The sequence below is a fragment of the Chamaea fasciata genome, unplaced genomic scaffold, assembly GCF_029207755.1.
Source record: "Chamaea fasciata isolate MVZ Bird 193981 ecotype frontalis unplaced genomic scaffold, bChaFas1.0.hap1 SCAF_6, whole genome shotgun sequence".
NCBI classification, from domain to species: Eukaryota; Metazoa; Chordata; class Aves; order Passeriformes; family Sylviidae; genus Chamaea; species Chamaea fasciata.
The window spans coordinates 34,862,660-35,439,375 of NW_027094091.1; the positions used below are offsets into that span (position 1 = coordinate 34,862,660).

Here is a 576,716-nt window from a genome sequence, read left to right on the forward strand (position 1 = left end):
TCAGGGGAAACCAATTCCTATTTGATTGGGATTTTTTTGTTTGGTTTGGAGTTTTTTGGCATTTGTAGAAAGAGGACTTGCAAGGTGAATTTTAGGACTTCCCTCTTACAGTAACTTCACAAGATGTCTTCATCTGTGAAGCTGATATGTGTGCAGTGTTCCAGCATGTATTACTGCCTCAGAGTTGTGGCAGGCAACTTCAGAGTCTCAGAGTCTTGTCTGCTCTTGTAGTCAATCCTCTCTTCTAATCTGTTTATTGCAGACCATACACTATCCAGCTCTTGTAATGTTTATCAAACAAAAGCATTCTTTTCACCACAGAATCAACCATGACAGTTGTTTTCCCCTGTTAAAATTGCTATATTTTCTTTTGTATTAGACCTGTGCTCCATCCATTTCAAAACAGTACCATCATTTCCTATCCTGCTCTAGGAGACATAGATCTCTAGGTAGATGATATCCTGAATATAATTTTGTAATGTTTCCTTATTTGTAGTCGGAGGGAATACCTCCTGTTTCTCCGCACTCCATCCACCCCTTGAACACCACGTTGCACCATCAATCGTGTCTCTGTAATGCAGGCATTCCTCTGAAACAACACTTAAAATGTGCAAGCAGAATGCAATACAAAGTAATCTGGGAATTGGTTATGACATGAATTTTTGGAAAACCACACTACTTGATCATTTTCATTCTATAGCAGCTGTTAGTTACTCTTAAATAGTATATTGGAATAAATGAGTGGAAAAAACCTTCATTTCAGCCATGACTACAGATATAATTTCTATCATAAAATATTTTACATAGCGGTAAATGTGGCATAATATATAGTTCAAAATTTGTTGACATATATTAGCAACTTATGTCAGAGTATTCCAAAAAGAATCTCGTGATTCTTCATTTTAATTATGTTTCATTTCTATAAGGTTCACAGTTATAGTATTTATTTCAGAACTCTTCTTGTTAGATAGTACTTCAGAGGCACTTCAAATACTAACCGCGAGGTAAAAAATTGCAAAAATGAGGCTTATGATCTGCTTTGTGATTACTATTCACTGGGACAAATTAGCTTGTGAGTTCACCAGTACACATGGATCCGTTTGTGTCATTTGAGCTGCACTTGTATGGATGTTTTATGCTGGGCAACTGAAAAGGAGAAGCAAAGTAGAAGGTACAGGAAGCCAAAACTGGCAATTTGATAATTTTTACCACAAGAGCTCTTACCTAAAATGCACAGGACTGTAAGATGAACACAGTTAAAATTGTACTGTTATTTCAGAGACTTTATTACTTACAAATTTTGGTGCTGTGAGCTTGAAGAGTAGCAAATGTTTTCTGGTTTGTAGCCTCTCTTTCCAAGTATTTTTGATGTCAGAAAGTACTAATAAATGTGAATGTTCATACCTACACCTTCTGAGAAAAGGCTAATAGGCTTTTCAGATCCTTACCACACATTTTGTATATTGTGAGCCAGGAGAGCAAAGTCATCTGATCAAAAATGAACATAGCACTGATATGTAAATACTTTGTTTTACTAGGAAATGTGAAGGGAGTTGCAAGAGGGATAGGAATAAAATACATTTTTTGTTTTTCCAGATTTAAAGCTGATGAGACCAGCATAACATCATATATAAGAATTTGTTAGCATGAGTTTTGTAACCTAGAATGTCTTCAAAAAGATCTAGATCTAACTAGAGGACTTGTAGTAATGGTTTGTTTCAATGAGTGCTGCACTCGCTGATTACAAATCGATCTCTTTTTTTTTATTTGTACTTGCTTCAGTTTGTTGTCTTATATTTCTGCTACATTAAATGTTCACATTTCTACCACTGATTTTCCATGTATTTTAATCTTTCTGGAGCCAAGTGTCTGAAGTAATGGCAACACAGGGGTTGCAACAATACTCCATTTTACTTGGTCTGTTAAGATTTTCTGCTCTTTAACTAACCCTGAATTCAAAGTGAAGATCACTTAAAGTTATCATTTATTGTATAATAGAAAACTCAAACTGAAAACAGTAAATCTTTAAAGAGCTGGCAGCAGGAAACATCTTGACCACAACTCAACTGAATATTTTATCTCCTATGTACACGTATTTTCCTATGAATGTACTTTTCCAGAAATGACCCTCAGTTGTATGACTGTGACAGATATCACCGTCAGTTGCTTCATTGGGCAAAACAGCCTCTGATGCACTGACTGATAAAACAACAGCAGCTCTTGCAGAGGATCACCCTGCTGCTGCAAGCCCTGGTTCACACAGGGCATTAATATAAATTACTCTCTATTACACAGAAAAATGCTATGGGGTGACAGTAACAAAGTGCCTGATCTTATTCTAGCAGCAATAGCACTGGTAATCCCTTTCAGGTGCTACAGTGCATTGTTGAGCCTTTTCTTGTCCACAGAATGAAGGCCTAAAGTATTAGTGTGTCTTTATTTCTCAAGAATGTTCTGGATGGTCTGTATGAGTCAGATAAGACTTTAGAAAGAACAAGTTATTGCAGCATTAGTATGCTGTCCTAGAAACACTAATGTTTCTTCTTAGCAAGGACAGGTTTTGTGATATTAGCAAACTGAGTATTTTTTTCAAACATTGCTTGATTTCCACTTTAGATCTTTAGTAAAGCATCTGTAGCTATAAAATTGAGTCATAGGCTTGGCACAAAAAGCTGTATGACTTGCAATACGAAAGCATATGTTTGTTTGTTTGTTTAGATTGCTCTTTAGGAGCAATTTTTTATAACTATATAGGGAATATTTCTTGACTTAATGATTAGTAATAAAGGAAGAAACCAATCTGAAAAATTATTAGGAATGTAATAAAGAAATTAAATGGAAAACACCAGTGTGATTATTTTTATCTGTAACAAACATACAAGAACTGTATGCAATTCTTTTTTATTCATTTCAGTTATGCATGACAAAAGATTTAGAGAAGGATGACAAAGATAATAAAATGTATAAACCCATCATCTGCATGAGCAAAAAGCATACAGGCTAGGACTCTTCACAAAAAAGAAAACTACAAATATATGGAAGGAAGTTTACAAAATGAAGTGTGGAGGAAAGGTGGATAAGGATTTTTATTTCAGTTCTGTCATAAGAATGAGGGGCATGAAATAAAACTAGTGGTATTCAGAGCAAAGCAAGGAAGATGTTTCTTCATACAGTTTAGTCAGCTGCCACATGGTGTTATGGATAGTGAAAATCTACATGATCTCAAAGTGTGACAGTTCAGATTCCTGGAAGAAAAATAAGAACTGTTATATAGAAAAATAGATAATGTTTCTGCTCAAGAAGTTTTTAAGCTGCATATTGCTGAGGGTTAGATAATATTCTGAGAAAATATAACTATGTGCTTGCTTTCATCTTCTTCAGGTTCCTGCTGTTGGTCACTGTAAGGGTCAAGACTGCAGGCTAGAGAGACCCCTTTCCCCCAGTATTTTCACTCAACATACAAGCTGCATCTATTCCAGAAATATTTGATGGTACCCAACAAGAAAACAGAAAGAAGGAAAGCATTTTGTATAATATGTCAGATTTTACCTCTAGAAAAAACCTCTTATTTCCCTGAAAAAGAAACATTTCTGTGAGGATACAGCTTCTTGAAAAAGGCTTTATGATTTTCATGTTTACTGCTTCTCAGTCACTTTTGGTTCAAATAAGTTATTATTTCTCACTTAACCTATATAAGCAATATAGGTTATATATTTCTCACTTCACCTATATAGCAATATCATCTACGAAGACAATTATATATTGATCTGATCACTTTTAAAATGACTAATACATCAGAGAGAATTTTGCATCTTCTAAAAAATGTGTTCAGATTCTTTCATGTCCTTATTGGTTTTCTTTATTGACATTTTACATAGTTTTCATAATTATTCTGATTGGACAATAATATATTCATATTTTCTTTTTTAAAGTAGAAAATAAAAAACAAAATTCTAATGCTGTCTGTTACCTATGAGCTAAATAATTCATCTAATTTGATGCATGCTGCCTAATCTAGTACTGCTATTATTCTTGTGTCTTCTCTTGATTACTTATTTATTATTCTATAGTATTTAAAGTTAAAATACTGTAATCATAAGAGGTAAAATAGCTGCTTTATTTATTTTTAATGGAGAAAAAGAAAGATATTTTCATCTGGTAACTGCTTGGGTTTTGTTTTTTTTTTTGTTTAAAATGATATCACTCATTATTTATTTACTGGTGTCTTAGATCTCTGTACTCTGACAAATGCATTTGTTTGTTTGTTTGCTTGTTTGTTTGTGGCATTTTCCCTATTTTTCACAGCCAGAAAGCCTGGGACTTTTTGTCTGAAATGCAAATTCCTTTCAAAGAACTCAATTTCGGAATCACACAGAAAAGTCCTTGGCTAGGATTGCATTTTCTTTGCAACACTAAATTATACATTTCACAATTTTTCTCTGCCTGGTCAAAGCAGTGTCATTAAAATTACTTAATATGCAACATTAAAACGAAATGTTCAGTCTTATAAACTCCTGTACCTCCAGTTTATGGGCTGAGGTAGTAAACTGTCCATTACCCCTGAAAATAATAGACTCCCATCTTTCTCGATTTGTATGTATTACATTTTATGTAATACCAAGGAAAAGAAACTTGGTAATATGTGGTTTTGGTTTTTGGCTCATGCTCTATGGTGGTTTGCTGCGAGTTCCCAGTCATCATCTTTAACAGTATTGTTGGAGTTTTACAGAGGCTAGCAAGAATTCCCCGCTTCTGATGGACTTTTATGGCTTTGCAAACCCTGATAAATCACCTTTACAAATTTTTTATTCATACAAAGTTCAAGAAAGAATTATTACTTTTCTTTTAACACAAAAAAAAATTTCTAATGCTCAGTATCTAAAGAGAAAAATCCTGGGGGTTTAGCAAATTTCCCATATTGTATAGCATTTGTTTTTATTCTTCTTCTTCTTCAAAGTTGCAAAACATTTATTTACATGTTTTCTTTAAGGGAGGAGGAATATTTTGGTGGTTTTCTTGTTTTGCTTTCAGAACTAGGTATAAATATTTCCAGAGGCATACAGTGGTATATGAGGTTTTTCCTGTTCCACCAGTTATGATTAGAGGGGGAAAAATATAGAAAAATAAGTCCTTTTTTAACAGAGGGAAAACAAAGAGTTAAGCCCTGCCCTCCACTTCTGAACATACACACCTCTAAGTTTCCACAATTTAAAATGAAGTATTCTTGTGGGAGCTGTTTGTTGAAATAGTACAAACTGTCAAGATTCTTGGCTTGTTTTCTTCTATTCAAAATAAGTACTAATTTTTAAAAGGAAAATAAAGCACTTTTGTAATGACAGAATCAGCTTAATCTAAGCCTCATCTTGTCCTTAAATTACATTTTCATTCCTATAGAATGAAGAAATAGAAAGATATGTTGCTGAGTATGCCAAGTTGGAAAAGGAACACTTCCCTTGCTTTCAATACAGGACCAAACTTGATGGAGAATTAGTGATTGGTTTTGCAACACAAGACACTGGTGCTATGTTGCTACCAGTTTTGCCAAGACCAGTGCATTTGTAAAACCAAAATGTGTATAGATTTCTTTATCACGTATTGTTCTGCCTAAAAAGGAAAACACTAAGTATGAAGCTTTCTCACTGAGGATAGTGGAAACTTTTGTTACTGATTTTTAGTAAATTTTGGATTTTATTACTGTCGGAATGTCCCCTTCCCCCTCATCCCCATCCCCAAGGCAAATAATGAGCACAAGGCTCTAAATTATATCCAAAGTGTAACTTATAAACACTGTGACTTGAGTCAGGTTTGCAGATAAATACTTGGTAAATTTTTCTGCTAATTAAGTACAACATAGGTATTATTTAATTTTAATACTTTTTGGTTTTGAATTGAAAATAAAATCTTACTGAAGGGAAATGGGAAAAATCACAGAAATGGTGACAGCAGATCTTTAGAGTAGGAAAAAGCAATTTTTTCAGAGTTAAATAATGGATGCCAAATGGGGAAAATACATTTTAAAATCCTACATTTTCAGGATCTTTACAGTTTTTTTGTAGGTAGCCAATCTTAAGCAACATTTTGGCTACATGGATTATTCATCTCATTTTAACTATTATGGTAGCATGCAGTTGACTGAGCAGCAGGATATCTTTCATGTACAAAACACCAAGTATTAGTAAATAGCATTCCTGTCAATCTATTATTTAAACAAAAGCAAAAGAATTTAAAGGCCCTAGGAAAATCTACTAAAGGTTTGTGTTGCTTTCTACGAATGCAAGATGATTACAAGAGTGGGAAGATATCAAGCTGAAAATTTCTGATATGCAAGTATAAATAAATATTTTAATAAAATATAAATGTACTGTAAGAATGTTAGTGACATGCTTTCTACTTTCCATAGATATCTTGTGGCCTTCTGCCTGATCTTTGGAAACAATAACTGTGACACTGATGTATTCAGTGCTATTGTGCCTGTTGTATTAGAAAAAAAAAAAAGACACTTCAGAATAAGATATTCTGCTTAACACACATTTGGATGAACGTGGGGTAAATCTGCCTGGGAAAATGGGATTTAAGTGTCTAGAAAACAAGATTAGCCTTTTCCATTTGATCTTTGGTGAAATCACGTTGAACTGAGATGTTTTAGAGTTGACAGCTCCTAGTGAATTCACTTTTTCTTCACATTACAGAATTGGAGAGCAGAGGCCACAGGCCCTGCTGCCCTTTTATTGTCTTATAGCTCTGTTGTGTCAATTCTCATGCAAGAACTTGTGTTGCACATATTGAGTAGCTAAAGCTTCACTAATAGTATTTGACATTATAATAGATGTCTAGCCAAAATTATAGAAAAAGTTTAGATGGATTCAAATCTCTGTGATTAATAGGATATGTTACTTCATGCAATTTTTTTCTTTGAAGTAAGAATACATAATTAATGTCATAATGTAATTATAATTTTTGCAACTTCCTAGAATTGTTACCTCAAATAAGTGGCAAAAAGGTAAAAGGAGTTTACCAGAAAAACACCTCACCTCTTCTTTGTTTTAATAAAAGTCAAGCAGAAGCCTCTGTAGTTAATAAAAGAGAAAGTTAAGTGCTATTTTATTTTCCTGATGCTGAAGGTTACATACATGGTATCATTTAAAAAAAAAATACTATGTGGCAGACCAGCAAGATTCAGGAGAAAAAATTGCAGTGGAATTAATATCTGTTCATAATTTTGTAAAAGACAATTGGCATTCTATATACAAGATAAAAATGTACAGTGCTTCTGAAGAACAGATCTCTCATGTGGAAATCATATCTTGGTGGGTGCTCTCTTTCTAGCCTGCTGTTAATTCAGTTGAGCAGTTTAGATTTACTGCACAAGAACTTACGGTGAATGAGATTTCCTCATTCCCAGGTAGGCATTTACCATTTGCAATGAGAATCCCTGTAGTGAAATTAGGCACAATCTTCTGAGTCTCAAATATTAGAAAAATCAAGTGTTGCATTCAGATAAACTAAATTTAGTAGCCCACAAAACATGATACTTCTGAAAATCAGACCACTTATATGGAATGATTGAAATGTAGCTATAAATGAAAGAATACCTGAATACCTGGAACACAGTTGTCTCGTTTCCATTTAATTCTTGTGACATGCATAAAGGAAAAGTAGTGCTGTTTAAATTATAATCATAAACATGGTTCCAACAGAAGGAATGGATCAACTTGTGGGAAGTTTTCACATCTGGTTTGCTAAAAAGCCATCTCATAATACATTTGGAATGTAAGGACTACCACAGTGATATGTAAGGGAACTCTGCGTGCTTCTCCACGAGTTTGTGAAAACCTGAGACTCTTATTGAAACCACCATTCCACAACAGTCTTCAAAACCCTGATCTGGACCTATATTCACTCCTGCCTAACTGGAAGAGGATCTCTTATGATCAGAGTTATGGTTTGAATCAGAGGGGTTTTTTTGCAATGAGATAGACCTAGGTGTGCACTTTGTATTAGGTGTCTGTATTTCTAATTCAGAAGATTTCATAACTGTAGGTAAAATGCTTCGTGTTTCTCCCCTCCTCGAGAAGGGTTGGGTTTGTTTTTTTCCAGTTTTGAGGGTCCTTTTAACTCTTCTCATTTCTGTTGGGAGCAGAATTCTAAATCTAGTCTGGAAGAAAGAAAATGAAGTGATGTTGGATTTTAATGTTTAATACTAGGTATGTTAGTCATCCATGAAAAAATCTAAGAGACTTTGTGTGAGATTTTGTTAAATGGATTTTTTTCTTATCTACAATATAATTGGATCTTTAAAATACCCAGCTGGCCACTTTTTTACATGGCAGAGTTAGTATGTTTTGTATGTATAACGTGATGCACATAGCAATTCCAGGAATTAACATACTCTATAAAAACATAATAGTTCTATAGAAATGTCTTCTACTTCACTAAAAAAAAAAATCATATAGAGTCCAGCAAGGCACTTCACTGTTACATTAAAATCCTCATAAAGTTTTGATTATCAAAAATACATACAAGTTGGAAAAACTTGTAGTTGCAGTGCAAAGAAAAAAGGGTATAAAATGGCATGCTCTCTCTAATGGCAAAAACCAGTGAATGTCTAAATGTTGTTTCTCCTTGATAAAATTGTAACCTTTACTTCTTGAGCAATATCTGTTCACTTTGGTAACCAGAATGCTTTGAATGCATTACTGCTGAAATACCAAAGGGGCCATGAAAGAGTCAGTTCCACCTACGTATAACAGATTAATCAGATCACCAAAATTGTTACCAAGTTTGTTTCATAATGTAGACTTCCATGAGAGAGGTTCCTTAGAAAGAGACAAATGGTTTTTAGTTTCCAGAGTTAAAAAGATTAGCAAGAAAAAAAAAATTCGGGGGTGGGGAGATGTCAGGTTTTTCTGGGCCTAGGGGTATTAAATGAGAAGCTTTTGACTCAGTGAAATTATTACTCTGGTTAGGTTTACTTTAAAAAGACTTCATAATGATCAGATGAAACGTAGGGGGTTTTTATTTTTTGACCTGGAATCTTCTTAATCTGTTTTTTGGTCTAACTCAACTTTTTAAGCTTTTTCCACACCTGCTGAGTCTCAAATATAATTTCTTTCATTTAATCTGTAGTCTACTTTCACACATTGTAGATCACTTAGCTTTTTAAATGGAATATATCCCAACAGATGTTTGCATCCCAAAATTCAGTTAGAATTCAGTTAGAATGTCAGATCCTATATCCTATTTCTATATGGCTTGATTTTGACAGTCCAAATGTCAGATAAAAATCAAAGTACTTTAATAGAAATCACTCCATGAGAAAGATGAGAATATTAAGGATGCAACAACTTTTGTTTAAAGCTTTACTTAATCAATTGCAATGTGATTTTTTTTTCATTCATTCATTTGATAATTCTCCAGTAAAACCTACTGACATGTATAATCACCTTTTGCCACAACTTTCAATTTTTATTCAATAGAGAGGTAAAAAAACGAGCAGTACACCAATTTTAATATGAAAGTATTATCAGTCAACAATCAAATACTCCCCTTATTTTATCAATTATGACACTATAAAGTTTGCTCCATTTTGATAATCAAATGGCCATGCTGGAGACTATGTTCCTGTCCCTCTTTCTACCTGTATTTATTGGGCATCTCCTTGTGGCATTGGATCTCCCCAGGGACAGATAATCTAATGTAAATTCTCAGCATTATACTTTTTTCTGTAACTTTAGGGATCTCAAAGTTAGCATATAGTTTCCTTCTGTCACTGAGAGAAAACATATTTTAACACGTCCTAAAGAAAGTGCCAAAGAAATGGAAAACTACTTCCTCTTTGGAAGGAGCCTGTTTTATTTTTCATTGACTGTAATGAACCATCAGACACTTGGCTTTACACTGGAACCTTAATTCTGGGATGACAGAAGGGAGATGAAATCCTCTCCTATTTGTTTCACTTTTTCTGTGTACAGCTAGCTTTGATGAATATCTGCCCACACATGACTATTGTTGAAAACAATTGTAGTTCTCCATTTGGATTTCACATTCTTTGGTCAGTAAATGTTGGCATGATGCAAGAGAAAAATCAAGGCGCAACAATGCCCTTGAGGCATCCTGGCATTTCCTTGGATTTTGAGATTTCTATGTATTCTAAAGGCTAGAACAAATACAGTTCAACTGATGACCTTAAGAAAATGTCAAGAAAACAGAAACTTTTTTTTTCCAATCTTTGCGAGGCAAAAATTAGTAGAAATAGCCTGTAAATGTCTGTTTTAAAGATAAACTATCTTTTTAATGAAAGAAAGTATTTAAACATGCTTTGAAATGTCAATCTGACAGCTCTGTTTTGTTAAAAGCAAATGGTTTGGCTTTGCATCTTAGGAAGGGCAAAAAAAGGAGTTTGCTTATAAGGTCAAGTGTTCAAGCCAACCTGAAAAAATGAGTTGTGTTATAATTACTCCCACTGCTGTGCAAACATGAAGTTGACTGATGAAATGAGTCTTCTTAATTATGAACTTTGATATTGTATATTTAGCTTTTGAAAACTCACTGAGTTTGATCCCAGCTCTTTTTGACCTTGACTGAGAGTATATTGAACTCAAAAAGTTGTTTTATTCCTACTGGCACTCAGCATTATTATTTAACAAGGATCTGTTACACAGTTTGACTAAACAGAAGTCATACAATGTGCAGAAAATCCTTTGAATCTACTGTACATCTAGACTTTGAAGTTCGTTTTTTACAAAAAGGGAATCAAATCAAATGACTTTTCAAGATCTCCTATGAATATTAACAGCCTTCCTGTGAATATCTCTACAAATATATCTCCTTCTCATTTGAGTCTTACCCCTTTTGGCTTGGGTGATCAACAGTGGATAAGGGCAAGAAAAGTAATAGGGACTTAGAAAAACAGATGTGATTTGAAAGAAAACTATTACAAGGTAAAAGAATATTATTACAATTAATTATGGCTCCTAATTCCCTCCAGTTGCCTTAAAGATTTCAGTGCAAAACTGTGGGCTATAAACATTAGCCTGTCAGGTGAATAGTTTCAGAGCTGTGTGGAAACAAATATTTCTTTGAACTATTATGATTTTTATGTCATTTTATCAACTGGAATACTAGAACTCCATAGATCCACTAATAAACACCCATTTTCATTCTAAAATATTAGAAACTTACTAGGAGTAACCCAAGAGCAAAAAGTGTGTGATGAAGCCATCTGCTATCTGCAATGCCTTGGAAAGAGAAAAATGCTTTTGAAACTATAGCATAACTTGTCTTATCTTATTTGTGGCTATCTTTGTAGTCTCAGCAGCACCACAATATTGTTAGGGTTCCCTGAGCTTCACCAGGTTACTCACCTAATATGGCCAGATCCCAGAAAAAAAGATCCTGTCTCTTGTTTCTTTTTGTATGCAGCTGAGCTCATGAGCTTGGGAAGGTTGTCCTTGACTGTACACTAGTCTGAAGAACAGATTAAAGTGAGTTAACATCAGGTGGTCTGACAGTCCGACCTGCTCTGTACCTCCTCAGCTGGGGCAACTCAGAACCCAGCACCACACTGGCATGTTTCTTCATCTCAGAGTCTTTCCATAGCAGAGGGGCTGCTCCTGACTGGTCACATCTCAAGGGAACAGAAAAATATGATGGAAGGATGACTTGGACTTTGCTCAATCCTGCTTAAGTGAGATGAGTGGCCATACAGTTACCTAAAAAGTAATTTTTGACCACTCAGTATTATAAGGCAGAAAAAGTAAGCAAAGGTAATATCTGTGCATCTCTGAAAATTATTTTAATTTAATAATCCACCGTTTGGAACCTATCATTTTTTAAAATAAAATACTTTCAATTTCTAGCTTTTTTTTAATATACATGCTTCTCTCTTCCGCCTCCTCGTCTCTCCAGATCAGCTGGTTACCCTGAGAAGATGCCATCACTGCAGGGAGTCTTACTAAGAAGCTAGGGCTAGTCTTAGTTTTGAATACACCCAGGCTTATGTTCATTATCAATAGAGGAGATTAGGTTGAGTTCCACAGCTGGAACCTGCTCCTGAAAGTGGTCTGTTGATCTACCCTTTGCACTTAAGAATTTTATGCTGGGACAGATTAGTTGAAGTGTCCCTGTGGAGTATAGTTGTAGGTTTGTGATGGGGTAGGAATTCAAAAAATAGATTAGGCCCAGCATGCTACTTGCTTTTTAGGTCAGTAGTAGCTGCTTGAATTGAAGTTAGAATGACATAAGCAACCAGAAGGACGATGGATGTGCTCCATTGCAGCCTGCTTTGCCCAGCAGTGGATTGTCTCATACCAGTTGCCTAGTTTAGCCTGAAGTGATGAACATCAAGACTCTGGTCAGAGACAGGTTAACAGGTTGTGCTGAAAGTAGGAAGCAGTCAAGAACTGGTCTAAGCATGTCTCTCATTGCATAAATTCAATAATGATAATGGGGGAAATTAACATGGCTTTCACTATATCACAGGGAACTAGGACCTCTGCCACCCAGTGAAGTGTGTAGGAAAATAAAATTTTCTGGCCAGACATTGAAGGAATGAACTATTTAGGGCCTCTGATGCAATCTCCATATCAGCGGACCTTTGTTCTTTAGTTTGTTGTCATTGATTTTGCTTGTTTGTTTTATCTTAGCAGCTTTTGAAAAGTGAAAAGGTTAGGGATTGAATTTTGAATTCTTGGAGATGTTGGTTCCTCATCCTACTAGGTCTGTGCCTAGGATGTATCCTGAGGTCTGACAGCAACAATAACATCCTTAATTCAGCATAAAACATACAACTTTTTGAAGGGATCATGTAATGGCTTTTATTAAGCAATTGTTTAGCAGAGAACAAAACCTTCTTAGTAACCAAGTTAAGCAGGCTGCAAATTCAAGCTTAGTAATGGTAACTTCCTGAGTGAAAGTTGGTTTGCGGGTTTCTCATTTTGCATTGTCTTATTTATTTAATAAAAAAAAAATCAAATGTCTGAAACTTCTGCTTTACTATTTTTCTGTGAGATATATCCTAAAAGTTGATACATGGAGTTTGGTTTAGTTTTTTTCGCTTTCTGACTGAATGATTAAATCTAGTTTCAATGAAGATGGTTATAGCACTCTTTATTAATTTCATTGAAAATTAGGAAGACTATTTTACAGATTTGATTTCCTGTGTACTCCCTTTCAACTGAATCTGTTGGACTGACTTTTGGTATAATAATGATGTGTAAAAATAAATATTTGTATTATGACTAAGTATAGTGGTCTGAACATGAGACTGTAGGACAAGAACAAATTTACTCTGTGGTTTGGACCTGAATCAATAAAAAATTGATTCAGTTTCCCTCAAAATATAAGATATGCCCTATTGCCTTAGACAAACCATCTCTCTAGACCGTTTTTTGGGGTTTTGTTTGGTTTGGTTTGGTTTTTTGTTTTGTTTTGGGTTTTGTTTTTTTTGTTGTTGTTGTTGTGTTTTTTTTCTCCAACAGTTACAACTGAATATGCTATTTAAGGAGAGTATAGTGAGTGTCTGCTACTGTAGTCCATTTCCTTCATGCTTTTCCAACATCTGTATTCATTGACTAAAGTATCCAACACTGGACTACTGCCTTTCACCCCTCCAGCTCCCTTTTACTTAAAAATCTTTTTATGGTCCTGATGTCCGGAACTATGTCTGATGCATTTTTCAACCTCAAAGATTAAACCTCTAATAGCAACAAATTCCAGAGGCTCACTACCTGGTGTATCAAGGAAAACAAAAGAAAAACCCAACAAACCAACAAACCCAAACCGCAAATCCCTTTCATTGTTTTTAAATTCATCTCCAGCTATTTTCAACTAAGTGAAAAATAAAGTTGGACCTAAGCAAGAATGTCAGACCTGAATGTCCCCACATTTTGGTATTTATGGTTTCTGAGTCAGTATGATGGGCTGAAGCAAATCCTGCACTGTGGATAAGAAAGTCAGGAGGGAATGTTCAACCTTTAAACTTTGCAATAGGTCAGTAACAACATTTTTCTGACCACAAGGAATCAAGGGCAGCACAGGGGCAATGCACCTCTGCTTTTTTATATGTAAAGATGGGACCTAGGGAGCAAGGACAGAAAAGACTTAAAATTGGAAGTAATTTTCATGAAGAGAAAAAAATGACAAAAAAAAAAATATAGGAGGTAGTGGACACCTTTCTCTTGGGAAATGCGAGTGTTCCACTTATGTTGGAAGAGACAGATCTACAACTAAAGGAAAGGGAACATCTGGCTGGATAGAAAATCCTCAAAAATATACAAGAATTACCTCCTATTGCAAGCTTAAAATGAATCTGCCTAAAAAGCAAATACCACATGGGAATGTACATGCAGAAGAATGGGTTAGGGTGTTTTGTTCTGCCCAACACAATCAGTTTTGAAGTACCTTTTTTCAGTGTTGAGCATCATCTTTCAATTAACCCCTGGATAAATGTTATTCAAATGACAGTTATAAGCATAACTTTGGAAAACAAAAATTTATAAAGACTTTGAAAACACTGTTCTTATTTAGCTTAAAACTAGAAGATTAGGTAAGGAAAGTATTCAAATCTGTAAAAGGCTATTTTAAATAGGAGAAAAGAATTGACTTTTGTAAAGAAAACCTATTAAGAAAAAATAAAGCTCATTCCAATGATGCATTTACACTATTCTGGGTTTGGAAGTGAACTGGTCTCAGTACTGTTTGACAATTTTTTTAAGGTTTTAGTACTTCAGCATTTTATATTTGTAGGGTTTAGCATATTCTTAATTTCTAGAATAGGCAAAATTTTGACCAGAAAGTTTGAAGCATGGAATAAAAAGAGAAGGAATTCAGCAGATATATAAGTGAAGGTATACAAGAGCAAAATCAGGGGAAACTATATCTCTTTAAAGAAACAATTATTTCTGCCATTTTTTTAGATATTATATGGAAATGTCTCTTGAATTGATTTGGGACCATCTTGCCCTGCTGTGCTACCAGATTTTGTAAGTATAATGGGAAGAAAAAGATTTTGAATATGCTACCTCATAGCTTGTCACTTGGAAAACTACTGCAGGAAGGTATGTATCATGCTAAGTGTTTGTATGTTTAGTGGTCATGTGCTGTTAGCTCCTAATATTTTTGTTTAATCTAAGACTGTTTATTTAGTGACATGGCTTCAGCTATACACAGTTTAGATTGTGCACAGCTTTCAGTTAAGAGGCAGCATAAATTTGCAATCAGTCATCTTATTGTTTATAGTCAGAGGTTTTAGCAATGAACATCGTCACTTTACAGGATGCTAAATTAATATTCTATGGATACCTGTTGTTGAGTGAGACCTTACACCACAAGAGAGAAGAAAGACTATACTAAAGAGAAAAATGCTAATGTAAATCAGCTGTATAAAATGTGTGCTAGGGCTTTCTCCATTCTAAGCTTTAGAGATATGTAATTTGCTTTGGTTAATTCAAACACTTTTCTTGAGATGCAGCTTGGTGCTGTCCATTTTTGCATCATACTAACCCCTTATTATAGCAAGGGTTGGAAGGGTTTTACACTATTGCAGTCACTTAGTCAGTAACACAGAGAAATTCTAACGTTAGATGGCAATGGTTTTGATTTTAACAGTGTAAAAAGGGAATCCTTGAGAACAAAGAAATCCCAATAATCCTGTAATCCTTGAATATCAACTGGTGTCAAAAAGCTGAATTCTAAGGATTCTTGTCTTGTTAATTAATTTTCTAAAGGGACCAACTTTTATACTAAATAAAAGAGAAATTTCTAGATAAGAAAGTGCAGGCTGCTAGGTCAAGCATTGCAGAAAATGATCTTGCAGCAGTGATATCTTTCTCATTGAAGTGTAGTTATTTGTCCTGGCAATAATGCAAATGAATGGATAAAACTACATTTCAGAAGTCCTAGCTAGAAGTTTGGTGTAGAACAGTTTCCCATGGGGTTTTACAAGTGAGAATATCTGATCAAAGCCAAGGAAAATATTTCAGTAGCTATTGATGATCTCCAAGCCACCATGTTTAGATCCTTTTCTAGGATTATAAAAGGAAATACTACATGAAGGCCCGTACCAAGAAAAAGATAGGGTTTTACATGTGCTTTTGATGAGTGAGGAAAGACACTACTCTCATAATCAGTAAAACTGGCAGTACTCCTAAATATTTCCATTAAATTATGTTTTCTACAAATAATAAATATAGAGAAGTGGACTACAGCCTCAAATCCACTGTACCCCCCTTTTTCAGTAGCTAAGTCTTTTGTAAAGCTGGTTACTCTGAGTAGATAAGCAATATGAAAAGAAATGTGTAATAAAACTTTGGATTGAATGATTCAATGGCAGAAAATGTATCAGTGAGAAGTTGTATTCAGTTTGGCACTGAACCTGAATTACCTTTTTTTTTTTTTTCTTTCCTAAACATTTACAGTGGATTTACGGTATCTATACCAGACATGGATATTTTAGACATTGATCAATACCCAATTTTTCTTTTATAAGCATGAGAGGAAGAATGGTGGATTCTGCCACCTGTAAAGAAACTAAGGAAGCTTAGTGCCTTCATCTTTTGGGATGACTCCAGAATGGCATTTTCACAGTCTTTTGAGTTGCTGAACACAGGGAGCAATGTTTTCTACCTTTGAGATTTACACTGAACATAAATTTCACTGAAACTTACCAAAAAGACTGAGATGTATTAAAACAAAAACAAATCACGGTATCTGATTTTAACTCTTGGGTATGCCTCTGTCTGTCTCTTTAATGGGAAAAATGAAAAGGAGATTGCTTTAAACCAAACAGAATGTAATTTCCATTATCTTTAAATATGAAGATAATAAAAATTACATTCTGTGAAAAGAAAACATTTCTTAGAATTTATTACTACATTAAGCAAGTAAACCTCATTATGAAAGCATGCTACTGATTTTTCTTGCTGCTCTTAACTTTCTTCTCTCAGTTCAAATTTCTTGCAGTGAGTTTTCACACTGCTAACAAATGGATATGAAACAGGCATTGAAATGCACCCGTGTTTCAGAAGCAGAATGTATCTGAAAGGAACATATTGGGTATTTCTAGATGCAGGAGAGCAGTGTTCTTGGCAGATATACATTACACCAACTTGAACAAGGAACTGGGGCCTAGATTTTTAAAACACATTCTTAAAACAATATTAAAACAATTCATTTGTAAGAATCGTACTTCTGACATAAAAATTGTGGGTTTATTTTTCAAAGGTAGCAATTGTTGTCATTGAAGCATATAGAACAGTAAGATCCAGACCTGTGTCTTTTCAACATTAGGATATCTCTTTAGTCATCTGTGTTTATAAGGTCAGCTCACTGTTAGTGTATACAGTTGTCACTTAGAATTTTAAATTAATTGTCGTGTAGGCTAATTTCTACTTAATTTGAAAACAAGGGGAGAAATATTAACCATTAGGTGGTGGAGAAGGTACAACATATATTTTAGTTTGTAAACCTTTAAATTAGCCTGCTTTCATGCAGAGATCTGCAGGGATGCAGAGAAATAGTCTAGATTAAGAAAAAGCTTAGTGTCCCAGAGCCAATGGAATATTTATATGTTTGTACACAGAACGTATAAACTACCATAGATTTCAACCACTTTGTTGCTAAAACTTTGATAAGACTGAGACTTGAGCCACCATTACTATGATCACTAGTTTTCAATTATGACACTTTAAACTTGCTATACAGGGCAGTTGGTGGAAATGCTCCATTACGTAAAAGCCTTTGATCCCATGATGGATGTTCTATGAATTGTGGGGGGAAGAATGAAAGTGCTGGAGAACTGGGGAAATAAATAATGAAGCCAGCTGATATTATGATGGCACAGCAGGAGTGGTATGTTTCATCCTGTTTTGTGATTTAGTTACGCGGCTTCTCCTTGCACAGCACTCACTTATTGAAATAATATTATCTGTGTATGATTTTTCAGGCTGGTTTTAGTAAAGTGCTGCAAAAGAACTTCCTCTCTATACCAGTGTGTGGTACTTTTGAAAGATTTTTAATATGTTTAAAATCAAATCAGTAATGCTGTATTTCTATTTAGATGGATTTTGCATCCTGGACTATGCTCTCTTTAGGCTTTAATCCTATCCTTTGATCTGAAGCACTGTAAGGGTCCAGTGAAGAACAATGGTCTTTTTAATTTATGTGTGCTATTTTGTATCTTCATAGCTGTTCTGCTTAACTTCTACCCCCGTCTTTATTTCATTGCTTTACTCGGTCTTGAAAGTACTTAGAAAAATGTTAGTGCTTCAACAATTTTCTAATGACTATACAGCATCTTAAAATAAATCTATTAAAACTTTAGATTTCATTCTGGTTGCAAATGAAGTGATGACTTTCTAGCATCAAAATATTTGTGTAGCAGCATGCTGAAATACCATCTTGGAAATGATAACAAATAAATCAAAAACCCAGGTGGTTCCTGAGAGCCTGCTAGAGACACCTTTATGTATAACTCCCAGAATAGTAACATAATGGGATTCCCAAAGAATAAGAGCAGTGTAACGTGAGCAGACTGCCAGCATCTAATCAAGGCAGTCAGGGATCTTCCCCCACAGTTGGTTCCCATACAGTCTAATTACCAAAAGATGTACACAAGTGATGCAGAAAAGAAATTAAAAGCTTTTTTAATATTTACACAAGGTTCAATAATCAAGAGAAAAAAAAAAGAGTATGGGGAATATACCATTTTCCTTTTGCATTGCTGAGATTTGAGCAGGGTGTAGACTGTTACTTTGATAGCAATGTGTATTTTTTTAAAACTTTTAATCACAGTGTAACTGGAAAACAGGATTTGTGCTCAGTTTCATTTAGGGCTCTGAATAGCGTATTACTTCTCTTCGAAGACGGCTCCAACATGTCATTGATAGGAAGGCTACAAATAATTATGGCGCTCTTTAGATTACTGTTTCTAACATGGCAAATTTTTTTCTGCAGCCAAAAATTGCTGCATACTGTCTTAAGTGAAGCTGCCAACACTGCTCAGCAAGTAACTGATTAGGATTCACAAAAATTTTCTTGGATGGCTTCTCTGTGTGAGTTTTACCGAACTTCACCCCTTGGCTTCCGAGCCAAATGAAACGAGCCGGGCGCTTTGCTTTTTCCTCGGGGCTGGGACCTGCCGCGGGCTTCACCTCCGCGGAGCCGAAGCTCGGGGCTGGACGAGCCCAGCTCCGCGGGCCCGGGCGCGCTCGCCTCCCCTTCCCGGCAGAGCCGCGGCGCGCCCCGGGCGGCCCCTTTCCCGCTGTACGGGGCGATCGGTCCCCAGGGCGCCAGCGGCCGGCGGCGCCGCCGCGGCAGCAGCAGCGGCTGGAGGAGGAGGCAGAGGTGGCGGAGGAGGAGGAGGAAGGCGGCCGCCGGCCCCTCTCGGCGCGCAGAGGCGCAGGCAGAGGGCGCTTTCGCCATGCGCGGCCGCCGCCGCCGCGCAGCCCCAGGCGCCGCGCACCCCCCGGCCGCGCCGCCCCTGACAGGCGTCCGCACAGCGCGGCCGAGCGGGACCCCTCGGGACCCAGCCCCCGGACCCGACCGTCCCGGCCCGCGCGAAGGGATCTCCCGGGGTGCGACCGGGCACTCGGTCCCGCTCTGCTGCTCCCTGGCTCTCTTTCTCCCTCCTTCCCTTCCCTTCCCTCCTCCTCCTCCTCTCTGCGCTTTCCACCTCCCCTGCTCCTGAGTGAGCGCAGCCTCGGATGTCCGGTTTCCTGGTGGGTTTTTTACCTGGCAAACTCTGGATAACTTGGGTGAGAATTTGCAAAGCGGCTGGGAAAGTTGGGAACTCCCCTGGAGGCGCATAGGAGCTGCTGCTACCGCATCTTCTCCATCCCACGGATTTTACTGCCTTGGATATTGCGAGGGGAGGGAGGGGGGAGAGGACAGCGAAAGAAGCGGGGGAGAGAAAAAGAAGGAGCCTCATAATTTCGGCTGCATTTCTCCGACTGCCCCGCGGCCCCGCTCCGCGCCCGCTCTGCCATCCCTGCACCATGCACTTGCTAGAGGTGCTCTCCCTGAGCTGCTGCCTGGCTGCTGGCGCCCTGCTCCTGGGACCCCGGCAGCCGGCCGCTGCCGCCGCCTACGAGTCCGGCCAGGGCTACTACGAGGAGGAGCCCGACGCGGGGGAGGCAAAGGTAAGCCCGTGCCCCCGCTGTAGATGCCAAGCTCGCTCCTCTGGGCATGTGGCTTTCAAGTCCCTTCGAACGGACGTCTTGGGAGTTCCACCAAGGAAAAGATGTGGGAGAAGCCTTTTGAACTGGGGGGGGGGGGGGTGGGGGGGGTGGGGGGGTGTCCTTAAAAGTGTGGGGAAATAATTTTTTTTAGAAGTGTCGGAGTTTTCGGGGTTGTTAGAGGGTGGGCTGCACGGGGAACACCTGCGTTTGCAGAGACACACGAAACACCTGATGAGCAGCAGCAGCCCACGGGCTGCGCTCATGCCGCGGAGCGGGGACTGCCCGGCGGGGAGGGATCCCGGCCCCGGCTCCCCGCGGGCAGCGGCCCTTGGGCTGCGGTTGATGCCGGCCCGGGCAGCCGGGGCGCGCCCCGCAGGCGCCTCCAGCGGGGTCCTGCGCTGGGGAGCGCGGAGGGAGCGAGGGCGGGCTGAGAAATGCTCAGGGGAGCAGCTGGGCACGACCACGAAGCGGCCAAGGAGGCGTGGGAGGACGATGACAACAAAACCCTAGACTTTCCATTTGTTGAAAAGTCTCCTGGAGTTACAGGCGCTTTGCGTGAGCTGCTGCTGCGTGACAGAGTTGGTGGGAGGTGTAAGGTGGCACTCCAGTCTGAAAACCTTAGTTGTGCCCAGACGCATGGTGAAGGTTGGGCTGAAATTCTCGGATTCCAGACACAAATACTTAAAATTCTCGGTTAATTTGTGTTTGCATATTAAGTTTCATAACATAAAACTCAAGTACCTTTGGTACTTGTGGTTATGCAGTTCCTGGTATGCTGATGCATTAAAAAGATGCGTAGTATGTGGTTGTATAAGCATGTGGCATTGTTAGGAAGACCTTTGATGTCTGTCTTACCCTCATCTCATTGTTTTGAAGATTTCTGACATACTTATTGAAAGCAATCATGACCTAGCTTATTCATTATTCATTTCAGTATGGGGCAGGGAGGGAGTTGTGTGGATTAAAATTTAAACTAATATTCTGGGTTTTTTTCTCCCCCTATGCTGTTTGCTTTACTGATTAAAAGTTTTGGGAGATTTTACTGTAACTACGTGGGAAGCCAAGTTTTGATAGTAGACGTTAGCTGAATTCCAGGTATGCAAACTGTTGTAGACCATAAATGTATTGTCTACAAAGTCATACTTTCATACTTTTCAAATAGTAATCTGCATGGAAAAATTTACTGATTATACTGTAGTCTCTCTTAAAATATTTTAACTATAGCTGAATGCTTACATTGCAATATTCTGAGTGCTAATACGCTATCAGTGATCATATTGCTTAAAAGTCTATAAAGTGTTTTTCACACTTAAGTATTTAAAAGTAGGAACACCAAATCAATTCGGCTAGCTACTCTTACCACTTAAATTATTTATTAAAAAAAAAAAGTCAAAACTTAGTGGAGGGTAAAAATACCTCAACTCCTTCCAACCCATGACTCTAAGTCAGTTATTTACTGGGTGAAACTGGCATTTGAGTTGTAAAGCCTCAGAGTAGCTTATGCTGGAAATGTAGAAAGAATCCAAACTGGAGCATAGCAGATATTTTGTGTACTTTGACTGCTGAGGTAGAACAGCTGATAGTGAAGGTACTCTCCTCAGTGATGCTTTGCATTCCCATACCTAAGGTGTGGAAAGTTACTCTGTTTCTTGAAAAAACCTCGAAGTCTTTGGGAGCTGCCACTGTGGTGCATTGTGTATAAGTGCAAGTGCTCCCTGGGAAAAGAGGAACTGTCAGCAAACCAAAGGAAGGAAAGGTCAAGAGACCAGGGAGTGGGATAGCATGTGTTAAGCGATTACGTTAATAGGAAAACGTTCTTGTGCCTGACTACTGCTGAGTAGTAAGTAGAGAAAGATTCTGGATCCAAGCAGACTTAGTCACGTTGGAAGTCTTTAGTTGTGAGTCTGTTGCTTTTGCTGTAACTGTTTGAGTGAGTACTGCACATATTTGTTTCTGCGATTGCTGGGATGAATATCTTAAGTAATTATGAAAGGATTAAATAAGTAAACTGCAAATAATTGTTTCAAGGAAAATATGATTGCATTGTCAGTACATAGTCATCTGCTTGAACTTCGTTAACCTCAAAGGAGTTCATAGATGTTATGTTTGTACTTCCCATCAAGATGCCATGCTGCTGCATGTCAAACTCATGCCTAAGTGCAGGTCATACAGGCCTTTGGGTCAGCTCTTTACACAATATATTTATTTCTCTCTCTCCACTCCTATTTTAAGAGCTTTAGCTTTAGAAAACACTTTAAAAAGTGTGAATGAAGTTGGGGTTCCTCCAACATAGGAGGAAAATCTGGCCAGAAAATAGGCGTATTGTGTTTTTAAGCAGGTAATTTTCATGTATTAAGCTTGTCTAGAGATTTGCAGCAACTTGGAAGTGTTACAGATATAAATAGTAGTAGTAGTTCTTCATACGCAGCTCTTGCAAGGGCATGTTCAGCAGCAAGTGGGCACTGATAAGCTTATGCAACACTGCCTCATCCCTCTCCACTCCTATCCCCCACCCCTAGTTTTTTGTTGGTGGTTTTTGGGTTTGTTTTGTTTTGTCTTTTGGTTTAGGGTTTTTTGTTTGGTTGGTTTTTTTTGTTTGTTTGTTTGTTTTTTAGCTTAAGGGTACAGTTCGTTATTTAACAAGCTTTCAGAGCCCAGATTAATACTTTTCAGCTGAACTGTGAGCTCAGTGGGATGGGAATGAACCCTGCCCGTAAACCACCTCTTGCGGATTTCCTGCAGCACAGGGGGCTGTCCTGATGAGCTGAGCCCCTGGCAGCCACACCCCGCTCCTCCCGTCGGGGCAGGAGGGCGGGCGGCCCTGGCCCCCTCTCTCCGCTCGGGTGGCTTGTTGCGGGAGGCAGCCTGGTGCTTTAGCTGCCTCTCTGCTGCAGGCGGGCCCGCGGGATCAGCCCTCCTGCCCCAGATTTCATGCCGTTTGGCAGGGACCCGCCGCCCCGCAGGGATACTCGGAGCAGCTGCAGCAAGGGGAGGGTGAGCTGTTTTGCCCCACCGGTGGCTTGAAACTTTAGCTCCTTCTACTGTCTTTGAGTGTTTTAGCAACCCTTATAATATGTTTGGTCTCTGGCTTTTGTTCTTTAGATAATTTTTAATAGGGAACGTGGGGCGACTGTACACTGTCTACCTGGGAGAGTATTATTTAAAAGAAATAAATAATTCCTTATTGTTTGCTGAAAGTTTAAAAATGAACTGGAGGAACTATGTGGGCATTCTGTGCAGGAATTAAACTTCTTAGGTTATTGAAATGAAGGTGTGGCAGTAGCATGTACCTAGACTTCATTAATGGCAATGAGGTAACAATAGCAGGAATAGGTTATGATGGTAACAATACCTGGAATGAAACCACGCAGCTGGCAGAGCTTGCCATAGCTGCACCATCATTTTGTTGCATAGTCTTTAGAATTATGTGACAATGCAAAAGCAATAGTGGTCAATTATCCCATGTAGTTTGAAAAGGTTTAAAACTATATTTATGCAAAAATTTTTAGTTTTGAACTAGAATGGGAATAGGAAGTAAAAATGTATTTGCCTCTTCTAAAGCCCATCCCTGAAAATTTCATTGGGGCCTCTGCACGAACAGCACTAAAGTGTAGAACAGTTTGTGCTGTGATTCTGTGATTTGGGGTTTTTTGCAATGTAAATACACGTGCTTACTTGAGCTGCATTTTTCTTGGATGCTACCTGAGGTACACCTTTTTAAATTTATTGTTATAAAATTATTCCAAAGTTAACCTAATCATACAACGCTGCTTGTTGTCAGCTAACAGAGCTTATATACTGTTAGTTAGTGGGAGTGTGAGGAAAAGCAGCATGTCAGTTTCCCGGGTTTCCTGCTCTCACTGTTACCTCTATGGCATAATCTCAAACCCATCAGTTTTATGGTCACCCAAAAGTTTATCAAGTGCCTTACTCTGTGTTCCATGCTCAGGTGAGAGATGAGGCTGCCTTGTCCTGAAAACAAGCACACACCTCACTCCTTGTACTTAAGCAGTGCTGAATTCAGCATGTAGGGAGAATGTTATTTTTTCCTGCTGCTCCTGTTCAGTCTCCTGCAAATTTTCTTGTGTGTGTGTGTGCAACCACTCTCTTTTCAGACATATGAACACAAAAAGATGCTGGTTTTTTTTAGAAGCGTTATTTGTAGCAGATGCAACAGGATGAACATTGGTAGTAATAATTATTTTACAGACTAAGCAATGCTTCTGCAAACATAGGTATTAAACTTTGGTCTAGCCTTTTGTGTGAGTACAGTACTAAGCTCAAAGAGCTCACTGCACTTTCGAGTTCTTGGAGTGCATTCCTGGGTGTCTAATGTAAGCATGCTGGTGTGCCTGGGAGGGACTTCAGCTGTTTGTCAGCAGCAATCCCATGCATTTATGAAGGTTATAAAGAAGCTGTGGAGGTCGTTTTAACTGCAGTGTTTAGAGGCATACAGAAGCATCCCATCAAAAGTATTATTTTTGTGCTCACTTAGGTTGTGTCTATTCAAAGTCTTACCTGTTTTTCAAGGGTGTGTATCCACTTATTTTAGTAAAAATAAACCAGGACTTAGACTTCAGACTGTTATAGCTGAGGGTGATGGTAATAATATTCTTCCATTGATACCCTGCATCCAGAAAGTCTGTTGAGAACCTTGTGTTCAGCTGCTGCTTTTTTGAATGTGGTCAGTGATTCATTAAAAAAAAAAGAAATCCTTTGAAAAAAGGGAATCCAACTAAAGTCACACTGGTTTCCTAGTGAAATAAATAGATACTCTAGTAAGAAGCTCCTTTTTAGCAAAATAAGCAAGAGAAATGGTGTTCTTTAGGGGAGAGGAAAAAATGTGAGGGAAAACTTATAAGAAGGAAAAAAATAATAGCAGTTGGTGTATTTTGACTGTATTGTAGTCTTTACTGAGTGTAGATGAGCATGTAATCATTCCTCATGTTGTTACTAAGGCCATGCATCATCTGCAGTTAACTTTTGGGATCTTGATTATGGTAAACTTCAATGAAAATGATTGCTTGGGGAAGTTAATGACATTAGTTACCTGACACTGCTGTCACTCTAAGCTCTGTATTACTTCATACTGTTCTCATAATTACTTAACCTCCTCAGTGACAGTTTTCTAATAGCTTGACCTTAAGAATGCAGCTTAAAAACTGTTGAAGGCATTTTATATCTTGTTCCTTACTGAACTGAGCAGGACCTTTTATACTGGACAGGGGAAAATTCTGGTAAAGAATTGGACAGTTCTTGGAAGAATATGCCAGAAGGCTGCTGGGGAGAAAATGACACCTGTACTTCTGTCTGGTGTCAAGTGTGGCATCACCTGTGTTACTTCTCCTACCTTCTTGTGGCAACACTGAGAAATAAGTCATTTCAGGAATCATGAAGAACAAAATCCTTTACACCAATTGAAGAACAAAATCCTTTACACCATTATATGGTTTAATTCTTTGACTTTCCTTACTGAATAGTTGTGTTCTGTTGAAAAAGAGAGAAGAGAGGAATTAAGCAGAAGGGATAACTTCTGAGAACAGATGCAACAATTGGCTATTTCCTGATACTTTTCCCCAAAGATGACACAGAGTAACTCCCCAACAACCCACAAGCATGTGTGGAAACTTCTACTGTTTCTTAAGATTTTTAGAAAGAGTAGATACCCTGCTCTCCTTCTGTATTAAGCATTGTTGTGGCCTCATCCTGAGTTCTGTGTGCAGTTCTGAGCCCCAGAATTCAAGAAGGATGTGAAGGTCTTTGGATGCAGTCAGAGAAGGGTAACAGAGTTGGTGATGGGGAGGAAAGGAATGTCCTGTGAGAAGCAGCTGAGGACTCTGTCCATCTAGCTTGGAGAGAAGGAGTCTGAGGGGTGACCTCACTACTCTTCGCTTTCTGAGGAGAGGAAGTTGAGACAGAGATGCTGATCCCTTCTCCCTCAGGTGCACTGGTTGCATGCATGGAAGTGTTTACAACTGCCCCAGTGGAAGTTTAGGTTGGACATTAGGAAGCATTTCTTTGCTGAGAGGATTATCAAAACCAGGAACAATCTTCTTGAGCCTGTCAGTATTTTGGAGGCATTTGGACAATGCCTGTAACAACATGCTCTAGCTTTTGGTCAGTCCTGAAGTGGTCAGGCAGCTGGACTAGATGATTGGTGTAGGTGTCTTCTAACTGAAGTATTATATTCTATTTGAGGTTGTTTAGAAGAAGAAAATCTATTGTTGTTGTCCTTCAACTTACTTCAACTGCCAAATTCAGCTGGCCAAATGTATTGGTGGTGAACTGCTCCAGCTGTCCAGAATGTACTTGTGGCATCAATTACAATACTTAGAGCCAAGAGAAAAACTGGCCAAGTGAAGCTGTACACCTTATCTGCTCTTGGCTTAATCATGTTTGTGTAGACAATGAAATGTTTGGAGGGCTGGTTAGTTTGTTTCATGAGTGTATTTGTTTCAGAGAGGGAGAGAGAAAGTTACAGCTGGTGGGTAAACACTCCAGTTTACTTAAGGAAAAGTCTGTGTTTTTCTTTGTTCCCTAAGAAAAACAAAAAAATAAAAGGCATTTTTTTTGCCTCAAGTGCTGGAAATAATTCTGAGAGGGTTTTGGTGTGGGTTTTTTTCAGTGGTTTTGTTTGGTTTGGGGTTTGTTTGTGTCTTAAATCTTTTCAATAATCTATTTTCTTTTAAAATGTTGCCTTTGGAGCCCTGCAAATTTACCAGTCTTGACCTGTCCTTCTTGACTAACAACTGTGAGGTGTTGCACACTATGTGACAGCTTTGTGACTGCTGTGGGTTGCAGACTATGGGGATACCATAACAGTAGGTTTCACTGGAAGTCAAAGACAGTGCTTGTATTTTGCACTCCTAAAAGGATAATTCTTTGTTTGGTGTGCTGCTGCGGAGAGAATCTGCTTAATTGTACACTCACTGTTACATAGAATACATCACTCCTATTTCTTCTTAGAAATAAGGAACTTCAATCATTCCACGTCTTCCTATTTGAAACTATCCACAGATACACTTGACAGAAACATAATTTGCCTGTAAAAGATCAAGAATCTTGGTGGAGATAATTGTATAATTTTTATAGAATTGCTACTTATGGTTAGATCAGCAGTGCAATTAACTGTGAAAGGAAAATACAAAATAAACTTGCAAGATGATGCCTTATTGACATTCCTGCTTTTCCTTGGGACAGATGTTTCCAAATGAAAACAGAGCCTAGAACGACTTCTTCACCCCATTGCTCTCCAGCATGTCTTGCGTAACACTCTTGCAGAGTGCTGCTGCAGTACAAATACAACAATTTACTTTGTTTCATTTGACTTATAAATGTCAAAATATTCATGTTAAGCACTCAGTATCTCTTTGCCACAAGGAAATTTTCTAGTTTTACTTCCTTTAGTACTGAAATATTCTGTGATTTGGAGGAAATGGGATAATCTTGTTCAATAAGCAGGCTTGCACAGTAGATTTGGTAAATACAGAGGATTTTTCTTTTTCCAGGAAGGACAATTACTTTGACTTTTCAGTTGGATATTTTTCTGGCTGGTTACAGAAGGGCAAAATGTTGGTTCATTATAAAATACCAAGAATCTTCTTGTACAGCCCACCAGGCACAGCTTTCCGGAGAACATTAGTAGCTGCTAAAAGTCCCACTGTCGGTTGAGGCCCAATGCAGTGGGTATTGCCATGTCTCCTTCGTAAAGTTTAGTTTCATCTAAACTGCCGAACAGAAGCAAGAGGCTCAAAATCAAATTCTCTAAGGGTTTCCTCTCTTGCTGGAGTGTCAGTGATGCTGAGTTTGTGCCTTCTGCCTTGTGTTCCCAGCCCCACCCTGAGGTATGAGAACTGTTTTGAACACATGGTTTAGAGTGGTCTGGGCTGCTTTTGTGGCTCAGCAGAGCCCAGCAGGTGGGCAGCTCCTGGCTACCTCAGTGCAATTTGTTTCAGCTGCCAGGAATGCCATGTTAATAGCAATGGACACGTGAGAATGTTCCCTCTTGGGAAGGGTTCAATGTTTGTGTACTGAGGGAGGTAGTTTAAATTAACAGCTGGATTCAGACTGAGATCAGACCACCTTAGAGTGGCAAATAGGTTGATAAAGTGCTGCCTTACTGTTATGGGTCTCTCCAAGATTGTGGTGCTCAAGTCAGATGAAAGGCAGCCTGTACAACTCAAAGTTGTGAAGTGTTTTGTGATGAAACGTTTTTATTTGTCTTATCCAAGAAGAGCTGCTGATTCTTCTCTGATTATTGGCCATGAAAATGATGATGATCTTTAAGATTAATGATATTTTTTTTCTCTGTGTGGCTGGGCCAGCAGGTGATCAAATCACTAAAACCAAGTAAAGGAGTAAAAATCTGTAGAGGAGCTCTGAAGTCCTTTCCTTTTTGAAATGACTGTGGATGGGCTGTAAAGCAGTAAAAGCACAATGAACCATGAATTTGGAACAGGAAGTAGGGGAAGGAGCAGAGAAGAATTTTCAGAGGGCAGGGGCATGCTTCAAAGGAAGGAAGAATTAGGCTGTTCTATTGCATTGGGTAGAACTAAAGATTTAGGCAAACTCTAAATTGAACAGTCACTACTAATCTGGATTAACAGCATAAAAAGGCTCTTTGTAGTAATGAAACTCTTTGAATATCTTAGCTAGCAGTTTCAGAAAATTAATGAAATTTTCAAATCCTCATCTCATATGACAGATGGATGATCTCAGTTTTTACTTTGAGCCTGTAAGTTGCTGCTTTACTCCATGATTAGTTGGCTTATGCTGTATATATGGAGTATTGCAGTCACATAAGAGTAGAAGAATATCTGTAGCTGATCAGACAAAATGCCTGATTAGTCCTATATGCCATTCTCAACAATCTCATTGGAGTTCCCATGCTGCAAAGCCACTGAACTTGCACACTGTGCCCCACTGATGTGGTAGAGGATGATTGGAGGGTGATGTCGGAAGCCTCACACACAGTACATGATGAGAAATGATCTGCCACATCTTCCCTCTGAAACACCCTTCTCCCCAGTTCCTTCCCAGGTGAAGGCCACCCTTTAGCCATGGCCATGTCTATTCCTGCAAGATGACAGTACCCAATGAGTCCTGCCCCCAAAGTTTATTTTTTTATCCTCGATCATGTGAGCTGCCCTGACTGATTCAAGTGTAGGGGGCTTGTTGCACAACATCCAGCTGATTTGTCCTCCAACCACCTCATGGAAATACCTTGGGAGTTTTCTGTTCCACTTCGTTCCTTGACCTTTGCATCCCACAGACCACATTCAGGAGAAATATCTGGTGTCAGCGTGTACCTGCTGCTCACTCCTTGGCCAGCTGGAGACTTCAGTTAGAAAACCCAGCAGCAGGTTTTTGCAGGGTCCCCAGACTCACCACGTTTGTGAAAGGGCAACCATGGAAACATGCACCTAAATGCACTCTTCTGGTCTTCCAGTACCTCAGCTTTTTGGCTGGCCTTCTTTTCTTTTTATTTATGCCCTTACCATCCCAGACCTTGCCTAATTACAGGATCTACTTGACAACCTCCTTCTGGGCAAAGAAATGGAGTGTCACTACATGCTGACAGGCTGTTGGCAGCAGCTTGTGAACATCCTTGCCTTAAATGATGGTGTGTGTGTTATTTCATTTTCTTTAATAGCTTTCGTTGACTTTTCTCCAGGTACTCATTGAGCCCACAGAAGCTTTTCACATCAATGCTTTTCTATATCAACAAGTATGTCTTTAAGTGGATTTTCTGTTTACTATACATAATAGTAAATTTAAAAACAACCAAACGAAGTCTCAAGGCAAGCCAAAGGATTGGTTCTGACACCTGCTGATTAAATATGATACTTCCAGAGTCCATCCTCTGGACAAGGCAGGGAGCAATTCTGTCCATGCCACTTGTGGTTTTATTGAGTTCCCCTCTCCACTGTTCTTTTTCAGGCTAAAGATCTTTCACTTATGTAACCTGCTTTTTGAAAGAAAACTGTTCTTTACCTTTGATCACCTGAATTTGTACCTTCTTAACGCTCTTCAGGACAGCAACACAAGGAGAGGGGAGAGCCCGGAGAGCACACAAGATTCCATATGTGGGACACAACAGATGTGTGTAGGGACACAATTATGTTTTGTTCTCTTTCCCAATAATTCTACTTGTGTATTTGTTTTAAAAGTGTGTCTTGATATGCCAGTATTTTGTAACATGTCAGACATGAGTATGATTAAAATGCCTCCTTTAAAGAACTACCTGTATTTTTACTGAAGAACAGGATGAGGGAAGGCATTTTATAGTTATTACTACTTCCTCAAAATTCACATAAAAGCTGTTCTTAGGGGCCTGTTTCAAGATGATGTATGATTATTTAAACTTTTGTGTTCATTATGCTTTTAATGTGTTTTTCTGCCTGCCACATGTGCACAGTGAGAGATTTAATGGAACTAGCTATCTTTTGAGTTATAAACCATGAACTATATATTTAATGTCCTTAATGATTTTTCTTTAAAAATGAGATGTGATCTCAATGTGATCTGTGAAATATGTCAGCAGTCTTGCAAAAGCTATGTATGCCTGCTAACAATAAGATGATACTGTCAGGCAAGATTTGTGAGGGCTTGGTTATGTGCGCTAATTAGGTGCATATGACCAAGCAAATTTTAAAACCTGCCCATGCTTGCAAAGTTTTAGGTAAATGTCAAGCCTAGCCTTAAGCATAAGAATATAGGAAATACCCCACTGGAGCAAACTAATGGTTTGCCAAGGCAAGTGGCCTTTGTCATGTGAGCAGCATGTGCTGTTCTGTTTAAGGAGAGTATTTGGACTTAATAATTTTCTGCAGTTCTTTCCCCTCCTACTCACCTAACATGCGCAGTTGTTGGATTGAGAATATTAGAAGACATGCTTCTGCCTCTTCGGTATCTCTTTAAGGATGTTTTATCCATGAGTGTGGTCTGTTTTCATACTGAAGATGCTACCAGCAGTTAATAGATTCTGAGTTATATCATAACAGGATGGTGCTGGTTTAGGGGCAGTAGAGTTTCTTTGATTTTGTTGGCTTGCTATGCGTGTAAAGATTTATTCTACAGTTAATATTGATTAATATTGTTAAGATTAGTAATTTGAACCTTCTGTGTTACACAGGCACAAAAGCTATTTTCAGCACTTGAGGGAAAAAAAAAGTGCTTAATTTGAGGATCTGGGATATATGTCCGTAAATTTTTGAAAACCAAACTAAGGAAGAAACATAAATGTGTAATTTAATTATTTCATTCTGTATTTCAATCAAATACAAATTTCATTAATTCTTATATTTTGGCCAGTCAGAGTGACTGAGTGCATTGTCAGATTTCTCTCAACCTCTTGGTTAAGAGACTGATTGTATTTTCATCTTCAGACCTGTATTACATGTGTGGTGTTTCTTTAGTTGTCTGCCTGTGGCTTTGCCAGCTTGGGGAAATATTTTCCCTCCAGGTCTAAATTAAAATCTATTGATCTTTTGAGGTGTTTATGGTGCCTGAAACCTTTATTATGGATTTATTTGTAGAAAATTCTATCTTCCAAATGCCATTTGATGAACAGTAGTGCAGTGCTGAGTACAGGGGCAATCCATAAAATCCTTTCTTTCTCTTGATGCCCTACTCCATAGAAAAGTACAGGAACAGTTGCAAGGGTATTTAGAGGAAGGTGGTGGAGTTGGGTCACAAATTTCCCTTAATTCCCTATTCTCATCTTCTAGGAGGAGGGAGAAGATAAGGGAATTAAGAGAAGCCCTTCAGATAAAGATTATATAATGTGAGCTTTAGCAGACATTGAGTGTTGCCCCCTTAGAAACATCTCTAGTCTTCTGAAGAAGACTAAGTCATCTAGGGTTAGACCTTTTTTTTTTTTTTTTTTTTTTTAACCTTGCATTATTGGTTCCTTCTGCTTTGTGGTATTGGGACATTTTTTTCTTCTGCCTCACTAGAAAAGTACCTTGTTCTGCTGTATTTGAGGAATTTATGCATCTTGCCAAAGGTCCCATTAAGGCATATTTGTTTAAATCCTTTTTGTAATAATAGAGATATTATCTAACAAGTGATAAATTTAATAAAATTGAAGTTCTTCTGGATAATGACAACATTGTAAAATTCTAAATATTTTTTTCATATTTGTGCCAACCTATTGATTTCTGTTATTGTTACGCATATTTTGTTACAATTGTGAAACCAATACAGTTGTATTTAGCTTTGATGTTGTTCTTTCCTTCCTCAAAAATCTTGTGTCTTGGTTTGGGAAGACAGGTATCTGCCAGGTAAAAGCTGGAGTTTCCCTTGGAATGGAGAGTGCAAACCACCCCCCTTTTTTCCAATTATAAATTTACAGTCAGAGGCTCTTAGGCAAAGATTTGGGAAATAGGAATGGCAGTTCTTTACTAGTAGATATTACAAAGCAAACAAAAAAACTCCAAACAACTAGAGCATTAACAACAAAAGAAAACAGTACCAAGAACCCTGAGGGCTTTGTTTCACAAAACCCAGGGCAGTTTGGTTTTGATGCCCCTGCAGGATCCTCAGAGCACTAAGCTGGAACAGTGGAAAAGTCCCGGGCTGGTATCTGGGAGGGCAGGATGTCCCGGCAGCACAGGGGGTGCAGGGTCACACTGTAGCAAGAGGAGCAGAGCCGAAGAAGCCGAAGGCGAGGCAGAGCCGGCCCAGCTCCCGCGCGTGGCAGAGACAACTCAGGATTCAGGCCGAACCGGTAATAGTAGATTTCCCAGGACTGGATCCCTTTGGCCACAGTGAAACTCCTCTAGCCAGCAACAGCCCAGCCGTTCTCTCCCCCCTAACGCCGAAAAAAGAACAGCCCAAAGCTGCCTCAAGCTCTGTCTTTTACCTGCCTTATCTCCTCCTTCAAACTTTGTCCACCTCTTTGTTTCGGTTAAATACTCTCAAGTATCCAACACTTGGTCTCCTTGGTAACTTGTGGAAAAAAAAATTCTTTAGAGAAAGAAGGAACAAACCTAACCCCCAACACCTTGGTGCGTGCATTATCATAAAGCCGCTAACTTAGGCTATTTAACATGTGTTCATGTAAAAACTTATTTTTGTCATCACTATATATCTCCTTTTTTTGCCTTCAAACTACCTCATGAGGAAGCTATTAAAAAAGCTTTTTCTGAGCTAGAGTGGGTTGTGTTCATTAGCTAATTAGTTTAATGAGAATGGGAATTTCCTTTTCACTTTGAGTTAATGCAGTATTGAAGAATTAAAAGTAAATGTGAAGTCTTATTAAAATGTGAAATTAATTGCTTATCTTACAAAACTTGCACTGATACCTCAGTCACAATCTTAAAAGAAAAACAGAATTATTAAATGAAAGAAAAATGGAATTAATGATTTTGGTAATCGTTAAAGTAGCTGAATTTCATGCAGAACTACTCTAATCCACTGCTTACCAGTTTTCCCATCTGCTTTCATAAAATCAGAATTAGTTTGCAACCAGCATCCTCATACTCTGATATGAAAGTGCTTTAGCTAGGCTGCAGTAATGGCTTCAAAGTCTTCTAGGAGACTGAAAGAAAACAAGGAAGAAAACCTCACAACCTCTCTGACTGTAGTCACTGAAGATCACAACAGTTTGAGAAGTTCCTACCACCCTCTTTAAGGTCACTGTATTTTCTGCCAACTCTGACAGAGCTGTACCTTGGAAGGACAAATTGTTTAATTTAATTATTTATTCTTACTGAGTTTGCAGTGTTTTTACTTGACTTGTCCGAAATACATTAATTTTCTACTATAATTATGCTCTATAAGCAAAACTGATAGAAAGGTGTAATTGATCAAACCTGTCTGGGTCCAGCCCTAGTAGCTGAAGAAGGTTTTATCTGTAACAAGTAACTGTGTTGCATATGAGTTGTGGTAGTAAGACTGTACTTAATTAGACAGAAGCGGTGCTCCAGCCAGAAGCCTGTCCCTGTTCTCCTAGTTCTTTCTCCTCCCTCTACTTGTGTTGGAAATCTTGTAGTGGGGAGGGAAGTACTCCTTTTGGTAACAGTATGGATTTATGCTGGATTTACAGTAACTGTGCAACAGTTTACTTAGGAGTACTTCAGGTAAATAACTTCTAGTGGCTGGTCTTGTTTTACTGTGTAGCAAAATTAAGTAAGAGTAGTCGTGTACCTGTGTGCATTGCTTCACAAACACATCCTCATGAACCACATCTACCAGTATGAACAGATTATTCTAATAAAATTATCTTTTTCGTTTAATTTTTGTTGGTAATAAGGTTCTTATAATCCAAACTAATTTTTCTAGTTTACGGTTTTTGCTTTTCCTCCTCGCATACATTTAAGATTCAGCAATATGGGAAGGGTGGTAATACTGGACTGATTGCTAATTTAACTAGTCAGCTATGCTACCTGCAGAACATGGCTCAGGAACAGCTATGAAGCACCAACTCAGGTTTCTTTGTGATGAGCCAGTACTGTGGTTGTGTTCTGTGCAGCGAGAAAGTGATCTGGTTAATGATGTAATTGTAAGCACGTTAATTTTTGCAGCACATTCTATGTAGTTCATGAGCAGCTAAACTTGCACTGACAATTTGCAAGACTGTCTAATGGTGGGTTATTTATGTTGAGTGAAGGTAGTTGTCCAAAATTATTTCTGGTGAAATAACTACCAGAAGGACATATAAATATTATTTGTCTTCTGCTTTGTACTTGGACTTTCAGTGACACAAGTTTGGTATCTGGGAATCTTTCTCTTGCTATGATATGAAGGTTTAATATCAATGTCTTGCTGTCACTCTACATAAATAATATGTTAGACTAGAGCCAAGATAAATCTGGTAGTGCTGACAGGCATTGCAGTCACAAATGTATGAGGTATATGAATATATACACTATAGCTTGCTACTTCAGTAAAAATAATTCAGAAGTCAGACAATGCTAGAAAAACTTACTTTTTTTCTGAAGTACTTCTGATACTCATTGGAGTTACTTGATTTTTAGGGACTTCAAAAAGATAAACAAAACTGCCTGAAACTGTACTGTCCAAGTCTAGAGGGCAGCCTACAGTCCTCTACAGAATTGGGCTGGATATGGGGAACAGGGAAGCAGCATCAGCCTAAGTACTTCCACTTACCTCCCTTACTTCAGCCTTTGAATTAGATGCTGAACCTTATTTGAGGTCTCTGAATTGATACGTTAACTGATCCAGCTGAAGAGATAGAAGCCTGTGTGTCTCAAGACTTCCGGGCATTTTTTGCTCATTCAAGGCTGTTTTGTGTAAATCGTAAAATAGCTGAGGGAGGAGCAGGCTTCTGTCCTTTAGTCTTCTTTCACCTGTGTTCTTGAGCAGTTCCTGTGTTATAAATCTATCTCTAGTTTCTCACTATGTTTTCTCTACACCTTGCTTCTCTTCTTCATCAAACCGAAATATTCTGAGCTCTCCCTTCTCTTTGTACCCATTATCATCATTTTTAATTGCCCTTTCTCATGTGAATAAATGGCAATGAAGTTACACCAGGCTGTCACAGCTCTTTGATTCCTTTTCTACTTTTTCTCTGCATAGCAAATTAGTACCAACCCGTGTCCCTCATGGAGTGTGTGTCTCTCCCCCATCTCCCTCACTAGCTTCAGATCACAACTTTCTTTTCCTGTTTCTCCCACTCTCTTCTCTGACATCCAGGTTTCACCTGCAGACTTCAGCTCTCTTCCCTGTCTCCTTTATTTTTCCCATTTTATTCTCAGGATGGACTGTGCCTTTTCTGCTGTGTGTTTCTTTACACTGAAGTTCATTCTTCTCACTGCTGTTGCTTCATGAGCTGCTGCAGACCGAAGGTGCATCTGCACAGCAGGTCTTGTTCAGCAGCTGCAGGGAATATACACTGACTGTTCCTTAAACCTTTTTGTGTTGCAGCAGCGCAATCTGCCAAAGTCTACTGGAAATTCATAAGCTGTGATGCTTATTTGTTGTCTAAATTCTGCTGGAGATTTTAAAAGTATGCCCCTGAGGCACCCTCTATTTTTTTCTTTCTCTTCTCATCTCTCCCTATCATACTTCCCTGTCAGTGTAATGTGCTGCAAATCTTCAGTGGGGAGGCTGCACTATATTAAAATGTGGAAAAGAAACAGACATTTGGACAGTTCCTCAGTGGGAAATCAAGCTTCAGGTTAAAGTCTGTCAAAACCTTTGAATAAACAGGTGGAAACAAGGTCTTCCAAGTGGAAAAACTGGAGAAGTTCCAGACGAAGTTAACCACCAGAACCCGCACGGTTTGATGCTGATAGCCCAAATGGTATTCCCTATGCCCACTTGCTTGTTTGTCACCTGCACTGTCCCTTCCTAAGTGCCAGTGGGAGTGTGTGGGGAGATGAGTTGGGAACGTGATCCAAGTTACAGCTTGCCTGGGGGGAAGGTGTGAGGGTTAAGGAGTACTTGGTTGAACTGATTTTTTTTTTTCTTTTTTTAGTCTGGTTTACTTCTTGGCTTCACGTGTGCCTGTGTCTACCCACCAATTTGTGGGAGGGTATGATTAAGCAGTTGGGAATAGGAAGAGTGGATGTGGGGATTTTTTTTTTTTTTGTGATAGTCTAGGACATTTGTTGATCAATAACTTAGATCACAGTGGTACTGTTAACCCAGCTGTGAGGGCCTGTTTTCTTTTCACTGTGCAATGTCCTATAAAAAAATAGCCCTAGAGCAGAAAATGCCTTGAAGGAGGCAGTAATTCTCTGAAAAACATCTGTCATTATTGCACCTTAACTGCTCAAAGTTTGAGCAGCTGAGTCACACTGTCTGGTCTTGTGCTGTAGCTACAAGACAGACTGGCAGCTATGAGGAATACATAGCAATACCTCAGTTTCACGGTATATTCACAAATTTCAGTTTTCCAAAATTACATCATTTAAATGGGCAGGCTGATTGAGGGGGATTTAAATAAGTGTGCACTTTCACATTTATTCCGTGTAACTAGAGCAACTCTTTTCAGTTGCATTTCGTTTTTTCCATAGCATCTTTGGTGAAATTGCTGAGGGATTTTTCTGAAGTGTATGAAACTTTTGTCCTCAGATCAAGCTCAGGTTTCTGCAGTATTGAAAATTTGCTTGGTGTTTGAATCATTTTGGTTGGTGCTGAATTATACATAGAAAGTAACTGAAGGAGAATGTGAAAGGGATAAAGAAAAACGGCAATGAAGAGATCGGAACTGCTATCCAGTTTATTCCTACTACTCCTATAACATGTATGCAGAAAATAAGGTTAGTAGGAACACTATGTAACATTATCTATGCTGAGAGAGTCTAAAGCATGTTGGATTTTTTTTTTTAAATAAAACTGTGTATGGATCAATATATCTGATTTCTAGCACCAGCTGTTGTCTTGATTCCCACTCAGTGCTAATGCAGTGGAATCAAAGGAGAGATAATTTTAGTATGGAATTTCCTGAGATCATATAGTTTTATTTAAGGTATTGTTCTGTATCCGGATGCTGTTGCTTAGTTTAGATCTAGCTATAGAATATAATCATGCTGTTCCCACCCTTTTATGTATAGACACACAAACACACACATGCACTTTCACAAGATGTGTCTATATCTACATATACACATAGAATCCTTTAAATAACTTGAAAATAAGAATGCATATTTAAAACTGTCAGCTAACAATTCTGCTATAGCTGAATTAAAATTACTCTATTTTTTTCCCCATGAATGAATCTCTTCTAATTTTATGATTTTGTTTCCAATAGGTCAGTTGCAATTTAGAAAATACAGAATCCAAAACCAAATTTAAAATGAAAATAGTCTGAAAAACAGGTATTTACTTTCAAATTTTAGATTTTTTTTTACTGCCTATTTTTACACAATGCCTAAAATTTTATACTGACTGTCATAGTTTAACCCCAGCTGCCAACTGAGTACTACACAGCTACTCGCTTCCCACTGGCCCAAACTCCTAGTGGGATGGAGTGGAAAATCTGAAAAAAGAAAGGTAAAACTCATGGGTTGAGATAAGAACAGTTTGATAATTGAACTGTTGAATTATAATAACAATAATTCTAATGGAAAGGAGAAAGATAGAGAAGACTAAAACTAAAGAGAGACAAGTGATGCACAACACAGTTGCTTCCCACCTGCTGCCTGATGCCCAGCCCATCCTCCAGCAGTGATTGGCTCTCCCAGTTTCTATGCTGTTTGTGATGTTTTCTGGTATGGAATATCCGTTTGGCCACTTCGGGTCAGCTGTTGTGGCTGTGCTCCCTCCCAGCCTCTTGAGCACCTGTTTGCTGGCAGATCAAGGGGAGCTGGAAAGTCCTTGGCTTAGGCTAAACACTGCCCAGCAACACAGCATGTTTTCTGTGTCAGTCTCATGCCAAATCCAAAACACAACCCTCTACCAGCTACGAAGAAGAAATGAACTGTGTCCCAAATGAAAGTAGGTTGCTGACTCTTTTAAATGGTGAAGAGACACTCAAATTGCAGATCAATAAGTTGTTTTTCAAGACTTCGCGCTGATACTTGTTGCAGTCGTGGTGTATCTTAGGTGTATGTTAAGACTTCAGGATATTTACTACTTATGCTTGTTAATATATTATTGATGTAAGATTTAAAGTCTGTATACTCATTGACAGACAGTTGGAATCTCAGGGCAGTAGAATGCAGCAAATCTATATTATCAGGAGAACCGTTCATATTTAGAATGAAACATATTTTCAAGCCAAAATCGTGTCTTAGTTTAGAAAAGATTTTGTAATCCTTAGCTGCCTGACTCACCATAAAGTCAAATCACAGTGTGCATGCTATCTGATTTGGCTAAATAGAAGGCTGACTGCTTTCACTTAAAGTATTCTGTTGTTTTCTTTATCACTTTATAGCATAAAAGGTGATCAAGATGCACAAGACAGAAGCAACTGATTTATTAATCTTCCTTTTATTAATGAGATACTTTTAAGTAATTTTCCAGGTCTTTATTCCTTGATATGCATGGAGTGAAGTACATGCCTGACTATAACGTGTTTCGTATCTAAATGTGACTGTCCACAAATGTACCATTAGATAAACTCAGAAGCCCTTGTTGCAGCACCAGTGAAACAGTTGCCTGTGCTCTCAGATGCCAAAGGTGGCATCTCCTTCTCCTACCTTCTTGCTTAGTTTTCATCCTTTTTTAATAGTTTGATTCTGAATGGAGAAGTGACACCTGAGACACCTCTCTCACACTCATTTCATCTGAGTCAGAAGTGTGTTATTGTTACGTCATTTTTTTTGTCATATTTGCCCCAAACTATGAAGTGTAGTATAACGCATCTCTCTGCTTTAAAGAGAAGAAAATTGGTTTCAGCAGACTGTGATTGCAATCAAACGCAGGTGACTACTAGGTAAAGTGCAGTTCTTGCCTCAGCACTTCAAGTGATGGTTTCATTGAAAATATGACAAATGAGAAACACTGTATGCAGTTCCTGATATTTCTCATTTGTGTTTTGATGGCAAAAGGCTGTTTAACTTCATTAGAAAGGAAAGCAAAAATGAATCAATTAAAATCTTTACCTCAAATCCAAGGGAATACTTTGATTTTTTTCAGCTTGGTAATCCTGACCCTATCTGTCCCATTGTTACGATTGCTAATGTGCATTGACAGAAACAAACATTGGTGAACACGTACTCTTGAATGCCTGGAAACAGTAATATGAAGAATGGTTCAACTGTCCTACCATGCTAGTTTAAATGGCTCTGTTAATAAATTTTAAGTGTTTTATATGGTCTGTAAAATAGCAACCTATAAAGATTGTGAGAGCAATAAACAAACATGCATTGCTGCTGCTGAAGTGCTTCCTATGTCATTGTTACCTGCTGCGCCACATAAAGAACCCTTTTTTACCTACTGCAGTAAAATACCAGCACTCCCAAATGTGAAAAATTGTGACAGCAGAGCAAAATAAGGAAACTTTAAACTCATGATAGTTGAAATAAAACTGTGATTTGCCTTCTGGTATTTAAGATTAAACATACTTGTTGCATAGAAGACTAAATGCGAAATAGCATTAGAAGATTGATTAAAAAGCCATAGTTAAGTACATTTCTACATTTCAGTGTTGTCACTGGGGCAGGATCATAAGAATCTCATGCATATAAAAGGGAACAGTGAATTGTACCCTTCTTCCCTCTCCTGCACGTGGCACTTAATAAGGCAGGTACTGAGCTACTGTCTCTGATTTCAATGTCTGCAGATGAACTTGTATTGAAAAACTGGGTTGGGGCAAAGAGATGCATAATAATAGAGACAAAAATAACTTCTAGTAAGAGCTTGAAGAGTTTCAAATCAAAAGATGACTGGGTAAACCATATAGAAGTCCTTGAAAGAGGGAAAATGTAACATTGCAGAATGCATAAAACTGAAGCCAAAGACATTGGTGTGGTATTTTTTTGTTCTGAACTGTGAGAATGACTAATCTTTGGAAAAAATTGTCAAGGGAAATGGTGACTTTAACATCTTCTCTGGTCCTTGAGTTTGGATGCTCTGAGACAGGAGCCTTTATGTTTCAAGAAATTTGATTCAGTGCTGAGATAACATAAATGGAAATGATCTTTGCAAACGAGAAGTTGGAGTAGACTTCTTTTGGTGTTTTTGGCTCTCCTAGCAGACCTTTGTACCAACATTTATAGTATGGCATGCCAAAATCCTCTCTGGTGTGATGACAAGTACAAAAAAGCCTTGGAAATACCATGATGAAGTCTATCTTGGTTAGTAATTCACCTTCTTGTGATGGTAATACTCAAAGATGGTGTCTGAAGTGGAGATGGATTTTTTCCAATTTTATCCTTTGGCTTCCATCAGGCAGCAAATGAGGCCAGAGCCAGGGTAACTACCCCACCAAGTTTGTTATCCAGTTATATATACACTCACCCAAGTTTGTTGAATTCCTTTGTTGTGGCTGCTTGTGGCTGTTGGTTCCACAGCAATGAGTCTGTTGCATCGTGTAATTGAGTCTTGGAAGGCAGATGGAAGTCTCCTCTCCACCCCCTTTACTCTGTTATTTGATTGCTTTTCTAGATTTCAAACAGTTCGGGTTTTGTAATAAATAGCGTATAATTATTTTTGTGCTGCTATTTGTGATATTATTTTTATTTTACAGCTCTCATACAGAATCACTGGGGTTGTGGCTTGTTTTTCTTGTCTTTTACTGTTTGCTTGTCAGATCCTCTTTGTGTTTTGAAGTGGAGTGATCCGATTAATACAATTTGTGAAGAGGAAGTGGGCAATTAATGCCTTATGATCATACAAGACAAAAATGTAGTTATTTCTTGTTGAAACAGCTGGTAATAGCATTCAGTATTATTCAAGTGATGCATCCCAACATCATTTCAGTCCTATTATGCCAATCAGTGAGTAATGTGAGTGTCTTTCTTCATTTTAATGATTATATGTCTCATCACGTGATCGGAGGTTGTGTGCTGCCTCTTACATGTCCTTCTTGTTCTTTATTGTCCTCTTACAAGCACACATGCTGCTTTTATGTGAGCTTACGTTCATCCATCATAGATCAGTAGACCAGAGTAGGTATCATTATGGCTTGCCTGTTTCTAGTTAAGTGAAGAGAGAAGAGCTGTGATCTTTCCATAAATGTTATGACAGGGAGCAAGTTGTGTGAGTAATTCATGCAGCCCCAGCTTGCCCTTATTTACATCTTGAAGTATCTGAAAAAGAGCACTGGATGGAGGAAGCTGTTGCTACGTGCAGAAGGAATTATTCTAGTGAGCCAAATCCAGTCAGTAATTCTGGGCATCTCAGTCCAAATGACCTTTCTGGCTTTGGAAGAAATATATAATTTTTTCGAGTTTTTGATCGTTGCTGGGTTTTGTATAGAAACATATGTGAAAGTTTGAATTGTGCCTCCAGGAGTTTAAATAAAACAGTAAAAATTCTGTTTGAAGATGGAAATAAGATTTGGCAATATTGCTAACAGGAAAAAGAAGCTTTTGAGCAGTGAATTTAGGGAACAAAGATAATTTATTTTATAATTAAATATAAATGCACTTTTCCTCAACTGAGCACACTAAACCTGAAATACACTTTGCATATCAAAAATATGTGGCTGTTCTGATCTGTTTAGGAGCATGAAAGTCATAAACTGAAGAAGTTAAATCTATAAACCTAAGACTTATTTTGGCTTATGGTCTCTTATTTACTCAGATTTATATCCCAAATAAGTGTATTAAGGTCAGTAGTTACTCTGGGCTTGCACTTATGTGGAAACAGAATGCAATCCACGTTTTTGTCCCAATCTGCAGACTTATGTCAGATCCACATGTAGAGAGAAACAAAATATGGAGCCAAGATCCCCAGTACAAATCTCAAGCCTTTATTCTTTGTTATACTTTTGGGTAAAAGATCAAGGGTCTGATCTTTGTGGCAACAAAGTGGGGGAAAAAGGGCAACAAGCTGCTAAGGACCAGATCCTGTGATCCAGCATGATGCACTCAGGGAATCCACTGCTGGCCTCTTGACACTGAGATGCCGGGTAGTTGCCCAGTGTGAAGCAAGACGCCCTGATGATTGAGTAGCTGCTAAGACTCTCTGGGTGATTTTAAACTTCTGACAGAAACTTTACTGGGATAACAGATCCCCATTTCCAAGGAAAGCGTTCAGGATACCAGCCCATACATAAGGAGTGGTTACTGATCCCCTCTACTAAATGTGGCTTTTAGACAGAAGCACGTGCTGCACTTTGCACAAAACTCAAGCTTTCAGAGAGTGCCAAAGTGATCAGCTTCCTGGGGAGATTCTCCTTGGTGACCCTCCTTTGCGAGTCCCAAAAAACTTCATGTGTGCAAATGGTGCTAGGATGATGCTAGGACATGCTATAGTTTCAAACTGGTGAGCAGGCGTGGGTGTGGTGAACCACCTTTGAGTATTGAGCATGGTTAGACAGATCTTGCAACTTCAGTTTATTTTGTTGTCCCTGTAAATATAGCCAGATGGAATGCTGTTTTGTGTGGTATGGGATTGAAGTCTGTTAGGTGCATCTTTGGTGTACATCATTTTCTGTCATCAGAGAATCACAGAATGACTAGGTTGGAAGAGATCTCCAAGATCATCCAGTCCAACCCATGCCCTAACACCTCAACTAGACTATGGCACTGAGTGCCACATCCAGTCTTTTTTTTTAAACACATCCAGGGATGGTGACTCCACCACTCCTCCAGGCAGATCATTCCGGTAATTTATTATTCTTTCTGTGAAAAACTTTTTCCTAATATCCAACTTACATTTATTTCCCTTGGCGCAGCTTGAGACTGTGTCCTCTCATTCTGTCAGTTGCTGCCTGATCATAGGCCAGAAGAAAACTGTTAGGAGGGATTTTTAGTTTCTGACTTCTCAGAAACACAGAGCTGGTGTAGGTGGGTGCAGGGTAATGGGCAGCCTTAATGTCCTCTTCCTCTAATCCACTCTACCAGCCTGTGCAGCAGCCTGATGAGCAAATTAGAGCTGCTTTGAAATTTCAGGCCACAGTAACTGTGGTGTGGAAGTTCTTCTGTGGGCATTTGTCCTCCTCCTTTCATTCCCTCACTAAGAGGCTCAACTTAGAAAAACCTGTAGCACTTCATACAAAACACTTCTTCTCAAGAAAATGCTCCTTAGAGCCATTGAGTTCTCTTCTCAACCTGTGAATGCAGCTGCAGTGTCATGTACAAAGGGCAGATCAGGTCAGACTAAATCCCTCTTTGGGAAGCATGGGCACCAGCCAGAGACTTGAAAGAAGCAAGAAGCTAGTTTTGGAGAAGTCATGGACATGGTAGTGAGGGTTGGTGTAATTCTCTTCTTATTTATGGAAAACAAACAAAAAACCACAAACCCCAAAACTGCTGCATTGCTCAATGTGTATATATAAAGCCATAATAATTGCTACAGAAAGTGGAGACCCAAAGAAACCCCTTTTGTTTTGCTTCTGTAATTTTCAACAGTCTTTTAGTTAAGGATTACAGTGGGAAGGGAAATTCAGAAAGCAGTATGTTGCATTTATCAGAGGACACCTGTTCTTGAACCCCTGTTTAAGAAACAGCCACTTCACTGTTAGTGCTTCATCTGTTACTGCCTTCACTAGGTAACTAATTTGCTGTTAACTTGTGCATCATAACAAACTACCTTCATTTAATGTTTGAACATGAAATAAATGCTGTGATTTAATGTATGGTAGGCAGCATGAAGAGTGACAGGCTGTCTTAATTCAAGTGTGTCACTGCTGGTTTGAAGACCTACTTTGGGTATTCAGGTGTTGAATAACAGCTGTGGTATATGCTTGGATTTCTTGTTCCACAAAAAAAAACAAAAAAAAAACCAAAAAAAAAGCATAAATGTGAGTGTACTTCTTATCTCTGTATGTACCATAGGCTATGCAAACTGCAGATTGGCAGTGCCAGTTTTTTTCTGCTGGCAATCATAGTTTTGATATCTATATCCCCACTTTGAGTTTACTAGCTACATTACTGTGTTGGATAATTTTGAACTGATGTCCCTGTACATGAAGATTAAGAGCTTTCTGATAGTTATGAGGTTCAGGATTTGATTCAGTTTTTGAAGTTGGCAAAAGACAATGGATTTAGTAGGCTGTGATTTAGTTCTAGTGCACATAAATAGTTATTTTAGTGGGAATAAAGAGTGCATTTCAAGATCTTATAAAAGTTAAAAATTACTGCCAAGAAGTTCTTTTGCCATTACTTATAAGACCCAGTTAAAGATTGAAGTGCATTTATGTTATTAGGCAACTAATAACATAAACACATATCCATAACACATATGGATATGTGAAAGTATGTTAAGCTACTTGTTTTCTTTTTAGTATCCTTTCTTTAAAAGGCAATATAGAATAATTTCAAGTGAGTGGTGTCAACTTTTTTCCACAGTCTAAGAAATCTCAGTAATCTGTGGAAAATGAGGGATTTGCAAGTTTGTGAGCAAAGGAGTAGTTATTACCATTGGAGGACTTTAGTGTGCTTGTTAACTGAATTGCATTTTGAACACCATCCAGCATCTATGGGCATTTAGCCATGTGCTGTATTAGAAATTTGGTCACCCAAAGCTGTTGTGAGAGATCAGGGAGAGGGAACAGCTTCAAAGGATAAACCCATGCAAATTCTAAGTTAGCCCCTGGAAGTTCTCTCTGCATGGACTAAGACATTGGGAAACTTGAGATTACCTAATGCCTGAAGTGGAATGTATGTATATGTGGGGGTTTTTTGGTGTGTTTTTTTTTTTTTTTTTTTTTTTTTGTGGTTTTGGTTTGGTTTGTTGGTTTGTTTTTTTTTTTTTTTAAACTTGCTACAAAATGCTCTCTTTTTGTTTATAATAAAGGTCAAATTTATTTCCTACATTGCTTCTATTGAGGCAGATTTAAAAATATTGACCTTTTTGGTTCATGACTTGGATCCATTTTTTATTTGTTTGGATTTGCAGAGGTTTGGGGGTTTTTTGATTTTTTTTTTGTTTAAGAATTCCCTAGTCATGGGTTTGCTGTGCCTGGATCTCACTAGGATGAGTCTGCATAGGTTTCTGTTAATCAAGGTGGGTTGAAGAAGCACTTTATCTTACCTTATACCCCTCAGCTCTTAGAGCAGGACTTTCAGACACCCTGGGCATCCAGTAGCTTAAACTTCTACTTTCACAGGCATTTCTTCACTTCAGCTGAGACAGATTAGTCAATGAACAGCTTGGGGCTTTGCAGAGGTTTCTTAGAACTCTGGGTTCCAAAAATCCCAAAAAGATGAGGCACTATTAGAGAGCCCTCACCATGTTCTTTTCTGCTTCAGTTCTTCCCCAATACATAAGCTTTAGAGGGCAGCCAAGATTTCTTTGCTTCTGGGTGGCTGCTGAGATGGAAGTTTCTTCTTCCTCAGGTAGAACTATAGTTGTTGAAAATACCATCCTCCTATGAAACTGTGTTCCTTCACTCTACTCTGTCCTGTGATGACATCCTGAGAAGTGGGTAAACCAGGCGGCAATATGGACTTACCATGCGGTATCTAATACAACAATTCATTTAGCCTTAGTATTTCACGAAACCAGCTTTAGTTAATGTACTTTATCAGATTTTTGTCCATATATCTGTTTCTGAGATTTTGATCACTGTTCTTTTGCTATTTTTTAGGAGATAGCTAGCTGATCTGACTGCATTTTATGTTCTTTAAAATTCTCATATCTCTACTTTTTTTGGAAAAAGTCTTTTTAAGCTTAAATCTTCTGAGAGCTCATTGCCCCTACAATCTCAGTCATAACATATCATGAGTTACATAACAAATTTCAGCTTCTCCAAAGTCAAAACAATAATATCAAGAATTAGTTTCAAAATTAGTATGTATGCCAAGTAAATATCCACAAACAACTGATATACATCATACATTTCAATTGACGTAATTTTCTTTCTAACAGAGCTTTCATTGCTGCTTTGTCAAAACCTAGTAGGTTTTTATGTGTGGAATTAATAGAAAAGAAAGCAGCCATTGCTCAGCTATTGGAGTTTGCACCTTGAAAGAATAAGAGTTTGATACTTTTTGCAGTGGAATTTTTCACGTGCAGAAAGTGAGATTAGACTTTTGGAACTTCATCTTTAATTTATTTAGAAATTAGCTAGAGTTAATATTCAATACGGAGCTGTTTCAGAGATAATTTAAAATTGTGTCTTTAAGAGTTGGGGGGGGTTAAAAATTTTTGGCAATTGCTTTAAATTAAAACTGAATTGTATTTAAAGTGGGACCAAAAGTAATTTTCTTTTTTATTCTCCATAAAACCAAGTAGTTTAAAACAGAAACATATTTGAGCTCAGTTACATAAATGTAACCTCAATCAAAGTTGCAATGCTAATGTCTTTATTATAGGGGGAAATTCTTCCTGGAAAGCCAAATGTTGCAGCTTTTTATGACTTCATGATTATAAAAGATTCTTACTGTAAATTGTCAGACAATTCAAATAAACTGATGATTTGATTTCCATAGCCCTCCTTTAGATTCAAGCCATAATATGGTACTGAGGGGTTTTGATGGGATTAATTCATACTCTTAATTTTTAGAACTTTAAAATAGTTTTTCTGATTAGGAAATTATGGTTTAAAATCAACCGTGTCAAGTAAATCAAGTGCCTCTTACACAAAGGATTGGCTTCTGGTGAATGTCTGCATGATGCAACCTACAAAGGAGTGTTATTTTGTAGCTAAACCATAGATTGATTTTTGTATAGAGCCAGTGCAGGGATGAATGCCTTATATCTGAATTATGAATGGGAAAGATGGTCAGCAATGTTAGTGTGTTCTGCTCACTGAAAGATTACATTTCTCTGTTGTGGCTCCCCTTGTCTTCTTAAAGCCTAAATAGGTTTCTGCCTTTTTTCATGTTTACTTTATATACACTTATATATAAATGGCCTTACAAGATTGAAGTGTATTTTGTCCAAAAGTCATTGTAAATCTTGCACAACTACTAAGAAAACAAAAGAAAAAAGAAAGAGCTTCTGCATTTTAAAGTGTTTGGAATTGATCCATGAGTCAAAAAAAGATCTGTTTCCCTTACACTCCCTTCCTCTCCCCCATCTTCTTGAACTGCTGGGTGGCAATGTGGTAGAGAGAATTTGGACACCTGATTTTGGAACAGGTGTCCAAATAGCATTTTTAGGCTGTTTTGTAACTGCAGCACAAAGTAAGAGTTTAGAAGTACTGTATGTATTTTCACATGGTGATTTTGTTGGCTGGTTATATCCAACACCTTTAAGAAAAAATCGGTCTATTGGATTATTTCTTGAGCATTTTTAACCAACTGTTTTCCTTCTAATATATCTAATTACACAGAAGGACACTTTTTCTTGGAATCAACCTCACATGTGGAGCTGTCCATATAAATTTTGAAGGAGTTACTTGGTCCACTGGATCTAGCTGAAGCTTCACAGTAAAAGAAATTTTGAATCAACATGTCCTTATTTTTTTGCATATACTTGGAATATTTACAAAGATTTCTAATGAGATATGCTCATCTAGTTCCATTAGAGAAGTTTGTCTTGATCGCTTTCCTGACTTCAGCTGCAGCAGTACTGTTTTGCAACAAGACTGACAGAAAGCAAGACACTGTCTAGATTCAAAGCAAACAAAAAAGCCTCGAAAAAAGTCTTTGTGTGGCGCAGCAAAAGGAGACTATTAACAGGCAAAAGGGGAATTTGGTTAATATAGCTTCCTATATAGATCTCTAGAAAAGAAGTTGATTCAGCAGAATTTTTTCCTAATATCCAGTGTAAATAGTATGTGCTGTAAGTATAAATCTGTTACTCTTTGTCCAAGATAATGTGGATATAGAATATTACTTATTTCCTCTTTCCTTGTAAATAGAACTTAACTTCCCTCAAACTCCTCTTCTTTAGAGTAAACCCTGGTCTCTTCAGTGTTCTTTTTAGTTTTTAACTCATGTTCTGCTTGTGATTCATTGATGGCTTTACTGGAGAGCTGCTACTAAATTAGAACTTTTTCAATTATATTTGTCCAGTTGACTATTCCTGCTTGAAGTACTGAAATTAAAAGATTCTGAAGAGTAGGAGTGTCCTAACAAAATCTTATAATGTTTTTTTCCCCCTATATTTCTTATATTGAAAAAGTTTCTTTTGAATTCCGATCCTGTCATCCAAACTTTTTGCAGCCTACCACGAAGCAGTCAGAAGCATATTTTGGTAAGCATCTCCCCTCTTCAGCAACCTAAGTCCAGAACGAGTATGTTCAACTGCACAGCAACAAGTGTGTTAACTTTGACAGTGAAACATTGACAAACTACGTAGGGTACAGTTTTCCAGCAGTTTTGCTTCCTTCTTTGTTGTAACTTCCTCTAGACCATATTTCCTGTGTCTTAGAATATCAAGGAAAAAGCCTTACTAAAGTCAAAATAAATTACAGAGTGGACAAGATGTGGCTTGTAATTCACACTGAGGTCAGAAACTTTCCAAGAAAACTGAGCTGGCAGAAGAAAATTACATAGATTTTTTTTCTCAAGAATAATTGTAAGAGGAAGCGCAGCTCCATGACAACTGTTTTTATTTCTTTTAGTCCTTAACCAGTGCAACACATTGGAGAACGGGCCAAGTTTGCTAACTGGTATCTTTTAGTGGGTCCTTTTGACCACTCTCAATAATGTTCATGGGGGCAGGGGTCGGGGAAGCTGTTGTACAGATATCATGTGCCGCCGTATCGGGTTTTGGTTTCTGACTTTACTTAGGCTGCAGAAATAGTAAGTTTAATAGCATGTGTGATCTGTCTTGCAGCAGTGGTTATCTGGGTCTGACTTGTGGCTACATATGCACGCAGAGATGGTGCATGGTTGGGAGAAGGGTAAAGCCCAGTGAGGCTGGGTTGCAGTCAAGCAGAGGGAAAGTATGGCTTTTCCCCGTGTGACAATGTGTCAATGCTGCTTATTGCCATGTAAAAGGTTTATCCTAACTCATCTAATCCATATTGCTCCTTCCTTATCAGGAAACCATTTCCCTGCCATAACAGGAAGAGATAATGATACTAATTTGATGTGATTGGTGTGTTGCACACAGCTGTAACAGATGTTTACAATCTCTTGGGGGGTAAGGGATAAGAATGATTCTTCATTTTCCTCCCTAAGAACTTGCAAATAACTTGTTTGTTTATCGTTTGCTCTAGTGTTTGTGCAATTGGAATTGAGCCTGGGGTAGAAACTCTGGTTTTCTTTTCTAGTCTCCTGAAACCACCATTCCTCCAGATTGGTTGTTCTCAAAGATGGAAAGTAATAGCTCTGCTGTTCCTTCTGAGAAAATTGAAAGTATCTTAGAGAAAACTAAACAAAGTAATTTGATTTTTAAAGCATCCAGATTAACACATAGGAGAGTGCTTTCCCCATTGTAGTTGAAGCCTTTTGTTGCTCTGTCACCCGTGTCAGCTGCCTGGTTACAACTGACTTTTTTTAAACCTGAATGTAAAGACTGAAAGACATAAATACATCTTCTCATCACCATCTGTCTGTAAGTTGCTCCTCTCCTGATTAGGTGGAATTTCAACTTTCCTTTGAAGGTTAATGCTCTGCTTAATGGAAAATTATTTCCTCCTTCACAGTCTGGATTAAGTCCTCCCATGTAGTTTGAGTAGACTTGAGAAATATTTGCTCTCTCGTGATTTGCTCTATCCTCTGTACTGAAAATTGTGATAAGCACTTAACAGAAGCTTGCTGGACAATCTGTTCTGCTTCATTCTTTCTTCGTCAAATGGGAGAGTTAAAGCACGTTTATTTCTCAGTACTTATGTCCCATACATTGGGTGGTCGGATCGTGAGAGGCCAAGTCCTACTCATCTTTCTGTGATTAACGTTCTTTCCACTGCCTTTATTCTTTTTATTCTTGTCACTATCCAGTTGCAGTGGATTGTCTGTTTAAAAACAACACATGCTGTAGTAGAGATAATGATGCACAAATTGGCGTGTATTTCCGATAGAGCTTTGAAAAAAACCTCAAGAGTACTTGCTGATGCTCTGATTTACTGGTGCCATGTCTCATGTTCTCTGTGGAAGTCAATCACTTGGTTAAAAAAATAATAAACAAAACCCCCATTAAACAACAACAACAAAAAGACCAAAATCCGCCCCCATCTGTAAAACTAAACTAGATAAATTTGTGTCTGGTACATAATTTGAACTGATTAGAAGATAGAGGGCTGGATTTAGAGCTGTACCACTTTACATAAGCTAGCAATCGGGTCAGAAAGGAAAAACAGCTTTATGTTTATAAGGACATAAGGTAGATTTATTGTAATTTGTGTTTTTGGTGACTGATGTCGTACATAGACATAATAAGTGCCAGCTGTTACTCCTCTGTAAATCAGAAACAATAATATTTCCTTTTATTTCAGTGTGAACTATCTGACTTGCTTGAATTCCTTTTTAATTCAAAGGACTTTGTATTTGCAGTTACAAATTAGAAATAAATCTATAAAAACAAATTAGAAACATTGCACTATAATACTGTAATGGAACCTGAGAGCAGCATCCCAGATGTGTATTGTCAGGGTTTATTTTTCTTCATGAGCTAAATCAAAAGCATTTTTCCATTTCTGCCCGTGCTTCAGAAATGTGTATTTCTGCCTTTCTCCATTAAAGCTGATGTGGTTTTGGCTGCTCACATCACTTGGTACTGTGATCACTAGCTGTATATGGAAGCATCATGTTTTTGTTAATGGGACTCAAACAGACTTGACTATTCTATTCCTTTTTATCTCCACTTTGAAAGTTCCTGCTTTAGCAACTGTTAAATAGCAGATTTGCATATTTGGCATGAAAAAATTCAGAGTTTTTATGTACTGTCAGATAAATCTAGTGAACTACATGCTACAAGTAGTTGTCATAAACTCATGATTGATCTGGTCTCTTTAGCCCTTAGGGAGACTGCATTTCTGTATTCTTTCTTTTCAGTTTTCTGTAACTAATTGACATGTTGATAAATGTCATGTGTAACATAACAGCATCTAAAAATAAAATGTTGTGTTTGCATAGTGTATAGGATTGTGAACTATGTAAAATAGAAGAAAGTAAAGTTGAAATAAAACAATTGTTCAATATGCATAGTCATGCAATGCAACAAGCACATTCCTGCAGCTTGTTAATAAATTCAATAAATGAGAGTTATCAACGACTGGTATCTACCTGTGTTGTTATCCAAATGAACAAATGGTCCATGGTGACCTTTGATAGTTTATTTTAAATTATATTTTAGTGGCTGTTTAGGGTTCTCAGACAGGTTTAGTTAATAAAAAAAAATATTCTCCCTGACATTCTTATGGATAATGACTGTCTTACAGTGTTTCTCAACCTTCAAGTAACATAACTTTTGCCTTTTTAATGAAACCATGCTGCTGATTTTAAAAGACACTGCTACTCAGTTCATGTGTATGACAAGCGGCATCAGTTTCCTTAAACAGCTTGCTGTGGTCCACTGACATTTAATGTTTACGCCCAATCCTGTTAACTTGTGTGTGCAGGTTTTACTGAACCTTTAAGCTCCAGATGAGGAAAGGTTGCAGATAGTAAAAAGCAGACAATACTCACTTTTTGTTTGCACCTGAATTTTTCTGTTTTAGAATATATAAAAAAATACTTACTTTTGTGGTTATATTTGGGGTTTTGTATCTTTAAAATGTTCTGAAGTTTAAATAGAAATTAACTAAAGCATTTTTATTTCTGAAAACACTTAAAAGTATCATTTTCTTTTTAATATGACATTCCATTATTTCAGATGTACTTTATTCTGTCATTTGCATCTGTTTACACTTTAAAAAGATTATTGGAAGTCAAAATATAGAGGTGCTATCACTTAGAGATGTAAGCTGAAGCTTTGTTATTTTAGGACCTGTGCTTTTCAGAAATACGTTTCCCTAATTTGACCCTCAGTAACCCTTGAGAGACTTAAGCACAAGTTACAAACTAATTACATTACTTGCTTTACTGGAACTTGCTAGGCATTTTCTGTTTATACATTAATGTAATATAAATATATCTCTGGCAACAAAAGCCCTTGGGGCAAATTTATGTCCTGGGTAACCCTGTTCTGGTGACCTCAACAGAATTACTCAAAGTCAAGACAGAATTTAAATTGGAGGACCAGATCTTCAGCTGCTGTTAATAGTCTCAACTCCACTAAAATCAGTGTAGTTGATTCCAGATAAAATTTTCAATATTTGGTTCTGGTCTTTAAACTCACTGTGTTAGATGAGATTTTGTCCTTGTTTGGCTAAGATAAAACCTTTCCTTCCATTGCTTATATATGTGATACTGATGGAACATCTTATTGCATAGACTTCTACAGTTTTTTCATAATTTTAATTTACAGCAGTACAGCTTCTCCCAAAGTAGCAGTGCTAATTTGAAAGTGTGATAGCTGACAGACAAACTTTGTGAGGTGGTCTGTACACACTTTTTAATTAATGTTTTGTAACTGGAGTTGAGAGGGTTGGACACAGATTTTAAAAAGGAAAAAAATTTGTTGGAAGAAAACAATCAAAATCTGGATTGCAGACAGAAAAGTACTATCAGCAGATGGTCGAATCTGAGGAAGAACAACTCCAAAGCAAAGCATAAATCTTCTGGTTTATAGACTGTCAGGGAAGAACTGCCTGCAGAGAGATGCACACAACCTAGGAATCAATCAGGAGCAGACAGATCTCTGCCTGCAGACGCATCAATAAGGCATTGTTGGAACAACTATGATGGATGGATGTAGGAAGACTGTCAGGGAAGAAAGGAGTGGGGGTTTTCCTTAGCAAGTAGAAGCAGTTTGAGTGGATGGGTTTCTTGTTGATTAGGATCAGAGGAGGGGCAGGTATGGGTGACATAATGGTGAGCGTATTTTAGGGATCACTTGCTTAGTGTGTGAGTAGGACAATGTCATATTTCAGCAATTCTGAGACCCTTGTTCTTTGGATAGACTTTAGCCTCCCTTCTGCCTGCTGGAAGGGCAATGCATAAAAGCAGCCCAGGATGTTTCTGGAGACTGTCAAAAGGAGGCTAATGAGGGTGCAATATATCTGAGTGAGAGAGTTCTCCCAAATAAAGAGCTGGCCAAGAAAGCAATAATCAAAGACAGCCTTGGCTTGTAGCAACCATGAATTGCTGAAGCTCGTGTGAGGAATTCAAGTAGCAGAGTATCATCCTGCCCTTGAAAAGAGCCAACTTTGGGTTTAATTAGAGAACTGGTAAATGGGATATTTTTGGAGTCAGACTGTCAATGCCAAGGGTAAATCATGCTTGACTAATCTGATCACAGTCTCTGATGAAATTACTAGGTTTGTGGATGAGAGCCCTCTCCTGGGATTTGTCCTGTTTTACTACAGTCACAGATTAACATGTTATTCTGAGTTGGAAGGGACCCACAAGGATTGTTGAGTCCAGCTCTTAAGTGAATGACCCATACAGAGATCAAAGTCACAACCTTGGTGTTACTGTGCTCTAACCACCTTTTTATATCCTTGAGAGTTACAGGAGAAGAGGGTACATGGTGGTGAGGCAGAGCACACCCTCATATGATTTTTGTGTAGCAACAAACTGGAGGTGTGGAGGCAGTGAAGCTGATAGACTTCCTTGGAGATTTGCCATTCAGAGGGACTCAGGTACACTGGAAAAACGGACTGACTGGAATCTGACGAGATTCAATAAAGAAAAATGCAAGTCTTTAACATGGGATGGAAGATCTCCTTCCAATGATAGAGGCTGAGGCTTAGTGATTGGGCAGCAGGTCTGTGGGAAAGGACTTAGGGTTCCTGGTGGGTGGTTAAGCTGAGCATCAGCCAGTATTAGGCCCTGCCAGCCACACAGACTGACAGCATCCTGGGCTCCCTCAAGAGGAGCGTGGGCAGTAAATTGAGCAAAGTGATTGTCCTCTACTTGACTGTTAAACCACGTGTGGAATACTGTGCTTGGTTTTCAGGGAAAAGGAAAAAAAAAAAACCAACATGAAAGATGTTAATAAACTTGACTGAGTCTAGCAGCAGGCCACCAAGATGGGTGAAACATCTGCCCTATAAGAAGGGTCTGAGAGGACTGGAGCAAATTGTGGTCTTCCACTTGGAGGTTACTTCAGATATGGAACCAGATATGGATATCTCTTTACACTGAGATGCACACCTTAGAGCAAAAGACTATGATCAAATGTTGAAACAGGAGTAGCTTCCAAAGGATACAAGGAGGAAATTATATTTTTTACGGAATAATTAATACATAGAACTAGTTTTGTAGAGATACTGTGAATTTTTTTTGTCTTTTTAAGTTTAATTGGGACGTTGGACTAGATGGCTGTTGGTTGGGGACCTTTCCTTAAGGAGTCTCCTTAATGCAGTCTCCTTAAGGGCTAAAGAGACCAGATGAATCATGAGTTTACAACAGCTACTACTTGGAATAAATGGCTGTTGGGGATCTGTTATTCTAGGAGGATTAGAAAATAACCAGTACTAGTTGGCCATAAGCAAGCAAACAAAATAAGAAAAAAAGAAAGAACCGTCCCACCCCACCGTTCTCCCCTCCCAACCACGTTTTCCCTCTCTCCCCTTCCAACTCATAAATCTGCATTTGGGAGATTTTTAAATGAAAATTATATTTCCAAGTTTTTAACTTTTCTCTTACTAATCAAAAATACTACCATGAGACCCAGCAGTATCATATTGAAATCATGAAAATGGGAGTCACTAATATACCTGTGATAAATCTGAAGTCATGAAAAAACACGTATATAACCATATATTTATTTATGCCATTTATACCTTTGCTGGATTTGACTATACTGCATTGTCTTTTTAATTTTTCTTTGAAAAAAATTATAAACAAGCTTTTTTTTAGAGTAATGTGCCATATTTTCTGTCTGACAATGCATTTTCTGACATCTGTTTCTATCTAGAAGAGCTTATGCTTTCTGAAAACTAGATTAAGTATAAATCCTGAAGCAATCCCTTCAAATATAATGGCAAATCAACATCTTTTTGATATACTATACTTTCTGATTCAGGATATGATACAAAGTATAACTTCTACCTTTTAATAGCAGATGTAAGGCCTTTTGTCAGGAATATTGGTATAGTCAGTTAAAGACCACTTTTTGTTTGTTTTTCCCAGAAGTTCTGTGGCTTTAAATTCGGAAGTACTGCTAAATAGGTATAATTCTGCCCACTAGTGATGTTTGCCTGACCTGGCTATCTCAGTGAATTCATATGGGGCTTTAGTGTGTACTGGCACTGGGCAAGACTTATTGCTCCCTTTTCCATGTATTTCCTGCACTTTCTGGGTGAATTTGTACTAATATGATTATTATGTGATTTTTGTACTAATTTTGTACAGGGAGAGTATCATGAAATGTTGCAGTTTATAGAAGGACCATCCTTGTGCTCTTCAAAACTACCTTTAAGGGTTTTTAGCTCTAAGAAGGATCACATAGCCTCACCCTGAGAAGGGTGCTGAGTCTGGCAGCACGGGAGTCCATCTGTGGGCAGAATCAGTAAGCACAAATAGCTTTCACAGTTGGAGCTGGGGGACTTTAATGCATGTGTCTTAAAGATGTCATTTAATGTCATTTGGTCTTAAAGATGGTGGTGAGAAGTTTTAGGCAACTCAAGTAAGGAATGCTCTAAGGAAATTTTGGCATTGCACTCATGAAGCCGGCCACATGTGGTTGCAGGGAACAGGGATCCATCCTTAAATGCTGAGTATTTGTTACAAATTTGAAAAAGCTTGAGAATGGAAAGTATGTATCTGGGCACTTCAGAGAATTATTTTCTGTTCTGAGTGCAGGCTGCAAAATACCATGACTTACTGCAGGCTTTACTGGAAGAAGGTCAAAATAAGACACACAAGAATTTCAATTCACAGAAAATACATGGTTTTGAGTTCAGTTTAAAAACATGTGCTTATTGCCTGGCTAACATGCACTTTGTTACCTTCCAAAATTTGGATTGTCCAGCTCTAATTCATACTCTCCATATGTGTGCTTCATGTTGCTTACAGAGAGGATAGTGAGAGAATGTGTCTTTCATTTAAATTACAGCAGTCTAGACTTAGAACTGCATCACTTTACTGCGTTATCCAGCCTCCCTTATTTGATGGGATAGAGTACCATGATACTGAAGAAGACTAAAAAGTCCTTATGCAAAGCCCACAGGATGATCTGTACTTCTGTACTGATATGTGCCTCACCTGGCAATTAGCTGTGCTCTTTACTGAAACTGTATATGCTGGGGTGAAAAGAGTATGATGGTCAGGCTCGTGTTCGAGCCCCAGAAGTTAACTACTGTTTCTGCACATGAGCCTTGCACGTGCTGACTGTACAAGTATCCTAAACCTACCGAGTTTGCATCCATTTTTTGTCAGTGGGAGTCAAGTGCTCTTTTGCTTTTAAAGTAAACAGCTGATAAAATCTTCTGACTAGCATGTGCCTTTCAAGCATGAAAAATACCAGTTTGTATGTCATTTGGCAGTGACTGTTTCGAACTCTATTGGAACATAAGGTAACCTTGAAAGTGGACCCCATTAAATAATATTCTTATCACTTGTATAGTGATGTCACAGAAACTGCAAACCTTCAGCAGCACTTATTTATTTGCTGCTTCTTGCAACTCACTAGAGACTTTTTAATATGCTTTGCCCAGTGTGTCACTTTAGTTTATGCTTCTGATCCTCATGTAAGCAATTCTTCGTCTTTTATCTGCTGCTCTAGAAACTTTGTTCAAATTACAGTAAAATGCTATTAAAAGCATGTTGGAGTATTGGCCTCTCATAAGACAAAAATCAGTCAGTGAACTCACAGTTTCTCAGTCTGTGGCTCACAGTTGATGTATTGCTCACAATTCAGAAATTAATATTTAGAATTGATGCTAACAGAAACATATGAAGTTACGCAAGGACCCACATGAGTTAAAGACCATGGGTCTGGGTAGAAACAAAGTCTATAGGTATAAAAATCTAAATGTTTACCATAATAAAAATATCGAGTGCTCACCAGCACATCTTTTAATCAATAGAATTAAAAAATAGTTAATTTTTTTCTTGTCAATGCATTAAGGAGGCATGTGTTTCTCTAACATAAGATTTTATATTTATACATCTCTGTCAAAAGCATTGTGCTACAGAAGTGGAGAAATCACTGAGAACATGAGCATAGATAGCATGACCCAAGGTAGGATTGCAAGTGTGAGGGAGTTCAGAGGGTGTGGGACAGTCATGTGATGATTTCCTGCGGAAAGACCAGTAAGTGCTTGGCTTTCTACCTGGACAGCTTTGCTTGGGTTATTTTTTTGTATTTTGCTTGAAATGTTTGCAATGGCAGAGGCTAAGTTTGTGTTGTAAAAAGTCTTCCAGCATTAAATGCTTATTTCTTTAAGCCAGCAGATGGTTTAGAATACCGAGGTCCAAGAGCTTGAGGTAGCTATATTTCCACAAAGACCTTGCATGGGGAGGGAGTATGGAGTAATGCCCATTTCTTAAAAATTAATCCTAAAAATTTATACACAAATGCAACAGGGATTTAACATGTATCAATAAAGCTGATTAGATTAAACCGTAGCCTCCTGAAGCTGCTTGGCTTTCTTGCGATACAACTTGCATGGGGAGGTTACTGAGTTGTAAATTATATGTGCTGTCATGTAGTGTCACTGATCTGTTTTCACTTTCCAGGGAATCCATGTGCCAGGCTTTACTTTGGGAGGTGTTAGAAGTTCATCAAGATTTTGACAAGTGTTGCACCAAATGTATCTCATGTCCATGGCATTTCTTAAGGAAGGAAAGGCTCCATTTAGGTGGGCTTTGTGGATTGTAGTAGAGAGCAAACTCCACCCAATGTCAATGCTGCCCAGAGCAGGATGAGCACACACACTTGTCAGAGTATTTTGTCGGTACCCTCAGCTCCCATTTAATGTCTCTGAGGCATAATTATTGTTTTTGTTGCTTTGGAGGGTCCATCAGTTCAGAGAAATTTGGTTTTCTTGGCGTTTTTGAGTGTATTTTTGATTTTAAATTGTCAACATATGTCCTTCAGCCCCTTGGAATGGTTTTTGTGTAGTGTGGTACTGCAGGTTGCATGCCCCAGGAGGTGACAGAAGGGGTTTTTTCTTTCTAGAGCAGCTGGGGTGTGCTGGGGACAAACTCATGGTGTTTTGGTTTTTGTTGTTAGAATCAGACACTTGAGTGAACTGTCTTGTCAGCTGTGTCTGGGTTTCCTCATGTGTTTAGTTTGGAAGAGGAAGAGACCAGCAGGCCAGAACTGACAATGTAGGAACACCCTTGTCTTCCAGTTGTGCAGCTGGTCTGATAAAAAATGATGGCACACACTTTGTCTAGATTGTAGTGTTAGCATAATGATGAAAAAATTTCATGAACATATGTTGTGGGGGTAAACTAGGAAGACTGCAGGCAACCTGATGTAAACATGTAAAAAAAATGGAATTGCGACTTAATCATGCAAACATGCTGTGACAAGAAAAAGTGTTTAGAGAAGTCAACAAAAGCTATTATGGGCATTAGTAAGATCATGTAAAAATCACCAGATTGCTTTAATAAGGACCTGAAATGTAACCAAGAATTATAGAGAGAGACTTTGGAGTAGAAAACATATTGTCTTTGTGTTTTGGCAGAATGGCTGATATAGTAGTTAGGTCAGTAGGTTTAGAAAGCAAATTAGAATGTTTGAAATGAAAATTACAGCAGCAGTAAGACAAAGATGGGCTCCCAGGTAGCTATTTTTTCAAGTCCAATAGTATTGACCATGGAAGAGTCAAAAAAAGAAAAGGATAAAAAACCGAAACTGAATTTTAGGGCTTTGGAATGGTAAAAGTCTTAAAAAGCTCAACGTGATATTTAAGGCTAGTAAAACTACAGATACTGTAACTGTAGGGACTGAAGCATATTACACACAGTGATGTATAGATGCAGTACTTAAGCTAGGAGGCTGAATCCTGTAATCCTCACTAAACAAAAATCCCATTGAAGTCGGTAGAAGATTTGTGTGAACAAGGAATGTATAACCAGGCAATTAGAGACAAAGTTGCAGCCTGACCTTGACTGGGCCTTTGTGCCTGTGATTAGCTGTACCCAGAGCATCTGGGCACATTTCTTTAAAGGCACAGTCAATTTTAATGACAGCTCAAAAAAGAAATACAATTATGCCATTGCTTAAGTTCTAATGGAGCCAAATGACAAATGCAAATAACTGCAAAAAGATGTTTTAAGGCAACACTTCTATAATCTTAGTCTTTTGCAACAGCAAGTTCTGTGTTCTTTGTTCCTTTCCTTCTCAGGAAAACCAGGAATTTAATAGATACTGCACAAGTTTTGCCACTTATAATTGACAGTGGCAGCTATTTGACTTTTCTTAAAGGTAAGAGAGCATGGGAAAATGTGTGAGGTGTCAGAGATAGCCTCTAGTTAAATTAATAAAAATATCTGATAACATCTGCCATACATGTTTATCAAGTAAAATTAATAATTGCTCTCCAAATTGTTTTAGAACTATCTCAATATGAAACAAAATGTCTTTAAAATTCATCCATTTATGTTTTTCCTTCTTTTGTAATCCTTGTTCAAATAAATTTGAAAATAAACAAAACACTTTCTTTTGAAGCAAAATTTATTTCAGCATACCAGAAATGTCATTCTCACTGCCAGTTACTCTAATGAGACATGTGTTCCTTGTGTCTGAATCTACTTTGAAAAGAGCTGCTGTTAAAGCATTGAGGAAATTGCAGTTCTCAGTAAAAGAAATGTTAGAAACATGCAAGAACAAACAGAAGTTGTTTCATGGTCTGGTCCTGTAAATGGTGACCTCAGTGGCTACAATGGGCTCTTGGTATTACTAAGTGTGTGTCCAAAATTCCAGTGTCCAGGACTGCAATCCTGTGAATACTTGTGTATGCTTTGTGGTACGTGCAATAAGCTCCTGGGGAAAAAAGTCAAAGGAATCCTTCTGCCACATTATTTTTGTGTGCACATGACTCCATCATGGTTTTATATGAAAACCATTGTAAGTAATCTCTCCAGATTGTCTTTAGGAAGTAGTTTCATATGCTTGGAAAAGCACTTCCTGAAAGGTTGCCAGTACTGCTGGAGAATTTGAAATTTCTCTCTGCATAAGTTCTCCTGCTTTGACACTTTCTCCTGCTAAAATCTAAGCAAACCTCTAGAATGTTTGATGTTGAAGATGATGAAAATGATAGGATCCATCTTTTTCAGAAAGTCGAGAGGCTTTTGTTGGTTTTTTTTCCAACTTTTTGTATCAGAATCTGTCATCTCAAGATGTGTACCTTTACTGCTGAAGGATAAAATCTCAGGATGCTCCAAGTTGGAGACTGGGTGTTGCATAGTCATAGTACTAACCCACTTTAACTCCCTTATCTTTTCTCCTATTCCCATTTTCATGTCATAAACCTGTCAGGGTTTCTTCACCTAAAGTTCCTCTGTTCAAGACTCTGTGACCAAGTGACTACAAAATGCAATGATACAAACTCATTTTTTAAATTAAAAATAGTTTACTTCTAAGAGCAGATAAAAAGCTTAACATGAGTACATATTTCAATATAACAGTATCGTTTGTGCCTATGCCTAGGTTAGTTTTAAACATCTTCCTTACATCTTTCTACAGACTTGGAATAACTAGAGCCTCTTTCTCCCTTTCTTTTGCTTTCTGTATGCCTCCTTTTAATGTATATAATCCATATAAATCTGTTTTATTTTTCATCAGTTTCTGGGCCTGGATAAGAATAGAGGCAGCTCAGCAAGGTGGTATAGGACAAGTTTTAACTAGGCAATTACAACAGATTTCAAGATGCAATGTTGTATCTTCCATCGAGGGTTATGTGTCTTCTTACCATTCAATGGAAGTTGATACCTCATGGCATACTTTGTGCAATAACTTAATTCTGCAGTCAAGCCTCATTTAAAAACTCTTCTGATAGCATGCTATGTTCAGCATTGGATTACTCTATGTCCTGTCAGTGTAAATTAGCATCTATGTTAATACTGCTGATGTTCCCTGATCCTTTTTAAGTATCACTGCCTTACAATACACTATTCAGAATAATGTAAGCCAGAAATAATGGGCAACATATATTTCTCCTGATTTAGTTGCATGAAAGGGAGTTGTGACCAAGTCTCGATCTAGTTCTTGGATTTGCCATTCTCAAGGTTTAATTTGCCCTTCCCTATCTCTCATGCCTTGCTGGCAAATCTCTTAATACCTGTCAGGTTTTACGTGGTACAATAAGCTTTCTCCTTTAGTGATACAAAGCAAGATTTATCTTTTTTGTGATCAAAGACCCTTTTCTTTTTTTTTTTATTTTTAATTTTTTCCTTCCCATCATTCAGAACAGATGTGACAGCTCCACAGAACTACTGATTTTTATACTGTAGTTTGCAATGAAGTTAGCCAGTCAGGGAAAGCAAAAAGAAAAAAAACCAGTATTACAGGCTCAATGTTCAAACAAATGGATTTGTCTCTGTGTAACTTATCTGTAACAGATAAAGAATGTTTCACACGGAATTCAGAGTAAAACAAATTTCCAACACAAATTATCGGGTTAGGCACAAGCGGGTTGTGGGTAGCAGGTCCTCTGAATTGTATACCTAATTGTATATCTGAAAAAATTCAGATGATCTCTCTTTTTCCTGGATTAGCAAAGATCCTTTACATAAAATATTTAAGTAATAGCTTGATAACAAAAATAAAAGCTTCTTCTGGTACTTTTTTATTAATGAAATATCACAACTTAATATGTTAGTTTCCAAAACCTGTCTGATATGTTAGTCTGGTGTGTTACTCTGGTTTATTAAGTAGACTTGTGTCAAATGAACTGTGAAAACAGGATTTATGCTAAATAGCATAAACAAATAATAATTTATTTTAATGACATATATTTAGAAACCCTAACATTTAATAAAATGCACAGGTTTCTGAGGCTCTTTATGTGTTTCCTCTTTCATATATACAAAACCTTTTTGTAATAATTTAAAACCAAGGTCTTGTTAATAGAATTACTGTGTTATAAGTTGCTCATTTTTCTTTAGTTTTTTGTTGAATTTTAAGTAGTGTGTTGTGTTTATGGCTGGAATATTTCTTTTAAATAGTGACAAAGTAGGTGGTCTTGCAATTAATATTTCTTTACAGATCTGTAAACTGTGCAAGATTTGTTTAACAAAACAGAAATCATGTCCTTGTAGATTAAGACATTTGTTTAGGACTAAAGTTCAAGTTTGTCTTTGAAATTTAGTGATCTAGTTTCATGGCCTGTGAAATTATTTGTTTTATGAACCATTTAAAAAGTATAACTAATTCAAGAAGTTTCTGTGACCTGTTGCTAAATATTTAGACCATGAATTAATTATATTTGCTCAGTGTTTCAAATAGTGATTTTAAAAACATGGTGAAAAGGAAAGTTATTTAGTAGTGAGAGAAATTATTCAACAATGGTAAGACATGATGTGTTCATATAATATTTCTCTCCTATCAAAAATTCATGAATAAGCAAAGGTGTTGAACTGAAAACCAAATAGTCTCATCACAGTGAAAACCTATGTGTTCAGCATAACTCAGAAATGTTCTTACAAATGTGCAATTTATAATTCCTGCCCTTAGTGAAAATTCTTTTATGAACAACTGACCTGTAGAATCGAAAACATGATGTAAAAACTACCCACTGCCTTCTTGAAGCCAGTCCCTTGATACACAGCTAGAACTCCTACTCACTGACTAATTAGGATCTGGGATGTATTCATGTAGCACAGGTACTGTGCTCAAGCAGTGTCTCAGAATGTGCTGGCCTTCAAATTAAAGTGAAGGGGCTGCCCCTTACCTCTCCACTTACTAGCTCTCAATTTGAAACTGAGGAAGTTTTAATTCTCACTGCCAGGTTTACACTTGCTCAGGTGATGACAGCTCATTTCAGTGCTACCATGTTAATAATTTTCTTTAAAAAAAGGCTATATTTGTTTGATTTTTTTTTTTGACAAAGCTGATGGTTGTTGTTAATAAAAGCAATGCCAGTGAAAGCTAATCAAAGGCTGAGAATAAGCAACCTTTGCAAGGCCTGAGAGTTTATCCTTTTGTCCTGATTTTAATGGGATACATGTGATTGCTGAAAGAAAACCAAGAGATTGCAGGGTATTTTGAAAAAACAGCAGTATCCAGACCATATTTAATAAAAGGCGTTTCTGGCATCTTATCTTTTTCTGAGAGTAAGATCTTATAATGAGGAGGATTTCTAGTAGGAGTGCAAGTTTTTCTTTATAGAATTGTGTGCTTTGCTTTTGTCAATGTTAGTTAAAAGCTGCTTAAAACCATTCGAAATGAACATGTTGTTTTTCTAATGTGCCAAATTCTACAGAACTGTCATGTGGCAGCAACCCGGATGTCTTGTAGATGGAGCACATACAATGAGCCCCAGCTTTGTGCCTGCAGTGGCTGCATTGCAGAGGGCACTGGCAGTCTCATTCTGTTAGCTGTCTCCTTTCTGGCAGGGTTGTGTCTGTTAATCACCTTGATATCCCAGCAATCATCACAGTGTTGTCCTTTATTTTCACTTTACAAATGTTTTTTACTTACAAAGGGCTTCCCCTTTCTTCTAGTCATGCATCTGGGCATGCATGGCAATCCACACATTTGTCACCACTGGTCACTGGAGCTGCTGATGACCAAGAAAATAATACATAAATCGCATCTGGTACAGATTGCACTGCCTGATGTCTCCAAGATTTAATCACATGTAAGCCTTTCAGCAGCAATAATCCAAATCCTTATTGATTCCAAATCTATCTGTAATGCTAGCTGGAAGCTTCAGTACAAGCCCTTGAATCAATTAAACAATCCAGATGCAGCTGCACTTAGCAAATGGTTATCCCACGTATTTGCAGCCTTTGACCTTTTTGTGGGCTTATCTAGTGAAAGCTCCTGAATAGTGAATTAAGTCTATTGATAATGGTTTGATTTTTGTATTTTATTTTTCAATTACAATTTGCTGTACTCCTAGAAAGAAATAGTCTGCAAGGATTTAGGAACACTGAGGAGCTGCTTTGGAACGATGCAGATTTTGAAAATCAGGCTGAAGGGTGTGAGAGCAAAACCTTTCCTGTTACTATAATCTAGTTGTGAAATCGCTTCCAAAAAAGTGGCTAGCGAAGGTGCCACAAGTCCTTGTTCTGAAAACTGCTCTGTTATAGTCAGGAATGTTATTAATTGCCCAAGTTTGTAGAAGCCTGTGAGAACTGGCTGTCCAAAATGAGTTTCTAATGCAATCAGGCAGCAACCTATGGAGTTGCTCTAGAAAGCAACTAGAATTTTTCCTTTTCTCTCTGCTTCCCAGGGAACTCAAACTGAGATTGGAAAAAAAGGGTATTTTCATAAGTAATTCCCATTGAATATATCAAACTACTGGCATTTTTTTAGTGAAGGTTGAGAGCCACTGAAAAATGCAGGTACTTGTAGAGTAAGCACCAGCCAAGAAGCAGGTTTCAGAACCTCAGCAGCAGCCAAATGTTTGAGTAAAGGAGTTAACGTAAGTACCTTTGTGCAAATCTATAAACATAGATATATATTCCAGCATTGTCTAAGAATATCTAAATAAAAAATTACCCTAAAAATGCTGACATGCATAAAATTGAATTTCCCTTAACATGGAAATTTTACATTACACACTATCTCAGCTTAAATACTTGTACTTATAAACAGGAGGAGTAGTATTAAATAGTATAAGATTAGGATGATTTTCTAGCAGTTTATGCATCTTCCTCTCAAAAAATGGTCAAAATGAGAAACAAGACATGATATACAATAAAGAAATGAAACTTCTGTAGTCTTAAGTTTATCCTTATAGCCAGTCTTTTTCTTCCTTATTATCAAATTCTTTTGAATTTCTTCCCAAACTCATTTATTTGTCCTTGCCTATCTACTTTGTACATTCTCTCCCCTCACTCCTCCTATTTATTTGTTTTCTTTCCCTGATATTATTCTTAGCTTTTAAAATACCATCATGAATAGAAGTCACTTAAGCACAATATAGTTTGGACTCTTTTATGTATTTATTTTGTACTTTGATTTTTACTTTTGATGTTTGTCTGATGTGCTTTGTAAGCTCTTTGGAGCAGAGACTGATTCTAATCTCTGCTGTTGTCATGATGTTTTGATTTAGTTCACATTAACTGCAGTGGTCTTTCTACTTATTTGAAGTGGCATGAAATAAAATTTATGCTCACTGTTACTGTTTGGCTTCTGTAAGGCACTGTTTTTTTACTTTATTGAATGGTAACTTAGAAGTTTGCAGCTACAGTCGTCCAAGTTTGCTGATGACAAATGGGTGCTTGGGAGATCAAAATCATGGCTTTTCTAGTAAAAGACCATAGAAGTGGGCATAAAAGTTGAATTTAATTCTTAACTATAGCTACAGTTTTTAATTAGAAATTTTTCTTTTTCTTTTTTTTTTTTTTAACTGGCATCAACTTCTTAAAAAAACTAGCACTGAAATACATGAAAATTGCAATAAATTTTTATGCAAGCAAAGTGTTTATAAATACTTTTGTCTTGCAGTATTTCCATTTGCTTACAAGTCATTTCAACTTTCAGATTTAAATACTTGATTTCAATTCATTTCAGTCAATCAATAAATACAGAATATAAGCATCTTAAAACTGAGGGGTTTATAGACAGTATTTTCCTATTAAGAATTGTCCACAAAATCCTTGAAAATTAAATGAGCTGAAAACTGTAACAGATACATAAGGTACCATTAAAGCACATTGCACCATCAGTTACGTGTCAAGCATGCTGCCAAATATTAAGTGTTCTGACCTTTGTTATTAATAATAGAGGCAAACACTGGGGACATAGGGAAGATAAGTAATGTAATGCATGGAAAATCTATTATACATTTGATGTCCTTGTTGGATATAGAGCCTATTTGGTATCCTGCCCTTTCCCCTGCAAGCCATAATTTTATGAAAAACTGGACATACCATGTAATGGAAAGCCACATTGTGAAAAACATACTTTGACAGAACAAAATGTTCTGAAGTTAAATAAATAATAGCAAGAGAGCACTTGTCATCAAGTTCACACCTTTATTTATATGTATTTGTCATTTCCCCTGTTCTTTACGAAAAATGGGAAATTAATGAAATGGAGCAGTGTATCTTTATTGTATTCTCCATTCATATTTGCATTTTTGGGTTGTTTTTTTGCTTAATATCACCTATCATCTTGTAGAATTTGGCTAGTCAAAGGTTTAATCAGTGTCTTTCTCTAGAATATACATTCTAGCATTTTTAGGTGCTCATGCAAGACAGCACTCATAATAGGTAAAAATGACACAAAATAGTAGAATGGTCAGTCAGAGGATGGAGATAAACACTTATGAAGAGAGTGATGGTGGTTAAAAAAAATAAAGTTCAAACCCAATCCCTTAACTGACTTGAAAATGTCAAGAATATAGAAAGCATGTGATAGAAAAAACTCCTTCCTGTGCAATCACTCTTGGCACTATTTCCTGCTTCCTTCATAATGTAAAACATAGATCCCAGAATGCATTACCAGTAAAACATTAAGCGGTTGGTCCCCGATTTTATCAGGAGTGCTCTGTAATTATATGAAAATTAACTGTCTGTTTAAATTTATCAAAAAGCTTTCTTCAGTCCTAAAAATCATAGATTTTCTCTTGCTACAACCTTTGCCAGTGTTCTATTGCTTTTTTCCTCTTCCCTTTGAACTTAACATTTGGGAATAACTAGCATGGTGACAGTAATTGGAGCTACAAGCCATATTTCTCTCTGAACTTCACTAATCTGTACTTGCATAAGAAGAATGAAAAATGTGAGCTCATCTGATCTCTAGTACGTTTTTGTTGATGTTAATTTCTTTGTGTTGTCATATATTCTAAATATGTGTTTTAGTCTCAAAATTGTTTTGCAATGGAAATCCAGTATCTTACACTACAAGTCAATGCATAATTAAGAAAGAGCAAAGAATAACAGATATGCACCAAGACAGTATATTGTGAAATTACCAAAATTTACACAAAATCAAAAATTATATTTAATAATACTATTATATTTACAGAAGCAGATTCATTCTTCTCTTAAAAGTTAGAAAACTTTTTCTAAAGAGTCTTAATCATCTGATGCTTATCCTGTACGCAGGACACACTCGTGTAATGATCCAGAACTTATGATTTCATTTTCTGTTTGTGTCAGCAAGATGTTTGGCTGTTCTACAAAATTAAATCTTAAGTCACTTAAACAAATGTTCCTCTAAAGAGTTTTTCACAGGTGAGAGTAATTTGCTGCAGTTAAAACATACACAGATGTACAGGAAGAGAGCATTGATCTGTATCTCAAGGTAACTCTGTAAGCATATTGAAAAATCAACATATATTTTCTATTTTTTTTTTTTTTTTTTGTTCTCGAACTCTGGGCACTAAGTGTAGCGTATTTAGTACAGATATATGAATGTCCTTCTCCTTTTCTTTCGATATTGGAAGAGAGGTTAGAACAAAAGTCCTCTAGTGATCAAATTGTTTTTCCACAGTGTAAATTTGAATTGAAGCCATCTTTACAAGTACATGGCTTTATTAAGCTAAGCAGAAAATACTTCAGGTGCAATAATGATGAATTTTTAACTAATTTTATATATCTGCTCCAGAAATAGTTTTCCTTTTGTTTATATTAAGTGAGTACTCAGAGAATTATAAAATAAACTGAGTTGGAATGGACCCATCAAGATCATTGAAGTCCAACTCCTGGTTCTGCACACAGCAGACCCAAGAGTCACACCATGTGCCTGAGAGCATTGTCCAAACACTCCTTGAAATCAGACAGGCTTAGTGCTGTGACCACTTCCCTGGGGAGCCTGTCCAGTGCCCATCCACCCTCTGGGTGAAGAACCTTTTCCTGAGATCCAAACTAAAGCTCCCCAACCTCAGCTTCGTGCCATTTCCTCAAATCCTGTCACTGATCTTTGATGAGATCAATGTCTGCTGCTCTGCTTCCCTTTGTGAGAATATTGAAGACCACAATGAGGTCTCCCCTCAGTCTCCTTTAGACTGAACAAACCAAGTGTTCTCAGTCACTTCAGACCCTTCAACCTCGCAGCCCTCCTTTGGACACTCTAATAGCTTGTTTTGTTTTATAATATATTTTAAAACTGCCCCCAGCACTCAAGGTGGGGCTGCCCCAATGCAGAGCAGAGCAGGACAATCCCCTCCCTAGCCTGGCTTGTGATGTTGTGCCTGGTGCACCCCAGGACATGGGTGGTCCTCCTGGCTGCCAGGGCACAATGACTCATGTTCAACTAGCCACAGACCAGAATCTCCAGGTCCCTTTCCACAGCACTGCTCTCCAGCCTCTCCTTCCTTAATCTTTACACACAACTGGGGCTGCCTTGTCTCAGGTTGTAGGCATGTGGCACTATGGCCCATGGAATATCCAGGGTAAAACAATACTTTATTACATTTGATACAATGCTTAATTAAAGCCATTATTTCCTTCATATTTTGAGTTTTATTCATACCTATTTAATACACGTATAAAAAATTGTGTCCAGCGGAAATGACATGACCTGATTGCCTGATGAAAGAGGAATTAATCAGCATGCATTATTTTCAACAATTTCACTTTCCTGCTCCATGCCAGACTCCTTATCTACAAAGTAATATTGAGTTTCGTTACTAATTTTCCTGATGGTCTAGGCCTGTATTTTGAATATCTGCAACAGCAATAGCCAATATTTTGTCTACTGTGGACTGTACAGGCTTTTAAGGATTCATCAAAGGTGGCAAAGCTTTGGTTGAATTCTCTTTCCATGTAACCCCCATGATCTGCTAGAGCTTCCTAGGATCAGCTACTGGATGGCTAACCACAGGTTTTATTCCTGTGCCTTTTACATAATAGGCTGGCTTCCAGCCTTGTGACAGGATATACACGCTGTGCCGTGCATATTCCCATCACGTGCCAGACGTGCATCTGTAATGTTGGCATTGTGCTGGTGCAGCAACTTGCTTCCCATTACTCAAGGAATGAGCTGGCCATGTGCTGCAGCACCCCCTGGAAACAGTTTGGCCAGGAGTGAGGCTGCTCAAACCCTGCACTTCTCACCTCTCAGGGGGTGCAAGCAGCGAGTAGCCAAATCAGTTGTTTGTTACGCTTGGATTTTTCTCTGTGACCCACTGATTGAGAGCCTGAGCGCATCCTGCAAGGAGAGCAGGGGTGGGGTGAAATTCTCTGTAACCATTAAATGTGGAGGCTAATCTCTCAGAAACTTCTTGCTGCATGGCTTGGGTCAGGGTTGGCCCTTCCTATGGTGGCAAGGAAAGAAATGAAGACCTGCATGGACACATTTCTGAGATAACAGCTTAGTTGTTGAAACCTCCCAGGATAAAGTCATCTGCAAGGACACTGTGATTAGCAAGGCTTCAGCAAAAATATTTTTTTAGCTTCATAATGCTTTGTCAAATAGAACAAATTTAAAATTGGTATTAGAATAATAGAATCACAGAATGGCCTGAGTTGGAAGGGACCTTAAAGATCATCTAACTCCAGGTCCCCTGCCATGGACAGGTACATTTTTCACTACACCAGGTTTCTCAGAGCTACATCCAGCCTGCCCTTGGACAATTCCAGGGACTGGACATCCACAACTTCTCTGGGTGGCACTGTTCAAGTGCCTTATCCCTCTCACACTTCTGTAAATAACTGTATTTACAGAAATGAGTTCTGTGAATTTACCTTATCCTGAGGTGTTTCTGCTGTATTTGACACTGGATAAGGGAGTAGATGCAATCATAAAATGCAGCCATTTTATACCCTTGTAGCTGTTTGTAAGACAAGGAGCAGTTTTAATTCAGGTGGGCTAGCTTTGAACTACCTGTTTTACTCACGTGATGTTCAAAATCATTGAACTGAAAGTTTTTGTTAGTAGTTGAGTCAGATAAGAAATTTTAAATTTCTGTTCATAGAGTTTCATATTTCTGCATTTAGATATGTTTTACACTCTTACAGCCTGGTGGCTTTTTGAGTAGAGCAACAGTTTTGTAATAAACTGTAGAGTCTCCAGCCAGTTGATGCATTTTGGACAGAGTGTACCTCTATATTTTGTGTCTCATACTGCCATCTAAGGGCCATGTAGGCTGAGAAGGTGGCTAAAGGTTCTTTCAGTACACTTCTTTCTCCATACTGCCCTTCCCTTTGGGAAGTCAGCAATTCATGGTTGAGAAAGGTGGGCAGGGGATAAACACCAGTCTTTTGATGCAGTATGTTTCATCTAAGAGAAACGGGGGAATCTTCCTGATAAGTGATAAACTGGAATGTAAATTTCAGTCATTTAGAAGACTGCAGTTGCAATGAGTTTGTGTAGAGGCCAGAGAATAAGAAAGCAAGATTACAGGATTTAAGGCTATGCTTGAAACAGCAAGGGAGTGTGAGGTTTAGATTCTTCAAGGTACCAAAGTCCTCGTGTCCTACTGATTTAAGGATTAGTGCTTTATAATAGAATTTTCTTATTAAGATTTTTCCCTAGAAAGGTACTAAATAACATGAATTAGTTTCTTGGTTTGGTGTTTTGTTTGTTTGGTTGGGTTTTTTTACCTGTTTTTGCATTTCTGTTTTCTAATTTTCTGAGACTGAGGGAAAATGGGAAAAAACTTGGTGTTACTTTAGGAGTATATGAACATAATTTAAGTATTTTGGGGTTTAGGCATTCAAAATTTTATCACAAAAACTGTCGTTCCAGAATAAAAATATATTTTTTAAATAATCTGCAAACTGTGTTTGTATAGATTTAATTCTATAGCCCCTTTCCCACACAGATATTTTGAACTACAAGGGTGATAAAGAAGTGTTGGAAGAAGCAAAACATTTCATTATTTGTCAATATAGTAATGTTGGCACTCACTGACAGAAGCAGTTTTTATAATGAGAACCCCTTCATTTTACAATGTTTGAGTTGCTTTTCAGGCTAGTTCCCAGCAAACCTTGTGCACTAGAAAAGGCAATTAATCTTGCATGTTACTTTGGCAGGCTCATGGAAGCAAAGACCTGGAAGAGCAGTTGCGGTCTGTGTCCAGTGTGGATGAACTCATGACAGTACTTTACCCAGAATACTGGAAAATGTTCAAATGTCAGTTGAGGAGAGGAGGTTGGCAACACAACAGGGAGCACTCCAGCTTTGATGCAAGATCAGATGATTCCCTGAAATTTGCCGCTGCACACTATAATGCAGAGATCCTGAAAAGTAAGTACAGGACACAATCCATGTTACAACATACAATCAATGAAAATCTGAAGGCTTTTCAGTTCTGTCAAAAATACTTTAAAAGCTAAGCATTGTCAGTAAACCAACGCAAGCAGTTTGATAGGATGCCTTGTCTTTGATATAAGATCTTTGATACCCAGCTTTTCATAATGAAACAATTCACTCTGCAGACATATTTTAGGTATGTCCGTGGTAAGAAAGTGCTTTCTCAGCTCAGTAGCGAAAGTGAAGTGCTTGTCTTCAAGTATAAGGAATCCTGCTCGATAGAGGCTGTAACAATTTTGCAGAAAGCAGAGGATGCTGATAGTTGGATTCATTGAACTATTTCTTTTCATTTTCTCCAATTGCATCACAGCTGGTAATGCTTTCTTAGGCATTATGGCTTTCGAACGCCAAATAATCCACTTGTAACCTTTTCGTGTTACGAGAGGATAGTTGTAATCATGTTGTGCTAAAACAAGCAAAACAGTTTTCAAACCAATGTGTTTGAATGCCTTTCCATGTTTCAGATAGCTTGGATGAAAATGTATTAATTTACACTTTAAGCAAGTGCTTGTAGGCAGAGAATTGCAGGATTTATAGCAGGATGTATATCATATGATATTGGAAATCATATGATATACATATGATTTCATATCATATTTTTTTTCATATGATATTTGAAATCATGTACCTTAATGGAGAATTTAAAGTACACATAAGGCAAAATTTCCATTTTTTTGGAATAGTGTACCAAAATCTAGTGCCAAAAGGGAATAAACACAAGAAGGATGTGGACCTTTTGGAGCAGGTCCAGAAGAGGGCTGTGAGGATGTTCAGAGGGCTGGAGCACCTCTCCTATGAAGATGGGCTGAGAGACCTGGGATTGCTCAGCCTGGAGAAGATTCCCAGGAGTTCTTCTAGCAGCCTTCCAGAACCTAAAAGGGGTCTGTAAGAAAGATGAGATGTTTTAGCAGGTCCTGTTGTGATAGGACAAGGGTAATAATTTTAAACTCAAGAAAGTAGATTCACACTAGATAAAGGGAAGAAATTTTTTTTACTGTAAGGATGGTGATTTACTGGACCAGGTTGTCGAGTGAGGTGGTAGATGCCCCATCCCTGGAAACATTCAAGGTCATTCAAGTTTGGATGGGATTCTGAGCAACCAGGTCTGCTTGAAGATGTCCTTGCTAATTACAAGGTGGTTGGACGAGGTGACCTTTAAAGGTCCTTTCCAACACAAGCCAGGCTATGATTCTGTGCTTTAAGGTCTCCCCTGCCTCTTAGGTTCCCTTTTAGCTCCACTGTGACTTTTCATCTGCTCCATGATGATATGTCATGTCCCTATAAAGAAGAAAAATCAGCTAGAAGGTAAAATCTATGTGTGTTTCACTGACTAAAGGGTGTGACTCTAGAAATTCATATTATGGTTTTGAAGTTTAAGAAGGAATCCTAATTTACTGCAGGATACTTTTGATTTCAAACAGTTACTTTATAACATATGAAATTCCCTGTAACTTGGCAGGTATTGATACTGAATGGAGAAAAACTCAGTGCATGCCACGTGAAGTGTGTGTGGATGTGGGAAAAGAGTTTGGAGCAACTACAAACACCTTCTTTAAACCCCCATGTGTATCCATCTACAGATGTGGAGGTTGCTGCAATAGTGAAGGACTTCAGTGTATGAATATCAGCACAAATTACATCAGCAAGACAGTAAGTTCTCACTCTTTTATTACAGTTCATGTACTCCTTGCAAATACATTTATGTTCATGTATATTTCTTACTATGACAAAGGAAACAGTTGATTCCAAAATACACAGGAAAAACAGCTAAAGACACTACTGCCTGGAAAAAAACTGTTTAACACTTTTTTCCCCAATTTTCTTGTTTTTCAGGGGAAAAAATAAATTATGATGTCCCTTTCTCAATTTTGAGATTATCCATGAAACTTAATTATTTTTTTTCTTTTTTTTTTTTAACTAGCCTGTAATTTTATTAGTGTAGACTGCTGTAGGACATGTGTCAACAGGAGACATATTTCAAATAAAGCCTTTTAAGAAGGGTGTTTTACTATATTAAGACATGTTAGCATTATGTGCCTATTTGTTTTGTTGTAACGCATCTTCTTCCAGGTGTATGTGCAGCTTCTGTTGTTCAAGTTTATGGTTAGTGATCAGGTAGGAGTGTGCAGACATCATGCACTGAGCCTGTGAGTTGCCTTTAAAGCAGCATATACTACATTATTTTAAGTAGATACAGGAATATCACAATTATTTTCCAACATTTCCCTCAAAAATCATGTAAATATAGTCATACTTAAAAGCATTTCCTAGGGTATTTTCCTGTTACTATAGTATTTGGTAGGTGTTTTGTTGGTTGTGGGCTTTTTCACCTTTTAGTGTAAATCTTGCTTCCTTTCTCAAGAAGATTCATCTAGCTGAAAGTGCAGTACATATATATAATGAAGACCAAAAACTGCATAGCCAGTTATAAAATTGAAGCCCTTAGAAATGTCACTCCTTTATCATAAAACTTCACAGTGCTCTGAGCCTTTTTTGGGGGGAATTAGGAAAAGGGAATGTAAAGAGAACATCAAAACCCACTAATTTTGTAGAGTGCATTTTCTGCCCTTATTTCTCACCAAATCTGTCTGTCTGAAATGGTATATCCTTCCAAGAATTTTCAATTCTAAATTTAATACCTGGTAGACAGCCATGCAGCACTGTAGTAATGTAGCTCAAATAGCTTAAAAGTGGGCAACTGCAAAACTGGCTTTGTTCAAGCCTTACTGTTTCTCTCATTATTAGGAGAAACTATTGTCTCAATTGCACTTGCTTGAAAGACACAAATGCAATTTTCATTTTAAAACCTAAGAAATGGGGTGTGCTTTTTTTAATGTATTGGTAAAGTTTAGGTTACCAAAATAAACGATTATCTTACCTCAGAGAGAGCTGCTCCACACATTAGAAACTAGACTTCTAGTTTTTGAGCACTATGTCAGTTTGGGCTAAATCATATCTTTCTCTCCATCTTATTGTTCACATCTATCAAGTGAAGTAATCTTTTGCCCAGTAGAAAATGTTTAGCTCTGAGTTTCCTTTTGAAATTTTTGATGTTATTGGTGATTACAGGATGTAGGAGTAGTTTAAGATTTGAGAGACTCTTAAATGGAAAATCTTAAAGGTCTTATTTGAAAGAAGAGGCAATAACCCTGTTTTGTTTTCATACTTATTCTGTAAAAGCAAGCAATTATATCTATTCTGTCTTGCTTCTGATTTCCAGTTTTATTTGGTCCTTGATGGAATGCAGGTTTTAAAAAAACCCTTAATAAAGGAACAGACCTAAAGCTATATCTTCATGTGTCACCATCTCAATTTTTTTTAAATTATGTGACCACAGTTTACCCTATATCAGATGAGAATTAGGAAGAAAAAATGTACTGGATTCAAGATCATCTGTGGAATTCAGGTACCCTACACATCTATTTTCACCAGTTTCTCTTATTTCATGAAAGAAATGAGAACAAATAGTTTTCTCATAATTCACCAATTTTTAGCTTTATTTTTTAGCTTTATTTTTTGTGCATAAACTCTGTAAGATGACTTCATATTGTTCACCGTGCAGAAAAAGTGCTTAATGGGAAACTAATTTTTCAGCTTGCCTTACCGCGAGGTCAAGCTTTAGCATTGGTTCCAGACATTGAAATATAAAGCAAGATTATATCAGTTTTCATCAAAATTAATTAAAAACGAAAGAACTAAGCACAGAAATTATTTTTATAGGGGGAAAATCATTGATTACCAGGAATGGACCAGGTCAGGTGTTCCCAGATTGCCTTGTGGAACATAGCAGTGGTCCAGAGCAAGGTCAATAGTTTTCTAGTTCAGGCTGTGTTCCTCCTTTCTAGCTACTTAACTTTATTGAGAGAAAAGTATTCTGCTTTGGTTTTAATACCATTTTTCCCAAAACCTTTTTTTTAGTTGCTAAGGGATATTTATACAACCAGGATTGAGATGTGAGATAACTTCTTAATTAAGATACAGTACAAGATCTATGACAATACTTGAAGACTCCTTAGGCTAATTCACAAACTGCAGTAGATCTTCTCCTGACTGCAGTAGCCCTGTTTGTAAGTGGTGGCTTGTCTAGTAAGGATCTATAGGAAATTTGACTGGTTGGGTTTTCATTTTGTGGTGTGGTTGTTTGGGGTTTTTCTCTTATTTGTTATCAAACAGCTGTTCTCTGTTTCCATGGCACAAATAATTCAACAGTGGTCACAAAGATTGTGGAGCTATCCGGTGCAGTTATAGCCTGTCCCTCAGCAGCACTTTTTTATGCCCCACTTACAGGCACTTGCTTATAGGTTGGAGAGAAGCAGAGAGCAGATGTCAAAGAGCTGTTTCATCCCATTCTCCCTCTTGGCTGTCAGGAAGGGCATTTTTTTGGCTTCTTTTAGATCACTTTTTGTAAAAGTCCTAAATCATCTTTTTACATGGTTACAGTTATAGTCCCTCAAGGGAACGCATCTATCCAAGCAGATCAAAATTAGATTTAGAGGAGCTTTTCTCACAGGAAACAAGTTAATGTCTTGAAGTTGCTTGCCCAGTTTTGGTTGTGTGTGGTGTTCTTTTCCACAATTCAGAGATATTCCATAAGAATATTCAGTTGTTTTCAACATTACCATTTCTACCTTTTCCCATGCATTTTTCTGTTAGACTAATTATTGTAGTGATATTGTAGGTAGTTTCAATAGTGAGAAATATACAAGTTCCAAATGTTTTTTGTTAATATTTATGGGAAAAGAAAGGGACTGAAATAGAAAAAGATAGAATAAGGAACACAAGCATATTAAATAAATATGAATGTATTAAATCAAACCTGTTGTTATATCCCACATAAGCCTTGAAAGAGTTTTTCAAGAAAGTTCAACAGTAAAATAATGATGATGTGCCATTTCTCAAATAGTTTATTTTCATTCTTTTCAATATAGAGATGTTTAGTTTTGAAATCACTCTTATGTCCTTAGTTTAAAAATCTCTCTAGACACATTGTACTGTGTTACACTGGTTATATTTGGCTGGCCTTACCGACACTTTAGAAAGTGCAAAGATCACAAGTGATGGAAACTTAGACTCAATCAGTTTTAGGGAAACTTGCCAAAATAAACCACAGGCCATCAGAAGAACATGGAGCAGTTAATGTAAATCTTGGGAAAAAAAACATACATAAATCCTGTATTTGAAAAGTATCTAGAATGATGGCCTTCCCACATAATAACAGTTTTGATATATTTCAGAAGTCTGTGAGCATAATAATAATTTTATGTATGCTGATACAATGGATATTGGCACACATGATGATAGTGCTGAATAAATTAATTTAGCCACTGAAGCAAAGAAATACTTTGTACAAAAAGCCTCAATTTTTCTGGTAAGTACACTGTGAAGTCCTTCTAGTGTACAGAAGAAGCCATCAAGGCCATGGTTCAAAATTGCATGCCTTTTGGGGCTTTGAGTAACCTGATCTAGTGGAAGGTGTCCCTGCCCATGGCAGAGGGGTTCTAATTAGGTGATGTCTAAGGTCCTTTCCAAACCAAACCATTCTATGATTCTAAGTATCAGTGAGAAGGAATATATGGAAAATTGCTTTTTCCAGAGTTCTGATAGCCCTCTTTGTTAACATATTCAGAGATTCCCATCTTCTGTTAGATTTTTTTTTCTTTTTTTTTAAGTTTAAAATCATATGAAGTTCTAGGTTGTGGACAGTACTTGGAAAAGAAACCCTAGGAATGGTGTAAAAGACTGGAAGACCTGCCATCTGGTTTTTTGTAATAAAACAGCCTTAGGCTGGCTGAATGGCACATGTTGAATTCTTATTAAATGCATTAATTATTTATGGCTTTCAATTGTTCTTCAATTATACAGAGCTTCACAGAGAATATGTGGTGTACTCTGAGGTTAACAATGTATTGCTGATTTATGTTTACAGTTCGCAGCTTCTCTGGAGGAGGACAGAGCTTTGTGATTATGTTGGGGCTGGGGGTGTTGGTTTTTTTCTTTTTATATAGATATTACTCTTTAGTTATACAATCACTTATTGCATCTGTTGTTGCTTTCCACTGGTTTCCTGACAATGCAGGTGGCAAAAAGGTACAGGACAGCATGGGCAAGTTGAGTCTATTTTTTTCTTTTATTTGCCTCTGACTAGAACAATACTCATAAATTCCTGTTTTATTTATTATAACTACTAACACTTCTCTGAGCAATAAAAGCTCTCCACTTTCCAAAGACTTCTCTCATTCCTATTGCTATCAGATCCTATGTCCTTCTGGGACTGAAACTCATTCATTGTAGTCTGAATATCTGTCTTTAGGCATTGGTACCTGAAGGAAATGCCTTTTCCCTTTAGAGGGAACTAGTCGGTTTTTTATTGTAATTTAAAGTTGAAAATGAGGAGAAGATTTGAGCATCTAAGAATGCACTAAATCCAATCTTTTAAGAGAATGAGGGATCAAACAGATATATAAGCCATTTGGTCTCCAAGAAGAATTACCCATTTGGGGCGTGTGGGTACCAGCAATAGAAACCACAGCCAACAATGGTGCCAGAAAAAGAACTGAGAACCAGCCTCATACATAGATGTTATGAGGCATTTTTAATAGAAATATCCTTTCTAGGCATTGACATTTGGCTGTTAAATGTTGCCAGACATTCCCTATAGTGGCAGCAGATGTTGAACATATTGTTCTGTTGTATGAGGAAGGTGAGCAAAAAACAAATTGTAGATGTTATCAAAACCGTAAAACATTGCTTATGGTCAGGTTTACATAATCTGAAATGTTTTACTTAGATGAAGATTCAAACATAACTTATGCATGTTGAGAGTTTATTCACTTAAATTGTTTCACTGAATAAACAGTAGCAACTTTTGGGTGATGTAATTTACATTCGTATTAAGAGACTTTATTTGAACAAACTGAAGGTAATTTGAGGAGGTCAAGGAAGCTAGACTACTTTAATATTGTTTTACTAGACTTTTTTCTTACTGCACCACTGAAGTGTTAATGGGAATAGTTGTTAGCAGTATTCATCTCCTAACTGATACCTTTCACAGCTTTAATGGAAGGATAAATGTAAATTAAGATTAATATACATTCACCATCATTTCCATTTCCATTACCATGATTGATACATCTCAGCTGTTTTTGTGACATTTCTATCAGTGATCTCCTGAAGCTGAGTAGGACAGTTGGGCAGAGACCTGCCTCTTTCAGGTGCTTTGGAAATGTAGCAGTTCTCCTGTGCTGACATCTCCAGTGGTCTGGAGTCTGCAGTTAGGTCCATTCACAGACTCATGCTTATTTCATTTTCTAAGATTTATCAGTTTGCTCTGTAGCGGATTTTTATTTCAGCTTTAGAAAAGCAAGTTCATACTGTCACGAGAGAACAGAAAAAACAAGATTCTCTTTATGTGTGTAATATTCTAATAAGTTCATACTCTTTGTTCTGTCCATCAATTCATAAATATCTTCTAAGAATCAGCTTTCTAAGCAAGTGAATGCATCCCATAATGCTGTATTTTATATTTTGAAGCATTTAAAATTACCAGTATTCTGATTACATTTGCATGCTGCCTATATGACATACTCTAAAGTTACAGATTTTTAAATAGCATTGCAAATACATCTCACCTAAAAATTAGTCTTTTTATACAATCCTACCAACTGGAACTGGAATAAAAAGCAATGACTGTTTTTAAAGGTAGTAAAGACCCCAGAAGATGCAGAAATGTTCTTAAATGTATTTGGAAGACTGATTGAACACCTAAAAGGCAGCAGTGCACTGTTGCCCTTCTTAAACACTATAAAAAATCAGCTTTTAAGACTTGGACCTAGTATATTTGTCCTAACTTTTCAGGAGACTTTTGAGACTTGAGCCTTACAGCAAAGCCTACTTAATTTGATAAAGGAGATGTCCTGAACTGAGAACTGAAATTAGTCTCTCTGTTTCTCTGTTATCACTTCTTCAGTGACACCTTATAGTAAAATTGAATTTTTCCTCTTTCATAAATTGAACTATAATTCCCACTAAAATTAAGATTTTGTTAATTCACATATAGATTATTTTATCAGTAGTGGATATTTCTTAATACTTGAAATATATCTTGAACTATTTTTTTTTCAATCAGGATAGGAATGTAACTTGTGCAGATAAATACTAAAATACAAATACTAAAAATCTTAAAAATGCATTGTGCTGTAGTTCAAGCGTTATCCATCCAGAATTGGTTGTATCAAAGTCCACTATACTGCAATTTTACATAAGCTTTTGTAATTGTACAACTCATGCACAATAGTAACTTACTGTCTTCTTTTTATTATCCTTTAGGTTTTCAAAGCACTTTCCAAATGTTTCATTTTGGATTTTTTTAAAATGCTGCCAATTTGAAGTCACCTCCTGTAGAAAAATGAGTTCTTTGAATATTTTCCTCTTGTACATTAAATGTTGTAGTAAACAAACTAACACATAACAGAGTTTAACATTAAAAATGTTAATTGTCATGACATAGCTATTGTATTCATTTTGCACATAATTATTGTTTAGCGGTATAATTGAATGCTGGAAGACAAAAATAAAATCTGAACTTAAATTGGTGATAGGTTTTTCCTATGTCCTTCCATTAGTTTTGGTTGGATCTATAAAAGCAGTTTTTTGCTTTGCTTGCCTTGTGTAGCTGTTTGAGATTACGGTGCCGCTGTCGCACGGCCCCAAGCCCGTCACGGTCAGCTTTGCCAACCACACGTCCTGCCGCTGTATGTCCAAGCTGGATGTTTACAGACAAGTCCACTCCATCATCAGACGGTCCTTGCCAGCAGCACAAACCCAGTAAGTATGAGCTTGTCTCCTTTCACATTATCAGCAAGCCTATGTAATTCAGATTTAAAATACTTCTGGGAAGTTCTCATGGTTACAATAGGCGAACTGCGCATAGCAGTAGCAGAATACATTCTGCAAGGGAGCTGCCATTATTTTACACAAAGAGAATTTTACTAAATTAACATCACCATTTTACCCGGAAGGTAAACTGGAGAGAGGACTTAAAACTGAAGAATAACTTGTGTGAGATTTGCTTGATGAAAGAGCTACAATCCAACTGAGACTTTAAGAAAACATCAGCAAAATCAATTTCTTTTTAAAAGAAAAGCTAAAAATATCTTTGAGAGAAAAATGTTGTCTCCTAGTTAGTTACAATCTGTATTTTCATATTTTAAATGCTTTTTTTTAAACCTTGTTTTTTAAGGTAATATTTAACCTACAAATCTTTTTAGACATACTCATATGCCAGAGGTGCACATAAAATAGAATGAAAGGGGAAAATAAAGGGTTAATTGGCATTCCACAGGAGTAGCGTATTGATTTTTTTGTGATTGTTATTTTGAATGAAAATGTCACAGAATCTGGCACCAGAAATCTGATTTTAAGTTATTAAAGCAGTTGAAGATCTCCTTCCTTAATTTAGAGGTCTGAGGGATGATTTTATGATGTATAAATATTTAGAAGGTCAAAATACATAATAGAGTAACAGTTGCTTTGAGGACAAATCATTAACTAGAACCCAAACTGAAATGAATTTAATTAGGTGAGTGAGTAGAACAAATTTCTCAGCGGTTTTAAGTATTTTCCTCAGTGGTTTCATTCTGTTTGTCTGGATGTTTTCTGACACATTCCTAAAAATAGATTATATTCTATTTGAGTTTAATTTATTGAATTTGTTCATCAAAAAATGGATCATAAACAATGGCTTGGAAATCAATATTAATAATTAGTTTAATTACATAATTAACAGATTATTTTTAAATAAAACAAACCCAAGAGTCAAGAAGAAAGTCAAATTATATTGACTCTCTCCAGCTTCTCAGTGTTTCTAAATTAAGAGCAGTCGTAATGACCTGTGCAAGAGTTTATTCTGGCCAGGAATCAGCTACCTGTAGCTGAGGGGGGTCAGAGTACAGATACCAGACTTAGACCAGCTGTTTGCTTCAACAGAAGTAAGACAAATAGTTGTAGATCAGAATATATAAAGGTCTTCTCTTCTGTTACTTACTGTCTTTAAGTTTAGAATCTATGGCTTTGTGCAATAAAACAGGCAGGAAGGTTTGGTGGGGGTTTTTTGTGTTTTTTGGGTCTTTTTTTTTGTTTGTTTTGTTTTTCTTGTTGTTGTTGTTGTTGTTGTTGTTGTTGTTTGGTTTGATTTGGTTGGTTGGGGTTTTTTTAACAGAATACAGTAATATGTCAGTAAATTATCCGTACTATTTCTCAAGTGGAATTGGAAGGCAGGCTAAAGGGAAGTGTATGCCAAGTGAGGCAGCAAGAGTGAGATCATTAGTGAAATGAAATCAGGAAACACCAGTTTGATAAAACATGAGGCGATGCAGGGTGATGTTAAACCACAGCAGTCTTTACAACCAGAGTGATTTAGTGTGTTGAAGGGGAGTGGTCTACTTGAATGATGATCATGGAAGGATGTCCCAGCACCTGCATTTTTGAATGTGTGAGTAATGGTGCTCAAGGGAATGAAAAGTGCATAAAATGTGTAATACAGGTGTTGCCTTAAAAGATTAGTAGGATTTTATAATTACTACAGAAACAATGAATTAATGACACAGCCGGGATACATGAAGTTAGGCTTGACTTGTTCAAAGATGTGATGTCAGCTGTGGTGATAAAGAAATTGCAAGCAAGGAAGATGAGATAGTACACATAAATATTCTATCAGTGATTCACCAGATAGCTCAGTTCACTCATTCTTTCAAAAGGCAACAGCTGCTGTTTGGATTTTTTGCTTTCTTTGCCACCACTACCTTGGCTGCAAACTGTAGCAGGAAAAGAAGACTAATGTGTTAACTTGTTTATTGTCTTTATTTTTGAAGTGAAGAGGTATCACTGCTGGAGTCCAAGTCTTTAGGTTGGAGAAGGCTAGCCAGAATGAGTGACTGATGAGAAAGTGTCAGCTAATGGCACATAACTTTCACATAAAGTGGAACAGAATCTGATAAACTGATTTCATTCAACATGGAAAATGATGCCTGTTACCATGCAGTATTTGGCAAGCAAAAGAATTTTTATACTTTTCAATATGAGGCTTATGTTATAGTGTTAGGTCTATTTCCAAACAACATCAGCAAAATACAAATATCAGCTTCTAGAAGCTGGAGCTAGAACTTGAAATGTGAGGTTTCTTCAACAATTGGTTGAAAGTCTCTGCAGTGGGGAAAGCCTTTAGTAACAGATTTGACAGGAATAAAAAATAAAATTATGTATGAGCTGACACTCTTAGAAAGATATTTGTAATGGAAAGAAAATAAAGCAATCAACAGCTAAAATATTTTTTTCCTTAGTACTTATGGTAGTATATCAACAGAATTTTTAATTTCACAGGTGTCATGTGGCAAACAAGACCTGTCCGAAAAATCATATTTGGAATAATCAAATTTGCAGATGTTTGTCACAGCATGATTTTGGTTTCTCTTCTTACCTTGGAGATTCTGGTAAGCATTTTCCCTTAAAGCATCAAATGTTGTTCTGAAGACAAGAAGTTGTAGTAATTATTTGTATCTTTTTCTCCATGGATGCTACAACTGCTTGTTGCCTTTCTTTTGATATATGCTTGTTTTTGAAACACCATAAAAGATATGGATTTGCTTATTTCTTCACATAAAAATAGGTGAGAGAGTAGACACAAAATTCTGGTACTAGTGCAACTTGTCTGCTGCTTTTCTAGACACATCTGAAGGATTCCATATTTGTGGACCAAACAAGGAGCTGGATGAAGAAACCTGCCAATGTGTCTGCAAAGGAGGCGTGCGGCCCTCGAGCTGTGGACCTCACAAAGAATTAGACAGATCATCGTGTCAGTGCACGTGCAAGAACAAACTTATCCCTGCTTCCTGCGGGTCCAACAAGGAATTTGATGACGAAAAGTGCCAGTGTGTATGTAAAAAGACCTGTCCTAGACATCAGCCACTAAATCCTGCAAAATGCATCTGTGAATGTATAGAATCTCCCAATAAATGCTTCTTGAAAGGAAAAAGGTTCCATCACCAGACATGCAGGTAAAACCTGAGGTTTTATTTCTTTTATTGTGTTTAGGGCCAAAAATTTTGGGTTGTGACATTAGCTGTCTTGTTGAGTTGCTTTATAGTCTTTAGTAAACAGTAAGCCTGTCGTCAGTTCAGTTCTACCTTCTATGACTTCTATAATCTCTAAAAGGAAGCTACTAGGCATAAAAAGTGTTCTAAAGCACGCTCAGCAACAGTTACCACCGCTTCCTGGAACTTTTCTTTTCCTTTTTTCTCCTGGTGAAAATGATCACTTAAGTTCAAGCTCCCTGTATCTTGTTTAAAATCCCACTCTCTTTTTCTCCAAGAACTGAAAATTGCAATGCAAGTAACTCAAACATTCAGATAACTCAGATATTCCTAATTAGATTTCAGTGCTTAGTTTTGGAGATAACATCTTTCATTTCCACCTCCTAAAATTTGGAATCACCTAGCTCTGGGTGTTTTTTTTTCAAAAGCAGACATCTATAACTATAAAACAGACTGCCCACATTCATGATTTCAAATAAAATTTTGTCAGGAAGAAAATTCTGCCATTTCTTTATGTACCCCAGGACCCTTTTTTTTCCATGACTGCTACATCCATAGCATTAGCAGTCTCTATATAAAAATATGAATGACTTCAGGTTCTCAGAAACAAACAGTATTATTTTTCCTTTGTATATTTTGTGAAGAAAGTTTTCCTGAAAAATTCTCTTGTAAATTTCTTGAAAAAATTTCTCAATTAAATTATTTTTTTTAAATTTCCTAAACAATGCCACTTGGAGCAGAAGGATCACTTATTTTTAGTATCTGGGAAGTATTTTTATTATATGAATGACAAAGAACAATTCAGGCACTGCAAATGGAAAATATCAAACTGGGACATTTAAATGTCTGTGTATGATGCTTATCAAAAATTAATCCTATGTAATATTTCATCTAAAATGTAATTTGTTGGAATAAATATATTGAGATATATATATATAGATATATATATATATATACATTTCTTCATCTTCATAATGAAGAAGTGTCAAATGTAAGTAGTGACACTTGTGTTGAAGTCTCTAAAATGAGGGAAAAGATTAACTGGCATTACTTGTTTACCAATATTTCGCCTTTTAAGTGAAATAGAAGAGTCGTTAGAAACATCAGAAACATATTTTTTCTCTATAATTCAACTCAAATAGGTTCAATTTTATATTTGCAGAGGAAAGAAACCAGGCTGGTTGCATAAGCTCTACATGTTACAGAGCCTTTGCACTATAGGTTTCACTTCCTGCCGTGCTACAAATATAAACCACCTACATTTTAAAAGAACATTCACAACTGGAGAAGTCAGGCACTCAAGAAGCTAAGAAATGCCATAAAAAATATCTGATGTTGATTTAAAGACTTAGTATTTGAGGGAGGACATTAAGTTCAGCCTTTCTCTGTTTTGTTGTGGTTGAATATGATAAAGAGTTTGAATCACACTCTCACTTCAAAGAACAGTATGATATGGGATGCTTTTACCTTTTTTCTAAGCTGTTTTTCTTTTGTCTTCGAGTGCAGAAAGAAAGGTTTATATATGTTGTCACTTATACGTCTAGAACCAATAGCCTGTAAGATGTTAGCACTGTTAAGGAAAACAGAGGGGACAAGCTCTCCTCCTTAAGAAAAAATTTTGCATAGGTTTCTCACATTTTGGCTCTGTCCAGCACAGGCTGTCTCTAAAAGGAATAAAAATCCTGCAAAATTCTTTTTATCTCTGAAAGATCCCTTGCTCCTTTAAAACAGCATGAATTTTGCAATTTGATTTATATAATAAAAATAGAAAATATACTAATTATACAAATTTATTAAAAAATAATAGAAGTACCACTCTGTTTAGCTTTGTGCTAGACCTGTGAGCCCTAGACATGAGCATAATCCTGTAGTAATGTCCTAGACAGCTCCCTGTCCTACAAGTAGTCCTTCTAGCTTCTGGTTTTGAAGCACTAATATTTTTATGCACTGTACCTAAAATGCCTCTGCCTCTTGTGTTACACCCTGCTTCAGATGAAAGGAACACAAAATCATCTACAAAGCACAAGGATGGGAAGGGGGAAAAAAAGCTCTCAGCATACTGCTTTTTAAGGTGATTTATGCTGTTTATCAGCCCAAGAATTAGCATTTCCACTTGTTTCGTCTATGGAGTTGTTAGATTGCCCACAGTGACAATCTGGGCGTTCTGCACAGCAAAAATTCACAATTATTGACCATAAAGAGAAAGTTGCTTTGCCCAGCGCTATGAATAGTGACTAAACATCTGTCTTAGCCCCAGTGTGCTCAGGTTATCCTCATTGAAACAGACCTCTGTCACATGAAACCACTCTGTAAACAATATTCAGACCAAATCTCTTGAAAGACCTGGTCTATTGTTCAGCAGTTTCCTAAGGAAACCACATTTATGTAGTTACAATGACTCTGCTGCTATTCACCCTGTGCTACTACCTCTAAAATTTATTTTGGTCAGTTTTCGCTGGGCCAGATAGCTAGGAACTTCATCTGCTAAGCACTTTAGAGGAGGAGAGGGACTTTTCTTGCTCTGTTGAAGTGTCCCGAATAAGGGTAAGACTGAAGTAACCTGACCTTGACTGCTGCTAGACACAAACTCACATGGGAGAGGTGCTGTATAGCATTCCCAACTGCAAGCTGAAGTTCACTAGGAGGCATGACTCCTAAACTAAGTGAACTCCTCATGCTTTGTTTGCATGACTGCTTTTCATTGGGTACAGTCATAGGTGTGCAGAAGAGTTTGGCTTTGCCTCTTTTTCTTCTTATCTTATTTCATTTTACTGTCATTCAGTACATGAAATGGTCTGAACTTTCATGGCAGAAACAGCAAAAAGGTGAGTTCAGTGTTTCACCCACTGCATCTCTGTGGAGTACCTTTTTCCCAGAGCAGATCTCCTGCTGGTTGCCTACTTGCTCACAATATTAGATCCTTTCACAAACCTTTTTGTTGCCTTTAGCACTATTTCCAAGTTTTTGGGGGAATAGAGCTCTTTGAGAGATTCCCATGAGCTGCTACACTGATTTCAAATATCTATTAAGTGGCACAAAATAATGTTACTCCCTTAATTACAGAGACCACAGTGGTGAACTAATCTATGATAAATGACATTGAAAACACGGAACGTGATGTGACTAGTTAATAAATGTCCCATGTGCAGTCTTCCTCATTCCTTATAGCTTTCCTCATAACAATATTCATTGGTTGAGCTAGATGGTGTGAATTAATGTAACTGTAGTGCAGACCTCATATCATAAACAAATTATTGCAAAGTAGTAACTTAGTATCCAAAACAAGCACACAACACTAATTTACTTGCAACAGCAAGAGTAGTCACAAGCCTGAAACAAGAATTATGTAGGGAAAAGGAGAGTGACATCGCACAATTTAGTGTGTTTTATTTATGTAAGTAAGAGTTAGTGTAATAAATCATAATATCAGTGTTGCACAAACAGGCACACATTTTTTAAGTAGAAATTCTAAGTACAACTGTGCTGAAATTCAAGACATATACTTCTGTCTTTTGACTCATTGCCAGTGTTTGAAAAAATCACAGACTTGTACTTTGTCTCCATTATACACCAGAAAGTATTTAGCATTGTTATTGTAAGGTTATTTTGGGTCAAGTTCTTGTTTTAATAGAAAAATTAAATAGGAAAAGGAAGGGTTCAGGGACAACCAGAGATATTATCTTTGTATAAGTTCTATTTTTCAGTCAAGGAATTGGTGAGGAAAACTGCTGCTGTTGCAGAGGGAGATGTGATTTGTGGTTCAATGCTGTATTTCTGTTAAACCTATTTTAATCAGGTAGACAGTTATTCTGTTCTTTTTCCATTAAGATGTATCAGAAACATGATAAAGAGGCTCTGATTTTTCTTCAGAATGCACACAGATGCAATATCAATGTAGATATATTCCCACTGGTTCAGAGACTGGCTGTGGGAATTTGCAACTTGAAAGGAAGTATGTTCTTATTTTCAAGATCAGCGCCACAGTGTAACATATGTAGACAAACCTCTCTCAGACTTACTGAAGTACTCAATAAGATGAGAAACAGTCCTGGGTAGGAGGATGATAGATTTGGCTATCACCTGATTCTGGATTACCACCTCCAATTTGCAGCATGCAGAACGTTATAACAAACCAATTGCAGAACAGAAATATATCCTATTTTCTAAATTAAAACGTTAAAGAAATATTACTCAAGATTAGAATGCAACTACAACCAGCCATGTCATAAAAAAGATCCATATGTATGTGTCAAAATAGAATAATTTCTCTTCTGTATCATTCAATATTGTTTCATTGTCTTTTGTGAAGAATAGTTCAACTAAAATTGTTGCAAGAACATAAAAAGTTAAGACACGTGTATTTGTAGGAATTAAATATTCCATTGAGAAATGGCAATGTGAAGGCACACAGATTTCTCCCCCAGTTCAGTGTAAATGATGGTGTTATATTAATGCCCGCTTTCTTTTCCCATTGTGTAGCTGTTACAGACCTCCGTGTACGGTGCGGACGAAACGCTGCGATGCTGGGTTTTACTTCAGTGAAGAAGTGTGCCGCTGTGTACCTACATATTGGAAAAGACCACTTATAAATTAGCAAAGAGAGCACTATTTACCATGTTGGTGTGCATTTTTCCATCAGAACAAAAGAACAACAGAGACTTTGCTAATATTTGGAATTAAATGTTCACCAGAGACCCTGTGGGGCTTTCAGAGACAGACTCGTGCTTTTCTCAAGATGGGGAAAGCAAATGTAGAAAACAACTGGGGCTCACGTTTTGTAAAGAACTCAATAAGGACTTATTTTCTGTCAATGACCAAACAGCCTAGGTTCTCCTTCTTGTGATTTTTTTTAAGAGATAATGACTATATAATTTATTTCCACTAAAACCATTGTGCAGCATTTCTGTTTATAGCAGTAACAATTGTTAAAGCTCACTGTGATCAATATTTTTATATCATGCAAAATATGGTTAAAATAAAATGGAAATCGTATTATATAATGGTGAGAATGTTTAATCATCTGCCTAAAAGGAACTCAGATTCACCTCCGTTTTCTGGATTCTTAACAGGGAAAGAAGCAATAAGGAGAAAGCACTTTTATGAAGGAAGGCTGCAGAATTTTTCTTGTACCTGTTGTGTTGGCCATTTGGTCTTGAGTTATACTGAGGATTTATGTGAGGCAGTAGATTTCTGTCTCTAGAATGAAAGTAGCAAAGAAGGTACAATCAGTAACAAGGAGAACACTGGAGATTCTGTGCATTGCCCAAGTATATAGAATATGTTTAAAGCACAGCAGCAACTACTCACATTCCAATATATTCATCTCCTATTTTATTTCTTGGTGCCATTCCCAAGGAAAAATATAAAATTAGGTCTCTTCAAGGTTATTGGCACAAAATAAGTGGACATACCAACACTGCTTTTTATTTAGTGTTACAGGCTATTTTATAAATTTTACAGCTAACTTTCAAAATGCTTTTATGAGCTTTACCCTTACATAGTCAATCAGATCTCTTGATCAATGTATACAGATGCAAATATATTTTGAAGGAGAAAAAAAATAGTCCAATGGGGACACAAAAGGACTTAATACTAGTCTGCTGTGGATTGACATAGTCTCTACATTAAAAGTGTCTCCTTCAGAAAATGTGAAATCAAACATCTACAAATTTAAAACAAGGTAAGATTTTTAACTTGCATGGGAAGGGCAATCTATTAAAAATTAAAATATATCAGAAGTTGGAAGGAAGTTCTTTACTTACAGAAACTTTGTTGGGTGCGTGCGGAGTGAAACAAGCAAAGCTGCAAAGCATGATTTTTGTGGCAGGAATGGTCAGACCTGTAAAAATAATTGTGCTGGATCTAAGCAGCTGTTCTTAAAGAGTTTTTATTAAAATAGTATTACATCCTAGAGTGTTGGCCAGGAGGGGTTGCTTTTCTAGATTCTTTGTACTTCATAATTCCTAAAACTGAGTGAAAGTTCCTGTTAATTACTCAGTCCCCATCATGGGCAGTCTAACAGGATGAGATATACTTTGAGACTTCACACTTACCACTGTCTGTCTGCTATGTTCAGTGTTCTTCCTAAGAGACTTGCTATTTATTGTCCAAATAGGATAATATGGTGAGTTTTAGGCTTGCAAATACTGAACAATCTCTTTATTACTATATTGCTTCAGCAATCAAATGGAGGTAGAAATGTGGGTGGCAATTTAACATCGATGTACAACTTTAGCTGTTAACTCACACTTCCCATCAGTAGGATTAGTAGTCACACAAGTCATCAGTGTCTAAATTGGCAATGTCAACATAATAGCTAGAGGTTAATGATCAAACTTAATTCAGTATTCAAAAAAAATCCAAGCATCCACTTCTGTAGATTACCTGCTTGAAGGAAGTCTAAAATAACTTAAGAAATAATTAAATAACAGATTGAGTAACTGCCGTGACTCAAATTGATGAACCAAAACCACTACACTTTTATAAAGACTTGAGGATTAAAAAAAACCGAAACACTGTAGGTGAAGATTTTAAATTTCTATCCCTGCCCAATAGAGATGAGAGGCAGTGAAGAGAAAGACAAACCAAATCTGGTACCAGGAACAGAGCCTAAATGAGCTGGTCTCTAACTAACAGGTCAAAAATGTACTTGTGGTTATAAAGAAGAAGAGCACAAGTGAAGGCAGAACAAAATCTACATTCCATCAAATAATTCCCCACAGATTATAAAAAGTGCATGTTAAACTATTTTGCAAATAAAAAAAACACCTACTAAATTAAGCAAGATCAAATGTCTACATTTTTTAAAGGGTTCATGAAAACAGCTAAAAAACCCATTGTGGCTAAGCAGGTACTTGCATTTCTTCTGAGTGAGCGTACCACACTCCAAATGGTAAAACTCATCTAAGTAGGGAAGACAGGAAGTTGAAAAATGAGACCAATGAACAAGAAGCTTCAACTTTATCACAAACACCAGCATTCAATAAGAATTACTTTCTTGAATGTATGTTTTTTCTGGTTCTTAACGTTCCAAGTATTGAGACTTTTGAGCATAAATTATGCCAATCCAAGTAAAATATGACTTCTAGAGAGCAAATTCCTGACTTGTAAAAGTTACCACAAAATCAGGATTATGTCTGAGCAAAGTGACTATTTAACCATTCTCAAAATTATGTAGATGCATAGAATAATACATGCAGGCAGTTGTTAACATTTGTCATAATAAGAATCTCCAGCTGACTTTCCATGAGTATAGTGTTATAAAAATGCATTATACATTACACAAACATCAGAATTATTATCATTACTATTGGATAGACTCTACAGATTCTGTGTGATAAATGTGATTCCATTTATCTCCATACTGTCATGAAATAATCTGTAGAACAGGTCTTCCATGCATTTATTACATAAATTCACTTATAGGTCTACACCATTTTCAGTTTTGAAGTGATATTTGATTATGATCTCTTTGAAATTTTCATCTTCATTTCAAACCTTGATATTAAAAAAAAAATAAAAGTAGGTTATACTTAGAAGGAGATTTGAAAAGATAGATGATAATTCTATACTCAAGTTATTCTGCACTAACTACAAATAAAAAGATTTTATTGTTCTTTGTCTAAAATCTCCGTACCTTGTACAAAAGTAACAAGGTGGCTGGGAGGGGAAGAGTCCATGTAACTGCAGTAAATCACATTTAATAGTAAACAGACTTATGCTCACATTTCATCAGGAATTTACAGCAGTTTCTGTAGTTTTTCAGTATTGAACTCAAGAGAGATCATAAATTATGCAGGGTAAGCCCTCTTTACCTGTGCTACCAGAGGGACATGCTATTTCCAGTGTGGGTGTTGTTAGTCAGCTGACATGTTTGTTTAATTCATGCTGAACAAGTAGATAGTAAATCAGGTCTCTCAGCTCTATTTGAAAGACCAGCATGAAATCTTGCACATGCACTGTATCATCTTGAAAGGTTTAGTGTTAGGACTGCTTTCAGTATTCTCATTTTCAGTCTTTAGATCTCAGTTACAACTCCAGCTGCCCTTGAATTTTAGCATATCTCCCATCTTTTTGAAGCATAACCAGCTATCACATCTGTGCCAAAAGACAGGAATGGAATCATTTATGCAGTCAATAAGCTCATCAACAGATTAGCCTGAGGAATAGACTCTGTTCTTTTAAATATTATTTATTTTATATTTAATTTAAGGATATATTAAAAGATTGTGATATAAATGTATTCAATTTTGTATCATTTGGAGGTACAAATGGTTGCTGTCAGGTAGAAAAGTTTACAAGTGGTCAACTCAGAATTTTCAGAACTTTTTCAGTTAGAAAATATGATATAGGATGAATTTTTTATATTATAGGGTTTTTGTTTCCTTGAAAAAAAATATAGTTGATAATTTATTTAATAGTTCTTTTTGTTCTCTTTCTCTTTTCCTTTTTACATTGCAGATAAAACTAATGGGAAAGAATACAGGACAACCTTCTAATTGAGTGATGAAATAAGATCAAATGGACCAGGTATTTAATTTTTTTAATTCATTAATATTAATGGCTAATAAGACCTAATGAAAGGAGGTGACTTAAACACAGGTTTAAGACTCCACAATACACTAGAGATCTCAAAAGCTCTGGAGAGATGAAAACTTTTTTATAGAAAACAAGTATGGACTAATTTTATCTATACTTTCTTGCCCATATGTTGTAATGGCGTGTGGACAGTAGAAAGCATTAGGGGGTCACAAATTTTACAATTACAAGTTCTAAAATTTCAGTATTTTATCATTAAAATTCATATATTTTCTGTAGTCTGGATCTGTGAATCAGGGAACCTTATTTCAGCTTGAGAATGTACTGAGTTACAAGTAGCCCATTCCAGAAAAAATAATAAAAATCTTGAAATACAGTGCTTTGCTCTTTGCTCTGGAAAGCTACCACAGAAATCTCTAATAATTGTGTATTGGCATTTATTCCCTTTTGTCCTGGGTTGAAGTATATTCTATCACCATCTTCATGAACTGTTGAAACCAGGTGAGGCAGTGCTCCCTGCCTCCTCCACTCTGGCTTATCTTCTGTTAATGGGCCATCAGCACCTTTGCTACACAGCTCACAGATAACCCCCTCCTGGACTACCTCCTGTTAATGGGCCCATCAGGCCTTATCACATGACTCACCATCCCATTGTGGGATGCTCCGCCCAGAGGGAGAAACCAAGCATTCCAGCCTAGATATAAGCTGAGACTCTGAACACCAGAGGGGCGCTTACCCACTGGATTCCCAGAGGACCCGAGCTACCAGACCTTTCTACAGGATCACTGCTTCAGGAAGACCACCTCATCTGGACTGCTTCCATCACTACGCTCAGGTTGCATTCTGACTCTGTCAGTGGTCTTTTGTATTATTGCATCGATTTTATTTTACTTTCTTTCCTTTTTTCTTTTTTCCTATTAAATTGTATCTCTGACTTGGAGCCTCTCATTTGTTTTGCCTTCAAACTACTACATTTTTGGCGCCCAACGTGGGGCACAAGGCACTGAGAAAAGTCAGAATTACAATTTTGTATTGAAGAAGACACCTGTTCGCTATGATGCTCAACATGCTTACATGTGTCTTATATCTATCTCTCTATATTTTTCCACAACTGGGGTACTATCTGCCAGTCTTAATGCTCCTGTGTAGACCAGGGTATGGTACTAAAATTGCTTTAGTAGTCTATTATGTCCATTGCTTGATAAACTCTGAGGCAATGAACATTATTCAGAATATACACCCACTTTTGTTTTCTTGTTCTGGTCTAGGATGCTACATCTGGGGCCTCAACAATCTCACCCAGCCCCTGTGGGGAGGGGTGAAGAATAATTTTTTCCAGCTTTTCAGGCATGACACAGCAGTTTTTGAAAATATAGAATACCCTCTGGATGCCAAGGACAGCATGATGTTGTTGTTAGTCCTGCTTTGTCTTCTCTGCACGGCCCGCACCATGCTTAGAATCAAAACACTACATGGTGTGATACAGCGTGTTCTGAAGGAAGAGGAAGAGGGAAAAAGAAGCAGAGCAACGATATCAGTGTCTACACTGAGTGTCACAGAGGTGAAAGGAACCAAAGGCAAGGCAACAGTGTCCTCATCTACACAGACCGTCACAGAGGAGAAAGAAGCCAAAAGTGAGGCAACAGTGTCCACATCTACGCAGACTGTCACAGAGGAGAAAGGGACTAAGGGTGCCATCAGCATCTCCACACAAACCATCACTGAACCGGAACAGCCTAAACCAGTAGCAGTTGCCCCCGTTCAGAAGAAGAAATCAAGGACCAAATCAGTCCGCATAGTGACTGATGAGAGTGCAGCAGGACCTTCACAATCAGCAGAAGAGACAGAGCCAGAAATCATCACTCGCTCTCTATCTCTGGGTGAGCTGCGTGACCTGCGAAGGGAATTCACCCGCCAGACCAACGAGTCCATCCTGACCTGGCTGCTCCGCATCTGGGACGCTGCAGCCAATGACACCATTCTGGATGGAAGTGAGGCCAGGCAACTGGGATCGTTGTCCCGGGATGTGGTCATTGACCAGGGGATTGGGAAAAGCCAAGAACCTCTCAGCCTCTGGCAGCGACTGCTAACAAGTGTGAAGGATAGGTACCTTTGTAAAGAAGACCTCCAAGTGCACCAAGGAAAATGGAACACAATAGAACAAAGTATCCGATGCCTGAGGGAATTGGCTGTGTTGGAAATCCTTTTTTCAGAAGATGAGAGATTTCCTAAAAACCCAGATGGTGTCCAGTGCACATCACGGATGTGGTTGAGATTTGCACGGCTTGGACCCGAGATGTACTCACGTTACCTGGCAACACTGCAATGGAGGGAAGGTGAGGACAGGGTAGGTGTCTTGGCTAATAAACTAAGAATTTACGAGGACACTGTCACTGCCCCAGTTCGTACCCATGTCTCGTCTGTGGAAACAAGACTGGCTGAGCAAGTCCGGAACTTGATTGAAGAAGGCCATCAGAAACTGAAAAAAGAACTTAAGGAAGAAATTTACCATATCCAGCCAGAGCCAATAAGAGTCTCTGCCATTAGGAGCAGGCGCTCCCCAGCCAGGGAGAGAGGATACACACCCCGAGGTAACCTCTGGTCTTTTCTTCGGGAGCATGGAGAAGACATGAGGAAGTGGGATGGAAAACCCACCTCCTCCTTAGCAGCCCGGGTACGTGAACTGAAAAGAGAAACACCTACCACAAAGAGCCCATCTAGAATCAATGTTGCTCCGGTCTCTCGTGCACAGAACTCCAGACGGTACAGGAATGATGATATGACTGATCCTCTTGAAGGAACCTCAGAAACATATTTACAAGAAGAGAGCAATGTATGCCATGACCAGGAATAGGGGGGCCCTGCCTCTAGCCAGGTAGAGGAAAGGGACAATCGGATCTACTGGACTGTGTGGATCTGATGGCCTGGAACATCTGACCCACAAAGATATACGGCTCTGGTTGATACCGGTGCTCAGTGTACTCTGATGCCATCAAGGTACGTGGGAGCAGAACCCATTTCCATTTCTGGGGTGACAGGAGGATCCCAGGAGCTGACTGTACTGGAAGCTGAAGTAAGTCTAACTGGGAAAGAATGGCAGAAACACCCCATTGTGACTGGTCCAGAGGCCCCATGCATTTTGGGCATAGACTATCTCAGAAATGGGTATTTCAAAGACCCAAGAGGATACCGCTGGGTTTTTGGCATAGCTGCTCTAGAGACAGAAGGCATCAGACAACTGAGTACCTTGCCTGGACTCTCAGACGACCCCTCTGCTGTGGGACTACTGAAAGTTGAAGAACAACAGGTGCCGATCGCCCGAGCAACAGTGCACCGTAGGCAATATCGCACCGACAGAGACTCTGTGGTCCCCATCCATAAGATGATTCGTGAGCTGGAAAGCCAAGGGGTGGTAAGCAAGACTCGTTCACCCTTTAATAGCCCTATATGGCCCGTGCGTAAGTCCAGCGGAGAATGGAGACTGACAGTGGATTACCGTGGCCTGAATGAAGTCACACCACCACTGAGCGCTGCCGTACCAGACATGTTGGAGCTTCAGTATGAGCTAGAATCCAAGGCAGCAAAATGGTATGTGACCATTGATATTGCAAATGCCTTTTTCTCCATTCCTCTGGCAGCAGAATGCAGGCCTCAGTTTGCCTTCACCTGGAGGGGCGTACAGTACACCTGGAACCGACTGCCCCAGGGGTGGAAGCACAGTCCCACCATTTGCCATGGACTGATCCAGGCTGCACTGGAAAAGGGTGAGGCTCCAAAACACCTGCAATACATTGACGACATTATCGTGTGGGGAAACACTGCAACAGAAGTCTTTGAGAAAGGAGAGAAGATCATTCAGATTCTCCTGAAGGCCAGCTTCGCCATCAAGAAGAGTAAAGTCAAGGGACCTGCTCGAGAGATCCAGTTTCTGGGAGTGAAGTGGCAAGATGGACGGCGTCAGATTCCCACTGAAGTCATCAATAAGATCACTGCAATGTCTCCACCGACCAACAAGAAGGAAACACAAGCTTTCCTAGGTGCCATAGGCTTCTGGAGGATGCACATTCCCGAGTATAGCCAAATCGTGAGCCCTCTCTACCTGGTTACCCGCAAGAAGAACGATTTCCACTGGGGCCCAGAACAGCAGCAAGCTTTCGCCCAGATCAAGCAGGAAATCGCTCATGCGGTAGCCCTTGGCCCAGTCAGGATGGGATCAGAGGTGAAGAATGTGCTTTACTCTGCAGCCGGGAGCCATGGTCTGTCATGGAGCCTTTGGCAGAAGGTGCCGGGTGAGACTCGGGGACGACCACTGGGATTCTGGAGCCGAAGCTACAGAGGATCCGAAGCCAACTACACTCCCACAGAGAAGGAAATCTTAGCCGCCTATGAAGGAGTCCAAGCTGCCTCAGAGGTGATTGGTACTGAAGCACAGCTGCTTCTGGCACCTCGACTACCGGTGCTGGGGTGGATGTTCAAGGGAAAGATTCCTACCACACATCACGCCACCGACACCACGTGGAGCAAATGGATCGCCCTGATCACGCAGCGCGCCCGTATTGGAAACCTGAATCGCCCTGGGATTCTGGAAATTATAACAAACTGGCCTGAAGGTGAGACCTTTGGATTATCCTCTGAAGAAGAGGAGGAGCAAGTGACACGGGCCGAGGAAGCCCCACCATATAACGAGCTACCAGAAAGTGAGAGACAATATGCCCTTTTCACCGATGGTTCCTGCCGAATTGTAGGTACTAACCGGAAGTGGAAAGCTGCTGTATGGAGCCCCACACAACGAGTTGCACAAGCTACCGAGGGAGAAGGTGGATCGAGTCAGGTCGCAGAGCTTAAAGCTGTCCAGCTGGCTTTGGATATTGCTGAACGAGAGAAGTGGCCGAGGCTCTATCTCTACACTGACTCATAGATGGTAGCTAATGCTCTGTGGGGATGGCTGGACCGCTGGAGAAAGGCCAACTGGCAGCGCAGAGGGAAACCCATCTGGGCTGCTGAGATTTGGCAGGACATCGCCACCCGAGTAGAAAAGCTGACCGTGAAAGTTCGACACGTGGATGCGCACGTACCCAAGAGTCGGGCTAATGAAGAACATCACAACAACGAGCAGGTGGATCGAGCTGCCAAGGTGAAAGTATCTCAAGTTGATCTAGACTGGCAGCACAAAGGAGAATTATTCCTAGCTCGTTGGGCTCATGATGCCTCTGGTCATCAAGGGAGAGATGCAACATATCGATGGGCTCGTGACCGAGGGGTAGACATTACTATGGACAGCATCTCCCAGGCTATCCATGACTGCGAAACCTGTGCTGCGATCAAACAGGCCAAGCGAGTGAAGCCTCTGTGGTATGGCGGACGATGGTCAAAGTATAGGTATGGGGAAGCCTGGCAAATTGACTACATCACCCTTTCCCAAACCCGCCAAGGCAAGCGCTACGTACTCACCATAGTGGAAGCAACCACTGGATGGCTGGAGACCTACCCTGTGCCTCATGCTACTGCCCGGAACACCATCTTGGGCCTGGAAAAGCAGGTCCTGTGGAGACATGGCACCCCTGAGAGAATTGAGTCAGACAACGGGACTCATTTCAAAAATGGCCTCATAAGCACTTGAGCCAGAAAACACGAAATCGAATGGATATACCATATCCCATACCATGCACCAGCTGCTGGGAAGGTGGAACGCTGCAATGGACTGCTTAAAACTACCCTTAAGGCACTTGGTGGAGGGACCTTCAAAATTGGGAACAGAACTTAGCAAAGGCCACCTAGATGGTCAATACCCGAGGGTCCATCAATCGAGCTGGTCCTGCCCAGTCTGAATCCTTGCATACAGTGGATGGAGATAGGGTCCCTGTGGTACACATGAGAGGTATGTTAGGAAAGACTGTTTAGATTAATCCCACCTCGGGCAAGGGCAAACCCATCCGTGGGGTTGTCTTTGCACAAGGACCTGGTTACACTTGGTGGGTGATGCAAAAGGATGGGGACACCCACTGTGTACCACAAGGAGACCTTATTTTAAGTGAGAACTGTGTGTAAGATTTCATTATATATATATGTGTGTGTGTGTGTAGTTTAAGGAAGGTATTGATTTGAGATGATGTAGATAGTAATAGAATAAGGGGTGGATAATGTCCTGAGTTGAAGTATATTCTATCACCATCTTCATGAACTGTTGAAACCAGGTGAGGCAGTGCTCCCTGCCTCCTCCACTCTGGCTTATCTTCTGTTAATGGGCCATCAGCACCTTTGCTACACAGCTCACAGATAACCCCCTCCTGGACTACCTCCTGTTAATGGGCCCATCAGGCCTTATCACATGACTCACCATCCCATTGTGGGATGCTCCGCCCAGAGGGAGAAACCAAGCATTCCAGCCTAGATATAAGCTGAGACTCTGAACACCAGAGGGGCGCTTACCCACTGGATTCCCAGAGGACCCGAGCTACCAGACCTTTCTACAGGATCACTGCTTCAAGAAGACCACCTCATCTGGACTGCTTCCATCACTACGCTCAGGTTGCATTCTGACTCTGTCAGTGGTCTTTTGTATTATTGCATCGATTTTATTTTACTTTCTTTCCTTTTTTCTTTTTTCCTATTAAATTGTATCTCTGACTTGGAGCCTCTCATTTGTTTTGCCTTCAAACTACTACACCTTTTCTTCTCAGCAAAACCCTGTCATGACAATAACATCCTGTAGATTCAGATATTTTTTCTGTTCCTGGGTAAGGATATTGTATCCATTCATGACAGTCACTGACCTTTCAGCTGCATTTCAGCAAACTCTTTATCCCTTTTCTACATTTATAATCAGCTGTATGTGGTCACTGAACTCTTCCCCTTTGCTCTCTTTCTCAAATTACTCCTCTTAGGTTTCTGGACCATATCTCAGTCTCCCCATAAGAATATCTGTATTTCCCTGTTAAACTTTTTCACATATCACTGTTAACTCTAGCCCTTCTATTTCCCTTTTATATCCAATCTCTCACTAAAAATAGCATTGCTTCCTTCTCTGTTATCATTAACACCGCTTTCTCCTCTCTCTCAAATAATCATGCCAACATTTGGATTAGTCTCATTTTAGATGCTTAGAGTTACTCTTCACTACACCTACATGAAAGCAAGTGCTAAAAAGAAGTCTGAAACTTCACTTTCCAAGTTTTGCAAATCAAATCTGTCCAAGCAAATAATAATAATAAAAGTAATTACAGTTGAGAGCTCAAAGCAAACTGGCAAAAAAAAGATAACAGATGCATTGATCACCCTAGCAGATACCACTTAAACAGAAAGGATAATTTATAAACAAAAACCCCAATTTATAATATCACTCTCCCATTAAAAAAAAATCAAGTTTTAATTCTGCTGGATTCTGCATACTACCTCTGCAGTCTAACAGTGCACTCACCCAGTCATCGATGTCCAGTGCAGCATTTGGAAATAAATTCAGCCTTGTTATTGAATTTATGTTCACATCTCATTCATGCTGTGAGGGGAATAAAATCTTGGGTTCAAGGGCAGGTGTGGAGACTTCTCATTTGTACCACAAAACCCCTGAGGTCTGTGCTTTTTCTTGAGACAGATATACCCACCATTTGGCTTTACAGCACTGTGAAGACAGATGAAATGGGGTTATGCAATTTTTCCCAGAAGGATAATGCCATTTTTAAGGATAGATACTATTTGTAAGCTCAAATCTTCCATCTTATGGATGTACTTTTCACTAGCCTGCACCCTCTGTCTAGTAATTTGGATGCAGAACACTTTTGGGTCAATATAGTCCATGGGTTACCATCAGAATAACTATTGGTTTAAGCTTATTCAATCAGTTTTTGTAAACCATTTAAGAGATACTTATTTCAAAGTACAGCAAATAACCTCTAACTGAAGCACAAAAATACCTTGGTCTTGCATTGCTTTCAGAAAAAAACCCAAAAAACACAAAACACAAAAACCCAACCTGATCATATGAGCAGACACACTACTGCCTGGAGGTTTAGTTTGAAATAAACTCAAGCAAAATTCAGGTGTTAAAATAATAAACACTGGAATGTATTTCTGATGTTAAGTCAGTTACATCCACTAGAGGAAGAGCTAGTACTAAGATCTAACTTCACTTCCAAACTATGAACGAAATACAAATATATGCGTTATGTAGAGATTAATCTTTTATCAAATGTTATTTCCAAAAATAAGAGAGTGAGTTTTCAAATACATATTGATGTCATCTGTCAGAAAACTAAAAGGCTCTCTGACAGCACACTCATATATTTATTTGAAAGAACAGGCTGTGCAGCAATGAGATGTCTTGATATTGCTGCAGGTATTATATATAAAAGATCTGTATTCTTTTAAAAGATTAATAAGAGTAACTAACACTTTAGATTATCCAAATGGTAGAAGTTTATCTGTGCATTCAGTACAGTACTGCATTAAGTTTAAAAACATTCAGCTTTCATAATCATAAGTTTTTATGTTTCAAAGATCTACAAGCTAACATTTCCTTTTATTATGTCATTGTTCTTTGAAACATGTAAGAATTATATTCTTTTACTGTAACTTAACTGTAGTATTGAAAAGCAGTTCTAAAAGAACTATTTTTATTTTAGTAACTAACAATGACAAACAACCAGTGGGTGAATATAACTTCACCTTTCCCAGGCTACAGTCTCAGTTCAGTTATTCACTCTATCTCCAGTCAGGATCCTGCAGACCTGTGCACATGGATTCCTAAACCAGCATCCTCTCTCTGAGTGGTTTTGAATTGGGAATGCAGCTGCAGCCACCAGTGTCAACAGATTTTGGCTTCTGCTGTGACTTACTCATGAGGCAGCTTGTAGGGCCAGCTTGGAATGAAGATCATCTGTATTATTCCTCAAACTCCCAGGAAGAAAAATCAATACACAAAAAATTAAAAATAAATGAATTACTAAATAAATAAATAATAATCTTGGCCGCTGAGAAGAATATCAAGACGATGTTAGCTAAAGGCAAGTCAATACCATACAGCCGCAGGAAGAGGCTTGTTGCTGACGTCACTGGTTCTTTCTTCTGATCTGAATGGTATTACTCATTTCAGTGGCATCATTGTAAGACTGTGAGCAGTCTTCAGAGTAGCAAGACCTGGTAAATATCATGGAGCACTCTTGTTCTTTACAGATTGTTCTAACATCATTTATCACTGAAGAAGGGAAGAACTACATTTGCTTGGGAGTATTTTACCTGAAAACTCCAGATTTCACAGATGGGTAACTATAGCTGTTACAACTCCCTAGCTTGAGAAGACATCATCCATAAGTTTTGTTCCTGTTTTCATGCAAAATGAAGCAGCACATGTCTACTGGGATTTCTTGTTAACTCCCCCAGAGAGAGCCAGAAACACTGTGAAGCTCTATGGAAAGCATGCTCCATGGAAAAAGGACTGAGAAAATAAGATAAAAAACTGAAAATCTCACCATTTGTGAAGTGTTAATTAAGATTAAGAGCATTTAAAACAACTTCCACTGACAGAAAAACCATTCATATGAGGTTTGGGAAGTTACAAAACAGACAGCTTAAACCAGATTGGGTGTCCACTGTATTGTTCCTGCCATGAGAGTTTGCAATACAGTGAAATGCCACACCAAAACATAGCTAAGCCTTAACCATACTCACCAGTCAGTGCTTAAAATTTCCTTCTCACTGAAGAATCTGTAAAAGTAAGATGAAAGGATACATAAAGAAAAAATACACAATTAGATTCACAACTGATTATGTACAGCTTATTATATCGCTGTATCAACTGTGAGCTATACCTAAATCCTAAACTTAGACCAAAAAAATTCCTCTTTAATTTGCTCCCAATTCATACGATGCAATTTCTGAAGTAATTTTCCCTAACCAAAAGATGCACTTTGGAAAATGCGTAGAATGCAAGACATATACCTAAACTCTATCAAGGCATGTAAACTGATGACTTCTCTGTTTAATCTGTGAAGTAAAATGCAGTAAATATTCATAAAGTTCTAACAGCTTTATGCCCAAAACTCAAGTGAAAGGTTCTCTTAGTTCTGTGAAAGTTATTATACTTCATATTAAATAAGTAAGATTCAAGTCAGAAATGGAGAACAAAATATTCTAAACTAGTGTGGTTGACTTGACCAGGATTCCAGTACTATTTATTTGACCATCATGTTCTTGAAACAGAATAACAGATGTTGGAGAACGGACTGAACTCTCCTGGATGTTACCATCTGCTATAAGCCAGAAGTTCCAGAAATTTTATAATTATGGGAATAAATCCTTTTCATCTAGTTCACGTGACTGTTTCCCATTTCTCACTTTTGTTGTGCTTCTCTTCTGTAGGATGTGACATGCTTTGCTCTCTTTGAATAAGTGAGATGCAATGGTTCTTCAATGTGCAAAGAAACTCCACATCTTTTTTTTGTATTTTTGCTGTGATTTCATTAATTTGTGGGGTAAATTGACACAGTTAGAACTTGTTTATACTTAAATTTTCAGCTGCCTTGCCAGGTGTGCACTTGATTATTTTGGAATATTTCTTGGTTTACAACATACATTTATTGATTATTTGATACTTTATATATAGCTCGATGAAACCAATACATTTCAGTTTCCTAAACTGTCATCCTCATGTGTAGTGAGGTATAACCACTAAAAGAATTCAAAAAAAGAAAATAATTTTGAATTAAAAAGCCTCTTTGCTTAAACTTTATTGGTTTAAAATCTATTAAAGAGTTAAATAAGACAGTAGTAATTCCACTTATGTCAGTAATAAAAGTCTGATTTTTTTTTTTTCTTCAAACCACCCAGGAAAATCAGAGATCTGAAAGGCAAAATACTACATTATTTATATACTTGAAAATTCTGTCATGCATTTATCCCTAAGATTATCTGTAACTTCATGGAAAAGGCTTGGGGCTGAAGTCAGGGCAAGTTCCAATTTGAAGTGAGTAGAGTAACACACATTCATTCCTCTTTGGCTGCATGTGATGACCTCCCCTGAGGTGAGTCCTGCAGAGCCCAGGGCTGCAGCTGCCCTGTTCTGGGCGTTCTGGCCAGTTCAAGCAAGGAGCTCTGCATCTTCCACTCAAGTTAAAAAAGATGCTTTCTTCAAATAACATAAGGATTTATGGATGCTCACACAAAGGAAGAGCACATTTTAATGTGGTGCTTGGTATGAAAGAATGAAACACGCTTGAATACTCACAGTGCTTAGCAGCAATACTAAGTCATTGACACATGTTGTTCTGGTGGGATGATTTCAGGTGATGAATGTTTAACTTGTTCCACAGATATGAGAACAAAGGGGGAAAATCCATCTTTTTACTTCCTATCACACACTTCAAATACTAAAGAAAATACAGGACTCCTAGGAAAGGACTGGATTCACAAATCTAGCAGTTCTCTTAGTCATCTTCAAAAATACTTAATCTGAATTTTTGTGAGATAGAGATTCTACACATCAACCATGAAACTATTTTACATCTTATTCGCATTGTTTCTGATGAAGCTGTCTACTAAATGAGAAAACTTTTAATTTGACATTTTCTTGCAGAAAAAAATTGTTATTGAAGCAATTAGATAATGTTCTGCTTGCCTGCCTTCAAGACTCAAAAGTGTAAATTGATACATAACACTCATATGTCCAAATTCATCTTAGCAGAAATTAGAAAAGAAAAGTAATTGCCTGTCAAAGACTAAAACAACATTCAGGAATTAATGAGAGCCGATCTGTTCTACCTCTAAAGCCTTGCAAGTTAGTTTTTCCCCTTTGATAATGTAAATTTATCATTATTTGCATTGCCTACATTTTCTTTTGTCTTTATACAAAAAAAATCATTGGCCTAAACTGTTATATGATGAGTAGAATATTATAGGCAGAGAATGCTCAGCTGGATTATTCCTTTAAGCAAAAAGATGCTTAAACTATAGCATAGTTCTTGGTGACCTCTCACAATTATGTCCTTGTTTTTTTTTAATGACCAATCAAGACAGTAGCTACACTCTTATTTATTGTTAAAAAAAATAGAATATTCACTTCAAAGTATAGAATATAGCTGTTTTTTCTAAACATTTACAGTAGTTGCTAAATTCCTACAGATATATTTATATAACCAATAAAGCTAATATAATATATCTCCATAGAAATAAATATATGCATAAATGAATATATATATAAATAGGAAGTATATATACAGGTAATAACTAGAGTGAAAAAAAAATCAGAGATTCAATTTTGAAGGGAAATCTGTGGTAAACATGTTGTTTTGAACTCCTTGCTATTTTGCTAGATAAAACACCATTACAGATACATACAAAAATAAGATTGCCAGGAATAGAAAAATCTCTTTCCAAATACCATAGTTTCCTTAAAAGTAAGAATGAGAATTTTAACCAGAGCAAAGAAATGGTCCCTAGGGGTGACCTTGGGGCAGATAATCACAGATAGTGGAGCAGTTTGCAAACCTTTTCAAGTGTGTTCCACGATACACTATCTCCTCAGTACATATTATAAATGACTTAGAGAAATGGGGGGTTTTACCTATTACTGTATAATGGGTAAGATAACATATGTTTGGGTTTTTGTAAGAAGTTATATTTTAAGTAGTATTCCTGAAATCAAATTTATGTAAAATTGTGCATCAAGTCTCTCTGAGTTTCTGTCCCCTTTTAGCTTCACTACTTAACTTCTTGTGCAATCACCCTGTAGGGATTTCTCTCCCAGCATTGTTTCTGTAGTTGTTAGTTGATTCCCTATTCATCTCCCCACTTCCAAAACTGAGACCAAGTGCTGTTTGTCCCTGGATGATACCACAGCCAGTGCTGGAGAACCCAGCCTCTTGGATATTTTTTCTGCCTACAATGATAGCACGCTATCATAAGAAAGGCCTGAATGTGGCATCACATATTTTCTCACCTAATATAGGCAGCTCAGAGCCAAAATTAAGTGCAGTGATTTTAAACTTTAGATATTTACATTGCAGGACATTTAGTATCTCCTTTAATGAGACTCACCTTCTCTTTGATAAGATGTGATAATGAAAATATCAGTCTTCCCACTACTTTACATACAGGTTCTCTCACTTTGAATTAGTTATTGAGTAATGGAGATCAAACTCTCAATTCTGGTTTCTGCAGCAAATTTCTTAATTTGTGCAGTTGGATAAGAAAAAGTGCTCTGCTGAATGCAATTTTGCATTTCCGATTTCATTTTCGGTGCTAGCTCTACACTAGTTACAACTGAAGACTGAAAGTTATGCCACTGGGCATAAAATTCTGATTAAACTGGCATGATTCTCATTATTACATAGAACATAGATACACTGACAAATTAGTAAGTAGTTTTGGTTCTTTTAAGCAAATGCACAAACATTTCTGAGCTCATTTACTTCCTGAATACAAACTTGTATAATAGTTGCTTACATGGGGTATATAATTCCAGCTGCCTTTCTACACAGCATGATGAAACTGTTCAACTTGTGGATGAAAACAGGAAAAATGATTACTTTGGATCAAAGCCCTCCACGTTTTTTCTGTGGTAGGAACATAGGAAAATTATGTGATGTTATAATCCATTCATTAGTATCACGTTTACTCAGTAGTCAAGTAACCACTTGTTCCTAAGTGAATGACTGTGCCAGCAGCATTTTTTGGACATAAATTAAATGCATATTTGACACTTAGTTCTGCATCACTTAGAATGCTTTCCAGAAATATTTTAAATAGTAAGTCTAGGAATGCTAATTATGCATCATTCAGCATTACAAAACATATTTTTCAGCAATTAATGTCTTTAAATATTTAATCCAGTTTTACCCAATATTTGGAATAGGAAATAATTGAACAGTCTCATTTTCAGCTTAAAAGTATTGGCAAAAATTAATTTCCCAAAAAAGCTGCTTTTAAGATCTTATAGGGTAATAGCAGTCCAACCCAGATATGTGCCCAGTTGGCTCCAGAGAAATCTTCTAATTGGTTAAAGCATTTCAAAAGTCAATAGGAAATCCAAATCAGACGTCCAAAACCTCATAAAAGATAATGGAATAAACAGCCTAACTGAAGTACATCTGCACCGATGCACGCCACATGGACAACAACCAAGAGGAGTTGGAAGTCATTGTGCATCTGTTGCCACGATAGAAACAGTTCTGGGCTTCTCAGTACAGGGAGACATTGAGGGGCTGGAGCAAGTCCAGAGAAGGGCAAGAAAGCTGGTGAAGGGCCTGGAGAGCAAGTTTTCTGAGAAGCAGCTGAAGGAGCTGAGGATGTTTAATCTGAAGAAAAAGAGGCTCAGGGGAGATGATCTGGCTCTCTACAACTACTTGAAAGGGATTTTAGTGAGGTGGGAATAGAGCTCCCAAGTAACAAGCAATTGTCTGAAAGGAAATGGCCTCAAATTGCACCAGAGGAGATTTAGATTCAGATATTATGGAAAGTTTCTTCTCCAAAAGTGTTTTCAAGCACTGGAACAGGCTGACACAGGGATGTGGTTAAGTCACCATTGCTGGAGATATTTAAGAGACATGTAGATGTATGGCACTTGAGGACATTTTTTAGTGATGAGCTTGGCAGTGCTAGCTTTAGTTTGAACTTGATGATTTTAGAGGTTTTTTCCAACCTAAATGATTCTATGATTCCTTGATTCCTTGGATGCAGATGTCTTCCCAAACATTTCACAAAGAAAAGTTTGGGACAGAAGAGAAATTATACCCAGCTATGGCCAAAAGTGCTTAAGGAAAAAGGGTGGTATTAAATCTCAGATGTTTAACAATTCTGTTGAACTGTCCAGAAGTGATCTTATTCATGCTGTTTTATTAGCTACTAACCAGAGTACACTAATACTATTGAATAGTTAGTAGAATATTAATAGGTGATTTCTGAGACTAAACATAGCAACAGTCTTGTTTCGGACACCAAGCATAGCTGACACGTCGAGGCTGTTGGGTACAAAAGCAAGGCCTAGAGAAGACCAAGATTAACTTAGATATTTAAGATGCCACTGGACATCTCTCTCTCTGAGCATTTGGATTGATCATTGAACTTTTACTTTCTCAGTTAATTTTTTTTATTACACTAATTTCTTTTCTTGTTTCTCTCTGAGATACTTAATTATTCAATTATATTACTAACTAATTTAGATATTATTAATATTTTACTACATTCTTATCCTAAGTGGATTCAGTACATAGTTTTAATATTGTTTCATCTCCACAGTACTTGATAAATTTCCCAAATGTCAAATAGTCTGTTTAACCATGTCAGTATTTTTATGCATATACAAAGACACCCCTTGTGAGAAACACTTATTCTAGGAATATTGTCTCATACAACGTTCATATTAACCGCCTTCTCTGCTACTAATGACGTTTTGAATAGATTCCATCATTGTCTGTGTCCCTTGTTACACCTGAGAAGGCATTTGATCTCATACAATACGTAGCACTTGCTATTGTTCTAAAAATTGCCTCTATTGGCTTTTCTGTGTGAACGGTTTCTGAAAATTATGATGGTTGAATTCGTGGTCAAGTCAGTCATTCTGAGAAAGCTCATAAAATCCCAAGAGACTTGCAAAGAACAATCAATCCCTACATCAGGAAGCAAAAAGGAAGTGCCAACCCAGTGGAAATTTATTTATGACATGTTTGAAGTCTGTTGAAATAACAAGATGCTGGACTTAACTGTCAAACAGGGCATATACAAAGGCAATGAAATTAAATCTTATTTTCAACAAGGGAATGGTATTCAAAAACTATTAAAATTTGGGTTTTTTTTTTATAAATACACTCATGGAAAAATTAAAACAAACAGGTAAATGTGATCATATAAATTACATTAGGCATCAGTGAGAAACTTTCCTTGAACTATATCCTTGCAGGAAATTGGCTAAATGTAGCCCCTTGGCGCCAAGGAGGTCATGAGCTCTGCGTCAGTGCTAATTCATTTTTTCTGACTGCATTGTGTTGGGAAATCCTGATTCCCAGTGCTGAAGTGTAAAACAAGACTTTGAACTCTATGGGATTATGCATATAATATGCCAAACATTAATGAAATTTCATTTCCTTAAACACGCAAGGAGTGTATTTACGCCGAAAATGTTCCACGTTTCAGTAATTATTTTCTTTTGCAAAAGTTTCAGGCAGTTTGCTCTTCTGAAATGGAAATTGTGTTTGGAATTAAAATACTTAATACAATGCAATTTCTTTCTGTTATTTTTTTTTCACTTGTCTCTGGAGATATAACCCAAATTACCCAAATTAAAACATTCTTAAAGCAATAGTCTGTAACCATCTTTCAAGAATCTGTCAGTGGCAAACAGATATTGACCAGAAAAAAAAAAAAAAGAAAAAACAAACAAAAAACCCAAAAAAACCCCTTAATTCTAATTTACAAGAATATCACACGAAAATAGTTAATCCAAGTGTGACCACAGTGGAGACTAAAACAACCACACCAATAGGCTTTGCCTCCAAGTCGAACTTGCATTTAAGCCCTAGCTTCTGCTTAATAGAAGACAGTCTGGAACTTAAATCCTCAGAAGCTGAAAAATAAAAAGATACCTCAGTAATTAAACACCACCGTTAAAAACCTGCAAATTGTATTATCCAGATAAATCACTAGATTAATAAAAGTGAAAAAGACTATAGTAAAATATTCTCAAAGGTAAAGGTTCATCATGCTGACAGCACATGTCCCTTCACAGACCATCTGCAGCACTCTACTACCGCTAGCTCTGAGTATGCGAAGCTTTAGGTTATACAATGAATATTTGGGCTCCATTTCATAAAATTGGGGATAATTCTGGAATATTTCACTTTGGAGAGAAAAGATAATGCTCTTTTCACACAATATCCAACTACTATGCATGTGTAGAGAATGGCTAGAATTCAGGACACTGTAAACCGGGTTTACAAATTTTCAAATCTTTGCAGACCCTCCCTGAAGACTCCCAACAGCTCTTGCACTGCTTCACCTGCTCCATGCATCAGTGTTCATTGTTTGTCTAGACAGAGCTGTGCTGAACTACTTCTGATCTATACTCAGCTTCCTCTTTAAAAGGGAATAGGAAGGACATGCTACAAGTAGCCCTAAAAAAGTCATGAGAGTAATTTTTTCTCTCCACTGCAGGTCATGAGCTTGGGAGAATCACACCTGCTAAGGCATACCAGGCACACTCCTCCTGCACGCACTGCCACCCACAAAGCACCCTTCTGAAATGGCTCTTGCAGAATCTGGGAAAAAAAAGAGATGTCTTAAGCAGCAGAGTAGAGAGATTTAGATAAGGCAGAATATCTTTTCCTAGTGTTAAAATGCTGTGGCAGGGTGTACAGCAGGACACACAGGAGTTGTAAGGGTTAGGACATATATCAATCACCAGCAAAGGTGGTGGGGGGGGGTCAATCCCACCATAACATGTATAAATTGTGAAGTTATTCTAGGAGGACAAAGTATATTTCTCCACGATGGCAAGAATTGTAAGTTTAGGTGAACAAGCTGGGTGCTAATCGCATACAGGAGGTGGTCTCTTTCTCTCCCTTGTGTGGCACTTCCACACTGACAGGCAGATAACAGTTGTCAAAAATAAAATAAACAAACATTTGCTGGCACGCCAGCCCTTGGTGAAAATGTTATGAAAGCTTTTGTTGCTGAGTTGCCTGTCCTCTCCTTTCTCTGAATACAGTCAGTCAACAGTAGTTAATACCTCTTGGAAAAAAAAAAAAAAAGTCTAATAAAATTTGTCTCCGGTTACTTGTGAAAAGGCAACAGTAGTTCAGAGTTGTTTGCTCTTTTCCACAGTGTCTTAAATTCTGCCTTTGGAAAGCAGATTTTCTCCAAGCTCTTTGGAGAGCAATGGTTTCTCACTTAAAGCCAGTGCAGTAACTTCTAACCAATAACCAGTGTACATAATGCATTCATAACACAGCCTTTAAATCCCTTCCAGGCGTCATTACTTAGTTCTTGCAAGCAAGAAGCCATTTACTATTATTTTGTATCCATGAGTTGTCATGAAGGACATTCAGGAAGCATTGGGCCACAGTAGCAAAGGCAAGGGTAGCTGTTTATATATTTGTACACAGAATCATTTAGTTTGGAACACACTTCTGACATGATCAAGCCCAAGCATTAAAACACTACTGCCATGTCCACTACTAAATCACATCCCCAGGACCAAGTGCATAGGGTTGTGAACACTTCCAAGGACAGGGATTCTCCCAGTTCTCTGAGCATACTGTTCCAATGCTTGACCACCTTTTCAGTAAATATATTTTTCCTAATATCCAATACCTAAACTTCCCTTAGCACAATATGGGGCCATTTCCTCTTGTCCTATTTCTTACCTGGGGCAAAAGATGCACCCCCAGAGAAAAGACCTTGAACATAAATAGAACATGTCTTTTGGGCAGACAAAAGTAGAGAAGTTTATGTGGCACCCTATACAAGTATCAGATTTAATTCCCAGAATCAAACTGATCCAGCAAAAAGAAGTTTGTGAGTCCATGGAACAAAAGTTTTAACTCTCTCAGCACCAAACAAGCCATAAAACACTCCACTGCTCCAAAGCATGTTTAGAGTGTTTAATATAAAACATAAAACAAAATGTCCACAGCTGGCACAGAAGGCATATGCCTTACGCTTGAACTGAGTTAGGGATATTAAAAATATAACTTCTATTTCTGGTAATGTGATCAAGTATCTTATCTAGAATTATATTACTTTAGGAAGAGATATAATTGAAAACCACAAATTATACTTTATACTTCTTTTTTTATCCCTTTACTTCTCATCCCATTTTCCTAAATAGCTGCTACCAGATTGAAATGGTAAGACACTTGAGAGCACCTATCCAATTACCACCCGTAATCCACTTAGCATATGTTACACACTGAGCTTATTGTACCATCATTATGGAGGTGGTTTCCATTGCCACATGTCCATAATCATTAGCTGTCTGGCTTCTGCAGATTTTTAGCATAATTATTTAAAAGTGATTTGAAATACTACTCTTATTTGGGGCCAATACAGGTTACCTCATGCAAACAGATCTTGTTCTCTCCTTTATCTAAAGAATCTTTTTGTTTATTTGTTTTAATTTCCTTACAAAGGTCGCTTCAGCTTGACTCCTGGCAATTCTAACCTCTTCCTACTTTCTCTGACCTACAAGATAAAGCTCTCTTTCATGCTGTCTTTAGGGCAGGAGAGAAGAGGTTCTTTCTCAGGTCAGGATTCATCCAGATAAGCCTGGAAACTTTTCTCTGAAGAGTGATGGGTTTGGGGTATTCTACATTTTGACTTGCAATCATTTTCTGCATTCAAGTCCTTGACCTATTTAGCAATTAAATCAGGATATTGGAAAAAAATTCTCTTACAACATAATTTTGCTTTTTTCATACTTACATTTTCTACTGATATTTGTCTGTTTTAGCATCTGGAAGTATTTGTTAAAAACACATGCTTATTAATTCTTATAGTTTCTCACTATACATTGAATAGATACATATCTAAGCCAAATAAAATTCTTATAAAGATAAGCATTTTTAGACATATATACATCCACACACTGAAGAATTGACACATGCACACACGTTATAAGGGGCATTTAAGCAGACGTCAGTATTGCAATGCAGCTCTCGACAAATTTAGGGTTTGTTTTGGTCCCTCACACTTACAGTATAATGTTTATTCTCCTTTAAGTAGTATATGCAATTTGAGACCTAAGCATAATGTCCCTCTTCAAGTTAATGACTGTGCACAAGGGCTGCCACTCACACATCTTGTAGGTCAGACAAAACGCACATTAGGTGTTGTCCCACATCCCAAGGATGTTATTTGATGTGTCAACATTACAGTTTTTCTTTTTATTAGTCCCAGGAGTTGCACTAATTTTGACAGCTGCTAAACTCGTTTCCCTGCATTCTAAATTTTCTAAGACAATCATCATAAAGGGACAAATCCTGCTTGGCTTTGCAAAGGAGAAAGGCTTTGCGCAAACCTTTTAAAATGTGATGAAAGCAAAATGATTGTTAAGACTTTATGGTTTGTTTGGGTTTTTCTTTCCATTCAAAGCAAGGCAAAGTACCCAAGCAGTGATCTTTGTTCCTCTTTTTCCCTCCCCATGACATTAAGAAGGAAACTACCTAAGCTCTGACCTTTAAAAGTACATATTCTGACAGTTCCTAAACTAAGGACAAGTATTTGTTTAATTAAACAACTTCTGAAGACAACTACAGAATCAAATTACTCATGTAAGTATTTAAGCAAATATCTTTTGAGGAAATCTCTTACCCTTAAAATTTAATTTATAATTAAAGTGAATATAAATATATATATATTTTTAATAGAAATAGGATCCATGTTTTATGCTGCTGCTTCTCTAGAATGTGTATTGTCTTAGCTTTTTGATATATCTCACACATACTATATGAGAGATTTTGGAAAAGCTCCCAGAAGAATATAAAAAACACAGTAGTAGATAATTTGTTTTGAAAGTGAATAAAATGGGAAGAGCAGGAAGAATTACCTCAAAGGATGCTGCTTCTGCAGGAAAAGGAGCAGTACATTTAGCCAAGGAGATTTGTGATATGCATTTCAAAGGAGGAACTGAAGATGTTCATTCTTGCAGAGGATCCACCATCTTTTCAGAAAAAGCAGCAAGTAGAGAATGTGGCTTAAAATGTAGCTAATGAAATTAGGCATCTGAACTACTATCATAAGCTAAGCTTTACACTGCATTCAGTTCTTGCAGGTAAAGGATTCTTTTCAATTATTATCCAAAAGCAAATCTAGATGCGAATTTTAAAGGCCAGAATCTAAAAACGCTGCATATGCTATTAGAGATCTTACTTCCCATCTCATTTTCACCCCATGGAGCTATTCAAAATCCTGATATTCACAGGTGAACCCAACCAACAGTCTGGTTTCACAGAAATTAACAATCCTACTTATGACCAGTCCTACGTGTTTTATTTCTCATTATCCTATTCTGATTTAATTGGTAAGAAATTCAACTAATTTCCCCAAGCCAAGTCTGTTTTGCTCATGAGGGTACCTGCTGAATGGTCTCTGTCTGCCCTTATCCCAACCCACAAGCTTTTTGTTATATTTTGTCTCTCCTATCCAGTTGAGAAAGGGAGTGATAAGGCGGCTTTGGTGGACACCTGGCATCCAGCCAGGGTCAATTAACCACAAATATTTATTTGCAGTACGTGAAACTTCATATGCTTTCTAAACTGTAATAAATACATCAGGTTCCATTCTCTGGCTCGTAGCAATCTGTTCTTTGAGAAGCAAAGAAATACTCTCAAAAATCTACTCAGAGGGAAGAAATTAAATACAATAAATCTCCTAAATCTTTGTTTGTAAAAATTCTACTGAGTAAAGACAGTAGGTGCAATTATTATTTAAATCTTCCCAGTAGAGAGGAGGAAGGAGTTACAAAAAACACGGTCAAAAGGTTATAGGTGGCAATACTGATTGCCCAGTCTGATGAGAAATGCTGTTGAGCTCCAATAAAAGCTGTTTGGCTTTTTTTTTAGCTAACTAAAGATACTTTTCAAAATTTACATAAATTGTCATTATGCCTGTCTATGACCTAAGTTATGTTCTCGGTTACATACTGTTACACCATGATGACATCAACATAGTGTCACTAGACAGCAGTGTGAAGTGTTATCCACAGGTGACGTAGACCCATGCCAACAGCTGCACGGGGTTAACAGAAGTAGATGCCTGCTACGTGGGCTGGTCTGTCTAGGCAAATTTCTTACCCCACAGCTGACTTCCTTTGGAACCAAGTCTCAAGGCAAATATTTAATTTTATTTCACCCATTTGGCCCTGTAGGAAAATGGACTAGAATTTCCATCTTCATGTCTGTGACTTCATGAAGAAATAGTTCATAGTCCTTTGCAATCTAAAGTTACACCATAGCCTTATTCAACATTCACACACAAAGATCCTCAACACCACCATTACAACAGTCATGTCCTGAGATAATGTCAACTTATGGCAGAACTGAAGCCAGAGTCAAAAAAGGCTTGAAGGCTATTTTAAAAAGCTTTTCTTTAACAGTTCCCTTAAAGGCATTTCCTTCTATTGTCTTTTGAAAGCTATGTCAACTGTCCATTGTTCTCCATGTACTGGCCTGACAGCCTGGTTTTTATATGTGCCTAAATTTCAGTGTTGTTTTCCATTCTAAATGGCATTCAGCTTCCAAACTATTGAAATACGTAACTTTTAGGACTGGAATTTCAACACTTGTATGACTTTGAAACAGGTTTTATGGAGTGCTCCATGACTACAAATCATAAGCCAGTGCTGAAGAACACCTGTTTCCCAAGGGTCAGCAACCTAGTGCAGCATTTTAGTGAGTTCAGATCAGTCTTCCCAGCTCCTTGTAGATATATCTTATTTTTCACAAAAATGCTTCATCTTTTCAATATTTGTATTGAGCTAGACTAGTAGCTTTGCAAATCTGGATTATTTTGCTATAGTTTCTAATTAAGTAAATGTATTTCAGCTTCAACAGTTTTACTAATCTTTTCCTTCTATCACATGTTTCTGAAATACTTCCATATCTTTTTAAAAAACATTCCAATCTCTCACCCTCTATGCCTTATGGCTTCCATCTAGGTCATTGTTATCTGAAAATATGCTACATATTCTTTTTTTCTGTTATTTAAGACATTAATTAATATCAAGTAGTACCAGTTTGAAGTTAGATGAGGAATACTATTTGATAAATTGCATTGCAGCAGTAATCTCTTTCATCTCGTAATCTAGGAAATACAAATGTTGATTTTATTATTAACTATTTTTCCCCCACCACTGCATATTTTTAATGTGATACTCATGATTCCAAGTGATTACAAGTGGTAAATCTGAGATAATCTACCACAATTCTGAAAAAAAAAGCTAAACTTGTCTGCCATGATTGACTTTTTTTCCCCTTCTTTATATTCTAATATTTAAATTTCTATTCAGTATCCTGTAAGAAGAAGAGACTATGGAAATTTAAAGAATCACCACAGATACACAGCCTGAAATAGTTAACACACTGAAAGATTGACTATGATCCATATTGGCCATTTTTAACTCAAGACATTTTATGATAATTCTATTGTGTCTTGTAAAAGTAATTTGCCTTCATTGCTCAGATCCACGGTATAAGGATAATAAGTACCAAAAATTTTAAATGATATTATGCATTTATCACATTTTTCACACAGTTAAATGTACGTCAAAATAGCTATCCAAGAATAGACATGCTCCAAATCTCTTCACAAATTCAGAAATTTTAAGATTTTAGTGCAGAACATTAAAGAACTGGAATCATCTAAAATGATGATAACTACAACATACTGAACTACCTTCCTTTATTTTACAGTTCTGATCTAATACATAAGCTAGGTTCTTTTAAATAAAATTCTTACGGCCTCCAGCCTGTCCTCTCCACTTCAAAGAGCCTAGTTTCCTCAGCAGATTCCATCAGAGATGGAATAGCAAACAAGTAATGCAAGTGTACTTTGATTTTCACTTTATCATTTCCTTAATTAATATAAAGACTAACTTTCAGTTCAGTGAAACCAAGGAAATATATTTTGTACTATCAAGGGTATAAGAGTGTATTTCCTACAATGCAATGCAGTCATTGAACAGATTTGTTTACAAAAGGAGGTTTTCTCCTTACAATCCAAGCCCCTTCTACGTGATCCTGCTGGAGAAAGTACAGACTTTTTTTTTTTTCTCTCTCTCTCTCTTTTTTCTTTTTTTTTTTTTTTTAATAGTCAAATCTGTTAATGGAGAGCACTGTTCTATCCTGAATTTAACACTGGGGTAGACAATTTTGCTCCAGGAATGTAGGAGGTGATGGATCAGGAGAAATCAGCTCTGGTGTCATGCCACAGAATTGTGAACTAATGAATAAACTTAAGAGAAAAAAAAATACAGTCAAGTGAAGAACTATTTTTAAGGAGTAAAATGTATTATTAGACATGAGGGATTACATCTCAAAATAATCTAAGGAAAAGACAAATAACTAAAATTGATTCTTATGGATTGTGGAGTAAAAGTGGTCAAAAAATGTGTGCTGCAGTCACTTTCTTGTTTACTGAGAAACTTCTAAAAATACTAGATCCTACTAAATGCAAGTAGTAAAATATAAAAGGTAAACCTGGAACAACCCCCTTCAGGCCATCCTTGGGATCCAAATTTGAGGTAGGTGACAACAAATCTAAAAACTTTGTAAGTGCCCAGAAGATAATTCCTCTAGAAAGGCACGTTTTCTTCCAAACTAAGTTCTAAAACCAAGTGAAACAGAGTCCTAAATAAAGTTAAACTGTTCCCCCTTTTCATGGCAGTCCAAAAGAAAAAGAAGGAAAAAACCAAAACGAATGCAGTCGGAAATCATGCACACAACTTTGTTGAAAGCAGACCACTGCTAAGTAAACCTTCAGAGCCACTTTGTAAACAGCCAGAAACATCCAGGCAGTTTTCTGTAAACAGCTTAGTCACGCACCAGCAGAAGACAGCAGCCTTCTGTGGAAGGCTTTGGTTGATGTTTAACAGGGTTACATTTCAAACCAGCTAATAGTCACAGCTATTATCATTGCAGTTCGATTGCACAAACCAGAAAACCCTTCAAAAAGTGGGCCGCAGCCTGTTCTGCTTTGGTAATACTGTTAGGAAGTAAATCGAAGAGAAAATCAATAGATCTCCTAAAATATGGCAGGCCAATTTATGCAAGGACCATTCTTAATCTTCATGATTAAGCAAAAAAGTTTTAGTTCACCTTGAGTTTACAAGTTTCATACCAGTGCAACAGACACATATACAAGTATATATTAAATCCTTGTTTTCTTCTTTCTACTCTATGCTTACCCCCCATTAACATATTTTGAGAAGGAATTAAACTGATCATGTGAGTTATTTCCTGACCTTCAGAGTCTGAAATATTTAAAACTTGTATTTATTCAAAGCAATATTACATGCTTTATTCAAATAAATTCTCTTCTTAGTTTTAGTGATCCTTCTTAGTTTCCCTTATAAGGTGAATGCATAACCATCACTCCCACAAAAATAAAATTTAGTTGAACAGCTTAAGTCTTTTCATCCTGTCTATTTTGTGGCACCTTAAAATAAACTAAATTACTGTAAAGCACTTAAAGTGTCACAACAATGAAGATCTGACAAATTGACCACAACTCAGATCTAAGTTGCTCTTACAAATTGCTTTGTGAAAGTTTTGAAACTGCCAAGCTCTTCTAGGTTGAAAGGCAAATGAAATTTTTTAACAAAATCAGTACATTTGCATATTTCCTGTACATCATATGTTTTCTGCAGAAATAAATTCTCTATGGCCCGTTGTCCCTCTCAGTGATATAAATGAAAAGTGACATCGTAGGACTTCTGCACTGACAGCTTTTGAATATTCATTTCTAATCTCTACAGATGTAAGAGTGATAAATATTACATAGCCCATTTATGCATTGTTATTTTGCAGTAAAGACAACTATTTTTGCTAGTATATATAACCTAGACAAATGCTGAGTTTAAATAGTCACCCAAATTCTTCTATTTTTTAAGAATTCAAAGTGGTTCTAGTTTTTCAAACCTAGAGAACTGGTAAAGAAATTGAAAAACTTTTAAATATATATATATATATATATATATATATATATATATATATATAAAAATATATATTAACAAAAGTATATATATATATACCACAATACTGCATCAATCTTACAAGTTTCTAAGTAACTTGAATAATGTACAGACCTAAAAGGAGAAAATTAATACTTTCAAATACCTGTAAGCTAGAGGATAAGCCTAACTAATGTATTTAGGGCACCTTGATATCTGTGATTAGCACGAAAAATATGTTAGGAATTTTGTTATGGCATGGATTCTGAACACGGTTTCCCAGCCCTAAGTTTGACAGATTCCTATAAAGCTGCAGATTTGTTCTCAGAATTGTCTGCTTTTTTTTTTTTTTTAAGCCTTACTATTATCTTATAATAAGTCTAAACTGAAAAAAGGTAATGTCACTAGGCAACTTGACAAAAATCCCTGAAGAGATTAGGTAACTAAAAATCATTCTCAAATGGAAATAATACTGTTTGCATGTCTGGATTGCTACTAGTCAAGCTAACAATTGATTTGTTATAGAATCACAGAATATATTGAGTTGGAAGAGACCCACAAAGGTCATTGAAGCCCAGCTCCTGGCTCTGAACAGGACATCCCCAAGAGTCATACAGAGTGCCCAAGAGAGTTTTTCAAGCACTCCTTGAACTCTCTCAGGCTGGTGCTGTGACTTCTTCCCTGGGGGGCCTGTTCCAGTGCCCAAACACCCTCTGGGTGAAGAACCTTTTCCTGATATCCAACCTAAATCTCCCCTGACACAGTATCAGGCCATTCCCTTGGGTCCTGTCACTGGTCACCGCAGAGAAGAGATCAGTGCCTGCCCCTCCTCTTCTCCTCACAAGAAAGTTGCAGACTACAATGAGGTCTCCCCTCAGTCACCTCCAGGTTGAACAGACCAAGTGGCCTCAGCTGCTCTTTTTACAGCTTCCCCCCTCAGGCCCTCCACTGTCTTTGCAGACTGTCTTTGAGTGCTCTCTAATAGCTTGATGTATTTTTTATATTGAAGCTTTCAAAACTGCACACAACATTCAAGATGAGGCCAACCCAGGGCAGAGCAGAGAGCACAATCCCCTCCCTTGCCCAGCTGGAGATGCCCCCCAGCACATGGGTGGCCCACCTGGCTGCCAGGGCACAATGACTCAAGTTCATCTTGCCATTGACCAGCAGCCCCAGGCCCCTTTGCACATCACTGCTCTCTAGTACCTCATTTCCCAGTCTGTAGGTACACCCAGGGTTGCCCCATCCAGGTGCAGAATCTGGCACTTGTCTTTCTTAAGCTGCATACAGCTCTTGCTTGCCAGACCTCTGATTTGTTAAGTTTTTGTTTAGTTTATGCTAAGTTATGAGTTATAAATATTAATATCCTAATGTTTTTCTTTGTTTTAAAAGGCAGCATTAGAAGAACTTATCTAATCGAAATTTCCCCTTACCTAAGTATTTTCAAAACCTTTTCTGTCTTAGAGTTGCAAAAGTCATCTTTGTCTTTATCTTATATAATCCTGGGGAAAGGGGCAGAGGCAGACAGAGGAGGTGAAAAACAGGCTGCACCTAATTTCCTTGGTTTTTCTTCCTTGCACCCTTAGATTTTGCTTGATGCATGCTAAAGGAAATAAACAGAAGCACACATGGTAGTTTTTACTGGAGGTTGGAAATGATTGAATACCATCACCTTTTGCACTAAGAATTCCATAAATTTGGTCAAACTCTTCTAAACTTTAGGTGTTCCCAAACCTTTAGTGTATTGGCATCGATTTTTTTTTCTAGCAGAATATTGCATCGTGAGATTAAATGGTGATGCACAGAGGAGAATGAAGTCTGATGGACCCTTTGACCAGAAGTGATATCTGCTTATGACCATCTGTGTTCAGCCTTTGCTTTAAAGACAAAATGTAAGAGAAAAACCCTATGTGGGAAAACTCTTGTTCTGTCTGGATTTAAAAGGACCATAACTATGGAGGGTGTTTTATTTCTTAAGCCAAGAGAAAAAACTTTTACCTTTTGTCAACTGAGTGAAAACAACATAGAACATATGAAACTAGAGCTGAAAAGGTTTTGGCAAAAATTTGCAGGAACAGTTATGGAACAAGGAAGGATGCAATATGAACTTTTCCAAAGTGCTTAACAGAGGTTTTTAAATGTTGCTTCATTAAGCTGTTAGAAGAATAGCAGTAAAAAGCACTATCTACAAGAGACAGTTTTATCTTTAATGATATTTATTGTGCAATCATAAAATTATGAGATATGATGAGCTTTTGTCTACATAAGCTGATATCATCTTTCTCATCTCAAAATAGGTGTTCATTGTTTTAACTTCCTATGGGGAAATGGCATTTCCTTACCTTGGCATGCTATATTTCATGATGTAACAATCCATCTCATTCCACTTATTACAAGTTATCTAATTTTCCTCATCTGCTGAATTTAGCCTGAAAATGTGATAAAGAAATAAGCTTTCATAGTTACTGGATACTACTTTGTGACAAGAGCTCACATAGCCTAGAGGAGGAACCTGTCAGACAGATCGTTAAAGCAAGAGATGCATGATCTCAACTCTCATGCAACACCACAATAATTTAAGGAACCAGATTTTAGGCTGATGCAAAAAGAGTGATGTTAGGTTTTTGTGGTACATTGAAAGGAAACATTTTGCTTCCGAGCTACAGATGTAAAGATTTTTGTTTCAAACAGAAGCAGCTTTGGAAGTAGGAAAGCACGCTGGGAAAAACATTTGCTTTCTATTGATTCATTAATGAAGAACTTATATATATATATATATCTTCCCCTTTCCTCTGAAGAAGGAGAAAACAACAGGCCTTTACACATTGCTGAAACTCTTTAAAAAATCGTGGAACTCAGTGTACTTAGATTCTTATGGCTAGGGGTGTCATGGATAGATATTCAAGTGTCTACTGAGTAGCGGCTTTTCCCACAGATGAATCTACTCGTGGGTCTCAGGACAGCATTTTACCACATTAACCACAGCATTATACCACAGCATTTTACTCAGGAGGCATCACCCATACCCAAATTTCAGGTTAATTTTCAGGAATCTGTATGAACTTAATAGCCTTGAGGCTTCTATCAGTCTTTCAAAATCAGTTGAAATAAGTCAACTGATTCAATTATTTCAGAAAAAGAGAACATGCTTGACCGGAATTTTATTTTTATGTGGAGTTTGAAATAACAGAAAAGATGTTGCTACATGATTACTTTCTGATTAGAATGGAAAACAATAATTAAATGGGATACTTTGCTCCATTTTTAGTTCAATTTTGAAAGCAGACATTTATTTTAAATTATCTGCATATAATTTTGCATTTCAAATATAAAAAGCTATTTTTTCTCCAGAAATTAAAGCATTTACAAACTGAAAGGACCATTAGGAAGGTGAATTGAAACACTCCTTAATAAATAAGGTTAACAGATAAAACAATTGATAAAACAAGTTTTTGGACAGAACACTGAAAGGTAAAAGTAGGAGCAAAGAGTTTCCTAACATGGAAGTTGGCATTTTTGTGCTTTAAACAATTTAAAAAGCTCAAAAAAAAATCAATGCTGACAGCCTGCAAAGTGTTTTTAAAAAGTATTCTCCTAAATCTTCACTATTTTTAGATTTAATTAAGCCAAGATAATTTCTGCAATACTTTCCTACCCAAAGCAAAGCCCATCTGACGTGATAGGAAACATCTGATGAAATCTTTCCTTCTTAATAAATGTTAACATGTAACTGTAGTTTAATACAGGACATTTGACAAGAAAATGGCTCTATTTAAATAACCTGAACAAAGTCTGATATGGTAAAGTAATATATGGCTTGTGCAGAACTAAAAATTACAAATGTCTTTTGATTTGTTCCTAGGGTATGGGTTCAAACTGTCTAGAATTGTTAATCTACATGTTGAACTGGAATGCTCTCACATCTTCCCACATGATTCCTAATTCACATCAAGGCTGGAGAGTATTTCCAGCTGTTACTGATATGTTAATAGGACCACTGTGAATGCATATCATTTTTTTAAAGCCATACATATAAAAAGAAGTATGGGTAATATTTCCAAGATAATTTCATCCAGCTCTGCAGTGACTTTTTCTTTTTGCTTTGAAAGTTGTACTCAATTTCCATTCTTCTTACTAACAATGAAATTAGTCACATTAGCTATGCCAGTGGTACCCTACTAATATTTGCTTGAATACACACATTTGGATTACAGAAGGGTGGGAAAGTGCTGTGGAAGAGTTACTAATCGTCTCTAAACATACATAGCAGGTATGAAGTCTCAATCACTCATCCTGCCACTTAAAATTATTTTCTTTATCTTCCTTCCCTGGCTCATGCAATGCTCTCCAAGAGAGGGAAGTAAAACACAGTGCTGCCAGAATGCTGGAGATGTTGCTTCCAGAGCACAATCTAAGCTGCCCATCAGGTTGTTGAGCTACAACTTGTACAGTTCACACGGGATAAAAAAACCTTACGACTTAAAAACTCATTTTTGTAAATCTCAAATTATAACAGTCAAATCTAGGAATTATTATTAGCCCAGGACTCCTTATTACAAGGAGATTAAAAAAAAGAGAGAATAATCAAAGAAAAAATTATTATCATAGAAGAGTCTTCCAAAGTAGTACTTAAAATTGAGTCTACCCAGTTACTAGTACCTACACCTTATTTTTGGTTTTATCACACCCTTCCTTTGGTTAAGAGTGTAAGTTGATGACTGTTTTCTTCTCTTCTCAAGGAGAAGTGCGATGGTTTTCCTCCTCCCCTCTAAGGTCTCTATAGCACTATTTTGATGCACTTTCTAACATGCTGTACACTTTGCTTGTGCCACTGATTTACAGTTCCATGGTACAACCAAATTCCCTATACACAGCATATTTTCACATATGGGATACTCCTCCCCTGTCCTCCTTGCAATCCCTAACACTGGTTTTGACCAGTCCCAAGGCTGCATTTCTGTGGTGACCAGTGACTGACCACATGGAGTGGTTTATAGCAATGGGGCCTCTAGTATAATTTGAAAGGCTTTACTGTCATTCCCTGTCCCCTCTACCCTACATTTTATTCCAAGGTCAAGTATAGTTCATTCTATATAGAATAGCTTTATTATATTACTACCTATTATTAGGCACTTTAAGCAGCAAGAAGCATTATGCCACAAAATTGCACAAAGCTAAGCAAAAGAGAGAACAAGCCATTCATGGTCATCTTCTCATTAGGCAATAGCTGCAGCAGCTAAACAAACTAAAACAAACTTCCAGGAAGATCAAGACAAGGTCCAGGCAGAGCCAGATAGACCTGAAGCTCTGCTGTCAGCTTAACACCAAGACCAGTGGCATTTTTTGAATAATAGCAACTCCTATATATGAGGCCACGAGGCTACACAGCTGTGACATGTATAGTAGTGGGAATCTGAACCCAGAACTTCTCCTGCGCTTGTGACAGACCTATTCCAGACCATGTGCACTGTGATTCTCTTCTACTGATTCTGGTAAAGTGGCGGTACTGAGGCAGGCAAAGATTGTAACCGTCTCCAGCAGCATTTTTTGAGCATGACATGCAGGATTTTCCCAAAAGCATCCAACAGAAGGAAAACCCATGCCTTAAACCTCAGTCTTAAGTACAACAAGGATCAAAAATCTTTAGATTTTATTTCCCCATACCAAAAATGAAAACGTTAAAAAATAGAGGTTTCAGTTTTGTTCCTACCAAATAAAAGAAAAGTTAGAGCATCTTAAAAGTACACTGCAAACATTTATACTTTCAAAATTATTGGAACTCAATGAAAAGATCACTGCAACAAGTTATACCACGATAGGAAAGCATAAGAAATAAAGCACATTCAGCAATTGCTGTTGGAATTACAGCACCACCTAGTGTGCTCTGGAAATGCTCCTAAGGGGTGCCTTTTTAATTTTGATTTTTGCTTGCCTTTGGAGTTGAAATCAAGTCATTATCATTTTGTTTTTAACAATTCCTGCAATTTGTTTTATAAAATTGCAGTCTGAGTTTCATTCAGTTAATGGATTTCAACTCTATCAAAACATCACCAGAGGAAGCGTTACATTAATAATAAACTAATTCCCACTTCAGATGCCAAGAAAGTACTTATTTCATTTCCTAATGAAAGCTCTATGAGACCTTCTTTTCCTCTAACCCTCTTTTTAAAGAAATGAACACAGTTCTTCAGGCATGGAAGGAGGAGCCTGTCTGCAGAAAATAAGATGGTCCAGCAGTAGGACTGAATACCTCATAAACATCCCAACTTGGGCTCAACATGTTTTCAGACTTCTCAAGAAGTGCAAGGACACCCTCTTCTCTCTAGTGATCCTGAGCATTGTGAGACACAATAAAAAACCAGAATAAACTCTGCACCAAGCAATGACTTGTTGCGGTTTTTTCTACCCTGAAGAACAGAATATTCCTAGATAACCCAGGACAATATTTGATAATCACACTTGATAATGAGAAATTACCTTTCATAGTCTTTTTCTCTGTTTGCTGTGCATATACAAGAGAGAACAGTGAAAGGTCTGAATAGGGAAGGTAAGTTTTTTATTTACATCCTTATCAAGATGGAAAAACAGTGCTAGAATTAAAAAGGAAGAACAGACACAGTGACTGAGCAAGCCTCTGAATTTTCACATATTTATGAGGTCACAGCTCACTTTTACCACCTGATTACTTTCAAATTTCAAATGAATTTGGTGGGGGGTTCTTGTCTGCTTTTCATGAGAATGATCTGAAGAACTGGAAAAGTCTTTTCAAGCATTCTGCAACATATTTATTATGTACTACTTAAATATATTTTAAAATTTAGAAGTTGAAAAGACCAAATAAAATCTAATATGCAAATGCAAATTTGAAGTAGTCTAGACTGATCTATGCCATTGGTAAAATGTAGTAGGCTTATGCCTAGAAGAGACATTGCACTACGCTCTCATACAGTGAATTTATGGCGAACACAACTGACTGCTGCTCAAGAAAAGGCTGCAAGAAGAAAGAATCATTATGCAGAGCTTTGCTGCTGCTGTACATTGTTCAAATCCAAAGCTGAAGACAATGGTAGTCAGGTTTCTAGATTAGAGGGTTTCCCTTGAAGAAGGACAAAACCAGTTGGGAATGGTAGGAACTACCTATCTTTGTGCAATCATCTTCGATAAGAGCACCTTTCCAGGAAACAACATATCCCCATAACTGATAAGCTGTGAGTGGGCTATAAAGGGACCAGTCTCCTTCCCCTCTCTGGTAAATGCATATCTGTGCTGAAAAGACTCTAATATTTAATGCACAAGTGACAGCCTGATTGTGTGACCTAACAAAAAAGACATTTCCCATGGGAAGCTCTGAGGTCTTGTTTTTGTTCACTGTGTCCCTCATGCACTAATTTTCAATGCCTGTGAGTAAATTGCTCCCAAAAATGGCTTATGAAGGAATAAGAAAAGCAGTCACCTCTGTTCAATGGAATTTACTTCATCACAAAGCTGAAGATCTTCAACTTTCTCAAGAATAAACATATGTCATTTATTAAATCTTAAACAATAAAGACCAAAGACAGCCCAAACATATAAGGGGGAAATTGCAAACCTGACTCTAATTGCATTCATCATAATCAGCTTTACCTAAATTACTTATTTTTCATCACTGATCATAAATTTCTGGAGCAGTACTACTCCACCACACAGTTAGATGCTTTAATGCAAAACTTTTTATACATTTCCAAAGTTTATATTGGCAAGCCAGAATGATCCTGAACTTCATAACCTAGCAGGAACTTAGAATGAGAATTATAATAGTACTTGTAATTCAAATTTAAGAAAGGATTCTAACAAATTCCTAAAGAGTTGCTCTTGAGGTTTTTTCTTGGGCAAGACATCCAACAGGTCAAATAGATATAATAAAATGCAAACCCAAAATCTTAAAAAATTTTGCTCTTAGCAACAAAATAGAAGCATGTATTATACATGAAGAGTAGTGTCTACTCACATCTGGCTTCAGTTACACAGAGTACATATGGGAGCTGACTGGAGATGTCTCCCAACTCTGTAGACAGTGACATGATAGCCTGCCTTTACCTGAGCTACCAGATGGCTAATCCTGATTATGATATTTGTATTATAGTTGTCAATATTTGGTCATTTGTATCCCAAACCAACTATCTTTACTAATAGTACCGTTCTTACAGCAGAAATACTAATTTTTGTGTCTTGAATATATGCCTGACCACCTCTGTGACTTGGGAGCAAAATGTCTTAACCATAACTTTTACCTTATACATTATTAGTGTGACTTAGAAATACCAGCTTGGATCTACAGTGGCAACTGTCAATAACAGAATTATTTCTACTGTCTTTTTTTTTGTTGTTTTTTCTGGGTATGGGTGACTGGAAATGCTATACAGCATGCTGTGCTGACAATACTATTGGCATGTTTCTTTTCTGCTATCATGATTAATTTAAAGAAGCACAGGACAAATTAAACAGCAGTACCTTGCTCTCATTGAAAGATAATTAAAATGCCTAGGTTTGCTTAAAAATATATGTATAAAGGTTAAGAGATCAATTTACTTCAAGAGTCTGTCACTATTGAATCTTTGAGTGTCCAAATATTTTTAAAATTAATATGTTAGAACATGAGGGAATATTAGGGGGAAAAAAAAAAAAAAAAGGAAAACAGGAAAAATACATCCCAACAGCACAAAGTCAACATATTTTGGGATATGGAATAAAAATCTTCTGTATCTTTAAAATCTAACAAATACAAGGGTTCAGAAGAGCAATATTTCAAATATAATGACGTTTAGGGAAAATAGCTTAGAAGACAGAAATTGTCTTAAGTATTTTAAGATATAACTTTTATTTTCTCTGCATTGATATCCAAATTATACTTCAATTTAGGATTTGGAGAAATAGAATTGTTATAACTACTAAGTAGGTGAACAAGACCAGTTGTCAGAAGCTGATAGGCAACAATTCATAAATAATGAGAAAATATCTTCCACGGAATACATGAAGTAGGACTTGTTGAGGTGTAGGAAGAATGAAGCAATAAAAAAAAAAATACAGTTATACTCATTTGGAAATAGTTATTCAAATTAATATGTCTGGAGACTATGCAATGGTATAAAAGGGTGGAACAAGACCATAGCTTAACCATATACTAGAACTTTTTTTTTTTTATTACACTAATATTTGACTCATGGCAAGGACCAAATAAAGAAAAGCAATCAAAAGAAATTGAAGTAAAGACTGAAAACAGTTGTAGAATCAAAATTAAATCTAGCCACAATTTTTATGATGTATAAATGAGATGCCTGCAGACAATACCCCCCGGAGAACACATTCATCAAAAAAGACAGAAGACAAAAACAAAGTAACAGACGTGAAGTGCGAGATAACATTTAAAATTATTTGTGATGGTGAAGTAGTCTCTCAAGTTAAAAGCAAATTATATCCTCCAAGGAAACAGGCCTTCCTATTTATATGTCATCACATGTCAAGAGATCAAATTTTTTTTCCATGGAGCCATGAGTACAAAGACCAAAGATGGTTCAGAAACTTGGCAATATTCAACAGCAGTGTAGTATAGTGGCATATTTTAAGAACACCTAAGGCCCCATGTTTTTCCAATTGTATTCATTAAAGATAAATTAACCATGAAATGTAATTTAAAAACCCCTTTCTGTGAGCCTTTTTCCACCAGAAGATGTGCCTAGTCTTTGAATTTCATTTAAACATTTCTAGGGGAACAAATAAAGTTTCAAGAGACCATAATTCCTTGCATACTGTTAAAGATATTTGAATTAAAAACTTAACTTCTTCTCTTAAACTCTTCTTCAGTTCCTCACAGATATAACAATCAGCAATGCAACCTTCTCAAACAGAAAGAGGATAGACTGAATTACACTGAAATACAATTATTACACTGCAGCAGCATTCATTGCCAAAAGCTGCTTTGTTTGTCCAGTCACTATTCAATGATTTTCCTAATAATTGCTATAATTTTTAACATAGCTTTCTCAGTTCACAGAGGAAATTCAGTATGTGAAAGTTTCAGAGTTGTTTTATAACATTTTCCTGATGGCACAGATTTCTGCAGGAAAGTTGCATCAAAACAACCTCACCTAGGCTGTAAATTTACCACCCTCCAATTTACCAGCACCCAACAACTCAGAAAATAGTTTTTCTTTGAAGACAACATGAATAAAATAAAAATGCCAAAGACTATAATAGGTAAAAACTTGAAGCTCTTCCTCCTCATTTTTTCTATTCCCTGATGTAAATACCTGCCAAAAATGCCCTTACTTTGTATATTTACGATAAAGCAAAGTCAGCAAAGTAAAACTATGAGCAAAAAGTTACATTCTAAATTAAATCATATCATACAATTATTTACTCATAATGAATTTACCACTGCTAAAAGGGGCCTTAAAATCACAATACACTACTTGTTTACCTAACACCTTTTCCATCTTAGCACCAGGTTTTTGCTGATGCTTTTTGAATTTTGAGATTTTTCTGATTTAACACCATGAAATTTCTCTATTTGGCACTTGCTCTGCCTTGATTCGACCTCCCAGTGATTTCAGTCACATTCTGAGAGCTCTATGTTACCCAGTACAGAGTATTTTAAATGCCTGCTCCATTTCACCTTCCATCCCTTGCATACCATTCTGTTGAATCATTTGATAAAGTCTTCACTCTTATGACAAATATGTTCATCCAGGTCAGATCTACAAGAATGGACCCCACAAACAAATAAGGAGAATCAGGGAGTAGCATAGGAATGAAAAATCTGTGGGTAGTATTTAAATTCCTTGCAGATGTCTCTTTTTCTAGTGTATCCATATGTGTGCCTTATGACTTCCTGTCTTAGAAGACAAAAAGCCAGCCTGGTTGCCTTAGAGACAGCTGAGGTACAGTGTCAACTAAAATGGAATATGCTACAGGGAACTTACAGGAAAAACACACTTAATAAAAGAGTTCAGTGCCAATAGCCCACCCAGTATAAACATAAGCTGGCAACTGAAGATGTAATTGTCTTTACAATACAACCTATTTTTAACCTGAAGCCCTCTTTTTCTAAACTGTATAGCTGCACTGATGAAAGATGGATCATCTGTGAAGATGTGCTGAGTACCTGCTGGAACATGTTTTTTCTTGACATTGTGGTCACTGTCGTGTAAAAGAAGCTAAATACTGACTTGTACATAATGCCTGAAAATGTATCAGTGGAAGGTGTATTCGACTTTCTGGACCTGTGAACTGCTGTGAAAAGTTTCCCTAGACCATATGACAGTTTCATAGAAACTTCATAAAATAGTCACATCATTTGCTTAAAATTCTCCTGACAAAATGTTAAAGAGCAACTCTTTTTAGAGAGTTCTACATGCTAGAGAGTCTAGTTCTTCTGTCAGATGCATAAGGAGACAGGAAAATGACCAGTACAAATTAAATCCCATTTCAAATTTAAATAGATTTAATTCTGTTCTAAATATTTAATTCATTTTGCCATTAAAGTCTAGTTATTGAGTAATATCTGACACTTATCAGTAATTAACTGGACTTATTTAAGGACATTTGCCATTTAATTTTCCCCTCAAGAAAATGTTTATACATAATGCGAAAAATAATTTTCATAATTTTTCATAAGGCACATAACAGATGAAACCTGATTAACATTTGTTAACACCCATTTGTCAAGGAGGATCTAGAACATTCAATAGTTGAGGAATTTTTTTGCTGTTTCCTTCTACCCTGATAAACTACCACAGGTTTCATTTCAGATGATAACCGCATGCTTATCTCTCAAGTAGACTCAGACATACTGTCATTTTAAAAAGTTGTCAGAAAAAATAACGTTTAAAGTTGACATACATCTTTGATTCATTTCTGCTGAAAATGTAGAAAGAATACATCTGAAAGCCTTGCAGATCACTCTTCATAAATTCTGATCCCACAAAATCAAAGGATATTTTTCACAAAGTTCAATTTCTTGCTAAATTGCAAGCTAGCTATTATGCAAGTTCAGATTTGCATTACTAAGTGCATCTGATATTTCAGCTGTAACAAAAAAATGCTTTTTTCTGTGACTCAGAAGGAAGTAATGTGATAAAAAAACCAGTCTTTGAAAAAATTTTTGCTTTAAAGATTTTATAATTTATATACAGTTTTATAATCCATAAAACTTTTTTTTAATGACAATTTTTCTCAACTTTTAGCTTAGACTGTACCCCTACTTCTGATCTGTGTCTTACCACACAGCTTCTTACTGTCAGCCTTGGCTATTTATCTAGTGAGCCATCATTTGCTCTATTTCTTCTTCAAATGAGTGCCAGATGCCCATGAAAGCCAAAGGGAATCTCTCCATTCCACATGGAGATACCAACAACATTGACATTCCAGGCTAGAGTTGAGTATAATGTCTTCAGTGCTGTAATAAGCATCAGTAATGGACAGCATCACTTTGCACCAAGTAACCCTTTAGTTTCTTGATTTGTGTACTTTCCCTGAGTGCAAATATCTGCTCATGGCTGTGCTGTGAAAAGGCTAAGAGAAGTTCACTTTTTTCTACTGTTAAATGCAGAATTCAGTAGGTGACTGTCCCAGGAGTTAATACCACTGATACACATCTATTTAAGTAGAAGGCACATCACAGCCTGCAAGATCAAGATCTCAGAGGAAAATTTCCAGTCAGACATGAAGTATTTAGCATTTCCCCATAACTGTACTCATCTAGTCAATCCATTGAAAGCATTCAAGTGAAGAAAAGTCTCAAATAACCAACCTGGGCTTGCAATTGACAGAGGAACACCACGCCCATTTCCTTTCTTATTTATTTGTTTTTGAAGCACTAAACACCCCAGCCTCTAATTCCCAGAAAAAGAATTTGACAATTGATTTGAAACTCCATAGAAGATTTGCAGATATATACAGCTAGCAGTGTGCATTTATCATTACCTATAATTTCTCAATTTATGGAAAAAGTTGATTAGCACCATAATTGGGATTGAGCAGCACAATTCAAATGTCACAATAGCCAGAGACAGCTGCCAAGTTCCAATGCAGTATTCCAGAGCCAAGATTATTCTAAAATTATTTTCTATTACAGTGCAACATAATCAGACAGATATATTAACCATGTCAATTTCAATGTAAAAATTGATATATTTTCTGAATCTGAAGCTTTTAAATTGCTTTGCTTAATTTTGAATCAAATCAATATATATTAAAGGAATTTTTTTTCCTATTATCATTCAGGTGCCTCTCTGCAGGTTTGGTCCCCGTAAGGGCCATTCACTTAAGAGTTGGATTCACTGATCCTTCTGGGCCCCTTGCAGCTCAGAATAATCTATAAGTTCTGTAATTAATAGCAGGTTTTAAATTAAATAATCTTTTAATCATCTCTGTTGAAAAAAATTCTGAAACAACACACAATATTTCAGCATTGTAATGTTTTGTAATTATTATAATGTTATTATCAAAGAAAAAACATCAGTTTAACAGAATAGGTGAGGTGGCGCTTAATTTACTTTTCTTGCTCAGCCATGAGGATATGCATTAGAATAGCAAGTAGGGCTTCTGTCAAACAGAACTACTTTTCTTGTCTTTGATTAGAGGTTCCATAAAAATATAAGAGGACGTAAGTACTACTTTTTGTTCAGACATAAGAAAGAAGTGCCGACTGAAAATATGCATCGAAACTAGCTTTCATTTGGAAGTTTTGCTTTAACACTGTTGATATGGAGATATGTGTATACATGTGTTTGAGATGTGAGGAGGAAAACCAGCCCTTCAGCTTTAGCCTGACAGCCTCTCAAACCCTGAGAGACATCTACGCAGAGAGTCTTTTATCAGTACATCTGGAAGTGAGCAGGAAGTACCAGCCCACTGGAGCTCCACCTATTACTTGTTTGACAGCCATGGGTTAATGTATGAGCAAGCAGACAATGGGCAAACATGATGGGGTCATCCTTAATGCAGATAAATGAAATCTGATAAAACACAGGATTTTACAAGGCTGCTGATGAAGGCTCTCAGGAAGCAATGGAAGGAAGACACGCATTATACAGTGTTCTTTCTCTACTTTAAAATGTCTTGCAGCAGGACTTGAAATTTTAGACCAAACAATTTGCAGGTGAACTCCCTTCAGCCACTGAGGACAAGAGAATATGACATCCCATTTCCTTCTACTCTTAAAAGTAAAAATCCACAGCTCAGTTCCTGAGGGTAGAGGTCTAGAGGGATACAAAGGAAATGAAAGGAGATCTCAGCCAAATTAGATACTAAGTCTTAGTTATCCTTAGAATAATGCTGAATACGATCAGTTAATCAGTGTAGTATTCTCTGGAACTGTCTCATGCAGAAACACAGCCTTAAAAAAACCAGTCAGAACCGTCCTCTGCCCCAATCCCACAAGGACACACAAAACACCCAACCAAACATAATCCAAAGAACCCACCCAAAATCAACCAACCAACTCCCAAAACTGACAAAACTCTTACTTTCTTACTGTCTCAGAAGCCATCATATTACTAGATTAGCTTATTTAACTTCAATGACAAGTGACTTTAGGTAACTGCTCCAATATTTCTCAGTGGGAAAAAGGCAACAAAAAATTTTCAGGAAAAACACAAACTGTTCAATAAACCACTTTTAAAAACCCAGGATGAAGGAAATTTAGTTATCTGCATACATAGTAATCAAAGAATACTTGGCATGTGAGTTAGACTTCTATTATACTTCAAGAAAAGAACATGAGCCAGCCCAGTGTAGTCAATAATTTCCAATGATACCAACATGTTCTACAGCAACGGTGTTTTGGTATGGGATTTTTTCAATGATAATAATAGTGTGCAGAAGATAAAAAAAAACCCATAAAAATAAACACCCAAAACAGTGCAAAACATGACTAAGAATTTGTCTATCTAACAAGTCACAGATACCAGAACAGCATAGAATTTGCATATATTTGAGATGGGTTAAAAATATTGTAGAATACACAGAATTGATAAGAAATATTTACACATAACTTAAAGTACGTATAGTAATACGTACTATATATACATTTGTTATATACACATACTTCCGTAAGTACATTCACTTTAATGAATTTTGATTATTTTCACATTTGTTTTGCTTTTACATTTGAAAACCAAAGTAACTAGAGAAATGAAACATTAACAACTACTTCAGTATATTGAAGGTGTTAGAGTGAAAGACCCTAATGAAATAAAGGAGACCAAAGTGAATCTGAACTGAAATTAGAAATTAGTTACTGTAGCTAGTGTCCATTTATTGGCTACTATATATTCTATGAAAGCCTACAAGATAAGAAAATGGAATTTTTCTAATGGAAAAAGTAGAAAATTGCCAGTTTTAACACCATGGAAATATGCATATGAGCCTAAGTACACAATATTATGCGTTGCACATAAAAAATATTTTATATAGTGTATGTATAACAGAGCAATTTCAGAAAGGGTGCACAAACAAAGAGAGAAAGCTTTGATAAGGGTCCACTAATTAACAAAAAGCCCAGCATTTTTAGAGCAAAATTAAGTTTGAAAGACTATCATGCAGCAGTCTGAACTCACAACTTCATTTCTGTTGAACAAACAATGAAGTCTAGATCAACACTTAGGTAACATTACATATAGGTATTTCTGTTCTATGCAATTTCCATTGCTTTCCTTATGATCTGTGGTTTCATAATTGTTTTATTGGTATGCTTTTCTTTTATTCTTTGTTGACCTAGAAAAACAACAAATTACATGCCACTTTGGAGCAGTAAGTGATTAAATATTTATTTTCTCTAGAAAAATGTTGAAGACCGAGTTTTATTGTAATCTGACATAGCCTTGCAAGCATGCATACACTCTTTTAGAGAGTTTGATTTTTTATATGTTCATATTTGATTATATACAAGTTTTAGCTTTCATCTATTAGTCTCTGCCAGGTCAGGCATTAGAAGACACAGATGGTTTTATTAAATGATTACTTAAAAAACAAGCCTGATTTATACTGAAACTTTATAGAAAATTATTGCTTTCAGATTTTACATAATAAATTCAACTTTGATAAATGCCAACTCACAGCTGGTTGTAAAACAGAAACATCAAGACAAAATATATGTCTTCTAAAAGGCACTAGAGGTGGGGTTTTGTGTGAGGGTATCTTTTTTATTAGAAATCTAACATTTCTATGAAAATTAACATTTTTTTCACAAAGATTATTTTAAAAGAATCTTAATTTCCATAGAAATAAGTTGGAGTGAAAAAAAAAATCAAAGTTAAAAATTTTTCATATGATTAATATATGAAAACATCTGGAAGGATATATCTGAGCATTAAAACGTGATTTATACTTCTGCCAACCCAATACTTTTGCTGCTTCTTTGCTAAAAGAAGTGACTTAAGAAAGTCTCTCTTCTATAGAAAGCCACAAGACAAACCCACAGTAATCGACTCTACCAACTGAGACGTACCAGTGGTGCTCTCAAATATAATGAGGTTTCTCTATTACAAATATAAGCCACAAGATTATTCATATTGCTGCTGAAAACTTCCTAAAACAGGCCAATGAACTCGGCCTAGTCCCCCTTTCAGCTGCTGCCACTATTACTTTGCTGTTGATGGCATGAGAGTTACTAAAACTGAGTGCAATTCTACAAAGTAATTATTTAGTAATTTTCTGTTTACTCAGAATCTCAGCAACAATGCTAGAGATGAGCTTGAGTAACGGACAGAATGGAAAAAAGCAATTAAAAAAAAAAAAAGAGGAAAACTTCCCCAACATGTTACATGAAGGAAAAGACTGCAGTCTTCAAAGGAGAATGAGAGGAAACACCAATGCTAATGGACTGAGACAAAACATCTCCAGAAAATAACTCTCAGTCCAAGCCCTTTGACAAGTTCAGTTATGTTCAGTTTCATAATATTATTCTTAAGCACTGGTAAGGATCTCAGTATTGAGTCCAAATAAAATAAAAGCTAGATATCTAAATAGATAGCCAAGCTACCAAGGAAGTGGTGTCTGATTGCTGTTGGAGGTGACAAGTATTTGTCAGGTACATATGAAAAACTTGCATAAAAATTTAGGGTTTAAAATTGTCTTCACAAGTCTGCCTTAAAAGCTGTGTCTGACTAATATTCACTCACTACTTCTGGAAAGAAAAATTCTTTCTGTGTTCTGAGAGTGGAGCATATTAACAATTATCTCCTTGCATCTTTTCAGGGCTACTCAGACATTTCTTAAGTTTAGCTAACTAGCTCAGCTTATTTATCTTCTTGTTTTGAAAGGCCACTAGGACAAGAAAATAAATTGTTAAATAATTGTTAATTCATTCTGCCATTACCACAGAATTATATTTTTCCATTTTTGAAACTTCAACCCCACATTTATTGATTTTGGGGCTCCTGCATTCAGGATCATTCATCTCCATCTCCATTTATGAGTAATTCACCCTGGTCCATTCACAATTTTTACTGCCCTTTCCAAATGAAGATTCTGACTGCAGCTGGGAAACAGAAGACAATACCAATACAATACTATTGCTCAGGTATTACTAATCTCTGCAGAAAGGATACCTAGAGTAACAAATAAATATTCATGCAGGCAGGCATTGCTCCATTGGAACAAGTCTCTGCTTTGTGGCTGAGGTACTTGCCAATTGCAGTGTCCAGGAAATAGGACACAGATTCTGAGTATCTCAAGGCTGGTCTGGGGAGTGGTGAGGTCTTAAACTCCGTAGTGATTTCTGAGCACTTTTACCATTCTCTGCACTGCACTTCACAATTGAGAGGAAGCTCCATGTAATTTCAGGCAGCTTTCTCATCTGTGACCATAGAAATCAAGGAGGAATTCTAGACCCTCTAACCCATAAGCAAGAGTTTAATGTCACAAGCAGCCATCAAGTATGCTGGAAGTCTATTTGAGTTGACATCACAAAAAGAGTAGCACAGCTATAATGCATGTTATGAAGCACACAGGCAGGACTTCTAGATTTCTCCTTGCAGTTAGGACTGATTAGAACAAGAGCTGAAAAAAAAAAACCAAACAGAAAAAGCCTTTTTCATTTCATAATGATTCAAATTACTAAATTTAAGGAAAAAGTCTATGTACATGAATTCAGATACTCCTCTTCAATCTAGCTAGGCCTTTACAATACAAACTGTAGGATTTTAGACTACGTAAAGAGTACCAACATCTTAGGTGGTTGTTCGCACAAGGGGAAAAAAAAAAGTGCACACAAAATCCTGATTAGGGTTCATAATTATAGAGGAAAAATTTATGATGATTAGGATATCCTGTCTCCACCCTATCACATAACTCTGCTTGCCTACGTAAACAAATAAAGTTTTGTATGATTTACAGTTCTCAATGCTAATTAGCCTTCTCTTCATGTTTCCTTTCAAACTCTAAAAACTGTTTTAAAACACTTTAAAATTCATTACTGTTTGACGTTGGCTAGAGATACAGAGTGACACAACACTGTGTAAACTTTGGAAGTAGGAAAATGTGTCAATGATTTAAAGTGCTATATCAGCCAGACTTGTTGAATATTCAAATACTCTTTTAAGGGTATAGACAAATGTTTCATATAAACTGTGCTGAAATGTTTACAAGTGACATCTCATCTAGTCAAAATACAACGAAAAGCATTTGTATGGGTGTGTGTGAGAAAGATAGGGAGCAAAAAAAAATGCAGTTCTTAAATAAATTATAGTTTAATTGATGTGAATTTGGCAATACTTAATATGCTTATGACAGTCTAAAAATTTTAATTGGTCTGATTTAAGATCAGATTCCCAGACTGTCTGGGTTGTGAGGAGAGAGGAAAACCAATTACTTTAAGATGAAGCTTTAGGGATATGTGTTGATAAAAAAGTTTCCCTGCAGTAGAGTCATTTGTGTTTCTGGTTTTATTGCCTAATGCCCCAAGAGCCAGAATATTCATGGTGATTCTAAGAGAGAGGCTGAAGAGCCAGGGTTTTTGCAACATGATGTCATGCTTCAAAAGTTTCTCAAAATTGTTTTCTTGATAACAAATGACAACATGGGCATAGAATATGAGTCCACCAAAATATAACCTTTTCTTTTTGTTAATGGTGAGCTGGTGGTAAATTCTTTGTAAAAGAACATTCAGCTGCTCTCCAGGACGAATAAAGTTGCAGAACAGTGAAAGAAATTCCTCAGAAAACTCATGAAATTTTCACTTTATTGAACAGATTCTTGACTCTTACAAAAAGTCGTAATTTGTTATGGTTAAGGTCAGAAGCAAATCAAATCAATTGAATAACTTAAGCCTGGCTAGAGATTTTACTATTCTCTGTACAATTATTTTGGTCATTCGCTACACAGGCTCAATGTGTAGAGAAAATTTAACAGACCCAACTCTCCCCACCATCAAATTTAGACTATACAGTATCATGATTTTCAAACTACCTTTTGGATATAGAAAAAAGGAAGGTAATTTTCAGCATCTACCCAAGTGCAAGATGTTAACACATTTCAGTACTATGTAGAAGAACATCAGTGACAGACATCGTGAGTGTCCTAATGTCCTGACAAAAATAATATCTTTCAAACAACACTTAGCCTGAATAGCAGCTCATTTCACACAGAAGTGATGGTAGTTCTCAGATATAGAAGATAAAAATCTTTATCTTTACAAGCTCCAGTTCAATTTCAGGCTGTCAAAAACCACCCAGCTGTAATTCCTACAATGATTTCACATTACATACTTCTCAAATTCCTGAAGGAAGCTCCTGTGAACCCAAACACTTTTAATCCAGCAACCTACTAGCTCAATTTGTATACTTGGAGGCAGTTTAACTTGCTGTTCCAGAGCTGCTAAATTTAGATCCAGTTTCTGAAGTTAAAATTTCATATTTAAGCCTTATATTTATCACCTAATAGAAGTTCTACTTCAAATATTCTAGGCTTTTTCATCATTTGAAAAAGAAAACTGTTGTGGAAATCCATCCAGCTTCAACAGTGCAAAACGATAGAAAATTAATCTTTCTGTGCCTCAAAAATCATCTGCCCTTGTTATATTTTTGAAGAGGATAGCAGTGTCTTTCTGGGTATGATACGAAAACCAATTTTACATGCAGTGTCATTATTTATGAAATTTTCAGAGAGCAATATAGCTTCATGTAAATTGGTTTTTTTACTACTACACTAATAAGGTTTTTGACCTGATATCTAACTGAAAAAGAGCTAACTAACTGAATATCAAGACTACCTAGTACTTCATAACCTGCAAATATGACTGATTGCAATCATCTTGTGCATAAACCAAAATTAATTATTAGATTGAACATTTCAGGAAATAACTACTGAAGAGTGATTAACTAGAAGTAAGACTTAGCTCTTCCTATCTTTTTATCTTTATGGCTATCCAAGTCATCATTTAAGCAGGACACTGCCAAAGCATTTAATAGTGCAGGTACACCCCATTCAAAGACATAGTGTTAATGAAACATTAAAAGAAATTAAAAATATTTAATCACTAAAATGAGAGTTTCTGTCCAACAGAGCAATGTAGATGTTTCAGGTCTGGTAATTTGATTATCTTTACTGTCTTTCTGGCCTTAATTCAAAAATTTATTATCTCAGTATCAGATGAAATAAATCCTAAGGGGGATAGATGTACTCTTCAACTTATTTTGTTGAGAAAAGAGCTAAGAATGGAGTTGACATTAATCTCGGTAAAAATGTTATGTATTATGAAAGGCTATCCAAGTATTTTCAGAAGTTTATATGGGATCAGAAATTCAGATTAAACAATTATTACATGCTATTTATGAGAGCAAGCTTCTGTATTGACACCTATTTGCCGTATCATTCAATGCGATTTTTCATAATGAATGAATAATATGTAATATATAAATACTGCTGATATTAAGAAGTGTTATGTCTTTAAGTTTTCCTTAAATAGTTAATTAACTGTGCTTTTGGATGCACTGACCAGAGGCGCACAGTTTCATTCAAGATTATTAAATCAGTGGCAAACTGTTCTTGGATTACCAATATATACTACAGGACTAGTTCCAAGATCCTCTTCCAGAATTTTAAATTAAAGCTTTAGTTTTCTAACACTATCCTCAACATTTACAACACCACAGATGGCTTTAAAGTATCTCTTACAAGATGAAACATGGAACATCTGTTGAAAACACTTTGAGGACATGAAAGAAAAAATATTTTTTCAAGTCTTAAATTTTTAATATAGAACAGGTTACCTAAAAAAACCTTGAGAGATTTTCATACGACCAAACTATACATTTTTCCCAAGTTCAATACATGTTTTTTCCATTAAATCAGCGTTTGGTATTGTAATTTGTCTTTAAACAGTGCTTACAGAGATAACATTAAAAGTTGCCATGTAACAAATGAGATTTCCTCTTATTGTGAAGAAGAAAACACTCCCTCTTAGACACAGTTAATGGAGAAGAGGGGGGGAGCAGAGTTACAAGCCTGTTTCTTTATTTAGTTGTGGTTGCCAAATTGGACCACATTCACATTCATCAAGTATTTTAAGCAAGTTCCTTTCTCAAATTGTTTCAAGTGTTTCATTTTTTGAGTGTAGTTTAATTGCAAGAGAGGCAGATTCATGCTAAAAATTAATCGCAGCTTTGAATTGAAAGCTTCACTTTAATATAACTTCAACTTTTTAAAAAAAATTATCTGAAAGAATGACAATATATTAATTCAGAAATAATTTTTAATGATATGCATAGTCCTAAAAGCTCATCCAAAAAGATACCATTTTAGTAATTTACACTATATTTAGATATTCTAAAGAGAAACCCCCATCACAGTCAACGTTCTGAACATTAGCACCAGAATGTTTCACTGGTTGAAGGCGATTTACAACATAATATTGATTCAACTTACAAAGCATGGCTTCAAATTCTCTGTTTTTTCCAGTATATTAATTGAAAGTTTCATAAGAATAAAAAAAAAGACCCTAAGTCTCAGAGGACAGTAGCAAGACTACACTTAGTTATAACCATCCACTTAAGAATTTGATGGAATTATACTAAAAACAAATGGGCTGGGGAAAAAGAAACATTAGTGCTGTCTTTACATAGTTGCTGAAACTTGCATTTTCAAGTTCACCTCTAATTCAAGTGATAAATATTGTTATTTCCATTCTGAGCATCCTGATTGCCAAATAAAAACACCAGCGCTTGTTAACAAAAATACAGTGCCCACTACAAACCTCCTCATCTATCACCTCCTATTATTTCCTCATTTATCTAAGCATTAACCCACCTGCAGCTGCTTTCAGAGGTAAGCAATCTGCACCCCCCTCCTGTTAAGAAGGCTGACACTTAGTCTAGACTATTTTCTCTCAGCTTGCCTGAAATTGCTCTGCTCTTGAAATGAAATTTGCAAATTCACATTTGATTGTGAATAAAGAATTTTGTGCCAAAACACTGGGAGAAAGATGTGGTAGTTTTTATCCGTTGGAGTCATAAAGGCAGCAGCTTCTCCAAGCTCATATAACTCACATAGCTGTGGTGTTTTACATCTTCATCATATACATTTCTAATACAGTCTACCAACACTTTCAGAAGGGAAACCAACTGTCATTAAACCAACTGTATATTCCTGGAGCCAAATTACTTTTTGGCTTCCGTTCATAAATTGCTTACACTGTCTATTTTGGCCAGTAAGAGGCTGTCAAGGCAGCACCATACATAAATATCTAATGTACCACCAAAAACACTTGTCTGATGACCCAGAGGAGGTGGGAAAAAATAGTAAGAAAAAAGGGATCATACACCACTTCTGTTTGACTCAGATAAGCCAATGCTTTCAAAGCTTTGGTGTCCCCAGCTCCTGCCAGGACTTCACTTCAAAGGATCAGCTTTGACTTCTGGAGTACCCATAAGGAAAAGCCAAGCCTGAGGTAAAGGCAAGGGGGCTATGAACATCTTGTCGTTCACAATCAAAAGCTGACAAAGAAATCCTGATGAAAACAGCTTCTTTACCTACCCCTTCATAGAGTTCTGAAAAGTACCTGCCTGTAATATTGTCATATCAAGAATATCATTGCTAATGTTGTTGGAGAAATTTTTTTAATGAAATCATCATTATATATATCCATCTGTTTCATATGATCCACACAAAATTTAAATTACACTACACACAGCAGTGTGTATATTTTTATGCCTGAGTTTCAGTCCTTTATTATTTCTAACAACCAGAAAGAACCCCTTCAAAGCTTCCATCAAATGGACAGTCTGCTGTTTTCTTTGGAATCATATTCAAAAGACATCCCTTGACAAGTAACCCATGACAAGCTCTGGCTAATCTGTCAACAAGGCAACACAAATGAAAATGAAGCCCTACTGCCCTCACCACTGCACTATGACACCTGTAGGTTAGAACCTGAGGATAGTCTATTACAATGTCTGTGCATTCCCTTAAACAAAATGAGAGGCTGCATCTGACTTAAGAATACATGCGAGAAGGGCAAAAAGCAGATTTCTAAACCTTGGGAAGTATCAATTTTCCTTTAAATACAATCCCAATTTTGTATGGGTATATTAGGATAGGATTTTATACAGTTGAGTTTTTCTATTACTTAGATCAAACCCTTTTCTACTGGGTCTATCTAGCAGAAAACAATGCAGAAGAGGATGCACAGTATTAAACCACATACAAGTGCCAGGGAACCTTGTTCTCAATCTTGTGGGAATGATTTGTGTTATGTTGTATATGTTTCATGGTATGGATTTTTGCACACTTCTAACCTTTTGTGTGTGAAGATCTGGGAAGAGAACCCAACATTATCATCAGGAAAATCCAGCATTTGTTTCTTATCAGTTGAGCTGGGTTTTCCTTCTGAAACTGACAGACAATTTCTTTCAACATTACATACATTTGACAAGTGAGATTTGTGTTCCAATTGCTAAACTTTGAAAATTCCTCTGTGTTCCAGAATGAGTGCCCTACGCTGCAAAAAATAATAGACAGGATGAAGACCTTATTTTTAAATATATAACTATTGGTTTTATTTTACCATGATCTTGATCTTAGTATATTAATACCTATTTATACACCAACACAGAATAAATTCAGACATTTTTGCCCATGAACAAATAACTGAGGTCTGTGCAGCAAGAATGAGTAAGCTTTTTTAACAAATAGCATTGGGTGTGTCAGGAGACCCAACACAGCACATTAAAGGTTTTATACATAAAATGTGTAGATAGATGCAAACATATGTACCATACCAAGAGAGGTCTTGTTCTACTAGTATCTCAGACTTGCAAATTCGACACATTTAAAGATTTTCCAAATTCCTGGAGCTAAACCATAGCAACGCACATACTTCCTGCTTTTAGTTAAAAAAATCTTCCATTTTCTGAGTATATCTCTATTCTATCTGCAAATTATTTGGATTTTCCTCTTCTTCAAGTTTGTCAAATATATTTTCTTTGCAACAGTTTCCCCAGAATTTCTCTCTTCACTTTTTTTGCATTGAATAAGAAAAATCTGAGATGTAAAAGAAGAAAAACATTGGTAACATTTTGCTTCAAGAAATGACCAAGATAATGGCAGAAATAAAAAGCAACAAATCCCAGTCTCAGATAAGAGTCGACATGGCTCAGATTAATATAGAAATGACCAACATCAGAAAGAGACAGAAAGAAGGGCAAGAGAAAAAAAGCAGCATCTTGGTATCATTACTAAACCAGCAAAATCCAAGTACTTTAGATTTATGGAAAAACTTAGATTATATTAAGCATGAAGTAATATCTTCATGCTTAATATAATCTAAGTTTTGCCATACTACAAAACCTTCCTTCTGTTGTAAAAGGTTTTGAGCTACAGCTGCAGATAGTATCAGAGAAGAAAAAAGAATTATATTCCTTCAATAGGTATCTGTAGTTCCTTTAGCTTTAGAAGAACAGTAGATATTTTAAAAGAAAAAGAAGAAAATTATCTGGAAACTTCCTTCTCCCAGTCACTGGAAAGCAAAGGTATTTTATTTTAGCTCATTTTTATGTGTTTCAGGTGTCTGATCCCAGCCGAACACTGTGCCTGCAGGTAAGTGTGCACAATGAATAACCTCAATGTAACAGTTACATGCACCACATGTGAAGACTTTTCTGATGCACATTTTTCACAGGTGAAATTATTCCTTTGATTAAATCAATTTTCTTTTGCAAATAGAAAAATTTTGATAGAGAATACGCACATTAACTCTTTATTTTTTTGACAATTATAACAAATTTTTTTGTCTTTAATTTTTACAAGTTTGTTTACTTTTTCTGAGAACCCCTCCTGTAAGTTACTTACAGAAAAAAACCCCACTAATTAGTTTTATGTTTCTGGAATGGTAGCTTTTATCTCTTTGGTTTTAATGCCTCTTGTCCTCACAGATCTCTCTACCATTTAATTTGCCCAGCAGTCTTTAATGACTGTATTTTTTAATCTTAATTACCCATTCAGAAGTTGATAAAACTATTCTGGCAGTAGCAGCAGCAGTTACATTTGCACCAACTACCAGCATTAATAGCTGACACTCTTGCCACACTTCAATAGATTTAAAGATATACATACTGCAGTTCAGAAGGTTCTGCTCTAACCTGAATTCTCTGGAGGTCCCCCCAAAGCTACTGCTCACCTCTACAATCACCCATTTTTCTTATTAAATTACATTTTCCTCTGAACACTGCAGCAGAGAGATCAGGAACCAAGAATAAATTTGGACTAGTATTTCAAACACCTCTCATTCAAGATTACTTTGTTCCAAAGCTTGAAAGTGTTTGAATTAACTTCATATAATGTGAAAGCACAGTCACTATGACTGTTTTGGTGCCCATGATTGTTTTACACTAAATCCAAACCGACTGACAGAATTCATCTTGGCTTTTGTGTATGTATATTCATTAAATAGGAAATGAAGTATACCCTATGTTTATTTCAGTTGGCAAATAAAAATTTTCACCTAAACATAGTGAAGTTTCTGGGGAGATCACCAGTTTGTTCAAAAGCTTTCAATGTTTTTGCAGCTGACACTACTTCTGTCTACCCACTTAAAGAAATTTCCCATATCGAGGGAATTCAGATTTGGCACAAGAAAAGAGGGCTTACATTAATTTCTATACTTGGGGTCATTCTCCCTCTGTACAAAGATCATAAATCTACAAATTTTAAGCTACAATATAACATCAAAATTCTAGCATTCTTACAAAAACAGAATGTAGAAGCTTTTAATTGACATTTACTCTGGTGGGTTGACCCCAGCCAGCAGCTGAACTCCTATCCAGTTGTTTGATTACTTGCTCCAGTGGGATGGGGAGAGAGTTGGAAAAAGTGAGGAAAACTCATGGGTGAAGAAAAAGGCAGTTTAAAAAGTAAAGGAAACCAAAACCTAATAAAAAAAAGCTCCAAGTGATGCAAAGGCAATCACTCACCACCTCCCACAGGCAGACCTGCTGTCCAGCCAGTCCTACAGCGAAGGTTACCTTGGAAGAGCTATCTGCTGCCAATTTTGTTGCTGAGCATGATGTCATATGGCATGGAATAGCTCTTTGGCCAGTTCAAATCAGCTGTCCCAGCGCTGCTCCCTCCCAGCTTCTTGCCCACCCTCAACCTACTCCCTGTAGAGACAAGGTGGGAAGTAGAGCAGGTCTTCTCATTTTATGCATGAATAAGCCCTAGTGAAAATATTGGTGATATCAGCACAGTTTTGGTCACAATCTAGAACACAGCACCAAATGGGCTGCATGAAGAAAGTTAATTTCATCCCATGAGACTCCACACAAATACTAAGAATGAACGGAAGGTGTGTTAACTACAACAAGAATTTAAAAAGCATGAGTTTAAAAAATAGACTTGACAGTATGTTTGTCTGAATATTCATAGTATCAGTCATAGAATATTGGGCTAGAGCAGGACCTCCCACATTGTTTGAAATTTAGTTACAAGTTCTTTCAAAAACTATTTCATTATTGATATACCTACAAGAATAAGGTCATTTAAGAAAAACAGCTCTTCTAAAGTTAGCACACTTAAGTAGGCTCATCTCAGGCCTTTTATGAAGGCTGGCCTGGGAGCTATCATTTGGGTCTTGTTAATAGGAAAATTAGTTAAAATGGCAGTTAAGAGCTGTGATGCAAATGTATCAAGTCCTAACATAAAGCTACTCCAGTGGAATGTTTAATCTAAATCAGCCACAGGATTAGTTCACTTTGTTTCCAATGACATTTGTATACTTCATCAAAGGAAGTTCTTATAATGTGCAGTCATTTTTATTTCAAAATTTAAAGCCTATAAAAAGTTAATGACTGGTAGCAGGAAAAGAGGACACAATACAAACCTCCTGTCCCACCAGTAACCTCCAGTTACAACTCCTACCTTCTGCAGATATCAGAGAGAGTTTATTCTTCATGGTCTTTCATCCCAAAGCAGTGCCCAAATATATATGCAGAACAAAGGGGGAAAACATTAGTGGCAATATAACAGGCATTGAAATCTGAAAGCCCCTGAGACAGTTGAAACCAGCCATAATGCCATTCTGGCAAGATCTGACCTGCTCTTCAACTTATAACAGGTTTGGGGAAAGAACCTTGGCTTTGTCAAAGTAAGAAAAGCAAAGCTGTATCACAGTCAATAAAATTTAAAATTTTATTTCCTTGAAAAAAACAAAACAAAACAATTTGTCAATACAACTCAGATTTTTCAGGAAAAAAAAGTCCTGAAAGTAAACTGGTTTTGGCTATTACTGTCCTTAACATTACAAGCAACCACTTCTGATCAACTGTGTATCAGGTTTCTTCCAATTTCCTAAATATAACAGAGAACATGTGCCAAGCACAGCTGGCTCCTGACAGAAAACTGAGCAGGTTCTACATCAAGCTGAGAAGGCAGACAGCAGCAGGAAGGACACATCAGTCTAGCCAAGCTAACAGAAAGGACTAATGTACGTGAGCTGCTGAATGTATCAGTGCTTTAATCACAACCAGAAACCATAACCATGGTAATGCAGAAAATTCAAATCCATTACAGCTACAAGACCACTAAAATATGCTTTTGTTTTCCTAAGAAATGAAAATCTTTAGAAATTAAGTAACCTTGTATGAGCCTTGAAACCCTAAGTAATGAATACAGAACAGCATAATTGCTAGATGCCGATGCTCTTCTTTTATGTAGACCTGCCCTTTTCTTTCATGAGAAGGTTTTGGATTAGATAAATTTGATACAACTAAACATATCAAATAAAGTGGTAAATCTGCTTACCAGCAAGGATAACTACTGATATACACACTAGAACAAATTTGCAACATTTCCTATCAGGCTTCTAAAAACACAGAGCTGTGGCAATTAAAATACCAAGCCATAAATGCAAGCAGGCCTCAGGTCAGCACAAAGGCTTTTACTGTCCTTAAGCTTCTGCAGCCAACTCCAAGGCCTGTCACATAACTCAGATACCAAAATCATTAAGTTATATAGCCCTTTCTGCTCAACACCTTCAATTTGCCTCCTAGCCCAGGGTGCAACCCACAGGAAATGGGAGTGAGGCTCAGACAAGATCAGTAGCAAGACTCCAGTGAGCTGCAACAAAACAGAATTCCATGATTTCATCCTTTTTTGCTGCAAAAGTCAGGCATGAGAATGTCATTCATCACTTTTCTCTAGGTCTTTCCCCACAATTATCAAGGAGCAAATAACGAAAGGGATTTTGCTTTATTCAATCATTACCTATAAATTTTTTAAGTACCCATTTAAGGAATTAGGCTGTTCCACTTCAGCTTAGCACTAGAAGCATCAGCTTGCTTAAAGCATAAAATTGGACACTTTTTTAAAAAAAAAAAAAAATTGAGCAGGAATAGGTATGACAAAATTACATCCGAATGGAGATAAGAATGTTAGGGACAGAGATGGGTATACTGTATACTCAAGGCATTTTGATTTCAAAGTAGACTTGGGCAGAAAAATCTATATCTCAACAGTTCTTATGGCATGATTTTATGGAGAACTCTAAGTAAAAATATCAATTCATTAAATTATACCATGGCAGCCGAATGTACATATAATTCATCTTCAGCTGGAGGTGGCTAAACCTCCTCTCCCACTCGATTCCCTTCTTACTAGAATGGAAATATCTCAGCTTCACTGGCTTTCTTCTGTGATTCTGTCTCACCTAGATTTACTTAATTATCACTTAACCTCTTATCAGAAACAATTCAGTCATTCCTATGGAAGGAATTTGTCATTATTTGCCATTTCTCTGTCTAGATGATCAGTTATCTTATATATTATCTTCATTTAACCATCTTAGTTCTATATCCATTTTATACTGTATTTTTTGCCCTTTTACAGAAAAGATATCACTCATTTGCTGGAAAAATAGAGGGGGAAAAGCATACATGCATTATCTGAACAACTATCTTCATGAAAGGATATTAGAATACCATCATTTCAACAACTTATGCAACTTTTATTTCATACTTGTCAAGACCTAGTACTGTAGGTCATTGTCTTAATCATCTTCCACAATTGCTTACAAGCTACTTAGCTTAGCTTCCCACTTTCAGAAGACAGACACCAACACCCAATGCCATCCCATTCAAACTCTTTATTACACAAATGGCAACTTTGTGGCCATTATTAGGGTCAGCATGGAGCTGGAGTCACACAAGTCTTAGTAGAGATCTCTGAGCTAGATCAGGTATGTGAATGATTCCTCAATAGGCACACACCTACAGAAAGAGGTTATTATCAGGCAGAAAAAATATCTGTGAAGCACACAATAGCTGATAATTTTCATGTAATAATAGTTCTTCTACTGCCAGCATGTCTTGGCTGGCATCTATGGGAAAAGAAAAAGAAAAAACATCAGGATATTCCAGTGCAGGATGGTAATACAAAACATAGTTGCTGTGAACACACATCTGGTGCCAGAAAGTGAAAAGTCTTCCAAAGGCATGGTATGAAAAAAAAGAAAGCATAGGATTATTTTTTAAATGGGGAAACAAACTATTCTGGTTTTCTACAGAAATTATTCGATTTTGTTTAGTTTTTCACTTTCTGTAAGACTTACTGACAAGTAACCCTACAACCCACTCATTGCAAATAAATAAATAAAGAAAAAATTAAAGAGGTTTTTGTGAGAAAAAGAGGAGGGAAAAAACTAGATGCCTTTACTCTGCAAAAGTTGAGAAGCAGTCCGTGCTAGCTGACTTACAGTTGCTCTAATTTTTAATTATGTGTCACTCAGAGCACTGATTTATTAGAACTAGATTTATTGCAAGCAACTGAGACTGTATTTTCCACTTCAAATACGGCCCCAAACATTTACAAGAACACACAGTCTACAAAAGTGTTTATTCATCCACTTTTTTCAACATGCCATAATAAAAGTGCTCTATTGTTACTTCCAGAGTCATAACATTTTCTGTTAAACTTGCAAAAGTAGACAGCTTCAGGCTGTAGCCAGAAAACCCAGAACTCCTTGTTGATTTACCTGAGTTTTCCATCCAAGTCCATGAGAAAAAAAAGCACAGGCCAAAGGAACATCTAGTCAAACACCCCCCTTTCTCCAGAATGAGCAACATGACTGGGAAAAGCAAATAAATAAAGCAAGTATATAGTGATATTTTTTTCTGAATACTCTCCCAGTCTCCAGATAACTTGAAACTTAGTAACTCCCTGAGCCAGAGGAAGCCATCTTTGCCTTTGATTTTTCTTGAGTGAACTTAGTCAGCCTACCTTTCAGACTACACAAATTTTTAAAATAAAAACTGTTTACAGATAGCTCAAGGGGTGAGGCATAACAAATCACAATATTCGACTGGTAATTTGTTAGTTTGTTTCTTTTAACCTTGGTACTGATGCAAGTATTACTATTTTTCAATTTCATGTTACTTAGTACAAACTGTATGACTTTTTACTACAAAAGAACTGTTTTATAAAAGAACACTCATAGTATACCAGTTGTGATGTATAATAATCTTTTTTATAAACAAAAATAGGGGAATTAAGATGTTGGTTTAGTTGCAGTACCTCCAACTCCTGTTTGTCAAGATGTCTTTGGCAAGAACTCTTCTATGTCTTACTTTACTCTCCCTGCTACAAAACCCCCGGATGAAAACTCATCTACTTTCAAGTAAAGTAATAATCCCGATAATTCAGCTGTAAAACACGTGTGTGCATGCACACACACACTAGAATTTTCATGCAGGACAAAACACAGTAAAAACATTTTTCTCTTTTTGTATGCCTTGCCTACTTTCTAAAATTCCAGACTGTAGCCCATACTTACTTATCACTTACTATTCAGTGCATGAAAAACAAGTGCAGAGCACATTATTTTAAAGTGTGCCATGTTGCACAAATGAAGAAGTCTGAATATATATGTGTATATATATTTGGCTTTTACCAGTCACACATGAAAGTACTTCTGTCAATGAAAAAAGTGATCCCATTTGAATGCCTTCCCCTTCCCAGCCCCTCTCTCTCCACAGCAGAGGGGAGCTATAAGAAGACACCATTCCACCACTTCCAGCAACGGAAGAGCTTTTGAAGACAGAACTATTGACGTCATTGAACCAGGCCTCACAGCTAGCCTCTGGAAAAAAGAAAACAACATTCTTACTCTGTAAACTGGACAACATTTATTTCTAAGAACAAAGCACACCCATTGTGAGTAAGAGAAAGAATGGAGTTGCTTTCACAGTCAAAACCCCTGAAAGGAAAACACAGCTGCACCTGCAAGTTTTCTTTACTGCAGCACAAGCATTGCCCTACACTTTCTTAAGGACTGCCTAGAAGCCAAAGGTGCAATATGAGCTGAATTCTTGTGCTCTTGTGCATGAGGAAGAACAATGCTGTCATTACTCTTTTTTTTTTTTTTTTTTTTTTTTAGGGACAAAATTGATGCAAACAATCCTGGGTGCTGTTGCTATTCTAACTTCTTTTGATTCCAAGTCAGGTAAAAAACCACAGGCAACAGAAAAGGATCTTGACTAAAGTGAGTTGTTTAGAAATTATTACAACAAATACTCTCTGTCTGCAAGAAAGTAAGAGGTGAGTACAATACCGACGTGCCCCTCTGTGCTTAGCCGTACTCCCCGTACCATGTAGCCAGAACATGTACTTTGCCTAAAAGCTTCTCAGCAAACTGTCTGAAGTTGATTTAGATTCCTGTAGTCTCTGCAGGAGACTCAGCCACAAAGGTATAAAGATGTAAAGGGTTCGAACTCTGCCTAGAAAAGGGAATGACTTTAAAAGTCAAGCCAGACAAAAGAAAAAAAATCACACCAGATGCTGTAAACATTCATGTCAAAGTATCTGAGGCTACATGTTCAAGAAGCAGGTAAATTCAGAAAATATTGCTATATTCAGAAACTATTTCTGCACAATCTAAACTGTAATGAAATTCCATTCTTTCTTGTCAGAATCCTTAAACAAAGAAATAACACAGCTACCACCTGCCCTCTTGAAATGCAGGAGGACCTTGCAAGTCTGAGCTCTCTTACACCAGTAAAGTTAACCAAGTCAAATGCACATCATGTGTTCTAAATAAACAGATACAAACACAGCTGACAGGATGCATTTGAAGTCTGGATAGCATGAAGTTTACACCTGCACTTGGGTCTGGTTAAAACCTTGCTGCAGCTGCTTTATAGAATGGTGCATTTCAAAGGCAGCCAGAATTTTTAGAAAAGGTTAGGCTCACTTGTGCTCCCCATGGGTGGTCCTCTTCCTCCTTAGGCTGACACAGCATGCTAACATTCACTAGATTGGGTGATTTCATTCTCCCACCTCACCCCCTCCCTGAACGTTTTTCTCTTTCCACCTCCTCTTCATTTTTCCTCCATTCTCTCCTGTCCCAAAATCAGCTGTATCCGGCTATAAACATGAATTCTTACAAACAGTGTACACTGCTCTGTGTATATTGTAAGCTCTCTGTGTTCCTACTGGCTGCTATTCCAAGTGCAAGCCAAATCACTTAATTTAAGAATTACAACATCTGCATTTGTATACTGAAGCACTTTCTAAAAAGATAAAGCAGGAGTCCAAATTCTGAGCTCACTGATGCCAGTGAACAATTTCATTTATGCTAAAAGAGGTTAGTACAAACTTTCCTCCAGTATCACAGAGATCAGAATTTCACCATTTGCTTTAGTTATGTGCTGATATTTTCTTCAAACAGATGATGAGAAAAGGAAAATTACTGGTGCTCGCATTCCAAATATTTGATCCCTGTAAATGCTCAAGAGTGAATTCCATCTTTAGTGTGCCTTAATTTCTATGAAAAATTGCATTTTATTATTTCTCCATTCTCAAAGCTACATCTTTAATAGATAGGAAATTGCATGAATATCTCCCTACACTGGCCTTTTCAATTTACAAGAATAGTATTTACAATTCAAAAGAATAGCAGGAAATGTCTAATAGACTTAGCACTTGGTCTCTAGGAAACGAGAAATACCATGCTAATCACTGAAGGCTGCACCTTAACTATATTAAAGTGATTAAGCAAGCATGAGAAAGTGTACTTTTCTGTGGGCAGCAGTATTCTGAACAGAAAAACTACAGACATTAAAAGAAAAGTATATATATATGAAATATTTGTTCTTATCAGTTGAAAGCATATGGGCAAGTCATCTTCTGTTGCAGATATAAAAAGGATCAGTAAACTTTGCTTGTACAAAAATTTTTAGAACTGTCCTAGACATCTTGAAGATGTTTATATTTTCGGAAAGTTTTTCCATATCAAATATATACTTTACAGGTAAAATAAAATAATTTTTAAAAAAAAGTTAAAAAATACTTCATTACTGCTAAAGTGAGTAACATTATTGTTGTGAATTGCAAGCATTCAGACAACTGGTGCTTCACTGTTGTTTGTTCATTTGTTTTTTAAAAAGCAGTAAGCTTGGTTTGCAGGATGAAGATTCAGAAAATGATTTTACAAATTCTAAACCAAACTAAGATTTTTTTAAAAAAAAATCTTAATAGCAAATGTATAAATTTTAAAGTAATATAGCAAAGAATGTTAAACTTCAGCCCCAAAAATCCAAGTTAAAACTAAAGCCCTGTTCAGATGCTGTCATTTTCATGCACTTTTCCCAATACTAACATACACTTGACCAAATTAGTGCTGGAAATTTTCCTTTGCAGTTTAATTTTTTTCTGCTTGCTCCTAGTGGCACACACAGGACAGCATTAGCCTTCTCTAGACTCTGGTAATGAGTTAATACAAACAGAAAATATAATCCTCAGTTGGAATGAGAAATAAAAACCTTTGTCTTTTACTTACTTTGGAAACAAGGTAATGAAATAGTTTTTTATTCAAGACACAAAAACTCACTGAGGAACAGCTGCATAGAGAAGACTCACCTAACAACACAGGCATGCCATGTTTAGAGCGCCAGGCTACTTGATCATCAGTTTTCCAGGTAAAATTATGGAAAAAATTAGAAAATAATGCAAATTTACACTGATAGATAACATGTTATAAAAGTAAATTATTTAACACCAAAGACAACAACAACTACAACTATAGTCTCTTCTGTAAGTTTTCCAGAAAATTATTCAAATGTATGAACAGTGCATTTGATAATCATGTTGCAGGCACTGATGATACAATACATTTGTTTCATAGACACAAATATCAAAATATTTAATGAATCTACTGAAACTGGAAACTACCTCTTTGCTCCTGCACAGATTCATGGCTGCATGAAGTAAAGTATGTGGCAGAGAGGACTTGACAGTACATCCCCAGAACCTCCTGATGTTGGTATGCTTGCCTATATTCAGGTCTCTAAAAGTGTTACACAGACCACATTGTTTCCTTCATCGGTTGCTGTGTGACAATACTGGAAGATTCAAGATTCTTCCCTGACTTCCCTTAACATGCACTAAGTATGCGGGGGGAAAAGCTGATGCAATTAGCAGTTCCAAGCAAGAGCCCCTGCATAACGATGGCAGTTCTGCCCCTAAAAACCACCTCACCTTGCTCTGACTGCAAGTCACTCTTAAGACTGCTGTATGGATTTCCAAGAACTTATTTATTTGGCACATACACAAAAGATCTTAAGAATTTTAACTGGCTAAATTTTATGTTAGACTTTGGCACCATCAGACCAACCTCCTTCCTTCATGATAAGCCTCTATGACTCCCCAGTATTTCTCATCATAGCAACATCTAGGAGGGAAGATCTAGCAGCAAAGAGGGAATTGACTTTAAATAGACTATAGGACTGATGCAGACTACAAAGTGGCCAAAAAAGTGAAAGAACAGCTGCTTTACACACAAATTCAGACCACAAGTCATCCCCCATCTCTTCAGGTTGATAAAGTGGCTGGTGTCATAAGGGAAGAGATTAAGACAGCTAGACAAGGGATAGACAAGGTCACTTATAGTAACTAATTTCCAAACCCAACCTGAATTTAAAATCACAGTAAGTACACCAACACAGACAGGAAACAGAAATCTCTTGGAGTAACTACAATTTTCACTTCTGCCACAAGAACCTGATGTGCTTCAAAGGAGTCTGTATCCACTAAAATTAAAAAAAAAAAAAAAAAAGATTCAGAGTATTGCAGTCCAAATTAGGACAGCTCAACCAGCCAGAGGCAGAAAATATTGAGCATGTAACTACTTCTGCTCTAATTTTCACTTAAACTGCAAATTTCAATTTTCATTTCAAGCAGTTCAGCACAAATACAAACAAGCTTGCACCACAAAACTTTGTAAAAGCAAAACTGAATTTGGGATCAGGTACTATCAATTGAACTATAAGCACTATTTAAAAGTTCTCAGCACCAGGTTAAATAGCATCTTTAGTGTAGACAGGAATGGTATTTATGCCTTGGCAATAATCAAGGCAGGGCTGGCCTTACCTTGAGCCTCCTGAGTTCTCCTTACCCTTCAATTATTCAGGGATCCCACAATTTGATGATGACATATTTTATTATTGCACCCACACTGCAAGATGCTGAAACATAAAAATCACAGGATTGTTTAGGTTGAAAGAGATCTCTGGAGATCAGTCCCCAGTAAAACATAATTTTTTTGCAGTTTTAATGATGCAGGGCAGGTATTACCCACACATGATTTGCCATTTGTAAAAGCTTTAAAAATCAAAATATATCAACAGCAACACATTTAGTTTCCACCATTCTCATAAGCACATGGAACTAATTTTAAAACCAAGTCAGGGCTTTTCAGGTCTTAATAGGTGTATTTAAAAGAAGTCTCTTCAAAGATACAGTACATGTATAAATAATCCTAATTCCTAACTAGACTGTAAGACACATATTTTTGGAGTGCTTATTCTACTAGTAAACGAGATTCAAGTTAGCATTCAGAAGATAAGTCCTATGAATATGTGTTAGGGCAACTATGCAAACATATTTACATATTAGAGTAGTTATAAAAACCAATGTCTTCTTAAATAAATCACGTCCTGAGCTGGTTATCTGCTTCAGTCCTAGCTGACACAAAGAAAATGGAACCGAGTCAGGCACCAAACCTTGCCTTCAAAAAATCACATATTACAGCATTACTAGACTTTGTAAGATTCTACCAGCTATAAAGTACCCCTACTCTTCTGGAAAGAAATTCAACTCACACTAGACCATAAATGCAATAACCTTCTATATCATGGCATTTATCATTTTGATTCTTGCTAGAAAATCATATTTAATCCATGGTTTTGTGATTATAATTACAAAGAGAGGTCTGAGCAATAACTTGTAACAAAAAACCTGATGTTTCTCTTTCTTTTATCTTTGCAATGGGAGATTCAAGCTAATACAATTTGAGCAAAATATGTTGGGTTTCTTTATGGTGTAAGTATGAAGAAACATTACTGTTCTGTTCTTATGCATCATTTTTCACCAAGGGATCTCAAAATACTTTAAAGAAAAGGAAGGAAATGTCATTAAGCCATTTTACAGGTAGATAAATTTCAAAGATTTCAATTTTTCTCTGCCTATTTCACATCCTCCTATGCAAGGAGAAACAATGGACGCTATATTTAGAGGCAGCTTCCAAACTGTGGTCTGTGAGAATTCAGTAACTCACACAACCATATTCAGGAGTGGTTTTAGGGTGCCCTTTAAACTTGTGCATTGATCCTGAAGTTCTAAACTTGGGCAGCTGTTAACTGGGCCCCAAAGTCTTGCAAGGCAGTGACCAGGTGTATATGCTCCCATGTACTGTGAAGTGCCACGACACAGAAAATGAGATCCCAATTCCAATACTCTAATACTTAAGGCCTACCCATTAAGAGCTGTCACCCAATTTAGACTGAGGCTAAGGTGAAATTTTTCTCTCTGTGGAAGTACTTCCTATCTCAAAGTGTTTTCCTTTTACAAATTAACAGCAAAATTCAAAGTCATAAAAATTCATGAAAAATAATTATTCCAATTTAGTCCAACGTTTTTTCTTTACTTTAACTGAAATTTTTAACTAAAATTTAGAGTGAACTGAAAATGGGAGCTTTTAGATTAAAATTTTAAAGTCAGAATTCTATCTTTTTTGTTGTTGTTCTGCTTTTAATAAGAAATTTATGATTTATTTGGGGAGGGAAGAAAACTGACAAATCTGGATTTTTGCATTAGGTGGGAAGAAGTAAAATTTTCTTAGTAAATATCTTTAGACCTCTCTAAAAAAGTAATGCTGAGTATCTTTATTTTCTGATGATGCACTCTCAGATCCCAAAGGATGGTCTGGGTTTTCATGTTGTCACGAGCCAGTCTCAGAGTCTAGAATGCCTTATGAACTGTCTCAGTTCGTAAGGTCAGATTTTAGCAATAATTTCAGTAACAAATGCAAAGGACTATTTATACAAACCCAAACTTCATTTGTGTTTCCAAACTATCTTAAGTGTAGGAGTAGAAGCTTAACTTTAGGGGAAAACAAAAGAAAAAAAAAAAGTATTTTCAATTAGTGGTCTTTCTGCCTTACCTCCATCCATTCATTTGTCAAGCTACATAGCAACAGCAAACTATATCAGCTTTGGATTCTGGTCACTGATGTTTTCTTTAGTAATGAAAACAAGTGACTGATAGCTATGTCATGTTTGTGTAACAAGTTTCATAATGAAAACCTCAGTATTGTGTCAAGGGAAATCTTTGTACACCCAACCATCTCCTAATTATTTCCTGGCAGTAGCTTAGCAGGTGACCACCAAAGGTTCGAGGTCGCCTCAGGAAACAAAGTGGAATTAAATGTTTCCACATTAAGATTTGCAAATGCTTAGGTGGTTGGACAGATGGATTTCAAAGCAATTTCTAAAGTCTGCAATACACATCTTCCTGATGAAAGACCAGCAATTTAAATCTTAAGGTTTCTGGTAGCAGTTTTATGCTATGTCAAATCTGAAATAGTGAAACCTGTTGCCCCTCATTATTAGGCCAGTTAAACTTTTAGTTATTCAGCTTGATTGTTGATACAAATAATGGATAACAAACATGGAAACTCTAGCTTACAAAATTTTCTGCTCAATTGCAAATTTTTGAGTATTTCAGTAATAAATATAACAGATAAATTTGATTTGTTATGAAATACAGCCCATTTTAATGAAGTTGAAGTGTTACAAGAGAGAGAAGCACATTCAGCTATGCAATTTGTAACAAAAAAAAATGGATGCAATGTGAGATCCCTAGCTACAATTGAAAAAAAAAAGAAATGCACAAGAAAAATAAAGGAAACAAGTAATCATGCAAGTACTAGTCAGCTTTCTGTTCATCCATGTCAGTTTTAAATGTTAACACTTTTATTCAAAGGCTATCTACAGAGACTTTCAGGGACAGAAGAAAGACAATTTTGCTTTGTGCAAATCTTTGATATAATCTTTTCAGGATGAAAAGATCTTCAGGGGTCCTCTCAGCTCTGAAACACGACTTGCCCAAGAATTCAAAAGAGAAAATGAAGAACGAAAGAAAATTCCTTTTCTGCCACTCAGAGATGCTTTGGGTCGTGAAGATGTTACAGAACTCCTAACATTAAGGTTGATTCCATAACTAAAGTTTGTATTTTAAAACTAAAAATTGACCATTAAAACAAAGAGAATGCTTTCTATAATAAGCACATGCAACATGACTGTGATTTTTATCCCAGTATACAATGCAGAAAACAGATCATATGATGATCTGTATTATTCTGTATAGAAGTGCCCCTCAACACATCTAACACAAGGAAAGGACATGGCTAATATGATCAGCAAAAAATAAGCCACCAGCACTTACTTCCTGTAAATCCTACCAAACACCAAACCCAATGCCAACTAATATCTGAGTCATGGAAGTCTTTAAACATACCTTTGAGTGATTAAAAAAAGGAAGTATTTTACCCCCACACTCACAGTCTCCAGCACTGAATGCTGCTACTTTGCATTCCTTAAGTGTTTTTCAGGGCTCAGTTTATAAATCGCAACTAGATTAGGAACTTGCAGGAAGTAAATTTGGAGCAAATCTAGGTCTACTACACTAACTTACATGATTACAAAAACAAAGAAACAAGAATATCTGGGGATTTTTCAAGATGTAAATATTTTACAAACCTAACACTGAAATCCAGATGATTTTATATGTATTTTCTCACTCAACTGAATAAGGCTGAATTATTTAAAAAAAGGAGATCTTAAGTACTGCCCAAAGATCTGAAACAAATCCTAACAGTTATGATGCCCAGACTGCATTTCACATGCAGTAACTTGATCTGCAACTGAAGAGTGCTCAGGTCTGACTCCTAACTTAAACATATTTGACTGTATATGTTTGTGAAAAAATGGTTTAATATGAAAATGGAATTATTTAAAAGTAATGAAATCCTTTTCCAAAGTTTAATGAAATAATTGTATCACAATTCAAATTTCATAAAGCAATTGAAACACTTGTAAAACATTTTCCAAGTATAAAAGTGCAATATACATATAGAACTGATCCATTAATAGTATTATATGTACAGAACATGACAACACAAGTGCTTTAACACATGCTTTTTCATATAACTGCATTTCATATGTGTGCCAAACACACTGCAATACCTACTTTTAATAAGATGCATCTTGCAAGGAAAGCAACTGTGAAGGAGCATTGTTAAAAAGACACACCCCCCACTTTTAGGATGGAAACATACTTTCTGAATTAGCTGGGGAAGGTTCAGGAACCACAGCACTAAGTGGAGGAGAAATGTGAAGTCTAAAGGACAGTTTCAGGGTACCCAGCACCCACTCACTGAGAAGCCAGCAGAAAGGATGAGTAGCACACACGACCCCAAGTTGAATTTTACATACCAAAATATCCAACTATGTGCAAAGTATTTCGCCATAGTTCACTATATTTTCTGGTTTTATTTATGTGCTTAATTTTTAATTAATTACAGAAGAGAACATAAGCAAAAAGGTGGGTGAGAACATAAAGGGAAAATTAAAAAAACAATATTAGATGAAAACAGACATCCCTATAGGCAGGCACCTTGATAACTAGCAATGGAAAAGGAAGAACTGGGCAAATATATATGAAGCTGTGCAAGAAAGAATCCCCTTAACTTTTTCCATCTCAAACTTTATGCCAAGGCTAATATATGGTTTTGTGTAGTAACTACCCATAGATCTCTCTTTCAAGTACTTGGGCCACCCTCAAATCAAGCAAATATTATTCAACTCATTCATGAACTCAAGTTCTTGTTCTGCAAATAGTTCTGGAAGCAGCTTCCAGTTGAAACATCTCTAAAGCACCATTGACTTTGAACTTGCAGAGATGTCACCAGCATAAAAGAAAAAAGAGCAATGACAGAACTATTTCTAAAAGTCAGACTATCAGGGGAAAATAACTTTATATTATGCTTATAAAATGGCTAAAAGAGTTACACTTGCATACACAAAGAAAGCTAGAATTTGCCTTACAGAAGAGATGATTAGTTAAGATCCTGTGGTTAAAAAAAAGTAACCATTTACTTTTTAATCAGAAGCCATTCCATTATTTCAAATATGCACACTGTCACTACAGACTCCTCCTGTTTTCATACACAATAAGTGGCAGACAATACCCTAAATCCATTCTCTACAGATTTATCAGCCAGAGACTTGTTATTGAAAAATAATGTAAACTTGGACACCATAGGAAAACACTGCCAGTAGAAAGCTTAGGATATTGTTTCCCAAATTGTTTTTTGCAAAACATGGTTTGTATTTTTACCTATTTTTCATGCTACCACCATGAAAAAAAAAACCACAAATAGATTAAAAATACTTCAGAAGTGAAAAAGTACATGGAAAATTCAGGTATAGACACACAGAGCCAACCCTGAGGAACCATTCTTTTCTCCTGTTTTGGAATGCTAAGACCTTAATACCACAGGGAGAAAAAAAAAAAAAAAGGGTGAAGGAGGATGAAACCTTATTTCTTGTTACCTAAGAAATTGGGTTAAAGATTACAAAGAAGAACAAGAAAAATTTTGCTTTTAGCTTTTATATGAAAAGCCAAAGCAGTCATGGTTGCAAGAATTTGCAACACTAATTCACACCTTTCTCATGTCTGGAAAAACCTAAGGGCTGCTTAAATTGAACCAAACAATTATATTAAAGCATTACTCTTTGTATACAAACATTTCAGCAGCTTGTAAATTGTTTGCAACCACAACTATTTCATGAAACAATCTTAAAGGGACAACTAGGTATCTGGTCCATTTCATCAGCAGTGAGTAGTAATTTCTCTTATTTATCTCAAACCGGTTTTACTTTGTTAACACAGTTTAATCAATATTGTGTTTGTCATGATTTATTTCCTACTGTGAGAGTTGATTTTTTTCAATGGGCCTATCTAGCTCCATGGGACATCTTTTGCCAATTTATGGGCAAAACTAAATATTTTTAATTTAAAAAAAGAAAATTCTGACACTGCCAACTTTCTTGTGGAAGGGCAAATATTCACCAACAGTTATTTTTTTCTTTATATTCATGTTTGTAAAAAACCCAAAACCAACAACAACACAATATATACTAAAAATGCACAAAGCCTTACTTTATTTCAGGTCTTGTAAAACTTCATATATTTTGAGATATGATGCATATCCATTATTTGGCAAGTAAATGCAACTTTAATTTTGTAGCCTCAAAGCTTTTTGGCAATCCCTGACAAACAAGGAACAGACTGTTTTGAGACATGTATAGAGCTTATATGTTCTACCTGGAAAAACTGCATTTCCAAGCACTAGGCAAACACTACTCAGTTTCCTAATATAATGGGGCTTTTATTTTCACATACATTGTCAGAGCAATAGGCCTTATCTAGCCCTTTTTTGTCATTTTCTGTTCCCTTTTGCTAGAAAGCAACTCTAGTATTATTATTCTGTTAACTACACCTCCCCATTTTGCCCTTTTTCTACCAGGGCTGGTAGTTGTCTCATCTCTGTAAGCAGAGTAGACTTCCATGTTTTTCCTGCAAAACCTGAATCATAGGCTTCCTAAACTCTCCAGTTCTTTAAGCAATTTAGAAAGTAACTTGGATCAGGACCACTGTCCTATAATGATCATAAGTCTATATACCTGCCTTTTTTTAGTTAGGTTTTCAGGAGCTCTCATAAAGGACACCGTAAAACAGGTTCCACAGAGGGAAAATGTCTATGAATATAAAAACCTAAGGCAGGCATGGGGAAGAGAGATAGGACAACTCAAAGCCACACTTGGCTTTCCTGCTGAAAAAGCAGAGACAGCTGTTTAGGCAGAGATCAACATAACTGAGCTCCTAGGTCCTGGCCACTGAAAATTTGTATGTGCATGTATGCTGGTCTGCCTCAGAGCTGTCATGGAGCTCTTTGAAAACAAACTAATGAACCATTAAAACTTCCACTGAGGTAAATAATTATCACATCTTCTTCCACAGATGTGTAAATAAAGATACTAAAGAAACAGCTGCTCTGAAACCACGAAGAAAAATCAGTAGTTCCAGAAACAAGCACCAGTTTCCATGTTTACATATTCCCCTTAAAGAGTTTCTATCCCACGTTACGTTTTGGTTCAGATTACAGATTAGCCCTTTACTTTTTGCAGCAGCATATTTAGCTCAGTTTCACAGAAAAACCTCACAAGGGAACAGAGTGATATGTACACATTGCACAGCATAGAGATCCCTGAGCTAGATCCAGAAGAAACAGCAAGACAAGCACATCAGCATGAAGTAATCTACTGGTAGAGTTGAAGGAAGACTCAAAAGGAATTGTTGCTGCAGAGGCCAGGTTTTAGGCCATGACGGCATCATTAATCTCATTTGAAATGCAAGCATCTTCCCAGTACTGCCTGATACAGGCAATAAGTAGCTTCATTAGCAGCTTAACACCTAGCTCTATAGAGAAGTTCCATCTCGAACTATTTACACTACAGCAGTACATTGCCTTAGACCACCTCTCACGCTACTTAATTACATCCACATCTATCAGAGCCTCAACACAGGCTTCAGATCAACTACTGATCAATCTTTCTGCAAAGAGAGGCATGGTGAGGAGCAGAGAGGAGCTGCTAAGCTGCAGTAGCAGCAGACTGGGTTTACATTCTGGACTGCTATGAGGGAACTGAAAACACAGTACTACTAAACCAGAAAGTTTTGGTTAAAGAAGAGCAGCACAAAAGAAGGCAGTGTGTAAGTGATGCCTTTGAAAAAGAGCAACTTTATCTTTGAGAAAAACAACTCTCAGCAGCAAGTCATGGTCAAGCAGAAAGTGAACATAATTCAATTCCATAAATAATTTATCAGTAGAATATGACCAGAAAAAAAATGCTTGACAAAAAAGGTTGTTTGATAACAATAGCTACACAATAGCACATGTGGCACATATGAATGGAAATGGAAGTACATCATCTTTAAAAACAAACAAAAGGTCACACTTAAGGACAGTTCATTTAAGAGAGAGAATCAAACTCTCTTCCTCCCTGTGAAAAATAATAAAAGTCAACTTATCTCCATACTTACTTCATTTGTGTAATGCAGAACTGAGCAAAATTATAGTCATACTTACTTTTCACGTCTCTCTCATAATGAAAATTTCAAATTAAAAAGAGAGAAAGATGGGAAGATATTAATGTCCCTCTTTGGAGGTTGTTGTACCACCTTTTCAAAGCACTGATGCTCTGAATCGAGTTTAGTGTTTGATCAGAGAGTTTGGCATCTAGGACTATCTATCAGGGCAGGCAGGGAAAAGAAGTTGTAAAGCAAGAGGCATAGCAGAATGATTAAAGCAAAAACTAAAAAACTGAAAAGCATACTGAAATGCAGAACTGAAACATTCACAGAGGTCAGCCATATAGCTAATCTTTCAAAGATTATCTTATTTTACGGACTTATTATTATGGTATGCCTAGATATTTAAGCATTATTTGAATTTATTGCATTTCATACTTCACTTCATCTGTCAATGGTTTTTGTTTGCGCTTTTATTATACTGTCCACCCCAACACATTCCAAGATCTTGAAAGGATTTTCAGTAGACAACCACTAAAATATGTGGTAACTTGGTAACATTAATATACTCATAAAAAAAGGCTTAATATATTTTTTACTGTAAAAATAAAAAGAACACATATGCATTTAGAAACAACTCTTCCAGATGACAGTTGAAAGAGTTTGCCAGATGCAGTTAAGGAGCACTGATAAATTAACGTGAAAATGACTGTATACAGCACAGTATGTTTTCTGTTTAGTGGATTAACAGACAACTTTAGCCTATTAGTGTTCTCTGTGCTATATACACATCAAATCAGCACTAAAATTACAACTTCTGTAACTTTAACTTCAGCTCCCAGATAAACAAGACTCCTTTAACATGACAGCTACAAGCATTCATGAGAAAATAACTCTTTTCAGCAGTCATGTAACAGAAGCCATATGCAGAGACATATACCAGCAGTAGATAAAAGTCTTTCTATACAGAACTCAATTTCCCCAAGATACAGTTTTGCTCAATGTTCTGCCACATCAGAACCACTATTCATGTTTCTCACATGGTAAAATCATGCATGTATAGCCTGTGACTTCATTTGATCCCAAGTATAATCATAAAGAAGAGCATTGAGGAAACTCTGGTGGGGTGTGCACATTTGCTGGGAAAAACCTTACTGAAGAACTCGGAGTGAAGTTTGAAAACATCACTCCTTCATGGTAAACATGTAAAGTGCATTAAAATTAAGCCACAAAATTCATCAAACCTCTGTAGTTTATCGCATTGCTATCCATAGTCTTCTTTTTGTTACTGTGTTGCTGTTTTACTGCTAGTTTGCACATGTTACACTGAATTTAACATTTGAAAGATGCAATATGCATGTTGATAGTTTGTAGTATTAAACTTTAGTAGTATTTTGTAGTATTAAAGCCTTTTGAAGTATTGAACATATTTTGCTAAACACTTCAATAAGACAGCCCCAAAGAAGGGAGAATGCCAGATAAAGAAGTCAGGTCTTGGCAGAATTCAACTCCTGTAAGTCTTCAAAGAAAGGGCAGTCTCTGAAGACAATGGATTGGGCAAGCAGTTTTTAGCATGCCATTACACCAAAAAAAGTTCAGATCAAAAGTGGAAGCAGATTGGGCTGTCTCTCTGAAAACAATACTTTGCATGCCACAGTGTTTCTCCAATATAATTTTGACTGGGCTAGAACATTACTTTGGGTTTTCTTTAGCAGACCTTCTTTGAAAGGTGGGAATTTCTAAAGCACAGATTTCAGTTGTGAGTCATTACTATTGTTTCCTTTAAATTTTCTCACCAGCTCATCCTGCATCACTTCCCTTGTTCTCATGAATGAACAACAGTAATGGAAACGTACCCATTTGTAAGAAAGACTGAGAAAACTACTGTGATAGATTTTCAAATGTCCTGACATCAAAAAGCTAACATTTAATTCTAGTTGCTGACTTTCAGGACTGTCACAGAAATAAAGAATTTAGTATGAACTCATTTAATCTGAATTTATTTCAACTTTGGAGCCATGCAACTCCTTAAGAGCAATTAAAAGCATCCATCTTGTGCAACTTTGTTTTATGATCCATTACCGTAAAAAGGAAGGGGGATGTGATTTTAATCTTAAAATAATATGCTATTTGTGTAAAGGTAATGCATCATCAAAGCTTCATTTCCCCATAGCATCTCTGTATTTCAGCACAAGGGGAAAAAATTAAAAAGTCCTTACATACCATGAAATCTTACCTCCTTTCAAGATTAATGGGCACTAGTCTGTACGTACATTAAGAGGTCACTTGACCCCATCTGTTGTGCAATAGCCAGGCACGCTGGGATATGTGAAGGAGACTGAAAAGCTTCATTTCCCCTCTGTAAGTCATTGCAAGCTTTGTCTTGCAGACCCTTAATGTGGTATGCCCTTGGAACTCCCTTTGATACCAGTGGAATTTCTGAGAATGACATGAGTGTGGTACTGTCACATCGGATACAGCCAAGTGCTGCTTTCCTGCAACAAGCTCCCCCAGTTATTTGGTCTTTCCTAATATTGGGACTGAAAGTTAAAAACCAAACAACCCCCCATTAAACAAACAGGAAAAAACCCCATGAAAATAATGGGAATAGTCTAGTTTCACTAAAGACGTGCAAGATTTAACAAGTCATAGCTTAGACTTGATGTTACTCAGTGAACAAGGAGGACAGCAGATGCCAAGAACTTTCCACTTGCTCTTTCATGAAAGAGCACTATGACACAAAACAACAGATACCTAGTGCAATTTCTCTTTCACCATAAATACTCAGGCCGTCAAACACAACCACAAATATTAACATTTCCCTCCTTTCAAGATAATAAATACAAGATTTTCAATACAAGGTTTTTATATTTATTTTCGGTAAGTATAATATTTCAAAACTATGTTTTAGGTAACAGCCTTGTGATATTATTATTTAGCTTCTCATTTGCTGCACCTTTATCCATGAAAACTGCCTCAAAACCCTGCTTTCTCTCAACATTAAAAACTTGCTTGCGCAATTTAACAAAAGTCCCCCTGTGCCATGTGTAACATTGCCATCTAGTGACACACTGTAAGGGTGTTTTCTGCTGATAAACTATTCTCAATCACTTCTCCCTAACGAAATTTCACTCAGTGTATTAGCTTAGGGTTAATAAAAGATTATTCTAATCATTAATGTAGTTTAATAGCGAAGGAAATTTTATTATTTGATTGTTTTTAGAATATTTCTGTGTGTTTGCACTTTCATGATTAGCTCATCAACAGTCTGGTTGGTACCTTTTAATATTGCTAATGGAAAAGACCTTTATATTAGTAGGAAGTGGAAGCCAGTATTTTCTCTTTCAGAGAGAGATAACACAGGACATATTTGCATGGTTGCAGACCTTGCTTTTAGTGCTCTGAATAATCATATCCATTTTTACTGGTTTTATATTTAAAATGGAACCTTCTCCTGGGTGCACATCTTACATGCCATCACCTTATCAATACCAGATATTTTCAAAACAATAAACATAAGAACTGAGAGCCTAAATTAAGCCAGACTTAAGCCAAAAATGAATGGGCTTGTGCTGAAGATCAGAAACACACACACACACGCTGTTGGGTTACAGCCTTCTCTCAAGCAGAGGGTCAGATGAAGCAGGGTGTCACAGCCTTACCTCACTGTGACACTGCAAATCTCCTGGAACAGGCATAAGATGCTCCAGAACCATCTTGCTAAAGCAATAAATGCTCTGGAAGGGCATAGTCAAACCCCAAACTGACAACAGCCTTGGCAGGGCCCCTTCCTTCAGCTTTACCAGCCCTGTGGTGTGTATCCCAGCCCTGGGGAGCTTGCACCACACTGCCTCTAGCCACTCTCATGACAGGTTTACAGCTAAAAATCCAAACGAGGACATTTCCAGACAGCCTATCATAGTTTACACAAAGAACTGGTTGACAGAGTTAACTTTACCTGTCTGCTAGTGTATTATACCAATCAATCTTTGAAATTGCTCCAAACAATCTTTGAAACATTGCAACTCTCCAGCAAGTCTGGATGCCCTGAGTTGTTTTTGGGCTTTGGACTTAGCCACTGAAGGCAACCATTTCACTGAACTTCTTGCAACTCAGAACAGAACAAATGATGTCCAAATGAGAAGAAAGGAAACCCAACCTTGGCAAGAAAGTAATGCTGACCAGTCCAGGCTGCTAAATACAGTGATGAGCAGACACTCACTGATTCTCTCTGCCCAAATGAAGGAGCAGTGGTTACATGCCATTCATTCACAGAAAAACTGTTAGATAAGTAAGCTCTTCAAAGTTACCTGGCACCAACTCTTGAGTCAAGACATTAAAGGTGGAAGAAGTGTGTGAGATTTTCTTCCAAGTCTTTTGCTTTCACAGTAAGTCATCCTCTTTCATATCATATCTGGGCACATTCAATCTGTTTCACTTTCAAAGTGGTTTATGAACACTATTGATTCCTATTTATAGCCAGTATCATCTTTGTCTTACCCTTTTGCTTTGGATCAAAAATACTTTCCCAGTGCTTGTGCATAAGGGAAAACTCCACAAGATTCTGAAATAGGTAGAAAACAAAAAGGTCCCTGGTAAATGTAGTACTCCTTTCTTTTACATATATATAAAAGATATATATACAGAATAGAATATTTTCTTACAGCAGTTATTTTGGCTCTTTTTATTTGTAGCGGCTAAAGTTAGTAGGGAGAGGATAAAAATGCTTGGTTGTTTTTAATACAGTGGGAACTGGAGAGGCAGCAATTCTCATTTCATGCTCATGCTTACTGTTTTTAACCACAGCAGCTTTGAGACTCCCGTTGCTGCAGCACTAGCAACTGACTTGTATCTTGTCTCCTCAGGAAGCAGCTGTTCCCACTTAGCAGGGGTAGATGCTCAGAACACAGACATTTACCTTAAAGAACAGGGTCACTGCGGTTATCTGTACAGAAACACCACCCCACTTCAAAGGACAGCTATTCCTGCTCCACTGCCCAAATATTTACAAAAATATTTTTGTTTCCTATACAAACCAAGTAACAGGTAATAAAAGCACTGAAAATTGCCTTAAATATATTCACTACAACAGCATAGCTTCAGAAAGAAGATGATGCTGCCCATACTTCTCATTCCCAACAGCAATCTCTACCAATCCTATTCAAAGTTGGAAAATTTCATTTATATTTGCAATGAATTAAGTTTCAGAGTGCTTGTGAGACAACCAACCATGACTCCCTATTTAGTTTAAAAATCTGCGTGGTAGTTTTGTCATCTGCAGCTTCTTGTTTGGCACATGAAAGATCTGTAGAGCACCCAAGAATAACATCCCGGAGTCCCGAGTCTGTCACAGATTTTAACTGCAAAGAATGTTTTGTTTGTAACAGATGATGGGCCCAATCTCAGGGATAAACTTAACAGCACTCTCTTAAATGTCACCAGACACTTATTGGCTAGAGAAGACAAATGCAAGGATGTCACTTGTGTACACACGTACATAATTGACTTTTTTTTTACTGTATTATTATGCATGGCATTCATAAATACGTTAAATATTAAAAAAAAAAGTATTATGTCACATTAAGACCACCACTGTCTAAATCCAAACACAGGGAAAAGTCCTTTAAATTAAAATCTTTCAATTCTAATAGGTAAAAACCCTGCATAATAGCATTATACAGCTAAACTTAAAATCCAAATATCTTACATATCCTACTGTGAAAATTAGTATTTTTCAAGCTCTATTGTTCTGTGAAGTGAATGCCTGACATCTGCTGGTAAATATACAAACTGCATATTGCTGAATTAAACTCTTTGGTTTTTAGACTAAGGAAGATGCTTTGAAATACGTAATTTATTCAAATAAAAGATTAACATTATTACGATCATGACATAGTGAGGTTTCAAAACTGAACTGCATCAATATTCCTTTTACTCGTTAGACTCAAGATAGGTTCCTAGAATTTCCTACAAAATTTCCCTGCAGGTATGATCAAATCCAGTCCTCAAAAAAACAACCATTTTTCCCTAACATGATTTTCGTTAACATTATTTTTACTACACTAAATTAGCAGGAGCAATTTTAGTGCTATCGCACTGCCATTTTGTTTAGACTGAACATTTTTCAAAAAGCTGTTTCTACACTATTCTGTAATATTTCAGTCATACTACCAAAAAACATAATCACTGGTTAAAACAACAGGAATGTCCATTAAAATTCTGACTTAAAAAAGTTAAGACTGTGACAAAGGCTACAAAACATTTTTTAAAGACTTCTCAAGATCCAGGAAGACATGGGAAAATATAAAGTATATTTCTCTAGAAAAAGCAGCAGAGGGCATTGCCCCAGAAGTAATCAAATGAAGGTACAGTTTCTTACCCTCTCAGTTCTTTCCACCCACAGCTCTTTCTCTAAAATCTGAGGAATTTTTAGTATAGACAACTAGGACTCAATTTCAAAATATCCAAGCACCTGTGATTTTCATGACATACTTTGTAACACGATTAAACTTGCTAAATCACAATTCAGAAACTAATTTTGTGCACAAAAAGGTCAGCATATTAGAATTAAAATAATCTTGCTGGATTACAAGTTGAAAATAGGAAGGAAAGAATATACCCAGGAAAATGAGAAACTAAAATATTACATGAATTCTTCAATGTGGAGTAATATGGTAAAAAAAAAAAAAAATAAAGCTTTTTTTTTTTTACAAAATTTAGAAGGGGAAAAAACTTCCAAAGTTAACAAAAGACCTTTGCTCAAATCCTATTTGGATATCAAAGGGCAGAACTCTTTCAGCCACAGAAACTGATCTTCATTCAAAAAAAAAATAAAATTTTGTTTGACAAGATTTTCTTTTGTAAAGTAAAAGCTATTGCCTTCACTCATTTTTGGTTTTTCATTTTCCCTCTGTACCCACAAAACCAATCAAGTATAATTAAAACCTGGTACAGTTTCTCTTCAACCCCTATAATCATAATGTGCATTTCTGCTCTTGAGCAACATAAATACTACACTTTGCTACTATACCATCAAAAAGAGAGCATAATAGAATTACCATAAATTTAACAGCAAATGTACATCAGATTTCTGAAAGCAAACCATCTGCAATTCCCTTTGACAGAAGGTAAATAATATATACAAAAGAAAAAAAAAAAAAAAGAGACAGAGAGAGAGCTAGAGAAACCCAAAAAATCCAAACCATCAAAAAATTTCACTTTGGATCCAGGCAAACAAGTCATTTACTCCTCATATAGCTCCCCAGGGGAAAGAGATACATTGGTGTTGCACCCTGTAGAAGTGGACAGATAAATCTCAGTGTTTAATGCTGGTTCCTCTCAAATATAAGCAGCACTGAAATAAAAATTGCTGAAGTTCCCTGGTGCTGACCAGTTCTTGAAGGGTTATACTAAACAACAGATACATACATACAGCATACATATTTATTGGATCTCCCTGAAAGGATAACAGCTTGTTATGTAATGTACAAAGTTCCCCATTCTTTGTTTTCTTAAGTTTTAAAAATTATGAATTTCATAGTAGTGGGAAAATTCTCATCCTGGGATCAGGAGAGCATTAAAAAAGACATCGCTACCGAACTCATGACATTACTATTACACCAAGTATCCAGAAAAAAAAGAAACAAACAAACCCAGACATCTCTAATCTGAAGACACCCCCTGGCTTTGATGAATATTGATGGATCCATGGATCCCTACACAGAGTTATCTCACTTTGAGGAGCGGCCTATTGTCCATGCTGAGGATGTCAGCATCTGCTTTACAAATTTCTGATGAATAACTTATAAAAGTGAGGGGAAAATGATAACCATCTAGTTAAAGACTCTACCTATACCCTATTAACTTAAAAAAAGTTTTATTAACTTTGAAAAAACGAATCCTAAGGGATATTCCTTTTTGGGAGAGACACTTGACAATTCAGAGAGGTGACAACTAGGCAAAGTTCACTGCTTGTGTGGATCAAAGCTTATGAAATGAGGCAGTCCTTACAGTGAGCTCAAATAATATATCTGATGAGATAGATAAAATTTAAGTTATTTCATTACAGCCTTAAACCATAAAAAACATTATACTTTTTAATCTTAACATTTGAAAATATAAAAAAACTCCAAAACAGTCCTTAAAAATAAAGAATGTTAATGTTGGTTGTTGCCACATGTGCAGTTAGAATGCAGGCACCAGTGTCCCTCTCTTTCTTACTATACTAATTCCTAAAGCAAAATGTATATGAACAAACAGTACTTAATAAGCAATGGGGACTAGAAAGGCAGGAAAGAAAAAGAAATCCTTGCCCTCTCTTTCTTTCAAAACTAAGAGGGAGAAAAAGAAAACAGGAAGAAATTTACCTTGTAAATAAGAGTAAAGTAAAAAAACAAACAAATAAGAAAAAACCCCAAAAACCAAAAATCAATCAACCAAAAAGACAACACCATCACCACCAAACCAAAAAACCCCAACAAACAACAAAAACCAAAACCCAGAAAGACGTCAACAGCTACAATCTCACCACTGTTACTTCCAAATCATAGTTAAGCTAGTTTTATCTCATTCTTCAGTTACAATGTCACACAAAAAAGACCTTTGTTTGCCTCTCATTACTACATCTAATACCAAACATTCCTAAATGTAAGTATTTCTACACTTCAACTCAGAAATTAGTGTGGTCTATCTTCTGTATCCCCCTCATAGCTCCTACCACCACAATCTGAAACCTCATCTGTGTATCAAATCCAACAAACACCCTTCAGCATAGGCACACAGAACCATAGTAGTCCCTTAGAAAACAACAGCAAACCCTAAAAAAGCAAGAAGACACACTGAGTAAGGAGGCATGAATGAATAGTACTGTACCTGTTATGCACGTTGCAACACAGAAGCAAAATCCACAAGTGGCATCCAAATCCTAGTTCTGCCAAAGGACTCCCCAGTTAAGAGTTCTCAATTATCCTTTCTGGTTACCAATCACCTGTGCAGCCAGCTGGTGGAACCTGTGGTGGGTTTATCACATGCCACACAGGCAACTCTAGTTATCTCAGGGTAATGTTTTGAAGACTGCTGCTTGCAAAAGCACTTCCAGTACGACTTAAGAATGCCAGGATCTTTCTGGATCTAAATGTGTATTTTTCTTGTAAAGCACTTGGCAATCATTGCGTTACAACTGCAAAACACATGATGATTGCTGTTAACTAAGTTAGAGGTATAATACAAACATGTCTTCCAATTACAGAAATGCTTGCTCACTGTTACGGTCCTCTAGCACTGGAAATATGTATGTTCCTCAAACCCATTTCTTCCAGTTGTATCATTTTAAAAGAGTGCCAGATATTTCTTTGGAATTTACACGAGCACTGACAAGGAGCAAGAGGGAATACAGCTAGGAAGCAGAGTAAAGTTCCAGGTGAATTCGTCTGTGATTATCCCATAGCTTTTCTTTTCCTACTTTTTTTTCTAAATAGTTTATTCACAGAGGATTTAGAATTTCATTATTATACCATTAATGATTGAAAAAGCAGTTGTGTTGAAGCTTGGAGTAAACAGGGGGACGGAGGGGTGAGAGAAGGGAGAGAGGGTGGAAAGAGATGGAGAGAAATATTCTGGCCATGCACATGATTAGATGGCTGAGAGAACTGGGATGTTCAGCCTGAAGAACGCTCCAGGGACTTCTACTTGAGGCCTTCCAGCACTTGAAGGGACCCTAAAGAAAGATGGGCATTAACATTTTAGCAGGGCTTGTTGAGACAGGACAAGGGATAATGGTTTTAAACTGAAGAAGGGTGGATTTATATTGGATATAAGGAAGAAGTTTTTTATGATTAGGGTGGTGAAACACTGAGGCGTTAGATATCCCTTTCCAGGAAACATTCAAGGTCGGCTGGATGGGGCTCTGAGCAGCCTGAAATGGTTAGATGTCCCTGCTCAACCCCTGTAGAGGGCTTGGACTAGACAGCCTTTAAAGGTCCTTTCCAACCCAAACTGTAAAATGACCATTCTTACTACTGAATACACACTTGGTTTCATCTGTGCCTCATCTTCGACCCGTTATCTTCAATACCAGGCCAATTTGAGAAAATGGTCTGAGGGAAGTGTTGGAAGGCACCAGAAAAAGGTCCAGAAATGATCTGACTTGTTCAAGCTACGTTTTGGATTTTTTGCTTAATAAAAAGATGCCTGATACAGCTACTGCAATATGAGCATTTACCTATATATATATATATATATATAGAATGGGACTTTTCAGGCTAAACAATATATGCCTGCCGGCTTGTTTGTTTGAATGAACAGTTTAAAATGTTTTTTAAAGTTTGTAACTGTTTTAATGAAAAAAAAAAAAAAAAAAAGGAGTCCAAAAAAAAAGTTAGCCAAAGAAACCAGAAGGACTTTTCTTAAAGTCTGACAAAGTTATTCTGTACTGTCTGACAAATTTGGAGTAAGATTGCATCTTCAGTACCTGCATTTTCAGCCTAAATAGCTTTCATTTTGCAGAACTGCTCTGCAAAACCTATCATCTTGAAGCAATTTTCAGAAGAACAACATTTTCTATGGTCGGAATCCAAAAATTATGCAGGAACTCTATTTAAATCTTGCTAGTAAGCAATATATTAGCTAGCTTTAACTTCATTGTTCAGAAGAAACATATTAAAAGAACTAACAACTAATAGAAGTAATTTGTTTTCTCAAAGTCTATTTTCAATAACTGTAGAGCCATCCTACTCAGGGGAGCAGAGTTCTAAACACAGATTTTTCACAGCTATTTTGCCCTTCCCCATCAGTGTAGAGCTGCATGTTTTTGATGGCAAATGGAAATCCAGGCTAGTTTAAAAATTTCTATTTTTTCAGTACTTACAATCCTGTTTCCAGAACCTCACTAAAAATTACTATCTGAAATGTATCTTAAGTGTTGACATTTTGAAAGGCTTTTTACTTGCTAAGGAATGTGGCTCCTTGAACCCTGAGCCAACATTGTCTCAGTGGCTCAGGAGCAAAAACCAAGCTATTACAGCATCAAGTGCTCATCTATGCTGGCCTTTTCCTCAGGATAAAAAAAAGTTCTTCTCTCCAAGAACTTGAACTCTATGATGTTTTCTTCTTCATCCCTCTAAAGTGCTTACTTCAAAAATAATTTCTCTTCACAGGGAAGGGCTAGTAAAGCAACAAACATTACATGTTAAAACTACAGTTTCAGTGTCTTGAAATTCTGCTACTGTCTGCTGGGAGGAATATACTATTTTGTAGGAAAGAAAGTAGCTTTCTCCCTGATGCTCTTTGACAGCGGATCCTTGTCCTTGTAGTTAAAGCTTCTCTGTAACAGGCGGACATTATATTCATTGGAAGAGTACTGCCAAAGGAATGCAGGGAAGTGTTTGAATGCCAAGCCACAAGAAATGTGTCAGTAAACAATTCAAGAATATAATTTATGAAAAAACCAACTACTTATTTGGCAATTACCAAAACAAATCCACAACTTTGCCCAATTATCTCTAAAAATATTTTGTTTTCCTTCTATAAGACACTTTTAAGTTCTTTCTAACAGTTTTTAGAGCCATATATACATTAGATATCAAAGCACAACAAAAACAGTATGTGTTTCAATGTGCTGATTATACTACTGTGGAAAACTGCACAAGTTCAGAGAATTGAAATTAATGCAAACATGCTGAATACAAATGACAAATTCTCCGAAAACATCCATGTGAAAAAAATGTTTTAGTCTTCGGACTTACAGCACCTTTTGGGAATTTTTATCAAGACCTTTTTGATTAATACACCAACATGAAGAATGTATTGAATAATCACTTGGGGATAATTTACAAATATTAAAGATCCTTTTTTAAAAGCAAGTTGGTTCCCTCAAAATCAATCAGCTCTTAGGTGAACTCAAAACAAAGGGGGATACTCTGCTAAAATCTTTTGCATCTCTTCTTTTTTAAGGTTTCTCACAATGCAGTTCTCATCATTTTCCTATTTATTTTTTTCTGATTTACAGTATTAAAACCTGAGTTGTAGTTTCTTCTTTTTTCAAGTCCCCAGTACATCCAGAACATTCCCTGTCTGGCAATGAATTCCCTTGTCATACGTTGTTTGAAGATACACATGCATAGAGCCATCGGTCTGTGCCACGAACGTGATAGCAGCACGTGCTCCTTCTCCTGGATATTCCATGACCTAGGTGCACCAGTGATATCTTGCACCACCACAAACCATCCTTATTGCCACGAGGCAATGCTGATACCTTGCTCCTTCCCTCCTCCGAACCCTGACAGCATTCACAGCTGTAGCACACACAGAGGGATGTGCAGCCACAGAGAGGCCACTTTTTCTGCACAGGTGCTGACTGAAGCTGCTACACACTGCTTGCTACCTTTCCTGATTCACACAACTCAGTAAGACTTGCAAGTAGACTCATTGACACTCAAGTTGTAAATTTGCCTCAATTATTTTGTCTTACCATGCGGAAATCCTGTAAATTGGAAAGGTTTACCCAGACTGTTTAGGGATCATCTATCCTATTCCTTGCTATGGAAGGTCCCCTCTAATATTGTCTCAGCCCCTTCTGGAACAAGCATGTTCATTCTTCTTGATGAAGAGATCCCAATAAAAATCTAGAGATTCCATTTTAGAAAGCCTTTTTTTACCTAAAGCTTTTACTTTTCTTACTGACTTAGCCTTATGTCTTATGCTTGAAGTGTTAAGATTCATACTGAATAGATTTCTTTTTATTCTTCCAGTTTGCTGCATTGCAAGCAGTTATAAAAATGATTTGTAATACAGAACTGGATGTGGGCTACATCAGTGGCACTCAAGATCTGAGACTGACTGATAGATAATGAACTATCAGTTTTCCAAGCAGCTGCTGGCAGTCCTAGAAATGACCAAACTTAGCCTACTGTAACATACTGCACATGGATTTAAAAAATGTCTTAAAATGGAACAGCCATTTCCTTCAGGCACTCCCAGAAACCAACTCCAGAAGATGCATTTGAGTTCTACACAAAATAAATAACTATCATAGTACTTAAAAAGCCCAAACACAGGAAGACTATCTTCTGGTTTAAAAATATTTATTTGAAAAGAAAAAGAGGTCTATATTAGATGGCCAGGAAAAAAAAATCCTCAGTTTTCCTCTCTCAAAATCATTACTCTGCAGTTTACCTTTCCCTTAAGTTTCAGCTTCAATGCTTTATTAAAAAAAAAAAAACAAACAAAAAAAAAACAAACCAAAAAAAACCCACCTGAATTTTCACTTCCTTTTGCTATGCTACAAGCCTGAGGAAATTAAATTCCTTTCAGTGAAAAGTTGCATGGGATGCAAGAAGAAACTGCAACAAAATGTATCCACAATATACAAGTATAAAAATATTTTGCTTATGATTCAGTACTATAATTTAATAACTTTTTGTTGTTTCATAGGTATCTGGGAAAGGTACAGACACATGTCCTGATCCTGTTACAAGAGGTAGAATGCCGGCATTTGGTACAACATTCCAGGAGAGAGTCAAGGTGATATTCCTGTTTCCCCTGCAAAAGCAACAAAGACTATCAGCACAAATACCCAAGTTAACCGATTTAATTAACAGTTACTAGTATTAAATACATTAGGATACAGATTGTTTACCTGGTCCAGAAACAATAAGCTTTTTGATTTTAGGTAGTTACTGCCTACTTTTTTTTTTTTTTTTTACTTAACTCCTTTGGAGTTGAGTGCATCACAGAACCAATTCTACAGACTGAAGGCAGAAACCCAGAAGCCTGTTGCTCATAACAGCAGTGCATATTCTAGTCTACAGAATACACAGGACATCTTGTATCCCAAGGCCATCTTCTAACAACCAAAGATGCAACAGAGATGACAAGAGTATCAGATAGAATATAGATACCTTCCCACACCAATGAACACACATATTAAATGCAAAGTATGTAAGTAAATCAAGATACCACAAATAACAGTAATAAAACAAATATTTACTTACTTGAGACCATTTCCATCATCAAAGAAAAAGTACTTTGACTTCATGTCTTTTAAGGACAGCCTTGGGTTATCTCCTCTCAACATGATCTTGTCCCAAAGGACCACCTGATTTAGGGCCTAAAAGTACAATTGTAATTAAGTCAGCAAGGTACCTTACCAGATCGCACTCAGACACTGGACTTCATTGCACTATTCATCTAAAACCCCTGAAGTACATACTTGCAATCCATAATAATTTAACAAACTAATACTTCATAATGGAGCAATGGAATACACAGTGAAGTATGGCATAGAATAAACGGAAACAACAAGAACATCTTAAAATACAAGAAACATGTTTAAAAAGTCACATGCTTTAGGAGAATTACAAAGCATAAAGGGGTTTCCTTCTGAATTGCAGTCACTTTTAAAGCAGCATTTAGACTTTGTTTCAAATAGAGGACTTTGAGTTATCATGACTCTGCCTATGTACTTAACATTTTCCCAACTTTAATGGAAATCTCCAATTGAATTGCAAGCATAACCCCTAAAAGATTTATGAACAGTTGAAAAAGTGAGAGTCCAAACTCTGACATTACTGCAATTTTATACTGTTCTTTTAAGTAGATGTTAAACAGTCTTGTTTAGTACTTTATAGAACAATTTAGAAAAATACTTCTCAGTACTTGGGAGAAGTGGTGATTTACGTTGAAAAAAAATTAAAATAGAGAACAATACAAAAACATCACAGAAACCCTAAAAACTATTCTAGGACAAACACAGGATCTGTCATCTTGTTTAATATAACTAAGGTACTGCAAAAAAACAAAAACAAAAAACAAAAACAACAAAAAAAAAACACCCCCAAAAAAAAAAACAAGAAAAAAAAAAAGACAGTTTTGTAGAGCAAGTTAAAGAAAATCCCCAAGCTTTGACCATATCCTTGCAATGTGACCAGAGCAGCTTTAAGTAGGCTTCAGTGGTACCATGGCAGCATGGTGTTTCATTAAAGTAATTTTTTTAAAGGCTGTTTTACATAGCTTCTAACAAATCAGTAAAAAGTGCAATCAGCTATCCAAAGGGAAGGCTCAGTAGCAACCAATATAAAGGAGCAAGGCAAATTATTTCAAGTATGACAAAGTAATACAAATGAATTATGGGACTACAGTAACTTGTAGGGGCAACCACTTCTGTGATCTATGAACAAAAGACACACCATATCAGGCCAGCCCAGAAGCCACTCTCTCTTGTTTCTAACAGCAGTCAACTGCAGAAATTTAGAAAAAAAGTAAAATGGACAGAAAAGGTGACAAAACTAATTTATAGTATACTATGGTAAATATACTGCAACACAAGGCATGCGTTATTCTTCTCCCATTCTACTGGGCATATATCAAGTTAGGTTTCATGGAGGTGAACTTCCCAGCCTACAGTTAAACTATCAAGGAAATAATGATGAAGGCCAGTAGAAACAGCCCAGCCTAGTAGAATATGCTGGTGGCCTCAACTCTTCTCAGCAGAACGACAGAATGTTTAAAAATAGCTACAGTACTAAAATGGGTAATTGCTTCAAACTTCTTTTTAATACTTACATTGTTTTTTGTTGAATATTCTGCCGACAAATATAGAAACAATTGTTTAACGTTCCAATCAAATATACTCTGCAGATGTATGCAAGTTAAGAAAAATACCATACTGTACTTACATAACCTCATTTTATTTTTACTAGATCTAAGTAGTCTATAATCATTACAGTGAGCTCTTGCCCTTCAACATACCTCCTCTTACTCATAAATCAGAACACTGCCAGCAGTTTGAAGACGTATTTTAATCATAATAAAGTGACAGCTTTTTAGGTGGGTACTTCTTTTTACTATTTATGAAATGTAGCAGCTACTTCTCCTCCAATAATTTAGGAGTTCTATATTTGATACTGCAAACTAGTAACCAGAATCCTCTGCTAGACAACCTATTATAAAACCTTAAACATGAAAGTCACGACAGAATTCTTCCATAAATATTCTCAAGGCAATTCTTTATACTATCAGAGAACCCTCGCATCCAAATACAATAACATTAAACTGTGTCTGTCCCTTTCCCAGATATAAATACAAAACTGGTGAAGTGTAGGGAATTCAAAGAGCCTTTATTGCCCATGCTACAGAAATTAGAATATGGGAAGTATTTCATATAGGGACCCAAAAATTAGCAAATTTGATTCCCTACTGACAACAAAGAAAGCTCATTAGACTCGAACAAAGCTCTGCTCAGATTAACAACAGTAAAAAAACTGATGACTGCCACTGAGACAGTATAATAATGCTGGGATTCTAAACAGTTGTCTGTTTATTTAACAATAATGTGTGACTGCTAAGGAAAAGACTTTAATTAACAATAGAGATTAACTGTAATCTTTCATTTCTTCGTCCTCTTTTGTATTCTATTTGCCATTATCTCAAAGAATAGATAGATTCCCTAACCAGCCTCAAAATCTCTTTTTTCTTCTTCAACCCATCCCAAGACAAACATGTTTTTAAGCTACTAATTCAAAGGGCAAGAAAGGAAAGAATTAAATATTTAACTGCTGACACTGCAAGATTAGGTAGAAATATTTTATTTGAACATTTTTTGTCATTTGGCTCAAAATACCAAGATTCTGAAGCTCTACTTGACAGGATTCTTACCACTTGCAAAAACTAACAATAAATTAAATAAGCCTCAAGGAATTTGTGAAAACTTTATGTTCCCCTTTCCTTTGCCTAGTTCCTCTTTTTAACTGCCATTTCATTTGACAACTTCTTTCTGGTAGTTAAGACCGTCAATGTACCTGTATCTCTTTACCAATTTTGAACAAAAACCCTACCAGACAGTTGCATTTTACATTTCTAAATATTCTAAGCTTTATTTATGCCAGGCATGATAGATTTAGTCAGAATCTGTAAAAAAAAAAAGAAAGGCTGTTACTAGTAGAAGTCATTCAAACATGGAATCTTTATGCCCACATATTGCAGACTAATCATTGTATAAGAATATTTCTTTTAGAGGTCCTGTCCTGCCCTACTCTGCTTCTCTCTATACACAATGTGCACAAGTCTATGCATTTACTTCAGAATTTCAGTCTTCAATTTTAATATGTATAAGAATTTCAGAGATAAAACTCAGACTTAGGAGATTACCTCTCCTGCTTTCAGCTGATAAAAAAGATCCTCTTATTCCTTGCAAAAATCTGATTAGCCTGTTTATCCAGCATTTGTATCAGGAGTTGAATTTTGTGCAGCCTGCTCACACAACAGTCTTCTTCAAAAGAGCGAACCCAAAACACAGAGGTCATGAGTGTTTTGCCTAACAGTGACAAAAACCAGCGGCCAGGGAAAAATCCCAGGTTTCTCAGATCAGCTGCAAAACATAGTTTAGTGTAATCACCTGAACATGCCACCAATTATTTTGTACTGACTTCAGCAGAAAAACTGTCTCAAGAGCCTAAATCCAGACTAGCAGGGAAAGAAGTACAAAAGACAAACTGCAAAACTGCACCAGAAACTGAGAAAGAGGCCAAAAAACAATGTGATCAATTTTTTAGTAAATCATATGCTTCCCAATGAATTTCATACTACATAATACTAAAGATTAGAGTGTTTAACATCTAAGCAAGTAAAGGATTACAATGCCCTTTTTATTTTTAGAAGACAACAGGTACTTCTATGCAACCGTTATTCAGTCAGAACTTTGAAAGCCTCAGAACAAAATATGCTTGAAAGGTGCAGCTCCTAGATTAGGTATGACATTCAAAACAAGATGTTATACAAACCCTACCATTAATTCACTCCTCAAACCACTGATACACATTTCACTTAAAAGTAATAACGTCTAGATGTTAAACTTCACTGCCCATTATTAGAGCCAGTGCACTTCACAATACAGCCCAATTTTAAAAACGGGCATTAAACAACTTGTCATCTACCAGAGACCAAACAGCTGGCTAAACTTCTATTTCACTGCCATAGCTATGCAAAATACTATTTTTTGCTGCTTTAAATTTTTATTTTAAAACAAATTGCTAGTTTTCCCCAAGTCCTAAATATCTGAAGATTATAAGGTAACAAAAATAGACATCAAAGTGTTCTCATTCCAGAAAGTTTGCAAACCATCTTTTTCCATTAAGGATATCTGCAGTAATGTCAAATGTGACGAATCCCAGATCACTTCTTTCTCTAGGTCCAGTGAAATCTTCTACATTTTTTCTAAGAGAAAACAAAACACAACACAAGATTATCCTTTCTTGTTATTTGTCTCTTACACACTACATGAATTATGGTTCTTATTAGATATCTCCCTCATCCATTTTCGTATTTTGTTTCAAATACTTCTGGCTAAAATATAATCAGCATTACAAACTAACACCTACCTTGCAGAAATCATGGTGTCCCAGTTTTAAATGTCAGACCTTGCCACCATGGTGTCTAAGACATACAATATCCTATTGACTCTCTCCTGTTAACAAAAATCTGTACCTAAGCTGGACTACATTTCATTTTAGTAAAATATGTTTTAGCATCCCCAAATATGTAAAACTGCGTGGGACACCATCAGCATAGCAGTCTGCTGGCAACCTTTTTCGGTATTTTTTCTCAACTGTCCTTGAAAAAACCAAGCCTCTCATGCTCTGACCATTCCAATAAAGCAGTTTACGTGCATAGTTCACCCAAGTTTCAAGATTTATTCTTATAATGTATTTAAACAACAATATGAAGAAAATAGTTATTTTCCTCTACAGCCTGGAAAATTGTATCATTTTGGAAGGCTTTATTATAAACCAACATCTGGATCAGTACCTAATGTTGCCACACTAAACTACAATAGAGCAACTGGAAAATAACAGACACACAGTAGATATTTCCATATGTGTTCATAAAGCTTATCAATTTACCAAACTTACCATCTATAAAGAGAAATACCATACGCAATTACCTTGACAATCAATTATGAAATTCAACTCCTCACGGAACAATTTTTTAATGAATTATGAACTTCATAGTTACATTTATTCGAGTAGGGAAATTAGTCAATTAAAACACCATTTCATTAAAACCAAGTTTAGCAATCCCAAATTTAAAAAAAAAAAAGTTTACAAGTGGAGAAAACAGTTCTGGAGTTAAGAGAACCACCACCAAATCTTCACAATTTAAGCCTTGGTATGAATTTCCATTCCTTTGCAAAAAGCAGTATCTTTTTAACTAGTAAACCTTCTCAAGCACTTCACCTCTTAACCACTGTCGGCCAGGTGAAGGACCAGGCCTTAAGCCTGGGGTCTCCAGAACTTCTTGGACATACAAGAGGAGCAGCTTAGGTGTAACATCTCCCAGTAATACCAGATCTGTGCATCACAAAAGGGACTGGCAGTACACATTTCACCCAAATTAGGCATTAGTACTCTGCCTCATATATGCTGAGCTCACCAGACCACTCAAAGACATGCTTTTAGGCCAATTTAATGCCGTTGTAACCCTCAGTGTAGCATGAACACAGGTTTAGGGTTTTTTTCCTGTGGTATTAAACCAGTCTGAAAGGTGATGGCAGTTCCTTTATTTGCATTCACGTCTCCTTTCAAGTCCTGCTATTAGGCATCCACTGGTGCCACTTACCTTGGGGTGGTTCCAAAGCTCCACAGAATCTCCACCAAACCACATAATGGCCTGGGTTGGAAGAGGCCTTAAAGATCATCAAGTTCCAATCTCCCTGATATGAACAGGGACACCTTTCGCTAGACCAAGCTGTGCGGAGTTCCATCCAACCTGGCACTAAACACTTCCAAAAGTGGGCTGCTTTATCTCCCTGATCTGGACAAAAAAGATGAGCTGAGTTAAAGCAGCTCAGTAAAGTGTCCTATGAGCCAGATTCCCCTGTGGAGCTCTGGTAAAGAACCACGTGGCAAAATCGGGACCAAGGACCTCCACTCACTGGTGGCTGTAACAGCTACTCAAATGCTTGTGAAACTACTGGCCTTCACATCACACACACTTAATCGAAGTTTTCTGCGACGAAGTCTCCTTTCAGAGAAAAAAACCCCCATCCCTAACCAATACCAAAATTGGGGAAAAAGGTCCCCTCGCACAAGTTTGCATCAGTATATTTTATGTGTAGGCAACACGTTTTGATGTGGTATTGTGTCCTACACGGTGCGTTTGGCAGAGAAGAAGCCATCCCAACCACTTCGCTACCACAGGACAGAAAGTATGCTAGGTTATCAATGGAGAAACCCAAGAGAACAACTAATTGAAAGAAAAAGGTACTACGACCGGATAAACATCCATAGGACAAACTCCACGTTCCCTTAGGTCCCTGCCTCTCCACAACGGCGGGCAGCGGCTGGCTGGACCCCGCCGTGAGCGGCTGCTCGGCTCCCGGGGCGGCGCTGGGTGCGAGGCGGCCGGGCCTGGCCCCGAGCACCGCCTCGGCTCCGCCGTCGTGGGGCTCCCCCATTGGCCCGGCCGGCAGCGCAGGAGGCCGAGCCCCGAGCGCGGCGAGGAGCCGGGGGGCGGACACCCCTGCCGCCAGCGTCCCCTCGCCCGCCGCGGCCCTCGCTCTCGGCTCCCCGACCCTTCACCTCCCCAGCGAGCAGCGCCTGCCGCCCGGCCCGGCCCGGCCCGGCCCGGCCCGGCCCTCGCCCCGCCGCACTCACAGCGTGACCCGGGAGACGGCGATACGGACGGGCACGCTGCGCTCCTTGAAGGCGGTGGTGATGAAGCAGCCGAAGGTGAGCGCCGCCATCACGCTCAGTGAGAAGGCGAAGAGCGAGTTGGCCCGGGACAGCACCGTGTTCATCTCCCCGCTGGGCCCGGCCGGGGCTGCGGCCGCTGCTCGGGCGGGGCGGGCGCGCGGACGCGGCAGGAAGCGGGCGGCAGCCGAGAAGGGGCGCGCGCGCGACCGCCGGGTGGGGGCGTGGCCTCCAAAGAGCCCGCCCAGTCCACAGACCACGCCCCTGCCCGCCCCTGCCCCCTTTCCGCCAGGAGATGGGCGGGGCCGGCGCCGGGTGGGGCGTGACATGGCGGTCGTGGTGCGGGTGGCGTAGCGGGGTAGGTTTGGTGCTTGTCTGCCGCTGCCTATGCTCCCAGGGCACTCCTTCCACCGGGGAGTTGGGATTTGTCGCTCTGCTGGGTTTTTGCATTCGTATAGTAAAGCGTAAATAAGTTTTAGGCGAAGGCTTGTGTTTTCAGTTGATGGCTTTATCTTGCTTTCACTGGTACTGTGGTTTGCCTTCCCTCCCTTGTCTCCTCTAGGATGTTCCTATTTTCATTTTGTTACACACACGCTCAGCATGTCAATCTTTTTGCCTAGAAATTTTCCTTTAGTAGCTGGGCTTGTTCCAGCTACTTTTACAAAGAAAAATCCTTTTTCTTTGCCAGATGGCGTTGGCAGGCTGAGGCAGCCTTTCCCCTTACCCCACCAATTTGGTTGAAATTTCAATTCAAATTGGTACCAGCAAAGACCAGTTTATGTAGCGAGGAGATTCCTAACTTTTCCCGGGGCCCCTGTTTGGTGCCTATTCCTGCTTCCCGGACCTGCAACATTATCAATGTGAGAACCAAGGGGAATGAGAGTTTTTACAGTGCTTTGGGGTCGATTTTTTTTCGTGTTCCCGACCGCTATACTCGTCTGTATTAACTATCCCAGGCCTGATTAAAGGGGACTTCTCGGGGCAGCCAAGAGGTGTCAGCAGTGATTCAGTTATGTTTAATTTCCTCTTCCCAGCACTAAGGTTCCAGTGCTGCAAACAGTGGGAGTAGGAACAGGAGCTCAGATGCAGGAGCCTAAAAGGTGGGAGGCCGCATGGTGTCTGAAGGGATAACGAGAAGAAGGTGGGGACTGTCAGGCCGTCCTGAAATGCCTGTGTTCTATTATGATGGTGCTGTTTCTTCTCCTCCCTGTAGCCAAGAGCCAGGTCTATGAATCAGGGAAGAAAAATCTTTGCAGATAAAGGTAGGAAATGGAAAAGGAAAAAGATCATATTGAGGCTTTTTTGTTTCCCCCGTAACAGAGTACCCGTAGCACGTGTCTGTGTAGCCTAGGATGTGAAGGTACCTGTGGAGACATTCCTTTGGGGACCCTGCGTTCCACTATGCAGTTGGTTTCTGTGTGCCTGTGCATTTACCACACTGAAATCAGTCTCAGGCCCAAAGAGACTCCTTTCTGGTTTACGTTTTGTAATTCTTGACCTTTTTGATGTTTCATAAGAGTTTCAGCAGTGCAGAGATTTCCCTGTGTAAAGATTTTTGTTGGCTTGTTATTATTTTATGCTATTCAAAATATTAATTATTGTGATGATTTATGGTCTGGAACTTGTTGTTACTGAAACCTTGGATTACTCTTACTGAAAAGTGGGTACTTTTCCCCAAAATATTTGAAGATTTAGAAGCATTAAGGAAGCCTTTACTCTAAGCTCAGGAACCTAATCATTTCACAAGTTATGTCTGCTGCTTTCAAAAGGGTAGTTCAAATATGAACACCATTTTTTTTCTCGTATCTACAAAAAAAAAGGCTTAATTGCCTTTGTTCTTGCTTTTAGTTCATATAGTTCCTATTAAGAGTTTTTCATGCTAAACAATGTTTAATAAGAAAAATGGCTCTTGGGCACAACTTACTGGAATTAAGTAGTGAAATTTCCAAAGCAGTAGTTAGGTACCTGAAAGGACCAAAATCAAAAGGCTCAACTAAATTTATGTGTTTTTCAGGCAGTGAATAAATATTGCTATTGCTTGTGGAGGTTTGGATTTATTTTAGCTGAAATCTTAAAGAAATGTCACTTAGAAGCATAGTATGCAGGGGAAGACTGTGTAATTTATTCAAGGACTGATCTATTACTGTTTCAGAATAAAGAAACCTGTAACTTTTTAATGCCTGAAATCTTGCAAAATCAAAATAGGAAAAATTTTTGAAACAAGGCAGTTGTGGAAGAAGAAGGGGAGATAATTTTTCGCAATAGCTGTTTGCTTGTAAGTTCTAGATTGTTCTTTGAAAGATATAAAATCTGATATTTTGTGAAGAATGGTGATATAATATTAATGTCAGAAGTTACAGTCAGCTAAATAAGTAGTGTTACTGGGAGAAAATACTATAATTATGGAAACAAATTTATAGGATCTTGGGAAGCAGAAAAGTTTGGGAGACCGTTTCCAAGGTGCAGCGGAATGGTATTCATTACCATTACCCAGGCAGCACCCTTAAGCCCAGACCAGCGGAGCACAAGGCATGTCAGTGTTCAGGCTATAACTTCAAGAAATGTCATATTTTTCATTACAAACTCATTGAAAAAAAGGCAGAAATAGGATTGGCAGCAGCTTTGAGATGTAGAATTTTCCATCCTTCTCTAGTCCTTACCCTAAAATTATCTGTCTTTAAAAATGAGTTTTTGTGCACTCTTTGATCTATTAAACACGTTCTTTTTTTGTAGTGCCTGCACTTCAATAGGATTGATCCTTGTCAGCAGCTGATGATTAGTAGTCTTTTGAGAGAGAGCAGCTTGCTTACTTCGGTTGACATGTTTCTACTCTGGTGTTCAAGTTATGGAGTGATTGCTTTCATCATCTGTAAACAAAATAGCGAGTGTTGACACTGACCATCAGCAGAGATTGCTATGAGTTCTTTGTTTTCCCACTGAAGTCATATTGCTTCTAACATGGGACACATAGATGGAAGCTTTGGGGTGGCTGGCAGTTTGGGCTGTGTGGTTTGTGAATTTCAAGAGAAAGAGAGGTGTTAACTTCAGCCCAGCACTTTTGGCCTTCTTGGGGCTTAAGTTTCTGACTAATTTTACAGGTGAAAATTTAGGTGCTTGTGGCATCTTTGACACCAAGATAGATGAGGACCTTTTTTTTAATCTAGGGACATGTATGTCTTTCCTGATTTTTTTACCATAAATGTCCAAATACTTTTTTTAATTTTTCCTTTATTAATTTTTGAAGTGTTAATTCTTTAAGAGACAGTAGCAACACACAGCCTCTCAGGCAGCTCTGGGTAGGAAGATGAAGATTAAAATAAATGTGGCCACGATCAGCTGTCTCTTGCAACAGCCCCCTTTCAGTTAACACCTCTTCTGGATGGCTGATTTTTACAGCTGGTGTGGAAAGGCTGTGACTAAGAGAAGAGGCTTTTTGGACTGCATTTGATTCTAATGTTCTTCTCACGTCCTTTTTTTTTTTTTTTTTTTAGCTTTGGATCTACACAGTATGCAGAATAAGAAGATAAGCAAGAAGAAATTTTCACTTGCCTTTGTAGTGTTATTGTGAGTCCTTCCCCAAAGAAAATCTTGGGGAATTATTTTAAATTTCTGATTTCAGAATGAAGTTGGTATTTTAAAACATTGTCTCATTTAGGGGCATAAGATGGCAAAATTAAAGCTACATCACAGAGACAGCCAAATATTCTTGGCTCCAAAGTCAATATATTTTGGAGCCTAACACAGTTAATTTTTGGCTCCTGTGAGGTTTGCCCATTCCATGGCCTATGAAGCCAAGTTAGGTAAATTCATTCAAACATTACTGATTTAGCTTAACCTTTCTCAGTTCATTGTGCTTTGCATTCTGGGCAAGAAGCCCAAGTGCTACTGATCCACCTCACCCAGGTTTTTACCTCATTCACCCAGCCAGTTGCAAGTCTTCATCACAATGTATTTTTATGTCTCTTGTAAAAGCACCAAGCAGAGACTTGTCATGCCTCAGCTTGAAGAAAAAGATGTTTTACCAGCTCTGTCATGGTGATATCATTTAGCTGATACCAATTTTAGTGGATAGAAAAAGCCTTCCTGTTATGAACACTAGCCATGGGAGTCAGCGTATAATGACATAAGCTTGCAGAATAAACTTAACTCTCATCCCTACTACTGACTGTGTAATTTCCTTTTTTCAGCAACATTCTTAGGGACCAAAGTATGCTTTACACAGAAAAAAGAAAAATTAAACCAATTAACAACTTTTACTTAATCAAGAAGAAAACCTGCCAGTTAGAAGAAAGGGGGAATAAAAGTAAATGGATGATTTCATTGTTTTTAGAAACAAAAAATATTTTTTCAAAAAAAGGTAAATGGTTAAAGAAAAATTTGAAGACAGCCCATAACGTAGAATAAAATTAACAATTTTGAAAGGAATTCAAATTGATGACAAAGGATTCACAGGTCAAGTATTGTTTTTATTTAGAGGCATCTAATTAATAAGAACCTGTGACATTTTTGCTGTTCATTAAGGAAAGGATGGACTATAAAAAATGCAAAAATACCTGGTTTAGTTGCATGAATTTAGATTATTAAGGTAGTTGCACTGCCTACTAGAGAAATAGCAAAGTTAGTTTGTCAAGCTAGTAGAAATACCACAGTCCTAAGGAAGAGGTTGATTTAGTTGCCAGAGAGGAAATCTGTGTTCTGTAGATCTGGGTGGCAATGAAAGAAATCACTTGGACCCAAGAAAGGAGCTCTGCAAAGGGAAAGAGGTACAAAATGAGGAGATTCTTCCCAAGATCCACTGATACACCTGTATCAGTACATAAGGCCATTAAAAATTATGCCTGAGTATCCTTATGAAAAGATAGTGAATATGTGCATTTTGACATTACTTTCCCCTCATAGTTTGCTACGACTTTTTCCAGGGGGTCATTTGCCCTGTCACAGAATGGGTTGTAGGCGGTTGGTATGGGTGGATTTTTCAGTGTTAAGTCCAGCAGGTTAGTTTTAACTTATCAGCAGTTTAAATTGCCAGATTTTGTACTGAGGAGTGTGCCAATACACATTCCTTCCTGTTGATTTCCTGGAAGGGAGAGGGGCAGGAACCTTTAGCTAGGGAATGGAATGGGCAGCTGGAGGTGGTAACTTTTTAAACTTCTGGGGGGCAAAATTTGCTAGAGTTTGTCTGTCAGCAGGCTGTGTGTGCCTGCTGTCTGACACGTTTCTGCGTTTAGTAATGTCTCTAAGTACACACATGACTTATTTTGGAATCTTCTGTAATACCCTTAATAGTTGAGTTATTTTAGGTATCCAAAGAGGACCGCAACAAATACTGTAAATAAGCTTACTATGTTTCTAGCAGAACTCAGATTGAATTTACTTGCAAGCTTGTTGGTCATACCTACTAAATTTCTGGTTAGAACTTTGCTGTCAGTGATTAGATGGACTGGTTAAGCAGATCAAGCATGTTCATGTGATAATGTGACAGCAGAATTGATTGATACCAGACTTGTAGCTGAAGGAGCATCTATCCCCATTATGAGAAGCAGCTATCCAGTGGTGCCTAACATTACTATGTTATTTTTTCAAGAACTGAGATAGTTAGAAAACTAGAATTTCATAATCACTTAAGTATCTGAGTTAGTTTTTATGCCTTTAAATACATGTTATATGGAGAATGTCTGTTATGTGCCAAGATACTGATTGATATTTAATCTCTGACCAGTAATTCCATTATCTGGAAATCCAGACATCCAAGTCTGTATACTAGAATTTTTTTCAAAGATAGGAGTAGTATTTCCAGCTACTGGGAAAGGCAAAACACCTAAATTTAACCATTTTGAACTTATTAAGAGTTAGCAATAGAATAAGCAATTTTTTTATGGTGTTAGAAATGGAAGGTTGCATTATTTGTGTACTCAAATAACTTGATTTGTATGGAGCCTAAAATGTGTCAGACCAATGATTTTAATACACTGGAGGAAAGAAGTACTACTGTACCACACAAAGGCATAAATTTGAACTTTCTAGAGCAGTTCAAGAACTGATGGAAATAATGTGATAAATTATATATGTAACAAAACTTTTATGAATTTTTGTTCATTAAAACTCTTTTAAAGGAGCTGTTGTGTTTCATTATTAGAGAAGACAAATGGTGTCTAAATATGTAACTGTTTAGTGGAATGGGTGTCAAAAGCTCAACTGCGAGGAAAAGTGTTTTAAGACACCTCATTTTTCCCTGTTGTGCCACTAAAGATGTCATTGCATTGCATTTTGAAACAGACTTCTGATTAAATTCTTTGGTTGGGTTATTATGAGAACTGCAGAAATCTGAATGAAACATAACTTTGGGTATGAGTTGTAACTTCATGCTGTATGTTTTGTGTAGATCCTGGAGAGAAATGGTGTTGAGGAAGAAAAGCTGTAAAAAGGAGATACGAGCCTTTCAATTTGTTTGGTTTACAGTGATTTATCTGTTGCAACTGGCAACACAACTCTCAGGTTTTTGTGCCGGTAGACTTTGTCATGATGCTCAAGTAATTCTGTAGAATTCTTAGGGGTAGCAATGGGATGCAGTAAAAAAGCAGTTCGGATCTAAACCAAGTTTCATCTTTTGTGGATAGAAACGTTCGTGTTCTCTCATTTTTTGTCTTTTCATTCCCCCAAAACAGTAGCACAAAGTCTGTACTTCATCCACCCCTTCTCTTCTTATTTTACAAAGAGTAGTATTTGGGTTGTACTAATGGGCTTGAGTTCCTGTTTAGAAAAGGACACAGCAGCTGCTTGATGTTTTCTGGTCACTTCAGCTTCTGAATTTCTTGTAGCTCTCACGTAAATATGACTTTTTTGGATTTATTTTCTGTGCTAAGCATAAACCCATAATATCCTTAACTTAAGAACGATATTAATAGAAAGAACATTTAATACTTTTTGAAGATTGTTTTATGGTATGTATGCCTTTTCTGTCTTCAATCCGATGTTAAGGTAACATTTTGCACAATGAGGAAATAAATTTTAAAATAGTTCCTCTGAGTCTGGATTTCTTCAGTTCAAATGCTTTGCATATAAAATAGTGGAACAAATTGCTGAACATAGATCACAGAAGAAATGACATAACATTCAGTAGCTTTAGATAAGTAGGTAAAATTTTGAGGATTAGCATCTCATACACTCAATAAAATACAAGTTAACTGGTCACTAAGCAGGTAATTTTTCATGCTGAGTTAGACATTTCCTTTTCAGTAGCTCATGCTTCTTTTCTTTTGAGTCCTTCATGAATCATTTTATGCTTACATCAGAAACAGTACTAAAACTCGATTTCTTATTGATTTTATTTTAAACTGTCTGTTTCAAGGGCATTGCTTTACAAATTCCTCCTGATTGGTTGCCTATAATGTATAAAATAATAAATTCCTCAAGGCATCCAAGAGTTCATGTTCCTCTTCCTGGTATCTTAAAATCTTCTATTATACCTGTTATTAGACAGAAGTTTCAGAACCAGAATGACTATTAACTTCTTGTATATATTTAGCTGTCTCTTATATGTGGAGAAAGACATGCAGGTGAAGTGTCATACAAATAATTCCTTGTACTGTATTTCACATTTATCTCATTTTTCAAATAAACATTCTCACTTTCAGACATGTATATGCATCTTCAAAGTACAGAAGAAAGCTGTTAAGACTAACTGTGATGGTATTTGTGCTATGAATATAATTACTCTTTTGCATCTTTTATCACTTAGTTTAAATGTATTACTTTAAAAAATACAAATAGAAGGAAGTGTGTTTTCCAAAACTATCAACACAGCATGTGCTACAAAGAAGTCGTATTTCTAATGGTTTTATAGTCTTTGGTTTAAAAACAATGCCTTCAAAGACTAAATATTCTATCAGTTGTGTTAATTTTCTTTTGTATCTTGCCTTACTGAAAATTCAACAGCCCGGTCTTCTAAAGCGTAGATGAAAATTTACCAGAATAAAATAGTTTATGAATGTGAATATGTAATTAATCATAGATGATAGAGCATAGTTTTTTTGATGTGGGGGGTTTTTTTGTGTGATTTTTATTCATTTGTTTGTTTGTTTGTTGTTTGTTTGTTTGGGTTTTGTTGGGTTTTTTTCCCTAAAAACTTTTGGTTTTTTTCCTAAAAATTACATCTTTTAGGTTGAGGGTAAATTATACACTAGATTTTGGACAGTTTGAATTAGCAAAAACAGGGGCCACTGCTAAATACTTTCTGCACTTGGCTGCTACACAGTAAAGCATTAAAGGCTGTGCTACTTTGAGCTCTGGCGTTTGAACTGAACCACTTTATAGTCTTTATAAACAGCAGTACTGCCATCTTGATTATACAGATTATGTTCTTGAGAAAAGATAGCTGACCAAGCTACATTAAAAGGGAACTCTAAGACCATGAATTCCAGCATTTGAGATTTCTTAAGTGGTTTTAAAATTAAAATAGTTAGTTGCCAGAAATGGGGAAGCATATCAGAGGAATCATTACATTGTTCTTGTTTTATTTTCTGGGAATGTGCTAGTATGTCAAGGTAAGGGTATCCTTGTCTGTCGCAGTGTTACTATCTTCTTAAAGAAAATAAAAGTTCATATATTGTTAAATCTACAATTTAGATTATTGCCATTCTCTTGTGTGCTGTGATAAAACTCTAAATGCTAAAATAATTTTACAACCTATCTCTTTTGTTGACATTAAGTGAATGAGCAGTCAAGATTTCATTTTATTTAGGTTTGTAATCTGAAGTGTGTATTAAAATAAAAATTATTAAATACCTAATTAGTTATTCTTTTCACCAGGATATCTGAGTGGTTTTTTAACAGCAATGAAGTTTTCTTCAGAATACTCGCCATGTTACTAGGGAGGAAATGAGGCCAAGAAATTTCATTTCCAAAAGTCAAAACTACATGGGAAATGCAAATATCCAGATTAAGCCACTGCTCTTTTCTAGTGTTTTGATATCTTTATAATGTTGTGCATTTGTTACATATGGTGCATTTCCATTTGGAAGCTCTCATTCTGCAGTGCTGCAAGATCTAAGTCCAGTTACTTCACATTGCTGTGCAATAGAAAATGCGGGACACTTACATCCCAGTTTTTTCTACTCCTTCATGGCATCTCATTGACTGTCAGAGCCTTTATTTATTTACCTATGCTTCCATTTTCTGGTTTCCATTACAACAGCTGTAGCCTTCTGTTTCTGCTTTTCCCAGTCTGCATGGGCTTCCTCTCAGCTATTTTGTGTTCAGATCTCAGCATTCACGTTGCTGGCTCTCCCAAAATGCCGTGTGGGCGTTAACTTCTAAGCAGTTGCTCAGTTTTCATGACTGGGTGCCTCATAGCATGGCTTTGCCAACAAGCTGTAATGGTAATTTCTGTAGCAGTTTAGAACCCTTAGATTGGGATAGACTTGGTTCTGTACACTTGGAAGAATTTCCAGCTAAGCTGACACGTAAAAGTTATAGAGCTCTAAAAAAAGAGGAAATATTATGAGAATAATTTTTCCAGCTTCTGATGAGAATGTATGAACTGGAATTCTCAAAACTCATTATTTCATGTAGTTTTTCATCCTGATGTAGTTTATTACTTATGAGGGAAATTTTTGAAAGGACACAAGGCAAGTTTTGATCCTGTTCAGTTTGCATGCTCCTAAAAGCGGTTTTACAAATCCGTGAGGTTATTTGAAACATTGCTTACAAAACACTAAATGCATACTTAGCCTTTTTATTGTAGTTTTAAATTTACTTTTTTTTGAACCTTAACAGAAGAATTATACTTGAAGAAAACCATCTAACAATTGAGAAATTTATTTTGTGATTTATCTACTGTAATTATAAGAAGCAGGAAACAGTACTGTAAGGGGAAGATGAATTCTGAGCACTGCTAACTCCTGCTGTTATCTATGGTGATTACTATTTGGAGTTTTGCCTCTACAAAGAAAGATTATTTTGTTCGTTAACAAAATGTTGGAGAAGTCCAGAGGAGAAAGCAGGTACTGGATGGCACTATAGGAAAAAGAAGGAAAAAGGGTCAGGTAAAACACTGTCTGGAAGAAAAAGCTTTCCATAACATAATTGTGTTTTTTCCTTGTTCTGCATGGTAGATTTGTAAAAAAAGGTCCAAAGATGACAGGGGAATTCTGTGGACTGATGAAGTTAAACTTAATAATACTAGTACAAATATGGAAGAAGTAAAAAATTCCAGTACTGAGTGTGTTACTAAGGAAAATACCATTTCTGTTAATGATTGAAACAAAAATTGGCAGTGGAGCTCAGCACATAATGGCTTTTATACTTGTGGAAAACATGACACCTCAATTCAGTGTCAGATAACAATGTGCCAAATATAAAAAGGGATTTTCATTTGGCATTTTAGGTACTCATTCCCGCTTCTAATAATGGTATGAGGAAAGCATTTCCTATTCTGGCTGGATGAGAAAATGTCTATAAATGAAATTTAGTAAAAAACTCTGTGTTTTTTTACCAACTAACATAGTTTACAGTGTAAACTCCTTTTTAATTGCCCTTTCTAGTTATGGTTGACTTTTAAGTGGTTTATTTTTTTTCAAAGAAAAATGCCTAATGCTTGTTTCTCTCAAGATACTAGCACAATTCACTTCCTCATTTCCTGTCTGTTAAAAATCTTGATATTTATTTCCAAGAATATTTCCATTTATCATTGTATTTTCTTCATTTATATAGATTTGTTTGAATTCAGTTTCCAGAAAACATAGCTTCCTACTCTGAGAAATTACTCTGACAGTCAGATGATAAGAGGTGTCTTATTGTTTCTATTTTCCTTTCAGAAATACGGTTTTGTACTATAGTGCTTAATATCTGCTATTCTGTTCATTGAAGTCATGGTGATCTATGGATGCAATGACATTTGGATCATACCCTTTTATCCTGATGGACAGCTGCCAACATTCTAATTTTTTTTTTTTTTCTAATCACCAAACAAGAGAATCCAGGGTATAATAGAATGGTTTAGAATTGCTTTGGGTAGAGTATTTTAAGTTAGAATTCAAGAAGTTATAATTTAAGGAAGTACAAAAGTTTAAAGCAGGACTCTTTCTTGGCTGCCATGGTTCTTTACTTTAGGATTGTAGTTCACTTAGAAATCTGGTTCTGTCATGCAGCTCCTCAGTTTGTATCATGTTACAACTCAGTGATTTACTGAGCAATTACTCACACTAATGGAACAACTTGTGAGTGACTGCTGATGACTGTGAGTAATAGCTTTATGCTATAAAAGCAAATTAATTCTTAAAAAATCAGAGGAATTTATATTCCCCTCTCTAAAAATGGCCAACAAATAAAGTCTGTCATGTCATAGGTTTAAAAAATAGGATGGAGCACAATGAAATACATACCATAACTATTAGAATTTTTCCACATTTTTATTTACCATTGTATTTTAATTAATTTATTTTTAGGTCCTCCAGGTCTTACGCATTAAAATGTCAAGATGTTTGATTCGTATCAACTGCTCTGAATACTGTTTTTTGTATAGTGCTAAAGTCTTTGTATATTAGATACTTTCATTCAGCCAAAGCAAAATAATGAGAGGCTGTCAAAGCTGGTATATATTAAATCTCTATTTATTAACGTGTACTTCAATTATTTACAGGTATGATTCTAGTTTTTTATAGAAAGAATATTCATCTGACATAAAATGAAATATCAGAAAAGAACAATTGTACTTAAGCAGCAGGAGAACACATTTTGGCAAAAACAGATTATCCTGGGTTACATGGTTTAGTACATGAATTTCAGGAGTTTATAATAATACTTTTGAAAATGTATTTTAAACGTGGAAATAAATTAATTAGAAATGCACAATGTGGAATGCAACAGACCTTTTAAGTGGAACAAGTACAATCCAGGATCTTGGAACCTGCTGTTCCACATGAATATCACCGGGCTAGCAAGAGCGGTAGTGAACTCAGTACTATGTACAGTATAAATAATCGTCATATTTTGAGCAGCAGGCATCACGACCAGCTGATATTTTCTTTCCTCGGGACCAGTTGTTCCCAAGAGTGCATGGCTGGAGCCATATGATCTTATCAACACATTTGAGAGCCTGACCCAAACACTGACAGAGATTTTGCTGCAGCAATGACTGTCATAGAAGAAAGTCGCCCTTTTGCACAGCAGTTATCCAATGTCTACTTTACTATACTTTCACTTTTTTGTTTTAAACTTTTTGTGAAGATCAGCCTTGCTATACTTAGTCATTTCTACATTGTGAAAGGAAACCGTAAGGAAGCAGCAAGGATAGCTGCTGAATTTTATGGAGTTCCTCAAGGACAAGGTATATTTGTGCATACTGTATTATCACTAGTGTTTGGGGATTTTGTTGTTCAGGTAATTACTTATCTGCTAGCCTCATTTACATTCAGTTTTTCAAACGAAATGTGTGAGTGGGGAGTTTTTTCTGTAGTTGTTGCTGTGTTTTGTATTACAAAAAATATCTGTAGGAGTGTTAGATTATGTGAGCTTTTTTGGTCTTTTTTAATTTATTTTTTTTAGATTAATATTAAGTTCAGAATAAAACTGAAGTATCACAGCCAGTTTTCTATTAGGAGGGAGGCCTATATTTAAGATGGCCATATATAAATAAGATTGCCAAATACTTCCCAATCTGGGACTATTTTCCCAGTTCCTCCTAATGTTTCCCAGCTTACCATGCATAGCTGAATTTTTCCATGTTTGTCATATGATTATTTTGTACCACTCTAGTGAAATTAATCCAAATATTTCTGAAAATTATGTCCTCATTAAGGTAAAATTTTCTTAAAGTAATATTTTTGAGAAGATGTAGTCCTCATGTACTTTGAATAAGTTGTCTCTTGGCACATATCAGGAACCTTAGTAACACTTTGTCAGGGCCAGCTTTTGTGTGGAAACCCTTCAGATTTTACTGGGATGAAAGCTCTTGTGAAAATTCCCTTTTCGGTTCATACAAACAAAACTTTAGGAGAACTGTTGCCCCAGTCTCATCTGTAGTGAGGTACCATTTTCATTCAGGTTTTCTTTTGCATTTTCTTTTGCATCTCTTTCTTCTAAATTGTGGCATGCTGGTACATGGCTGAGACCTGATTTTGCTCAGCTTGGGATCCCTGCTACCTCACTTGTCTTACTTGTTGTTCCTTATATTCTGAAATGGCATCAAGCTGAGTTAGGCAATAGACCAGGAATAAAGGCCTCTTACTGCCTTTACTACTCATCCCTAGGTACCACAAATGTGAAGACAGCCCAAGTAATTTCTATAGTTTCTATAGTTTTCCATAGTTCCCTTATTTCTATAGTTTATTCCATAAAGGGAGAAGCTATAGAAATGAGCCAGAAACATTTTCAAACTCGAAAGATTTTTTCAGTCTTCAATGTTGGGTCTAAAGCTAGACATTTTGTGTGAGTGTGTTAAAATTTGCAGTCCAGAAAGAAAGGCTTAAATCCTAAAGTAGGAATTAGCTTACTTCGCAGAAGATTTACCTGAGATGAATTTGTATCATGTGTTTTCTACACGAGCGCTGAAATCCAGGGTTTTTACATCTGAATTTGTTAATGACACCATTTGAACTACTATGCATGTGTTTGTGAGTGAGTGGATGTGCAGATATGTATGTGTGGGAGGGTGTGGGTGTGTACGTATGTATTCACTACAGTAGGCTAGGAAGAGTACAGGCAGGAATACTTGCAGAGAATGGGGAAGGCCTTACTTGAAATCAATAAGTTTTTGCCAGTAACTGCTGGCCTGCTCTAAGGCAGCTCTTTATGGGAAGACTGACGCACGAGCTGAGCACAGAAGGAAAGAGACTTGGGAAGAACTGGAGGGAAAGAAATAACATGCATCAGGCTGGAGAGTAAACTAGTGTCTGTGGTGTTGCCTGTTGCTGAACCCAGGAATCTGTAATTCAGTCATTTGTCAAAAGTCTCATCTATTATACCTAAAGTAATATATTGTTAAGTATTCTAGTAGCTGGCCAGTGCAAAAGAGGAAAATCTATCCCTCTTGCAGTTTAGTTACTGTTTTGGTCAGGTATCAGAGTTTTTTTGTTGATTTAAAGGATCAAACATATGGAAGATTTTCTAGTTTTCTGCTTGTTTTATTAAAAGAAAATAGTTAATGCAACTATTTGGTACTTAAGTTGTACTTTTTACAGTTCAACATCAGTGTACCTTCATTTTTCACTGTCCAGCTTGCAGTTGTTGGTTCTGGATTTGTGAGAGCTGTAAGCACATGTTCAGCTAATGTTACATGATCTGCTATTCATCCATTTGTTGTGACTAACAGCAGAAATCCTTGCTCTTTGGGAAGCAAATAATTCTCCTCAAAATTATTATTTTATCTTCTCTTTTCTATACTTTAGTTCTGTGTCTGTGGAATGAGGCATGCTAGTGTCTGAACTTGTGTGTTGTGGGATTTGATTTGTTGGTGTTGGTGAAGCACAGGGATGCCTCAGTAGAGTTTATATAAATAGAATTCAAATATATAAATAGAATTCAACAAAATATCCTGTTAAAAGTGATATCTAAAAGATATACAAAAAGTAAAATGAATCATGAAATGTGAAAATTTGAAACTTGAAAAATTAAATACTGAGTGTCCTCCTAATTAGTGATCCATTCTGTGTTTTTTCTCAAGTAGCAGAAAAACCTTGGCAGAACAAAACAACACAAAGAACCACCCAAACAGATAATTAGCCTAGCATCTATCATTAACTAATTGAAGTTTATATTGTTTCAATAAGTAATTCAAATTAGAGGAAATGTTTCTTTTCATTTTCTAGCTTTAACCTGATTACGTACTCTCAAAATTCTGTTAGCACTGGTATTTTAGGTTTGCTTTTAATAACAAAAAAATACTTACTGCTATTATAATGGCTTGACTAGGACAGAGTGCTATAATTTTGAAGAAAAAAAGAACCTTTGGAAATATTGTGCTACTAGGCACAGGCGTTATTTCATGCTTTCTAAATTGACCCCTTGAGTTAAAATAAGTCTTTCTTTTATGAAGTCTGTGTAATTGAGGGTGTTTAAGGTACAGAGCTGTAGTTTTTGGTGGAACTCCTTTTGTCGGACCGAAGGTGTAGAGGTCAGTTCAGGAATTTGGGCCCAGGGATCATACATTTCAAGGTTGACTTGCTTTATTTTGTCACTTTCTCTTTATTAAATATAAGGAGACAGCTTTGTCTGAGTCACCTGCTTTGTGTGGTCTTGTTACTAAATGTTAGTAGTGAAACAGGTCATACTTTGTTCCTTAATATTTCAGGAATATTTTCAGTTTCAATAGTCAGCAGCTACACTCCATCTATCCTTTGGATCTGAAGTGTATATGAACATCTGAACAATGTCACAATAATCAATTAGAAATTATTATACTGTTTATGTGGCATTGAAATACAAGAACTAGATCAGTGTTAAGCATCAGCTAAGACCAGAAAAGTTCTTGTAAAAGCTCTACTAATTATAAGGCACATTAATTTGTTTATGGAAATGATGTCTGAGTAAAACTTTTCTTGTGTATAGCTGAAAGGTACCTTCAGAGGTAAATTGAATGCTGTACGATCAAATATACATGAGTTGTCTGGCAAATGTTTGGCTAACCTGTTTTTAAAATACTTGGTAATGATTTCTGCAGCATCCTTATGCAACCAATTGCAGTTTTTACTGTTGTCATCACTAGACTGCTTCCCACTTCCCCCAAGACTGACCTAAATCTTTATTTCTGCAAAGTAAATACATGAAATATGATTGTTTCTCTCTGTGTATAAGAAGTAATGAATTGAAGGACTATTATTATGCATTTTCCTACTTCGCTTTTTTTTTCTATTATAGAATAAAGTAAAAAGGATTTAAACTTAATATGTCTTCCTAAGTCTTATTTTCTAGCACCTAGAGTTACTGCAGTTGCTCTCCCTTGGACTTGTGCCAGTTCATATATAGTTTACAGACATCTTTACTGATGTCTAATTTCCCATGTTAAACATAGTGCTCCAGCTGAGACTTTATGCGTGTAACAGGGGGAACTATTAGTCGTGTCCAGCTGGAACACTTATGTCATGTGCCATGTATATGGCACCCTATGTAATACCTCCTGGAATGAGGCTGCCCCCTCAGCAGTATTTTGGGTAGAGCCTGGAGCTTGTAAATCACATGTTAAAACAAAGTCAATGTATTGTGCATTTGCTTTTTCCCCTCTAGGTATAGAACTTTCTACTGGCCTTCAGCTAATTTCATGCTCTCTTGGTATCCGACAATTTCTCCATTTTACGCGCCTGTTTTGAATTATTTCCCTGTGAGCAGTTGTACCATCTACAGTTTAGTATCATCTATTGCTTGCATAAAAATAAATACATTATTCTGTCATTCACAGTGTTAAAAACCTAAATAGCACCAAATGCAGGACAGAACTCTGCAGTCTTTTATGTTTGCTTAAAGTGAATTGAAGACCTTTGTCCTAATAAGCTATTTGAGTTGAATTCTTTTTGTTCAGTGAAGTCGTGGTATTAGTACCATAAAAAATTTAAATGAAATAGGGAGCCATTCTATTATAAAGGTGCTGTTTGCTGGGTTTTTTTACCTTTGGCACTAATCTTGTAAGCACTCATATACACTTGCCCCATTGATTTGAAAGGGACTGATTAGTTGTTTGGTGCCAAGAGCTTTGCAATCAGGGACTAGAGCTGTGTTGGAAATAGGTTGTAGTGCCTGGTGTTTCTTTTTTTATTGTGTTGAAGTGAACATTTACATATTCATTGCATTTGAAACCTTGAAAAAATCAGCATTTTATTAATTTCTTTCTTTATGGATAAAGTCATAGCAAATAAATGTTTGTTTCATTTTGAATTCTGTGCCCTAGAAACTGATACACAAGAATAAACTAATTGAAATTAACTTTGGGTATATTTAGCTCCTTAGCAAACTATATGTAATGACAGTGATCTGCACAGTAACATCTCTTCTTTCGCAGTATTTCCAGATCTGTAAAGAGTTAATAACTTAGCCTTTTGTTCAGCTGTTGCTGGATGAACACTGGAGGGTCAAAAGCAGCTTTTAGACTCTTCCTTCTATACCAACCAACTGGTCACATCATGAAAGTGCTCTGTCTATAAGAGTAAGCACTGGCTTGGAGCTTCAGATGAGCTTTGTAGTTTAGTTGCTTTAGGATGGGGTAGTAGTGCTGTGGCATGAGGTGATTTCAAAGTTTGTGTATCATTTCTAAAGAATTAATCAATTATCAGATGTTTTGGGTCTGTAAGATATAAACTGTGCCAACAAATGCTGGTAAGATCTTGGTTTGTATGCAAGAGCCCATACTTTTTTACTACAGATAACCTCACAGAAGGAGGCATAGTTTTCACTCATAAATATTTTTATAAAGCAGAAAATGTCTATTTTATCAAAAGTTATCGGATCATCCGCAGGGAGAAGGAATTCTGCTGACCTGAGATACTCTAGAATACGTGGTTTTATTGCAAGGATCATGGGTAAAAAGGGCCTTGCCTTCAGCCACCAGCCTCGGCTGAAGAGAAGTCCCAGAGAGAGCAGGAGAATGAACAAGGGGGTAAAAGTTAAGAGAGAAGGGAGTGAGTGAGCAAGGAAAAAGAGAGAGCAGGGATATGAGATAAGAGAGCAAAAGAGCAGAGGTAAGAGTGAGCTGGGATCAGAGCAGAAGAGGTAAGAGAGGAGAGGTAAGAGCAGAGTGAAGAGAGGGAGGTCCTTATTACAATGCATTATATCTCCTTTTGTGATGAATATTCTAATTTACAGTGACGAACCAATAAAAGACACAAAATCCTATAGAATCTACATATAGCCTATAAGAACTACTACATTACCATACTATGTTATATTTTAAACTCTAAAAACTACTCTTTAGACTCTTCTGTTTTGCTACATTGACCTTTGGTTTCTTAGCCAGCAGAAAGGTATCATTCCATCAAAAAGTATTCTTCTTCAGCTAGCTAGGCTATTGTTTTCAGGTTATATAGTAATTAAGACTCGGTATCCTACAACTCAAAGTAAGCTTCCATTTCTATTTCTATTATAGGTTTCATATTTTCAGAATCTTTTGCCAAACAATCATATTTATAAGGTCTCCCTGATTCATCTTCCCCGACAAAAAGTAAACCTGATTCTCAGTAATTGTCAAAATGTATCTAGCTACAAGCAGAAAGTGATAGAGAGGAACCTTCTTATGAAGAAATTTAATTTGCAGAGGTTAACATTGTATAAACAACAAACAGCTAGTCATGTGCATATACACATACCTGGGGTCTGATACACAAGCTAAGTAGTTCTGAGAATGTAAAATGATTTGTCCTAAATATCCTGTTTTATAATGATGTCACCTCTCTTCACAAAAATTTGTATAAAATTTCACTTTATCCCTAAGTGTGTAAGTTAAAATTATTTGAAAGCAGAAATTGTGTTTATAGTATGCTTCTTAAAATACATACTGGTTTTGCAGAACAAGAGAGGTGAGTATGCCCTGGTTCCTTCTAAGCTTAAAAAGTCGACTCTTGAATGACCATAGCAGATTATAAGCTACCCATCTTTGCCATATCTGCCTGGGACAGGCATGGTAGGAAAGCTCTGCACACTAGTTAGCACACTAAATTAAACCATCGACAGGACTGTGGTAGTTCAGTCTACTGGAGTCTCCATCTTCTTCCACAGACTGGTAAATACTATGAAGTTTTCTGTTTCCTTTTCTTCTTGTGCACTGAGAACTACTTGGGTAGTCCCAAGAAACCAGTCCTTAAAATACAGCTCATAAATAGGCAATAATGCCACATTTCACTGTCAGAGATCTACTGTTCGGAAGGCTTGTAGTGAATGATTAGAGCAAACTTTTCATATTTATTTTATCCTAACAAATTGCAATTGATAATGCCACTCAGCAACAGTTGTTAGGTAGGGAAGATAGGCATGAGGCATTTTCTCAACTTACATTCCACAGAGATCACAGTTCTATTAATAAAAGCCATACAAGACCTCTCTTAGCTTCCTGGATACAATAGAGATTCATTTAGCAATGGTAGGAATATTGTATGGCATACCTATTCACCATACCACTTGGTGTCAGGCACCACATTTAGCATTTGTTTTTCCTTTGCAGCACGTAAACTAATGGTGTAAAAATGCTTAAGATAGTGTGAATATTCTTTTTTGAAAGTTCAGAAGGATGGAGGATTTTTTTGATGGAGCTCATCACTTTCTCTTGTATGCCAAATAATTTTGCCTAGTATGACAAGTGCCAAAGAAGAGTCATACTTCAAAATAAAGCCAATAAGGCACTTTCTTTGAAGGAAGAAAGTGACACCACATATTAGACAAATACCAGAACATCCTTTTTTGAAGAACATATTCTACCTTAAAGAGGTTTTGCTCAGAGTTATATGATGCAACTAAATTGGCATGGCCAGAGCCCTGACTTATTTGCAGCAACAAAAAGCAAGAACATCTTTTGGCAAGCATGTTACTTTTAATTCAAATTTTTCATTTTTTACATCCTTCAAGAAAATTTCTGAGGCTATAGAAACTTCTGGTGAATGTGTATGCTGGAGCCTGTTTGCCTCCCTGAAAGAAACTGATGTAGCCTGTCATGTGGATTTGTTTGTGGGTTTTTTTACTCTTCTGCGTACGTCAGGACCTCCTTGAGGTCCACCAGCTGCATATTTTGGTTGGTTTCATTCAGGTGTACCTCCTTGAAATATATATTTTTTTTTAATATGGACCCTAACTTGCCACCAACCTAAGTCCCATTCGCTTGCTTGGAGTGTACACTGTAAACTCACATGGAAATGCCCTTCATCAATTAATTTCTGTATTTTTCTCTGTGAAATGAATAGAAATCTTATGGAATAGTATAAATAAAAAAGGAAATTATGAACTCTGATGTAGTTTAAAACCTGGGGTTTTAAAGGTGCAAAGCAGTAAGACTGAAAGGCAATCCTGGAGCAATCTGTCTGCAAGGCTTTAAAGAGAACTGGTGTTAAAGAAAATATGCAGAAACCTGCAGTATTGGCTTGGGGCAAGCTGAGTTGTACCATCTGCACTGGTCTTCTTGCATTGGTGGGGCATAAGGCAACAGGGGAAGACCAAAATAGCATAGCTCCCTGAAGGTGATGTTCCTTCCTTCAGCCACTGGATTCTTGTGGCCAGGGTTTTGCTATTCACATTCCTCTTTTGTAGGGGATGTTCTCAAACATTCACAGTGCAGGCAAACAGTGAGTGAACTTCTGCCAGTTAGATGATCATGGCTTGGAGGGAATTGCATAGCATGCCTAAGTACTGAGCTCTGCTCATGACTGCAGCAATGCTGGCTGCTTGGCCATAAATCCTTTGTGGCATGCTGCATCTGTTGCACTAGTGGATGTTACTCTCTGCCATGTCTGGAGTCTTTCTGGCAATAGATATGCTCTCTCTCTTTATGGCTGTTCTTTCACTGTACTTGAAGATTCTCTCTGGGATGCCCTTTACTGCTTCTTTGCTGACTACTGGTTTAATGCCTGTGTCTTTCTGTCAATATCAGAAGCTTTGGCCTGCTTGGTAACTGATTTGCTTAGGTTCCGCACCATGACTTCTGTGATTTGGTTTAGCTTACGTATTAGCAAGCATTCTATGTTACTGCTGCCTTGTCTGCATATAGAATCTGACAGGTAAACATTGCGAACAAGCCAAGAAATGTAATAAATGTGTCATTGTTCTGTGTTTGACTTCTGGGAGACCTGAGACAAAGCCTTTGTCATATCAGAAGTTTAAATCTTTTTTCAACCATCAGTTATGATTCCCAGCATCCAAGAACACAAGAAACAACTGCAGAAATCTCAGGAGAAGAGGTAGGAAAATTACTAGCCAGCCAGCCATGCTGTTGCTAACATCATCATCATCATCATCGTCCTCCTCTTCTACTACTACTACTACTACTACTACTACTACTACTACTGATTTGAACTTCCAGCTAAGAGACAGTTATAAGATTGTATTAAAAGTATGTAATAGACTTTTTTAGTGCTCATAATGATGTAAAGAAATGTCATTTTATGCTTAAGGAACTAGTGACCATTCAAGCATTATCTGCCTATCTGCTGGTATTTGTCAAGAGGACTGGTTGGTGACCTGGATAATGCCTAAGTTTCTGGTTGCCTGCTAATGACTTATATATCATGCTTGCCATGAAATACGGCTTGATGCAAAATCTATTAAAAAAAAATAAAAAGTTGTTCCATGCCTTTCCCTGTTGTGCTCCTAGAGCTTTATCCCTGTACTTTTACAGTGCATTTATGATCCTTGGCATTGAGCTGGCACTGCAGAATGTAACAGAGGCACCACTGTGGCCTTGTAGGATGCTGTTTTTGTCAGCAACCACAGTTCCTCAATCCTTCCTAAGATTTGCTTCATCTTGGCATCTGCTACAGGGGGGAATGCTGAGGGTTCCTCGTTTTTGGCAATGTCAAATGACAGGCCACTCCTGGGGTACTGGCACTGAGCCACAGGGAGCCTGTCTATCATTTCAGCTTCGTGGTTGCAGGGTGTGGATCACCTGAGCAGGAAGAGTCAGTTTCTAGTCCTGTTCCAGAATTTGTTTGGCAGGTTCCATGCAGTCACTGTGACATAATAATCCTGGTCATGAAAACAGAGTAGCCTGAAAATATAGGACAGTTTGGGAAGCAAGGTGGGTCATCAGTTTGCTGGTTTGAGATGGTTGCACACAAAATACTGATCTGTGGCATTTGAAAATGGTGCAATTTTGTGCCATTTTTCCTAAGATAAATTATTGTTATAGGAGTTTGGACTCTATTGCATTGGACTGCATCATGTGTTGAAAGGTACAGGGGTTTTGGGTTTTGTTGGTTTTATTAACACATTTTTCCTGTGTTACCACAATTGCATCTCTGTTGCCTTAAAAATACTCCTGAAAATAGAATGACTTCCCTGCTGAGAGGGAGGAGCAAAAATTTACTTCTGTTTTCATTCCCACTTGTTAAGAACTGCTGCCCCTTTAAACTCAGAGCTATGTGCTGACATAGAAATGTTGAAACTGTACTGATGTTTCCTTTTACAAAAATCTGGAATAAAAAGATTTTGAAAGTTTCCTTTAACACTTCTTCCTCTGGGTTATAAATTTGAACAGAACTAATTATTAATGAAATGTAACATATTATTTAAAGCTTGTATGCTAAATTAGGTCAGAATTCCAAACCCATCAGTAAAGTCCTCCAGTTTCCTTACTCTCAGGCTATAACATTTACCCCTTCCCCTGGCTGCTTTTTTGAAGGTAACTGCCTTGCTTCCGTGAGTAACTGTAGCCTAATTGCTTGTTTGACAAGTCAGGAAAAATAATGGCCAACCATATTTTTCACATGCCTGAACACCTACTTAGACTTCTGTTAAAGGTTTTCTGGCAGGTTTTGGAAGTGTTTGATTATCTTCTATAGAAAAAATCTGAAGAACAGAATCTCAGGACTAAGCCTAAGTAGTTTTGTAGTTTTGAATGTTAATAGTTTTATTACCTAATGAAGTTGAAAAATACTGATTTTTATTTTATAGCTAGTATAGTCCAGGGCATTGGACTCAATCTCATGGTTGACATGAGAAAGATCTCACACAGCAATTCCATGTCAGAGGAGGAAGTGAAATAGCACAGTCTTCAGCCTTACTCCATGGTCTTAACCATGTTCAGTCCCTCATCTCAAGTGTATTAGTCCCTCATCTCAAGTATATTTTTTCATCATTTGAGATGATTTTTGGTACTGTTTTTGGTTTTGGGGTTTTTTTGGTTTTTTGTTTTGTTTTGTTTTGGTTTGGTTTTTTTACCATTTATTTGTGAACTGTTTTAATAAGACTTTTTAATGTTTTTTGCCTGGAGGTTGAATGGTTGCGCCTAGCAGAATTCAGTGAAAAGTTCCTTCTAGAGCCCTGAACTGGATAAGCTAAGCCTTCTTTAAAGCACGGAAATGCATATTTTTAAATGTCCTCTAGAGTATTCAAAGTAACTCAATAAGTGGCAAACATCTATGGAATATCTCTGTGTAACAGAGATGCTTTTCCTGTAAGCCATGCTTTGAAGGTGGAGGGTTTTGGGGGTGGTGTGACTGCATTGGTAGCTCATTGCCTCCCATGCAGTTGTCTGCACAAGGGAGCAGGTGATGCTGACTGCTGCGGGGCTCGGCCTCTTTGAAGCCGTGGCAGCTGTCTGTGAGCCTGTTCCTTGCTCCTGCCAGTCCCACCTCTCAGACTAGTAAGGGAGAAGAAAGGCTGGAATAAATGTGGGAAGCATTTGTATGAAGTACTTCCAGGTTTGTACCACTCCTGTAGAAGGACACAGATTTGTTCTCAGCTGACAACCACACCCACAAAACTCCTACAAAAATGTGTAGATTTTTTCCTTGCCAGACCACTGTCAATTCCTGCTCTGCAGTCCCAGATGCTTTGCTTGATCCTGATCCTCACCACTTTCTCCTGAGAGTCTTGGAATTCCATTCCAAATGGAAATTTAAAACTGAGATGAGCCTCAGAGCTATGGCAAGTACAAAAACTGTCAGTGTTTTTATTTCTCACAGGAGAGTAATGCTGGTATCTTCCTGCACAGGCACATGTGTACACATCCCTAGTATGCTCTCCTATTAATTCCTCTTCCAGTATTTATTTACTTGGAAGAAAGCACTACAAAGTAACACATCACTAGTATTAAAGTGATATATTTATAATGTCCCGTTTATAATGACCCTTTTTGTGAAAGCTCTGATTCAGATTTACATGCAGAGTCTGATTGCTGGATGTGTTGAAGTCTATTTCAGTCTGGGAGATATTCTGATTCATTCAGCTCGATAAAACCCAAGGAAAACAGTTTTCTGAAAGCAGCCTAATGTCTGTGAGAAAGCTGTTTTGTTATGTCTTGTGAGAAGAGCAGTAGCCCACCTGCTTCTGTTCTGCAAAGGGTGTAGCACTATTCTCGAGTAAGACAGTTCTCATGTGCTGTAATTTCAAGGTGAAATTTGCAGTTGCTCCTTCTTCTTCCCCTTACCCTATCTAACTATAATCTTGCCTCTGGTTTTCTCCTGAAGAAACCCAAGGGGAATATAGAAAATTTCATTAAATAAATGATCATTATTTCAGAATTTTAGGGATTAAGTTTTGTCAGGTATCGGAAAAGAGTAGTATTAGCGAAACTCGGTTATGTTGATTTGCTTGTTAAAAATGTACAAGTGGCTAGTTTTTGTATCTGTAGAAGTGCATAATGAGGAAATGCTACAAGGAAATGCCAGGGAGGTAAAGGAGACATTTTAACATGTTATTGTTGCAGAGAAATCACTGTCTTTTACCGTGATGGAATTTTACCATGGATTGCTTCTCTCTGCAGATTTCTCTTGTATAGTATCAGCCTGATACATAGTAGTGAACAAAAAATTCTACCACTCTTTCCTTGGTTTTGTTACTGTTTTTAAAAAGTACTGATCTGTGCTCCTTATGACAAGACTACAGCCTTACTTTCATAACATGATCAGACTTTCAAAAATTTTTTTTTTTTAGTCAAAACGCACTTTTACTCAGGAATTAGTTTCTGTTGACATTTGCAGGATAACTTACCTCCTATTAAAAAAAATACAAACCAAGAAACAAACCAGAGAAAACCAGGAGTGTTTCATAGTTTCATGGATAGTCCTGAATTCTAAGATTGCTCCTAACTGCACATTACGTATGAGTAAAACCTGATGCAGTAATAATTGTTGTTACTATTATTAAAAGAATTTCCATTCTGATGAAATAATTTCGGTTTTCAGTTTTAGGCTGCTTGGTATTCAAACAGCAAAACATTTGAATACTTATGCTTTAAGAATCTGTTTCTTTTTTTGTGTTAAATGATTAAAAAATTAACACCTTCTTTCCATTTAAATCATGTAAATAGTTAAGACTCATGCTGTAGCTAAGCTGATTCTTTCTCTGTTTTAAAAATAGAAAATGCTGGAGCAGTCCTTCCCTTCCCCCACCCTGTAGTCACTAGTCCAAGCTAGTAAATGTTACTGAATGGATTTCAGTGTTGTAGCCATTCTACAGTAAGTACAGCAAGATCCTTTGTGAAAAAGCGAAAGGAGGAAAAAAGGTAGTAGAAATCATTTGTGGATGTTCGTCAGACCAGAGTACCTGCACCAATGACAGACAGGCTTTCCTCGAGAAACAAATCATGACAACAAACACTGCTGCTCAGAGGAGCCAGAATCTCCCCAAAAGACGCCCAGAAAGTGTAGGGGAGTGTCCTGCCAAACGGAAAGCTAGCTGGGGTATTCTGACCAGCCAAGGTTAGTATAGCAGCCATTTCAGAAACCGGGAGCTGAAATATGCTAAGCTGACCCAATTTATGATGGTCTAGCTATGAAACTGATTTTGGGTTGTTTTTGTTTTTCCTAGCTGTAATGTAAATGCATGCTTTGGTTAGTGGCACTTTATTGTCTTGCATGGGTTAACACAAGGGTACTGAGGCTATTTTCGTTCTTTCTCTGCTCTCTTATCAGCTGATCTAAAATACCATTTCTTGTTTATCTGCCCAATTTGTTTTATGCAAGTGGTTAAGGCTTGACTTACCCTGACTTTTGCTGTCCTGTCACAAGGTAACTGGATACTGAAGGTTAATTGTTTACTACGGGGAACCAGGGAATGAAAGGAGGGGGAGGAGTAAACTTTACATAGAACTTTATGTGTAAGGAGTCTATAGATAGCTGAAATAGGAGGAAATAGAGAAACACAGATGACAGAATTATTGTCCTGTCCTAAGATACTAAGGACAAAGATATAATTGTAAGGCTTTGCATAGAGAAGTACTTAGGAGGTATTTAAGTTGCTGAACACTGACATTTTCGGCAATGAGAAATAAACTCTGTTAGACGTGTTTAGGACTCCTATTGCCTGTTCCATATTTTCCTGTATTTTTTTAATAGTCCAAGTATGTGAAAGGGAGCTTTGAATACTTGCAAGAATCTTAACAGTATTTTTTTAAAAAGAGTGTTCATAATTCCATTTAATATTGGTGATATCATTAGGTTTAGAGTGAAACAAAAAAAGAAATTAAGGAACTCAAACTTGACATTCATGATCATATGATGTAAAAAAAACCCTGGAAATGTTAAAATAATGACAGGAGTAGACAGGAGTGAGTTCATATATTGTGCAGAAAGGAGCTGTGAATTTACCACATAAAATACAGCTATATGTTGTCAGAATTATATTACATAATATATATATAATTATATAATATTTTAGAAATCAGAATTATTTTTTAAATACCTTTGATGATTTCCAGCATTGACAGTCTTAGAAATAAGCAATATTCAAGAATTTAAGCACCAGTTTCCTTATCTTCCAAGTAACCATTTGAATGCAATGATACTGAATGGTTGTATTTATTCATCAGTTTTAATACACAGAGCATCTTTTGCCCTCACATTTTTCACTGTTTGGGCTAAGATTTCCTGACCCTAACAAACTTTTATTTATGGTCATTTTAGCTTGTTAGGCCAGTAGTTTCCAAAAAAACTTGGACAATTTCCCTCAGCTGAAAAGAAATTTCGCAAGAGTTTATCAATGTTAGTACTAACCACTCCATTGTATGACTGAAGGTTAGGCTCTCTTGCTACTCTTAAAAAGAAATAGCTACAATTAGTTTAGTTTTGAAATTCTCAGAATTGAAATAAAATATGGAAACTAAAATTTTCTGAAGAATCTATCTTGACAGGGTGTAGCTACTCAGAGCCTCTTTGTGATTGCCATACTGGGAATATACATTTATTGATAGATATCCTGAAGTACTGAGAGACTTGTGTTGCACTTAAGGCTTCTGATTGTTGCAGTTTCCCTGAATAACAAGTATGTCTTTTATCAAGTCTGAAGGAAGCTTTTTTCCTTTCCTCTGTATTTCATCCATGGAGGTATCCAAATCTGACTTGGCTCTACAGGCACCCTTGCAGAGCAAAAGAAAAAAGACATACTGCAATGCAGTCTGTAATTAAATAGGCAGATTGGAAAATGGGCTGAAAGTGATGCAGAGGGTGGAATATATCATAGGATTGGCTAGAAGGGTGAAAGGATGGAGTCAAAATGGGAAAAGGCCTTCAGCCTACTGGCTTCAGGGGGCACAACCCCAAAATCTCATGGATGTGACAAAAATCACACACTCTGACCAGCTTTGCTGCATAATTGCTTGCTGTTGGGATTAGGCCCTGTGCTGCATTCACTCTCAGGCAGGCTGGGAAAATACAGAGAATTCTCAGCACAGTTTAGGAAAGATTGTTTCTGCTCTGGATCAAGGCTGAGACTGTGTTTGAGGAGCAAAATTATTCCAGACTTAAATCTTCAGTGTGTGAACCCAGCTGAGAATGTCCATATTCTTTTCTGTCAGCTTCTAGTTGGGAAGGGGACTGAAAAACCCTTACTTTGTTTGATTGGCTTGTCCAAGGAAATAATGACAGCCAAAGAAAACTACCAGAATATTACCACCTGCTCCTCCTACTCAAGTCAAATCTGATGTGGATCTGATAGATGACTGAATTTAGAGATTAATGTGATTTTACATCTTGGCATTCTAGCTAGGGCACACAGACTTTGCAAGCTATTTTGGGTTAGAAAAATATCCAGACAGTTGTTGATGCTTCAAGAAGATGGAAAAAACAGCCTCTGTGTGAGTAATGGCTGTGGAGCTGTGGCTGTGCTTTCATGTGACATGAGAAGGGGCCTGACACTCCTTCCCACAGGTGCAAGGCCAAGCACAGAGCCAGCAGTGACTGCTGCTGCTCCTACCATTGTCATTGCCATCATCTCCACATCACATAGTGTTGCTTCAGTCGGGAACCAAGCTAGCTGTGTTTGGGAATTGCTGTTGTGTTATTCTAGGCCATTTTATGGAGTTCCGCGGCTCATGTTTCTGTGTGAACAGTATGCTAAAGCACAGTGCCAAACACTCAAAACGTTACCTGTGCCACAGTGGTTTGACCATTCAGTGCATTATACCCCAGTATTCGACAGCACAGTCACCTGCTGTGCTCTCCCACAAAGCCCCAGCCACCTTACCTGTGCAATGTGAATGATGTTCTGAGAATGCCATTAGGTTTAAGCACAGAAAAAACATACCCTGTGTTTTTCTGTTTGGTGCAATGGTTAGAAGGCGTGCAGTGAGTGATAGGGAGAAAGGGTTAACATTCTAATGTCTCTAAAAGTAAATTCAATTCTTGTCTTTGCTTTGGCACCTATGTGTTTTAACACCAGTCATCTAATGTAAAAGCTTTTTGGCTGATCGTGGGTATTATTATCTAAAGCTGAAATTTCAGAAGCTCAGAGCTCTCATAACCATAATTAAACTGTGCTTTTAGCGTACACTCTAAAGTTTAAGAACTCAGAAAAAAAAGAAGCTGTTAGAATGATTTTATAATTCAAGCATCAAAACTCAGTCTTTTATAGTCTTAGTTATAGAATCGTATAAATGGATGATGTTCTAATGTGGGTTCAGCAAGGGAGTTGAAGTATTCTTTTGTTACTGGGACAATATTATGAAAAAGGTAGTAGGAAATTTACAATGTTACAGTGAGTTTATAGTTTGGATGACATGTCTTAAAGAGATCCCGCTAGATATGGAGACAGAAAAAAATTTGAATACTAACTCATTCACTGAATGCAACATTGGAATGGCAAAACTAATGTGTAGTCATGTGGTGCGGCTACATTGGAGGCAGAACTGTGTGGGAAAGTAGATTTGCTTCGTATGGGTTTTAGGAGTAGGAATTTGTTAGCGTTTACACTTGGAATGAAGCCCCCAAATTGTGAAAGCCTACATTATGATAAACATTGGAAAGTATACTGGTGTGGACCAATCAAATTTTCATTGTTTGTATGCATATATTAATATATACATATAGTATATTTAGTTATACGGTTATATGGTTAGAGAATTTTCAGATTATTTGAAATATTGAAATGACATATGTAAATGCCACTTGAAATACATCTTCTCTGTCAGACATATTTTAATAATCTATAGCCTAAATTCTGGTTCTCTTGGAGTTCTTCAGTGTTGACTGTTTAAACTTCATTTATTAAAGTGGCTTCTGTTTTTCTGGTCATGTTTAATCGTGGTAGTTAAGCATCACAGATGTATTTCTTAAAGTTTAAATCCTTCATTGAAGACTTTCTCAATGGTTTTCAACACCACATGTCAATTAAGTAGTTGACATGCTTCTTTATCCTACAAGGGATTTAGACAAATGAGTAATTTTATAGTGCCACAGTAAAAATCTGTTAGAACCTAATTAGATATACAAAATATCAGACACTTTCAACAACTGAAGCGAAGCAATTCTGTTGCTCTTAGGACTCTGATGCTGCAGAGTTTTTCTCTTTAGTTATTGGTCCTCTCTGTTGCTTCAGTTGCCAGAAGCTGAAGCACTCAGAATAAAAGGTAGCAGTGCTTGTCTCAATAGACAGTCTTTTTGGTTTTGGAGAAATAAATATTAGCTACAATGCTTTCCAAATACTCTGTGTTTCTCATCTCCCTGTAATGAGCTGTGTCAGACTTCTATTTTCAGTTCTTTTTTTGATGATAGTGCTTCTTCTGATCACTGGGACTCGATCTATTTAGCTGTAGAGCAGTAATTTTTTAAAGTGCTGAGCTTTGGTATAAATACTCTCCCAATGAAGTCAGCAAGAAGAACTTCATTCATTCCAGTCGTTCTTTTGAAAATCTAACCTTTAATGTACTTTTTATACTGCGTTGGGGGTTGGTGTTTTGTTGGCATTTTTTTGGAGACTTCACAAATTTTTAGAAATAAATATAAAAGGAATTACATTACTGGAAGTAAAGACTGTTGTGAAAATATTTTTACTTAGTATTTTACTACTATGATTATAATTGCACGAATGACTTATAGATAATTGCAGGTAGATGTAAAGGAGTGAAGTCTGTAGGGAAATGTGGGGAAACTAACATTAATGACTTTGAAATGAATCAAAGTCAGAACTGCAAATCCCTATTTTTAGACATTTTCACTGCTGAGAATAGCTATTAATGCCCCAATTCAACAACCAAAGAATATTTTAGAACATAAGTGAAGGAATAGTGAACTACTAAAAGAAAAACACAGTTCAGGTACAGCTCAAACAGCATTTGAAACATGTTCAAATTATCTTTGCTTTTCATTTCTAGTTGTATTATGAGTAAATAATAAAATAACATAGGGGCATTTGGCAGTGCTTCCCTTATAATCTATGTACTGATACTGATTTTTGAGGATAAAAAAACTCTATCTCTTTGCATGAGGTTAAAAAAGAAGGAGTTTGTCCTGCAGTTTATTCATGTCAAGGTTCTCTTGATTTCACTGTGGGTTTCTCTTGTGTTGAAATTCCAGTTAATCTGTTTTGGAAAGCCAATGCACAGATACTGGCCCTTTGAGAAGTTGTTAGGTTAAAGAAAGAAATGTGAAAAACTAACAAAAAAGGACAGCGGTCCTTTACCATAAGAAACTGACAACTTGTACACACTCATGTATTCAAAGCTGTATTTGCTGAAGGCTGGAAGTTCATATTACAGGGAGCTGCTGATCTTCCAAACATAGCCAAAGTGTTTAAGAACAGGTCCAACTAGCAAGAGCAGGTTCTTTATTATTTTTATTTTAATTTTTTTTTTATTTTCCAGATTGAAAGAAATGAGTAGGATTTATAATTGCAATTGGCTGGAAGTGCCATGGGGAGATGGAGATTTAGGTATTGTATAATTGTAATTTTTTTTTTTTTTTTACTTCACCTGTTAATGCAGTGAATATACTTATTTTTTCTTGTTAATGCTTACAAAGCAATGATGCTTTGTAATAGTTTGCCCTTCTGGTAAACTATACATCAGAGAACTTGGAACTAATGTGACTTCTGTATATAGTTAGAGATACTTTGTATTCAGCATCATCAGAGACAGTATCAGTAGGGAATTAATGCATTATCAGTTTTGGAAGAGACTATGTTTGCTAATACTGTTGTTACAAACACAATGAATGAAAGTGTTTATATTTTTGTTAATGACTTCTGAGAGACATTGTAATTTGTAGATTAGCAGAAGGCAGTAATCCAGGCAAAGAATTTAAGAACCCCTTTGATTTTATTTATGATAAATGTTTATGTTGAACATATTCTTGTCCCTGTGGTATTTAATGATGAATTACTATGTATATCAACAAATCAGTTGGAATGGGAATTTTCCTTTTCCAAACTTGATTGGCACAAAATAGTTCTGCAACATTTTGCTTTTAGTTTTGTTTTGTAGTAGAGATGATGCAAGTATTTTGCATTTTATGGATTTATCAGAAACAGCTGGCTGCTGAATGTGTCTGCCTGAAGATAGGGATATAAAGTGGGTCTAGGTGCAAACCAGAGCTTACAAGAGGATCTGGCATCATTTGGTTATCAACTGTCACTGGAGTAATTAATAGACATTCTTCTGATCAATCCAAGATGGAAGCAGGTGAAGGGAATAAAGGTGAAAAATTGTTGCTTTAAGATCTTACCTGCATCTTTGCTGTGTTTTTACATGGCTTCAAGAAAGTCTGAAATGTAAGTGTATTTAATGGGCATAAAATCTTTATAACTCTTATGATTTTATAAGATAGTTATCTGCATAATCAGTTAAGTGTCTTTTTTTTTTTTTTCCTTTTCATTGAGTAGGATAAACAGTCAAGAGATGTTCTCATCTATAGCAACAGGGGGACAAAATACCGAAAGCAACCTCTAAATACAGATTTCAATTTGAGGAATTTTTTGCAGCAGCCAGCAGGAGAACTGAATGATTGTAATTCATTAAAATTAGAACTTGAAAGTTTCTGAGCTCAATTATTTTTTAATGTATAATAGCCCTTAAAATCTCAATCACTTTGTGTGTGGGTTTTTTAAAATTTTGTTTGTTTGTTTGGGGTTTTTTGTTTTGGGGTTTTTGTTATTTGTTTTATATTTTGTTTTTGGTTTTGTTTGTTTGGTTTTTGTGTTTTGTTTTGTTTTTGATTTTTTTAATTATTCAGAATATCAATAAGAATTTCAAAACCTTACATTAAATAAACCTAAAGTAAAAAGTACAGGGAATAATGTGTATGCATGTGTATGTGCACACACAGATGACCACCAGAGCTTAGTGCAAATAATTCTAACGAAGTTTTAAAAGCTGGATCTTGCCAATAGTCTATCTACTGCCATTACTGAAAGATTTCAAGGAGCTTCCCATATACAAGATACTCTGACATAATAGAAGTCTCACTGCTTTTTTAAAATCAGGTTTATAGAACTTTACTTTCATATCTTTAAACTTCTGTGATTAGCTTTATGTTGTCTTATGATAATTCAAGTAATCATCTTTGCTTTTGTTTTGCCAAGTTTTTGATCTCAGTAGTATTCAGTAGTGCTGAGTCACAAAGTGCACTATGTTCTCCAAGATGCAGTCATATGTCTGTGTAAGTTTTAGTCTCACTCACTAACACCAGTAGGAAAATAGAGGTTTTATCTACATTTTCCTATTGTGCACTATTTCGTATATTTCTTAACCAGGCCCTGATTTCTTTTCAGGTTGAGCAGCATTAATCTTTTCATCATTCTTGGTGTGATTTGAGGGGGTTGTTTATAGTAAACAAAAGTGTGCTTTCTGAAACAGGCTAGTGGACAGAGGGAGTCCAATAGGAAACAGAAACAGGGTCTATTTCTGGGCTGTGGTTATCTTAGAACTTAGGCTAATGACTGCCAGTGATTGAGCAACAGCCTTGGCATTTCAGATTCATTGCCTTGGCAGTAAATGCAGTGGCTGGCTCTGTAGGCAGTCCCTGTCCATGGCAGAGTCAAACCTGCACACATGGGAGAGTCATCTGCCAATGTTACCAGTTCATCATTCCAGGCTAAATCTCTCTAGGTTTCTTCAGGAATTTGGGCGGCTTGATATAACTCACACAAGTGATTGTATTGGTATTTTACAGTTCTAGCGATTTTGTTCTTAGAGGAATAAATACTGATAATTTATAATACATTTTGAAGATGTTTCTTCTTTGCACAGCCTCTCAAAAATGATTTTTCAAAATTCCTGCCACAAGTCAGTATCAGCTCTACCTGCAACCTTGGCTGGCTGGAAGGGACCTGTCAGTGTGCAGTCTTCTAGAGGAAAGGGCAGGTCCTTCAGCAGGAGCTTCAGGACATCTCTGGAAGATGGGTTGGGAGTTATGGAGGGTTATGTGTGTGAACCCAGGGTTGGTGTTGGGTTACTGTTGTTTTTCACCTGTCTCATTCAGGGGTGATAAATGAAAATAAAGGCCATAAATGAAAATTTACTTTAAAGTAAACATTTCTAAATATTTTTAGGCCTAATAGTTTATGGAATGAGAACTTGGACTTTATATCTTACTTATACTATAGTAATTTTTTTACTGTGATTCTCACTGTGTTACTCTCCTTCACTTGTGTAGTACCTTCAAATTAATCTCACCATACATGAAGATTTCCACATTGCTTTTCATATACACCAGCTTCTTTGTGACTTCTTCAGGCACCTTCATGTCTGGTTTAAGTTCAAATAATGCCTATATTCCAGCTACAAAGTTATGTGTATTAAAAATGGACAATGCTAAAATAGAAGTGGAATATGGTAATTAGTGAATTTATTAAATCACATTCCTGATATCAATATCTCAATATTTTGTTCTGTGGACCACATAATTATTTATTAGAGATGTTTACCATTAATAATAGAGCACATTTTTATTGTTTAGAAACCAAGCATTTGAGTCTCTAAGGAGGAAAAACTAATTTCATAGGACATTTGACTTCATTCTGTTCATCATATTTTCTGCTTTGCTCTGTGCATTCCAAACCCTTTCTAATTCATATGGCTTATTCAATAAATGTTATTGTACAGGTTCTTGGGCTGATCGCTCACCTCTGCATGAAGCAGCCAGTCAAGGACGTCTTCTTTCTCTGAAGACTTTATTGTCACAGGTGAAGGCTCTATTTTTACAATTGCTTTCATTTTTAATGTTTTTTAATTTCTCAGCATAGATTATTAATCAGATTTAGTATGCTTTGTTTTGATTTTTTACTTGAATTTTTCAGAGCAATACATATTTAGCAATTTTTCATATATAAGATATAAGCTAGTATTTAAAATATTTCCTCTGTATGTTTTAACCCCCTGCCCCCCTCCAAAAAAAAAAAAAAAAAAAAAGACTCCAAAATTGTGTCTAAATTTATGTCAGTCTTCCCCTCTTGCATGGTATAAATCAATATAGTTTCACTGCTTTAAGCCTTTGGGTAAATAGAGCTAGGAAGACTAAAAAGATACTAGTTAACAGGAAGTATCACTGAAAGATTCTGGGTTTTGCATTGTTGTAATTTAAAAAAAATGCTAATATCAAAAGGAGAGACTGTAAATGCTAGATTTTAATATTACGGTATTGTCCTATTGGCTATTTCAATACTGAAAAATTATCCTACATTTGATGAAAGCAGATAGAGAAAATTGTTAGTCCTTAAGAATCAAACAACATCTACTGCAAAAAATTTAGAAATCTTGGTGATTTTATCAATCCAGTAAAATTCATACCTTTGGATATTTCAGACCCTAGGTCACAGGATGATAGAATCACAAGAGAGTTTAGACTCAAGTCTTTGTGGGATTTTAAAGATCACCAAGAGTGGAGATGCACCATCCTTTCCCTCATCTGTTTCAGCGTTTCACTGCCTCCCAGTTAAATTTTTTTCCACATAGTTACTTGGAATTTTGCCATGTTCTTACTTGGGTCTGTTGCCTTTTGCCCTGTCACTGTGCATCTAAACAGTCTGCATATTTTGTGCCTATTTCTGATTAAAAATAAATGCTCACTGAGGATTAACTTATTGCAAGCTGGGTTTTAAGCCTGTTTGGAGTACTGTAAACTATTCATTCAACAGTAGTGTGAGGAAACAACTCTTAATAGGTTTTGCCTGACTTTTAAATACCATTCACATCTGTTTTAGGGATACAATGTAGACACACTAACGATTGACCAAGTAACTCCGCTCCATGAAGCCTGCCTGGGAGATCATGTAGGATGTGCAAGAATCCTCCTTGAAGCAGGAGCAAATGTAAGGCTTTGGTTTTGTCTTCTTTTATATGAAGTCCAATTTTTACCTTGGCTTAACTGAGAAGGATATATTCCTTGATTTTAATGTAATTAATTACCTTATTGGGTGTGTTCATCTCATCTAATTACAGCTGCCATCGGAATGCTAGCAAATGAGAGTGATGGGCAGCTGCTGAGGCAGTAATGAGTTGGAGCAAATCTGTTAGCAGTATTCCTTATGATATTTCTCTTCTAAAATATGGAATGCATTCCTCTACTTTACTGGGTTCCTCTTGTTTGAGTGGCTTTCAGGAGACTGTTCTTTTAATCTTCAGAATGTCTGCTGTCACACTGCACCTGTGTGCTCCTAAAATTCTTTGGTTTGAGTAGAAAAAAGCCCTGTCTCTTTTCTGTGCTCCTGACATAGGCTGTCTTATCTTTTATCCAAAAATGAAAATGGGACTTACAGATCACTTTCAGTGCAATGTCTGCTGACATCAGAGGTCAAGTGCATAGCTTCCCAGGTCTCTGATCTTTGTAATGGAAATAGTTATTGCTCTTAAATTCAGTTTTCAGAACCATGTGGAATATCTCTGTGTTATTACAGAAAAAGAAAAAAAAGATACATAGATATTTCCAAACTCAATTTCTCCCTACTTCAGCTAGCACAAGGATTCTAAAGATACAAAACTCTAAGACAAAAATTTCATTTCTCCACCTGGTTTATTTTTAGTATTTTTAATTGTTTTGGTGGGTTTGGGGGGTGCATGAAAGAAGATAGGCCAGAGTCCTGGAAGGAGCCTTCTCCTCATACCTGTGTTCCTTCCTTTAGTATTATTAACTCTCACAAAGTTGCCTACTTTGTCTCCTTACTCTCTCACACTGGAAATATTCAGTTGAAGAGTGAGGTGGTCAGGTTGGTATTAGAACAGTAAGCGTATGCTATTAGCTTTGCCTCCATCCTGTGAAGTATCACTTGAACCTGGAGACTAAAACTACAGAAGAAAATGGCAAATAATCCTCAATTCCTGCCAGAGCTGTGGAGAGAAGATCCCTTTATCCTGTTAGTATGCAAAGTGTAAATTTTCTGTATCAGTGAAACAAGCTCAGTGCAATGACTTTTAAAAATTATTTACTGCTCAGATTCCAGTGTATGCTCTTTAGTATTCCAGGTGCATTTATCCAACACAGTTTAACAAGAATAATAGTAAACTAATCCCAACTAAGAAGCATGGTAAGAGGAAGACAGTTTACAGGGACTGGTCAGTTAACTTGTTATCTTAACCAGTACTTTTTTTTTTTCTTAATTTTATTTTATTTTATGGAATTTCTAACTATTTCTTGTTTTAAAATCTACCTTTCTTTCAATTCTTTTTGTAAATAGATTTTATATATTCTAGGTAAATGCTACAACAATTGATGGAATGACACCTTTGTTCAATGCCTGTTCGAGAGGCAGTGCAGCATGTGCTGAGCTCCTGTTACAGTATGGTGCCAAAGCTCAGTGGGAGTCCTGTCTGCCCTCACCAACACATGAAGCAGCCAGCAGAGGTAAGGAATTACCTCCTCAGAAAACATGGAGCAGCTGAGCAATGTCTCTGTCAGGGGGTTAAGAAATGTGTGTGGTTTTGTCCATGAGACAGGATACTGAAGTCGTGCAAACTGTCATGCTTTGTACTGACAGGTCACAGTGAATGTCTGGAGGTTCTGATATCCTGGGGTATAGATGTTGACCAAGATCTTCCTCATTTAGGAACACCTCTGTATGTAGCTTGTGTTTCACAGCAGATCCATTGTATTCGAAAGCTTCTTTATGCAGGTATGTCATGATTTAAATAAAAATATTACTGGTCAGTAAAATAAGCATGTTGTACTCGCCTTTGAAGTCAGCTGTGCTCAGCCAATTGAACTGGAACCCTTGCTTGTAGGGTTCTACCTCAAAGTTTATGCTGATTCATGTTTCCTTATAACTTGCTATATCTTTTATTTTTTGGTGCCACAGTAAGCATAAGAGGAAAAAAGGAAGCAAGACCAGTAAGAATGAATGCTCAGAATTTTCAGCACATACTGCAGCTTTATAAATATTAATTTTCTGTAGGAAAAACAAGGGTAAAACATGAGCTTTGAGAAATTTTATATAGTAATCACTGAGATTTCAATCAAACTATTTTAGCAATGAAGTCCCACTCCCTTTCATTCTTCAGCAAGTTCTGATCTTTTCACTATGCATAGAGGCTGAGTTGTAGAGGAAAGAGGTAAAAGGCATCTGATCCTAAATTTCAGATTATTTATTTAATCAATGGGTAAGAGATGCTGAAGGCTCACTCTGTTTCAGCAAGGTCCAGCAAGGGGACAAAACTGGCATAGCTGAAAGACAATTTGCTGTGTTTCAGGTATTTACTTATAGGGCTTTTGCATCCTGCAGAACAAGGAATTAAAATGTATATCCGAATAATTCAGCCTTGGTATCATTGCACCAGAATAGTTTTTCTAGTTGATTGCATGCTATATATAGAAATTAAGTAGTTAAAGTGTTTCTCATCAACTCCATTTCCTTAGATGATTAATTATCCTATGTCATGATTTTTTATGTTTAAGAACAGCAAAAGTATAATTAGCATATTTTGGGATTCAAATACTACCATACAGAAAAAACAGTAACAGAAGGGCATATTCTACATTTGTTGGTGTCCTGAAGTAGAAAAGGGTATGTAAATTGAGAATATACTACTTATGTGATTGAGAATATACTACTTATTTAATTGAGAATACACTACTTATGTAAATTAATTTTTTCATCTTTTATGAGTTTGTGAGAATGTATTAGAAGTTGAAAAGCAGATAGACAATGAAATAAGCAAGAGAATGGTACTACAGAAGCATGCTCAGATTAACATTAAGAACAGTGAATTATTCAAATTTAGGATCCAATTGCTGGACCTGTGACATTATTAAATTATTTTACTCAAATGGATTATTTGATTTTGCATTATTTAAAATGCAAAAGGTGTTGATTCAGGGAGTAAAGTTGGTTCAGAAGGCATTTTTTGGTCTCACAAGGTCAGTATGAAGAAGGCTGGGTTTTAGATGAACCAACGGCTTCCCTGTAAGGGAAATTCTTCCATACTAGCTAGTTTAGTTTAACTCTTGTATGGATTTTTTTTCTTGATTATGAATGCACTATTGCAAATTAATTTAGTCAATTTTAATTTAAAACATGTTAACAATTACCGATTTTTATAAACGTGTAATAATTAGAGCACAGGGATTGGGAGAATTAATGGTTTGGGGTTTTTTTCTCTATTAGCTTTCCTGACTGTGTGTATCACCTTAATTAAAATTAAAACGAATTTACTGAGTAATAAATAAGGTTGGATGGGATGGGAGTCTGTTTCAAACCCTTTGCCAGCTTCAACATGTGAAAAATTAAAAGGCGTCCAAGATTCCATCTTGAGTTGGTATACTCACAAAAATATACATACAAAACTCCAGTTTAGTGATTTTTTTAAAAGACTTAAATAAGGAAAGTATATTTTTTATGTAGTGAAAATTTTCTTATATGTGTAAAAAGGGTGGGTTTTTTATGATTAGGCAACAGTGATGCTCATGTTACCTGACTGGTACCTGATACCTTTTTATCTGGTTGTACTTAGGTAATACTTAGGTAATAAAACCTAGGATAAAAAAACAAAACCCAAACAAAACACTGATGTGATTAGTTCTAGTTCTATGCAATAAAATTCATAAAGTGGCTAAATGCACTGTGGCATTCCAGGCCAGTGGTGGTTTTTCGTTTGTTTTGTAGCCTCATCTTTCTTACTCAATGGCAAATTTAATTAATCTCTTCTCTCGTCTCTTTATGTGCATCTACCCACCAGGTGCCAACGTGCAGAAAGGAAAGCATTTGCAAACTCCACTCCATGCTGCTGCCCAGCATTCTAGCACAGAGATTGTAAACTTACTCCTTGAATTTGGGGCAGACATAAATGCCAAAAATTCAGATTTTGAGAGGCCTGTTGATTTAGCTGTCCCAAGCAGTTTAGTGGAGAGACTGCTGCTCTTCCACGAAGGTAAGTTTTACATGTTTATATTTGAAACTGCAAATAACTTGTATTATTAAAAAACCAAACCCCCCTAGAAAAACCCCTAACTTAACAGTCCAAACCACCCATGTTATAGAAGGTAACACTGTGATGTATGAAATGCATATATGAGCAGTCAGGTCATTTCCTTTCTAACTATAAACATCTCAGGCCAGAACCCATTGACCAAGCAGCATCAGAATTTATACAACCTGAAAAAGTACCATCATATGTTTATTGGGTGTTTACACAAGTAGACATTAAACCTACATTTTTATTAGTTTTTACAGACCTTTTTAAAAAGAAACAGATTATTTAAATTTTATTTATTTAAACAGATTTAAATAAATTTTATTTATTATTTAAACAGATTATTTAAATTAAAAATATATTTCATTTCGGTGAGCTGTCATAATATTTTTAAATATATATTTTATGTGCATATAAAGCAAATTATTTTGATTGTGGGCAAAAAGCATAAGAAGTTTAATTTTTAAAATTTTCTTTACAAAATTATGAAAAACTGAGAAACAGGAGACTAAAGAGTCTATAGTCCCTTAAACCTCTTAAAGGTCTATCTGCTTTGGAGAGAGAGAATATTCCAAAGGGAACAGGACTTGTTCAGACTGAACTATGTATAATGTAAAAATAAGCCACAAGAGACTGAAACAATTTCAATAACCATGGGAATCTCTTTAGAGGTGAACTGACAAGTAACACTGATTCATGTTTTCCTCCAAAAAAACACTCTGTAGTCTGAATGTTATTAACAAAACCCCTCTAAAATCTATATGTTTTCACAATTTTACCAAGACTAGTAGTGTGTTTAAAAGTTTAGAACAAAGGAAAAAAAAATATATGGCATGAAACAGATATAGGTTTATTGTCCAGAGAAAATAGAAATGTTCATTTTGAAGGAGCGGGGGCAGAGTGATAAAGACATTATGGTTAACTAGTAAGACCACTAAATCTGGTCCAGGATCTCGGGGTATTTTGCCTACTTCTACTTGTTGCAGTGATGCATTGGTAGTGCTGCAGCATGTATGTAACCTGTGCTGTGAATAAAGAACCCAAAACAACAAGTCTTTAAAACAAGTTTTTAAAATTATTGACATCAGATATTTTCCAGGAGCTGGTTTTTAATTTAAAAAAACCTGACTTTGTCTTGCTTTCTTTAGTGTAACTATTATAAAGGTTTAAGCATCCCCAGTCTTTAGCTTTGAGGGCAGAAAGGCAATGAAGGAAAGTGAATGAAGAAAAAGGTCAAATTTGCAAAATGGAACTTTTTTTTGTGTGTTTTTTTTTAGAAATTCCATTATTGTGCAAGACTGTTGTAAAACAAAGTGCTGGCTTTTATAGTGGTACAATTAAACTCCTTTCTTTGTTGTTTGCAGCCACACCATCTTCTCTTTGTCAGCTCTGCCGACTATGTATCCGAAATTACATAGGAAGAGCTAGACTGCATCTTGTTCCACAACTCCAGTTGCCAACAATACTTAAGAATTTCTTACAGTACAGATAACATAATAATTAATTGTTAGAAAGATAAATATAGCGAGTACATTTTCTTCTCTCTGTTTATTGTACGTTTTATCTAAAGAACTGCTGGGCGGAAAAAAAAAGCCTTTTGCATATTGCTTAAAAAAATAGTATCTTTGACACCTGGTGTTGGTAATGTAATAGTAATTGGGAGCCATTCAGCAACTAGTGCCAAGGTGCTAATCCAGCTGAATTGAATAAGTGTGCTGATGATCTGGGACATGACTGTATAACTTTATCTTAACCCTTAATAGCTTTAGTGCTGTAAAAATTTAATTGTTTATGTTTTAAAATCTGTTTGACATGCCTGAACCACAAAGAGTTTTTTCATTATTATTTGTTAAGTTTGTCCATTTGGAGTCAATATTTTATGTATTTTTAAATTTCTGTTGTTCATGTACCTAAAAATACTTGGTAATGGGTGCACTATATGCATTGATAAAAATAAAACAATTAGACGTCAATTCTTTTCCTTTTTCTTTTTCTTTATACAGACAATTCATTAATCACAGTGAGAAACTTCCTTTACTCTTCCTCATTGCCTGTGCTGTGAATTGTAATTAAACTGATGTGCACATAACTTTAGTTTTTTATAGAATTCTGTTTATGGGTACAATTATTAACTTATTTCTCAAAAGCCTTAATGCAGAGATACTTTTGATAGCCTCTTGTAAAACAGAATTATATAGGCAGTTCCCTTATCTTTTCGTAACAATACTGTATCACAAGCACTTAATGGGAATATTAAATAATTACTTGCCTCAGAGAAAGGTGTATGTTAATATGTAGTATCTGTGAGGTTTCTGAAGGCATATAGTGAAGATGTGGATACTGAATCTTCAAGCTGGAGCTCAGGAGGTGAATACAAAGTTTCAAAAATGTCATTTTTCTGTATCAAGATGGGTACCGCTCATGAAAGGACATTACTTCTCTTAATACCTGTTTTGTAAACATTTACCCAGCTCCAAAAATCCTATTGCAAATCCCCAGAATACTCCAGCAGGCATTTTTGTGAAAAGGTATTGTTCAACTCTAGTTAGAGATGGAATGGTGACACCCCCAAGAGATATTAAAATACCCTAAGGCTTTGCTCATGTCCTTGAATTTTTGATGATTGTGATCTGAACAGATGAAAATGCAGAGCTCCTCCTTTCCCTCTTTTCATTTGGTGTTCTTCGAGAACAGATTACTTTCTCAGTGACTGATGCTCAGTTCCTGCAAACCAAAGCATGAGACACCTGAAAACTTGGATTTGCCCTTGGTGATTCACCCTCTTCCATTCCTTTTCAGTGACTACTTTCAGTATTTATGTTTCTACTGGAAAGATGCTAAGTGAGTAACTAACAATAGAGGAAGCATTCACAAAGAGGAATGCTTACTCAGTTGCTAAATTATATACACCTAATAAAAATGTAGCTGTCTTGACACTGTGTTAAATAACCTTATTTTTTTTTCTATTCCCTGCAAAAACTCTTGTCAGGGGTCTTTTTTGGAGTCCTTGGAAAGGAAAGTCAAATGCCAATATGAGGAGCTACTTAGGAGTCCATTATATCCTGAATCTGTACTCGGGTGAGTGTAGTGGGTTTTGTTTTTATCCAGAAGGTAGCAATTTGTGTTTTTAGGTACAACACCATTACTATGTGTTACTTTGACAAACAAGCCAACTTTGAACTGCCAAGCCAACCACAGCACTGGTGAACTTCCCCACACAGAATGAGCTCATTTAGAACCTCACCTTCAGGTGAACACATCACTTTTCAAGTTTGATTCAAAAAAAGTGACAAAAAAAGCTCTCATGTTCTATACACCTATATCAGTTTGGAGCAAACATGGCTATTCTACAAAACACCTGTTCAGAACAAAACTAGATAATGTTTAAAAGTTCTGCTGAGAGTCATACCAGCGTGCAAGCAATCTCATTGAAAATAGGCGTGTTCATGCTCTTGCGGTATGTGCAATATCTATTCCCACCATTGCCCCTGATCCCTGCTACCATCTAAAGAGCAAACAAGACCATCTTCGTATTTTACAGGTATTTGGAACTATTTTTTTCAGTAATTATGCAGAATAGAAGACTAGTCAGAAGAAACTGGCTTGTGGTAATACCATTACTTTGATCTCAGGCAAGAGGCACTTTTCAACATAAACTTCCACCTTGTGCTAACAGATAATTATGTGAAAATTGAGTTCATTTTGGCAAGCTGAGGTGAGTTGGATGGGGCATTGCTTCTGTTACTGTGTGACAGGGACAAACAAAATAGGGAATGGATGTGGTTGGCCTGGCAGGACTATGCACTGGAACAGGTCTCTGGCAGATCAGCTCATGCTACTGCCACATACCAAAAACACAGAGCAATGAAATACCTGGTGTTAGTGCTTGGTAAAATCCCTTCCAAAAATGATCCCTTGTTTAGCCAGAAATAAAAGGAAAGAGGTTTGTTACTGTTCTCACACTGTGAGGTCCCTATTCCAATGTGGCTCTGATGAGTTGAATTCTTAGTATGAAATAAATGTTAAGTAATATATTTAAGTATTAGGAACCAGGATCTAAAGCAAATGTTGACCCAGATCAGAAAGAGGATGTTAAAGACTATTACAATAAAGCTGTTATTAAATGAATTGTTATACCAGTTAAAAAGTGTTTGAAGGCATTTTCAGGAAAAAGGAAAAAGAAAAGAAAAAAAAGTAGTGTAATATTCAGTTCTGGGAAGAAATCCAACAGTGAAATCCTGTAGGTTTGCTGAAAGTATTCCAGAGACCCACAGGAGATACTGAAGTGGTGGGTGAGGAAGCCCATGGAATACAAGGTTCTCCTTGTGTTTCTCCTGGGCGTGTCCTGGGGTTGCTGCTGCCATGGCCAGTGCAGCATCACTGGCCCAGCCTGGCGGGAGCTCCACACAGGGTGGAACAAACAGGGCAGTATTCCAGCCCACATCATGGGCTTAAAGTGCTAAATCTCCTATCTCACACTGCAGCTGCCAGTGAAGCTGCCTCTGAAGCTTATAAACATGTCAGTACTGTTGGACAGATTATTTCCATAGAACAATGGATTTGGTTTCACCGGGTTATGTTGAACATAGCTGAGATTTAATAGTAATTGGAAAGCACTAGCTGTGTAGCTTCATTTTTTTTTTTTGCATTTAAATGGAAATATGACTTTTATAGAGGAGTCAAACAGTCCTTTGAAGACAAAGTATTCTTTAATATTAAGGGGGAGATATCTGTATTTGATTTGCTGTACTAGACAATGAAGCTACATATTAACAAACAGTCTGAAATTATTTTTGAAAATGATGAACCAGTTGACAGTTGCAACCACAGCTGTAACAGCAGACACAATTACAACCTTTTCTGCATATTCACTCACCACTGTACAAACAACTTTAAGGAAAATGCAGCCTCATGTTATTCACAATGACTGTTACCTGAGGGATCCCCAATATAAAAAGTGCCCTTTGACTTAATTTTTGTATTTTAGTAAGGTAAGAATTCTTAACCTTCACTCTGTAATCTAGAGGGACTAGATTTGCCCAAGATTCCATGTTAAGGCACAATTCATCTGCAACACATTGATACAGTTATACTACATATTTAAGATATTTAAACTGTGAAATATTAGTAAAAATCCTTATGACACAACAAAAGATTTTAAATATAGTAGAATGGCGGTTGAGTCAATGCTTCAGATCCCAATCATCAGTCATGGGGCTGCATGTTCAGTTCTCACTTTTGCTCTCCACCTCTTTATCAACAACTTTTACATACCAGGTTGTACAATTTATGTGCTAAAAAACAGATAGTCTTTCATTTGACAGAAGCAAGATCAGATACTGACTGATGGAAAATTCTTTCAAAAACTATGAATTTTGACTTCTGCAACCGAATTCTTCTTCTGCAAGCTCCATGGAGTAAACAAAAGAAAGACATTTTCAAAGAATACTTGCAGGAAGTAAAAGATTTGGTTCCAGCACCCAAGTACGTACAAAAATGGGTGTTTTAGGGTACAAAACAGCTGTGTTCCCTCTGCCCAATATATTCTTACACCAGAAACCCTGTAATAATACTCTAGAACATTGCCAGAGTGAAATTTTACCATTTTAAAGAAGGAGGGAAAAAAACAACCTAGGATTTTCTTTTATTTCTAAGCTCCATCCCACCTTTCCAGCATGGTGGCATTGTTATTTCTGTAGTTAAATAAGGGCAAGGCTTATCTCTATATTGAGAACTGTTTGATAGGATATGCTAAATACAGACCTGATACTATTTTCAGTTTTATAACAGTTGCCATAGAAATAGTTCTGCCAATTTTTAATTGCAACCTCTTTACATTTCATGTAACTATCAGGAATTTAAATAATTGTTTAAAATTTCTTTTAAAGCAGCAGCAAAAAATGTAAGAACAGATAAAGTAGATTTCTGCTTATAGGCCATCAATTAAGCTAATAAAGACTATTATAAACCAAGGTATCTTTTCTACAGGTGAGCAATTCTGATTATAAGAATTATTAATAAGAATAATGAGTATAATATTTGCCTTATCATTAAATTCCATACTATCCAGAGTTTTAAATTTTAAATATTTTTAGTATTCTATTGCCATAACTGTTTTTCCATTTGAGCACAGATTTAGTAAATAAAAATATATATGCATGAGTATTTACTTTTCATCTGTCATACTATATGCATGTTTGTAACTAATACAAAATGTAAAAAGAAAACAAGCATTTTAAATGTACATAGCATAGTTAAATAACTTCAATAAATATGCTATTTGTTCGTTACAAAGCCTCTGTTAAAAAAAAAAAAAAAGTTTATAAAGAGTTTTAGCCTCTGGTGAAAGTGTAATGGGGAATGTTGCCAAATATGATCCTATTAGAAAATAGAATTTTATAATCTATATAATATAAATAAATAGATAATAAATAGATAATCTAAACAAAACATAAGTGACCTTTTATTTGTACTGCTATTTAAGCACAATACCAAGTGGATGAAAAAACCCATCTATTCTTTAAATTTTACTTTTGTTATAGAACCATGTGTGTCAAAATTAGTTCAAATTAAAAAGGGGGACAATGTGAAACAGCCAAAATATTCCAGCCATTCTAAAAACAGGCTGCAGTTGCTGTCAATAGCGTCATTCTATTATTATATGTTTGGAAGAGTGTTTATGGATTTCACAGTTTGTCATCTATATTTTGCTAATGTGTAAATAGTTGCTTTCCTTACAAAGCATCTGTTCACACAGAGTTGACAAAACTAATTGTCTGACGACAATATTCTTCCTAAAAAAAATGACATGGCTATATATGAAATTAGGACTTTTTCTTTGGATTATCAAATAACTTTTTTCTTTGGATTCTCAACAAACATTTGTATAGAAATTCTTTTGTTCTTGTTTTACAATTTTCAAAGTTCAAGTAACTGACCTTCATGAGGAATCAACTACCACCTTTCTGTCCATTGACAATCAAGGTTAAATAAGCATTAACCCCCAGACTGTTATTTTAAGCACTATAAAGTAGAGAAAACACCTCATCAAAATGGGTTAAGTCGTATTCCTGTTCCTAATGGTGAAAAAGGATTCACTTTGGCCCACATCAAAGCATCATTCAGTGAAATAGCAGATTTTCCATCTTCAAGGAAGAACACAGGACCCTGTATAGCAAAAATGTTTGGGAAGGGGAAGAAAAAGAAATCATAGCTGTATTGTGTTAAGGCCACAACAGAAAGCATATTTTATCTGAGAAGAGCATAAAAACCTTGTTTTGATCTATCCATTATGTTCATACAGAAATTTTTCCTCACTCACTTAAAACTCTAATAAAAGCTACGCATTATGAATTGATGGCACTTATGTTCCCAAATCTGTCAACCCAACCTTTCACAATATTTAAATTTTTAGTTTTAGGTGTTTTATTGTTATTTTATATATGCTTGTCAATTATCCCCAAGTTAAATTTAGCTTGAATTAGAAACTAAGGTAACAATAATTTTTCTTCAGAATACTGTCCATATTTCATCACACCTGTCATTATTTCTGCTGATTTGTGCTTTTTCCTATCCACAAAAAACCTCTGATATAATGCCTCCATGGCTTGTTTGAAAACAGTGTCTACATGCAGTCTACAGAATACTTTGAAATATTCACTATGGAAAGGACAAAATACTCATTCATGTGATGGAAAAAGAACTATTTGCTAATTAATTTGACAAAATCTGCTCTCAAAGCTGCAGTTCAGTTTCAGTGCTTTCTTAAAGAGTTATGCTCTCCAAACTTGCTACGTAAAACTTGTAAACCCACACAAGTAGGCTGCTCTACTTTAATATTAGCTGATTTTGATTGTGGAGCTGATCTGCATGCCTAAAGCCATGACTCCTAATGTATGCTAATCCAGAAACAAGGATCCTGCAGATGACAAGCTGGTGACACCATATTTGCTTTTCTTGTTGAATGCATTGTAACAGTGGCAGCTTAACATGGCTGTTGGCAGATGTTGAGAGTACAGCCATAGGTAGAGAACACTGATCTAATCTGGAAGTGTTGAGTGCAAGATTTTTTTAGATTAATGGTGATGATTTGAGAATTTTGTTTACCTCAAAAATTCCACTAGCATTTTGTAAACTCCAGTTTTTGTCACAAAACTATCCATCCCCCTTAGTCCCTAAACCACCCTGTTGCTCTTTGGGCTGACATCTTACACTGGACAGGGGAAACAGACTCAGCATCACCTAGGAAAGTAAATTCACACTGAGGCATTTTCTGGAGTCAGGAGCAGTGTTTTCAGGATCTTTCAATTTTCTCTTTCTTAAAAGAACAAGATATACTAAAGAGGTGTTTTAAGGACTGAAGTGGATTAGTCATAAAACTCAATGGGAGTGATGAATAAATATATTTGAATATTTAGTATTCTAATATCTGGATTTAATTAGTCATGAATTCCAAGTTTTATAGTATGCATTTCCACAGTGATAAAAACCAAAACCAGAAAAATGGTAGCATGCAGTTGAAGACAAATAATTTCCTGTCTTTTATTCAAGCTGTGGTGAGGGAGTAGCCAATAAGATACATGCACTTATTGGACAATTCTCTATATAGCCTTTCCTATATAGCAGATGTTACTGCCTGTCACCTTTAATTCTGCTCCTGTGATAACAGGGTAAACCTTTTACCAGCCAAATGGTGGGAGGGACCTTTGGTTTATGGCAACCTCACAAGTAGTCAATGCCATCAACAAGAAAGAACACTTCAGCTCTCTGAAACCATACCTGGATCTTTAACCCAGTCAAACAAGAGGTATGAACATCTGAATGACTAGGAAGATTTGATCCAGTGACACAGTCTGGCCCAACCATTCCTTTCAGAGGCTCCTCCTGAATTCGTGATAGGAGTACTGAATACAGCGCTCTCTGTGATTCAGAGGGCGGGGTGCATGGCAGCTCATCTGTAGGCCTAGGAACATAAAAGAAATTGGGTTTTCAACTTTGCTTCCTAATTTGTGTTAGAAATTAAGATCTGCAAAGCAGTGACATTCAGACTTTAAAAAGGGAATAAATATACAACTAAACAGTTACTACTAGTCTCATTCATGGTAATTTTATTTTTCCACCTACTTGTTTGATTGTGTGCAAGCTCTCCATGCATCTAATTCCTCAGAAAGCTGTTCAATTTTCAAAGGTACAGATACTTCCCGTCTTTTTAAAAGCTGACTGAAAAGGAATACAAGTAGTTAAAGTCCAAACTAAACCTAATAATGACTATTTTCTTAGAAGCAAAACATGATAGACAGTAATAAAGTAAAACTTTATCTGACTGGATATGGAATAACTATGGAAATAAATTAATCCTTCAAAATATACACTATATTAAACTTTAGTAACACTCATACTAGATATAAAAGTATAGCTTTTGATTTAAATTTTATCTTAGTTATCCCTATTTACACCTTATTGAATTTGCTTCATTTTTTTTTAATTTGAGTCCACTCTATATTTCAAGGCTATATGTGTTTTTATTTCTTTATATTGTCAACTTTACTAAAATTAAGGATCCATTTTGCCTACATACACCACATATGGTAAAAAATGCAGCTAGAGAAATATGGTTCAACACATACTTTGGGACAGCCTTGTTTCACTTACAGAAAACAAGTTTCAAAGCCCCTGCAGTGGGTGCATTTTTTATTCATCAAAATATAATACAGGGGGGCAGTTACTACCTGACCTAATTCAGCCATCTTTCATTTGTGTTGGGATACATTAAAACTGTCCTGCTAAAGCATGTAAATTGTCCACCTGAAGCAGGTAAATGTCCAGTTTAAGATGGGCTGGAAATTAAAAATCTATGAATCCTGAAGATATTGGGCAATCCAAGAAGAAAACTTTGAGTTGTATTGTTCTGTAGTTCTTTATATCCCAGGATAACGGAACGCTTTACAGCCAAAAGTATCACAAAATGAGTCTCAGAGACTGCTTGTTACTAGTCTAATAATATCCATATCAGAATAGCCCTTCTGTAAAAGGTTGTATTTCATCTTGTTATTTTTTTAGGTTCAGAAAAGAAAAAAAATACCCAACAAAAAAATGCTCCTTTTCCCTTTTCCCAGTCATCTCACCAAGTTTCAGACATGAGGATAGCTAAGAAGAAAGACATTTTAATCTTTTTGGGATGGGATGTGAAGAGGTAGGGTCAATGTATGGAATATGTCATAATAAGGACTGAGATTACTCAGAGTTAATGAAAACACCGTATTACCTTGTATACTCATACAGTGCAGGTACAATGCTCTTGTACTGTCTTCTGATAGCAAGTAAAGCACCAACATAACCACACAAAATCAGCAACTCATTCCGAAATCTATAAATGAACACGTATCAATCATGAAAAACAACAAGCATTTGGAAAAACATTAAACAAATTCATATTCTTGTTAAAATTTTAAAACCTAATTTATCCATCCATGTTTTGTGGAGAATATATATTTGCAGATTATGCTTACTTTCTGTGTCATGGACTTGCTAAAACAGACTCCATCTGCTTCATATTGATCTCCATTATTAAATTTGAAATGGCATGTACAACAGAATTTTTAAGCACAATCATGTAGAGTTAGAAAAACAACATCACTCAGACTTTTTAATGTGATAGAACTCCAAACGTAAATAAAACTGCCCCAAATACTAGTGTTGATTTCAGTTTCACCAAATTTCCCCAGCTTTTTTCTCCTTTTCATTCTTCATACGTATATTTGCGTAGGCACCTAGGCCTAGTTTCAACCATCCATCATAAAGGTGAATCAGAGCTATCCAGCCATTTTAGAGTTAATTCTGACAGTGGCAGCCCAACCTTCCTTAACATTTTGACATAAAAGCCCAGAGGATTTGTGATACCACTTCAGGAAACTGAAACCAGAGCTGATCAAAGTGAAGCTCTTCCCGTAAGACCAACATTGATTCACACATTGTAAATACTCCACAGAGAAAGAAGCAATAAAATATATAATTTTTTTTTTTTCTTGCTAAAACCTTCAAAATCTGGGAGAGTCCACATTCTATTCTTCAGACCGGAAACAAGCATGCTTGCTGGAATTTTTTTTGTGCCCTTCTTCTGTTAAACAAAAAAGTGATACTAATAGTGTGCACCTATATATATACAATCTGAAAGATTCCTTTAAGGAAAGTTCCACTTTTCTAAGTCAGGAAAATATACTCACTCACTACACTTAGGCAACATTAACTGTTCAGTCCGTATGTAACTCAGAAGATCAAGATATGGAAAGACTGAATCTAAAGTCCAATCTGAGCCACAAAGCTGTTCTGTTGAAATATAAAAATATCTCATGAGGCAAGTTATACAAATGACTTCTGCTTTAAAATTGTCATTAATCTTAGTACATACCTTTCACATACTGAATGCCAACAGGGAGAGCCTTTTCAGGTTCTGTGCTTAACAGATAGTACTTTATTGTTTCAAATACATCCCCATCTGCCTGAATTGTCTCTGCCAGTTGCATACATTCTTCCACATCAGGAAGATTACACTGGAAAACAAACATTTTGCCAGAAAATTACTGAAAGGTTCAAACACTTCTCTAAGAGGCAGAGAAATACTGATGTTTGTACATAACAATAAGATTCTCTCTGAAGGAGTCTTTGGAAGACATACCTGCATATAATGGGCATTAAGGAAGTCATATAGACCAGACAAACACTGGAAAAGGTTCTGTAACTTTAAGTTAAGCAGTACCATTAGCAATTTTCATTGCTAATGTTTTTGTGAAGTTTTACTGCTGTTTAATAAATGTGTGGTCTGAGTTGCAACCTAAGGGAGTAAAACCAAAGCAGACCCTTCTGCTGCTGAAGAGGAAAAGGGGCATTTATGGACACAATAGGCATAAGATGTAAAACAGTTCAGACTACAGAAAGCTGATCTGCCAAAACATGATTAGGCTGCACATATCTGCCTAATATAAATCATACTGGCAGGTAATTCTGAAGATCATAAGCGACTTCAGAAAGTAAATGTGTGTCAGGGAGAGTCCACAAAGGGCAGAAATAAAGAACTATATTTATTGTAGAATACTGAAAATAAAGTCAACAAAGACTAATAGAGACAAAAAGGATATGTTATATATAAGACTGTAGAGACAAATTCATCCTGTGGTTTTATATGGCCTTATGTTTCTGAAATTAGTAAATAAATCAATACAAAAACTTATTAGATTCAGGTAAATTCTTTTACGTTGTACCTTTTCATGCAGGTCATTTATTTCTGCTATGCATCCAGGATAAAAAGCACACAGTTTTACTAACTGCAGTTTATTATCAGGAATCATCATAAGAAGATCAACTGCTAAATCCCTGCACAAACAAAAGATGACATGTAGTTATTCTTGATGGTTTGTAATAGAAGGAACTATTTTCTCTTTTACATTCCTTTTATAAAGAAGAGTTTACTGAAAAAATACTATTTCCAGAGAAGTGCAGAAGCAACCTCAGTCTCGAAGATTATTTTTGTTTAATAAATGAGGCTTATTATTCATCTTATTGGAAAAGCCATTCATTACTTTCTGTTGCTTTAGTTGGTTGAATTAAACAGCTGTGCAATTCTTAAGCATCAGAACCATCTCAAAGTGAAATGGAAGAATATGTGAGCAGGGATGGGAAAGGAGAGTAGCAACCCTCAAATCTGAGAAAAGAAAAAATGGTAATGTGGTTCTGTGTCATGAAACCATCATCAAAATTCCAGGCTTCTAAAGCTTCATGACATAGGACATCTCTTGGTCATCCGGAATAGCTTGGTGCTCATGTGACATTGAAATAGAGAGATTATATGGGAAAAGAATGTGATACATATTTTCATCCTCCTAAAAGGAAAACTGTTTTAGCAAACTGACATTTCTTACATTTTACTAAACTTGTTTACCATTTGTTACCCTATCCTTAACACAACAAACAGTTGAAGGGAACGTGTAACATTAGGAAATTATTTGGAAATTGTTCTATTTAAGTTTAATAGCTGGTTATTCTGTGACTCTTTTTATTCATGAAGACATCATCTCTCCTGTGAACCTCATGACTGACTTGTCCCTGTGTAAGGCAAAAAACCCTACTGATTTCCTCTGGATTTTCAGAATGTGGTCCTTAACTTAAAAATGTTCAAGTAAGCTATTATCCAATATTTGCAACTGCTTTCTATCTCACTTAGAGATAGATAACTAGGACACTTAGAGAAATTTGAAAAGCTTATGACTTTATGAAGGGAAAAAATAAGCTTAAACTTTCTCCAAAGAAGCAAAATACCTGTATCCAAGTGATGGGAAGCTAAAAGGAAGACATTGAAAACAAAATTTTGCATTATTTTACAGATAAAATATCTGATAGAAAATAACTAAACTACAGCAGCAAATCTAAGGGTCAGGGCAACTGACTTCAGCAACAACAAAAAAATAGCTTTCTATTTTATGCCTTTTGATAACCTAAAGAAACTCATGCCAAAAGTTCTTTAGAGAATCTGTGATACTATTACTGTGCAATAGCCACTTTTCCAAACTTTCTTTCACAATCTAGGATATTTTTAGGATAATTCTTAAGCTATTTTCAAGATCACTAACTCATATGTATTAACCTTCATAAGCAATTTAAATGTTTTTTAAGTAATTAGAAATTGTCAAAAAAGTGAAATCCAGTATTTCTTTGAAAAAAAGTAATTCAAAGAAGTCCTCTATAATAGCCTACAAATTTTGCTACCTGAAATGATTTTTGAGAATCAAACTGAAAGCACTATTGAGTATAAAGATCAAAAATGAGGTGGCTGAGTCTGCATATGCAGAATTCAGTATGTCAGGTAAAATATGACTTTTTGAATAGTAGAAAGTTGCTTTTGACAGTATTTGGGTGTTAAATACAAATAAAAATGTGTCCTTAAACACTCACACATTTTCTCAAGGCTCTAGATTTGGGAAAGTGCATGAATGTTTAGTTTTAAATTAATTTTTGGCTTGATTTTGTATTTTGGCGAATTTCTAAAAACAACCAACCAAAACGCAAGAAACATTCCACCAGCAACTGATTTCTCTGTTAGCCTATCAGGGTCCTTTTGGTATTCCTTTAGGTGTCTAGAATTAAGTGCTTTGCTACAGTGAAATGTTGCCAGCTGATGGATACCCCTAAGCATAACAACCAGTAAAAAAAAGGGAGCTCTTCAAATATCAGAGACCCTTGAACTCCAGCTTCCCTATCCATGATCTCAGGAATGCAGTTAATCATGGGGGTTATGTTGTGTGAAAATCTCTTTATTACAAAACAAAGAGATTAATGAATCTCTGATCTCTTCCTACAGAATATAAAAAATATGCTGTCATGGCTGAAAATCAGAGTCCAGGACTGCAGGATGTTCAGTATAGTGTGTGAAACCCATTGAAAAATCCAGATGTATACTTGGGCTATATGCAGTATACTACTTTAAAATTTTATCATCTATACTCATGTACACCTCAGTGTACACAGGCTGAAAGTTTACAGAAGCTTTATGGACATAAACATAAATGCCATACCATTATAAGCATTAATTACAGCCCTGAGATCAGAACAAGCTTTTGTTATGGACCTGGAAAAAATGGACACTGTTTTTCTTAACTCCACATCCAGTGCTTCCTATTGGAAGCTACATAAAATCATGCTTTGCAATGAAGGCAGGGAGATCAAAGAAGGAGCTTCAGACACTTTAGAAGCTGCAGATGGAGTTGCCAAAAAGCTCTATTAAGACTGGTGCAATGCAGACATGTTAAACCATTGCAAAATGAAAGCAGCAAGTCACCAGTTTCGTATTTTATCTTTTTCTACAATGCTTCATTGTCTAATGAAAGCTAAATGTTCTGTAGAGAGGAGTTCCACTGTGTTTCTCTCAAGCTGCCTCTAGATACATTAGCAAATAGTAACTGTAGAAGAAAAAATGATCTTAACTGTTTAAGTACGCATTTTCTATGAAATGTTAATTACAAACCAGTTATACAGCTGCCAAATACACTTTAGGAAGGTTTTCCGCTTTTTAATTGTTAGATAAAAAACAAGAAGTTATATTCTTCAAAGTAAAACCACTACAATGAGGAAAAGAAAATTTACCACAATATGCAAGAGAGAATTCTTGAGAGAATTCTTACTTCTGCAGAATTAAATGGTAATTCTGTTTTATCCTTAAATCTTTACAGGAATCTTGTGTTCCTAACACCAATAGAAGATAATTCCTCAGACTCATAGTTTTATATTTTTCAACTGAGTACTTAAAAATCACCTCACACATCCTACTTGAGCTGGTCCTTTTGACTTTTTAACTAAATTCCAGCCTTACTTTTTTTGAAGCTGTTCTTTTTACTCAGTACAAACTAGGACTTCATAAGCTACCTATTGCCCAAGTAGCTAGGGTTCTTTTTCAGTGGGTCTCATACTCTGACAATGACTCCTCTCTCATTTACAATGCATACAGAATGTATTTTGAGATTAAAGCAGAACATTTGCATGCCCTGTACTTCAAAGGTCTAATATAGCAATTCTTATCCAAGCAGCAATTTTTTTTCTCCCTCCCATGGTGATTTGATCTCTACAAAAGTTTCACAATGAAACACCTTGATTGTTTTGTCAGGGAGAAAATTAAAAACACCCCTTTGGATTAAGAAATTCTTACCATGTTATTACTGCCATACATTTTCTTGCTAGTAATTCTAGGGCATAATGTGTTGCTTGTGCTGCACTTTCTCCCAAGACAGTACCCACACTGATTGCCAGCTCCAGTTCATTTCCGCGGATCAGGTTTGCCATGGCAAGCTTGCTCAATGAAAAAATTATATCATTAAGGGACATGAGCAATTTGGGGCATTCATCATGTTGAGCATATGACATTCACTTATGAGGCTTTTTACAGAAGGACAATATATGCAATAATTAAACTCAATTATACATATATTGGGTCTCTTGAATGAGACCCAAATAATTGTGCACCATGTGTTAATGAGTTTTTAAACAACCAAATAGATTTCCTTTAGCAGAATCTTCCTTTATTCAACTGGAGAGGTCACATAAATACAATAACTAAAAAAAATACATCTAATCTTAAGGACACAAGCATTCAGAGTGTATATTTCCCCCTCCCTTTCAATGAAAGGAGACTCAAAAACTCAAGAAAACAGGAAGGATTGTCCTGTTCTTACTGTCTCTGAGTAATCATAGTTACCGATAGGCATAGTAGAATGTCAAACCCTATTAGACTACATGACAACCTGAAATATGCCTATTTAGAAATATAAGCATTAACTGATTCTCAATTTCTCTCAGAATAGCTCATTGAGATGGAATTATATTAATTATATTTATTTTGTATTGAGGGTTTTGTTTTTATCCTATTTACTTCTTCATTTAGACTGCAAATTCTTCAAGGTGGATGATTGCATCTTCTTTAGCACAGTAACTTCTAGTTCTGCCTGGGTATTTTGAGTCACCATAAACAGTAATGCTTAGATGTATATTTCTAAAGTACTTAAGCATATTATATTGTCTAAAATAACAAGATATTGTAAATAAAATTCAGCAGCAACATCCTACTTTCTGTTCATGAGAGAAACCTTGAATTTAATAGAATCAAGGGAGTTTTGCTATTAACTTTAATACTGTAACTATCCAACTCTGCATAAATAAAAAAAAATCAAATGCCAAATACCATTTTAGAATGTAATACATACATTTTAAAACTTGTGGAGATGTAAAAAGGAAGTCACTATTGGCTTTTTCATCATTAAAGAAAAAAAAAATTACCTCTATATTTTCAACAGCCAGATGACAACATGCTGCAAGCACTGCATGGCCATCCTGGAAATACCAATCTGCCAGTTCTTCACTGACCTTCTGCAGCAGACTGCAAGAACAAAAAATTAATTCTGCAAGGTCACTTTAAAGTTGGAGTTCCTTGGGTCTTAATTTATGCAAAATTCACCACATCTGTTTCTGTACCCTAAAAGTTGCTATATTTGGCTCACAGATAATGACACTACTAGCTTGAAAAATGCAATTTGTTTGTGCTTCATCCACTACTTTTCTTGGTGCATGCTGAGGTGGGTCAGTTTCCCAAAGTCTGCATCAGTAGAAATGTCTCTTCAGATTGACAGAGGAAATATCAAATATTTGAATATTCAATCTGTACCTGTAAACTCTGACCAGTATTTCTCTAATTGCTCAAAAACTGCTCATGTAAATGAGCAAAATGTAAATGTAAAACAGCCGCCAAACTACACCTATAACTTGATAGTGTAATTCAGGTTTTTGAGTGCTGTTCTAGGTAAGGTGAGGTGCATATTTGGGTTTTTTTTATTGGTATGGACAGTGAGAATCATTGAATCATAAAATGGAAGGGACCTTAAAGACCATTCTGTTCCAAGACTCCTTGCCACGGGCAGGGACACCTTCCCCTACACTGGGTTACTCAGAGCCCCATCCAACCTGACCTTGAACACTTCCAGAATTGGAGCATCCTCAGCTTCTCTGGGCAACCTGTTCCACTGCCTCATCACTCTGACAGTAAAGAATTTTTTCCTAATATCTTATTTAAACCTACTCACTCAGTTTTATTTTTATTTTATATTATCAGAATCTTCACTGATGACAAAAGAGCAAAGATTCAGGAGGAGATAATGTGTAATAACAGGGGATCACAGATACTTTGCACAGGAATGCATCTTAAATAGCAAGCAAGTGAAAAGGACATTTATAATTATAATTCACACATATGAAAAATCCGTTTTGTGCTAGGAAGCACAATAGGGAAATAAGTGTAGCATCAGGTAGTTAGTAACTCTACTAAGTAAGTACTGGGAGATGCAATATTTTGTTGAATTCTGCATTGCTGATTCCAAATTAAACCACTATGCTTTATCTCCCTTAATGACTTTACACTCTGCAGTAAGATGAGGTTTATAGTTATAAACTAGAACAACTTACTCATTATAATCATCTGCATTGCTTCCACCAGAATTTGAAGCTCCACTTGTTGTGGAGAGTGGTAACATCTGTATATTTCCTTCACAAGCTGCCTGAAGCGAATAAAATATAGATTAATTAATGCAGAATTCAAACTGAAGATGAAATGAAATTTTTCAATAACAGTAATCTAAGATCTATAAAAAACTTTCTAAAGCCCAGTTATAACAAAGTAAAGGTTTGAATGTTTAAACTAATGAACTTATTCACAGCTAAATCTTAGCCTAGTTTTATCTAGCCATCCAAGAATTCTACCAAAGCAAGACTTCTTCCTTCCTGTGCATTTGTGCAGGGTTTTTCAGCATTTGGATATAATGGATGGTGAAAGCTACAACCTTGATTTTTTCCACCCCAAAAAGCAAGCAGCTCTTAGGGAAGGATGAATTCCATAAATTCTTCTTAGTAGGTATATCAACAAATCTGGAAAGATTTGGCATATAGTGGCTTAAGGTGAACTTTTCTTTGTATCTGGGAATAATTTATTTCCAACATTATATACAAAGAGATCAATATGGGTTAAAATGATATCAGTTGACAAAGTGGTGGTTGGGCAAGGGTTGGACTCAGTGATCTCAGAGGTCTTTTCCAACCTAACTGATTCTGTGATTTTTTGAAATTCTTTCACATGCTTTAAGATGTAGCTGGGATAACACCATTAAACTTCAGGGCTCAGTTGCAAGGGAAGGTAAATCCTGGCATTTTGTTGCTCATTATTTTCTTATTAAACCTTTGAAACAAAGACTATTCTATGAATTGTAATGTCTCTGCAATATCTATCTTACATGAATGAAAAATTAAGATCTTTCTGAAGCTTTAACTTGCTTTAAAGTTCAAACATTATAGCTTTTTAAATCTCAGCATGCGTCAAAGTTACATTCTGTACATTATTCAGCTATTTAGCTAAAACATACAGATGATTTCTCAGTAGAAATTCAAGAGAAATCAAATCCTACATGAATTTGATTAAGGGCAATACTGGCTGTTGAAAATCAGGTTCCATTTCAATTGAAATTGAATACATCAGTTTTCATTATGATCATTTGGTTGCAGTTTAGAAGAGTCAGGCTTTAAATCTGTAAACATGAGGTACCTCCTTCTTATGATTTCTGTATAAAAACTGGTCAATACAACATGGAAGTAAAGACTAGGCCATCATTATTCAGCAGTTTTGCTAAAGTGAAAAGAGCTAGCCTTTTAAATATGCATGCTATACTCTGAGTTACAAGCTAAGAGCTAAATACATCTCCCACACTGATATATATGTAATAATACCTGTGCAACAAGTAGAGCCTCTTTAAGCTGACCTCTTGAAGTAAAGAAAGAAACCAGTTTCTTCACATCTCCAATAGCTATACAGTATGGGATGACATCATCATTTTCTTCCTGAATTAACTGATCAGCTCTCCTAATTAAACAAATTAATAAATAAACAAGAAAGAACTACATTTATGAACAATCACCGAACTTATCTATATGGTACAGGTGTTAGATGAAGGCAAATAAAGTTCACTGAAACCCATCTGCCTTTCCAGACTTACAAACTGAATACTGCACTAAAGAGTTTATAAAGTTGCAATTTACGTACAACCCTTTGATTCTTGTACACAAAGTTATTGTTGAAATGGTCCACAGTTCCATCCCAAAGCTTACTGAACAAAAAGTAACATCACTAGAATGCTGTAACAAAAGACAAGTATATCTGAGAACAGTATCCATCCTTCCCACTTGTCTGTGTCCTTTTATGAACTGAAGCTACAATTTACCAACATATTTTAATTAACTTGCCTTTGCATTAACTTCCTCCAATATTTCATTGATACACCAGGTGCAACTGAGAGAGCTTTGTCCCACTAGAAGAAAGCAGCAATGCATTTAATTTGATCATTTCTGTTTGAGAAGCAGCCATATTTTAAACTATTGTAACTTTTCTTCCATTAAAAATAGATTTGTCAAGAGTTAAACAGGGAATGAGTTATGCTTTAGACTGCATATGTTAAAAATAAGTGGAATGCGATTACTCTTTTGGGGACTTGTAACCCATTCATTGCCTTCCCATCTTTGCTAGGGTAGCTGGTTTTCAGAAACCTTCATTTTTTTTATTCTTCAGTAGTGTTCTGATATCTTACCTCTCCAAGTTCTACCATAAGCTCACAATATCGCTGAATTTGTCCTAATCTTAAATGTATTTCTGCAGCTTCTTTGAGTCTTTCCTCTTTGCTTGGTGCACCAATACCACCACCAAACTTAGACATCTTTATTGTTGTCAGTTCTTGTGCCTTGGACTGAGGGAAAAAAAACAAACAAACAAACAAACAAAAAGATTAAGAAGTTTTCTGTGATGAAAACAAGTTCTCTTAAGAACGGACTATTGCCAAATATTACAGCAGAATATAAATGTTATAATTTAAGAAAAAATTCTTTAGAGAAAAGGCTAATTGAAAGACATTTCAATGAGATTACAATGAACTAAGTTTATGTTGTTAGAGTATATGTTTTTTGTTGCACATATACATTTTCCTTGATTATCTTTCCATAATAACTTATTTTTTTAATTCTCACATATAATAGTAACTCACCCAGATAGCCCTTGTAAAAATCTTGATATTTTGAAACTTAAAAAAAACTATTTGAGAACATAAACCATATAGAGCTGAAAATTGCACATACTATCACTGATAATGATGTCCACATAAAAAAATAACAAAGACAGTATGCTTAACAGGTAGACAACAGGCTCTGTGTTCTGATCTGTCATTCCCCATTAACCTTATGGCCAAGAAATTATTTATATTCCCAACTACTGCAATTTTTATATTAGTTGGGAAGATAAGACTAAGTCTCTTCATCTGGCAGAGTCTGAGAAAAAAAGCTGCAAAAGAATTATATGTACAGGAAAGAAAAAGCAAAGGGAGATTCCCATTTCAAGAATACTCAGTTGAATTCTATCATCAATGCACAATGATGGCATTTGGCTATTCATGACTTTGCAGTACCATATATGGAGATGGACAACAAATTTTGAACATTCTTCACCAAAGTAAACTGCCATGAAGACCAGTGGCAGCTCCCAAGGGTCTGTTTTTTGGTTTTTTTTTAAACACACTACATTAATTTTTTCCCTCAGCACCTCTATATTTTTTATTATTTTCATGCTGAAGTCCAGAGTTGCTCTACACCCTTACTTCATCCTGAAATGTATAGGTGCTGCAGTGCCATTATTTAGTTTCCTAAGAAAAAGAGAGTATTAGCAGTCCTTAATAAGCAGTCAGCATTACCCAACCCCATACTTTCTCTTAAAGCTCTCAAACAAGATTCTGAGTCAGCAAGAACTTCTAATTAATATGAACACTTAATCTAGGTCCACAGAATGACCAGGAATTACTGTAGTTACTCTAGGTCACTGGAGTTACAAATGCATAAAATCATGCTGCAGGGATAAACAGACTGCTGGCACTGCACAAGTCAAGATTTAAGGTCTTCTCAGGCTAACTGGCTGAGAAAACTGTTTTTCTGGACACATGGACACACAAACAGAGCTTCATAGGATTAGCAGGACAGCTGCTATTATTACAGTTAACAACACTAATAAACTTCAATCACTTGAGAGTCATAAGGAACGTAGGACACTCTTAAAGAGCCTGCAATTTTACAAAAAAGACAGCACCTAACAGCAAACAACAGGTGATACATCACAAGTACTAGCCCTGGGGCTGGCAAGTGCATTCCCTGATCCATACCAGTAGATCATCTTTCCTCTATTTACAATCCAGTCATTAGAGTATGGGATTCTTTAGTACTCCTAAGAATTTCCTGACAGAGTAATGAATCTGCATATTGTCCACAAACTGTGTATCTGGCTGCATATTCATAAATGCAGCTACTAATAAATTTATGACCTAGTACTTGAATTCCCTGTTTTCATCCAAGTCACCCTTAAGCTGCATATCTGTATTAATGACAGCTTCTTGCCATTCCTTCTTCCAGAGAGCTACAGAACATAATTCTGCTGACTCTCCCCCATTTTCAGACATGAATTTCTCTGTCAGTACATCTGAACAAAGCCACACACTTCATGTTTCTACAAACAAATAATTTGGCTTTACTGAACATAAAAGTACAGTATATATAATAGGCAAGACAGACTCGCTTCATAGCTGAAACTGTAGTGATGACTGCTTTGCAATTTCTTTTAATAGTTTTGAAAAATACTCTTCTAGTTAATAACTGTAACCTAGAATTTTAACACTGAGTATGCGCAAAGTCACACAGACTCAGCTACTCTTGTAACAGATTAGTATTGCAGTGAAGAACTGGTATTGCACAAATACCTTTGGACATGAAGTGACCTTTTGTAAAGCATTCAGTGTAATTCTTAATTAGTGAAATACTACATGGACTAACCACCATTTTCACATATTGTTTGTGCTTCACTTACCAGTCTAAATCTAATGAGGTGTTTCACATGCATAATTCCTTTGCAGTAGTTTTGTGGAAGCAAACTGTCATCCTGTCCTTTTATTACAGCAACCAAATCCCATAAATTTTTGCTGCCTCCTGGAGGCTAAAATTGTTAGGGAAGAAGAGTTTTATTACAGTTATGTTCAAGAGAGAAACTTGAACTTTTAAAGACATTGGAAAACATTTTTCAGGCAACTCCAAGAAATACAATTTCAGATAATTTCAATATTAGAATCTTTATTATGAAAACAGGAATTAGTTCAAGATACTACAAGCCCTTCAGTCTTCTTGAAGGCTGTAAAGATACAGCGAGATCCATGAACCTATTTGGTTATGTATGGACTTAGCTGAGGGCTCGTCATTAGAGTTTTCCCTTTTGCTCTCAAAGAAATACAGGCTTTCTTGTGTCTATTGCTGGCACAAACCAACAGTCAGCTACTGGCATGCAGGAGCTGATCCAGGACTTTTTTACCACCTTCTGTAAAGCAAAGGCCTAGGCCAGGTAGAACAGAGCTTCAAGGCTTAACTGCCACAACTGGGTTTACTATCTTAATATTAAATCTTTAAATAGATAAATATCGTATAACAATATATGCACAAATTAATTTTTTAAAAATAAATATTAAGCATTTCTATTGGTCTAGCCTTTGAATCAATACTTCTGTTAGAAACAGGACAACAGTTTAACATTGAAGGAAGTCTAGAAGAGAGTGAGTATTCAAAACCTTAAAAAAATCATTAAACTTTTGAGCTAAAAAAGCTTTTCTAAGAATACCAGAATCATAAGTTTAGAAGTCAAATTATTTCTGAGCTGGTAAAAAGCATAAAATCCTACTAGGGAAACACCCTCCCCCTCCCAAGAAAAAAACCTACTCTCTCATTTTTCTGTCCACTAAAATTCTTTTTAAAGACTCCTTATAGTTTATAGCACAATACCTCATTTTCTGGACTCGAAAAGCACTGAGAATACCTGATCAAGAAAGCTTTTTTCTTGGAAAATTCTAATATTCTTAGAACAGTTTTACTCTCAAATCAACATGGGAAAACAGAATTTGTAACTTCTGTAAAACAAGGAATTCCATAAATATATTTTCACCAAAAGAGAATATGTCTAAGTTTGAAATTGAGAAAGATTGTTTCATCATTTCTAAATTACACACTTCAATTTAGCTATAACTCAAACCAAATATTTTGGATGAACTAGGTCTTTCTAGATCAGTGTTTTGATTTAAATTACAACAGTGTTTGACACAAGCTCCAGTAGCAGTAGAACCTGCAGTTCCTAGTCATTTAGTCCTTATTCTACCTCAACTGCAGCTCCCATGCAGGTAAGAACTTACAGGAACCCATATTTTTAACTCATTTGCACTGAGAGGCTGCAGCAATTTATAGAAAATATATTACTGTGCAATGGAGAAAAGGCAATAGATGGATACTGAGGCACAGATCATCTGGATCTACAGTTCCTAAAATATAAATAGTGGTTTGGACACAGACACTTTGGCAGTTCAAACTTTATCAGTAATGAGTGTGTTCTTTTGATTAATTAAATGATTAATTAAAATTTAAAAACTCTAAAGCAGTTTGATTAACCACATAATTTTGTTTTCTTCAATGGCAAATTGATGTCAAATGTTTTTTGCAAAGCTAAATTAGTGAGATTTGTTTTTCACAACTGACAACTAATTCAATCATGGACATTTTTATATGCCAGCCTGCTAAGAAATGAACTGATTTCTGCCCATTTTCTAAGCTCCCTTCAGGAAAGAGAAAAAAAAATTATAGAGAAAAAGAAATCTCAATTTTGAAAATTGACTTCAGAAACAGGAGTCATCCACACTGACAACATCCCTAAGTTTGCAGAATACTTACTGAAAAAAATTCTGAAAACCACCTTAGTTTTTTTCCTTGAGGATTTCCTGATATTTTTTCCAATTCTTGTTTAATATCCCTGGAAACTTTGCCACACAACAAAGGAGGAGCTCCAGACTCCACAGCACGATCTAACACACACAAAGATTTAGATTTGAAATTAAAATAAAAAACAACCAAAGGAATAGGAATATTAACATCAAGAAAATTAAAACAATGCTTTATAAAATTTGCTTACCTGTATTGCCAATAATATCATCCCAACATCTGTCTGTTATAATATTTATTTGTAGAGGGTTTATTAGAGGTGTCAGTGACCAGAGTCTCACAGTGGAATCACGAGAGCAGGATGCCATAGTAAATGGACGACTAGGATGACATGTTAATCCTAGTAGAGGGGATATATAAAAATGTAGTCAAATAAGTTTATCTAATCACCTGTTTGATTAAATTACTTTATAAATTTCAAAACAGAGTGCATTTCAATACAGAAATAAAACAAAATTTAAAAGATATTACCATATACATCTGCACCATGGTCATAAACTGTGTCCAAACATGTTCCATCTCTTGTGTCCCAGACTCGAATTGTATAGTCCCAACTGCCAGATATTAGAAGGTAAGGAATTTCAGGATTCCACATCAGTCCCCTTACTGGAGCTGTGTGTCCACTAAGAACATTTATACAAGCATCTTGTGTATAATCCCATACCCGAACAGTACTGAAACAGGATTAAAGAGAACAATCTATATCAGATCACCTATTGCAATATAATTATGCCATTACTTCATCAATATTTTAAGCTTCAGATTTATCAGAATATTTATTTGCATCACATCAAGGCTCAAAGAGTTGTAGTGAAAGGGGCTAAATCTGGCTGGTGACTGGTCACCAGCAATGCTCCTCAGGGTTAATTTCTAGGGCCAGTTCTGTTCAATGTGTTTTATTGTCAAGAAGCTTGATGACAAGTTGTCTCCTGTCATGAATCACTACACTATGAACTAATAGATTTTTCTTCAAGCATAAACCTCTAATGAATGATAATGGAAAAACAATAGAAGCCAATACTCCAAACTTTACAAAATATCCTTTACAAAAATATCTTGTATACTCTTCAGGGAAGTGGCTTAGAATCATAGAAAAATACTTTCTCCTGCTTACTATGGACTGATGTGCTCTCCCTCAAAAGTGATGCCATCAAACCAAAAAACAGAAGTATCCAATATTCATTAAAATTCTCTGCAAATTCTACTTAAGTATACTTTTGAAAAATATCAAATAAGAGCAGGTCTTGCACCTGTTTCTTCAGATGTAATATAAACATGTGGTATCCTCCTTCCTTGCAGTAACAGTATCAGGCACTGACCCTACTCTTGGGAAAGCATTTGGAACCTTGCACTACTACAGCAGTTGTGACAATTTTAGATAATGATCTTGCTGCCCAAGTACTACATAAATCTAAGAGCAAAGCTAAAACCTGGATCTGAACAAGCCAGAGATTTATATTAAGTATTGACAACACCATTACAAGAAAAGATGTAAGTTTCTCCAAGAGTCGTACTTGAGGTTTAAGTTTTTGAATAGTTCAGACATACTCACCCATCATCAGAGCCACTGCAGAGGATCCCTTCTCTGAGAGGAGACCACCGTACATGAAACACCTTTGCAGTATGCCCAGTAAAAACTTTCAGTGGTTGATCAGAGCTGGTTGCCAAGTAGTAAACACGAACATTTTTATCCTCACAACCAGTAGCTATCATATCTCTGCAAAATAAAAACAGCAAAATCCTTGGTCACAGAATGATGAATGGTTGTTTTTTAAATTTAAAAAAATATAATGTGCAGTTTGAAATTTTTTTTTAAATAGCAAATTTTTTCTTCTCCTTCATTTCTTCAAGATGTAGCTATCAACAATCCAATTTAAAAAACTCAATCAGAAAAAACCTGAAAAAGATCCATTAGTTGCAATGGGCAATATATTTGCACTAGTCTGACTATGCACCCAATACACAACTATTATAAAATTGAATTACTATTTATATATATATATATATATATTTTAAACAAAAAACTCCTGTGTCATTATTAGGAATTATCTACAAAATTTATATATTATCACAATGTATTTAGTTGTCTACTACATCTTCACCTTAGAAGTCATTACAAGGACAACAATCTAAACCCCACTTTCTTGGTATTGAAAGTCTGTTTTTTCTCCCCCTATTATATATTCAGCTAGATATTTTTTTTTCTTTCATTAATATGAAACTATCCTTGTTTGAAAGTTAAGAAAGTTCATCATGGTCTATGAAATACACTACTGGGAAGAGATATAGATATATCCTACTTTGGAAAAGATAATTTCACAGTTATACTATCAGACTTAATATTGCATTCTAGATAACTTTGTGTTACTTTACTGGTAATCAATTTAAATAGTAAATATTGTCAATTCTTTGGGTTAATTTTTACTTACTTGTTGTTTTGACTCCAATCACAGCCAAACACTGCAGCTGGATGTTTGTACTTGTGAAGAACATTGCCATCAATGGTTCGAATAATGCTGAAACCAATTACAATGTGACATTATCAGAAAAAATACATTCTGGGTAGGCTATCCAAAATTAATTTTTATTCTGTGCAAATAAGCCAGAGAGCAAAATGATATACACAAAAAATAGGAGAAACAGCCACAAACAATATCAGCCCCTCAATTACAACATTTAACTGGATGTTGATTGTACAACATCTAACTTGACTTCAGTATCTATGTTTCTTCAGAGGGGCTTTAAAGATGTTCACTGTGGTACATATTTCTAGAAAGGATCATCATAGCCCAGAATCAAAGTTGTAGTCATGGCTTTAAGTCATAAGTAGATCTTTATGAATTAAAAAGAAAGTTGATTGTTTTCTAAAATTACTGCCCGTTATGTTTGAGCTGGAATAACACAGGTAGCAGGGGAAACAAATGAAGGATTTTTAAAATGTACTGAAACACAATATATGCTAAATTGGTTTCAATGGATATTCATGCATTTTTAGAAGTGAGGTACTATACTCCTGTGATACTGCATTTGTAATTAATTTATTCTAAAATAGTACTTTTTAGTCCTTGAAACAATAAACTAAAATAAATTTTTAAATTAAGACAAGTAAAGTTGGATGGGTCTTGAAAAGTGTCCTCTACAGATAAGAAACTTAGAAGGATATTCTTGTTCAAATAAAAATCAGGATTTAGTTTCACTATCAATGTGTCTTACTTAAACACTACTCCTTCTGAAAATACTTTCTTTAGTTTTCCCTTAAAATCATGAAAAACATACCCTAACAAATACAGAAGACTAATATAATTTAAGTTTTGTCCAATAAGAAAAATTTCAAAATTAATTACTGAGAATACTGTCAAAATTTATGGACTTGAGAAGTGCATTTTGCAATTTTTTTTTCTTCCAATAACACTCACCAAAATCCATCACTGCTGCAGGTTGCTATTCTTTTGGAATCTTTATGACTCCAGGCAATGCAGAAGATTCCATTCTTTCCATGCTTCAAAAAATGCAAAATACCTATCAATAAGAAATAATTCACCCCTTTTTCTCTCATCTGTTGACTCATCTTTTTTACTTTATTCTCCTATGAGCTTCAGCCCTTTTCTCCCAGTACAGTATACTGTACAAAACCACATTATAATGAGTACCCAATATAAGCTGGATGTTTGAGAATCCAAGTCCAAAACATTGGGACTATGGAGATAGGTAATAAAACTGCTATAGCTTCCAGGATCCAAGAGACAAAACCGGGTCAAGCTGAAGAATGAGCAATCCATAACTATATAAACCTGAAGCTTTAATAAAGAATACTCTGGACAATCAAGAGGGACCTTTGGGCCTTGGGATGACTGCTCAAGGGATGTGAAGCACAAGTTGTGTTCTCTTCTGTCCTGCCAGTTGCAGGGAATGATGTGGCAAGAAACCGGAAGATCATGCATATGAGCAACTGGATTTGATACTGCTGTTACCAGCAGAATTTTGGGGGTTTTGATCACGGATCAGTTTACACAATACCAAGCCTTCTGGCAACAAATGGGGTTCATCTGTCTCAAAGGAGAAAAAGGATCTTAGTTCAGGAGTTCGTAGGGCTCATTGTGAGAGCTTAAAACTAGTCTGGAAAGAGGCCAGGGCCAGGCTTGCCAGAGAGAATGTGTAGGGAAGGCGAGAACAACAGAAACCACTTCAGTAGAATAAGGAGGCCTAAGAGGCAGTACATGGAGCAAGCTCAAGCAACCAATAACATAATCACTAGACAGGACTATGGGACATCCCTTTGCATGCCCACTGAGATATGGACACAATCAAATAGTTCTATAAGGTGCCTGTATCCCAACACACACAGTATGGGGAACAAACTGGATGAACTAGAGATCTGTGTACAGTCACAGGCCTTCAATAGCACTGTGATTACAGAGACACAGTGAGATAGCTCTCATGACTGGAATGTTGCCACAAAACACTATACATTGTTTAGGAAAGACAGGTCAGGAAGTCACAGTGGTGGAATTTCCCCCTGTTTGAGCCAACACTTAAAATGTATCAAGCTCTCTCTTGGGGTGGATGATGGGCAAGTAGAGAGCTTATGGTTTGGATAAAAGACAAAATTTCTTGTTGGTGGTGGTGTTTGCTGTAGGCTGCCTGATAGGTAAAAAGAAGTGGATGAAGCCTTCTACAGCCAGCTATAAGTAGTCCAAATGTCACAGGCACTGGTTATTGTGGGGCACTTTAACTACCCTGACATCTGCTGGAGAAGCAACACAGTGAAGACCAAACAGTCCAAGACGTTTTCCTGGGAAGTGTTAATGACAACTTCCTGTCAGGGGCAGTGGAGGATGCCACAAGGAATGTTGTGCTGCTGGAACCTCACACTAACTAATAGGGAAAGCCTCGTGGGAGATGTGAAGGTTGGGGGCAACCTTGGCTGTTGTGACCATGAGACTGTGGAGTTCAGTATCAGGCAAAGTGGAAGCAGGGCAGCAAGTAAAATACAATCATGGACTTCAGCAGAACTACCCTTAGTCTCTTCAGAGATTTTTTTTTCAAACAGTCCATGGGAGCACGCCTTGCAGAGAAAAGGGGTCCAAGAGCATCAGTTGATATTCAAGGATCACTTCCTCCAGGCTCAAGAACAATGCACAGCAATGAGCAAGAAATTGGGTAAACCAGGCAAGAGATCTTCATGGATGACCAAAGAACTTCTGTCATTACTTAAGCGCATGTAGGAAGTGCACAGGAGATATAAGCAGGGTCAGGCCACTTGGGATTAATTTAGAGAGGTTGTCAGAATAAGTAGAAATGAGATAAGACAAAGGCTCATCTGGAATGAAATCTTGCCAAGGATGTCAAGGACAACAAGTAGTGCTTCTTCAACTCCATTAATAACAAAAAGGAAAAGAAAGGATGATTATTTTATAATAATATAAATTATTCTGAAGAATTTATATTATTTCTAATTCTAAATAATAATAAATTCTAAAAAAAGTAGGCCCATTACTAAATGGAGGGGCGACCCTGGTAACAGGATGCAGAGAAGGCAGGGTTATTAAACACCTTCTTTACAACAGTCTTCACTGACAAGACCAGCTCTCAGGAATCTCATATTCAAGGGACCAGCATAGAGGAATGTTGGAAAGAAGACTTCCCCTTGATCAAAAAGAATGGGGTTAGAGAACACACAGACAAACTTGACATCCATAGGACCATAGGCCCTGACAGGATGCATCCAAAAACACTGAAAGAATTCTGGTTATGACCACAATCATCTTTGAAATGTCGTGGCAATCAGGAGATGTGTCTGAGGTGAGTACTCTAAGCAAGCAAATGTCACTCCAGTCTTCAAAAAGAAAGAGGAGGGCCCAGGGAACTACTAGCCAGTTAGCCTCACATCAATTCCTGTAAAGGTGATGGAGTGCTTCATTCTGGAGGCCAGTTCTATCCACATGGATGACAAGAAGGTGATCAGGAGTAGTCAGCATGGGTTCACTAAAGGTGAGTCACATCTGACCAACCTGATTGCCCTCTACAATGACACAACTACCTGGATGGATGAGGGCAGAGTAGTGGGAATTGCCCACCTTGACTTCAGCAAGAATTTCAACACTGTTTCTCACAAAGTCCTCATAGTCAAACTCAGGAAGTGTGGACTGGATGAGTGGACAGTGAGGTGGATTGAGAACTGGCTGAACAGCAGATCCCAGAGGGCTGTAATCAGTGGCACAGAGTCTAGTTGGAGGCCCATCAATAGTGGTGGCCCTCAATGTTCAGTACTGGGCCCAGAATTGTTTAGTGTATTCATCAATGACTTGATGAAGGGGCAGAGGCCTTCTCAGCAGGTTCACTGATGACACAAAGCTGGGAGGGGTGGCCAATATCCCAGAGTGCTGTGCAGCCCTTCAGAGGGACCTTGGCAGGTTGGAGAGATGGGCAGAGAGGAGCTATCTGAAGTTCAGCAAAGACAAAGGCATGGCCCTGCACCTGGGGAGGAATAACCCCAGACATCAGACATGCTGAGGCCAACCTTCTGGGAAACAGCTCTGTGGAGAAGGTCCTGAGGATTCTGGTGGATGCCAAGCTGTCCATGAGCCAACAGTGTGACTTGTGGCCAAGAAAGCCAATGGTGTCCTCAGGCGCATTAGGAAGAGCATTCCAGCAGGTTGAGGAATATGATCCTGCCCCTCTACTCAGCCCTGGTGAGGTCACATCTGGAGTGTTGTGTCTAGTTCTGGGTTCCTCAGGACAAGAGAGACACAGAGGTTGTGGAGAGGGTCCAATAGAGGGCAACAAAAATTTATCTTACAAGAAAAGGCTGAGAAAGCTGGGCCTATTCAATCTTGAGAAGTCACAACTGAGAGGTGATCATCAATGTCTGTTAGTACCTGAAAGGGAGGGTGCCAAGAGGATGCATCCAGACTCTGCTTGGTGGTGCTGAGCAATAGGACAAGAGGCCATGGGCAGACACTGACGCACAGGAAGTTCCACCTGAACATGAGGAAGAATGTCTCTATTGTGTAAGTAACCAAGCACTGGAACAGATTATCCTGAGAGGCTGGAGAGTCTCCCTCTCTGGAGATATTCCAGAACCATCTGGATGCAAACCCTTGCAAAGGGTTCTATGATGACTCTGGCTGAGCAAGAAGGTTGGACCAGATGACTCCCTATGGTCTCTTCCAACCTTAATCATACAGTGATTCTGAATAAATGTTAGTTACTTGTTGGAATAATGAAGTTAGTGGGCATGAAAAACTGTGATATGAGAAAACTTAATTGGGGCGTATATCAGGACCAGTACTACAGAAGCGATATTTCGTAGCACAACTGCAAATATTAGAATGCCAGAACTCCTGAAGGTAGGTATATTTGTTTTCTGCTTGTGCCTCATTTCATACTCCCACCTCTCTTTTTAGATGCAGATCCTATAATTAAATAATTATGTCTGTATAATGTGAAGATCACAGCTATATACTAGGAATATACAAAATAGTGTAAAATACTACAGCCACAATAAATCCATATTACACAACACCTTCTGCCAATAAAAAATTATGCTACTATTTCAGGACTTAAAAATGCCCGGATAAATTTCAGGTAACACAAGGCAAGCCACTAAATGAGTCATACTGCTTAGTGTGCTGCATAATGGAGCTTTATTGATCTAGACTTCAGGTACTGAAAGTTTTTTCTGGCCTTTATTTTTGAAAATACAGAACACAGTTTTCACTTTGATGCTGAGTCTGTATGCCTATATATGTTCACACAATTAAGAAGGAATCAGCTATGCTTTTGCCATGTATTCCTACAGGACAAATTTTAAGATAATGGAGTCCATCTGGTGCTTCACCATTCTCATATCACAAATCCAGTCTGAGGAAGTAAAAATACTTCTGCCACACATGTAAACTGGCACCCACATAACTCCATAGATTTTTATACTATGGCACTTTTCAAAAACATATGTACTTTGGCCATCTTTATTTATGGACACTAGAGGGAATGACTAACTTACATTTCGTACAGACAAAAAAAGTAGTAATCTCATCTTACCTCACTGAATCTGGTTATCATTTTGCCTTTTCGAACATCCCAGATAAAGCCACCATTTCTGGATGTTCCACCTGCTATGCAGTTCAGATTTCCTTTAAAGAAAGATGTTTGTAAAATATTACAATAACTATAAAATCAGAATGTTGTTTGACAGTGGTTCTACTTTAAACTGAAGAAATGTAATATGAACAGAAGTCATCAATGGACATGAACATGAGTTTTCCACTGTTTAAGGCCAGCATTTGCTACTGAGTTACAAACATCAATTTCCATGAAATCCTGACCTGTTTTTCTTACATTCCTGTTTTGAGGAATGGTCAAATAAAAATTGTAGTGCTGTAAAAAGTATCTTATTGCCAGCTGAAAATCTTGCATGTAAGAAATTAATGATCATGTCAATATTTCAAGCTTGAAGTTGTAGCAACTAGAGCGTTTTCCTTTAAAGTACCCTACCTATAAAGACAAATTATAAAAATGAGAGAGAACATCTAGCAGTATTTTGTTTACTTGGTCTTGCACCACTGCTGCACCTAAGACCATCAAAGAGTGTCCCTGAATCTGTAACCACCCTCTACAGGGTGGAAAAATCTGAGTACAAAACTCCACAGTGAGAACCTCAAAATTCAGTTCAGGTCTAATCCAAAAGCCACCAAATTCTCCTCACCACAGTGACGCTCCATTCCAACAAAGCTATGCATTTCATAAATAGCAAATTTATAGGAAAGTTTTGACTGTTTTATTCCAAGCTTCAGAGGCAGAAAAGTCAATCTATTCAGGAAGAGTCTACCAATGTAAATATATAAATAGGGAATAAACTCAGGTAGGAGAATGATAGGGGAGAAAAAAGAAAAAGGAGTAGTAACTTTTTTCAAAGGTCTTCTGACACCAAACAAATGGTGGCATGCATTAGATTATATATTAGGAACAAAGTACAAGGAAGATAGGAACTGTCTGGGAGTAAGGTGAAAGAGGCACCAAAAGTTCTGGCTGGGACTGACAGGAGCTTTTGGACAGGGTGGTAAGGAACAAAGTTGAAGCATGTGCTTCCAATTTACTTAAAAAAAAAAAAAAAAGGAAAACCCAAAAACCCAAAAATCCCCAAAGCAACAACCCCACACCCCTCCAGCAAGCAAACAAACTATTCATTCAATATGAGATACAACTAAAATTGAATTTAAAGTTCCGAACTAAATAACCAAGCATAAGCACTATGTTTCACATTGCCGTGATTTCTATATAGCAAGACAAATTATTTGTGAAGAGGTATAAGGTGCAAGAGACTCTCTGAAATGAAAAAGTGCAAATTTATTTCACATATGCAGACTGCATTAAGCTTCCCACCACAATATTTTTATCCTGTCAGTTATTATTTCTTAAGAGTTTAAAAGTGCAAGTGAGAACAGAGAGATGAATTATTTAGATTTTTTAAAAATACATCTTCTGTCCAAAGAAATAAAACACAACAAGGAAGTCAACCTATTGTCAACTATTGACAAGTATCAGAAGTGTATTTTCAGGTACACCAAAGAGGTTACAGAACTGTTTTGAAAACAAAATTTCCCAGTGACTCCAGTGGTTTGTCTAAGAAAAAGTAGATGCTTTGCAGAAAAGACATTTCCTATTCTAATAAGGTTAAAGCAGAGTTCTTCAGTCATTAGACTCCTACATGAAGAAGGAAGAAGAAGATCTAAATACATATGTTCCACTATTTCAGCACAAAATATAATCTGAATTCCTTTAAGTAGCTGCTTCTCATGCAAAGCAAGACATTTTGTCATCTGCATAATGCCATGTTAGAAATGTTCTGGAGAGTCTCCTCCCTCCATTCTGAGTATGAAATACTCAGCATCATTCAGAAGGGCAAGCTTCAGCAAGGTCTGAAGCATTGAACTCTGCTGGTTTCACAGATAATTAGGTTTTGTTTAAACCTTGCCTTTCTATATAAAACTAAATAAAACTATAAAACTAATTCTTTTATATGACAAATTCTGCAGTCAAAGAACATTTAGACATATAGCAAAATATTCTTACCTGGAGCCCAAGAAATGGAATAAATAACCCCCTCATTACCAGGAGATGTATAAACCGCTGATAAAGTATTTATGTCCCAAACTTTTATTGTGCCATCAAATGAAGCTGTAGCAAGAAGATCAGGGTTATCAGGTTTGAATTTGCAATCAAAGATGGTCTCAACATGTCCCTTAAATGAAACAAATATTTAATCCATTTTTATTACATTTTATTTTTTTCATAAGTCCAACTCTAGATCAAACACTAAAATATCTTGTATTTAATTTACCTGTCAGGTCAATTAAGAGTTCCAAAATCCCTTTATACTTAGGCTTATCAGTCAAAATTAAAAGGCATAAAATAACTTTGACTATGAAATGCTCTTTCATAGATTATTATTAAAACCAGAAAAATTCTTTTCTGAAACCACAGGGTACACAATGCCAGGAACTTGTTAACATTTTCTGTTGGAACTAAGCTAAAAAATTGAATTAAAAAAACTAAGAAAAAAAAATTAAGGAACAGTTTTTCTCTTTTAGTAAAAAGTACCTGACTGAAAAAATAAAGCTCTGTATGTCAAACATGTTCTACAAGTAGCCTAGTACCCCACTGAATATTCTGTGTTTCTAGATACAGTCTATGCTCTATTGCAGTTTAAACTTCAATCCATTAGAGATTACATGTATCAATTGTTTATGTTCCAAGACATGCACTTGTAGAATTTAAGTTGGCTAATATATGAAACACAGGTATTATGTAAGAATTTTTTAAGCCTCAGGACCAAACCCAATAGAAATGGAAAGAGAAAACCAACCAGCAGCCTCTATTCAAATGCATATGGAAGTACAGCTGAAAATTATTTGGGTTTTGTTTGGGTTTTTTTTCAGTGAAAAGGGGGAACTTGGAAAGAGGAAAAGAGAAATATCCTCAAGAACCTCAAGAACCAAAAGCCTGATGAAGAAGAGGATCATCTAATATGTGTTAAATACACTTCTGAATTTCAGCTTCAAAGAAAAGTTAATAATTCAGTCTTTGTAATATTAAACTGAGTGCATTCACCATATAACCCTCTGATTAAACGACTCAAACTTTTATTCTGAATTATAGAAAACCTACTAGAGAAAATTTCTGAGAAGGCCATCACACTAAAATTTCAGTTAAAAAAATAAACAAACAAAAATCAAGTCCTTAAGTCTTTATTTCTGGTTTAAAACAAACCATAAGAATACTTCCAACAGAATTCAGTAATTCACAGTAAAAGATTACTTTAAACTTCAGAATTTTCATTTTGTTTCCTAGAAATCTGGGCTCTTTTTAACAATAGAAACTGCTTTACAGAACTGCAAAGCCTTAATTCTCCAGGTTTTTTTTCTGTTAGAAGAAAGTGAATAAGCCAAATAAACTCTCTATTAAAAGACAGAGATGAACCATACCAAATCTCTAAGGAAATCCCACTTTTTGGCTCCCATGTCATAAAGCCCCACTCCACCATCCATGAAGCAACAGACGGTATGACCAGGAGGAAGAGAAAATGCTTGGTTTTGGGTTAAAGTTGGAGGTGGAACAGCCTCACTTGTTGAAGATGTATGGTGATTTTTAGTAGGATACTGTGATGAACATGCTTAACAATATAAAGCAAAAGACAAAGAGAGAAGATTATTTCTTATTTCAATAAAAAGTAAAATTATAAATAGTAAAATGCTTGTATTCTAATAAGATTTAAAACAAAAGAAATGGAGAATTCTTGTATGAAGCCTGGCCTACTAAAGAAGGGCCTTATAAAGTACTTGACCCTTTACGCATTTGTCTAATCCACTAGCAGCAAAAGATACTTTAATTAAGAACTAAATCGCTGGCCAGCCCTACAGAGATTGATCTGGACATAACAGGACTCATAAATAAGATTTTCTTAAGTTGCAGCCTTTACAATTAATAACAACCAAAATTACACTTACAGATTTTCTTTGGAGGAGAACTTAGCACATGCAAGCCATGGAAACCAGTTTGCTTCAATTTAAAATTATCTATAGGTGTTGTACGTGAAACATTCCAAACACGTAACACACCAACCTGAGAATCTGAAGTTCAAAAAAACAAAACACAGAAGTATGTGGTTTGAGGACTGATTTATACAAAAATACAGCAGTGAATTGAACTTCAATTCCTAAGAACAATTTTATAAGCAGGCACTGTCAACTCCATAGAATCACAGAATTGTTAGGGTTGGAGGGGACCTCTGGAGATCATCTAGTGTAACATCCATGGCATCCTATTTATTCTCCATTTACCACCGTGACCATATCACTACTAACAACAATCATTATTAACATTAGCTATTTAAACACAGATAAATTCTATGGAACCTCTCTCATTATAAAATATTCTGCCAGTCCTAGTTTCCTTATTCATTAGTTCAACTTGAGCCATAATGTCTATGGTGTAGAAAAGAGGCAGGAAATAATTTTTTTTCTTTTTTAAATTTTTTAATTCTTTGAAGTGACATCAGTAAGTACAATGCATTTCTATTCCTATTCTCAAAGGAATTCATATACTTTTTGCTAAAGGGTACATGAGGAAAATATTACTTATAAAAAGTTGTAGAAAGTCACATATTTATGCAGCAAAAATTTTTAAAACATGTAAAAAACTGCTCAGTGCAGTTTAATATTTTCCAGTTTTTTGTTATGGTCTTTTTTTGTATGATTCATGTATGTTTCTACTTGTAAAAATATTATGAAACAGAAAAATCAAACTTGGGGTATCAATTTTGAAGACTCAGTCCAGTATTTGTTATCTTTGTATAAACCAGGAAATAAAAGCCTTACCTCCAGTTATAAACATTCCAGGTGCACTAGAAACCCAGGCTAAACACTGAACAGATGCTGCTGCACTGGGAAAACTAAAAGTTGTGATACAGGACAGAGATTCAGAATCAACTAGTCGAATACCATTATGTAAATTAGCAACAAGAAGGTAGTCAGTTGACAAAGGGTCCCACTCCAGAGCTGTAACTGGATCCTCTTCGTCTGTTCCTTCAAGAGACTCTGGTCTTAACACATGTTTCTGATTTTTAGAACCTTTAAAGAGCACAAGAAAACAGGTTATTTAAAAATTAAATCAAATATATCCTTTCAATAGGTACAAGGTTGGCAAAGAAGATTTTTCCTCTCTCCCTGAAATTTTCACAACCCTGCTCTATTGTATGCACTAGTGAAAGTAATGAAGCTATCTTTGTAATATTTCACTTAGAGTATTTGTTTTTTCTATCCCATTCAACTTTATGTTTAATACAGAAAACAGAAAAAGCTGTCAGGTTTATAAACATAATTTTCTAGGAAAGGAAAGTATGTTAAATAATATACATTGTTCTAAGAATTTCCGAGTAAAGGTCTGCAGCACAGCATAAAATACAATCAATTTGAGTGTAAGTAAGTCTGCATACCACAGCAAATACAGACAAAATAAAGGCAGCAAGAACCAGAAAAACCCTGGGACAGTAAAGGCTTTTTCTGAACAACTGCCTTTAGACTTTTTTCTTCTTTAAAACTATGTGTGCAGCCATGAAGTGTTTACAGATTCTGTAGCCAAAACAGATCATTAAGTATCTAGTCTGACACCTACAAAAAATGCCGTATTTCACTTGATGAAATATTATCAAAACCCACATTTTTTAATACCATATTTGTCTCCCACTTTTTATTTTTACGGAGAGATGAATCTTAGTTTTATAAGACAGTGTACCGTCCAGATCAAATAAATCTGTATTTTTGAAGTTGTAATCTTATACTAAAAAACAAACAAACAAACAAAAAAACCACTTGCTTTTCTAGAAATGAGGAATTGACACCTTCCAATATCCAGCTTCAATCTAATTTTCAGTTTTGGTACTGATTCATACACATTACATCTAGGGCAACTTTATAAAATCAGGTACCAGAAATGGGAGAAATAATTTAAGACTACACAACAATTTACAGCATAAACCGATTTCTTGATTCCATTTTTCTTTCACTCTTCTGAAGCATTGGGCATAACAGAAGTATGATAATTTCTTAAATTTGCCAAAAACTTGAAAATCCCACTTTTTTAAACAATGTCCCCTGCTTACATTACAGCTCACCTTTTTGTTTTACCGCAAATCAACACTTAAATGAAAAACAAAAACAGGCAACAAAGCAGAACTGACATTTTTCAGGTAGCTATACAAGAACTAAAAGCAAAAAGCCCTCAAGTGACTGAAGCCATCCACATTCAAACACTTCAGCCCGCAAGAAAGCACAACCACCTGGGGGCAGAGTATAAAACAGTGTGTATCTAGGAGCCATTCTGTTCTGTGTTTCAAAAAGAGTCTAAAAGCAAACCTCATGAAAACCCCAACTGTTAAATTTTGTTTTCCTTTAAAAGAAGACATGAACAGTATGAATCATGCAACTGAGTCACAGGTCATTTAAGTAAGCTTAAATGAGAACAAATGAAAGGGAAAATGTTTGGCTCTATATGACTGCATTGAATGTCCCTAAAAGTTGGGTATTAATCTTATATTCTTGCATATATTTTCTTTACAATAAATGTTCTGATGCATTAATGCATAGTTAATAAAAAAGAAAGTACAGCCATGGGAGAGAAAACTAAGTAGAAAACCACAGTGAAAAAACATTGCGCATCTGCTACTTATAGAGAAAATTTTCAGCCAGCTGCATATAAACTTTCAAATTTTATTTCTCAGTTGGAAATGAACAATCCTATGTATGCTGAGAATAGGAAACAACTTGTATAATTTTTTTTACTTTTAAAATTATTTGAATAAAGATGTGTAATATTACAATAATAAAACTATCCTAACTACAGAGAAAGGCAGTATTCCTGTGATAATGTATGCTAAATTTTGAGTTGATGCAAATAGTTTTATCCCCAACAGTAATGGATAATTTTCCTGAAACAAATTTTTTACACCAACTTGAATTTTGGTACATACAGTACTGCCACTGCCTAGATATTTTTAGCCTATATTATATTTTCATTTGCAGAACATAATTTTGATATTTTAAATATTTTCTTATTATTTCTGTTTTTATATTCAAATAATTCTAGACATGTTGTCATGAAAAGTCTCAATCTGATAAATACTTTGATGTTATCATATTAAAATTGATCTCCTTTTCCCAATGCCAGTGCTTACTCAGTCAGCACAACAGAAGCAAGGGAATCTATTCTCTGGGGCATCCTGTGTGACAGCTTAGTAGAGAGACGTGAAGGAAAATAAATTTTGCGTGGCTGTTGGAGAACAACTCTATGTAAAATGAACACATTTTTTCAAGGACAGTTTTTCTCACAAAGTTGAAAATCAATTTTTATTCAAGGAAGAAGAAGCAGTTAAGAAAAAAATTGAAATAGTCAACCTAATACAGATGTCTGCCTTTGAAGAAAAGTATGAAAACAAGTAAAATTTTACCTTCAAATGAGCTTATCAACAAGACACCTTCTTAGCAGAGAACTGTACTATTTATAAAGTATGCACAAATGTACATGGTAGATTTCAGACAAAAAGAGATAAATATTTTTCCATCTATCCTTTTACAGAACAGAACCATGATGATAATATTAAGTGTGACGTGAGAGTCTACCTATGAAATTGCAGAGGACTCCAGAACAAATGCAAAAATAGGAAAGTAAACAAAAGATACAAGTCTTTCCATTCAGAAGAATAAACTGGCAAGAAAATATAGTTCAGTAGAAGATCATGCCTGTTATCATTCTCAAAAAAAAAAGTCTTTATTGCAGTTGTCAAAAAATTGCAGTCTTATCTTGGTCACAAAAGGGAGAAGACATAAAGAAAATGCTCTGAATTCTTTACCTAAGAAAATATATTTTTATGATATGAAAGGAATAGGAATACTATGAATAAAGAACAAATTTTATGTATGTACCTATGTTATAGAATCTAACTTTTTAAAGTGCAGAACTGCATGCATATGGAGAAAAAGAGATACATATATGAACCTTAATATTTTGCCATATGAGTTTTTACCTGGTTGAAAAATAGATAGGCTTCCATCAGTATGTCCAAATACCACCTTTCCTTTTTTCTTTGGATGCCATCTAAACAGACTGATATCTGACAAGAAACTGTGTGCTTCTCTATGCATTGTTACCCCACTGTCAGGTCCTGAGATAGTCCAAATGTACAGCGGACCTCTGTGGGACACAAATGCAACTGCATCACCTTCATTCCAGCACCATCCAAGGGATGCAGGAATTCCTAAAACATAAAGGTAAACCTTATAAGAACCAGGATACAAAATTCAGTGTAGTATTCCTTGACCCAATATCAGCAACTGTCTTGAGAAACAGTAGAAATAATTGTTCGACGTAAAAATTGCTAGACTGAAATTTAGAGAACTGTGTGAACATCTTACGGTGTAAAAGTAAACTAAAGACTTCCATAGGCAGGAAGTAAAATTATTTCCCAAATTACTTTTATGCTACTTTGATGAGCTGTATCTCATGATATCTATACTTCATCAGTGCCAAAGACAATCACACATTAGGGAGACATTAAGCTCGATACTGCAAACAATACTTTCATTCATTCGGAATTTCATTCACTAAGTTTTACTGTAAGTTATTTGCTACTAAGATAGTAAAATACTGAGAATTTCAAAATGCCTATTTAGCAAAATACAATGAAATTTAGGGATAAATCTAACAGAAGCAGGTAAACGTGACAAAATTTGAAAGCTTGCTCTGTAATAAAAGGGAACTCTTGATAGCTTCCTTCTGGATACATGACAGTTTTCATTCAGCTGTCTAATACCTAACTGTAGGCAATCCCATTTAAGAATTTTGATCTTAACGTCTCCAACCCTCATCATGCTCATAGCTTAATAATGTGTGCCTGAAGGAATAAATTACAGCAAAACAAATTCCTCAAGCTGAAAACTTAAAACTGCATTTAGACACTACTATATGGCAGTGTAAAAGGGACTAAAAGAGAAACCAATTGAAGGTTTAAACATATTATCTTAAATTTAAACATATTTTCTTAATATTATCTAAAAATATTAAAATAATAATAACAACACTTTTTTCATGTGTAGTCATTGGCTGAAGTAGATTTTTAAACAAGCAATGTCTTGAAAAATAAGTACCAGCATTTATATTCATGCATAAGCTCATACAATATTTCTTTTAGAATAGATTAAATCCCTGTGAAGTTTACTTTTTCCTGATATGCAAGATGTAAAGGGTGTCCAGAGGTATCCCTTAAATGCTCTGGAGAGAACAGAGTAGGGGGTCCCAAAATAGCTAATTAGATCCTGAGATTCTGACTGTTCTTGCGTCACACTCACTTTCCAAGAAGGAAAATGTAAGAGTCAAGGATACCTGATGAGATTGACTGTAAGAACAGAAATACAGGTAGTGCTTTTGACTAAATGGCATTAATCAGAACTGGGCAGCAAAATGTAACTGTAATGGGGATGCTTAACCCCCTAGAGTTGCAATACAATCTCCAGCAGTTTCAAGGCCTGTGAAAAGATTCAGGTAGACAAGTATTAGAGCATTTAAACAAATTGTTTAAATTTGTTGTTCAAATTCACTGATGATTTATTCTTGAATCTTTTAAGGCTAGCTTTTATTTGCTTTCACTTAGCTAAAGTCATTATGAAATTTATTATTTAAAAATTTAATTATTTATCCTTTTATACAGTGATGGAAATAATGTTGGTTTGGGGGTTTTTTCTCCCCTGCCTAACAAGAAATCACTAGCAAAGTTAATTCTTGAACTGGTCAACTTCTTGAGAGAAAAAAAATAATGATTTTCTTTACCAAATACGAGATGGTTGAGAGCAATTTACTCACACTATCATTATTTTCTAGAATGATTTGCAAAAAATCTGACAAGAATACTGTATTAGGCAATTGTTAAAACTCCAGCCTATCAACTTTAGAGTTTACGCTCTGTCAAGTATTTCCCATGCCCATGGATCAAGCTGTATGGATAGAACAGATCTCCATGCCTAAAATACCTTTTGTATTGTCCAGCTTGGCCACAACTTTCTGTTCATTCACATTCCAAATGATCACTAAACTATCTGCACTGGCACTTGCAAACACATCGGGGTTGTGGGGACACCAGGATATGGCTGTGATTGTCTTCTTATGCTCAGACATAATCGCATGGAGCTTGAATTCATTGTATCGGTGATCCAGCTAAACAAATATTAAAATTCATTTTAGAAATACATTTTTTGTAAACTCACTTTAAATACCTCTGGGTTGGAAAATACTTCATACAACAGTATTAGACTTACAGATGGATTTATAGTGCATTTAACTATTGTATAATAAAATAAACTCTCACACATTTGACTTGGAAAGAAAGGTTGCCCAATATCCAACTATCCAAAAAACAGTTTTGTGTCTACCTTCCTGTCACTAATAAATTATTATATTTCATTTAGAAGTATACTCAAACAATCCTAAACTGTTTTATTTATAGACATGGTAACAATCATTTAGTAATTTCCAAAGGGGTAAACTGGACAGAATATGAAAATGAGTTTGAAATCCTTCTCATTTTTTAAATTACTTAGTACAATTAAAAATAGAAATTTGAAAAAAATGACACAGTAAATTTTGTTTATTTTAATCCTACTACTAGCATAATTCTTAAAATTAGAGTAAGTGCATACTTTATTTCCTCACATATTTCCCAATCTGAAAATTCTATGTCACAGTATTTCTATTTTTTAGTTAGGTGTTAGGTGCAAAATTCAGAAGACCACAGTGCTGAGAAGTTCGGGCTCCAAATTAAGTAAAGGTGGGTCACCACCTGAATTCATATACCTGAATCCACAACTTTGAACTATTTTAATCCACTGTGCAAAAGCCTATTTTATACTACAGCTTCAAATGGAATTGTGGAATTGCTTCATTTCTCCCTCAGAATGCAAAAGCATTGCAGAAACATTTTTTGAAAAGGTTCAAAGTGAGATCAACAACAACGTAAAAGAGTAACTAATCTGATAAACAAGAATAATCTTACCTGATAAATATAAACAGCAAGGGTAGCACAGTAGGCAAATCTGTCCCCACTAGCTGCACATATATCCTTGTTCCATGGCTGACATCCAGCAGCTAAAAGTCCCACTTGTTTCACATGTGACATTTTTGCCTTTAAAAGAGAAATTCATTAGACTCTAAGATGACAGAATATTAACTAACAGAATACATTTTTGTTCCCATAAATAATTTTTACATGCTTACTTTAAAAATGTAACTCGCCTGAGGTACAAATGAATTTATCTGAAATAAAGACAAGGAGATGTTCAGAGGCTTCAGTGACACTAAAGAAAGGGTGCCTAATACCATTCACAACACTTCATTTGGAAGAAAAGGTGTGGAGGGAGAGGGGTGTGTGCAGCCCATAAAAACTTGAACAGTTCTTGATTTGTACTAGCTGAAACTGTTCATCATGTTCACTTTCTTCTGAGGCCTGGTTCAATACTTTCTCTATTACAGTTTAATGCCTTCTCTGCTCTCCCATTCATCTCCCACTGATACCCAGACAAAATAAACTATATACTAATAGTTTTAAGTAAAACCAACACGTAGAAAGATCTTCCAACCACTTGCATAGATCAACTCTTTATCATATTATCCTCCTTATTATCATCCTCTCTGGAGAAGCTTTCTAAATTTTCTTCATAATTACTGTTTAACAAAAAAGGTTGAAGTGAGCTATGAAAAAACAAAAGCAAACCTTAGGGTAACACTACTGTACAGCAAACTATGCATTCTATGTCCAAAACAAGTCTCACAGTACCAGTTATGCTCAGAGTGAGAAAACTGACTTCAACATAAAAATGCAAGAAATGCTTTGCTGGGCCAGACCAATTATTTACCTACCTTCATTTCATTGAGGATAATGCCAACATGTTACCTAGTAACAGAATGTGTCAGGGTCACATTTATAGTGTGGATACATTAATGGACAGAGGAATATTAGGTGGAAAAATATTACATGGAATATGGAGGATGACATCTTTTGTTCAAAGAGCTAAGACTGTAATCCTAAAAGAGAAGGAGAGCTCTGTCAAATTTATCAAGTGTTAGGTACCAATTCAAGCTCCACAAAGGAAAGGGAATTAAAGATAAATGAGACTTCAAAAGCAGTCAAGCATTTAGAGGGAGCAACTGTTGATGAAGTATAAGCGTTGGTTACTCAATGCATTGCTGTGCAACAGTTTAGCACAGATTTGTTGGTATAAATCAGTACTGACCTACTTGATATTAAATGTATAGAGGGGGAAATATTTTTCTGGATGACCGTAGCACTAAGGCACAAACAGAACAAACCTTATACAGGTGTTGCAGTAGTGATCTACAGTACGCAAAGGAACCTATGGGTCACTATCAACTAAATTGGTTGCATAATATCAAAATTTCATTTTAATGCATTTATACAAGGGATAGAAATGAAGTTGAATGATTAATTTTATTTTTAATTTTTCTCCTCTGCTTGGCGTATCTGCTTGGCATGTCTGCTTGGCAGGTAAACAGCAATTACAGGTAGCAAATTCCATAACATCATGTTTCTCTCACTTTGGAAAGTGTGAAAGAAAATGAAAAAAAAAAATGAGAGCAACTTATTTTGGGGACTTCTTTAGCAGAAGATCAGGATCAGTTGAATATTTGAGACTGATCATCTCAAAGATATCACTGACCCTAGTCAAAGCACTTAAACATTCTGAGTGAGTACTAAATGACTGAAGGAAATTAAATGCTCACATGGTACCTTTGAAAATTTTGCAACAAGAGACTGCTACAGCAGAATAGAAATATACAGGAAAAAGCTACAAGATACAGCTTTGTTGCAGACTAGGGCTCTGGCTATTAGACTTCCTTCCTGTCAATAATAATTATTCTTGATTTCTGCAGCAAATTAGAGATTCCAGAGAGAACATGTCTATAAATTGCATCAACTTGCACCTCCTTTGCAATACATCTCATGTTCTAAATTATATGAGTTCCCCCAGAGAAAAATGTATCTATTTAAAGAATCAACAGCATCAAGTGGCAAAAACAGCATCCAAGTTTCTACTTTTGCCATTTAGTGTTCTTTTACTGTTCGGTAAAATTACAAATTCCAGAGGTCCCTTCTGTGCAATTAAAGTACAAATCACATATGCAGAAAAATAATTGGATTTGGGGCATTCAGAACAGACTTCTTTTAATTCCCATGAAGAAATAACTGGTACCATTAACAAACATTTTTCTAAAATTAAAGTCCCCCAGCTGATTAGACAACTATTTTGTGAAAGCACAGAATACCTGGAACTTGAAATTTTGGGTTTTGCTCTTGATTCCAGGGAAAAAAATGGTAAAAACTCTAGGTGTATCAAAAAACTGATAAAGAACATTAAAAAAAGCCATGGTGAAATAAGAGAGAATTAGCTGTAAAATATTAGAGTATCATGGGTTTAGTTTGCAGGTTCACCATCTGAAAACCATCAATGTAAGATTGATAAAAAGTCAACAACTATATAGAACCTAAGACTATAAAAGCATTTACTTCACCATTATAAAACATTTTTCTCACTTTGTACAGATACTCTTCTTTACCTTCTCATATGGGAGCTAAGAATTCCTGATTAACTGAAGTTTTAATCTGTAAGAAAATATGACTTAAATCTTGTTTAATTTGCAGTTTGGTTACAGGTAAAATTAATCATAAAGCTAAGATCTTTTACAGATGCTAAAACAGAACTCCACAGATTTTTCTTTCAGAGTAACAACAGATTTGTCTTGTAAGATTCTGCAGTAATCTCTATAAAAATGCCGCTAATAGATGAAATTTTTCAGTTTTAGATGAAAAATGGTGCTCGGTAATATATTGCTATTTCACAGAGTTAAGAATTCATGCTTAATAAGTATTCCTAAACTTTGACTAGATTTTCCCTATTAAAGTATATGTAAAAAAGATATATATATAAAATATTCTGAGCTTTATTACAGAAAAGAATTTACATTTTATTTACTAATTTTTATTGTTTTAAACTTGTTATTATTATCTGCTGTTTGTAATGATATACCATTTTACAACAGGAAGCATTTGCCTTGAAATTCAGTATGACAGAATCTAGAAGAAGAAATGATAGTTCTGTGGCATACTGACTTGCTCTCTCATAGGTATTATGCATTAAAGCAGTTTCCTGCAGATCTTTTCAAACACTACAGGTTTCTGCTAAGCATATTTAACAGAGTAAACAGAGTATAAAAGAGAAAGATGTATTCATCAGAACAGCCTGAGGAAAATTACAAAAACATAGAAATGCAGCATAACTGAAAATATGTATGATTTCACACATGGTGCATTTTTATACAATGGATATTTTTTATACTTTGGGAAAAAAAAGCATTTTATTTTGAAATAAGGGATGTACAAATAATTTTATTTGACTCTTAAGTATACAATGAAAAAAAATCCTGTGCATGTAAAAAATGTATACCACACTGGGAAAGCTAGCAGTGTGGGCTCACAGTTTCCAAGGAGACAAAGGAAAGAGGGAGGAAAACAAAACCCTTTCTTTTCAATTGACAGAAGCAGCAACATTCTAGGTCCTTCCTTGTTGCTTAATATAGAAAAAAACCCAAAACCAACCAACCAACCACGTTAAACTGCAATTTTGTATATCATAAATATTATTTTAAAATAACAACTGAATTGACTAGATACATACGATGGCTTTATATCAATAACTTAAAGATAAATGCCTGATAATTCCTAGTTTAGCATAAATATCAATTTTGCAAAGCACTTTAGAATTTCCATATTCATTCCAATACCTTGCTGGTCCCAGAAATGAAAAGTATTTTTCTGATTGTGGAATGAAATCGCTTTACTTGACAGATGGAGGAACTAAATCTCGATGTTCACAGAATAATACAGTTACTACAGGAAGCAGGAGAAAAGACTGAGTGTTGTGTCACAGCACACACAAAACTGCAGCGTTAGTAGCCTGGCAACTGCAGCTCTTTAACAGGCACCATTTTAATCTAACTCCTTTTTCTCTGCTTCAGCTACTCAGTGTATTTCATTGCTTGCTGTATTTCCCAATTGCATTACAATAACACTTGTATAATAATAATAGCTCTTTAAACCCATTACTTAACACTTTCATTATCAATACAGTGCTTGCATGTTATCAGTATCCATAAATGTATAACCATCAAGCACAAGCCACAACAGATACACGTGTTTTGAATGTGATCCATGTGGCGTATAACCTACCCAAATGAGTCCATATGCAATATGGCATGCATACAAAAGCGGATATACAGTAGCCTTATGTTAATCAATATGCGTCTGTGTATACAAAGTATAGCTTCTTAACAGCTACAAGCAGTAAAGTAAGTACCAGTGTCCTCTGCTTCTGTTCATTCTATTGTCTTTATCTTCCCATCAGGTTTGTATCTTTTCTTATGTGGAAATCTTGCTGTCACTCCTGTATGTTTGACATATAAAATTGTTATATCTCATCCAGACTATTGTCCCAAGGCACCAATATTTTTGTCAGCAAATCAATGATAACATAATAAGATCTTTAGTGATATAAAGACATTATATCACATTTTATGTCCTTAAAGACATTGGGTATATTTACCCATCTCTGGGAGGAAATCCATTGGAGACGAAAATGTCACCTGTGAACCATAGAGTTTCAAATTCATTACCCTATCCAGAGGGACCAGTTAGAGGCACCAGATAATGGACAATCATTTTATCTTGCTAAAAGCATGAAAGTCTTAAAACTTATGAAGAAATCTTGGCATGTCTGCAAGACTGAGCAGAAAATGCCTTTTGACTGACAATGTCTGCCTCAATAGCACTGAGACTCATGTGAAAACACAACTGTAACTAGCACAGGTGTTCTTCCAGTGGGGCTGAGAAACACTAAGGATGTTATAGCCATGTTAAGAACTTAAATTCTCATTAATTTGTCCAGACCTATGAAATAAAGGGTAATTGGAAATACTCTGGTATATATGGAAATACTCTGGTATATATGCAGCTTAAAAGCCAATAGACAACTTACAATATGAAAACTTTGACAAAACAAACAAAAGTTTTTCCTACTTTGGAGTACTGCAAAATGCTAACGAATTTTCAGTCTTGACGTGGCTTACTAAAGTGCAGTTACTAATGCAGGTCTTGGAATAGTCTGAGACAATGCACACTACTCAAGCAACTGCTTCTGAGCAAAAAAGAAACAAAGTCCAACTATATTAGTAGTGACAGTCACAATGTAGAAGAATGTAGAATAATTATGAAGGTTTGCACATGTACTTCTCTACACAAGTGAAGCCCTTCATACTTTCCAGGAAAATTCTACCAAGGTAGTCTACTGCTTATTAAAGTGCCAGACTGGATGCTAGTTTATCACTAAGCAGCATAGATAGTTTGCAAAAATTGGAAAAGTTTTTTCTAATTTTGTATACAATTCATGGCACACAGGCCATGTATAGCTCCCAGATAATCAGAAGGCTAACCATAGTCTGGAAGAGGGTGCCTTGGACAAGGTTTTGAATTTCAACAGGATTCCTCAAAAATACCAGAAGCTTTGGCTAGACTCTTGAAACCAAAATTTGCAGATGACATTTCCCGATCTATGACAACCTAGCAAGTGTTCAAAATGTGCATTCGTTTATCAAGACACTGACCAGGAAAAGAATATTCTGATTTAAAAGGTTATTTGAAATGAACAAGTGTTCTAGTAGTGCTCACAGATATTTTAAACCTCCACAGTAAACTTGGACCCAAATCACTATGAGAACTGATTTAACCACAGGATCTCTGGCTTCACAAGGGAAGAAGTTGTGGACCTTTCCTTAAAACTTGAAATCACAGCCTGAGACTGTTTTACAGAAACAAACACTCAAAATAAAACCCTAATATATTAATACAAGATAGATGTCCTGCTTAGAAAATGTAAGGCAATAACATTAAAAAAATTGTAACATAGTAAGTCTTACAAAGCATTGGCTTTGACTGTCTTGGCTACACTACTTGTACATTTAACTAGAATATCCTTTATTGTGCCAATTTAACAAAATAATCTGAAGAGCCATACTGGGTTTGAAACCAAGCATGGAGAAATGCTGACATTTCTAGCAATACATCACCAGCAATGCTGGACTACACACCTAATCAATATGAAACCATCAAGCAGTGATAAAGCCATTACCTATGGAGTATTGTTTAATCACAAACTGCAGATAATGTGTGTAATACACAGAGATATGTATACAAGCATGTCTGATCACAGTATGAAGCATCTAAGAGTCTGCATAAGATTCTGTTCTCATCTTCCCATCCAGAGCTACAACAATCACCAGAAGAATGCTTTTATGCTGGCAAATTGCCAAGACTGTTTTGATTTCAGATAAAGCTACTTCTTGACATATCTCACATCTGAATCCTGATGACAGCTATTAAAAGGTAATTCTACTTTTGAAACATCCATATAATGAGTGACATGTAAAATGAGAACTGTGGGACAGTATTAATACCTGCCAGTTTTTTATACTTATGAGCATATAACTGGCATTATCAAGTAACACATACAAAGAAAGCAGCTGCTTTCAGTAGCATCTCCCACATTCTAATTCATTAGTTGACCATATACTGTGAAAACAAGAAAAAGAAATCACAGAAATATAAGGTACCATAAAAGAGCTTAATACAGTGAAAGAAACGTGACTTATATTCATTTCCCACTATAAATCTATGAAAGCAGCTGTAGACATGCTGTTAATAAATGCTAAAAAAATTCCAAGTTATCCTGCAAATGTTGCTATAGTAACAACTCCTCCTCAGAAAAATGTTAAAAATATAACGCTATCCAAGATACAACTTGGAAATGACCCTAGGTGAATTTAATATCTCCCAAACATTTTTGTTTCATTCTGTTACTAATTATAGGTATTTTATTTTACTCTATGCATGGTATATTAATTCCTTCTAATATAAAAAAATGAAATGTTTGCTTTCCATCTCATTGCATATTAAAAAATTGCTACTTGTTAAATTATCCAACCTAAAAAATGCAAGTAGGTGGTTGTCACATTTCCAGTACCTTTTATTCAGCTAGCAACATTAATTTTCAAAAAACTAATTTTGGATATGCTTTATTTATGATTCAAGACCTCACTAAAACTACTAAAAATATCTTCCTAGAACCACCACAGAAATACTACTTTTGATACTATCAATATAATAATAAAGAGCAGCATAAAGAAGAAAAATATAAAAGCAGTAAAAGAAAAAATATTACTTTAAGCAATTCTTACTCTTTGTTGTCCTTCATACCAATCATCTTCATCAAACCAGTGGGAAATATAAGTCATCCAAGCCATGAAAGAAGGCACAGTTGAAATAAAAAATACAGAACCTGAACACATATAAGTACAAGAAGTCCTGTGCAAAAATTTACTCAACACCACAACAAGCTACTCAAAGATCAAAACTGAAGTCTGTGGTATGATTTGAGATTAATAAGTTTTAAATTCATAAATACATAGTCTGAAATACTTCTAGCAGCAATTTAAATATTCAACCTATTGGATTTTCTGATGGAAAACAGAAATCAATGCTAAAACAATTATTAGATTACATATTCCAGTATTTAAAATCAAAGCAGGTTAGTGCTTCAAGATTGATTTTGCTGTGCTTCTGAGCTCTGAAAATGAGGTGCTGTTTGAGTCACTCTTATCTGTCTCCGAAAAAAATTACTTTCTTTTTTTAAAATGTACTGTCTAAAAAATGTAGTTTGGTTCACAAAAGCTTGTACTGAGATGTAAAATACCCTCAGAATCATGGGGAATGATTTGTTTTGGTTATGTAGGGAGTGGTTTCAATTGGCACAGTAGGAGGGGCCAAAATTACCATAAATACCAAGCAGCAGTTTAACATTTTCTTTTTTAAGAGGGAAAAAAAAATAAATCTGCAATTCCACTGTTCACAGCCAGCAGAGCCTAAAGGGCTCAGCTTCAGCCACCAGCACTGGCTGAAAAATGTAAAAAGTCTAATTTAACTAATTCATCGGAATGGATCTGCTTCTTTTCCTCAGAATAGTTTCACATATCTGACAGCATTTATTCCTTCCGCAGGTAGTATCCTTTTCTGGTATGCTTCCAAGTTTCACATTAGATTTCTCAGTGCACTATGCCAGTGAGAATGAAAGATAAAAAGGAATAAAAGCTGTACTACCACATTTCTGTACTGCAGCAATATACTTCATCAGCTGTGCTGTTTGGGAGACATTATCATACAAATCTTCCTGACTGCACGGTTACAGCAGCTATCAAATCCTCCAAAGAGATGGCGTAGACCTAAAAACCCCCCAGTTTCTTAAGAAACCTAGGATCCAGACAACCTCTGCCTTTTTATACTGACTTAACAAGCTGTTCCCCACAGTTTGTAATATAAAAAATGCAAAAAACTAAACAGGGAAGTGCATTGTTTAATCAAGAAATAAACAAAGCAAAGTAGGAAAAGAACAGCTGGAAGTATCAGATACTGACAGGTAGACATTGTTTACCATTTCCACAGAGCAATTCTGTGTCACTACCCTCCCTACACCAGAATGTGTAGATTTCATAAAGGCTACTGTATAGGCAGGTGACATTCTCCAGGGGAATAAAGAAAAGCAGCAATACTTTTGGTTCCCAAACTCTTACTCAGAAATTTTGACATCCATGGAGAAAAAACAAAACAAAACAAAAATACAAACCACACATGCAAACCTATAAATATTTAAATCAAGACACACAGTAATAGGAAGTAGTATTCCAAGATTATCAGATTTTTTTGTAGTTATACAGCCCTCCTTGTAAATGGATACAGACACAAGAATATCCAGAAGAACTTCCTACAATACTGCTGAAATTTTTCAAATTACTTGTCCTTTGAGATTTCAGCTCAAACATTAACTATGCAAAGTGCATAGAATTGCATGGTCTCATAAACTGTATGGGAAACATAGGACTAATACAGTCACCTCGAATCACAGCACTGAAGAAACCCCTGACCATAACCATGGTCTATGAGTAAACAACAAAAATCTTACTGATGTACCACTTGCGTGAATAAAAATTTTACAAATTGTTAAAACATATCCACATTATTACTGCTTGTTACACACGAAAATCATGATTTCAAGTAAATTATTACTTTCCCATTAAGGAAAGTCTTTGCTTTCAGGGCATTCTTTTTTTGTAAGGTCATAGAGTATCACTGAGAATCTTGATCAAAGAATTACAAGTAGTTCAATAGTAACAAACTTGTTTCTCTTTTATGCCTGTAGTTGTTCCACCATCTATATAAACTTATTTCTCTTTTATGCCTGTGCAGTGGTTTTGCATGGCCTGGTTTTTGGTAGGGGGCACTGAGGCAGCTTCTGTGAAAAGCTGCTGGAAGCTTCCACAATGCCTTGTAGAGCAAATCCCTGATGGCTCTGAAGATGGATGTGCTGCTGGCCAAAACTGGGCCAATGAGAGAGGTTGGTAACACCTCAGTGATAACATATTTAAGAAGGAAATCAAAACAAAATGCACAGGTTTTCCTAGCCAGAAAAGAATATGCAAAGGAAACAACGTGGAGACACCAGGGTCAATGGAGAAGGAGGGGAGGAGGTGCTCCAGGCACTGGAGCTGAGGTTCCTCTGCAGGCTGTGGTGAGACCGTGGTGAGGCAGCAGTGCCCCGTCAGCCCATAGGGATCCACAGGGGATGCAGGGATCCACCCACAGCCCGTGGGGATCCATGCGGGATGCAGAGATCCACCCACAGCCCGTGGGGATCCATGGGGGATGCAGATCCACTCACAGCCCATGGGGGAGGTGCCCACACAGGAGCAAGTGATGCCTGGAGGAGGCTGTGATCCAGAGGGAGATGTGGTGGAGAGAGACGGCCCTTGCTCCCAGGCAGGAGCAGTCTGTCCTTGGAGGACAACACCCCGAGGAAGAGTGACCCACACTGCAACAGTTTTGGGTGGGCTGTGTGCCTGTGGGAGGAACTGACATTGTAGCAGTTTTGGGAAGACTCCTGCTGGTGAGATTGGAGCCGTGTTGGAGAAGTTCACAGAGAACTGCCTCCAATGGGAGGGACCTCATGGTGTAGTAGGGGAAGAACTCCTCCCTCTGTGCAGAGGAAGAAAACCTTGGATGATGAACTGACCAAACTCCCCCACCCTGTCAGTGGGTAGGAGGGAGAGGGGGTGGGAGAAGAAAGGATGTTTTTAAGACCTTATTTTACTTCTCACTATCCTCTTCTGATTTTGTTAGTAATAAACTCACTTTGTACTTTAAAGCTGAGCCTGTTTTGCCCTTGGAGGGTTGGGGGTTTTTTTGGTGGTTTTTTTTTTTTTTTTTTTGTTTTTTTGTTTTGTTTGTTTGTTTGTTTTTTTCTGCCAGTCCTTATCTCAACTCATGAACCCTTCAATAATTTTTCTCTCCTCTTCCCAGCTGTAGCAGGGGAGGGTGAGCACGCAGCTTTTGTGGGTGCCTGGAGTTTGGCCAGTGTCAAACTACAACAGCCTAGAGCTGCTACACCATCTATGTGATCTGAGTTTTCTAGTCTCAATACCAACCTGTCAGAACAATGAGTCTCTTAAGACAAACACTGTGATTCACATCTGGTTTCAGTATCATCAGGGAAACATGGGCTAGAATGGATATGGATACTGTATAATCCTTCCAAAAAATTGGTAAATATCTTCAATTCAAAAGTACAGATGTAATTAAAATCTTCTCAGTATAGCAGATGGGAACTTACACTGCTTAAAAATATCTTTTACAATTACCTGTAAATAAATTAAGAACCTTGGTGTTAAATTATACATGAAAAATAAAGACAAGACAGACTGCAAATGCATTATGAGGCAATGATATGTTCTTGCCTATTTCATCACTCATCTCCAAGTGCTGGGGAAACTATTATAGTATAGTGTGCTGGTTTTGGTTAGGGTAGAGTTAATTTTCTTCCCGGCGGCTGGCATGGGGATGTGTTTTGGGTTTGTGCTCAACAGAATTGACAACACAGATATTACAATATAGATTACACAGAGCCAAGGTATTTTCTGGGGGTGAATGTGAGGCTGCAAGGAAATTGAAGCTGGGGCAGCTGACCCCAGTTGACCAAAGGGATATTCCAAACCATACTACATCATGCTAAATACATAAAGTGAGGGGAAGAAGGAGAGGGGGAAAGACATTCAGAGTGACAGTGTTTGTCTTCCCATGTAACCAGTAATGGGGCCCTGCTCTCCTGGAGATGGCCAAGCACCTACTACCTGCCCATGGGAAGCAATGAAAGAATTCCTTGTTTAGCTTTGCTTGTGTGCTCATGCTTTGATTTCTCTATTAAACTGTCTTTATCTCAACCCATGAGTTCTTTGGCTTTTACCCTGCAGATTCTCTCCCCGATCCTTCTGGTGGTGGAGTGAGAGAGTAGCTGAGTGGGTGAGTGGAGCTTGGCTGTTGGTTGGAGTTAAACCATGACACTATGAGTATAACAAAACGTATGTGTAGGATGAATAAAACTGTGTGTACTAAATATTATAATAAAAAAATGAAAAACCTCAAAGAATTCCATCCCTTAAATTGTTGTAATTAATGTTAATATTATTAAATGTTTTTTAAGTAACTTAGTATGCTCTTACCCTAATGTCCAGTTGGTACCTCCAGTTAAGTGTTCTTTGATCTCAATTTAAGGACAACAAAATGTACTTTAATAGATCAGACCAAAAGAGACATCTTCAAGGTGTATACAGTCTTACAATATATTGCTCAATAAATTTGTTTACAATATTCTAGAAGGAATAAAAAAAGACAAAACATCCTATTCATTTGATGTAGAAACAATGTTTAATTCTTGAGCTGACACAAGAAAATGGCATGAAACTGTGTCAGGGCATGTTCAGGTTGGACATTATGAAACGGTTCTTCACTGAGAGGGTGATCAGTCACTGGGACAGATTCTCCCTGAAGCTTTCTTGTCACCAAACCATTCAGATTTCACTGAGCACCTGGACAATGCTCTTAGACATGTGGTTTAGTGAGGAGCAGGATGTTGGACTCAATGATCCTTACCGACCCCATCAAACTTGAGATATACTATGATTCTGTGATCACACTTGCGCTGCAGACATTGCATGATCTTCCCTTTGGAACTAGGTACTCTCATTTTAGCTCATTTCAGACTGACTAGGCAAAAATCCAAAAATCTAAAGTAGTTAGAAGGAAAAAAGTGGAAGGGATGTTGAAAATTATGATGCTTTAGCATATGAATATCACAATATGTCATTAAAGTTCAGCACTACAATTGTCAAGAATTGTAAGAAACTAAAAACAACCAAACATGCCAACCTTCCCCTACCAAAAAAAACACCAAAAAAACCCCAACCAACCAACCAAAAAACCCCCCCCAAAAACTAAACCAGTGGTTATTTTCTCTTTTTATTTCCTATGAAAGTTGATCTTCTGAACGTTCCAGGGCAGATATCTGTTTATTATGAGAGCAAGCTACTACCTTGCTCTTTACAAAAGACATCACCTTAAGAATTTGGAAGAACATGCTGGAGACTATAGTGGTCTCAATCTCTACACTCTAAAAAAACTGTACCGAAATATAACATACAGGTATAATTTACCCAGAAAACAGAGGATAAAAGATTACATCTGAAAATAATGTCCTATATTGCATCAGAATGAACAAATTGATGCTACTTAACCATGTTATCTGGCAATATCAGAAGTCAGCAGTGCACTTCAGTTATCAATAAAGACTTTCAGAAATGGATGAGGTAAGAAACCTCTATTTTGAACTTCACTTTTACCACAAAATTTGCTGTTATTTAATAACTGGAAGTTGATATACTGCGACTAATCAACCACACACTTTTTTTCTAAATACATCTTTAATCACTGTTTCTTTTTCTGCTTAACTATTGTATACAGAAATATTTAGACATTTGTCTGCCTAACTTCTATAAAGTCATCTTTGATATATTCTTGCCATAAATCAGTAGCATTACATATGTTTCAAAATTAAGAATTATTTTCAATTAATTCAATTTTTACCTCAGAATTTTTTGTTTTTGCTGTACTCAATTCTGTGAGAAAACTTCTTGCCAATCCATGTAGACATAATTTCATAATATGTCCCATCATACCTCTAAAAATTATCTGCCTTAACTACTGAATTACTAAAGATTAACATGCTGTGACTTTGCACTGACGACACAAAACTCATTACAGGACTGTCTTCATAACAAAAATGCACAACAAATAACCCAGGAACAAAATACTTAACAATTTCCTTAAATTACAAAATATAGAAATTCATTACTTTCATAATTTAAATACCATTATGCAAATTCATTACACCAACAATAGTAATAAAGTCAGTTAAATCCTCAAGTTTTATTTATTAACTAGAACTTTAAGAATTTTTACACTGAGAACTCAAAGCACATAATGATGCAGAAATATCCTAAAAAAACCCCTAAAATACAATGCTTAGAGTAAAGCTGTGCAAGAACCGATCATATGATTATGACAGAGCAAACCTATACCTCAGCCATCTTATGTCATACGAGGTCAGGCAAGAATTAGATTTCCCTAGACTTCCCCAACTCCTGGCACAAATGGCACAAATATAGCAGGGCTCTAAATAGCTGTCCTTTTTAATATTTTCCCTTACTTGCTCTTTCCCAACAAGCTGTATGGATTTATCAGGACAACCAGGCCACCTCACAGTGATTAGAATAAGCTGTTAGTAACAGATGTACAGCACTATCATCACCACCAGATCTACACTGGGCTGAGACTTTCACACAGCCTTCTCACAAGCTACTTTTAAGATTGAGCTTTATCAGTTTATAGAGGAGATTAAGCTTTAGCTACCAACAATAGCAGTGGATTGGACTTGATCATGCATCTTCTTAAGGACGTTCCATAACTGGATTTTAAAAATAAATTCAGCAAAGCTTTATAGTCTTTTTCCAAGAAAATGAATTAACATCTCTTCAGAAAAAAATTATAAGTTTATATATATTTATAGTACCACTTTTACTATGGCTTAGCAGATGCCATTCTAATTCTGTGAAGAATAAATATAAGAAATGGCAAAGTTAACTATCTCCAATTGTGTCCTTGGTCAAAAAAGACAAAAAGGGCATACAGTATATTTACAGAGAAAAAATTACAATCTTATTCATAAAACTATGTCTATATTGAAATACTTGTCTCAGGTTCATACTTGTATAAAAATTAAATGTAGTCAACAATAAAGTGCTCCAATTAGGATTTAACCTGGCAGGGAGCTAACTCCACACGGCCACTTGATTGTCTTTGGTCTGTCAGCAAACAGTTCATATGCCAAGAAACGTATTACATATATTTTTTGTACTATGATCACAAGATTTTATCTGTGTCTAGCTAAGTCATTTTATTCTAACATATTCTTTAGATATATACTAGATTCTAATTAAATTTAGATTATAATAGTGCAAATCCCTGTCTGGAATTAAAATGCAGACATTATAAAATAAATATTTTAATTATATCAACTTTTTATACTATAGTGTGCTGATTTGGATGTTAGGATAAATATAAATTAAATAATAATTACTATAAAGTACATTTCTCAGTACATAAGAGTGTTTATAACATAAACACTCTTTCATGTACGAAAAAACTTTTCTATGAAGGAAAAAATGTCAGCATCTGTAGCCCAAAAAAGACCACAAAGAATATAAAATGAAAGTAGGAAAATAATTCAATGACATAAAACAAATTCTTTCTAGCTGTGAAACTTGAGGTAATATTTAAAATCAACTCTATTTGTTAATAGATCTGCTGAGATAAGAAAGGTTGAACAGTCAAAGTGGCAATGACATCCAGCTGTATATCTACTTAAAAATTTTCCAAATTTGCACTAGTAGTTAAAACTAGACATGGGCCAGAAAAACTTGCTTTTATTAGAAAAAGGGGCCAAATTTTGAAAAGTTTATCTCCAATATAGTGTTCTAAAACATGAGATTTTCTGCCCTCTGAATTTTTACAGAGCAGTCAGTTTAACAGTTTTGTTCAGAGCCACTTGTGCCCAAATAACCACAAACGCAAAAGAAATCACAAAAAGCAAACACCACAACAAACCCCCAAATAAGAAGCTCTTTAACTGTAAAAAGACTGCCCTTGATTGTCTGGGAAACTAGAATGAGATGTACCTGACAGCCAGCAGTCAGGTACAAAAGATGCACTTAGGTTAGCATCAAATGATTAATGTCGAGAAGAACTCTTCTCAATACTAACCTCGCACTTGACAGCGGAAGTCTCAATCTTTCTTTCCTGAAATCTAAACCAATGTATGAAACTGATCTCCTGGATCTGACACATCCTCTTTCACTCAATCATTATCAGTCTTCCATCATAGGGATTTTCAGACAATAGGTAACAACTTCAAAAGAAAGTGAGGGGAATTAAAACAGTGGCATTAATTAGTTCTCTCAGACCTTGATTAACCTATGTGGGGTAAAAAAATTAAATATAATCAACTCTAACGTAAAACCTCCAAATGATTCTTTAGCCAGATTGAAAAAGAGAATACAGAAGTTTAAAACCAAAGAATTAGGTTTCAGACTCAACAAACTAGGTCATTTATGTTTCATAAAGAAAGAGGTTACAGAGCATGTTATCTAATGGTACAAGTAAATGTCAACTATTACATCCAAGAGAGAAACAAACCAGATCCTAAAACATATAACAGAAAGGGATGAGGTAAACATTGCATGTTGTCCCCCTTCCATCCCCCTGCCCCCCGCTCAAAACAATGCAAATAGAGGTGGTGGGTTTTAAGAGACCATGAAATTGAGTACGTACTACACAACTATAGTACATCAAGCAGAATGGAATCAGTCAAAAGGAGAGAAAGAGGAAAAATAACCCTTACAGAATCAGTCAAATCATCATTGGATGTAATAAGCCATGGGAAAAGTATCCAAAAAGTACCAATAGGATGTAGCCAGAAGGGATGTGTAACAAGTTAGGAAAGATATTGTCAACACAGAAGGAGGCCTAACACCATTGTACATTCATGCATTATGTTTGGTTAGCACATTCAAGAGAGATGGATTTAAGCATTTAAATATAGGGGTTTAAAAATAATGAAACATGGAGGCAGTTATCAGAGATACAGAAATGTTATTTGACCCAAGATATCATACATGCTAAGCAGCTGGGTTCAAATTGGTCACGTTGGCTAGAGGGTAGGTAAAGGTTCAGGGACCTGAAGCAAATTTATAGTCAGCAGAAGCATTAAGAAAACAAACTTCATTAAGCAAAGGAAAGGCAGTATTAACCTCATCAATATAAGACCTATAACATACAGCCCAAAGAAAAAAAAGGGATTACATCAATCCTTTTCCACTGCAACAACTGCTTGTGAAAGCCTTTACCATCATTAAATAGGAAATTAGATACTGGACAACAAATAAAGACATTCACCACTGATGAAGATGTTAAAAATCACTATTTATCAACTTGTTTGCTTACACAGTTTCCCACATACAATTAAACAAAGTAAGCCAAGTGAAAAAATGTAAGGAGGAGACTTAGCAGAGACAACAGTGCAGTCAAGGTCATCGGCATAAATTAAAACACCAACAACGAAAGAGCTGGAAGAAGCAAGTTCCTACACTTGACAGTGCCTCAAGAACTAATAAATGATACTACCAACAAATAAAAGAAAGTCAGCAAAGTTCTACAGGCCTTTACTCATAACCAAATAAACCCCACACGTACCAGAGCAACCAAATTCTCCAACCAGTACGAGATCAGGATAAGGAATAAATGGCCCCAATGGATACAGCCAAGGTGTGCTTATAGGATGCAAGTGGGGAAAAGATTACCATAAAAGCTTCTGTCTTTCTCCTGTACCTGTAGTACAGCTCAGCTGCTACCATAAATAACAGCTAGCCTGAGTGATAGGATGTCACCGAATTGCCTATGCCCTACATGGGAATCCACAGTTTCTGTAGCTGCTTTCTGTAATTCAAATGTTATATTGATATTTACTTCTCCTCTTGTGCTGCCTATATTTGCTTTATAGAGCAAATAATGTCAATTACACAACATCACCACCAGGACTCGGTGAAGTAACTCTTACTGGCTACATCAACTTTGATTCACAGACTGCAGGAAGAGGAAATACTGATTTCCCTAAGTTATTCCTAAGGTATAGGAAAGTTTCCCTTTCTTATTACCACTGCTAGAAATAAAATACTTAATTAAATGGACCATTAGGACTCACCAAGGACCTTCTTACATGGTTCTTGCTATGTGGGAATTTTCCTCATAGCAGATGACCAAGTGAAAAATTTACCACGTGTTATGCGTCCTTTAAACAGCCAGAGCTGCTCAAAGAGTCCAAGATTAGGTATAAGAGAACACAGAGAATGTTGAAACTGAGGAAGAAGACTATAGATATCTTATCAGGCAGAATAATTAATAAGTGAAAAAGAATCAGTAAGAAAAACAATGGTCCGGTGATATTTTAAATTTTTGGAATAATCTGTATTGTTCCATGCATACTCCATATTACCTTTGCAAGTTCTTTATAACACCATGTCTCCATATGAGTTACAACAATTTGTTGAAGATTACTACAGTCTTAACTAAAGCTTTTGAGTAGTTTTGAAATGGAAAATATAAATAACGATAACACAAAGTCATCTAGACTGATTTGTGCAACGCATTTATTCTCTAACAGAAACTTAAAAACGTATCAGTAACTTATACAGTTGTGCCTGTAATTAGGGAAGAAATGTCACAACAGAAGTGCATTTTCCCTATTTTAGGACTACAAAAAATTAGGAATTGCAAGGATTAGAATCTTGAACTTTTTTTAAAACAATGGGAAATATGCCTCACCAGAAATAACTTAAAGCAAAATAACTGTATTAAAGTTTGAAGAATATCTTACTGTTTACCATATATGTTTCTTATCAGAATTATTCACCTATTATACTCTTATCAGTAGCAGGCAGCTGCATCATGTCATGGGAAAATTTTCAAACAAGGTACAAAACCAGAGGCTCAACACTCCTATAAAACCCTTTAGAATTAGTTAGAAAGAGACACAATGAACTTCCTAGCCCATTAAATTTTTGAAAGCCTAAGTGCATGGCAATCAGAAAGAGACTCTTGAAGCAACAGAGTTTAGCGTTCAAAAAGAACATTTCCAAGTATTTATTTTCTATATCATGCCATGGTTAAGTCCATGGTTAAGAACGGTATGGTCTTTATCGATTCTAAAAACCAGGATTATGTTCTTCACGGCAGCATTACAAGTAATTAAAGATCTTGCTCAGACTTTGATTCCATACCTGCCATCTTCAAGCCTTCCAAAACCGTTTCTCAAATTGTTGCATGACAATGTCTATGCAAAGCAACATCTCTTAAGATATTAGAAGAATTTACTCAACAGAAAAAAAAAACACCCTTAAACTTATTTCTTCATTTGCAGAGTCTGCTGTCTTAAATGCACTTTCATAACCTCTGCCTACTTAGCTTGTAGTCTGCTTTTGTACTTGAATGACTTTTTTTTTTTTTAATTCTCTAAGCTTGATTTTGCTTCCCCCTCCCACGCTCGTCCCAGCTGGGAAAAGCATTTATAGTATAAACAAGCCCAAAGCTTTCCCTCCCTGCGGAAGGCAAGCGTTTGCCGCGCATCTTGCTTCTTTTAGAGATTACTGCCTCCGCCTTTACTCGATCTTAAGTTCCTGTTTTCGTACAAGCACGTTTGGAGAGAGAGAGACACGCAGTAGGACAGTTCTCAAAACAGTGCAAAATCTCGACAGTACCGTCAGCTGGCTCCTGGATGCTTCAGACACCGCCCGCAGCCCCGAGAGCTCCCCGGGGCCGCTCCGTCCCCGGAGCGCAGGTGGGCGCAGGGCGGCGCGGCCCCGCCGAGCCGCGCACAACCTCCCGAGCCCTGCCGCACCCCGCGGGGCAAGAAACGCCACGGCGCACCGCACCACCCCTGCCCTGCGGGCCCAGCCGCCGAGCTCCCTCCCGCCCCGCGGGGGCGGCCACCGGCCCTCCCTCCCTCCCTCCCTCACCTGTCCGCCCGCGGCGCCGGCCACGGCAGCGCCGGCCACGGCAGCGCCGTCTCCGGGCAACCCGCGCGCCCGCCTCCGCCGCGCTCATCGGCGCGCGCGCCGCGTTACCGGGCAACGCGCGGGCCGTGCGCGCTGACCGGCCCTGCCCGCGCCCCGCAGACACCCGCGCCCGGCTGGCGCGGCTCAAGGGTTCGGGCTTACAGCCGGGCTGCTGGCCCGCCGCCTGGGCTCGGCGGCCTTGAAGGTCTCTTCCAACCTTAGTGATGCTGTGACTGTGTGACTGCTCCGTGCGGGTTCCGGCTGGGGCGGCGGCTGGGAGGGGAGGTTTCAGAGCTGGCAAGCCGCATTCGCCGTTTCTGTGAGGGCACCAGAAGTCAGAGCCAGGCGGGAAAGGGCGGATTTTGCGCTCCCCGAGGATCTTCGGGGGGCGCTGATCCGTCCCCAGACGTCCCAGTTGTCAAGCCAAGAGCTGTAAAGTGACATGAATATTGACTCATTTAGCTGTAGCTGCACCTCGTTCGCAGAGACCGTGGCTTCATGCTGAGGGGCTGAAAGGAACTGCAGACTAACGCACTAATCCCATCAAACAGGAGTCACAAAATGCATTCCAGCAGATCCCACTCCACCTGGGGGTTACCACTTACATATGTGGGTTTATGATTCACAGACACTTATTGGGCAACATCCACTTGTTTTTCTCTTCTGCTTTTTCCTTCCTCCAGCCGTTTGTGCAGCTGGATGGTGGTTTGCAGTGTGGAACTTGTTTAGTGAAAATTATTTTTCCTTGAATTATATTTCAGACACAAGAATTTCCTGGTCCAACTCAGTTTATCACTGTAATAGATATACTGTATTAAATTCCTGTATCCAAAAATTGTGTGTATTAAATTTTGCAGTGGGATGTAAAAACCCTGAATTCCTGGAAACAATTCCAGGGCGTCTCTTTACATTCCACAGTCTTTTCTTAGTCCAAAGGTGTTACCCATTAATCATGGGCTGACCACACCTTCACAGTTAACCAGGAGATCCGATATCGATCTGGGCGGAGAGCAGCAGAAACCTTCCAATGGAAGATTCGGAGACTTTTCATTCAGACATCTTTTCAATTTCTCAGGAAACTCTTTCAGATATCCCTTGCGGGATACCAGACATTTCAATGATTGTGTTATGTACATGATGTCATGTTCTTCGGGTTCTTTGTTACCATCTTGTTTATGCCTCAGGGTAGAAAAATGGTATAAAACACCTACCCTGAGACCCCGAATTTGTGGGCAGTACTCTGGAGACGCACCCTTTGCTGCTCCCGGGTTGTCCACCCAGCATTCGATCGATGCTGCCTGAGTTTATTGTGGCGTTTTCCGAAATAGCTTTAAAAATTTGTTAAATAAATCTTTGAATTTAGAAACTGGCTCTGATCATTTATAACAATCACCATTGCTGTGTTTGTGCCAAAGTGATGCAAACAATGGGAAGGTACCCAATGGACTGTGAAACTACAGTCCCGAAGATAATTCTTGATTTCTTTCAATAAAGCTAACACAATCCACTGTACCTGACAGGTATGCACACTCAAATAAGAAAAAATGTCTTCTTACCATGTTCTCTGCAGAAAAACACCATGCTGCTTGAGAAGATTTGTTGTACCATGTAATTCCTGACAAATTCTTTTTTAGCTGAAGGAACTGAGAAGATGTGGATAAGGAATTCCTTTGTCTATGACTTACTTGGCAGATAATAGATAATATACATCACCTGCCAGCAAAACTTTAATTTGCTTCCTTCCTTAGAAGACTACACTATGTTTTAACTTAAATGATCTTGAAGATCATAGTAACCATACTCGGTCATAGTCTCAAGAACTGTCTATCGTCCAAATCCAAAAACAGTCAGTACAAGAAATGGGTGCAGACAGAGAGTGGAACAAAAGCCCCTTAAGTATTATACTTCAAGAAAACCTTCTAGCAGAGGTAAATGCAAAAAAATATCAGGGAAATAAATTTATTCTTTAGTCTTGAGATTGTAGCTTTTGGCAATTATAAACTAAGAGATTCTTATACTAAATGTTGCATGCAAGGTCATGGTTATGTACCCTGTACATTTATCCACCATCCTACACTTTTGATCTCCAAACCATCCCACAACACTATTTTTAAAGTCAGCATTTGCATTTGTGATTTTTAAAACATCCATCTGGAAATCCATGTGCTCCCTTTTTCATGACAGATAGCAAATAATTTTCTGTTCAGTTTTTGTCTGTTCATGCTTTCCTAGTTCTTTTCAGCCAACCCTTCCACCAGTTGAAGAGATCTAGCCTATTTTAACTCTTAGATAAAATCTAACTAATAATGCAAATTTCCACACTTGTTGCTTTTATCTTTTCTAGTTAAACTTAATTCTTTTGGCCTAGAGTGTCTGGAACTGTCTAGAGGTTATTCCTAGAAAATGTTGCTCTGTGGATCAAAGGACCGGTTCACAAGATCATAATATAGTTAAAAAAAGGAGGTTTCAGATTAGAAGGACCTTCTGAGACAATCTAGTAAAACCTCCTCTTCAAAGCAGCATGAGCTATGAGGACAGGACAGATCGCTCATGGTTTTATTTTGGCAGTCCTCCACTGAACATACTCCCTTTTGTTGATGCCTTTCTTGTGTTGGGGGCCCAAAACTGGAAGCAGTATGACAGATGTGGCCTAAGAAATGCATAGTAGAGAGAAAGAAGTTAAAGATGTAAAACAGAAAACAGTTTTAATACTTTCTCTTTTATATGCTAAGGATAGAAACCTTTTCTTTAAATAGAAATAAACATATGTGAGTGCATGAAGCAATTTTCTCTGGATTCTGAGATTATATTTAGCACTGCAATCTCTGTTATGTTGTGTTTTATTTTAGTTACTCAAAAAAGAAGTAGCATTTTTACTATTAGGATTCTTGTTAACATAGGCATACCTAATAAATCCTACTTTTATGCAAGGTGTCCAGTTGTACCACACTATGAGAATAAATCCTACTTTTTCTAGCTTCTCTGTGACTTTCAGCTCAAGAAATAAAGGTATCAAGGAGAAATGTTGTAGTTTATTGTCATCCACGTCCACCATCAGTAGTCTTATCTACAGCATTAGTTATAGCTACTAGAGCCCTAAGTTTTTGCAGAGTTTTTTCTTGTTTTTTTCTTAATCACTGAAAGCTAAGAGAAAGTTTATTCAGCTAGTTGTTTCTTATTCTTACCAGAGCTCTGTATTTTCTCCTGCACTGGTGTTATTTAAGAAGGATACCTTTATCCCTATTATGGATATTCAATAAAACTAGTAGAAATAGAAATTTAAATGGATTGAAAATGCAATTTCAATTTCCATCATATGTAGAATCAATGAGTACTTAGAATTTTGGTAACTTTCATTTTATTCCTATGATATGAGTGACCTCTGGTGGGAATATGTAAATATTATTTTAATTTCTGACTAAGAATGTTTTTTGGGTTGTTTTTTTTGGGTTGGTTTTTTGTTTGTTTGTTTGTTTGTTTGTTTTGTTTTGTTTTTTCCCACTAGTGAACCCATTCAGTTGCTGCCTGGCAGGGAACACATGCCTTTCTACCTCATGTTAACTGACGTAGAAATTATGTCCAGCAAATTATTTCATGGGGGACTCAGGCTGATGGTTATCTTCCCCCATTTTTTTCTAAGAAGTCCTTACTGAAAGGTGTCAAAATGAGAAAATGCTTGAAAGAAGCTTAATTCATTCTGTTCATGCAGTAGTTTTATAAGGTGCGTACAGTCTCTGCTGTGACTAAAATCAGTAACATTTCATAAACTATTCTAACAGAGGAATTGCCACCTTGGCAGCGGCGTTGATGTTTGTTGGTAGTTATAGCATTTGGATTGCCTTGAACTCATTTCAGGAAATGAAATGCAATGAGTCCAACATTTACAAATGAGATCAGGCCGAATCAGAAAGTACCACTCGTCCTTAGCGACTTGCACAATGTAGACTTTGAACAGCCACTGCATGAAGAAGAAGAAGGTGATGGACCCTTCCTGGCTGATGATTAGTCGTAGTTTTCAAAAAGCAGTAACCAGGGATAATCACTACTCTGAACAGGCTGGCAGACAGGCTCTGGTTACCAAATCTAGCACTTGGGTGAGATATGCTTTGAAGTGCTGGACCAGTAGGTCATTACTGTTCTTTCTCACAGCAGTCCTCCTGTGAGTAGCTCAGTTTCCTAGAGACTAGGAGTTTAGGATAAAATTAGTTGTTTGCTCTAATCTATTGAATGTATTGATTAGGTCATTACTGACTATAATGGGAATTATAAACACCTAAATCTAAACCACCTCCAGAGTTTCACTGGCAGCAGATGTTTAGGCTAGATAACACCTCTGTCCTGGAGTGATACTCACCATAAGACCCTCACATATTGCAGAGCTACTGGCCCAGATAACATTGAACCTGAGAAGGCTCAGGCCTGCGCTATGCTGTGCTGCACTACACATCCCACCAGGCTCTCAAGCCTGTGGCTCTAGAACATTATCAGTCAGCTCATTGTGACAGAGGAGGCTGCAAGCCTGCTCCCACTTGGCACCTGGTGGCTTTGCCATTATCTAGAAGTGCAGTGGGAAGTTTTCCAGTGGATATCTTTCCTGTTCAGGAGTAGAAATGATGAATATAGTTATTTATATGTAAAAAAATCCTATGGTAGCTGAAATGACCAATGTGGGGTAGGCTTTCCTACAGTCAGGGTCTCCATGGTGTGCTGCACACTGACTAGGGGCCTGTTCAATGCTGCACAGCTTTGAGCTCTAAGGATCTAAAGGAAGGTGAATTTACCTGCACTATTCTCTATTTCTTTATATTTTTTTTTACCTATTATAAAGAGCATTTTAACTTATACTTTGCAGAGTTCAAGTGCCTTTCTAACTGGGAGCATAATGGACCAATATCTTGTAATGCAAAACACCTTTTCTTTCTGATTTTTTTCTTTTCTTTTTTTTCCAGAAATACAGGTGGGATTTCTAGTCTACAGAGAAGAGATTAACCTAGAAGAAAATATTTTAGAATCAAAAAAGTGTTGAGGCTTCTCTGGTTCTCTTCTTCAGGTTTTGTACAGTTCCAATTGTCTTTGCAGAATTCCTTTGAGACAGAAAATGCAAGAAGCTGGCAAATGTAATTTTATGTAACACCTTTTATTATAGATCAGAATAGATAAGTTTCATGCACTGGAATAGAGGCTCCCTAAGAACTTTATGCTCTTACACATCTGCATAGGAACAGCTCTTAGCTCTGAACAGTACATACAAGCCTTTTTGTTAAAGGCAGTACCTGCTAATGTAATGGTATGTGCTCGGGCCCTACAGCAGTTACCCAGGTCTATGTATGGGTCTCTACAACCAAGATCTATGATTAATCATTGAGATTCTACTTGAAATCATTATTTCCTTGTTACAATGTCTTCTGTAGTGGCCCACTACAGCATTTTCATAGAATAACAGAATCATGAAGGTTGGAAGAGACCTTCAAGATCATCAAGTCCAACCATCTATTTTGCATCATTAAATATCAAATGCATAAACCTAAGATGATAAATCCAAGAATTAACTTTTTTAGCTCTGCTGGATATTATAAGATGTGCTCAATGGACCCTTTGATGTAAAAATACAGTGTGTTCTCCCTCTCAATTGCTTTCTTTTTCTCCTGCATATCCATCTTCAGAGATAAGGAAGAAAGGGAGAGAGAAGGATGGGCATAAATTGTCTTAGCATTCAACCCCACTGACAACATCTCTAATTTCACAGGTAGCAATTTTGTCTCAAATACTTTGTTTCATGCACTTCCAGTTAAACTTTCTCATCTCACATTTAACCTGTAAACACATCTCACATTAGATTCTGTGAACTAGGTTCCTTTCTTTTTCTTCTGAATATCTTGACACTATTTTGAACTAATAGATTAGTTATGAGAAACTCCATGTGTTATGAATTTTGTTTTGTAGCAACTAGGCAATCAATTTTTTTAGTTTTATATAACTGCAAAAGCTGGGGTAATATCAGGTCTTTAATGATGGACAACTTTTCTACTCATTATTAGTAAGTCTGCTGGTAGAAAGGAAGAAGCTGTACAACTGCTTCAGTAGTTCAAAAGCAACAATAGATGTCAGCTGTACCATAATTTTGTGTTGTTTTAAATCTATTGTTACTCATGCTGCAGGCTCTTAGCACTTCCTATGAACTTAGATATTGTGGCACTGCTAAGGCCCAAATCTGACAGCACAAAAACCATATTTATAGTCAGACATGAAGTCTGAAATCACCACTTTGGCTAGGAAGGTCTGTCAGGCTCAAACAGCAGTGGCTGGATCCAGATGATGTGGGATGAGGTGATTTCAGATAGGGTGCTATGTGCAGTGCCAGCAGGTGTGTGGGCCATGGAGCTCCCTGGGATGGGCAGGGATTTGTGGTAAGGCTGTGTGCTGTGGGCAGGAGCCATACAATAGTGCTGTAGGATGACAGCACAGTGCATGTGGCATGTGTGGGCCAGACATCACCACATCAGGAGATGGAGACTGGAAATTGGTTGAAGACAGGGTTTTTTGTTTTTGCTGAAACTCTGGTTTTGTGGTACTCCTGTTCATGGTCAGTACATTAAATTCTATAAATACATTCTGATCTTTCCCCTCATGGGTTTATGAAATAATTTCTTTAATGTTCTTACCATATCCCACCCTTCTGTTCTGCCTCCGTCTTACTTCTTTCAGTCCCTCATCTGCATCTTTTGTCCTTGAGAAACCTTTTAGTGACCAGATGCATAGTCAATTTTTGTTCTAGCCTTCTTCCTACTGTGCTTTTCAGAGTGTTTAAATCTACCTCAGTGTAGCCTCTCCTTAGCAGGAATTCTCTCTGCTTTTCTTTCATCTTCTTCTACCATTATCTCTTGATTATAAGTAAAATATGACAGCTTAAATAAGGGATGGTAATATAGTCAATACACAGTAAAATTATGTCAGGCTGTGACAGTTCTGTTGAAGAATTAAAAAGTCAGAGTTCACACACTTTTTTTCTGTAGAAAGACATCATGAGCATTAATCTTTCATATGCAAAAAAAAAAAAAAGGAAGATTAAAGAACAATTCTACTTAATTGGGTTTTCTTTCGATCTTTTTTTTCCTTGCCCTTCCCTCCTGCTTGCTCCCTGATGCCATTCAAACTCTTCAGTTTTCATTTAATAAAGTAGGATATTATGTTTCTTTTCAAGTGCTTTCATGCAGGTATAATTTTTTAATGCTTTCTTATTCATCTCTGGAGGCCAAATCAGACATTTGCAAGAAAGCAAAACAGTGGATTTAACTGGAACGAAACCGAGTTTCAGAACTGAGATCTTGTTGCTTTCACATCTGGAGCATCATGGCATCTACATAAAATAAGGATAACACTGTAACTTCTTTTATAGAAGCAATGTATTTTAAAAGCTGCCTTTTAGAGAACTTTATAGTAGTAAGATCCAAGAGTAATGAATCCCACCTTTCATTATATCAAACAAAATTTTGGCCCTGATTTCAATGAGGGCAAGACTGTGCTTGGACATACTTGAAACAGAAAGACAAGGTCTGTTTTCAACACACTTCCAACATGATAGAATTTACTGAAACATCCAACATAGTGTTAGGAAAGTACAGAAGAGCTACTGTAGTAGATAAATGCATTCAATGATCCATAAAATATAATGCAACACTGAAAAAGGGTCAAACCCATTTTTTTTACTCTGCCACACTTGTTAAATAATCACAAATATACGCTTGACTTGCCCAAATGAACAAAACGTAAGAGCGATGTACCCCTCAACAAAATAGCTAATTTTTTTCCTTTCATGATGCTGAACATTTCATAATCCAGTGTCAGTGGATACACCAGTACATTCAGTAGAAGCCAAATCTCGTACTTCTTCTGTACTAGATGATTTACAAACTCTGTGATGGTTATAATGTCCCCTTTGCTGCATAACTGAAACATAAAAGCAGGTAGAGCATTCTAATTTTCCCTTTTATCTTGAAGTAGGTAAGGATATTTTTCAATTCCCTGCTGTTTTTACTCTTCTCCCCCCACCCCCTTTTTTCACTTTTTTCTATATGTTCTTATTATGTGCTATTTTTACCTGCAGATCTGGGAAAAAAAAAAAAAAAAGAAAAAAAAAAAAAAAGTTTTCCCCTCTGACTGCAAACCCTGCAACTTTCACAGCACTTATCTCCAGTAACAGTCTCAATGCTTTTGCCTTGTTGCTGAGAGACCCCTATCTCCTGACCCCACAAGCTCTGCTTGTGGAACTTGACAGCTTCATTCAACACTACTGAGAAATACAGCAAATAGCAAGGTTGGCTTCATTGTGGATGAAGATGTGTTTTTCAGGAGTATTTGAGTATTTAACAGGGGAATCTGGAAGAGTAATGTTATCTTGTTTGCAGAGGAATCAACGCACCGCACAGAGTGGTGGGGTGGTTTTCAGAGTTTCATTTGTTTGTTTTCTGCGAGGTTTTTTTTGTTTTGTTTTGTTTTTGTGGGGTTTTTGTTTTGGTTTTGTTTTGTTTTGTTTTTGTCGTTGTTTGGTTGTGTTTGATTTTGGTCTCGGGTTGTTTTTTTAATGGGGAGGAGGGATGGTCTATAAATTGCTCGTGTTACCTGCATGGCAGGATGTTGCGATTTTTTCTGAGAAATGGTGCTTAGCGCTGTAAAACACAGGGGAGTGGTAGTATTGCTGACTGCCTCATCAGCTCTGTACCCCGTTTAGGCTTGTTTATTTATTGCACAACAGAAAGGTGATTCACATTTGGTTTGCAGTGTACGCCAGTGACATCACCGATTTGGCTCTGCTGAATAACCTGAGCCGATGGCTGTCCAATGAGAGACGTTTCTTTAAGGCTTTCTTTACAATCTGGTAATGTTCCGATACCAAAATTTTTCAGACCAGCTATTTAAAAGATGTACCAAAAAATGAAAAGAGAGAAAAGGAAAAAAAAAAAAACCAAAAACAACAACAACAAAAAACCCCCTCCCCAAACAAACAAACAAACAAAAAACCCCCCACCAAACATGAGCAAGGCGAAAACCTGTCGGAACACTAGCCCGCTGTGACGGTGGGCGGGCGGGCGGCAGAGCGGCAGAGCGCCGCGCTGCAGCGGTGACGTCATGCTGAAGGCGCTGCCGGGGAGCGCGGCCAGCAGGGGGCGCGCGCGGCGGCGCTTTGTCCCCGCTGTGGGGAGGGCGGCCGCGGCGGCGGCGGCTGCGGCTGCGCCGGTGCTCGCGCGGGGAGCGGGCACGGCTGTCGCCGCGGGGCTGCGTTTCGGCGGGGCACAGCGAGAGCAAGAGCCCCGGCTGGGAAAAACGGGCTCTTGGCGTCCTGCGTTTGCTTTGCTGTATTTGAGGCTGTCTTCCCCTTTCCAGTACCGTGTGGTATTTATCTCTGCTCTCTGGAGAAACAAAACAAAACGTCGCCCCACCCCTCGCCAAAGGGTGGGGGGGTACCCTAAAAAAAAGTAGGGATTACGTAATCTGTTTTTAAAGTGAGTGGAAATCCTTTTTCTCCGAGGACAGAAGGGAGATTGTTTTTCCCGCAGCCTCCTGCAGGTGGAGAGCTGGAGAATAATTTAAGGTCTGTTGGGAGAGCACGTCATGCGGTTGGACACAGAATACAACGCAGTTCCTAATTTCAGACAGGAATTTCTTGAAGTCAGAATTGTCGATCTTGATTCGAGTCGCCGCCCCATCATAAGAACACCGTTTTGTTTGTTTGTTTGTTTGCTTGTCTTTTGTTTTTGTTACTGTTTTCCCCCTGATTGATTAGAGCTGTTTCTGTTCAGAGAGGAATGGAGTTCGTATGAAAAACAGTTTCCATTGGACAAAGCCAAAGCTTCTATCAGCTTCTCAGAGAAGGCCCCCCTGTAGCACCCCTCCCCTGTTACAAAACCTTGCCGCATAAACCCAATACAATTGCCAAAAGAAATAATCCTGGACGGTGATTATTTCTGTCTTTATAAGCACATGAAACAATCCAGTTGTTATTTCAGAGCTGGGTAAATAGTGGCTGAACAAAGTTGCAGTAATCAATTTTTTGGTAAAGAAAATAAAATATACTGCCAGTAAGGAGGTAAAGGGAGCATGTTGAAGAAGACTTGTTCTAAAATGTTGCTTGTGAAATATGTAACATTTTGGTGATCTTAGACACAAAGAATGCTCTCGAGTGTGAAAATCCCCAAACCCTTTTTGTAATACCATCCTGAGTGATTTTGTGCTTTGTGAGAATCCTGTTGCTAATAGTGAAACTGATTAGGGTATTGTCAGATGAGCTTTGATACTTTGATACTCAGATGAGCTTTTTGAGTGTGAGAAAGCTAGTGCTATTATGGAACTTATTAGCATGGGGAAAGAGAGGATGATAGAGTAAATGAACAAAGGGACTGATACTGGAATAAGAAAAAATACTGATAATACTGAAAATACTTTGCTAATGACTTGTGTGTTGAGAACTTCTGGCTTTAACAGAACACATAAAATTTCACAGGTATCCTAGGTAGACATGATTTTTTTATTCTGAATACTAGTCCATTTTACTGATGCTTTTTTGGTTTGCTTTTCTTCCCCAAATCACTTAGATTCATTGACAGAATCCTTGTATTCTGAAAGAAAAAATTTTTCAACTTTTAAAACTATAATTATTTCAATAACATAGTAAAGATAGTAATTTGAGATTTTTTCCTCAAAAATCTCAAATTTTCCCTCAGTTTAAAAATTGTATAGGTCATGGGATGTGACTAGTCAGGATATTTTTGCAGGTATGGACTTTTGCATTCTCTTCTCTTCCAGCTGTGAAAATACAGTTGCAAAACTAAATTCAGTTTCTGTTAGTAACCTTTTTTTCCCCCAAAGTTCCAGAAAAAATATTACCTGTCTCTACTGATGGTGTTACTTAAAATGCAGGAAAAATTGGTGAATATAGTCACCATGCAGGACACAGATGTTGAATTTAAAGATGATTATAGTGACAGTTTTCCTCACCCAAGTGATGCTAGTATGATCAATGTTGAGATGCTGTAGCTCATTCTATTAGATTTTCTTCTTTTAGAAGATGTTAGAGCCCATGCAGTAGAGGAGATTTAATAGTAGGAAGTGCATTTGGAAGCAAAAGCTCCAGGCAGAAGTAGCTGGGGAAGAAAGGTCTCTGTCCTTCAAAGTGTTGCTCTTCATATTTTGTTTTATGAATAAACAAAATTCACTGGTGTTGAGAGGCAGCAGGAGGAGTAGCCCAGGAAAACACTTAACTGAGAATGATGAAATTGAACTTATTAGACCAAGTGTTTTCTTGAAAAGAGAGTTGAAAGTGTAAGATTTATCTGCTTTTGTATTATTTGGGCAATGAGGAGAAAAGGTTTTAATTTGACCCATTGGATTTTTTCACTTCAAAACATGATACTGATCAACAATTAAATACTTTTTGACCAGGTCAATGTCAAGCCTTTCATAGCAGAAAACTGTTGAAGTGTGTCTGAAAGTACTTCTATTAAGCATGGTCTCTGAAATGTTTATTCATCCTTTGTCATAATGCAGAGAATGGCTTGGACCAGATCCCCTTCCACAGTCATCTTCTGAGAAAAGTGTACTTTTTGAACAGTTCTCTTATATTAATGGCCCAATAATGTACCAAATATTGACACTGAATGTCATAAATTGTCCCTGTCTGAAGGCAGGTATAGTTTGCTAATATGTAATATAGCTAATATACCTACTGCTTTTCCATTTTGACATTTGAAAATCTTAAGGTGATCGCTTTAGGCCTCTGGTCACTAGCCTCCCCGACCTCTGTGCCTCCTGGGAAGGTCTGGGGGAGAGGATTGCTGACTATGTGAGAGTAACACTGAGTTAAGTGTTCATATAATCAGAGACTGCTGGATGTGCATTCAGTATTGCTATTTCTTATCTTTCTTTTAAGATTATGGTGATTATGAGAAGTCTTCAGTAACTGGAGAAAACTAATTAATATGCCCACTTTCAAGAGGGAAAGGAAGGGTGTGCAGAGAACTGTACACAGCACAGTCTCTTCTCAGCTCCTGAGAAGGTTATGAAATAAATCTTCCTGGAAGCCATTATTAGGCACAGCAAGATAAATAATGTGATTCATAACAGCTATCATGGCTTTACTGAGTACAAACCATGTCTGACTAACCTGATTACATGCTGTAATGAGGCACCTGTCTCTGTAGATGAGGGTACAGCAGGTAAACAATTTTATTTACCTTGACTTAACCAAGTATTTTGACATGATTTCTCAAAGCATTAGGGACTACTGGCCACAACACAGGTGGGAAAGCAGCTCCACTGTATGTCTCAAAGGACAGAGGGGTACAGCATGATGTCTAAGGAGTGGTTGCACTTTAGACGCTGATACTGGTGCAAATATATTGCTTAACATTTTCATCATTGACCTGGATGATGGCAGGGAAAGCACCCCTTTGTCTGTGAATGACAGCAAAATGGGTGGCAAAGCAAGTCAGTCTGTACACTGGGCTATACACACAGATAGCATTCAAAAGGACCTCAGCTACCCTGACTGCAAGGTACCCAGTGAAATTTGGTAAGAACAGACAGACTTGGGCTGGCATAACCCCATGCAGCAGCATAGGATAGTGAGTGACTTGCCATGAAATAGCTCTTTCATAAAAGACTGGAGACTGAGTGAGAATTTAAACATGAGTCAGCACTGTCATGAAGGCTGTCTGCCTGCTTGGTGGTCACAGTACGTGTAGCCTGCATAGCAAGGGAAGTGATTCTTCCCCCTCATTCAGTGCTTGAGATTGCATCAGGTGAGTACAGCTCAGAGATACATCCATCCTTCCTCCATACCCATCAGGAGATTGCTAAACTGGAACATGTTCAGCAGATGGCTGTCAGAATAGCTAAGGGGATAGAGCACCATGGAGATATTCGGCGGTTGAAAACACGGAGATTTCATTTCATAAAGGGATAAATATATACAATTATTTAATACAGAATGGATCATTAGAGATGGTGTGCTTTTAACACTTAAGACTGTGTGGGTAGACAAGTTCTGGAGTGAAAACAAAATGTAATACCTAGGAAGCAGTTTGGAAAAAGTACTGTTCTTTCCAAACGTACAAAGGTTAAAATAAAAAAAAAAAAAGTAGTATTGACCCTTAGTATTACAAAAAATTTGCATTACGAGAAAGATTAAAAATAAACAGATTAAAGGAATTTTATGATTGGCTTATTCACTATTCTCTTTTTACACTTATTCTAGTCTGCTTTGGTTTCCATAGCTACTAGTTTAATCATGATGCACAGAGCTATTTCTAATTACAGTATATGCCAGCATAAAATTAATTCTTTGAGTATCTCAAGAAAAAAAAACAGCTTTCAGCTTGTTCTTTGACATTTTATTATCACAAATCCTGAATTAGCACACTAGCACATCATATTTAGTCTGTTCAATTTTATATATAAAAAAAAGTCTTTAAATATATACCTGCTTAGATCTGTGTCAAGGGAGACAGGTTACAGAAGGACTGTATTGTACCCAAGTCTGATGCATTAATTTCAAATTATATAGCACTTGTAAATGATCAGTGGCTATTATAGAAAAAAATTTTCATACTGAACATCCAATATCATCTAGTTCTGTTCTCTGTCTTTTATCAATGTGAAGTTTCTGTGACATCTTTAAATCTTCTTAGTCAAACACATGTTTTTTCCTTCCAAAATATAGAAAGTGGATTAGATATATCTTCTGTCTTGAAGAACTTGCAAGGACTCGGGTTCTGCAACTGAGTACAGGTGAATTAGACATGCAGTTCAGTGAGAAGTTATTCAAGTGCAGTGATTGCAGGCTGAGTCACAAATTAATCTTCCTTTGAATTCAGTAAAAATCTTTCTGTAAGTAAAGAGTGCGAACTGGGATCTGAATACATTTCTAAGTAAGATCTACAATTTTAAACTTCTAAAATGATACACTGATTTTGCTTGATTTATGAGTTTTAGCAATGTTTAATTAGTTGGAAAATCTTATGTGCATATTTACCTTCAACAGAATTTGGATCATGGAATGCAATAACCAGTGTCTCTTATTTGCTTCTTCCATAAATATATCCTTGCTATATTGTATAGTGAACTCAGTCTTTTTATAAAATGTACATTATATACTTGTATTTCTTAAGAACTTTGCCAGCCTTTATTGATTCAGTCACTTCTAGATGAATTTTCACATGTACATCAAAAGATGCTGCACTCACTGTAAGGTAATCATTAGTGTCTCATTACTTGAAAAATTATCTATAGACTGAGGGGGTTCATTAGGTTTTTTAATGTAAAATCCATCTTGCTTCTTCTTTAGCCTTCATCTCCAAACTTTCTTCATTTTCCTATGTAGAATTTTACCTGCATAAAATGGCTGGTCTACTAGATTTTAAAGGTAGCATTTTATCTGCTTTTTTTCAGGTACCTTAATTCTGGACTTGCATTGCACCAAATTAGAATACACTTTTACTGAAAAATGTATGAATGTTTCACTTTCTCATCTGTAAAGTGTTTTAGTTGTTGTTGTTGTTGTTTGGTTTTGTTGTTGTTGTTTTCTTTTTTGTGTGTGGGTTTTTGGTTTGTTTGATTGTTTGTTTGTTTGTTTGTTGAGGGTCGGTATTAATGTAGTTAAAATACTGTTTTAGTTCTGTGAGCGCTGTGTAAAAATTGTCTTTTCCACCAGTACTGGTAGAGCTATCAATTTAAATTGACCTGGCAAAAAAAGAAACAAAGTTAAAAGAAACTAAACCAACCAACCAACCAAACCCAATAAATAATAAAAGTAGACTTGCTTAGTTTGATGCAGAATGCTTGAATTGTTTCTTTTTATGCTGTCTTAGCTGTTGGGCATTCTCATCCTGTGGTGATTAAAAAGTACTGTTGTAGTAAATTAGAAAGAGTAATCACTAGAAGTTGACCTATACCACAGCACACCCAAACAAAATCCTATCTAAAAACTCCTACAATTCATTATATTCCTATATATTCCCCTAAACACTGTTTTAAAGTTGATAGGCATACATTTGTTTCAGAAACTATGGGGCTGTACTGATAATGCAAAATAGTTTGTCTCTCTCAATGGAATTAACTGTGAAATTCCTTGTAGAATTTCCAAAAGGGTTGTGGATGCTTGCTTCAAAATGTATTGACATATTTGAGTATATTGTTGTGCTGTTTGAGCAGAGTAGTTGGCCATCATTTATTTATGGCAGTTGGAATTGATATCTCTGTGTTACAGATTATAATCAGCTCATACCTTGTTCTGTCCTGATTCTTCAAATCTATAGATACTGCATAAAGTAGTGCCTACATTCGTTTTAAATGACTTGGAAATTTACTTTTTTATTTCCCTTTTTGAATAACCTTGCAGCTATCCTAGTGTGTTTAAATAATCAAATAATTACTAGATATTTCTCTGGTAAACTGATGAGGGAGAAAAATAATATGGAAGATACACAAGAACAATGGATCATCTATTTTCATTTTTCCTCATATTGAGTGATAGAGGAAGCCAGAAAATTAAAGAAGTTAGTGTTAGCCTGTTCAGAGTTAAAATAATATGAAAATAATATGACTTGTTTTGATGGTTGCTGAATCCAATGAACCTTGCTAGATGCAAGGTGGCAGCTTCTCTCTGTTTGCAGGCAGTTTCTAGCCAGGCTACTTCCCCGTTGGCACACACATATACAGACAAAACCAGACATAAAGCAGCCATTGCAGACACCTGCAAAAACACACAAAAAATATTCATAAACATGAATAAGATAAGCCTGACAAACCTAATGACCAGTAGCTTGTCTACATGTGTTAGGTCTCTTATTCCCTGCCTTCTCTCAATTGTGCTGGTCTTGTTTCTTGTTGATTCATCTTGATCCCTCCTCATCTCCATCCTTGTCTTCCCCAAATTAATAATTTTTATGATCATATTGTTTTGTCTAAAATGGTGTATGGTTGTTATTGTTGCTAGTTGGAAGAAATAGGCAGTTGCCTTAACAATGGAAACAAACTTTGGTAACAACAGAATTGTTCATGCTATAGTTCATGTTTCATCAACCCTTTAAGTGAAACATTGGTTAAAAGTTTTGTTCTAAAAGGCTTTAAAAATATTCTGTGTGACTCATTTAGGGTTTGGGGCTTTGTTCTCAATGTAAACTGAAGTAGCGTGCTTTTTTAATATCTAATGGCTTTGAAATGCAGTGTATTCTTTATAAGCAAAAAATCTACTGTTTAAAAAGCATGAAATGCAGATGTTTAAAAAATTATGCAAAGTGCTTATTTTGACTAAATGAGTGTTCCGATGGATGATGATGTAGACATTTAAATTTCATAAATGGTTGCTTTTCAGAATTACTGTTAATAGAACTGAAAAAATATCAGTATCTCTCTGTTTTAGCCTTGAGCAGGATACAAGGTCTAGTTTGAGATGCAGTTAGGAAGAGGGTTCTTTGAGGAGTTATATATATGTTAATAGTAACACATTTAAATTCAAAATCTTTGTAGGAATAATTCACCCATTCAGTTTAGTAGTGGTTATGTAGGGATTAAAATTTTGAAGTGGGAATTAGAAGGGCCCAGTAAATTGCTATGATGCTTTTAGATACCAGGGAACTTTCTAAAGTGTGAGGAGAAATAAGTTTAGCATTCCTAAGCAGGTTCCTGTTGAAAGTAAAAGAAATAATTTTTGAAAGTGAAGAGTCTAAACACATGAAAGAGAAAAAGCTCAGACATAATATTTCAGTACTATGTTTAATTCAAAAGAAAAGAGTTTGAGGTTTACTATGTGCATACTGTCGCCCGTCTCCCTCGAGTTACTTAAGTCATAGGGATGACACCAGGAGACAACTCTTATACCACTGGACTATAAAATTTGAACTCAATAAAAATAGAGCTTACAGGTGGCAATGGCACACTTGGGAGTCTCTGGGTAAGGATTAAGGGACAAACAAGTAATGTGGATGTCATTGTGGGAGTCGATTATAGACCACTTAGTCAGGGTGATGACACCAAGGAGTTATTCTTTGAGGAACCGAGACACCTCCAAATCAAGTGCCCTTGTCCTTACAGAAGACTTCAGCTTGCCAGAAATTAACTGGGAGCATCACACAGCTGGAACAAACTGGTCTGGAAGGTCCTAAGGAATTTGGATGATAACTTCATGGCCCAGGTACCAAAGTGTAGGAGAAGGGAATACAGGTGACCTTATCCCTGATGAGGTAATTAACGTCTGTGTTAATTACCCAATATAGCCTCACCCCTGATGAGTCACAGCTATATCCAGTAAAGATAAGTGTGGTAAAAGCGAGTGGGTTATCTGGGGAGAGTTATGAAGGAGGAGGGGTCTTGAGGAAGAGGGAATGAGAGGATCATGAAGAAGCAGCATCATCGTCATCATCATCATCATCATCATCATCATCATCATCATCATCATCATCATCATCCTTGGTAGAGAGAATCACTGCTGTGCGGTCATTCTGGATCTGCAGTTAGAGCCTGTTGTTGGAACCTGCAGCTATAGTCTATCTAGGTAAGAGCCTGCAGTCAGTCTGCAAACTAGTACATGCAGCTGTAGTTTAGCAGGAAATAACCAGCAGTCAGAGGCTGCAAGGGAAACCTACAGGAGGATCTTGCTGCAGCCAGGGTCAGTGAATTGTTGGAGTCAGGGTGGCTAAACTGTAAAGAGGAATAAACCAGGACCCTTTTCATGCTGTGATAATCAAGAAGTCTGTGTCTCAGCTCATTTCTACCCTCTAACAAGAGGGCTGCTGCAACACCAAGGGAGCAAGTTAGGAAAAATGCCCTCATGGATTTGTTGATGTTAACAGGGTGGGTCTGGTGAGTGAAATGGAAATTGGTGGCTGTCTTGTCCACAGTGACCACAAAGCAATCCAGTTTAAAAGCTCTGTTGACGGAAAAGTGCCAGTTCCAACAAAACTTCTATGCTGGATATGAGGCTAGCCTTGAGGCTTCTCAGAGAACTAGGGAGTGAGGTCCCCTGGGAAAGTGCTTCTGAAGATGCTGGGATCCATCAGTGCTGGTCAATTTTTAAGCACCACCTTCTAAAGGCATGGGACCTGGCAATTCCAAACTGCCTGAAATCAAGCAGATGAGGTGTAGAAGGCCAGCTTGGATGACCAGGAGTCTTCTTTTGGAGATAAGGCAAAAAAAGGAAAGAATATGGCCAGTGGAAGCAAATACACGTGATGTGTAAGGCACACAAAGATGCTGCTTGACAGTCTAGGGCGAAAACTTGTGTGGCCACAGCTCACATGGAGTTGAAGCTGGTGAGAACTATGGGGGGCAATAAAAAAGTTTTTAAAATGAATTAATGTCAAAAGGCAGTGCAGAAATTACATCAACACATCACAGGGTGAGAATGGTCGCCTCACAGTCAGGGGTATGGACAAGGCAGAGGTGTTTATTGCTTTCTTTGTCTTCAACATCATTCCTGGGCTATGGGGATCCCAGCATCCTGAGCAGAAGGATCATGGCTGTGAGACTGATAAACTCCCTTTTGACTCTGAACTTGTGTGGAATTTGCTGCCCCAGCTGGATTCCTGTAAATCTATGGGGCCTGATAGGATTAATCTGAGAATACTCAAAGAGCTAGCTGATGTCATTGTAAGGCCTCTCTGGATGATTTTTGAATGGTCTTGGGAATCTGTAGAGGCTGCAGTTCACTGCAAATAGTTGTTCCGGTTTAAAAGAAGGGCAAGAAAAATGACCCTGGAAATTTCAGGCCTGTCATCTCATTTCAGTGACTGGTAAAATTATGGAGAAGATTATTCTGGGAGGTATAGGAAATCATATAAAAGATAACACAGTCATTGGTCACAGTCAACATGGCTTCATTAAAGTCCTGTTTGTCAGACCTGATTTCTTTTTATGAAAATGTAACCCAAGCAGCTGACCAAAGGAGGCCAGCTTAATGTGATCTTTTGGCATTTCACGTAAGCTTTCTGTACTGTCTCTCATAGTATCCTTCTGAACAAAATTATTCAGCTGAGTAAACACATCATATGATGGGTGAGCAACTGTCTCATGCGTTGGGCACAGAGGGGGTTACTGTGATGTGATAACATCAGGTCAGTGGCCAGTTGCTGCATGGCTCCACTATAGATCCAGTGCTTTTCAACATCTTCATAAACAATTTGGATTCAGGACTTGAAGGAATAGTAAGTTGGCAGATGATAGTAAATTTGGAGGAGTTGTTGACTCCCTTGAAGGCAGGGAGGCCCTGAGGATGTATCTGCATAAAATAGGGGGTTGGAAAATCACCAATTGTGTAAAGTTTAACAAGGGCAAGTGCTGGATTTCGCACCTGGGAAAGGGGGCAACCCTGGATGTACAGATAGAGTAGCAAACAAGAGGCTGGAGAGCAGGACTGCAGAAAAACATCTCAGGGTCCTAATCAACAGCAAGTTGAGTCTCTGCCTTGGCAGCCAGGTGGGCCACCTGTGTCCTGGGAGGCATCAGGCACAGTATCACCAGCCAGGCAAGGGAGGGGATGGTCGTGCTCTGCTCTGCACTGGGGAGGCCTTGTCTTGAATCCTGTGTGCAATTTTGGGCACCACAACAAAGAAAGATATTAAGCTATTAGAGAGTGTCTGAAGGAGGGCAACAAAAATGGTGAAAGGTCTTGAGGGAAAACAGAAAGAGGAACAGCTGAGATCACTTGGTCTGTTCAGCCTGGAGAGGAGGAGACTGAAGGGAGACCTCATTGTCATCCATAGCTTTCTCTCAATAGGAAGCAGCAAAGCAGTTTCTCATCTCTTCTCCTTGGTGATAAGTGACAGCATCCTAAGGAAATGGTATGAAGTTGTGTCAGGGAAGGTTTAGATTGGATATTAGGAAAAGTTCTTTTACCCAGAGGATGGTCAGGCACAGGCTCCCCAGGAAAGTGATCATTAGACCAAACTTGACAGAGTTTAAGAAGTGTTTAGACATTATCAGGCACATAGTGGTGTTCTTAGGACTGTATCCTGCAGGATCAAGTCCTGGACTTTGATAATCCTTGTGGGTCCTTTCTAGCTCAGGATATTTTAGGATATAATAAGACACAGCCATAACACACAAAGCTAAATCGTTGTGGTCATTGCTACCTTCGTTGTTACATAATCTACAGGAGCAGGATTCTACTCAGTGAGGAACAAACCTAAAGCACTGCCTCAAATAAGGTCTTATAGGTCTTTAATAATGAAGATAGTAATCAACTGCAACAATCATAGAATTAGTCTGAGACTGCTGAAACTTGATATTGCTTAACTGGTAACTGTGGTGTTTAATCTACAACTGAAGCCAGCCTTGGTGGTGCTAGGTAAGTGGCAGATAGCAAATGACTGTTTTGTTATTTGGGTTTTTTTTTTTTCTTTAAAGGGAGGTCAGAGGGCTCCCAGAAATTTTTTAGAATGCTACAGATTAAATTTGTTTGAAAATTCAGGCTATAGTGAGGTATATTCCTCATTTTACTTCTAGAGGAACCTATTATTGATACTTTTTTTGAAAGGTGAGTATTGGGCTATTAAAATGTTTTGGTTTGATCCACAGGACTATTTCAAGCAGGTTTGTGTTTTATTATGTTGATTGAATTTTGATTAATCTTTTCTGTTCAAGGGTGGAAAGATGTTTTAAAGACTGAAAAAGTCTATAAAATATAGGCTAGCAAAAGATGTGTCTAATTTTCCATCAAATGTGTCCACTAACTTCTAGTGAATTCATATTTTGCATAGTTCCCAATGTGTGTATCTTTAAAGTCATTCAGGAGGTTCCTTATAGCCTGTACAGTGAGCTTAGTAGCAGTTGTGAAAGAATTTTAAAATGTGTAAGGAAGAAAATTAATTGCTAGTTTTGGTTCTTAAATATTTGAAGTAGCAAAAGGAGATTGAGGTTCCAAACTGTCATTTTACTATCCACTCGACTGTAAGAGAAATGTAAAAAATCCCCCAAACCTTTGGGTTAACTTGGCCACAGAAAGCATAAGAGAGGATCATTGAGTACTGTGTGTCTAAAAACATAGCAGCTGAGACATTGATCTTCTTGGGGAAAAGTCAGAAGACAGAGATCAAAATACAGTCTGAGTAGTTAATAGGGTTTGGGATGTGGGCGGGGTATCTGGTTTTTTTGAACATCAGCTGCAAGAAGGAATGTCCCACCCAGAGAATGCTGGGATGGTTATCAGGATGCATCATTAAAACAGTATTTGAATTGCCTCAGGCAGAAAAGGAAAATGAATTTGCATCTTCCATTTCACAGGTGGGTGTTCTTAGATTGTGCAGTTGTGTAAAATGTTTTGTTTTTTCTCCATATGCATTTTACTAGAGAATATTTATCTCCTAATAACTGAAAGAGAAGCAGTTAGTGTTTACCCTCCTTCTGATACCTACTTTACTGAAGGTGTGCCAGAAGAGGGATAGATTTTTATATATCCTGCATTTCTTAGACTTCCTCTTGGTTAATCCTAGACATCCTTCTGATTGATGAACCTGATATTATTTATGTCCTTTAAAATATCAAGTTTTGTTCCTGGAGTCCTCTCATAGGATCCTAACTTTCAGACTTGTGACCAAGCAGATAAAATTAAAGTAACTTGTAGATGCCTAAATATTTTCTTATGTCTAATTCTTACCAAAATATTGAAAAGATCTGAAAGCACATATGAAAATTTAACTGCACACTGATCTCAAGTCAGCAAGAAGCAGGACACATGGGACTTACTTGTGTAAATAGTTTTTTCTTATTCTGGTGCTGTTCTCTGGGAAAGTATTCAAGGCTCAAAGAAAGAACCATTTAATAAGAATCCTTGCTATTGCCAGTGAGCACACACACTTCCTTTAATTAACTAACTAGGCCAATTTTTCCTTTTCTTGTTATTTATTAATACATTACTTTCATCAGGTCTTTTTAGATATCATGATATGATATTATAATATGATATTGATCAATCATCACCTATTACTCTATTACATGCGTCAGATCTAGATGGATATATTGAGCCTCACCCAACTGTTAGTGATTTTAATTACTGGTGTGTCCCTTGCTTGGTTGACAAATGTGTATCTTGCTTCTGAGTCATTTCTGCACAGAGCATACAGAGACCATCATGCTGAACACATCCCCAGTCATGTGACTGAGAAGCCTGATGCATGATTTATCTTGAATCATACCCTGTATTTTTCTGGAACAAACAAGATATATTTGCAACAGCCAGAAGCATAGCAAACCTCACTGGTTTTTTAAACAGACATTGCAGTAAGCTCTTTAAAAGAGTAGAAAAGTTAAAGCTTATCTTAGCTTGTGCCAAGAGATTTAGACTGAATTCCCAGTCTTCTTTTCTCTCTTTTTTGCTTTATACACAGAGACAGTTTAGCCTCCTTGCTTGTTTCACGCACATTTTCTTTCCTGGATATGTCTGTGATTTTTGACTGCATAATCCAGATATTGCTTATGTATTAGGTAATCTGTGAGTTTGAACCACAAAAGATGAACAATCATTACAGTCTTATGGCACAAAGCCTGCCTTGAGTTATTGAGGCATTTTTGATTCTAGAGAAAAGCAGGTCCTCGTATTCACTGTTTCTGTAGGCAAGTTCTGGATTATTCACTGGTTTAACCTGGGATGCTGTCCAGAGGGTCTAATTCTGGCATGCCTTAGGAAAGGAGTTTAAATGAGAGAATAATCTGTAGCTATTACTATGAATATGTAACATTAAAACTAAGTCTGTAGCAAGCAACAGCTCTCAGCAAGTGACTTTAGAAATCTTTTTGTATAGATGATTTCTGGGTTTTGTTTTGTTTTGTTTTTTCCTTCATTTTATTTAAAGGCTAACGAAATGTTTAGAATTTAAATGCATTTTTCTTTAAATAGAGGTTTTTGAAAATTAATATTCCTGTCACTAGAACTGTGCTGCAAACAGAAAGCAGTCATACTGCCAAGTGACAGTGAATGCAACAGTTGCTTTTGGAACTGAATAGAGTTCTTTTGATGTGGTTTATACTGTGAAACATCTAAAAATTTTATGTACTTCTCCACACTATATAAGTAGTAGTAATATGTCAAAATATACAACTTGAACATAAGTAGTGTGTTTACTTGCAGATTTTACTTTGTATGCCCCAGAGTGTAAAGATTACTTTTTTCCCCTAGTGAAATTCTGAAAGTGTTGAGTTGGAATTGTATTTGTAATAGAAAATTTATTTCAGAAGCTACTTGGCTCACAAGAATAAGCATGTTAATTTTAACTAGTCACAGTCAACTGAGTTTATACCAAAAGTAAAATAGAAATTTTTGTTTATTACTGTACTATTTGCTGCCTTCCAGGCAAACTAAAATAATTTTGTTCCTTCTTATTTTGAAATTACCACTACCATTGCATTCTGAATCTTAAAAAAATCTACAAAGATTTGCTCTAAGATTCATTCATCCACTATTTGAAAATACTGATACATATTTTTGCTATGTTAAGGAAGGATGATGAAATGGCTGTAGCATGTGGTGATTCATACTGTGGTATTTGTATGTATGTATGCTATGATTTTGTCTGTATTGAACTGTATTTTATTGGAAATATGCAACAGCTTATTTTCTTTTTAAATGTATGGCTGGAAAAATTCTTTGGAGTAGGTAGACTGACATAGATTTTAGCAAATATTTATTTTTCTTTTTTGTGTATGTGTGAATTGGAAGATTGATATGGTTGGTATTTATATCTGATCCACACTGGCAAAATATTTTATTAAAATGTTAAGTTTGTTACTGTATTTCTTTCCATCTCTGCATTGCCTATACTGTTAGCAGCAGAATGCTGCATGGTCAGATATTTTTATTTCACTTTCCAATGGATACCTGAAAATAAAAAGTATTCCCACCACAGTCATATATTCAATACTTTTATCTGTCATCTGGACAAGTGGATTAAGTACACCCTCAATAAGTTTTCAGATTGGATCAATGGGCTGAGGCCAGTTGTACAAGGTTCAACAAGGCCAGGTGCTGGGTCCTGCACTTGGGTTACAACAACACCCTGCAGCACTACAGGCTTGGGAATGAGTGTCTGGAAAGCTGTCTGGCAGAAAAGGACCTGGAAGTGTTGGTCAATGAGAGCAGAATTTATTTGTCAGATACTTGGACATCTGGAATTTCCTTTGGCCTCCCATAGAGTAATAGCACATGAGAGTCTTTCTTGTATCTTTATATGGTAGTCTAAGTTTGTTACTTGTATGTTCAGGTAAGTTTTTTTGCCCATGATGATTTTTTTCAGGTATACAAACTATTTAGCACCTAATAGGAAATTCAATTCTTGCTTACTAATCTTAGTACTATATTTATACTTTGAATTTTCTCATGGATCATCTGAGAATTGGAAGACTTTGTCAGGAGTCCAACTGGACACATGAGTGTCAAATGCCCACATTTCAAAATTTGGTGGCATATACTGGCCTGAGAGTCTGCTGCCAGAACATGCAACTTTCAGGTTATGCCATGTTCACTTGTCATTACTGGTTCTACTTGATAAAGACAGCTTAAAATAGGCACCATTTTAATTTAATTCTATGATACCTTGATGCAAGAATCTTATGGAGAAGGTACTGTGTGCTGTTAGGCACTCAGTTGTGGTGTCAGGCAGCAGGCAAAGTACCACAGTCCACTGGGAATTCTTAGTACAGGCATTCTGATGAGTTTTGACAATGTTTACATATAAATCCCATTAATTTTCTCATAATTCCAAGTGCAAAGAGCTACTACAGCAAAAGATTGAAAATGTATTCTATTTTAGATATTTTCTATTAATAAATACTGATTTAAAATCACAAGCAAACCTCAGACCATCTCCTAAGACAGGATCCTTTTTAATATATGGCAGGCTAACATTCTGTCTTCGTTGCAAGACTAGAGTTCCAGCATCTGTACCTCTGGCCCAAAGGCCTTATCCTTTCCAGGAATGGTCTTCAGCCTATACCTGCTTTTTATGTAGCTGGATTAAGATGAAACAGATGGCTGGTTGCAAAAGAGAATATAAAACTGCATAGAAATATTCTAAATGCTCCATTGCTTCTCGTCTTGTTTAACACAAGGTCATTTTGTGATTTTTTTTCCTATCCAAATCCTTTCTGAAGACTAAAATGTGCTGTGGGTTGTAAAACTCTTAATTCCCCACCCTTAATGGCTTGATGAAAGATTGAATAATCCTCATGCAAGTTAGAACATTAACATCAAGTCCACAGAGGCGGAAGGAAACCAGGAAAGCCTAAAAAAGAAAGATCAACAGCTTCTGATTAAACAACATGTTATTTTAATTCTGTCTTGATTTAGCGGATGAGTTAAAATCAGTGGATTTTGAATAAAATCTCTTCTACACAGTAGATGTAGCGTGTGTCTCATGCAAGTTGATATTCAGAACACAGGTTTATCATCCTAGGAAGCTGTTTACTAGTTTGGGGTGACCCAGCTTTTTTGATCCTTAAGGGATAGAGTTCTTACTTTTAATGAGCTTGAAGATCTTTATGCTTAATTGATTAGTTAGATTTTTAAAGTCATAGTGCATAAATTTCTTAGCTTGAAAAATTATTTCTGCCTGTGGTCCACATTGTTTTCCAGTTTAACCATGGAGGATGCAGAACTTGTAATCTGATAGTGTTTTCCTTTTTTTACTTTCCTTCTGATTATCATCCTCTGGTTTAACCCTGGGTATCCTGATCTGTTTTTGTTTTAAAATACTTTTCAGATGAATTATTTGTATGCTAGATCATCAATTGGAAGGAGGAGTTGGTGGAAGACTGATGAGCCCACTGCTACACTGAATAGAGTAAAAGATGTTTACTACATAATAATACTTATTCTTGTTTATCAGGTAGTGTGCTTGGCATCTCATTTTCTAAGATCTGTGCATCTCCTGATATATTAACCTGAGAATAATTAGCAGTCTGTGGTGTTTCACATTCTTCGTATTTTGTTTTGAAAACTGTAGTACTTTCATCAGCAGTTTTTGTTAGACATGCTTCTAGTCTTCCATGGGAAATATGGTAAAATAAGGAACTTTAATTGTGGCTGACTTCACTTGGTTTTGGGGTTAGCTGGGTGTCAAATTTGAATTCTAAATTGAAGACAGTAAATACTGTTATTTTGCTCTGTAGTTCAGGGAATAAAGTAAAATGGATGAGGCTTATCTGACTTGCTCCAAATCAATCATGACTAGCCTTACTGAAATCAATGTGGTTAGAGTTGCATAAAATCAGTGTTGAGTGTGTGTCAGATTAAGTTAACAGTATTTAGAAGTGAGCATAATCAATGTAATTTCTATAGCCTAGTATTTGATCTTTTCCTATCAGATGGAGCATCACTGCAGCCTCCACAAAGACTTCCATGGAACCCCTATGTCTGGCTGAAGTCTAACTAAATCATTTTGAGAAGGAGTTGACAGAAGACCTTGTTTGTAAGCCCTATTCCACCTACTAAAACCAAAGCTATAAATAACCCAGTGCTCTCTGTCTGCCTGCTGGCATATTTGCTGACTTTCTCTTTCTTTTTCTTTACTGGCATAATTTCTTGTATGATATGTGAACAATGAAGACAAAGATTTTTTAAAAAAAATTTTTTATAGCTAACATTTTAACTGTTTCAGATTTTCATGACAGTAAAAATTTGATAAAATTTCTCTCAATCAGCAGGTAAATGGTGGTGTTGCTTCAGAATAAATAGTTTTGCTTAGAAATAAGAAAAGAACTGTCATCTAACTGCTGTGTTTCCAGAAAGAGCATCTCAAAGTGGACTAAAACTATCTTGAGACAAGTTCAAGATCAAGTTTTAACACTTTATTTATTTTCTTGTGATCTTAGAAATTACGAAGCAAAGTTTACAGAAAGCTCATTGAGGATCTGGATTAGTATATTAAATGCCAACCTTTCAAGGAGTCTCAAGGAACAGGTGAAAGAATGCCTTTTGCACTTGTGAGACTGAGTTTATAGCTTCATTGATCTAACACTTCTCTAGAATATAACTGTCCTGTTTAGCAAAAACAAAGAAGGTACTTTTCAGAGCCTCTGGCAAATTTCCTAGTTGTGAAATATTTTACTTGAAGATCTGCTAGATGTTCTGGAGAAGGTAGTTTGAAGATTTTAAATGTTAAAAGAACTAATTATTACTTGGGATTTGATTTTTAGAAATCTGTCAAGAATTCTGTGGCTTTCAGAGAGAACAATAAAGGTCAACCCATTCTGACTCAATTTATGTATAATACCTGATATTGTGGTACATGTGTACTATTCAGAAAGAATTCAACTGAATTCAAGAATTAACTCAAGGAACATATGATTGTTACAGCACCTCTTGTAACCTCTAAGCTTAGTATGTGTGCCCTTGCTTTTCGCTTCCATAAATCATTCATTTCTCCATGTATTATATCTAAATGCTTCTTAATACCAATATCTTAAAGCATTGAGGAAGTATAATAAAGGGAGATTACTTCAGTTTGATGAGAAGGTTATTCTTAAAGACAAGAAAAAAAGAAATTTCTGAATTGTCAAACATCACTTTTTCTGTCACACTGTTTTCATGATGTAAATATATTTTAGATGTTCCGTGAAAAGATAATGGTTTTAAGGACCTTGGGAAATGTAATCCAGTCTTTCATTTTTAATATTATGACCAAGTAGCTCTTTTTATTTCCAAATGAATTCGATGACTGTATTTTAAATAATGAAGTAGCTTCTGGTGAGGCAGAGCCAGAGATGCTTGTGAATATCAGTAAAACTCCTGGGATGTTAGAAGACAAGGACTGTAATCCCCCCAAATGGAAGGATAAGAGGATTTTATTGCGGTTACTAAATGGAAGCCCCTGCCCAAAGATGTGTTAAATTGCAATATATACTTTGGAGATAGGAGTGCTTGTTGGTATATAATTCTTTCAGGCATATCTGTATATTCAGTTGCTATAGGAACAGGACTTTAGATAGAGTTAAGCAGAGAATGAACTGAGAACTTAATGTACAGCTCTTTCTGATGAAAGAGATGTCCTTTAATCCTCATATCTTGATGCCATCTGGACTATAGTTCAATATTATTTTACTATGCCATCTAAGTTTCTTCTAAAATATACTTTCGATCATGCTTCAGCAATAAATGCTGAGTACAAGACACTATTTGAGTGAAGGAACTGTGCAGGGGGTGGGTAATTCACAACTATAAGTAGAAGGCTTAATAACAGATCTCAATTTCCTTTTACATATGTTTCATATATGCCTGTAAAATACCTATGCATACATGAAACTTGCATAAAACTTCAAATAACAATTCTGGAAATAACCATACCAAATTCTTTTTAGTCTTCTGGTGGAAGTTGGTGCTCGATCACTGTCTGTTTTCAAAGTTAATGAACCTTTCCTTTGGTTATATTGACTGAGTAATAAATGGCATCAATGACTAGTTTTTTTGTGTTCAAATATAAGAGCTGATACTGAGAATGCAGGACTAGTCATGAAGAGGAAGTTTTCAGATGACACATTTAGATGTTTAAGATAGAGGAAAAATAGTCAGAATAGAACTCTGCATCAGTAAAAGCTGTATGGTGAGGATAATGATAGATTTAATGAACTGAGAATTTGACAGGCTTTAGAAAAGCACAGTAAAAACCGAGAATTAAAATGCACCAAAATATTTCTTTGTTACCAAAAAAAAAAAAAAAAAAAATCCTCTGGGTAATATAGACTGCTAAAAAATCTTTAGATTCTTCTAAACACCATTTTCCCTGTTCTCAGTCTTATGGATGTCCAACTGTGACCTGAAACTCAGTGACTTCAAGAAAGAGTCTGTGTTCTCTGCTGGATCCATATTTTCTCATTGCAGTCTCTCTTCATTTTTATCTTTTCCTTTTCCTTTTTTTTTTTTTTTTCCATAGACAAGCAATGTTACGTATCAGACAGTCTGTAATCTGTGTCTTATCTTTTGACTGATATTTAGGCCTTTAGATTTTTAGTATGTGTATGTATTGCAGATTCGTTCTGCATAAAATCTCCAGAGACTCAGTCTTTTCTCTTCTTCCATATAACTCAAACTTCCAAAATGAATCGCACTGTTTTGAGATGTAACAGAGAGGTCTTTTCAGTTAAAGGAAGCTTACGTAAAATGTCTATAATTTTATCATAGTATATGATATTTAGTTTTGTTTCTTTGATTTTTGAAATGCCTCTTGTGGCCTCAGATCCCCTTCTTATTGTAAGTAATGACATGATGAAGTGGAACTAAGAAATTGAACTGAATTAGTTTTCATTGATTAGGACAAAGGATTTTTGGTGTACTTCAGGGTATATGTGTTATAGACATGACAGCTGGAAAAAGTATTTTTCCATGAATCTATGTGTAATGGCTTTAGTTTGTAACCAGGCAGAAATAACAAATCACGTAGAGGTTTCATGTTTACCAGTTTCCTGTTTGTCGAATTTTTGTGTAGTGGTCTAAGTGTCTACCATAATGATTTACTCTTTTTCTGCTGTGAGATATGATTATGAGAAAAGCAAAGTGGGCTCCAACGGTGTAAAGATAGGTTTATTAACACACACGAAAAGAGGAAAATGAGAATCAAAATGAAACCTACAAAACACTTCTCCTTCTGGTTCAATCACTCTGTCTAGTCTCATTCAGAGAAGGGCCAGTGCTTTTGCAGGTCTCATCTGTCAAGGAAAGAGTTAACATCTCCCAGGTCTCATGGACAGGCTGGTTCTCTGCCAGGGGGCGACTGCTAGGATTTCAAAGCTGAAGGGATGGAGGCGGCTCAGGAACGGTGGCCAGGATCTCTTGCCTATCTGGGCCCTTAGCCCCACCAGCCCTCGGTCTCATGGGTTGGGCCCAGCCCAGGGTCAGAGCTCCTCCTGGGGCCCAGGGAGCATTTCCCTTGGCCCAGCCAGTGGCGGGGTAGGCTTTAGGGTTCGCTGGATGTTAACAGCCGTGGCTTCCTCTTCCCCACCAGCAGCTGCGTGCCCAGGGGCCCGGCTTGGCCCTGCCAGAGCTGCAGCAGCAGCAGAGCCCAGCCAGGCTGTGCCAGGCCCAAGGGGGGCCCTATGGCGGAGCGGGACCAGCCCTGTTGGGTGTTCCAAGGCAGGGAGGAAAAGGAAATTTCCCTCAATTCCTCCAGTTTTTTAACGCTGTGTAGCCCAGAGGTGGATCCCTATATTTAATTGGTTAATCTGGTTGTCAGTTTCAGAGCCAGTCACTAATTGGTTTTTGCTATCCATGCTAAACCAGCACACTATGAAAGTACTTACTGAAGAAGGATGTTGATCCTTATTAGACCGTGTTCTTGATTTTCTGAATGTGTGTGCTCACACAGCCCCACTGAAGGCACTCTGGAGTGCCAGCGGGAGATTAAAGACATTAAAGTCTGTAGGGCTATAGAATAATTACTGTGCAAACAGAGGCACTCTCTGAACAAATGGACAATTTGAGAAAGGTGGTTAAAGTCCCAGAAGAGGAAGGACAGCATGCATTTTTGAAATGTCAGATCTGCCAGTCTAATTTTTTTCTCTGTGGAACAGATTTTATTCTACTTGTCTGAGTAACTTGGCTAGTGCACATAAAGGAAATGGTGTGTCTAAATTATTAACACTTTGATACTTTCTCATATCAGCAAAGTAGAGAGGAAAAAGAAAGTTGTTTCATCTAACCGTAAGATCCGTGCAAAGATATTTGAAATGTTTTATTCAAAATAGGTAGAACTTGTATAACAAATGATCTGATAAATTGAAGAAATCTGAAAACAACAAGTTAAAATCAGCACACCTGAGATGTTTTGGGATGTTCAACCTGGAGAGAGAAGCTTTTGGTGAGACTTTAAAGCTGCCCTGTAGTACTTAAGCAGGCCCTGCAAGAGAGCTAGAGAGGGACATTTTTACCAGGGCATGTAGTGATAGGACAAGTGGAAATGGCTTTTTCCTGACTAGAGGGCAGGTTTAGATTAGACATTAGGAAAGAATTCGTTACTGTGAGGGTGATGAGGCACAAAAAGAGGTTTCCCAGAGAAGCTGTGGATGCCCCATCCCTGGAAGCGTTCAAGGCCAGGTTGGATGGGCTTTGAATAACCTAGTAAAGTGGAACAGGATTTGGAACTACATGATCTCTAACGTTCCTTCCAGCCCAGACCATTCTAAGTTTCAATGAAATACATATGTACAGGGTGCTGCATTTTAGTTAAAACCAGATGAGAATAGCAGAATAGATGGAGCTATCACAGAATGTGCAGATCTAATGCTGTGACATGCTGAAGAAATCCTTGCATGAAGATGCTGAATGTGTTTTTTTCCTCTTTAATATCCCCATATTTTATTAGAGGGCATCTGTCAGGTTTTTGCCTTGGGGTGATTAATACAAAATGTCAAGGCATAAAAGGAAGGCAAAAGTAGTAATAGAAGGGTGGGATAGTAATAGAAGGGTTGGTTGTAATAGAAAAAGAAGCTATAGTTTATTAGAATAATGATTGTAATGTGTTTTTTTCCAAATCCACCCCTTCCTCCTCCCCAATGGAATAAGTGATTAAGTACCAGGAGGCAAAACCAATATGCAGAATATTTTACAAATTATAGAATTCAAAAATAATCTACATTAGAGAGTCAAGTTTGTTCAAAACAAAGTTTTACGTTTTTTTTTCTCAGTTGTACTCTCAGTTTATATCAGAATGGATTAGTAACTTTTTTGTTCATATTTATATAACTGCTTGTCCTCTGAAAATTTATCATTTAATATGATTATTTAAAACATTGTTTCCATTATAAAATGTATTTTGCTTGAAACTATATTTTTATATTATATGAAGATTCTCAGTGCATACTTAGGTGAAATAAGGTGGAAAGCTGCGTGATTCCAAAATATAGAATAAATGTCTTATTAAGAATTATATATATTTATACATATATATATAGAACTTCTTATTGAAATATCGGTTCTGCACAAAGTATAGTTCAGGTTGATGTAAGAATGTTTTTTTCTTGTGAAGAATATTTCTTTTCCAGGAAAGTACATGTCATCACATTAAATTTCTAATAATAAAAGAGAAATTAATGAAATATAGAAATTTATTCTCTATCTATTCTATAATATTTATTAATATAATTGTATTTAATCAGATATAATACACCCACATTATAACAAAGATCCATATTCTTATTCATGATTTGAAAATATTTTTGGACATTATTGTAAACAGAAAGAATGCAATTTCTTTTATACAATCCTGTTTACAATTTGAATAATTTTCTTTTATCTTTTGTGGGAAGAAAACTTGCATGACGAGTGCACATATAAGAACTAAGATTTTTATTACCTGACTGTAGTGGTTTGAAAGCAAAACAAATGAGAGGCTCCAAGTCAGAGATACAATTTAATAGGAAAAAAAAAAAAAGTAAAACAAAATAGATGCAATAATACAAAAGACCACTGACAGAGTCAGAATACAACCTGAGCAGAGTGATGGAAGCAGTCCAGATGAGGTGGTCTTCCTGAAGCAGTGATCCTGTAGAAAGGTCTGGTAGCTCGGGTCCTCTGGGAATTCAGTGGGTAAGCGCCCCTCTGGTCTTCAGAGTCTCAGCTTATATCCAGGCTGGAATGCTTGGTTTCTCCCTCTGGGCGGAGCATCCCACAATGGGATGGTGAGTCATGTGATAAGGCCTGATGGGCCCATTAACAGGAGGTAGTCCAGGAGGGGGTTATCTGTGAGCTGTGTAGCAAAGGTGCTGATGGCCCATTAACAGGAGATAAGCCAGAGTGGAGGAGGCAGGGAGCACTGCCTCACCTGGTTTCAACAGTTCATGAAGATGGTGATAGAATATACTTCAACCCAGGACACTGACTTATTTTCGATATGAATTATGAACAGGCAAATTTATTTGTGTGGCAGTATCTCTTCAGGTATGATTGAATATCTGCTACTGAGGGAGCACTCATAAATTTTCAAAAAGACAGTCCATTTCTTGTTTAAGAATTTCATATTTTGCCTATAATACTTAATATTATACTGATGTGGTTCTATAATAACTTACATTGATTATACTAATGTAATAGAAAATATTATTCTGCAGTGGGTCCCAGAGAAGTAAAGTTGTGGGGATTTGGTGGTTTTGTTTGTTTGTTTGTTTGGGGTTTTTTTGAATGATCTACAAAATCCAGGATTTATAAGAATAAAATTGGAATTATTACCTACTTAAATATAGAAAACTCAAAATTATTATGTCAGGGAGAGCATAAATAGAAGAGGACAGTTGTAAAATTCTGCCCACAGTGCTCTAGCATGTGCGGTCTTACTCAAGTTTGTTCAATGGCTTTCTGCTCTACAGGAAAGTCTGTGGACCCCTGCCTGGTATGTGGGGTGTTTGTTCTTGAAGACTTGGTTGCCTGCTTCACACGCTGCTCAGCACTAATCTTATTCTCTTTGCTTGAAATGCAGCTTGAAGCTCTTCAGTGCCTCTCTTCCTCCTTTGTGTGCTGCCTCCTTCAAAGTACCTCCACCATAAACATGCTCAGCTTCTCCTTGGGAAAAGCGCAGCTTTTCCCTGCCATCCATTCTTTTTTTTTTTTTTTTACTTTTTTTTCCTTAGGGGTCTTACCTTAGATATTCCACTAAAGTCATGTAGCATAAATGAAGAACAAACCAATAAAACGCTCCCTGCTACCTATGCATATTATTTTAATTTCAGTGTTTTTTAAGACCATTATATCAATCATATTAGTAAACAGAATTACGGCCTTTTGCTTTGGTTCCTTATGGACTTTACTGTCGCATAATAAAACAAGTAACATGAAAAACCTTTTAGCTGTAATGAAACTCAAGAAATTGTTTAAACTTTTATGAAGTAAGATGATCTCAAACTGAAATAATATGAATGGGTATTCTAGCTACATCTGGTTATGTAATAACAGCATCAGACCAGTGATATTTTCCCCTGGTATTGGAATGATGATATGAGTGACATTTTAGTTTATGAGAGCTGTCTTTCTTATGTTTCATTTCAAGTATATTCTGCTATTTCTCATCTCATTTGCTCCTGATTCATTATTCTTTTCACTCTTTTCTTTTAAAGAAGAGGGCTTTACAGAAGGGATTGCTTAAAGCTGTTATGGAGGAGATTTGACTTATTTTGAGATGTTTCTCACTCCACATTTTATTCGCTTTTTCAACAAGTCTGGATTGTGCAGATACAGTTTCTTTCTTTCCTGCTGACTTCTTATCACACTTGGTCTGCAGTCGATTCAGTCCACTTTGTCTACAAAGGCAGTTCAAACAGCTGTTACTTAGTCAAACTGTGAAGTGAGCATTAGACCTTAGTTGTTGCATGTTGATCAGTCCTAAAGTCAGTCCAGTCTTCTTCTGATTGTAGATGAGATTTGCATTCGAAAGATTTAAAGCATGAGTTTCTAAGGCAGTCTATACTGACCTGGTTAAAATTTGATGCCTTTTTATTCTTTCTTCTTCCATGGACTTCATCCAGTTTTCTTAGTGTAAATGTGGGTAATAATTTCTTAGTCCTGTGGGATGATCCCCAAAAGACCATTTTCCATGTCCTTTTTCTCATAGTAATAGTAATACAGAACAGCAAGAAGTCCTTTTCTGTGTTCCAGTGCTTTTCCATGGACTTTTTCTAAATCTAACTTCTGCAAATGTGAAATTCCCCTGCAAAAGATTCTTTCTTTTGTTACGTGTTTGTAGCCCTGGTTTTGTGCCTGAGATGTTTTGGTTTTCTGAAATTCTTTTCCCAGGGAATTTTCTTTAAACATAGAAGTGTTTTTGTAAACTGTAATTTGTTTTTCATTCCTTTTTGTAGGAGGGACTTCTTGATGTCCCTCTGGTCTGACCAATGTGATTAAGAAGTTTGCCTTTTTGTCACCAATCAAATTGGTCTGTGTAAAATAGTATATAAAGGAAACACATCTAAAAAAAAAAGGAGCCTTCTGAAGCTCAGGGTCCGTGTTGTTGTGGTGTAAAACAGCATCACATGTTCAGTTTGGACAGAAGACTTGGGGGGGAGGAGAACAGTGCCAGTCTGGATTTCCATAGGTAAGTGCTGTAACTGGAACAAAAGGGAACACCTGCTTCTTGGAGATTTGCGTTACTGAGGACATAAGGTGCTGTGATAAACACCCAGGTCTGTGCACACTATAGTGCACAAGGGCGCAAACTAAGTGATCTCTAAAGTCCTGAAAATAGCTTTGCCATTTTTACAAGTTTGAATCTGGCAAGCTGACAATGTGTACTTGCACTCTGAATTAAAACTCAGGCATGGTGTGTGGGGATGTCATAGGATTTAAATCCACAGATTCCAAAGATTTCACAGAATATTCTGAGTTGGAAGGGACTCACAAGGATCATCAAGTTCAACTCTTACGTGAATACCCTGTACAAAAGAGATGAATTGCACAGTATATGACAGATATAAAGGCAAATACTGTACATCTAAGGAGATAAAATACCCCATATTTCCAACAATGTTTCTTGCCACAATGACCCTCAATGCCCAGAACCCGTCACTGGGTTTGTGGTCTGTTTTATGTTACCATAATTCAACACTAACACAAAAACCCCACAGATTTCTCATGCAAATAAAATCCTTTGTGCTATTCTGTGGAGCATCTTGAAATGGACTATAATTAATTTTATTTTCAGAAAATTTATAGATAATAGATGTGTTTTCAATACTTAAGGCCCACCCTATTGTGTAAGATAGGCTACTTGGCCATAGAGTCATGGATCTGCGTAATTATCCTATGAAGTTTTGGCTTATACTGTTTCTTTTTATAATTAGTCTGGTGTCAGCTTGAATGAAAATTAGTTGAGTGACATTAGCTAAATGAATAGCATTCATCTAGTTATTAATAGACCTTGAAAATATTTCTGTCTTCTGGAATCATTCAGCTATTTTCTTTGGCAGTGAATGTCTTAATGAAAATTAAGATCATAAAGGGTATGCTTCTGTTCTTACTCAGTTCATTTAGTGGTTTTTGAAAGCTGTGTTTGTGGTTTCAAAAAGCGCTTTACTCTTTGCTCTTTATTATATCATTTGGCTTAATAAATACAATAATAAACATTTAAAAATCATAATAAATATTTTGATTCAAAGAATGAACATTACTTGTGTGTGTATCTCTTTGGTTGATACATGCACATGTGTTTATATGTATATATGTTTAACAGTTATATGTATTTGAATAAAATAATAATAAATAATAAAATAATCTATTTTTCAAGATTTAATCTTAAGTAATGCAATTTTATTTGCACCTCTGAATTTCTGGATTGGCAAATGGCATTTGTTAATGATGTTAATCTTAAAACACCCTGAGACCGTTACTGTGGATTAAAGTCAGCTCCTTACTTTGGCTTCCAGAATGTGGGTATATGAGGGGATATAATGGATATAACTGAAATTGGAATGTGGGCTGATTGTTTTTCCCGTTACTGATAAACAGTGATGGAAATGAATCAGCAGATAGACACTTAAAGCATCTAACTTACACTGGAATTTAATTGTAAGATGCTATTTTCATACATCTACCAAAGCAAGGTTTACTGCATAATAGTCTAATAAACTGTTCAATAATATATTAATTTAAATAACAATTAACATAAATACAACTAACATTGTAAACCAGTTGAAAACAGTTCATAATGTCTTTTGCTACACCAACTAACATATTCAGTAATTATGTAATCATCTCTGTGGAGATAACACGATAGAGCACACTGAATTAGAAGGCATAATTGCTGTGATAATAACTAAACAAAGATGAGACTCTTTAGGGTTCAGGTTGGTTGTTGGAACCATAATGACATTTTTACTTTTTTGTATTACAGTTTTATTTCTCTTTTGCAAAAGTATTTTCTATTTTTCCTACACTTAAGCTTACCAAAGACGTGAAGTGGAAAAAGAAAATAAAAGCTGCAAAAAGCTACAATTCATATTGCAGTCATAATTTATCTTGATTCATTGCTTCATATTCTCTTTAGGTCAGGATTTCCAGCACCCTGTAGAAAGAGTGTCAGAAATCCTTATCAGAGTGATGATGTAGACTAATCTGCCACCTACACTGTGGCTCACTGACATCTACCTTGAACGTGTTTATTTTCAGTCTGAAGTTTGGTGTCACTAATTAAATCTCAGGATCTAGATTTGTCTGGTAATTTTTTTTTTTTTTTTTTTATGTTGTAAGGAAATAGTCTTTTGAACTTTGAGAAATACGGTAAAATGTACATTTGCTGAATGAGAGTGTTCAAAATATGAGATGGAATTCTGATTTCATAATAGTTGTGATTTTTAGAAATGGTTATGTTGAAACCTAATTATCCACATTTAATAGAAAATTACATATTTTTGTAACCTTTGCTTATGGTACATCTTACAGAAGTACTGGGGGTATAACAGTGAGAGAAATGTCCAAATGTTTGATTCTCTAGATTTTCTGTAATAGACTAAGTTCTTGTGTCACAACATTAACACCAAGAAGTTATAACTGATATTTCTCATTACTGCAGATGTGGTCCAGCCATCTCCACCACAAGGATGTGATTTGGATTCCAACTGAATTTTTTTGGCTCCTACTTGTTAGTGCAAATTATTGTACATCAATGTGACAAGTATTATGGACATATCCTTATGAGAGGCAAAAAAATGACAAATATCTATTTAGATGACATATGATTCTTGCCATAATTTATGAGAATAAAATTCTTCACGTAGTTTTACTTAGAATAGAGATATAAGGAGATATGGATTTGGGGCCTGTAATTTCAGTGTTATTTCTGTGGGCAAACTCACCAAATCATAAATGAGTGTAGATTGAGATAAAACAACTCCAATTAACACTATAACAAGTGTTGAAGTCCAGACAATTTACTTCATGTTTACGGACTGTGTAGAAGGTGAGGACTGAGGATTTGGACAGGTAGTAAATATTAAGTGATTGAGTACAGTAATTTATTTTGAAAACAAAGATGCAAATAAAATAACAAAAATGACTGAGGTTTGGTCTTGCACAGAGTTTCATGTTATAGGGCCAACTTGTTCTGAGATTACCAAGTGACTAAGAATCATAGTAAAATTACGAATATCAAGCCTCTGTTACTAATCGTCAAACATGTCTAATCTTTCTTCCTTTCTTACCATTGTGTTGCTCTGGTGCCCCACACCCTTGCTTAGATTTTTATTTTTGTGCCTGTTTCGGGGGATATGTTAATGCATTGCTGTTCTGCTCCATTTTGTGATATGGGATTTGTTTTAATGTTTGAAATGAAAGCACTTTGGGGCATGGTCCATGTCTCTGATTTTTGTTTTAACATGCATGCAGTGCATGACACTGCAGGTCTGTGCTACTGCACTGAATTTCCAGGCTGTACCTCATTACAGCTGGAAAAATGTTGTGGTTTTCTTCCACTTTCCATAAAAATAACATTCCTGGCTGAATAGGAACTTAAAAATATTGTATACTTCTTCAAATGCTGTATAAGAACTTTCAGGGAAAAAAGATCAAATGCATAGTATGGTATCTTTATCAATATTTATTATAGAAAGTAGTACATATGCTGAAGTGCATATGTTACATATGTTACATATACTGAGAGTTGGGATCATCAGGTTCTGCTAATTAGTAGACAAAATGCTGCTCACATTACAGTTTCATGAAAATGAAAATTTTGTGTCTCCTTTTTTCACAGGTTATGCCATCTGGCTTCACTTCTATTCAGTGCATGTATAGCGTGAGCTTTTAATTTTCATCATGTACAAAGTGCTAAATTAATTCCTTTATTTCTTGTTTCTTCTAAATTGTTAGCCTAATTAAGGGCTCACTTAGCAGAATATTGCATATTAATCACATGGCCTCTTTCAGTAACATGCTAATTTATTAGGATAAAATAACACTGTAACACTTCAAGACGTGGAACTTCTGCAGTGTTTCTATTCATAATATCTAAATTCTCAGAATTATCAGCAGATCTCATCACCCACCATTACTACTGGGTTAAATATATGGCATCAGTGTTCAGAGATGGATTTTTAACTTTCTTTATGTTACTATTGCTTCCAAGCTTTCTTCTTTGATGCAGTATCAGCTGCATAATATGAAGTTGGACTTCTTTCAGGAAAAGGGTTTTCTGTTACTCTAGTTTAGTATGTAATTTTATTTGGGGAAATATGAGATAATGTATATGTACTTTTTGAAATTTAAATCCAAACTCACAAAACCTCTCAGGTTTATGAGATCAATTCTCAAAATTAATATATTTCTAATGACTAGATTGTTTAATTAGTTTTTACTATTGCAGATAATACCTAGGTGTGCATGTAATTTTATTTTTTTTATCAATAAGAACTTTTATTGCATTATTAATTCAAAAGAATGATCACAGAAAAAGCTATTTTTCTCTCCATTCTATCTCAATCTCAGTAAAATGATGTGAATTGTATGAATTGACAGGTTCCACCAGGAACAATTGGCCTGGCCTTACACTTGAAAATACAGATGTGCTTTATATACCTTGATACTTCAAGGCTGATTTCTACATGTTGGACTTAAGTTGTTAGGATGACTAATTGCACCCCAGGTGAGGCTGAATCTAGAGTGCTGTATCCAGCCCTGGGCTTCTCAGTACTAGAGACATGGAGCTTCTTGAGAGAGTCTGGTGAAGAGTGACAATTAAGGAACAACTGGAGTGTCTCTCTCATGAGGAAAGGCTGAGGGAGCTGGCCCTGTTCAGCCTTGAGAAGGGGCAACTGAGAGAGAACCTCATCAGTGTCTGTCAGTATCTGATGGGAGGGTGCCAAGAGGATGGAGCCAGGCTCTGCTCAGTAGTACCAAGCAATAGGACAAGAGGCAACAGGCAGAAACTGATGCACAGGAAGTTCCAACTGAATAAGAGAAAACTTTACTGTGTGGGTGACTGAGCACCAGAACTGATTGCCCAGAGAAGATGGGGAGTCTCCCTCATTGGAGATATTCCAGAACTGTCTGGACACAATCCTGAATCATGTGCTCTAGGATGATCCTGCTGGAACAGGGAGGTTGGGCAAGATGACCCACTGTGGTCCCTTCCAACCTTCCCCATTCTGTGATTCTGTAAATTTCGCTGAGTGAACAGGTCGTGAAATACGTGCAGCTTCCAAATGCTGGAGTAGATCCTAGAAGTTTGTTAATATTGGTTGACAATGGGGTTAGTGTCACAGATTGTGGTATATTTTATGTATTCAGGTATCTCTGAAAGTCCAACACTTTGCCTTCAGTCTATTTCATATGCTATCAAAATGCATCTTTTAGTTGATGTTTGAGTAGGCTTGGAAAATGATGTGCTTTATTTAAACTATATTAATAATTTTTAGGTTTTATGGATTCATTCTATGATTCTAGTCTCCTTCTCCATGTTTGGAAGAAGCAATACTTAGATACCATCCTAACTGTCAAAATGTGCATTCTATTTATGTGCATTTTGTCACTTCCGTCTTATCCTGAAGAGATTTAAGAACAGTCTGCAAAAGCCTTTTAGTTTTAAGAACCAACTTTCTTAGGTTTTTTAAAAAAATCCTTGTAAAACGGAAGTAGTAGTTCCTGAAAATCGGCATAAGAATTCTACTATTGGAAAAGAATGGGATGAAAACAATAAGTATTTCTATTCTTACCAGTATGATTCTGAACTCAGTTGAGACTAAATATTTCTTATAAGACTTCTTTAATCAGAAACTGAAAGAATCAAAAATAATTAATGCAGTCAAGTAGAGTTAAAGGAAAGGAGATCTTGTATGACAAAATTAATGCCATGATTTATTTAAAAGCAGTCAAGGGATGCCAGAAATCGATGTCTTTAAACATATGATACAATTTTAAAATGATACAGCATAGAGTAGAAGTTGGTTGATGGCTCCCAAATTAATTTCAAAGGGTATATAGGCACCTATAGGGTGTATTTTAAGGGTACTCTGAGGACACTGATTATAAAATGTTCAAGGCTTTTTTTCAGAGCTCTGGAACAAAATATTATATCCCTGGTTACAATGAAACACCCAGAGAATGCAGTGCATCTTTTAGCATAAAAGAAAAGTGTTCGGAGATGGTCACATTCTGAAGTATGATGCGATAAACAAAAACGTGACACTAGAAAGCTGCTTAGTCTCATCAGTATAACATATGGCTGAAAGCTGAAAATTATTTTCAGGCCAATGTTTCCCAGGGAGAGCTTTAATGGTGCAGGTAGTCTTGTGTTGGGACAACTTCCTAGTGGCTGTTGTGGTGGTTCTCTGGCCTTGCAATTATGCAGCCTCCATGGACAGGCATGCATAAGTGGGATTGACTACACATCAGGAAAACCTGATGCTTTTCAAATCTTAGAAAGTTGGGGTTTGTCAACATTTTATTAGCCTACTGTGCATACATGCTGTATGAGTTGAAAATAGTTGACGTGACTAGTAAATTGAAATCCTACCTCAGGATTTTGTCAGAGCCAAGACTTCACCTTTGGTTACTACCTGGATTCAGATTGCTCTGTATATATGATTGAAAATTCGAAATCAGAAGAAGTAAAACCTGTGGGACTTTAAGGCATAAGCTGTACAGTGTGTGAGCCTCTATCAGGCTTTTAATAGCTTGGCCTGCAGTAGCAGCAGAGTGTTTGCAGGAACAGGACTGTCTTATTGTTCTGCAAATATTCAGTAGCCATTGAAAAGAGACTGCATGGGAATTCTAAATGTTTTGACCATACTCCTCTAATGTCAATTGTCCCTTGTTTCATCTGTTACCCATTATTTCATTCCCCTTTGCACAAGATTTATACCACCATAGAACACCAACAAAAGAGAGTTTAGAAGTCCTTAGAAATATTATTCTTGCAATGATCCCTTTCTTCTTTCTCCAGGAAGATCAATTTTGCCATTTCTTCCTCCAGCTCCAGGGGGAAAGGGCCTGGAGACCTATCTTGTTCTGAGACCCAAGAGGACGCAGTGCTTTTCTATCTGTTTTAAGGGCTCTGCAGTATTACCTCGATGCTGTTTTAAAAATCTTACTTCCTACTGAATTAGTGGCAGTGTTCTTCTCCAAGAGCTAATAGAGAAAAAATATACCAGATAATAAATTATGCTTAAATTTCTGTTGCAGAAATTAACCTTGAAGTCTGACATGTATGCTTAACTGAGGAAGGATATGGATGAAAGAATTAATATCTGTGCAATTCTACAAGTGAAAAGGCATGAAAAAATCAGCTTTGGAAATAGATAAATACACATATAATTGATATTGTGAAAGTAAATATGTGATTATATCAATTACAGTTAAATTAAATATCCAAGCCAATGAAACATCTATAGAAAATAATTTCTCCATTTGGTGGAAAGTTGCCTTCCTCTTCTTTGTGATCCACATATTTCAATGTCTCAACAGTATAAATGTATATATTAATATTTATAATTTCTGTAAGGTCATACATGTAATAGATGTGCTAATTCTCTTAGAATTGCATAAATAATTCAATTTACTTTGGGGAATTTTTGCTGTGTTATTTTGGCATGCTGTCTTGAACCACTACTTGCCCAAGTAGATTGATTCTTATATACTTTGGTTCAAAAGGCTGGAACGAGGCCTACTAATTTTGTCTTTAAAACATTCAAACAGAGTTTATTCTGATTTTGAAACATGAGATGTGTGTCCATTATACATAACACTATTAAAGAATAGGATAGCTGTCAGTCCAGATTAGAATCCAAAGATGTTTCTACAGAGCTCTTCACATTTGTGTGTGACCTCTGTCAACTTCCCTTTCTCATTTCTGCTTGATGTCAGGGAGAAGGAGTGAAAGGATATTTATTCATTTCTCACAGCAATTCTCCCCAACACACATCTTCAGGGTTGTGTTTCTTAAAGTAACAATCAAAAGGGCTTCAGCAGTTCTCTCCCAGTGGATTTGCAAGGTGTTGCACCACTTTTAGTGACATCTTTTCCTTCATGGTGGAAGTATAACAGAAAATATGATAATTATAGTGGAATATATCACTGGAAAGAAGTAGATATCAGGGCAATGACCAGCCTGTGGGAGATAGTCATCCACCCTGGCAGTTCCTTCAGAAAATGACCAAATGGGGGAATAATGTGCTGATGGAACAAAAAATTCATTTGTAATATTTTCTTCTTTTTGTCTCAGGTTAAACCTGTATGTTTTCTAGTATAGTCTTCTGTTTCTTTTCATGTAATCTTTAAGAAAAATTTGTGGGGGAACATCAACTCACTGGTCAGTCTTAGTTAAACAAATGTCTTGGTCTTGAACATTTTGGAATTCATGAAACTGCAGGATTTGCTATTGCTTTTCTTTTGTTACGGGTAGGAAAAAGATGTAGTATTATGCTATCAGTAGAAAATTGATCCTAAATATGATAAATTATTATCAATTAAGAATTAAAATAAGTTTTATAGAAGATGTTTGATTTTTTTTATTTGATACTTAATAAGAAAATCAAACAGAATTATTTGTTTTGAAAATATTTATTGTACAGTTCTCGTGGGTTTGTTTGTGTTTGGTTTTTTGGTTGTTGTTTGTTTTGTTTGGGGTTTTTTGCTTGTCTTTGTTTTGTTTTTGGTATTTTTTCCCAATACCCCATTCCCTCTTCCTCTTCTTCAGAGGAAAATGTGTGTGAATTCAGGCTTTGCTTGAATGTGGGAGATTGGGACACCTTTGCATTGTGTATTCCTGTTTTGTTCATTTGACAGGATTCTACCAGAGTACCAGTATAGTATGGACACTTAAAAAAGTTAAATATTTTTAAAATATATTTACTGGGACAAAACTGAAACATAGTTGCTTTTGAAATAGAAATTCAAATCTCTTGTCTGTTAAATGTTAAGGTGATTAATTCTTTTTTCCTCCTCACTTTTTAGTCCAACATCTTTCACCAGCATTCTTGGTTGTAGTAATCAATGCAGTCCTTGGAGAGTTCCCTGGGAAAAGTTTGTGTGGTTTATGATGTGTTCCTCCCCCAGGTTTGCTTTTTTTGTTGTTTTCCTTGCTGCCTTCTGTAAGCTTTCTCCAAATGAACATGAGGAGTTGCTCTTCAAAACAATCTTTTTGCTCCCCAAAAACTTGCATTTGTCCTCATTAACAGCAGCCCAAGCAAGGCAAATAGCCCTTCTTCAGCAGCTCAGAAAACAGCTTCAGCTATACTCAGAAAAATACAGCTTACAGGTACTAAGTGATGCCCTCAAAAATGAAATACACGCATCCATCACAGTTCATGATGGTATCCTAAACAGGACAGAAACTTCCAGAATGGGATGTCATTAGACCCAACAGGACATTATTGAAAATGAATGGTTGCTTAGAAACAATACAACTCTGAACATTGAGCATGCAGGGAGAGGCCTGTTTTGCCCAAGAACCAGGGCAAGCTGGACAGCTAGCAAAGAAGTTTGCTACTAAAATTGTATTGCTATGAGCATTTCACAAAATACTGCATTACAAAGGGGTTTTTCAGAGTCACCAGATAGCTTGTTTTGACAATTTTTCAGTAAAGATAGCTGCAGGCACTGTGCTAGTCAGTCAACAAAATTGGGACTGTGTTTCAGAGAGAAAAAAATGGAAGCAGATATTGGACTGGCCATACAAATGTGAAGCAGAAAAAATGCCCTGAAGAAACTCCCATAACTCACTCACACAAATGCTTTAAATAAAAGATAATAAAGAAGGAGGTCTGTAGTTTCTTTAGTCTTGGTTTACAACTAGGTTGGTTGTGTATGTGTAAAAATAAAACACATATTTGTAAAATAAAAGAATGTTTTTGAAAAGTGAAAATAGTGAAATAATCAATATTTAGAATATCTAAATAGGGATTTGCAATGTTTATCCACACATTGAAACAGAGGTAATAGACCTATATATATATATATGTGTTGGATCAGCCATAGAAATTATTTTCGTACTGTAAATTCCGGTTGATGTGCTATTAGATGCTCAAGTTTTCAGGTTGAGGATCCAGTTCCTCAGTAACCCTGTATCTTCTGGTTGTCTTTATGGAATGGTATGTGGATTTAAACATGTCTTTTTATTAAGTTCCAAAATAATTTTGGCTTAGTAATCAGTTTAAAACATCCTTTTCTTTAACTCTGAGTCTCTTAATTATAATTTAGTTAAGCTATTTCAGTCTTTATTCTGCTGTAGCATTGCTTATACTCTCTTTTCAGAGGCCATTTGGAAAGATGAGGTATGACTTTTTTTCTAATTAGATAGAAAAAGTAGTCAGCTAAAAAATATTCAGCTAATGACTCTGATGCTTTTTTAGGTCTTGAGCAGACATTTTTAATATAAAAAAACAATATCTAGTAATGATGTAGCAATAAGATGCTTTCTTTTTGAAAATTGTCATGTATCAAGTCATTTTTGATCATCTATTTAAATGGAGTATCGTAACTACTCTGACCTAGAGTGAGCAATTTTTCAAGTTTAGCAGTGTACATTGCCAGCATTTTTTTAAAATTCTCTGCATTTTATGATCACTTACTAGTATTTTAGAGTGGCTGAAGAAGTGAATTTAATTTTCGACATTAGGACAAAAATCAAGAAAGGGGAAATGATTTAAAGTGGTCACATTGCAAGGCAGAGATAGGCATGAATTCTGGAAATACTAGTTGATATGATAGAAAATGAAAGAGGAAGAAATTAGCTGTAAAATGAGACAAAGGTTGGGGTTTTTTTGGTTTGGTTTTTTTTTTTTTTTTTTTGGATGACGTTGGTAAGGTGTAAAGAGGTGCTGTCAATGATGAAGTTGGATTGGGTCCTGAAATTGTGGTATCAGAAAGATACAGCAGACAGCTTGGATCCAGGTAATGTTGTCCAGCTAATGAACCTGGCATATAGCTGAAATTGTGGAGTTTTGTTAAACTGGGGAGAATAACAAGATGGAAATAACATAGGAAGAAGTTGATTTTATTTTTTAATTTTTCTAAACAGTGTTAAGTAAGGGATCATGTGTTTCAACAATGATAATTTTACTCAGAACAGGGATCTCTTTAAAGGGACAGTTTAGATACAGTTATAGTGACATAAGAAGACTGGTATAGTTTGCTTGTATGACAGACTGATTCTGTTTCCATCTTTATAGCATAACTGTGTGCTTAAATAGATGTGTAAAATATTGGGGGGCTGTCATAAACAGGTTGTGGTTACACACATAATCAACAAAGAGGAAGGAATTATATATATATACGTATGCATGCACACACACACACACATATATATAAATAGCAATGTAGAGCAGTCTCTGAAGAGCAAAATTATATAGACTTCTTTTGTAAATGAACTTCATAAAGCCAGATATAATGTGTGTGTGAGAATTTTGTAGATTTGTGATAGTTTTATAACTAATTTTTGAACTTCTGAGAAAAAATATATTCAGCATTGCACAAAATAGCTCAGTTTCTTTCCTATAGGTACCACCCAGTGAGCTTTTCTTTCTTACATATCAAGAGTAGCCATTTGTCTTGTGTTCTCTTATCAGTTTATTTATGGGAAAACTCCAGAGGAAAAATTCTCTGCTTAAAAATAAAAAATGCAGTTAATGTGCTGTCTGTTAGAGAAAAATGTTCTTCTGAAGTTTAGTGGCCCTTACTGCTGTGTCTCATGTTGTCATGGAAATGAGGAAATTTTTTTTGTAGGTTTATTTGTTCTGCTTTTGCTTTTTAGTAGCCTTCCTTTTATAAGTTTAGCTTTGTACTGGAAGTGTTGTGCTTCATAAAAGAAAAGATATACTTCCTTTATCATCCTTTTATTTACCTTTTATGCCCACTAGAGTTTGATGGCTAAAAGGCTGAAGAAGAAACAAATATTGGGAGATAAGAAGATATTGGGCATGTACTCCACCTTATAGGAACAGAGTCTCAATCTGGCAGGAAAAAGAAAGCATCATTGCAATGAAGCATGCAATAATAAAGTTTAAAATTGGATTGAACTAAATAACAGTTATTGTTAACACTTTCCATCTCATACAGATGTGAGTTGCAAAGTTACTGATGGAGGGCATGAAAGCAATCCAGTTTTTATTGTGTTTGTTTTCTGTCATTGACTTAACAGGAGGCTTTTTCCTTTGTGTTTAAATACAGTGTCATGTTGTTTACAGTTTTTCATACTTGTTTTTTCTGGGTCTTGATAGGAAAAATGATTCAAACATAGAAGTAGTTAATGCTATTTACAGAATAATTAGAAAGTGACATTACTGAGTTAATCCTATGTCAATTCTGATGCCAGGAACCCCTGAGGCGTGTCACAGTCAGACAGACCTCTTCAAGATGTCCATGACACACTGCATAGAATTTCCATCCATGGTGAGGTTCAGCATACCTCACCACCTGCCATGTTTTTTATAGTTTTCTTCCTCACCATTGAATTTATCAGTTAAAAATGGTCTGCTTCATCACAATAAAACCAGTAATTTGTGATCTAATGAGTGAAATGTCCATGAAGGACATATAATACATGTTAGACAGGACCATCTGCACATCCTCCTGTAACATCTGTACATCCTCCTGTAACACCTGCAAGCTACCATGACAGGATAGAGCATGGGGTCATTCAGAGGCCACTTGGGATGACATATGGGTACTAGCTGGGGAGGCTTAGCTGGGTCAGCATATACCTCGGGATCACTAATTCCTCATTATATCTTCAGAATGATTCCTCCATAGCCATTTTTCTGTAAGTATGTAGTCAAATGAGCTGAAGCCCTCTAAGCAAGTGATATCTGGAAAAATAAGCACATAAACATTTTTGTGCTGATTCAGAGACAGAGAGAAAGCATGATTCAGGTTGTGAATAATTTGAACCTCTGCTCTGAAGACACAGGTTTCTTGCTCCTACGAAAAGGTGGGAAAGGTTAAAAGAGATCATACTTGAGAAGCAAGTATGATCTCTTTTGCCTAGTAGCTTCTTTCATGGGAGAATCTTCCTTTTACATGTACTGTTGTTTTCACTCTGGTATTTTAGCCTTCCTTCTAAAGTTCACGTTATAATGAAATAGGCATGAAGTGAATAACAGCTGCAGCTGTGTTCCTAAGAGGTAGATCTTACAATTATAAGTTACTATAATCTGCTAAGAGCATGAAAAACGTGGGGGGAAATCTGCAAAACCCACATGTATCTAAGCTAGCTTCCACTCTCTCAAATCTTTAGTTGCGTGCTGTGTCTCCAATTTCATCACTTTCAGAGTTTTTATGCCTTCTCTGAGTACCTAAGTTTTTAGTTATCCTGGTCATTTATTTTTTTAACAAGTTTCCATATTTTTAAGGTTCTCCATTTGAACTTCAGTAAAACAATGATTGATATGCTCTATTCTTTTTCTGTGTTTTGTCATAGCTTTTCTGTGTGTTACTGTATGTTTTGAAATCTAATGCCTCAGTGTCTCACTGATTGTTTTCCTTCTGTACTGATGTACTCAGTTTATCAGTGTCTTCACTTGGGGCAAACCTATGTTTACATTTTTATATGAGTAAATTGCTCTTTCTCTTTAAAAATAAACAATACAAAGGTATTATAATTTGATACTTATTATTATCACAGGTATCAACAAAATTAAAAAGAAAAGAATCTTGTTTATGCAGAATAATTTAAAAAGGCACATAGCCAGTTAATATTTTATTAAACAGATAATTCAAAAATTATGTGGGTGGTTAATTCACATCTGAAATTACTTCTTTTAGGTTTTATGTGCTAGGTATACAAAATATTTTTGAAGCGATAAGAACATAGTTTTTGCAGTAGAAATGCATTCTTATTATCTATGTTATTAGCAGATAGATTTAGAAAGACAAAACATCTTCATGGTTTTAAGACATTAGACAATTCAGAAAAGAGTGTTCATTTTACTGTGATGCCCACTTGAATTCTTAATGGTAAAATAAAAGAAAAACTGTCATTAGCATAATAACATTTAAAAAGTCCTGATTTTATTTAGCCCAGATTTTTCTGTAACTTGGACCACAGTCTTAGACTAGTAAACTTCCTGAGAATCCATTACCAGAGTAAGTGCTGGCTTTGCAATTATTATATTTATACAAGAATTACTGGAAAAAAAATAGTTTATGATACTTTTATGTGCTAAACTTTCTACAGTGTAGAGTGTACATTTTATTAAGTGCAAAGAAGGCTTAGAAGAATCTGATATTTGAGACATATCTAAACCAGTAATCAGTTTACTTCTGTTAAAGTAAAGGTGATAATTCCAGGAATGTGGTTTGGTTTGCGGTGTTTTAACTATCTGACAGCCTTTACTCTCTTTGTGGGAACCTTTTTTTTTTTTTTTTCTTTTGATCATCTGAAAACTGATCAGTAATCCATTTATGTGATTTAGTTTTCCAGATTAGGAAGATCCTCTAATTATGTTGTATTAAGAGAATGCAATTAGAATTTGTAATGGAATCTTAGCTTGAATACCACCCAAAATGTGCAGCTTCAAAAAAAGAAAAAATGTTTTACTAATCTTTATTTCCCCCAACTTGTCCTATTGTAATGTTGCTCTGTAATAAGAATCTTGCTACTTTGAGTTTTTCAAAGGCAGTAAGTAAGTAACAGAGATTAAAAAAAGGATTACAGGATCCAACGAGTTCACTGAACCAGCATCATTAAACTAGTGCTCATGGAAGATATTTATAAACTGTTCTTTTGTAGCCTGTAATGGAATACTCAGTTTCAGTTAGAGTTTTTAAATCTCTTCCTCTGATTTCCTAGGAATTATAAGGGGTAGGGTGAGGGATGCAGTGCGACACTCAATTTAAGTTCTGTCAGGACATGATTTACATGCCTTTTGTTGAGGGGCATGCATATTGCATAAAGGTCTCACTTATTGGACACTGCATCTGAATAGAACTACCTAGGAGTATATATGTGTTTATATGCATAAATCTACATGTATGTATATATATATATGCATACACATAAACACATACATGCATATTTTTATATCTAGGTGCACTTCATCTCTAGTTTCAAACAGTGTTAGAAGGCTGCAATTTTTCTTTTTAAAAATTCATTTTGGGTTTTTTCTTACATTTGTTGCATTTAAGTTATAAGAAACAGGTATACATTGCTCATTGGGGGTATGCTAAGAAATAAAAAGCTTGCTGGTAAACTGTTATACACAGAGTCTAACTTCTATTATTTTTCAGATTGTATATTTGTGATTTCTCAAGTTTTAAAAAATGAGGCAACTAAAATTGTAATTATAATAATCATTACACATCTATGATTTTTTCAGCTTGACAATTTTCCATAAATCATTAGCTTTCTATGCCAGTGGGAGGACTGACCCAGCAGCCTTTTGTTTATTTATCTTTTTTTTTTTTTTCACTCAGCTGCTAATCTCCTTTTTTTGTCTTGTTTTTCCTTTCTTATTCCTTTCAGAGCTTCGATGAAATGTATGCAGTTGGAAAAAAAGTCAAGTGTTAGCAAAAATGTAGTTGGCATCTACACAAAGAATCTACTGTAAAGTGATCCCTATTTCTCACTTCAGTGCCTGGTAAAATCATGGAGGAGATCATTCTGGGCATTACTGAAAAACATTGCAGTCATCAGTCACAGCCAGTACAGGTTCATGAGGTGAAAGTCCTCCTTATCATACCTGATGGCAAGGTAGCCCACCAGTTGAAGAAGGTAAGGCAATGGATGTAATCTTTTTGTATTTCAGTAAGGCTTTTGATACTGTCTCTCACAGGATCCTTCTGGACAAAATGTCCAACACACAGCTGGATACGGACATCAAAGCAACAGGTAAGGAACTAGCTCATGTGTCAGATGCAAAGGTTAGATCAGCCTGGGGACATCATAATAAATGCCTTGGATTCAAGACTCAAAAGCGTACAAAGTGTGCAGATGCTAGTAAATTGGGATCTTAAGGAAGGCAAAGCCAGATCCTGCACCTTGGAAGTGTCAACTGTAGATGTACATACAAAGTGGGAAATGAGAGGCTGGAGAGCAGCACCATGGAGAGAGATCTGAGGGTCATCATCAGTGACAAGTTGAACCTGAGTCAGCAGTGCCCGGGCAGCCAGGAGGGCCAACCCTGTCCTGGGGGACATCAGGCACAGTGTCACAACCGGGCAAGGGAGGGGATTGTCTCACTTTGCTCTGCACTGGGGTGGCCTCACCTCGAGTCCCATGTGCAGTTTTGGGCATCACTATATAAGAGGAGTATAAAGTCATTAGAGATAACAAAGATGGTGAAGGGCCTTGAGGGGAAGCCTTATGAGGAGCAGCTGAGTTCACTTGGTCTGTTCACCTTAGATAAGACAAGACTGAGGGGAGACCTCACTGCAGTTTACCACTTCCTTGTGACCTGTGATGGAACCTCAGGAAATAGTCTGAAGTTGTGTCACAGGAATTTTAGGTTGGAATTAGAAAAAAGTTCTTTACCCAGAGGGTATTTGGGCACTAGAACAGGCTCCCCAGGGAAATGGTCACAGTACAAACTTGACAGACTTCAAGAAGCATTTGAATAATGCTCTCAAGCACATGGTGTGTGCCTTGGGGCTGTAATGTGCAGGGGCAGGAGGTGGACTTGATGATTCCTGTGGATCCTTTCCAACAAAAGATATTCTGATCCTACGTCTCGTGTTGTTTAAAAGTCTTAACTGCAAAGATTGTTTTGTGTCAAATAATGAACAAAGCTAATGCCTAAACTAGAATAATGGGGAGATAACTTTAAATTAACCAGCTTGGGTGTTGCAGATAGACAGTCAGATAGTCGGATTATTATTCTGTGGTTTGTGTGCTGTACACGTGCAGGAACTTGGCTTTTGTTCTGTGTTGTGATTTGTGTGGAGAAACTGTAGTATCTGAAGTGAAAAGCAGAAGAAATGGATGAATTATAGACATGCCCCTCATGAAGCATAAATCAACTCCTTCATCTGCACCTTGTAGCCAGGGCATGGATAACAAATAGTGAAACTTAAGGTAAGGTTTAAGCATAATAGTGTTTTAATGATGCCTTGAATTTAGTCCCTTACACTGGCACATGGTGAACTGTGATAGAAGTCAGGGATCATGAATTCAGTCATCCTATGTCATGCTTGTGTTTCCCAACAGGAATGGTTGAGCTTTCTTTCTATTAAGTAGGAGCAAGATATGACTGATAGTGACAACTGTTTTGAAGCATTCTTGTCTGTGCATTTTTAATTTTGGGCCCTCTCCTACTTTATTTCCATACTGTTATATTATTTTATTCTTGTTATAGTTATTCCATGTTATGTGTGTGTTGTGTATTCTTCTGTGCACAGCTGCCTTCTTAGCTACTAACTTAGGAGTCCTTGTCAAAACAAAGGACTATACCTTTTGAAATCATCAGAAGGTGCTTTCAGACATTCCTCAAACTTTGAAGACAAGACAAAAAGTCTACAGAGCCAAAGAGGAACTTGAGTGCTTTAATAAACCAATAACCTCCAATGGTACAGAGCAACACAGGCAAATACACATACTGTTGTTGCATGTAGGATGAATAATATTTTTAATCACAGTTTTTTTGGCTCCATAAGACTGATGGGAAGGGAAGAGAAAACAGGGTTTGGCTGTAAATAAATCTTCCATTCATCAGACGCCAAAACTTTGAAGAGATTTGAATGAACACTTTGGTGTACAAAGACCACAAAAGTCAAGGGAATCTCAGAGCACATTAAGGTATGAAATCTCTCAGCAAACATGATTACAGCTTTGAATAATTAAGTGATTAAAACGCAGAAGGGTCTAATGTGGTCATTTAGTCCAAACTCCTGCATAATGCTAGTATTAATCAGAGAATTCCTATGACCTAATTAAATTTAAGTTTAACTAGGAAAGTACATATTATTTAGCTTTGTGTGGGTCCAAGAATCCAATCTTCACTAGTTTCTCAAGTGTTTGGAAGAACTATTTTGAATATAATTTCTATTCTCCAATGTCTACTTTCAAATTCCTCTAACATTAACTTCAACAACTTCCTATTAGATCTGTTTTCTTGTAGATACTCTGATGTAATGTAGGTGCTCCTTACCTTTATTCTTAAATTTACCATCCTGAGAGCTTACATTTTTAAACTGGAGGCATACCTGTGGCCAGTTTTGAAGTACTTCCAGTTTTCAGCAGCATCTTTGCATTGATGGCACCAAAAACTATATGGAATATTTCGGTGATAGTTATACCAGTAGAGAATCTTAGAATATGATCACAGTGATTTGGTTTGGAGAAGACCTCTGAAAATAGTGCAATCCAAGTCCCCTGATAAAAGCAGAATCTGCTAGAACTGTATGGGTTGAGTATTCTACCCTGTGAAATGTTCTTTTTATAGTCGCTTGATCTAATGCATATCTGTATAGGTATTTATTAGTATATCCACTTCACAATCTGGGGTGAAAAAGGATCTGCTGGATGATCACAATGCTGTGCTTATGTCATGTCATCCAGTTTTGAAAGGGGATGTGACCAGCTATCTGTTGTTGGGCTTTAAATGTACTCATAGGCTTACTGTTGAGATTTAGAGTCTCCATGTGGAAAATCTAGCCATAACATTTAGAAACCAATATGTAAAATTGTATTACTGGGCATCTCCCTCAATTATACTGGCATTCATGTTCAGCTGATTGTTCTGCAGGAATCCATCAACCAGGAGCATCTTTTCAGAGTTAAACCTTACCGAATGAGTAGCAGTATCCTTTAGGAACATGGACAACTAATTATGATCCCAAGATATAAAAAGCATAATTTTCTTAGTCTTAGGTATCAAAATGATTGAAGTTCTTCAGAATTTTAGAGGAATTATATTGACAGTGTTAACTAATTTTACTCTGGAAAATTTTACTTATTTTCAAAAGTAAAACCATGAAGTTTTTATTTTCAAAAGTAAGAATCATGAAACATAGCCAGTCAGACTGAAGGTTTTAAATTACAGATGATACTTACAATAGCTCCAGATAATAGTCTGGAAGTATATTAAGATTGGTATTCTGAATCAGAGATACTGTTAATCATTTTTTATTATCTTTTCTCTTCTTGATCGATATAGCGTATATGAAATATATATTTGAATACTGATGTGAACAAGTTACTTCTTATCTCTTGTGTTTTAAGTCTGAGTATCATATGCAGTGATGAAAGATTTTCTCAGTGAAGGAATTTTTTTAACCAGACAAGACTTTCACAAAGAGGTTAATTTCTGAATATGATAATGATGTTAGTGTTTATTAGTATGAAACATAATGAGGCTATATGCAAGGAGGCTGTCTTGTTACTCTCCTCTTCAATAAAATTTCTGCTTCTAGATGTGTTAGAATATAGAAGAATGCAGAAAGAAATGAGAATAAATTAAGATCATCATGAAAAGGATGTCCATTATTCTTCTGTCAAATGTAACACCCAGACTTGAGCACAAAAAAATAAAGTGACTTATTTCTATCAGGTGAAGCCCTGTACTGAAATTTCTCTAGGTTATATGACCATCCTAGTATCTCTTGATAGCTGCATGTTCTAAACTGGTAGTTTGCTCCTCTAGAATATAATTTCCTCAGAAAAAAATAATTATTGGGAATTAGTAGAACTATACAAATCCCATCAATGGGGTAAGCTACAACATTCTGCTAACATTACATTTTGCCTTCTACTTTCTTCCTTCTTCTCTTAACATTCCATTTTCCCATTAATTCTGATAATTTTCATGTCATTAAGCATTTCTCCTTTCCCTGGACACTTTTGTGAGTGTCTGCTATGAGTTAAACTCAGGGCCATATGCTCTTGGTTTATTTTTCTTTAAGTATATCATGAAGTTGTAAATATGAAATACACATCCCAGAGCAGACATTTAGAGACATTTTGGAAGTCTTAAAGCTTTCCCAATGCTTTCTTCAACACCCCTCTGTTGGGATATTCCAAAGATGAAGTATGCTGTGCCATTATTTCATAGTTACATTTCAATTTTCAATATAAAATATAAATAGCGGAGCATTCTAAATAGAAAATTGGAGTGCCAGATTTAATTTTTCTGTCATGTTTTCCAGATTTCTATAATCCACTGCCTAATTTACGTAAAATAATTACTATCTGTGTATCTACATTAGTGTTTAGGTGAGTTTAGGATAGAACTTTTAAAATGTATATCTCACTTTTCCTCACCTGCTCTATTTTGGTTTGCATCATAGAATATTCTCTAAGAACATAAAGTGTTTTTATAACTTATGTTTTCATAAATGTTTTTATAGATGCATTTTATTTTTTCATATAATGAAACCAGGAACTGCTTTCCAGGAGTGAACTGTACACCACTCCAACTCCTGAAGGGCAGTCCATCAGTAGGACCTGACTGGCATCAGTCCAAAGGGAATTCCCTTGAAGCACGGGGAACACATATTGGTTCAATCCCCATATCCATCACAACTTCCTCCTGTAGTCGGAGACAAAATAGCTGAAGTAAGCTGAGCTGGCTTTTGATTTTTCTTGCTTGGTTATTGAGGTAGTTGTATTAGCAACATAAATAATTTTGTGCTTTTAAATTATGTATTTATAATCAAGTTTATTATGTTGTCATTATTAAGGCATCACTGCACCACAACATTGTCATTATTACGTAGTTGAAAATCGATAGGACTGAAGGATGGAATGGTAAACTGATTTGAAGGCCATACAAAACTGGGAGTAAAAGGTGTTTGTCATGCTGTTTAAAGCTGTAAGTGCTCAGCTACATTTCATAACATCATAATGGACGCCAGGGGATCCCTTAATGTCATCAGCTTCCAATTATTCTCTTGATTAACTGTTTATTTAGTCTCATTATATAGTTGGATGTTCTGTGTTGCCTTGCCATTTACAATTGGCATGGTTGTCCAATGATCACTTGCATCAATAATCTCATTTCACGTTAAAAGGGAATTTTAGGTAGTTGAATGTAATTCCCACTATGTAAACATAGCTCTTTTCTGTACTAGAAGCGTTTCCAGAAACAGAAGCTTTTGTAGTTTCTCCATACAGTTTTAAAGTAGTTTATGTATCGCTGATGGTAAATACGTTTCCCAGTATGCTGAAGGAAGAAAGCCTCTGTGGTTTGCTCCTTAGAAAGTCACATATAGTTGGCATTTTCTACATTGGTTTGTTATTCTGTGTAAGACTTGCAGAGCTGTTCTGTTCTTTGGCTTTAGGATTAGCATCTATTCATAATTTAATCTTGAAAGGCCCTTGGAGCAGTTCTAAAGAAACATGGAGGAGATTTACATTTCAACCTTGTTAATAAAGTGCAGTTAAATATGAAAGAAGCTTACATGAAATCTCTTTCACATTGTCTTTGTTGCTCACTCTCACACAAGCTGTGTAGATATCCAGTTAATAGCACATGAAACTAAGCAGAGTTCTCTGAAGAAGGAGCTTTGGCACTTACATAGTTTGGAGCAGTTGTTTAATAGGAGGACCTGTCAGTATCTTCATAACAATAATATTTATGAAGAAAAATAGATTATTGTAGGGGTGGGGGTAAAACTTAAAGCCATTTTTTGTCAATGTTATGCTTTGCTTCATCAATTGCAGTGATTTCATCTTAACCTTTGGCATGTGAGTGTAGTAGGCTTTTTAGGAAGTTAAAAATCCTGTCATTAAAATTAAGGTGTGTTTGAACCTGATGTGAAAATGACCATAGTGGGAAGTAAATCAAGGATTCATTCAGCTCAACATCTCATATTTTTGTGTCAAAAGCAGTCTATCTTGGAAGTAGTATAAGAAGTGGCTAAAACTTTTTCACAAAATATTCCACTCCCCAGTAATTTGCAGCTCAGGGATCTCATATCTATGAATCCTTGTGATTCAGATCCTCCTTGTTATTTTCTTGGGTTCTTTTCCCCCTCTAAAACAGTCTACTACAACAAGTTTCCACAAGTTAAATAGACGTTGAGTAATATGCCTTTACTTACTTCTGGGCTTACTTTCTTTGCAGTTCCTGTCCCTTTATTGAATAAGTTGTTTCTTCTTGATAGTTTTTTATGTCACTTAAGATTGTGCCATCTTTATTGTATCTTCTCCTAGTTATCTCTTTCTAACCTTTTTTCTTTTTGTTTCCTGCTGTATTTTGTAAAAGTTTGTATGTTTGTTTCAAGGAACAAGGTAATTTGGTTTAATCAGTGACCTATATATTCCATTGTTGCAAAAATCACTGTTGAGGATATTGGTCACCTCAAATATTTGGTGCTATTGAGAAACACAACTTAGAAGCAATTGGCCAGCCTAGGTTAAATATTTGCCAGACCCTTTTTGAAATATAAAGATTTGTTAATGCTTATGTAAGAAAAGATTTTGAAGAGAAAGAATAGCAGAGGAGACTTACACAGGAGACCTATTTTAAAGGAAATATGCCTCTCTTAAAAAATTATCTGAAAGAACAATTCCTAGAAAGATGGAAGACACTTAGATCCTACGGTGTTTGCAGCACTTCTATATGTATAGACCTTCTCAATGTGTTGATTTTTAAATCAGTTAGATTTCTCAGATCAATTAGATCTGAGAATGAAAAAACCTGATTTTTTCCAGTCATTCCAGAAAATTGAGCCCTAGAAACATGAATTAAAAGGGAAAAGGTAGGAAATATGAGTTATAAATAATGGTTCAGTTATTTAATTATATATATACATTTAACTTCATACATGATAATTATTCCAATGCGAACCAGGTGTGAACAGATTTAAATGCAAACAGGTTAAAAAAACAACAAAAACCCCAACAACCTCCCCAAAGCCCCTCCCTAAACAAAATCCCAAACAAAACCCAAACAGCCAAAGTAAACAACTGGGTTTTTTTGTGTCTCATAAGGCAGAATTAAGTCAGTGTATTCAGATAGCATAAAGTAAAGGGATGAGCTATTTATCATATGTAAATAGGAATTTTCAGCCATAGTAGTTTTTATAGTTTAAGTTTTAGTCAGTTCCCCCACAAGGATGAGAAGTTAAACCTTCAAAGAAAAATTTGAATTGTGTTCAGTTTGCACTTTTGGTGAAATAATGAAAGTCTTAAAATGATGATATATTACTCTGTAGACTAAGGTACAAAAATGCTAATTTATTGCTAGACTGCAGCGTCCAATTTGCATTCCAAATCAGACTGCAGAGCTCCCCAAATTAGTAGGTACCCTCACAGTGTATTTAACCTATGTTTTTCCAGAGCAAACTCTTAGCAGTGTATGTGTTTGTGTGTGCTTCCTCGTGTACATACCCACATGTGTTGCTTCACCATTTTAAGATCCAGTTATTTTAAAAGAGCTTTGAAAAACGTTAATTTGAGATATGAGGAATCAGAAAAAGAACTGATGCAAGAACTGTTTTAAACCTCTGAACTGCCTCTAAATTCCTGTTTTCTGTGACAATGAGAATGTTTATAGTGCATAAAATTTGCAGTGATTAATGTCATGTGTTTAATTGTGCCTACGTGTGTAAACACATATAGATATACACAAAATTGTATTGCTGTAAAGATTTTTTTTTAGAATCCTGTAAGGGCAATAGTGTATATTTGTTGTTAGTTCCTGATGATACAGATATATGAGAAGGGAAATGAAGAGTCATATTCTTAAATGTGCTGATACAGGAGGAGGGGGAGAGGCGGGGGGAGAGAGAGAGAGAGAGAGAGAGAGAGAGAGAGAAAGAGAAAGACAAGTAATACAGCATAAAGAGCCCACAGGCATTTGGGCTTTCCCACTTCAGTAGCAAATAGGGGGAATTATGGGTTGGTGGTCTGCTTCCCCTTAGGAGGACACCCCTCCATCTGTTTTCAGTACAGCCTGTTTTCAATTTAAACACAGATTTCAATACAAACCTCAATTTCTTTACTCCATTTTATATGCAAAGTGAGGCTTATGAATCGGTGTCACTGCCATAAGGGCTCAGACCAAATTTCCCCCCAAAATTCACAGGCTGTTCATTTGAATACCTGCTTACAGTGGTACACAATGGGCAGCTTTGAGAAGAAAAATTGATAATCTTCACGGAAGAGTAATTTGAATGAAATTACACTTGACAGCCCGTCTCCAAGCAAACAAGGAGTGTGAGGAAGCCTTAGCTAAGCTCTGAGGACTTGCCTAAGCCTCTGCTGTTGGAGCTTCCCAGGGAAAAAAAATCCACACTTTTTCCTACATCTGACTGAAGCTTTTGATTAATTCTCTGTAGCTGTTTCTAGTGAAGAAAGGTAGCCATGGAAGAGAATATGGAAGAGGGACAAACACAGAAAGGTATTTGGTTAAAATTGCTTTTTCTTTGCATGGAGATAATTATTTTACTGTTCCTTTTTTGCCTTAGCAGCATGCTGTAAGGTTGGGGGATATCCATATGTGGCAGATGGGGAAAGCCATATTATTTTCATATCATTTACTTCATTTTTTCTCTCTGCAGTAGAACATAGCATTAATATAGTGACTGCCAGCTGATATCTAGTATAAAATGAATGTAGGTAGCAAATTTTGCATCTCTACAAATAATGCTGCGAGCATTTAATGCAGCCTTGCTTTTCAGACTAGTCTTTGTTAATGTTCATTTATTTTACGTTTTCACGCTTGTCTAGCTGGGTCAAGGGAGTCTAGTGTGAACTATGAGAGAGCTACTCACACAATATTTGGAGCTGGTTGCAGTTGGATATCTAACAATGTAACCAGTATTTACACCTTGAATGAGAACCCAGACTGAACAAAGACATGGGGTACATTTTGTATATATTAGGCAGTATTGAAATTTCCCTCTCCTTTTTTGCCACTCTGGTTTTGTAATGTGTTGCAGCAGACTTGCTATCGTTCTCATATTTGCAGAGCACAGATTTTCATTTTGCAGAAATTAATTTTGCAGGCTGCAGCTGAAATTGCTTTAGCAAGATGTACCCATCATGTTCAGAGCATTTCTGTTCCGTGGGTCTGGTTGAAAACAACTGAATGTTGTGGGAAATGTTAGCACTTAAAGGTCCAATTTAAAGTGATTGTGGACAATTAATTAGTGTGTGGATCTTTGGGAGACACAGTGTGTTTAGTCTTTTCACTTAAGTGTTATTCTGTACAAGAGACATAACAGTAGTGAAAGGAACTAAGGCTTTTTTCATTTTTCTTTACTGCAAGCACAAAGGGTAATCCTAGTGAATATTTGCTATGTTAAATTTTTATTCTTTTTATTTTACACTTTTTGAATTCACTTCCATTTTTGAGGAGGATATAGGAGTTGCCAAATAATTTAGCATAAATTGCCTGTAAAGGCATATTTTTCTGCACTGATGCCATATTCTGTTTTTCTGCTCTCTGATCAATCTACTTCCTACATGTAAATGTCATCCTTTCTCATTATAAGTGACCCATTTAGACAGAATGCAGCTTTGAATTGTTTATGGTCTTGACTTGATCTAGATGCACAGTATATAGTCATGAGAAAATTAAAAGAGGATATATGCTCCATGTGTATGCACACTTGCATTTATAGATAAATAGATTAGTATCTGATTACAGCAGTTTCTTCAGTTGAATTTTATTATTTGTTAGTGAAAGACAGAATAGGAAAGTACAGGACAGGTCAGTTTTTCTGTTTTGTTTTGGTGTGTGTCTCCCCCCCCCCCCCCCCCCCCCAAAGGTAAAATCAATACTTTTACTGCATGATTCAAATTGTTTAGCGTGGTTTACACTTAGAAATTGAAGACATGTGTTTTAAAAAATTATGAAATGCATTCTTTTGCTTCTTGAAACAAGTAAATTGAACTGTTAGACCAAGAAATCAAAATACGTCATTGTTACCAAATGATGTTGCCTTTAGAAACAGTGTGAAATTCAAAATCCCTAAATTCTCATTAGAGAGAGGTAAAAAAAAAAACCAAAAAAACCCCAGGGAAAATGTGAATAATTTTTGTATATTGAAAGAATTTGTTATTGATAAACTGTGTCCTCATTGTTCATATGATAAGCAGTTGAATGACCAATAGCCACTCAAAATGGTGTGATTAATAGTGTGATTACAACAGCTAACACTACTTACCCCCCACCCCCCTATAAAATGCCATGTGTTCAGCCTTTTTTCCCTTTAGTGGTACCCAGCTGTTGTCACAGACAGTGGTACAAGAATGTTAAGAGCTCATAAATCATGTGTATTTTTCCTTATTGGTGTGAAAGGGGATGCTGCTTAGTTTCTGTGACCATACCTGTGAACTTGTCTTTTCAAGATGTCCTGTTCCCTTGTTGGGTTATGACAGCTTTTAAAATGTATTTGGAGTTTCAAGAAAATTTGCAATTCAGGAGGCAAATAAAAAATATTTTCAGTTTTGAGCTTTCAGAGGTGTTTGATTGCATGATAGGGAAGTATAGGGATGATTATGAAATCGTGGATCTCCTTAAGTTTTGCACTTTGCACTTGAAAAGTATGACGTGATAGCTCTCTTTCATAGTTTCTGGGGTTTTTTCTTTCATTTAGTGTGATCTATCTACTGTGTGCTTAATTGATATCTCCAGGATAGTTCCAGATCATCCAGACCAATTTTGCTAATTGTAGCGTTTCAGAAATGTGAAAAGTATTTTTCATCCTCCTGCCATCTCGAATTAAAATGTTTCTTTCTTTTTCTTTTTGGTACAAAATCAATGGGAGTATAAATTGTCACTGCTTATCAGCTCCTGTGCTTTTCACAGCAGATGCTTTGAACCTCCCACTGAACAGCATTACGTCTTGCTAGCAGCCATGATGGAAGTGAATAACTTCACATTGATGCATTTCATAAATATGATCAAGATAGCTCTAGCAGATTTGGAAGTCTTTTTATTTCTGGGAATTTTATGAAATAAGGTAGAATTAAGTGCAAGCATAATTCTTAGCACAGTGATTCCAAATAATGACCTTCTGCCACAGTCTCTCAACATTTCCATGTTTAACACTTATGATTTCTTTATGTCTGTATCTCAGAAAATTATTAGATTTGGAAAATATATTCTTTTTTTTTTTTTTCTCTGAAAGTAATGAATTACTAGAAACTCACTTCAAAGTAAGGGAAATCTTCTCCCCTCCACATTTTCTCTCTATTTGCTGCAGAAAGTGTGTTTTCGTACTGGCATCATTACCCTTAATATGGTAAAATGAGATAAGGCTGTTGTCCAGTAGTTTTTGTCAGTAAAGCTGTAAACATTGAAACCAATAATAATTTATTTTCATAAATTTCCTCTTCTAAAGTACTGGAAGACTTGTAGTGCCTCCTCCACTCCCTTTATTTCCTCTTGATGTCACATTTCCCTTGCTAGGAAGTCAGTACAGGTTGGGGAGGAGGTTTCAAAGGTATTTGCTCTGCAGCTATTTTGAGCTGTCCGAGAACTAAAAGTGTGCAGCACGTCTGTCTATAATGCCTCAAAAGTAAATTAACACTAAAATATATTCTAAAAAGGTAAAAAGTGTCAGCATTTCAGAAATATGAACTTGTTCACAATTTCTCTAACACTGACATTATGCTACATCCTAGACCTCGAACATAGTAAGACATTTGATTGCAAATTTTCTGTCTGAAAAACCCAGGATAACAAAACTGGGTTTATTTTTCAAAAAATATCAGATCTACTAAGAAGCAGAAATTTCACTGATGTCTTTAGGGATGCATGTTAATTTTGAAAGCCTCATGCATAAATTGCATGTGGCAGTGGTAGGTCTCAGCTGCCAGTGTTTGAAAGACAATGATGTCAAACTGATAGCTTTGTGATGTGGAAAAAGGTATACGTCCAGTTCCTGCATTTCAGATCTTCCCTCTGTGACAGAACTAAGATTACAATGGTGTCCCCAGCCCCAATTATTCATCCCAATAAAGAAATTTTCAGAGGGCAGGCACTGTAATTTTTTTGCACTTGTAATGAACTTCATACAGGGGAGTGAAAGATTATTCTCACCAAAATCTGTTTCAGAAAAAAAGAGAAATGTTCTGGAGCACAGTAAATCATACCATTTGCACTAAATGGAAGATGAATTTGCCTTTTTTAATTATTCATCCATAACTTCATTTTGCAGTTTGAATTCCTGTATAAAATAAAGTCTTGGGAATGAATGGAGCATCATGTGTTTGTACAGCAGCAAAAATGAGGAAGATACTAATTTTACTGAAGCTCTAACCTAAGCTCTAACTGTGTATACCTAACACAGTTAGGGTTTCACCAGTAGGAAAGCAAAAAAACATGTAGTATTATTGTGACTAGAAATTATTGAATGCCAGAAAATAATGTTTGGCCTGCTTTGGCAATAAAAGTGGATCTGCAGCCTGTTATCAGAGCTTTTTTATTTGTTGTCACAGCATACCAGTAAAGAAGAGCTTTAATCAGAGTTTTGGAAGAAAATCATAAGGAGACTAGGATGCTATCAGTAAAATGTAGACACAGCCTCTGCTTCTACAGCCAGGAGAGGGTAAATTATTTCCTCTTACTTCAGTACTTCTTGGAAAATGGCAGACTGACTTAGTAGGATAGTATAGAGAAGATGAAAATTATGTGTTTTATTTCATATTAAGAAATACCAACAGCCAAACAGTCTGAACACTGCTGGCATCCTTTCCGTGTTAGTCTTCTAAGTCTTTCTATTTACCTCTAAGAGAGAAGAATTTTCCTTTTCTTTTGACTGTTGTTGCAAAGTTGGTTAAAATAAGAGTGAGGAAATCCCAGTATTTTGCACTTTGATTTTTTTTTTTGGTGACAATACTTGTAAATAAAGCAGAGGAGTTATTTTTTGTTCTTTAGTGTAAATGCCACACTGACTGAGAGCCATGCTTATATCTTCAGTTAGATCCTTTTTATGTTGTTAGTACTCACAAGTAACTTGGAAATAGTTTTTAAATTTGGCCTTATGAGTAGGAAGTAGCAGACATTTGCTGGATGATATTCTTCATACCAAATCCAGATTTGTAGAGCTTCATTCTAAAAGAAAACATGGTGGGCAGAGGTCAATCTCTATTTACTTTGGGAATACCTTTTCAACTTAGTAGGCTTGTGTTCAGGCTTTCCCAAGCTTATGTTCAGATTGGATTTTTGCAAGTTGCTTCAGAGTAGAATGGTCTTAACTTTTGTCATGTTTATTGTTTCCTGTTCTTGAAGGTGTGAGTGGTATAGTAAGAGCATCAGGTAAAACACTCACTTAACCATTACGAAGTCACTAACAGAGTAAAAAAAAAAAAATTCTTTGTAATCAATGCTAAATATGGAAATAAATTTTAGCATCTGGCAAACTATCTCACTGTGTTTTCTGCTTAATACTCGTTAGTAGTTAATCAATTTGGTTTATTAATGAAAAATGTAATAACAGTCAATATGAATTTGAAGTTAATTGTTCTAATACTGTAAGAGTTATTCTCCTTTATGTAGTAACTACAGGCTACCTTACTTAATATTCTTGCATAAGGAGCACTGACTTGTAGAGCTGTAATTTGAATATGTTATTATTCGATACATTAGGGTTTTATTCATAGATAATGATGTAAATAAATTTAGTCTTGCTTGCTTATTTAATTTTTAACATTGAAATGTCTCTGTTAATAGTAGAAAACTTTGTATTTCTAACAGGCTTAACATTATACTAGTCCTAGGCATGAAAATCCAGCATTAATAGGACTTAATTATAATTTAATATACACTCTTTCAGGGCAAAAAACATTCCAACTGCCCCAAGGCAGATGGAATCCTCAGTTCAGTGTGTGAAAATTTAAGTCTTCATGGTTATTTTGACACTTGGATGTCAATTTCATAAATAAGTTATATTAAAAAGATTTTTCGTAGGAGATGTAAATGCTTAGGAAAAAAGTGTTGAATGTATTTTAAATTATTGATTTACACTAGTTAATGAAAAAATACTGTATCAAAATAGCAAGGCAAATTTATAAAAAGCTTTTTAACACTTCATGAAAGTAAAGGCTCACCTTAGGGGAAAAAGGGCTACTCTGGGTTTTCAATTACTCTAAAAAAATAAGAAGTTAGGAAAAACAATGCAATACTATAGATACTACAAAATTAATTTTGATTCAGCTGAGTGCTTAGGTTCCTTATGGAGAAGGATTGAGAGATTGTTATACCTAATATCCAAATTATTTTCATTTTATGTTGTGACTGTGCATTCATTTCTGATAAGTACCTTAAACAATTTGGCAATATGACTTTGTAGTCTGTTTTAAGTAGCCTCCCATTGCACTAAAATTATATATGGAAGAATGGAGGAAATTGCTTTCTTGATAAAATAGCTTTTACCTATTAATTCTCTTCATATTCATGGGTGAGAGAATGGTATTTCTTCCTAATAATGCTATATGGAGAACTGAGTATAAAATGATTTTTAAAAAAGTCACATTTTTGGACTGTTCTGCTTCAGATTGTTGATACTAAGAATGATTTTATAAAACCCATGAAGAATATAGGCAGCCAATAGCCATTAAAAAACAGAATGTAAAAAAGGCAAGGGTGAATATTGATCTTATATGAAGTACTTTGTCAGTTAATATTCTGTTTGGCAATTCTATTTCAGAAGAATTTTAAGCCAATTCAAGTGACTAAGATGCAAAATCCCAGCCAATGTCTTATCACGTGGCCAATTTCTGAGATAGGCAGCAAGTCCCACATTGATGTGTTGTCACAAATCTTTTTCATGTGGGAGTGGGGAGTTAGAGAGGTTTTAGTTCCACTGTGCATGGAATGAGGAGTATGTCTTGTCGTTTTCTCAGCTACAGAAGGGTCAAACTCAGAGCATCAAAGTTGAGAGTCAAAAGATACACACCAAGTAGAAATTAACAAAAGTGGGAACTGTTGTGTATGTGTACTCTAGGGCCTTACCAAGAAACACCACTGACACAAAAAAAATGGCTTACATATTCTCTTAACTTGTCCATGGTAACTCTTATGCTGCAGTACATTAGTCTCAAGAAGGCTATTTTTTTATCTTTCTTTTTTCCCCTCAAAAATTTTCATCTCCTTCTTACTAGATATCATGTAGGAGTTCAGTAATCCTTCCAAAATTTATACTTCAGCCATCTGGAACAACATTTTTTCAAATAACAGTTGCTGAAATACAACTACTAAATGCAAGCTTTACCCTTCTTTTTACACTTACAATGCACCTGACATTTCCACTTGGACAGTTTCTGAGGACTTTTATATTTGGCTCACACAGTGGAAGTTTCATTTTCTTTCCTCAGTAGTGATAACAATAAAATTATGCAGTAAAAGACTATCACAATAAATTTATATCACAGTGAATTTAGTATAATTTTTTTTAAAAGTTCAGGTTTTTAATAGTGGCATGAGGCAAATAGTGCATTTGCTGAGATTTTGGTACAAAACTACACCAACAAAAATGCATTTGCTGCACTTTTGGTATATGAGATTTTCAGAAAGGTACTATGATTGCACTTTTAAAAAATTCCTCTAAAAAAAAATTAAAAGTATCTCTTCTTGATTGTCGACCTGGTTTTCATTTTTCTGTGGAAGCACTTTCTTTACTTTCTTTTTAATGCCTGGAAGACACGCAACTTAAATTCTGCAACATCTTGAAATTTCTTCTGGAAACATGCAATAGAAGATGACAAATGCTGCATGCTTATTAATTAAGTCATAGCTGGTCACATCCTACTTCTCAGGTTGCAGAAGAATGATTTTATACAGGCAAAATTGGACATTAGGAGGAATTTGAAGGAAGAGAATGTCGTAGCATAGCTAAGTGATTAGGCAGGGATTGCTTAGTGCTTTCTGCACTGAGGCACAAAGAAAAAAGTAGAGATGATTGATGATTGTGCTGAGAGAGGTTCAAGAGAGGAAAAATGAAGAAAAAAAGAAAGGAATAAGCAGTAGAATTTGAAATACCTTTAGAGAGCTTCAGAAGTCTGAAACTGATATGAAAATAGGAGAATCTTATGATTGTTTATATTGAAACAGACCTCTGAGGTCATCAGAACCAACCATAAACCTAGCTATCACTGCCAAGTCCACCACTAAACTATGGTGGAAGACAACATTAGAGTTGAAAAAACATTTGAGTTTTACATAAGAAGTTAATAAAAGCATAAATTTGAATTATCTTTTTAAATAGTGGACAATTAATTTAAGCACATTTTTCCCCCAAGTAAAACAGCAATGTTCATAGCTACTAATAATACCCTAAAATTACTATGGTAATGTTGTAACTGTGGGCAGTTTCTAGCTATTTGAGCTATTTGAGGCTATAGGTGAGGGAAGAGGGAGAGTGAGTCTGGTTTTATTTCAAAGGGATGAGAAATAGGAAAGGTTCTGTTAGTTGGAAAAGGAAGGTATATCACTTCGCAGTCATGGAAAAGTTATCACAATTGACTCGTTGGCCTAGTTTCTCTGGTGAAGGAAGCTGGTATTGCATCCTCTTGCTTAGCAAGGTGATGTAGCCAGTGTGGGAGTCTCCACAGTGTAGTGGCACCCTCTGCTACTGGTGAATCAGCCTAGCTTTCTTTATGTAGTTCATCAAAGCCTCCCACCCCCGGCTTTCCCATCAAATCATCTCTTACTCTAATAACATACATGCAATAGTAAGCACCTGGCATAATTTTGAATCCATTTAAAAGCATTTAGAAAACAACCATGGGAAAAGCTTGGGATATATCTTTGCAGTCCTCAAGTGAGGAAATTTGACCCTAGCTAAGAATTCAGGTTTGCATATTTTTATGGAGGAGTAGATCCTGAGGTTCTGATGTCTTGGTTTTGATTGATACTGCAGGGTGAGATGAGGAAACCTATCAAAACTAAGTACTTATCCATGTGCTTGGATGGCACAAAGCTCTGACTTTCATCTCTCCACAACAAAGCTAATACATACACCCTGATTTGTTCTACTTCCATCTGCCACATTGTTTGCTCCCAGTCTCTTTTACCATTTTATGACTCATCTCACACCAAACAACCGTCAAAAGATTTTCAGCTCTGACACAGGGAAACCTTCTGTCAGTAATGTGAATGCTTTGGGAGCGTTTGTGAGTTATCTCAGTAACAGCGAAGTCATTCAGTTGAGGATTGCTTTCCTTGTTAGTGAATGGCAATAGACAAGGCAAAGTTACCTTAACCTGTCCAGTAAATTAATCCTTGCTTTTTGCCACTCAAACACCATAATGTGTTCATATGTACTAAGTGATATATATTCAGCAAGTCCTTGCTCTTTACTGGTCTGCTTGTTCTGTGTTCTCTATGATGAAAATTTATTTCCAGCTACATTTTTCTGCACAATTTATTACCATGTTCATGACACAGCTTGGAGTTGGGATCTATTCTCTGTGGTGCTCATATTTGATTTGCTCCCTTTCCAATGGAGGAGGTGGGGAATGACTGAGAAGAACGTGCTGCTGTCACTTGGACCAGACAAATGCTACTGTGCCCTACCTGAGTACAGTGTTAAACAGGCCAGGCAGCTGCAGTAGGAGAGGATGCAGTAGCTGCTACTGGGTGCAGTGAGCCTAAATACAGCTTCTCTGGCTGCTGGATTAGGCCATTGTGAAAAACCTTGACTGAGCAGATGTCAGTGGAATTGTTTTTATTTTTACTGATAATGATGATGATAGTAAAATAAAATAATATTTTGAAGTCTGCATATGGTGTGAAAGAACTTGTGAAAGAACTTATAAACTCTAAAAAGATAGCATTTTTCAAAAACAATATAACCAATAAAGAATGTGTACTTGAAATTATGGGGGTAGTGGGTTGATAAATCACTGTAAATAGTAACTCAATATGCATAACTGAGGATGAAAGTAAATATCTGAAATTGCCTTGAGAAAGAGACCATTGACTGCTAACCACTGTGTTGGTCATGAAGGTATTCAATTCTATTGTTGAATGTTGTATTATTGATTTTTAAACTGAATAGCTTTGGTGTGAAGTGTTTCCTGCTTAAAATATCTTGCCTTTGTTCATGACTTGTTGATAAACCAGTCCTGTATAGAAAAGGAATTTACATTTCTAACTCATTGACACAAATACAGTGATTTACTTTATTGTGAATTAGACTGAGTTTATTAGATGTATAAAATGCTTCTATTTGTTGTGGTGTTTTAATATAGCAGCACAATTATATTCAGAGAATTTCTCAGCCTTCTAATTTTTTACTGACATGCCGTCCAGTGCTTCTGACCAACATATGCTTTTGACATTATAAATAAACATAACCATGATTTCCCCCACCTTTCCTCTTAGTAGCAGTTTGCAGTTCTTGGAAAAACCTGCAGGTTCTCTTAGCAGTTCTCGTGGCAGTCAGGCGCCTTATTGCCAGGTTACTTAACTAGATGGCTGAACTAGATTAAAATGAAAGTGTCTTGTTCTCCAGATGTTCCTAATCAGCTTGACATCTACTCCTCTGAATCACAAAACATGTCTACTATTTAGTCTTGACTTATATTTACTACCTAATGCTTTCCTTTTGCTGGAAAATTCATAGTTCTGATAGAGCATTAAGGACCCCTTTTATCTACACTGCCTACCAATGTTGTAGAAAAGACTAAAATTTGCTTGTAAGTGCATATATGGCCCTTGATTACTTCCAAAAATTATGGATATCAGTAATTTGAAAATCTGAAAAATAAATTACCAAAGCTCTGATCTTGCAAAGACTTAAATATACATCTTTGATGTCATGCGCGGTGAGTAATCCCATTGGTTTTATACCAATATAAGCAAAAAGGAAGCACATGAACATCTAAGATTAGGACATAACAATGCCATGGAGTAATTTGCATGTTGCTGTTAGGTTTTTGGCAGGAATATCTGTGAGAGAACATGATGATGCAATTTAAAAGGGTTTGAGAGGAGACTGGAAGGAAGGTTGAATGGAGGTTTTTTTATCAGCTGAGGGGGTTTTTTTGTTGTTGTTGCTGCTTGTTTGTATCACATGGTATTACAGTGATTAATATGCTTTGGATCTCCTGTGGCTGTCTGCAGTTTCTAAATAAATATTATTCTTCTTAGATACGTTTTTTTTTTAAGGTTTTTCTTTGTAGGGTTTTGTTTTTTTTTTAATTAGTGGAATTTGGATTTACTCCCAGGCAGGGTATACTGGACCTTCTAGTGGCATTGAAAAATTTTGCTAGTGTGTCCTGTTCACATACTTAAGCCAAGATGATCATCAAATTTGCTGTGCAGATGGAATTTTTCCCAAGGCAGGCTACTAGTGACCTTCTTTTTACCTTTTTTTTTTTTTTTTCTGCAACATGGTCATGGTCTGCTTTCTAAGATTATCTGGGAGTTTGTTTTCATTAAATTCTTGCTTCTAGTTCAAGATATACACTGGTGTTTTCCTTCTTGCTGTCCTCTTGTAACAAACTATAGATGATCTTTGAATGTGGGTCTGGACAAGCATGTTGGTTATTTGCCTGTATTTTTGGGCTAGACTGGTGTAGATTTAATAAATTCTTCTGAACTGAACATCAATTACAAGGTTTTCTTTTATTAGAAGGTTCTGGACTCTGACAATGTCTAGTCTGAGCATTATGCATTTTTTCCTAAGATTTTTACCATAAGAACTGTGCTGTTAAAATTTTTAAAGGGAAAAAATATACTTTTTTTCTGCTACATGTAGAGTTGGTGTATCTTCTATTTTTATGATAGCTCTTCATTAACATAGATAAAATTAATAAAAAGGATGCTCATCACTGTGACTATCCTAAGAATTCAGTAAAAGATGTATGCTTCAACCACACCTATGACATGTGGCACAAAGGCCAGAAAATTAAAATTAATTTCAGATATCCGACAGCATATGGAGGCTACCTTTTCTCAAAGATGTCATCTTTCAATATCTCCAAATTATTCTAGATTTATGAACATTGTTCACTAGTGAATACACTGGTGTAATTATAACTTAGTGGTGGGTAGGTCTTTTAGGTCAGCTGTGTTTATTCTTGTGGTTCAGACAAGATATTTTTCTCCCCCCTCCCCATCTGCTACATTCATCAAATATTTAAGACACAAGGGAACCTGTTAAGGACATTTGGGTTCTTTTATCTGCTTTATGGCTGTCTTTATCTAATGGGGACTTTTTGCTGTTAATATTTTTTTCTTTTTGATCTATTCCATGTCTATACCATCTGTATTGTCTGTACTTCCAGCAGATATCCTTCCTTTATTATCTGTCATATCCCCTTCTAGAAGATGAATACATTTATTTTGTTGCATAATTATTGACAGTATGAACTTTTAAAATCCAGTTTGGATACCTCTGAACTGGATCTAGTAGTTGTAATATGTGGATTTCGAGACTTTAAAGAACCTGTAGCTGTGTTTTGTGAATATTATACACAACCAAAGAGCTGAAATACTCTTTCCTGAGAGAAGAGTAGCTATGTCCCTGCCTGGGGAGTTACCTTCAAATATGCAGTTATTTCTGCTTGTCTGTCTTGATTTATTCCTGATACTGTTTTATTTTTATTATTATCTTTTAATGTAGACTCAACTGGATTTGATATAGCTGCTGCAGTTGTTCTCTTGTCATATCCTCTGGGATACATATTTTCTCCTTTCTCCTTTGTGTTATTCTTGCCCTAATCACTCCTGATTTTTTTTTTTTTTTTTTTTACTTCATGCGTACTCTGTACCTCAAGCTGGAATGATGGACTGTCTCTTACTAGAGATATGAAAGTACTGTCACTCCAGAATCCCTGATCTGTAATCGTTCCTCTAATCCAATACCCTGACAAGGTGATAGACTTCAATGTTACAGAATGTGGTTGCTTTGTTTCTAAAGGGATAATTTTACTAGGCTTTTTGTGGTCCTTCAGGGACAATGAATTACACAATGGCCCAGATGTAACAAACAAGATGTAGCAGCCATTAAACTAAATTATTGCACTCATCCTCACTGTCCTTAATCTGTTAACGTTTTGGTTTTTTATTTTTTTCCCATAACCATCTCAGTGTCATAAATTGTATAATTTAAAAGCTTTCCTACCAAAGTGTGATTAGGAATAATTTGACTAGGGGTAGAAGTGGATAGTAATGATGCAGAATTTTCAGGTAAGCATGGTAATAAATTCTAGAATAAATTAAACTAGTAAGTATTAAATATAGGACACTTACATAGAATGAATATAATGAAACAAATTTCTCCTTTGTAAGTGGGAAAACATGTTAGAAACTTCCACAACAATTCATTCACCATTGTCAGAATGTGAAAAACTTTCAATGTTTTTCATTTCAATGATGTTACGTAAAAAGAGGGTAATTATTTGCATTTGGTTTGTGCAGTTGCTTTGATTCTTTGTTTTTATTCTTTGTCCATTATGACTCATTTTATTAAATTGTTTGTTTTACCTTCCTTAAGAAGAATTAGGAAAACACCTCTTTTCTATGTGTCTTTATGGTTGTTGAGGTAGAATAGCAGTTGCTCTGTCAGTGTCACAGTGTTTATTTTAATCTCTGAATTAATTTTCTTGGTTGCTAGGCAATTCTACTTCATAGATTTAATGGAAATGACTAATTCAGCATGCTCCCATTTCATAACAGGCAATCGTTTGCATTAAAACTGAAACTAGGTTTCTCTATGACATAATGTTTGACAAATGCTTGTATCAGTTTACAATTTTATTACTTTACTGAACAAAGTATCCAAATTTCTGTTATCCAGTCTTGTATTTCTTGTACAATCCAACAAAGCTGTTCTAATTATAAAGTATTCAAAAGACGGGGAATTGGGCTTTTATATATATGTAGAGGGCAAACATCTGCCCTAAGGTCTGACATTTTGGAAAATTTTTAAGGCATCTTATGGAGATGGTTCTGTAGTATATATTTAGAGCTGGTATCAGTTAAGCCTTCTTACATCCTCAATGGCAGTGGTGTAATTAATAAGTGCTCTGTATCTCAGTTACTCAGCCTACAGATGTATTCAGCAGATACTGCTTATTAGCAGTAAACGGAAGCTCAAAAATAGGTATGAATATTCAAAGTAACAATAGTGATATTATTAAAGAAAACCTCTCAGCAGTTGGTCATTCTGGAGGTTGCTGAAAAGCATAATGCCTGAGGACAATTTCTTTAAACTTTAAAATATTGTTTTCTGCTATTTAGATTCTACTCCTATTTAAGAAAAAATGTGTAGGAAAAAGAACTTTAAATGAACCTTCTTAGGTTCCTTAGTATCAGGGTAGTGCAAAAGTGCAGGCCTCTTTCATTTTGTTGCTACCAGCTATGCTTTCATTTATTTTAAGCTATTATCTTCGGAAATACTGTCTTTTAGCTAGTTATCTCCTTTTCATTCATGTTTCCATGTTGGGGAGCTGCACAGCTTAAAAATGGACGGAATTCACCCACCTCTGCAGAAGAATAAAGGATTCTGTGGGCCAGACTGTCAATGGTGTATCCTCTGTGCTTCTGACATTGGTTCAAGGTTTATCAGTTCAGCTTTAGCTCAGAACATTGATCTGCATGCTTCTTTGCTCTTTATTTTCCTTCTCTTTAGTTTGTCACACATTTCTTTTCCTGAAAGTGGCTACCTTTTTGTACAGTTACTGTGCTGAAAGCCACAACTGATTTGGTTTATCTATATAGTTTGTGGCCATCAAAACACTAAATTCTAAGTCGAGTTCACAAAGATATAGTTCTTTATCAAGAGAGAGGTCTGGGAATGCTGTATATTTTAATGGTTTTGTATTTAGTACACAGTCTTTCAGTATCTATTACTACAAAAAACCTCTAGAAAAATCTTCCAATCGCTATCTTACAACTTTAATTACCACCTACTGGTTGTAAAGTAAGCAACGATACCAACCATGCTCTTTTTGAGCTTTCTAATTGGACTTGAGACAAAACAAACTTTAAAAATCACACAATTAAAAGTATTTTAAGATTTTTTGAAAGATTATAGGTGGAAAAGATGAGATCACTCAACTTTATTCCTCAAAGAAAAAAGTTCTTTTGTTCAGTTTTTTGTTATATTTGAGCAAATAAGATGGGTAGTTAGCCAGAATACTTACAACTGTAATGTAGATGGCCACTGAAAGCAAAAAGTTGGCTGATTTGTATTCAATACATACTTGTGAGACTGTCTCACTCTTTGTAAATGAAAGGTGGAGTATGCAGCCAAAATGAATAAGATTATATTTATGTCAATGAACTCTCCCAACTCATCTTAATCTATTTTAACATTTAAAGAGAGCAGTACTGAGATAATAGTTTTTGGTTTGTGGAACTGTGTTATGAAAGTCCTGCAACAGAAGCATGAAAATGTTAATGTGAGTGAAAGCAAACCTCTAGGGAAAATGAAATAAATTTCTTACTGAACACACTCCATTTCCCTGGCTCCATGATGCAGAACACTTCAATAAACTGGTTGTCAAAACAATCTCTTTAGTGTACTAACTTTGCAAAATCAGATCAAAGACCTCCAGGTAGTTTCAGCAGTGTGCGTCTTTAGTAGGTACAAACATGAATTCTTTTTGTATGGGGATACTAGAAAAAGGTTCTTCACCAAAAGGGTGGGATTCTCAGTAAGAGTACACAATTACAAAAGTAAAATATATCATATTAATAATTTCCATCATGGCTGGTAATTCTGAGGAGTGAAATTGTTATGAAATAGTGAAGGTATTAAAATTTAGGTTATTGGATTAAAAAGTAAGCTCTTTCAGCCAGTAATTCATAGGTTACTCCTTTAGAGATAATGATTTGTGAAATTACTGGTACATCATCTAAGATTCTGGATTGAGATATGAAATATCTGAAACAGATTATTTGTATCATTTACATTTTTCAGTTTGACTTGCAGAAAATACTACAAAATTATTCGCAACCCTGAAAAATCTCGCTGTAATATACTGGGTCTTGATTTCCCATTTGTGAAAAGCAATATAAGACATGCATAAACTTTCATTTCTTCCACTCATTGTATATCACTTTAATAGGTGGTATTTTATACAATTCTCAATGAAATCTCAGTTGAGTCCTCTAGATATTAAAGCAGGATGAAGTATGGCAAGGAATACTTACTAATTTGTAAATAAATAAATAAATTGCAAGCATTTAATATTCTTTGCTGTTGAGGGTGAAATGCAGTGTAATTGAAGATTCTTTCCTGTCCCACCTTAATTCCTAATCAAACATTTTATTTAAATGAGTAAAACTAAAGGAGTTGCATTAATTATGCATATGGCATATGTGTTGTTAAACTGAAGAGTGACAGACCTTTGATTTTTAGCGGTGACATAATCTGAGTGCTGTGATATACATATGGATGTCTGTACAGCATGCCAAAGGAAGGAGCAGTTCAGAAAGTTAACTTTATTCCCCTCAAAAATTTGAATTTCTTAGTGATTATAATATGTGATATGGAAAGTTCAGAATGGATATGTCTCTACTAGTCATTAATGCCTTTTTAAACTTAATTTACAGAAGAGGTACCCAACAGGGACAAATTAGCCTGTGTTTGCTTGTTTGTTTAAAAAAATATGCATTTCCTTCTGATGAATGGCTATTTTTCCTTAGGAAGGTGATTGCAACATTTTCAGCTACTGAAATGATGACAAAATGTGTTCTGCCTTCGGCAGCAAAAACTAAAGACTTTGTTTTATCAGCACAGGATGGAGTATAAACCCAAATACGAAGAAAATTTCAGGCTGAAAATTAACAGGCCTAACTCTTAACAGAAATATACTCAAAATACTGTTTCTTAAATGTGTCTGCTTTCTTTGAATATATTTGGTATACAGCCCATGCAAAGAGAGTATCTGAGCATCGTCCTGCACGGTGCATGCGATGTGGTCCCATCATGTCACACCCAGTCTCTCCCCAAAACTGTAAGCACCACCATCTAATTTGTCGAAGTGGGAAGAATGCACGTTGGTGAGCTCTACACTGTTATGGCAAGATTTATGTCTGCTATTCAGGCTGTCATGTTTAAGTGTTGTTTATAACCCCTTCTTTAAGACTGCTGTCCGTTAACAAGGTGTACAATTAGATTAGCTGTAGAAATAACCAGTCTTCTGCATCCCTCGCTTTGTTGCAAGTTTGAAGTCCTCTCAACAGCAGCTCCAAAAATCATGCAATATGAGCAAAATGTCAGCTGTTTCATTATAAAAGCAAGTTTCTGGCCTTCCTGGCTTCAATGAAAATATTATCCTTAAAATTACATTTATTATATATTTCATCAATAGGATATGGATTGTATGGAGGCTCTGACAATGCTGGTGACACCTTTGGCATGTATGGGCCCTATCCTTGTTTTCATTTATGTGATACCAAATAATTTGAAATGTTGGTTTCTTTTATTTTCTTTCTTTTTAATTTTTTCCTATGATAAATAAGAGTATTCCTCAGCCTTTGGTATTTTAGTTTTAATGTCAAAGCACATGATGGACCTAGTGTTTGCCACTAATGTGTTCAATAACATTGAAGAGCAGTTCTGCCCTCAGACAACAAATGTTGCATTTAGAATGACTGAAAGCAATGCCAAACTATTATAAGTTTTCCTAGATATAAAAGTAGGCAGGAAGGACTTATAGCAATTTAAACAGATGAAGCATAGAATATAAAGTTTTCTGAAGTATAGACTGTCTAGTATGTAGGTTTGGAAAAAGTTGTAAAAGACAGAGAACTCGTGGGTTGAGATGAAGACAGTTTAATAGGGAAAACAAAAGCCATGCACTCAAGGAAAACAGAAAAAGAAATTACTTCAGTACTTCATGAGCAGGCAGGTGTTCAGCCATCTCCAGGAGAATAGGGTCCCATCATGCATAGCAGTGACTTGGAAAGACAAAACAATATAATTCCAAACATCCCTCCCTTCCTCTTTTTTTCCCCTACTTGACATACTGAGCAGGATGTCACATGGTCTGGAATATCCCTTTGGTCAGTTTGGGTCACCTGTCCTGGTTGTGTCCCCTCCCAGTCTCCCATGCACCCCCTGTCTCCTCCCCAGCCTGGCAGTGGGAGAAGCAGAAAAGGCCTCGACTCTGTGCAACCCCTGCTCAGCAAAAACAAAAACATCTCCCCATTATCAGCCCTGTGTTCAGCACAAATCCTAAACACAGCCCATGCCAGCTGAAGAAAATTAGCTCTGCCCTAGCCAAAACCAGAATAAATTTATAAAAAACTTATTGCCTGTAAGTAAACACTTCTATTTGTGGGGGAGAGATATACTGGTGGAAAAGGCAGTAAATTTATAGTGGTTTGGTTTAGTCATGAGACAGTGCTTTTCTGAGTCCCGATTAGAGACTAAGATGCTTAGAAAATGAATGTAGTTTGGATCTTCAGTCTGGGGCTTATAGTCATAGTAGGTTGTACTAGCTGTGCAATAACTGATTTTTTTACATATAATTATACTGTAGTTTTTAGAAGAGCAGAGTATGTAATGTTTTGAAAAATGGTTTGGTTTTCTCAGTTCTGTGAACCAAATTCCTGTAGATGATTATGATCAGACCTTCAAGTATATATTTTTGAGAAAAAAATGCATTTTGTAGAATATTTGGCTTTGCTGTGTAGCAAGTGTTAGACCATCATTCAGAGTCATGAAGTAAAACAGACCCATAAAGTTTCCTGTGCTAGCAGCAGGGGTAGAGCACAGTTGTATATTGGCATTCTTCACCAAGAGAAATTAGAAAAGAGGAAAATGGGAAGTGTTTCCAACTTTCTCATGCTCCACTGTTCAGCAAAGCCAGGTAGGTCTGAGGGTGAACTAGTCTGGAAGAAATGAATGATTACCCACATTCATTACCACTGGAGAATGAAAGAACAAAAAAAGAAGGAAGAGGACTTTCAGCATGGGGTGTTTGCCAGAAGTTGTGTGCCACATCTGCTTAGACTTTCAAAATTTCCAAGGACTAGGTAATAATGATTAAATGAAAATATCAGTCTTAATGTCAAAAAAAATGAGACATCTTAAAAATGTGAAGTGGATCCATTCTGAAAGCTCCAGAAGCAAAATAAAAAAAGTGAAAGAATAAAATACCTATTAAAAAAAAAAAAAAAAAACAAAAAAGAAAACAAATAAACTAAACACAAAAACCTACACACAAAAGCAAAAAACCCCAAACTTGTTTTAAGTGTCATGTGGAGGCCTGATTTTCAAGTCAGGCCTCATTTACAGTTGATGACAATTATCGTAGTCCTGTACAGTTAACTATTTTATGATAGTAAGGCTTGCTATCTTTTAGCAGTTCCTTTCATTTGAATAATGGATTTCCTGGCTCCTAAAGCAGATAAGAACAGGGCTTCTCAGGATGCGTAATTAGAGTCTCTGTATCTAGGGGTGTCGTAGAATGCAGTAGGTGCATAGATACTTAGGTTATTATTCAGTGAAGATCTGCGCTTGCAGGAGCTGGATAGTGAGGACATCTGATGGGCCACAGACAGGACTGCATAGTCTTATGTGGAGTGAGAGGGTGCATAGCTGCTGGAATTGCCAATGGCCAGCGTATTAGGTGACTGTACAGGTTGGAAGGGTTTAATGTACAGAGGGAGTTGTTAGGACAGGAGAGTCTCCATCTTTTATTCTGTGTTTAGAGAATGTGATATCATACCTACATAATATTTTACTCCTGCTGCTTGCTATTGAAGCAAGAAGCTGAGAGAAGTAAAATCACTTTACAGCTAAGAGTTTCTGTAGCAGTTACGTTGGATCTGTGTGCAAGGCTGTTGGGGGTGGCACTGGCACTGAGACTTCAGCCAGAGAGGAAGCTTCAAGGACTGTAACAACACCCCCAGGCAACAGAAGAATACAGACAGAAAATGCTATACCTGCTCCTAGCTGCAGAATTTCTATAACTGTTAGCCCTGCATCACAGAATAAGCTGAGTTGGAAGGGACCCTCAAGGATCATCAAGTCCAACTCATTGCCCTGCAAAGGACAGCCCCAAGAGTCGCAGCATGTGCCTGAGAGCATTGACCAAATGTTTCTTGAACTCTGTCAGGCTTGGTGCTGTGACCACTTCCTTGGAAAGCCTATTCCAGTGCCCAGCTGGCGATGCCGTGACTGATGCACCTCAGGACATGGTTGGCCCTCCTAGCTTCCAGGGCACAATAAGTCATATTCAACTTGTCATTAACAAAGACCCCTTGGATTCTTTCTACAGCACTGCTTTCCAGTGTCTCATTCCCCATTCCATACTGTTCATACGGGGCTGCCTCATCTCAGGTGCAGAATCTGGCACTTTCCCTTGTTGAAATTCCTGTGGTTAGTGATTAGCCAGCCTTCTACTTTACCAAGGCCCCTTTGCAGGGCCTCCCTGCCTTCAAGGGAGCCAACAGCTCTTTCCAGTTTTCTATCATCTGTGAACTTTCTCAGTATCCCTTCTCATCCTGCATCCAAGTAATTTAGGAGGATGCTGAAGAGCACAGGGCTGAGGATAGAGCCCTAAAGAACCCCACTAGTGACAGGTCCCCAGTTTGATGTGCCCGACCCCTTGTGCCCAACCTGTGAGCCAGTTGCTCACCAATCACATGACGTGTTTATCCTGCTGTGTGCTGGACTTTTTGTCCAGAAGGGTCCTGTGAGAGATAGTATCAAAAGCCTTACTGAAATAGAAAAAGATCACATCAGCTGACTTCCCTTCATCAGCTGGTGGCTTACCTTGTCCTAGAAGGAAATAAGGTTTGATAAGCAGGACTTTCATGAAGCTGTGCTGGCTGTGACTGAGGACTGTTGTCTTTCAATACTTCCCAGAATAATCCGCTCCATAACTTTATCAGGCACTGAAGTGAGACTGACAGGCATGTAGTGGGACTCTCTTTCTCTCCCTTCTTGAAAACTGGGACAATGTTTGCCAGTTTCCAGTCAGCAGGGACCTCTCTGGATTCCCAAGAATGCTCAAAATCATCCGGAGAGGTTTTGTGAAAACATCAGCTAGCTCTGCCAGGATTCTAGAATGAAGCCCATCCAACTCCTTAGATTTGCAGGGATCCAGCTGTTGAAGCAGATCCTGCACCATTTCAGAGTCAACTGGAAGCTGATCATTTTCACAATCATGGTTCTTTAGCTATCTAGTATCACCACCTAGGTTGCAGTGCTGCATAGGATTTGCACATTAATTTTGAATTAAAAAAAAAATAAAAACATTGCTTTGCTTTGAGCAGAAGCTTTAGCATAGTCCACTGTGAAGGCTGCTCTTTGGTGCTACATGCCAAAAGCTCAGTGCAACCTGTGCAATGAATCATAGAATGTTCCTCTAGTAAAAAACGATTGAATTCTCTAATTTTTGCTGCCCTCAGTCTTTGGGAAATGCATTTTGCAGTGGTTTCTCATGGAGATGGGGAACACTGGACTGAGATCTGCTGGGAGTTTTCCCTAAGCTTCTAACTAGGAGGAAAGGCCAGACTTGTGGAAGGGAGGACCACCTAACAGCATACAGTAGAGCCTGATTTTTCCCTTCCAGATGTGATTTGAAAGGTGGAAAGAAAGCTGGTAGTACTTTCTCCCAATTTGGCATTGACAGAATTAGGAAAGCTTCACTTCCAGAGAGGCAAAATGTTGAAATTATTCTCTCCCAATTACTCTCATTTAAGGATGTGTTGAGGAGAAACCTAGGTATCTTTTAGTCACTGGCAGATGCAAAGCAGATTACTTGATATGAGGAGCAGAGGGGAACTGGGAGGTTCATGTGTCTCGTGTGTCCTGCAATCAAGAACAGCAGACTGGGCTGTAAGAGTTTCCAGGAACTGGAAATCATGGAGAGCATTTGGTAAACTAGCAGATATTCCCTCTTCACAAGGGCACCATAAGGTTTCCATAAGATGCAGTCAGTTCAGGATGATTCTTTCCATGTCCCATTTTGCAGAGATACAGGAGAAGCTGTGCTATGGCCCAGTAGACCTGGACTGTATTCCTGACAGCATTTGTTGTACAGCCACAGCAAATCTCTGAGTGTATGTGTGTGTATCGCAAATTTCACGGAACAAGTCTGAAGGAATTTTTAGGAACGTTTCAAAGAGCACACCTCTGAGAGTATGCCTGTCCCATTGCTGTTTTCAAGTCCCTCCTGTAAATCCTAAAAGAAATCTCAAAGTTGTTCAAAGAAAAGCTTCCTGGATTGCCCAACTCCGAGGGAAAATTAATATATTTTCCTTTAACTTCACACTTTGGAATAGTGGGAGCTATTTTGGCTGCAACTTTAGAGGTTGCATCCTGGAGGGACACCATGCATAGCCAAATGCATCCTTAATAATTGATTTTGGAAAATCAGTAAATAAAAACAGTGTTTTACACTGAAAAATACTGGTATAATAATGCAAGTTCCTACATATGAGAGTAGTTAAGTGTAAGGAATAGGTGAAAGGAGTGGAATGAGAAAATTAACACAGCTGTGTATCCCTATTACTGGTATGTAGTATCTGTGAAGAATGGATGCTTATGGATCTCATAAAATATGTATTGTTTAAAGAATTTTAACTTCCATGGTTTTATAATATTCTGACATTTTAAACAGCAAATGCAGACATGAATTCAAGTGTGTATAGGATAAGACAAGAAAATAAACAAAGATAACCTTCCTGGGAGATAGAAAGGATAGCCCCTGTGTTCCTTTTGCATAGGAGCATGGGCCTAGGGAGCCTTTTAAAGATATGAGAGATTTGGGATTTAATTTTGTGTAACAAAACAAAGCTGGAAGAGCCCAGAGGCAGGACTGAGTGGTCAGTAGTGTGGAATATAAAGAATATGCCTGGGAAAGGTGGCTGGAAGTAAAAGTGTGGTGTGTGGTTCACCATATCTCTAAACTAGCTTAATTATTAGACAGCACTGCAGGGATATTATATATAATCTAGAAATGTAGTTTTTAACACTCACTGATGCTGAATTTTCTAGAATAAAGTTTTCACCTTTAAGTTTGTCTGGTGTCAGTAATCTCGTGCAGGCATAAGGAACATTTGCATTCCCCACACCTCCTGAAAACAATTTAAAAAAAAGTCATACAGAAACTATGGGAGTCTGCAAGCCACAAAGATTTGGTAATACCAGTTTTAGGGTGTGAAGCAATACCCACTTTTATGTGTTAATTAGAAAGATGCTTCTGCTGGAGATAGGTGATGGAGAAACAATCCAAACCAAGAATTTTGGTAATATCTAATTACAATAGAACCCTGCAATATGGGTTCATTAAGCCAGGCAACTAATAGAAATATACAAAATATTAAGAGTAAAAATGTAAATAAACCTTCATTAAATTAAAAAATAGCCTTTTCTACAGATACTTCAGAAGGCTGCAGATATTTTTTGCTCACTGCATGGTTCCTCAGATAATTCCATTTGGTAACTGGTGACACAGGCGTTTAAAAAAATTGCTGACTTTCATTTAAAGTGACAGGGTAATATTGGTAAGAAACCGAAGAATGTAGGTAAACATATATTAAACATACTTTTTTTGCATTTGGTAATATACCATTATGTATATTTAGTTCTCTTGGTAGTTGCCAGCCTTTTTAAGCAAATTATTTATGTTTGAATAATCTATTTGCAGAGAATGAAAAGAACAGAAGGAAACTGGGAAATGAAGGAAGGGGGAAGATTTTGAGCATGCCTGCAATGATATGTTTGTAAAGGGGCGGAATTGAATGGGGAATGTGTAACTAGCCCGCACATAGTTAATTTTTCAATATAAATCCATGATCTAAGTATCTTGTAGAAATCACTGTGGGGGGATTTGCTCCTACAATAGCCATCTGTACAAATATATTCTAAATTAACCATTGCATTCTTATAGCTTGAAAGAAGGTTTTCAGGTTTTAATTCCACTCAGCTCTAGCCAAGAATGCAATATACAAAAGCTATTTCATTCTCATTACTCTTATAGCAATATTGACTTAGCTTTGTGAACCTATTTTAAAAAATAAATACACAAATAATGAATACAGATTATTATGGTGGAAATTTCTCCTTTAAAGCAACAAATACATGGGAGGATTAAAACATATTACCGTTAACGCTGTTTATAGTGTTCTAGCTTTTCAAACTGACAAAGATTCTCTTCCAGACATCTTTGTAGTTCAGTCCCTGGGATTTAATCTCTGTAATGTGTTACACTCACTATTGTCCCAGTGAATTTGTTGACAGACAGTAAGTGGGTCACTGCATTGAAATGCCCAATGTAAGCCCTGAGTTCTCCCTTTGCGTTGGCAAGGCAACGGCAGTGGTCCAGGAATCATGCGCAGAGCAGGCTCCCATCCTGCTGCTCTCACGGGGTCTCGCTGGAGGGCAGGGAGGAAAAATCCCTTGGATGCTGAAACAACCAGAGGATTCTTCCCCCCTTTTTTAATGTGTCTGTTGTCTTACAGTGGTGGTGGGAGGGACAGAAATGCAAACTTACAAATAAAATGAAGCGATGCACAACGATTGACTCTATGTTATTGTTGGTTCTAAAGTCTTTAGATATTATTTTAGTTTGGTGGGGTAGAATACAATATACATCAGTCAGACCTAGTTTTCTAATGTAAAACACAAGAAAGATAAATATTTCATAACCATTTTAGATTGTGCTATGGTTTGCCACTCTCTCCTCCCCTCTTCCACAGCTCCCCATAGAAAAGCAACTGACAAATGCTTTTTTTTTTCCATGTATCTATAAAGAAGCAGAATTCCATGTGTTGTAATTCTTATGAATGCTAACATTCAAAAAAGTCTGTGATGATTAAAGTTGTAACATTTTTTTGAAAAGTAGTCCAAACACAGAGAAAAATTGAATCTGAACATCCACAAGTTCATAGTAATTGTTGATCTAATTAACAGATTTCTACAGTTGGCACTGACCACTTGTATGTTACCACTAAAATTTGAAGAAAAGGGATGTGAAAGGAAAAAGGAAGGAATTTTGTAATTGCAGAGAGATTCTTTGGTACTGATGACGCCACAAAATCAGTGGAAGTCATGCATCTGGAGGGAACAGGTCACTTGAACACAGAGTCCATGGCACTGTCATTTTTTTACTGACAGTGCCATGGACTCTGTGTTCATTTGCCTCAGTGAAGCACCTGATGACTGGAAGAGGTATGGAATTTGGCAAAACCGTCTAGTTCTGCAAAATAAAAGATTTGTACAGAGCTGAGGGCATGTAATGTTCTTGAGTTACAAAACTTTTTTTTTCTATAAAACTATATTCAGGTAGGAATTCCTATGAGTAGCTTTCTACTGAAAGCAGCTATAGAAGTGCGAACAGCAGCAACAGCCAGCTCTGTTTTGCCATTCATGCTAAGCTAACACAGGGAGCGAGGCTTCACTGTATCTTTCATAGAGGTTTCAGCTAATCAAAAAAATCCCTAAGAATGCCAGTGCTATAATGCTGCACATCTGGACCCGAAATAGCATGTAGCTTTTGTCACCTTCACAATTCATATGCTTCCCATCCTTGGCTGGTCGATAGAAATTACTTCTCCTGGAGAGTAAACTCACTTTGCATGATAAATATTTCATATGTCATGTTTTGGCCTGCAGGTGTTTCAAAAGTACCAGAAAAAATACAGTTAGGAAACTGTCTTATACACAAACAAAAATTCAAAATACTTGGGAATCTCAGAAAGGATTTTGAAAGTATTTCTAAGTAAATGCTCTAATAAAAAATGACACCCTTGACAAATAGGAAGTAGGCAGGCTCCAACTCAGAATAGCTGAAAATAGAAGGTGGGAAAATTAGTTATAAAAGTTATTCAAGTTTAAAACTGAGGCTAGATGAACACTGAGTCATGATCTGGTGCAATGCCTTCTAATACTCTCTAAAGATTTTAAGCAAAAGAGAAAAAAATGTGGAGCTAACAAGTCTTAGTTCTCCCTATGTCCCTTGTAGCTTATCTTTCTCTTTTCTCCTTTTCTCTCAAACCATCCTTGTCTGACTTAATTATTTCCCTGCATAGCTTAACTAAACCAAACTGTGAATAGAAGAACTAAAAAAAATTAATTGATTATTATACTACTAATAATTTAAAAAAAGGAGAAGAACAGTAGATTTTGAATTTTAAAAAAATGTTATTACAGTTTCTGAAGTTTTAACTGACTGTTTTAACCTTTCACCTTTATTGCCTAATTATTATGCAGGCAATTCAAAGTATATTTTTAATAGGAAAGTTTAATGAAACCAACAATACCTAAGTATTTTTACAGGTTGGCATACATCTAGTAGCAATTCTAGATTTTATTCTTGGTGAAAAGAGCAGAGAAAATGTTCCTTTTCGTTATTTTCAGTTCAGGTTTGGAGAAATTCCATGGCTTTTGAAAACACTCCTTGTTTCTTGATAAATGAAAAATAACATTGCGCAAAAAATTTTTCAGCCTTTTAGGAGTACTTTTATAAATTATTTTCACTTTTTCTTTCCTTTAGGAAGTTTCCCGTTTCTTGTCATCTATTTCTTTAATACATTCTTGCTGTTTTTTTCTCTTTTGAGCAAAATAGCTAGACATATTGCTGTTCTGTTTGACCCAAGCAGTTCTGTGATTCTAACTCTCTATGCTGCTTTTATAGAAATTGATATAGGAACTGCACAGAACCCACTGATATATAGTCAGATCTCAAATTATTTGCCTCTGTAGGGCTTTAAATCTCTTCAAGTTCATGAATAAATGCTTCATATTTCATTGGAACGCGTTAAAGAATGTGAGAGACAGAGCTGCAAAAAAAGCCAGAGACAGTAAATAAAATGGCCACAACTCCACTCACTGGCACAGGGGACTCAGATTTCTAGAGTCTGTGCTTAAGGAGTTTATTTTCAAGTGGGTGCACAAGACAGTGGAGGACATATGGCACAGTCTTAAATCTCACAGCTTTCTCTGCTTTTATTTCCCATTTGTAGTACTGTTATTTTCAAAGTGTTCCATATTTTCCAAAACGAACTTTGGACAGCCAAAAGACATTAGAATTAAATTTTATTCACTTTCAATTATGACATTTCCTCCTTTAGACTATGTATATGGAGACAACTAGTACCTGTAGAAAACTATATCTTAAATACTCACTGGATTTTTTTTAACAGATGGACTGCAGTGAGAATATAGAAAGCTGGTGCCAACTTCCAGACAGCAAAGTGTGTCAGAGATGAGGATATCTTTGAGATGTTAAGGAAAAATAATTTCCCCCTGCACCAAAAATGCCCAGATCTCCCAAATGAAATAAGCCTAAAAATTCTTTCACTTTGATTTTTGAAGAGCGATTTTCTGCATAACTAAAATGACATATAATTTTCCAGAAAGAGAAGAAATGCATTTTCATTTTGAAATTATTTTAATTATATATTTTACTTGTAACTCAAGATGAAGGTGTACCTCTTTCTTGGCGTGGCTGTCATGTCTTTTGAGTAGCCTACTAGAAGTGAAAGGTAAAACATATATGTAAGTAAGTGTACAGAGATGTGGAGAAGATCCTTTTACTGGGCTCCAACTAGGTGGGGCTTCTTCTGGTATCTTTTCCAATTATATTTGTTTGATTGGTGGCTTTGAAAGTGATAGATATGACTTTTACTTCATTCTTAGGGATGTAGAATATAGCCTAATGGTTTGAAACATCACAGAGAATATTTACAATTTTCTGCATTTTAAGATCTTGCAGAGTTAATGGAATGCTGCTAAAGCATCTCTCTCCATGTTTCTTACTGGCATAGTAGACAATGTTATTGTAACATATCCTGCTGCTTTCTTTTATTTTAAAGTTCTTTTGGGGACTCCAAGGTCTATTCCTTCCCCTTCATTTCTCTTCAGTAGTGGGATGGAAGAAAAGCTGAAGTCAATAAACGTGAATGGAAGAAAGCACAATTCTTACTGTGATACGTTTCTGCAGTAGAAATGCTGGGACCTGACCACTACTTTTTCAGAGTTCATATGCAGAACAAAATATGAATGCCTTTATTTCAACATGTTGCAACCTGAATCTGCAGATACTTTAGCTGAATATTTTGATATTTTCTGTCACAAAATATTCAGCAATCCTCATTGAGGATTTGCATCAAGTGTCTACATTGTAGACATCCAAAGAGACTTGTCTTCAAGTGTATTCATGCTTCAAAATAAAGAAAAATGGTCTATTCCTCGCAAAAGAAATTGTGGGAATATAAACTATCTAATATCAGTCATGGTATCTAATACTCATACTACCTAATACTCATCGTGGTTTTAGGTTTTGGGGGGATTTTTTTTTGTGAGCTTTCATTTTTCCCCCTTTCTCCTCCTCCAAAGTTTCTTAGGTACTTATCCCCAGAGAACCTCCCACAACTCAGCTTTGGATTGGATTGGCAGGTAGGCTTCCTGTGGCAGTAGTTTCATCTAGGCTGTGATGGACAGTAGCACTATATTTTCAGGTTCCCAGCCTAAATCTCTTGCAGTTGTCTGTATAAAAGGAGTTGAAGACTTAGGACTCATCCAAAAGGGGGTTAGAGTTTAGGTATGTGCATTTTAATCTGATCCTCACTAAACCTCATGATGTTTTGCCTAATCCTGGTGGCTTCTAAAATGTCTATGTACCAAAATACCTTAAGATACATTAGAGACATCCTGGAAGTGGAGCTGCCAGTAACTGGCTTAGTGAGTTTCACATCTTTGTGCAGTTCATCTATGTGCAATGTTGTTTTGCCTGTGCTGACTTCCAGGTTTCATCTTGGGAAGTGTGATCTGAAAATGCATCAGAGATGAAGAGTGTTAAGTTAATGGTTGCAGCTTATGCTTGAGATCAAGTCCCTTCTCACCTACATTTCCTATATCCCTGAGTATAGTCTAACAATTGATCTGTATGTTGGGTTAAAATGGGGCCATTCTATTTCTGCTGAAACTCTTGAATATAACTGAAAATAATTATACATTGAGAAGGAAAGAGAGAGGAAGGGAAAAAAAGAAAACAAACCAGTAAAAAGAACATGATGAGGATGTATAGCATCTGCGTGCATATTTTAAATAGGCTGTCACTAAATAAGTTATTGAAATAAGAATTTGAAGGTTTTCTTATTGTGCAGGACTTTCACAGTTGCCTTTCTTGTAATTCTTGTCCTTCCACTTGTAAATCTTGCCCTTGCTAGGAAAATTGTGCAATTTACAAGAAAATTTCATGTTCTGCTAAAGAGATATGAAGCCAAGGTTATTTTGGACTTGTAGCTTAATATGTGTAATTCTAGACATCTGAATGAAAAAACCCTCCAGTCTTAATATAGGAGCAGTAGCCACTTTGTATCATAATAAGTGTCCTTATTTTTATTTTTTAAAAAACCATATAATAGTTTGATTTGGAAGCGACCTTTAAAGATGATGCAGTCATCATCCCTGCCACACCCAGCATGAGCAGGGACACTTCCCTTTAGACCAGATTGCTTAAAACTTCATTCAGCCTGGCCTTCAATACTTCCATGGATGGGGAATCCATGATTTTTCTGGGAAACCTCTTTGGAACAGATTGTATGTGACTCAGCACTCTCAAACTAAAGAATTTCTTTCTTACATCTAGTATGAACCTACCCTCTGACAGTTCATCACTACATCTTCTGGTAAAAAGCCCCTCTCCAGCTGTCTTGTCAGCCCTTTTTAGGTACTGGAAGGCTGCTAAAAGCCTCCCCAGAGTCTTCTTCAGGATGAAAAACTGTCTCAATCTGACTCCAAAGGAGAGGACTACTTCATCTTCATGCCTCCCCTCTGGACTTGTTCCAAAAAGTCCCAGTCCTTCTTAACCTGGGAGCCCCAGAGCTAGAAATGTAATACAAGAATGTAAAATTAATTCTAAAAATTCAGCGGGTAATCCCAGTTGCTGAGATTCTGGGGTTGGTGGTCCTTTTGAGTCTTCAAAGAGTGTTTCAGTTTAGCACACATACTTGTTTACTGCCTTTTTTATAACGTTAGGATACATGGGACACCAAATTCAAGATCTTAATGGGTATACATTTTGTATATATAAAAAAAGCATTTACAATCTATCGGATTCTATGAATAGAAAGAGCCTTTTGCCTAAGCAACTTAAATATTAAATGTTGTTCCAAATGAAGTGTGAAAGATGAAGATAAAGCACATAGCTGACATATTTTTATGCAAATATTTTGTATTTTATAATTTTATATATTATTTTTTCCACTGAGCTATTTAAAAGAAGAAGTGCTAGCTCATAGTAGTTAATGGAAGATAATTTAGGAAGAATGTGCTGAGGGGAAAATTAAACTTACATAATGAGTTAGACATCACAAAGGAAGCAGTGAAATTCTTTGTTCTGATGTCTTCCATGTTTGAAATTGTTTTATTTATTTGTTGTTAGTAAATTAAGGATTCATAAAAATGCTTTAATTATCCTATGAAATGGGATGAAGTAACAAAGTTATATAGATTTTAAGTTTTTCTTGTCTGTTGTCTCATCGTCTAGCTAGATTTTGGTTTTTTTATGAGACAGTCCAGATCACTGTGTAATACAGTTCCAGTAACCAGTATGAAATAAGACAGTAAAAAAATCCTGAAAGAAAAGGGCTTAGGTAACAACTGTAATAACTCATACTGAGCCTACAAAAGAAGTAAACCAACATGAAAAGGAGGAATATCTCAAATGCCTGTTTCATATTATTGCAACTACATTTAATAGTTTTCTGATGGAAGAGATATATATATGTTATTCTAATATAATTCTTGTCACCCAGGTTCATACCATTGTGCATGATTTTTTATGGAATCATACAATATCCTGAGGTGGAAGTGACCCACAAGGATCATTGAAGTCTAACTCCTGGCCTGCACAGACCAGCCCCAAGAGTCACACCATGCACCAGAAAGCATGGGCCAAACACTTCTTGAACTCTGTCAGGTTTGGTGCTGTGACCTCTTCCCTGTGGAATCTGTTCCAGTGCCCAACCACCCTCTGGGTGAAGAACCTTCTTCTAATATCCAGCGTAAACCTCCCCTGACACAACTTTATGACATTCCCTCAGGTCCTATCTGTGGTCACCAGAGGGAAGAGATCCGTAGCTGCCCCTCCATTTCCCCTTATGAGAAAGCTGTAGCTTTTGTTGAGGTCTACCCTCAAAATTGCACTATTCAAGGTGAGGTGCACCAGTGCAGAGCAAAACAGGACAATTTCCTCCCTTGACTGGCTGGTGAGATTTTGCTTAATTCCCCCCAGGACACAGTTGGCCCTCCTGGCTGCCAGGGCACTGCTGACTCATATCCAACTTTCTGTCAGCCTGGGCACTCAGGACCCTTTTCACAGTGCTGCTCTCCAGTCTCTTGTTCTCCAGTCTGTGGGTACATCCAGGGTTGCCCAGGTGGTCAGAATTAATCTTCTGCCTGACTAGAGTACTTCAGATGTAATGATCAACTAAAATATTATTTGATCTACTGATATTTAAAATTTACCTTCATTTTACTCTGTGTCAAAAAAATTGAAGCACTTTCAAGTTAATTAAACTGAGGATGCTTAGTTTTCTAGTAAAAAAATACATGAGTAAGATGGTGCGGAAGTCTTTCCAAGAGTAGAATGACTTTTTTAATGTGTTGAAGACAAATGCCTCATGCATGAAAATTTCAGTATGTCTCAGCAACGTGCACTTGCAGCCCAGAAAGCAAACTACCTTCTGGGGTGCATCAAAAGAAGTTTGGCCAGCAAGTCAAGGGAGATGAGTCTGGCCCTCCACTCTGCTGTCATGAGAGCCCATCTGAAAAACTGTCCAGCTCTGGGACCCCCAACACAAGAAAAATGTGGACCTGTTGGAACAAGTCCAGAGGAGGGCCACAAAGTTAACCAGAGGGCAGGAACTACTTGCTTATGAGGCAAGTCTGGGGAGGTTCAAACTGAGGAAGAGAAGACTTAGGGGACGTCATATGGAAGCCTTCTAGTACCTGAAGGGAGCCCACAAGAAAGCTGGAGATGGGCTTTTTACAAGGGCATGTAGTGTCAGAACTAGAAGGAATGGCTTTAAGCTGGAAAAAAGGAGGTTTTGATTAAATTTTAGGAAAAAATTCTTTACTATGGGGGTGGTGAGGCACAGGAACAGGTTGCCCAGGGAGGCTGAGAATGTCTCATCTCTGCAAGTGTTAAAGGCCAGGTTGGATGGGGCTTTGAGCAACCTGATCTAGTGAAAGATATCCCTGCCCATGATAGAGGGCTTGGAAATAGATGATCTTTAGATGGTCCCTTCCATCCTAAGCCATTCTAGGATTCCATGATCTTAGCCTAACCCAGCAGGAACAATATTAAATCCAAGTAGTTATCAGTTCTCATCTTACCTAACATTTAATTGTCTAAATTGAATCATAACTACATGGTATATGCTTGAATGGGATTGTGCCTCCTTTTTGGCTGCTGGGCTGTATGGCCAAAAGTTGTGAATTTCCAAGCCAGATGTGCAAAGACAATGACTCAAATGAAGCTGTATAACAAAAAAATGGTTGAGACTTACATGTATTTTTGAATGTACTCTTTAAATTTTGTTGGTTTTAGTAATTACATTGCTATTTTATGGAATTCTTCATTGGGCAATACTTCTTTTTTCTTACACTATCTGAATTTTTTGATGTGAGCATGCTACAAGAACCATTTGCCTTCTGTAGACTTTATCCGATAGCTGGAAATAAAGACTAGTTGTCCTCTCTTATTTCTTAATTTTGTAATCTTCACACATTTTCAAACTGTTTTGGGTTTGCATTATTAAATCATCTTTATGGTGTTTATAGTATAGTTTTGATATAGAAAAATAAAAGATAGAAATTTTGTGGTAATAAAGAAGACTAAATTGTTTTTACCTATTCAAAAAGAATGGTGTGAACATATTATATATGTATCTCCTAGTTTTTCTTTTGTTTATATGATGTTGGTGTTAGGAGTTCCTCTATGTACATAGAAAAGGGTTCAATGAAGTCTGCTGAAAAGTCATTCTTTCAAGCCAACAAAAAACTACTAATGATAATCAAAGAAGTTATGGTAATATATCACTGCTTTCCAGAAAATGATAAGCAAATTTCAATTTTAACTTCTTTACTAATAGATTTGTATTGTGGCTTTACTATTAAAACTTTAGCATTACAGTGGTGTTTTCCTTACTTTCCTATTTTTTAATTAAGCAGAACTGAGAGAAGAAGGTTTCCTGGGAATATAGTGCTTAGAGCAGTGAGCGAAAACTGGTTTTTTTTGGTTTTAGGGTTTTTTGGTGCGGGTTTCTTTTGTTAATTTGAAATTAATTTCAGTTTTATTTTCTTACCCTTGGTTATTGCAGCAAATCACTGTCTTTGTACTCAGTTCAGGGTGCTTGCTTGCCTGTGTTAACTGATAGGAGAAGCTAATGCAGAAAAACATACTTCCTGCCGTGTCCATCCTTGCACTTTCCTAATTGATTTAATTTCTGCTCCATCAGAGCATTGAAGCCTCAAACCTCTTCCTTAACCCAGTCTATTAGTCTGATGAGAATCGTGCCATGAGGGGGCCTTGATTTGTCTGTCTTTATTGACTTGAAAAAGCCAGCAGCCAAAAAACCTTAATCTTTGCTACATTACAAAGCTGTGGACATAGACTTAAATCACTCAGAAGCAGGCTTATAGAGATATGGGTAACTGATTTTTTGAAAGAGTTTAGATAAAAATCTGTGGCTTAATGAAGTGTTTTGCTTTTTATTTTTCCTAAATTGTGCAACAAAAATGAGCAAAAGAGCACTTTGTTTCCATTCACTTGTGGCTACACAAAAGCCGTGCAAGGTCAAAGACAATTCCATTAACTTTTTATTTGGCCTGTACAGCTAGATATAGTAAAATATGGTTTTCTAATCAAAAATACTTTGCTCAAACTGGTTGTCCCCTGATTTATTCTTTATTTGTAATGAATAATTTTTTCAATATTTGGTTTTCTGTTCTTCTTGTTTTATATGATCAAATTTAAATTTCTGTAAATGCACATGCAGCACAGAATTTTGATAGATGTATTGACACCTAAATGGATGTTGTTGCATGGTAATTGATAGAGAGATGTCATTCTGTCTTCCATGTTTGATTTTTTTTCCCAAGAAGTTTGGTTTATTTGTTTTTTAAACTGATAACCTTTCTTGTCTGCACTGATACAAAACCTCTTCATGAGATGGTGACACTGGTGATTTGTACTTACACAGAGGAAGAATCTAATATAGTTGTTTAAACTGCTTTTTTATTTCATACAGTCTTCTCCATTAAGAGTATTCTATACCATACTTTTGCATAAGGGCTGTACAATAATTTAAACTGCTAGTGGTTCCTTCTATGTTCCAAACTGCTGTAGTTTTGGAGTCATGGCCATCAATTAATTTTCAGTAAAAAACCCTGACTCTTTACATTTTACTTCATTTTCTTAACCCACATTTGGTGTGAGCATTCTCCTTTTGTTCTGTGGCAGAACCATATACTTGTGGAGGATTTAGTCTCACTTTCATCACATTATTTTTCACCTGATGTCTGTATTGTATTGAAATACCCCTCAGCTTGCTATACTCACCTTACTTGGGACATCTAAAAATATTGATGACATGAAAATCTTGAATAATCATGGTATAGAATATGAAACATATTAAATTTTAACACTTGAAATATTGGTGAATTTTTAAAGTATCACTTGTGTATTTAATTCTATTAATATAATTTTTGAATTTGTTTGTCTTGGAAACAAAGTTGTGCTGAATCAAACCGGCCAACAAAAGGAGGCACTTTGTTTTCTAGGGGTGCATATCTACTGGAATGGCATGATGTGGTTAGTGACTCCTCATGATTAGGGAGATTAGGGAGAACTTCTGAAGTCTCCAGTATACTCAGGTAGTGAGTGCAGTCATCTGAGATACTTGTACACCCTACTAAGCATTCCTCCTACCTGGAGGGTCTTATTTTGCCATAATTTTAAATGTGAAAGCTAAAGTAAACAGGCTACACGTACAAGATTTGAAAAATCTGTCAATCCTATTTTCATTTAGCAATTTACAGATACTGAAGAAGAATACAGATCTCTGAGCCTTGAGGTGTCAGGAAGCTGTCTAACCAGACACAGAGTCATATGTCAGACTGTGATAACCTTGACTGTACCATGCTCTGCAGCATGTAGCCAGGCATCCCTCCTCTGCTCTGCAGGTGTTTCAAGTGCTATGGTCACAGAAAAAACATAAGTGTTTGTCCTACGAATAAGTTGGAGGAAATAATATGATCATGAAGAATACACATATGCTGGATGTGAGGCAGAGGAGATTCAAAGGTGCAAAATAACATTTATAAAAATGTTACTGTTACAGGTACCTAACCCTTTTCTTTCCCCTTTAACTTCTGTTTATTCACTATCTTCCCCCTAGAAATGATTTAGGTAAAACAACATTGTGAAACCTTTGGTGATGAGCCTATCAGCATGCTTTTTTAATCACAATTATCAGGCAATCAGTGAATGTATGCATACTGTTGCTAGATATGCATTTCATCATCTGACTGGGAGACAGCTGGTTACTCAATCTATGGATCAAGCACTGATGCTTTGTTTATATACTACTTGTGGTTAAGTACATGTAGTGGTTATTTGTAATACACAGTGATGTACTTAACACTTTCAAATGCCTTATATTGCATTTGTAGGTATGTGACTTCGCCCTTATTAAAACATTCAGAATTAACACAAAGCTTCTCAGTGTGTGCATGCTAAATTTGTTGGTATTTGAAATGTCTGGCATGATAAATTATTGAATATATTTATCTGGATTGACTTTTCAGGGCTTACTAGTAAAATAGAGTATTTTTTTACCTAAAAGTGGCTTCATGCTAGGAAGGTTTTAAAGGTATTCTGTATGCACAAAGTCCTTGTGATATAATCCACTTCAATCCTGTCTATTTCGTTTGAACTGTAAAGTCAAGTACTAGGCAGGTCTTGTGCATTAGGATGTCTGGTATTCTGTCTGCATTAGCATGTAATAAAGATACTATTTTGCATATATTTCAGCTTCATATGGGCAGCAGCACATTCAAGACAAAACCAATTTGCATTTATGGCTTATACTTTAAGAGCTACCTCTTCACATTCTCTTCATATCAATAATCCTTACAGTGATTCTTCTGAGACCCAGAAAGATTATTTGTCTCTGCAAGTACTGCTGTACAAGTACCGTTGGTGCCATACAACTCCACCTTGGCTATTTTTCTGTTATGTGCTTGGACAGCTCTTTTAAACACATTAGAAAACATTTCTAAGCAGCATTTTTTGCTACTGTCAGTGCTACTTCTTAAAACTACATTACTCGCCGGCAGTTTTTAGCTAGAATCAGCTTTTTTATGGTTCTATGATTTTATAATATTTTATTAACAGAGAGGAGTTGTATCCTGGTTGAATGGTGTGGCAGTGATAACTCGGTGACTAGAATGAAGCATATGGTAAAGTCTCTGTCCCTGGCATTACTTATGTGTATGTGGAAAATAGAGGTACGAATATATTGTGAGGAGGATAAAAGTCTGCATTTGACTTTCCAAATGAGAGCTGTACATTGCAGTACGTAATTAGTTCAGCTGAGGTTTCTATACCATACTAGGACACTAGATGTTACAGTGTGTGTAATTCTTATCTAAATGTGAAAACACCAAATTGCAACTGAATGGTAGTACTCCTCATCTAATTGTACTCTTCTAAAGGTACTACAAAGATGTCCATTTTAAAGGACACTTTTCAGAGTGAAATGCATAAGGAAGAAAAGGCAACTTAATTCTTCAGCCTTGAAGGAAATTAAGTCTATAGTATAACAGAGAAGATAATTTACTCAGACAGTTCTTTATTATTTTTTAAACCTTATTATTGTAATATTTTCAGCATCTGCACCTGAGTAAGCAATAAACAAACTGAACTAAGGCATTGCAGAGACATTTTTCACATCTGTCTTTTTTTGGAACTCATCCAGATTGGTGAAGTTTTCTGAACTGTGCTAATTAGTCCAAATCATTCAATTTTTCCCCATCTGGATTTACCTCCTTGGTATTTCTAACCAGCTAAGTCACTGTTCTGCACGCCAAATGTCATGATAAATACCAAGTTTGTATGAGCTGCATAAAAAGACGTGACACAATCTTCTCACTTCTTTTATATGTCAACTTGCACAATATGGTGTGGCTAATTAAAAAAATATATATATATATAGTGTAATATTACTTAAGACAACTAAATATTTGTCAATGGAAAGCAAAAAAATCTTTATAGAATAAAAAGAGTATATTCGTACTTTAGGTAAATACACAGAAATATACCAAGTTATACACAATGATGCTCAGATTTACAATTCTGTTCTAAGACTGTCATATAACCTTAAATTTTTAAAATCTTTTGAAAAAAAGACTTAAGAGCACTTTTTGCCTCTTTTAAGGTTAGTTTTTTAATAATGTTAAGTTTAAATTTTGCAAGGGAAACTGTTCAATGCTTTATTGAAACTTAAATATCCCCCGAGCCCCCATCTTGAATGAGAAACATTGTTTTTTTAAGTATGTAAATTGTTCCTAAAATGCACAATAGTAGGTGGTTCAGAATTTTAGTGCTTGTTGGGGTATCAGAAGGCATTGCTGTCTGTCTCTCTCTGAGAACTGTGGGAGTGAAGAGTTTCCCACTGTAAGATCACTTTTATGACCACCTGAGGAACCTGAATGTATTTGTCTATAGGATTTCATAAGATGCATCTCAGAGTCCTGAGAGAATTGGCTGATAGTGTTGCCAAGCTACTCTTTAAGTTATTTGAAAAATCATGACAGACAGGTGAAATCCCAGGTGACTGGAAAAAAGGGAAACGTACTCAACTCTAAAAAGGATGGAAAGAGGGACCCTGGGAATTATCGACCTGTCAGTCCCACCTCTGTGCCTGGGAACATGATGGAACAGATCCTCCTAGAAGCTATACTAAGGTACATGGAGTACAGAGAGTATGCTGTACCTGGGTTGGGGCAAGCCCTGGTGTCAACACAGACTGGGGGATGAACAGATGGAGAACAGCCATACTGAGAAGGGCTTGGGGATGCTGATGGATGGGAGGCTGGACATGAGCTGACAATGTTCTCTCACAGCCCAGAAAGCCAATCCTGTCCTGGGCTGTATCCAAAGCAGCGTGGCCAGCAGGGCAGGGAGGGGATTCTGCCCCTCTGCTCTGTTCAGACCCCCCCTGCAGTGCTGCATCCAGCTCTGGGGCCCTAGCACAGGAAGGACATGGACCTGTTGGAGAGAGTCCAGAGGAGGCCACCAAGGTGATCAGAGAGATGGAGCACCTCTCCTGTGAGGAAAGGCTGAGAGAACTGAGATTGTTCAGGCTGAAAAAGAGAAGACTTTGAGGTGACCTAATTGTGGCCTTTCAGTTCCTAAAATGAGCCTACAGGAAAGCCAGAGAGGGACCTTTTGCAAGTGCATGTCGTGACAGGAGAAGAGGGAATGGATCCAAACTGAGAGTAAGCTTATATTAGATATTCATAAGAAATGCTCTACTGTGGTAGTGGTGAGACACTGGAATAGGTTGCCCAGAGCAGTTGTGGATGCCCCATCCCTGGCCAAGTTGGATGGGACTTTGAGCAATCAGGCCTAGTGGAAGATTTCACTGCCAATGGCAGGGGGTTTGCAACTCAATTATATTTAAGGTAATCTTCCAAACCCAGCCATTCTATAAAGTCTTATATCACTAAACCATCATCTTCTAAAAAAAAAAAAGAAAAGGGAAGATCATTGCTGGATAACACACCAGGAGCCTAAGGCTGTGAGAATTGGCTAATGAAGGCTGCATTTTCAACTCATGTGGAACAGTTTCTTTCTAAATTACAATGTGACCATTATTGAGAAATAAACTTGCCAGAATTTAGCAGATTAGATTATATCTAATACGCAGTAAGAGTTTACAGAACTGTAGTGAGAGTTAGATCTCCTTCTGAGTGCTGAGATCCCCATTTGCAATAAGGATCCTACTTGTCCCACGTCCTCTGAAAGAATTCATTGGTTCCTAAGGGAAACCACATTTACTAGTATTCTCCAAAACAATCCGATGGACTATGCCCCTGCTGCCTGGTATAAATATTTCACCTATTGGATAAAGAGGGACCTATCTGTATATGGTCAATAACAAGTGGCACAATTGAATTAGTTCTAAACCTATTTTTGTCCCAGTGGAAGCTCTGTGGTTTTTTTGCAGTAGAAAATTCCCATGGGAAATGATGAATTCATTTTCTTTCTGTGTTTTTTTTTTTTTTGTTTGTTTTTGTTTTTGTTTTTGTTTTTGTTTTTTGTTTTTGTATTTGTTTTGTTTTTTTTTTTTCCCCCACATATTTAGGCCACAGATCTGAAAATCTTCTTAAAGCACCTAAATCAGTAAACCTTTTAAGTGGAGAGTTTAGTGTACTGCCACTGTTTAAACAGAATTAACTTTTTGTCCTAGTTAATTATTTACTTTAGTCTGGTTATTTTAGTTTAGAATTGCAGCTTCACTTAGTCTGAAAATATCAGCTGGATTGTTGTATGTGATACTGGCATGTTCAGAGTTGTGGGTTTTTTTCTTTCAATAACACAGGCTGTTGGAAGCCTGTTTTTTTAAAGAGAGCTCTATAAATATGAGTTAAAAAGGACCTTTTTTTTTCTCAATAGTGTATACACTTAACAGCATGTTTAATTCATCCCCTGAAGAAACATGAAAGTTCACTTTTAAGATTTATTTTAGCTTTTTCACTGAAAAACAGGGGTTTGAAATTTTGATAAGTATCTTTGCACAATACGTGCATATTCTTTTCAGCCTCATGACAGTTGGTGAATGTGCATTAAGAGATCATCTTCCTGTCCCCCACAGGAGATCACCTCCACACAACATATGCAGCATTTATCTGCCAAAATTCAGAAGTCTCTTGAATCAAGCTTTTCAAAAAAATCTTCCATCTGGAGCTCTTAGTGTTTTCCAGAGATTCTAGAAACCTACCAAAAATCAGATCATTTCAGAAGCCATAGTTAAGCTCAAATACCTTTTATAGGAAAAGCATGGTGAAACAAGTAGCACATAATTTTAAAGACCTCTGTGTATATTTCTGTGTTTTAATATAAAAAATGCTCTTTACATGCATGTAAAATGCATATATTCCATGTATAAACAAAGAGAAATAAATTGTAGTGTATTATTATTATTAATTATTTTCCTTCCATTTGTAGAGGTTAATGCACAGGACTAGAGTCACAAAAATGGCATACATTCTCTGGGAGATTGTGATGTTCTCACTACATCATAAATTTAATACTAATATCTATTGCAAGTTTGTAGTATTGGCAAGTGAAAAATCTATGCTGCTTTTAGATCAGAGAACTTGAAAAAGAGAAGCAAAAATGGAGTGGCAAAAATATATGGAAATTGCAAAGCCTTTATTCTTCTCACACTTTTCTCTTTGGTTTATGTACACAGGATCTAACTCCCTAGTTGCCTAGACAGGGCAAAGAAGGATAGAAGTGATATTGTGAATACTAAACAATCTCTTCAGTACAGCTTTTTGTCTGGGAAAATGTAAACCTTTTTCTGCTAGGTTTGCAAAAGTATTCTTTCAGTTATGGTGGTCAGCACAAAGAAAATGATTATTGAAGAACAGGGATGGGAAAAGGATTAGTAGATCTGCTCCCTAGACTTCGACTATTTATTTGAAGAATGGCAATTTCAGACTCTGATAGTGGTCAGCATTCAAGACTGAATGGATGAAACTTGTTTTATTGAAATTATAAGGTAATTCTATAGTTCCATCATATCAGATGATTTCATTTAGCCAAAGGCTCATATTATAGACTACTTGTTTCCTAACAGATTTTGACAATCTGATTTTATGAAATGGTTGTCTTGGTAACCCATTCACTTTGCTTCCATCTATGAAAAAGCAGATGAGAAAACAGTTATCTGGCTTGAACTGTTTCTCAAATCTTCTACCACTCACTTGTTTTTATTTTTGTGTTAGATAACATAAAGACTGGAATCCAAAGTAATACAAATATGTAATATGTAACCCTGAATAATGTTGTCTGTATAGCTCACAGGCAAATAGATATACTATCTTCAATTACTTAGTATATAATTCACAGGGGGGTTAATTATAAGCTCTTCAAGGCAGTGACCTCATTTTTGCAGACATCTGTAAAGTGCCAAGCATAATAATGGTACCATCTGAATAATAACACAAAAGCTCTGCAAAAAATAGTTTGTGAAATAGAAGGCAAATTCCCATTTCTTCATTATATATATATATATATATATATATATATATATATATATATATAATGCTCTCCTTTATTTGCTTACTTACCTAATGGCTATTTTTGTCAAAATTCATTTGCACAAATTGATTTTTTTATATCATGTTTTTAATTTATGTACTGTGATTGAGTCTCTGTAGTATGACTGAGCATTTGTTTTCATAAGGTACAGTACTCTGGGAGGTTTAAATGCCATAGGAAAATTTGAAAATTTTTACAAAAAAATGTAAATGACAGAAATATTATTGATAATTATCAGAAAATATTCTGAGTTAACTGAAATAGTATGAAATTAGGGCATTTAATGTCAGGGTTAGCAGCCTTCTTGTATTTCAGCCTAGAAGGAATAGCTCAGACTGCATTTAGCCAAATAAGAATTTTCAAATTTGGGAAAGCAAATTTGAGATGCACTGAGAAATATAGTTAGTATGTGAAAAATGAGTAAGAAAATTCTGCCAAAATGGAACACAGCTGAACAGTCTTAAAAAGCACACTGGTTAAGGCATGACTGATCACATCTCCAAGTGAAAGAAAGAAAGAAACAGGAGAAAAGCCATGTGCATTCATGATACAGTTAAAGATGTAAGGCTGAGAAAAAACCACAGCTCCCAAAAGAAAAGGAAATCAATGAAGCAGTGTGTCAGCATAAGTTAAACTGGAAAGGAAGAAAAAAAGAAAAGGATAAATAGAAAATTAATTCATTTTCGTAAAAGGGTTAGAGGATTTATGAAAAGCTTGGGAAACAGTATAATGAGATAAAGAGAAAATAGAACCAATATTGGGAAAGGTAGGAAAAAGGAAGGGGGGGTGGTTTTTTTGTTTGTTTTCTTGGGTTTTTTTGTTTTGTTTTTGGTGTTTTTTGGGTTTTTTTTGTTTTGTTTTTGGTTTTGTTTTTTGTTTGTTTTTTTTAAGAGGAAGACCTGAGTCCAAAATCATAAGGTTTACATCACTTAAAAATTTAAATATATTTTTGTTTTAGAAATTTTTGCAAAAGTAAGCCTTGATTTTCCTCTTTCTCCCTTTTCTCCACTAACTCCCACAGGAATGCTAGTTCATAGGAGTTTAAAAGAAAGAAAGAAAAAGAATACTTTCACATGTGAGCCAAATATTTGCTTTCTTGGCTTTATTGGGACAGAGAACAGATTTCATTTTCTACTACTTGTTTCCTGAGGTGTTGTTTGTGCAAGTGGTTATAAAAGTGTGATGCCATGCAAGAGTTCAGGATCAGCTTTTCCTAGGTCATGTGTGATACCTTGCCTTAGCTTCATATGGTGGATTTTTTAAATTTGTTTTTTGTTTGTCATGAATGTCAGAAATTGTCATGATTTCTCTTTATATGCAGGCTTTCGCTTTTCAGTTCCAAATCACTGGAAACCACTAGAAACTGAAAAGGGGAAGGTGCTGTAGAAACACAATTTGTACAAATTTAGTCTTCTCATTGATGATGGTTTTACAAGTAATTCATACTATTCAGTCTCTCAATCTGAATATGATGTGCAGACTTCAGAAAGCTAAGCAAATGTTCTCTAATAGCTGTAGTCACTCTGTGTGGTTTAACTCCAGTCGATGCTTTGTGGACTGCTTTACTTCCTTGCATTCTGTTCCCATAACACTTGTGGTAAAGATCTCCAACATTTATGTAGTTCCAGAGTGTCCCAAACCTTACTCAAATCAATTTTGCTTCTCCTGACCCCTACTGTATCAGCTTTCATCTGGCCTGTGCAGCTCCAGTCAGGTCCCACTTCGTTACCTGCTTGATACAATTTTGGGGATATAGTTAAGGGCTCCCAAAGCCTAAAAAACTATAAACTTTTCATGATCTTTTCTGATGAATTCCTTGCTATTATCCATTCTCTGAAATAATATTTTACTTGAAATAAATTGATGAAAAATGCAGGTATACACAATTATTTATAGCAGTTAAATCAGGCAGTAGGATTTCAAATTATTATAAGGTGCTTAGGTAGAGAATGGTAACAAAAAATGCTCTTAGATATTAATGTTGCTGTATCATGGTAAAGCTCTTCCTCTTTTTTCTTCATCTGACTTTGTTTCCTTCTTGACCAAGTGATAGTGATAATTTCAGCATTTTTTCATGCCTTTTCATAAGTGTTTAGATTTGATTGTGTGTTTGTTCTTGGAGGTCTCCTCAGGTTTTATAATTTTTCCTGAAATTCCTTCATTTGTTTCATATGGTGGGAGAAAACTGTCATTTGGCATGACAAGGAGTTTGAACTTTGACTTTCCCCAAATTCTTCCTTTGGTGAAAACTACCCACGTTTGCTGAAAATCTTACTGCCTGCAGCATTATCATAGCAGGTAATTTTCAAAATCCCTTATATGTATTTTTCTGTGCTGTTTACCTTCCCTGTTTTGGTATTTCCCCACAAAGCACCAGCAGACTTTAGATCGCTGTGGGCACACAAGTCATGTGTGAATGCTGTGCATAGCTGGCTGGGAGCCCAAAATCATTGGTCTGTGGACTTGCTGAATAGGGGAAAATCCTGCTGCCTGGGCACATGGCCGTACATTACGTTGTGTGGTAGGTAGGATTTTGGCTTTAGGCACAGATGGATAATATGAACACATAAATTTTTTATGCTAATAATAATAAAATAATAATTGTAAAATGTGGAACATGTAATACAAGATGACATGTGGTGGATTAAACATATTAATATTCATTTGGAAAGATCATTAGTACTCAGTGAGACATCCTGCTGATGGTTTTTACACCATGCCTCATGTATATATCATCTTTTTCCTCCCCTTAATGGACCAAATTTTCCAGTGTCGCAGAACCTTATCTTCCTGGTCAGCTAGGGATATAGAATAGACATGTAGTTTTGGTAACTTCCTTTCTAGTATGTATTTTAAATTCTAGAAGAATTTTTGGCATGAGTCTTTGTAGTGGTGCTCAGTTTGAAAAAAACAATGGTAATTGCATTCCTTTCACAAGGCTAATTATTGGCCCCCAGATATGTAAAGATGTATTCATTTTGTGTGCATGATAGATTGCTAATTGTACTGATTAAAAGTGTCAGCAGAAGCAGCTTAGGTAGCAGAAATAAAAATGCCACAAATCAGTTGTTTTCTGGGTTACATAGCAATCAGGGAAATGAAGACTAAACAAATATTTATAATTGATACTCAGCAATGGGTCTGCCTTACTTTCTTGCTTATCTGTAACTCTACAAAGCTTATGAGATACTTTATGGATATTTATCCTTTTCATTTTTTTCCTTTTGTTGTAAATTTTCTTGAAAGAAAACAATTTGTATTTGAGAGAGGCTGATTACTGAATGTGGGAGTAAAAGATGCCTGTATATTCCTGACACTCCACTAATGTTCTGTGTGTGACATACTGCAGGCCTTAGAGATGAGCTGAATTTCCATCTGATTACAATGATTTGTCAAGAAGTAACTTGATAGGTACAGAGGTTCAAGTTAGCTGTATATGGATGCTGCAGGAAACCTGAGGTGGATTTGACTTAGGTGGTGTATACCTAATAGCTTAAAATTTTGTTGTGCTGAAATGCTACTGCAGACTGCTAATGGATTCAGATGATTGTCCAGAAGAAGAAGAAAAAAACCCAACAAAAAAACCCACAAACAAACAAACAAACAAACAAAAACCCCACAAACAAAATAACCCCCAAACCACCAGAAAGGTAATTTACATTTATATAAGTTTATGGATGGCAGAATGAATTTCTTGTTTGTTCTAACCACATGATGCATCACTGTTGGCTCTCTAAATTACGTGTCAGTCATCTGTCAAGCTCATGGAGTCACAGCGCAGTGTGATTTCCTCTGGATCCATCAACACTCTCCCTTAGCTGGCACACACCTCTCATGCAGAGACACCATCAGGGAAGCCTTAAGGACAAAATAGTCACCTTTCTGGAATATATGACTTTGAAAACATAATTAATCTTATCTCTAAAAGCTATGAGAAAATTCCTTTAATTGCAGAGAATGGGTTAGTCAAATTATGTTACAAATTCAATATAACCTGGATTAAACAAATTTTGATATGAAATAAAAGTGAAAGCATCTTTTAGAACTTAAACAAGGTTCTTCTGACTGAAAGCTTATATGGTATCATTCATGTTGCAACTTTGGAACTGTATTTAAATCTTTTGTCATTGTCCTTTAAGTTACGTATTTGAGTAACACTTGTTTCTCTTAATGGTTTTGGATGTAATATTTGTTGTTTTTGAAGGAAGTCTATTTTGAAGGAACACAGGGCCTGGTTATGCAAACGTCTATAGGTGGGCAGATAGTCTTTTGCACGTGGGGCTGAGCAACATCGTTAACAATACCTGATGGGTCTGTGATTACACCTCCCCATTTATTTTCCTAATGTTTGTGAGTGCAAGGTAACTGGTAAGAATAAAAGGTGAAATGAACAGACTGTTACCTACCAGGGCTCTTAGCTGGCACACCATTTGTCCCCAGTCTCATCCAGTTAAAATATTCCCCAAAGGAAATAAACTAGTATGAGTTTCTCTGTTCCTTCTATTTGGAGGTTTTGGAGTGTTTAAAGGGATGTAGCAGCAAGAGAAAGTGGAGATCTGAGATGCAGATGTTACTGCCTGAAGATTGTGCAGACGCATGAGTCATTTAGGCAGAGATTTTTTGAATTCCCATAATTGTCAGGCTTGGAAGCAATGACTTGATTGTTGTAGCAGAAAGTGGACAGTCCTACTCTCCAAGTAGCCAAAAACTCTAGAAATAAAAAATATTCTTTTAACCATGATCTCAGGAAGCCTGTACCAGTTCTTTCCAGAGGGCTCTCAGTATATTCTGGCAATACACTGCAGGTTCCTATGCAGATCCTACAGCTGTGAAAAACTGCAAATCAGGAGCAGAAGGGCATACCAACAATCATTGTACCTGAGCAGAATCCTGATAAGACTCAAAACTGAAATTTTCCCTAAAGTTCTGTTGTTGCTGCTTTGTTTCATGTTTAAATGTGTACATAAATGAAAAACTGGTAAGTAGAAAATGGTTACTGCACTATGTTACTAAAATATTATTCAATATATACTTTAGTAGAATTCTCTGGTTTGTAAGGCAGAAAAGTCTTAGCGGTTTTTTTTTTCCTCCATCATTTAAAAATCTGATTATGTCCATTTGTATTTCACATCAGAGTATATGTTTTGCATGATTGAAATTACTTGCATTTAAAAAAGAGACATGAATTTTACTTGAAAGTGATATGCAGATATGGTACTGATACCATAATTATAAAATATATATGATGCCTAAGTTTTTAAGTGCTTGCACATGTGAGATTCTGTTAATAACCTATAGTTGATTTGTTTAAGAACTAGATCAGATTTTGCCCGACCAGTTTATCTCACTCACATTGCCCCATTCATCTCTGTCTCCTCAATGGAGATCCCCAACAAGGATATTTTCAGTAGATCACATTTCCCTTGCACAGAAATTAGTGCTCTTCCAGGAGGGTTGGGCAGAAAGCTGTACCATTCCTCTGCTGTTTGTACTTACTCATCTTGTGCATTGTTAGCCAAGGACCCTGGGTGATCATAACAATTGTCTCCATCCACCTACCTGGTCTCCCGAGTGCTTTCTCACTTCCAGGATCTTTTCTCCATCCAATATTTTTACCCAGGTCTCTTTTTTCTGTCCTCCATTTCTTTCCACAACCCCAAGGCCCCAGACTTCCCAATTTAAGCACAGTGTGTAGTCAGCATTCTGATTTGTGATTCTGACTTCTGTGTTTAAAAACTGGAAAATCTGGGAGATGCCACTTTTAATACCAGATGTTAGAAGGATTTACAGTCAGAGTGTACATGCAGCTGGTAAATAGCAGACTTCTACTTGTAAGTTCAAACCCTGAGTTTTAGACATACAGTCCTCCCACACACATACATCCAATTATCTGCCACCTGTTAGTGTTCCCAGTTTAAGATGGAAGATATTTTGTTTAAAACAGGTGCTGATACTCCTAAAATATCTGCAGCTGGATATCCTGCAGACTGACCCAGTTCCATACTGTTTGCTGCATCTCTGTCCTTCCCTAGAACGTGGGTTTGAGTGGGGTGAGTAGAAGGGAGAAGACTTTCCTAAGTACCTTTGAGCTTTACCCTAAAGGTGTAGTAGTGTTTGAAAGGTAGGTGGTATTAGACTTTCAACAAGTGTATATGAAAGTTTAAGAACATTTTTGCCCTCATTATTGGACTGTGCAGAAATTAACTCACATCAGTGACAATGTGTTGTTTCACTGTCTTATCTTGAAGTTCTTAAAGTATTTTAGGGAAGGAATACAAACATTCGCATACCTCTTGTCTGGAAAGCAGAGTGAAGATAGTTCACCTCTTTATCAAACTATAATTTCATTTTTTTTTCTCTTTTGCTGTGTTAAGCCAGAGCTGATGAAACAAGGAATTTTTTTCGTATTTTGCAATGATAACAAAAAAATACCTGAAAATTTGTATTTTATAAATATAAAAAGTGTTTGTAATTAAAAGGTTGGGATTTCTCTTTTCATATTATGAGATAAATCGAAAATTTAATCTGCAAACACTGTTTGAATTTTAATGGTTTTCATTGACTTAGATTTAAAAATCTTCATTTATCTCACACATAGTCTTTATATGGTACTGCCATCTTTTTTGACTTTTATAACTGGACATGCTTTTTATGTTTTACAATGTGCATTTATAAAGAGCCTTTGTAGATACTTTAATGGATTCAAAAGATCTCTGATGTCCAAAGAAATATACAAAAAAGCCCATTGACATCCACGAATGTAATTATTTGCCAGTATTTTTGGAAGTCAGTATTTCATTGGAAATCTCCTATTTATTCATAAGTCTTTTTTTTTTTTTTTTACCACTGTACTACCACACATCCTGAATTCTAAATTTATTTCAACAAAGGAAATGAAGGAATGTCTAATAGGAAAATCTCATACAAGTAGTTTGTGTTAAAGAGAATTTGTATTCTGGCCATACCTCAGTGACAGCTGAAATGAACCCAAAATGATTTCAGGTGTAAAGCTGTGCTAGTTGCAACATGTCTACAGATTTAGTCATTAAGAAATTGTGGATAAATGGTAGTAACTGCTACTTTTATGATCTATAATAAATATGTATTTATTATATATTTTTTTTTTATATGTCAGGCATTAGAGGAGGATATATTTGAATTAATAAGCATTAAAAAATGAGTTGAAATTTACTTATATTAAAAATGATCCAGAATTTGTCTGTTATGCCTATGCTGGTATTCACTGACTGACAGACTGACGTTTAATTTACATTGTGTTTCAGCTTTATTGATATGACTAATAATCTTAAATATTTTTACATGGAATTTCTATTTAATTAATTATTTAATAAATCAGTATAGTACAGAAATATGAATCTGATGTTTCTTTCTCTTCATTAACACTAGATAAGAAACTGAATGTATATTTTTATGCTTTACATCATAACTTGCCATTTGATTACTGAAGTTAATTGAATATGACCATGAGTAATTTCTATGGACATTATAGTGGTTCACATCTGTTTATGTGGGACAATAAAACAACTACCATTACTAGACAAATTCCTGAATGCAAAATAAAACCCAAAATAATCCCCAAGTTTGCTGATTATAATTTTGTTCCTCTTCATTGTCACCATTAAGCAGAATATCAGGTTGACAGAATCATCAGGATTGAAAAAGACCTTCATAGTCCATCAACATAGCACCACTATAATCTCCCCTAAACCATATCCAAAAATTCAATTTGTATTGGTCTCTAATGAAGACAAATACCTGTAAACTCTGGTAGGTTTATTTTGTGTAGAAGGGAATACAGGTGACCTGGCCCCTGAGAAGTATCAGCTGTGTTAATTACCCAATACAGCATGCCCCGATGGCTCACAGTTGTAGCCAATAAAGATAAGTATGAGGGTAGGGTCATGAAGGAGGAGGAACCTTGAGGAAGAGGGAATGAGAGGATTGTGAAGAAGGAGCCTGGGCAGAGGGAATGACTGCTGTGAGGTCAGTCTGGGTCTGTAGTTACAGCCTGCTGTTAGAACCTGCAGTCATAGTCTAGCTAGGTAAAAGCCTGCATTCAGAGTCTGCATGCTAACACATGCAGTCATAGTTCAGCAGGAGGTAACCAGCAGTCAGAGGCTGCTACGGAAACCTACAGGAGGATCTTGCTGCTGCCAGAGTCAGTGAATAGCTGGAGTCAGGATGGCTAAGCTGTAAAGAGGAATAAACCAGGATCCTTTTCATGCTGTGATAAACAAGAAGTCTGTGTCTCGGCTCACTTCTAACCTCTAACAAGAGGGCTGCTGCAAGAATTTTGGTGTGAGGAGTTTTGTTTTGAATTACAGATTTTTTTGCATGGTAATGCCACATGTCAGAAAGGCTCAAGAAGGCAAGAGGAATAATCAGGGAAACCTGTAGCGTTGCTAGTGTCTGGGGTTGTTACCTGACATTCTCTGAAGTTATTTTTTAAGGTGCATTTCCATTAAAAAAGATGCGTTGCAGAAGTACAATGATTACAAATGAAGGCTTGATGAAGTGAATGAAGCTGAAGCAGATGGCATCAAATAGCATATTTTCATTGGACTCTAGTCTCTCTTTCTCAATATTTGTAGACAGTTTAATTCTAATGTTATGCTGAGGTTTCTTTTCAGCCTTAAAGTTCCTAGAAGAAAATGGCCTTGCATCATAAGTGTTGAATAGGCTGTCCTTTTCTATAGTTATGGTTTTCAATTAATGGAAGGGATATTTTGGCCTTCATCAGATATTTATTTGGTATAAAATGATTCAAGCAAAATTGGCTGTTGCTACTCCTATCTGTATGATGTGCATTCATGAAGAAATGAATATGGCAATGAATGAAGGAGTTTGACAATAATGGATGGATTTTGGAGCAAAAAAATGTTTCAAAATCTTCAGACCAAAATAGTCCAAAATATTAGTGTTGCTACAGCTGAGGAATTACATAGAAGTTTTTCTAGTTGTTCAGGAGCTGTTTTCTTAAGTCCTGCTGTGTGTTTGTTGTAAAGCAGGTGTCATTGTGGTTTATTAAATTGTAAAGAATGAAGCCTGAAGTCTTCAGCCTCAAGAAATTTACATATGATAACTTCTATCATGTGTTATTCCTGCTAAAGAACATTTTTTAATACTCTGAAGTGCAAATCAGCCTATACAAATCCATACTGTTTATGTTCTGTTGTGGTTTTTGACAGTTCTGAACATCCTAGGGATTTCAGTAGATTCCTCACTTGTGTGTATGGCCAACTCCGAATACCCAGCCCATACTTTTCCTTTCTCTTGAAGGATTCTATGTGTTTATCTTCTATTTAAACAATAGATGCTAAGGCTTTCTTGTCATTCAGCATTTTCAACACAATTTGGCATTATGCTGTTACTAGACTTCCCAGTAACAATGGGAGTACAGCTGAAAAACTGTCCTTTGTAGTGAAGCCTTTTTCTAGGTTGCAGCTGTAGATAGAGTTTGATAAAGCAGCTCTTTCATGAGAACATCACCTTGGACTGTACAAGTAAAGCTATCTGCACTCTGTGACCTTCTGGAAATTCCTCTGGAACTGATTGTTGGTTCCAGATCTCACCTTGCATTTAATGTGATTTTTTTAAAAAAATAAACAAAGCAACTGCTAAAGTTTCAGTTTTCATTTCCTGGATCTTTCAGGAGGGAGTAGAGGCTATACAACCTTTGATATCCTCTGTTAAAATATGCCTGTCTTGGGACTCTAAAATAATGACATTTTTTAAAAAAATATTTTACACTAGATCTACCTCCTTCAAAGGTTATTATGAGGACTTCTATCAGGCCAATATATTATTATTATTCTGATAGGCCAAAATATTAATAATATTTGGAGATTAAAATAAACTAAATTTACCAATAAAATAAAAAAACCAACCTGTTTTAAATCTGTGTTACCTTATGTAATACGGTAGATGAATGCTGGTGTTAACTAGCAATGCACCATTTAGAAGCAAAGGTGGATAATTTCTTGTTTCTTTCAGTCTATACGTCTCATCTCCTTTTAGGCTGATGCAGAAAGGGAGGTTTGACACATCAAGAAACAGGTGTCAGGAAGCTGTTTTATTTATTAAACTTCAGCTATGGAAAAGAGAAGAGCTCTCCACTCTCTGGTTCTTTTAAAAAAAATTCAAGGTTTGAATATATTTTGCACCAGCCATGTGAAGGAACATTTTTGCACCTGAAATACCATTCTGCAGTAGTTGTAGGGAAAATTTTGAGAAAACTATGTTTTGCTTTACAGTAGAAATGGCTTATGAATAGAGAATAACAGAAGAGCAATGGTCTCTCAAACAACACCTTATTTCTTGCTTAACCAAAAAGAAATTTTGTTTTTGTGGAACATTCTTCATCATTTTAAAATCAAGGAGGATGTATTGCTGTTATGTTCAACTGTGTTGTAGAATTAGTTGTTTAACAGCTCAGGCTGTATGACTATAAGCATCCATGTATATACAAAATTATTAATATTAATAATTTTTTTCAAATTTCAAGGAGTATGTTTTTGATTCATGTAATTACCCTAAATATTGTGTTTTATTGTTGATTTTGTAAGGTCTTGAATACCCATTTTTTTTCACCCTGGTAAACTCCTCAGTTAGTAGGTGTAGAAATACTAGGAACTGAAAATATTTGCCTGTCTAAAGAAATATCTTAAACCTGAAAACATGTTCAGTGACTCATTTATGCTTCATAAATGGTTAGTGATGAAATGATGCCTTATGAAATGTGTGAACTAGTTATGTGTTTTCTCCCTAGCTTTGCTTTTCTGCCTTTGTGTTTTCACACTATATGAATTTCATATTTTAATTTCTTACTACATAGTATGACAGGTATGTCCTAAATTTCATATAACTCATGAAATTATATAAATATCAATATCTTTCAGTCATTTTCATATATAGAAAGAACTTAGGAATTATAATAAGTAACACGTTAATTATAGTATGCTGATTTAGTTATAGTATACTTGGGGACAAAGGTAATGCTTGGGGTTTTCAGTTCTCTAGACTTTTGTTTTTTACCTTGAAGATCACTTTGTCACAACTATACCTTGTTAATTCTTAGAACCTTTGAAGATTCTTTTCTCTGTTCTTTTATTTAATTGGAAATAAGAGAGGACATACCTTTGTCAAGTCTTACGTGAGTAGATGCAAATTATGGCTGTTGGATGTATGGAAAATTAGTCCAAATAAATCTGTTTAAAGCAAAGGTATAGAATATCTGTTGTCAAGGGATTTCCTGATCAGGATACCAGAAAGCTGATATAAGGACATTGGGCATGACTAGTTTCTCTCTAATAGTAGCAAATGGCCTAGGTAGCTTTTGGAGGCCTCTTCTTTCTCATTTTATATCATATGATAGAAATTAAAATCTGAACATCTTAAATATAATATACTGTTGTTTATATAGAAGTCCTGGGCAAATCTACTGTTCCATTTTGGATTAAAGCAAGCAAACAAAAGAATAAAGGGAGAGAAGGGAGAATTCAGCATATATTACTCCTGTAGTTGCCTCATGTCATCTAGTAGAACACTATAACTCAGTGTCATCAAAGAGCTAGGACTGGAAATAACCCACATACTGTACCAGCTTGGTGGATCACTATGCTGTGTTTTTTAAATTTCATTAAAAGAAGGAAAATGTTAGCATAATATCTGCTTGTCATAGTTTATGAAGTTGTAGGAGCTACTGCTGTGTAGGCCATGTTATGATCAATAGAACCACTTTGAGCAGTCATTGAGAACACAGATATTTTGTTGAAGAAATCAAAGGAAATCTTCTAAGAAACTGTGTCATACTCAAAGAAATACACTGAGATAATATAAAGACAAAGAGAATATGTGACGGAATTTTGCTAAAACTCTAGTATCTTACCATTGGTTGAAGACAAAATATTGGTCAGCTAAGCAAGCAGATGCTTTAGTCCTGAATATGCCAAATGCAGTCATGAAGAAAGAAGATAACCCTTAAGAGTCTTCCATGTTTAACTAAGGAAGAACAAAGTTTGATACTATCTTTAGGAGAAAGCTCCTATTATATTTAATGCTTCCCTTTATAAATAGAAAAGAACAATGCATATCTTTTTGATGTGTTCAAAACAAAATTTAAGATGCTATCACATTTATGGATGTCAAGTAGGTCCCAGAAATTTATATTCTATTCTTTGCAAAAGTCCAAGACAATTGCATTTCTGGAAGATGCTGACAGAGAAGACTCGGTATTTAAACAAATATCAAGTTTTTCTGTATTTAAACATTTTGAGACAGGAAATATAATTGTAGCCTACTGGCTCTGAACTTCATCTCTATTTCCTTCTGATATTGACGCTTGCTTTTGTACTTTCACTTTTTTCTTTTCCTGTATTCTTTTCATGTCTTATTATCAGAAGACATGCCCACAAAAGAAAAAAATTAAATAGTCAAAACTTCTTTGCATATATACATAAATATTTTTAACTTGATAAAAAAATGGGCTTGAGGGAGGTTTTTTACCAGATTTATGCCATCAAATTTAGTTTGTTACAAAGTATGTTGGGCAATTTTTTGTCCCTGAGGAAAACAATGAACTTATGACTCAATTCTGACTGAATCCATGCTCAAACTATCAACAATATATTTCTAGCTGGTTTAGCTCTTTAGAAGTAGTGGAAAAGAAGGAGCTTAAATATTTTTATTTGTGAAAATTATTCAAATGTTTGGTTTTTTTTTTAAAATCTGCATTGGCATTTTTTTTCCCACTTTGACTAGGTTCTTTGTCTTCTTAAGAGAAATTATTGACAGCAGTTTTAACCTGTGTTTCCCTGGGAACAAATACCTTGGCAGCTGGCCATTGTAACAGATTTTCAGGGTGACATGCATATTCTATACTGATCTTGCCAAAGCCTGGTGTTTCAGATGCTGCTTCCTTTTCAAGAGCAGGTGTTCATTTATTCCACATCATTCTGCAACCTTGGCAGATGAGATAAAATTCAGAACTAGTGCAAAAGAGCTCATTGATCCAGCTCCATAGAAACAAATCTTAAGACTTGGAGCCTGAAGTAGAAAATCCAGAAAGAGGCAGAGTGTGAAGTGGTGAAGTAGCTGGTTGGGTTTAGAAAAAAATGGTGATTTATACCTGGAAATAATAACATAGTAATGGTCTGGATTCTGCACTTTTCAGTGGAATATGACAATGGTTTATTTGGACAGGAATCTTACAGTAGTAACAAAAATCTCTTTGCAGAAATAGTTGTATCTGACTGCAATGGTTTTATTCTTAGTTAAAATAGGTCTCATTATCTCTCTTATTTTCTTTTACTTCTAATATCTTCACTTTATTAATGATATTTAATTACATATAATGTAAACAATCAAAATCCATCCCTAGTTCAAAACACGTGCATGGGATCTGATAGGAAATCTGTGCTTGAGAACTCAATGTGTGCTAAAACCCCCCAAACTAAGGAAAAACCTTTTCAGCCTGTGTAGTTCTATGGATATTGTACACATGGGGAAGGTAAATATTTGATGAGTTTCATACTGTAGCAAACTCTATTTTCATTTACTTTCATTGCCACCATCTCTGTTCCCTTTCTTAGAAAATAGTAAATGCATTTTGTCTTTAAATTATTCCTTTACCCTTTGTATAGATAATTAAATGAGCTACAGGAAACCTTTGTCTCATGCATTTCTGTATGAGTGTAAATGGCTCAGTGTAAATGTTTGAAAGCTGTTCATCAGACTTGCATCAGAAAAACAAACAGTTGTAGGATATTAAGCCTGCTGAGATAAAATAAGCTTACTATAAAAGCTATAGAGTATGCATATAAAAAAAAATTCAGTTATAGCCACCTAGTTGACCCACTCTGGACTGAAGACTTTCTGCGATGATTCAGAATCTTATCACAATGATATAAGAAAGAGCTATGTGTTTTGAGAGGACCTATTGTAAAATATTAGTGTGTTTAAAGGGAGGAAGAAACAAGAAACTAAAATATAACTGCAGCTCTTGGGGACATTTCTGATCTTGCTTCATGCATTAAGAAACCAGCTTAAGTATTCTTAACAGTGTACACAGGAGAGGATGTAGGCCAACAACTAAGTGGGTTTTTCAGGTGGATTTTGAAGCTTGTGTTGCTCTTGATGGACCAGCTGCTCTGATGGAGATACCTGAGCTTACTGCTGTGCATGTCTGTTTTATTAAGGATTACAGAAATTTACTGTCTCAAAAGTTAAGTTCACCAAATCATGAAAAATTAGCTATAGTTCTATCAGAAATAAATACTGACTTTCTAAAATAGACTTACATCTCTCCTTTAAATGTAACTCGAGAAATCTTTGTGTTCTGCTGTGTTTTTAAGCAGCCATTTCAGTCTAGAAATGGCAAAAGTTCATCCAAATAATATGTTCCTGTGAAATATTTTATTCCCATTGAACTTGCCTCTTTACAATAATTTTTAAAGCAAAAATTTACTGATCAGCCCAACTCTTAAAAAAAAATCCATTAGTTTTGGATTATCAGCAAGATTGTAAGGTTTTCTTTAGTGGTTCCTCAAGACAGAAATGTGTCTAGGTATCAGCACCATGCTAACATTGAGTTCATAGGGGCATACTTTTTCTTCTACATTCTGGAATCCTTTTTCTTGATCTGCAAAGCAATGAAAAAAAGACACTATGCTATTATGTGTTTTGGGCAGGCTTACTTTGACTTAGAATGCTGTAGGTTAATTTTGCATCATTAAAAAAAAGAATTGCCAAAGCACTTTGATATCACAGCATGAAAGTGTATATAGGGCGAGGAAGGTGAAGGATTATTGTGAGAAAAATATTCATATTAGTTACTCATAATATAAAAATTATATTTTGAAATAATAAAGGACAATAGGTTCTCTATTTGGTCTTTCAACTTAATTGAATTTCAATAGTGGCCCTGGCACAAAAAATTTTCAAATTATGTGAAATTGTTCTTGGAATGTTCTAAAAAAATTTTGTACAGTACAAGTAAAGCATGTATGTATTCCTTAGTATTGGGAATACTGATTCTGAGTATTTCCTTCCATGTTTTTTCCTGTGCTCTGTCTTCTTTTTAGGACTTTTTTCCTTCCTAAACGAAAGTCTAAAGCAACACAAACAACATCATGAGGTCTTAAGCAAAGGTTTTAATGAAGAAACTGGCCAAAGAAGTTTCATAAAATTTATCTTACAATATCTTGGTTCTGTCCACTGAATAACCCTCTCTTGTCAGTGCAGGGTTTTTTTGCTCCATCCTTAGCTGGCTTCACAGCCCTTTTACTTTCATTCTTTAGTACATTTGTTCAGGATATGCATAATGCATGGAAAATGCTTCTGTAGCTAAGGAAGATAACCATGGCTATTGGAGAAACTGGACACTGTAAATCTACTTATGAGGGCTGTAGAGAGGAAAGAAGGGATCCCAGGTGAAAAAAATCCTGGGGTTAGGAGAAGGTAAAGTGCAGACTACCTATATTCTAACAGCTGCCTATCGTTGGTCAAAAAAACCAGTGTTGCTCTCTTTCAGTGCAGTGTTCCCCTGCTCTGTAGGCAGGGGGAATATTGGCATGTAATCCTGGGTTTGGTGATAAATATTTTTTCATAGCATAAATCATTGCAACATGTGTATATCTGCATTTTAATGGAGAAAATCGTGATGACCTATTGAGCCTGTGTTTTTCTTTTAGAATCTTTTTTAAACTAATCTTATCTGAAACTGTGTTCCTATGGGTGTATAAAATAGTAGAATAAAACTATTGTTGGAGATTTAAAAAGTAGTCTTCTAGATTTTGTAGTTCTTAGAGACTTTTGATAGTGCACATCTCCATCTTACCTACAGTTGTCACACAAATGCCTACAGCTAAAACACAGCATAGTGAAAGACAAGACTAGAGATTTGGAAATGCAAACTCCACAATAGAAGCAGGTTTAACATTTTAAATGATTTTGACGTGCAGTAAGTTCATATTTTGTTGCCAATGTCACTGTAAGTTTGTTTCTCGGTTACTGAGACAAAGATGTATGGTTTTTTGCTAGAATATTCTTAAAACTCTTGTAAGTTTCCCATGTAAAGAACTCGCAGCACATTGACTTTCCCTGGTTGCTGTGAATATTTGGCACCTTTGAGAGATATTATTCTTTAGAAAGGATGTATTTTGAAATTTTATTTTAAATAACAATATTAACAATTGTTCTGCAATTTCAACAGTATTCTAGTCTAACTTGTTTCTTAATGGAGGTTAGCCTTCTTTTTGTTCAGTTGTCATTTTTTACTGATTCTATTTTTACAAACGTCTGCACCTGTAGTTGTCTGGTCTTTGTAATACTAGTTCACTGATGACTGAAGAAATACTCATCTCAGGAGGACCTGTAATGTACTGCTGCTGACCTTTAAAATGTCCAAACTTTTTTAGACAGTAGTTAAGTGGAGACTTTATCCGCCAGAAAAAACATTCTTAGGGGTCTTGAGAACAAAACCCAGAAATTTCTTCTTATCAATTTTGTGTGCGTATGTGACCCAAAAAATAAAACTTTTGTATATATTTCTAATGAGGAATTATAATCCTTTTTGCCTCTGCGAAAAGATACACTTCTAAAGAGTAATTATAATCCTCTTCTTTTCAAGAAAGTATGTGAGTAGATTTTTTTTTTCCAGAAAAAATCAACTGGAGTATATTCAGTGATTCCTGAGGCCCATCTGGCATTGGACACCAGTAGAATGGCCAGGAATAGCTTTTCAGGCTGGGAAACTGTATGTGTGACAGTGTACCTTAACACTGCACGAGAAAAAAAGTTGCACCAGACTCCCAGGCATTGTACTGGGTGTTTACTCTGATATAAAACTGCATATGGAGAAGAACGTGAACAAACACTTTGGTGATACTTAACCGTCCTAACTTTAGGTGTGTGGGAGTGGGCATCATCTAGAAAATGAACTGTCTTCTTTTTTTAGTGCAATTTTGGAGCCCATTCAGCCAGCATAGCTCTTCAAAAGCTTGTTGGTAGGAGTCTTTCAAGCTGTAGTAAGGTTTAAAATAAAAAAGGCCAAAGCAGAAAAAAAACCCTACAAAAAACCTTTCATCAGCAGAGCTGCAAATTGTTCCATGCTGAAATACCATCTGCTCTCCCAAAGAAATGATTTTACTAGAATGCAGTACGTTTGGATGAAGATGCACCCTGCTGCATGTTTTGCAGTTTTCCTTTTTTATATCTGCCCCACCATATTAGATACTTTCTGAATTCTTTGACTTCATTAAATATTAGTTGAGTGGATCTGAAATGTGCATTTTCTGTCTGATGACATGGGCAAATTTTAAAAGAATTCTTATGTTCTTTATCATCATTGTCTAAAGCATTGTATTGACCTTTTTATGGCTCTTTAGAGCCATGAGATTTTCCTCAGAAGGTACTATTTGAGAAAACAGAAGAAAGTCTTTTAAGGTCATTTAGATGAGCTCACATAAACATATTGCCATTTGTGCTTTGTGGAAATGAGCAGTTTTCTGTCATTAGAGGACATATACTTGAAAATTCATTAGAATTTTTTTACTGAGCTTACTGGAATTTATTGGCAAAATGCTGTGCCAACCTTCATGCATTTGTGCTATCCTAACCTACAGAAAAGTTGAGTTTGTGTGAGGGTCTGGTGCTCTCTTGTCAGAATTTTAAATGTATGAAAATTAGATTTGTTTGCAAATACAAGGTTAAACTGTCTGTTACTTTGTAACCAAATGTTTTTTAAAAAAGCATGTGTCTTCTATACCAGCAGCAAATACAAGTTTTTAGTAGTTATATTTGGCAATTTATGGAAATTGCAGCTTTTTCTTTGCTTTTGTCTCCAAGAAGAACTGCCCTTTAATGGAAAATTATTTGCATAAAACTGTACTGTTACTCATATCATGCAAGTTGCTTTGTGCTGTATATGTGTCATTCTTTCATGGCTCAGAGCCCAAGCAAACTTAAAAAAATCCAATTGTGAGTTTATGGATTCTAAAGATGGGTTTCTGGAGGCCACTGTATGTGATTGCAGGTAATGTTTACTATAGTTTATTCAGAAGGCCATTGGTTTATAAAGTGAGTTTATTGTGTTGTAGGAGAAGCATTTGTGTTCAAATATTACTAGCAAATGATAAAAAATAAGAAAGTATCCATTTCATCTGCATTACTTGTATTTCCTGGTCTCTTGGCTTACTCATGGACTCCTTCAGTTTCTGATTTGGTTATTGAAGTTCTATTGAAAAGTCCATGTAAATAGTGTGAGAATTTCATTTCACTCAGACTGTTCAATAGTCTGTAAAGCTGAGTCCACTGAGAGTAACCTGAATTTTTGCAGTTTACCCAATTTGATAAATAAAGTGTTGTTGTGTTTCCCATAGAGAAAAGCAAATAATTTTTTTTTCCCAATATCTGTACTTGGCTATGTAAACCCTCATTTAGTGTGTGATGTTGAATAAGAACAGGGAAAGACACATTATGTAACTGGAGAAGGATGATGTTGCCTGTGCTGTATATAGTGCCTGCACGTGCTATTATATGGAACCTAGTAATGTCTGTTTGGAATCTGAGGTGTTATATGTAGGGCAATTTTGTACCATTGCTTGAACTCTTAAGTATTTACCCTTTAACATACACAGTAAGTACACATCTGCTTCTCTGACTATGCATCCTGCATCCATGCTGAGATTTGCCTACCAGGAACTCTCCAGCTATTCAAAAAAACTACTGTACTCACAGCACTCAGTGAGTTTTGTTAGTTACGCAAGGGAATAATTTACTGTAAATTTATTTTTTTTTTCCATCATCTCTTTGGAAGATTTCTACTTGGCCAGGAAGCAGATGAAATCCCTGGAGGTAGCTGAATTCTTTTTCCCTGCACTGGTGTCTGTCACCTAGTCTGGTTACTACTATCCCATGACTGGCAAAACCCATGTAGCACACTGATAGGCTCCTTGCATTAAAACAGAAAAGAATGTCAGGTTCTATTTTTTATAAGAATGCAGTGGATTGACTAACAGTGATCTGAGCATAACTTTGCAAATTTCCCATGATATTTATCTGCAGCATGTGGAATTAGAGTCAATTATAGTTGTTATAATAGCAGTTAGAATGCTTTTCATAGTGCTCCCTAATGATGTTTGCCTGCAGCATACAGAGCTCTGAAATCTTCACATGGGGAGAAGATCACTGATTAGGAGAGAACTTTCATGCATTCATCTGCTCTCAGGCACTGTTAGATTTGGCTCTGTAATGAAAAGGACTAAAGAATTTGTTTTCAGTAAACTAAGAGAACTGTGTTGTAAATCCATACCAACAGTGTTGTAATGTTAACAGCAAAGTATTTGTAGTTACAATATTTTTATAACATTATATGAATGAGCTGTTTGCACTTTGCTCATATTTCTTGTGTCTTAGCAAACAGAGAATATCACAACTTTCCATGTTAGGTGACATCCTGTTCATAAAATGGCAATTCTCAAATCAATGTTTTTTCAATAAATTAAATAGTAAACAAGTGTCCTGGTTTCTGCTGTCATGTATGACATCTGGTTGTAAACTCTCATCAAAATGAAAATGCCAATAGCTTGCGTATTTCTCTTACGCATAGTTAATTGGTTAATCTTCAGCTGGTTGGCAGGCTCTTCAGCTCTTCATGTTGTTGACATCTAATCAGAATATGCGGCGCTCACATAAAATTCAGTATTTTAGTCTACTTCATTTCACATGCATTGAGGATTTGGCCTGCAAAACAGCTCTCTGCCAAATTCTTGGGTATCTCTCTATATGATGTTTACTGCCCTCTGTTTCATTTCATGTGTTGCAGGTTCAGAGAAGGCACAGTCCGGGTACTTGGCAAAGTGAATCAGAATAAGCTTGTCTAGAATCCAGATAGCATATGTAATTACAAATGAAAAGTTTAGAACTCTTCAAATACCTCCAGGTAGAACAGGTTATGCAAGAGGCAAAGTAGGAAGGCTGTCTAATCTTTGTTTAGAATTCATTGGAAGAAAACAGAAATGGAAAATTATACAATGAACCAAACCCTGCTCCCGTCTTGTTTCTTCAAAGTCTAAAAATAAAAGGAGATTCACTTGTCTGCTCTGTATACTACTTCTCTATCCTGAAACAGCTGAAGTTGTGAAATCTCAGTTTATTAGTTGTTAATTCAGAGAAATCACTTGGCTTTATTAAAAAATGTGTATTTTAATTTTGGTTTTATTATAATCTTTTATATAAAAAGAGATAAAGAAATAAGGATAGCTTAAATTTAAAAATCCATTTTAAAACACTAAGACATTTTAAAAACAAGTAGATCCCCAAAACTTAAAAAAAAATCTGTGAAAATTGTAATGTCCTTTCCAATAGATTGGTTTAAAGGAACATTTTTCTGAAATGTTTGGGGCAAGTGGGTGAAAGCTTAAAATACCTGTTGAAGTAAGCAAAACTCATTTCCCTGGCTGTATAGCTCTGTGCAACTCCTTTACTACCTCAAAAAGAAGTGTAGTGGCAGTCAAAATAAATGAATTATCTACTTGCAGTTTGTATGGATGATGTTATATCACAGAGAATCTATTTCTTCCATTTTAAAAATTTTGTCTATATTCCCATAGTGAGTACTGTGACTGTGGCCTGTTATCACATTCCAGCAGCTGTTGAGTACAACACAGCTTTGTTCTCACTTGTGAGCGATGAGTTTCCCATGAAAATGTAGGTGAAGGTGTGTGCCTGGAATAATGACATTTTAAAGCCTACTAGAAATCCCAGACAGAATGGCCTAGAAATAATTGCCATGGACAAAAAAAATTGATGCAGTAGAAAAAACTGTATTTGGCAAAGACTCCAATTGTTTTTCAAAAAACCTAGAGCTTAACCTAAATTAAATTGTATAAATACTTATACATAATTGTGGTATGGATACACATATATCCATAGCTTTTACATTAACAAATTATTTTTCTTCAAATGCATTTGTCTTTGTTTTGTTTCTTGTTTTTGTCTCAAATCTTTCTGTCTGTTGACCTTTTCACTTCTGTACTTTTTTATTTCCCAATAGCAAAATATATTGCTCCTAGCATAGTGTTACAATGAAGAGACTGTATAGGAGCTTAATAAGTCTTCCTGAGACTGTGACCTTTTTAATGCTAAATGGCTTACCTCTGGAGATAGATGTGCTTACCTAATTTAATTAGTGCCGGAAAGCTGCAATGGATTAATTTTGACAGTTTCAAGTTTAAAACATAGTGGTTTACGACTATCATATTTTTAATTTTGATGTAAAAAATTTACATTTCTTCATTTCCTCTAAAAAAAAAAAGTTTTATCAAGAAAGTTAGATATAATGTCAAACTGCTTTTTCAAACAGGCCCTAATGTTATTTTGTTCATGTTTATTGAATGAGTAGGAAGACTTTAAAATTGAAAATAATAAAATGAAATCAAATTTATTCACCCAATGTGATCGCAGTCGACACATAACTTGTAGCAGTAATCTTTGGCAAAACATCACTTCTATAAGAGACACGTGTCTTTTATTTGTATAGTAATAACTATGTCTTCCTAAAATATCTCTTTTTCCCTTTCTAAGCAAGATAGTGATTTTGCTTAAATCACCAGGAAATTTCATAAGATGTTTTATATATTACATTACATTATATTACAATATAATAAATATTTTATATTAGAAACCTTTCAAGTTCACACCTGTTGAGAGTATGAGAAAAGTAGTTTTTATCTCAAAGACAAACATACTACTTGAAAATTTTCTGTTTAACCATAATAAAATAACTACACATCATTTAATAAGGAAAATCCAATATAAATTTTACATACTACAAGTATTATTTGAAAGACCTTGTTTTAACTGCCAAAGTACTAATACTTCTGTGATATATCATTTTGAACTTGTTTTATTGTTGTTTCTATGCAAATGTGGTATATCATCTTGATTTTGCTTTGTTCGACTTCTTCTCTCTGGAGCTACTTCAGTGAAATAATTTACTAGAAGGTAGATATTTCTGGCTGCGAAATGTGAGATTAGCAAGAACCTCATCACAGTGGTGTAGCTGTGAAGAACTACCAAGATCTCCAGCTGTAGAGCAAGCAAACAGAAAAGGAGATACAAGAGAAATGAGAGCCAGTCATCATGGATCCTGGCTGCTGAACAGTGCTTCTTTATTTCAGGATTGGCCTGGTTTTTCTGTTTCATGTGAAAACCTTTCCCTAGTATTTGGAATTTAGGAAGAACAAAATTTATAATAATAACACCGTCTAAAGCCAACATAAGCTGTATTCTACAGCTGCAGGCATTTCCTATTTTAAAGTTAAGGCACAGGAGGGCTGAACTAGTATATAGATATCAGATGATATCTATACCTAGAGGTATAGGTGAAACTGCATCTATTTGAGCTCTTAGGGTACTTCTGAATTTCATGCAGTCTTGTAGTTTATATATAGTGCAAGTCACATGTAGATAGGTTTCATTCTGCATTATTTGAATTTGATTTCTTTCTAAAGGAATTTTAAAAAGAAAACTACCTGTAAGTTACAATTTTAATGCAGTTTTGTGTATGGATTATGTCAGTCTGACTTGGTTTCACAATCAATGGTTAAAAAATGATTAGTAGATGTCTGCCACTATTAGGATGAAAATGTTATATTTCAATTCTACTTTTATTTCTTAGCATGTTTCCCACCTTGTACTGCCCTTCGTCTTTCACAGATCTTTCCTTGCTTTCGTGTGCCCATCTCAAAAATAATTCTCTAACCTTGGATTTCTGTAAGGAAAAGAATAATTGCATCTAAGTATCTTACAAATGTACTTTTGTGAAACATGAAAGCAGTCTTTCATGGCAAAGCAGCAGGTGAATTAGAGTAATATGAAATATGATTTCAGAGTCTGTTCTTGAAATAGAGAGGTTTTTTGTCTGTGTCCCATATATTACTTGTGTCTTTTAGTGTTTTAATATATAAGTATAAATGTTTTTTCCACTCTAAATAGAGTGAAAATGAAATGCATGCTTAATGCAGATTGATCTTGCACTAGATTCTCTTCTGTTTGGTTGTGAGCCATTTTCCTCAATACAGTTATTCATTCCTTTACTTTAAACTTTGTTTTTACATCTAATACTTGTTGAATTTTCTGTTCCTGCTGGAGTCAGTAATGAAAGCTGTTAAACTCCAGTGGGAGATAGCTTAGGTTTTATTTATATGGGCTTTTTGAAGCCAGTAGAAGTTGATTGCAGATGTTTCTGTTCAGAAGAAATACATAACTTAATCTGAGGTCTTGGTAGAAACAAACTTAATGACTCTGTTCCAATTAAAAAACCTTCAGTTTCATATCACTAAGACTTTTAGTTGTAGACTTGAGAAATCATGTAACATACTGGTTCACAGAGATTTTGTTTATGACCTGTATCTTTCAAGTTAGTATCTATTAAAAAAAAGGATGTGTAAATTTGCACTGACTAAATGATACTTGTAGATCATTTATTCCAAGTTTGTTAACAAATACTTATGTCTGTGTTTCTTTTATGTCTACAAACCTGCTTATTCATAGATTGATTGGTTTGTGTTTTTAAATCAGATTAAGCTGTTAATTACTATATAAAAGAGTTCAAGTAGTACATTTTAAAGTGTTACATACATATTCACATATATTTTTTAAAATATGTACAATGGCATTTATTAGTTTCATGGAGCAGTCTTCATAAGTAGTCATGTCTTGAAGGATAATGGTTATCTGCCCCATCATGATCTATTTTTTTTCTTTTCTGAGTTGTATGAGTGACAGTCACATAATGCTTCCATTAAAAGACTATAGATTTCTTTCCAGACAGAAATATTCAGAATATTCAATTTTCATAGTGAAGTTTTTTATAATTCCTTTTTTCTACTACTTCAGTTGAAGATGTTCTATGCTTTAGGGTAGTAAACATGGCAATCTGCACGTGCCTGTTTCATGTTTTGAGGACTATCTCAGTACCTTGGAGAGGGGTGGTGAGCAAGGATGGGTAGAGAAGAGGGAAGTAAACCTGTGTTCCTGCAGCTCATTCCCCAGAGCAGATGAGCTTTCTGTCCCCCAGCTTTGAAGAGAACTAGCAAGATTATCAGCTCCGATTGTTTCTCAGGAAAATAGGTGTTCAAGGGAAGAGGAGTAGCCAAGATGAAGAGAGCCTGAGGGTAAAGGGAGCAGATGAAGAAAAAAGAACCTTTTGAGATAAAAGTGATGTAAAACATGAGGACATTATAATCAGAAGTTGCATATGATGTAGAATAAAGAGACAGGGCTATATAATTCAAATTAAATTAGAGCTTTAATTGGTATTATTTCCAAAAGTTTAGGCTTTTTGAGTTCTAGAAATCCACTGCTTTCAGCTAACAGCTCTGTGTGTGTGTGTATATATATATATATACACACACAAAAGACACACTCTATACTCTTCAGCAGTGAAAAGACTTGTGAGGTAAAAAAGATCATTTAAGGAACCTGAATATTTGGTATTTTATTCATATGCTTTTGACCATTATGCCCTGCACAGCTGCTGGAAAATTTCCTGAGACCAAAGTATTTGCATCTTACCTATACTTGTGATTTTTTTTTTTTTTTTATTTCTGAGTTTTAAACACCAAGCATTGGAAATGGCAACAACAATGTGTGTTTTGATTATATAAATGTAAATATTCTGAGAAATCATATTAATCTTACTTTGAGTACCAAACTGAATAGTCACTTGGCAAATAACCTGTTTGTTCCTCTGTTCCAATACCTGAAGAAAAGGAGGATACTACCTTCTCTAAAACATAGGCATGCAAAACTGACAAATACCTTTTAAATATGTAAGACGTTTGTAGAACATTCCAGTTAAACCAATGAGTGGACAGAAAATTAATGAAGCAATGTTTTCTGAGTTTTCAAGATTTGAATAGTGCACTAAAAAAAGAGAAAAAATATGTAGCTTAAATGCTAGTATAACTTAACCTATTTGTGAATGAGAAAAAATAGTACAGAATTATATTTCAGTACATACTTTCATAGTAGTTTTTCCTTTGGGAGAAGTAGTTCTATTCAAGGTTGAGGGAAAGAATTGAGGGATTGATTCTATGAACTCTAGATGAGAGAGATTAAAAGGCTACTTATTTTCTGTTTTTATGATCCATGGCATTGTCCTTCACTTTATAATTAGAGTAGTAGGTGTTGCACAGAATTAGTGTTAAAAATTATTGTTTTCAATTAAATCAAACCATAAAAACTTAGAATTGTTTCAATCATCATCTGTGCATTATTGATATATATATATATAATATGCTTATAACCCACTTATTAACAATAATAAATTGTTGATTTATTTAATGTACAAATCTTAGATACATGATCTGTGGAGTGCATGTAATGGGCAAACTCTTTGAATAACCGACCCACATCTTCATTTTTTGTATCATGTTTGTGAAGCTAGTTTGTTTTATTCCTGTCCCTTTAGCTTTAGAGTGATTTTGAGGCTGACAAATGTTGTCTGTGTTAAATCAGCCAGAAAGTTTTTTTAAGATTATAAAGATTGACTGTGTTATGCCTGAATGATTTGTATTTTAGGCAGTGACTGCTCTGTGTCAGTAACTTTAATACTTATTAACTGCTAGACTGAGATCTGTCTCATTAAACAGCAATAAACCTAATGTACTGAAGACTCTATAAAAGTTAATCACAATGCAGTTTTCTGTACATTGTTTTAATCATCAATGTCCAAAATACGAGTATTCATTTCTGTCCAAGGTGTGAATATATAAATTTTTTGATGCATATAATTATTTTAATTGATACATTTTCTGAAAAATTTGCATTGGTTTAGACTGGAAGCAATACCAATACTAACAAAACCAATCTTCTCAAGCACGTACAGGCCCCTTTTCCAATATTTTCTCTTAATAATGTGTTTCTTTTTCACCAGAAGCATTAGCCCCTTGGGCACAGATAAACAAAACCATGGACATTTATAAACATTTTGTATGGAATATTTTTTTGTATGAATGTGGAACAACAAAGGTGTCATATCATCTGGTATAATGTCATCTAGTTCTGGATACCTACATCATAATCTGTATATTTTATTGAAGCTACAGTGTTAATTTGATTTTAAGTCAATTGGACAACCCACAGGTTTTCAGCCAGGCACATTCTCAATACCCTACTAAATGGAGCCCTGTGTAGGGACCTAAATAGTAGCTGAGCCAATTTCTTTGACAAGCTGTGAGGTGTGCAGCCAGGAGCTTTTGCTTAAATTAGTTCTTTGTTGGATTTACAATTGACAGGGCTGGGAGAGGTAGTGCTGGTACCTTAAAGGAAGCATACATCATGCAGGATGCTCAATTACCTGTCCATCAAAGGAAAAAAAAAAGGCAAAAAAAAACCACCTTTGAGTGATGAGAAGGTTAGTTTCCTGTCTGACTGGCAAAGCAAATGAGGCATTTTGCTTTAAAAAAGTACTTCCAGTCAATCCAAGGTAGCTTCTCTTTGTTATTGAGAGTTATGGAGTAGGAAAGAAAAACAGAGTAGCTCTTCAGGGTGTTGTGCAGTCTCTGCTAAAGTTTGGAATATACCTTCAGTACATGAAATCTAAACCTTTGATCATGACTCATGATGAGACTTTACTGCCAAGCCACTGTTTCTCTGGTGTCACTGCAACTTAGGTCTACGTTTTGCCAAAAGGTATTAATCAGGTGTATTGCTTCACAATGCTCTTTTTATTAATGTGTGATATCCAGTGATTCTCATCATTCATCAGAGAGTTATCTGAGTTCAACAAATACTTTGGCAGAATACTTTGGTGCAACAGAGGAAGTCAGCAAGCTATTTGATTATTGATAAAAAGTATAGTCCACCATGATGGAAAATGGATTTTTGTATGTGTGCATATAAATTTCTATGTATATTTATTCATATTCAGCTATCCTAAGCTGTGTTTCAGTTATTCAGAAAAAGAGGCTGTAAGAAGCCTGTTTGGGGTTTGTTTTTTTTTCCTCCAGATTTCAGAGCAGTTAAGATGGATGAAGCAAGAGAATCTTGTTTATTATCTTGAGATTAGTACACGTGACTCCTAAACAAGGGGTAAGAGAGGATCTCTTCTTCCTTGCTGTTTGTTTTCATGCTTTGGGCTTCTATAAGAATTAAAAACATGTTTCTTTATGTTAGCTGTGTCTTTAAACTTAGCTGAAAACTTATTTTTATTATAATTTATCTCAGATATAAAATACATCTTTAATTTGACTTTGAAAGTTTGTTGTATCAGTTGATGGTAACACAGATAATATAGGTCATTTGGCAAGGCAGATTTGCAGAACACAGTTGTTTGAATAGCTAAGTGTTATAGATGAAGGGTTCTTGAAACAGTATTTGTTCTCATTGGCAAAGTAGCTTGTTTCATTTTACTCCAACTCTAAATTAGGACAGTGGATTATTAGGTATCTACAAAAGGAATCTGAGATTTAACTGCCTTGAGTATAAGTGAAAAAATGTGTTCAATGCATATGATGAAAATGCAAATCTAAGCTATTCCTGGTGTAGGAGGTACCATGATTATTAGTGAGCTTGCTGAATTACTTTTTTTTCTGTAGTGAGTGCAGTTTGTTAAACACTACAAATTGGAGTATTGAGTGTTTAACAAGGAACAAGAACAAGGGACAGTTCTGGATGAAATCATACCTAATGTTAAGCACTGTAAAAAAAATGTACTAATTCTATTACCCAGCTCAGGTTTCACTATTATCTGTTATTCAGATCAAGACAGCATCCATATGAGAAAGGGAGGGAGGGGTTTTGTGTAATGTACTGTATTTTATTAAAATACCATGTAATCCCCAGATCCCCATATTTCAAATGAAAATAACCGTGAAAGAAAGAACTTTAAGATTTGCATATACACTAAGGATAAAAAAGTTATTCATAAATGAATTTGTAAATTAGGTCTTTGAAGGTCTTAGTAATTTTCTTTTTGAAAAAAATACTTTGTTGTGCAATTTCCTCTTCCAAAAATATTGGTGCAACTACCGGTAGGTTTTACAAACTTAAAAATAAAAACCAGTTGCATTCCAAGAAACCCTTGGGTTTACATTGGACTACTGACCTAGGCTGATAATAGAATTCTAAAATCTCTAACTAAAACTTCTGAAAGAATTAAGTTCAGTTTAGAAAAGTTTTTACAACAGTATATTTTCCTAGTACAAGTACTGAGCAATCTTGTATTGGTCTAGGATAGAGCAAATGAGCAGTTTATTATTTCAATTCTTTTTTTCAAAAATAAGAAAAAACTCAGATGAACTCAGTTATGTTCCTTAGACTGTGACCACTCAATTTCTTTTGCTTTAATGACTACAGAGAAGATTCCTAACATTTTCTGCATTTTAAAACATGTTGAAAGATTATATATTTTATTATTGCTTCAATTTCAAGTATTTCAGCATTTAGCCACATAAGAAAACATCATCCCCCCCCAAAGCTGAATTTTTTGTCACTTAAGAATTCCTGACACACACATTCAGCTCTTAAGGCTGAGTTTTCAGACCACTTTATTACCAGTATGAAATTTTTCTTTTCATTTTTGTTTTGAAACCTCTGAAGGATTTCATGAAGGTTTTCTTTGTTAGTGAAAGTCCTTTGTATCAACCAGTAGTAGTAGTAAAAAAGTAGTAGGATGGAAAATTGTGGAGTTTTATGCTGTAAAATGATCATTTTCGTTGTTGGCCTGGGGCCACTGGGGGATATCTATGTGAGGACTTGGTATGTCCATGGTGAGATAATCCCAGTATTATTCAAATATTTAAAGTGATTTCTTTTTATGGCTGAACATTTTTCTCAGTTAGAGAATCAGAGCATGGGTGGTATGGGTGTTGCAAAGGTAAATATTTTGTTGCTTTTCTGGTAAAGGAGGAATTGTGTGAGATGTTACAGAGCAGTTTCTGGCTGCAAGTTGTAGATGTTTATCCTTCATATAATTCCCTGGGCAGCAATGTTATCCTAATCAGTCCACAAAGGTGATTTCTGGGTGTGGTGGGGGGTTTTTTTTGGTGGTTTTTTTTTTTTTTTTTTTTTTTTTTTTTTTTTTTTTTTTTTTGTTTTTTTGGTTTGGTTGGGGTTTTTTTTTGTTTGTTTGTTTTTTTGGAGGGGGAGTTTGTTGTTTGTTTGGTTTTTTTTTTTTTTTATATACGAGGTTATATAAGCACAGTGTTCTGGTGAAGGGCTGGGTTTGTGGGAGCTGCTTCCAAGATCCAGCATAACCAGACTATATCTCCACTGCTTAAAGTTGAAAGTTGTCAACTTGGCCATTGGGATTCTAATGAACAAGCACACACTATAGTGATTTTGACAATACACAGTATTAGATACGTCAATTTAGTTTGAGGCATTTTGTGTCCAAATAAGAAAAAGTCTTTAAGATTCCTTTAAGCCTTGGTCCCACGCTGGGTGAAGTAATTGAAGCAACAATTAACTGCAGAATGACTATAAAAGCCTAAGCACTAACATTTTCATTTTCAGTATTAGCTGATACTTGATTAGCTAATATCCAGTCACACTGTGGAAATAAAACAAAGTAGATTCAGTAAGAATACAAAATTTAATGTGTGGAAGGATACTTTCATATTTGTTTTTTTTTTATTTTCATTATATTAGTTGTCTATTTCCTAAAATCCTTTTGTGTTTGTTGGGGCATTGTTCTTGGTTTTCTGCATATCATATTTCTTACAAGGGTTCAATGTCTCTTTTTCCACTGTAGTCATGGCAGTCAGGATATCAGAATTAATTTTGTGGTAAAATTATTTTTTATTGCTTGATAGGCAATTCTGTAATTGTAAGCATTCTTATTGAAGGTTAATCTAAATGAGAAATCATCTCCTGAACAAGACTAAGAAACAAATTCAGTTGTTAGCATTATTGGTCTAGTTTCCAGTAGATCTTATATAACGGCAAAGGGTGGAGCAGAGTGGGGATATACTCCATTAATGAGCCTGGGACCCGTCACCTGGGATTGTGTATGCAGCACTTCTTGAACAGGTTTTCCAAATCAAAGTACAGGGGTGATCTTTGATGATTCATTCTCAAATGTCGCTTCACCTCATTTGCTGCTTTGCAAGACCATGTTTGTGAATGTCTTGTCTTTCTTCTGTCCTTGGGATAGTATTGGGGAAACTCAGTTCAGCCTGCTGCTATATTGTGATGTCCTGGAGACCAGTTTCAGATCAGGAAATCATGCCACATGTTGAGTAGTTTGAGGATATGAGATAAAAGTAAAAAGTGTTGCTTTTGTTCAATACATTATGTTTTGATGGCTGTGTTTATCAATTAAGATCTTACATAACAGTAGCTTAACTACAGAATTCAGAAGTAAATCTGCATGTTTCATGATGGGGCTGTGAAACTGTATTTGAGTTGATTGGCCCTGAAAGCTTTGTGACAAGTGGTACAAATTTAGATATAAAGAAAATGCATGCCTAGCCAGGCATGGAAGACAGAAGATTTTTTTATTTTGTTTTCTGTTTCAAGTTTATGTAGTTCTCTGGCATTTTATTTGGACTCTGTCCTGTCTTCTAATATTAGATAGAAAACTCTCCAAGAAAAATAATTCAAGAAAAAATATTATGAATGTGTTGCATGTTCTTCAGAGGTACTTGTTCCCATTGGAGATGTAATTATCTGTGATTACTCAGTAATTCTTTGGACATATAGTGTCTGATTAATCATTTAAGTGTTCCAGCTGCAAATGAGTTGGAAAGGATGAAAAAATCAAAACCAGAATATCGTTTTGTATTTTGTATGTTTATATATATATATATATAATATTAATATTGATTTTCTTCATGTTAATATCTGGGGTGAATGGGTTTTCTTAACCTTTTATGTGAAAGGCAGTAGGAAAAAAGCTTTCTGAAACTGGTTCTGATATCATTGGTTTAACTTCACTTTCACTGACAGAAATGGCGAGAGATATAAGTCCTGAATCTTTTTCTTTTCTTTTAAATATACTGACCAGAAATGGATTGAGTATTTTATTTGTTAGTTATATGTCCTGATCTACACTGAGGAAAAAGAGTTCACATATCACAAGAACAAAGAAATTATTGTGGTGATGCTATTTTGTGTGCATAATTAGATGTAAGTCACACGGAAATTTTCTTTTTCTGCTCAATATCCAAATTTTTTGCCTTCTTAATATAGAAGTTGTGTAAACAGAAAGTCAACTTATTTTTGGCTGATGCACTTGAAGATATAATAGAACATTTACACCCAAACCCCAGAAACTGGAAGAGATTTGCACAGATTTGCCTGTATAAGGAAGTTTAGATATCTATGTCAAAAATATTTCTGATGTAGACAGTAATAATAGTACTAAGAGGAACAAAGAGGTAGTTGTCTCTGAGATGTTTGTTGACTGGAAATGGATGTATGTAATGCAACATTTATCTGTTGTGTTTTGATGGTTGAATATAGCCAGTATTTTGAGTTTCATTTTATCCATGTAAAATAAAATTTCTTGTCTTGTCATCTTCTCTGTGTTTCATGACTAAATTTTCTCTATGGAATGATTTTAATGAAATAGAGAAAAAAAGAACAGTACAGACCTTCATGCTGAAAACTACAAAAAAGCATAGTGTTTTTGATTACTTCCTACAGTTTTGGTAAAGACCTGTGGTCCCAGAAGATTTGAATTTTTACCTGAAGGAAAAGCATTGCTACACATAAGCAAAATAAGAAGGGTAGATGCTGAATTATATAGCACAAGCCTATTGTGCAGAGTGAACAGTTTGAAAAGTACTGAAAACTGTATTTGAAGAAGAGAACAAACATCAAAGGAGTACACAAGCTTTCTCATCTTTCCTGGTGATTATTTCTGTGACTGTATGTGTTAACTGCCTTGTGAAGACAGTGTTGGGAGAGGTGAATGACTGTCTCACACAGACATGCACATATATCTCACAGCTGAGTCACACTCTGTGCTGGTGATTCAATGTCACTGTGCAGGTTAAAATAGCATTTCTATTGTTCTGGTGTTCAACAGCCATTTGCACATTCTGAACAGCTGAAAGAAAAGAATTGGAGCAGAATTACCTATAGCACATTGCCTCGTGTGGTATATGAATGATGTGTAATATTAATTTTAAAATCATAGTGCTGATTCATTGCTTTTCTTTAGTTTAAAGTTGATTTGACAACACTGAAAACCCTAGAGTTACTCATGAAGTAACACAGTGAGAAAAGTAGTAGTAGTAGGGCTTTGGAACAGCATAAATAAATGAGCAAGGCTTTGACAAGATATGATTATATGAAAATTTCATGTGGCTGAATTAATTTTTTTCCCAGTATTTTTTCATGAATGAAAAGATCTCGAGTTGGTGAAATATACCACTGAAAGCTTCCCTCAAAGGCTTATAAACATGAACAGTTCTAATGAGAGAGGTGAATAGAAACACTTATTCACAAACTATAAATTTGTTTCAGTTATTTTACAAATTTTGAAGCGATGGGAGAAAAAAAAATTATTTTTGATTAAATATTTCCTTGGATTGTATGTTATTGCATCTATCATTTATACTGTTTTTTCATTTTTACACTATATTACTATACTTTTACACTGTTTTACTATAATAAAGCTCAAGTAATACCACCAGCTGTGGGTTTTGATGACATCTGAATTTGTGACATCTGAGCGTGTGCTCAACCCTCACTGAACCTAGAGTGAGGTGCAGCAGCTTCAGGTGGTAAAGCACAGCCAGCTGTTCCCAGACAACAGTGCACACAACCTTCTCTCTTCTACTTCAGCTTTCTCAGACGGTGAAAAAAGAAATCTTTACGAAATCTTCTCTTCCTCTTCCCTGCCCCAAGCTACTGCAATAATAAGAAACACTCCCTGAAGTCTGTGTGTCCCTGAAAATATTTAGGTCTATCTTATTTTTGCATCTTTGACTCTACAAGTCCTCATACATAAGTCCTTTTTTTACCTTTCTGTCATCTCTTCCCTTCTTTTTTTACTTTCTCATATAATATTGACAGATATTGGTACTAGTGGTACTAGTTTTCTGAGGCTTTTTATGCTTTTTATTCTGTGCTGAAGATGGCAGTGGGTGTTTTGTGATAAACTGATGTCAGGTAACTATGTACTGCCCTGTAGTTCTTTTTCAGTGAACTTACTTGAAATAGTTCTTAGGGTTTTTACCTTTAAGACAGTAGATTTTCCAGTAGAATTGTTTTTTTTCCTAGTATTTGTGTAGATTTTTAAACACTAAAGAAGTAATCACAGTTGTTATTATTAAGGTTAATCATAGAAAACAGGACCAAAGGAGTTTCAAGAGATTCCTGCAGTTATCTGCATGCAGAATTAATTACTCCAAAAGCATTTATACATTTTTCTAATATCTTGCACTGATAAAAAGCACAGAGTCCTTGGGTATAAAACCCCCATAGTCTGTCACTGAAGAAAGACTCAAAGTGATCCCTGGACATCCAAAGCCTTGTGCTGCTGAAGAGAGGAGAGCTGCCTGCTGCCAGTACAGTGGAATGGCAGGAATTGCAAGGATGATTTGTTCTTCACCCAGTAATGTGTGTGCTCAGAGATGAGATGGGGGGAGATGGAATGCTCTCACCTAAAAGCCTGGAAGGTGTTACACCCATGGACCTGTGTGGTGGATGCTTGAGGTGGGTGACTTGTACAACGGGTTACTCAGCAAGACTTTGGAAGCAGTTTAAATGTATGGATTTGCACATTTTACCTCTGGCATTTCACAGTTGGCTCTGATACAGTAAGTTGTCCTTAAACAAAAGTAGTCTCAAGTTGTAACTTTCTTTCTCTTTTTATACAACTAACATGCATACTTGGGTTTTATTTTGTCTTTTATATACTTAGTATCTTCAATGTTTAGTATACTATAGGTTTTTACCAGGAGCTATCCAGCCATTTGAATACTGCCTTCCATAATATTACTTATAATTACAAAATAGCAAGGGGTTTGTATTTGGGTAAAATGTGTACACATTTGAAAATAGCTTAAACTGTTCTCTTGAGGCAATCTTGGAATGTATAAATGCTAAGCAAATATATATGACTATTTAATATTTGTTCATTAAAAGCAGTAAATGAAGGTTTTAACAGACAGGAAATTATTACTTGGCTTATCTAGGCTAAAGGAAATAGAAACATACCAAATTAAGGGTCAAAATATGAAATTACGTAGAGAAGCTACATTTGAGAATTAGACATAATGAAAGTAGACATGCTGTCTTTAAGGAATGGCTTTTTTTCTTTTGATATATCTCTGGTACTATGATTTAGCACAGCATAAAGCCTTTGGAACAAGTTGAAATATATTGAATCATACCTGTTGAACATCTTATATGTGATTTTAATTGGTCTTTGTCTCTATAAATATTTAAAATCTATATGCATCACTTTGTTTTCTGTCCAGGTTCTTTTTGCTATACGGAAGAAAATACGGTTTCTGATTACTGAGTCAATGTAATGACAAGCCTATTTGTCTTCTCTCAGCCAGTGATTCCCACTTTCTCTGTCCCTTCAGAAGGCAATAAGAAGGGTTCCATGGGATGTAAGAGGTTTTATTGGATTGATGAGATTTGGAAGAGTCAGAGATGCTGCATTCATGAAACTAGTCAGAGTAGTGCCAGAAACTTGAGCACACTTACTGAAGAAATGTTTTTTTGTGGAACTGGGCAATGTTTTAGACACTCTGACATTGGGACAAGAGGTTGGCATTTTATAACTCCAGAGCAATTACCTTCACTTAAGAAACATCACACAGAATAAAATATATTGAGAGAAAATTCAGCTGTATTTTTTTCTATTTCTGTGCTCTTTGATGGATGTCTTTATTTACTCTCTCTTGTGAGGTATTTGAGTGATGCACAAGTAATTGGTGTTGTGGGCAGGAGAAATTTGTTTGTCAGAAGTGTATGTCCGAAAAACCTGTGATGATGGAAGGAATTGGACTGAATAGTCTTTTTTTTTTCTTCTTTTTTTTTTTTTTTCTTTTTTTTTTCTTTTTTTTTTTCTGGTTTTCCTGTTATTGAGAGTCCTCCTCAATAATCCAATAAGTGACCAGCAGGAATTGTGAATATAGGTGTAACCTAGGGCTAGCTGAATAAAAACATGAAGCTCTGCAAGGAACTAACTGTTTAACCTTTCATGCTAATCAGATGGCATGTTTACATTTAATAGGTCAAGTAGCAACTGAGAAATCTCAGAAGTTGGATTAACCTTTCAGGGGTTTTCTGACAGTCTGGGTTGTTATACTTGACCTAAACTTTCTTTGGCCTACAGTCTTTAATTTTCAGAAGTGTTTCTCGTGAATATTCTTGTTGCTTTTTGGATATAATTTAGCAGCTTTCCTTTTTTTTTCTTTTTTGTAGGATGCTTCGAGTGTTGTATCAAATGCTTGGGAGGCATTCCCTATGCATCTTTGATTGCTACCATCCTGCTCTATGCTGGAGTTGCACTGTTCTGTGGCTGTGGACATGAAGCACTTTCAGGAACCGTCAACATTCTGCAAACCTACTTTGAGATGACAAGATCTGCAGGAGATGTTATTGATGCCTTTACCCTGTAAGTTCTCTGTTCTATTTAATTTTTTCCATTTAAAACTGCTGAAAAATTCCATGAGGGATATAAATTTGACTCAAGAAAATATTTTTAGTGAAAATCATAGAAAAAATTGTTTGGATAAGCTTAGCAGATGAAGTTTTGACTGAGCTGATATTTTTGATATTTCCAAATAATTTGTAATACTATTAAATATCCCACAGTTTTACTTAATTTATTCTAAAAATTTACTTCATATAACATTGATAAATCTGTTCCATGCATCCTTCCATTTAAAAAAGCAACCAACCAACCAAAGAAACCCCAATGTCTGCAAAGTTCAAAATAGATAAAGCAGATTTGTGCAACAAGTAGCCGTTCTGGGAATAAACATTGTAAAGATGCAGCCAAGGAGCAGTACAGAACTCTGAGACTTGAAATGTAAAAACTCTGTTGCCCCTGGTTCCTCTAGAATTAAGCTGTTTTGAAGGTTTCATGCTTTGCTATTCCTGAAAACCTGTTTCTGGAAGACCTTTTTTTTGCCGAACATCAACTTCTCTTTGTTATATTTATTACATAAAAAAAAATAGTTTACTGTATGCTGAAATTAAATGAAATGCTTTTTTGTATCTTTAGAATTGTCTCTTTCAAACATGATTTTCTTAGATATTTGAAATTCAAATTCTTCCCTGACTGCTAATGGTTGTAACTAAAGCTGAAGAAACAAATTAAATTTGTAATTATTTTCTTTCATGGCTATTTTTGTAAAAGTGAAGCGATTTGATCATCAAAAATGTTGACCTCTTATGATGGATAACTCCATAACAAACATCTCAGGGCTTAGCGGTGATCAAAAACAAACCGAGTACCAATGAGTGGAAAAATCAAAGTGAAACAGAGAACATCCTTACGCATTGTATAAGTCCACCTTTCACTCATATCATTGATATATATAATTATACACATTTAACATATGTGTAAAATTATATATAACAACATTGATGCCTCAAGGAATGCAAAGCAAGAAGGATTATAGAACAGGAGATACATGGTTAAAAATGGAGTATAGGTGAATTCTATAGTCTAGAAAGAGGGTGATTAAGAACTGTTGCACGTGTGGTCTGTAAATAAGATATGCAAGATTAGATTGTCTTTCTATTCCAGTACAAAAAGTTTGTGGTATCAGGGGAAAGTAGTAGGTACCAGATTCAGCAGGAGCAAGTTCTTCAATTTTTTCATAGCAAAAGTATAAACCTCTTTGCATATTACAAATGCCAGAAGTTTTTATGGCTTCAAGGGAAGACTGGACAATCTTTGAGAGCAAATCCATTGACGGTTTTCAATGACATGGAGATTTATCCAGTTCAGGAAGTCACAAAGTCTAGGCTAGTGTTGGAGGCTATCCTGTTGACTTGTCTGCTCTTACTGTTTCCTTATATTCATTGTTTGACATAGAAAAATGAACAGGATATGTATATTTGATCTGACTGGGTAGCACTGTTTGCATGAGAGCTAGAAATGGATCTGAAATTTCTTAACTTCTCTTGGGTTATGCTATCAACACATCCTATCCAAAGCTTCTCTGCACATTTTAGTTGTACTCACGGTGGGATTAGTAGCCAGAAGGGAGCATGGACCAAATAAGTATGATACTGCTATGCCAAATTAAAATATCTTCTTTGGATCAAGGAATTTTTATGTCCTTGTATATATTGGGTTGAGGGGAAGATGTATCTTCGGCTTTGCTTTTTTGGATTGTCATTTAGAATAATGAGTCTGGCTCGATTTGGTGGCTAAGGTTCATTGTTATCCTGAGTGAAAGATCAGTCATTTTATTAGGCTCTAACTTATTTTATTAGTCCCTAGGAAGCTATTAGTGCAGAACAGCCACAAATCAATGCTTTCTCTTCATAGCACGTTTTCCAGCTTCTCTCTGTCACAAACTAAAGTGAAAGTATCAGTCAGGGAATATAGTCCAAATGCATATAATTCACTGTAAAAGATTAAGGAATTTTTAAGGTAATTTCTTCTGCCCTGGAATTTGTTTTTGTTAGCTATTAGTTTCTGGATCTGTTTGTTTTCTTTGTTTACTTGAAGAGATATTAAAACCAGTTCTTTCTTTGGCAGACCTGCTGTAATGAAATTTGATTTTCTTCAATTGTGAAAGTTATATCTAAACTTATGTCTTAAAGGCAAGAGGAGCAAATATCTTGGCTAAAAGCAGATAAGCCATTGCTTTGAACTGGATGAACTGTGTGGCTCACAAAGAAATTTGCACATGTTAATTTTCTACCTGTTTAGGTAGATATTACACTGCTTATAAAGTAATATTTTAGGGAGAACAAAGCCTTCATATTTTCTCACAAATATCGATTAACCATTGGCAGTACAAAAGCTCTATGGTAATTGTACTTTTGAAAGACCAAAAACCCGGAAGAAGAATATGTAAGTAGAAATAAATGCTGTAGTGCCTACATTCTTAAAACAATACATATTGAAATGGAAATAAAATGTTGGGTTTTGGTTTATTATTTTTCTGATTAAAAATTATAAGAACTTCAAAAAAATCTAGCAGTGTGCCCTACTCAACTTTACTTTTTAGAGGTTGTTTAACACATTTGGGCTCTTAATGCTTCTAGTGCTGTGAAGTGTCTCAGGCTGGCCTGGACTCTGTCCTTTTATGATAAATGTGCCAGGCAGATGCTGCAGTGGAGTGAAGTGGATTAGATTCTGTTTAACCATGCTTATGGTTTTTGTCCATTTTTTATTAGCATGCTGGATTTCAAATGTCATTCAGCATGAAAATCAATCCCTGAGAGCTATTTATGTGGGTGGCAAGAGAGAAAGGCTGTTTTAACTGTCCACAAGTGTTTGTTCTTAATGCAAATAACATAGATCAGAAGCCACCCCTGTATCTTTTATCTCTGCCAATGCAGCTACTGGCCGTAATTTAGAAGAAGTAGACCCCTGTAGAGAAAGCAGGACACAATGAGGGCATAAACTAAATCTGAAACACCCTCTAAATGCCTAAAATAAAAGCCAAAATACCTAGATCCTAAATAGCCATTCAGAAACATCTGTATCAATGTCCTGAGGGAATGAACAGCCCTGACTGTCCCTTCCTGGCCTCTCCTAGGGCCTCCCCTCAGCCTTCCCATGGTCCAGGACCACTTTTCAGTGAAGCTGGAGGGATTCAGACCCTCACCACAGACTCTCCTGGCCTAGGGGTTGGGGCTTCTCTGGGCTGCCCACACATCACATGATGCCTTTACACTTGGGGAGAGATTAATTAATTAATTAATTATGAACCTGCAATAGGCAGCAAAGTCTCCTTGAAGCATTCAAGCCTTGGGGATTCAGCCAAGAGCAACAGCCTTGTGGAATAAAAGATGTGATCTGAGTGCTGGTCGTGCAGACTGGTCCCTCATTCCATCTCCCTGGACTACTGTCTGAATCCAAAGAGTAAATTTATATATATATACCAGCTGCAGATAATTTCTGCGGTGGAAATATTGACAAGTAGTAAATATATGTAATTTAAAAATTAAAAACAAGTTTTTCAGCTGCCATTTAAATTCTATAAATGCTGGTGAGTTACATACATTTTCTCACATTTAGGATTTTCTTTCCAAGTTAAAATACAGAATGATCATGGTCAACAATTCCAAAATTATGGAGGCAACCTAGAGAGATGCTGAGAGAGAGAGTAGAGAGAGAGAGTGTTTTTTGCTTGATTTTTTTTAGGGGGAAAATACAACCCAAAATTCAGCCTGTGGTAAGATGCAAAACCCCGAAACTTCTAAAGAATATTATTTTTTTTAAAGGACTTTGTCTCAAAGCACTGGATTATAGCCTGACTTTAGTTCCTTCAGGGAAGAAAGGTAAAGTAGCTACTCTAGATACTTGAAAGCTATTATAAATTAAATGTGTTCAAATTCATGAGAACACATGCTGTATAGACAGGTATCCCTTATGGAGAGAACTATCTTCAAAAATCACGTAGCTGAATGGTAGACTCTTCTCTCTTTAGACAGACATTTTTCAATCCATGAACTTTTAATAAATTGGATGGCTATCAAAACATTTGGAATTATCAATATGTGGCCTTTTCATTGGGACTAAACTCTAATTATTTTGATTTCTGAATGAATTTGGGAAGCTTCATTCCCTATAGTTCCAGAATTTTTCACTATCAACATTATCACTGTTCTAATGGTAGCTATTTCCTTCCACCCACTCCCCCACCAAGTGAAGGAATGCCTGTTTGGGAATTTGCAGAAGTCATAAGTTTTTTTTGGGGGGGATGTGGATTCTTTCAGTGGCTGTAGAGTAACCATTTTACTTCTTTGTGATCCAAAGGAAGCCTAAGAAAATACATATGATGCTTTAAATTATTCTGAAAAAATGCTTTAATAAAATTTAACTGCAAGAGGTGAATGGTTTATGTTGCTGACTTTGTCAGTTTACCAGCTCTGTAGGTTTCACTAAAACTGAGCAATCTGCTTGAGGTGGATGTGGTATTCAGCCATTCTCCTAACAACTTATTAAAATGCAGCAGACACTATCTGCAAAGTACCAGGTATAACTGGATTTTCTTACTTAATCACTGATTTTGAGAACATTGTAAGGTCAGCAGAAACAGACATATGATTATCAAGCATGTATCTCATGAGCTGGATTTTTATATTTTTCTGGAATTTTGGAACAAATTCCAGAAGAAGATTTTAGAAAATCAGCAGCACAAGGTATGTTTTGTGTATTTCCCAGGAGCATCCTTTTCCAGTTCTTTCTCTTTAGTACACAAGGCCAGTTAGTGCCATCTGTCACATGTTTGTGATATATAGGCCATGGAACAAGGGAATCATGCTCTTAGAGTGGAAAAGGAAGAAATCTCCCTGATAGTAACATTAAACCCATTTTCTTACTACAGTCAAAGCTAATTCAGGTCGTTGTAAATTCACTCTCTTTAAAGGTGAGAAACCAAATAGTAAACTAAATGAAGTTGCAATCTGTAAATCTGTTGTCACTGTGTTCTCTATAGAAAGTCTCAGACACTGTATTGGTGCCACCTTTCTAGGTCTAAAAATTTCCTTCCTTTCAAACTGTGAAACCTGTGTTTCAGATACTTCTGTGGCCAAGTTTGATGCTCGCTGATGACTTTTCTGTTAGTGTATAGTCAGGGTTTATAAAGATGCTATTGTTTTGAAATATACATACGTATGTACTGTTAGTTTGCTCCTTTGGGTCTTCCAAGGCACCGGCTGGCACCAGGAGCAAACCCGCAGGTGCGGGGAACAGCAAGCACTAGCAGTGCTGACGCTGAACCTTTGAGGCACTTAACCCCAAGCCAGGCAAGGAGATGCTGACGAGGACCTGAGCAAAGGGGTGCGAGGGAGGCTCTCTCTATGAGGTTCCAGCAAGTTTATTGCTGAAGGGAAATCAGGGAGAAAGAGAGCCATAGCTGCTGCCGTGCAGCAGCTTTTAAATAAGGGGTGGTACAATGGGTGGAACAAAACAGCATCCAATGGGATCCTTGTGGGTGTGGTATACAAGGGGAGACATAGAAAATCATAACCAATGGGGTACACAAAGGGGAGGATACAGAACTGAAGTGCCAATCATACACCGAGGAACAGGGAACATTCTGGACAAAAGGGTATGGGCAAACTTTGACTGATAGGAGAGGGGTTGGCAAATCTAGGGATTGACAAGGAAGGGTTTGGAATAAAGGGTTGGGCTAGTTTGATGGGCAGGAGGGAAGGCGGAAACATTGAGGGCTAAACCAACTGTAAGGGAAATAAAGGGGAATAAGGAGCACACCACAACACATACAACTCTTTTCTTTTGAGTAAAACAACAACAACAACAACAACAAAAAAAAAATCGGTGCAGAATCTTTTAAATCTCCCCTCTTAGTGATAAAATCAATGTTTTGAGAGGTAGATGACTGGATGTTATGATTTTCTGTCTTTTATTTTTGTTGACTTTGCTGCTATTGCAAGTTAAATGCTGATAGCACTAAAATATTACTGTTATCATCAATATTTCTACACTTATATTACTGGAATACTGTGGAAGTTATTGCAATGTGACCCATAATAAAGGACAGCTAATATGAAATGTGATATTTTTAAACATTTGCATTTGACTATGTGATGATTCTGTTTAAGGCACCTACTTTATACACAATAGTAGTAATCTGGTTTTCCCTATACATTTTTGATCTCTTAAAAAAGCTTGGCATTCTTTAACTCTGACAATACATTATGTTTTAAATATGATTTGTATTATGGAAAGCAAAACATCTAAGGCTCTGTATCAAATATTTTCTAACTTATGCTGGCCTCTGCCATAGCATGTTTGGAAACAGCAACTGACATTGCATAGAAGAATGAAGTTATCTCTGCATTGAATCTCCAACCTTGACCCACGTTTGGCAGGAATCACCACAGGGAGCACAATGTCATTGAAGATGCAGTTTACTAAAGGAGTACAGTTTTTATTTCAGTGGAATAATTGATTCACATATAAATAGCAACACGGGACAGATAGAGCATATCAAATATTAGATGCAGAACACAGAACTTTAGATCTGGTATCATTGGCAGATGCATCAAATCTGGCAAAAAATATCGGTACCTGAGAACATGAACTTTACAAGATTATACTGTGCTGAAATTTACCACCTACTCAGCTATATTATGTAGTCCAGTCTTCTGTATTCTGTTAAAGGCAATACCAGTGAGAGCTTATGTAAGTAAAATTTGGGATTTGGAAATTACCTGCAAAGACGTGTTATGAAATTGAATAAGGAAATTCAGAGCACCACATGAGAATACCAGTGGAATAATCTGGAAAATTCATAGCAGTGCATGTGAAGACCAGCAGAGTGATCTTACATAAAGAATTTATTGGTCTTCTGTGCAAATACAGTCTCCTACTTTTCAGCAGACATCTGTATTATTTAGTACTGTGTTAAGTAGCTCTCCTTCTTGCTTGACTGGAACCTTAGATTAGCTATAATCATGTCTTGTGATTTTCCCTTTCTCTATGAGTGGTTCATCTCCACAGAAATACAGTTTTCTTTTTTGACCACTATTATTTCCCTTTGGTCTTAGTTCACTTTATAAACAGATAAAATGGAAAGCGTTTATTTATATGTAATATCCATATTGCTAAATATGCTTTATGTGCCATGTAAAACTAGCTTTGTTCCACAGGATATCTGAAAAGGGGTAAATTCACTATTACGATCCCAATCTGGCTATACAGTAACAACTTGTCAGTCTTATGCTGTCAGTATGTTCTTTGTATGTCTCCAAGTTTATGGTTGTATTAATGAAACACTCACCTGCGAGATGCTTTTGCCACATCTTTTTACCCTGTATTGCTATAGAAGGTTGCCTGGGATTTCCACGAGAAGTCAGCACTGTACTCTGCATTAGTTCCAGTGGGGAATCCCCAAACAATGTTGAGGAGAAGCCTTGTCCATCAGTCATAGTAAAAATTCAGTATTTTGTACTCAAGATTTCATGATCACTAAAATTCTTATGCTGGATCTTTTCCTATTTCAAGAAAAGTTACAAGATTCACAGAGCAGAGGTGTGGTTTGCGCTGCTTTTTCTCTTCTTCCATTAGTTTGAGGATTATGTATTGCTTTTTAGATGTTTTGCAAGAAATCTCGAGTGTTCCATTCCTACGAAGAAAGCAACACACTTTTAGAGGATAATGATCTAGGATTCTATTCTGCATGCCTGTAGAGAATTGTACATCACAGATTAAAACCAATGGGTACTTATGTCACATCAGTTTTGTTTCAGAGTAGAACAAGAAAATCTGGCCCTTGCAGAATGTGAATGTAACTTGCATATTGTAGTACCATGATCTCTTCTTTATATAATACTAACAATCTGGCTTTAGTTTTGAGCAAATGTTTTGTATGATTACACATAAAAATTCTTTTAGAAATACATAATCAAAGTATCTGTTTTCTTTCTATTGTATTTTCTTTCTATTTTATTAAAAATTACTTTTTGGTGGTTTTTGATTTTATCCTTTCTTTAGTGTTAATCCTTTCTCTTATCATTTCCTGGTAAACTTAAGTTGAGCATTGTATACACCAGTTTTATTTTCTTCCCACCTGAAATTTAGAAGTTAGACTTCTTATTAACCTAATCTAGAAAAACTTCCTCATGGACTTATGCTGACATTTTCTTAGTACTTTTTTTCCCTTCATAGTGAGAGTATTACAGTTTCTTTTACCTCATTTGACCTGTTACTTGGGGGGTTTTGTCTTACATTGCAGGTAGTACATGACTATTATTAATTCTTCTTTCTCCCTATTTGTTTTCCTTCTGCAGTTTGTCTTTGCTTGTCTCCTCCTTTTCCTAACAGTTTCTCTGTGTTTCATGGTACCAGCTATCTTCTTTGCTCAACGTGTTTTTAAGTGAATAATATCATGAAGTGACACCAAGAAATTGTTCCCAGGTGGTTTCCAGGAGAGCCTGAGCACATCTTTCAAAAGTTCCATGGGGCTTGTTTCTGGAGAGCCTAAACAGACTTTTTTGCTTGTAAATATTCCCTTATATTTTGTCTGTCTTTTAAAAACACATTTGCAAAACTATTTCTAAAAGCTTGAGACAACTTGAGGAGGGAGGCTGCTATCTCCGTGTCTTAACACCCTCTTAGTATCAGTCCCTTAGGGGGCAAGAAGATCAGCATGGAGGCCAGCATTTCTGATTTACATAGTAACTGAGATTATTGTGTTCTAGATGTAAACATCAAGTATTCAAATTTCTCTGTAACTGAAAGCAAAAAAAAAATTTAAAAAAAACAAACAACCCCCTGAAACAGGAGAAGTTCTTCTACCCCAGTGGTAACATTTGCGTGTATTTCTCATCCTAAATTTTCTGTGCAGGCTGAAAAACGAAAAAGTTCTTCATTAGATATTGTACTATGGTAATCTTATTAGCATTTCAGTACTTTGATTGCTTTGGCTATTTCATTTTCTTATTATGTTTGGGGTTTTTTAGATTGGAAATAGCTGTCATTCACTAAAACTACTTGCATTCAGAGAGTATAGGTACAGTTTACTAGCAATCATATTCTATTTAACATCTGTAATATCTTGATATCATTTTATATATTGGAGAAATTATGTGATAAAATCAGAAATAGAAATATGAGACAGGATTATTAGTTCAGAAAAACTAGTCCCACAATAATATCTAGTGTTCTGGTGGGTAGGCCAGTGAAAATCTTTGGAATAGTAGACTTTTATCATTTGTTCAGGCTGAAGTGCGCACATAATTTATTTGAATGAAATGGTTTTCTGGGCAGCATAAGAATCGTGTCACAGGGCAAACTAGTGTGAACTTTAGGTGTTAGTTACAACTAAATGTCTGTCCTGCAGTCCTATATTAATCAAATTTTAAAAAAAAAAATATTCCTAGCAAGTATGTAGGTTGTTCCAAAACAATATTAACACACTTTTCACAAAAACTGGCTGAACATAGACATGATCATTCAAAAAATTATTTTATTTCTTGCTGATTTATTATAATTGTTAATATTTAAATTTGCCAAAACACCATGAAAATGCACAGTAGGAAATCTGCAACATTGGTCTGACTCACTAAGAATGTTTTCACTCACCTCTCACTTGTCTCTGCTGGGATAGTCTACTTGGTACTCAGTTTCAACCTGTTCATTGAGAAGTTAGCATTGATGGCTTCCCTGAATACCTTCTGCCAGAAGAAAATGTTTTCTCTAGAGATATTTTAAATATGCTTCTTGTTGGATAGAATCCAGATTGAAACTTATGAATTAAGGAGTCTAGTTGATAAGGAATAATTAATTACCCAACAGCAAACAAAGAACTAAAAATTGAAGGATCATCTTGACTTAAATCACAATTTAAAAACAGTAATGGTTTTGTTTATCATTTCTTAACATAGTGTTGTGAGAAAAGGCAGATCCAGAATCCATGGAGAATCTACTAGAATTAGCCAGCCTGCAAAATATGGTTTAAATTATTCTATATTAAAAAAGAAAAATAAAAAGCTTTTACTAACTTCAAGATGTTTTTCACAATTATTTTATGCTTAGATAATCATTCAGCTTATTCTACTCAGCAGTCTACGTCAGAGTAGTTTTAGTTTTCACATAATGTATATTTTTCCAATCCTGTCAGAAGAACAAAATTTTATCTTGATTGTTTTGTCTCATTTCTTTGCTCTTTACCCACCTCTTCCCTTCCATTCCCGCTTAACACAAGTGTAAGCCCCTTGTTGTTGTTTTTCTTTGTCCTTATCCATCTTGCCCACTGGCTCAAGTTCATCACCCCGTCTGCCGTTCCCTTCTACCTCCATGGCTGCTCTCATGCTCTGTCTGCAGCATTTGAGAATTTGCTGAAGTACAGATGGCAATTAATCTCCTGGAGTTCATCCACAAAGAATCACATTTTATTTTAAAGAATGGCAATTCTCATTTTATCAGGTCTATCTATTATAACTTAATGAGAAAATAAAAGTTTATGTGAACTGTATTAGATGCTGCAGAATAACTTAATAACAATGCTATCTTCAAAACTATTTATATATAAAGTTATTGTTGTAATACATTTTCTTTAAATAGTACAGACACTAAATGTAGCTATACTGAAACACAATTCTATCTGGCTTTTAAAGAGGTAGTTGAGTGATTCTCACAATTTTCATTTATCTTTTTACTCTTTGCTTTATTCCCTAGGAATAAGTCTGGCTATTTCATCCCATGTACTCTGATGAATAGAGATTTTATAACCTCTCTGTAATGAGTGGACGGGGAATAAATAGATTTCTATATTTGGCTGGTGTTGGGCTATATATATTTTTCCCTTTTGTGAAAGGAAGGCTTAAGTAAAAGTTATTCCTGTAGATGCACATAAGGCTAAGAGAAAAGCAGAGATCTCTTAGTACGCTTTTTGACACAAGCAGCACAGTGGGAGACTCAGCACAGATGGTTTAAAGGGCTGTTGTAAGGACTGAAACAGTCTCTGGACTTCTCAAAAGTCCTAATCTCTTTAGGGCAATGAGAGCTTGTAACTGAGCGCTTAGAAGTCTGAGAGGAGCTGCTGCTGGCAGGACTCCCAGACTTCAACCACTGGTGAAGGTCACAATTGTTTAAAGTATATAATATAGTTACTGGAAGGGATTTTTTGGAATAGTCACAAAGTTGCTGTGTATTTGTTTCTGTAACCCTTTTTTCAATCCCTAATGAAAAGATAGGCTTAAAACACAGTTTTGATGTTTAAAAAAGTGTTACAACGGCTGAATTACTGTCAAATCAGGCAAATGGGATTTTGCAATGCAATCAGAATTATATATATTAAAATAAATTCCATCATCGCCATCTCATACCATCTACAGTGTAAATTTGTTTTTCCCTTTTGAGTTTTTCAAGTATCTCTTCCATACAGAAATTGACTTACTCTAGTTTTCACTTGAGTATGAATCAAAAAGCAATGTAAAAAAAAAAAGTCTGGAAGTGCTTTGGTATTAGAATGTTAGGGAAAAACATAACCTGTCTCATTTCAAGACACATTCATTTATAGTACTTCTCCCATCCCCCAATTATGTCAGAAGTTTAACTGCATTTTTAATGTAGATATGAACCTGACTTTGAATCTTTTGAAGACCATTCAAGGTCAAAGATAATCTAACAGGCTTTTGAACTTTTTTTATTGTATTATACATGTAAAATGTGTATTGTGCATTGTCTTTTGAGTGGTGATGGAAAGTGTGCTCCTAAGGAATAGTTATCATTAAATATTTCCTTTCATAACAATAAAAATATTAATCATTGCCTTGAGAAAACATCCAGTGTGGGTAATGACGTGTCAAAATTCATCTGGCAGATCCTAATGGTTCTCAGCCTTACATTTGGTCTTTCGTTGTTAGGAGGTGTCATTATCTTGACCTGGAGAATAAGATTGGAATTTAGTGCCATCTTAAATCTGCATATTACCATTTTATAAAGAGTGGCACAGCTCCTGTCCTGTCACATCAACAAACTGAAAATTTACTGTGGTTATTTTTTTAAAGAAATTCAAGTATAAAATTTCGAAATCTGCTGATCTAAGGCTATAGTCAGTGGGAATGTTTCCGAGCTTAGGGAACATAGCAGAGAGGTGTTACTGAAAATCTTTTCCCAAATGCTGGTCATGAGAGAATGTTTAGGAGGAACAGTCTCCTTGAACCAATTTTGAACTTATAGGCAGTGCTGGGCAGAACAACCGCACAACCCAGGTGAGCTTCTCTGTAGGGAATTGAGCCTTCTAGGGCTCAGAGCACATCACACTCCAAGCCATCCCTCCGTTTCTTCAGTTGTGTGTCTGTGAAATGATGTTTTAAAGCCTCATTATAGAAGAATTCCCGATGATCTGACCTCATTACTTCTGGAATGTTTCTGGTTTGAAGTAAGGAGCCTCTCTTGATGACTTTATTATTCTGTGTCAAACACTTTGTCCACTGGAGAATAAGTGGGAGAATAACAATGAGAAGATAGTGCAGACTGATATTGCAGCTTGAGAACTACGTGTATGTGCAGAAAGTTTTATTGAAGATTGTAACTAAATATCTTCTATAACCCAAGTGCTAGATAGAATGTGTGTCTTAGGAGAAGTATCAGATTTTTGCTTTTCTTTTTTTTTTCCTTTTCCATTTCATTTAGAGGAAAAAAACTGAAAAGTAACTAATATTAAACGGATGTGACAATTTTTGCTGTCTTACCTAAACAGATCCATTTTTACATTTAAGTACATTAAATGACCCAGTGTTTCTTATATCAATGCTATTTCATTTCAAAGTTCATTCCTGTCCTCAGCTTCATCTGTCGTTATGGCACATCAGCACTTACGCTGACTCCAGTCAGTCATGAAGTTGGAGGCTCAGGGGGTCTGATTATCTCACCCTGAAATTTCAGAGTCAGCTTTAAATATTTATGCAGATAATTAATTTTTGCTGTTCCTATACAGGATTGACATCTTCAAATACGTGATATATGGTGTAGCAGCTGCATTCTTTGTATATGGCATTCTGCTGATGGTGGAGGGATTCTTTACAACTGGTGCCATCAAGGATCTCTATGGAGATTTCAAAATCACCACTTGTGGCAGATGTGTGAGTGCCTGGGTAAGTGGCTAAGAAAGCTTTTGTACTTACCACAAATTCAATATGCTTTGTATATTTTTTTAGTGCCTTACGATGCTTATTTTTTGGTTTGTTTCTCTTTAATATTTTGTGATACCTCATTTCAGAGCTTAAAAATTACAGCAAAGGAGAACAGAGTGTTATAAATATTCTCTGTATTGTTTAAATGCTAAATAATTCTTGCTACTCAGGAGCAATGACTTCCACCAGCTGAATGAGAAAACTCATTACCTCAGCAACATAGGCTGTACTGAACAGGACTAAAACTGTAAGGCCTCCGGCTCTACTGGGAATTAAATATTTCCCTTTCTAATATTTTCAGTTATTTTAGGAATCTTGCCTGTTCCTTTTTGGAACAAGCTGAGACCAGTCATCAGGTTCTGTTTTGTTTCTAAATGGCAAACAGCCCATTATTTACTCCTGTGTTAGTCTGTGGTTTGGAGAGACCATTCACTTATGACCCTGGAAAACTTGGATTCAAATAATTCTGATTTGTACTAGGACTTAAATGGAAGTTTATCATATGAAAATTGCTGACTGTTTCAACTGGGATTAACTTAAAATTTCTGTTCAGTGTCAGGTAAGTAACTATTTTTTTGGTATTTGACTGTTCTGCATCTAAGCTAAGAGGCCTGTGCACTTGTTAGCTGTTGGAGTTGGATATTTCTGAAAACACAGTCTGCATCAAAACCTTATATTTTGTGATGAATACAAAATGAATAAATACAGCCAAATAGATCTGGGTTAAAGTATACTTATTTTTTATGCTGTATTAATGATAAACAATATAAGTAAATTAGTAGGCAGAGTTGGGTTTCCCACAGTACTCTACCACAACTGTTAACAATTAAGTGGAATACAGTCTAAAAAAATGTAAGCAATAGATACCTCCAGTCACACAAAGACTATCAAAACTAACATTTTGAATATCCTGACATTTAAGGTGCAAATGGACACAGATGATCTGCATCTTGTGAATTGAGGAATGCAGTCTGTAGGTCATCTCTATGTTGATATAACCTGCACCACAGTAATTCTGTGGTTTTGTCTCTTTTTCTTTCGTTCTTGTCATCATTGTATGATTTTCACACTTTGACTAAGATTGCTTTAAAACCTTTTAAAAAGTATATAAAAAAGGATTTAGAACATTTTAAATAAAGAGGAGTCATTACTTATGCCAACACTGCTTTCATCTTCTGGAAAGAAACCTCTAATCTGTATTCACTGAGGACCTACTAAGTTAGTTCCAATTCTGTATTGAGTAGCAAGATTTTCAGAACATTATTCTTCTTCATAGCTCCCATGAATGCCTGTTGCTGCCTATTGCAGCAGAGCAGTACTACATCCTCTCACAATTTTAGTAACTGTAGTTCTATAGCATGTGTCTAGAAGAAATGAATGGTTAAACAGCTATCCTATGGTTAATATCATTGCTGTTATTTTAATGATTCATTACATTATTTACTTCAACACTTTACTTTCCTCATCAGTAATTTGAAGTGTTTGTATCTTACTTTGGAAAGTCCTGGGTTGATACACATTGTGCAGCTGAGGTTAAGGCTGTATATCATGTATGATCACAGTTATAATAATCCATAAATTAGTTCAAGTTAAATATCTTGTAGTCATTATTCTTGAAGTCAGTGGAAGTTTTTCTTTTTCCTGGTGAAAAAACCCATGAACCTGCCGTTTGATTGCTTGTCTCATTTTGATGGTGTGTCAGTAAGATTGCTATACAAATGTCTGGAGTTGTTTTGTATTATTATTCTGGCTTTAGAGTCTGTGCTCTTGAGAGTATATGTCAATTAAAACTTGATATCCTTTTGACTAGGTTGATTTTCATTGCCTCATACTTGAAATTCTTAAGGGGAAAAAAAATCTTACGTTTAAAAAAATATATATGTTTGGAATTAGAAAATATTTCAATCCAAGAGAGACATGTTTAGAATTTGTTCAGTTCCTTAACACATGCAATGATATAAAGAAATGAGACCTAAGAACAAAAAAAAGAATAGTGGAGAGGTAGATGAAACCAAATCAGTATTGTTTGTCAAGGCCAGATTGTTCAGTTGTTAAAAATGTGCTGTAATAAATTTTGTTGTGTACAGTTGCCAAAATGAGATAATGCTATTGAAAGGGCTTGGCAGATACTACATGTTGCAAGAAAGCTTCCTTATATCAAATTTTGAGCTAGTAATTTTGTAAATATTAAAATCTAAACTGTCAAAGATTAAACATTTGGTTTCGTTTAGCACTATCTTAATACTAACAGAAATGTAGACGCAAGATATTTCTTTTGAAAAATTAAAATTATAAGAATGGTTCCACATTAAAAACACCTTTGCAAAAACTCCAGTTGTGACCAGGATTTCACATCAAATTTGTTGATGTCTTTCTAAATAGAAGTTTAAGCATCAACATCAATAAAAAAATTTCAAGAAGGAAAATTAATTTTGACTTTCAATGGATAAGCTGTATTTCTATATTATGGAAATATGATAAGTAACATCTTTTTCTCTTTCTTAAGAAATATTTTTGAAAAGTAGGCTTTTAAGAACACCGATAGACAACATCTGAAAGAACTTTTCATGTGCCCTTCCTGACCTCTCTCCTCAGCTATAAATAGCTCACTTTCTATCTCGGAATGGACAAAAGGAATTTTTTTTTGTGTGGAGTTATGGAAAAAGAAATAGCTCAGCCTAACCTTCCCAGTGACTGTATATTGACTTATCAGCTGATATGAGCATTCAGAGGGTTGGCATCCAAGTCATGTCAGTGCTGCCATGGAGTAGAGCCTCTCACATCTGAGACAGGCCTTGTGAAAGTGACAGTGAAGACTCTCACTGGCAATGTTTGCAGACTTAATTTACTGTGAAAAGTAAAACAAAAGCAGTAAGACAATGCCAGTCACATTTGAGGAGACATGGCTTTGTTTCTAGGCTTCATTTTTCTATGCCTGAACATGCTTTTAGAGTATTAAATAAACAGTCATATATAACTGTTCTGCAGCATGATTAGTAAAGAATGGGAGACAGGCCTGAAGCCAACTGTAACACTGTTTTCATGTTTGCAATTTAATGTCCTTCTTATATATATTCAGCTCCCTTGGCCATGGAAAGCCTCATTTACACCTTCTTTTAGAGTATCTGCCTACAGACTCAATAGAAAAAAAAGAACAAAGAAATAAAATGACACTTTCTCCCTCGTGTTATGCTATAAAATGGGAAAGGAGGTTGGGTTTTTGTTTTAATTCATCAGGAAACATTATATAAAGGCTTCATGGTGGCAGTTGTATTTCTTTGTACCTTGCTTTTCAAAAGAACCATGTTGATGCTTTAGAGAAAGATGTTTTATGTTCTAAATTGCACTTACATATACCTTCTGTATCTTTAGTTTTAGGAATATTTTATTTTAATTACTGACAAGGATTTTTCTGCTTTTGAAAATAATTCTGTGTGCGTGATTACCTGTCAATAGCATGCTCTATTTCACACTTGCATGCTTCTTGAATGCCTAAACCAGAACATGAACTTCCCAAAAGATTTCTGGATTTTATTTTGTAAAAAAAAAAAAAAAAAAAAAAAAAAGCATGGAAACTCCACAAATGTTTTGAAAAAACCATCTGTGAACTCATCACTTCATCTTTTCCTTACCAGACCGGTTTTTGTAGAGGCAGTGAAACTGCACCATATTGACATTTGATTCTTTGTGTAACAGGAGGAAGATATTTCAGTGCAGGGTCATCTGACTTTCCCACCCAGAACAGATGTATTATTTCTGAATGTTAGAAATGAAGATCTCATTTCTGAAAATTAGATACCATGGCTGGATATTCTGGGAAAAAAAAAAAATGCTGATCTGACAGACAGGAAGGCCTTGCTTCTGATTGGATTCTGCCCCATCCGAGGAATGTAGTATGTTTCATAGCATATTTGTGAGAAATAAAGGACCTTCTCTCCAAGACAGCAGATATACTTATGGGTCCAGAATCCTTTAAAGCAATCTTAACTGAGGAAAGTATCTAAAAATCTCTTGTCCTCATACATGTTTAGTTGTATATGCTGTAAGTAGTTTTAGACTGTGATATGGGAAATGGGGAAGGTGAGATTCATAGTGCTCTAACCTTTCAGATTGCTCAACTTAAAACCAGAAACGTGATTTTTTTTTTTTCACAAATTACCCAGAAGCTAATGGAGTAGTTAATTTCAGAGGGAGTATATTATGACACAGATAAATCCCACCCAATTAAGAATGTCACTAAGGTTGTCAAGACAAAGGCCTATGCTCCTTCAGTAGTTAAAGGAGAGTGAGGCTTAGGCAAACTGTCAGATGAATTGAGTTTTTTGTGACTTGTCCTATTTTCTGCAAAGAGAATAACCCTCCAGTCTTCTAAGTTATGTCTTTTATATTAAGTTCTTCAATCAACTAAATGCATTTAGTTGGATGTATTCTGCCTTGCCTCTTTAGATGGAATTTAAGTGAATAACATTTATTATCTAAACACTGCTGGAGTTAGTAGATGAAAGAAAACATATTAACAATTTTATAGGTTGTTGGAATTCATCTTATCCCTGGATACTAAGGCAGTGCTGGAATTTCTTTGGAGAACTGTATTCCTTGCAGTTTTCTGCTCTTGATCTTGAAATAGGAAGAGGAAGCTCTAGCAATAGCTCAAAACTCAGTTGAATGGTTAATAAATAATCTTAATGTCATTCTCTCCCAACTGCATTGTTAATATACATATGGCATCTTGAAAAGAAAGAAGAAAGCAAGGGTTTTTTTTTTACTATTTTTTATATTTTTAAAAATATTTTGAAATGAGCTCAGAAATTATTTTGTTATGCATATCTAGGTGCTGACTCTACTTTTTTCCTGTCTTATTTCTCTAATCTGTCCAGGCCTTCTTGTTTTCCCTCATTGTATAGTTCCAGGTTTTCTCACTTAGGAATATTGCACGTATAAAATCATACTTTCATTTGATATTCCTTTTCTCCCATAACTTCCCATGTGTTGTATATGCAGCCCTTTTGTTGGCTGTGGTATTCCTCACTTCTTTTAATAGAGGAGTGTGCCAGACATTGTAATGTGCCTTGCCAGTACCTGCTCATCTTCTCTTGGTCTTGCTGCTCACTGACAGCAATGTCGTTGGTGGTGATAAACTGGATGAACTGAATGGTTTTGCTTCAGATTGTGCTTTGTGTCTTGCGCTTTGATGACAGATTTTTTTCTTGGCAAGTGAGCTCAGTCAGTAAGTATTTTTTGTTAATTAAACTGCTGTCATGCGTTTCCAAAGTATGCATAAATTGCTCAAGATGATAGCTTTATTTCCCCTATGTTCAGATAATCCATCTCAGCTTCAACTTGAATGTTTCATCAGATAATGACAGTTTTCCCTCATCCTTGTTCTCACCTGGATAACTTATTAACTACATCTAGACATCTTTTTATAGTTATTAAAGCCTTTGAATATCAGTGGAATTATCACAAATTCATTTCTTTTATGGTGAAAGAAAACCCACAGAAACCATATATCTTTGTTCTTCATGTGAACTGCATCTTCCTGTTGATGTCTAATGAATTCATAATCAGCTTTCTAAATATTTTTTGGCATTGTTTGCACAAGAAGGAGAGAAACTTTTTAATTTAAGGTCACAATAAAAACTTAAAAGGCTGTGCTATTGACTTTGAATGCTTGTCAAGACAGGAAACAAGCAAGAAAGGTCCCTACCCCTTCATTTTTGCATCGGCTTCTCAAAGCCCTTTAAGAATATATCAGGAAAGGAAACACTTTTTTTTTTGACAGCTAAGCATTAACCTTGAGTGACACATTTGTTTAGACTTACAACTAATATTTCTACTTTCTAATTTAAGCTTCACTGCCTTGTGTTCAGCTACAAGCCATGGAATCTTCCTGAAAGAGTGTTGCAATGAAAATTTTGGAAATGTGAAAAATGTAAACAATCGGTATTGTTCAGTCCTTTCCCAGCTGGGTGCCATATCTTCATCTGTGTATAGAAAACTTGTCATCACTGCAAACCGTTAGAGTATGGTTCGGGATTTTAAAAAAAAAAAGATCAGCTGTTTGGTAGCATAACCTATAAAATTTATTACTAGGATGGGCGTACATTGTCAGGGAAAAGGTAATGATGGAACTGATTGTTTTTTGTACTTTGTCTTCGAATTGGATAGTTACATGGCATAAGCATAAAAAGGAGCACATGAAAAAGGAGTATTTAATGAAGAGATCTAATCCATATTTTAAAAGGCCAATTTTAAACCAAGTTATTTATCTTCAATCACATTTAAATACAAAGCAAATAGCTTAGCTACATTCCCAGACTGTACCTCCAAACATTAGAAAAATACCACCAGAAAGAAAAAAGAAAGGAGGAGAATAACTTTGTGAATGTGAAAATATGAGCATGTGCATTTTGAGAAAAGAATAAATCCTGTCTGAAGGATTTTAAAAAAAATTAAATAGGAAATTCTGCTTTTGTCAAGAAGCAGTAAAGACCCAATGCTTTCTATAGGGCTTCAGAAGCCTGTCAGACTACAAAAATTATGGTCTTTCCTGAAGGATACATGAAGCAACTAATGATGACTTTAGACAGCACAATGCTACAGACTCATCATCGTTCTAAAGAAAATTCAGGAATGAAAAATAAATTAGAATATTTGGTTTCTAAGGAAGTACCAAAGAAACAAATGGTATCATCTTAAGTAAAACAGTCTTGCATCAATGCAAAGCCTTCTTCAAACTGATATTTCGTCGATTTGTTTGTTAAGCAATATTTCAAAGACTGAATCTATTTGTTAGAGAATCATTTCTGACATGACTGTGGAAATCTCCTACACTGCTACCAACAAATCAACAGCATAAAGGAGTAAGTTAAGCCAGTTTTTTATATGTATCTAAATGGTTTCCAAACCAATAGAAATAAAGCATGGAATATTTTAATCTTGAAATACACATTTAGAAAAACCTATGTGCAGATGAAAAGCAGAAAGCAACAGTGAGAATTGATCCTAATTTTGACAAAATCAGTTTTTCTTCCATCTAGACTATCTGTAGAAGAAAAATGTTTAAAAAAGTCAAACAAGATTGTACCAAAATGTAATTTCAATTTTCTGGGATTTTATATTTTTCTGTTAACATATTTTAATAATCAAAGGAAATTCACATTAGGTAGTATTCAGTATATGAATGAATTTCAATTAGGCAAAGCTGAGAAGTCTGTTCCTCTATGGAGAGAAATTTGGACCCAATATTGGCTTTTTTTTTTCCTCACAAAGCAGTTGACTTGAATGCAAGCCAAGGAATATCAACCACATGACAGTAATAGCACACCATGAAATCTATCCGTGTTTCAACAGACTTTTGGAGCTGTGCCTGGGAGTATGTTAGAGAGAAAGAGGGGATGAACATGTTTTGTAGAGGCAATAATCAATGTCCAACAGGTGATTGTTGGGAATGAAAGTGATGTTATAGAAAAGACTTTGCATGTGTGTATTTTCTGTGGTTTACGATGCATTTAGTGATAGTATCAGAACAACAGTCTCTTCCAGAAGCACTGTATATAAAATGAGACAAGTTGAAATATTTTTGCTTCATCTTTTATTTCTCTCCATGAATGAGGCATGAATTTGGAGATGCGAGTTAGTACAGAAATGGAAATGTTAGAGGCCATTTCCTTGTGAGGGACTCAAGAGTCCTTCTTAAACATGTTAATGTCTAAAGATATCTGTACACATTTGTTTTTCATTTTCTCATTTATTTATATTTAAATAAATAATAGCATTTTTGGTTCTAGACATTTTAAAATAAACAGCTGACGCTGTTTGAGCTTCTACATTGTTAAAATGTTTTCCAGAGGAACTCAGTAAGTTTTCTACTTGCTCTCTTTCATATTTGCATATGGGGAATTATACATGTAAGATGCTGTCAGAGAAAAAATCCACTGGGAAGAGGTAGAAGTATATATGTAGAGATTCTTCTTTAAAAACGAAAACAAAAAAATTGCAAAAATCTGCCGGATAAGATCTGAACCTCTGAAAAAAAGAACTAAACTCCTGTACGGTAATAATACAGGTGATGAACAGGAACTAATATCTAATCTTTAAACTACTGTATCATAAAAGTTTATTATATATATTATATACTTTATTATATTATTATATACTGTGTCAATAAAAGTCTTTATTGAGTCTGGACTGTTGATATAAGGTATAGTCAGAAACCTGCATTATAGAAAATTGAATGCAAATAAACAACAGGCCTGAAATGGGAACACTTGTAGTACTTTAAATCTGACTTCCTTGTCTAAAGAAGTCAGTGTCTAAATCTAAACCTGAAGAGAGAACTGTGCACTCTATCAGTACTCTCCCAGTACAACTGCATCAAGACAAATTTCAGCATTTGAGAAAATATGTGTCAGCTGCAATGAATAATTTAAAAAGAATATGCAAATGCTTTTATGCAGAATGTGCACAGGGTAAAGAGACAGTAGCAATAATTCAGAGGAATTTTTTCTGGGTAAAATGAACAATATGAAGCAGAAGGCCTGAAAGCCAAAGGTCAGTTATGTATTTGAAGCTGGGCAAAGTGGTAAAGCTAAAAAAGTTTTTATTAGTATTGAATCCAATATATAGACAATTGAAAGCGAATGAGATGTTTGAGAGATGGGACAGTTCAGGAAGAAATTGAAAAGATCCTTCTGTTCATGCTTCTGTGTGGCCAAAAATTCGAACACAGTGCCTTGTTCTGGCATTTCCAGTTTGGAAAATGCACCCAAATCCAGGACTTCACTGCACTGCAGAGGCCAGCTGCTTCCCAGTATTCCCATAAGAGACAGGCTAACCCTGAGCTTATTCTGGGTGATGTCCAGCACTGCCAGGGTTTCATAATGGAGCAGGATAGGCTTTGAGCAGGATGGATGTACATGATGTCTGTAGGTGCAGTTTTGATCTCTGGCAAAAACCTAAGAGAATTCCTGAAGCTGTGAAGGGGTTTGGAAAGAACCTCTTAGTTCATGTAGCTGAAAGTATACATTTTTTGTGTGTGTGTCATAAGGATAATGAATCTAAATGTCATGCAAACACAGCAAAGTGTACATCTTTTTGCAGCTCTCTGTGTTGAGAGCTCACAACAGGGAGTTCATATAAAATAAATATATGATGAGATTGAGAGAAAGTGTCAAAGTACTGAGTGGTTTGGAACAAAGTTAAAATTACATGGCCAAATGAGTTTACTGGAGATAAGTTTTATTTGGGCACTTAATTTGTTGCTGTTTTTCTGTATTATTTTTCTTTTTGTAAGCAGTAGTGTCCTCATAAAATGAAGTGAATGAAGTTTAATTTGTTTTCTTTCCATTCCATTTCTGTTTGTACCAACTGTACCTTTTAGATAAGATTTCACTGTCTCTGTCCCTAGGGTCACTGAAGCCATCATACAATGTTTCTTTAGGGGTACTAAATTATTTATAACAAAACTAAAATAAGAACAGTCATTGAAATTTAATGAATGTGCTTTTCATGGGACAAGTACCCATGAATTAGAAAGAAGGAGGGAAAAAAAACCCAAACAAACCAAAAAACAACCAAGCAGTAACTGAAATCTTGATCTTATTAACATAGGTAAGATTTGGGTAATGTTTTCAGTGGAAAAAGGATTTCAACCAGTTATGGCCACCAGGGAAGTTGTGCTCCACACAATTTCAAAACAATTTCAGAATATGCTCTGAAATACCTGCTCCCAGACTTTGGTCTGTTTTGATTAAAAAAATCATTCCAGAAGGTTGATGCTTTGCCTGCTTTGATAATTTATAACTTAGAAAAGCCATTACAGGCACAAAAAAACTTACAAAATCTGGCAAGAGCATTTTGCCAGCTGTGATGATGATACAAAAAAATAGCCACTAAAAAGGTTAAAGATTTGTTTGTTCAAATAATTATTCATTTCAGCTGTTCTTTGCAAATGTGAGCTGATTTTAAATTAGTGATGTTTGATCTTCATGATTTGTTAGATAAATTTCACTATCACTTGTAGTTTTTTTGGGTTTATGTGTTTGGCTTCTTAGAAAATCGAATGGGTCAGAGAAAGTAATTCTCACTATAAACACAATGAACAGAATGCTGAAGAGCAAACTGTGATACCTCTTTAAGATGCTATACTATTTCAGAAATCAGCTTGTCACATAGCAGAATGCTACTTCAAAGGAGGACGATCCCTTTGAATCTCAAGAGATTGGGTTCTGAATTTAATTCCTGGAATGAACAGGCTCCTTTCGCATTCCTTGTTAGTTCTCTTGCACAAGAAGGGAAGATTTTAATAGCAGAGAAAATAATGTAAAACATGATGCTTTTCTTTCCTGTGGTTTTTTTTTTAAATCAAATAATTCATAATTTCATTCAATTATAAAAACAACTAATAAGCTACTACCTGCTATTGCTAGAAACTAATAATTTGTTGTTCAAGGTTAAACTTTTTTTACTGCCCTTACAGCAGGAATTATATTACTGCCCAGATCACATTTCTGTGGTTTGCTTCACTGATATCAGTGATAGCAGCTTCCAGGCATAAACCATAATTACTACATGGTTTAACTTGAAGTTTTGTATTTTAGTTATTCTTACATAAATAAAGGAAGCTTGCATATTTTTTCCTGTCTTCTTGGTGTTATGACATAAAATTAGGCATGTCATTGGCCACTGGCTCTTCAGCTGAAAGCAACTGACAGAGGAAAACTAAGTTCTTCCTTTTCTTAAGTACGTTTTTAAAATGAAATTGTTCATCATTTGAGCAACTTTTTCTGAGATACTCAACCAATCAGATTCATGTTTTTAAAGAGAATCTGTTCCATAACAAGCAGACAATTCTCTCTGAGCAAGCAGCCCTTGTGACTCACAGCAACTGTCATCTGACAGATCTCTACTATCATTTTATGCCCAAGGCAGATTTTTTAGAGGCTAATAAGCTCTGTTTTCTCCCTCTTTGCTATAATAGTGCTTTGCATTATCTCAGTGGGGATTTTTGAGTAGGCTTCTTCATTATTACTGCAGATCAGAAAATAAATAGATATTAAAAGAATTTGTAATTCTCATGGTAAGGCCTATCCATGTTTTCTCCATTTGGTGCTAATCACAAAATAGGAAAATTCTCAAATCTATATGGAGCCCAGCCATAAGAACAGTTATTACGTTTCTGTAATGTAACTAATATAAAAGATTCAGTACTCATTAAATTATTATGGATGTGTTACACTGAGACATGTACTAAATTTATGAAGTATTGCTTATTTCACAAGTTCTAGGAGGATCACAAGTAAGACTTACTTGTTTTTGACAAGCTATGAACATAATCTAGGAGGCTGGTTTACTTTTAAAACACTTCTAGAATAAATGAGAATTTAAAGTCTGTACCAAGACAGTTTTCTTTCTTATTTATCATTCCTGCCTTAGAAAAAAACGAGTGCAGCTCTTCAGCTTGATAATAAATTAAGATCGGACATAACACTTTAGTTGGGAATTCATATCCCTGAATCTACATTTCTAAGTTATTTTCCAAGTAAGTGCATGCCTGCGGCTGAGCCAGATGTTGTTTCACTAACTTTAACCCTGTAATATGGAAAGGAAAAAAGAGAACAGTAAATGAATAACAACAACAAAAAAAGGAGCATGTACTGAACAGCATTTACTTGTGTTAACTATTTGCTCTTCAATAGATGGAATAGAATTTCCAATATATGAGCAAATGATGCATGTAAGTGTCTACAGCAGTACTCAAGGGTGTATATTTATTTTGGACTTTGCTATACTTTTTTTGTTTTACAAGTTGGGTTTTTATTAAGTGGGTTATTGGGAAAATTTGGTAAAGAAGACAGCCGTTATCAGCATGAATGCAGTTTTAGAAATCTTTACATATGAATTAAACACATTAGGTTTTCTTTTAAACTAGTTGGATGTTGAGGGAAAATTTAAATCAGTTTGTAATTCTCAAATTGGTAAGCATGGATGCAAAGTATGAGTATTGAAGTATGGAGTACTAACTCAAGAAAAGGATAGAAAGCTGATATCAAAAGTATTAAACAGCTTTTCAAACTACTACTGTAAGTCTCATTTACCAAGGGACATTCAGGAAAATTAATCTGAAATAAATTTTAAACTGGATTAATTAAACTACATTAAATCCATATGTGAATATACTTCCTCAGAATTCAAATTGCTTTTCTTTAATAATATTTGGAAGTGAGTTTAAATAAATTTAAGGTCTCTTGAATATTGCTTGAGAACATCCATCCTATTACTTCAAAGCAACAAGAGTACCTCATTTAAAATTCAGACCTTTTGTTGTTTTGGATTGCTTTTCCTGATCAGATCAATGTGGAGAAGCCACCCTGCTACATTTTTTTAGTGTCATTTTACAACCTTTTAGATTCTGACCTTATTTGATTTCCATACCTAAAATCTGTACTTATATTAGGCTTTTTCCTGTATTACATGAATTCAGAGATCTTACATTAAAAACAAACAAACAAACAAACAAAAACCAAACAAAAAAACCCAAAACCCCAAGAAAATATCTTCCATTTCTCCCTTATTTACTCTTTAAGGTTTAATTTCAGGCAGATTTTTGATCAGCTTATTTAGCTTTCAAAAATATTTCTTATTTTCAGAGCCAGTATTTTTCTGAGGTAATCAGCTAGAAAAATGTTAGTATGATGAATTTTTTTTTGTTTGTTTCTAGTAATGTGTTTAGATTCTTCGTCATTTCTGAAGCCACCAAATGCTGGGGCTATTTGGATTCCATATATTTAGAGACTGATTTCCACATTTTACCATGTAGGCTCTTCATATCCTTTCCACAGCATAAGATGAAAATATGGTTTGTTATTAATAAGTGTTTCCCAGTAGTGTCAGCCCAGCAAAGAAGCAGCAAGGTAGCATGTTTACATATTTATGAGACATTTGCTTACCTTTTTTTCGGAATCATGAATTTGTTTGTATATAGACCCCAAATATGCCTCAATGCAATAAAAATGGCAAAAGTATAGTCTCATTGATTCAGTGCAAAATGTATTTGCAAGTGAGATTTTGTGGCAGTCATAGACAAAGGCTCATTTTTATTGAGACTTGAATTTTAAAAGAAAAAGAAGCAAAGCCTACAGTATTTAATTTTCATTTTTTGCATCATGATTGTCAGTGGAAGATATAACCATAGGGCCTCTTGTCCTAACTATGGAGTAGTGGTGGTGAGAAAGAGACAGATACGGGTCACAGAGCATGCAACTGTCTGTACTTCAGGTGCACTGCTTTGCATCCATCGTTGGCACAAGACTGAGAGGAACATGGAGTAAAGCTTGCGTTTCTGGAAGCATCATTCTTGTTCTTCAGAAACATCAGCTTTGAGCTCTGGCATCATTTTGACCTGATCTTTAATGGATTATCAGACCAAAACCGCAAATTAAATAAGGACAGAAACAGACAAAGCCAGTCATGGATGCATTTGTTCTGCAAATGCAGAACTCTGTGGTTCCTTTTTTTTTTTTTTTTTGTGAACTCTGTGGTTCCTCTGGGGAACTCTGTGGTTCCTTTTTTTCCAAAGGTTAATCAGTTATGGTCTGACTTACCACTGGTTTTGTTTTTCCTTCTTTTACTGCAGTTTATTATGCTGACATATATCTTTATGTTGGCCTGGCTTGGAGTTACAGCTTTCACTTCTCTGCCTGTTTACATGTACTTCAATCTGTGGACAATTTGCCGAAATGCCACCGTAGTGGATGGAGCTAATCTCTGCTTGGACCTTCGCCAGTATGGTATGTAGATGAAAAGCACTAAATGAAAAGTATGATTTCACAAAAGATAGCATTCCACTGCTTTGCTTCCATGTATCTGAAATGAACTGTTCAGTGTTTCTGAAGCAATTGTTAAGTGGCTCTCTTTGCCCTTTTACCCACTAGTCTGGGCAGTGTATAAAAGATGTACTGCATTTCCAGACCTGACAAAAACTGAGTCAACCTTGTCCGTCTTTCCAGAGTAATGAAAATCTGGCATGGGGCTTTGTCTTAGTCTCTTCTTTAGAAATTGCTGGAACTTGTCTAAGATGCCTAATTAATCATTTACCTGGAGAAGGACTTTTATTCTTGTGGTAGGACACTGACCTGGAGATGTGAGATCCTAGGGTGTCAGCTGTCTCTGCAGAGGTGAATTGGGACACGACAACATTCCTTGCTTTCAAAATCCTTGATGAGGACAACAATTGTTGTTGCTACTGATAAAAACACTCCAAGAAAGTGGTGGAAAGAGAGATAAGAGGGCCTGAGAATAAAGCCTTAATAGGAGGTTAGAATAATGTGGGGATATATGTGTGTTTCGAGAGGGTGTGAAATTTGGATAGAAAGGGATTTGTAATCTTAAAATGTCTGAGGGTTCTTGTTTTGGTGATGGTAATTCAATTCCTTCCTTCTACAAGACTGGTTTGATTCTAGATGTTATGGTCTTAGTGATTTCTCAACCCACAGAGATTTGGGTAATGATAAGCTCAATAGACAGTTTCTTATCTTTCTTTTCTTTCCTTGGCCTAAAATAAAATCACAGTATATTTTTAATTGTTGAGTGGAGATGTAAAAGGTGCTGCATTTTTTTGGCAAAGAAAGAGTTTCATTAATAGTAAACATGTCAATTAACCTAAAATAAAATATTTGACATTTTTCTTTCATGTGAGGGAAGAAAGGTTGGCATTTTTTATTATTTATTGTGTTTTTTTCCTACACAGTGTGGCAGGTGAGTTTAAAAGGCAATTATCTGAATAGATCCCATCAAGTGTATTAATTTTTCTTTCTATGACCTTTTATTTTGTTAATATTCATGATTATTTTAATAATTCTATTTAGAATTTTCATAGAACACTAACATATGCAGCATGTATTCTGTGAATGTACCTGTTTCCTGTAAATTCAGTGCAAAAAAAAAATGATTAATATTAGGAAAGAACAATTTTTCATTATAAATGAGTTAATTGCAGTTTTTTCTTCAAGCTAATCTTTGATTTAGTATTTGGACATTAGCTAAAGGAAGAAAGAGCATATTATAAAAATAATATTATTTTATGTTATAAATAAAAGCATATTATTGCTGAAAAGAGAAACAGTAAAGTTTGTGTAATGCATTTTTATTACTTGTGAAAGAAGCCTAATACCAAATCAATATGTGTGAAATCAATATACAGCACATTTCTCCACATGAGGGTAGAGAAGGTTTGAGAACATTTTTAGTGTATAAACTGGTCACACACCATTTCTGTTTTTTAATCATTGTGCTGATCAAAAGAGGGAATAAAGATATATTCAAAAATGACAGAAAAATTGTTCCCTACATGTTTCTTAGCAAGGCTTTTACTAAAGAGATGATGTGTTAGTTTTGTGATGGCTGAAATAGAATAGAATCCTAGAATGGTTTTAGCCATAGGGGTAGGGAGACCTTCCTCTAGATTGGGTTGCTCAGGACCCCATCCAACCTGTCCTTCAACACTTCCCAGGGGTGCGATGCCCACCATTTCTCAAGGAAATGTTCCAGTGCTTCAACACCCTCACAACAAGGAATTTAATCCTCACATCTAACCTAAACTTATCCTCTTTCAGTTTAAGCCATTACTCCTTGTTCTCCTGCAGCATGCCCTTGTATAAAGTCCCCCTCCAACTCTCCTGACTGACCTTTTTGATTACTGGAAGGCTGCTATAATGTCTCCCCAGAGCCTTCTCTTCTCTAGGCTGTGCAATCCCAAATGCCTCAGCTTGCCTTCACACGAGAGTTGCTCAACAAAGCCCAGAAATCATTGTTAAAATAAGTTCTTAGCTTTTCTCATACAAAGAAAGTTCATCTGTACCAGGAATTCTAAATAATGTGAATATTTATTCTTCTCCAGGTATTGTAACTATTGGAGAGGAAAAGAAGGTTTGCACCTCATCAGAAAGTTTCATCAAGATGTGTGACTCTAATGAGGTAAATAATTATCACAGCATTTTTGGCAAATCCATAATATATGTTGTAGTAGGTAGTTGATTTATGTTTTCTTACTGTAATGGCCTAATTCTACCTATGGTGATGCATTAAATCACAGTGAAAATATAGTCAAGCAAGTAGTTTTCCTAGTCTTTTACCAGGTACCAAATATAATCAGTGCAATTTCTCCATCCTTTTGTTTTCTAAATACACTTGTGGTTTGTTTGTTTGTTTGTTTGGGGTTTTTCAATAATTCCAATATCTTTGTTACTGAGGTGTTTTTGAAAGCTAATACCCCTGCTGCACAATGAATAGGTTCATATTATGAATCACTGATTGAAGGACTTATGATTACTCTTATGACGGGAAAGTAAAGATTTCAAATAGATTTGGCCAAACCTTGTTAAGCATTAGGATGGTAGCTCTTGGTACAATTTTCTTTGTAGTTTTTCCCTTGGGCAAATGCCACCTGTTTCAGTGCAGCTGAGTTTTCTGGTTTTGTTTTTAAATGATAAAAGATTAAGACAAGACAAATAAAGCTACTTCTGCCTAAAACAAAGAGAGGTTAAAACGTTGATCCCTCTGAAGCCAGAAAGATCAACATTTGCTAAGTGTTTTACTGGGACTTACTACTGTTGAATAAATCTTAGAGGGAAGGTACACAATCTGCCCTTCTACCAAAATCATCTTAGAAAATGCAGCTCTTGTGATGCAGTTGACTCTCTGTGGCTGCTGCATAAACAAGGTCACTGAAATTAAAAGCAAATGTAATCATTTGGGTTGGAGTGAGGTGAGGAAGGTGGTTAATTTGAATTATGTAAGTAACCTGGTTTACATTAATTCACTGTGAACATATTTGAGTGGAAAGTGGATCAATATATGAGGATACAAAGATAGTTAATGAAGGGAAAATAGGATTTCTTACGCTGTCTCTGCCACCGGAGAAGCCACCACAAACATAGTTCTTGTAAGGTAGTATTGTAATATTGTAGCATAAAAAACCCCAAACAAAACCCTCAAAATCTACTGGGGTGTTTATTTTTAAATAATTAATTTTCTTAATATTTTTTAATGTAAATACAGTATTTTTAAATAGAGTTATGTTTTTCCCCTGATATGAGCATTTTAACAAAACAAGCACAAGCACAATGGCATGTAATGATATCAATCTCCTGGAAAAATATTCCAATTCATTTATTTTGTGGAAGGGTGGCACCAGGAAGGTAATTATTTGTTCCGTGTTATTCTGAATTTTTGTTCATTTTCTGTTTGCTGTACAACCATGAAAGTCCTTTTCTTTCCCTCCCTTTGCAGCTAAACATGACATTCCACTTGTTCATTGTGGCCCTTGCTGGAGCTGGAGCAGCAGTCATTGCTATGGTAAGGTACCCAACACTACACCTCATCTGATACCTCATTGCTGATACCTTCTGGTTCTGACTTAGGATCAGCTGTTCAATTTTCATACTATCACTCAAAGCTATTATTTAAATATAGTTCTGTAATTCAATACTCTCTCTTTTTTAATATATTGTTGGATTGCCTTTGAAGTAAAATAGCGTGATTACTTTTTTGAATTAAAAAAAACCCCCTTTAAGTACATGCTAAGAATTTTTACTGTTCTCTCTCTCTCAAGTGTCTGAATTTCATGTGTCTGTGTTGTAACCATAGTATTATACTCTTATGAGTTCTGCCTTTCTTGGTATTCACAGGCTTGCCACGCTGCTATTTTAGGGGCAGAATCTTTTTGTCAGTTCTGTGAATATATATGAATGTGTTGATTTTTCTGTCAGGACTAATTTTTCTGCTCCTTTATAATGAAGATTACTTTAAATTTAGTGACATATTGTCAATGAGAAGGTTCCACTGAGAGAAAAGTGTATGAGCTAGTGCCCTGCTCTTCTGTCTTTTGTCTTCTGTATTTGCCTAAGCATAAAGATATTTTTAGACTCACAATTCTATACTGGTGTAGGTTTGCATTATGCACACTGGAATGGAAAATGAAAAGTGACTGCTACTTGGTGCTGATGCATTCATAAGTGTTAGTGGTGGTGATTATTATATACTGCTTATACCAGAAATTTTTAATGGATTTTAGGGCCATGATTATTTTGTTATCCTTATAATTACATTTATAAAAAGTACATTCAGAAAATATTAAATAAAGCTAGTACTCCTCTTACATTAATGATTTTTTTCTGTTGTCTGCCATTTCTTCATTATTACTTGTCACCTTCAGAAACACCAAAGATAGCTAAATGAAAAATATATCTTTTCAATGTAGTTTTTTCTTTCAAGGCCACAAATAATATGTGCATTAGTAGAATAAAAATCATATTAATAATTGAATTGTTTTATTAAAACAAGATTTTTCTGTTTATAGTTCCAAAAATGGTGACCATATGTCAAATATAATAATATATCATTAGTGTTAGGAAATTAAATCCAAGAGATCATCACTTTTCCACTGTATGTTTATTTTGAAGTATATTCAGTAGATATCAGAAAATACTATTTTGTTCAGATGAAAATCCTTCATTTCAAACAAGAGTTTTGAATCCAAATAGCCACCGAAAAATATTCAATGAAAAATAACACATCTTCAATGAAAGCAAATTAAATACATTGTGCCACATAGTTGGAATATATAATACTTTCAATGAAGTTTTTTAAAAGACCCTTCAAAGCTCAGCATATCAAAGATACCATAGCTGTATTACACCCGGCACAAATACCCTTTGAATTCACTTTGATGGTGCACATTTATTCACATATTTTTGAAGGATTACTCGTATCAAAATGTGCTTTCTCTTGAGTTCTATGACTGCACAGAGGAGACATGATAACACTGTTTCAACAAAAATATAAAATAATATTCTGAGTGCTAGTAAATTGCATAGTGTCCCAATGCTGCTAGATGTATGTTTCATTAAATGTTTATGATAGTTTTGTATATATATTTCAAGTTTGTAACTATACTGTTTGTTTTTAACCTGCCATTCTAGTCTGTTGGGTACCTGCTGAAGACTAGCACATTCCACTCTTTTATGGTGGCAATCTCTAAACCCAGCATACCAGACCACATCTGTTGGTTGAGACATGTGCTTCACACTCAACACAGTAGCCCAAACACAACAATAGGACATGAGGGAAAATTCAGAGTTTTGTGGTTGGACAAACAGATATTTACAGGTTCTCCTTTAAGGGAAGTTTACTTTTCCAAGGTAAAAGTAATTTAAGGGAGGAAACATTATTTTGGGGTCCTAATTATTTTATCTAGGAAGAAAATATCTTTTTTCTGCACATCTTGCACTCAAATCAGTAGACAGAGGTAAAGCATCAGCAGAGAGAAACAGTTTGCAGAAATCATTTCAGTCATTGGAGAACCAGTGCCCTTCACTGCATGTACTGTATCAAGAATAATCACAAATATGAAATTATGACATTTGTCTTTGTGTGTATCCAGAACATGATTGTGAAATTCAACAGGAAAATTAGATTAAAATACCAGTCTTTTACAAAAGAAAAAGCTTATTAATATAATGCACTCTTAAAACATTTCTTGCAAACAATTACTTTAAACCAGAGTAGTCCATCTGACTAAAGTGGTAAGTACATTGTATTTATGGCCAGCTAGTAACAGTAGTGCATTAGGGACACTGCTGTATAACTGAATGGGTGAAATATGCTCTCTGAATTGACATTTAAAGTTATGTCATCAATATACTTCACTATATTCTCACTTCTGAATTTATAAACATTTTCAAGTGCTGGACTATTTAATATCTGAAGATTTCTCAAACCCTCTAATGTCAATATGGTTCTACAAAATTCACAAAAGAATCAGCTTATTTATTTATTCATAAAGGTTAGTCCATCTGTCCCCAGGATACTTTTCATGAAACTGTATTTTAAAAAATTGTATTTTTTAAAAAAGTAGTAATTTACTGCAAAACCACCACAAAACTTGTTAATACTTGCAAAACCATTTGGTCACAAATCAAAAAATCGCCTTATCTCTTGGTCTCAGATTTGTTTATGAATGTTAGAAATTCTTTCACACTTCACTAGATACCTCTCAAGTCTTGCAAAGGAGAATGTTGTTTTGGGGTTCAAAAGGAGAATTGTCCTACATATTAAGACTGATATATAGAAAACCTCATATATTTTACATTATCTGTCAGGGAAAGTTTCATTTTGTAGCAAAGAACACTGTAAAAAAATATTTTGAAAATTTATCGTTCTTATGTCAATGCAAGATGGGAAAAAAAGAACCAAAACCAAAACTTGATAGAATTATTTATGTTGTAAATGCTTTTTGAGAGTCTTCATCATGGAAAAAATAACTAGGCTTTTGAATCATATTTAATTTCTACCATATATGATTCTCAGAAGTACTGTTCTTTCTTATGTCTGAATGGATAACAAATGCATATGGAAAAGACCATTACAATAATACATATTCATTTTACTGTTGTTGATGTTGTGTTAGATAGAAACAGAAGATGTGAAGTTGTTTAAATGTAAGCTTTATCATTCAAGAGTTGATTGCAAAGCCAGTATACATTCCACCAGTGATGTTTCCCCAAAAACACTGTAGAGAAACTTAATTATGAGATACAAAATTTCCTTTCTCAAAAGTTACCCTGTGGGCTGGTAACTCTTTTGCCTTAAGTTCCACAGAAATTATGTCCTGCAACATGGAGATACGATCAATTCCCCTGAAACAGGAGCAAGGGAAGTGTAAACTGGTCTATTCTTTTCCCCAGTATGATTGTGCTCTTCTGCAGGGTATGAGATGTGTGTAAATGTGTAAAGGGAGGAAGAAAAGTTATTTAGGCTTGGGTCCTGGGGAAGTAGTGACATGTCCTGAATGGAAAAATACAAACAACACCCCCCCCCCCAACCCAATACCCTCCGAGGCTAGCTGCAATCCTACAATTTCTAAACACTGAAGCATACTTTCACCTTATGAAGAAATCTTAGCAGGAGTAGGTATGGAAAGACCCTGCACTGTCTTGCATATGTCTGTAATTGAAACCTCCTGAGGCAGACTGTGGAAGCTGCCTGGCTTCAATTTAAATAAGCCTTGATGAGGGCCCCACTGGCTTCAGGCTATTTAGGTCATGGAATTGTGAAATGCAATTAGACAGCCACTTAGAAATGACCTCCTTAGTGTGGCAATGTTATCTAGGAACTTGCTGTTAAAATAAAAAACAAAGGTGGCGGTACTGTTCAATGTATATGCCATTATAAAACATGGATGTATATTTGAGATTATGTAAGTTAAAGTAGGTGTTTCCTGGCAAGTCTTCCTACTTACAATGAATATGAACTCCAAGAATTTTCAATGATTATTATAGTAGTTTGGTTCAGTAACTTCATAAAGAAGGGATAGGAAAAGAATGGGTGTTTAATGAAGGTCAGACTGTTACCAATATACCTTCAAAATAGTCTATTTTTTAACAAAGAAAAATGCTGAGTGAAACAGCAAAACATGAAATTTAAATTTGTCCCATACTGGGTCATTACCAAATATTTGAGAGGATAAGAATAGTGCCTACATAATCCCATTTTCATGACAGATTCTTGAGTTGCAGGGATTTCTGGCAAATATGTTTTAAAAGATCATGAAGATGTGAGTACACTGCTCAGATACCCCCCACTTTCAGGATTCGAATGTCTGCAATCTGTTTGAGGTTCAGATTGTATTCTTTCTGAAATTTCACACTCAAAGGACCAGTATTCATGTTTTCATTGCGTGCAAATTGCAATGGAGATGACAAAATTATTAGGTTTACCAGCCTGTTTATTTTAATTTTTCTCAATAGTTTTACTGTGGTGAATTTAAGGTGTTTCATTCAGTACAATGGGAATCCAGGATTAGGGTCTCTCATTTGATCTAGAAATGTCTGATGCAAAAACTACACATGGTGAAAGCTTTTGGAAGAGCTGAGTTAGGATAGAAGGTGTTTCTTTTTCCTGTGTACTAAATTATGACTAGAGAGTGTTCCAGAGTGACACATAACATGCTGCCATCTCCAACATCTATACTCATGGATTGTGTTGCTAGTGTTGTTCTATAAGATATTAAGAAAATCCTACAGATATGTTGAAATACTATTCTATAGGGTTTTTTCCTAAACAACACATTTTCTGAACACCTTCTTTCCATTTTATGCCTCCTCAAGTCAGACAGTATTCTTCAAATAAGGATTAATTGGAGACTTGACATAAAACATGAGGATAAAAAAGGTAGCAAAAATATCTGGTCTTTTTAAGGGCTTCAGAATGTTTTTCTTGATCCTCATTATCCAGATTAAGAAATGTCATTTTGCCTGTACTAATCAGCATCCAACTGCCAATAAACATTTGTGGGGGAAAAAAAAAAGTCCAAATAACCTTGGATATTCCAAACCCCCCCCCCCAAAAGAAAACCCATATTAGAATGGATTTATTCATTTAGTATGAATCTAAGATACTCATATCTACAACAATACAACATGAACAAGAGAACTTGCATAATCTTAAGGCGCTTTTTATTATTTATTGTATTATTATTCCATTTTCCATTGACTGAATCCTAGTATAATTTCTTAATTTCTTAGAGAGGGGTGACATATTTTGGATTTCACAAAAGTGTCCATTGCTTCTGAGGAAGTAGATTAACATAAATTAAAGAGATGATCTCATCAGAAAGTGTCTGAAAGCCTGCTGGGGAAGGAATAAATGTCCAGGGAGTCCCAGCACAAACCAATTGAATGTCCTTGTGGAACATTTTTATTTTCTGACTGAACACAGAGTAAACAGAGCATTCAAATTTTTTTCAACTATATTTTCTCACATTTTGCCTAACTGAACTTAATTTTCATATATTGACAATTTTTCCCCATATTGGTGAGTTGAATACAAGGCTCGAATTGTAGTTGAAAGAAGTCATAGCTAAATGGAAAGACAATGCTAACTTGAACAAGAAATTAAAAAGCAAAACTTTCTGTAATTGTATTTGACATTATATCATAAGACATGTCTATGGCATATTTCTATCTTAAGAACTACTTTTACAAATATTTTGTCAGTGGGGAAAAGTGTACAATAAATACGTAACCAGAATGTATCTTTGCAGACTAGCTGAAAAATGATGCAGGGATATTTGTGGATTTTTCAGTTTTCAAGGTTTTTTTTTTTTTTTTCTTATATCTATTGCTACCAACTAATAATTATAGTAACAGTAACAACTGTGAGATGAGTAATCTGAAAGTTAGTGAAGCCTGAATTTGCCACCATGGTCCTATAGTACTTCTTGACACAGGAATGCCTAGTTCCTGCTGTTGAGGAGTCTCTGTTCTACAGCCTTTGAGTTTACACATGCTCTATTCTGACTACCTCTGTTGTTTCTTAATGCTGTGTTACCTCTCTTACAGGTTCATTATCTCATGGTCTTGTCTGCCAACTGGGCCTATGTGAAAGATGCTTGCAGAATGCAAAAATATGAGGATATTAAATCAAAGGAGGAACAAGAGCTGCACGATATTCATTCTACTCGCTCTAAAGAGCGGCTCAATGCTTACACATAAAACAAACCTTGTCTTACTTCCTAACATGTGAATGCTTTGTTGTTTAACTAAAGGCCATCCTACCATTTTAAAAACAATTGAAAGTGCTTCTCACAAAAGATAGTTTGGGTGACTTACATATCACCTACATACAATTCTCGGTTGTCTAGCACTTGGTTTCTTAATTAGTTCTTACTTTGTGTGACCATTCTATACCACAAAGCTCCTATATAGCCTTTCCTGAATCCCTTTAAGCTAATTAGTTCTGATAGGTCAAGGATACTAAACTATTGTCAAATACAACTATGTGTTTGATTTTTTAATCACTTTGTATGTGTTATGCATAACACCTTTTGCATTGTTTCTTATATGTTTTTGAAAAAAAAGTAGCTTTTTATACTTTTTAGTTTTGAGTTCAGTAACTACTTTAACTACAGGTATACTTCAAAGGGACCATTGTACATGATGTACAATATATAAAGAAAACATTCTGATGACTTTCCTTTATATATGGAAAACCTGCCAGAGGGACCCTGATCAACTTGAATGAAGGTCCTAAGAACGTTTTAAACAATCAAAGGTGCAATTTCTAAATTTGTAATAGTGGGTAAAAAATCAAAAAAAAAGCGAAAAAAGAAAAAAACAGAAAAAAATAAAAAAGTGCTTCTTATCTTTGTTAACATTGTATTATTGATGTTTTTAAACAATATTCTCTTGTTTCAAGTTCCATGGGTGATAATTCCTGTTTGTATTGTGAGCATGCAGTCCGTGGTGCTAACAATGCATGGCCACTTGCCTTTTGAAGGAATTCAATACCACGGCTACCTGTTAACGAGTTATGGTATATAGACAACTGTTAATTAAGTGATATAGTTATTCATAGTTTTCTACAGGATAATATCTCTTTAATTCAATGATGGTTATGCTAAATTGGAGCTGTCCATGTGATGATGTAAGAAATTACTGCTTAGCTACATTTATGAAAGTAATATATCAAAAATGCAGTGACCATAGGAGTCAGATGTCTTTTTACCTGCTTTAAAAATTTAAATGGATTGCACCTGTCTGAACTGTAAAAGATATATCAAAGGAGACTTCCATAAATGTTATAGCTTGGCTTCTAGCTTTCCTACACATAATGGTTTACCTGTACTACGTTGAAGTAAGGTGAAAGACCACTACAGAGCTTATTATTTCAAAGTGTAGTAATATATTTGAACCTTTATTTTGATAGGAAAATGTTATCAGAAAGATAGGTCATCTTAATTTGAAAGAATTACCTGTTTCAAAAACAGAACAAAAAACCCTATTTAAGAAAAGTCAGTATTATTGGACCAAATTTGGTGGATTCTTTTTTTATTTTGCCTATTTCTAATGCTACAAGAATGCTGTAAAGTGTCTTTTAAAGTGATGTAGCCTGACAAGACATTTTTGTCAGTGTTAAAAATCTTAGGTAGTTTTGTGCACTTATTGAACCATTGTGAATTCTCTCTCAGTGTAAGTGCATTTCTAATAAAACTTCTTGAGTAAAACTCTTCTTTGTACTATTACTAGTCATGCATCATCAGTAATTTTTAACAATTCTTGTAGTAAGTAGAAGGTAATACTATAGTTACTTGTGGCATGATAATGCATTAAGTAGTATTAGTTGGTTGAGTTTTTTCTTTTTCTTTTCTTTTGCTTGTTTTGGGGTTTTTTTTGGTTGTGTTTTTGATTTGGGATTTTGGTTTTGGTTTGGATTTTTTTTACACTTAAGCTGTCCTACGGGGTCAACAGTTTTCTGATAATGTGCAGTACCGGTATTACAGTTCTGCAAAAAGTATTAGGAACCTCTTTTTGGATTCTATATTGTAGTGTTTCAGTTTTGTGTCTTAAAATGTTTGTGCTGATTTTTAAAGCTATGTCTTTTAAACTCATGTAATGATGTTAATGCTTTTGGCTCTTCTCTGGTATTAGAGTTTGTATTTTCACAAAGAATGCTTTGTAGCAGGCATTACAATTAATCTGTTTTGTACATAAATGTGCCAACAGCTTGATGGTGGCGTTTTTGAAATGTAGAACAAAGTGCTTGCAAAATGTAATAAACACACTTGTGTACTTTGTGTTCTTGTTAATTCTTTGTGTAGTTTTTCTTTGCCTATACTGGACAGGTCACTGCAACCAGAAATGAAAGAAACTTGTTTATCCTATAGACCTTGCTATTGCACAGATTGCTTTGAATATGTCTCCTAATCAATATTTAGTGTCAGAAATCATATATCTTGAGACTAAGAGAGTAAAATATTTTCTAAGAGCAGAGTTTCATCGTCTAGGAAGTGCCAGGTAGCAGGAGCTATTTTTGCTATGTTTTTAACATATCAGTCAAAAGAACAGTTGGGAAAGATTCCCATTACTACAGTGTCATTTGGAATAGCTCAGCAGAAACTGATCTGACAGCAGTCTGAATATTGGTAAGGATACTGATTTCTGGAACTGGATTACGGTAGCTAATACTTTGAAACTTCAACAACAATACTACCTTACATGCATGTAAAGTAATTCAAAGAGTTAAGAGAGATCTATAGCTGTGCCAACTAACCTGATACCACGAAGGAAAACTATTTAAAATACAGTTCCACAATGTGTTGGTTTGCCAGTTAACTAGCTGTTAATAGCTCTTTGTGTGCTCTTGATGAGAACAAGTGCCATAATGGCAAACAATTTTTCAGAAGCAGCACAAGCCAAGGGAGTAGTGGAGCTTCCCACAGCACAGCAAATCAGTCATAAGTGATTCACTTCAAAGACTGCACATATTTGGGTTATTCCAGAGTCTTCTCTGTTTGTTGACAGCCTAAGATGGTTTTTCCTGAGGTAGGCTGAATGGATCTTGATTTCTATAAACTCTTCTGTGCTTAATCTAAACTTGTGTCTATTGTACTTCTAAGAAACAAGATCTGTAGGTTAATCTGTTTGGTGCAGACAAAAGGCTATAGTTAAATTAAAATTTTCAGTTTAAGAGGATTCCAGCCTTAGATACTCAGTTTTACATGTTCATTACAGTTTACTATGTCCCATAGATACTACTAATAGCATGTTACAAAACAGATTCAAAAAATGATTTGAGGTAGAAATCCTCCCCAATCCCTGTCTCCCACTGATATCACCCCCTTTTCTTTTGCACAAGATTATTTTATCCCTCAGCAGGACTGTTTCCCTCAGCAGCAGCATTTCTGTTTTGAGCACGAGCACATAAAAGATTGAATCAGCATGATTTAGACAATGCACAGCAGTGCATGGCAGACGTGGGGCTGGGTGTTTACACCTTGATAAGAGAGAATGGCAATTTTCAAGCCAATGTGCCATATAGTTAAGGGATGTAGTTAAAAACAGGGGACACTGAAATTATATGTCTATTTAATATTTCTAAATAGCTAATGATATTTTTTTCCACAGGACCTTAAGAGAATTTCAACTATAACTGGAAATATATCTATAAATTAATTTAAAATTATATATGCAACTTTTAATCTCACATTAATGCAATTATTTAAATTGCAATATGTGTGCATTGATTGTAAGTATTTATTGAGCATTATCATGATTGCAACTCACCTTCAGTTGATGTAGTATATTTTAGGACAGATTATTTTTGTACTATACTTCCTACAATAGCCAATGGCAACAGTTTATAGAGTCTCTTCCATCATCAAGATCCAATGCATTTTTTAATTTTTCACTTCTGGGTTGCCACAAGTATGTATGTAGTTGGTTTTCTGAAGAACACAGCTCAGTTTATAAACCATAAATATCAGACTATAGTAAATTTCATCTCAGGAGGGAAGAGGATGTTTATACAAGCTCTCTCTTAAAAGATCGCAACATTTTATTTTCTTTGGGTTGCACAGAAACCCCACATATGTTGTTAAGCAGCAGACCAATTTATGTCGCACATTTCAGCACTGCCCGTGTTTTGGGTAGATATCAACTGGAAAGAACAGGTCCAGAGCACACAGTGTCTTTAACAGCTCTTTCCATCCCACAAGAGTTCTTCTAACTTATATTTTCTACAACAGAGGAAGTCCAACCTTTTCTGAATTTTGAGATTTTCACCTATAGTTTCTTGTTCTCTCAGATGTCTGCAAAGGATCCCAACACATCACAGAGTTACTTTTCTGTTTAACAGAATTATTAACAGTTATTAGCAGTGAAGGAGACAAGTAAGTGTTTCTGCTGCCACACCAATAGGGATTGTGACTGGTAGAGAAGAGGATCATCTTTGGCTTGCAAAAGTGGAAGCATCAGTCAGATTTGCAGCTATTCTGCAGGCAGAAATTTATCCTGAGAAAAAGGTTCTGCCCACAAGCTGCTGTGTACTCTTTCCTTCCCTGTGTAAAGTGGAGTTTGGTCAGATAAATGTGAGCCCCAGGGAAGATCATTTCAGTTGGTCTTTGATTTGGCACTGCTGAACTTCCCATGTTTGAAAGGGATGATTTGGGGGCAGGTGTATCTACTTTAAAAAACAAAACAAAAAAACCCAAGAGACTTGCATGAATATCCTATGGTTCTGCATGTTGAGTTACTTAAGACAGAAATACTGTTTAGGCCAAAAAAGGAATTATTAGAGCTAGGTTTTTCAAAGGGTCTAAATATTTTTTCTTAGTTGCCCAGGTAAATGATACTTAGTATGAATCACTTTGCTGTGGTTAATAGAGAATATTTTAGTCTCTGAGACTGTAAGTCCTGTATTTTATTTAATAGCTTGACTGACATGTATTTCTTTGTAAGGATAAATATTAATTTTAGAACAAATCTCATGGGGAAACAAATTTATCCTCAACAAATTCATGTTCCAGTTAAAGCATGCAAATCAATTCCTGGAATTTTACAATTCAGCTAGTTTAGATGCATATCACATCCTCACCACTTTGTCCTTTTGAAATAATAAACTAAATCACATTGTTAAACACAGAGGAAAAGTGTTGGGTTCATCAACTGCCTGGTTTGAATTGACTAAGCAGATGGAAACCTTTCCCAAGAAGGCAGTGTTGAATGCTTCATATTGATGCCATATTCTGAAGTATGAAACATGTTAAGCACAGATACCTCATTAAGGTGTTTAATTAATATTTCTGCTTTCCTTTCATAATCCTCTTCTCCATGACATGCTGTTGCTTGTGGCATAATTTGAATTGAAACTGAAGCAACATAAAACTTGCTGCTACTGAGGAGGGCATGTGCCAATGCCACTGAGCAGCAATGTACCATATGCTTGCAAAGAGGGATGAGAGCAGTAAAAAAGAAAGGCAGAAAAAAGAAATATGAGATTTTCCTTTCCTAGTAATCCCCTGCTGCAAGGTAATGAGCTGGGCTTGAGACCTGTACTTCAGTTAAAGCATTATACACGGGTATGCCTTGGAGGACTAAGGCTTTAGGAATAGTGAGAGTTTCTGACGAAGTACAAAGGGCAAATGCTACTTGGAGCAGTGATTTTGGACAGTCTAAAGGCATGTTTCTCCCGAAAGGAGCAGATGGCCAAGAGAAACTTGTAAACCTTTAATCGTCACAGCAGGACTTAGTCACCGGTCATCTGGCCATGTGTTCTCAGCATCTCTTCCCAGCATGAGTGACATGGTGGCAGAGCTGATGTGTCACAAATGCGACTACATGGAGCTATGGGGTAGAGTTGGTATCACTTAAAACAGCTCAGGGGATGATGCAGAGGAAGACCTTTGCTGCAGTCATAGTCCTGGCCCCCACTGCAGCAAGGTTGTTTTTCACTAACACAATGAAGAAAAGTAAGGATTTGAGGGTGATCAGTCTGGAAAATCTGATTTTTGTACGTGAGACTTGTCAAGTGTTTTTGCAATGTAATAGTTAATGTTTAGTGTTTGCATTTTTCATATCTTTTAAATACACACATACATACAATACATGGTCCAATAAAATAGATTTTTTAAAAATTAACCTCTGTGCTACAGTAATAATAATGACAGCCTTGAAGAAAAATAGTGAATTCAATGATTAGGTGAAAATTTTCACACAAGAAATGGCATTAATTTTACTCTACCATAGTTATCAGATACTTTGCAAATGATAAGATCATCTATGGAGATAATAGCAGCTTTGACTTTTCTTCATGAGCCTATTCAGCTTGTTTTGCTTTCTGGTAATAGCAGGCCTCTGGCCTTCAGAGTGTTATTTTTTTCCCTATAGATCTTCCAAACATTCTGACAGAAATGTTAAGCCTAATTCTCAGCATTTAACACATGGAAATACATGCATGAGCAGATATTTTCCCCTGCCTTTCTTCAGCAACTTCAATGCTGTTCTTTCTCTCCCTGCACAGCCTCCAGAGTGTATCCACAGGGGCTGTGCCTTCATGCTGGCTTTTCCCCTAACCCTTTTCCTGGTGTTCCCTTCACTCACGATCACTGCCCCTGGGCAAGGCACGGCTGGGCTGGGCTTCCCCCTTCATCTCTGCGAGTTTGCTCTGCTCCAGCTGCAAGTGGCTGAGACTGGCATTAGGGTTAATCTTACCTGGCTCGGATCAAACGTGATGCTGAGCCCAGCCAAGCCCCCGACGCAGATATTCATCGTGCTCCTCCTGGCACATTCTCAGCCTCATTATCCAAATGTAAGGTTCCCTGTGAAGGAGAACTTTGGAGAAGCTGTTCACTAGGGAGAAAAACCTGAGCGAGCTCCTTAAAGAAATTTCTATCATCCCTCAGTATTCCTAATGTAAAGGGAAAACCGGGAAGTGGGATGATATTTACGTGTATCATGTTACCGTAAATCCTAGGCAAATTTGTGCTATGTAATACTTTTCAACTGATACTCAAGATTTGTTGTTGTTCTTCTTTAAGATCAAACAAAATAGTAAATGGCAATATTAGACAAAATCATTTTTTCCTAAATTGGGAGGGAAGTTCATCTGTGACCGAGGTGGTGATAAAAAAAGAAAAAAAAAGCCAAGTCCAGTAAGTCAACCAAAAAAAAAAAAAAATTAAACGTAATAATGTGAATTCATACCATAATTTATGGGATATAATTAAGTGAACTGTAGGACGTGATAATATTAAGGAAAAAAGTTGATTGAAAGAAGAGATTAAAAGAATAGCCTTTTCAAAGTACAAGGCCAACTAACGGTACTCAGAAATGTTTTGGTAATCTGTGAATGATGTGAAATTTTTGCATTTTGACAACAAATACAGAGATTCATATATCCATTTGTACTTATTAAAATATAGTAGAAGACCATGTGCATTGAAGGAGCCATTGAACTGTGAAAGTCATCTCCTCTTACTAAGGCTTCCCTGTGTGCCGTGGGGAGCAGTAAGAGTTTGTTATCTGCATTAATCTCTTTAACTGGATTAAATTCTTGAGGACAAAATCCCCTCAGTTCCTGGACTAGTATATGGGCCAGATCTGTCGAACAGGTATTTATGAACAGACATGCAGACAATTTGACTATGTTCCAGAAGATTAGAGCTGAACTCTGTGTCATGGGTTTTCCCAGGAGGCTAACTGAGAAGACTGCACCTATTTTAGGGTCATAGTCCTTCTAACAGTTCTATTGCTTTGTTTTCTTTAATCCAAATGGAAAAAGAATAGATGAAAAATTCATGGAAAGCTGAATGGAAACAAAACTGGTTTTGATCCAGGATTGGTTTGGCTACTACTTGTGAGTTTTTGGGTTGACACTAGGCAGGGGCAACATAATTTAGTGTTACATTTCAATTTGATAAATGTTTTGGAGATTTTTTTTGTCCTGTGTTTTTATTTTGGCACTTGTAGTCTTGATTTCATATGCTTAAAGGTGATTTAATTTCTTCTGTGCAGTATATAAAGAGAAGTTTTCAATATCATTCAATTTGTTTGGTGTTGAACTTTTTGGGCATTTTAAAATTTTTTTATTATTATTTTTAAATACTTTCTTCTATATGAATTTTTGAAAATGCAATAATTTCAGCTCTATTTCCTTCTAGGAATTTGTTCAAACTGGGAAATCTAGCTAAACTAACTGAATGTACTTACCCTTTCTTTTTGAAGTGTTATAAGTTTCAAAATGCCTTAAGCTCAAAGCAAATCCTTTTTCTACAAAAAATAATTAGATCCACACACACAAAAAAAAGTCTAATCAAGTACAATGCTGTGGTGATACTAAAATTAGATATTATACGTATTTTTCTGTCCTGAATTGCATGTCAAGATGTGCTGCAAATGACTGCAAACAATCTTCCTATGAAATTCTGGCATTCAAGTTTATTTTTGATGACCAGGCCCTCTGAGGGCATGATCACACCTCTCTAACACAATTTAAGTAAACATCAGTGAAAATCCTGAAGGAAGATTTTTTCCTTTTTTCTTTTTTTTTTTTTTTTTTTTTTTTTTTTTTTGTGCCTGTATGACAGAGCTGAGTGTTCTATTTATAGACACAATTGTGGATATATTGAGCGCATGCTGATTTTCTTGCTCATTCCTCATTAAATACAAGTATCTTTACATATAAACGCCACCACCATCACTCCCCAAAACACAACACAAAGAGATTGTCCACGTTAGGTATTATTTAGTAGCTTTTAATGACAGTGAGGAAAACGTTTAAAGGGGATGACGAGATGGACGAGCTCACACTGACGTGTAGAGTACTGACATCTGGTGGTAAAGCTATGTAAAACAGAAGAATGTGGCTAGTAAGTCCATTTGGGAGGGTCTGATTTTAAATAATAGCTTTCATAAGACCAGTCTGTTTCTTTTCTACTTCTGTATGTTTAGAAATTATTCTGTAGCATAGCTTAAAAGCATTCAAACACTCTGTCTTTATATATAGAGATATGTATGTTAAAATAGATTCAGCCCTTAAATATCAGTCACAAGTGGGTGCGGATTAACAGGGAGTGAATAACTAATGGATTTCAGTGGGGAACCTGACTTCTAGGAATTGCTCATCATTCTAAAGGGATTTTTTAAACTGTAGCAGATTAATTTTTTTAATCTGTACTTTAGAAATTACATTTGTACATAACTATCGTTTCAAGATAGTAATGTGAATCACCACACCACCACCCCCCACTTCAAATGACATTTACTTTTGTAGGACAGTGATTTTTTTAGCATATTACAGGTAAAAATGGTATTTATGATACTGACTTACCTTACCTGGTGGGAAAACAGATGCTAGCTTTTTAGAAATACTTGTCACCTTCTAGAATAAATATTTTAAACATAACTAATATTTTTAATTAATGATTAACTAATATTTAACTTTTAATTAAACTACTGAGTGGTAAAAATAAGTAGTGACAGCGTTCAGCTATATCTAAACCTTGTTTGGCATTAAAGTGAGAAGCACAGTCCTGAATTCCTGTGGAGCAGAGCCGTGCTTGGTTCAAAAGCCATGGGGTCCTGAGTGATGACTGTGGTCAGGGGTGTTTCCTCTGCAGACACGGAAGTTGCATGTTAAGCTGCCTTATGTCTAGCTAGCCAAGCAGCTGCTCAAAAATAAGCTGTGTTATTGCCAGAGGTTTAAACATAGAGGGGGATAGACCAGATAATATTTATGATAATTTTAGGGGTCTTAAGATATCTCTCCTGGTCTCCACCAACTACTTCAGGAGTGTCAAATGTGACATCTCACACCTGCTGGCCCTGTCAAGGGTGTCAAACACCCTGAAAAATGCAAAATGCCACCAAGTTACTAGACTTAGGTGAGTCTTACATGTCTTAATCTCCAGTGTTTTGGCTGAGGCTTCTCGGCACAGGGTAGACATCAGAGCCAGCCTTGTGCTGCTGTCTCTGGCTCTACCCTCCAGTCTTGCTCCTTGAGAAGAAGACAACAGTCAAATCCACCTGTGTGTCTTCCAAATCCCAGCTGGAGGAACAGGTACGTTTGTCACATGTGTATCTCTTCTCTTGATACAGCTTTTCCTCTTAATATATATAATTAAAATATATATCTGATTTAATAAGGAAAATGGGTAGGGTTAGGGCAGAGGAGAGCCTTGCCACTTCACTTTCTGGTGCCTTCCTACAGGTGGCAAAATGGAAAATATTTTTTGAAAAACACTAATTCAATTCTGCTGTGGTGTGGTTTTGGTTTGTGCTGGGGGTTTTTTGTTTTGGTTTGTTTTTTTTTTTTTTTCCAAATTTAGGGAATCCTTTCAGGAATTAAGTCATTATCAAAACAAGATTCTAGTAAGAGGAGCAAAACCTTAAAAAAAAAATTGAGCTCAATGCCTTACCAAATATGTAACTTTCTCAGTTCTTTCTTAATTCATTTTAACAACATATAGTCCCTTCCCCAGAAGAAAATTCCAAGCTAAATAGTATTCTTGCTGAAATTGTTTTTGATATTTTTAAGTCTGGGAAATGTGCTTTGGCCACTGCTTAATTTTAGGACACACTTAAGTTTACTTGCATATGCACCTCATCTGGATGACAATAGCTGGTGTAAATACACATTGTTTTCTTGTTTGATTGAACCAATTATTAAGATTCATTGGAGAGCTTCCCCAGAAAAACTTTTCTCCCCCAAAGGAAGAACCCCACTGTTCATAAATATATATATAGATGTCATTTCTTTTTCTCTTAAAAGTAATTCATAACTGACTGCACAGTCAGTTAATGTCCAAGTCCAGAAAAAGGCACCAGAATAGGTGACTAGGCAAATTCAAAGACGGAATATCTGTAGTAAAATTTCTGACTCAAGAGGAAATGTTGGCAGTGTTTAAAAACATGTTACCTGTCAAAGACTGATTTCGCTGTTCCCCTCTCTCATCTGCCAAATGTGTGCCAATATCTTCCTGCCTGCATCGCATCATTATTTCTGCAGTATCTGCAGTCTGGAAAGAGTCCTGGAACTTGGCTCCTGACACTAAACACAGGAAAAGGAACTGTCAGCATGTAGTCTTATAATGTACTTATCTGATTTTGATGCACTTATTTTATGTGGTGCACTACATTTTCCACATATCAGTACTTGTGCTTGTGGTGACAGTGTCTCTCCTTAACTGCCACACAGCCACATGTACTGCACATAAGGCTAGAAATCATTCTGGTAGTCTGTGTGTGCCTATCTCAGAGCCAGTGCTGAGAGAGGAGAGCAAACTGTTCGAATGAACTGGAATGGATGGACATGCAAAGCAGTTGATGGGAAAATGGACAAATGGGTATTGCTAGTGAGGCAAAGAGGACATGATAAGAGAAAGAAAGGAAAAGACACACTGGTGACAGGGTAACAACAGAAAAGGGAGTGAATCAGAACATGATGCCATGTGGCAGGGAGCCCTGAAAGCGGAAACAGAGCTGGGATGGGTCAACCTCAAGCACTGGAAAGGATGGGAAAACCACTGAGGCATGGAGATAACTTCCAATCTGATATGAGACTACAACACAGTTCTGAATGAGCAAGAAAGAATTTGAAAAAAACTAACTCACAAATACATATTGGTATTAAGAGAAATAAGTCTATTTAGCAGTACTTTGAGATCATGGACTTAAGACCAGAGAGAAAGTAGTTCTACACAACTTGCAAACTCAGAAGGACTTTGAAATAATGATAAAAAGAATAGGATATAAAAAATGCAGCTGTTAAGAGACATATATAGAGAATACCTCTTGACAGTCAGACATCTGAGAACATCTATAATAAGGCTGAAATACAGAAGGAAAAGAAAGATAAAAGATCTTCCTCTGTAAGTGCATAACTTTGCAGTGACTCAGTCATTGAGACTGAGCCAGAAGATGCCATGAGACCAGAGAAGAGAATGAAATGAAAGTATTTCCTTTTGAATTTATTTTTGACATCAGAATTGTAGCAAGTAGCAAAAGGATTTCAAATATCTGACAGGACTTCTCTGCCATGTTTTTTAAAATTGTGTAGAGTATTATAAATGTATATACACATATAGCATGACATGAACATTCCCAAATATAATCTCTTCCCATAAAAATGTTTATTTACTGATGTACTTTATACTGCTGTTTGTCTTGTCTTCCACAGTTTGCTTTTCTACTCCACAATTTTGGAAATGGAAAATGTATTACTGTATTGTGACTGAGTCTTCACATTTCCAAAAAACCCTTAATGTATCTCTGAACATCACAAAGGGATTTCTAGCTCATGTCATTTGGCTGGAATCACTTGTTTGTAACTTTTTTTGATTTTTTTTAAATTAGCAGGATAACAATAGTAATTAAAAAGGATAAACCTAACAAACCCAGTGATATTAAGTATAGTGCAAATGTTTGCTTTTAGGTTCAGAATGTATTACACTTTTATATTTCTAGTATGACATATCCTTTATGGAAAATTAATTTTTCTACACTGCTGTCCAACCAGGAGGAAACTAATGGTTTCCCAGGAAGCAGAAATTTCTCCAGTTTTCAGCCAGAACTAATGCAGATGCAGCCTCCTACATCCATCTTCAGAGTCTCTCTGATATGAGCTGAAGGACAAGGTAATAGGAATACTTTTCTTCTCATACCTGCTCATTTTTAATGTAATCGTCCGAAATGTCCTTATCAGCCTCTGTTCTGTCCTTTTGTTTGGGTGATGGGAGTTGTCTGCTGTGTTACCTGTCTGTGGAGAATTTCATTTAAAGGCAGAGGGTGGTCGTGGTTGTGCTCTGCTCCTGATAGATGAGGATGCGCATACAACCTTTCATGTTAGCTAGAGTTAGCTCTTAGTTTCCATCTGCCCATTCCATCTTCATTTCTATGCAGTTTTCCAGCTCTCAGAAATGCATTTTTCATCCTATTTTTGTCTGGCAACAAGCAGAAAAATGAATGCCAAGTGACACAAATATTGCATGCACAGCAAGTGAAAGTTATGAAAGATTGCCAAGTGTCTTGCAAATGTTTCTGGTCTATTCTGTTCAGATTACCTGGAGGATGCTAATATAGGCAGAGGAAAGTGATAACCAGAAATTAACAAAATTCAGAAATTTTTCTGTTTCAGTGTGTGTAAATTGAATATTTTAAATTCCAAAAAAAAAATTTAAAAAAGGAAAAAAAAGAGAAAGTCCTAAAAAAATTGACTTATGCATTGTTTAAACATGTCCTTTCATATTTTATTGTACTCTCTTTCAGGATTTCTGAAATTGAAGTATTTATTCAGCCATTGAATTATTTTGCCTTTCCTCACACGAATGAAACTTGAAGTCACCAGTATCTCCTTGTAAGACTGGCGTGGTGCAGGGCAGATTTGGCTGTCAGAGCTGGTTGTTCCATGATGTGGATGTTCACACAGCTCTCAGAGCATGCAGGGGCTTAGTTAAGGAGTTTAGGAAGGCTCACGTTTCATCTTTCCCAATGTCCTTACTTAAAGAAACAGTTTAATGTCTTAGAATTTCTAAATAATTTGAAATTAAACAGGCCAGGTAGTTTTGGGATGAGTAAAACTAAACCAAACCAAACTATTTTATTTCAGTTTCAATCTAAAATATTTTGGGAAGACTTTCCCAAATAACAGTTTGGATTGGAGGAAACTATTCTCATGAGAGGAGTCGCTCCTATAGAAAATAGCTTGTCCATACTGTGTTCATGCTTTGCAAACCCTAGCTGGTTTTTTTTCCCTGAAGTCTATATCCAGACCCCTTGCTGCCACCTGCTGTTATCACACAGAGTGGCTGGAATAGTTACTCACAGGATTTTTTAAAATTTTATAATTTTGTACTTTGTACACAAGAAAAAGAACATTTGGTATCTGATGCAGTTTTTAAATGTGAGAGAGACTTTTGTGAGCTTGAAAAAGAATACTGAACCCAAATGACCAAACCTTCAGTTTATAATTTAACAGCAATATAAAAACGGCAACAATACACAATTTGTGTTGTCCTTTTACTTGTGCAAATACTCAAATGAGTAAAAAAACAAGTGTGGGATTAGATGCTATGCCAGAATGTCAGCTGGAGATCTATTTAGGTCTCTGCTCTACATATGCTTACATAGCTGCCACTCCCAAAATCTCTTGCTTACATACCCACATAAAAGCCTCTACATAGCTGTGCTACTAAAAAAAAAAAAAAAAAAAAAAAAAAAAAAAAAAAGCAGCTGTCAGAATCTTCTTGCTTCTTGCTTTTCTTGCTTTAGCCATAGTGAGAATGGCATACATCCTCAGCAAAGAGATGAAAGCAGGGATTTCTCCCTCTCTCCATCAGGGTATCAAAAGGCTGCAAATGTCTTATAGAGTGAATGAAAAATTTGTAACTGAGGAAGGAAAAAGCAAACTCTTCTCTGTTTAAATCTGTAAAACAGAGAAGAGTTTAATAGGAATACGTCCAGACCACTGGTCCCGATGATTACATGTAGCCAGAGTTTCAGAGATTTTCTGCAGGTTTAGACATACAAAATATGCTTTCAGAAGTTTATTGCAGAAAAAGAGAAAATGTGTTCACTATTATATAATAATAAAAAATAAATAAAGATCTTTGATATTGTGATGCATCAGAAAAGCATCATAAGCCTAAGCTCCAAAGTTTTTCAGTCCTTTGCCACCAGCCCTACACCAAACACTGATGCTTTGTCGAGCTCATAGCAGTTCACCAATGAAGTACTTGCTTTCCATATCTGAAAATACAACTCCAGTGTCTCATAGGAAGCCAGTTTATATGTTTTGCCCTTTAGATTTCATTTTATAAGGTGAAAGGTGAACTTAAGCACTGATGTCTGGTTGTTCAATTTACTTAACTGCCAAATCACTTGGTCAAATGATATATTTTCAGAAAATGCCAAGGCTTGTTTTTGTGGGATGTTGTGCTCTAGACAAAATGGATGAGACTGTGTCAGGTTCTGTCCGTATTTAAAAAAAAAAAAAAAAAAAAAAAAATCTTAGGAAACCCTTGTCCAATCCCTCAGGTAGTTTGGGGCTGTTGTTTCTTCACGGTTTCATATAAAATCCATGACACTCATCCTCAATTTCCCATATAAAAATATTCTGATGAATTACAATACCACCTTCATTTTATGCCTTTCACTCTGAAGTTTAAATAACTAAACAAATAGCAACTATGCTATATCTGTAAAGATACCATATCCAGACTGGAGAAGAGGCTCAGCCCAGCTGTGCAGCACAGATGCACCCAGTCTGCACTATGTGAATTCATATTGAGATAATGGTCCCTTGCCTTGTTCCATTTGTTTATGTGTTTACATAATCTTCCTTTTGTTAGCATTTATGGTGTCAGTAGCTTGTGTTCTATGCTTTTGAAAGGTTTGACAGTCTTCCATTAAGATACAGCTTGGAGCATGATGTTTAAAATCTACTGGTAGGCTTTATACAAGAGGTAAACCACTGTCTCTCATTAAAGTTAGAAAAAAACCCAAAATTTTAAGTATTTTTATTTGTAAGATGAAATTTTAAAAAAAGCTTGTCAAGAGTAGCAGAAAGAATCTATTGGTTACAAAAGTATTAAGACCACTATTTCAGTCTGTGTTATTTTTGTTGGGTTTTGTTTTACATGACAAATAAAATTGGCCCGCTTTTGTGGACTTATAAATAAGCAATACCATATTTACTATGTTGGATTTGAAACCTCACTGAAGGAAGACTGGGAAAAATACCATTTTAAATACAGCATTTTTTATCTATAAATTAATGTGAAACCTCCTTCTCTTATTTTAATGCCGAATGTTTCTTTTCTGTCTCACATCAAAAAGTAAGTTTTACCAATAGAATGAGGTAAAAAAAACCCAACAAAACAAAACTTCAAGAAAAAGAATTCAAGAAAAGAATTTTAGTTTTTATGAACGTACTGAACACAGGCAGAGTGAACAGAGCTCCTGCAGAAATGTGATTCTGTTGTTATACTAACTGAGAATAAGGGCTTCAATATAATAACAGGACTGCCTTGTGTAAAATCTTAGCTGAGACACTGTGTGAGAGGACTTTGTGCATTTCAAAAGAGTTGATTTTAGCAAAAAAATTCACGGAAATATTCCGAAGATGACCAGGTAAATGGAAAAGAGGCCATGAAGGCACTGACGCATTCAGACAAGAAACCCAAGGCTGAGGGGTTTTGGTTCTTGCCTTTAATAGAAAACATGAATGACAGCGAAAAACACTAGTGAAGTGCAATTAATTATCCAATCAATTAGGTAAAACTAGTAAAAGCATAAATAAGCAAAATCTAAACAGCTTGAGCTTAGTCTGGAAATTTAAAAAAAAAAAAAAAAAAAGTTCCTAGCCTTTAACATAAATCTTCTCTGTTACAACCTTCTAATGGGAAAATAGAAAAAAAATCTTTTTAAACAGAACAGTGATTTTGAAATTATTCTATGCTATTTTAAATATTAACAGAGAACTAAATGCAGCAATGCCAAGGTTCACTTTACTTATTCATTTCTGCATTTTTCCAGACTCCTAAATGCAAGAAGATAATGTATTTTCTCTTCCAGAAGAGGACTTTACAGTGAAACTGTCACCTAAGATGTGAGTCTCACCTTGTGAGTCTCTACTCCAGATCAAGGTAAAAATTAAGATTTTAATTTTCATTTTTAAATTTATATTATTTGTCCATGTTCCTGGTTCCTTTTTGTATAAATTAATTATTCAATGCTTCAGTAACTGTTTGTAGAATGTATGGGATTAATGCTCAGAAATATACCTGTATCCTACAACATCAATCCATCTTAGTTCACCTCTTATTTATCTGTGTTTTATATTAAAGTTTGGAATCACCAATCTTTGGAACAAAACCTGAATGTGAATTTTTAGCTCCTGTCATCGCCTTCCCTCATGTCGTCTCTCCTGGTGTTTCTGATAAGCAGATTCAGCTCAGGCTTACCTAATTGAAAACCTAATTTTGGAGCTATAAAACTCCATGACAAGGTGAATGCAAGATGATCTCTATGGATACACTACATACTTCAGCTATATTACTAGAATCATTCAGATCACACCCACAAGTTTATTTTTCAGCTAAGGAATAACATATGCAGAAAATTTCCACAAGATGGGGATAAAGCGATGTTTTATATCAAGGAGTTTACTTTTGCAAGACTCAGTTTATAGTTTGCACTTCTGTATGAAGTCTGTGGAAATTTCATCTTACAAATCAGGGATTCAAATAAATTATTCATGAAAGCACAATAGCTTTCCACTGTGTATTGTAGGATAAAATGTAGGCTTGTTTAAATTACTCGAACAGTGTAATCATAGGGATTATTTAGCAGTGGTCCTGAGAGGGTTCAATTCAATATTTTTCACTTTGTTTGATTCAAAATTATCAAACTTATGCTGCATTTGCCTAATGTTCTGTTATCCTGCATTTAAGTGTCAACATTCTAGTTTTATAATTATGGAAAAATATGGGGGATTATAAAAACCTCATCTTGTAATGCTGAATCCAAATAAGAATGGTTGTTGCAGCACAGTATAAAAAAAATTAAATGCAAAAAATTATAATGCATGTAAATCAGATCTGGAGGAATTATGAAGTACAATTAGAATAAGAGATTTTACATCTTCAGGGTATTAATGAATTTTCTACTAAAAGGTTTTGCCTAGTTTGACTAGTCCTCAGTTCAGCAGAGACAAAAATTCTTTCAGAATTCACCCATTTGTTTGTCTGAAAGATTTTAAGTGCTTTTGTTTTTAAGGAGGAAGTCAAGCAATGGCTTGATTAAGAGCTACAGGAAACAGAATGTTCATAGGTTTAGAATGAGAGTACTAATCACCCATGCTAATTTAACAGTGTGTTGTGTTACACACAATTAGAAATTAAAGAAATACTGCATAAAATGGCTTAAATCAGGTGAAATGGGCCAAAATCAAATCAAGAAGGGACTTACATGCATTTACCTGTTTTCAAATTGAACACACAAGTTTCCAGTTTAGATTAATTATACATAATTGTGACAGGTTATCTCACGGTTCAATACTATCTGAACAGATCTCTTAGATATTCCACACAGGAAGAGTTTAATGTTTTAATACCAAACTTACACTTTTGAAGGTATTTGACTCTATACAGGATTAAGATTTAGCAGTGTGCTCAGGTAATTTATTGAAATCACAATTTAGGACAAGAGTTACAAGAGATGCAGCTGGATCACAATGCAAATGTGATGCCCATGACTAATGTCAAAATGCTTACTCTCACAGTATTATCTCCATGGTTCCTGGGAGGAACACATAAGCTGAAATTTCCTCAAGTCCTCTACTTTCTTCAAAAGGTAATTTTGTAGGTGGTCAGGCATTGAGTTAGGTTCTCTGTGTTGAGCTGAGTCACTAAACACTTCCCCCTGAAGGTCTTGATAGGTCAGGAAGAACATTCACACCTTGTTTTGTGTGGCCAAACTGGTTCCTCAGCAAAACTCCACTTGGCATCTGTTAAGACCTGATTATCGATAGCTGCATTGGCCTGAATTAAGGTGCAAAAAAGACCATAGGAAGTTCATAGTACAGATTTCATTTAGCAGTAAATTGTGATGTAGAGAGACATAATGAAACAGAAAAGAGAAGAGATGGGATGTCGCCTTGATTCTTTAGCCTTCTGATGACTGTTTACATATTTCTTTTGGAGTCTCTCACGAATGTAACATAAACAAGTAGATTGTTTTCATACCAGTCTGTGATGGACTGATGAACTGACCACTAGGGTCAGAAAGCTGTTCCTCTCATCTACCAATCTTTGATCAAACTCCAAATCCTATTTAAATCCCAAATGACAATAAACTTCTTTCTCTGCTCGCCTCTGAACCTAAGTGAATGTGGTTCTTTCGTGTCCCTACCGGCGACAATGGGGAGACAGAGAGAGATTTAAGAGAAGATAGTCACTACCTGTGGATCCAGAGTCTCTTCACCTCAGGTTTCTCAGCGATAATCACTATTTATATATTTCAGCAAAAAAAGAAATTAATGCTCATTGGCTGTACAGTTCTCTTATTCTATTGGTTAAATTACTTCCCTTGCTAATTAGTCACATGCTCACTCTTTCTCTCCTTTTGAGTCAGTGGGTTTCTTGTCTTGAGTTGGTGGGTTGTGATGTCTCCCTGCCGGAATTACCTTTTACCCAGTCAGACCTGATTCCAACACAGTTGCCAGGTTGAATTTCCTGGTGGGCGATAAATTCCATATTCTTTGTGGCACATAAATTTTGCATTTTTTGTGTGTGTGTAGTGTGTGATACATTCTAGTTGTGAAGTGGTGATACATTCTTCTCCCCCTATCTCCTATCTCCTTAGGTCTATAGGAGATAACACCCTTTATCTTATCTCAAGTTCCTGCTGTGGTGGCTCAATTTAAAGTCTGAATTCCAGGTACCCACAGAGCATATTCAGGGGGGCTTTTGTTGTCATTGGGGTCACAGATGCCATCTGTCCCATAAGTTGGCGTGGTCTTTGTTTAACTGGTAATATGCATACGAGCAGTTACTTCATTTCTAGTTTTTCACAGTGGGAATTTTGCCTGGATGCATTACTGAGGATGTTCTAGCCAGATCTCACCTCTTCCAGGCTGGAGTTATTGCCATCCTGTCTCTCCCTTCTGTGCTTATCTCATGGCAAAGTCTTTCTGCAGCCTTAGCAGCGTCTGAGACAGGCAGCTGTGCTCTATATGCCCTTACAACCCAGATCTGTCTTGCATTGGGATGATAGACCAAGCAGGAAGTGTGATGTCTAGTACATGTGTTGGCGACAAAATATGTCGCCAAATATGACAAAAATTTACAGGCTGTGAACCCTAAACCAGTGACTCTTGATCTATTCTTCCTGCATCTATTAATTACACATTGTCTCTTTATTATGACATTTCTATTGGCTTTATTATTTTATCTGGTTGCTAGAGGCATAGTCCAGTCATAAACCACCACCATATTTTTAGGTCAAGCTGTATAGATTGATATGTTGCTTTTATTTTTCTATTTTTTTAAGCCCATAAACATATTTTTCAATATTCTGTTCTGAAGTTATTTATAAATTACATGTTCAAGCTTGGATCCATAACGTGGCTTTAGCAACTAGTATTCATATTTTTCAGGCCTGTGTATCATTGCTCTGTCTTATACATTTGATTTTAAGTGTTGCTCTTTGTCTTCTGAATCATGGTTTGTACCAGACAATTCTATTACTAAAAAGATGCATCACTTTGCAATTTCTGCAATCATTCTCATGATGGAAGTTTATTGTAGATAGCAGAATACTTTTTTTATCAGTAAGACAAACACATTAATTGAAGCTATTTAATTGCATACCTTCCTTAATAACACTTTTATTAGCTGCTAGCAACTCCATTCATACTCTTGGGTCATTAATTTTGATGCCGCAGGCAAGTGCAATTTTGTTGTAATCAAGAAGGCAATAAAAGGATAGTTTGTGCACCACAGGACAGTTTATAATAGCAATAAAGCCTAATGAATTCTATTATTCACTCTCTCCTATTAAAGGTTGAGTTTAGGTTCTGTTATCAAATATCTGGGGAATGAAGCAGATAAGAGAGGGACCATTCTGTCCTAGTATGAAATTTATAGTTGGCACTTAAGAAGTAAAAATGAAGCAATAGAAAATAAGTGGATTCCCATGGGTATTTCCATGAAAACATGTTGTGTCTCAAATGGAACCTAGTCTTCAACATGACTGTGAGTCAGCAAGGTTAACCTCAGCAAGATTTTACTTTGACTGTTTTTACAGCATAAGATCCCACTGCTGGGGAACAGGAGTCCAAAAAGTAATTGTTGGATTTATCAAAGATGGGCTGACAGCTTCTCTCTGTGTTTCCCTTTTGTCCCTGTGTATGCATTAGCCATTGGCATTTGACTTAGCACAACAGGTTCCCTTATCACAAGAAAGGGAAAGCTATGGAATCCTACCTTTCCCATCAAGTTTGCACCAATCTATGTCTTATAACAGTTCCTTTGGAAGTTTGTATCCTGGATCAGATTCCAGAAAATGGTTAGAGTAATAAAGAATGGTGGAACCTGATTAAGACCTGAATTACAATAAATAGAAATATGACTGCTTTTCAAGGACTTGTCAGTTTTAAGGTTGGAGAGAGCCTTTGAATTCTAGAATACAGGAAAGCCTCCCATGGAAGTCAAAGTAGTTTTGGAAATCTCTTAGAAATCCGTGTGGCTTGTAAGAAACACTTTCAGGGGTTGCGGAAGAAATTGAGTTGGCTTGAAGCTGTGTACTGTAATCTCAAGATTATACTTTTTTATTCAACTAAAAATTTAAAAAACCTTAAAACATTATCTACAACAGACACATGCCAGAAATGGGCTGTACCTCCTTGGGTATGGGCTGTAGCAGTGTATAGCATCACACCTAGGCATATGATAGTCATATTCTTAGCTACACTATTGACTACATGCAAAACGTAGCACAAGGAAAATGCATAACATTGTACTACGATGTACAAATGGCCTGGTGACTAGGAAAATCCCATGTTTCCTTTATTCCCCTTTTCCTCGTTTTCCACTTTTTGGATGAGTTGTACCCAAATGCAGTTCACCTTGGCATTCATATACATGGTGCTAGTCCTCCTCTTTCACAGTAACAATAAGCCAATTTCATACTATTTCCTTCCTCCTCAGAAGAAAAATAAAACAAAAAAACTTTTCTTCATGATTGCAGAGGTAACTCAAATCACATCTTTATCTAAATCTTGCTTCTAGCCTTCACCACCTCACCAGCACAGTACTCCCTGGATCCTATTCTGGTTTCCTGAGGGGGAATGCAAGGCCAGGACTGCCTGCACTCTTTTACCAGACCTTGTTAGTGTCTTGGATGAAAAAGTCAAGCACTTCTAATGAGTTGATTGATGTTAACTGACAGTCAGCTGACAGTGGCGATCTATTTTTCAGCAAAACGAAACAACATATGCACAATTACTGTAACACAAGACCTCTCTGTACTCGTGCCTGTTCGTGGATGACAAGATGGGTGGCTGCATGATGTAGTTTGAAATCCCTGCATAAGGCTGTTCAGCAAAAGGTGGCCTTTTTCTGCCTAATCAGGCAATTTCAAATAAATTCCTTTTTGTATATTGGTGCATATTGGATCAGTGTCCTTAGGCAATGAAGGTGCAACTCTCTTTGTTTCCTGAATTTCAAAATGCTTGAGACAACTGGATTGGCACCTCTGCCAGAAGAGTGACACCTTCTGGCACACGGCTTAGTGAAAATTGCCGGTAGATGTCTAAGGTATCTCCAAAGGCAGAGTTAGACACATTTTGTGCTATTTTCATTCTAGTTGGGATGTCAGTTTAAGTAAATGAACAAAAGATACTGCAGCTGTAATTTGGTGAAAAACAGATATGACTTTTCATTTATTAACTTGGGAGCTAATAAATTTTTGCAGAAATAGAAAGAATGGTGAAATTTAGGTTAACTGGAGGGGCAGTGAGATATTTTTTTACTCTGCGGAAATACTGACGAAGATTGCCTAGAAAGGCTGGAAAATCTCTGTCCTCCGACTGAGAATGGAGCAACCTCCTTCAACTTGACTTTGCTTGAACTGGAGCTTGAAACAGGAAGACCTTCAGAGTTCTCTTCCAACACACTGGATTCTGTTTCTTAGATTTCCATCTATCTGATAACATAGTTGCATATGCTACTGATCAGCTCAAGTTAGACAAATAACATAACAATCATGGTAATGTAAAATTTCTTAAATAGCTTTAGGTAAACATAGAAATCCCAGGAAGTTTGTTGCAATTCATATTTGCAGAAAGGGAAGTGAATAAGAATGGATATCTGTTAAAAATACTTAAGGACTGATCCTAAAAAAAAGGGTGCAGCTGGCTAACCAACGTAATGGCCATCCACCTAAGACAAAAACTCAAACAACTAAACCAGAACTCTCTGAAGCTTGTGCAAAACTATTTATTTTGGACCTGACTTAGTAAATCACTCCCTTAGGTTTGGTTTCTTTCTTCCTAATTTGCAGATTTAAACTCGTCTATCACATTTTGATAGCCTGAAGATTTTCAGTTGTCACTTATGCAGTGTAATGTAGCCACCCTCACACATTTTTAATATGAAAAGTTAATTAGTTAATTTTCTACTGGAATGATTGCTAAGGATTAGAAAGACCAGGCACCACTCTCACATGCAGATGTCTTATGCAGGATCTCCACTGAGGATAACTTTTCTGTTCATGTGTAAACGATTCTTGAAAGTCAGTAGACATGTTTATTTTATTAACTGAGTCATCAACTCAGACTAGCCACAAGATGTCATTGTGGGCCTACTAAGATAGGCACTGTTGGGGTTGAAAAAACATAAATAGTATAAATTAGAACCACACCGAAACCCACCAAGAATTATTTTATCATGCATTAAAAAATATTTTGAAGCATTTTCCATAGTTTTTATGTCATTACTTTGGATTACAGAAAACTTGAGTATGTGGGTTCTTCACATCAGCACTTTAACGCTGTCAGAATTCTGGAAGGCATTTGCTGCTGGGGCAAAAACTATTTTAGATGAGATGAAACATATGCTTACATGAGATTAAACCAACACAGAAATAAAATACTAGAAAATAAAATTTTAAAATTACAGAAATACTATGAATGCTTAGGAGTATTTAAACTTTCTTTCCATGCAGTCTTGAATTTGCGTTCTTCCTTTGGGAGCATGTACACATGGAAAATTAAGATTTTATATAGTACTAAGTTCTTGAAAGCAGAGATTTTCATTTTTTGTGAGTTCTTCATGAATATGAGGATGAAATAAAGGCATATTTTTATGGTGGTCTATGATATTCTCCCAAAATATGAACATTAAAAAAATTTAATGAAGATTTCTATTGGGACAATAGGATAAAAAATTCAGACCTGATTACTTTTAATTGAACTCCCAAGATCAATTTAATTATGAGACAAAAATCTGGAGGGAAGCTTGGGCTCTTTGATCGATTTTGAATTTGCCACAGTATAATTTAGGTGTTATGATATTTAACATTTAGATGTCTGACCAGTTATAGAATTTCGAAGTGGCACAGAGATTGGAAATGGGGTTATGTGGGAATTCAGGGATTCACACTGAATGATGAATCACTGAAACACATATAAAATGCCAGTAAAAGTTTGACTTGTTCCTGCATCACACACAGAGAAGTGCCTAGTTCTGTGACTCAGAAACGCAGCATCACTCTTGAAACTCAGTATTACTGTGGGTCAATATTCTCCAAAGTATGATAAAGAAGTTCATTATTGAAAAAATGCTGTGCAATTAATGCTGGAAGAAGAAAAAAACCCCAACAAAATCAAACCAAAATCAACTTATCAGCTATATATTCCATATATTTGTTTGGAAAAGGAACCAGGACTAACACACTGATGTACAGTGAGATGTGCACAAAGCCCACAGCTGGAATGCATAATGGAACAGACAATTCTTTGATGATGTTGCAATATTGCCCTTCTGAATTTTGATTCCATAAAAATTTGTGAAATTTCAGAACTTTCTACTCAAAAAAAAAAAAAAAGAAAAAAAAAAGAAAAAAAATAGTTTTCTTATTCAAAAATATATACAGTGTAAATTTATCTTTTTGTTCTGGTATCACAGACATTACTGATCTAATTACTCTACATGACCTGGGTCACTGTATCTTCACTGAATCTTCAGTGTTTTTCCCTAAGTTAACCCATGTTCTGTTAATTAATGAACCAGGCATCAATTATATCTTAGAGTAATTTGCAGTGACTGATTGATACTCAGAGTCTGTGGTTTGACTCCCAGTACAATTATTAGGAGAAATTTCAAAAGGACCCATACTTCTAAATATAATAATTTCTTTCTGATTAAATATTTACACATTTTTTTCAACACCTCTCAACACACTTTATGAGCTTCAAGCATAATTAATTTGGCTACGTAAGGAAAAGAAAAAAGTAAAAAAAAAAAAATTTACTTGCAGTAACACAATTCCCTTGGCACTGATAGGATTAAGATACGGTTACTGTTATTCCTTCTGGAACATAAAAATTCTACCCAGAGAGTGACAAATGGTTTTAGTATTATAACAAGGAGCATTTCTGCTTTCACTATATGGAGTTCCTTTATGTTTTTTGGACAAATATTTTGCAACAGCTAACGATCCTTGAGATCTCACTTTTCTTGTATAACACCATTATAATCTAGTAATAAGACAAAAAAAATTAGAAAGAATGCTGATCAAAGCTGCAGACATAAGGCACTTAATAAAAACTTGTAGTTAGAATTAAAAGTACCTGGACATTTTTGCTGCGAAATGTGAAACAGAAATAAGCTATTGGATGTTTTTAGTAAATTTTGCCTATATATATTTTAGAGTCTAGAGAAAAAAATTCATTCTTATTTATTTTTTTCTCTTTACTTTTTTTTTTGGCTGCACTCATTCATCAACAGAAACTTTTTCCCTCAGTGGGAGCACAGCAGGTGTCTCACAGCCAAATTCGTTTATATTTTGGGTTAGATTATAAGGATCTGTAAACCTCTGCACATTCAGGATGTAACAGAATCAAAATGAAGTCTTCTGACAGTAATTATTTTTTGGAAAGTTATTCAGTAGAAATATCTGAGAAGAGGAGGAGGAATGTTCAAATAAAGGGACTCAAAAGGATTGTTGTGGTAGGAATTCTTGGTGGGATGATGAGACATGGGTGTGGGATAGTGGCAGACACCTATGCCTGCTGAGATGTTTAAAGTAGTGGCACTGAGAGAATTGCCTGGCAGACTGTCTCAACATAATCGTCTCTTCTAGAAAAACACACAAGGAATGAAAAAGGCAGGAAGTGCCTCTGAACTATTTTCAACAGGAAGAAAATATGTATAAGGCCAGTGATTGCTTGTTAATAATTTCTGTGAAGGAAGTGGGGTAGGGAATTACCAAAAATAAGGCTTTCTGAGAATCTGAATCACTGCTAAAGCAAGGAAAATAAGTAATGGAAATAGAGTTTTTTGATGAGGTGATGTCAAGTGTTCATCAGGTAATATGAACATATAGGAAGAAACCACAAAACTTTTTTGGGAAAAAAATGTCAAATGATTATGACTGGTCATCCATCACATAGGAACCTTAATTGTTGAGAAGGTTTGATAATGAGCTACTTCTGTCAAAATGAGGATATTCTTTTGAATGCTGAATACAGTAAGTCTTGGTAGACCGTGAAATAAATGATGTATTGGGTTATTCCCGTTGTGGAAAGAATGAAAAATTTTGGCTGAGATACTTGGATTATGCTGAGAAATGAAATACATTATTGGATAAGTCTTCATGAAATAATAAATAAAAATAGCGAAAGGGAAGCTGGAGGATGTGAAACATTAGACTGACATCACATTATTGAGTTCATGATAATGCGTAAAACATTGATTCAATGTAAATGTTTATTGTCTGATGAAAATAAAATGCTTCTTTTCCTTGACAGGGATTTCCATGATATACACTTGCATGCACTACCTGGATTAGTCATATTCCTCATACTACTTGTTGCAGAGCTGAGGGCTGGAAAGTCTGTCTGGTGGTCTTCTGGGTCTTCATCAATCTGCTAAGGGTATGTAAGGAAGAAGGAGCCCAGGTACACCTAAGCTCAATTTTATTTGAAAACTTTGTAAATGAAGAAAAGTTATATAAAATTAAATTCTTTGTTGTTAGAAAATTTCTAGTGGATTTTTTCTGTTACAAAATTGAATATTCCTGCCCTGCCCTTCCCATCAATTTCCTGTAGAATGAAAATTCTGTTATCTTTTCGGATCTAATCACAAATATGTACTTGAGCAAGGAAGACCAGTTTGGCTGCATTATCCTGCTGTAGCCTTGCAAAACAATCTAAATCTGTGTCCCTGAATTGTTCATGGAATTTGAGGGAATGATTTAAAAAATGTTTCAGTCCACCCTCTTTCTGATTTGATTTGATTTGATTTGACACAGAAGCCTGTGTAGGTCAGGGGGAAGGATGGGACCTTTATGTTGAATCAGTGAATTTTATTTCATCACTAATTGTTGTTTTGTGATGGGTACTCCTGTAATCTAACTTATCATATTTTAAACTTCTCTATCTAATAAACTATGATAATTAATATTACATTTTTCTGAAACAAATTTCAACACATTTTCTCTTTTTTCCTCTCGTGAGAACATGTTCTTTTTACTTCTTGTTCTCCAAGTAAGAGCTAATAACTTTATTTGAAATATATCTCTCTAGTGAGATAGTTCTATCTATATGCAAATGTATTATGTATCCAAGGATAAAATTACGGTTGTCAGTATTTTTATCACTGTTCTCCATTCTGCATCAACTGTGAGAGTACAGAGCAGTATATGGACACTGTTTTCTGTATATGATTTAGAAAAAATAAAATCCAGTCAGATAAAATTTGACTCAAAAAATTTGAGTCAGGGATCAAACAGGATTTTTCACTTCAGAGGCACTTCTTAAAGGCTGGCCTATTTCTGTCCTGGCTCCTTGTCTTGCTTTGTTGCTTCTTGTTTCTCTCCTGTATTGAACTGATTAGTCTCGACCTTTCTCACTCAGGTTAATGTGCTTTTAGAATATGATGATTGACTCAAACCAGAATTTTCAGCCTGGTAGCACTATTTAAAAACACACAAGCAATACCAATACTTCTCTGTAAAAAGATCTTTCCAACACAAAGTCCATTGCTTACAAAGGAAAATTTTTCACTGTTCTCTTCAGGTAAAGAACATCAGGGTGATCCTTCTGTGATCCATTGTGTATATTAATCTACACTGTTCATATACATGGTTTGTATGTTTGGGCAAAGAGCAGGGATACCCTGTGTTAAATCTCTCTGTGTGGAAGCACCATATTTATTACAACAGTAAGAAAGATGAAAATTAAATTATTAATGTAGCATTTAAGCAAGGATTTTTTCTGTGAATTGCTCAGTTGCAGTAGTAATAGCAAATAGTAATGACATAAAATGCTGGACTTACTATTTATAATTTACATTACACTGAAAGAGGTATATCTGACATATACAAGGCCTGTTTTTACAATCAAGTGTTGAGACAAAATTTTCAGTTTTCCTTGATTTCATGATAAAATTACAGTTTTTCATATTTTATTTGGTGGAGTCTGGAGTGAGCAGCATGATGGAGAAAAGGAGAAATTACTGAAATACACAGAAAGAACGGATGTCAATCAGTTATGTAAAGACAGAGAATTTTTATGGGACGTCCAGTTAAAGCTAAATAATTGCCTGTGGAAATGGTCACTCTCCTTCCTTAACCCATCCTGGAAACTCTTAAGCTCATTTTCACCCTTCCAGTACTTTACTCTTGACTACAGAGTGTTGCTCAGTTAGATAAGCTAGCGTTACTAATAGAAACATTATGCTAATCCCTAGAGCATTCAGTGTACATGAGTGTCTGTATATTTAATGTGAAAATTTGTCTTCTGCAGAATATGAATACTAATCATTTGCCTCAGTTCAAGACCTTACCTTTCATTCCTATACTCTGAGCTGTAGGTAATCCTCCATTTTCTCTCTGAAAAAATATGAGTGAAATGAAGGTCTTATGTTCTTGTTTTACATCCTCATACTACTTAGAATCTGAATTCTCTAAATTAAAAACAAAACAAAACAAAACAAAAACCACTGTACTGATATTTTCAATTTTTTTGTACATTATCTTACTTTCATATAATTCAAGACACTTTTTATCATGTCAAATGATGAAACATCTTTGGTCAGTATTGCACCAAAAATAATATGGTTGATGAAAATTATAATGTTGGTATTTTAATATACAAATGAAGAAAAATAAATTTTGAATCTCTTAATTCTGTAATATGAATTTTAATTTTTGATTTAGTAAATGTGATTTAATAAATATGTATTGATAGTGATGGGATTTTTTTAAGTGTAGGTGTTATAAAAATCTTTGTTATGGACTACTTAGTTAACAAAGTACAAAATTATTTTTGAGGCAAGTAGCTTGATTCTGCAGAACAACTGCTTGGTATATAAGATTTGGAATTTATTTGCTTTACTTCTGGAAATTATGTATGGAGGTAATTTAAGCCACAAGTCCTTCTTCTGCTTTTTCAGATTTGCTTTCAGGCTAGAAAGAGTAATTTGTTCTTTGCCGGTTTTAATTTCTTTAAAGATCTTGTCATCACTTCATGTTTGCTTTCAAAGTTGGGGAAAAAGCTCCCACAAACCACCATCACTGCTTCTTTTGAGGGGAGGGATAATACAATATTTTCTTCTAGTAATTATTGCATAACTGTCTTCTTGCATTTTTCCCCTCTCTGTTTTGTTTGTTTGTTTGTTTCTTTGTTTTTATAGGGTTATAAAACTCTACAATGTGTTTCAGTGTCTTTTGGAGGATATCACTTGCTTTGTCTTAAACAGCTCACATGGCATCATAGATTTCCTCTTGTTTTTCAAAGTTTTTATTTTTCAGAGATCAAGATGAAGCAATAAGTAATATCAGAAATTTTAAAAAACCATATTAAGCAAAGGAGCACTGTTAAAATCTGCATCTCATAACTTAAGCAAAAACTAGTCTTGACTAAAGAAGTACTTTGGGATTTAGAACCTCTGTGCTACCTAACACATCTAGCTTAAGAAATGGCAGGAAGAATGCACTATACACAGCAGTTAAGGTAACAAATATGCAATCATTTAAAAAATGGTAAAGGGTTAAATCAGCAGATTTTGTACTGCGCTTTAGAAGGAATCATGTGTTCCTTCTAATTCTTCCTAATGATTTTGCACTTAAAAGAAGCTGAACTGAGACCTGTCAGAAAAGACAATGACAGGAAAAGTGAGAGAAAAAGCAAGGAAGAAGTTAATATGAGGAGACTAACAGGAGGTAAAAATCAGCAACTTGTGATTTTCAAAATTTGGGGTTTTTATAGACTGAAGTTTCCCTGATGAGGGTTTATTAGGGTTTGAATGTGTGCTTTGCAAATGACAGCTCTGGTGTTCATAGCTGAGTGCTAAAAAGAAATGACATATGTAAGTCCTGGGTGGAGGGGAAGAAAACAGAAAATAGAAGGGGCTTGGGGAAGGTCAATGGCCCAGCCTTGAACAGGATTAAGGTCTGTACCTTTCCATGCAGTGTTCTTTCTGCTGAAATACGTGGTTTGCCTATCTTGTATTATATTGTTTAGAAGAGATATCTAGAGGATAGAGAGAGAAAAAAACACACCCAAGAAACCTTGTTGAATTATTTTATTAGCTCACCTCCAACACCCTTTTGAACACACCTTGTAAAGCTGGCATCATCTGACACATGTGAAAGAAGAATTGACTGGTTTTCCCCATAAAGTGTAACACAGCATCTGACTGGAAACTGTGAGAGAAGCACACAGGAATAGTCTTAACAAGTACAGAAAGCTATTAAGGTACACATAAAGTAGGTTCCTGGAAAAAATGAACTCTAGGAGTTTAACAGGTGAGAGCATCAGTAAAACACTCTCCTCAGACATCCACTACATATGGATGTGTACAAATATACACCAACATAAAACAAATACCTGCCCCCCCCCGAAAGAAAGATGAAAGTATCAAAAAATCATACACAGATCGAACCACAGGTATTTGATAAATAGAAGTCAGATATTTTTATCCAGCACTAATAAAAAATATGCATTTCTTCAGTTTTCCAATACCTGTACTAACAAGAGATATTGCATTCTACATGGAGATTAGACCAGAACTGAATTCAGCAGAAAGGGAGAAAGAAGACATAGAATTTTAAGTAGTTCTGTGATACTGCAGCCTGTGTGACTGCTCTGAAGATTTGCTGCCCCTAATGAATAATGCATAAAGTGTGATTTCTTTCAAGGGAATAATAGGCTATCTAAAGAAAACTTTGAAGGGGGATGCAGTTTACCTGCCTGAAGTGAACAAAAAAGAAAAAAATCTAGAGATCTCATTTTCAAACAAAAGAATATCAACCCTAGGGGGAAAAAAGCTTATTTTCTTAGTTTCCAGTTATTCTCTCGTTCTTTTTTTTTGTCCGAATATGCTGCACTAAAAATTAGACATTTCCCATGTTAGAAATAAAAGAAGTTTTCAACTCACCAGATAAAAATGTATTTTATTTATATATTGAGGTAAAAAAAATGAAAGACAAGATGATGTAGTATGCTCCTAAAAGCTAACTTCATGCTGCCCATCAATGAGATAAGGACATATAATATTTATTTTATACATTTTTTTCTTTGTCTTTTCTTCTTCCTTAACTTTCGAATCAGGGGTGAGTTGAATGTGTTATCTGAATGTGTTTATTGCACATTACACTTGACACTTGTAATTTTGTCTGAAAATGTACGGATGGTAAAATAACTAAGTGTCAGGGAAGTAAAATTAAGAAGAATCAATACGTCTGCTGTGTTTAACATGAAGACTTTTATTTATCTGTAAAGAGTTGGAGGTTCTTCATTGACTTCCTTGCATATGTGTGTCATAGAGCAGTAGAGAAGGGAATGCAATCTATAACATCAACCATTCTGGAAAAATTTCTGAAAGGATTAATGTAGTTATTGAATACTCTAGAAGGCTGAAAGAATATGCTTGTGTGGGACAGGCACAATTGTATATTCTGAGTGAATTGGATGCCAGGTACTTTAGTATAAAAATAATGGCTGGTTTGGGTTTTGTAATTATTGTGGTAAAAAGTAAGCATTTAAAAGACATCAGAAATCTACACTAAATGAGTGTCAAAGCAGAACATTTTATTTCATATAGAAGCACCCTTGCAGTGCTGATTGGTACAAAGTGAGCCCTGCTTTGTAATCTAGTCTCTATGCTCTGCCTCTGCATATCCAAAAAGTCAGCGTTGAACTGCAACTGATTGGAAGGTATTTGGGGATTATTTGGTTTGTTGACACACAGAATACTTTGCCCACAGCAATGGCTTTGCTAAAGAACCTACAAAGGAGTCCAGTTCTTGCACAATTTAAACTGCTTCTGTCAAGTCGATAGTAACATAAAATCTGGAATCAGGAAAACCTCGGTGGAGAGCCTCTTGTCCAAGAAGTTGCTAAATTTCTTACTCTGGAAGGAAGTAGCTCATAGACCATAATTTCTATGTAAAGTTTAGTAAAACTAGCTGTGCAAAAATCAACCATACCATCCTTCCTTATCTACATTTACTCAAGTATAGAAAGTAATAGTAAGTGGCCAGAATCCATTTTACAAATTAATATTGAAAAAACCCATATTATTTTTAGTGCAACATAGAAATTCACTTCAAGATTAAAAAAACCCCAAACATTATCTGCATACAGCTAACAAAAATACAGAGTTTTTATAATTGATTGTAAGACAGATTCTGTGGCAATGACATTAATGAACTGTTTGAGGATTTTTTTTTTTTTTTTTTTTTTTGTAATAGCTTCAGGTAGAAACAGCTTTTCCATTTGCTGAGCTGCTCAAATAATTACTTTTTTTTAATTTGAAAATTACCCCTTTGCTCTTTATTAATAATTACCTACTCTTTGACCAATTTTCTTCATGTAATATATACAGTATATTTTACTACTGTCTGGATAGAACAAGGTATAAAGAACATAGAAAATTATGATCAAAAGAAAAATCAGGACTTAGAAATTATAGTAATTTGTCTTCAGCTCTACACTTCTATTCTGTGGAGAAATATGGTTTCTGCAGGAAAAGGGACAGGGGACATTCCAAAATGAATTACTCAGGCATTGGATCCTATATATGCTAGAAGTGGTCCAGGTTGTTCCAGAACCATTTAGGGCCTTAAAAGTAACTTTCAAAAAATGACTAGTTTAACTCAGTTTAATCTGTCTTTTATCAATCCTATTTACTCTATTTATGTTTATATGAGAAAAGAGAGGATTAAAATGAGATGTACTTTTTCTACATTTACTAAAAATTAACCAAAGAAGAAAATTTCAGCTGATGTTGGGAAGACACATATGTTATTCTTAAAAGCTGAATAACTTATTTGGTATTTAAAATTTTATATACGGGAAGTTCTACTCTGTGAAAAGTAAAACTGAAAAGGAACATGTCTGAGGACAAAGCACAGCACTATGCAATATGTGGACTCTATATAATTCCTTTTGACATAATGAAATTTCTTAAGCATATTTTTCATAAATAGCATTTAAACTACAGTTCCTAAGAATGTAATAGGCTAGTGCGCCCCATCAAAAGCTAAGTGGGTGATTAATTATCAACAGAAAACATGAGAAAATTTCATCAGTAGCTTAGAGTTTGTGTTAGATCGTTGTTTATATATAGTAATGTCAATTTTATGTAGTATTTTACTATATCTCTACATCAATTGATAAAAATTCTAAAGTTTTATGTAGTTTAAAAGCATAATTAAACTTGTATAGTGATTCTGAAATAAACTGATAAAATCATTCACCCTGAAGTGTATGAGCTTCCTTCTTTTTTCTAGATCTCCTGGTATATCACAAAGTGGATTGATAGATTAAAGCTATTTGTTAAGAATGATTCAGAAAAAAGTAGTTGATAGAGTTGCTTATTTTTACCAGATATATGTATTACTATTTACCCTCAACTCAAGCTTTTTAATTTTATATGTTATCTTAAAAGATAGGATTTTATTCAGTTGTTGAAATTATTCACTGTCATGGTAACAAGTTTTATGCAAATAGATTGTAGGATGCCTGCTGTTAGACTCTTTTCTCTGTGTTTTAATTAGTGCACATAGGCCTTTTTAGGTAAGTATACCTTAGTCATCTCTAAAGTGGGTATGTGAGTTGAAACCCCAGAGGTGCAGTTTCAAGTTGAATCACTGGATGTGGTGATGCAGTATGTAATACAGGCCGACAACTAGAAATTTACTGTTGTACTCACTGTCAAGCCATGCTAAACAAAAGGGAAGGAAAGGTGTTGTTTTGAAAGTATTCACTTGCCAGGGAAGAGTGGTGGGCTTCCCAGAAGTGCTCAGTTCTATTCTAAATGGCCGCTGAAACTGATGTAGAATTTATGAACTCCAAATGAATTCATTCTAAAAGGAGAGGAGCAAAACTGCCAGTGTTATCAGTGCTGCTATGTCAGACAAATTGGTGTTTGCCAGATAATGGTAGTAACTGCAACTTCTGAAGCACAATCACAGTGTTTCTTCATGGCGCACCTGAGATTTATGGTCTTCAAGTTATGTCTCTAACAGGCTTCCTTTAATAGGCTGTTAAAGTGTGTACTTCTAACAAGGCACTGTCACAAAATCATGTCCCATGGGATAAATATAAAACTTTTATTGTTTCTGTCTCAGCTTTTAAATAGGGATCAAAACCAATGATATAGAAAATTACATGTGTATACCAGCTTTGATGTTCACATTTCATTCTTGTCACAGGGAGCTACGCCGCCTTGGAATAAATGAACATTTCTTTCTTGTGTCTGCAGGACTGCCCATCCTGTACCATGCTCCTGACTCTGTGAGTCTAGTCCCCTATAGACCATTCTTTCTGTAGGTACTGATATGATAAATATTTTAACATTTATTTTGAGGATATATCCAGTGATCAGTGCCATAGAAACATCCCTTACTTCCCTCCCCCAACCCCCCTTTTTGGAGGGAACAATCAACTTACTATCCTGGATAGTCATGAAGTACAGAAGCAAGATAAATCATTGCGCCAGAGCTTGTTTTACAGCCATCTTTAATATATATAGTCACTAAAGGCTGATGTATCTGTTTAATTGTCTACACATGTGCTCGTATGATGTGTAGGCTGTTGTTATGCAATTAATTTGTTTTGAATATCTTGTGTGGTAATGCTACTGTTTGTATTTTATGAATTTATAAAAACTGTTAATAAAAATTTACAAGAAGCCCTCATTTCTTTAACAATTACCACCCTTTCCAGTAATATAAATTCTTGTCCAGGGTTTTTTTCAGAATGTTTTGTTCTCTAGTCATAGAATCCTAGAATGGTGTGAGTTGGAAAGGGTCATAAACATCTAACCAGGTTGCTCAGAGCTCTGTCCAGCCTGGCCTTAAGCACCTCCAGGGATGGGACAGCCACAGCTTCTCTGGGCAACCTGTTTGCAGTGCCTCTTCACCCTCACAGTATAGAATTTCTTCCTAAAATCTAATCTAAACCTACTCTATAATGGTTTGAAACCACTCCCTTGTCCTGTCACTAAGAGCCCTTGTAGAAATTGTCTCTCCATCTTTTTAGTAGGCTCCTTTCAGATACTTGGAGGCCTCAATTCAGTCACTCTGGAGCCTTTTCTTCTCCAGGCTGAACCCCAACTCTCTCAGCTTTTCGTTGTAGGAGAGGTGCTCCATGCCTCTAATCATCTTGCTGGTTTCCTCTGGACTTGCTCTAACAGATCAATGTCCTTCCTGTGCCTTTTGTAATGTCATTTTTTCTTTTCATACTAAAGAATCAGTGGGAAGTAGGTTCTAAATGCTTTTTTTTTTTGTCTAAACTATAATTTTTAATATTTTCTTCTTTCAGATTACATCTAGTCCTATGAACAGAATATTAGTAAACAGATATTACAGAAACCTGTATATTGGAATGAAGCCTAATCGCCTGCTTTCTAAGTAATTCAAAATGGTTACTTCAGGATTTGTAGTGGATAATTAACGCACAACAATAAATCTGAAAATGTGTAATAGTTTAACCCTGGTCTTGAATAGAGTCAGTCTTCTTCTGCAGGTCTAACTGGAGTGTCAAATTGCTGTTCTCACAGCCGTTATTAGACAAGTATGTACAGGTGCATGTCCTCAGAAGTCCAGCAAATATTTTTTCTACTACAGTATAGAAAAGATTTGCAGCAGTTTATGAGTGGAGGCAACTGTTTTGTTCTGATTAGCTGAGCTGCAAACAGCATTCAGATCATGTCCTTTTGACTCTAAAATTCTGTTTAGCAAGAATAACTAAAATTCTTCAGAGACAGCAACATTGTTAAGATACAGTATTCTGTAAAAATATTAAGGGTTGGTGCTCTTCAAAAAGATATTGAAAAATAGTGCAGTGTGGTGTTTTCAACAAGAAAATTGCAAATATAAAATATGCATAACAGCACAACATCAGGAATATAATTCTAGATAACTAGCCTTGCTTCCAGAATGCCATAATATATCTTACCTGTCCATCCCTCTCTTGCATTCATTTTATTCAGGTAGTAGCTCAGACATAGACTGAGTCTCAAGTCTCTCAACCTATGGTCTGTAAAATGATGATTTAAGCATTCCTTATTTAATCATTCTCTCTGTGTGTTTGCTATTTACTATTATCTTTTCTGATTTATGTGTGTTGCACCTGCTTTAACTAGGCTCCATTTTCTCATAGGTACATATACGTGCAGCAGTGAGAAAGCAAAATTGTCTCAGCTTCCTAAGGAATAGTTGTATTTTCTTCTTTAATGAGAACAACCTCACATTGTTAGAGCTAATTGAGTTACTAAGAATAATGATGCTCAAATATTTGCTTCAGATACAGGAATATAAATGCCAGCTATATAACCAACACAGTCTAAGTATTTACTACTGTGATGATACTCAATGCCATGTGAAAGCTTTTTGTTCCAAACCTTACCTAACAACTGTGTTTTCATGTCTAGCAGTATTTTCAAATTTGAGTAAAAGTTGTTGAACATTTTTTGATTCCTTCCTTCCTTCCTTCCTTCCTTCCTTCCTTCCTTCCTTCCTTCCTTCCTTCCTTCCTTCCTTCCTTCCTTCCTTCCTTCCTTCCTTCCTTCCTTCCTTCCTTCCTTCCTTCCTTCCTTCCTTCCTTCCTTCCTTCCTTCCCAATACATAAGTTTTCCAGTATGAATTTTTTAAAAGAAGATAGAAATCTACATTCAATTTAAAGACATTGAAAAAAAAAATCAAAAAGAAAAGGTAACATTGTTTGGAGGAGTGACAACTTCTGTTCACCCCAAACGGTTTTGTGGGGCTTTTGTTTATTTATTTTGTTTGCGTGTTTCGAGAAGTTCATAGAAGCAATTCTCTTCACTTTGAGTCAGTTTTCTACATGACTAGTGAAATGAACAGTCAGCTTTTTGCATAGCACCTTTCTATGCCAGTTGTCAATCTGCCAGTATGGTACTAATGCTGTTTAAACAAATCTGGTTCTGTTTCACTGCTGGCAGCTGAGCCAGTGAGTTGTAATGATGGGAACTGTAATCGGCTGTTCCCTGGAAAATGAAGCAGTGACTCTGAACAGGAACTTGGCTTACTACATAAATGTGCCAAATTTGCATCATGAATTTTTAATGTGAAGCATTTCAGATAAAAATTCATTATTTCTATGAATTATAAATAAAAAATAAGTGGCCAATTTAAATGTGGTCAGCAAGAAACAGTTTTTGCCTGTATAATAAATGGTAAGAAGTGTGAATACATAATTAAAGGCAGCTTACACTACCATGATTTTTAGAAAAGCAGCCAGACTGGTGTAGCTGCCAGTGGCAAACCCACTTTATTTCATTTAATAAGCTTTTAGTTGTTGGATCTTGCCCAGTCTCACAGAACATCAGACTTAGCCAAACACATTTCTTATTTACAAAATGAAGGCAAAAACTCTGGGACCTCCTTCCCATTTACAGTTTTCTAATTAGATGGTGAGCAAGACAGCAGAAATGATCCATAAACTAATTGCAAAGTATTTTGAGCTCTGAATCAGGGGAATTAAAATTCCATTAAGTTACATACAAAATTATAGCAGAATTTAGAGAAACTTAAGATAAGAGAAATTCCTCTCATGGTGGAAATGGCTAAACATCATACTCTCTACAATTTCTTCCTCTTTGAGATTCAGATTTTGAATTTCATTCAGCTACAACCAGGTGGTAAATATTTACTTCTGGCAGTGCTTATTTGGATTAAATGACTTAGTAACTGACAACAGCTAATTGAAAACAGCTTGGGATCACCCAACACACTCTAAAATAATCGAACTTAGATTGTAAAAGTCTGTAATACTCTGCTGTCTGATGTACAGGCCAATTGTAGAGGAAGTCAAGCAAGATCAACAGATGGTTCCGAGATTGCTGCAGGGAAGAAGGGTCTCACATGCTCATATCTTATAACATGAGCAGAAAATTCTCCTGGTAGATAGATTTCATCTGAGTACCCAGGAGAGCCTTCCAATCTTCAAGCTGGCGTGAATGGTAAAAGCTGTGAAGAATGCTCCTGTTAACAGCCAGATTTAACATGAAGGATGAGCTGGCCTTTAAAACATGCTGTGGAAAATACATAGCCTTTCATTTCCTTACAGACCTCACAAAGTGCTGTGTGCTGGAAGATGAGTCTTCTTACTTGTTTTTCATGTGAAAACAATTTTATAGTCTTGATTATCTTGTCTATTTTTAGAATAGATCTTAGGAAAAATTCCTTTCCTGAAAGGGTAGGAAATCATTGGAACAGTGTACCCATGGAAGTAGTAAAGTCACCAGCCCTGGAGGTAAAAGATCTGTAGACATGGCCCTTAGGTCCATGGTTTAGTGGTGGACCCGGCAGTGTCAGGCTTATGGTTGGACTAGACGATCTCTAGAGGCCCCTTCACACCCCAAACCTTCTTTGATTTTGTGTGAGGGCAGTATCACCTTTTCTTGTAATGGGGAACCAAACCTTCACATTCAACATACAATTATTCCATGGATGTAACTTTTCCATGCTTTATTTTCTGTTCTCTGTTTCTTTGTCCATTATTGCTAAGATTTTTTTCCTAGCTGTTTTGATGCTGAAGAAGTGAAACACCTTTTGTAGCCTCATCTGTTGTAATATCAAAAAGTTTGTTTAATTTATAACTTATTTGAATTTTGATTAGCTGTTCTGCAGTTCCAGGTGCTCCTAGGTTTGTGTTTTGAAATAGAATTTTCTAGGTTTGCAGGAGGGGGTGTAATAAACTGTATGATTAAATGAAATTATATGTGCTGAAGGTATGCTAGGTGTTTGCTATAAAATTTTGAAATTTATTGCTTTTTTGCAAGCAAATGAGCTCTTTTAACACCATCTTTTGCAACACCTCTGTTGCCAAAAAGCAGTAGAGATTTGTCCTTGTTTAAAAAAATCCTATTAATATGATGTGAGTACTTTTATTCCTATATTAGTAAATGGACGAAGCCTTGAAAACATCAAGGTGAGTTTCCTCAGAGACCAATACTGCAAATCCTGTTGCTAGGAAACCATTTTTATTCGTTTTCATTCAAAATGGCTAAATCATTTTATGCCTTGTTTCAAAGGCAGCTGGGAAGATGGGAAAGGAAAGGTATGCGTTTCAGAAGTCTTACCTCTTCTCTCCTTTGCTTTCTGATATGAGGAGAGCAATGAGTTACTACGATGTGGTGGCATTCAGGGGAACATATGATTAAATGACCCACAGGCAGTGGGGTCTGTGCGTGGCGCATTGTGTGAAGCAGGGTGAATATCTGGGGAGCTTCCCTGGCTCCCTCATGGCTTCCTCTCTCAGTGTCTCTTTTACCCCCTCCTGTCGCCTGCTCCTTTCCCTGGGAATACCCCAGCTATACCTAGTGTCTCCTTTCCATCCATTTTTTGGGGCTCTCTTGGTCTTATTCCTTTCATCCTGCTCTGTCTCCTCAGCCCAAGTTTCCCCAGAGGGGCGGGCAGGGTGGGTGGCAGCTGTGGTGGCTGTCTGGCCCTTGCAGGAGGTGGGACTGCCAGGGCCCAGGTGTGGGCTGGCCTTTCAGGCCAGATCCAGCAGCCTGGTCAAGGGGAGTGTGGGCTACGCCAGGGCATGGTTTAGGCCAGAGGGAAAGCAGGGAAAAATGGGGCAGTGTTGGGGGTTAGGTTTGATCCTTCTTTCTCTAAAGAATTTTTTCCCCATAAGTTACCAAGGAGACCAAGTGTTGGATACTTGAGAGTACTTAACCGAAACAAAGAGGTGGACAAAGTTGGAAGGGGGAGATAATGCAGGTAAAAGACAGAGCTTGAGGCAGCTGAAGGCTCTTCTTTTTCCAGCGTTCGGGGAAAGAGAGAACGGCTGTTGCTGGCTAGAGGAGTTTCACTGTGGCCAAAGGGATCCAGTCCTGGGAAATCTACTATCACCGGTTCGGCCTGAATCCTGAGTTTTCTCTGCCACCCGCGGGAACTGGACCGGCCCTGCCTCGCCTTCGGCTTCTTCGGCGCTGCTCCTCTTGCTACAGTGTGACCCTGCACCCCCTGCGCTGCCGGGACATCCTGCCCCTGCCTTCCGAGACACCCTGCCATCCCAGCGACCAGCCCGGGACTTTTCCACTGTTTCAGCTTGGTGCTCTGAGGATCCTGCAGGGACACTGAAACCAAACTGCCCTGGGTTTTGTGAAACAAAGCCCTCAAAGTTCTTGGTACTATTTTCATTTGTTATTAATGTTGTAGTTGTTTGGTAGGGTTTTTTTTTTTAAAAAAATTTTTGGGGGGTTTTTTTTGGGTTTTTTTGTGTTTGTTTGCTTTGTAATACATACTAGTAAACAACTGCTATTCCTATTTCCCAAATCTTTGCCTAAGAGCCTCTGATTGTAATTTATAATTGAAAAAGAAAAAAAGGGGGCAGAGAGGGAGGTTTACACTCTCCATTCCAAAAGAAACTGCAGTTTTTTGGGGTTTTTTAATTACGTGGCAGATACCTGTCTTCCCAAACCAAGACAGGCAGCTATGGGGTAATGCGAGGAGGAGAAAAGCCCTGACTCACTCACTTCTTCGTGTACCTTCTTCCCACTGAACTCCCATGGCTTCAGTTCTTCTTCAGGTCAGGAGTTTCCTTTCCTTCCCTCTGGCTTTCTCCTCTCCCACATTTCCCTCTCTCCTGTGCCTCTTCTGGTGTGCTCCAGCCTGGGTTGTACCTTGAACCAGAGATAGTAAATGTAGCAATGGGGAACAAAGAGTCATGGAGTCCCTTATGCATATGCATCCGAAGGAGATCACTTTGTTGTAGAAATCATCCCCCCCTTTTATTCCTTTAATCTCAACCAGACAAATCAAAACTTAAAAGAAGAAGTGATGCCTTAAATTTTAGCTTTCATGTTTTTCAGATTCTGTGCTGCCTAGGGGTGTAGTTCTGAGCCTCATATTAAGTGCTATTATGCTCTCTTCACAGAGTAGGTAGACAAAACAAACCCTTTTTCCAGATGGAGACCAAGAGCAACTGTTACAAGTTTTCAGGCCCGAAAGCATAAACAACAGTGGACTGAAGAGAGAAACAAGAAGCATGGGACTTCATAATCTGAAGCTGTAATTGGACAATTAACCCAAATATTCAAATGGACCAAAACTTGCAAAAGTGTAAGATCTTGTGACCAGTTAGCCATTTTGTGACCATTTTGAGTCCACCTTGGGTGTAACCCTGGCCAGGCTCTTGTACTGCCCAAGGTGTACCCTTAAAGGCATTTTAATAAATATCTACTTTATTCTCAGCTCTGTCGGGTCTGTTCCAGGTCAACCTTCCCAAGGTGTCAGTTCAGCACCCATTGCTGGCTCAACAAGAAAAACCCAGCATTCTCAGGGAGGGGCTAATTAATAAAAGGCTTTTCTCTTAGCAACGGTATGTGTTTCATAAGGCGCTTTGAGAGTAACTGTGTGCCAATGAGATCTTTTCCTACTAATTGTGTATCAGGACTGTTAATATCAGCCTTCCTAAGTGGACACCCCAGGACAGAATCTTTAATTCTGTTACTTGCAGCTGTACTGTTTGCTGTTGCAGTTTATAAAACAGGTTTCTTTGCACAGTGTTGCTATGGGGTTTTCCTTATATTTACTGAGAAAAGATAGATGATTTATTTGTCTAGTGTCTCAGCAAATTCCTTCCTGCTCTGTTTTGGGGAGGGTTGAATATGATCTCTTTCAAATTATAAGGAATGGTTTTCTTGGTTTCTAAAGTATTAAAGATCTTTGTGCTTATTTATATATAGGAGCCAATGGAAGTAAATCTCTTAGCTCTATTTAAACAGACTTTTTATAGATCAGCTCAGGAGGCTTTCTGTCTGTGCCAAACTGAAATAGTGCATTGAGATGTAGGAGAAGTGAGGAATACTTTGGTTCATTGCATTCACTGAAGAGGCAAAATTTTCAATTTATCTCATTCATAGCCTGTCATAATTCTGATATAACTCACTGAAAATTTAGAAGAAGTTGATAAGCCGAAGTTCTGTAAAATGTGAAACTTTTAATAGTTATTGGTGTACATATCGAGCAATTACTTAACTGCTGTTTCTTCTTGATATGACACAAGTGTAGTTCCAAAAAGGGAAGGAATAGGCAGGATGAAGAGCCCACTAAGAAAAACCAGTAGACATAAAATATGAATTTAAGCAGAATTTCTCTCATTTCCATTAAAACTCTTTCCCAAATGGAAAATGATGGACATGAAAATAACTGCATCAGAACATCTGTTGACTGATTGTTTATGTGGCTACTATTAATATTTTCTGTCAATGTTCAGTAACACTGAAGAAGTACATCCTAGCATCTGTAATATCAGTGTTTCTGTTCCAACCCTCTGGCAATATACAGTTTCTATAACATAAATCATGGGAAGTTTTCAGAGAAAGATGGAACACAGAAAGAAAATGTAGGACATAGCTGGATATGAACTTTATTATGAAGTAGCCATAAAAGGAAAATAGTGTCTATATGGTATGTTTGCATATAAACTCGCAAATACTCCACATAATTAAGATGCACTTTTAACTACATTTTTTCATTAATACTTCCAGAAAATAAGTACTTTCCATGAAAGCTGCTTCTTCAAAAATTTTTATTCTGGACAGTTGTTTCTTTTGTTTGACTTCTTATATATGTTGTCTCACTTTTCTGCTATTGGATGGAGACTGTATGGTGAGCTTAATTCTTCCTTCAGACATGCAAAAAGTTTTCAAAGAATATATATGTAAAGATTAAGGATTTATAAGGCTGAATTCTGTCTAAAGAAACCCTTGTCCAATAAACTAGCAAGTTATTTGTATTCTGCCAAGTAGAGAGTACAGCAACTGTACTGTCTTCTGTCTAGGGTTTCTGTGAAGGTGAAAAAAAATGACAGGATAATTGCTTATCATGGCAGTTTGGAGCCTTTTAAAACAAACAGCCTCCCTGAGTACATATAAAGTGATGGTGGCAGCAGATTTGATTATGAAATGTCAAGGGACAAGTTTTGGCCAAGGTTTTCAAACTAATTGGGTCAAGCTAGAGGCAGCAGGAGAATACAGACTCTGTATACGTAGGTTGATGCGTTTAAGATTTCACTAAATCTGGCACAGAATGACTTACAGAAATGGGTAGTAAGCAAGCTTAAAAAAGCTTAGTAGTGTTCTTGTATTCTCAGATGCATTATCTAATAAAAATATTTCAGCTTGCCAGTAGAATGCCTTGAGTATTTGTGTGCTGCAGATTAATTATAATGGAATATGCAGTGTTGTGAGTCCATTTGCTGTTTCATGTTTTTCCAGAGAAATTTCTTAATGGTTAAAGGTGTCTCTGCTTATTTCCCAAGAAACAGGGAACAAATGGTCTGTGATACAATTAGCTTGTGAAATCAATTCTGTATGAAAAACTTTTACTTTGGAGTATATTTAAATATTCTGAAGATTTTAGGTGCCTCACAGACCAACTAAGACTGATGAAAACTTTTTATTTTTTTTAATCAAGATTCATTCCTAAAGAAGAGGGATTTTCAGAAGTAGCAAAATCAAGTGTCTTTTCAACAGTCTGCATATTAGTGTCAGGTACTAACTTTGGGGATAGGATTCCAAAACAAAAAATAAACAAATTTGAAAGGGTAAAAATATGTTGGTAGTTCCTAAATAAATATTTTGATATCTTTCATGTTTTGAAATTACTTTTCAGTTTAGAATTTTTTAAAAATTATTTTAAGGGAGTCAAAATTCAATAGCCATATTCTCTGAAATCCAGAAAATTTTCAACTTCAGAAAATTACTATTGAAGTTCAAGAATTCTGAGTTCTATAGTCTACACTAGCATATTAATCTTAGACTTATACTAATTCCTTTAATTTTACGTTTTTTGTCTTGCCAATAATTTTAATTTCAGCATGAATTAATCCTTAATTTTTTGTTCCAAGCTAAATCTGTCAAATTCAGAAAGAAAAGTACAGCCCTCTGCTTTTCTACCCTGTTGGTAGCCAAAAATTAGAGTTACAATCTCATACTTTGAAATATGCAGTCTATTGAAAGCAATGCCCTGCAAATTTTTGAGGAAATTGCTATCAGATCTGTAGTAAAAGTGAAATAAAAACTCTGGGATTCAGTTATAAAGTCGCACTGCAAACTGCATAATAAATAAGACTATAAGCAGTGTGTGGGACAGATTTGTCGGACAACTGTTTACAGAATCTGTGTTTTGCCAGTAGAATTTAAAGTGGTACTCTGAATTATTGAAGTTTGAAAGAATACTAAAATTTTTGTTTTGTAATTCACCAGATTTTAATTGATAGTCTTACTTATGTAAAAGGAAGAAAATAAAATTTTAATATTATTTTATCATCTTTACTGCCTTTCCAGCATCTGGAATTTTGAATGATATTTGGAGAAATAGAAGTGTAATGATGAAACACTTCTGAAAGTTGCAGAGTTAGATCACTGCCTCAATATCTGCTAAAATCCTATAATAGTAGCATGACAAGCAAGTTGATTTAAAACAACAAATAAAAAACACTTGAAGGTGTCTTTTAATGGTTCTGTTGAAATGTTAATTCTGCCTCAAGAACACCAGATCTTTTGGACATTTTGGACATTTGCATACACATTTCTATTATCAACCCATTTAGGCATTTTTGCTCTATAACTGAATATTTTATTAATGATATATTTTAAAGTAATTATTGCAACAGAGAATTGATGAATCATATCCATATCTCTCTTGAGCCTATAAAGCATGCAATTTTAAGGACTTTAAGACATCTGAGTCCAGTCATGCAAAATCCTGCAGTCACAAATCTAATTCATTTTTGTGTTGGTGATGACTGCTATTCTGTGAAGAAATTCCATAACTTTGGCACTGAAAATTTGGCTTTTGTTACATAAACACATTTGAAAACAAAACACTTGTTGGGAGAAGTGTGATAAAGATAGTTTAAGCAGAAACAAAAAAAATAACACTGGAAAGGATATGTCAGAAGAACCAGAAGCAGAACTCAGCAGGTATGAGAACTATCAACATGAACAACAGCAGGTAGGCTTTGAACTTCATGGTGTAGTTTTAATTTTAAAAACTATATGTCTTTCTATCCTATGTCTCATTCTCTTTCTCTATAGACATAACCTTCTCTGCTTCAGGAAAATTTTGTGGGATGAGACACCCTGTCACTGGTACAAATTCAGCTCAGTGACCTCCCTGTGTGTTTTCATTTGTGCTGTAGAAAACAGGCATTTTGAAAAAGCATCTTATTCTTAAGCATTCATCAAAACATGTTTGTAAGAAGAATATCTCAACAGATCTGGAGAAAGGATATACAATCTGAGAACTTGTATGCTTTTTCATCTATACTCACTACCTAAGATATGTTGCCTTGCCTTGAAAATCCTGTACCTGTTTTATATCCAGACCTCCTCGGTAATGCCAGCAGTATGCAAAACTGCCTTCAGAATTTCTGGGAACTGAAGCCAGTTCTGTCACTGAAATGGCAATGAGCATACTAGTGCATCAAATGATGCTCAGAAGAGTTTAACTTCTTTACTTTTGCAGTCATATGTAATTGTCATTAAATAAAGTTCTCCCTCAGAAAAAAGGAAGATCAGTTTGCCACAAGACTCTCATCTTTGAAAATATTTTCATTCCTCCACTACTTCACCCATGCCCCACAACAGTAATGTTCTGTCTGCTTTCAAAGGCATTCACCCTACAACAACTGGTGCTAGGGAAATGACACCTACATTTTCCTGCCCTATACTTTTTTTCTTTCCTTTTTTTCTGGTATGTATTCAATTCTTTCCCTTCTAATCCACAGAAGGAAATATATTCTCATTTTACACATGTCCCTGAAATAATTTCCAGTATTGGTGTGGTATTCCACCATACTAAGATTCAGACTGGAAATTGAGTTTAGAGACTGGTTAGCTGCTAGATAACAGGTGAAGGATGAAGAATCCTCTTCCTCTGTTATCTTAATGTCCAATTCCATTCCAATGCCAAAGAAAAACACATTTTCTGGTTATTAACTTGTCAGTGAATGTACCTGTTGGTTGACATAGGACTGCTAAGAAAACTAAAAATGTATGTTTACATTTAAAGTCACTTAAGAGCAGTGTCAGAAAGCAGTGCTTTTACTATTTTTTGAGAAAAAGCCACCAGATAAAAGCCTTCTGCAAAGCTCATGATTTCCTCTGTGCTAACAGAGTAATGATTAACTTCCAGTCCTTGTGGACTGGTCATGCAGTATTCAATTAACTCTTTTATGATGGAAAACCTTGGCAGAGATTCTGATACTACACTGTAGGAGTAGTCTAACCAATAGTAACTGCTTAACTTTACAGCAGTACAGACATAAAAATTAGCTCATTTGGTTAAAGCATGATGTTAACAATGCTAACATTGTGGGTTTGATCCCCATATGAGCCACTGACTTAACTGCTGGACTTAATTCTTGTGGGTCCCTTCCAACTCAGAATATTCTGTGATTTGAAATAGATGTAAGAGAATACCAGGGAAGAAATGGAAAAACTCCAAGAATTAAATGTTTTAGTTCTGGAGTAGAAGTGTGAGATGCAATTTAGCCTTTGAACAACATATAAATGATGCATAAATGATACATACTTGTTTGTATATTATTTGTCAGATATACTTGTGTGTTTAAGTGGTTTTCAAAGTTTGGATTTTGCATTAAGGAAAAACACTTGTTTCTTTCCAGCTGTATCTAATATGATTCAGAGTAATGCTTTAAAGAAAAGAAAAACTTACCTTTTGCCTGAAAATCAAGTTCCTAATGCTCCTCCAGCAAAAAAAGAAAAAGAGAAAGATGCCTACAGATTGAATAATAACAAGATTGTTGGGGTTTGGGGTTATTTTAGGGAACAAAGAATTGCACTGACCTCCTATAAGAATATTTCAGCAGCATTTCTTAATTTTAGGCTGCTAAGTATTGTATCCAAGGACTGTCGACACTTCTGTAGCTAGGCAGAGATGAATAATTTGTTCAATTACTGTACTCCCCTTCACCATCTGGAAGTTTTCTGAAATACAATAGCATTAAACTTATTAACTAATGAAAATGCATCGATTTCTCCAAGAAACAGTTCTCACGCAGCAGAATAATTTTGTAAATTTACTGGGATTACTGTTGGTGAGCCTGACTTTAGTGGTTAATTAAGCAAATCAGTTGATGTTTCTGTTTTTGTCTGAAATAGGAATCTGTACAGAGAAGGTAAAGCTGTACATTTTCTGCCTGTGGTTGAAAGGAAGGCGATTAAAACCTCTCAAAACTATCAGTGCATTTGTAGAACCAGGCTCATTCATGTCTTTAATGCTGCCATTTTTTAGACTAAATGGAATGCTTCAAAGGGTCTTGCTTTCATGGCCTATTTTCTCTCTTTTATCCATCCTGGAGTAAGGAGATAGAGAAAGAAACTGAAAGAGTCCAGATTTACTATTTTTCTTTAAAAGCTAATGCTGCTACCAGTGACCTATCTCTTTATCCTTAGTCTTGTGGCATTATTAGACATGACAAAAACTTTGAATGTTCTTGTGAGAATTTTCACTTGTGCCTAAGTGAGGTAGTTATTCAAGATTAATATGGAGTTATAGCCTAACTAAAAGTCTCCCTGGGAAGTTACCATGTTACTGAAGAAAATGGGTGAAGCATACTGTTAGCCTTCACCCCCTTCCAGTTTTGGCCGTGCAGATGCAACTGTTGGGGACAAATAAAAAGTTTGGCTCATTTCCTTAAATTTCATTGTGAACAACCTTCCTTTTTGCATTGCTAAATTTTCTTTTCTCTTTCATTAGTAATGATGTAGTTAGTATTTTTTTTTTTGTGTAATATAACTGTGTTTAAATGCTTCTTCCTAAAATGTAATTGCTTTGTTTTTCCTTTCTGTTTATTCTGTTTTCCCCATGCCATTTATACTTTAGTGAAAGAAATAGGTGCTCATTAGTGCAAAATTAGTCTCTATAGCAGAGCAGATTTCACAGAATTTTAGGATGTTGAGCAATTGTTATTCATGATAGCCAAGACCTTCACATCACAGTGGGTTGCTTTTTAACTGCCTTCTAGGATTGCAATCTGAAAAGCAGTATCCCTCTAAAACTGCAATGTATTGATTTTTCTACTGATAAAACAAAATATAATATATGGGTAAATATACTGTTTTACTATGAAGCACCAACAAACTGACATCTTTACATAAAATAGAGAAGGTGAACAAGCTTTCAAGGTGATTAATCTTACTGTAGCTGATAAAAATTATCACAGGGTGAATGCAAGCTCAATGAAAACAGAGTAAATCATATTTACTGTCCTTGAGTTAAATCTAAACATCCCATTGCTGTTTGGGACATTCATCTTGCTCGTCTTTCTTAAGATCTCTGTGTACCTCTTTAGAATTTCAACTGGATTTTCACAAGTTCCTTCCTCTATTATTACAAGGGAAATGAAGTTGAGTATATCTTGCATATTATTTATGTGGGTAAAATAAACTTAAAAACACAAATAATTTTCCCTTTTTGTAGGGTAAGAACAAATTCTCAAAGATTTAAGTTTCTTTGCAGATTGTCATTTAAATTGTGAACTTTTAGAAACTGTAGCTAGCCTGCCATTCTGAGTTCCAAAGCATTCAACAATGGCTGGGGAAATAGTTATGTGTATTGGACCAACCTTGTTTGAGTTTTAAATTATCACTATTCATTCAACTTTTGTAGCTCAAATAGTTTACATAAAAATATTTTAAATTTTTTTATGCCTAGGCACAAGTGTCAGTAATCTGTTTCAATAAAATGCACCAGTAATATTTTCAGAATTAAAAGGTTTAATTGGTCTACCTTCAACTAATTTTAATGGAATGTGTGTACGTTTTTGTTGTTTTTATGATGAGCTGGATATGGAAAGAGCTCTACTTTCTGCCCTGTAGAATTTTGTAAATGAAGATTTTCGTAACATGGTCTGATCCGGCATGTTTCACTCATGAGGTATTTTTATATCAGTAAACTTGTAGCTTAATGGTTTATATGTGTGTACATTAGGTGATCCTGTCATCCATAAATCCCTGAAGGCTCTATGCAATCCATTTTGTTATACAGGTACAGCACACTAATAAGTCATAACAAACCTTCCCACTCAAGACACTAAGAGTGGATTCCAGCTGTTTTTGAAAGAAATTGTATCAATGTTAGTTTTAATGATAGTCTTTGTGTGTCTTGACCGGAAAACAGCATGATCAGAACTTTATTTATGCAGAATGTCAAATGAAGAGAGAAGAGCATAAGACTCTTTTTGGAATTACAAGATGCAACTTGTAGTTGTGCTTATCCTGACAGGAATGAGCAATAGCATTTAGTTAGGCATGGCCTTAAGTGTTTGCATTCTATGCAAACTTCAACTACAGCAAATATCAGGGGAGAAAGTTATTGCTGGTTGTAAATAAATGCTTGTAAAATAAATTCTTGGTTTTTTTGTGTACTCTCAGTACACATTACAGATTATAATATCAAGGATATGTGAAGTATAGGAGGAAAGTGTATTTTTAATAGATCTTCATGGTGGCTGTTTGAATAGCTCATATGGTTTAACATTTCAGCTGCAGATCTTGCCAATCATCTCAGTTATAATAACAACAAATGCCTTGTGCGTTTAATTAATGTAGAACTATACTGAAAATACAAAAGCAAATAATTTCTGATATGTGATATGCATTGCTATTTTTGAGATTTGACACCTTATTTATAAATAGCAGACTCATCCTTCAGAAAAATTAAAGATTTATGAAAGCTAATTTTTTTTTTTTCAAACTGATAGATAGCACTTTACATTAAAACATTGCATGCCTGATGATCATACTTTTATGGCTTTACCTGTAGGGAGTCCTTTAAGTTGGGAAAAGGATACAAAAAACTTGTCTTGAATTAACTAATCTAAGGTGTGCCAAATCAAATACTGCACATAGATTATTTTGTTCTGAGAACTAAAAGAAGCTTAGGGGACCCAGGGAGAACATTGTTCTTTGACTCAGTAGCAAAATCCACTCCTTTTAGCAGGATGTTTTTTTCAGCAGGAACATTCTCCTGGAAAGAAAGGACATTGAACTGGACTAATAGTAGTGCTAAATATTTGCCTAACTTCTGGTCATGCAGTTCTTAGTTGTGCATTTTTATTGCCCACAAAACACCTGAAGAACTGTGTGGGAACTTCTGAATAGACAGTGTCTTTAAGGGCCACTCATTCTGCAGATCTAAGTATCTCACCTTGTTTCTCAGATCTGAATCATAGAGTGATGCACTGAAGAGACCAGGAAGAAAGGATGGCCATATAAACCTAATTATTTAGATGAAAGTATAGCAGAGTGTAAAATTCTGTTTTGTTTCTTCCCTCTGATTTGGGATTATTTAAATGCAGTTTACCTTTCCCTAATGTCAAGGCTGTTGTCCTATCTTGCTTGATCCATGGGAATCTAAGTATCTGTCATTGTTGCTGAACATGTCCTCCGTCGTGCTACAAAACAGAGACAAACGCTCTTGGTCCCAGTGAATGTTTTGTTCGCATCAAACTAAATTTGTTTTAAACTTTTTGCTTTTGAACTTGCAGCTCTGAGCACTGCAATGTCTGGACAGACTAGCTGATATAGTGTCAATGTAGTTCCATTAATGTAATACTCATTAATGCCTGAAATCAAGCTAACTGCTACAACAGAGTGTGCTGGTTTCAGTTGGGGTAAACTAAATTTTCTTTCCTGGTGGCTGGATGTGTTTTGGATTTGTGCTGAACACAGGGCTGATAATGGGGAGATGTTTTTGTTATTGCTGAGCGGGGGTTGCACAGAGCCGAGGCCTTTTCTGCTTCTCCCACTGCCAGGCTGGGGAGGAGACAGGGAGTGCATGGGAGACTGGGAGGGGACACAACCAGGACAGGTGACCCAAACTGGCCAAAGGGATATTCCAGACCATGTGACATCCTGCTCAGTATGTCAAGTGGAGGGAAGAAGGAGGAAAGGAGGAACATTTAGAGCAATGGCTTTTGTCTTCCCAAGTCACTATTACATGTGATGGGGCCATGCTCTCCTGGGAATGGCTGAACACCTGCCTGCCCACAGAAGCAAGGAATGAATTCTTTGGTTTTTTTTGCTTGTGGATGCAGATTTTGATTTCCATATTGAACCATGTTTATCTCAGCCCATGAGCTCTCTGGCTTCTACTGCTCCAGTTCTCTCCCTGATCTCTCTGGTGAGGGAGTGACTGTGTGGGGCTTGTCTGCTGGCTGAGGGTAAGCCACAACACAGGGCTTCTAATTAGCCCGTGAGGAATGTGGTTCTAAGATGCTTGCTTCTTATGAGAGCAGAACTTGCTTGGGTATCACTGCAAGGTACTGTTTTATTCCCCAAAACACAACCTATCATGAGTCTATATTTGACAAGGTTGGTTTGAACAGGTTGTTGTGCCTGCTATTGTTGTCATTGTTCAAAGTGTCAAATATCATGTTGAAAGGAAGGCTTTGACTGAACAATTTCTCTTTAAATTTTAAGTAAAATAATTGTTACCATCTTCATGTATCAAAAGAAAAAAAAAGCTTTATGTCATGGTCCTAATTTCTAGCTCCTTTAAAATTGACAAATAAAATTTCCCTTTATTGGCTTAAATTTCACCATTGTTCACTTCCCATAGAGTGAAATATTTTGCCCTTTTTTTGTGTGTTTGTGTGTATGTAACGCAGATTTTCCTACTTGCTTTTTGTTAGTCTTGCTCCTCAGACTGACAAGCTTGATAAAAATTAGGACTTCAGCAAAAAAACCCAATTCTGGTTAAAAGTAAGCATTTAGAATATTCAAGAATGTATGGTAAAACACCAATATGAAATTATTAATCCCTGTCTGTTTTCATTTGATGTCAGGGGTGGCTTTTTTCCTCATTTTTTTCTTGAGTAGGCAAATACATCAGTTTCTGACTGAAAGCATGTAAACTCTTTGTTCAGTGTGCAGGCCCCATGGCCACGTCTCATTACATGTACTTCACTTTTAGATTAAAATGAGTCCTATCCCCTGGTTAGTGCAGTAATCTGCATGATAGAGTATGTAGCTGAAATGACCTTTGAATAGTTCCAAAAGGCTCGGGGTGTGCCTGTAGCTTAAGGATATTTTGAAAATTCTGAGGGAGATGGTGAAGAAGAAAGATTCTAATTCATCAGTTGGACAACTTATTACTTTGATGCTAGATTTGGTTCTTTAAACAATCATTTACCCTGACATGTGAGTAAAAAAATGAGCTTATCAGAAGCTTAGAGAGCTATTGTTTCTACTTCTAGAATGTCAGTAGTAGCTCATCATTTTCTTTTCTTTTCTTTTTAATACAGCAAATGCCTTTTTGTGAAAGGTCAAATGATGTCATTCTAATTTAGTTCTATAGTTTCTTTTCCTCTACTTCCTTAAAAGAATTTTTTAAGAAAACAATGGTGTGAGGGAGGTCCTTTGGTTTGTTTTGTTTCCCCCTCTTTATTTCTACTGGGAGTTGAGGTAATACTGTAGCACATATTAAGCCAAATTTTTATCAGTATTTGGTGATAAAACATTTCTGCATAATTCACAATTTGATTTAGAAGGTATTAGGCAATACTAAACCACAGTTTGGAATCTATTCATGTGAGTCAGAAGCTATTAACTAGTGAGACGATCCAAATGAGGTTATACAGTACTTGTATGCAAATAACAAGGATATGCAAATTAACAAAAAACAGAGGAATGGATTTTGAAATGAAAAGTTGATGTTGACTGTGGTTATGTGGTTTTGAAAGCTAGAGTAATGATAATTTGATTATTTTTTGATCAAATTATTGATTGTTTGGCTATAACGTGTTGTTAGCCACTGTTGCTCTAAGTTCCCACAGTCTGAGTCTGGCTTTTGGTATTCATCACACACTTCAACCTTTGAGACTCATGCTGTGAGCAGAAACAAGTATACAAGAGGAAAAAAACTCAGTAAAATATGGTCTGTGGCCTGAGGACATGAAACCCTGAAAGAAAGGGATTCCATTAAAACTGGGAAATGTATCTACTGTAGCCTTGTTGGGGGAGCAAGACAATGGGGTGGAAGATAGAGGAGGAGGAGGTAGTATTCATTACGTCTCTCCAACTGCCATGAACTTACGGTTCCAGTGAGATGTAGGCTCTCAGTAGTTAATATGTCCATTCCTCAGAGTTCTGCCTCCCAGAGTTGCTTGCACCTGCCTGCCTGATTTCTCAGTTCTGCACAGAAGAGTGAGAGAAGGCAGAAAGGACATATACTAATGCATGGATGTGTTATTACTAAGGCATTTGCTAAAAAACAAAATTTAAAAAAATTACAGTATTTCACACTTATTCACACAGTGTGCAAGTGAGAAAATTCAGGCTGACTGATTACTTGCCTGTTGTTTCCAGAGCAAAATTATGTGATCATTGTTACAAATCCCAAAACTTTTATAAATTAGCATACAAGTACAGTGAGCCTTTGGATCTTCTAGATAAGCATTATTTCTAATAAATTTTAGAAGTTTTTATGAATGATAAGCCTGAAGGCTGAATTAAGAAGAATTGATTTTCCAGAAAAATGTAGCAGCTCTTCACAGATGCTTACTGGGGGAAGGTGCAGTGACAGGGAATTATGTGGGAGGCATCTATCAGGGAAAACAGACTTCCCATGAGAACAAGATCAACTTAACTGTTACACACAATCTTTATGTAAAAAAAACCTGTTAGATTAATTAATCATCAATTAATATAAAATTTATAGAACCTAAATTGGTATTTGCCTATTGAACCTAGATACAGTTCAAACACCATTTGTCTCCCAGTGAATCAGTAGTCTAATACTGTTTATACAGTTTTAAATGTAAAAGGGATTTGTTTGGTTGGTTTTTGTTTTGTTTTTGTTAAAAGTCTAACTGAATACATTAAATACACCTATAACAATGAGGCAAATATTTGCTTTTGATTCCAAGAACATTTACTATCTTTAAAATTGCATTTTTAAAACAGAAGAAAGTAAAATTTGAATGATAATATGAGGACTGCACCCCAATATCTCATAATTTATGGAGACACTATGGAACTTTTGTTTCTTAGGTGTGCCCATATTGCAGAGCATCTGTGGAAATCTGACTTAGAACATAGCCCTTCTCTTCTCACATATTGGTCCACTGATTCCGTCCAGTTCCTCCTTGTGTCTTCCTCTTCCCTCTTCTACCTTCCGTCTCCCCATGGCATGATGGAAAAGCCCTAATTTTCATTATCATCTACCCTAACAGGAAAATGAAGCAGAACTCAGTGTCAGTTTCATAGATGTCTACATTAGCCAGAATATTTATCTTTAAATTAAATAATTGTCTGAATGCCATTACAGAGCATATCTGTAGAGTATTTTGATTATTCTAAACATAAAAAAAAGTACTTTACTAATCCTCATAAATTACAGACTTTTTATTCATTTACATCAGCATGACTAGGAGTCATCCTTTCTCTGCAGCCTGATAGCAAAAGGGGATGTGAAGTAAATGTGGGCATAGGTCAGACAAAATATAAGATATATGTAAAAGAGAGTTGGCAAACAAATATTATTACCATCCTGAGAGATATCACCCTGACTTTTAATAAAGAAGCAAGAATGGGAATAGTGAACCTAGGTTTTAGTGTGGAAAATAAATCTAGTTACTGGATATATGTTCCTCTTTTATGTATAGTCTCTGCAATCACTGAAAAGGTATTTTGATCTATTGATTCTCTAAGAAAAAGTAATGCCTCTCTTGCCACATATAGAACAGTTTGTTCAACAAGTGTGTGGTGAATGTGCTGGATAAGAGCATTTTCTAACCACCTATTCTCAGCCAGGAAGAGCTGTATTTTCTAGGCTGGCCCTGTGTGCCCCACACCCCTCACTGTGTACTGTCAGGGTGAGGATGTAAATACTTTGTCTGTCAACTACTCCTGAAAACCCTGGACAGGAGTATTTGCAATGACATTCCAATGGGTGTCTGTAGTGGTTTGAAAGCAAAACAAATGAGAGGCTCCAAGTCAGAGATACAATTTAATAGGAAGAAAGGAAAGAAAGTAAAATAAAATAGGTGCAATAATACAAAAGACCACTGACAGAGTCAGAATACAACCTGAGCAGAGTGATGGAAGCAGTCAAGATGAGATGGTCTTCCTGAAGCAGTGATCCTGTAGAAAGGTCTGGTAGCTCTGGTCCTCTGGGAATCCAGTGGGTAAGGGCCCCCTGTACTGTCCCAAACCCCAGATATCCAGGTGAGAATGTTTGGTTCCTCCCCCTGGGCGGAGCATCTCACAATGGGATAATGAGTCATGCAGGGGGTCCTTGATGGCCCATTAAACAGAGATAGCTCCTGGAGGGAGTTATCTGTGAGTCATGGGCAAGGCATCTGATGGGCCATTAACAGAAGATAATGGCCCAGAGGGAGGGGATCTGGGAAAACACTGCCCCACCTGGATTTAACAGTCCATCAAGATGGTGATAGAATACTTTGTGCACATCTTATACTGCAACCCAGGACAGTGTCAAGAAAATTGGTGTAATGGCTGGATTGCTTGAATCCTGGTATACAACAGTGATAGTAAAAAAGAGCAAAGACACACTCATCTTGAGGCTAATTCTGGAGATGAATCCAGCAGAGAGAACAGTGAGCTGAGATAAGGGAAAAACACTGCTCTAGGTTTTCAAGTTTGTCTACTGTTTGGCATTGAAAGGGTGACAAATGATGTGATTCTGGCTGTGGAGACGGCCTAGACTTTCAACAATTGATAGTATCATCTAGAGCTCCTGTGACAGGATGGAAAAGGTATGTAATGAAGAACTGACCATGTGCTTTTCCTGGAATGTTTGAAGATGATTTTGGCTTGTCTCAAGGTATTTTAGTGTTGTCTTTAATTATGCTGGTCATGGATGCATGTCAGTGAAGGGAAGCAACACCAGGCAAGAGTGAAACACTTGAAAACATTTGAATTTAATGTTTTGTTTTCCTGAGTTTGTTTATCTGGGCCACATCCAGGAAGCCCTTGAATATGCTCCGGGATTAAAAGAAGTTTAGTTGACAAATGCTCACACACCTGTGGAGGTATTCTTACTATGCGGTATCGGCAATAGTTTTTCTGTGCTCTGTGAGTCGCACAGCAAATGCGTGTGGTGAACTAGAGCTTTTGCCTTCTGTACTGTCATAATAGCTGAGTTAATTCTCCTCATTATTTTCCCAAGTGCCAGTTTTATTGTCATTCTGTGTGTGTAATATCCTGGTTAATTACAATAGCATTGATTTGTTAAGCTACTAGAAAAATGGAAAAAAAAGGAAAAAATTCAACGAATCTTTAAAGCTCTCTAGGCAAGAACATATTCTGAAATTAGAATAGCAATCTTTATATTTAGAAGCACTTGCTTAAAGACAAATTTTGTGCTCCAATTTTTAATATTGTTGGGCATTTAGCTTAGGGACTGGAAGTACATCTAGGGATGTGCTAGAGGATTGAAGTGGTAAAAGGTGAAACAACTTTGCAATATATCACTAATGTGTTTAAACAAATTTTTTCAATGGATTTCACTCTTTGTGATGGGAAATTCTTCCGAAATCAGGGTAAAAATAAGGATTACAAACTAGTGCAAAATTCTACAGTAGGGGAGACATCAAAGAACTCAGCCTAAACAACTAGCATCCAGGGAATGCATTAATTTAAAATTAAAGAAAAAAAAGGACTAATTGAAAAGGAATGTATGAGGAAGTTGTTGAATTTTGACTGCAAATTTTGATCATCTTTTGGTCTTCAGTCCTTCCAAATATAGCTTGTGAGAATATAATTTATTGTAACTAAGTTCTAGGAAACAAAAGTGTCACTTTTGATTTCACCTCAGAAACCAACTAGAAAGTATCAAATACACAGTAGGCATTTGGAATACAGGAAAAAATGAGTGTCATTTTAGAGAAGAGTTCGGAGTCACGTATGAATATTGCATGAATTTCATCTGCTAAGTTCTTGAAAACAAACATTGCTTGATATTGTGCTTGCCAATTACCCCTGTAAGTAGGTGCTGCTGCAGCACTCACAGCTGAAGTGTAAAATCAATTGCCATCGAGTTCAGAGGTGATAACAGTTTCTAGAAGCCTGTAGCTTCAAAATAAACTGCTCTTTATCTGCAGATTGTTGTGTAGGACTCTGCAGACATCTGCTACTGGCAGGGCCCCTGTGTGAAACCCTTGTATTTGCTGAAGGAATACTCTCTGCTTGCATAGCATTTTACCTCTTTAATTGCATAAATTAAAACAAAAATTGTAAAACAAAATATTCTTACAGAATTTGTAAAGAGCACATAACTGATGATTATTACAGCAGCAAAAGCTTGTGATAAGCTATTCTTGTGAGCAGAGCTTTATTGAGAAGACCAATGCCTTTGCTCTATCCAGATCATTTTTTTTTTTTTAAATAGATATGTAGATGCTACAGTATTCTTTTTTCTACAAATTATCTTTCTAGAAAGATATTTGCTGAATTTAGAACACAAGATGGCTCCAGGGTGCTGAAATGTTGTTAAGGTAGATTTTTTTAGTGAGAAGCAAAAAAGCAGAACAATCTCAAGGAAGCAGATAAACTTAAGAAATCCAAAAGCCTGAGGCAGTGCCCTAGGGTGAATGTCTCTGTGGGCCAGAAACAAATGAAGTCTACTGATACTTTGCTGAAAGCTGTCATTTCCCAGACTCCACTGCAGTCCACTTAAAAGTTTTGTAGTTATTCAACACAAGATTCGTGCAAGTTCTCTGTCAAGCAAAGGATGCAGTTAATGGTTATAAATTTCTACTTTGAACTATCTCCAGTGCAACAGTGTTTGAAAACAGCACTGTGGTATAAGTGAGCAAAATAGACAAAAAAAGGCAGACTTCTAGAGGGACTTGCTAGAATTACTTCCAAGAGTGGAAAAGGAAATATGGAACATCTGTGGCAGAATATTTTACATGGTGAGGCAGAGAAGGACCAAAACCAGGAGTGATGTAAATGACTGTTTTCTTGATTATTTGTGCGCGTGTGTGATTTTCTGGAGTAATATACATTTAAGCAACTTTAATTCTAAAATTGTTGTGTCATCTGGATAGAATATACCATTAGTTGCACAAAATAAATAAAATCATAGATTTCTTTTCAGTGAATTTAAATAACAAAACAAGCTGATCTAACCAGGAAATTTCATGAGATTATTAAACGTCTTGGCTACTGTACTGCTTGTTATCTTAGAATGCAACCTTTCAATTTGCAGTTTTGGACAGCCTTGTCTCACTCAGGGTTTTTTTTTTTTTGTGGGGGTTTTGTTTGGATTTTTGGTGGGTTTTTTTCAGTAGTTGAAATATTTTGTAGGAGTTCTCTAAAATCATTGATCTTTTCTGCCTATTTCTCTTAAGCCTGTATTTATATTCACAATCACTTACAGGTAATTTACAAACAAAGTGTTAACACTAGATGAAAGGCAAAAGAGGTGTCCCCATCCAGGGGCTGTGCAAACTACTTTACCCTGTAGCACTCTGTAGAGATCTAATTTTGTAAAGGTCATTGTGAACTGGTGGACGATTAGTGATCTTTTGTGTAAAATTGGAATTTTCCTGTAAAACTTGTTGATCACCCTTACTTCTGTCTTTTGCATTTCAAGGGAGATTAATCACTGATTTTGACCTTTGAAAATATCTGCACATGGTCTGTGACTTTTGGCTTTCCAATGCCTTTGTTAGTATTTCTTAAAAAGTGACAAAAATTTTGCTGTTAAAGACTTATATCTGATTGTTTCATTAGAATAAACTTGACATGTGACTTGCTATTGAATACTTTTTATTAGGGAAAAATGCTGTAAACTACAGAGTCCTAAATCTGAGGTATAAATTGACCATAAATTTTAACAGTGAGGAGATTAGTCACCAGAGAAAGCAAAAGGAAATGAATTTTCTGTCTTTTGTTAACAAGGGTAGATGACTGTTTTTTCAAAGACGCATTTCAGCCAAACAAAAGGTTTTTGATCAATAATGGGATAACTGGTGGAAAGTTGCTACCCTGAATCATACAAGCAGTGAGGCTAGTTTGAATGCTCCTATCAGTGCTATGAATAATGTATATAAGTATCAGGAAGTTTTTGCTTATGGCTTGCATACATTTCCCCTTTCATAATCATCTTTTATTGTGCTGCAATAAAAGTACTTTTTGTATACTGAGTAGTATTTCTCTTACTATCACAAAGACCAGAATTTATATTTACTTTTCAGTCAAAATTATTTTTCATTGGAAAAATTCTGTTCCGGTATTTGGGGATATTTTCAAGATAAAAATATCAAAAACTTCTCTAAGATTTTGGAATTTGTTACTTTTTATGAAATAAGACTTTTTTCCTTCTTTTTTAGAGTAAAAAGAAATTTTAATTCTATTCTTATTAGATGTTGTGCTGAAATATGAAAGTTTCCTGTTACCCTAGCTATTTCATTCTTGAAATCCACAGGTTAGTTACTGCTTAGATAAAAATCAATATTGTAATTTGATCGTATCTTGAAGTAAAGTATTTAAAATTGCAGCTTTCATTTCTTAAGGGACTTTTTCTACCCATCCATCTCCAAAGAAAAACTTTAAAGTTCAAACTGAGATGGTGGAGATTTGGCATTTTCATTCTGTGAGATATTTTTTAATCTTAGATTTTTCCTGACCCTTTTCACACGAAGTCAAAAATATCTGAGTGTTCCCTCTGATTCAGGCTGTGATTTTTAGGATTTCCAGCTATCTCTGCTGAAGAGAGAAGAATTGGATGCTCTTACTTCACAACATGAATAAATCCTTAGTATATATAGGCCTCAAGAGATCCACTTCAATCTGAGAGTTATGATTTTCTGTCTTCCTGCTGCAGAGGTGAGGACCAAGACCTGATTAAGACTGCTTGGAGATGTGCACATGGGCCTCATTTAGATTTCACTAACATGAAAACTGTAATCACTCTGTGACTGAAAATGAGAGAGTAGTTAAATAGAAAATCACTAAAACTTACATTGGTTAAAAAATCTCAGAATTTAAGTATTTTACCATATCTCTGTATTTAGTCAGAAAATAAAGGGCTCCTAATACTTCCAAATATATATTTGGAAGTTTTCATGGGTGACTTATGACTTATTTGTTATTCTTATTAATCCTAAACTACTCTCAAATTTTGAAATGGAGCATGACATGTTTGAGAGCACAAATATGAACACACAAAAGTACAACTACATGCACAAGTATATGCAATATATGTACACACATATATTTGTGTGAAACATTTGTAAGGATAAGGAAAAACAAAAGTGCAGGAGATAGGAGGATGAGAGTGTAAATTTAAGTTATAAAAAGAGACAGGTTCACAGGTTTGATCTGAATTTAATGTAGGAAGAGAATTGGGGCCAATGCATGTACTGAAGACACATGCATCTTTTTTCTAGTATGCAGGCTGAGATAAAGACATTCCTATGGTTAGGTTCTGAACCACCAGCTGAGATTTAGTAATTGTGTTGTTTTTGCAACTTCATTCTTGCTCAGATTTAATTTTGAGAGGCTTTTAAATAACCTTATTTGATCTTTCAACATGTAGTCCAGATTCAGGCAAATTTAGACTGAGAAAGCTCTTACCCTCAGGATGCACATCCATCCATTTTTTGTGTGTGTTGCAAGTTCTTCCTTTTGGGTTCATTTTACACATGATCATTTAATCACCCATTTCTATCTGGTCATATTATAGCAGATGGGAGAAAAGAAGTTGTTGAGCTTGAGGGTGTGCAGCTGAGCCAATGGGTGAATGTCAGTTATTGAATCGATTCCATCCATAGTTTAGGAGTGCTTTTTTAGAAATTGATGTTTAATAGAATTCAAGAACCATTAGAACATGTGTCAAAATTTGTGGGGTTTTTGTGTTCTTATGATAACTGAGACCCACTGAGGAAATTCTGTTCCTCTTTCCACTCCTCTAAAAGACAGTCAAACTAGCATCTTCTGCAGGTAAATGGAAGATAGCAGCAAAATTGCACAGATATTTTATCCTGAAAAGAGAGTTTTAATTTTTAAAATTGACAGAAATTCACATTTGCTAAAATTTTACTATTTGCAGAATGAACATAAAAAATTAAAATGTTAGTCAACTCAGACTAAGTCAATTATCAACAAGTAAAAGGGGGTTTCTTTCAAATTGCCTGGTCAGAAATAGCCATCTGATTCAAAGTGACATCTCCAAAATGTGTACTAATAAACATCTGTCACACTAAAAACATTCTTTCAAAAATAAACTTTAATAACTAGTTACTGGGGTTTTTTTCCTTTTAATTTTAACCAGTGTAGAAGAAACTATTTTCAAACAGAAAATTTTTACTTACTTTTTCTTTTTTATTTATTTTTGTTTTATTTAGCTGTTTCCTGTGCAATGACCCTTGTTTTGAGAAGCACATTATGAAGTATTAAAAATATAATACTGAAGGGTCATGTGTATTCTTTCAGAAGTTAAGTGATTCTAAATAAAGGCATCTTTCTTTCTGAATATGTTATGCACATTTTAGAATTATTAAATATAATTAATTAGAATGATTAGACACTTGAGAAGTACTTTTAAACTTGTTATTATGTACATATGAACTAACTATTTTCAGCTTTTATCTATGCCACTCCCCTGTGGTCATTAGGCTTGACTCAATCTCCTTACAAGTACATGATTTAGATATGCTGTTATCACTTCCAATTGGAAAGGTCAGTGGACTTCTCTCAGTTGCAGAATAAAAAATAAATGAAATGCAGCAGTACATGCTTCCCCTAAAAGGCAGAGTTATCTTGTCTCTGTGATATTTCAAGGGATCTTAGAGAAAGTGTGAGTCTTGACATTTCATAACACTTGCAGCTCCTAACAGAGAAAAAAAAAATTGAAGACAATGTTTTGCTTTCTTGAGTTCTAGTGGTTGTGGCGCAGTACATCTGCTCCTATTCCATTTGTCTCAGCACTTCTTCAAACATTCAGTGTTTGTTATCAGTGAATGACTTTTGCCAAAGAACCCTCTAAACTTAAAAGGTTTCCTTCTTCTTACTAAGAAAGAAATTTCCCCCTCTTTTTACTTATATATGTTATACATATTTTTCTGCCTTCCTATGCTAAGGAACAGAAAGGGACCTCACTAAATTGATTTTGCAGCTATTTTGTCATTACAAGCGATCAGACTTAATTTGATAAAAAACCAAAAATACCCCACTGATTGAAGCCCATGGGAATTCCTTATACAGAGGTGAATGATCTGTACTTTTAAAACTTCTGCTGCAATTCTTTCCAAAATAGGAGAAATAAAAGCAGTAGCCTACTACCTAGACATACTGATCATAGATCTGTCACATTTTCATACAGATAACTCTTCAATCCACACTGCGTGGATTGTCTGTCAATTTTAAAGATAATTTTTTTGTGTGACCAAACATGATGCAGCGTCTACAGACTAATCTATTCTATAAACATCTTACATGTGAGGACTTTCTCATCTGCTCTAAAACCATATTTTCTTTAATATGCTAGAGGCTCTTTTTGCTGTCAGCACCTTCCACTTAAAATCATGTTTCATAGAGCTTAATTTTGATATTCTCTCTGGACATATGATGCTAATGCAAGGTACTGTGAAGCTGTAGCAAGACATGTAGTATAAATCTCATGGGTATGAAAAACTAAGCTACACCAATTTAACATGTTTAAAAAACCTTTCTGCTTTATATTCAGTTGCAATTTACTGGGAAGAAAAGATTTACTCATTTTTAATACATTATGTATCACATACTTTAATCCAAGTAATATTCCTTGTAAGTATTAAAACTGTGGAGAGAACTGAAAATAAGCACTAGACATCTAGAGATATTGCTCTTCTTACATGTGTCATTGGGAGAAGGCAGAGGAAAGATCTTCAACCCATAGTTGGTCTTTTCATTCGGCATCCAAGTGCTGGAACTTTAGTTAAATGGGAAAAAGCTTCGTGTTATCACAGAATCACAGAATGCATAGGTTGGAAAAGACCTGCAAGATCATCGAGTCCAACCCAGCCCTAATACCTCAACTAGATCATGGCATCAAGTGCCACATCTAGTCTTTTTTTAAACACATCCAGGGATGGTGACACACATCCAGGATGTTGACTTATCAAGTTATGATCAATATCATAGTAGAAAAAAGCAGTGGAGTATGGGTAGAACCCAAAAGATAGATCCTGTAGTCTGTGACACACAGAAAAACACATTGAGAGGGGTCATGTTCCCTGAAAGGCACATTAAGGAGGGGTGTGCAGACCCTACAGACACAGCCAGGAGCCCAGGGTGGTGCTGGTGGTGCTGGGCTGGTGGAATTGCTGATAGTGATTAATCCTGCAGGCAGCTGCCAGTGCCCTGCTGCACTTATGAGATTGGCTCCTCTTTTTGCAGGTGGCATCTGGCAACACCTGGCAAGTCCTGCCTGTCACAACCCCCTGGGGAGCAGTGAGGTGAGGCAAGGTGGTGTAGTGGTCATTCCCACTGGGCCACAAAGTAGATATGATGGTGCTGGAGTGCAGGAGGGTGCAGGATAGACCTGCAGAAGCAATGAGCTCTGGGACAAGGAACAGGATGAGCTGTACCTAGAAGCCACCAAGGCTTGCAAAGTTTTGAAGGTATGTAAAAGCAAAGGTTTTAGGGTCCTTCCTTTAGGATTGTATTACACACTAATGCAAAGTAAGACTTTCCCATGAATAATGTCTAATTTAGGATCGTTGAAAACTCTTTTATAATCTTATGTTGAGTTGGTGACAGTCCTCTTCTGATCATACGTAATGTTGCCACTGGCACTGTCTCCTGTTTTGAGTTAAATTCCTAAGCTTTGTCAATTTGTGTTCTTTAACTTTGAATAGGCAGAAGATATAAGAGGCTGAGCACGAATGTCGAGGTCTGGTTCATCCTTTTCCCACCTGAGCCCTGGGAGCCATCAGACAACAGAAAATGTTGATGTACAAGTATTGCAGAGCATGTGAGAAATGACTTCAAGTGCAAGAAAAGGTCTGTGAGGACATCTCTGACAGGTGAGAAAACAGCTGAACAAAGCCAAACCAAAAGCTAGCAGGCTGGAAAATGAAATGGAGCAACTGAAAAAGCCCTCTAGGAAGTGACATTGACTTTAGTTATATGGCAGAAAGAGAATTACATCAGGCCTGGAGATAGACATAGGAGCAGCATTATTTACACCTTGAGAAAGTTCAAGGGAGAAAAGGTGACAACAAGAAGGCACAAGAGCTGCACCAACAACTAGCCTAGCTCCACCATGAAACCTTTGAGGGGAACACCCCAACCTGAACCCTAAGTCAGAGTTCTCCTCATAATCCCCCCAGCCTTAAATGTGCTGCCCTCTACCCCACCCCAATACAGCCCTGGTCCATGTAAATCCATACCCTGGGGTGTCTTCCCCAAAAATATCACAACCCCTCGCCAACCCCTCTTGAAAGCCCCTGGGGTCCCATCTCTCCTCAAAATATCCTTCAACTTCCAGATACCCACCCCACTGCCCTTGGGAGGTAGTACCCCAAAACCCCCAATTTTCGCCCAACTAGACTCACATCCATTACCTCCTCCAGATGCTGTCCAGCCAGGTGAGGAATATAGATGCTTCTAGTGGTGGCACAGCTGAGCACCACCAGGCTGTCTGGGTACACCAATACTGTTGGGGGGAGGCTCAGGGTCACTCCAACCCCTCTTTCTCCTCCTCTTCCTTACCATTGCCTCTCTACCCACATCACCCCCTAAAGTTGGTTTCTGCTGGTGAACCCTTGTTGAAGCATGTGAAGCATGTGAAGCATCTCTATTTCTTACTAGAGAAGATAGAAATGACAAAATATTTTTCTGGTGTCTGTTCATTGCTGCACAGTGGAGTTACCCTGGCTGACTATTTTTGCTAATGTCATGTTGGCAGATTGACCTTAACTAATGAAGTTAGTAATGTAATGAAGTTTTACAGTCATCTAAGTAATTTTCAGCCACTCTCTGAAAGATACAATTATATGGAAGTTTTTTATTATTTTTTTCTGTAAAAACAAAAGCGCTCTAATATGTAAAAGGGACTAGGGTGAAATGACTACAGATCAGAGCATTGTTCAAGTTGTTTGACCAAATTACAGGGCAGAGGATCCTGTTACAACTGTGTACTGCATTTTTATGGTAGATTATCACCTATGAACAGGAGTAAGTGAGAATCACAACAAGAAAAAGTGTGTTTGCAGCTAACACATAATGATGTTAACATTTTCTGAAGATATACTGTTTTAAACTTCTACAGTTTTAGTATTCCTCATTTATTATAGTGAGAATTTAGGAAGTTTGATACACAGTGTTTTTACAGTGTTACATTTTAAGTATAGCAGTTAACAACTTCTGACATATGTGACTTCTTGGATATTCACAAGAGGAAAATTGTTTCTATTTGAAATAATCAACCACACTGATTTGAATGTACCTTGAGAGTCAGATACGAAACTCAGTGATTTAAAGGCCATTCAGCTGTAGGCTGATGGTTTCTGTGGTGGGATGACAGAAGCATTGATACAGAAATAACTGAAAGGGAGCAGAGGAAACGTGCATATAGAATAACATTTCAAACCCTACTGGATATCCATGTCTTCTTTTTTTTCTCCTATTATTCAACTTCTGTGCATTGTTTTGAGCTCAAACATCATGATTTAGGACATACAGGCAGATTCTGTACTTACGCTGGAAGATGTTTTGAAGAACTTTTCAAGATTGAAGGATTATTTCTTGTTTTTAAATAGGTAGAAGAGATAATGCCAGAGTAATGTTAGCATCCTAGTTCTGAAATAATGGTAGGGGCCAATTATTTAAAAGATGCCTCTTCCTGAGCTAAGGTTCAAATGAGACCATATGTCAGTACAGATTTTATTTAACAGTAAATGTGAGGTAGAGAGAGGTGGGGGAAGAAAAAGAGAAGGAAAGTGAGACAGAGATTAAATTGGAAGATAGTCACCACCACATGGGTTCCTGTGGCATCCCACTGGCCCTTCTTCTTCTGGTTTTCTCTGTCTTTGGAGTCCTTGAGTGTTCCTCTCAAGGTACCACTTTTGTAAGGAGTCCTTGGTATCCAGCAGTATATATGCCGTTCCAACAGCTTGAGATGGCATGTGTCTAATGCACCTACTTCCTTTCCAGCAGCTTGCCATGGTAAGAATTTTTGTCTGAATAGGCTACCAGGTGTGCCTCACCCAGCCTGGCATTTTCCTGTTGTTTCATCTGTGCTTTCTCCACAGTCTACACAGTGAAGTCCTGTCTGGTGTGCTAATTCCAAACCTTTCACCTCCTGCAGGATGGAAATTAACACCTCCCTGTTAGCCATCTGTGCTTGTGGTATGTCATCTTATGGGGACAGTGTTTTGAGACATTTTTACTGCATTCTTTAAGTTCTGACAGATAAAAACAGGGAAGTGCTTTTTAGGAAGAGAAGAATGTGAATTCTTAGTAGCAGTAATCACTTGGTCTACCATTTTCAGAGGGACTCAGTTTTGTGTGTATTCGCTCATTATTTTTTCTCATTCAGTTCTAAGGTGATCAAGAATGAAGAGCAGCCATCTTTATACTTCTAAATAAAAGAAAACAGGGATAAATCTCTATTTATTTTAGTTGTTTCCAGAATACATTAAAAAATATTGTCTTTTCTTTGGAACTTACCAGTTTCACTAACAATACCTTTTGAATTTAATTGTTGATTAGAGATGCTTGATGATAATGCAGAATATTTTAACATTATTGAACATTTAAGATTTTAAGTATAAAATTCTACTCTACCTAATTGGAATGCTTTTCATTAGGATTAATTAATTATTATTTCTTCCTGCAAATCTACTGAAGCTTAACTAGACTTAAAGAATAACTGACATTTAAAAGTAGCTAAAATTTGATTTCAGTTTTGACAGACAAATTAAGGATACTTATGTTCCTTTTGTGTGCATCAGTGTCAGAAAACTAAATTATTTCTTAGCTCTGATGAATGTAGAGATCTTATTTATCACTTCAGTGCCATTCCTTTCTAAATCCTCTTTCTGTACTTTAAAGGTCTAAACTCAAGAAGTAATTGAAAACAGTATTGACTTCTTTGTATGTTCGTATTTGTAGGAACATCCTCAGATGGCAGGGAGAAGGAATTCTGCTGACCTGGGATATTCTAGAATACGTGGTTTTATTGCAAGGGTCATGGGTAAAAAGGGCCTTGCCTTCAGCCACCAGCTTTGGCTGAAGAGAAGTCCCAGAGAGACCGAGAGGAAGAGCAAGGGGGTACAAGTTAAGAGAGAAAGGAGCAAGGGAGCAAGGTGGCAGGGGTCAGAGAGCAGGGGGAAGAGGTAAGAGCGAGAGCAGAAGAGGTGCTAAGAGAGGAGCCGGGATAAGAGAGGAAGAAGTAAGAGAGTGAGGTCCTTGTTACACTGCATTATATCTCTTTTTGTGATGAATATTCTAATTTACAGTGACCGACCAATACAAGACACAAAATCCTATAGAATCTACATATAGCCTATAAGAACTACTACATTACCATACTATGTTATATTTTAAACTCTAAAAACTACTCTTTAGACTCTTCTGTTTTGCTACATTGACCTTTGGACCCCTCAGCCAGCAGAAAGGTATTGTTCAATCAAAAGGGATTCTCCTTCAGCTGGCTAGGCTATTGTTTTCAGGTTATATAGTAACTAAGACTAGGTATCCTACAACTCAAAGTAAGCTTCCATTTCTATTTTGATTTTAGGTTTCATATTTTCAGAATCTTTTGCTAAACAATCATATTTATAAGATCTCCCTGATTCATCTTCCCCAACACATATTGTTCATAATTTTCTTATCTCTCCTATTGGAGATATATAACTTTTGCATTATATTTTAATTTAAACTTATATCCTAATGAGAAACCTGATTTAATTAAAATAGTAACATTACTGTTAAGATCTAAGCATTGTTCACCTCATAATTAATTCCAGTGGAACTTTGTGATGTGAACTATAATAAAAGTCCTCACTATGCGCTGAGATGAGTCTCCCAAGGGTTAGAAGGCAGGATTATCTTATGAAAAGTAAAGGTTAGATGAATAAGATAAATCCTCCAACAAAGTTTTGATGAAAAGGGGAAATGCTCACCAAAAATTATCTTTTGTGAATACGGCTAAAGTGGAGAAACTTGGAATGCATTGTAACCATGTCCTGATTGTGTGTTGGGATGTGATCTGCATCCAGGCCATTGTATCCTCTTGTCCTCCCTGCTTGGCTGCATGAGTGGAAAAGAATGGGATAGTGGTGCAGCTTCAGTAAATTCCTTAATCTAGTTTTTTGGAAAAAAGAAATGGAGATTGCACATTTCTCTGAGTTTAGATGCAATTAGGATGATTGTCTAGCAAAAGAAAATGATAATTTTGAAAGGATGTCTTGAAGAGTAATTTATATTTTCCATGGACCGCCAAAGCAATTAAATGCATTCACATATTTAAGTGGGAGCATATAATGGTGTAACACAGTGCCTTGGACTTGAACTGAATGAGAATAGATGGTTTAAGTACACCTGGCACAAGTGTCATGACACAGCAATGCAAGGCAATTTTTATTTCACAGTACAGTATCTAATCCCAGCATCATACTTTATTTTTGTTTATCAAACCTGTTCCAAACTGTGTGAAAATTACTCCTAATCTGGGCAAAACCAAAATTCATTATATGAAGAAAAGGGAAACTAGATGTTATTTTTGTAAGAAAAGGGAAAAAATATTTAACCATTCATACATCTATGTAATGCATTAGTTAACACAATAACATCTAGGAAGATGTTAAATTCTAGAATATTAATGTACCTTTATTTTCTAACATTTTAGTATCTTTACAGATGAAGGCAACATAGTGAAAGTAGTCTATTTTATCAGATGGAGCAATTTAATCATTAAAAGTAATGAAATCATATACTTGGTATTTGAAAACAAAAGTTATTACTCTTCGTTTATCAAAGTTGCTACAACCTTGGATTGTGTGAAAGCATAAAACTCAGCATTTTTTTCTGAGTGCTGGAGCTAATCTTATCCCACTGGATGCACAGACAGAGCTATTTCTTTTGGAGTATAGGAAAACCAAGCATTCTGTCCTGCAGTACTTGCTGCTAAATGAAGAAACCAAAAAATTTAAAAGCCTATTTAAAAAGACCCTCAGATGGACCCTGCAGCCCCAGGGACCCATAGACTATCCTTTAGGTCTCAAAACACTTGAAGCTTTAGGGAAACTTTGAGAAAGTTTGGGGGGGATTGCCAGAGAGAAGACACTACAGAAAAACAACCTTAATCTCCAGCAATAAAGTTAATGGGCAGAAACCAGCAAGGCTTTATAAGGTAATTGAAAGATCTAGAGGAGTGGGGCATTTTAAAAACTTCTGACTATAATCTGGAGGAGAAAATCCCGGTGCATGGATGGAGTCAGATATCCAGGTAGATCAAATTGTTCTGGAAGATATGAATTTCAGTAGTTACTTAACAGGAATTTAATGTCTCTGGTGGTAAAACTGCAAACACATTTTATTAACTTCAAAGTATCTTTTTAAATGAAAGTAGAAAAATATGAACAATTCATGAACTGTTTATGATCGTTATTCAAAGTGTACAATAAATTTTTTGATGTTACATTTTCTATTCATATCAATTAGTATTTCTGCTGTATAAATTACAACTAACTAATCTGTAACGACTTTTGTTTACTAAGTTAAGCGTGCACTTAACAGCGGTATTGAATCCTGAATCAAAGGGTTTGTGGCCCATCCCGATGAGTAGCTCTCCATATGTATTTTTTTATAAATACATAAAAAATGAGAGAAGTTCTGCTGAAGATTTACTTGATGAAAAAAATAATTCTTTTTATTTTGTCAAATGGTGAAAAAGAGAGTTCCAACATCAAATGGCATAGTGAGTGACATTTCAAAATCTACTGGCAAATTCAGTAGTTTTAAATGTGGGAAAAAAATTTAGAAACAACTATGAAATAGAACTATTTTTGTATTTAGCTCTTTTAGGACTTCAAAACTATTCTAATGAACTTTATGGACTTCTTTATCTTAAAATAATAGATTTATCTTTTTTGATTTTTTTTTAACCTTTATTGTTTTACTTTCTGCTTAGGTTACAAGCTAGTACAGAAAGAAACAATATTTATTTAATCTTGGAAAAAAACATGGTTAAAGAGGTCTTCTCTTTAAGCTATGTTGCTGATATTGCAAATTTTTCTACTGCTAGGCAGACATATTATTATCAAATAATTTGTCATGAACTATTGTATAATAGTCTAATATTTAAGCTTGTTGCTGAACAAAGATGATCTGTAAGAATATCATGGTTAAACAAAATTAGTATTTTCACTCCAGATTCCCATATCTTGATGGGAAAATTTCACTTAAATGTAAAAGCTATATTTGCATAATTATTAATATATTTATTTATATTTACTGTTTAATGGGTTTTCTTCAGATTTAAGTTTTCCTGAATGACTTCATAATAATACTGCTTTGTATTTCCACTAACAGCTAACCTCTGTTAATAAAGAAAGGAAAAAAAAATCGGAAAAGCTATTCTTTCTTTTTTTTCTGGCACGGTTCAAACAATAGATAACACTGCAAGACACAGAAAAGACTTTTATGGAAAAAGAAGTGTGTTCTGCCAAACAAATCACAGTGGACACTTTAAGCAAATTTAACAAGTAGGTAGAATAAATATGGTGCTGTATGATACATATTTTATGAGACCGTAGGCTGTTACATAGTTTTTCATAAATTTTTAAACGTGTGCAATTTTCCACTCCAATAATTTAAAATGAAGAATGTTTTACCTTTAGAGAAAATTACTTAAAGGACTGAAAACCATTGTATGAATAAAGTAACTTTGCTTAAGAGAAAGAAAATAGATTTTTTAAAGCAAAAAGCCAATTTATATAATTTTGCTAAATGCTTTAAGTAGGAAAGTGCATAAGTAATTTAGAAGTACAGAGTGCCTTGGGTTGGTTAGTAAATTGCAGGGATGTTTTAAAAAGTGCTCCCCATTGGTTACAAAACAGACTTGAGTAAGAGTCCTGAAATTAGTGTCGTAGATACGACAGGGCACGTCAAGACTTTCACTGACCAAACATAATAGAATTCAGCTTTTCTGTGAAAAGCAGGCTGTATTCGGTGGCTGGTATCCTCCAATAATGTACAGGAGGGTTTTTGTGTTTCTAACTTCCAGTACTCATCCTGGAAATCTTTTGTGATGATATTATCTTTGAAGAAGCACATTCTATTTGTTCACAATTGATTCAGGACTGTGGCAGAAGCGGGTCAATATCAATAATTTACTCATGTAGAAATGTTTATAATAAATCTATTGTCTATGACAAAATGATACTATATTTCAGATTAGTTATGAAAAGTCTCAGGACCCTATTAAATGTAAAATGAGAAATTAAAATTGTTTCTAACTTTAGCATGGATTTTCAAAGTTTTGGTTCCTAAAAGAACTTTGGTTCTTTTAGGAACAATACACACCAAAGCTGTGTGTTTGTCCTCTTCTCTTGCAAGTCTAACTTTTAAGTTTTTAGAAACTAGGATCTGCCCCTTTGGGATAAAATGACAAATATTGCTAGTTGTTTAGAAGCATATGTCAAAAGATTCCCTAGCTCTGAAGAAAACTGTGATTAAATACTTTTTCCATGTATATAGACAAATAATTCCAGGGAAAATAAAAGCATCTCATCAGGACATTCAGTCTAAAAACATATTGTAGAATCTTGACTCACAAGCTCAGTCACTGAAGATGTCTGGGGTCTTTTTAAAAGGTCATGAATGCATCAGAGGTTTAAATGGTTGTGGACTTTTTTAAGATCTAATACAATGTTGCAAGCTGCATTCAGTCATGAAAGCTGATTTTTCATGTAGTGTGACAGTTGCACATCAAATGCCTTTTCTTCACTGCTGTTCATAATACAAAAGCCTTGAGAACTACTGCTTGAAAACAAGTATTAAAATATAAAAATTCATGTTGTTGCTGAGATAGAAATACTATGTGAACAGGGTTTAGGTAAAAAAATTCATCGATTCATCAAAATATAAGTAGTGTATAATAGAATAATAGTGTTAGGATAGCAGAAAAAGTATTCAAGAGAAAATAATGATTCTTTCAAGATTGTGAGTATCCTGAATCTGGAAGTTGATTTTTATTTATTATTTATGTTGTCATAGTGTTCCAGAGTTCTTGCTATTGACTGGAGCCTTTCATGCCTAACAGAATGGAAGCAGAGCTTCATGGGGTTTGTAATGAAGCATTTTTTGATTGTTAGAGTGTGAAAATATAGAATCTAGAGGACATGGGATCAATCAGTAGAGATTAGCTATGTAAATAATTGCCAGTGCAATGCAGACTAAGTTTTTGTAGGTGTTACAAAATGGAAGGTTTAAGTAAAATTAAAGGGAGAATAACTGGTTAGTTGCAGCAGTAGGAAAGAAGGCACAGAAATGTTTGTAACAAATTTTAGAATCATAAAGCACCTAGGTTGGAGGGAGAGTTATGGAGTCATCTACTTCCTTCCCCTCTTTAAAGTAAATTGGTAAGTGGTAGGGTCTAGAAGTTAAGGAAATTTTGAATAAATTTTAGACTGAATATAAAAGGTTTCAAACTCCGACCTTTTCAAACTTTTTAAACTTTCTTTTGTCCCTCATGAAATAGGTTTTGTAGCTCTGAAATGACACCACAATTATTTTATCAAAGACATCCATGATACAGTAAGATACAGCACTAAATATCATTGGTGCATACAGCCTACTGTTTATTAAATTCAGAAAGTTCTTTTGAGTCTTATTTTCAGTTTCTCTTACTAAATATTCACTACAGAACAGCTGAGTGTACTTGCTAACTATACTTTTTATATAAGAAAAAAATAAAAAAGTGTTTGGGAAGGTCCTTTAACAGATATTAGGGAAGGCTCAACACTGAAAATCTGCTGCACTATTAATGTATGATCGAAAGGAATTTGGGGACCTTTCAACCTGCTATTGATTTTTTGGTGCTTTGAAAAATACTAAAACATTTAAAAGCCTTGGTTTAGGTAACAGCATATGACTCACAATATAAAAAAAAATAAGAAAGTTATTGAAAGAGCAAACTATTATTGGATGACCCTGGGATGCTGCTGTGGTAATAAAAGGAGTTGAAAGAGTGCAGTAGACCACTTCAGCACATAATATATATTTTTTTTAAATATTATCAGATCTGTTGTTCTAGTGTTTAAATTATGTCATTGAATGTTAGTATGCAAAAAATCCATTTTATTTGGAATCTGGGCTGTTCCAGAAGGTACTTTAGTAAGCTCTAATTGTCATTATTTACAATTTTTCTTTTTAGTATTGTTTATCTCAGTGTCCCTTATCTAAGACTTAAACTCCTTTTTTCCTCATTATCACTAGAAAATTGTCTAGCTTGGTTTTTTTTGTTGTTGTTGGTTTTTTTTTTTTTTTTCCACAAAGTGCACTGCCCTGTAGAGAATCTGGAGTGTAGTTGTTTAATGCAAAGAGAACAGGGCAGTCTGAATCATTAATTATTAATGAGTAATTTAGCTAATTACCTAATAGAAGGGTCCAAAGGTGCATTCATTCATTTAGGAGAAGGAAATTACACTGACAAAAGCAAAAATTCAGTTTTCTATTTAACAGCAGTATAATTTAATGAAAGATGAAACTTAGATGTGAAAATATGGAAAACCATAAGCTGGTTTTCTCAGTACTTGGTTCTCTTGTTTGTTCACTCATGCACTGAATTTCTTGTGTTTGTGATTTGCTTGGATTTTTGTTTGTTTCATTTCATAGCCTTTGTACATTAATTTGTTTGAACTGAATACTGAGAGTGAACAGTGATTTCATGAATTAAACTACTTCTCTAAATATAATATTTTTGTTATTTCCATGCACAGCTGGTGATTTAGGTATTCACAATAGCAGCTATCACACTGTTCTATGCAGCTGCCTACTGGGGTCTCCAATCATCCACCTGAACTGTACTGAATTGTGGTTTGAGACAGGTATGAAAGATTTGCTAACAATATTAACTAAAGCAGTAGGAACAAAGGAGAAACATAAATTATCTTATCTTAATATATAGCATTATGCTAAATTAATTTTGTCAGCTTTACTGCCAAGACCTTTGATTTTCTGACCATTATAAAATCTTTTTTTTTCTTACAAGTCCACTGTTTCCAGCCCATAATTGAAACTTCTGAAGTTCATATACTGTGCCTATCCAGTCAGACATTTGACCAGCTGATGATGCTGTTTAATTGGTTACTTTATCAAGTTTGAGTGTATGATTCACTAAATCCACAATTTCCTTATTCCACTATTTTCTTTTAGCAGGGGACATAATTTTTTTTTTCATCTCTAAATGACTCCAAAAAGGAACTGAGCATGGGGGGTTTTTTATTAGTAACAAGAACTTAGATTAAATATATTGAGTTATACTCTTGCATATATTCTCATTCTCTATTTTCTTTCATCTGACAGATTGAACCTGGAGATGTATTTGCAGGTGAGTGACAGTTCAACAGACACCTTTCTGCAATGGAGTCAGTCAGTGTATTTTGCATGGGAGGTTTATTTATGAGGGTTGTAAATGTGAAAAAGATGGAAAAAATGAAAATATAAAACATCACTGATCTCTTAACTCAAGCTTTTAGAGGAGGAGTGGGAAATATTAGGTCTGCTAGTCTTTTTCTCCCGTATATTTAAAAGTGGCCTGACCTTCAGTTCTGTGGTCCAAGTTTTGTTAGGCAGAAATAAAATTCAGAACTTAAGTTGTTTAGAGGAAATATATTCTTACTGCAGCATAGAAAATAAATACTTGAAGTCTTTTATTTATGGTGATTTGAAATATTATCTTGTTTTGTGGTACCTGTATTTTTAACCTATTTAAAGCAGTGTTGTTGTTTTTTGAGATACCAGAGTTGGTGTTATCAGATCTCTCCATTTTCTGTTTTTACAAAGAAATATTTTAAAAGTTGTAGAGATCAATTTAACATCTGGCAACAGTTGTTCACTTGAAAATGCAAACAGAATTTACTTGGTGACCTGTTTATGAAAGTCGCAAAACACTATCTGCAGTGTGCAAAAAGTATTTGATCTTTCATCCACAGCGGATTGCATCAAAATCATGGTTTCTGTACAGTCCTCAAAACAAAGAAAGGGAAAGTACTTAAAGAAGAAGGGTTTTTTAAAATTTGTGATTTTGCTGAATTGGAACATGGTGTAATTGGTTTTTGTAACTTTCAGTAAATACTGTCTTGTTTTGTTGTTTTGCTTGTTTACATAATGAACCAGATGTATCATGGCAATCTTTTATTTTTATTTCTTTTATTGTTTTGTTTCTTACTACTACAATTAGTTTATTTAAGTGGAAAAGTATAATTACTGATAAGAATATGCAATAGAAGACCACTATTGAACTGTGATTGTGTCTGTACAGCCCACAGTAACACAAATGTAAAAGAAATATGTTGTAGCTCTTACCTTGCTGAAAAGTGCCAATGATTACACATTTTCCACTGGTGAAGTATAAGTTCTAAAGTTTTAGATGGGGAACAACTAATCCCCAGAGCAGAAATCAAGACAGTTGTGTTTTGGAAAGCACCAATGACCAATTTATGAGAAAAATATGTGATATTATTGAAACAAACACATGTGGTGTACAAGATCTTAGGTGGGTGTTGTTTAGATCTGCTCCAGTGCCTCCTGTTTCGAAAACACAGAACTAAAGGAATGCGTGATGCAGACTGACTGCTGATGAATGAGTAATTGTTAGGGTATACTGTAACATTTTGGTACTTGTGCTAAAGGGTTAACCAATTAAGCTTAGGAGGTCGCCATGAAAGGGATTCTTCTCCACATTTCAAAAAGTCCAAGCTAAAATCAACAGAGAAAGATGCCAATAGAAACTGCTGGATCCCAGTCTAATAGTTTGTTTGGATTCCTTTCAGTTACAGCAAAGTCCAAATAAACCATAAAAAAAATCTGTGCACAGATTTTTGCTAAACATCATTATTTCAGTGTTCCATCAGAAACAGTTCACTGAAAGATATACTTATAAGTCTAACACATGGATCTATGGTAAAATATACCATGAAGCAGGGAAAAAAAAAAATAGCTTACTCAGAGGACTAGAAGATAAAAACTGAATATCTAGAGTTTTTCTTCTTACACTATCAGCAATTAAATTATATGCTCTAAGACTGGATAAACTAGTCATCAGATAGGGAAAATTGATGCACAGAATGATAGTTGGCCTATATAATGGTGGGATGGATGGGGAAAAATAGAGATAAAATGCAAAAGCAGAAACTAAGAAAAAGAGAAGAGCTTGAAATGTTATACATTACATTTTTTATTACTCTTGATATTGTGCAATAAATTATATCTTCTTTCTTGTTACAAAGTGAATCAAAGGCTGATGCATTTTCTCACTGTCATGGTATTTCTATGTTAAGACAATAAATTCATGCTTCAATACCAGTCTCATTCTATTAACACTGTATTTTTCCACAGTATCTGATCTAATAGGAAATTCACTTTAGCACCTCCTCAACATCTCCAAAGGTATCTTGTTTACAATGATTGCTCAGTAAGATTTCTTTGAAAAGTATGCTTAGTTGGAACAAATAACATTTGCATCTGGTTAGAATATCTGAGTGAATTTTCACAGTGTGACTACTATGTAGGTGCTTTCAAAAAAACATGGAACCAACTCGTGCCCAGCCTATTGACTGACATATCTTTTTCCTTATCTCTTAATAGGCTGTATCACACACAGACACTTTGATTTATGTAATCTCATATCATGCGTTTCCTTACTTCCAGTTTTAGACTTTTAAAGCTTAGAATCAGATGCATCCTTTACCAAGCAGGAGAAAGGATTCTTTTCTGACACTTGAAAATCCATTCTCCTGTGTTCAGAGCAGACTTCAAACAGTATTCCCGTCTTAAATACCCCTGGATATTGTTTTCAGAAGCCTATTGTTATCAGGGACTACCTGAAATATTACTATATATATATATAATGAAATATATAACTATATATATACACATATATTTATTTTATATATATATATATATATATATATATATGCTCCTTATGCTTTGTGGTTTTGATTACATACCCCAGTAATTTTTTCTAGTAAAAGTAAACAAAACGAGATAAGAATTTATTTGCAAACATACATACACATATTATACATACACAGACATTAATTATTGCTCCTCTTTGCAAATCAATAGCTTCGATCTAACATGTAAATTTTCTGTCCAGCCACAGAATCATGGGGCTTTTAATTAAATTACTGAATTGGGTATCCATAGTCAATGGTGCCTCTAAAGCAGTATTGCTCTTCAGTAGGCATTTGCTATCATACTCAATGAAACAGACTGATTTGTTGTTATTTTGAAGTAGAGGGAATTAGATCTACCAGTGGGGAATGCTCATATCTGGGTATGAAAAATACAAGTTCTCTCATTTTCCTATGCAAGTATTGATAACATCTTTCCTTCCTGATCTCATAGTTTTCAATAATGCTTCATTCCTATGAACTACTTTGAGACTGCTAAACACACAAATTATTAGAAATTATGAGAAATACTTTTTAAAAATATTTGCATTTCCATTTCTCTTTTTCATGTGAGTATTAAATCCTCCATTGTTGAAATGTCGTGATCATCTATGGCGCGTAATATTTATTTTAATACATTAGGACTTCTTACTTTTTCTGGTAGAAATCCAGGGGTCTTCAGACTTGTAACAGGCAATATCCAAAAAGGGAATGAAAATGTTTTTTAGTGTTCATCTAATGCCAAATTCTTGGCATTACAAATTGATGAGGGTCTTCATAGAGCAGTGTCTTACTAAGGTGCTACAGGCTAATGGTGGCACTAATTAAAATATCTCACTAAAATGTGAGATACTTCTTTTGTGAAATGAGATGCTATTTTACTTCAGTATTTTTCACTTTTTCATCTTTTTAATGAATCTCTATAATAATTGCCATTTTACCTGCTTTTTGCAGTTTAATTCTCTCCTCTTCTGATGATCTGCTTGGTGTTGTGATTATTCTCACTTGGGGTATCCTGTCTCAGATGTTGTAGTTTTATAAAAGAAAGTCTAAGAATCTGTGTCTTATCATATGTCTAATTTCATGTGATATTTTTAAGACGAGAGGGAAATGGTAGGTATTTTCATGCGTTTGTCTCTCTGAGACCTCTCTGAAACCAGTATATGACAATCCAACCTTTACTGAAACAGCTGTTGAAATCTTTTGAATTTGAATTTACATAAAGTTTATCTCCATGATTTAAAAAATGAAACCAAACAAACCACAAACCTTCCTACTAATAAAAAGGGTTGCTAGTCCAGTGTTCTTGTTTGAGGTGGCATAAAGTTAATTCTTTTCACAGTAGATCGTATAGGACTATGTTTTGGATTTGTGACCAAAAATGTGTTGATAACACACAAATGTTTTTAGCTCTTGCTGAGCAGTGCTTACACACAGTGTAGGCTGGGGGTGCACAAGTTTAGAGGGGGCACAGCTGGGCCAGCTGACCCTCATTGACCAAAGGGATATCCGACAGCGTACAACATTACAGGAAGGAATGGGAATATATGAAGCTGAGGAATCTGCCTTTCCAAGTCATCATTAAGTGTGATGGAGCCTGGCTTTCTTAGGAATGGATGAACACTGACCAGATCATGGGAAGCAGTGAATGGATGGCCTTGTTCTGTTTTGCTGGTGCACAGCTTTTCTTTACCTCCTAAACTGTTTTCAACTCATACCATGACTTTTCACTCTTTTATTCTTCAAGTTCTCATCCATCCTGTGAAGGAAAGTGAGTGACCAGCTGTGTGGGGCTTGACTGCATGCTGGGGTTAACCCACAGCATCCAGGTTTCATGCTCTCACTGGCCACCTTCAGCTGGCCCTGGTGTTTGTAGAAATCTCCTCCAGCAGGTCCAACTTGCTAATGGAAAACAAAGCTGCCATCCCATGTTCTCCCCCACCCTGTTCTGTTTGTTTGTAACGACGGTTTTCTACTGTTTGATACCAACTGGTGTCAGAGGTTCTGCAAATGACAAGGCAATGGTGAGGTGTCCTTTGTGGTTATCTTCATCTGGTGAAAATGAGCTGCTGGATCAGCCCTTGCTTTCTTAGTCTGGGAAATAGAAATGAAAGGAGCAAAATATATAACAGGTCAGCTGGGATTTTTTTAATGTTCTCTACATAATGTTCTGTCTTGGTTCCTGTACCTCTGTTTCAGTCCCAGAAAGGGGAACAATGTTATTAGGATTAGTTAGCAGGATTGTACCCAAAATGGTTTAACCTGTGAGTGCATATGAGTATGTAATACTGCAAATATTTCAGCAATGGTGTTGTAATGATATTAATATTCATTTGGCTTACATATAAGGAAAATGATAGTATATCCATGGATTCATTTGAAAAGCAACCTGTGAAAAACCCATATACTTTTTTATGAATCTCCAATTATGTTCAAAGCTGCTTTATATAGAAGTGCTTGTTTTATTACCTGTGGGAGCATATATTTCATGGCTGTTCTCAGATGAAGCTACCTTCATCTGAGAAAAGTATAAACTGATAGTCATTAATATGTATTCCTTATTCTTATCTTTATTTTAAGGTTTTTTCAGGAGCAGCCTGCATGCCCGATTATTCCTTTTTTAAACTCAGATCCTCATAGCTAGCTTATTCTAAAAGCTAGAGACAAAATAATTAGGACTTCTGTGGTTCAGTGCAGAAACAAAGATTGTTTACAAAGAACTGGGAAACTAGGAAAAAAAAAGAGATTACTCTCAATTTTTCACAGGAAGCTCCTATAATAAAACCACCAGCTTTCTAGGAGTCTGTGACAAGCAAGTATAACAGATCTTAGTCTTTTTATTTCAAGTTTTCTTTATGTCTCAGGGAAGATGCTGCATCTGCCAACCTTCCGTATTGAACCTGTCTTCTGGCAGTAAATCTTATTTTTTCTTGTAAGGAAATAAACAGGGTTTACCTTACCCAGCTCTCTCAGCACAATTAAGAATCAACTTTCCTACAACAGAGTAACATAAATTATTTTATAAAAATAAATAATTTTTCCAAATAAAAATAAATATCCCCTATTTGCAAGGGAAACTGGGTCATAAACATATCTCTTCCCCATTCCTAGAAGAGATTTTTCTGTAGCCTGAGGAGGACAGAATTTCAGCCAGCTGTTACAACAGCCCAAATCCAATGGAACGATGCTGGAGCAGAAGTGATACAGACAGACATTCCTCTTGTTTAAATTGCTTGCATTGCTGGATCTGGCCTGTGTGGCATTGGATCTGTCAGGCAAATACAGAATTATAGCCCTGTCTGTGGGATTTCCAGGCACTGGCAATTCATCAGGTCTTTACTTATATAGAATTACTATTTGCTTAGTCTTTAAATGGTAATTCTAAAAGAGAATGTAGAACTTACTATGGAAGAGGCCCTGTAGAAAATTTGACCTCTTAACTGGACAAATGAATATTGAATGTAATTTAATTAACAGAATTAATTAATTAAACAGAAATTTCATGTATTTTTAAATACAAAATACATTAAAGGGTGGATACGAGGTTGCAAACTGTAGATGGAACATAAGAACAGTGTTGTACACTAAGTTCACAAAATTTTGCAGTGAAGGTATCTGTGTGGTTTTTTTCACTTTAATGACCTATAAAGAGTAAAGACCACAGAGAAGTGTTTATAATTTTAAGGAAGGTGGCATACTTGTGATAGAAAACTTTCTAATAATGAAAGGAACTATCTGCTAGCCTTTAGCAATGAGCCTGACAGAATTTTCCATTTTTCACTTTTGGCTTTTCTGTGTTTTTCCTCTTTTAAACTGTAAGAATGTATGACATCAAATGGATGATGATGTATTTTCTTCACACAGATGTATCTGAGTACAAAACATCTGTCTCTGGTTGGGGTGGATTAAATGAATGGACAGGGTGATTCAAATAATGATATAATAACAGCTACATAGAGAGTACATATATTTTAATTTCTCTGGATTGGTTATAATCCTCACTGAAACTGACTGTCCAAGTCTTTAGTTCTGAAATGCACGCAAAAGCGGAAAGAATTTTTTTAAGTGAAATATGAGAGTCAGGGAATCCTAGATATTTCTTGTAGTTACATCCAAAATAAAGGCAACTCTGCATTTAGGTTGACAATTCCAGTGAAAATCCTATGTTAAAATAAATATGCTCCTTGGCTTTTGGGTTATTTCTTAATTATTCTCTGCAGGTACTCTGTGCATGAAAGAATTCTGAAAACAAAAGGAGGCAGAAGAGGTTATTAATGAGAAGAAAACCTTGAAATCAAGGTAAAAATCTATTCCTATTTACTAGGGTTGTGGGGTTGGTTGTTGCAGCTGGCAACCCACAGACTTTGTCAATACGTTTAGTCTGGTTTTCCTTCACCTTGGATTACTGTGTTCACTTAGAGTCACTCCAGTGATGCCCTTTTTCTTTTTAATGAAGTATGTCAAAGTCTTCATAAAAAGGTTTAATCTAACCTTCAGAGATAGCAACATGAGAAAAAAAAAAAGCCTGGTCTACAAACATGTTTTTAAAAGGACATCAGCTATATCTCAGCTCACATAGGCATATGTCTGGTGCATTTATTTTAGTGTCCACAAGCTAATTGTTAAAGTTCTATACTCACATTAATTCACTTATCACAATACATCTTGTTGCTGTGTTTGCCAGAACACAATGAGAAACTTACTGTACAAAATCTCACAGCCTGACAGCATTTCTACTAACTGAACTTACTGAAATATGTTCAGGCTTTATGTCCTCATTGAAGAGGCTAGAATTTGCCCATGTCACCTAGTTTAAAAACAAAGTAAAAAAGCAGCATGTTCTTGTTTTTTCCTTCAGTTAAAAAAATTGTGTTAAGTCATCTGCAGAGGAGCTATCATATCTCCTTTAACTGCTACCACTGGTTACATCCAGAGAAAGAGTCTTTACACTGTGTTCAGACATGAGTTGGCAAAACTCCCAATGATTCTTCTTTATGCTGGGGCAGGAATGTTTATACAAGCATATTAAATTAAAACCTTCCTCAGAAATACATTCTGCAACACAGTAATGCCGCAACATCAGACCAGCATTTCATATGGATGCAACTCCATTGGGTGAACCCTCATTGTTTCTAGGGTTGCCGTTCTTTTACTTACTACTCTTGTGACAACTGGAAGAAGAGAGCACAAGTAAAGGCAATGAGAAATAAGATGGGCAAAATGCAAATGTTTAATAACTTTTGCATTATATCTTTTCTATTTCTCCCACTTTATATTTAATACCTCTCTAGATTGATTGATACAAAGTATTGCTCTTCTAAGGTGTCTTTCTGTTATGTTTGAGTGTATTAACTTCTTTTTCATAGCAGACAGAAATGTGTAAGAAATAAAGAATTACAACTACCTATGGATGTGCAGTCCACTTGACACAGACCCTGGGTTTTTTCTGGTATTTGAAGAGAATTTCCTATGACTGCTATTCATGCCTGTTGTCTCTTCTCTTGTCTTTGGGCAACATGGATAAGAGTCTGTTTCCCTGATATTTACTACCCTGCACTAGATGTTTGTACACATTGATAGAATTCCCTGATCATCCTCTTCTGGAGGATAGTCTCCCACCCATGTGTTGCACTCGAATTTCTCTTTTGTGCAAGTTGGGTAACAGGTTGAATTTGTAAGGCAAGGTTTTATTATTAATCTAGCTGAAATTCTAGTTGAATCTTAGCAGTTCTAATCAAAACATTACTATTAGTCCAGCTGTGGTGTTGCTGGAACTTAGAGTTTTAAGGAAGTACAGCAAAAATTAATATAGCCAAACTTCTGCAAAGCATGCACCTTTTTCTTTTATTATTACTTTTCTTCCACTCCTGTCCCAAGTCCTGAGATTGGTGGCTTTGGCCTGCCAGTGGACAAGTCAGCAGCATACCAAGGTCTTTGCCAGGAGTATGATATTGGTGATTTCTTCATCCACATGTGGGACCCCAGTGGAAGTTGTTTCTACGCATTGCTAGCACACTCCACACCTTGGTCTTTCTTCCCTGGTTCAGGGCTCCGTGGTATATCCACATTAGCTATCCATGAAGTGTGCTCTATACTTTCTTCTCTTCACTGTCCCAAACACTGCTTTTGCCCTTTTCACAGAGCTGCATTTCTTTGCTACCCAGGGAATTAACACGGGTGAGTTTATAGCTCTGGTGCTTCAGTAGCTTCCTGTTCAAGGCTCCTGCTTCAATCGTGTGTCTGTCCTGGCACACATTGCACTCCTGCTGCAGTCAGGAACAGTTATTCTACACATAGCAACTAATTGTAATTACTAACCTTCTCCTGTAAACCCCAGATATAACAGCAAGAGTTATGCCACATATGTTTCTAAAGCTATAGTCACCAGCATGTTTGCTCCTCCAGGCCCAATCACCACTCCAGACAAGCCAACACAAGCCCAAAGTCAGAGATGGCCTGAGGCCAGTGTTGTTAGTTCAACAAGCCTATAGCCAGATACAATCAGTTTTTACTAGGCTACAAGGACTCAAATACTTTTGAAAAATCGTTTCTGAAACACCCATAGCTGTAAAAGAGAAAAAAAATATGTAATGGGTTGCTATTTTCCTTACTTTCTGTGGTCTTGTCCTCAAGTTGCATTAAAAACCCCAGTTCTTTCTTAATAATGAGGTTTGTAATAAAGTGGAAAAAGCCTTTCACAAGAGAAAGTGACATTACTTATTGCTTGACTTTTGACCATAACAGAAATTTGATTGAAATGTTGTGAATATCCCAGTCATGACTTCACTTGTGTTGCCATCTTCCTGTTTCATCCATCCTGAAAGATATTCCATCTTTACATGTTTTATTTATTAAATCAGGCCCTTATTTAAACTTGCAAAATGCAAATGGGACCAGTTCTTTTCCCAACTATGCTGCGTCATCCTTGAATTGTTAAGTGGTAATTCCTTGTGTCTACCCATTATATGTTTTCACCTTTTTCATTGTTCTTCTGTGGTTTGCACATTTTTTTATTTCTACAGCCGTGGTAAGCTAAGTTGAAAACTAAATAAATACACTAATTTTCTAGTTCTAAAACCTAAAAAACCTATGAAAAGTCCTTTGCAATTTATAGTGTTATGAGTAATTTTCCCTTGGAACTCTGTCTTACATGTTCTAAAGAATTTATGATGCTGGAAATTAAACAAAACTGTTTGGTTTTGGTAATCAATGAAGACAACCATCCTGTAGGAAGATGATTTTTTTTAATCTTCTGGGTTTTTTCCTCAGGGCTAGTGGAGTTTCTTTGTAATCTGAAGATGGAAGATCTTACTAGATGAGGAAAGTAAGTGAGCACTGACCTCCAGCACCAGAATGAGTAATGGTGCGAAGTTTCCTTTGTACAGTGAAGCTAACAAAAAGTGACTACACCCACTGAAATGGACTAAAACATAAAAAAAATCTATTATTATTTCTGCCTTTAAAACTGTGCTATAGAATCAACATTTTGAAAATCTTAAAAAATGAAAGGAGCATTAACTTCCAAGTGAGTTCATGGACATTTCAATCTATTATTTATTCATTGATCTTTTTTAAATACATAGTGTACATAACAAAAGCAATGGTAAGCAGTATGCCTTCCAACACCTTTAGAAGACTCAGCATAAGATGTAAAATTAGCTAGTGGAGAGGCATGAGTTAGGCACTTGGATTCTGGCTTTGTCCAATTAAATCAGAAATTTGTTCCATGTTTTTTCAGACTCTCATGCAGATTAACTAAATGACTATCCTATCTATCATTAATCATGCCTCCCTAATTCCCGCTAAAGCATTCTGTCTTCTGGATCATACTTATTAAAATGCTACTCTGAAGAAAATTGGAATTTTTTAATGTAAGCTACTATCACAAAAATTTTGTATAGCATTTACACTATTTGGGGATGTTGACCATAACATTGGCTATTTACATAAATTTTGGACAAGTACTATCTTTTTAGTTTATTTTTTAACATAATTTAAATTTAAACCAGAGGATGTCCAAGGTATGCAGCATTTTAAAGTTTAGAGGGCTTTGTTTTTGGGTCTGCTGCCATGAAACCCAGTTATTAACATAGCATTTATTTCAAGTCCTGCTATTCTTGTTCATTGCTGTTCTAAAGAGTCCCATTAATCACTGAGCATAAGCGAGAAGAGAGGCCATACAGTGTACATTTATAGCATTCTTTCTTCTGTACCTCAAACCTTGTGACTTGCCTTCAGTAATCTATCCTGGTTTTACATTAATTAAATCTTTGGTGAACAGGAATAAATCACATCAACTTATCACATTACCTAGATCAAATTTCTTTTGCTTTGATTACTTATTAGTCTTTTTCTTTAATAGCTTAATAGTCTTTCATTCATGTCTACACAAATTTTGAATTTCTTCTTTATGAAAAGAGATTTTTTTCTAACTTTTGATATAGGAGAAAGTTCTTCTCCATCTATTTCCTCATCTTGCTGATAAATTTACAGCTTTTTTTTCTTATATCAGAATGAATTTTTTTTTCTCTCAGTTTCTGCTATTTCTAATGATATTTTTTTTTAATTCTGCAGATTTATAGGGAGTATTTTGACTAGGAAGTATTTTAGGTAAATGAAGCAACTCTCTGAAAGAGGCAGCATGGTTCTCTGAGAGAGCTATGTCTCCACATACATCTGCAGAGCTGCTGTGTTGTTCAAGGTTTTTTCTCAACAAGATTGGCTGTTTCAACTTTACTTATACCAAAATTTTCATTTGTATGATTTCCCCATTTGATATCAGAGAAATTTTCTGTGAATAACATTTTCTCCTCTGGGTGTCAGACACTGTGTGACCTTTACTGAAACTAATCTGCAGTGAAAGGTTGCAGAAATGTAGAGAATAAATGGGGGAATAACAGCTGTATGAGGATTGGTTTCCTGAGAGTCAAAAAAAACCCCCACAGCTACTAGTGGGAAATTGTGAGGCATATCTTTATTTTATACTTAATGCCCTTTTATATGGAAAAACTTGATCAATAACTTTAAAGTGCTTGTGTTACGGTGACATTCATCTAGTGTTTTCAGGTAGGAAACAATTATTTCCCATGTGGGAAGATACATGCTTTCCATCTTTCTTCTTAAGGCAGAAAGATTACAGGGAGAAGGATTCAGAGAATCTCCTCACTTTTGCATCCAAATACAGAAATAAACTAATAAAAAAACTTTGCTGGGACAAATGATTTCGTCTCTATGTACATGCTATACTATGCCTGATTTTTTTGGCTAATTGATATAGTCATTCGAGAAGACATTAGGGTTAGACATTGATTAATATCAGCGTTGGTAAATATGTCTTAATTTTGGGATAAAACCACATGAAATCTTACAGCTAAATGGTCTGATAAAAAATACGATATGTGCAATGTATAATTAGACACTTTGGGGCTTCTTCCACATTCCTTAATGTTTCAGTGAAATAAATAGATACTATGCTGTATATAGGAAATGTGAAGTGATGCTAGAAGGCAGAGTAACATTGTACTCCATGTATAGAGCTGCTTTTGTACATCAAAACCAGGCCATTTGCCTGTGTTTTCTCTCTCATTGGGCTGATGTTACACAGATAGGCTGAACAGACTCTACCAAAAGCAGGAGCAGGTATCAAGGGAATGGTCATATGGGGATATTAGTCTTTTTTACTATTCAAGCAGTTCAAATAGTTTCACCATGTAGGTTCACATTACACTGGATCCTTTAGGAAGTAACATTTTAGTTTCAGGTCAAGAACAGGATTTAGGGAAAGCATTCCCAATTTGCATTCATCTTGGTACATTTAATGACTCCTTTCAGCCTGCTGCTCTGTTAACCTCATGTGCTTGCAACAGAGTCCTCCATAGTATCCACCTTAATTTATGATAATCCCTTTTAGCATTGCAAGGAGGCATTTCATGAGTTGTCTCACAATTAAGTATTCAAGTGTGCATAATTTTTGCTTGAAATGTTGTTGAGTTGATTAATAATTATATTAGGAAAAGTGCAGCCTCAGAAAAGAAAAGAGGAATTAAATATTTCTAATGTTCCATCTATATGTCAATTTTTTTTTTCTAAAAGAAACTTAAAACTAGAAAGACATGTTGATACTTTTGACTATCTGAAAAAAATCATATGACATAACAGTGTCATTTTAACACCAGTTATTGTACATATGTTTTGGGAAAATGCAGGTTTTCAATATGGGAGATAATAGAATTATATCTCTACCTCCATATTAGACTATAATTTTGATGAACAGTAAATGGAAAATGGAAGAAGAGGGGTCTTAATAGTCAAGAACAGTAAAGATTTACTATTTCCTAATTGTAAGTGAATACTAATAAGCAATCTTTCTAGCTAGCAGAACAAAACTATTTTCTGTCCTGAATTCTTAAGGAGGAGAAATAGACCCCCCATTGACATGTGATGGACCTGAGCAGGGATGACATGGAATAGACAAAGGCCCATCAGCCAACCTCCTGCTCAGACCACAAAGTTTCTAAATAGAAGCTATTTATGAAGAAGCAGCCTATGAAGGAGGAATAGGATGGTGAGCCACAGAAGCATGCCATATTGTAGACACTGAATCGCTCTGCCCACAGTCAAAAATGCCATTTGGTATTGGGTGAAATTACTGAGACAGGGGGCCAGAGCCACTTCTGAAACATTTTGGTCCTTTTACTCTGGTATTGTGCTTGGCAAGTCAACTAAAATACTTGGGGTTTGATAAAACCAACAGAAATCTATAAACAAACTGAATGACACCCCCAGACTCAAATCCCACACCCTGTCTTGTGCCTACCTAAGAAAGTTTTATTAGGCCGGAAATTGACTTATAAGGACAGGAAGAGTGCACGCAATGATTAAATCAAAAGCAATTTGGAGGAATTTTGTATAGCGATTCCTACAGCATTTGACGTTTAAAATTCTTGAGGTCTAAATGCAATACAAAACATACGTAAAGATATTTTATATACTTTTCTCACCAAGTGGACAGAAAAGAAGAAGGAAAAGATGTCCTGTTTCACTAGTCTATAGATTGCTGGGTGACCCATGTCTTTGTGGAAATAATGGTGTTGTATTTGTTGTGACAATTTGGAAAAGTACTAGGAACTCAGATGGAAGGATACTCTAATGGAAACCCAGAAAGATATGCAATTAAAACATGGATTTTAAAAAGTGTTTTTTGAGTGAATGTGAACTTTATAAGTGTTGTTTAAAATGGTAAATATTTGAGGGAGGTGGTAAGGAATTGATTTCAGTGTTAGGGGGGTTTTGTTTGTTATTGTATCATGTTTCAAACATTTTGAATATGGCTTTTGTTTTTCAATGAAACTGAAAAAAGACTTTATGAGGTTTTGAAACTCATGAAGAACCTGAAACTTAAGGATATTTTAAATTTCATCCAAGATGTTAATTATACAACAACCTCTTAGGCAAGATTTGATCCTTGCAATGAAAGTGCATTTCCTCACTGCTACAAAGCTGAAGCAACTATTACCAAAAGTGTACCTAATTTTTCTGGCTTGTATTATATATCTGTAAGATGTATAGCCTTTTACTCATTTCATGAAGTTTTACTTGTTTTTTGGAACTCTCAAATAAAGAAGATTTAATATTTCAGAGCAATTGATGATGTCTTTCAATTCTGTTATCTGAATTGTAGGGCACTTGCTGCTCAACGGTGATAAAGGTAATTTTCTCTTCTAAACACCCTATGTTTCCTAAAATGTAATTCAGGTTACATTGAAATTTGCTGCATTTTTATATAGGGTTTGTGAATAAATGCTATTATTAACTGACTAAGGGGTTATTAAGCTGTGCAATGGCTGGCTTCTCTGTCCTCCTCAGGAGCAAAGTATAAGCACACCTTTCTTTGAGTTTTGCAAACTGAATTTCAATTCTAACACCTGTGGCTTGAACTGTAGCTTTATTCCAGCTCTCAATAGCTTTCACCACAGGGTACTAGCTGAGCTAGTACCTACCCTCAACACACCAGGGGTTATCTGAAATGAGATTTCACTGAAGTAATGCTAGTTTGGCCTGAATGAACATCACCTGTTGTCAAGGTGAGGCAGGGTTAAAAACTAACTTGAAAGGGCAGCTGCTGTGACCTTTTTATCATTGCTTTGTGCAGATTTAATTTTTTAAAAAACAACTTCAAAAGGTAGTAAACTATTTTCTTCTTGAACTAAATAAAATGAATATTGAATGATGCACTGAAAAAAGAAGAACTGTGGAGATAAAAGATATCCAGAAGAGAAAAAAATTATGACCATGGTTGTGGGGGAGAGCTGCCTCATGTCAGGAAAACTGGAGGAATCTGGAGAATATTAGAGAAGTCCATGAGCAGAAAAATGTAGAGCACCCAGAAACTTCTCAACACTGATAATCAAGTAGAACTGTCTTTACTTAACAATCCACAATGAAAGATCTTAGCTTTTGGCTTTGTAATGCACATTCTATATACCCTGTGACTTTTCACGCAGAATCACACTGACCCTGGAACTGCTGAGAGAGATATTGAATGTGTAGCATGAAACAGCAAGAAGTCAAAATCTGCAACAGTCAAGGCTCAGCCATTCATGATCCGAGAGGAAATTACCAGTCAACTCACTAAACAAAATCAGTCTAAAGGTAGGCTTTATTCAATCCAGAACAGGGTGCCTCTGGGTTTGCCTAGTCATAACACAATTTTTGCTTTCCTCATAAACTCTGCCATACCAATGCCTTAGCTGATCTTCATTTGAGGTGACAAGCATCAGTGTTACTTCAGGTCACTGTAGTTTAGATTTTGTGGATCTTTGAAAATCTGAGTCTCAACTCAGTCAACAATGTTTGACGTATGTTCATCCCTAATGAAATCAAAATTGAGTTAACCTGACATGGACAGACTCTAAATGAATAAGAAGCACAAGTGTTTGTCGTGAGACACAATTATTGCCAAATATGGATGGGAAATCCCACTTTTAATCCTATCTGTATTCATTTTTGTAGAGCCAAGTGTTAATGAAACAGAAAATGTGGACTTTTGAGGTAATTAATGGGTCAGTGGTTTGTCTACTATTAGTAAAATAGTTAATCAAATTAGTAAGACCAACATTGCACAATGACTGTAAATTTTTTAAATTAGTCTGTGGTTTTCAAAGACATCCATGGCATCAATTCCAAGGAGTGTTTATGAACATCAGTAAATATCTCACCTATTTTAAAAGTGAGACTGTCATTAAATAATAAATTAAATTATTTTCATTAAATGAGTTATCATTAACTGGTAAAGTACTGAAATGTTCTCATTCTCCAACAACTAATTTAAATATCTAATCCTTATCAGACAACAAAAGCTAGAAGGGAAGTCTTATTTGTAACATGGGAGATGAAAGAGAATAAATCCATGCTTCCTGGATGAAAGAAAAAAAGGCTTTTAGTTTTGTATTTTTCCCTGGATGGCCTCTCTTTTTGCTCAGATGGGTGATAAATTGATATATACAAAACCATGTAGGAAATTCAGTTACAATAAAGTATGACTTCTAAAAGACATACTGAAACATTTTCAAATGTCAGGTTTTGCTTATGTTTTAATAACAAGGAAAATACAAGTGCAACATTTGCAAAAGTAGAGTTACCATTTTTATAGGGTGCAAAAAAATAAAATTATCTTATTTTCTTTCTCACAAGAAAAACCAATGTAAGTTTTCCTAGGTACTAGATCTAAACAAATGTGAGTGGAAAAGTTTAGATAACCAGCTCCAAAGGTACTGTTTTCTGTTATGAGTATTATCAGTCTTGGATGGGTATAAGTTTTGTTGTATAGACTGGGTTCATATAAAGATAAGTTCTTCTACTTTGAACTCCTTCAAACTGGAGATGAACTCATAACATTAGTAGTAGCTGTACATACAGCTATCATGTGCAAATGTAGCCATAGTATACTAAGACAGATAATTCACTGCTTCTGATGAGAACTTGTAGGAAAATTATCTTAATGTCTGTTATATTTTACCATATTTCAATTTCTCATTCTTACAAGTGGCTGTGGTTTTGAAAGTTTTTTGGTTTTTTGAAGTTTTACTCAAAAAGTTTCCTTGTCACCCTTTTCTTGTTCTTTGTGTTGTTATATTTTAATATCACATCCTTGGAGACTGGACTGTTGAAGACCTAGTGACTTAATTTATCATCTTCTGGACTTCATATAGACCCTGAGCTCTTGCAAGGTGGAGCTGACTTATGCCTTCATTGCAATGTCTTTCTCTAATCTTCTCAACAATATGAAAAGGAAGTAATGTGGATTGTCACATGAATAGTGTTGTTGCAGAGCAGATGTTAGAATAGGTGTTGCAATGGTAAAATTCAAATTCAGATCTTGGCCACTCAGTAAATGGAAAGGTACGCAACAGAGAATTTGAACAGGAAAGTATACTCACAGGAGAGTTTTGGGAACATGTAAATCCTCAGAGGTCCTGCTTCAGACAGAGCAAGGAGTAGAAAGCTGTCTGACAGATGAGCTACAAAGAAATAGCCCGTGGTCCTAAGGAGATTCTTGTCGGCTCGACTGAATGGCATACTTGATGGTATAGATTTAGAGATGTTTTCCTTACTTAAACAGAGATTATGTGCAATTTGTATCATCACCTATGTAAGTAAAGCCGAAGGGTTTTTTTATCTAATTAAGACTAATGTTTGGTGGTTTTATATTATTTTTATTTGGGATAATGTTTGATTTCCTGAAGACATCTCCATCTCTTGGTAGGCAGGTAAATTAGATTATGTGCAGATGTCTCCGCCAGACTTAATTATACTGTGATGCAGAAATTCTTATATTTGTCTTAAGGAATCTGAAAATTTGACTTTTTTTCAAATTTCTAACACTCTCCTCCTAAATAGTTCCTTTTGTCTATGTTGATCTTCACATTCATAAAAATTGTTTAGGAAAAAAGGCAAGGTGCTATGATTGTGTCTCTGACGCTTTTCAAGATTTTTGATAACAAACTGGATTCAGTTTCACAATACCAAAAATAATAGATCTGTTTCAAAATTAAACTTTACAAAAAATAATTTTTGCTTAAATATCTTTTCTTACATTCTGAATTATATTTTATTGGTTTATATATTCATTTAGATAAAATTAAAAGACCATTAAATACTTGAAGTACTTCTTTTATCATTCAATTTGAGAAAATTTTTGTTAGTCTCATACAGAAGTCAGAATTCAATTTAAAAAAAAAAGAAAAAGAACAAGCCAAATTTCTTAGGTTCTTCTTCTTTCTGGTGAAAAGGACTGGATTCCTGTGCTTGAGGAGCATGGTAGTTACAACAGATTTGAGAAAACTGTAGCTTGTTTGTTTGTTTGGGGATGTTGTTTTTTTATAATAGTCTAAAGAAATAATATGACAACTCAAGTAAAAGCATTTGCTATTACAAGTGGTGTAGAGCCCTAAAGCTTGATGGTTTTCCAGGGGGCAGCCTAAGTAGAACTACAATGCAGGGGTTTTGTGGCCAGCTGTGTGGCAACTCTCTAGATCCCCTTTGTGATCTTGACTATATTGCCCTGTTTCCAGTAGACTGCACTTGAACTTAAAATGTTTTAAACATTGCCATTATTGCAGGCAGAAATAATATTATAATTGAAGTGGATACTACTGTAGAGCTTCAAGGACAGGATGTGAAGATTTCAGTTTTTTAATTGATATATAAACACACTTTACATATCCATATATATATATACTGTACAGATGTTTGATTTCCAGAATATTATTTCCACTTTCTTTTGTCAATCAGTGCTTTGATTAAGAAAATCATCTGCTCCCTGTTTGACAAGTGACTCATTTATTTGTTTCTCAAAGATAATATTTGCAACTTTGGCTCCCAACAGTGAGTCACTTCTTTATGTTTTTCAAAGGCTCAGTTTTCATCTTTCAGTTCTTTCAACAAAATTATCTACTGTGTTTCAAAAGATCATTCAACAGAGCTCATATTTTCTTAAGATACTGTGTTACTCTTGGGATCACAGTATATTAATAATTTTGTGTTTTCAGACGTATTGAACTTTTTCTACTAACTAATTACAATGGATAACTCATCAGAAAAGAAAATTTTTATAAAAAAGGAAAGAGATACTGGTCAACTGAAGACAGAAAATTAAATTCTCTTAAATAGTGTATTTGAGCTTTAAAATCAAACCAGCATAAAATATTGTAATGCATTATTCTTAGCGATATAGCTAAATTTTTTACTTGCTTAGGATTTCAATTTCTCAGAGATCAGACGCCATGTTCTGAATTTCCTCTAGGTCTCTTTCAGGTTTTAAAAATGCTCAGCCATAACCATAGAATTTTTTACATCAAGGACTCTCATCTTTTAAATATAGAAAAGGAAGCGTGAATCTTATTAGTGCTTTGAATTCTGAAGCATGTTCCATTACTGCTTACTGTAGCTTTAGTATTGATGAGGGAATCGTTTTGCTTTGAAGACACACAAAACAGATCTAGACTCTAATTGCAGTCTGTATTTATTTCTTTCTGGTGACTCTAACATAACAGATTTTTCAGGTCAAACTGCTGAGGAAATACAATAGGAAAAAAGGGGGTCGGGGGGGGAAGTGCTGATTTATGAAACAACTCTTTCTGACAGAATAGTTACATTTTGGTAACACACGGGTATCACGGTGTTCTGTATTTTTGGTGTAGCATAACATCAACATCTGTTGGTTTGCAGAGAAAATCTTCTCTTCTGGCACATCCTGTATACCAGCTTAGTATAACAGGAGTCTGAAGGGGTAGATCATATATCATGAGAGTCAGTACAGAAATAGATAATCCTATTAAACAGAATCTGTATAATAAGCAACAGGTTGCAGAAATTGACCTGTGTAATACATTGTAAATCTATCCAAAAAACCAATTATCTCGCTCCCTAGAAATCTTGTCAAACAATGCACACAAAGCATTTTTTGACTTTGGCACATTTTAAATAATTATTGAAAACCAGTGTAATACTAAATATTGTGAATTGGTGCCCAATATTGCCCAAAAATTATATTTTGTCCTAACTGTTAGGCATACAATATTTGAGGCACAGAAATTATCTTGATGCTTTGTTTGCACTGTACACAAAAATTTGCCCTGCTATATAATCATCTGTTAATTGACTTACAAATTTAAATGAATGAAAGCCACTCAGATAGAATACCCGCATGGCACAAGGAGTCTTTTATGGTTCTATTCTGACGAGTTGAAGGCAAAAGAAAAATAAGTCTAGTGGATAAATCTCTATAATTTGCATGTTGCCCTGAAACATCTTAATCAAAGTTGCAGTAATTTTATTTCTGAGACTCCTAATTTCATTCAAATTTCATTCAAAATATTTGTTTAAAGATTAACTTTTAAGACACTGTCCTTAAAAAGAGCCAACACCTTTTAGTTTGAGAACTGAGTTTCTCTTAAAATGCTTCTATAGTTGCTGTGGCAATTGTACCTTTACTGTTGAAAGCCCACTGAAAAGTTAATATTGAAGTTGTTAAACAACATTTCCTGAAATGTGTGTTTGCAATACTATGCAGGGAAATAAAACATAAATACACATGAAGCATTTACAGGAAGATTCATTTTCTCCTAATTAGGTGAGATGCAGTGTCTTGGAAGAATTTCTTCATAAAGCTCTTTGAGAGCTGTGATAGTTTTTAATGTATAACAGGTCCAAAGAAGTACAATTGTTCTGTAAGACTTTGCCTATGTCTTTTCCTCTGTCTTTCTTTTTCTTACCTAAGAATATGCTGTTGAATTGTATTTAGCCTAAACTCTAATAATTGGAGATATTCTGTCTTTTTACGTGCAAAGTCTGTAGGTCTTCTGGAGAAATAACAAGCACACTGGCTGATCCAGCTGACTGCTTGGTACAAGGTGGAGTTCACCCCAAATCCATTTTTACCCAATAACTTACAAGGCTTTTTAGCTCTGTATTCTCTGCCTCACTCCCGGAACAAAGGTGTCACTCCCAAACAGTGAACTTACCTCTTGCAAGAAATATGAAATACTTTCTTTTGTTATAACTAGGGTTATAGTGCACTAAAAATAGTTTTCTTATAGTCTTATGAAATGCTATGGATTATGTATAAGCAAGACCAATAGTAAGCCCCATTGAGATATCCACTGAATCAGACACTAGTTTCAGTTTCACTATAGAGTGAACAAAAAATAGGAATTATTAAATTAGGTTATTTCTGATATGAATTCTAAGATTATATTTTTAATAGGCTGAATTCATCCTTAGGTTTTCAGGCATGGAAAGGTCAAATGAAATAGGGAATGGTGCATAAATATATAATAGTTTCTTCCTACAGATCTACCTGTTCTACTGCTCCAAGGAAATAGAGTAGGCCAACCCTTTAATTAGTGCCACTGCATATTTAGTTCAACCAACCACTCACACTGTACTGCTTGGGAAAAAATCCTCATTATTCTGCTTTGTTTCAGAAGAAATTTTGAATGCATAGGATTTAGAAGTTTGTGACTCCACTCCTGACCTCATAAGTTTGGTTGTTGTGTATAATTACTTTTGAAATACACTTTGAATTTCTGACAGTTTAATGAAAATTAAGTTTTCTTTAGTGTTTGCTGCAGAATTCTAATATCCCCAAAGCGATTAACACATTTTCATCCTCATAACAATCTCGACTAATCTATTTACTTATTCTGCTTAGAAAATGAGAAAGTGCTTTCTATTAAAAAATTTAGGTACCCTTTCAAATTATTTCATGGTCACAAAATTAATCGCTCTCTATTTTAAAAGCTATTAGTCACATGAGCAAAGTGACAGATTTGCTGTTTTCCTTAAAACTCCTCAAGTTTCATAAAAATTTCCACTAAACGAAAACAGCACTGAGGATTGCCATTTGCCTAGACATTTCTGTTTTAAAAAGGAAATGTTCAATATCAGCAAATATTCTGAAGGTTCTCAAATGAAATATGTGTAAAGATGGGTGATATGTATAAAACTGAGGAGTTTAGCTGATGTGGTGTATCAAAGCATTTTTTGAATCTCTGAAAAATAAAGGCATACCTTTGAGATGAAAGAAAGAAGCAGAGGAATGTTTATGTGCACATATGCTGGTTTTAAAAAAAGGAAGAAGAATGACATCAAAAGAACATGCAAAGATAATACCTTTTTCTCCACATACTTAAAACATTTGTTGCTAATTGAGTTGTAGCATGAAAAAGCTAGAGGAAGAAGAAAAGAAAAAAAAAGAATTGAAAAAACTGAAAAAGCAGTTTGAGACCTTACTCTTTTTTTGTCTTCTTGTCTTTCCTACTCCCGCGTCCTTTTTCTCTTTCTTCACCCCACCAACTTCAAGCTGCTTTAAATTTAGGTTGCAATCCCTAGCTAATATTTAGAGTTAAGAGCCCTTTTAGCTATAATGAGTTCTGTAAAACTGTACAAGCTGATAGCCACCTTAATGTCTCACATTTTATTTTGAGAAATACTGAATTTTGTACTCAGTTAACAGCTTTAGATTGCAGCAGTGGGCACCATCAGTAGCATGAGATATAAGTCCAAATGGTGCATTGAGCACGTGAGACAGAGAAACCCCTGGGAATGAGTATAATCAGTAGAAGAGCAGCCGGAAGGCAGCCCTGCAGAGAGGGATCTGGGGGTGCTGGTCTCACTCAGTGTGAGGGGTACTCCAGAGGCCAAAACCCCACTCCAAGATGCACCGAGGTCAGCACAAGGAGACAACTAACACAGGTGACTGTCCCACAGCATTTGGCCTTGGGGGGCCTCACCCTGAGTGCTCTGTGCAGTTCTCAGGTCCCCACACCTCAAGAAGGATATGATGGTCCTTGGATATGTCCAGAGAAGGCAACAAAGTTGGTGACAGGGCAGCAAGGCATATCCTGGGAAGAGGAGCTATGGATATGTCTACCTAGCTTTGAGAGAAGGATCCTGAGGGGTGACCTCACTGCTCTATTAGGAGGAAAAGTGGCAAGGGAGGTGCTGAGCTCTTATCCCTGGTATCCACTGGTAGGATGTGTGGGAATGGTTCAGATCTGCGTCAGGTAAGGTTTAGACTGGCTATTGGAAAGCTGCACACTAATTGATGACAATAGGACATAAAATGTTAGATTGCAGGCTGTGAACTCATAAATGTGTCTTGCAAAATGTTTGAGAGATTACAGTTGAAATGTACATAAAGTATGAAGTCAAATGTGTCCACATAAAAAGTCAAGAGAAATAATTCCAATGTAAAAATAAAATTTACCAGAAAATATCTAAATACTTGATTACTGTCATTTACTGAAGCATTAAAGTGTTATGTGGAATGAAAATATATTAAATTTCACCCCACACAATGTTGACGGATCAGTCCGCTTAACATCAGGGCTTTCTGTCTGTCAGATATTACGGGGTAGGTAACCTAAAAAACTCCTCATTAATTTATATCTTATGTTGATAACTTCTCATTTACAACAGTTGCAGAGGGCATGGTGAGTAGTGCAAAGCTTGATATTTGTCTGTACTTGGTCTTTAGGTCACAGGTGTTACAATTTTCTAACTTTAATGCAGGCAGATACCACATAAAAGCTGCTTTTTCATTTACTGACTTGCTAGTTTCCTCCCAGCTCATGCCCAAAGCTTTTATGTAAGTATCTTGAAAGCGTCCAATGCAAGTTCCTGTAGATCCGTCTCATGGACTGGCTCTCAACAGGATGAGAAAGCAGAGGGCTGGAAGATTGTAAGTATTCATTCCATTATGCCTTTCATGACCAGCTTTCATCATTCAAAGACACTTTCTTCTGGGAAAAAAGTAGATGTTCACCCTGTTAAGCAACTCAAAGCTGTGTAAAGCCATTCCACATTTGGTAGAAACCAGCTTCTGAATTTGCCTTAGTTTTTGTATATGTTACTGCTGTCACCCATAGGTTCAAAAGTGACTGACCTTCATAAAAAGTCATGATCAGATTTTATTAATCTAAAGCAGCTGATTCACTTGTTTCAGATTTATTCCTTCATTTACTTGGACACTGAACACAACTAAATCTTGTTATATCAAGAAATGTTTGAGCTCTAGGAAAGAGTTCTCCCTTTGTAAAGCTTAGATTATAATTAAAAGCTAAAACTCACTAACAATATTGTTTGCTTAGACCATAGATGGCTTTTCATTCTACCAATGTGAAATAGCTTTATTTGTTAATGGCTGTCTGATTTAAATATATTTAACTTGTCATGTAACATACCACATATGCTCATGGAGAAATCTTCAGAAATGTCTGCTTGGTTGTAAAAAGACTAGAAAATTCACAGTTTCCCACAGTAGTTGCTTGGGGTCTGTAAACTTTCTTGATACTAGACAGATGTAACCTCATTTCTTTCTAGGTTTTTGGATAAGAACTAAGTCTCATTATCTCTTCTGTTCTCATTTATTGGGCTTCCAAAAACATGGGGTGTTAAACTCATTTATCTTCCAACTCACTAAATCAAAAAGAGAGTTTTATATTTAGAACTGTTAGGGAGACTTGAGATTTCCCCAGCTGGGAGGCAGAATGATGTTTTCATAGACCTTTTAAAACAGATTTAAGAATAAAAGTTTATGTTTTCTCTTTGACGAATTACAGTGAAAGTGTCTCTACAACCTCTGTGTTGATCTCAGTATTTATTTCTATCTGTTGTTATGGGTCTTTTTTGGTTTATCATAACATGGGGTTTTTTGGGGTTTTTTTGGGGGGGTTTTTGGGGGGTTTTTTTGGGTTTTTTTTTTGTTTGTTTGTTTGTTTGTTTTTTGGTTTTGTTTGTTTGGTTTTTTTAATTGGAAATTTAGCTAACTGTATGTTCCCATTTTCCCCAGTAGGAAATATCCAAATCTTTCGATGTACTATACTTTATAGGTGTCTTTTATGTCATGTAGCTCTTCTCTGGACTCTTCTCAGTTTTTCTAGAATTTTTAGAAACACAGTGGTAGAAATAGTCATATTTCTGAACTGGCTGCCACATAACTAGAGCCAAGTAAGTTGGTAGTTCTGCTGGTTCCTCTTGCTTCATTCCATTTTTGGCAGGTAACTTTGGTGAAATGTGGTAGTGATGTTAATCTCAAATTTGTTTCCCCTTCCTCCACTCCCATGTTACTGTATTTTAACCAGACTATTTAGTGTTTTGTTTAGTTTTCCTAGGCCTGTATTTTTGCTTGTTTGCATTTATGTTTGGTTGGGGGTTTTTTGGGGGGTTTTGTTTGTTTGTTTGTTTGTTTTTTGTTCGGTTGGTTGGTTTTTTTTGTTTTGGGGTTGGTTTTTTTTGTGCTTTTTTTTTGGGGGGGGGGTTCAATTTTGGCTTGGCAGAGGGTCAGAAGAGTTATCACTAATATTAAAAAAAGAAATTATAAAATTTTAATCTGGTTTTCAAAGAGTGGGCACCCCTTCTTTCTCAGTTTAGTAAAAATATTTGAAATCTATATTCTGTCCTTATTAGGATAGTTACGATTTGTCAGTGAGCTACTAATAACTCAGCTGTGAGAAATTTATTCCCCACTTCTCTCAGTTTGAATATTTAGGTGATTTATAACTTTTTTTTCACAGCTTCTAAAACTGGAAAATTCAGTAACCTGCTAAAATTTTGAAAAATAGTTCCTAGTGAGATAGAGGTTATTTTGTCTAATTTCTTCTGCACTCTACTGTGAATTCTATTGAGCTTGGTTAGACTTATCCCTTATATTCTTTCCTTAGCTGTTGTCCTAAACTGCTGTGATTTTGTAATCCTTTACAAATGCAATAACCTGTTGAGAGGAAGGTTTACACACAAAATTAAAAATGTCTCATTTATCAATTGCTTTTTAGATTAGTCAAGATCTGTTCAACTACGTTTTATCAGCACACAAAATCAGTAGCATGATCATTTAACCTGTTAGCAAGCAATGGCTTGTAAAATCTTTCTCAGAAATGTTTCTCCCCGTTTTTTTCACATCTGCCCTTTTTCTGTCCTCAGGTAGCTTCCAAAGAGATTTTTAAAATTTTATGAGTGAAATAGGAATAGATACACTACAAAACAGAAATTTTCATCTAAAATTGGTAATTTTTCTTATCTCTCAGCTATACATATCTACCTAGATAGAGAGCCCTAAAAGTTAGGGCTCTCACTGTCTCTTCAGTTTTATAATGCTGATGTCTTTGTCTGGGTAATAACGCAAATACATCTAGCTTTAATTCTGTGATGGGAAAAATGATCAAATTCAGATAACTACGTTTAGAACACCTTTTGTGTTTGGCCACTGAGGGAAATGACCAGCCTTCCACAAGGCACAACAAAAAAAACCCAAAAAGATTATTATATATATTTAAAAAAAGGTAGTAAAAGGAGAAATACTATGTTCAAAAATTCTAATGGATAGATTCTTTTTTTTTCTGTCCTCAGCTAACCTGCTGCAGGTAAAATATTTAATTAGTTTCTAATGTTTCAGCATAATATTAGTTCTTTTCTCTTCTTCTTTTATTATTATCTAATTTCTTTTATTGTGGGTTTTTTGCTTTGATTTTTTTTAATACATTAACTCAATCTACCTCTATAGTTAAAACAATTTGATTTTTTCTTTTCATGTAAAGTATGTATAAGTAATTTACAAAGACAAGCTTTAGGAAAATATACATTTTCTTCATAAATACAACCATCAGATTTTTTAATGAAGCTTTCTCATTGGCAAGAAAACACTGATATATTTCATATCACCTATCTTTACTTTTCAAAATACTATAATTTCAAGTAGGATTAAAGAGATCTTCACAAGGAAGGCAGCATAACTTATTACTTTTTGACCTAGAATGCCCTAGCTGTGAGAGCTATAGTTATATACAAGAAGAGAAAATGGTAATATGTGGTTTTTAGAAGACAGATTTCATGCTTTTATCTTGTCAAGGACTTTGGATTAGATCGCATTGGGGACTTTGGGGACACAAGCGAAGGATTGCCAAATTTAGCTTCAGAAGGTATTTGACTCCAGGGCAAAACCCAGGATGCAGTGAAAAACCTAGGATTTTTCAAATGTGTAACTCTGCAAGGATTAGACACTTCAGAATGAGAGCCAAACTATATTTTAAAAAAAAGAAAATGAAAAAATGGTTTACAGTTAGAGTGACTTGAAAGTTTATTTCAACTGGTTAATATGGACATGCATGAACTTATTCTCTAGATCTTTGGTTGTAATTACTCCTAAATTTCAAAAATCAACAATCTCATGGTGCTGCTTAGGCAAAATAGGTCAGTGACAGGAAGACCCAGACTCTTTTTGATGTCTTCTCTCAAAATAATCTTTACATCTCACATGAAATGTACAAGCAGCCATAGGAAACCACGTGGAAGTAAAAGTTTGTTTTAGTTTGTGGAACACGGAACAAATTCATTGACAACATCATAAAATCATTTGACTAAGGAATTCTCTGGTCTTAATTCTTAGTTATCCTATAGATTAGTCATTCCTTGATTTTTTAGATCTAATACATCCCTTTCATAAAGAAAATGGGTCTTCCAGGTGAGCACTCTGAGATATTGGACGATTCTTCCCACTGTGAGGGCCAGGTGAATGAAAGTATATGAGTAAAGTGTGATGCTTTGAGGAAAAAAATGAGACCTATGCTGTGAATTGTCAGTGTGTCAACTGTGGTAAATTGGATGATGAAAAGATCGAGAGCTGTTATTGTCAAAATTAAAAATAAACCGGAGAAGATGTGATTTCTGAAAAGAAAGAGATTAAAGATTGCCATAGCCAGAGAGAAAAATCCCGTTCCCAAAAAAAGCTGAGCGATTTAGTAGCAAACATGTAGGTTGAAAGAACTGTCTGATTATCAGGATTTGTGAACTGAATAGGCTACCAGATATCAGAATTTTCTGGCTATAAAATATGTGTCCAAAATACCCATTTGAGACTCATAAAAGTACAGTATGAACCACAAGAAACATGGAGCGTAGCTATTAAAAAAATCACTCACTTGAAAGTGGCAAGCATGAAATTAGGCTCCTGAATATTGCTTTGTGTGAAACATTGTTGCATTGTGTGATGCATTTTTGGATCCACAGAATTTCAACCTACCTGCCAAATTGAAGTAGCATCATGAAAAAACAACACAGAAATTAACCCCCTGCATAACAAGCAAAATAATCTGAAGAACCAGGGCTGCTCCTGGGCAAATCTCTCCATCTGATCTCAATGGGATATAGTGGAAAGAATGCATTCATGTTTTATGCAACATCTGTAAGAAAGGGAAGGTTTTCCTACCAGAAGAATGCCATCAAAGAAACACTGAATTCTTTCTTTTATATTTGGAAAAGCTCTGTATAAACAACATCAGAATTCTAGGACGTCAGAACAGACAAGCATTAAGACCTTGTGAGATTAAAACCAAACAAAATGAACTTTACAATTTATATAAAAATGGGTCTCTTTTGCTGAAAGAAATTTCACTTTTTTTTTTTATTTTGTGCATTTTGCAAAGTGCTTTAAGTAGCTCCACGAGTTCAGCCTCTGCAGATTACTGTTATTAAATAAGATTTCATTATTTATAATGGTAATTGCATGTTGCAATTGTACCTACAGTACTGAAGCATTTTCCAGTCCTGGAAAACAATGTACTTCTTTTCCAGAAAGCTTCTTAAGTAACAAAATAAAGAGGCAGAACAGTGTGAAACAAACAGGGGAGGAAAAAAGAACAAGTGCAAGAAATATGGTGATAATTTCTCCCCCAGGCCCTTCCAGGTTTTTGTGACGCAGTATTCTATCTGGAAAGAAAAAGAAAAAATAGAAAAAGGCAAGGGGGAGGGGAGAATAAATGAAAAAGAAAAGTCAAAACTTCTTCTCTTTCCACATCTTAGCCAGCTTCATTGACACTGTATCAAGCTAAAGAACCATTGCTGCCAGAAATTGTATCCTTGTGGCTAACAAACACTTTCAAGAATATTGTTCCAAAAATTCATTTTACAATAAATTTATTCCCATTCAGTAACAATGGGAATAAAATCAGAATATTTCATTGTCTGTTAAGAAATAAATGTGTTAGTTTTGCATATCATGATAAAGGGTCGAATGTATTGTCATGATATTTGATTGATTAAGAAATCAAGGAAAGAATTTCTGGATTATTTTGATGGCCAATATAAGACAAGAGTGGAACAATAAGTTGAAAGTCCTTGTGTGTGTGTGTGTGTATGTGTGTTTACAGCAATACAAAGACTTGATATCTAACCATTTGTGTCCTTCAAATGTAATATATGTGAAAGCATTGGTAAAGTGATTCATCAGTAGACACTGCATTGCTTCCTACTAGGTGTTACAGAGGGGAATAAACTAGTTTGCTTCTGTTAGACTGAGCTGTCACATCACTTCCCTTTGCTGCCTTATCATCAAGAAAGCTGCAAAATTTTCTGGTTTTCAAGGCGAACTTTCCCTCCTATCAGCCCAAAGAGGGAAATCTGATTCACTGAGATTTAATGTTTGGTAATCTGACTATCATTTTTCTATGAGGTAATCCAATTCATTTTAAACAAATGCAGCAGTTTCAATTTTCATCTTTTTTCTCAGATGTATCTTTTTGGAAGTGCATGAAGTTTTAGAAGTGCTAGCTACATTATTTCTCTCTTGCCATGTCTTGACTATAAAGGCAGTCATTAAATTCCAACAGACTTCACAGCTGTAAATGTATATATTCCTTTCTTAGATGGTTAATTTTCTTTATATCACCTTTTTCTGTAATGTTTAAATTTATGGTGCTTTCGTAAGGTTTTTGCTGGTTTTGTTTTCAGCTTGCTTGCTTGTTTTTACAGAGTTTTTTATTGCATGAATGGCAGTCTAGAGCAGAAAGACCTTTAGATAAACAATCACAGAATAATTTATAGCCCAAAGTCTGAGCGAAAAGCAGAAAACAGAATCTTGGGTCTGTTTTCCTAGTTTGAAAAAGGACTTTCTTTGTTCAGTGTCCTGTGCTTCTCCATTTTAAGCAAGTCTCTTTGAACAAAATAATTAAACAGTTGTTGATCCAAAACATCATAAATCCAAATTTGGAGCATGACACTTAACAAGCGATGTAATCTGTGAAAAATATGAAGTTTTGCTCCAGATAAAGTTTTCAGTTTAAAATGGATGGAGGAAATTCCATCAATTTTAATTTTCAAAGTAGATTAAACAGTAGTTGCAAATCTCATGCTATGATTCCTCCCATCCAGCGCTGCTGGATCAACATGTACACTTACTCCCATAGCCGTGAAATGCAACTGGAGGCATGTAAAACACAGTAAAACCAACCGTAGAACTCCGCCTCTTGAGTACATCTGCATATTGGTCTAGTAAGAAATTTAAAAGCTATTTTGGATTTGTTTTTAATGCAGTTTGAGTTGCCTGTGAATACAGTTTCTTAGTGTCTGTGGATGATACTTTTGTTTTCATTGGTGCTGCAACTTTAGTATACTCAGTACTATTTCATTGAGAGAATGTGAAGGACCAGATAAGAATTTTTTTTTCTATAGAGAAAACATGACGAAAACCTTTACTTTTATATCTATTATTTGTTGACCTCTCCGTTATTTAGCAATTACTATGTTCGTGATTAAAAAGAAATAGAAGTTTTTACTACAACTCTACTCTGACTGCCTCAGACCTAAAGGACTTCAGTGTGCACATCTAGCTGATCTGCAAAATGACTTTGGGAAAAATACCAATTTCTTTAAATGAAATGCTTGAAAATTGTGCAAATAATCCCCTTTAAACTACATATAATGATCAGATATCTGCTATAGAATCAAATATTTGATTTTTTTTTAAACTTTAGTCCCTAGTTAAACTAAGATCTGCCTGTTTGCAAAGTTCCCTTGCTCTGCCATGAGTACATGTGTATGCATATAGACCAAGAGCAGGCCAGAGAAAAATATACATCTTAACCTAAAAGGCAGGAAGTGAGGGGTGTTAGAATGGAAAGGATATTCCAGGTGTTTGAATTGCTGCATCTAATTTGGTGATGTTTTACAGTCTCCCAAAAGCATGTCAGGTCTCAGCAGGGCGATGGAGCAGTGCTGCAAGTGAGGCTTTGCAGGGAGCCAGCCCAGCACGTTCTGCTGCAGGGCTGATGGGCTTTTGTGTGGAAATCGAGAGCACTGAGGGAGAACTGCGCTGCAGCCTTGTGAGAAACAGCAGGGAATGGACTCCAAGGATTGAGAGCTGGTGCTGAGGAGGTCTGTGTTGCCCACTGTGAAAGGTGTGTGTGCATGAAGGGCAGAATAACAGAGGTGAAACTAAACCGTGGCCGTACAGAACTACTGTAAGAGAACTGTAAGAGAGGGGAAGAATTTATACTGAACTTTGGAAAAACACATAAAGAACAAGCCTCCTTAGAGAGCAATACCGTTTTATATTAGCAGCTGGCAAGGAGTGGGTAGTGTGAGTAACCCAACGTGCTCCTCCATGTATGTTGGAAAGGCAAGAAAGGAAAAGAAAGCAGACTACATGATTTGACTGTAGCCAGAAGCTCTCAGAGGAGAGATTAAGGCCTGGTTAATCCAGCCAAAGGAAACACAGAATTAAAGTGTTTTATTTCTCCACTGGGGATCCACAGCCTAGAACCCTGTCATAAATGTGAGCACTTGTTGCAAAAGAAAGTATTTTTCTTGCTGAAAACTTCTGTGTTTTAGCTGGAGGAGGATCTTTTTCCTTAGAAATTAAAAACATAAGAAACATGGATTGAACTCAGAACACAAAATGAAAAAGTATCCAAAATTTTAATTTGAAATTAAAATTTATTACAAAGTCAGAGAGCTATCACAGTCCCTCACAGATGACACTATGACTGGAACAAAGAATCAGATTCTAATTAGAGATAAAAAAACCCTAAACTACAATAATTCAAATGCAGCTTGAGAGTTGCAAATATTCTGCTTTCTAGAAAAACAGCATAGCTGAGCAATGAGTGATTTGAAGATGTTTACAGAAACTGTAAATCATACATGGGTAACCTATAATCAGCATCCTGGCCACTCAAAAAACCTCATTCTGTTAGTTCAGCTGCAGGTCTGTGAAGGTCAAGAATAAACACCAGAAAAATGCATTTACTACCTCACAACACCATCAGTGCTTATAATTTTAATAGCATTTCTGAGACTACAAAAATATCAATGTTACTTTACTGACTGTGTTTTGTGTTCAATAATTTCTTTTTGAGTTTTTCAAAGCTGAGTGCTACCCAGGTGTTAACGCTGATAATTCTAAAAGTTTGTTGTTGGATGTTTGTTTTGATGTTGTGGGGGTTTTTCTAGTGTTCTAGTTAGTGGCATGCGCATTGTGAGAATACTAGTGAAATTTTTCTTAAGTGACAGGCCATAATTCACTAGTAAAAGCATTTATGGTTTTACTAGATGAAATATAAAGATAAGCCTTTAAAATTAATGTGTTTAAGAAAAAAAAGGCTACATTTCCCTTCTCTTCCACCTGTATCCTGTCCATCATTGCCTCATGCAGTTGAAAATATCTTTGCAGCAGCTGAAGATGCAAGGTCATCTGTGAATTAATTCATAGGACTCTTACATTATTTCTTCAAATATGTGTTTTAAATTTAGCAGAAAAAATATTTTAAAATTAAGAACTTGTAATCATGGCAGTGTAATTTATGTTACCCTAGAGAAAATGATCCTGCCCATGCTTGTGACTCATTTTAAAAAAGGATTCTTAGATGGTCACTTAAACAAGAATTTCAGGTCAGTACTTTTGTTCTAGGCACAGATAATGCAATCAGGCATCCAGAAAAAATGAACCTGGGGGCTTGATGTGCAAAACTGAGGAACACTTAGTGATAAACTTTTGTTAAATGTACTCTGAGCATATATCTGTGAGCTTTATACCCTGCTGAATTAGATTTATTCTTAATTTATTTATCTCAAGCTGAAATATGCCTTAATCAGTGTAGTTTAAAGTATACCTGAGGGTTTCCCTGAAGACTATTTTTTATTTTTAATTTCCATATTAATTCCTTTCAATTTATTTTTTGCTGGCAAAGTACCTCTGCCTGCAGAATGAAAAGGACTAGCAATCAATCAGCAGTTCCTTCATTGCCTTAGTTTGTATTAATTTTTATATATTCAATTTTGAGTGCATATAATGAATTTATATAGTTACAATATATGAACCAGTTAGTAGCTGACCTTGAACTCAAAATGAGTTATACAGGAGCTAAAAACACCTGAACTTTTATTGCAGCTATATTAATATATGTTTCCAAGCATGTCTGGTCTAGAGCAAGAAGAAAACAAACAAATGCCAGAAAGAAAAACCTCAGGACACTTATCTCTTGAGAACAGATCATGCTAAGACACAGGTTTTCTATATAATACTGTTTCTTCAAGGAAAAACAACATAAATGCAAACCTTGCAGCAACTGCATGGGGCCACTCAAAGCAAAAGAAATGAGAACCCATGAAGCCTTCTCGGACTTCCTTGCTTGTGTTTCAAGGAAAAAAAGCAATGGTGGAAAGGGAGTACAATTTATTAGTTTTAAGATAAGTTAATCTTACTTCTTAAAGTATTTTTTAAACTAATGATTGTTTTTCACTAGCCCAGAAAACAAGAAAGATTGAGAAGAAAGAAGAGAAACATTGAAAAGAGAAGTATTGAAAACAGAAGAGAGAGCAATGACAACTTGGTGAAGTTGAACTGAAAAAGACAAGAGCTATTTGTCAGAGTGAAGATGAGACAAAAATAGACCAGAAGTCTAAATGCAGCCCTTGGAATGACAATAATTAAGAGAAATCAGGCAATACAGAGAAATTCAAAAGGAGTTCAAAAGTTCTACATCCATAGACAGACTAAATCTCAGACACCAACAATATTCAAGAGGTGATACCTCAGATGCATAAGGACAGAAGTTCAGACAGAGGTTTGGGACTCTGCACAGGATCTTTCAGTTGCAATTCTAGAAATCTGCAAGGTTCAAAAATAGAGGAGGAAGATATCAAGAATGAAATGCAAGTTGCAATACTGAAATCATACAAAATCAATGGGCAAGAAAAATTAACTATAATAGAGAAACATTCAAATTATTTTTTTTCATTCCGGTAATGAAACAAATAAAAAAAAATAAAATTAATGAGATAGGTCTTCTATATCAGAAAAATTTAAAGTCTTTTAAATTATCTTTTTTTTTTTTTATGGAAAAAAAAAATCACCACTTTTTTTTAATGGAAAACTTCATAAACGAATTTTTTTTTTTTTGCCAGAAGGTGATAATCAAGGACAGAATAAGCATACTGCAGATAAAAAAGCAGCCAAATTAAAGCTTATCAAAGTTATATATAACTTCACACAGAATTAATTTTCAGTACAAAACATCTGTAATGTACTGTGAGCTAAATTATGAATATTCAATTCCATCTTGCTTTAACTTTATTAATAGAATCAATATTTACTATGCCATATGCAAAGATAATTAGAATAATAGCATTGCATTAATATACATGAGTTGTCTTCATTTGCATGGAACATAAATGCTTTCTAGAAACTTAATATTGGGAACATGTACGTCAAATTCTGTTTCAATTATTCAATTAAATTTTACATCTGTTGGACTTGCTTGAGTTTCAAGTTATGACAGGGAATATACCTTGTCATGATCCTCATGGGAATCACTTTGTTCACAAATGAAGTGCAACTGTCTCTAGAGTGAGCACCTGTTAGTTTTAGTAGCACACTGAAGCATTACACAAGCAAAAAATCAAACTGTAAACTAACTGTAGCACTAACTATTGGATGACCAGGGAGTTTCAAATTCACGAAGTTTACACATCATGTGATATATGTCTCCCAATTGCCTTCTTGGTGACTGGCTGGCATCAAAATTATACCTAGTGGTGTTTAAAAGTATGGTTTTCCTGGTGTAAGCAGAACTAAGGCATCATGACACCCACTCCCAGATTGAATTTTAGGTAACCAGTGTGACTTGAATTTCAGAATTTTCAAAATCAAAATTCTAGTGGGAGGAAAACCTATCCATAAATAATGTTCCAGGAGTAAATAGCAGATAAGAGAAGCACAAGTGAACCAAAATGTTCACTATGCTCAACCTGTCCCTGTTTTAAAAGGCATGATCTCATGTATTCAATTTTGACTCCAAATTAAGGGATAAAAACAAATATAAAAATCTGCAAAATATTAAGGGTGGTGTTTACTGGTGGTTACTGCTCATAGGTGTCACAGGCTCTGAAAATAAAGCAAGCCCTGTCACAGTCTACAATTCACCTCCATCCCAGTTTCTTTTATGAGGTAATTTCCTCAGACATGTCCTCTAAGCATCGGTGGGCAAGCTTTGCTCTGACTCTGATAAATGTAAAGGAAGAACATAATTATCTTCTGAAATTTAATTTTCTATTTTCAAAGCTGAAAAGTGTGTAACAAATTAAGCTTCTCACACACAACACACAGAGTTTCTGAATTTTCTTACACCCAAAATCACATTTTACAAATATTTTCTCTGTCATTCTATGTCTGCCTTTCTCTATTTCTGGACATAACATAAAATTTTAAGAAAATTATATAGTCTTACTTTTAAAAAGTAGCACAAATTAAATTTCTCCACATCTTAAAACCTTCCCTGTTCTTTTACGACTTTCAGCTGTTTAACCATTCTGAACTACATAGAAAAAGACTTGATTATGAGCCCTGAGGGAAAGATATACCCCTTCTGCAATCTTTTATATAAATGTTGTAATATTGTTTTGATTATAAGATTATTTATTTTCTAATGCCTAATGAAAGGTAAAGCTGCAACAAGATAGTTGATACTCAACAGTAAATTTTAACATCAGATTGGGGGTTTTTGGTTGGTCAGTTTGTGTTTGTGTTTGGGCTTGGTTTTTAGCAGTAAAGGTTTTAAATATAATACTGAGGAATACTGTCACAGCAACATTCAGGAAAAAAAAAGATTTAAGTGTGACTGAAATTCTTAACATGATATTCACACGATAATGGGAAAAAAGTGAACAAATTAATGCATGCATTTACAGAGGAGCCACAGCACCAAGAAATCTACTGTAATAAAGGTTGGCCTGCTCCAGCCACTGGTTCAGGGTCTTTCACTTAATAGATTTTTGGAGGTGGTTCCACAATTCATACAGATGTCTTGCTACAGCTTGCAACTATTAAGCACCTGAGAATATGGGTACTGGTTAAACACCAAATTTAAGTGTTTTAGGAAACTAATATTGAGCAGCTGTGCACACAGAGAACCTGCAGCTAGTCTGTGCCCTTTGCAAGGAGGTATGACATGTACCAGTCAGATGATCTCCTACACAGAAATAATAATAACAAAAAGGTTGAGATTTAAAAAATTTTTAGTTATATGAGACTTACGAATGCTACCAGAATGTAATCAGGGAGCTGATCAGGGAGCATAGAGGTGTGTTTGGGCTGTCTGCAAGCACACCAAGTATCTTCCAGCATCGTCTCACATGAGGATTTCAATATTCAATATCTGCTTTAAAATCAAATACCCAGTGATATGGCCTCAACCATGATCCAAATAGCAGCTCCAAAGAATATACTTTGAAAGAAAAACAATATGTTATTATTGACATTGAGTTATTAGTGAAATGTTTTGAATCCTAAAAGACTTGAACAAATCCTGGATCCTAGAAGATGTAAACATTGAAGTGGGGAAATTTCAGCTCATCTTGGCAGAATTTTCTTTGCTAAAACGAATGTAATCCACACCATCCTTCAGATACTCAAGAAGGGTGAGCAGTGAGGAAAGAATTGTGAGTGCAGCACAATCAGAACAGCATATGGGGCACTCAGTGTCTGTACTGACTGCATGGGGGACAAGCAGACAAAAATCTAACCTTATAGGCATGTGTTTAACCTCATACCTGGGTATATAATTGTATAATTGTATTTCTGTTCACCACTCTCACTTTTAAGAAAGGAACATGCACCAAAGATCTGGTTTGTTAATGAGGAGTTAACAAAAGGGAACTTAGTGTACAAAGATAGGCATTACCTAGGACACAGTGTCCAGGATGAGCTCACGGTTAGGGTAATGCTCAAACTGATGCATATAGTTCAACTTCTTTTCTGCCTCCTAGATTTGTTTCTTTCTGGATAAAGCCAAAATAGCTGGAAAAAAAGCAAAATGGGAACATTTGCCTTTAGCTAGGAGAGGAATTTTCTTGGGAAAAGGTGTCAGATTTCAAACACCTTTTTACACTGGATGAGTTAACACATAATTAGAGAGTACCTCTGGGAGATACTGGTGGCCTAAACTACCGTGTGGGCATTCTCTAATGTCTGAGGAAACACAACAAAAAAGGTAAACATTTAATGAAAAACATTGTAAAACAATGTAGCAAGGAAGAGCATTAATAGTACAAAAAGAAAAGAAAAAAACAAAAGTAATAAACCAGGAGAAATTACTGGAGAGCAGTGTCAAAAACATGCAGAACAGAGTATGGTTGCAGCTGTCAACATCGTAACCATACTCCTTTTAAAGCAGTCCAGAAAAGCATGGAAATGCTGTTTGGGGAAAACCAAACAAGATTTTTAACTTCATTTTTAAGAACTCAGTTTTAAAAAGTAATGTGAGTGTGCAGAAAATGAGAGAGAACCAAGGGGCATAGGGTGTACCGCAGAGAAAGCTGTGAGAAACTGATCAAGCTGGTGAGCCCCTTCCTGCCCCCAGGCTCTGAGGTATTGCACAGCTAGCAGTAATAATCAAATAACTCATAAGCATTTATAAGGAGTGGGCTTATAAGTAGTGTTCTCACAACAGCACAGTCAAAGTTATAAACCTACTTTTTCTCTGCAATGGGCAGGAATGAAGACTGAGCATCTTAACTCTGAAACTCAGAAAAGGACTTTCACCTCTTTATAGTTCAAACCCTTTATTCCGTTCCAACAAAGAAGATTATGACTGACAGTGTAGAAGTCCCATCCGTCTGCCCTCATCTCCTTGCCCATTATCTTTCCTCAAATGCTGCACTCTAAATAATTACCTTGTTCCTAATTAATCTGGCTATTAGCTACATTCTGGAGTTCTGAAAAACAAATTAATTTGTTCCTGAATAGATGCTGAAATAAAGGTCATAATGTTGCACCTTTTCTTAATTTATTGCAGAGGGATCAGGGATTGTGTGGATTTATTAGTTTAGTTAAGTATCAAAATCATGTTTAACCCACTTCCTTCAATTTGCTTGTGTTCCAAAAGAAAACAAAACAAAAACCAGCAAAAATAAGTATTTTTACCCAAAAGTAAAAGACACCCAAATCACAAGAAATACCTTAGACATAACTTTCCTTTTTAACCAGCTTCACTCATAATTAGTCATGCCTTAGAAAATTCTTTCTACTTATTTCCATCAGTTGCGTGAGAACATCAGACTGCTGTGGCATGGATAAAGGTCTTCAACAGCCACTAGCTCTTCCATTTCTCCTCCTGCATCTATGTTATAGAAATTTAGAGAATCCCCAAAATAACCTTGATGTTCTTAGGGCTAAAATCACTGTCACAAAAGTTTCACATCTTAGAAGCATTTATGTGTATAATTGTAACGCTTCTTTGTTTCACAGATCTGCTATCGAAAGAGAGAAGCGTGTATTTATCATACCAAAAGAAACTCAAATTCCTGCTCTAGTATCCCAGTATGTGACTAATTTGCTACCAAAGATAAAGTGAGAAAAAATAGGGAGGCAATGAACTTCAGTGCCGTGGATGTTACTGCCTCACGGAAGTTATAAAATGCTTTACTGTGGATAATAAACACAAAAATCCTATATTTCTATATGGAACTTTATGATGCCTCAAAACTCATTAGAAATATGTGTTAATAGAAATGTAAGGGGATTTTTTAACTCACCAGCACCCTATCCTTTCACCTGGCTTGAATAGTGTCTCAGAAACTCAGTATCAGCTTGAATTCTCTCTGCAGTGATATTTTTACCCTCTCCTTTTCTGGGCAGAAGTTCACCATCTTTCTTTCCCTTTCATTTGCAGTGTCCCTCCTTGCTCTCCAGATCTATTTCAGCACTCTCCAGATCTATTTCAGCACTCTCTGAGGTAATTTAGTTTCCATCCTGTGCCTGTCAAAGGCATCTCAGCTTTGTGTGTTCCAGCTGTAGCTGTCTCACCCTCCACCGGATCAATAATTTATTACATTGCCTGTTCTCCGGCAGCTGCCCTACCTGCATAAACCACCTGCTAATTTTAATCTGGAAACCTGGTTTCTCAACACCTCTTGCTAGCTGTTGTTCTTTGCTTGTGAATGACCTAAGATGTTCAATTCCTGAAATGCCTTGTCTGTGGTGCCAGAGTTTGGCTCCCTCTTCATGCATCCTCCCTTGATGTTTCAAGAAGAAACGTCACTTCTTCCCAGGGAATAAAAAGGGACTTTCACCACTTATTGGTCCAGATGGTCAGCGACTCAGGCAGACCAACAGCCATGGCAAAGTCATATTCTGTGAGTCAGCTGTGTTATGTGTGTGTGGGGTTCCAGTATTTTCCACTGTCAGCTGTGCACTGTTTTCACAGCACACTGTGGATGTGCCACCGCTACATCTGGGGCTCACCATGTACAGCCACAGAGTCACACTGAGCCAAAGGATCAGCTCTGTCCTGGGCCAGCATCAGGCACCTGAGGGGGTATAAGAGGAGGACAGGCTTGTAGTGCTGTACTTCCTGCCATACTGTTTCCAGCAATCTGCAGTTCATGATCTTCCTGATTTTATTTCTTTTAGATTGGTTACACGCATTGGTAACATATGAGTCTCTGTGGAACCCTGTGAATATGGCAATTATGGTGGAATATCAATGTCAGCAAATAATTAACTCAGTTACTGCTAAGTACAGCAAGTTGTACTTTTTCCTCCTCTCTCTCAGATGTGAACGCAGCCCATTTATGAGTTACCTGAGGCTACAACTGCCACATTTTGTCTTGGCTGATATGTTCAATAGCTTCGGATGTACTGGGCTAAACATATAAAAGGTTTTGAATAAGTGGTTTGGAAAAAAGAAACAAACCCCACATAACACAGTTATGTAACTGAAGGGGTGGTGAGATTAAGTAAACAAAAAGAAAAAAATTGAAAATGTAGAGTTTGCTTAGGTTAGACACTTCCATGCTAAATTATCAACATAACAAAAATGATTCAAGCATGCTGCAATAAAGAAATAGGGAGGAAAAATTGTATATATTATTTTAAATGTCACTGATATTGGCTTCAAAATTTGAAAAAGTATTAGCCCTAGAAAAGCTAAAAAAGATCTACTTAAAAATAATAATCTTTCAGAAAAAAAAATGGAAAGTAGAGGTGAGTAAAAAAGAAGATTCAAATTCAACAAATCCCACCTGTTTGTCTTTCTCTTCATGTCTACAATAACTATGTTGTGACAGATTAAACCTTTTACTAAACCAGTGACATTGCATTGTTTCCCTCTCAGCTTCAGGGCTTAAGAATGTTCCCACAGCGGTCATTTTGGTTCTGCTGAAATTCATGGTTTGCTTCCTCGGAAAACAAAGCATAAAAGTACATGATACAGTAAAATTTTGCATTAAAAATTGTGAAGATCTACTTCTCAGTACTTCAGCAAGCTGGCTACAATTGCTCACACCGTGTGTTTCTATCCTTGATATATTTTCTTGTTCAGTAATAAAGTAAATTCATATGAAGGTCTGGTATCTGCAACATCCTGTATGAAGACTCCAAAGTCATCGTACTGGAGTTGGATGTGTCACCTTGTGCCTTAACTTGGTACTCTAGTTTTTGTCTTGGAAGAGACAATGACTACTGATACCTAAGATCTCTCTGCATCTGAGCCATGTTTTCACAGACCACTTCCACCTCTTCTCTAGCTCTTCTGAAAACCTCCCTGTTTACCTGTCATTCTTTGCATTGAAGCTATTCCATGGCTTTGAACATTCATTTTGTTCTTCTCTAAACTGTTCCTTATTCTACCACATAATTTTAAAATTAAGTGGACTATATCTACATACAGATTTTAAATTTCTGTATTTTAAAAACAGGAATAAATCACAGACATACACATTAACACAATCAGGGTGGGTGTGGCTCAGTGTGCATGCTGGCTTCCTCTCATAATCATTCCTACTTCTTACCTTTCTTATTTTTTTTTGTGTTTTAAACCCAGTAATGATGAAACTTCCCTTCTTCCCCTGCATGCAGGTTGTTTGCCATTGAAAGTTCTGTGATAGCTGCTTGGTGGTCTTTTATTACTGAACTGTGAGCATGTCCTACATGAAATACCAAGAAACATGATAAGAAAATGTCAGCTGGAAAATATTGAATATTGATATAATGTGATATGTCTTTTTAAAAATCTAGATTCTAGGATAAAAAAAACTCGGCCAGAATTTTTTTTATATATACAAGCACACATACCCAAACACAAGCACACACATATAAACACACATAGACACTAGTGCCGAGCTCATGCTACTCCCATTCTGTACCAACCCACCACTACTGTCAGTTTAATTCTTCACATACCAAACTTCTGGGAAAAATAAGACTTTAAGAAGTGTACACATTTGTTTATCTGCCTTGACTGGTAAATGGTGGGTGGTAAAATATCATCAGGTATAATTCCACTGACTCTAATTGTTTGATGCTGTGCACACAGTAGAGCATTACAAATATTTAAGTGCATTCTTTTTTAAAGGTTCTGAACATTTTTAATGTTCTGAAAAACTCAGAGAGAAGTAAAGGCAAATAGCAAGACAGGCGAGAGAGTGAGGGAACATCCAATTAAGGATGTCAAAAGGATTTAAATGCTCTGCTTTCAACTGCTAGAACTACTTACGTGTTTGGAAGCCCTGGCTGAAAACTTGTCTACCCTCCTTTAAAAACCATCATTAAATGTCACTGCTTTCTTTGCCTTCACTCAGAATATATCATGTTTTCACTTCTGCATAATGGAAATACACTGAAAGCTGCTTTTAAAACACATTTTCCAGAAATTGACTTAACATAACAAAACACAAATTGACATCTAAAAATCACTCTATTTTTCCTCTTCCTTGGATAATAGTAGCTATTTTCTAGCTTCTTAAGATTTACAGTTTAAAATTAGGAACTTATTTTTAAAACACAGCTGACACTGTCCCATAGTGAATAATGTGACACAGAATAATTTTAAACAGAATTATAAGGGGCTTTGATTGATTGACTGCTGTATGATTCAATAAGTTCTGGTGTGTACAGTGTGTTAAAATATTTCTTTAAATTCTTTAGATTTGTGAAACAAGAGAAAATGAAACAGTTGTATCAGTTCAACAATCTACAGTCTATACAGTGAATTCAATAGACTTTGAAGATGTGTCTCCTCTTCTGGCATTTGTCCTTAGGTGATCTCCTGCCTTGAGCCTTGTTCTCACTTGTAAAGTGTGGATAAAGATGATTTTTTATGGTGTGACATGCTCTAAGATCTGCATATCAATAATAAATTTAAAGAGATTTATCTCACTTTCAGATCATTCACATGTTCAAAATAAATATCTTCGGTCTTTTATCTGTAAAGAAATTTAGGATCCAGGGGTCAATGGCCATGAAATGAGATATCTTCACAAAATCGAAAATACCTCCACCAAGTTAGCAATGACCAAACAAACAAAGGTTTAGACAAGCAGAATTTAATAACCAGTTTGGGATTTTGCCAGGACAGATACAGATATATCCGTGTCTGAATTCTTTACTTCTGGCACACAGTAAGGTAAATCTTTATGTTGGATGTCTTTGCAAAAGACAGCAATTCTGGGTGCAGAGCCATGGCAAGGATTCAGAGCTAAATGAGTAAGAATTTATCTGCTGCTTCTAGATCACCCTGTGTGATATAAGATATTTCATCCAAGTATTGACCTGGTTTTATCTCATTTTATTAGTTCAGACAGGAAATGTTACAAATTCAAAACTTTCAGATAAAAATTGTATACAAAAGTAAGACTCTGCAAACTGCAGAGGTGCTGTGTCCATCACGACTCTAACAGGTTTGTGACTGGCAAGATAGGTGTATAAAGTTTGTAAATTTGGGTTTGGTTAATAATTATTTAAGGAAAGATAATCTTCTGAATTATTCTAGAAGCTTTGCATAACTTTATATGACAAAGAGTGATACAATGAGACTGACTTTTAGAAGATAGGGCCAACTTTTTAATTTTTCCCTTTGCTATCAGCAAAATTCAGCCAAAGGGAGTAGGAATACTCTTTTTTTCTGTATTCATCTGTGTGTACAGTAATCACTGACCTAAAAAAACCTACACCAACATAAGCTGTAGGGAAAGCTTCAAGCATCCTCAGAATCACTACACAAATTTCAGGAAAACATCTGTTAAGAAAGACTCAGTTATAGAATTGACATGATTGACATGATACTAATATTAATTTCATAATAAAAAATTACTTCTCAACTTTTTTTTTTAATGAAAATCTGAACGGTTCTATGTGTTCTTTGTCACCAGGCAATTGAAGCCAGTATTTTCAGTTCACTTTATTTGCTTGCTATTTAAGTGTGGCTTATGCTAACAATGGAGAATGGAGCATGCCTCATTTCTATTTAGCACAGCACACTGATTACAAGTTTGTAGGTATTTGAAGCATCGGCTTTTTTAACAGTAGAGTGTTTTCCTCAGAGCAATAAGGGGAAAAAAAATTTTTAAACTATAGTGGTCTCTCATCTGTCATGGACTCTACAAATTCAGAGTTTGGTTTATTTTGTTTTTCAAAATAAAGAATGAAAATCTTTGGGTTGGTTTGATATCATTTTGGGACCATCAGCTCTTCTGCTTACATACAAATCTTGTACTTCAACTGCTCCATCAAAAGCTTCAGAGACTGCTCTGTTATTTAATTTTTGATGGTTCTACAGAGTAGAGACATAGCATAGTTAAGACTAGAGATATTAATTTAACAGAGCCACAGTACAACAGGATGTCAGACTTGTCAGGCATGAAATATATCCATTTACTAAGAGGTGTCTTGTGTTACATTTGATAACATTATCCATTCTAGGATAGTTTTTGCTTTACAGCTCTCCTCTACACTATTTCACCAGCACGGTATGCTTACTTTCCTTCACCACAATCCTTTATGTTTTTTACATAACCTGTTCTTGCCTTCTGCACTGACTAAAACTGTAAGGTAGAATAAAATAGTTCCTGTTACACCAATTTGCTTTTAATTAGAAGCTCCTGTTGCGATACTTTTCATTACCAAGTGAATGGTCTAGAGGCTGGGAACTGTTTTTCTAGTACAGGTATAATCTGCAGCACCATAAAAGCTTTATGGATGAATAACAGGAATGTGTAAATCCCGTCAAGGAGGACTTTTTTTCACTTACAAACACCTACCAAAATATCTAAAATCATTGCTTTTAGTTTGAATACAGGTTTGAAACTTGGAATGTTTCTTTTTTCAGAAAAAAAAAAAAGGAGAAAAAAATCTGTTTATGGAGAAACTTTAAAACTCTAATTTAAGCTGAGTTTTTTGTGTATTCTTAAAGCAGATTTTTTTAATCCTGCCCTCAGACTTAGCTACCTGCAATATCTGTGGTTCTACTTGAAATAAGAACTATGTGGTTTTAAAGACTCTGATGATATAGAAGTGCCTGAAAGGATCCAATATACTTTTTCTCATGACACAAGTTAACCATGAAGTTCATTAACTGGAAAACAGCAGTATGCTTTCAATCTACGTTCAAAATCAGGAAGAGTTTTCAAATTATCAGGACTTGAAAAGTGACTATTAAAGACAAACAATTAAACTAAAAAATAAAGGAAAGCTATCTAACATTTAAGCACAAGCACGTGGCTTACAACACGAAGAGGCTGAAATACAGAGTAGTCATGTAAATGCTCCTTCTGTGAGAGTCTTTGATCATTACAGTTCTGACACAGTCAGAATTGAAATAAGAGATCCTCTAAGCTGAGTGACAAAGCTGCATTTTGCTTTTCCTTCTTTCCCAAAAACATTTACAAAAGTGACGAAATACTAACAGGAGGTCTGGAGTGGCTGTGCTACTTTAAGAGGGCAGGACTGTTCCCAGCAACCCTTCATGGAAAGGTCAGGACAGATTTCACTCTGTCCTTGTGTGCCCACCAAAACTAACTCTACAAGAGGCAAAGAAGGAGGGAAGAGTGAAAAGTGCAGGAGATACCAATCTCCCTTCTCCCATACCATGAGCTCCCTCCTCACTCTCACTGAGTACAAGAGCCTTTTCTGAAGCCCTGCTCGGTGTGTTGCAAGTTCAGGTTGAAGCTCCTGGATTCACTAGCACCAAGTTCTAGCCCCCGATGAGGCTCTGTAGATGCCAACTCAAAA

The 576,716-nt window shown here is 36.2% G+C and overlaps 5 protein-coding genes and 1 long non-coding RNA gene across 13 annotated transcripts; 3 read left to right on the forward strand and 3 right to left on the reverse strand.

Moving 5' to 3' along the window:
* The first annotated feature begins 19,505 nt into the window (after positions 1 to 19,505).
* Positions 19,506 to 92,724, forward strand: VEGFC (vascular endothelial growth factor C). 2 transcript variants are annotated; one of them, XM_066185935.1, is made up of 8 exons: positions 19,506 to 20,135; positions 71,693 to 71,906; positions 73,432 to 73,622; positions 80,644 to 80,795; positions 83,349 to 83,458; positions 83,692 to 84,022; positions 88,538 to 89,738; positions 92,519 to 92,724. In XM_066185935.1, the coding sequence occupies exons 1-7, from the start codon at positions 19,992 to 19,994 to the stop codon at positions 88,650 to 88,652; spliced, it is 1,257 nt and encodes a 418-aa protein (XP_066042032.1). In that variant the 5' UTR covers positions 19,506 to 19,991; the 3' UTR covers positions 88,653 to 89,738; positions 92,519 to 92,724. The 2 variants fall into 2 exon arrangements, with proteins under 2 accessions (XP_066042032.1, XP_066042033.1); XM_066185936.1 differs by lacking the exon at positions 19,506 to 20,135 and adding an exon at positions 22,965 to 23,168.
* On the reverse strand, positions 87,219 to 171,168 carry LOC136291160 (uncharacterized). The gene is made up of 6 exons (XR_010721441.1): positions 171,066 to 171,168; positions 154,131 to 154,225; positions 102,260 to 102,295; positions 89,821 to 89,897; positions 89,189 to 89,254; positions 87,219 to 88,620 (listed from the first exon to the last, which is right to left on the reverse strand). It is a non-coding gene; the product is annotated as an uncharacterized lncRNA (long non-coding RNA).
* Positions 171,169 to 175,256: 4,088 nt separating this feature from the next.
* On the reverse strand, positions 175,257 to 183,065 carry SPCS3 (signal peptidase complex subunit 3). Its single transcript, XM_066185945.1, has 5 exons — positions 182,840 to 183,065; positions 180,326 to 180,401; positions 177,753 to 177,827; positions 176,183 to 176,298; positions 175,257 to 175,730 (listed from the first exon to the last, which is right to left on the reverse strand). The coding sequence occupies exons 1-5, from the start codon at positions 182,980 to 182,982 to the stop codon at positions 175,598 to 175,600; spliced, it is 543 nt and encodes a 180-aa protein (XP_066042042.1). The 5' UTR covers positions 182,983 to 183,065; the 3' UTR covers positions 175,257 to 175,597.
* On the forward strand, positions 182,841 to 224,193 carry ASB5 (ankyrin repeat and SOCS box containing 5). 7 transcript variants are annotated; one of them, XM_066185944.1, is made up of 9 exons: positions 182,875 to 182,914; positions 186,367 to 186,439; positions 213,573 to 213,640; positions 216,810 to 216,889; positions 217,907 to 218,014; positions 219,393 to 219,543; positions 219,677 to 219,811; positions 221,871 to 222,062; positions 223,469 to 224,193. In XM_066185944.1, the coding sequence occupies exons 2-9, from the start codon at positions 186,384 to 186,386 to the stop codon at positions 223,594 to 223,596; spliced, it is 918 nt and encodes a 305-aa protein (XP_066042041.1). In that variant the 5' UTR covers positions 182,875 to 182,914; positions 186,367 to 186,383; the 3' UTR covers positions 223,597 to 224,193. The 7 variants fall into 7 exon arrangements, with proteins under 7 accessions (XP_066042038.1, XP_066042041.1, XP_066042036.1 ...); XM_066185939.1 differs by lacking the exon at positions 182,875 to 182,914 and adding an exon at positions 183,219 to 183,233; XM_066185941.1 differs by lacking the exon at positions 186,367 to 186,439 and having other exon boundaries at positions 182,841 to 182,914.
* Positions 224,194 to 226,681: 2,488 nt separating this feature from the next.
* On the reverse strand, positions 226,682 to 273,206 carry WDR17 (WD repeat domain 17). The gene is made up of 29 exons (XM_066185946.1): positions 272,922 to 273,206; positions 265,615 to 265,743; positions 264,596 to 264,779; positions 262,597 to 262,827; positions 259,394 to 259,645; positions 258,524 to 258,646; positions 258,002 to 258,189; positions 256,590 to 256,758; positions 254,559 to 254,650; positions 249,932 to 250,014; positions 248,945 to 249,031; positions 248,068 to 248,232; positions 246,987 to 247,189; positions 246,706 to 246,855; positions 246,468 to 246,598; positions 244,573 to 244,698; positions 242,264 to 242,419; positions 241,923 to 241,987; positions 241,410 to 241,542; positions 240,099 to 240,190; positions 238,920 to 239,019; positions 237,796 to 237,935; positions 234,362 to 234,473; positions 233,512 to 233,653; positions 233,327 to 233,429; positions 232,369 to 232,470; positions 231,228 to 231,323; positions 230,883 to 231,066; positions 226,682 to 229,271 (listed from the first exon to the last, which is right to left on the reverse strand). Exons 1-29 carry the CDS (start codon positions 273,030 to 273,032, stop codon positions 229,152 to 229,154), a joined length of 3,969 nt encoding a protein of 1,322 aa, XP_066042043.1. The 5' UTR covers positions 273,033 to 273,206; the 3' UTR covers positions 226,682 to 229,151.
* A 70,191-nt stretch (positions 273,207 to 343,397) lies between these two features.
* GPM6A (glycoprotein M6A) lies at positions 343,398 to 459,317 on the forward strand. The gene is made up of 7 exons (XM_066185950.1): positions 343,398 to 344,003; positions 420,293 to 420,485; positions 433,477 to 433,633; positions 447,309 to 447,462; positions 449,571 to 449,647; positions 450,962 to 451,027; positions 457,072 to 459,317. Exons 1-7 carry the CDS (start codon positions 343,967 to 343,969, stop codon positions 457,222 to 457,224), a joined length of 837 nt encoding a protein of 278 aa, XP_066042047.1. The 5' UTR covers positions 343,398 to 343,966; the 3' UTR covers positions 457,225 to 459,317.
* The last annotated feature ends 117,399 nt before the right edge of the window (positions 459,318 to 576,716 follow it).

Coding starts and splice junctions, on each gene's coding strand:
- VEGFC (XM_066185935.1), top strand. CDS start 19,992: ATGCACTTGCTAGAGGTGCTCTCCCTGAGCTGCTGCCTGGCTGCTGGC. Junction 71,907..73,431: donor TAATGCAGAGATCCTGAAAA/GTAAGTACAGGA, acceptor GTAACTTGGCAG/GTATTGATACTGAATGGAGA. Junction 73,623..80,643: donor CAAATTACATCAGCAAGACA/GTAAGTTCTCAC, acceptor TGCCTTGTGTAG/CTGTTTGAGATTACGGTGCC.
- SPCS3 (XM_066185945.1), bottom strand. CDS start 182,982: ATGAACACGGTGCTGTCCCGGGCCAACTCGCTCTTCGCCTTCTCACTG. Junction 180,402..182,839: donor GCCGTCTCCCGGGTCACGCT/GTGAGTGCGGCG, acceptor GTTTTCTCTTAG/AAAAAATGTAGAAGATTTCA. Junction 177,828..180,325: donor CATTTGACATTACTGCAGAT/ATCCTTAATGGA, acceptor ACTTGCATACAT/CTGCAGAGTATATTTGATTG.
- ASB5 (XM_066185937.1), top strand. CDS start 195,005: ATGACTGTCATAGAAGAAAGTCGCCCTTTTGCACAGCAGTTATCCAAT. Junction 216,890..217,906: donor TGAAGACTTTATTGTCACAG/GTGAAGGCTCTA, acceptor CATCTGTTTTAG/GGATACAATGTAGACACACT. Junction 222,063..223,468: donor ACTGCTGCTCTTCCACGAAG/GTAAGTTTTACA, acceptor TGTTGTTTGCAG/CCACACCATCTTCTCTTTGT.
- WDR17 (XM_066185946.1), bottom strand. CDS start 273,032: ATGTGTTCAGGTTCTGTATTTTTTATTTCAACTGTGCCTTCTTTCATG. Junction 258,647..259,393: donor TGGAATGTTTATAACTGGAG/GTAAGGCTTTTA, acceptor TTTGAACTTCAG/ATTCTCAGGTTGGTGTGTTA. Junction 249,032..249,931: donor TGCAGCAGTGATGGATTTTG/GTGAGTGTTATT, acceptor AATTGGTTTCAG/CATTATTCGAACCATTGATG.
- GPM6A (XM_066185950.1), top strand. CDS start 343,967: ATGGAAGAGAATATGGAAGAGGGACAAACACAGAAAG. Junction 420,486..433,476: donor GTTATTGATGCCTTTACCCT/GTAAGTTCTCTG, acceptor GTTCCTATACAG/GATTGACATCTTCAAATACG. Junction 433,634..447,308: donor GCAGATGTGTGAGTGCCTGG/GTAAGTGGCTAA, acceptor CTTTTACTGCAG/TTTATTATGCTGACATATAT.